The sequence below is a fragment of the Lemur catta genome, chromosome 6, assembly GCF_020740605.2.
Source record: "Lemur catta isolate mLemCat1 chromosome 6, mLemCat1.pri, whole genome shotgun sequence".
Classification (NCBI taxonomy): Eukaryota; Metazoa; Chordata; class Mammalia; order Primates; family Lemuridae; genus Lemur; species Lemur catta.
In genome coordinates, this window is record NC_059133.1 from 64850142 (window position 1) to 65303269 (window position 453128).

Here is a 453128-nt window from a genome sequence, read left to right on the forward strand (position 1 = left end):
AATCCATCAGACAGATGGACCTTTTGCAAAATCACTCAATACCAGCAGTTGTCTCCCCAGTAATTGGCTTTGGAAATGGCAAATATGTAAGCAGTCAGTCAACGTTTCTGAGCATAGCAGATTCAGTGAGGAGAGGAATGTTAATTTATCTGCTTTTAAAATATCTACATGACCATGTTCTCAAAAGGAAACTGAAATCTCATCATTTATAAACCATGAAAAAATAGAGGAGCTTTTGAACAATCTGAATTATTTCTGCTTCCCTAAGCAAGTCCTTTTAGACTCATGAAGATATTTCAGATTTTTACTTTACTTCAACACACTAACATTCATTACACTGTCCTTCATATATGCTATTTTTTTTCTAGTCAAGACTATGAACAGTATAAGCACAACTTAAAGGCTATAATTTTGAAAATTGAGTGGAAATATTTAAAGACAGTCATTCTGAAGTCAGTTTACAGCTCTAATTTCTAAGAAAAACAGTCAAATCTGCAACCACTAGTTAACACTCAACTTTTTCATTTCTTCTACCCACCATATCTCACTAGTTCATGAGTGCTTTTATTTGGTCATTAAATATCTCTAAATTCTGTCCACTGTCTTCATTTCCCTTCACCATAAGAGGATTTCAGGCTACCATCTTTTCCCACCTGGATGATTGTGACCATCCACTCCCTGACTGGTTTCCCTCACTTCACTAGTGTTCATTTCCAAGCCACTCTCTACACTGAAGTCTGAATTAGGCTTAAGGGGTGAACTTTATTATTTCACTGTTTGTTAGCCCTCCAATGTGGCCTATTTCACGTAAGATAAAGCAGAATTTCCTTAGCAGAACTTACAGGGCCCTCACCGTCCACTGTCACTCCAGCCTTGATGCCCATACTGCAGCCATACTGTCCTTCTTTCAGCTTCTGGACCTCACTGGGCTTCTCTATTTGGTCCCTTCACAGCGCCTTTCTTATTGCCAGGCATATTCTTCTCATTGTTCCCTGTGTAATACCTGGTCTTTTTTTTTTTTCTTTCTAGATAGCCCCTTAAACACCATCCCCCCTTAGAAACTTCCTTTGAGTCCTGGACTGCTATTGCTAAGCCTACTCTTCTTCCATAGCATCTTAACTTTCCCTTGTCATAGGGCTTACCATGCTGAATTATAATTTGCTCTTTAGTCAAGTGCATTTATTATTGACCAAGAAAAATACATTTTATAAGTCCTTTGTGGGAGATATTGGTGACAAATAGTCACACTTTCGATCCTAACAATTTCACTTTGAGATAAAATTATAAGTGCAAACTGAATTTTTAATTTCTTATTGAACCACAGCATGGATATGGAAGAGTACACAAGTCATAAGTGTACAACTTAATGAATTTTCACACAGTGCAATTACCACCCAGCTCAGAAAAAACCATCACCACAGAAGTCTCCTCATACTCCCTGTGGTTACTACCTTCACCCGTCTTTCCAAAGATATCAATATTCTGACTTCTAATGAAATAGTTTTTCTCTTCTTTGAACATTTTTCTATTGATACACAATAGTTGTACATATTTGGGGGGTATGTGTGATATTTTGATACATGCATACAATGTATAATGATCAAACCAGGAGAGTTGCTGTCCTTGAACTTTTTAAAAAGCAATCTTACAGCATGTGTTCTTTTGTGTTTGGCTTCTTCATTCAATGTATGTATGTTAGATTCATTCTTGTTGAATGTAGCAGTAGGATGTTCACATTAATTACTTTATAATATTCCATTATATAAAAATGCCCGCAATGGTTAACTTTATGTGTCAGTTTGACTGGACTAAGGGATGCCCAGATATCTGGTAAAACATTATTTCTGGGTGTACCTGTGAGAGTGTTTCTGGAAGAGATTAGCATTTGAATTAGTAGGCTGTAAGGAAGATCTGCCCTCACTGGTACGGGTGGGCATCATCCAATCTGTCCAAGGCTCCAATAGAATAAAAAGATGGAGGAAGGGTAAATTCACTCTCTCTGTTTGAACTGGGACATCCATTTCTTTCTGCCCTCTAACACCAGCACTCCTGGTTCTCGGGCCTTTGTACTTGGACTGGACTTTCCTGGGTCTCCGGCTTGCAGATAGCAGAGAGTGGGAATTCTCAGTCTCTGTAATCATGTGAGTCAGCCCCTCAAAATATCTATCATCTACCTAACTGTCCTGTTGGCTCTCTTTCTCTGAACACTGATTCATTCAATACCATAGTGTATTTATCTAAACTATTATTGATGGGCATTTGAGTTGATTTTAAATTTGAGCTATTATGAACAATAGTAGCATACATTCTAATACTTGGTGCACATATGCACACATTTTCCTATCCTATATGCCCATAAGTGAAATGGTTTGCTCACAAGATATGTACATCTTTAAGGTTTCTATAGAAAAACTGTTTTGATATGAATAGGCAATTCACAGAAGAGGAAAATATAAATAGTTAATAATCATACAAAGTTATGCTCAACATCACACAACCAGATTGGCTAAACTTTGTATATATCTAGTATTAAGTTTGGATGAGGAAATGGAAATCCTTAAGTGTTGAGTCACCTTTTTCAAATTGGTATGACTTTATTGTGTTCATTGCTATATTCTTTACACCAAGAGAAGTATCTTGTTGAATGAATGAATATGCATGATAAAATAATGTTATACACTTATACTATAATCTAGTAATTCTATTACTGAATATATACCCCAGAAAAATTATCACAGAGGTACATAAAGAAGTATGCAAATAAATGGTTGCTGTCAAATTGTCTCTAGTAGGAAGATTTCAAAATAGAATGGGAAGGAAGGAACAAAATACAGTAAAATTAGCTAGAAGAATAAAGTAGACCTGCACAGAGCAACAAGGATAGATTAGAAACAATAATGCTAATTGAAAGGGCCAGGAAATAATAAAATATGCAGCAAATAATTTATGTAAATAAACAAATACAATGGCTCTATTTATTGTTCATAGAATAGCATATAAATAAGATGAAAAAGATGAATTGAAAAGACAACCCATGGAATACAGAATAGCAAAGGCCAGTTAGAATGTGGAATTGGAGTAAAATGGAGAAATACATAATAGAATATGTGAATAAATAAATAAATAATAAACATTCATGACATTGTGCATAGTTTGTTTGTGTGTGTCACAAATTGTAGAGTATTATTGATTATGTCAAACTGATTTTGTCCTCCTGGGGTGTAAACATTTAGAAATAAAGTGTAACAGAAACAATACTTAGAGAAGGAGGTCCCGGCTATGCCCTGTAGGTATAAGTAAAAATTTCTTCCCCTTTAGTGGTTACCCTTCATTGTCAAAAGATGATTGTTCTCTCTTATTCAAGAGATCCCACAACATTAGAATATGTGGAATAAGCACATTATCAATCATACAAAAAATGTTCTAGTACAAAAAAATGTGCTAAAACACTGAAAATCTAAAAACTATATTTTTCATTCAACAATCTATTTGCTATATATATAATGAGTCCTTATTACATTGGATCCTTGTACTGCTCTGTGAAGAGGAAAAGAAACAGTGAAAGAGTTGAGTCAGAAAGAATTCTTTGAGCTGTTGCCTTTCTGGTAGCAGTAAGGGTAGAAACCATTTCTCTGGACAGCCATGCCCACCTCGACTCGGCCAGCACTTGCATCCTCAGTAATGCAAACAAATACTATTCAACATCCTCACCTAAATATAATGCTCACCTTCTTTACCCTAAATGGGTAAAGGAGCTATAAGTGTCCATAGAACTGTTAAATACCATATTTCTAGTACACACAATTTTTTTACATGTCATCATCTCTGAAAATAGGATGTATCATACAATCAATGCTGTCTTTCAATTTCTCTCATCCAGGATAAACTATGACATAGTAGTCATTGCTTGCATATAAGTGACTTTAGTCATAGGTGTTTATATTGTCATTACTTCAACTGAGTTGGAAGTATTTTGAAGATAACATACGTTGAGTTCAATTGCTTTTGAAGAATCTTATGATTTAACATTGAAACCAAGAAGTTATAGTACACAGAAATTCATGAACATAGCTAGACAGGTAGCAATACATTTGTTATTTCTATTGGCCAGATTGGAAAACTTCATTTGCTTAAAATTCTTGTCAACAAGCCATTTAGGAGCCTTCATTGTTTGTTAATTGTACAGTTGTCTATTACTGTATAATAAAATACTCCAAAATGTAATGGCTTAAAGCAATAAATATTTATTATTTTGCACAGTTCTGGAGGTTACGATTCGGGAGCAGTTTGGTTGGGTGATTCTGGCTCTAGGTCTTTCATGAGGTTGCAGTTAGGCTTTCAGCCAGGGCTGTTGTCATCTGAAGGCCTGACTGAGGCTGGGGGATATGGTTGCAAATGGCTCACTCCCAGGACTGGATGCCTCAGATCCTCACAATGTGGGCAGCTCCACAAGGCTGACCAAACGCCCTCAGAACACAGCAGCTGGCTTCTCCTTGATCCAGGGAAGAGCGGGAATGACTAGGATGGAGACCATACTGGCTTTTTATGACCTAGTTTCCAAAGTCCTCCACTACCACTTCTGCTTCATTCTATTTTCTAGAACTGAGTCAATAATTCAGCACACCCTCAAGGGAACTGGAAGTAGGTTCCACTTCTTGAAGGGAAGAATTTATGGACATATTTTTTAATAGCCACAATAACTTTCTGTTAATGTCTGATAAGATTGAGAAAATACTTGCAGAATGGGCCTCAGTAGCTTGAAAGAAATATTGGAGCATCCTCTTAAGAACTGATGTATATACCAATACCACCAAAGGATGACATTTTGCAGCAAAATACAAATATCAACTACCCAGAGTTTAAAAATGATTTAGAAGGGTGGTAGTCTGAATGTAGAGAATTTTTAGGACTATCTTACACAATTTGTTTTCTGTATAGCTTCCTTGTTGTCTGTGCATAACAAATCAAAAAATATATGTCTAAAGAAATATGTTTCAATAAAAATAAAGTAAAAATTCTATATGACAAGTAAACATTGTATTATATTCATAGTTTAATTAGGAGTACTTTTTCTTTTTTAATGGTAAAATTGATGGCCTCTTAGCTACAATGGAATTTGGTATCTGTAGTAGATTGCATCATTTGGCCCCAATTCTTCAAACCTCTTTGTATCCACACCCTTTGCTTTAACTTTAAAGTGCCCACACACATATGTGGGTGATCCTGCCCTGCCTCTTAGCTCTGGGTTTATAATCTAACTCGATTTGGTCAATAGGATGTCAGCAGACATGCCGCAAGCAAAGGCTTGAAAGAGTACATACATGTTTCTACTTGCATTCTCAAACCTCTGTCATTGCCATGAGAACATGCCAGGACTAGCCTTCTGGAGGTTGGGAGAAAAGTGAACTAGAGCCAAGTTACCCTAAAGGCCCCATCTCAAGGTAGCCTCGAACAGCTGTCTGTCAACTCCCAGACATGGGAGGGAACCCAGTTCAGATTAGCAAAGCCACATATCTGATCCACGGCTGCCCAAACATGCGATCGATTGTTTATATTTATAGGCCACTGAGGTTTTGTGGTTGTGTTTTGGCAATAAACAACTGTTGTTTATCACTTAAAACAGTCTGTGTGTTTTCAGCACTTTAGTATGACACGTCCCTTCCCTGTGATTAACTGGAATGATTGTGTGTGTAGATAAGCTTTTCCCATGAAGTTTCAAAGACCCTTGGAAATTTGTACTATTTCTTGATATTCATGTCATTCTTTCTTAGAAATAATGGGAACAGTGTAGATGGGACTGCTTGACAATGGTTTCCCCTCTCCCCTTGTCTCTGGGATGGTGTGCATTTAAAACGTAGTGAAAGGAAGATCGCAGTACCAGCAGACACCCGCTATCCCTTCCTCACTCCATGGGGTCCTGGTGGGCATTTCTATTACAGTGTCTTTGCCACCTTCTGACTACCCATTAAAGGTGGACAGAAGACCCAGGATGGCTAAATAAAATACACCAAACTCCTGGAGATAATCTGAGTCTTCAGTGAGATTTGGTGTATGTGCTAAGTCTAAGAGAGAGGCTCTATTACTTTTGGGCCACTGACCAGGGGAGTGTAGGCTTGGAACTGTCAGCAGCCCTGACTCCTGCCACGAGGAGACAGCCTGCCAGAGAGGGAGAATCCATGGATGGAGAGGCAGTTCCCTGAGAATGTTATTTCCACCCTTATATCTATTGCATCTTAGAGATCTCAGTATTTGAGCCAACAAACTCCTTTTTTTCTTTCCTTAAGCTTATTTGAGTTGTCTGTCACTTGCAACTGAAAGAATTCTGAATCACTGAGGAGTGTTACACCCATTTTACAGAAGAGGAAACTTAGCCTCAAGATGTTGCATATCTTGTCCAAGATGTCACAGGTAATAACAGGTGATGTTAGAATATTATCACAGGTCTGTCCAAGGCCCATGATTTTTTCATAATTGCATTTTTACAAAGTTCTTTCTAAATGCACATACTGCAAAAATTTTTGGTGCCCAAGCTTATGAGTTGTCACAATGCATAAACTGGAGTCAGCACCACCAGTTCTACTGCCTCCAAGAGTTTTCTCATGCTGCTCCTGTGCAGTCAGACCCTCCACCTCCCCGCCAACCCCTAGCAATCACTGATTTGTTCTCTCTCTCTAGAGTTCTGCCTTTTTCAGAACGTCACATAAATGAAATCACATGGCCTTTTGAATCTGGCTTCTTTTCACTTAACATAATGCATTTGAGATTCATGCATATTGTTGCACATTATAGACACCAATGCTTTCTGAAAAGATGCTTAGAGCAGCATTTCAATCACATCTGCATTAGTGTGAGTGGCTCATACACAGGTTTTAAAAAGAGAAAAAGAGAACTATTATGGGTTGAAACAAAATGTATGTCCACTTGAACCTATGAATGCGACCTTGTTTAGAAATAGGGCCTTTGCAGATACAATAAAATTAAGATGGGGTTATACTGGATTAGGGTGGTCCCTAATCCAATGACTCACATCCTTATAAAAACAGAAAAATTTGAACACAAAGACACATGGGGGAAATGCTATGTGACAAGAGGCAGAGCCTGGAGTGTTGTAGCTGCAAAGCCAAAGAATGTCACACACTGCCTGCCACCATGAGAAGAGAAACCAGGAGAGAGGCGTGGAGCAGATTCTCCCGCAGGGTTTCTAGAAGGCAGGCTGACACCTTGGTTTCAGACTTCTAGCTTCCAGAACGGTGAAGGAATAAATTTCTGTTGTTGTAAGCCCCTCAGTTTGTGGTAATTTTTACTGTAGTCCTAGGAAACTAATGCAAGAAAAGATGAGACTGTTCGGCTTTGCTTTCCAGGCAGCATCCATGGAAACAAAATGAGCCTGAATGCAGGGACACAGAGATGAAGACCAAGTTCCTTCACTTGGTTTTTGCCTTAGGATGAGCCTGACTGAATTCTAGAGCCAAATTCATTAATGGCATTGGAGGGAACTATATTTATTACCCCAAGTATCAGATTTATATCTAGTAACTCAAAAGTGAAAACTGTTTTTAAAATACGATGAACAATGTTGAAACCTAATGCTGGCCTCCTATAAACTATTTGATATGTCAACTCATTCAAAACCACTATATTTCTATTCTGATAAAAACAAATGTTGACATTTAGGGGGAGGCATCATTCATCAATCTTTTTTATTAGCAACCTCCAGAAGATCATACTCTCAGGAAATTAAGTACTAAAATTTGATTAATTTTTCAAGTATCATGAAGAAAAAAGAAAGAACAAAGAAAAAGTAAAGAAAGTCCACATTCCTTTAGAGAAGAAATCTTCTCAGGTGTGTTTTAGTCTGCGGCTTGGATTTTTACATACAAACAGGGGATGTTTTTGTCAGACAAAATGTGTATAATATTTTGATATTAAGGTATAGAATAAAAGATATGAACAGTCATAAGCAAACCATCATTTTAGGCAAGCCAAGATAATGGATTTTTTAAGAGATATTTAAATTATGTATACATAACGTTGAAATACATTGTTCAGTTAAAAACTATTACTTAATCTAGCTTGTGGTTATCGTAAAAACGTGATTCTCAAAACTGACTCCCTATCAGATACTTTTGAACGGCCCCCCCCAAATCATAGCTCACTCCCCAGATTCTGATTTGGTAAATCTGGACTGAGAGCCTGGGGAATCAAATTTATTTTTTCAAAATCTGCAGGCGATCCCCATGGGCAACCAGGTTTGAGAACCACCAACGCAGCACACGCTCTCACAGAAAGAAGCTGTAATCTCCCAAAGCCTAGAGAATCTGAGCTGGGGTCCGTGGAAGGTCAAATACCAAATGCAAAGTATTAGAATGGAAATAATCTAATACTTGAGGTTGAGAAATGAAGGCAGGATCCACAAAGAAAAACCAGGATCCAGGGTGAAGCGAGCTTCTTGAAACAGGAAGGGAGGTCAGGATGGCTAAGCACAATCAGAACACAGGGGAAAAAGGCAGGCAGAGCACAGGAAGCCCTGGGATTCAGAATGCAGGGCCCAGCCTGTCTCAGGACTCAAAGGCTTTACCTGGAGCAAATTCCTGCCTGTAGATTCATGCTTTCATGCAAATTCCTCTATTGGACTCTCAGCTCCTTCAGGGTTAAACAGCCTCTCATTTTCTCAGCATCTAGCAGCTTGCTTTAGTGTCTACCTTTAGAATGAGGGATAGTCACTGACATCTCCACGAGTTGAAGTTATCTACTAGGTGATCCTATTTCAATGTAATAATGCCTGTGTGTGTGTGTGTGTGTGTGTGTGTGTGTGTGTGTGTTTCTATGTGTATGCTTTTTGTAGAATCCTTCAAGCATTTAACTGTTGCTCAACCAGTAATATTTATTCCATGCTATTGAACTTAATAATGAAAACCTTCTAAAAATAAATTTAAACTTTAGGTAAATTGAAAGGACAGTTGTTATTTCTTGGGTAACAGTAAGACATTTATTTCTTTATGATTTGTTTTCATTCATAAAAAGGACAAAGCACAGTCCTATACTACTCCATTGAAAAAATGATAAAAAAAACTAAAAAAATCAATTCAGTATTTATCAGTATCAAATAAAACTACTATCACCTTTCCTGAAATACAAAGAAACAACAGATGTATCTATATCTATATAAAGTTTAATTAAGAATCTTGTGTCTTAAAGCAGATGATACATTAGTTAGCTTGACAACAATTTAAAACTGATGGTCCCAGTTAAATTTGTACAACTGTATGAGAAAATGAAAAGCTTGAGTTATCAGTGTATGAGAGATTTTAATCTACCTTATCTCTGTCAGAAATTTAAAACTAAACAACCTCCAAAGTCTGCTTTCTTCTTACCTTTCAGAACCATTTCATGCAAAATCTAACCAGTTTTGCTTGCTATTACCATATATTAGAAAATAAAAGGCAAGCATGCATTTGGCAAAAGATTTAGTTGTTGATTATATAAAAATGCCCAACATGGGTCACATTGCAAAAGGAAAACTCCAAAGTGTAACAATGAAAACACAAACATTTGTACAGAAGGCTTACAGAATATTGGTTTCCCCTAAAGTATGAAGACATTTTGTTTCTTTTTCAAATAATTAAATATTTTATGAAATCTGGCAACGATCTGAAGACTGTTGACATACTTCCACTGGGAAATCATCCATTTCACTTATTTTAAAAAGTTTCATTTTATAACAAAGAGTTAAATGTAAACTAATGAAATATTTATTGATATTTTCATAATGAAGGCTCTAAACATTTACACATAGATATATAGTACAAAAATTATACAAATTAAAGAAAGGGGGGTAAAGTAGTAATAGTTCTATTTTGCTTCCTGTAAATACTTTTTTTATGAACCTATAAGGTATCCTTTCTAAAAAGATAAACTCTATCTCTAATTAGCTAGCAAGGTTGTGCTAATAAAATAGGATTATACCTCTTGAATCATCTGACATTGCACTATTTCATGAGCCAGCTAATTCTTTATTACTTGATTTCTTTTACATCCACACTCAAACACATTTCCGTGCACACCATGGAGAATGAAGAAATGTGCATCTTCCTTTTCATAACCTATAAAAACCCAAAGCACCAACACTTGGGAGACACCACTGGAAAGACACATTATCTGTCTCCTCCTGGCCTTCCAGTTTTGCATACTCTTCAAAGTACCGTTAGCAATATATCGATTTGGTATTTTTAGCCAGTTTTCAGTATTGCATTAAAGTGGGAAATGAGCTTAAAACAAAATTTAAAAAACAACAAAAAAAGAATTCTGTAGCTTTTCTGACCTACAGGTGATTTCTTGATCCCACATCTCCAAAAAAAGAAAGGTTATACTTAGGAATGAAGCACAAAAACAAGGATACTAGAATATTATTAGGTAATTCTAACATTCATTTAACTGTCATTTATTCCTAGCTGTGTGAAGACTGTCACATCTCAATTAAAAAGGAAGCACTCTGTTTTTCAAAATTCATCATTCCACATATGAACAAATACAGCAATATCATGATATTCTAGACGAGTTGTGATTTTTGAGGTTTGAAACTGATAAGAAAAGCATAAAATAACTTCAGAGTAGAATATAAAAGTAAAAATAATCTTCATATGGCATGTTCACTTTATTATTAAAAACTAACTGAAAAGTATTACTGATTCTGAAAATCAAATATTTAGAAAATTACTTACTTTGAAAATAAGAATACTGATAGTAAGTTCCAGAATTTAGTTTTCAAAATTCAAAATCTTTCAACTCATTCAGAAAAAATAATTTGGAAATGGGACTTATGTCAAAATGTTTCAGTTATACTCTACTTTTTTTCCCCAAGAAAATTCATAATGTCACAAATGATAGAGGCCACTCAAAAATATGCAGGACCCAAAACCCCGAGGATAGTACAAGAGACTCTATTACTCTTACATTTACCACATATGACCAACATTTCAACCTCTATTATATTTCACAACTTGTTATTAAATTTAAAGCACCTGTGTATGGTGATTTTACTTTCACTCTACAGCCTATAGTATTGAATTGAACACTATAACTTGTCCCATTGGAATAAATCATGCAACTGTCACAGAATCAGGTTAAGTGGTCTATAAGGCATATTGGAACGAGTTAAAAATTATTTATATCCATTTAAAAGTTTATTCTTTTGGATGAAGGGGTTCCTGAATGCCTCAGTCATAATGTGTGTTGTAAATCAGTTGGATAGTTTGTTAAAGTATAATTTATTTGGCTTAGGGTGGAGCCACAGAAATTGGAAGGAATTGTAGTCATCCCAGGGATGAAGCCTGTCCTCTGAGCTGGGATGGGAACAGCAGCTGTCATACTACATTCAGAATTCCAAGTAGACGAGGATGCCAAGGACAGACAGAAGTAAGCCGAGAAGACTTGGAGATACAGTAGATGCACCTACAAAGTAAACCAAAAGTGTGCATATTATTTCATTGATAACAGTCACTATTGGTCATTTAGTCTATCTTGGGGAAGGCAAAACTGTGTAGCTCTTAAAACTAAATGGTTTCTTTTACAAAACTAGTTCTCTTATTCTTAAGTAATTCAAGAAAAGCAAAAGTGTTTGATGAAGGATTATGAGGAGGCTGTTTACACAACATGATTAATCATCTAAAATAATAAGATCACACATGTTCATGTTGTCCCTATGATCCAGCCATTTTGAATTTCTACCAGAAGATGAAAGGTCAAGAAAATATATACGTAAGCTTTTAAAAAATAAGATAAAAAGATGCAGTGAAAACATTATTCATGTTACCTGGAATAATGACATTATAGGTTTACTGGATAGATCTTACATAATTTCATATCCCAGCGGTTTTAAGTCATTTAGACATTTACATACAATGATTTAAGGAATGTATTTTTCATAATATTAAATAATCCTCTTTAATTTTTTTCTAAAGAACAATTTCCCTGAGATATTATACGGTGAATTAAAAATGAAAATGATGTTATGTACTTTGGCCTATATTACATCTTGGGTGCCACCCAGAAGGGCTATTTCTGTAGTTCAGTCTATTTATGGGTCCATGTCCTGCCCACACTAGAATTCTTGAGAAAGTGTTAGAAAGTGGAACCAAGAAGGCATATTCTTCCTCTCATTCTCTACACCTATTAGGCACTATCTTCAATGAATACACTGCTGGAATGAGTGAAGGGCTAAAAAGTGTAATTTGCAAATATAACAGATATTTGTTAATTTTTGGAATTCTATTCTCTAAATTTGAAATCTTAGATCATTATTATCTACCATATTAGAAATGGCTTAAAACAGCCATTCCTTGGAACAGTCCACTTATATTCATGGAGATTTAGGGCATTTCTCCTGAATCTCTGGTCATTAAAAGCATATTCATGTTCCCTGAGGATAACCATGTCTATCTGCATGCCTGTCTTCCCTGCCTTTGGTGCTGCACGGAAACATAAGAGGGAAAGCATTATCAGATACAGATAAGTGTGGTTCTTAGAAATAAGCAGAACAGTGAGGTTCAAAAAGTGAGGGCAGACATAAAGAGCAATGTAAACAACCTCAAGGAGCTGCTGATAGCCTCACAAATGCAGATGCCACATAACAATGATAACACTAATCATGACTATGATAGTTCTATAGCCACAAGACAGGCTCCATGTTGTCCTTTTAAAAAATAGATTATGACATTAATACAACAGTCTACAATGGTAGGTCTTATTATCCTGATTTTATAGATTTTGTAACTCAGAGTCAGGTAAAATGACTTGCTCAAGGCCAAAAACCAGTAGAGGACAGAGATAGGATGAGATCTTGGATTTGTCTAGCTGCAAAAGCCATGCTCTTTCGACCTCTATGCCATGATCCGATTCTGCAGATAACTTTAGAAAGGAACCAATTTTAGAAATGCATAAGGACACTGTGTCCTGCACTTAATGTGTCAAGGCAAAGGCACAGAAGGAAAATAAATGCCATATGGGAAAACACAGCTACCATCTGAGCTGTTTCAAAGAAGTCTTTGTATTCTTGTAGTTACTTTTTTTTTTTTTACCTTCTACTTTTCTACATATTTTTAAGAATATGATAGATACAGCTCACACATTATTTTATTTCTATAAGATGGCCTAAAACAAACCTCAATCACACAGTGAAACAATTAGTTTTTAATGTTTGACCTAACTTAAATGGTCTGTCCTGAAGACCTTTGTCTGAGGATGACTACAGGGTCTCTACAACACTCCGTTTTTTGACCACAAATTACATCAGTGATGGTACACGTTTGTGTACTTGCCTGAATATGTGGGCTGGCACAGTACAAACCGAGGTTGCAGGAAGAAGTTCAGTCAATTGTGGATGCCATTTTGAAGTTCTGGTGTTCGTATGAAAACCAAATACAATTTCATAATTTGTGGCTTTGGCATCGAGATATTTGATTTATTTAAAATAAACTCTTCATGTTTATGTGTGTTATATTTATTTCTTTAATGACTCAAGCTTATGTAATTGTGGTCTTCATATTCTACTCTCTTCCACATTCCAAGTAGAAATTAGAGACCTGACTGAAGTACTATTTAAAGTCATTTTAAATGTGGTATCCATACATTCATGATGGATTTTTCAATATATATTGGTTTTGTATCTAACAAAATATGTATCATAATACCGCTTTCAAGTATAATTCTAGTACTTATATGGTAAGTAGTAAACATATATTTTGCTTTTTACGTATCTGATGAATGTTAAACATGAACAAACCAGTGGTCTTGTGAATCACTTTTCCCTATCAGAAGAAATGTAAAACCAGCTTAGAGTACTATATCTCCTCTGCTGGAATTTCTTAATGTTTTTATCTAAACTTCCAGACAAATTCCTGGAGGGTGGGACAAGATGGCTGTCTAGAGACATAGGTCACTAGATCGTCTCAGAAAGAAGGAAAAGTTTTAGGTGAACAAATACATAGCTCAGGTGTAATTCTGAAGGAAAACTGCGAGAACCTACCAGAGATTGCACAGGAAGAAGTTGTGGAACAGAACAAGAAGGAGCAAGATTTTGGTGAAGATCAACCCCTGAGAAACTTGGAGTTCTGTGGAAACGGTAGCTGGGGGTTTTGTTTCTTCTTCTCTCAAACCTCTGGTAGTCAGCAGGATCCTAAGCTACTGGAGAGCTTTGCTACCCTCATGAACCCCAAAGCTGCTGCTGCCACTAGTGAACTAGGAGCTTCTTGAAAACAAAGCACCAGGCTGCCAGTCCACTTGAGGTTGCTCCCCATCAGTCACCACAGACCCAAGCAGAGATGGCGGGTGCCATACTGTTTTTCCACACATTATGTGCCTTTATCCTCCCCAGGGAGCTTCAGCCCTTTGGTTTTTATGTCACTGGCCCCCACACAAACATTTCCCAACTTCTGCCCAGACTGCAGTAGCCATGGGGCAAAACTCACTCCCCCAACTGCCAGTCTGTGAATCCTAGATGGCCCCTCCCCCATGAGCAGACTTTCTGACATGGTGGGGCTGTGTCAGCCTTTCACTGGTGGCTTTCCCAGCGGCCTGGGAGCTGACCCTTGACATCTTCCAAGACAGCTCTTGGTGTGGTTGACTCTTACCTACAGGCACCACCTACTGTCTCAGAGATTAAACTGGACATACCAATATAATTCATGTTGCTAAGAAGACCACAGGAGCTCCCAAATCTAAGCAAAGAAATAAACAGTAGCATCTTAACAGCAGGGGACTACAACACTCCAATGACAGTACTAGACAGACCATTAAAACAGTAAATGAATAAAGAAACACTGGACTTAAACAGGACTCTAGAACCAATGGACCTAACAGACATTTACAGAACATTTCAACAAAAAACTACTGAATATACATTTTTCTCATCAGCACATGGGACATTTTCCAGGATTGATCATATCTTAGGTCACAAAAAAAGTCTCATCAAATTCAAAAATATCAAAATCAAACCACGTATCTTTTCAGACCACAGTGGAATAAAACTGGAAATCAATTCCAAGAGAAACACTCAAATCTATACAAAGTCACGGAAATTAAACAACCTGATGCTAAATGATCCTTGGGGTCAATGATGGGGTAAAATCAAGATGAAAATCAAAATATTTGAACTGAGTGACAAAGGGAACACAAGCTTTTTTTTTTTTTTTTTTTTTTGAGACAGAGTCTCACTTTGTTGCCCGGGCTAGAGTGAGTGCCGTGGCATCAGCCTAGCTCACAGCAACCTCAGACTCCCGGGCTTAAGCGATTCTACTGCCTCAGCCTCCCGAGTAGCTGGGACTACAGGCATGAGCCACCATGCCCGGCTAATTTTTTTGTATATATATTTTTAGTTGGCCAGATAATTTCTTTCTATTTTTGGTAGAGACGGGGTCTCACTCTTGCTCAGGCTGGTCTCGAACTCCTGACCTCGAGCGATCCACCCGCCTCGGCCTCCCAGAGCTAGGATTACAGGCGTGAGCCACCGCGCCCGGCTGGAACACAAGCTTTGAAAATCTATGGGATACAGAAAAAGCAGCCCTAAGGGGAAAGTTCATAGCCTTAAATACCTACATCAAAAAGTCAGAGATCACAAATTAACAACCTAATGTAACATCTCAGGGAACCCGAAAAAGAACAAACTTAACCCCATGCCAGCAGAAGAAAAGAAGGAACAAAGCACAGGGCAGAACTAAATGAAATGGAAACAAAACAAACAAACAAACAAAAAATACAGAGGTTCAATGAAACAGAAAGTTGATTCTTTTCTGAAAACATAAACAAAATCAATAGACCACTAATCAGATTAACCAGAAACAAAAGAGAAAGGATTCAAGTAACCTCAGTCAGGAAAGAAAAAGGAGACATTACAACTGATATAGCAGAAATACAAAACATTATCTGTGAACACTACAAAAACCTCTATATAAACAAACTAGAAAACCTAGAGGAAATGGATAAATTCTTAGAATCACATAACCTTTCAAGCATGAATCACAAAATAGAAACCCTGAACCAACCAATAATGAGCAATGAGATTGAAGCAGTAATAACAAACCTCCCAACAACAAAAAAAAGCCCCATATCAGATGGATTCACAACCAAATTCTGCCAGACCTACAAAGAACTGGTACCTACCCTACAGAAACCATAACATTGAGAAGGAGGGAATCCTCCCTAACTCATTTTATGAAGCAAGTATCATTCTGATACCAAAACCAAGAAATGATACAACAACAACAACAACAACAACAGAATATTACAGACCAATATTCCTTATGAACCTATATGCAAAAAATCCTCGACAAAATTCTAGCAAACCAAATTCAACAGCACATCAAAAAGATAATCCACCATGATCACGTGGGTTTCATCCCAGGGATGCAATGATGGTTTAACACACACACATCAATAAATGTGATTCACCACATAAACAGAAACAAAAACAAAGACCACATGATCATCTCAATAAATACAGAAAAAGCATTTGATAAAATCCGGCACCCTTTCATGATATAAACACTCAACAAACTAGGCATAAAAAGAACATACCTCAAAATTATAAATGCCATATGAGACAAACCCACAGCCAACATCATATTGAATGGGGAAAAGTTGAAAGCATTCCCTTTAAGAACTGGAACAAGACAAGGATGTCCACTAGCAACACTTCTATTCAACATAGTAGTGGAAATCCTAGCCAGGCAGAAAAGGAAATAAAAGGCATCCAAATCGGGAAAGAGGAGGTCAAACTATTCCTGTTTGCTGATGATATGATCTTGCATCTAGAAAACTCTAAAGACTCCACCAAATGACTGCTAGAATTGAAAAATGAATTCAGCAAAGTCTCAGGTTACAAAATCAACGTAAACAACACAGTAGCATTTCTATATACTGATAATAGTCAAGCAGAGAGTCAAATTAGGGACTCAATACCATTCATAATAGCTATAAAGAAAATAAAATACCTAGGAATATACTTAATAAAGGAGGTTAAAGACCTCTACAAAGAGAACTAGAAAACACTGATGAAAGAAATCATAGATGACACAAACAAATGGAAAAGCATCCCCTGCTCATGGATTGGTAGAATCAACATCATTAAAATGTCCACAGTGCCCAAGGTGATTTACATTTCAACACAATCCCCATCAAAATACCAGTATCATATTTCACAGATTTAGAAAAAATAATCCTATGCTTCATTTGGAACCAAAAAAGAGCCTGAATAGCCAATACAATCTTAATAAAAGGAACAAATCTGGAGGCAACACATTACTTGACTTCCAATTATATGAAAAGACTTTAGTAACCAAAACAGCATAGTACTGGTATAAAAGTAGAGACACAGACCAATGGAACAGAATAGAGAACCCAGAAATAAAACCATCTACCTACAACCAACTGATCTTTGACAAAACAAACAACAACATACACTGAGGAAAGGAAACCCTATTCAATAAATGGTGCTGGGACAACTGGATAGCCACATGTAGAAGAATAAAACAGATACTTATCTCTTGCCATTTGCAAAAATTAATTTAAGATGGATTAAAGACTTAAATGTAAGGTATGAAACCATAAAAATTCTAGCAGAAATTTTAGGAAAAACTCTTAGACATCAGCTTAGGCAAAGAATTTATGACTAAGCCACCAAAGGAAAATACAACAATGACAAAAATTAATTAATGGGACTTAATTAAATTAAAAAGCTTCTGCACAGCAAAGGAAATAATCAGCAGAGTGGATAGATAACCTATAGAATGGGAGAAATTATTTGCAAACTATATAACCTACAAAGTACTAATATCCAGAATCTACAAAAAAACTCAAACAAATCAGCAAGAAAAAAACAAATAATCTCATCAAAAGGTAGGCAAATGAACAAAAGTTTTTTTGAAAGAAAATAGATGAATGGCCAAAAAACATGAAAAATTGCTCAACATCACTAATCATCAGGGAAATGCAAATTAAAAGAAAATAGATGAATGGCCAAAAAACATGAAAAATTGCTCAACATCACTAAATCATCAGGGAAATGCAAATTAAAACTATAATGAGATACCACCTTACCCCTATCAGAATGGCCATTATTAAAAAGTCAAGAAACAAGAGATGCTGGCATGGATGCAGAGAGTAAGGAATACTCTCATTTATACACTGTTGATAAAATTGCAAATTAGTACAACCTCTATGGAAAACAGTACAGAGATTCCTCAAAGAAATAAATGTAGACCTACCATTCGATCCAACAATTACTCTGCTGGGTATCTACCCAAAGGAAGTCAAAAGGACACCTGCACTTGAATATTCATTGCAGCACAATCCACAATTGGAAAGATGTGTAATCAACCTAAGTGCTCTTCGATTTATGAGTGGACAAAAAAAATGTGGCATATACATATATATATCATGGAGTACTACTCAGCCATAAAAAGGAATGATATAATGTCATTTGTAACTATGTAGAGGTAACTGGAGACTGTTATCCTAAGTGATGAGGTATCTCCAAATTACTTTCCACAGGGGTTATCTTTGAACACTATAAAAATCTGTATGTCCAAAAACTATAAAATGTGGAGGAAATGGACAAGTTCTTGGAAACACAACCTCCCTAAGCTCAATCAGGAGGAAATAGAATTCCTGAACAGACCAATATCAAGCACAGAAATTGGAGCAGTAATAAAAAATCTTCCAAAAAAAAAAAAAAAGTCCCAGACTAGATGGGTTCACACCTGAATTTTACCAAACCTACAAAGAAGAACCCATACCCATACTGCAGAAATTATCCCAAAACATTGAGTAGGATGGTATCCTTCCCAACTCATTCTATGAAGCCAATATCACCTTGATACCAAAGCCAGGAAAGAACGCAACAAAAAAAGAAAACTACTGAGGTAAAAACAAATATTTTCAAATGTGTGTTAACCACTGAGATTTTATGAAACATAGGAAATAAAACAATCTTAGAATTATTATTTGTTGATTCATTTTTGGCATTTCTATCTCATCTTTGTTTCTTTCTCCTTGCACATTTTCTCTTGCATGATTTTTTTCTTCCAAGGTTTCCACCCCATTCTTCATTTTGTCTAAATTTTATCAATAGTGAAAGTGTAGAACAGTGTTGAGATGTAAAACTTACAAGCTTATAAAGCAGAAAATTTTGCTTGCTTGGAAATGCATAGAATTTGCAATTAAACTCATGTAATTCAATGAGGTTAATGTTAAAATTTCATTTAGGCCATATGCTGAAATTATTATTTTTATAAATGGCTTAATGCCTATTAAGAATTAAAGGAAGTGTCTTTTTAGAAAGTTAGTTGGATTGGCTTCAAACAGGTCTTTTGGGGGAAAATGCTATGACAGTTTTCAATTTTAAACCAATTATTACAAGCATTAACTTCTTGACTTAGATGAAATGAAATAATGGATATTTACCCTAATTGTTTTTAAGAGTTTCTAGAAAAGAAAACAAAAGAGAAATCAGAAAATAAGATGGATTTGATCTTTGAAGTATAGCAAACTTTTCTACATTTGATGATTTTTTTTAAGTATATCTATTTTATTATATTGTCTATGTATCAGCTTGTTCATTTTGCTTTTGGTGATTTTACCTTTTTATTCCTCTTTGAGATAGCAAAATAGTAAGCTAAGTAGAGAAGAAAAAAGATAACTTAAGACCTACTTACAGTTCTGTCAATAACTAGTTATATAACTTTGCGCAGAAGAGAACATTTGGGCTCAAGACATGGTTCTGATGCTCCTGTGATCTTCGGCTATTTTACTTCTCAAGGATGTGGATTTTCCTTCCGTAAAATGATAGGGTTCAATATTACAAGTCCTAAGGTTCCTATTGCAGCCATGGGTCTATGACTCTTAGCAAACCATAATATGTTTAAAAATATCAAGCATTGAGCCATAAAATTTGCAAGCATATTTGTTATATTCCCCCCTATTTATGATAATCAAAGTTGATATTAGTTGATAAATATACATTAAGAACTTGATCTTATAAGTGCTAGTGGCTTTGGTGGGTTTTTTTCAATCCAGTGAAGCCCACTAATCTTGCTGCTCCTACTTGTTTGGCAATTAGGAACCCATATGCCAAGCAAAATAGAGGTTATTTTTTTTGTTGTTTGGCAGAGGTACATGGTTTGCTGGCAGCTTATGCTGGCAGCTGTATTTGTTCCTTACTGTTGACTCTGGCCCTTTCCCTGTCAGAGAATGCCAGACTGCCAGGATGCATTTCTTCTTTGAGAAAGGAGAGAGCATTTCCAATAGAGTGATGACCATATTGATTAGCTGGGAAATGTAAAAGTAACTTTTAACAAGCACATGCACAAGAAAACCCAATTTTGACATTATTTTTGGGCAAGGTGAATCTGTAATTATGAGGACTTTTAAACTTCGCTTTCCTACTTCTTTAGAAATGCAAGGTGACATTGTCTCAAGAGAAGGAGACTTGAGGTGCGACAATTCTATTTGAATACTGTTACCATTCACTTGAGTGTGTGACCTCTCACAAAGTACTTAACCTCTCTGAGCTCCATTTCCTTCTGTAAAATGGGGAGTGTAATACCTACAAGTAGGGCATTTGTGTGAATTAAATGAAAAAAAAAACCCACACATGTTAAAAACGTATAGTAAAAATCATCCATTAATTGTGAATTTGAAATATGAGATTTAGTTTGTTCATTTTAAAAAATTAGTATTTAGTGAGTATGTAGCAAGAATACACTGAGTCTGGGATGAGACAGAAGAGACCCAGACCTCGGCATCCTATTCTATAGAATACACAGCATACATATAATGGCTTTCATGAGATTGTTTTATTCCCAACTTATACAAAATCTTTAATAAGTAACATTCAAGTTCTTTATTTGAGATTAATTAACCAACAACCAGAGCTAGTGTATTGGATAATCTTTGCATTTGTCTTTGTTATTTATTTATTTATTTATTTTTTGGTGGAGAGCTAAAAATAGAAATACTATTTGATCCAGCAATAGCACTATTAGGCATCTACCCAAAAAAGCAAAAGACATTCTCTAATAAAGACATCTGCACCTGAATGTTTATGGTAGCACAATTTACTATTCCAAGGCTATAGAAACAACCCAAGTGCCCGTCAATTCATGAGTGGGTTATTAAAATTTGGTATATGTATACAATGGAATATTACTCAATTATAAGAAACGACAGTGATCTAGCACCTCTTATATTTTCCTGGATTGAGCTTGAGCCCAGTGAGATATCACAAGATTGGAAAAATAAGCTCCACATATACTCCATCAAATTGACACTAACTGATCAACACTATGGTGCTCACATGGTGGATGCTGTGCCTTATCATTTTGGTGGAGCTGTATCATCAGACCCAGAGACTAGAGTTGTACTCAGTTATGTTACTTCTTTATGGAAAAGTATTATTTACATTAATAAAAACTTTTACTTCCCTGTGGACATTGTTTCTGAAGGTTTTGTGCCTTATGAGGGTGACTGCTTGGAAATTGAGTATTCCATTCAGCCAGACACCTCAAACATCAAGGCACACTCAGTGAAGCCAGTGAATTGTAAGCACGTGGATCAGGTCTGTGTCACCAGTGTATGTGGAAGAAATGGGGTGATAGATGGTGCTATCTTTTTCACGTTGGATTCTCTGAAAATTCCTTTTGGATGCATTTGTCTTTGGAAATAGATATTTGGCAGAACATTCTTACAATGGTAACTCTGACTTTGTGGAATACATCAAACTACCACCAGGATCAGTTTTTCTCAACCTCCATTAAAGTTAGAGATACTGGGGACTTCAAATGCCATTTTATTTTGTCATACTCATAAAAACAACTATTAAATTATTTTTTCCACTGCCTTTATCTTGTCTTCCTTCTCCCAATTAGTTTTTGAGGCAAAGGGACAAGTAGAGGCAGAAAGTTCAAGAATTCATGTGTTCCACCATGCCAAGGTGTTAATGGTTCCTCTTTAGTGCTAGGCTTGAGGGACCAGTTGGGCACATCTATGAGTAAGACTTCCTGGACATTTTCAGGAGCTACAGCTCCATGGCCTATTGGGTTTATCTAGAGATAAAGGAACACTGTGACTTGCAATCATCCCCTCCACACACACATCTGCTTGCTCTATTGCTTTGCTTCTCTTTTTGGGGGACACTGGTGTTTGGGGGTACTGACAATAAAGAGAAAGAATAAAACTATTAATGATTGGCTGTGAGAGCCAATTTCCTTAAACTTCTTAACGAGTATATCTAAACAAAAGAAATCCAAACTAAGGGAAGCAGATGTATCTTTTCACAAAGCCCACCGAGTTCTTCTCAGTTCTTCTTTGACAGGAATTTGATCTTTTGCTGGTTTTAACACCCATGCTCAGGGTCATGGTGGAGCACAATGTTTGCTTCTAGATGAGGCAATGGAACCTAAAAGGCAGACCCTATCCTGCAGCTGGACACCATGACTATTCATTTGTGGAGGGCTTATTTTGTATGGGCATTCTTAAAATTATAGGAGAGATGAAATGTGTTTCGGAGACACATATTTGCATACCTAGTAATACTACCAATATTTGTGGGAGAAATCAGTTCCTAGAACTAGGAAAGGACAGGTATGTGTTGCCCATTAAGATTTCTTAGAACAGTAGGCCTTTCAAGAAGAGAAGGGCTATGGGGATGACACAGAAAAGCTTCTGTCAGTTGGCGCTGTGAGCCCCAAAGTAGAAATTGCATTCAGGTTCATTTGGCTCTTCTGTGTGACCCTAATCAGCACCATCATTCAGTGGCTGGCCTACCTGGTTTTAGCAAATAGGGATTATGATTAAATATAAATTTATATTTTACCTCTGCTTTTCTTTGTAAAATAAAACCTTCACCTAACAATGAGGAAAACTCTAAAATTTAAATATACAGAGAGTGATGTTATAAGAATACTGAAAAGAAGATTTCTTTAAAATTACTTCATTTATTCATACATTTTCTGGACAGCCTGAACCATAAAATGTCAATAATAAATATCTGTTCAATGGATTGTTTTTATTGTTTTAATCACTTAGTAAGTGTCTACTTTGTCCAAAGCAATTTGGAACATGTTATTGTACTTAATTCTTATAATATCCAGTTGAAGTATGTATCGTTATCTTTATTTACAGATGAGGAAGCTAGGGCACACATTTGCCCACCTAAAGCAAGGCAAAGTTGGACATTGAACTTAAACCTGAATCAAAGCCCTGTGCTATTGCCTCTATCCCATGGCTGCTCCAAGAACATCTCTTAATATTGCTGGAGAATGCAGGGCTCCCATCTTCCTTAATGTATTGAGTTCAGAGTTGGTAATCATTACAGGTATCTAAACACCTCTACAGCCACAATATCTAAAAATCCAATTTCCCCACTGGTTTCAAGTGGTGACTCAGAGAAACAACTACCTTGGGAAGTTCCCCAGGATAAAACTGGGGCAAAAAGTCCCATGTGATCTTTCTTGAGTCATCTTTAGGTTTGGGGCTATGACAAATGAATGACTCACCTATTTGAGGCGATATTTTGGTATTTAAGATTTTCCTTCCTAATATAACCCTGAACTCATTTGTTTGTTAGACTGTGGGGCCTTACTGCAGGATTCAGTGTCATCCATCTATGAAAAAGGATTAATTGGTACCTCTCTGTTTTACTACATGCTCACGAAAATTTTATTAGAAACTGCCTGAATTCACTGAATCCCTGCAACTATTAAGAAGATCATAACCAGCTGAATCTTCTCCTTGTACTTCCATAGGAGAAACAATTTTTTAGCTGTTTTAACAATGGTCTGAAATGAATATGGAGTTACTGGCTAGAACTGAACACCTACTAATCTAAAGAATTTCTAAGAGATTGTACTTGCTCAGTTTCTCATCTAGAAGATATAAAATAATTCTGATTACTTTGTATTGTATCTGCACAGAATTTCCTTAGTTCTGAGCATCTTCAGAATTCCTTCTTTTTCCAAAAGGTTCATTCTTAGTCATAGTTGCATGGTGCTAAACCCAGAAATTTTAAGTTCTTTTCAAATTCTTTTTAGGTTCAAAAATGTGGAAAAAAAGATTAGCTTTCATCACTTCTGCAAGAAGTTTCATTTATAAAATCATAAGAGTAGTTACTCCTTTCTAACCATCAGGAATTCTGGGAAATTCTTTAAGAAACCATTTTGTTTACATTGAACAAGCCAAATTTCCACAAAGTGAACAGGAATTAAAACTCCTCTTTCAACTCCAGTATTTTTTATCAGTAGTACTAGCCTTCTTTTAGTTATTCCATTATAAAATTTTTGGAGTCATTATTGCTTTTGATCTCCTCAAGAATTGAGTCTTGTCTTTATGTCTGTTGACACTGTACTTTATACAGACTTTTATACAGAGGGATGTTTATCAATGATGATATATTAGTATGTTTTGAGTAATTCATAGTGAATTTTCTAGGTATTAAGAGAAATGTTACAAAAGCAAGAAAGAAGTTTGAAAGAAATGATTCATTTTTGACATAGCATGTCTTACCTGGACTGTCCCACCTCAAGTGTACCTTAACTGTTGTTTCCAGGTTAGAGCTCTTCAGAGTTTGTCACAGGACCACTTCTCTCTCCCTCTACACTCCCTGTTCCTGTCATTATTCTTATAAAAATTGCCCATCCTTCTGCATTGCTTAGGTCAGTCCATGATGTCACTGTGCACATAATTATTCATAATAGGAAATGCAGACACTTTCAAAACACTTTTTCTCCCTCACCTACAAATATCAACTTGGTCACCACATCTAACTGATCTGATCTCCAATACAGTGCTAGCATGTCTCTGCTCTACTCTATCACCATTGCCTCAGCCGTAGGGATCTGGAACCTCACCATCTCATGCTTAAATACAAAAACAAAATAAAAAAGCAAAGGTCACACATTAATCTGCCCCCTTTTCACAGTCTGAATATAACTTACTCTCCAACCATATCTCCTCTACCTTCATTTTTGAATCCTGTGTTCCAAATGACCTGAATGAGACTAAAAATCAAGTAATCAGCCCACCTAACCAACATGCACTAAAGTACTTTAATTCAGAAATATGAAGAAAGTCTTACACTGATTTTCCAGATTCTGAGAATGACTTTTTGGGCTATCCATAGGTTGATTTTATAATATAGATCGAAAAGGAAATAGAATCCACCAAGAGAACTTAGTTGCACACTAAACCTTTTGACATTTTTTTCTCTAGTGAAGGTTCTGCTAATGCACTTGCAAGATTTTAAGTGTTACTTAGAACCTTTCTTGCTTTCTGTAGTGATTGTGGCATATTTTGAGTGTGTGTTTAGAATATAATCTTGGACTAGGAACACATGGCTAATTCTTTAGGGGAACACAGTTAGATAATACTTTAATTTGACTACATAATTGGTGCTTTAAATTGGTTAACTTTAACTGAATCAGATGAATTTTCCACTTGTTCAGATGAAATCTAGATAATTAAAAAAAGTAATCCAAGTTTATTTAATTTTTCTCTTCCAAGAATCATATGTATTCTGTCTGTTTAGATAATGGTAGAGGCTATGACAGATCTTCTCCCAAATAGTTAACAAAATTTGGTTTGGAGTTGAGGGGCTACAAATCTCATCTCTGCTTAGCTGGCTTTCACTATGTATTCTGCAATATGGTAGTTACTTATGGAATGACTGGGGTATTTTTGGATGTCTTTGCTTCTCTTCTCTTGTGCCATGTCATGTACCACTATTAGGTTCTTTTTAAAACTTGCCAAATGTAATTAATTGCATCTGGACATAGTGTAGAGGTTAAGAGCACATGCTGTAGCGTTAAAACTAAATCATTGAATTTTGGTGCCTTACTCTACCAGCTGTATGACTTTGGGTAAGTTACATAAACTCTCTGAACTTCAGTTACTCCATCAGTGAAATGGTGATAGTAATATTTACCTAATTATGTTATTATAACAATTAAAGATGCACAGTAAATTGCTATCATAAATAAATATTTCACAGTTAGTGGCTCTTTCAATTATTATAATAGGAAATTCTTTTCTAACCTGCTCCATTTGTCAAAAAAAGAGTGCCATTCATCTGTGGTCTCTGCAGGCCATACTCCAAACAATTCTGGTAATGGACTCAGGAAGAAAAAGGTATCCAGCCAGGCCCAAACCGAAGGACATTACATGGTAATAACTGGGATTTAGGACACCATTTAAGCCAAGCCAAGAGGGATCAGGGGTATTCTGATGGTAAGTTAACTACTCTGGATCTCCAAGTTTGCACAAACTTGAAATGAGGCCTAGGTACTGATGTGAGGCCTGTGTGGGAAGAGCAGATCCTAGGTTGTAATACCCCTCGGTGGGAAGCTGAGAGGGAAGAGGGGTCACTGCTGAGAAAGGTACATTGACATGATCCAACTTGTAGATGAAGTTGCTTGGTGTTTTAGCTGGGTAGGTAGGACACATCTGAATGTTATTAAAATTTGTGAATCTGTTCAACTCTGCTTTTCTTCTCTTCTCTCTCTCTCTCTTTTTTTTTTTTAGCATTGCTTCTCTAAGTTTTAATACATGAGAAAAAAACTGCCAAACATTTCTTGATGAATTTCAATTTAACCAGAAACTACTACGACCTTGTGATCACTACTAGGTGCAGAAACGGCCTTTCTCCCCCAACCCCGACCCCCAAGAGCTTACAGCTGAGTGACAATAAACCACAACTACACGATCCAATTATTCAGTGCTTATCAGCATCATAACACTCATAAGGACCACAAATATTTTAAATTAGTGGAAGAGGCATGAAAATTTGTATTGCAGAAATTAAAAGATGAAAAACAAAAGCAAAAATAATTCTTTCAAGTAGCAATAAGACCTAGAAATAATGACAATGAAGCAACTTATAAAGTAGCTCATATACTCGGGAAAAAAGGGGAGCCATTCAATGATGTAGAAATTGTGAAGGAATGCACTGTTGAAATTGCAAGATGCTTAGACACCAATAACTTTTCAAAGTACAAACTGCCTCTTTCAAGGAGAACCATAACTGATCGGTAGCATGAATTAGCCTTCAACTTAACAGAACAACTTCATGCAATACTTCAAAAGGAAAATATATATTATTCAATCCCTGTGGATGAGTCAACTGACACTATTGACTCAGCACAGGTTTTATACTTCATTTGGGCCATGACAGAAGATTTTCTTTGCTACAAAGAGTTACTGGCTATGGGCACTCTTGCAGACAGAACATGGGGAATAGATATCTTCAACAACTTTCAAGAAAAATGTGAAGTTGGACTGAATTTGGTAAATTTAGTGAGTATATGTGCAGATGGCAAACTTTCCATGACAGGAAAACATGAAGGGCTTATTGCACAGATAAAGAAAGTATTGACAGATCCAGATACTTTCATTTCTTTTCATTGTATCTTGCATCAGCAAAATCTCTGTGCTACAGATACTATTTTAACTGACACTTTGCAGCAAGTTATAAGTACTGATAACTATATCAGTGCAAATGCAACATGGGATCATCAGCTTCGAAACACGCTAACGTTGAACAATGGAGTATTCAGTCTGGATTTGCTGTATCATTCTAAAGTTGGCTATCGCAGGAACAGGTATTAGCTAAAGTTTTATCGCTGCAAGAACAGAATATTAAATTTTATGAAGAACACAATCATCAATGTGAATTATTGAAAGAAGATTTCTATAGGAATGCAGCATTTCTGTGTGAAATCATGTCAAATCAAAACGACTTGAATATTACTTTGCAAGGTAAAACTAAGTCTATATATCATATTTGGCAAAAAAAAAAAAAAAAAAAAAGAAAAGAAAAACCCAAAACCAACCAACCAAACAAACAAAAAACCCAAGCATTCCAAAAAAAAGCTATCATTTTTCAAAACAATTCTTCTTCAAAAGGAAATTTCAGATGAACATTTTCCCCAGTTAACAAAGGTCACTGATGAGCAGGATGATATATGCAAAACATTTCGAGAATACGCAGCTGTTATAGACCTATTAATTGGAGAATACAATGAAAAGTTCACTGATTTTGAGAATCATGACATCACACTCAAATTATCATTTCAGCCTCACCTAGTTGATATCACCAAGGCACCTAAAGGACTATAGATGGAATTGATTGAGCTCTCAGAAGAGGACATTTGAAAGTCATTGTTTAAATGCTAAGAAAGATCCAATTGAAATATGGGAAAATGCAGTAGAATACACACAACTTCAGCAACATGGCCAGAAAATGCTTTCTTGCTTTTCAACCACTTACTGCTGCGAATCTACAGTCTCTTACCTAACCCAAATCAAGACACCCTTAAGATCAGCAAATGACTGATACTCATCTAAAGGATCAATTGAAACCGCAGACCTCCATGCTGCAACCAAATATTCCAATGCTTTCCAACAAAAAGCAGATACAACAAAGTCATTAAAAGGTTAGTTATCTTTAAAATTAATAGTTTTCATTTTTTGAAATTATTAAGTACATAGTAGTTAGATTTTTGTAAAATAATATACAGTTTTAAATATATCTAATTGAAGTTCCTTGAATGCAGCTGTATTTGATTATAGCTAAATTACTGCAGCCTTCCAACATGAAAAGGTTCCCCACCCTTGCTCCAAGGCATATTAATTTCCACTTCATTAATTCATAGAACATTCAAAAATATTAAAACATACAAATCCCTTAAAATTTAAGGAAATACTTTACCGTTATCTTCTTGAAGATAAATTTTATGGAAGGCAAATACATATTCTGTTAGACTATATTTCAAACACAGTTGTTCAAATGTCAGAGAAGTTATTAATCTGGAAAAATAGCCACAACAGAAATGTTTGCTACTTGGAATAATGCCTAATCCTTAGTTTTAAAACTTGTAATGTTGCATTTTGTCTAATTAAAAATGGCTGAAGATAAGCCACAAAGGACATAATGTTCATTGACTAAACAGCAGATCTGTACAGAAAATACATTAAATGAGAGATATATTTTAAAATTAACCCACATAAGTGGAAATTTATCAAATTCGCAACCATGTATTCCATGACTTGACAATCTCTGAGTCATATGTTTAAGCATATCTAATAACTAAAGAACGAGTTCTTTAAAGATGACATGGTAATTGATAATGTAATATGAAAACATTACTCTTATGTGAAGCACATTATCCATGTGCTAGCTTATAGCATGTATTAGTAACTCCTGAAAATAAATAAAATAATTGGGCAACTACTATGCACTGTGATAAGTGCTTTGGCCTATATTATCAACGGGTTAATTATAGGGACAGGAAATTTGTTCAAGTTTAACATGAGGAGATAACAACCATTTCTTTCCCTGCTAAAGTAGAGACTCTTCCTGATCATATTCTCATTGTGAGTTTTTGTCTTTTGTATAGCTAACCTTGCCTCATAAATATATTCCAGGAAAAACATATAATCTAAGTCACTAGGTATTGAAAATAATTACTATGAGAGAGAAATGCTTACAATCAAATATGTCTAAGAAATACCTATAATACTGAGTTTATTATTGCCTGTAATATGTTTGCCCTCTCTTTTCTCCCAATATTAAGGCTATAACTCATAGCAAAATTTATTACCCATTTATTAATCTCAAATTTTAGTAAAATAAATTTTATTTCAGAAAGGATAACAGAGACTTTAAAACACCATACAGTTTCAAATAATCTCATAATAATAAAAAAGCATACTCATTTTTGTTTTATTTTGAGGATAATGTAACATTTTCCCCCTTTAAGGAAAGGGCACTAGCCTATAAAATTCAGATATAAACATTTCTTCTTTTATATTTCCTTTATCAGACTTATACAACATTGACTAGTATTTTAAAAATCGCCCAGAACATAATTAATAGCTGGTATTAAAATATATTCCTTAAAGAATAAGAAAATAAAAAGACAATAGAGTTACTGGAGCTCTTACCTTAATGATAATTTATATACATTTGACAAATGGGTGAAAAAGGATAAAGAAAAACCAGAGTAAAAAAAAATTCTAAATTAAACAATTCTTCATTTCTTTAACTGAAACCCAAAGTTCTACAACTGTAATAACTGAATGAATATGTGCTAGTATTATCTTTTTTATAATGATATTTAAATATACTTTGGTTATTTTAAATTTATTAAATATTAGTTAAAAGTTTTTGATAAAGATAGTTTTTAATCCTAGAGAAGAAGGCAAAAAAAATGTGGATTCAGTAAGCTGCAAAAAGGTATTGATATGCTCCACCATCAAAATCATCAATACAAAGTATTAAGCAATTAGCAAAACCACAAAATAACCAGTGTTCCCCAAAATGAGCAATCTTCTAAAGGACTGACTCTGTTATTGGCAGAAAAATATACTCGGAAAAATACAAAGGAGACAAAAGCTAAATAAATTGTATCTGTGAAGTACTTTTTTTCCTACATCAAATTCATTTTGGGTATCAAGTATCCAGGATAGTACATGCATAAGTTTAGAGGTTTAGTCAGCCATTTGTAGTGACTATATTAGAATGTCCTTTTATTTATAAAAACCAAGGCTCTCTCCAAAAAAAGATTAGAATATATAATGTCACTAAAGCACTTGAGATACTTGAAAGAACATGAGAATTATGATAACTACATTTTTCAAATGTGGTAGTATCATTATTTTTTCTACTTCAAATCTTTCTTTATTAAATTGGTTTGCTGTATGTTTTAGATTTCTCCTTGGATTACAATCTCTTTGTAATGTTAGAATCACATATGCCAGTTCTTTATTTGCTATGAAAATTATTATACTAAATATGTAAGTGCTTTTTAATTGTTTTCATTTTTCTTCTTGTGCCTATTTTATTTTAAGAATTTTATCTTTATATTTGATGGGCTTTCACATTTTAGAATACTTTTTTTAACTTTAAATAATAGTTTAAGAATTTTTTAGCTTACATATAATCATAAAGCATAAACTGAAATCTGATTCATGTCTTATAGTTCTTGAGGATAAAACAATTGTTAAGGCATTTATGATCTAAGTCTTTACTATTTATTTAAATAACTTTTTTGCTAGTTTAACTGAAAAACAATATTGAGTCAGAATGCTTTCCCAGGTTATTTGGAGAATAAAGGATAAATATTTATTTACAAGTTATAAGCCATCTCATTCTAAAAAGGCTTTGAGATTCTTTACAAAAATAGGTAAAGTATGATAATGAAAAAAGAAAATTTAATAGGAAAAAAGACAAAGTTAGGAAAAACGAGACAAAATAAGAGATAATACCCAAATAGCAACATCAACTAATTGCTAATATTACTAATATTTATTAAGTGTCTACGGTGTTCCAGGTACTTTTTAAAAGCACTGTGCATACATTCACAGATTTTTTTAAGTAAAATATACAATGCTCAACATGCTTTGCTGGAGGTAAGTCACAGATTTGGCTCAGAGCTTTGGCCACACAACACAAACACAAAAATAGATCAGTCATGAATTTTATTATCCAAAAGTTAACAATAAGCAATGTCTAAGGAAAAGCTCATCTACTTCTGGTCCTAAGACCACAGACACAGTTTAAGGGACAGTCTAGTTGGGCAGGTGTCCAGGATAACAATCTGTATTATATGGAACATAGTACTGGAAATGCAACAAAGTAGGAAAGCATATCTACCACAGTATTCTTACCCTTAGAGTTCTCTTAAAGTAGAGTTCTGTTTCCAACAAGAGTTTCCTGATTGATAAATACATTCAGCAAAGCTTTAGTATAAAAAAAATCAATGTACATAAATCAGTAGCATTTCTATATACTGATTAACAGTCAAGCCAAGAGTCAAATCACAGACTGAGTACCATTCACAATAGCTAAACACAAAGAAAATAAAATACCCAGAAATATACTTAACCAAGGTGGTGAAAGATCTCTACAAGGAGAACTATGAATCTCTGAGGAAAGAAATGCAGAGGATACAAACAAATTAAAAAACATATGCTCATGGATAGGTAGAACCAACGTTGTTAAAATGTCCACACTACCCAAAGTGATTTACAAATTCAATGCCAAGTTACCAAAGTCGTACTTCATAGACCTAGAAAAAATAATTCTACACTTTGTTTGGAACCAGAAAAGAGCCCAAGTAGCCAAAGCAATCTTAAGCAAAAAGAACAAATCTGGAGGCATCACATTACCAGACTTCAAACTATACTACTAGGCTATAGTAACCAAAATAGCATGGTACTGGTACAACAATAGAGAGACCAATGTAACAGAACAAAGAACCCAGATATGAAACCATCCACATACAGCCAACTGATCTTTGACAAAGTAGACAACAACATACACTGGGGAAAAGAAGCCCTAATCAATAAATGGTGCTGGGAAAATTAGATAGCCACATGCAGAAGAATGAAATAGGATCTATATCTCTTACCACTCACAAAAATTAATTCAAAATGGATAAAAGACTTAAATGTAAGGCATGAGACCATAAGAATTCTTGAAGAAAATGTTGGAAAAACTCTTCTAGATATTGGGCTAGGCAAAGAATTTATGAAGAAGACCCCACTGGTAATCACAGCAACAACAAAAATTAATACATGGGATTTGGTTAAACTAAAAAGCTTCTGCACAACTAAGGAAATAATCAATAGAGTAAACAGACATACTACAGAATGGGAGAAAATATTTGCAAGCTACATATTTGATAAAGGGCTAATAACAAGCATTTACAAAGAACTCAAGCAAATCAGCAAGAAAAAAAACAAGCAACTCTATTAAAAAGTGGGCAAAAGACATGAAAAGAAGCTTCTCAAAAGAAGAAAGACAAATGGCTAATAAACATATGAAAAATGCTCAATATCGCTAATCATTAGGGAAATGCAAATTAAAACCACAATGGGGTATCACCTTACCCCAGTTAGAATGGCTTTTATTGAAAAGTCCAAAAAACGGTAGATGCTGGTGTGGATGCAGAGTGAAAGGAATGCTTATACACTGTTGGTGCGACTGTAAATTAGTACCACCTTTGTGGAAAACAGTTTGGAAATTCCTCAAAGAACTAAAAGTAGGCCAACCATTCGATCCAGCTATCCCACTATTGGGTATTTACCCAAAGGAAAAGAAGACTTTTCATCAAAAAGACACCTGCACTGGAATGTTTATTGAAGCACAATTCCCACAACTGCAAAGATGTAGAATCAACCCAAATGCCCATCCATTTATGAGTAGATTAATAAAATGTGGTATATGTATATCGCAGAGTACTACTCAGCCATAAAAAAAATGAATTAATACCTTTTGCAACAAGCTGGATGGGACTGGAGACCATCTTCCTAAGTGAAGTATTGCAAGAATGGAAAAACAAATACCACAAGTGCTCTCTAGTAAACTGGAACTAACTAATGAGCACACATGTGCAGAGAGGGAAGTAAAAATTAGTGAAAATCAACCAGGGGGGAAGGGAAAAGAGAGAAGGGTTGGCGAATAAACCAATTTAATGGGTATTATGAACACTATTTGGGTGATGGGCACACTTATGGCCAGGACTCAAGCATTACAAAAACGATCCATGTAACCCGAAAACATTTGTACCCCCTTAATATTTTGAAATAATAGAGTCTTGTATTGAAGGAAAATGTTGATAACTTACAGTATGTGGAGAATAAGGCTCCTAGTAAACATACTCCAGTAAGTAATATCTCAACTGCTTGCAAAGAACAGATGATTTAACTGTAGGTTTTGTTTTGTTCTAGTGTGTTTGTGTAGGCTGGATGTCGAGGAGATGAACTGTTCTAGAGTTTAGACAGAAATGGTCCTCCTTTGCAGCCTTCCTCTAATAGGATCTTACCCTCTCCCTTAAATAAATAGTGTTCAGAAATTTTAAGACCCTTCATTTAATATGAAATATTAAATTATTTTATTTAAATATTAAATATCTATTAGCTTGAACCAGGGTCCTCACTTCTCTAGCTTCAGCCCTACTTGAGAGAATTTTCATTCACAGTTACTTAAAACGAAGACATTTTTTGTAAGGTACACCAAAATATATCCTCAACAATTATAGAATAATATGGAAGTAGATGCTGTGTAATTATTTTTTTTGTTTTTGTTTTGTTCTTTTTTAAAACATGCTCTCAATGTAAGCCAACAGCATAATATCAAAGTATAATTCAATAAAAAGTTAATTCTATGAGGGTGCAAAACAATGCGTTCTATAAACCTAGCTCATTGAAGCTTTGGATTGATTCATTCACAGAACTGATAGTATCTCCAGAGATGTACGGATTGAGGCATCTCCACAGAGCATGCATCCTCAATATGGCCCCCGAGTAAGAGAAATTTAGGTTTTTAGGGGTGAAAAAGTGTGAGATGTTATAATAGTTTTGGATCTCCAAAGGACCATGGTACATAAACAGATATACATCATATTTGAGGTATTAAAATTTCATGAGTGGTAACAACTGCTAGGAAAACAATGTGTAACAAGCCTTCTTTGGGAGGTTATAATAAAGAGAGTTTGAGAAACACTGACATAGAACATTATTTCTCCCAGTCATGCTTCTGGTTGGAATTGGATGCAAGAGTTTAAGATACATAAAGTCAGGCTTTAATTTATTCATTTATTGCTCACATAAAAAGTAGACATTATTCTTCTCATTCTATACATAAAGATTAGAATATACCTATGCTAAATAATCATGGTACATAAATAATTTATAAGATTATAGGCATCTTGATTAGAGTAGTCAAATTTTGCAGGATATTAGGAAATCAAACAAAAACATCACAGAAACAGGCTTATATCTCATGAGCTGAGAGTTAATGGTTAAGACCAAGTTTGACAGAAATCAGGCAAAATAACAAATGTGAATATGATCTATTCCCATCCAGAGTAAGATGGGACGCCATTAAAAGTTTTCATGCAGAGAGGTGATAAGAGCTGCTATATTTTTAAGTGATCACTGTATTCATTTAGTCAAGAATGAATTGTAGGTGCTAAGCACAAAGCAAAGAGAACCATTAGATTGCTGGTGCAACAATCTGGAGACAAAGCCTGGACTGTGCCTATTTAGCATAGGTATATTCTAATCTTTATGTATAGCATGAGAAGAATAATGTCTACTTTTATGTAGCAGCAGGGGTGAATATTTCTAGATATATTTTAGTGGTAAAACCAATAGGTTTTTTTGATGAAATAGATATGGTATGTAATAGAAAAAAAGGAAGTCAAAGGTGACTTCAAGGAAGACTGGACATACTTTACTGAAATGGGTAAAACTGCAGAAAAAGCAAATAGAGGGAGGGGAAAAAGAGTTCAATTTAGGTATCTGACTGGAGATAGCAATCAGGCAGCTGGATAAATCAGAGAAGATTGACATCTGATTGTTCTGATTACTTTCAGCATATACATGCCATGCACTTAAAGGCTTGAGGCTATATGAGATTACTTAAGGACCAAAAGGAAGAGAGGTATTGAAGTACTGAGCCTGGGAGATTTTCAAGTCAAAGGTTGAACAGATGATCAGAAACCAGCAAAGGAGAGTGAGAACAGCAGCGTGGGAGGGGCAGGAAAACTCAAGAGAGACTGGTCAGAAATCAGAAAGCCAAGCAGGAGAAAGTGGTTAAGGGCATTAATGCTGCTAAGAGGTTAAGGAGAGGACTACTCCTTGATGAGAAGCAAGGAGGTCACTGGTGACCTCTGACAAGATCTATTTTGATACATTCTTGGGGTGAAAACCTGATTGGAGCAAATTCAAGACAGAATTTGAGAAGAGGGATTGGAGGTGATAAAGATGAACAAATTATTTCTTGAATTTTACTCTGCAGAAGATCATAAAACTATGCTACAGGAGAGATTTTCTTTCTTTCTTTTTTTGTTGTTTTGGCTTGTCGTGTGAGTTTTTGTCCCCCCTTAAAGATGGACAATATTGCAGAACGCTTGTACAGTGATGAGAAAAATCAAATACATAAAAAAAAATGATGATGCATAAGAGAAAAGAAAGGATGGCTGAAGCACCATTCTACAATTAACAAGATGTGTTGGAATCTGGCTTACATGCAGTGGGATTGCCCTGAGATAAGAATATGGAGTGTTCAGCCAGGTTATTACAATAAAAGGCACTTGACCTGGGCATATCTGTAGATGTTGCTGCTTTTCATTGCTTCTGTTTGCTCAGGGAAATAGGAAGACAGGTCATTGACAAAGGAGGGAAGATGGGAAAGATGTGTGGAAAATTTAAGGAATGAGAAGGTGTGAAACAATTGTCTAGGAGAGGGGAAAAGTGGATGTGCTGGGACAACCTAGTGAAATGGCCCCAAAGCACTATGGGCTCACTTGAGGTTAGTGATCATGAATTCAAGGTGAAACCAGTCTTCATGTTGGTATTCTTCTCCAGCCACCTTTATCTGAAAGGATGTAGGCACAGAGCAAGTGGTGAGTTAGATCTAATCCATGGTTTAGCTATGTGAGTATGGTGAAATGAGAGAAACAAAAGGGAGGGATTGGTCTATGCAAGGGAGTAATTATAATCTGTGGTGTGGCATTGAAGCTGGAAATGAAAAGAATGAGGACATGAGGAAGGTAAGGGACATACACAAGGTGGTAAGATCAATGGCTTGTGCTTCCTGTTGGGTCAAAAAAAAAGTCAGGAGTCTGAGAACTAGAAGTGAGAAGAAATACAGGAGGTGGTCAGAGACTAGGATGTCTTACACTATGAAGACAGTAATGATCAGGGTTGGGGTGGAGGCCTGGGAAGAACAACATAAATAAGATGAAATGTTTCAAGGAACTCTGAGGACAGAGTAATGTAAGGATCATCCACATGTGCATTGAAATCACATAAAAGCATGAAAGAAGTACTTGGGAGACAATGACAGTGATCTGAAAACTAAAGTCTTCAAGGAGTAAGTAGGACTGACCCAGGATGCTGATAGACAACTCCAACAAGAAGGGGAAATGTGTATGAGAGGCTAATGGTATGAGATTCCAAGCAGGGTTTTTAGGCAAGAGAGAAGAATACTACAGAAGTGACAAGAAGCAAGGGCACCTACCCCTCTACCGGGCCCAGAGTTCAAGGGGTCTGAGAGAGAGTGCCATCACTTTTGAATAAACTGCAGAAGGAGTAATGGCAATGCGGAGAGCAAGATCTCAAATAAAGTAAAAAGGTGAAGAAAACATTCAATGACGAGACGGAAGTTATAGAAGGCTACTGATGACTCACAATGAGTTCCAGAAGGCAGAGTGGGAAGGTTTTAAGAGTTCAGTAAGAATTCAGCATGGATAGAGATGGATGCAGGAAATGGGCACCTGGAACTGTAATATTAATAATTTGAGAGTCCTGAGTTTCTTAAGTGATTGTCATAAACAAGACTTAACACATGAGGAGATTAGATCTGAGGGTCTTCAGACAGATGGTGCTGATGAAGGAGGGAGTTATGGGGATAGGGATGAAGAGGGGAGATCTTGATGGGAGCACATGGAGTTCTGCTTATATGTGGGCACATACTATGTGGAAGGTTGCATTTAATCAGAGTTTGGGGTTTGTCCATGTGAAGAGCATAGAGGGAGAATGGGGCATGGGATAGACAAGGCAGTTGTTTTCATTGTCCCATGGAATCTGAGCTGACATTTAAGGAAGGAGCTGAGGACATGGGAGGAATAAGGGACAGAAAAACAAGCAATAGTATCAACAGTAGTTCTGGGCGGGGAAAGGTGAAGAATTGTTGGAGTTGAGAGGAGATTTGAGGGGATAAGCTGGAAAGAGAAGAGTTAATGGTCAGACAGTGGAACACTTATGATTAAAATTTTAAAAATGTTTGCCATTATTAGTAATATCAAGATTTACAGGATTTCTTAACCTTTTAAAGTCATGGACACCTTTAATGGTCTGTGGATCTCTGAGAATATTGAGAATACATGCATAAAATACAATACATAGAGTTAAAAGGAAACCAATTATATTGAAATGCATTTATAAAAATATCAAGAAACCAAATATATCTTTATTAACACATTAAAATAGTGTGCTTATTAACATTAAATATTGAGATATAGCAACAGGTTTAATAAATGTCATATTTTTGAAGAAGTATAAAACACAGCTGCAGTATGTAAAAATATCCATGGTTGTTGCTGGTGACAGTGATTTGGTACCTGAATTCATATTTAAAAGAATGCTAAATTTCAGTTAGAAATTAGTGAAAATTATAATATATTTTTTTCCCCATTCAAGTTTCAAGGACACCTCAAATTCTAATTCACACTGAAGTCAGTGAATCTCTGTCTAGATTGTGACCACAAGTGGGTGGCTGAGGCAGGGCACAAAACAAGATCATCAGAAATGAAGAGTTACAGAAAGCATTGGAAGGATCTTCTACAAAGATGTTGATATTCTAAAAATTCACAGCTGCCAGGCACATCTGGGTTCTAAGGCATCTCCTATGGGCTACGGGTCTTGTGTAGCCAGTTTTCTTTAATCTCCAACACCCTTGACTCTTCCTACTTGTCTGGCTATGTGACTCAAGTCTGGCGATTTGTTTTTGAAAGCATTTTTAAGAAAAAGAGATGAGAGTTATGGATGCAGGCCGTAGAATGAAAATGGAAGCTTACAGAAGAAAGACTACTGGCTGGAGAAGTTCATACTGTTGAAATTGTTCTAAATTATCTGTTTTCTTTTGGTCTGGCTCATTTTGCCAGAGGTGTCTATAAAAACTGCCTCTGGAATGTCATTTTCTTCATTGCACTGCTTTCCTACTGTGAATAATCTACCAAGAGGCCTGGCTTCTTGCCTTACCCAACTATGAGAAGTACTTTGAGACCTAAGTGTTCCTTCATAAATCATTAAAGCTGGTCTCTAATGTAGTATCAGATGGACCATTTTAATATATTGACATATCACTTTTCAGTTTAAGTGTTTTATATTCCCTCTTTTTATGGCATTAAAGGTTTCTAATTAGATTTGTGAGAAATTGCAAGGGTTTTATTTTTAACAATGACAAATTCACTTTCTTTTCTAAATGGTTTTCAAATTTATGTTAGAGTGAACAAGTGTCAGACCTCAAGAGGGAAAATTTAAAACCCAACTCCCTTTCTCAGAACAGACAATTGTCTTTATATATTCCTGAGGGGGTCACAAACCAACATAACCTATAATGTTTCAAAGGAAAATGAATTTTGAAATGGTGTTTTGATGGTTGATGGGTATATCTATTAAAGATAATCTTATTGCTTTAATTCACTTATTTGTTGCTCTTATTTCAGGAGAGAATATAAAGTAATATCCTCTGTGGTTTGAGGGGAGGTATATCTATCTTAATGTTTTATCCTTAGGAATATAGGATGTTTCCAATCCATTTGAGTGTACAGAAGAAATATCTTAGTGCATTTTTTATGTTATTAAGAAATCAACATTAATAGAAAAATGCAAAATTGAGCTTACTAATAATTATAATTTTATATTATCTATCATTGTACAAGGTTATTCATTTTCTCATGACAAATTTATTGGTGCAAAATATTATGACTTATTATAAAATTTCTTTGATATAATTACATTCTCCAAAAATGATCAATTCCTTTAATTTCCAACACCCTTTTCAAAAGCACTGACTGTATATGGGTGTCCCTTCTCATATTAGGTTCTAATTTTAGTTCCTTCAGCAATATTCTTTCCTGATTCTATGATTCTACCCTCCTATTATAACATTCTAAATTCAGAATACACCACCAAATGCTGCTCTTGATGTTAAGGGGTTGCCTCATAGATTTCAGAATTGTGGAGTAACTAATATAAAATAGAAAACAAAACAAAAGCATTTAAAATTTTCCTATAGCAGTAATGACTTAAACCATTCCTTAAATATGCCTCTCTACTTGCCTACTTAACTATTCTTTAACAGTGGTATGGCCAAATATATATTTTTAAAGGATGAACCTGTGTTAACTGACTTTGTTTGAATCAGAGTTCTTACAATTCAATCTAGTGACATAATATTTAGTAATCTGCTCAACATCATAAATATTTGTTTTCATCTCAGCATCCACTTTGATTGACAATTCCTTATTGCTTGAATCACAAATAATCCTGCCTTTTGAAGCAAACTTTCCAGCCATTCTGTAACTCTTCATCCCTTTCTCCATTTCTATGAAGCTGATCCTTGACCTAATTTCCTCTTCTCCTTTTCTCTAAGAGTATGCCCTATATATATGTTTATTTATCTTATTATTTAACTTTGAACATTATGCATAAATCATTTTCTTTCTGCTTTTTTGCTAATACACTCTTCATATTTTGTTCAGATAATTCACTCCTTAAAGAAGGTTTTCTCAGCCTCACATCAGTGGTAGACCTTGATCAGTTTGAGCAATAGTGGAAACGTCATTTTACTAGTTTAGGAGTAGAATTGTGACCAAGTTCTGGACATTATGGGAAATGTTTTCCAAGGGGCTTCTGGGAAAGGTAATTGTTTTTAAGATGGAGCTTTAAAAGAGAGAGACCCTCTTCTTTTTATAGGGTCTGCATGATAATTCCTGACACCACTGTAGACTTTTGCAACCACAGTGAGGACAAGCTTTAGAATGAAGCTGATACTAAGATCTCTTAAGTGGAGACAGTGGGAAGACTGTTCCTAGTTTATATTTTCAAGATACTGATCCCACCAATCCTTTTTAAGCAAATTTTGAGCTGAGAGTTTGTTACTGACAGCTAAAAATATTTAATGGAGATACGCTCTCTATTCATCTGTTTAAATTATTCTTTACCTAGAGGTAATAAATCCTTGTTTTCCTTGATCTCCTATTATATCAACCATGCAATTTGCCAACTTTGGGCAACACCAACAAACATCTGCTATCTCCATTTCTGTATCCAGGCTGGTATGCAATGCAAATAAAGTTATGTAACTATGCCAGTTGGTTTTCTGACAAATTTATGTCATCTGACCTCAGCTGGTTTCTCAGTTTTGCTAAATGATCCTTTTTTTGTCTGTCTCCATCTGGATGTCTAATAGGCATATTGAACTCAGCATGTCAAAATTTGAACTACTCCTTATTTTCTTCTGTCATCTATTTTCAGTAGATGATTCCATTTTAGTACACGATTCTGTCGGTCGTTTCAGTAGATGATTGTGCCAGTCAATCTAAATCCAAGGAGTTCTGCCAAATCCCCTTTTACACATCTCATCAAATCATTAGACAATACTGTTGGGTGTTCTTCCAAATAAATCCTGAATAACTGCTTCTCACTTCTCCTACTGTTAAGACACTAGTCAAGGCTAACTTCATCTTTTGCTCAGCCTATGACCATTTGGCTCCTAACTGCTCTCCGTTTCCAGAGATTCACAGATTTTCCCCATCATTCATGATATTTCTACTTCCCTCTCAAAGAGTAGCTGAAATGCTCTACTGTAAAATATAAATTTAATCATGTCACTTCCCACCTTAAAAATGGTTCAATGGCTTATCATCACATTTAGAATAAAATCCAAAGTCCTGAACCAGGACCTGTAAACCTCTTTATGATTCAGGTTCCACCTATCTCTTCAGCCTTATTTTGTCCATTCTTCCCATGGCAAAGAGCCATACTGGCCTCCTTGCTGTTCTTGAACATCCAAACACACTCCCAGCTCAGGGCTTTTGTGTTGTTCTGATGGGAATACTTTCCTCCAGATAACTGCATGGACCATTCCCCCACTTCATTCCATCCTCTTTTCCAGCATTAGCTCATCAGACCAAGCCCTTCCTTGCCATTCTTACTCAAAACAGATACCCAGCCCTCTTCCACCACTCTTTACCCACCTTCCCAGCTTCACTGTTGTCAGCTGTCTTCAGATCATCACTATCTAATAAAATGTTGTATATTCTTATTTATTCATTTTTTTTTTGCCTCCTCTCTTTAGAATGTAAACTCTATGAGGTTTGTGTAGAAAAACAAGACTTTCACCCACCCTATTTTATAAAAGTTTCTCTCTCAAAATTAACAATGACCTTCTTTTGGGCAGAATTTTATCCCTCCCAAATTCATATGTTGAAGTCCTATCCCCCAGAACCTCAGAATGTGACTGTATTTGAGATAGGGTCTTTAAATGGGTAATTAAGTTAAAATACAATTATTAAAGTAGGCCCTAATTTAATATAAATGGAGTCCCTTATAAAAAGAAGAAATTAGAACACAGACACACACACAGGGAAAACCATGTGAAGACACAGGGAGAAGACAGCTAACTGCAAGCCAAAGAGAGAGGCCTCAGAAGAAACCAACCCTGCCAACACCTTGATCTCAGGCTTCTAGGCTCCAGAATTGTGAGGAAAAAAAAAACTGTCTATTATTTAAGCCATCCAGTCTGTGGTACTGTTATGGCAGCCCTAGCAAACTAATATAGACTTCTAAAATGACAAATTCAATAACTTCTTTACTCAACTTCTTCAGTCCCCTTTTACTTTTACAACTTTAAAATAAATTATGTAAATTAGTATTTTTAAAAACATAATTATAAAACAACACCATCAATGTCTGTGTACTCACCAGCCAGGGAAAGAAGCAGAACATTGGCATCATCCCAGAAGTCTTTTCCTGGTACCCACCCCCCAAACAACCCCCTGCAGATGCAACACTGCACTCAATTTTGCAATAATCATTATCTTTTAGAGAAAATTTTATATGTCGTTTAAGTGGCATGTAAAACTTCGTATAAATGAACTTCCAGTCACATGTTGCTTATCGATGGGGACATATTCAGAGAAATGTGTCATTAGGCGATTTCATCATTGTGAGAATATCATAAAGTGTACTTACCCAGACCTAGATGGTACAGCCTATCACACACCTAGGCCATATGGTATAGCCTTTTGCTCCTAGGCTACAAACCCGCACAGCACGTTACTGTACTCAATACTGCAGGCAACTGTAACACAATGGTAAGTATCTGTGTATCTAAGCATGTCTAAATAGAGAAAAGGTATAGTAAAAATATGGAACTATAATCTTATGGAACCACCATCTTATACGTGGTCCATCATTGACCAAAACGTTGTTATGTGGCACTTGACTGCACATGTATTATTTTGTGACTTCTTGTTCATGTTCAACATTAAATATTTGAGAATTTTTATCATTAGAATTTATCATACTACATAAAAATAAACAGCATCAATTTATCACCAATAACAATTAAAAACAGACTTGGAAAAATATTTGCAACAAATATGGTATGAAAAGGTTTATAATCTTATTTTATAAGTTGATCACAAAAATTTAAAGAAAGTTGTTAATATGAAACATAGCAAAGCACATGAACAGCAATTTACAGAAATGGAACTATAAATAGCTCTTAAATATCTTAGTATATTCACCTCAGTAGTAATGAAAATTATGAAATAATATTTTTTCTTAATTAACAAAGATTTTTTAAATGACAAAATTCTATAAAAATTTGTTTAATTATAAAATGTGGGCATTGCTGTTTGGATAGCAATTTGGCAATTGCCAAGTATATGCCAAGTCTTTAAAAGGTCATGCCCTTTAATCTAGTAATTCCACTTCTAGGAATCTATTCTAAGAAAATAATGAGAAATTCAGAAAAATGGTCTATGTACAAAGATATACATTGTGATGCTGTTAGAATACTGAAAAAGAAAATATGGGAAATAACTAAATATAGTGATCATACAATTAGCTGTGAGTCTAAGTGATCAAGTGATATTCATCATTACTTCTGTATCTTGGGTACATATTCCTTTTAGATATTCTCATCATATCATTTTAATATATGCAGTTTTCTGTTCTATAATTTTAATGGTACTGCCAATATCAATTTCTGTACCATGAAACCAATTTGGAAGTTAAGAGCCAATTTGTTTTCTTTCTTTCATTTTGTTTAACATTTCCTGAAAATCCACATTTGGCTGGGTTATCCTAGTTAGTTTTGATGGTGGTTGTGTAAACCTAATTATTTTTCTAAAAGGTGTGCTGCATTTTCTCTTGGAATCTTGGCATCATTCCTCTGGCTTTCAATGCTCTCTCCTTTCTCTCTCTCTGGGGTAAAATTGTGGACACTACATTTCCCAGCTTCTCTTGCCACTGAGAGGCAGAAGGGGGAGAACTGGGAGGTTGTAAAACAGCAGAAGCCATTGCTGCTCTGGCAGTAGCCTGTGGACCGCAGCGGGGCCAGGGGTGGGGGAGTGCCGGGGCCAGGGAATGTCCCATGGGTGCCCCACGTGGTGCTGCAGGCAGGCAGACCCCCAGTGTGGGTTCCCTTCAACTACAATTTCTTGCTTTTCTCAAAGCCAGCAGACATTCAGTCTCGCTGCCCTTACAAAGGGTTTTTGCTTGCTTTTTTAAGACTCTAATTCAATAGAGATATTTCATCTTTCCTGACAGAAACTTCACTGACAGAAAAAAACAAAAGGAAGAAGTTTATAGCAATCTACGGCTTTATACTCTGAGCTCAATCTTATTGGAAATGAGTTCCAGCATTATAGACTTGATCAGAGATCTGTAATCTATTGATTAAAGCTATTGATTAAGCTATTTACTTATTGTAAAATAAGTGAATTCTCTCCCCATCACAGACAGTGTTTAGGCTGAGGCTGAGAGAACATGAGCCAGGAATGCCCTGCAGGGAACAGTCCTGAACTACACTAATGTACAGCTCCAGAGACTATGACTGTGTTTCATAAACCAGAATGATTTGGGGAATAAGTAAATCTTGGAGGATTATTTTAAGTTTTTCTTTCTAGTCTTACAATATGTTCCACTGAGGAATGCTTCATCCAAATTATTTCTGAGTCTAAGTAAATGAGTAAAATAAAATGTTAGGGCTGTTGTGTGAACTTGCTGGCAGCTAAAGAAAACTGGAGGAAGATTCAGGAAAAGCCGGGTTAGTTTAGATGCGGAGGTGCTATCTGTTGCCTGACACGGTGGCAAAATGTGCTTCCAGAACTAGTGCTCAAAGCTCCAGAAGGACAAGAAAGACTCAGGGAACTTCCTGAGCTGGAAGTTGTCCATCAGTGGCTGGAGCAAACATGGCCACTCAGAGTTACGTTAATAATCATCAGGGCTATAAATTGCCTCTCAAATTCAAATGTAGGGACTCACAAAATATTACTTTGTCCAAATAATTTCTCTTTCATTTTCATGCTTATTACAAAACTAGGAGTGCTAAGCACAGCTGTACAGTTGGGAAAGGCTTTGATTAGTCATGATTCAATGGTAATGGAGAGAATATCATTTTAGAGGTAATTTATGTGTCATCCTTGCGCAGGGGCCGTGCTAATCTTCCGTGTATCATTCCAATTTTCGTATATGTGCTTCCAAAGTGAGCACTAGAGGTAATTTAAATGTAAGCTATTTGTCAACCTAGAGATACATATGCTGGATTTATATGCTTGAACACTCAAATTGATCCCACATAAAAGGTAGTAAAGGAAACAAAATATTTGTTTATTTCAAAATGGTTGATGAGGCAGCATTTGCATCTCCTGAACTAAAATATCTGATTATGTGTTAATCACGAATACAAATTTAATAATATATGAATTAAATCTAAACATCCCACTATCCTCCTGTCCCTTTTATACTGCACTAGTTAGGCACTGGAGAAGGGAGCACAGGAGGAATGGAGTTGAAGTGGAAGCTCCACCTACGAAATGGTTTCCTACACCTTCCTCTTCTGCTACTGGGCAGAAGGGTATAAAGCAAAAAAAACAAAATGTGTTTTTCATCACAGTGTTTAAGTCAGTGGCTTTGGTTATATAGTTTAACTTAATAGCTTGGAGTTAAGAAAAATAGTAGGTTAAATATTTAGATTACATCATCAGTGGTAACACCAGGATAAATTACAGATTTATTAGAAGCCATAAAGTCAACAATTAACTTTAGTAACTTTAAATCAAATGGAAAAGATGTCTTGCTCTTTTAGAATCTACCCTAGACATCCACCATTGCCATCTTTCCAGTCTACCATCAGCATCTTTTAATCATTCTATGGCAATAAGCTTGTAATAAGTCTCCTTACATCTTACCTTACTACTATATATATTTTCCACAATCACTAAGATAATTTTTCAAGTAAGAAAATTTGATCATGATACTCCTGCCTTAAAGGTTTCAAATTTTGATTTCTTTCCCTTAGGAAGAAGTTCAGAGTCTAAAATGTCCTTAAAAATCTTCCTTGAGTTGGCTAAATCTGTAGTCTGTTCAAAACTAAAAAAAATACTTAAAATATGCATGTTCACTATAAATAATTAAATATATGCTTCTCTGTGGATATTTATGACCAAGGATCCTTGGTAACCGATATTCTAAAACTTATAGCAACCATGTACTTAGCCAAATTAGCTTCTTGAAATTCATCTTCAAAATATTGCAGTGATGTGCACATTCTCTTAATTTAGCTCACAATGACTTATAAAAATGAAAGGTTTTAAAATACAATATAGAATTTATTAGAGATAGAATGCTTGTGATGAGACGTTTTGCGATGTTATGTGTGCCTTGATATGCACTGCAAACATTCAATAATGGATAATTAAGACAATAGATAACAGCGTGCAGGTCAGAGAGAAGTGGAGTTACAGATTATCCAGTCTAATAAAATTTCTAGAATATGTCTGAAATGAAGTCTTCATAAGAATCAAATTTGTGGCTCAGCACGCGACATAATACAAATCATGTGCCCAGTAGTGAAGTGTATCAATTTTCTAGAGATGTAGACTAGAGTTTTAAATTGCCCAAATTATTTTTTTAAGTTTTTTTTTATTTCAGGATATTATGGGGGTACATTTTGATTACATGTTATGACTTTGCCACACCCAAACCATGATTTGAGGCATGCCCTTTCCCCCTATAACACTCACCATGTCTATTAGTTGTGAGTTTACCCACACCCTACCTCTCAGCCCCCAAAGAATATTACTACTGTGTGAGCACCTTAGTGTTGATCAGTCAGTGCCAATTTGATGGCGAGTACATGTGGTACCTATTCTTCCATTCTTGTGATACCTCACTTCAGAGGATGGGCTCAAGCTCTATTCAGGAAAATATAATAGGTGCTAGATCACCATCATTTCTTATAATTGAGTAGTATTCCATTGTATACATATACCATATTGTATTAATCCACTCATGGATTGACGGGCACTTGGGTTGTTTCCACATCCTTGCAATAGTGAATTGTGCTGCCATAAACATTTGAGTGCAGATGTCTTTATTACAGAATGTCTTTTGTTTGTTTTGGGTAGATGCCTAATGGTGCTATTGCTAAATCAAATGGTATTGCTATTTTTAGCTCTTTGAGGTATCTCCAAATTCTTTTCCACAGAGGTTGCACTAATTTGCAGTCCCACCAGCAGTGTAAGAGTGTTCGTTCCTATCTCTCCACATCTTCACCAGCATTTGTTGCTTTGGGATTTTTAATAAAGGTCAATCTCACTGGGATTAAGCGATATCTCACTGTGGTTTTGATTTGCATTTCCCTAATGATTAGAGATGTTGAGCATTTTTTTATATGTCTGCTGGCCATTATTCTTTCTTCTTTTGAAAAGTTTCTGTTCATGTCCTTTGCCCATCTATTGATGGGGCTGTTTGATTTTTTCTTGCTCATTTTTTTTGAGTTCTAGATATATTCTTGTTATCAGCCCTTCATTGGATGTGTGGAGAGAAAATATTTTCTCCCATTCTGTAGGCTGTCTATTCACTCTAATGATAGTTTCCTTGGTTGTACAAAAGCTTTTTAATTTGATGAGGTCCCATTTATTTATTTTTGTTGCTGCTGTGATTGCTTTGGGGGTCTTCTTCATAAATTCTTTGCCTAGGCTGATGTCTGAAAGAGTCTTCTCTACATTTTCTTATAGGATTCTTAAGGTTTCATGCCTTAGGTTTAAGTCTGCTATCCATTGTGAATTGATTTTTGTAAGAGGTGAGAGGTGGGGATCCAGTTTCAATCTTCTGCATGTAGCTATCCAGTTTTCCCAGCACCATTTATTGAAAAGAGATTCTTTTCCCTAGTGTATATTTTCTTCTGCTTTGTCAAATATTAGATGACAATATGTAGATGGTTTCATCTCTGAAGTCTCAGTCTTGTTCCAAAGGTCTATATCTCTGTTCTTGTGCCAGTATCATGCTGTTTTAGTTACTATAGCCTTGTAGTACAGCTTGAAGTCTGGTAGACTGATACCTCCCAGTCTTTTTGCTTAAGATCGCTTTGGCTATATGAGGTCCTCTCTGGTTCCATACAAAGAACAGAATTATTTTTTCTAGATCTGTAAAGAATGACAATGGTACTTTGATACGGACTGCATTAATTTTGTAGATCACTGTAGGTAGTATGGACATTTTAACAATGTTGATTCTGCCAATCATGAGCAAGGTAGATTTTTCCATCTGTTTACATCTTCTATAATTTCTTTTCTTAGTGTTTCATAGTTCTCCCTGTATATGTCTCTTACCTCTTTTGTTAAATATATTCCTAGATATTTAATTTTCTTTGAGGTTATTGTAAAAGGCACTGCATTTTTTTATTTGAATTTCGGCTTGATTGTTATCGGTATACATGAATGCCTCTGATTTGTGTGTATTGATTTTGTACTCTGAGACTTGACTGAATTCATTTATCAATTCCAGGAGTCTCTTGGTTGAATTCTTGGGGTTTTCTAGATATAATATCATATTATCAGCAAATAGTGAGAGTTTGATCTATCTGCCCCCATTTGGACGCCCTTAATTCCGCTCTCTTGTCTAATAGACAGGACATACCTTAAAATTATCCAGGCCATATACAATAAACCCAAATTATTCTTGTTACTAAATTTTTCTCTATACAGACATCATGAATTAATTCAACAATCTTTTGTTTAAAACCCTGTTATGTGCCAAATAGTCCCCTAGGTGCTCGAGATTCAAAGGTCGATCATGGCAGACAAGAGTTTGTTTCCATGGAGCTTAGATTCAAGTAAGGGTGAAGATAGCAATAACTAGGTATAAGTTAGTAGATAAGATCATTTTAAATGGTCATAAATATTATGATGAAAATTAAACGGTGTGCTATAATGATAAATTAATCAGAGTGGGGAGCTACCTTAAATTGGTGGCCACATATATGGCTTCTCTGAAGACATGGCATCTAGAATGACAAAAATAAACTTGCCATGCCAAGATCCAGAGAATTCCAGGCAGAAGGAAGAACAAGTACAGATGACACTGATGTGTTAGGAAGAGAAAGGTCAATAGAGGAAGGAAGAAATCATTTAACTGAAATGAAAGAGTTTGGCACGGCCACATTGTATAAGGCACTACAGCCATAGTAAGGAATTTAGATGTCAATCTATGGCACATCTTTCTAAGAGGAGAGTTATATTAATTGATTTATGTTTGAACCCTTCTGACTGCTGCATAGAGAATGGACTACACGAGGCCAACACTGGAATTCAAGAGAATCATTAGAATTGCAGTAGGGACAGGCAGAGATGTGGAAATATATAAACCTCAGCATATTTTAAATATGTGAACTATGCCTGCTGTATTGTAGGTATTCAGTGTATACTTGTTGAAATGAATGACTAAATGAGCAAACAGCATAGTGTTTACAAACATTAACATCTAGCAAAGTATTATATTTCTGGCTACATATTTTGGGCATTAAAAACTGAAGTAAAGGAAAGTATTGGGAGTCTATAAATTTACAAGAAAACCTGTCTTTTCCATTTGTAGTTACATGTTTTCCTCATTGAAATAATTTAAACAATTTTCAAATAAATCCAAATCTAAACAAGAAAATTCCAGAATAGTACCACTTACTAAGTATCTGACATTTCATAATGTTAATTCTACAGTTTCTTTGTACAGTTACGGTCAGAGTAAGAGATAAACTATACAAATTCTTAAGTTAATAAGAACATTGTTAGTTGACAAAAAAAGAGAAACATATGTAAAATATTCTATGTTTGGGATTTTTAAAAAAGCATACTCTGTGTCTTCCATACATGAGTTATTTACACTGGGATGTCAAATTGTAACCATGGCGTAATGAAATTGACCCATACCACTTCCTAAGATCCAATTATTAAATTTTCAGGAAATTTATTAAAAACATCATTATTAAAATTGAATTATGTAAACTTAGTTAAATTAAAAAGCTTAAAACGAAGGTAGTAAACACTCAAAACTCATCACTTCCTAATATTTTTACTACATTTGAATGTTATCAGTGTTCTTGAGGTTGTGCCTATTGCATCTGTATGGTGGCAATACCATATAATGATGTGCTACTGAGAAACTCTTCCCAGTTCCACATTTTATGACATCATGTGGGAAGGTTGAAATCAGACATGATGACAATATTTACACCACAGAAATTGGCAAATGCTATATACCAGGGCTCTCCCTCATCCCTGCAGAGTCAGCTGTTGAACATTTACCCACACACCATTAGTTATAACTATACTGATGTTATTGTCACTGCTACAGCACCACTAGCTACAAATCTCTAGTCTAAATCCCAGGAATTATGTTCTGCTTCACACAAGGAATGACGAATGAAGGATACGGAAATGATGAGAGTGAAAGTCTGCTGTGGCTGGCTTCTAGACAGGGAGGGTCAGTGCTCAAGAGCTATTTACTTATTTCTTTTGCACTTTACCAGCCTTGACATAATGGCTACATTTCCTTTTTGTGAAACAGCTCTGCCAAGTGTAAAAACTATTCAAAATGTCTGTTATTGAGGTTCAGAATTTAGAAAACAATTCAAAAATAAAAAGGTGCCATTATCTCTTACCAAATGAGTAACAACTAAAAAGAAAGACAATCATCTTGAAGGGATACACTGAGAAAAGCATGCATATACAATGATAATAGGAACATAAATTGATAAATATTTTAAAAGAAATTTGTCAATATAAAGGAAAACTTTGTATCATTATTTAAATTTAACCTGCAGAAAGGTTACTTTATAAAAATATACTTAAAATGTATTATTTACGATAAAAAACAAATTAATTTGTACATTTGTTTAAAAGAATATTATGTGTAATATTAAATGAAATTTACAACACCAATTCAAGATAAAACATAAAATTATATATGCATATAGAGAGAGTTAGAAGTAAATTCAACTAAACATTTAACAGTAGTTGTTTTAGAGTATTTGGAATATGACTGATTATTTTCTTTTACTTTAAGATTTCTATAATTTCTAAATTTTCTAGAAAGACAAAATAATCATATTTAAACTAAAAATCAAATTTCTCAAAGTATTGCCCGATACATTTTGATTTGGAAAAAAAGTATATATGGGTTCTGATAAATTTTATGAAAATGTGGCTTGAGGAAGCTAGCATTTAAGTTATTAATGACCTGGCTTTGTGTTAAAGGATTTCTTGTTGATTTAATAAATAGCATATTCATTTATTTAGCTATAAATCACCAAATTTTCTTGGTGAATATTTACCCATTTATTTATTTTGGTATAAATAAATCAATTATTCTCATCTTTAATTTATTATTTTCTAGTATTTCTTAATCTCATACACAATTCTTAAATTAATATCAATTTTATTTCAGTACAATTAAACTATATCATGACTATAGGGTGAGAAAAAAGGATAAAAAATTAAATAATAGAATGCTGCAAATCCAAAAAAGGGAAGAAATCATTTCCTCAAATATGTATTTCCAGTTAACCAATGCTGTGAAAAATAGGGTTTACAGAAAAGGAATATATAGGGAGAGGGACAAGATAAAGGAAACACAATCTACTGTCTTTCTATATAATTACTACATTAATTTGTGCAGGGCAAGTAAAAAGGGGTTAGAAAAGCATGAAAAGTAGTCCAGTGAACTTCCTTTTGATATAAAAGAAGTTTAGATACTATTAAATAATAATCTATCATTATGTATCATTTACTGCAGTATGGTATTTTAACTGTGCTATTTAAAATATTTAATAGACAATAAAGATTGAATTTATTTAAGGTGTACAATGTGATGATTTGATGTGTATATAGATTGTGTAATGATGACCATATCAAGTTAATTAACACTTTCCATGCTGTATATTAGAACCCCTGAACTTGTTCATCTTAGAACTAGAAGTTTTCCATTGTGCTTTGACGTCCAGATCATAATCAACAAGTATGTGGCATGTTACAAACTTACTTTTCTGACTCACAAGGGAAGAGTATAAAGTTTCAGGGCATCCTTGACATTTCATATCTACTTAGGAAAATAATGTCATTGGTGTGAATATCAGTCCTATCTTTACTCTTGGAAATCCATATGGTCTAAAAACATACGGTACTTCATTGACATGTGTTTGAAATGACTAGTTTACCTGAAATTTTGACTTGAGACACCACTCCATCTCCTCCTTCACTGTGTGCACGAACCTCTACAACATACTCTCCATCCCTGGGGATTGGGACTTGTATGGAGTGTTTATGAGTTGAATACAGCTTGCCATCATACTGGCCATCGGGTCTATAGAGTACCTTATAAAGTCCAAAAATATGAATACTTAATAAGGTCATAATAATGAGCCAATGCCCTAATACTAAAATCAGAATAAAAATGCTTACACTTTTATTAATAAAAATTAATACATTTAAAATTAGTAGAAAAATTCATTGTTATTTTTAATTCACAAAAATTTATTTCTACAATTTTTTAGGATTTATCGAAGAGAATGTGATTTAAACATCTGCATTTTATTTTTTGAGATGACTCAAATAGATGGAAAGAATGTGTCTTTTTAAGAAAACAGTATAAAATGAGGGCTCTTTCACTTTAGTGAAGTAATCTAAAAAATTGTCAATATATCAAGGAGTTTGCAGGATGCTGGGCAACACTATAGTCATCATTGCCAAACAAAATGAATTCATTCTGTCTTTCCCCTTTAAGCACGGATTATTCTAACAATTCTATTCTTTAAAGCAGTTATTCTACTTATCTTACTAACTTGGCATGGCATTTTCTTAAAATTCACTGAAGGTGATTTTTCCATTTAAAATTTATCATGGCACTCTGTCATCTGGCTCTGCTATACAGCTTAGCATAAGAAAACTGAATAGGTTTCACCGAAACAGCAAAAATTGCAAACATCAATCACTCTTTCTAAGAATGAAGCTTTTGTGGAGAATAATCTAGTAATCTTTTATATACCTTATATCCTGTCACTGTAGATTCATTTGATAGTGCAACGACATGATCCCAGGTGATTATGTAGTGTGAACCAGACCTTACTGAACTGATGATCCTTGGAGGCTTGCTAGGAGCTGTGAAACATAGTAACATGCAATCAATGACCACCATACCCAGTCTCAGTTCTGCAAACTTCATTGCATTCAGGAATTATAATGCTTATGATAATGATACTGACAACAACACCTGATTTTGATGAATGCTTACTATATGCCAGGCACCACACTAAGCACTTTACATCCATGAGTTCATCTGATACACTCAGCGGCCTTGTAATGTAAGTAATATAACCAATATTCTCTTCTCATCATGCTCCACTTGGGGTTCTTCCAGTCTTTTGAAACTGCTGTTTTCAAGGTCACCAATCATATCTACTTGGCCAAATCTAATGTCAGAATCTAATTGATTTTTTTCAAATTTAACATTTTTGGAGCATTCCACAGAGTTAACCACATTCTTTCTTCTTGAATCTCTTAAACTCGTATTTTAACAACTGTGTTTTCCTACTGCCTCACTGGCTGCTCCTTCTCATTAATCATCCTTAGCTAGCTCCACATCTTGGCTCAACTTCTAACTGTTGGAGTGACTTAAGACTTGATCCTGTGCATCCTTCTCTCCTCTCTCTGAGTATTTCCTAAGTCCTTATATCTGGGCCCATGGCTTTAAATATCCACAATTCTATCTCTAACCTTAATCCCTCCTCTGACTTCTAAACATGTGTCCAGCTGCCTATCTCCTCTTGAATGTCTAGAAGATTCTGAAATGTAATATATTCCAGATGGATAATTGGCCATGTACCCCCAAGCCTGCCTCTCATGAGTCTTTCTCATCTTCAGGCAATAGCATAAGCAAACCCCAGTTTCTCAAGAAAAAGAGGCAGTCTTTTCTTATTCAGTCTTTGATTCCACTCATCGCCAGCATCCACATTAGCAGCATGTTGTCAACCCTCCCTGCAGAAAACGTTCCACTCCTCTCTATCTCTGTTATCACTTAGTGCGAGCCATCAATTCTCTCCTGGAATACTGAGCTAGCCTCCTAACTGGCTTTTCTGCTTTCACTCTTAACCCATCACTATCTATTTTCTGCCCAGAAGCCGGAATGATTTTTTTTAAACAAACATAAATTAGATCTTATTCTCTGCCTTAAAAATCTTTCAATGGCTTCTTATCACACTTAGAAAGAACCCAAACTCCACACTTACAAGGATTTACAAGGCCCTCCATATTTTGACCCCAGCACACTTCCCCCTCTGCCCTCTATGCCTGGCCCCACTGGCCTTCCATACCTAAAGCATTTCAAACTCTTCCCACCTTCAGGTTTCGCACTAGTTATCCTCTCTGCCTGAATCCATTTTCTCAGCTCATCACACTGTGGCCCCTTCTTATCACTCATCCTAGCTTAACCGGCATCTTCCCAAAGAGGTCTTTCCTGACCACCCATTCAGAATTTAGCTTCCACCCAAGTCACTTTCAGTTTGCTGTTTATTAATTTTCTTTCCCTGACAACTGACATGACCACATTTATTTGTTTTTCAGAATTTTTGTTTGTTTAAGTTTCTGTCTCCTTCCATTAGGCTGTAAAACCCTGCGAGAAGAGGATCTGGGTCTGGTTTGGTTTGTCTGTATCTTCACCACCTATGACAGTGCTGGACATATAGCATGCTTCCGATGAATGAATAAATAAATGAATGAGTGGAACAAAGAACAAAGGAATGAATACTGCTTTTATATGTTACAAAATTGGGGTTTAAATAGGTAAGGTAATTTGTCTATCATCATGCATATAGTAAGTGGCAGGGATAGATCTCAAACCTATGTCTGACACAAGTCTTGTCACTACGTTCTGTCATCTCATTAGGAGATTCTTTGCCTTCAAGTGAAGTTCATAGATTTGCAAACCTTAATGGTAATCATGTCTTCAGATTCTTACAAAATTCCTGAGTCCTGCATACAAATTCTCCCTTTTTATATATTCAACTTAGGTTCAAGAACAGAGACATCAAAGTGAAACCAGAGAGATTAGAATGAATAGGAAATCTGAGCAAGGTAGGTAGTCTTGTTATATGGACAATGAGAACATACAGTAATAAGAGTAAACATAATGTTACAACATTTAATTTGCATTTGCATGGTGCAATGATAAAGGCTTACAAATCAAAGCATACAAAAATGAGCAGAATTTTAATTTTCTCATGCTGTTGATACATTCCTATGTAAACAATGCTTAAATTAATGAATACAGAACAGAGACAAGTTAATGGTGCAAAGTTGGGGGGGTGTTTTTACAAAGTGTAGAACAAAAATGTTCTACAATGGAACATTAAATGTATGAAGGCATTCTTCACATTTTTTCACTATTTACAATAACTAACATTTTAAAAGAAATCTTGTGTGACTATAAAGAATGTCATTGAAAACCAAATGTTCTCAGACAGCTAGGTGGAAAATTTTCCTCATACATACCAGCATCATAATTGAATCAAGGGGTAGTTTTTGACAAGCCTAAAATCAAAATATGAGACTCACGTGCTTTCTTGGTAAAGGTTTCAATCACATCACTTGGAGGTCCACACCCTGCGCTATTGCAGGCCCCGACTTCCACAAAGTACTGGGTGTCAGGCAGAAGGTTCTCCAGTCTAGCCGAGTACTCTTGGCTGCTAACTTGAACTCTGTGTGCGGCTTCTTCTCTGTCGTGGGCAGCCCAGTACCGAATCTAAAAAACATTTTTTTTTTCATTTACATAGACACATATGAAACTATTATAAAATGGAACTGGATAGCTCAAATTCATTTGGTAAAAGTGAGGTTAATATGTAGAATGAGCAAATTTCTGAACATTCAGGAGTAGATGAGCACTTCCCCTTTCATCCCAGGCAAGGTAGTTTTGAACCACACTTATAAAGGTCTGAGATGGAGTACCAATTGCCCACCGTGGTTGGCTTGTCAACAAGTTAAAGCATCTTTGTGTCTGCGCTTCCCCCTTTCCTGTTCACTCTGCCTTTTCCTCCTATCTGCTCCCTAGGACCAAATTTAAAAGACACAAATAAACAAACAGCAATAAAGCACTACCTTCTCCCACACCTTTGTGTGAGGCTCTGCTTTGGGGAGATACAGACTAAGACAAATGTCTTCTCCAAAAGAAGAAAATGAAGTACTTTCTAAATATCCATTCATGCTCACCATAATAATTTAACTTTTAAAAACATTTGAGTAGACTATTCAGGATTGTTAATCTTTTATGATGATTACGAAATCAATCATCTGCATTGCATTAATCTCTAATTCAGCTGTTAAGAGTTTTTGCATTCATTATTCCTGATAGCCTATTTTACTTATTTTCATGAAATTAATTAAGTGAATATTTTACCTGCTGGGTAAAGTCTTTTGTGGATTCCTGGGCAGGAGCCCAAAGTTCTAAAGTGCCTTTGATAAGAAGGACTTTTTGCATTCTTCTAGCTTACCTATACTACGGGAAAAATGAGTATTAAGCACTGAGTATTAAGATCGGAAGTGGGGAGCCCTTTTCCTCAAACAAGCGGAAAAAATGAGTGACAAACATTCTACTGAGATACACTTTAAAACCACAAGGGAAGAAAAGATTATTTTCAGACCCAATTGCCTGTAGTTCTCTTTTGACATGTCAGGAAATTAACCTGAGATGGGGTCAATCATGCAGTATTTAGGGCTTTCCAGCTTTACGTTTCATTTTATATTTTTAATGTGCTGTTTTTTTTTTCTGTGTATCTTTATAACTTGGATCCATCATACATTTTCATGGGAAGTGCAGTGGCTATTGGTTTTCATGATCATCTATCTTGTTAGACCATTGGCTTCTCCCATCATATTTCAAAATAGAAACACAATAACCACATTATAGTCAGTCAAGATTTCTCCCCATATATTTGCAGGAACATTTTCTTACAGGAGAATAAATGGTATGGATTTTCTCTTCTAAGCTTTCACACTTGTCTCTTTGATATTCAAGGCTGTGTGTGAAAGGCATAAAAGGATTTTAAGAAAGAATGAATGGAAAGAATAATTCTATTAATTCCAGCAATTTTAATCAACCATTCTCTGGAGAGGCAAGACCCAGATTAAAATCTGATTATGACAATTATTACTGGGACAAACATTTCTAAGCTTCAAGTCCTTCATCTTTAAAATGAGGATAATAATAATGTCTATATCCTAGGATTGTGCGGATTTAATACAATCAGCTTAATTAAATGGTTAGCATAGTAAGGTCTCAACAAATGTTGTCATTCTTTTCATCATTAATATCATCACAATCATCTTCATCATTGCCATCATCATCATCACTTTCAAATGCCCAATAATGTAAACAGGGAAAAGCACTAAAGGCAGGTTCTTTAATTTCTTCCACACAACAGTTCTGTGAGGCAGTGGTTATTCTCTCAGCATTATAGGTGAGGAAACCAAGAAAGTTCAAACAAATTTTACAAAAAATTCCTACGTGACAGAGCTGAAATACAAACTCATGTCTGCTCACAACTTTATACTTAATGTTTTGCAAAAAGTCAGAAATCTGTGAAAAATCAACTCCTCCATGGCACACATTTTTCCCTTGAAATTATCATTTGAGAAAATCTTATTTGGTAAAGATTATTTTTTACTGACTATTTGAGAATCCTTAGTCAAGGTTTACTCCCATACAAGCTTATATTCAGATTAATGTCTGAATAATTGGTACCACTGTATTGGTTCCCACCTCATGTTTACTTTGTGCTCTGTTTGTTCAAAGTCATAAAAGAGTCAATATAAAATTCTTGGCATAGACAGACAATATATAATTCTCTAGCATGTCTTTAATAAAGTAAAATATGGCATATATTTAACACTTTGACTCAATGAGATGGGTTATATATTAAATTATCTTTTTTTTCAATTTTTATTAGTTAGAAATAAATAAAAGAAGAAAAAATCCTACAGTTCAAATTTTGACTTTCCAAGCTCCAAACATTGATGTCCTCTCTGAAAGACACCTTTCAACTTATTTATTACAGGGTTTTGTAACATGCCATGAATTTCTCTCGCTTTCCCACTTCCTTTTCTTGTAGCTGTAAATGTAATTGTAGGGCTAGAAAGTTATGAATATTGAGTATTTTCAGTCTACTCCTTTCATTCCCAGTCCAGTTTTAACTGTGCTGTAATAAATGCAGCTGAACCCTGGAAAAGATGATCTGAAGACAATTTGCAAGCTACTCAAATTATAACCTATGGTGCCAAAATAAAAGCTTCCTGTTAGTCTGGGTGTTTATGTTCAGAGGCTTGGTTGGGTTGCTTTTGTGGCTGCATCTCAGAAACATGGCCTTGAGAAAGCCCAGTTGTAACACTGTGTTTCATCATACTTCATCATTCCTATCAGTACTCAATGAATATCTATTTAGTGTCCACCACATGCCCAGCACTGTTCTTAGCACTGAGAACAACACAGACAAAATCCTGTCCTCATGGAACAAACATTCCATGGATGGATAGAGAAGGGAAAGTGCAAGAACTGAGAGGCCAAGCTTGCTGGGAGGGGCAGTGCCAGAAGGGCACCCACTGTGCACTCGAGGAGGAAAATAGAAGGGCACATAACCCTCAAATTTGAATCAGAAAATGTGAGTTTCAGACATGGCTCTGCCATGTTTTGTCAGTGACAACTGAGACAAATTATCAAGTCTCTTTGGTATCCATTTGTTCATCTGTAAAGGTAAGATGTTGTCAATTCCTTTGAATTTTCACTCCTTGTGCTTAAAAATATGAGATGACTTCATATTTCCTACTATAATCCAGTCTAAATAGTGTTAGCATTGTATTAAAGACCACAGCTATCTTTCTAGTTTCAGCCTTTCAGTTCTTACTCTCTTTGACTAAGACAAGTTCTCTTGTTATCTGGCTAATTCTTACTGGCCCTTTAAGATTCAGTTCAAGTGATGTTTCCTTTAGGACATTTTGATTGTTGCCTTCTGCCTTCATAGATAACATAAGACATGCCTTTGGTACAGTCATTCTTGTTTCTTCTGGAGAGATTTTGAGAAATGGAACTCCTGAGTCAAATAGGATGACCATTTTAAGGATGCTACTATAAATTACCAAAATGCTTTCCAAAAAACTTGAGATTCACCAGCTTTTTATGAAGATGTTTGTCTAAAGAAATCTTTGCTAACCATGAATGTTATTACCATAGTTTTTCTTTTGGCCAATTGTTTGCCAGCACATGGGTTTCTTTACATCTTTCCTAGATAAGGCAGTTAGGAACTTCTGTTTTACCCCTAATGATCAGCTTATAAATGACCAAGACACTAAACACAAACAATATAGTGTTAGTTGCCACATAAATTAATGAGACACAAAACGCTGAAAGATGAAACCTATCTGAAAACATGTGCTCATATATTTATGAATAAATGTATTTACTTTATAAAAATTGAACTCACCTGATAAGTTTCCACTATTTTTTCTAAAACATGTTTCCAATGAACAGATATCTCAGAAGATGATAAGACTTTTACACCTACTTCTGTTGGGGCTTCACTGGGAGCTGAAATTTGATGAGAACATTACATTTTCAGTAAGATGTTTACATAAAGAAATTTGAATAGCACCATTTGTTGTATGAATAAAGTAGAACTATATTTTAATATTTCCAAAATAGGTTAATGTTTCCAAAATAAAAGAAGTCCAATTATTTTATTACCTCTTTCTCAATTTTTACTAATGTTTCTTTATTTCATGGTCATTAGTGATATACGTACATACATATTCATAAACAAGAATGTTAATATAGATATACACACAAACACATCCACACACACTTTTGGAAAGCTTCGCAGATTTCTATTACATTTGTGAGCAAGAACCATACTAATTTATTTTTTACTTTTCCCAACTGATATTGTTTAAGAAATCCTGTTGCAAATTATAATTAATAATATTTAGCTTGTCAATTCTACATTATCAAAAATGTGAAATTTGGTATTTATTATAGAAAAATATTCATTATAATTAATTTTCTCTTATTTGCTATTTATATGAAATAACTATAAGCAGCAATAATATTAATAAAACTTCCCTCTTTTATGTTCAAGCTAAGATCTTTTTTAAATTTTTTTTTCAGATCCTTTGAAACTAGTTGTGATATCCACCGTTTCTTGGGCTTGGGAAAGCTTTTATATGTCTAATCTTCCAACTGGGCATCAAGTCAAATATGTATCAAAAAGGCCTCTGTTCAGGAAAAAAAAAGTAATTTACATCCCTTATGAAATTTACACAAAGAAACCAAGGAAGCCTTTAAGCAGGGGTGATCAATTTTTATTGTCTTTCATTAAAAAGCCATAATCCTATTTAATGTTAAAAAATGTTCTACACATGAATACAAGGTAAACGTAGCACTATGATTGATTTCTTAGCAGTAGAAGAAAAGATTAACACTTACACATGTTTCAGCATATGCGCGTTTTATGAGATTCATGAAATATATAGCAAAGAAATATAATTAAATACAAATAGATGACAAGTTATTTGCCTGAAAAGTACTTTAGCATCAAATAAAGCAGTAAAAAATTGATATTGGGTGAGAAGATAACTTGTAAAATGCTTTTAACTTTCACTTTCTCTGTGAGATGGACTCATGTTCGAATTATTAAAATTGAGTCAAGTTATACTTCTGCTGAATGAGCACAAGCATATAGAATGTAAGATTTGTCATAGGACTTTTCTATTGATTGATAATTAACAAATTATTCTTTCAATGTATTTGGTTGGGCTATCTTTTGAAAGAATATATATATATATGTATGACTGCCTTTCATGTTTGTATTTTTTTAATAAATTTTATTGTGTATATTTAAGGTATACAGCATGATGTTACAAGATATTAATATATATGTAGTAAAATGGCATGTATTGAAAGTAAAGATCATGGGATTATTTGAATATATATTACATTTTTAACAAATATGAAAGCTAATAATTCTATGACTGAAGAGCACATCTGAGAATTTCTGTTGAGTTCTAAGGTATGACTAAATGTTTAATCTGGAATAAAAATAATGCAAACTGGGTAAACCAATAGAGTGTTTTTCCTCAGTACCTCACATAGTTTTAGTTTGTGAACTCTTCCATTTGCATTTCTAATACAAGTACAAAGAGAAACTTGGTTCAGGGTAAATGTTAGATCAGAAGACAATGAAATCTCTATTTGCTTTACTAGCCATTAATTATTTACATAGCACACATGAATAAGGAAACATAAGAAGAAGGACTTTTAAAAAAAAACCAGGAATATAAATAAAAAGTATAGCAACTTAAACAGAAAACAATTTATGTTTAACGTAAAACTGTATGTCATTTAGCATGAATACATAAAGTCCTCTACAAGCACACTCAATTCAGTTCAAGTTCCTAGAAGAACAAAAAGAGCCAGTAACAGTTTTGTTTTTTTCCCTTAACTGGCCTCCAGGACAAATTTTTCTCTTTTCAGGAAAAAAATTTCAACTGTCTTTCTGACTGCCTTTTTCATATAATTATATGTAGATTATCTTGAATAAAATGTAAGCACTCTATTATAATAATAAAAAAGTTACACAGAATGCTACAATTATACAAATTTTGGGTTAGAATTTTAAGCAGTTTTATAAATAATGTATATGCTATGGAATTTTTAAATTGTAAACTTTGTGAATACATAGACATTCCAATCAAGCATGGAGAATTTCTGACTACAAAGTTACAATCAAGAGCCCAGGAACAGGCATCTAAGGCAATTATTTTAGTGGGGATTTCCTAAATATCATAGACATGATCTAAAGGATTTTAGCAACATTCTTGTCATTCAGGTGGAGTGACTGACATTTTAATTGGGCTCAAAATAATACTCATTTGCTAAATGCATAGCACCATTTAAAAAAAAAGTCTTAATAAATCACGACTGAAAGAAAGCAAACTAAATGCCTACTAGAGAATTAAGTTTTTCCTCTCTCATCACGTTAGTAAGGTGTTTTTTTAACCTACCGTCTTGTGCTGAATTAATGACTGCTATGAGGCTGTAAGGTCCATCTCCTTTGTTGTTGAAGGCCTTAACTTTTACTTGAAAAGCAGTGGAAGGGGTCATGGTTTCGTCTTTATGGACGTATCTGCCAGTGTCTGGATTAGTAACTGTAACTTTTTTCCATTCTTCTCCATCAAATGGCTTAAATGCCACTATGTAACCAAAATTGTTGCCATAGTGGTATTCTCTTGACAAAGGCTAAATGGAAATTAAATATCAAATAGGTTTTAGTGATACAGTTAACAGGGTGGAAAATCCTATGTAAATAATAATATATACATGGAAACATGCTCTTTGTAAAAACACACTTGGTTCATAAATGAGCGCTTGTTGCAAATGCCAGAGCAAAAACATGCTTAAACATGAGATGACCATACTTACCAAGTGGTAGCCTTGCTGTTTTTTGAACACCCAGGGGACTCCCACTCTGGGCCTTTTTACTTACAGTTCCTTCTGCCTAGGATGTTCTCCTAGATGTCATATTATACCCTCTCTCACTTTCTTGAGGGAAAAACCACCTACTTGATGATATTTTCTCTGGTCACAGAATCTGCCATTTCATGATTCCTTTCCCAATACTCTATATCCCACCTTCCTGCTACATTTTTTCATTTTAACACTATCATGATCTCACACTGTATTTTACTTATTTATGTACTTTATTGTCTCTGTCAAATACTGGAATATAAGTTTTATGAAGGCAGAGTTTTTGTCAGTTTTCCTCTTTATCTCTAGCACCTAAAACAGGGCCCCAAGTAGTATGTATTTAATGGACGAGTAAATAGATTTCCATAGAATTGAAAGGCAATAGTAAGAGAGTTGTATGAGACTTTAGAATATCTGTATTGTAATCAAAAAGAAACTGGTCACAGGTATAAAAAAGAAAATGACATGGGGGGAAGGGGCAACATTGCACTCATTTGCCGGCGCTTGGCTTTGGGCCCCTTACTAACTCCAATACTGAAGCAAGGGTTTAGTTTTGCATCATTTTCTCAGGGTTTCTTATTACTACACATGTCAACTGCCTAATACAGAAGTCTCTGTCAGCCCTCACAATGCATTATTTATAAACACAGACCTAAAGCAAGTTCTAGTGAGTCATTTCATCTTTTTAAGCCATTAAGGTAAACATGTGTAAACTGTACATTTACTTTTTTCTCCAGAAAATCAAAGTTGTCTTGAGGCAAAAAACTTTGAACTAAATATAACACCATTGCTTGGATATACTTATGTTAAATAGGGAGATATAGAAATATATAAAGGTCACATGGTAGAAGCTGGGCTTGGTTGCCTAGCATAGGTATGTGATTTTAGTATAATCTAACATTTCTATAGTAGTTTAAATATGTTTCTTATTGATAGTTCTCTACTCAGTTTTTGGAATTTCGAGTATAACAGAATCAGCTATGGAGTGTTCAAAAAGAATGATTGTCATGCTCTATTCCCAGAACTTGATTTTGAAATTTTGGAGGAAGCTTTCCAATTCTTAATTTTTTGATAAGGCCCATCTTATTCTAAAGCAGATACTCATAGAGTTTACAAAAATCAAGCCATCTGGGAAAGAGTAAAATGTTCTAATGTTTATAATATTTGCATTTCTTGAATATTTCATTGACATTAAAACTTAGAAATAAATAATTTGAGATTCAAATTAGCAAAAGGCAATTTTTTTCTAAATCTTTTTGAAAAATGTGATTTGAATGTCAAATATAAAATATGACTACAAAGCAGACAGTAAAGTGTTGCTAGATATTCATTTATATAAATCACTTTGATCCATGTAAAGAATAAAATCTGCCATTTTTCTGCAGTCCTTAAAATTCTCTGGAGTCTAAATTATGCTCTTTGACTATCTGCAGTGATTAAACACTACGAATATTTAATGAATAAATGAATCTGTATAAAACATGTTACCTGGATAAACGACAGATGTCTAATTCAGACAAGTTTGTCCTATCACAACCTTCCCCAGCCCTTCCCAATATTTCTCCTATTTCAAAACTCCAGGTAAGATGTATTGTTTTTCAGAGATCATAGTCTCTGATATGAAACTCCTTTTGGGTCATGAAAATTTAATAAAATGCTTTGGATACCTCAGTAAGAAGTCCCTTGGGTAATGTCTACACTGACCTATCATGATATAGTACACTAGTAATCAAAGTAAGGATTGAGTGAGGATGCAGCCTCCAATTTAAAAATGAGTTTTGGTACAAAGTTTGTAAATTGAATCTTTGGAGTTTAGAATGCTCAGAGAAAATGTTATAAATTACAGTTGAGTTACCAGAATACAATGAGTTCAAATTATCTCTGGAATCAGATAGTTGAATATTTAACTGGCTAACAGATCCCTTAGCATCCAGAATTCATTTTTAATAGGAATTGCACACTAAGCCATAGTAAGCCAGATAAAATCTGACATGCATCTAAGAAAAAAGTTAGTAATTTATTCTCACTTGTGCATTGGGCATTCTCTTTTATCTCAGTTTATTTCAGGAAACAACATGGGTTTGGGATAAGGGATAGAGATAAAGCACCCTATAATATGTACAACTTAATACTTACTGCCCATGTTATAGTCAGCTCTCTGTTGCTTCCACCCCCACCTCCGACATCCGAAGGAGCCACATTTGGTGCTGAAACAAACAAAAAATCAAATATACAAAACAATAACAAAAATAGAGTCTATATAATTTTTCCCTGCTGTTAGAGTTCTTATTTACTACAGAAATCATGAATTTGTTCTTTTATGAGGAAAAACATTCTGCACACATGATCCACTCAATTATAATAACAATGGCTCACAGTAGCTATAATGACTTGTTTCATTGCCAAGATAAAAACTGACTTGGTGCCATAGGAAATGTGCCTATTTCCATCAGCAAGGGATAGGGAAGCAACTTTACCTCCCCCATCTTTTTTTTTCCCCCATTCTATGTCCTGTCATTTAATATGACTTTGAAAAATTAGATACACTCTGTTGGTAAAATATTTTGCCACTCTTACTTTTGACATTAAAACTTAATGAACCCTATGAACTTCTAACAGCTTACTGTTGTGTTTGGTTTATGCTTCATTCTACAAATAAATGTTAAGAAACCATGTATTTGCATAGCATTGAATAATGCTTCCCCATATATCTGGGAATACTAGAAATCTAGCATTGTCTCTTGTGCTCTCCCTTCCAAAGCCTCAATCTCTTCTGGAACTTTGCCCCATCAGTGACTCCAACTCTCCCTCCCCCTATTCTCTTATATCATCCTTCAGTCTCAGGACTCTCTGCTGGAGAGACTCTGCTCTCTGCAGTCCCTCTGTTCTTAAAAACCTTCCTGTTTTCATCTTAGTCCCCAAGCCATCACACCCTTTCCTGTCACTGGACTACATGGAAGAACTGATATATGACTATTTTTTTTTGTACTTTACTCCATAATCACTTTTTAACAATCCACGATCTATTTCCACTTCTTCATATTACTGAAATCACTCTTTCAAAAATCACAAAACTACTTTTAACTGTCAAGTCCAATGGCCTCTCCAAGTCATTCACTCTCCTTGAAACTCCTTCAGGGTAGGCACAGTATCTTACTGGATTTGTATACTTAGCACCTAACTGGCCTTGTACAAATGAATAAAGCATTGTTTGTTCCTGTCCTCAAGGCTCTACCCAGCTGCCCAGCCATGTGGATGAACACTAGGTTTCTACAGAGAACATACACTTTCTCACACAAATACTTTGGCTCAGTCTGAGATACCGTTCCCAAATGTGTTAGCATTTCAAAGAGATAAAATACCACTTCTTCCTTTAGTCCCCAAATCCCTTCTTAATAGGGCATAACCATACCTTCCTTACAGTGCTACATTTACTGAGTTGCAGATCCTAACAAATCATTGTGAATCATTGTGATTCAAAGATACACACTTCCAACTTCTCCAAATGCTAGCCATGTAAATTCTTTGGTGAAATATGTAAATTAATTACACAGATATAAATAAAACTATATGCTTTTCCTTATATCTATAAAACTATATGATTTCCTTTTCCCATGAAGAAATTAATACAAAGTTTGAGAGATTTGATTTTACTATTTAACTGTCACTATGTGAGTATTAGAAAATTAAACTGGGTGCACAAGGGTTAAAAATAAATTATTTATAGCACTTTAGAGAGAATAATATTGAGGACTGGGATATTAAAATAACTTATGGAAACTCTTTTAACCCTATAACTCATATCCTGAAGTTTAAACTCTACATGCTATAGAAAAACAAAAAGCATGTTGTCCAATTATCAAAGAATATATCAAACTTTGTGTGCTTAACTCTAAGTACAAGGATAGTAGTCACAGGCAAGTGATTTCAAAAATAACTCTAAAATAATTTATTATACCACAATTTGTTGATTCAAATATTGCCTTCTTAGGACAAGTATTACTTGTCAAAGCATATCACTGAAATGCTTTTCATTATAATCAATATTAACCATTTTATTTAGAATGGAGCTAAAAATGGAGACTTTTTATATTAAATTGAATATTTTTTTTCCATTTTATCATGTTTATTTTGGGCACTTTTTAGCACTTTTCAAGTAATTCAAGATGAATTTGTTCTTCAAAGATCACCCATGGAACTCAACGATGCTGAAAAAAGACATAAAGAAGCACAGAGAAAGGTAACAGTATTTCTTAATAAAGTTCTTTTATATCTTACTGGGATTAATTATTGACTTAATTTTCCCCATTTAACTTCAAATGTTCAGTTGTAGCCTTTGCAGACTGGGAAAAATATTTCACAGGTGGAACTGACGCATGACCTATATCTCTAACGTGCATCTGAGAAGAGAGCAGCCAGGTGCTCTATTTGTATTCAGCCCTGTTGAAACAGAACTTGGCCAAGTAGTGATTTGATTTGTTTCAGGGAAGTAAATCATCCTAAGCACAAGGAAACTTATTTAACTTTAAGCTCTGGTGCATTTAACAGAGAACAAACTAGACATTCTTTAAACAATAAATCACTTAAAGAATTTAAACTAATATTTAGGAAAAATATTGAATTATTAATCATGAATAGAAAATGTTTATAATTTTACTGTGAAAGGTTAAAATAGTAAGGTGTTTTAACTTGTCCTCTTGCCTTCCTTCCAGTGTAATAGTGATTTCCTTATGATGCTTATAAGAGTGCTTCTGTATTTCAGTCATACATCTAAAACAATTTTAAAAAGAGAAAATCAAGCCAATGCCATGGCTATTCATTCCTATGAAAAGAAACTAATGGTGCCAATTTTCCTTTTAGATTTGAATGCTTAAGTAATTTACATATAAGTACCTCTTTGGGCTGTGATGTTTTATTTAACAACGTACAAATGGGCTTGTGACAAATTCTAAATTATGAAAATCATGGTGTATAAGAAGATAGCCCCTTGATTCAAAATATTTGACTATTTTAGTTCTTGTTAATTATTGCTTTACCTTGTGTAGTCACTTTCACAGACAAAGAGTTAATCATGAATGTAGCTTTTCACTTTAATTTGCATCAAAATTTCATTGTGATTTAATACAAATTTTTTAGTAAGAGATACAATATGGTTATACAAGTAATGTTCTAGTCTAGAAAACCAAAGGGATTGACGTCTAACATATACTTTAATTCTACATCTACATCTACATATTTAAGCATTTAAATGTATAATTCTGAAGAGTTGTTAATAATACCAAATGAACTATATAATATTTGTATATTCAAATGACAATAGTTCTTTGTAACTCTTAAGAGCTCCTGCTCTGATAGTAGAGTAGATTGCCAACACTCCCAATGCAATGTTAAACCAGTGTGTTTCCCATTATAGGTAAAAAAGATACAGGGTCTCAGAGAGTTCACAACAATATTAATGACTTATTGTCTTATCAGACAGAAATTATAGGTTCGCTTATTATTCTAGGCTTTATTTTCAAACAAGAAATTTAAATGGGTGGAGCAGAGTAAGTTTTTTAGTTGTTCAGTGGAATGATAATCTAAGAATAAGGCAGTTGAGAAAAATGTTTGGATGCGCAGAAACGAATGGTATAAACTGAAATAACCATAATGCATAATAAAATTCTTATGAAGAATTCAAACATATTATGGATTATTTGTTTAAATTAAGTAAAAGAATTAACATTTTCTAGTCTACTTTTCTCAGTATATGAAAAATGAAAATATCTAATGCATATGTCAACCATGTTTTCAAGTAAAACAAAATATATTTGGTAATAGATTCTTCTAAATTATATTATGCAAATCTCACTGTTGCCTGGATCACCACCATCTCTCTTCATCATTCTCTGTTAACTTTCAACTGCCTGAAAAACCATCCTTCTTTCTCCCTTTTTCTTCTACAAATAATTGTGAGCACCAACTATTGACATTGTGTTGTGGTAAGCACTAAAAATAGCAATATGAGTAAAGTCTGATTCTAATCCTGATAATGCTCTTTTTCTAGTGGTAAAAATGAAATATGTACAACTAGTTTTAATTCAATGTGTTAAATATCTTTGGTTCAAAAAAGTTTGCTGAATGAATGAATGAATGAATGATCTCAGCTTAATAACATATGCATCTTTAATGATGATCTCAGTTGAATAACAGAAGCATAATTTAGAAATAATTTTTACATACCTCACCTAATTGGATACTCAGATCAGTACTTTGAAGTAGGTAAATGGAGAAATAGCATTATCCCCATGTAATAGGAAAGGCAAATGAGTCCCACAGAAGTTAATTAACTTGCCCAGCTTACCCTTCTCACATGTTGAGAAGCTGCCAACTTTAATTCAGGTCTGCTGATGACTTAAAAATCCATACTCTTTCCTTCTTTTAAAAAAGATTTATCTATCTAATTATTAATAACAGCAACTAACTTTAACATAATGCCTCACCAGCTACAAAACATGTTCTTAGTACCATTCCTCTCCTTTATCAAACATATGTTAAAAAAAAAGAGAGAAAGAAAGAAAAAGAGAAAAAAGAAAAAGAAAACCAAATGACATAATAGTTTCATTAGACAAGAAATTAAGGCTTATACATAATACGAAAGTGTTGTTTCTGGTTTTGTTATTTTTCCTCCTTTCCTCTTTAGACTGGCTGCATCTGGCAAATAAACACCAAAGCTGTTAAAACAAACCTGAATGCATCATTTTGGGATATCGACTCACCAACTGCACCTGCAGAGCTATTAGCTACACGAGTATGTCTTACAATGGCACATTATTTCAAAGGATGCTTTTGTTATCTCTTTCTTACAGTCAAAATTAAATGGGTTAAAATGAATTACAAACATATCTTCTAATTCTTCATTTGGGAACATCCATTTTATAATGCACTTGTCTGAATCCAAAGAATACACCCAACTGTGCACTGAGATCTTAACATTAAGTAATTAGATGGATAAGGGCATGTGTGGCACTGGATAATGTCATGTCTTTCAATCAGCATAATGAGGCACAGGACCAAGCTTTCCATCAAATAGGAACCAGCCTTTATCCCACATAACATATGCTGGCATCTCACAGAAAGCTGTTATAATTGTACATGACAAGACAAACATCCCCCATTTAGAAATTATTTTTATTTTCCTGTAAGGATAAAAAATGTAAATTACCAATTTTATGCATGTGCAATTTTTTATAAATAGATGAAACAAAAAATAATAATCAAAGAGAAATTCTGTTGAATTTTATACTAAATGTATAAAATGATTAAGACAATTAAAATTATATGAAATTTTTTGATCTTTCTTCTACTTTGCTTATAATAATGGAAATATATTGTCAAACAAGGTGATCAGTTACAAAGTAAACAGGAGACCATATTTTCCTATAGCATATTAAACTTTAAAAGGAACCATAATAGCATAATAAATAAATTTTACTGAGCAAATATCATGCATCATAGTGCCAATTGCTTACCTTATATGTTTTTAATCATAAAAATAATCCATTAAAATAAATCATTCCCATTTAAAGGTGAGAAAAGTGAGGCTCAGAGAGGTTAAGTAACATGTCCCAAATCACAGAGCTTTTAAATGATAATATCAGTGTTGCACCAAAGAATCAGTAGTCTGGAACTGCAACACTGCACACTGTCTTTGGAAAGTGATCTAGGAAAGAAACCTCTAGAATTAGAAAGACCTGGGTTTGAATCCCAGCTCTGCCTCACATCCGCTGGGTGCAACTGTAACTTCCTCATCGGTTTCATAAAGATGCTGGGGACTAAGTGAAGCAATGCAAATGAGAGCTAAGCCCTGCGTCTGACAACATACAGCAAGTGTGAAAACTATGGCAGCCATAAAAGTTTATTAATAAAATATCCTGAAATATTTTCTGATGATAGATTAACAAATGTGTTAGCGGTTATTTTTTTTACCATTGAAAGAAAGGAATCATCTCGTAATATCACTACTGGGTTGTATTTTACACAGTGAATAGACTTATTATTTCATATGTGTGTTTGCTTGTTTTGGCTTTGATGGTTTTTAAAGGAGATTATTTTTGTAAGCACACCAAACAGGGAATTAATTCCTTAACAAAATATGATATGAGCAAACATAATGTAAGAGGTGATATGTAAAGAAGGCAATGTCAATAAGAAGTTGGTTGAAAAGTAACAACTTTGCCAAAATTTTAAGTTTGATATCAGTTTGAAACAATTATTTTCCAGCATTTAAGGATATGAAGACCTTGAGGTTGAAAATTCTTCAGAGTTACCTACAAACCATTGGTAGGGAGCACATCACTTCTAGAAATGATATTAAACATAAATTATATCCATAATTTCAGATATGAAAGGGTTAGATTGAATCTCTCTGAAACATTGAGGTTTTTTGCTGTTCTCAACAATATATTTATCACTTAAACTCTGAGATTACAAAAAAAAAGCCTAAGACAGATCTTATGGTAATTATATCTAGATAATTAGTCTAAGTAATGTAAAACAATCATTTTCTGAAATAAATAATAAAGATATTGTTTGTAACAGAATTCAGAAGAAGGAAGGAGGTCTACATCTGTTCCCAATGCCAAAAAAAGCATCCTCCTTCCCATGTACAATTTTTACTTCAAAAAATGGTGTGCAGATAAGAATTAGTTCATAGCATATTAATCAAGAAATCACAGAAAATTAATCGAACTCAATGAAATTTTAAAAAGTCTACATTTGAGATAGGTATGTGAAAATGTTTTAACCGAAGTAAGTTTGCTTAGACCAACTTAATTACTTAATATTTTTCTGCAATTTTATTCTGAAAATGAATGTTTGTTATATCAAATCAAGTGTAGGATCTCTTGGAGTGAAATTATGTGGTTAAAACCACAAGTAGGATCATGCTCCAGTTTCTTTTTATTTTTGTTTTTTAAGAAAGGGCAATTGTGTTCAGTCTATCATACAGAAGCCTCTGTTAGAAACACAGGTAGCTCTAGGGAATGATAAAAACAAAACACAAGGATCTTCGCTATATGGTATCTGTGTTTTCTAAAGCTTTAACTTAGATTACCTGCATATCTTAATGAGATTTCTGTCAGGTAGAGAAAAGGGAACACTTGTGTTCATTTTGTAGGTGGATATAATAAACCAAAATTTTAATATTTAGGTCATATCTAGTTTCATAGTTTAGGATGAAATCCAGCTTCTATTAAGACTTTAATAAAGGTTCATATAAATGGATGCATTTTTGGAGTCCTGCTTGAAAAGCTGCCTTTAAGACAGAAAGCTCAATGTCTAAGAAGAGGTGTCAGAGACATATGGACATGAATTCTGAATCTTGCAAGAGGTTATATTAAGTTAGGTAAACTATTTAGTGTCTGAGTCTACTGCCCATTGATGTACGTGGACATAATCTAACCTACATCAAAATATTATTAGGAGGATTAAATGAAATGCATGTGACAATGCTCACCATGGACTAGGTATTTTCGTGCTTATTTTTGTCCTTTATTTCAGATAAATTACATGAAATTGCATGAAACCTTAAGAGACAGTTTACTGATGGCAGTCTCTGTGAATCACTTGGCTTTAAAAACTAAAGACATTAGAACTCATAATTCTATTTAGAAGTTTAGCCAAGGAACTGTGGTAGTCAGAAATGCAAAGAAGTGATATTAAGAGATCATATTTTAATAGAAGCCTGTCATCTGTTTAAAATCCTCTCTTCTCTGTAAAACACTGAAGTTTACCAAGCATAGTCAAAATAAATGAACTCAGAGAGCCTACAAAACATTTCCTTTTGATAGACAGGAACTAATAAAAAAAAGCAGGGCAACCATTAGAATCAGAACAACATTTTGCCTTAGTAATGTAGGGGAAAAGAAAAAAAGAGAAGAGTATTTCTTGCACTAAAGGCTATTTAAATGGAGTTGGTATTTAGCATAAAATACCCATCCACTTGGCCATTCAGTGATAAATGTCTTTGAGAGGCATGAAAAATTATGAACCTTCTAAATCATGGAACCTGTTTAATCAAGAGTCTGTCTGGTTAAGATTCAGAATTTACATTGAAATTTATTTTCTAGATATCAACTTCATTTAAATGGTCTTTAATGGAATATGCAGTGATTTTTATTTACCTCTTCCTCTACATTAACTATGTAAAAATATTCTTAAACTTCATATTTCCTCTTTTGATTTTTGGCTGTTTTGACATAGAATACACACGTGTGAAATACACATCATACACATTTTTTAGATGAATCACTTACCTCACAGCACTATTTCCCAATACATTCAACTATATATTAAAATAGCACTGTATTTACAAACCTCTTAAAATTTAAAAAGTTTCTTCTACTTACCAGCACCATCTGTTCTAATTTTGTTTGATGGTATACTGGGCTCTCCTATACCCAAGGTGTTGGTTGCTACCACACGAAATTCATATTCCATCCACGGGATTAAATCCACTGCTCTTGCTGCTTCCATATTTCCTTCAATAATTGGGGGATCTAAATAAAATAAACATTAAATAGAGAATATCAGTTGATTAACATATCACTTTTATAACTCTCCATTTTTATTTTACTATTTTGGAGAGAATGGCACATATTACACTGAGTTGAAATAAAAACAACTGGGAAAGATAAAATGTTAAGTTCAAGGGGACAAGAGGAGAGGTCACTAACAAACACTAAACGAGAAAGTGATATGCATATGAACCTCCTGTTTAGTAAATCTGAGGTTGGGGAACTAAAATTCTGCACTTCTCCCATCCAAGTATTAACCAGGCCCAACCCTGCTTAGCTTCTGAGGTAAGACGAGATCGGGCGCGTTCAAGGTGGTATGGCCCGTACATACTTCAGGTGTCTGGCAGATGGGGGGGTAGGGAATGGATAAATACACACCTAATGGGTGCAGTGTGCACCGTCTGGGGGATGGACACACTTGAAGTTCTGACTTGGGTGGGGCAAAGGCAATATATGTAACCTAAACATCTGTACCCCCATAACATACTGAAATTAAACAAAGAAAAAAAAAAAGAAATTCTGCACTTCTACCAAGTTCCCAGGTCATGCTTCTGCTGCTAGTCCATGGACCACACCTTGAGTAGCAAGAAGCTATATTCTAGAGGTAGAATCTAGAAAGATTTCTTGAAGCCGGGGTACAACTAGGACAGTAAAATTTTATGGATTGCCACTAGTATAGTCTATGGGTAGCAAAGTATTTATTACTAAAGAAGGACAATGTTTATATCATTTTCTAGTTGGCTTTATAGATTTATGCTCACGTTATTTGAACTAATTATAATAAATGTTACAAAAATTCATTAGGATTTATTAAGTTTTCTTCAGAATTCATGCTACTAGATACTAATAGGAAATTATAAGTTATGGGCAGGATGGAGATATGATAAAACATACAACCAAGGCAAGTCTGTACATTATTTTAAGCTCTCTTCAAATATTTCCATGTGTTTTTAGTAATTAACCTGCACATACATATGTATATTATTGCCTGTACCTTTAGGCTGGTTTATAACTCATCTTATTATTTAGGGCACTTTTATTTGGCAATGCACACCATGAATATGTAATTTATTAAGATGCTGTATTCATCATGACAATGCTAAGCACTCCAGTGTTCAGTTTCTACTTCTGGACAAATTCCTGTATGAGTGAGACTGTTCCATGTCTCACCTTGCCATGATTATAACTCTGCTGGACATTAATTTTGTCATATATTATCTTATTTTGTTTTGCATTTGTTCTACTGATTTGACATATATGTTTGACTTTCTGATTAAAAGTTTGGCTTCACCTTCCTCTGTTTTGATTCTATCACTTTATCCCCTATCTCTTCCTCTACTCCCTCACACCAAATCAGAATATGTCTTAGTTCATATACATGGGGAGTTGTCTTTAGGTAACTGAAAGAGGTTAAGTGAAACTTTGGTCTGTGAAGGGCTCGTCATGGAGCAAAGGGAAAACAGAGCTGGTTGTTATGAGATTGAGTAGAGTGGGCCCTCTTCCCTACTGGATACTTTTCAATTATTTTGAGCCCTCTCTAGAAAAGAGGCTGTATTGGGTTAAGTGGTGGCCTCCCTAAAGTTCTGTCCATGTCCAAATCACCAGAATCTATAAATGTCACCTTATTTGGACAAAAAAAGTTGGCAGACCCTTTTAAGTTAAGTTTAAGGTGTAAATAAGTTAAGGATCTTGGGATAAGATCATCCTGGATGATCCGGGTGGGCTCTACATTCAATGACAAATGTACCTATAAGAGACCCTGAGGAGTGACACACATAGAAGAGAAGAAGGCAATAAGACTATGGGGGCAGATATGGAAGTGATGCAGCTGTGGCCAAGGAACATCTGGAGCCACGAGAAGCTGGAAGAGGCAAGGAATGGAGCCCTTGGAGAAGGTGCAGCCCCTGCCACCACCTTATTTTGGTCTTCTGACCTGCAGAACTATCAGAGGGTGAATTTCTGTTGTTTTAAGCTACCAAATTTATGGTATTTTGTTATGGCTGCCCTAGGAAACTAATACAGAGGCTTAAAGGCAGAAGCATATGGAACTATTTATGAGTTTGTGATTTTTTAGTTTAGGGGCTCAAGAAAAAAAGTGTATTAGGAGGCTCAAGCAGGCAGTCTAGCTGCTGCCCTGTTTCCTATGCTGCAAAACACTAGCACCATTTAAGGGCTTGAAGAATGGCAATGTTGAGAGCATTCCCAGGGGCCCATCTTGGCAAGCATATGGTGTTCTCATGAAGGTTAAAGGAGCTCAGAGAATTTCACTGCAAAATATGACTCCTTGGAATAAAAAGTATTTTGAATTAAAGGCTCTTAGAGATCAAGAAACTTTGGAAGGGACTTTCCCTCTATCGTCTTAAAAACCAGATGGACTCATCCATTAAAAAAACAATTGCCTTTCCTTCCCCTCTCTGTTATCTCAATATATTGCAGGAAAGAAGATCAAGAATGCAACCAGACCTGGCCCAACCCATTTTAAGGATAATACCTGTCTCTCAGATTAATTTCCACAGAGAATCATTTATAACTCAATCTATTTTTCCCATCCATACTTTCTCCCAAATATTAATATCTATCTACTCTCCCTAGTAACCATTTATTGCCCCTAAACAGAATTACCTATATTCCCCATATCCCCATGCCCTCTAAAATGAGGATATATTTCTTCTGGACCCCATTGGGATATTGGGTAATCACTCTATGATTCTCCCCTTGCGGGCAGTAAATAAATGTGTAATCTTTTTCTCTCATTAATCTGCCTTATTGTGAGCTGATCTTTTAGGGAACCTTCAGTGAGCAAAGGAGAAGTTTTCCTTTCTCCCTGATTTTCAAGCAACTGGGTGGCCAACAGGTATGAGCAGGTACATACTGGGTCAGAACAGGAAGAACCAGCTGGATGGGCAGTGGAGACTGCAGCTGATAGACTGAGTTTGAGTGCATGTGAGAATCCAATAGGAAAAGAGTCCACACAAATGGAAGGTCAGAGACATTTCAAAGAGTAGAAGACCATACTTGACCACAGGGAATATCTGGAGGAATGGTGGGAGATAGGGCAGGAAAAGACAATGGGAGTCATTTTGTGGTAGGATCTGGATTCCAGCTGAGGAGCCGAGCCTCTGATTTTAATGACTGCTATGAAGAATGGAAGAATGGAAGCAGTCTAGGAGGCACTACCTTGAGAAGGCGGACCCCTGTGGGAAGCCCTTGGCCCAGAGTTGCAAACAACTCTCTCAAAGGGGGAATAGGAAGTGATGTCAAGAAGATGGACTTCTAAAATGGACCTTCTGAATGACTAAGGATTGAATTTGATATTTATAAATTAAAAATAATATTCCCACTGGGATTCCTAAGGGCTTGACAACTGTTCTTTTATTCAATTATAATCATTCTAGATGAGAATATAAATATCTAAAACAAACATATTTTGGTAGATAGCTATAATATCTACTCAATAGAAGCATCTAGATAAGTAGCAGCAATAACTTAGCAAAAAATGACTAACATCTATTATTTCTAAAAAAATGTACTGAGAACTAAAAGTGACTCTTCTGGGTTGCTCTCAGTCTTCCAGATCTGGGTGGGACTTTTGACTCACACCACGTGAACAGGATTTAAAAGCACACTTTCTCTGATATTTTTCCCAGCTCTGATATTAAGCGAAAGAGCCGATATCATATTATCACTACAACTGGAATTCCAAGATTGGCTATGTCCATGAAGAAAATTAGAAATATTTTACCCAAAATATATTGAATATATTTTGAGATAGCTGAGTGAGTCTCACAGAGAGAAGCAACACTGCAAAGCTGTTTTTGTGAGGGAAATTTACATCTGCAGAGAATCTGCACTAAGACAGCCAGGTCTATCCTTACCTGATCTAGGAAAGATTAACTGAGAGTCTGACACCTTTCAAGGTCTGCAAAGAGAAGTTTACCATCTATTCTTTGGAGGGCTGCTACCTCTAAGGTTTCATTTACATAATCAGACCACTACTTTTGTTAGCTAGTCAAGCCTCTTACTTTCCCCCTCTCAAAAACCTCTTTCTCTACTTCCAAGCCTCAATCTTAAAAACCTCTGTACCTCATTGAAGAGTTGAATCTTCATCCTGAGTGTTCCCATGTATATAAATTAAATAAATTTGTATCTTTTTCTTTCTGTTAATCAATCTGCCTCATGTCAGTGATTTTTCAGCCAACGTTTATGGGGCCAGAGACCTTTGATCCCTACATCCACAGAAGGCCCATTCAAAATGCTACTTCTGTCTCCCCCTGTTTGTTCCTGGCTATCATTTGTGGACATATATACATTTTTTTCTACTTCTTACTCATGTTTTGAAACCCCACTGGGCCTGGTATATCTACTATGGCATTTTACAAATAGAAGTACTTAATAAGTATTCGTATAAATATACATATATACACACATATATATAAATAAAATACAATTACAAACATTTGTGTTTATTTACAGCAGACAACATCTCAATGTAAGAAGCACAGCCTTGTGTACAGCAATCACTTTTGTGTCTCCTTCTCCCTGAATCAGGCACACTACTGATGAAAGAGAAGGAGGGCCCTCCTTCACCTCCCCTTCACTGCAAAATAGCCAGTGCTCTATGGCTCTCATGTCTATATTCAGCCCTTAGATTATCCTGCCCTGTCTAAAGCAGAGAGTAAACTCTTCTCCACCCTCTTAAGGTCTTTTCCATTCTCTTCAGTTGTGAGTTGATCCTTTCTGATTTCTCTCCTCCATTGCTACTGTATATGCTTGTTTTATACGGTTTTATCTCTAATACATATTTTTATTTGTTTTATTCTGAGCCCCAAATGCCTCCATTAACAGACTTGTATAATCTTCTCCTAACCCTTCAGCCCTGATAGGAATTATTGGATTCTTCTTGTTCTTTTTTTTTTTTTGGTCCCCAAAACTTCCCACACAAACAGTTCAGGCACAGAGGCCTGCTCCCTGCTTTGGAAGCAAGTTCATGCCCAGAGCCAAATGGAGAACAGTCAGGAGCAGAGGGACTTTGTGTCCTCTCTCTTCAGCCAAGTTCCTTGCAACCTGTTTGTTATTCCTGGAGTCAGAAAGAGAGTAAAGTACTTTGCATAACAGAGGCAAGTGCTGTTCTAGATCTGATTTTTAACTGTGTCAATTCTGAGTCAGGCCACTTCTTTTTTTGTTGTTCAGAATATTATAGGGCTACAAATGTTTTGGTGACATGAATTACTTTTGCACAGTTTGAGTCAAAATTTTAAGTGTGTCCCTCACCCAGATAGTGTGTACTATACCTGTTAGTTGTGAATGTCTATAAATAATCTCAGCATTAAAACCAGATCTTAACATATAATGCCTGTTGGAGGTATCTCTCTATAAAAAACTAAAATACTGTGTACTAACAAGATAGGTATTAAAATGTTGGTTTTACTTTTGAGTGTAAATTTAAAGCAAAGGGATATAAAGCAGGAGGAGACCATATTCCTTACTTGAGTACTTAGGCCAAACCCACTCTTGAGAATGTCTTAGTTAACAACCAGTCATTGTAATCCATAGATCTATTTACGAATACCTTGAAGCCCTAAGGTTCAGAACAAAAAGTTTCTGGTTATTCTTTGAGAAAAAGAGAAGCAAGCCTCATGGGTGTACTAAGGGGAATGAATCATTCATAGTGTTTTAGTTGTCTGGAAATCCTGAAGTGATACCAAACTGACTGTGGTCTGAGAAGCTTCAGAAACAGCCAGAATGACTTCAGTACTAATTGATTGTGTCAAGAATACCTCCAGTCAATATAATCCCCTCTTTTCTAGACTTTTGGAAGTTGCCTTAATGAGTTCTGGGATTTCATAAGGTCTAAATACAATTAGAACCTTTATTACCCTCCATTTCAATCTAAAACTCAAATATTAGAAACTACCCAGAGAGAAATACTCACTCAGAAGTTCTAAGTAAAACAGCAGATCTGAGTTTGAGACTGGAAATGAGCATTTAGAGGTTTCTCACTGGCTCAAACACACTTACTTATGTTACGAGCCCTAGACCCAACCACAGATCACCTGGCAGGACTAGGGAGGGAGCCATAGGTGTGGAAAAATTCCTGTAGCACAAGAAAAGCAAGCTGTACTCTGGCATCCCAGAAGATGTGATTCATTCATACTTTTCTAAGAGAAATATGAATGTAGCCTCATACAAATCCAGAAATTCATATTTAAAATGAGAACTACAAAAGTGAAGCCACAAAAAGGCAAAAATAATAATACTAATAAAATAATAATAATATCCTACAATAAACCAAGGGAATTTTCATTTTTTTAATCTATCAATTCAGCAAAGATTTAAAAACATAATACTAAATACTAGGTAAAGAAATGGCAGAAGAGATACTCATATACTAGTGGTCGGAATAAAAACTAGTTCAACCTTCCTGCAAAGCAACTGTGGAGTATAGCTCATGGGATTAAGCTATTTACACTTAATAGTTTAATTTACATATGTTTATTTTAGGATTTGTTCTGTAAAACCTGGATTTAGTCAAAAGGCTGCACTCAAGGATCCAGAAGTCCACACATGGTCCCAAGGCAGCAGGTTCCCCACTCCTGCACTGTAGCAGTGTGCGTATGTGTGCGTATGTGTGCATGTGTGTGTGTTTGTACACACACAAGGTCAATATCATTAAATGAATTAAAATTTTATACTAATGCCCATTTAATCCAAAAGAAAGTAGAAAAGAAGAAATAAAAAAAACAAAAAAGTGAAACATTTACAAAGCAAAATTACAATGGCAACTATAAATCCAACTATATCAATAATTAACTGTTAATGGGTTAAAGAATTTGATCAAAGGGCAAAGACTATCAGATTGGATATATTCTGTTAACAAAAAACATACTTTAGATTCAAAGATACAAATAGGTTGCAAGTAAGAATTAGAAAAGATAAATCATGCAAACAGGAACCAGGAACCACAAGAAAGCAGGAGTGGCTGGACCAATATCAGAAGTACCAATTTAAAATACAACTCCCACCTTCCAGTTCCTCTTTTCTGTTGTTTCTCTTTGGTATGCATTACCACATGACTTACCACATATTTTAATGGTTTATTGGCATCTCTCCAACTAGAATATAAGCTCCTTGAAAGCAGGGTTTTTTTGTTTGTTTGTTTTCTCTATTTTTTCACTGCTGCTCAACTGTATATCCAGCATCTATAATACGTTCTAGTACACAGCAACTCAATATTTATTATATTTAATAAATAAGCACTATGGGCCCTTCTGTAGGTGCTAAAGATAAAGCAGCACATAAAACAAAGTCCTCACCTTCATGCAACTTACTTTCCAATAGAATTTTTTTTAATGAGAAGTACATTTTAATTGAGCTACATAGTAAGCATACGTAAGTAATGCTTACAATTAGTATTATTTTTTCAAAGCCAATGACTACAATTAGTATTATTTTTTCAAAGCCAAACAAAATTTTAACCATTTGTTTATTTCAATGTTGCTAGATGTCTAATATTATCTACAGTTTAAAATTATCATTAGTTTTCATTCTCTTCAGAAAAGTAGAAACTGCTCATGCTTCAGGTTTATCAAATATCTAAAAGGTTTTTAAAATTATTTTTCAGATGGTCTGATTTTGCCAAGAATATTTGCAGATAATTTTTAAAACCATAAACATAATGTAATGAAAATGTTTCACTTGTTTCTAATACATTGGAACTCCTAAATCCTTGCAGTAGACTTCAAGTTTCTATTTGCTTCATTTTCCTTGAAGGAAAGAAATACTCAAGAGCACTAAATCTACATTAAAGTGTCTTACTGAGAAATACAAATAAAATCCATTATGTTAGGATAAGGCTAAAATGAGAGTGGGTTTGGGGCATAGGAGTCATTATTTTTTTAGTTTTCAAGGGAAGAACATTTTATTCACCACTTGTGTCTTTTTCCCCTCTAGTGACAACTGAGCAGATGTTTCTATGCCTTTTCTTTACACATCTTAAAGAAATTTTGGCAACCAAAAGTTCGTTTAAAAATATTGTTAAAAATGACAAGCATAAACAGGTTATTTTATCAAAAGGATCTACAATCTTCTTTGATGTTACAGGGGGAAATACACTGACCTGTGATATTATGGGCTAGTCTTGAGAAACGGCAATAGTAATATTTACAGAAAAAGGAAAGTACCCACTTAACATTTAATTCTCTTTTGCTGATCAGCTTTTAGAAAATATTAATATAAGAAAAGAAAAAGGTTGAAAGATCCAAAACTTCTTTAAAAATCTGTTTTGAGGAAATTCAAACCAAGTGAAATCATTCTCATAAAGGGCTATGACAGTAAGATTTGGATGCTTAATTTAATATTTATGATCAATGTGGCTTTATAAAAATGCAGAACTATAGTACCTATATAGTTGGATAAAAGAGGTCATAAATAATTTGTTTGAAGTGCTATTTGCTGCCTCCCCCCCCCAAAAAAGACTTCCTAATGAATTTTTGCCAGTAAATCTTAGTTATACACAGCTCAAATAAGAAACCCAGAAGGTCTCTGCTTTCTACTATAGGTTGATTTAGACATGATGCTGCTTCCCCTATAGCTTTAAAATGTTTAAATGTTTAAGTTCCATGTAGTTTTCTTCACAACCAAAGGACTAGAATACCAAAAGAAAAATGTTTTAAGAAAGAAAACATTTTAAGGTAGATAATGAAATTCTAAAAACTTCCAGATTTTTGTTTTTGATAAAATAGATTCATTTTGAAAACATGTAGTGACACATAAGACAAATAAAACTCACCTGTCTTCGCATCTTTCCAGTCATCTGAAAGAATAGTCTTGGTCTGGATAGTGTATTTAGAGATAGGACTATGATTGTCTGAGCCACGGCTCCAGGTAAGTCCCACAGAAGTGGCTCTAATGTCTTCTATTCTCAGACCACCTGGAGGGCCTGGAGGGCCTGCAATGAAAATTTGGGTAATGAATCAACGAATCCCAGCTAGTGAATTCCACACACATTATAATACAAAAATGTCCTTGCAATTAATCTAAAGGACATTTGTACAATATAAACAGTGTTGCTGCATCTCTTTTAAATACAGACTGTAAGAAGTGATAATAATATCATTTGTGGTTTTCACTGAATGATTTCATTTGCCTCTGTTTAAAGGAGATAAATGCTGTCATTTAAGAATGGCATATTATTCAGGCTATATATGATAATATTTGATACATAATATGCAACTGTCATCAATGGGACATAATATAGATTGTAGCCTAGTGAGATTTAATGAATGCTTGCTGAACACACAAATCAGAGACAGTAGCACAATTCAGTCTAGATGTGAGAATAGTTGGTCAAATGTTTCATTCTGCCTCTCCCAAATCTAGCAAATACTTTCTTATAACCCCAAATGTTATAGATATTTTACTTCAAGTGGAAATTTCTGGGAATCACTTTATGTGTCATTTTGGATAATAAATTTCATGTGAGTTTTCATAATAAGTAATATTTAAAAGATGTTTCTACTAATATAAAAAAATTAGAAAACAATTTTCAACTCAGAGATATGCCAGGCATGCTCTCAGAACATCAGATTATGTATTGAAGAGTCTTAGGACAGAAGAATTGTTCTTGCAGAGCATAAAACATTATTAAAAATAGGTTTTCATAGATGCTTCATAACTCAGTACCAATACTATGTCTTTATCCTCTAAACTGAGAGCACTGTGCTGGGTGGTAGAGATTAAAAGGTAGGTGAGACACAACTTTTGGGCTTTGAAGAGCTGTTTGTCTTGAATAGGGTGAAATGGACCAGCAAACAAATAATTATAATAGAAAGTAGTAAATGTCATGACAATGGTTTATAAGATACTTAGACTTTGCATTACAAATTCTTGTTTTTAAAAATGAGAAAGAAAGTCCTTTAAGTGGTGAAGTGGCATCCATTGCTTACAATGCTAAAGAAGCCTCTCAGTTAATAGGCAGCTCTTAGTACAGACATTTCAGAAAATTCCATCACTTGTTTTCTTTGCACCAGAAAGGAATCTATCCCCAATAGAATTAGGCATAGGTGAATATAACAATCAATCAACAATTTGATTAAATAGTGTTGTCATGTTATCATAATGAATATAATTCTAAAGATGACATTTGTTTTTATATTTTAGCTGAAAATAAATACCTTCTTATCTATATATCAGTTGAGTTGCTTAGCCTAGATGGCTTTTTTCTCCATATGAGCTTTGGTCTTTGCAGAGGTATGAGTAACACCCCAAACCTTCACCAATTTCCTTATAGTTGGTCCCAAGGAAGAAAAAGTGTATGTAGATCAACACAAACATATCACCACTAATACTAAAGTAACACAAGACACACCCTATTCGTGATAGTAAATTTTATTATTTGGAAATATATATAAATATAATAAAAACAAACCTTTATAAATTTATAATCTACAACAGTATACTTATACTTCTTAATGTTAAATAGTTAAAATAGACACATAACATAGAACACATTTGATATCTAGAGAGAACATATTGCGTTTTTTATGTGCATAAAACACATTTAAATACAGTACACATTCTTGGTCAGAACCAAGAAGTTCATTATTTTACATAAAACATCATCCTAAGTCAATACTGAGTAGAATATCTCAGAGTATTAAAATTAAAAATTAGAGATGAAAAATAAAAGAATTTTTCAGAGGAAGAGAAAGGCTTATACATGCATTCACATGTTTTCTGAGAATAAAGATATGGTATTCAGAAAATGGTAAAGGAAATTTAAGACAAAATTATCACAGATCATAGGTTAATCTTTAACCATTAAGGTGTAAATAATTTCCCTGCTGTTATTCTCTGAAGTTCTTGAAGTGTCAAATAAATAACATTTCACAAAATTCAGATGAAAGCCGCATGGTATTAGTGTATTTGTTAGGACACTACATGCCTAATAATTTTATTCAGCCATCCATTCATTGAAGAGTAATATTGTTGAGCAAAACATTGTATTTGTCCACTGTTTTCTCTGATATATATCTGGCCAATAGTGGGTTCTCAACAAACATTTGGTGAATACATAAATGAATTTATTACAATTGGTCTTCAGTTAATTCTATAAACATAACGGTCAGCCGTAATACAGTCTCCATTCTTCCACTTGCCTTGAAATAGTATGTCATCATAAAGAGGTGGAATTGAGAGGACAAATGAAAAGGGATAGATGGGTATTCTCATAAAACTCTGATGTGGGAGTATAACTTGGTAATGGTTCAACTAATATGAAGTATATTTTTCATCTAGTAACTGCCTAAAAATACCTGAGAAAAATGATACTACTAAAATAGTAATTATATTAAAACGCAGGTATTTTGGAGTGAAAATAGGGTTGTCTTTAAATTCTGTGCCCTGATTTATCTTGGGCAAGTTTCTTAAATCTAGCAAGTTCTTGTTTTCTCATCTGTAAAACAGGAGTAATAAAAATCCACCAAAAAAGATTGTTAGGATTGAAATGACAACTTTAAATAATTTAGTGCTCAGCTTGGTCCATAGACAGTCCTCAGTAAACTTTAGCTACTAACAATATGATATCATTCCCATAAAAATTTTCTGGGCATCTTAGCCACCTGGCAGCAGTTATTATTAGTACTTGATAATCACTGTCAGGGATCTATTTACCAGATTATTCATTTATCACTTGTTACTTAAAAGAAAGTAAGAACTTCAGAAAGTAGTTTTTTTTCCAGTAAATTTGATAGAGGTGAGGAAAAGTTGGGCATGTGAAGATACTAAGGAATCAGAATGTGGCAAAAAAAAAAAAAAAAAAAGAGCATAGAGACAAATTTGGATGGTCTGGGTTCATTCAACCCAGGGCCAGCCCTGCAGTGTCTCCCAGAAGGAAGGTTTTGAAGCAGCGTAGGCTGATATTAATTGCTTAGATTTTTGTTTAGAATGGAGAGAAAAATGTGGTGGTGAAAAATAAAATAACAAAGCTACTTGTTACTTAGCACAAAATCAGGCATGTAGGAACTGACTCTGATTCTTTTGTCAATCAAAAAAAAAAAAAAAGCAATACATAATTCTGACCCTAGGAGTTCCTTGTTTTTTTAAAGCTCCCATCACTGTATACTCTCAATAAATCCTTAATTAAGAAGGGGAGCCAGAGAAAATATAAGCAAACAGACTGTGCCATGTAGCTTATTTCATTATTACTTTACTAATATCTCTTTCCAATTTCTTATGCTGTCCTCGGTCTGATAGCTAAAGATTTCTAAGAACATTATTTGTCCCAAAGTCAAATTATCTTGAAAGAGAAGTTGGTAATTATTTTACCAACTTTTTAAATAATAACTTTTTAAAATAAATACTTTTATTGTAATTATTAAAGATCTGAAGTGAGGGGAAAAGAAACTGGAATGTATCTCTGACTAAGCCCTGATAAAATGTTTTTGTCCATTCTTCTCACCACTATTAAAACTTAGGGAGTTGGAAAGAGAAGAAAATGAGGAAAAGAAAAAGAGATATGATGGAAGGAATAAAAATTATTCAAAGTATACTTTTTGTTTTATGCTCTTATGAATACAGTTTTATCTTCACACTTCTCTTGTCACCACCTCCCCCCATCCCATGCTCCGGAATTTCTGAAATTCATTTTATTAAACTCATCTATCACATCTCTGCTATAGTGCTATTTTTGTTTCCTGATTCTTTCAAATGCTGACAGGGTGTCATCAAGAGTGGACACTACTAATTGTGTTAGGTCTATGCAGCTGACTGAATTCCTCTTTTATAAAATTAGCAGTACAAACTTCAATGGTGATCCTTCTTCCTTCGTTCGTTCCTTCCTTCCTTCCTCCCTCCCTCCTTCCCTTCCTTCCTTCCTTCCTTCTTTTTTTTTTTTTTTTTTTTTTTTGAGACAGGGTCTCGTTCTGTAGCCCTGGCTAGAGTGCAGTGGCAGGATCACAGCTCACTGCAGCCTCAAACTCGGGCTTATGTGATCTTCCTGCCTCAGCCTTCACACAGCACCACCACACCTGGCTTCAGTGTTGATTTTTTTACATCTTCTTTTCCTATTCGAAATCATAGTGTTCAGTTGCTACCTTTCTTTGGGCTACTTTTCAGTATTTCTTAAGGTGGAGGCTGCACTTGTGGACTGTTCTGATTTTTTTCTATTTGCATTATCCTCTCTTACTATTCTTGTTTTTCACCCATTATATCCTCTCTTTCACTTTAACTATCCCTTTTAAAGATTGCAGATTGAGACTGTTCCATCATATCTCATCTATGGGGATAAATAATGATCCCTTGTTAGTATTATGTTTCTACTTGTGGATTCTTCAAAGTTAACTAAAAGAATACAGAGGTTTGTTTCTGTCACTTTTGTAATCTGGTAAAGGAGTATGGAAATGGCCAGAATGATCTCCTATCATTCAGGGTTCAATGTAGAGTCTCATTGCTACATCCCTATTCTCTTCCTCTAAACTTCTCTATAGTCTCAATATTTTTACTATTAATTCATAGACGATTGCCAAATAATGGAAAATTACAATACTTAAGGTAGATCACATACATTTTAGAGCTCATTTAAGCCAACATCTGTATTTATATCTGTTTACAAAAGGATGCTGAAGTCTAGAAGGGTTATTGTAAGAACTGAACAGCTAGTCAGTGGCAGAATACAAAGTCAGGACAAGAGACAGGGTTTTCTGGCATGACATGCTCAAAATGAAAAAACACCTATTTTCAAATTCAGAACATGCAGCTCAAACATGCCCGCCTGCAAAAGATCTCCAAAGAATTACCTGGATGCCAACAAGTTTACCTTATTGTCCTCTTGAGTTTGTCTATATTATTTAAATAAGTTATGGCAGTATGGATATTTTGACAATACTGATTTTTTCAATCCATGAGCACGGGACATTTTTCCATTTGTTTGTGTCCTTTATGATTTTTTTCATCAGCGTTTTGTAGTTCTCCTCGTAGAGATCTTTCACTTTCTTGATTAAGTTTATTCCTGGGTATTTTATTTTCTTTGCAGCTATTGTAAATGGCATTGAATTCTTGATTTGACTTTCAGCTTGACTGTTATTAGTTTACAGAAATGTTACTGATTTGTGTATATTAATTTTTTAACCTGAGAGTTTACTGAATCTATTTATCAATTCTAGGCATCTTTTGGAGGAGTCTTTAGGATTTTCTAGATATAATATCATATCATTGGCAAACAGGGATAGTTTGATCTCCTCTTTTCCAATTTGGATACCCTTTATTTCTTGCTCTTGCCTGATTGCTCTGGCTACTGGCTAGGGCTTCCAGTACTACACTGAATAGGAGTGATGACAGTGGGCATCCTTATCTTGTTCCAGTTCTTAGGACAAATGCTTTCAACTTTTCACCATTCAGTATGATGTTGGCTGTGTGTTTGTCATGAATGTCCATACTGCCAAAAGCAATTTACAGATTTAATGCAATTCCCATCAAAATACCAACATCATTTTTCACAGAACTAGAAAAAAAAAAACCCTAAATTTCATATAGAGTCCAAAAAGAGCCTGAATAGCTAAAGCAATCCCAAGCAAAAAGAACAAATCTGGAGGAATCATATTACTGAACTTCAAATTATACTACAAGGCTATAGTAACCAAAACAGCATGACACTGATATAAAGGTAGACACATAGATCAATGGAACAGCATAGAGAACTCAGAAATAAAACCACATAGCTACAACCAATTTTCAACAAAGCAGACAAAAACATACACTGGGGAAAGAATGCTGTATTCCATAAATGGTGCTAGGAAAATTGGAGAGTCACATGCAGAAGAATGAAACTCTCTCTTATCATATGCAAAAATTAACTCAATATAGATTAAATACTTAAATGTAAGACCTGAAACCATAAAAATTCTAGAAGATAATGTTGGAAAAACTCTTCTGGACATTGGTCTAGGCAAAGAATTTATGACTAAGACCCAAAGGCAAATATAGCAACAACAAAAATAAATAAATGAGACTTAAACTAAAACATTTCTGTAGAACAAAGGAAATAATCAACAGGGTAATTAGACAACCTACAGAATGGGAGAAAACATTCACAAACTATACATCTGATAAACAACTAATATCTAGATGCTACAAAGTATTCAAACAAATAAGCAAGAAAAAAAACAAACAATTCCATCAAAAAGTGGGCAAAAGACATGAACAGATTCTTTTCAAAAGAAGATACTCAAATGGCCAAGAAAAAGTGCTCAACATCACTAATTATCGGGGAAATGCAAATTAAAACCACAATGAGATACCAACTTACCGTTGTCAGAATGGCCTTTATTAATAAGTCAAAAAACAACAGATGTTGGCATGGATGCGGTGAAAAGAGCATGCTTATACAATGTTGGTGGGAATGTAAATTAGTACAATCTCTATGGAAAACAGGATGGAGATTCCTCAAGATTAAAAGTAGACCTACCATTCGATCTTTTACCCAAAGGCAAAGGAGTTATTATATCAAAAAGACACCTGCACCTGAATGTTAACCACAGCACAATTCACAATAGCAAAAATATGGAATCAACTTAAGTGCCCATCAGCTGACAAGTGGATAAAGAAAACGCAGTGTGTGTGTGTGTGTGTGTGTATAAGTATATACACCATGGAATACTACTCAGCCACAAAAAGAATGAAATAATGTTTTAGTAGAAAATTAGATGGATGTGAAGACCATTATCCTAAGTGAAGTATCTCAGAAATGGAAAACAAATATCACATGTTCTCACTTATAAGTGGAGCTGAACTATGGGTATATATGGTCATAAAGTGGCAGAAAAGACACTGCAAATTAAGAAAAGGGGAGGGAGGGAGGTGAGAGATAAAAAATTACCTATCAGGTCCAATGTACACTGTTCTGGTGATGGGTGCACTAAAAGCCTCCCTCCCCTCTTCTTAGTTTCCTAACCTGCTCTCTCCCTTTTAAACACTGACTGGCTTTCTAAACAATCACAGTTGGAAATGGACCTCCAAAAACTACTGGTCCTTTGGGGACCCCACTTCATATAGCACATATATATAATATAAAACTTGCTACTCCAGAATTGGTGTAAGCAGGAAAGACACCTATTGTCATTTTCCTTTCCACTGGTAATTCCCCAAGTGATTGAAAGCAAAGCACTATATACAAATATCCTGTGTTTCACTGTTTATTTTTACCAAATAGCAAATTTCAATGAAAAGTTTGAAATGTTAAGGAAACAAAAAACTTTCCAGAGAAAACTATCCTCCTTTTTTAAATAAAATAATTGTAAAATTGAAATTGCTGAGAGAGAAGGGACATCAGTTATACTAGGGCAAGTGGCTTCTTCTTTACCAAAATAGGTCAATTAAAGTTCCTTTATTACTACAGGCCTGTTCTTGGCCCAGAAACTATTTGAGACAATGGCTCTATTATAATGTTATAAAATAAAAATCAATGTTGTGATTGTGTTGATGTTTGAAGCTGCACTAAGATTAAGCTGAATATTCAATATCTCTACCATTTAATAGGTGTATAGTAGTTTTCCTAACCTCTGACATTGATAAAAATGAGCTTATATCCCAATTAGAAATAAAAATGAAGCTAAAGGGTGGTAAATGAATTTGCATAATTCTTCTGCTTGATACAGCTTATTTAAACAAGAATGTACGCCCTCTCCTGGTACAGCCACACTGGTCATATGGTTTCTTTTAAATTTTATTCTTTCTTTTTCAAAACTATATTCCTATCTGGTCTTGGTGGTGTGATTTCAGTATGGACTATGTAGGAAGTTGATGCTCACGGTGATTCACACATGTCTCCATGCTGATGTTTACAGACATGTAAATCCTCACATTCATTTTCAGTATCTTATAAAAATGGCAATTAACTTGGATTTCTAGTCTAAATTCTTAGATAGTTCCTTTTGGAATAGTAATTGAGACAAGAAAATATAAAAGACGAAAATAAGTGACATCTTGAGCCAAAAGCATTTATTCCTTTAAGATGACTCATACATTATTTTAAAAATAAAACTATATATATATATATATATAGATATGATGATTTAAGAATTATATCCATATCCCTCCAAGTTTCCTTGAGAGTTCTTCCAACCACAGACAGGATTGCTAGAGAAACTAAATGAGAAGCCCATATAATATCTCATACCTAAATACAAACCTAAGAATGACACAATTATTTCTTATGAAGAAACAAGAATTTTAAGCATGTCTCTTTGACCAAAGGGGGAAAGTAAAAGTATTTTCAAATAATAAAATTTCAGTAGTCCCAGAAAGAATTATGTATACTTCAATTTTAACCACCCACTTAGACTCAATTTCTTCCAATGAAAATCTCAACTTTCCTCCCAAAAGAAAAGATCTACAAAGGCTAATGGTAGAAGTTAATAAAATTAAATCTGAATGAATTATGTTAATAGCTTAGTCATCTTCACTTAAATCTTGCTACTGAGATGACATTTTCTTCTACATGCTGCCCATTTTCACTTTCCAACCCTAGGAATTGTGCCAAAACCCCTATAGAGCCCAGGTCAGTCTTCAGTTGTTTGCTGCTGCTTTTCATTCTTTCCTGCAAATGAATTTGTATGGCACTACAATTTCTGGAGTGATGCCCCTTTTAGCTTATGTCCTAATTAAGATGTCTCATTAGAGAATTTGATAACATTGTTCATTACCTGCTTGACTGAAACAAACAGTACATTCAGTGGCAATACTCCTGTATCATAATTCACCAGTTCTTCATAAATTGTTCAGATAATGAGCTAATTTCTGAGATATATAATTTCAAAGAAAAACAGGACATGAAAACACAAAACTCTCACTTGGTCATTGTATAATGTACTGGGTTAGTTCACCAGGCATTTTTAAAGTATTAGTGAAGCAGTCTAGTTAAATGTTTAAAAATCTTTCTGCTCAAAGTATGTTTAGACATTTCAGAAGGGGAAACATCCTCTAAGAACTAGGTTGGGGGGAAAAAAACTGCAGAAGCTACAAGATTTAGTTAGTCAAATCTAGTATATTATGTTTAAAAAAAAAAGTCTTTCACACAAATGGTGAGTGTCAACGGTCACCAGTTTGGAGGCAGGCTTGCACAGACGGGGAGAAAGGAATCCACCATGTTTTTCTCTCCATCTTTTCTGTTTTTACCTGTAAGAGGAAAGATCAAGACTGAAGGGAGAGTGTGGATGCCTAGTTAGGGGCAGGAAGCCACGTACTTTGAGCATTTGCTATGTTTCCTTGATGGGTAAGTTGAAATAATGAACAAAGAAAGATACATTCTCCTAGAGTCTACACTGAGGATAGGAGTCCAAAAGATAGAAGGCTGAAGCGACAAGCTTTGGTCCAATCAAACCTCTTTACCTTGTAGACAGGGACTGACTTTATAAAAAACAAGAGTGCTAACTGGAGTCCCTCCTCAATAAAACAAAAAAATAAAATAAATAAAACAAAAACAAAATACACAGACCCTTCATAAATTTCATTCCACATAGTACCAGTCTACCTACTACAACATATGTTTATGCCTTGAAGACTTCTAAGAAAAAAAATACTGAGGATAGATGTAAGCAATGATTCAAAAAAGTTAATTAGTTGTTGGGGCTGGGTTTTGTGAGAACTGTATCTTGAGTTATATTTCACTTATTTCTTGTATCTATATATACATACATAGCAAAAGAAAAGGTAATGAAGGAAAATATTTGTAAAAAGTTGCCATGGGCAATGCATGAACTGTAACTATTCATATTCTCTTTCATAAATATGGAATTTGAGGCTTACACTGATTAACTGCCTAGCTTAAGACCACAGGTTATTAAGTAGGTAAAGTGGATTTCTAATCTGTTTACCCAATGCCAAAGGCCCTAGCCTTTCCATCACACCATGCAGATCCTTTAATAATTGTATGCGCATATTAGTATAGCTATATTATTACGGAAAATTGTGTAACAGGATGATCATCCACCTCTTTCTCCTACCCATAACTAACGACAGTTTGATTATTAGAATTAGACCACTTTATAGCTACTACTGTCCCCTAGTGATCGTTATTTAAATAGAAGAAATAGTATCCAGGAAAACTTGCCTCTGCTGACTGCTTATTGCAAATTCAGTCCTTATGGCAAATAGTAAAAAAGGTCACAAAACTCATTTGACATTTTAAGCATATGAAATTTTAAGTCCTTTTGATGAGAACTGAAATTGCTAGTTTTAGATATTAATATACATTTTTTCCTTTTAAATGAAGTTTTGGTAGTTTTTGCTGTATTACCAGAGTTTGCTTATCTGCGATTTGAGATTTTAAGTCCAGATAGAGGGGGCTGTGCAGTCACATGGGGAGCTCCCCTAAACCCCTCCAGGGTGGGGTGCCATTTCCTTGGATTAGCTGCGGTATCTATCAGCCTCTACAGGAAGATATCAAATCTTGGTCCTCCAAGCAGTTTAAACCCCACACATCACAGGGAGCTGACATATTCCTATCAGTAACAGTCCCTTGCTTTTAAAGGAATTCTCAGGAATACGTGAAAGGGGGTGAAGCTCCCCTTGTTGAGAGGTGCTAAGACTGTAGAGAGCAGGTGCTCAGGAATGTGCTCTTCAGTGGGACAGACCCTAAACTATTCAGTGACACTTACATAAGGGACCCCTACACTCTGGTGTGTCACAAGGAATTTGCTACTAATGATAGTGAGTATTCATAAGATTTTGCATTATTTTTTTCCTAAAGATAAAGTGGATTCAAAATTATCCCTAGAATACACTGACTCTCACTCACTTGCCTCCCTATGTACTTTCATATGAAGGTGTTGGTGCTCCAGGACCACCCTGGGCAATACGCATGAACCTGAGCCAGCTTCCTCATTATTCTCGTGTCTGCAGAGTGACCACTACTGATGGCTATGGTTGAGAAAATAAAAATTAAAATGTGTTTTACATGGTAGGAAAAAAAAAGAATTTTTGGATTTATGCCAGAATCGGCACTCAATTATGAAAGTATATTGTGCAGTTAAATATGGTAACGGAAAAGTGCAGTGGCAGAGAACAGACTGAAAATGACTCCTGCTGTTCCAGTCTAATGAGATGTCCTAACTCAGGGTCCATCGCAGAACACTTCAACATTTCTTTCTTGCTCTTTGAGTATGTTTCATTTAATTCCAGTAGTGATGACTGGAGTTACAAGAGCCATGGGATGGGAATTCAAGAGCACTAAAATCTCCTCCCTGTAGATTTATAAACTCACCATAGTTTAGAGGGTAAAAGTCTTTTTCTGAGTTTCCTTCCTTCTCATTTACTTAGGTGCAAACAATTTTGTGACCTGCTCAAATTCCCAAGGGCTACACTGGTGACAGACGCTGGTGGTGTAGGTAAGCCCATTCCTGAGATTTGAAAAGGCAAGCTCAACAAAAATTACAACTGATAAAACTTTGCTTGAAAGGGATTTCACATCATTAAGTCCTTGCTTGGTTATTTTTTCAGTAATGGAGCTAAGGTGTTTCTGTCTTGTTTTATTTAATAAAGTGAACTGAAATGATAGCAGAAGATAATAATAAAATTCTAATTTTAAATAGCCTAAAATTTTACTCTAGTCTCCAACTTAATTTGGAATTTTCAATGACTCAGAGTATTTTGGGAGACTATCTAATTTGATAAACTAAGCCATGTACCAACAGTGATAGAGATGCACAATAAAAAATTATATGGTCTTATTTATGTATTTGGGGAAGTTAAACATTAGGGAGAAAAAAGCAAGTTCAAGTAGTTGAATTTGGAACACTAATATCTGGCCATGTTCTGGCTTTATAATTGACAGTTAAAAAAAATATTTTTTCTGTTTTTTAAACTTCCTTTGCCTATGAAATGGGAATAATCGTACATTATTGCACCAACACCTCACACCAATTTTATAAAATAACATGGTAATTTTATATGAAAGTCTTATAGATATATACATTATAATCAAGACATTTAACCATTTTGAATGAAGTATTTTTAACTGTATGAGTTATATGCCTTTAAAAACAGGAAAACACACATCAAAATTTCATTTGCCTATTTTTAGGCCAAAGAGCACATTACAAAAATCAAGCTTTAAAGCCATCAACTATAATTTATTTACTGTTTTTGTTATTGTAATTATAACTGTATAAAGTTAGCTAGCTGAAAAAAAAGTACTTTAAATTACTATAGTTGCCCCCTTGTCATTAGGGTGGCCATAAATATATCATAGGCAAAAATAAAACTGCAAAATCTGCATCAATGACTTTCTATAGAATAAACATTTCTTGCCAAAAAAGAAAAAGGCCTGCACTTTCATTTTTTTCTTTTTTGTTTTTAAATTTCAGAATATTACAGGGGTACAAATGTTTTGGTTACATGGATTGATTTTATACTGCTTGTCAAAGCTGTAAGTTTGCCCATCACCAAGATAGTGCACATTGTAACCGTTAGGTATGATTTCACCCACCCCTTCCTGCCCCCGCCCCACCTGCACAATTTATGTTGAGTTTTACTTCTGTCTGTGCACATGAGTGCTGATTGGTTAGTTCCAATTTAATAGTGAGTACATGTGGTGTTTGTTTTCCATTCTTGCAATACTTCACATAGGAGAATGGTCTTCAGTTCCATCCAGATTGTTGCAAAAGGTATTAATTCATTTTTTATGGCTGAGTAGTTCTCCATGGTATACATATATCACATTTTATTAATCCACTCATGAATTGATGGACACCTGGGTTGATTCCACATCTTTGCAATTGTGAATTGTGCTGCAACAAACATTCTAGTGCAAGTGTCTCTTTGACAAAATGAGTTCTTTTCTTTAGGTAAATACCCAGTAGGAGAATTGCTGGATCAAATGGTAGGTCTACTTTTAGTTCTTTGAGGAATTTCCATACTATTTTCCATAGAGGTTATACTAGTTTGCAGTCCCACCAACATTGTATAAGTGTTCCTTTCTCTCCGCATCCATGCCAGCATCTATTGTTTTGGGAATTTTTGATAAAAGCCGTTCTCACTAGGGTTAGGTAATATCTCATTGTGGTTTTGATTTGCATTTCTCTGATGATTTTTTTTATATGTCTATTGCCCATTGGTCTATCTTCTTTTGAAAAGCTTTTGTTCACATCTGTTGCCCGCTTTAAGGGTTTTTATTTATTTTTTTCTTGCTGATTTGCTTGAGTTCTTTGTAGATTCTAGTTATCAATCCTTTATTGGATGTATAACATGCAAATATTTTCTCCCATTCTATAGGTTGTCTATTTGCTCTGTTGATCATTTCCTTAGCCGTGCAGAAGCTTTTTAATTTAATCAAGTGCCATTTATTTATTTTTGTTGTTGCTGTGATTGCCCTTGGGATCTTCTTCATAAATTCTTGGCCTAGGCTGACATCTAGAAGACTTTTTCCAACATTTTCTTCTAGAATTCTTATGGTTCCATGTCTTAGATTTAAATTTGTTATCCATCTTGTATTAATTTTGGGGAGTGGTGAGAGGTATGTATCCTGTTTCAATCTTCTACATGTGGCTATCCAATTTTCCCAGCATCATTTATTGAATAGGGATTCTTTTTCCGAGTGTATATTGCTGTCTACTTTGTCAAAGATCAGAGAGAAATATGTGGATGATTTTATATCTGGGTTCTCTGTTTTTGTTCCATTGGTGTACGTCTCTATGTTTGTGCCAGTACCATGCTGTTTTGGTTACTATAGCTTTGTAATATAGCTTAAAGTCTGGCAAAGTGATGCCTCCAGATTTACTCCTTTTGCTTACGGTTGCTTTGGCTGTTCAGGTCTTTTCTGTTTCCAAACAAAACACAGAATTATTTTTTTCTAGATCTGCAGAAAATTACATTGGTATTTTGATAGGTATTATGTTGCATCTGTAAATCACTTTGGGTAGTATGGACATTTTAACAATGTTGATTCTGTTGATCCATGAGCAATATGTTTTTCCATTTCTTTACATTATTTTCAATTTCTTTCCTCAGTGATTCATAGTTCTCTTTGTGGAGGGGTTTTACCTCCTAGGTTAAATATCCTACTAGGTATTTTATTTTCTTTGTAGCTATTGTGAAAGGTATTGAGTCTTTGATTTGATTCTCAGCTTGACTGTTGTTGGTATATAGGAATGCTACTAATTTGTGTACTTGATTTTGTAACCTGAGACTTTGCTGAATTTATTTATCAATTCCAGGAGTCTCTTGGTGGAATCTTTGGGGTTTTCTAGATATAAGATCATAGCATCAGCAGAGAGTGATAGTTTGACCTCCTCTTTCCCTTTTTGGCTACCCTTAATTTCCTTCTTTTCCCTGATTGCTCTGGCTAGGACTTCCAGCACTATGTTGAATAGAAGTGGTACAGTGGGCATCCTTGTCTTGTTCTAGTTCAAGTAGGAATGCTTTCAACTTTTCCCTGTTCAGTATGATGTTGGCTGTGGGTTTATCATATATGGCTTTTATAATACTAGAAGACATTGAGGAAATGGGCAAATTCCTGGAAACACACAACCTTCCAAGGCTCAATCAGGAGGAAATAGAACTCCTGAACAGACCAATTATGAGCAATGAAATTGAAACAGCAATAAAAAGTCTTCCAATAAAAATAAGTTCCAGACCAGATGGTTTCACAGCTGAATTTTATTAGACCTACAAAGATAATTGGTACCCTTACTGCAGAAATTATTTCATAACATAAAGAAGGAAAGAGTCCTCCCAATTCATTCAACAAAGCCAGTATTACCTTGATAACAAAGCCAGGAAAAGACACAACAACAACAAAAAATCTATGGATCAATATCCCTTATGAATACAGATGCAAAAATTCTCAGTAAAATTCTAGAAAACCAAATTCAGCAGCACATCAAAAAGTAATCTGCCAGGAACAAGTGGGCTTTAACCCAGAGATGCAAGGATGGTTCAACATACATAAATCCATAAAGGTGATTCACCACATAAACAGAAGCAAAAACAAAGATCATACTATCATCTCAATAGATACAGAAAAAGCATTCAACAAAATTCAGCATGCTTTTATGATAAAAACTCATTTTTCCCCATTGATTATTTTATTGTATTGAATATATCTGAATTAGTGTTTAGCTATATTGCATTACAACAATGAGCTGGGTGTCTTATATGAAGTTAGACTGCCTGGATTCAAATCTTGTTCTTTTACTTAGTAGCAATATGACCTTGCGCAAGCAACTTAGCCTCACTGGATTCAATTAATTGTGTCTTGTAAATAATGTCTTTAACAACTGCTATATATTCTTATATAATAGAATAAATACATGATATATGATATATAATATGTATTTTATTAAAATATACTATATAATTATATTTTGTCATATGCATTATATCATTATGTATCTTTATTTTTATTTTATATTCATAATATATATCTTTTCACAGCCTAAAGATCTGAATCAGGAAAACATAATATTTTACCAACATAAATCAAAATTATTTTCAAAATATGACATAATTGTTATTTATTCATATTCATAAAGACTTTTGGATATCCCTGATTATCTGTACTGCTCTTGAACTTTGACATATTGGCATAATTGTAGCTTGATTTGGCATCACTGTTTGGTAAATGTACCCTGATGCATAAACCTATAGCAGCACTGAAGTGGAGAGTCTCATAATACCTATTAAGTTCTGTAAAGTTTTTCTCCTTTCTCCCTGGAATAGAACTGAGAAGTAGAAAGGTTGTTGATTATTTTTTAAGGGAGCCATGGATACAAACCAAACATGCAGCAAAAAATAAATTTCAATCTGCCAAAAGTTAACTATTTTAATTATAAAACAAAGAGCCAGGACTAATTAATTGAAGAAAAGAAATCCTCCAAGGAAGCTTTTCTCACTGTACTCCAGTGAGGAGGGAAAAAAGAAATCTAAACTTACATTAGTGCATGACAGTGTCTTATACCAGTTTCTAACCCCCACACCTTTGTGAATTTTAATTTCTGAATTTGTAAAATGAAGTGTTAATCTATATAATTTTCAAGGCCCATCTAAAATCTTAAGATAGCATAACATTCTAAATGAATTACATAGTTTGTTGAGATGTTTGAAAAATTCCTTGAATTTTCATCAGTTTACTTTGAACTCATATTGAGCAATACAATTTCAAATCATTGATGTACTTTAAAACTCCAGTAGTAACTGGGAAAGCTGTTATGTTTATTAGAGTTTTTTTTAAATATAACTATTAATACTAATAAGTTCTAACTTTAAAACAATCAGCCTTTTTCTAAATTCTGTATTCATTATAACCAAAAATGCATTTCAGCTCAATACTTCATTTTTAGTATATAATGATTATGGAGAACTGGTCCCTAATAGTTTTTCTTTGACCTAAATTTGTTGATGCTCAGTGGGAAGGGGAATGCTTAATTTCGGGGCAGGCTTTGCTATTAGTGGATGTATCTCTGTGGTTTACTGCAGAGCGGGGTCAGGATGCCTCAGGATGGCGCCCAGTCATCATTGTTCGAGCCAGTATGGGCAGTAAGGACCATTTTCCTGTCTTGGTCCTGCAGGGCTGATGAGATGGAATCTTTAGCTGTCTCTGTGGCAAGACTTCCTTGGCCAAAGCAAGCGGAAAACAGAGGCAATTATCCAAGTATTTGAGGTAAATGTGTGTTTTGCTGCCCTAAATACTTGAAAAACTACCTCAACTATTTTGACTTGACTCTGATGACTTGGACACAGATCTTTCTGCCTATATAACTTTATCTCTTTTCTGGCTCTCTTCTCATGCTGATGCGTGTGTGTGTGTGTGTGTGTGTGTGTGTGTGTGTGTGTGTGTGTGTGTGTGTGTGTGTGTGTTGGGGTATATGGTGAGGTGTATATGGTACATAAAATCTTTATGTCTGTTCTTTCTAATTTCATGGTGTTAAACTGATTAATTTAAAAGTCCTTCTGAATTAATTTTGACCTGGCATAAGAATAATTTTGAATATAAATCCACGTTTTCTTATTTAATAATAACTTTGAATATAGGACTTCTTGAACACATTTATGCCAGCTACCACAGAAATATAAATTCTGATTTAGCACAAAGAGTTCCACAAACTTTTAATATGACAACAGACTTTCTGTCCTGTTGCCTTCACGAATATCCAAGGTCCCTGAGTTAGTTACACAAATAGAACCCTAAATAATCCAAGAGTTAGTGGTTTAACCTTTTTCTGATGAATGTCTTTGGATTTATCCTTTCCCACAATGTTTTTTTTTTTTTTTTTTGAGACAGAGTCTCACTTTGTTGCCCGGGCTAGAGTGAGTGCCGTGGCATCAGCCTAGCTCACAGCAACCTCAAACTCCTGGGCTTAAGCGATCCTACTGCCTCAGCCTCCCGAGTAGCTGGGACTACAGGCATGAGCCACCATGCCCGGCTAATTTTTTTTTTGTATATATATTTTTAGTTGGCCAGATAATTTCTTTCTATTTTTAGTAGAGACGGGGTCTTGCTCTTGCTCAGGCTGGTCTCGAACTCCTGACCTTGAGCGATCCACCCGCCTCGGCCTCCCAGAGCTAGGATTACAGGCGTGAGCCACCGCGCCCGGCCTCCACAATGTTTTTAAAATCAAATTACTTTTCATTATCATATGCCAGATAATGGGAAGGGAAAAAGAACCAAAAGCTGAAATGAGTAACTTGCACTACTTAGGAGAAGTTAGCAAAAGTAAAATTTGTTCTAGCAATTCTAGAATAGACGTGGTAATCTTTCTGGCATGATGAGTTTTAGAAATTAACTACAGATTTTATTTACACTTTTTGGAGGAAGCTTATTACAGAGGTCCCAGGATGATTGGAACAAACTCCAAGTTTGTAAAATGAAGGGATGAGAATTGTCTACACGAACTTCAGGATTAATTCTAGATTTAGAACTGTATTTTCAAATTTGAACATAAATGCAGAAATTTCATATAGTTACTATGAAGAAGTGAGGGGGGAAAAGATGTATTAATAAACAAGGCATGATTTGCCAATAATAGAACCATGAGAATACTCTTATCTCAGACAAAGAAAATGTTTATCTATTCTATATTTCTTAATGAAAAAGTACTAATTTGTCTGGACCGACATCTCCAAATAAATGCATCAGAAATAATGTTGTCTGGACAGTGAAGAATGGTACTCTGTGGATATGAACTCTGTTAATGTAAAATAGCTGGGAGTAATAAATACACAAGAGCACTTTCCATAGAAAAGACTTTTAGTGAACCATTATAACAGTTTAAAATATAGCAACATTATTCGGACTAAAAAGTATACTGACAGCTTCCATCAGGTTATTTATTTGGCTATGTTACCTAACAGAGTTTTAAAGTGCTTTAGTCACCAATCAAAATGACCTCCTTATACAGAATCTGGTAACCATGTCATTAGGCCAAGTAATAAAAACTTTAATGGATAGCATCAAATAAAGATGGCATCTAACTTATATTCCTCTCCATTCTGCAACTGTATTTTGGTCTTACAAATAAAGTGGAAAGCTGTACACATACACAAACACACACACACACATACTTTCACATGGTATTCCTATCTAAATACAAATCTACATAAGACAAAATGAGTATTAGCTTCTAATATAACAATATAAACAATACAAACTTACTCTGGGGAAAAATGATTTACACAGTTTTCATATTATTTGCTTTAGTGTCAGCTACTCTTTTTCCAAAACATTTTCAAATTCCATATAGCATATGTTAGGGTTGAGAATTAGACCAAAAGAAAATGTTTAGATAGTAAAGGCTTTTTTTTCTTTTGTTTGTTTGTTTTCTGAAATCTCAGACTTCAGTTACGAAATATTGTTTAATATAGTATATAATATGTAAAAATATAGTATATAAAATATAATCCTGATTGCATTTTCTATTTTGTCAATATTAGTGGCAAACAAGTTTTGTTCATCCAGGTGTCAGGAAAGTTCTCCTAACAGCCAGTAGCATCACCAATAATATTTATAACACAGTAGAAATATCAGGAAAAATAGTAAGGTATGTACAAGTCAAAGCCTAATTTCTCTTTTGTGGCATAATTTTATGGTCCATTTTTGAATGTTGTCCAAAAGTGCACTCATGAATGAGAATTTAGATTTGGCAAGTTGCATATATGTTTCCACAAGTGCTATCGAATAAATCCTGCAAAACCTTTCCCTCTAAATGACTCTTTCAGCTGAAGAGCTTTAAGTAATCTAGAAACATCTTTTGTTAAAGAACATTTCTACAGGGCTGTTCACAAGCATCAGACACTTACTTGATGAAGCAACCTAGAATACACTTTTATGGAACCTAACAAGAAAAAATCGTATTACAACAAAAAATGACACTTGTATCAATCCTCTTAATGTGGGTTTTTACATCAAAGCTCAAAAAACATCTGAAGTCTGATAGCTGATTATTTTTTAAAAAACTAAGACAGAATAGCTTTGAACTATAAAGGTCTTTTAAAGTATTAAGCAATTCACAGTGGTTTGAGTTCCAAATCCCTTTGGCTGTATTATACAAACCTCTGTTTTAATAGCTTGATTCTGAAATTACTCCTTTCACTGACACGATATTATTAATATTTCCAATTGATGTCAATATATGTTCTTCACAGGAAAAAACTTTTCATTAATATCTCCTATAAACAATTTAAATGACATAATACCAAGACAGCATTACGATGTCTTGTAAGTTTATCTTAATTTTTATATTAGTTCTCTAGTTGGGGTTTTGCTTTCCATTTTTTTTTGTTTGTTTGTTTCATTTTGTTTTTATTTTGTTTTGTTCGTTTGCTTTCCTTAACTGTTGACACACGTTTAGGTTGAGTGGTCCTGTGGTTAACTGTGGAGTTTTAAAATCTAACTCTGTCTTACTTAGTATGATTTAGTGCCAACTTCAATTATTCAAGAATGCTGATGGGAGTAAGAAACAAAGTCGTGGCATTAACCCTATTCTTTCCACCTGGGCTGCCTTCCCCATTCCCACACTGCTCCTGGCCTTTGTGGCAGAGTGCCCTTCCGTAGCTTCCAAAAAATGTGATTATCAGTTTCTGAATTGTCTGCCAATTAACTTGTATTTGGTTTGCACTGGACAAACTAGAAGAAAGGAGAACATGACTATGTTTTTGAAACACATTTTGAAATTAATTGATCCCCAAAATACATTTTCCATAGATTCCCTAGAACAATAATTTCCAGGTATAATAATTTTACCAGTTAGTGACTATTTCATCACAATCTACTTTGGAGCTTGTTAAAAACAGAGATTTGCCAACCCAGGCCAGGTCTAAATATTTGGTCACCTTCGAATGCTATTAATTCGATGCCCTTCATAATGACATTCTTTAAAAATGTATTCCATATTCATTTAAAGGAGAGACTGAGAGATAAAATGGGGAAAAAATAGAACAGAGTTTTAGGGCAGGGACCAGAACTCACACTCTCCTCCATTGCCTTCAGGAATTACCTCTGGTACTAAAGATGCAAGGCCCACTCAGTCTTTTCCAGGCCCCTGAGGTTAAACGGGACCCACCTACTTAGAAGGCAGTTTAGTGGCAATCACTTGTTTAGGTAATCACTTGTTATCTGTGGGTGTGCCACACTCCATGCCTTCTAATCATGTTATACTATCTTTGAAATAATTTCCTGTAAGTACCTATTTAGTATTTTCTTTATATTTTCAGTGTGTTTATGTCCAGCAAGTTTTTTAAAAAAATTTTATTTTGATGTAATTATAGATTCACATGCAATTGTGCAAAACAATACAGAGAGATCCTGTATACCCTTCACTCATCCCCCACTATGGTAACATTTTGCATATCTAAAGTACAACATCACTAGAAAACTGACATTGATATAAGCCATCGATCTTACTCAGATTTCACTATTTTTTCATGCATTCATTTGTGTGTCTGTGAGTGTTTGTTTAGTTCTAAGCAATTTTTATTTTTATCACGTGTAGACTTGTAGGATCACCACCACAGTCAAGATACAGAACACTTTCATCATAAGGATCCCCCATGCTACCCTTTTTTTTTTTTTTTTTGAGACAGAGTCTCACTCTGTTGCCCAGGCTATAGTGAGTGCCGTGGCGTCAGCCTAGCTCACAGCAACCTCAAACGCCTGGGCTTAAGCGATCCTACTGCCTCAGCCTCCCGAGTAGCTAGGATTACAGGCATGTGCCACCATGCCCAGCTAATTTTTTCTATATATATTTTTAGCTGTCCATATAATTTCTTTCTATTTTTAGTAGAGACGGGGTCTCACTCTTGCTCAGGCTGGTCTCGAACTCCTGACCTCGAGTGATCCACCCGCCTCAGCCTCCCAGAGTGCTAGGATTACAGGCGTGAGCCACCGCGCCCAGCCTCATGCTACCCTTTTGTAGCCAAAGTCACTTGTCTCTCCCTCCCTAACCCATGGCAATCATTAATGTGTTCTTCATCTCTGTAATTTTGTCATTTCAAGAATGCTGTACAAATCAGCATAACTCCCTTGAGATACATCAAAAGTTGTTATGTGTATCAATAGATTGTTCCTCTTTATTGCTGAGTAATATTCCAAGGTATGGCTATATCACAGTTTAAGTATTCACCTGTAGGAAGGCTTTGGGGTTATTTCCAGATTGGAGCTATTACGAGTAAAGATGCTATGAACATTTGTGTACATATTTCTATGTGAACCTAAGTTCTTATGTTTCTAGGATGAATGTCCAAGAGTGTAATTGCTAGGTTGCATGGTGAGCATGTTAGCTTTGTTGAAACCACTATACTCCTTTCCAGAGTGTCTGTCCCATTTTACATTTTCACCAGCAATATGTGAGTGACTCAGTTTCTCTACAAAACTCTTTTAAAAAAATTTTAGCCATTCTGATAGGTATGTAATGATACATACCCCAAATTGGGTTTTAAACTTACATTGCGCTAATAGCTAATAATATTGTACATCTTTTGTTGCACTTATTTGCCAATTATATATCCTGTTCAATGAAGTGTTTGTTCATGTCTTTTGCCTATTCTAATATTGGATTATTTGTTTCCTAATTTGAGTTTTGAGAGTTCTATATATTTTCTACATAAAAATTTTGTATCTAATATGTGGTTTGCAAATATTTTCTCCATCCTCTTCACAGGAGGATCTTTTGCAAAGCAAAAGTTTTTCATTTAGATAAGGCCCAGTTTATCACTTTGTCATTTTATGCATTGTGCTTTTGGCATCAAGCCTAAGAACTCTTCACCTAGCTCTCGATTCTGAACATTTTCACCTACATTTTTTCCTAAAAGCTTTATAGTTTTACATTTTACATATAAGTCCATGATTCATTTTGAGTTAATTTTGTGTAAGGTTTGAGGTTTAAGTCAAGGTTCTTTTTTAAAATTGCTTTTGCCTATGAATGCCCAATTGTTCCAGCACCATTTGTTGCAAACATTATCCTTTGTTTTTGCATTTTGTTAAAAAGTTAAGCATATTTGTGTGGGTCAATTTCTATGGCCAGTGCTGACCCACCATTGTTCACCAGAACAGTCTTTCATTTGGTTTTGCTAAGCCCATCTCAGAGGTATTAACTCAGAAACTGCCAAGAAGGGGCTTAGAACTATGTATTCAAATTAGCCATATGGTAGATCTGATGTACAGCCAAGCATGGGAACTCTGTCCAAAGGTTAGACAAAAATGTTTCATTAACCTTTGCTGAGAAGGTTGGTGGTGAGAAAGTTGGCAATAGCAGGTGACCCTGACTCTTTTTCATTAACCTTATCAAGAAATATCTAACATTTAGGAAAAGTTATAAATAAGAAAATGACCACCCACCACCCACCTGAAGAAAAATAAAACCATTAGTTATACAGATGCAACCTCTTGTGGAGCCTGTTCCTAGTTAATCACATCCTCGTCCCCTCCTTTCTCCCAACCCCAGAAGTAACCACTTTCCTATATTTCATGATTATCATTTTTATACATTCTCTATATTTGACCATGTAAGAGATGCACTACATGTGCATATGCACACACACACACGTACATAATATATACATACATGTATAAGCCTGATTTGTTATCGTAATAGAAATCTGAAGTTAAAGCAACTAGCAACTTGATCAAAGGGCAACTCATCCTTCTCACCAGTCTTTAAACCCAGACCAAAGCATCTGTAGTCTGGGTTGGCTCAGTTTGTTTATGCTACGTTCAGGATATTTGTGCCTCCCACCCCCAAAAAATTTTTATTGAAACCTAATCACCAATATAATAGTATTAAGCCTTTGGGATGTGATTAGGTCATGTAGGGAGAGCCATCATGAGTGGGATTATTGATCTTAAAAACAGTGAGAAGGTGCTGTCTATGAGCCAGAAAACAGACCCTCACTACACACCACATCTGCAAGCTCCTTGATCTTGGATGTCCCGGTCTCCAGGCTGTGAGAAATAATTTTGTGCTGGTTATAAGTTACCCAGTTTATGTTATTTCATTAGTCCCCAAACAGACTGAGATGGCTTAGATTTGCCCAAATGTTTCCTGGTTTCTTTATTTATCATGCTTTTTGGTATCTCAGAACTATATTCTGGGGTTATTTTCCTTTTTTCTGAATTTCACCCTTCCTTTAGAAGTAAGAATCTCTTGCGGGATATGATCTCTTTCTGTTTGTCTTAATATAACTTTAATTTTTTTTCTCATCATGAAATGATAATTTGTCTAGATATATACTTCTTGGGGGACAATTATTTTTCTCTCAGCACAGGAAAGATATTACTCCAGGGTTGAATTAGTTATCTATTGCTGAATAACAAATTACCCCAAAACTCAGTGGCTTCAAAGAACAATAAACATTATTGTCTCTCACAGTTTCTGTGAACTAAGAATTCTTGAGTGGCCTCACTAAATGGTTCTTCATCAGGGTCTCTCTTGAAAGTAATAATGAGTGTCAGCCAGGGATGCAGCCATCTGCAAGCTTAACTGCAGCTGGAGGCTCTGCTCCTGAGACAGCACACTCGAATAACTGGCAACCTGGTGCTGCTTGTTGGTAGAAGGCCTCCTTTCCTCCTCATGTAGGTGTTTCCAGAAGAATGCTAGAATGTTTTACGACTTAGCCTGAGAAATCACATACAGTCACTTCTGCTGGCACACAGACTAATCTAAGTGTGAGAGATTACACAAGGGTTGGTACATCAGGAAGCCAGAAAAACTGGGGGCCATTTTGGAGGGTGGCTCCCCAATGATCTAAATTTTATTGTTGCTGCTGACTAGGACTAGTCTGCTCTCAGTGTATTTTTAGAATTCGGCAAATTAAAGAAAAATAATTTTTTTCTCTCTTGTTGCTCTTATAATCTTCTATTTCCCTTCAATGTTCTATGGTTTTATTTATTTATTTTTACTTATTTTTTATGTGTTTCATTGTGATTCTTAAATATGAGAAATCATGTTTGCCACTAATTCCCCCAAAGGTGTAATTATTATCTTTTTGAAAATTATTTCTCTCTCACTTTCTCTAATGTTTCTTCTGGTAATCCAGTTTGACAAATATTAATTTCTCATTATAACCTCAATGTGTTAGTCTCTTTTTCACAATTTTTCCTTGATTCTCTGTGCTAAAATAATTTTTTCATATCTAATTCTTTCCTAAGCTTTCTCTAATGTGTTGTTTAGCCCATCTATTGAGTTTTTATTTTCAATGATTATGTTTATCATTTATAACTATTCCTCTTTTTTCCAAAAGTGTCTCATTTTTATGGTACATTATTTTTGACTCATTTTTATCATTTCCTCTCTAATTTCCTTAATGATTTGGACATGGTTATTTTTACTCTTATTCCTGTGATTAAACTCTCTGAACTATTCTGGACCCGAATTATATTGTTTTCTTTTCTACCCTCTTGATTCTCTCTTAATATGGCTTGTTTTCTTATATGAATTTTCATTTTTTGCATACTTGTACATTTTATTTATCTAAATCTGTTGGAATCCTGAGGCTGGCTTGAATGTGACCTATTTCAGAAAGCATAATCTTTTGCTGGTACTGTGAGAAAGAATGTTTATTTATCTTCATCTTCAATTTTATATATTGGATTTCCAGGACAATATTGTTTGAAGAAAGTTTACTCTTACAAAAATAATCTCTGTGCTATGGAAAGATTAGCAGAAATTTTTCAAAAGTGAACAGATACAATTTATCCATGTAACAAAAGCACTTGTATCCCCTTAATATTTTGAAATAAAAATTATAAAAAAAGGCAGCTTTGGGGAAAAAAAGTGAAAATTACATGGTCAATACGATCCCATGATTTGAAGTTGTTTGCAGACCAAAGGATCAGATGATATGTACCACCTTTCTATTCTTTATTCCTTGAACATCTTTGGACCCAATTAGTGGATAAATAAATTGAAGTGCTATAGTTTTCCATAAGTAAGTATTATGGCTTCTACAAAAAGGCAATGGTTCATATCTGATTACTGGGGCCATTTTGTTTTCAGTTCACAACAATTGCTATTGTTTTCCTTTTTTCTCAATCCTGCCCTACATGACACAAATAAAATGGGGAGTGTGTTCTCTCTGGGTAAAAGGCTCCATGAAATAGAACCAATGCTACATTTTCCTTTGACTACATTTTCCCTATCTTTTATTTTACTTTTATATTTAGAGGCACTCAGATTTAACTAATTGATTTCATTCTAAGCTCAATTTAAAATAATAATGCCAAGACATAAGCCTAAAACACATTTTTTTCTCTCATACAAATCACTTTCGTTAGGCTATACACCCACACTCAGCTATCCACAATTACAAGTACAAACACACACACACACAAGCTGAAGAGGGCAGCAACATTTTTTACTATGTATTCATTTCCTTCAAGGTAACATGGGCTAAGAAATCCACAGTCTTAATTATGTCTGCATATTTATATTTTTGTATCAGTCTTCTGATAAAGCATAATAGTTTACACACGGGAACTAGTTTTTTTTTCCAAAAATTTCTTAGTGATCTTTAGAGGAAATTGCTTACCCCCCTCTACTCTGTTTACTGTCCCTCTCACAGCACTAATTCCAGCATCTGCAGTTCAGATCACCAATACGTGAACATGAATTAGAATTAAACCATCTCAAATTTAACAAGTTCTTACACATGTTTACTATATACTATTAATACATAACACGTTTAATATGTTTTGATGAAAAGATAATAATTTTGAAGGGTTGAGTGCAAGTTTAATCTTTCATAAGCAATTTAAAATGTAAATATGCTATTAGATCTCACTGTGCAAAATTCATCAGTTTTTTACACTTCTGCATAAAGTGAATAATCATCCCTTCGTTTCTCTTTTTAGAGCCTCTAGATGGGGAAAAAGAGCTGAGGAAATCTTATGAAAATTATAAATCTTCTCAGGAAAATGTACATACACATGGAATTTTCCAATTTCTGGAGCTCCATGGACCCCTTAAAGCTTGCCCATGGACTACAGGCTATGATTTCCTGAACTAGATGAAGCAGCATAGTTAAGTGATTAAATAGACCAATAATAATACTCCCTGAGGCAGAGTATGTCTTATATATTACTCACAATTATTATAAGAAATTTTAAAAACTTTAATTTTATATCTTATGATTTAAATACATAAAGTACATTACATCTACTTCACATATATGCTTTTGTGCACGTTCTGCAGAAATATATTTGACTATTTAATTACAAATATTTTTTGATATAAATACCTTTTCTATTATTAGAAATAAAGCTTGGAGAATGGTGATGATTCTGCTGACTTTAACAGAAGTAAACAATACTTTTCATTTACCTGTATAGTTTTATTGACATCCTACCGTAGTGCAGGGACTTAAAACGCTCTATCATATTTCTACTGAATGTACTTGCCGGGTTCCATTGCTTTAAGGCTGCGGTCCCCAATTCCTGGGCCACAGACCGGTACTGGTCCATGACCCGTTAGGGACCCGGCTGCAGAGCTTCACCACCACCCCACCACCCCACCACCCCTGCCCCGCCCTGTGCATGGAAAAATTGTCTTCCATAAAACTTGGGGAAGGCGGGGTGGCGTACCGCAGGTGAGCTGCAGGCCCACAAGCGAAGAAAGCTTCATCTGTATTTACAGCCCTCCCTATCGCTTGCATCACCACCTGAGCTCCACCTACCCACCCCCGCACCCCAATCCATGGAAAAATGGAAAAATGAAACCGATCCCTGGTGCCAAAAAGATTGCAGATCACTGCTTTAAGGCATTTTTCCTGGGACTAAAAGGAAAACCTTCTTTTATTTCCACATAGTACCTACTACAACTTCTTTTTATTGGCTTAACCTCTATAAAAAAATACACATGATGGTGATTATTAATTACCTAAGTATGTGTGGATAATAACATTACTACTTTTGCATTTATATCTGTAAAACTTCCCCTTCCTTCTGAATATTACAGAGGTTTCTATAGTGTTACTGAAAGGAGGTTACCACAAAGTAGGATGACACTGATATTCATGCATTTTACCATAATCTCTACTGTAATATTAATGCTAATTCTTTTAATATGCAAAAAATTCAATTAAATATACAATTAGGCTATTGACAGAAATGGCTTAATAGCTAGTATCTGACTAGAAAGAATAGTGAATTAGTCCCTCTCCTGATAACTCCTGAAAACAACTGATGTCCCAGATAACAAAATACTCTAAATGGAAATACTGAAGCTAAACGAACTTTCATTGACTTAGGATTTTGTCACCTTGTGGTTTTATTTATTAATTTTCAATAAGTGGTCTGCAAATGAATTTCTAAGTTCATCTGGACAAAGAAACTTCAGCTAGACTTCTTATTACTCTGTTGAAGAGCATATTCACATGGAATATAAGACTGTTCAGCATATTTCCAATGTTGCTTAGGGACTCCATATTAACATGCTTTAGAGGGAAATGCAGGAGGTGTATGAGATTGAGTGAAATTACATTGACCCAGATCTGGAAGGGATATTAAAACAAAGAAACCACAGATATTGTTTTATTATTAAATAACTATTTGATAGCATAAAAATTCACAGCAAAATATGCAATTAAATAATGGTGCATAAATATTTTTAGTAGATGAAATGTGAAAAAATAGAAATCTTAACATGACAACTGAGACAGAGAGAAAATGAGAGTTACAAAACTATGCAAAGGAACTCCGCAATTCACAAAAGATTAATAAAATGCATATATGAATTTTCCAACTTAGTAGAGGAGATAACTCATGCATAGATTACTATAAAACACACTGAGGCAGCAATAAATGTTATGAAAATTCTGAAGAGAGGAGCTCACATTTGGAACATCAGAGAAAGAGTCATGAACTTAGTAATACTTGAGCCAAGCCTTGAAGGTTGGATAAGATTGAGTCAACAGTGAGAAAAGGACATGGAAGGAATACGATGAACCATGGAACTGACACATAAGTACTAGGGTATTTTTGTGGATTACTTGGACAGTTGGAGTTTGTTATAACAAGTGATGAGACATTAAAAATAAACAGACTGAGGTCAACACATGGAACTTCTTGGGTGCTGAGCTAAAGGGAATGGTCATCATTCTATAGACAGAGAGTGAAGACCCAATTAATGATTTTAAACAAGATTTGGGACATGTTCCAAGCTGGCCTCACTGCTACAGCAGAGGTGGGTAGCAAAGGGGTTATATTTTTAATAAATGGGTATCCCATCACATTCTCAATTATTTATAAGAACAAAGACACCAATTTAAAAATCAGCAACAAACAGAAAGATGATACATGTATAAATTAACTTTTTATTCTAAGATGAAAGTGATAAATATATAATACGAGGTTATAGTAGACATCATCAATATATTTTTTATAAAAATATAAAAAAGGAAACAGCACTATACTCAATGCACTAAAAAAGTATTAGCAGGAAATGAGAACTTTTGGTAAATACTAAAAAGCACAAACATTTAGCAGTAGGCATGTGGTATAACTTTCTAGAAGATATGTAGTTAGTAAAACAAACAAAATCAGTGTTGTTTACTCCTTGTCTGTCATAAACCATTTTTAGGCATGGTTAAGAAGCTTTAGATTCATTCTTAGGTATGGGGTTGGGACTTTAAATATGTAAGAATTCGAACCAGAGTTACCAGAAGCTTGTACATATTTATGCAAGTCAAATACCTTTGGTTTTGTAATTTTAAAATGTTGAAACTCTTACCTCTCACAACAAGGTCAGCTGAAGCTGAAGAGTTGTCCACAATTGTCTGAGCAGTGCATGTGTATCTTCCAGCATGCTTTAGCTGGGCATTTCGGATAAGTAGCTCCCCATTGGAATCCAGCTGTAGCAAAAACAGCAATCATTCAAATCAGTACATTTTTCCACCAATTACATGGCATTTAAGGTACAAGAGGTATATTTTTCCCCCCTAACAAAATGACCCCATTTAAAGGAATCTGTTTTAGATATGCTAACTGTATGTCCTTGCTCAAGTTATACTCTCGGCTTCAGTTTCTCAACTGAAAAGTAAAGTGACTGAATTAATTGCATAAGGTCTTTTTTAGCTTTAATATCTTTAACATTCTATTGTTTCTATTATCAGAGGGCTATACTGAGAGAAAATCAAGAGATGAAACTATTTCATTGATATCTTTTAAAGAGAAATGTTAAGGTCTAATACTCCTAGTGCTAAATGTCAATGAGTATAAACAAATGCTATAAGACTATAGAAATTATTAATTTACTTTCACAAAGCTGATCTAATTGACTGATTTCACAATGTGCCATAGTTCATCTTAAAAAAGTACTAAAAGTTTGCAGAAACTGTCAAAATGTACTATTCCACTAATAGGTATTTTGTCACCAAAATCTAAGCTCCATTAGGATAAGGAATTTTGTTTCGTTCAGTGCTCTATTCCCAGTGTTTAGAAGAGTGTTCAATATATATTTTTTGAAGGAGGCTTGAGGAAATTTTGCTTGTGATGATAAGGGACCACTTCAATGTAATTTTACATCCAATAAAGGACTGATAACCAGAATTTACAAAGACCTCAACCAAATCAGCAAGAAAAAAATCAAACCCCATTAAAAAGTGGGCAAAACACATGAACAGAAACTTTTCAAAAGACTAATGGCCAAAAAACATCAAAAAATGCTCAGCATTTCTAATCATCAGGCAAATCAAACCCACAATGAGATATCACCTAACCCCAGTGAGAATGGCCTTTATCAAAAAATCCCCAAACAACAAATGCTGGTGTGGATGCAGAGAGATAGGAACACTTACACACTGTTGGTGGGACTGCAAACTAGTACAACCTCTACAGAAAGTAGTATGGAGATACTTCAGAGAACTAAAAGGAGGCCTACCATTTGATCCAGCAATCCTGCTACTGGGTATTTACCCAAAGGAAAAGGAGGAGATTTTATAAAAAAGACATCTGCAACTGAATGCTTATAGCAGCACAATTCACAGTTGCAAAGATGTGGAAATAACCCAAGTGCCCATCAACACATGAGTGAATTAATAAATTGTAGTATATATATACCACAGAGTACTACTCAGCCATAAAAAAAAAATAGTGAACTAATACCTCTTTTATTAACCTGGATGGAACTGGAGACCATTCTTCTAAGTAAAGTATTGCAAGTATGGAAAAACAAACACCACGTGTACTCACCATTAAGTTGGAATTAATGGAACAATACTTATTTGCACATGTGGAAATAAAACCCACCAGAAATCAAGCAGCTGGGAGGGTGGAGGGGATGAGTAAATTCACACCTACCGGGTACAATGCACACTATCTGGATGATGGGCACACATAACTTTGACTCAAACTGTACAAAAGCAATTAATGTAACCAAAATGTTTGTACCCCTGCAATACTCTAGAATAAAATAAAAAATAAAATAAAAAACTAATACTTATTGAATGCCTACTCTGCACCAGGTCCTGGGCTGTGCTAGTGAATGTATTATTTCATTCAATTCTCTTCTGACAACAGCCCTATGAAATAGGTCTCATTATGTCTATTTTATTAACAATAAAGGTGAGACTTAGGGTAGCCTAGTAATTTAACTAAGATCACTCAGCTTGTATGGTAATGCAGGCATGTCAAAGTTCATGCTCATTATCTCCAAGATATTTTCTTAGAAATAAACTTTCAAAAACTCAATTTTTACATAGACAAATTTGGTTTTCTTGTGGACCAAAAATATTAATTTACTGTTCTAATCATAGATATCTTGGTATATTAATGGATGAGTCATGGGTTAATACTTTATATCATATGTAAGAGTATTGTTTACGTGATGTTAGTTATAAAAAATTTTTAAATTTGACTTTTTAACAACTGTATGTGGAGTGAATGTTTTGCTTTATCACAGGTTCAACCAGTAACTCCTTCACATATTATGTTCCCTGCTGCTCTCAGAAAGCATTTGAGTTTGCAATCTTTGTTTAGTTAATGAGGTTAAGAATAATAGATTTGGTTAAAACAGAATACTGATATTTCCATATAGGGAACTGGTCAGTGGCCACACAGCCTGTTCCTTGACATTGGCCAGTATTAGTAAACACAGAGCTTAATGTCAGTTGGTCTTCCTGTCCCTTGAGGTCAAGATTGGCTAAAACTTGAAACAGTTCCCAATATTTCTGCAAATTCCTGGGGTAAGGAGTTTTTTCCCTTTGTCTTCTTGGTCTGTTATGTTTTTGTCATACCAAGGTGCTTCAGATTAGAAATTCAGTCCTTTCTCTATTTTATCATAAAACCAAGTATCATGATGTATTACCCAGTAAAGTGAGTTTACTGAAGAATTGAAGGTGCTAGAATTGGTTGTATCCCAAAAGGTAGGGCAAATCAATTTTAAAAATATCATCTGCTGCGTATTTCTGGCTTTAAAAGTCCTGTTGGCCATATTTATATGAGATCTCTCAGTAACCTTCATCTCTCCCAGCACCCTGCTATCTTGTTGGCACCCATTCCTCCTCCCACATCTAACTTCTCTTTTCTCTTCTTTCCCTTGGAAATACAGAATTATTTCCTCATGTTATGCTGTTTAATTCCTTGATAATTGCTTGGATCCCAACAGTACCTATTCTCCAAAGCCTTATTTTCTGTTTTTAGTTTTTCTATTTTTTCACTTCTTATTCCTCAATCAATTCTAATCTGGATCTCACCTCTTCAACTCGTCTTATTTGACTTCTGAATAGCATTTGGCCTGCTTCCTGAAAAGCTCAGTTTTTCTAGTCATCTATGACTTTCCAGAAACATTTACAACATCTTCAACTCCTTCCCTTCTTCAAATTCCTTATAATTCCACCATAAATTCTTGAATTTATCTATTCCTTTCCATCACTGCTGCCTCTTGCCAAACTATCAACATCTCTAAACTGAACCCCCATATCTTATTTGGTCACTACCTCTACCTCTGTTCCACTCTACTCTTTTCTCCACTTGTTATCTAGAATTATCTTTTAAAATGCAACTATTCTCAACTGAAATGTGGGTTGAAGTTAGCCAAGTGATGGACATAGGAGGTGAGGCACCTTCTATACAAAAGCCAATAAATTGAAACCTTTAAAACCTCCTCTTTTGGGACAAATGCCATAAACATAGTGGCCAACTTGGCTCCATTCTCAAGGCTCTGTCCAATGCTCCAGCTCACCTAATGTGCCATCTCACTTACACTCTGTTGTCCAGGAAGAACATTCTCTCTATAGGACCACAAATGCATCTTGTTCTCTCCCACCTCTGGTTCTCCACAGTGTTTCCTCTCCTGGAATGGTGACTCATACCTCTCATACCCTACCCCCTTATCACCTTCACCTGAATAACACTTCCCCCACCCAATGCCAGCTCAAACCATTTTCTCAAACAAACCATTCCATTTTCTTGCTGTCTTTTACTATAGCACCTTGTACCTTAAGTCATATTACACATCTCAATTGCAATGAAATATTTTTGTGCTTATGTGGTTGAAGTTAGCCCCCTGGGAGACTTTAAGTTGTATGTGAGGAAGAAACAAGTCTGTTTTGTTTAGCACTGCATCCCCATATGATATATGTACACAGCTGTATATGTTGTACCCCCAGGACCAAAACGGTGCTAAAAACATAATCCCTTTAAATATACCTTGTTTGAATGAACTAGTCGAATTTTTTATCAAGAATTTGGGCATCTGCTCTCAAGATAATACTTGTTCACTTCTTTTCAGCTACAATCAGAATTAGGGTAGCAGGCCCATGGCAGTCACAGCATTTCCTAAACCTAAACAGATATGAGGCTTTTCTTGGTGTTGGGATAAAGTACACACTCTTGCTACTTCCTCTGCCTACCCCTGTACCCACCTCCCATGTCCCAGCCACTGTATACAGCTTACACTTTGCTGTGTGCTCCACCTGCAAAGCTCTGTATATATCACTTGTATTGCCTGGATTGCCCCACCTCCTACTTCCATCACTTGGCTAACTTCAACTCACATTTCACATTCCCTTCTCTGTAATCCAAAGGCTGGGTGAAATGTTGCCCTTTGTACAATCTTCATTGTAACTATCCTTTTCTGCTATAATTGTGTAACTGTTCATTTCTTCCACTAGACTGTAATTCAGGTTTTGTTTATTATTACACACAAAGTACTTAATGTAATATCTGGCATACTAGAGAAATTCAACAAATACCTATTGAGTAAATGAATTAATAAATATCTATAACCTAAAATAATCTAAAATGTCTTTATTAAACAGACATTCTTTGAATTTCACATGATGTTTTCAGGTAAGATAATGCCATAAGATAAAATAGGTGAATTGAATCCTGCTCTTCTGCCCTCTGGAAAGAAAAAAAGAAGAAAAAAAAAATAGCTAAATTGAAAACAACTGTTGTTATCCATATCCACGAGAGCAACTACCATGAATAATATATTTCAAATTATGTATACACTAATTTCATGAGAAAACAGAAAAGTTTTAGGAAAAGTTTATATGTTTATGGAGAAAACTGAAACTTCTAAGTTTTCCAACCCCATTGTGTAGTAAAAAAAATCTGGCCTTGCTCAAAGAGAGGTCTGGCCCTTGCCCTCGGCTTCTGGAAAGTAATCTCTAATGTCTTTCTTTGCCTATGGGTCTCGAGTCACACTGTGTAGTCTAACAGTGTGATTTAGGGTGGGGATTAGCTACACCTGTAGAGTCTGGGAGTAGGGGCTGGTCATTCCACAAAGATGGACACTGTGACTTAGAGTAGGAACTTTGGGTGATACTGTATCAGTTAACGTAGAGAATGAGATTAATCATGCAGGTAATCAATCAATCAATCATGTCTACATGATAAAGCCCCAATAAAACCTCTGGACATCAAGGCTTAGGTAAGCTTCCATGGTTGGCAATCCTCACACATATTGCCACACATCTTAGAGTAATGCATTTTGACTCCACAGGGAGAACACAATGGAAGTTCTGTCTGGTACTTCTTCTGGACTCTGCCCTATGTACTTCTTCCCTGGGTTGACTTTAGTCTGTATCCTTTTCCTGCAAGAAGCTACAACATATAGTAGCTTTCAGTGAATTCTGTGAGACCCTTCTACTGAAGTATCGAAAATGAAAGAGATTTTGGCAACCCGCTGAACTTGCAGCTGATGTCAGAAGTGAGGATGGTCTTAGGGACTGTGTCCAACTTTGTAGTTGGCCTAACCCCTCATACCATACTAAATATAATTCATCTAAAAATTAGATGAATTATTAAAAATATTATTATTTATAATTATATTTAAAATTTTTTTGAGGTAAACAGTAAGATTCTGTATATGGGGAAGGTACTTATAACAGTATTTTTTTTAATTATCATAAAAGCCAATTAGCACATGTGTCTAAGTAATTTTCTAGTGAGAAAAAATAAAATAATGTAATTATAGTAAAATAAAATAATTTAAGCATTATATATTTGTAAAACAGACTGCTTTGATGTGCTTTGACATCCTTAATAGAAATGTGCTTGACAATGACTATTCATTAATAGAAATGTATTATGTAAAATCTTTTCAAATGATTATGACACAAGATAATAGTTATATTTGAAAAAAATAATGTTTGCACAAAAGTAAAAATCACTTAGTGCCATTGTATTCTTTCATTAAATGAACTCAGTACTTCAGTTGCTTCAGGTATGTAATGGAAAGATAATCCTGTTGCTAAATTCCCCCTATTTCAATGGACCACGTGATTAGATTGAAATAAAAAAAAAAAAAAAAAAAAAAACCTCTGCAATTTAAAATGCTCCCTAACTCATTTTGGCAATAAAAAAATAAAAAAATGAGGGCAGAAAAATGATATAAAAATAAACAAATCATGCCACTATAAATCTCCCTTTTTAAAATGTTTGTGTTATATATCTAGTATTCTTTTTTTCTTAATGAAATTGCTATCTTCCCCCCCAAAACTCTCAGTTCGAAACATAATTTTTTTACATGTTCACTTATTTCATTCTGATAGGAATAATGTGGTCATTCTTTTTATTCTTTCATATGTAATAAAAAGCACAAATTATTTTATATCCTAAAATATTGTTAAATTTATATTTATTGAATCTTCTTCACAATAAACTCTTATACCACTTTTAATTAAACTATTCTAAAAGTTTAATGCTAAACTCATTTCAAAATCAACTCTGTTTTAAACATTAGGCCTTAGGTGGGTGATGATAGGTCTACCTGCAAAAAGCAATAATCAACAACTTTAAAGTTTATTCCCATTTGCTCTATATATTTGGTGGAATGGCACTGGAATGCCTCAGAAGGAAAGCAAAGGAAAAATATGCTATTAAATATATCATCCCCAATATAGTTGTATATGTATGAAAGCTTTGCTAAAGTTTTTATAAATACTACTAGCACTTTCCATACCTCAAGAGCAGTTGAGGTTCTCTGCGGTTGACAGAATGCTTACCAAGCAAGTAAAGACCATGGGCCTCAGCATATTCTAGCCACAAATTAGATATGAACGCTCCCTCTATTTTCACTAAAAACCACAGCTTGGCTGAATTACAAAATTCTTCCCTTCATATGAGGAGAGTTGAATCACATACTGGAAATTGTGATAGCAAAGCTCAGGGATGTTCCAAAGTGTATATGTGGTTGACCACTCAGAAGTTTCTCAAGTTTAAATCAAAAGACTTCCAACATATAAATGACCACCCCTTCCTTGGGTCCCCCATAAACTAACTGCAAATCATTTCTGCAATGTAAATGAATATGAATTATTAAGTTGTATTAATCCATTGAATTCATCATAATGAACACAGAAATATTCTATATGGTACATAAAAGGTCTAGATAAAACTTAGAGCTCATAATGGCTATTAAAAATCCCATCTGCCATCTGTTTTGTTACACTGAGGTTAGAGTGAAGGGACAGATATAGAAGGTTGGAGAAAAATATACCCTTTAAAGAATATATTTTATAAACATAAGCAAAAAGTATTAAATATGTCTGATAGATAATATATCAGGACACTCTAAAACTTTTCTTCTTTTTCACTTTTGGCTTGGTAGAGTAGAGAAAGGCTAACTACATATAGAAAATACATTGTATGAAACTGCAAACATTAACACCAACAACTCTACCAACAGCAAATATTTAGTGGGCATTAGCTCCATGTCAAGGGCTGCCATATGTGCAAATTTACTCTTAACAACCACACTATGAGATAGGTATTATTTTTAGCTGTATTGTACAGAGAAAGATACAATAATACTATAACTATAGCCACTACTGCTACTACTACTATTGTTATTAACAGAATACTACTAATGCTGCTACCAATACTACTATTACAATGGCTACTACTACTACTAATGCTGCCACCACTGCTTGCTACTACTACTGAACTCCTATTATGACCTGATCTAATTTACTGAATGCCTTTTAAATGTCTGGCAATGTGCTAGCTACTTCACATACATTTTCTCACTTAATTTTTATAATACCTAGGGATTTACTATTAATATTTCCATTTTAGAAACAAGGAATTTGAGATTTTACATTAAGCTACATGTAGAAGGCTTTATAGTTAGTATGTAGCTCTGATTTCACCAGGTCAGGCTACTTCCAAGGTAGTGCTTTACAGATGAGATAACTGGATTTATGTTCACAGTTTGGTAAGTAGAAGTGGTACTTCCCCATATATGACATGCTATTGTTTTATTTGTTAAATTTTTTATATTTAAATTTTCAAACATAAAAAATAGAAAGAATAGTACAATCACCACCCATATAACAACCAACTAGATTCCACAATGGTAAACATTATGCCATATTTGCTTTACCAAATTGTCTAGCTAATTAGCTCCATCTCTCCTTCTATCTACTATCTATCTCTCTAGTGATAAATCCTTGAGAAATAAATTACTAGTATCATGATATCAGTACTCAACTCATCAGCAACTTCTCAAAACATTAGCTGGAATGTAAAAAAATAAGGCCATTCTCTTACACAATCACAAAACCATTTTCACACATAACATAATTAACATTCATGCCCTAACATTATCTAATATTCAAGTTCATGTTATTTTAAGTAATACATCAATATAAAGATTACCTGAATCCAAAAAATTAAAAAAATTATGACTTAAAAAACTTATTGAAATGAAGTGATATCATTGGACATAGAAAAATAGTTAAATCAGGGAAGCTGGTCAGGATATTTACTAAGAAGCCACTAAATGTTTACAGACACAGTGGAAATGGTATATATCTCTAAATTTGGCTATTTTGAATATAAAATAAACAATGAGAGTGATGACTAAAGAGTTCAATTTTGATCAATTGGCCCATTTTAAATGAAAACTCAAAAATTTTCTTTGAGGTTTCTGCTAAGTATTTTGAATGACAGACAAAAACATCAATGTCTTAGATTTAGGACATATGTTTTAGAATTGAAAGAAAACTTGATTATAATTTAATTCATATGGTTTTGAAATTGGTTCCCATTAGCCTTAGAGTTCTGAAAATCTTCATGGACCACTTTGTGGAAGGAAGGGATAAGAATGGGTGTTTTGGGGACAGGAAAAAGTGAGAGACTCTGTCTGTGGGTAAGGCTCTTGGCTATGTAGTAGCCGACACAGTCACACAGGTGCACACAATTTCATCTTTAGTCAGAGCAATCTCACTTTCATCTTTTTTATATATTTGGGTTCTGATTTAAATATTCTTTGCAAAGAGAACTCTGCTGCTAAAATCTTTTTTGTGTTGTTGTTTATCAAAACATTTCATGTGGTCCAATTTCTTCAGATGACAGATGAGAAGCCTGAGGCTCAGAGTGACTATTTTGTCCAAGGTCATATAACTTGTCAGTGACAAAATCAAAACAAAAGTATCTATCTGTAGATAATTTTCTGCTCTTAAAAACAAACTGGAAAAATAGATTTTTTTTAGGAATATGACAATTAATAACAAAATAGTATATTTCTAGTGTGATGGAAAAAAACATCAAAGTCCACAATGTAAAATTATAACATTCCTAAAATAGCAGTTTACATGTTTATTTCCTCCTGTTTTTATTAACTGTATTTTGCAAGCATAAAAAAATGGAATAATTACTGTACAGATGCTTAAGTATATGAGGAATTCTATTTAAAAAGTCTGTACTTGGCCAGGTGAGATGGCTCACACCTGTAATACCAGCACTTTGGGAGGCTGAGGTGGGAGGACTGCTTGAGGCTAGGAATTCAAGATTAGCCTGAGCAACAAAGTGAGATCCCTTCTCTACAAAAAAAAAAATTGAAAAATTAAATGGATGTCAAAGTGGTGCAACCCTGTAGTCCCAGCTACTCGGGAGGCTGAGGCAGGAGGATTGCTTAAGCTCTGGAATTTGAGGTTGCAGTGAGCTATGATGATGCCACTGCGTTCTAGCCCCAGGCAACAGAGCGAAACCCCTGTCTCAAAATAAAGGTAAAAATAAATTTAAATAAATTGTAAAAAAATGTATCCTTAACTTTGGATGAATTTTGGGGGCTCCCTCAAAGCCAGTGATATTAATACACATCTGAAGAACAAAGACTTGCTGCTATATATGCTTAATTCCATTCACTTAGCACTGTCATCAACAAATGCTTACTAAGGACTCAACTATGAAATGCTAAGCAGAGTGACATCAGCTGACATGGTCTCTACACTGGAAGTGTGATGACCCTAAAAGAAGTCAGCCCAACTACAGACACACCCAATGAGCATAGATATTTTCCTGTTTACTTCTGGAAAATAGTAAATAAAATATAGCATCTAGGTATAAGCAAAGGTTTATTAAGATAGGGAAAAGTAGGCCAGAAAAGTTATATATTCATACAGAATGAAGTATGATAAAATTCTCTAATTATCTAACTCTTTTCCAACTAATAACTGAAAAAAAAAAACAGAGAGAAGATTTGGCCATGAGCCAAATGCCTTTGTGAGTTTTATGTGGGTCCCAGAACTATGGCAAAGACCTATATACTTTTTTATGTATTTCTCTCTTTTTTCCACTGCTCATCAAAATTTAAGAGCCTTCCATTCACAAAGCACATGAAATCTATCCTCTACTACTCATATATTTTACGCTTTTTAAAAATCTTGTTTCTTTAAATTCATGTCCCAACACTCTTATCTGCTCAAAACAGTATAACTTCTCTTTGTTTCCAACACTTCATGCTTATAGCCTTTCAGTGGCCAGTACCTTTACTGTTAAGTCTCTTTTTTAAAAAATCTTTCTTGAGAGCATTTGTCAATCTTGGTAGTATTGACAATTTGGATGAGATAATACTCTGTTGTGGGGGTTTGTCCTGTGTATTATAGGTTATCTAATAGCACCCATGTTAAATGGATGCCTAGAACACCCAGTTCCTCAAAATCCCCGCAGCTGTCAACCAAAAATGTCTCCACATGTGGACAAAGTCCCAAGGCTTCAGGGCTTACATCATCTTGCTGTGCCTCCCTGGTCTTCTGCCCTGGTTTCTTCAGCTCTAATTTGATTGTTGCCAAGGATGATTGCCTAACCCTTCTTGTTTCCTCCAACCTGCTGCCCACAGCTCTGGACAGTCTTCACCTTCTTGTTCAAGAATCAACAGAAAGCCAATAAAATTTTAAAAAGCAAACGAACAACAAAGCAACTTCTGTTTTATTTTTCCTCTCCTTTTTGCTTATCTTGCAGAAGCAAAATTTCCATTCAAGATCACACCATACTCTAGTATGAAACTGAGATAATTCTCAAATCTGAGGACTTTTTCTGTGACATGTGTAGTATAATTAATATTTTCTTAAAAAAATAAAAACACCCCTAGGGTAAGAAACCTATCTTCTTTCTCTTGAATGGTGTTGCCTATTCAAACAAATGTATATACTCTATGCTCACCTGCCTGCAAACATACACATAACCTACCTACCTAGAGGAGATCATTAAGAATTACCTAGAACTTGACGGTTAGACTGTGAAACTGTGTAGACTTGACTTACAGTGTATTGCAAAAGTTGCTAACAGTGTAGGGAGAATAAATTAATTTGGATAATCTGAGTGACCATATAAAACTCATTAAACAAGATTAGAGAATAAAATATGAGTTCAACAGTACAGTTTTATAGTAATTCAAACACTTGGAGAATTGTTAATGTTCAAATAGACACAGACATGAACATTAACCAGAGGATAAAAAAATCAAAGTAGTGAAGATCACCGGGTTGGCAGTCAGAATAACTGGCTTCAAATCCTCCCAGGGCCACTAGCAAGTTGTATGATTACTTGGGGCTAGTTAACTTTTCTAATACTGAGTTTCTTCTCCTTGAAAATTGAGAAAAATCATAATAATATGTACTCCATAGAGATTGCTATAAAGATCAACTGATAAATGCTTAAAAAGCATTTAACGCAATACTGGCTAAACAGTAAGCATTCAATAAATGTTGGCTATTATTACTTCTCCATTGCCTTCAGCAATGAAATACTTAGAATTTTATTTTTTATTTGTATTTGTATTTTTTCTTCTAGGACTTAGTATCCAGGACAGCAAGCAATGCAAGAATTAAATTGTGAAAAATAAGATCTTTTACCAGAAAAAAAAAAAAAAACTATCTGGCAAAAGTTTCTAGAATTTCATGTCAATGGGACATGATTGCTCTATTATGAAAAGTGTTAGTAATAACTACTTACAATATACCAGATCTTGTGCCAAGCATTTTATAGGCATGCTCTCATTTAATCCTCACAAAATTACTATGAACTAACCAGTTTTGTGAGCCCAATAAAGTAACCTGAATGAAGTAAACGAATGAATAATAACATTTTACAGAGGGGCGTTCTAAGGCATAGAGAGCCTTAATCCCTGGATCAGAGTCACAGAATAAGAAGTGAAAAATGCAGCCCAGAGCCCAGGGTTGGTTGCTGTAGAACCTCTGAACCATTCAGATGATATTTATGAATTCATAACAGACATGCAATAACTTCTTGCAGAATTATGATTAAAATATTTATTTATAATAAGAGAATCAGAAAAATATATATATTATATTTAAAATGTATGTTAGTGGCAATCACCAGAATTAGGACGTTGAGAAACTTGTAGTTAACTAAGATGATGCCTCTGATAAGAAGAATATTGTCAAACAGTTGAAAGAAAAATGAATCGAAGTTGATGTCAAAAATTAAGTGGCTATTGAAAAAATAATTTCAACAGATCAGGTACCACCATGAAAGAGGAATAAAATGTTATATTGCAAATACATATTTTTTGATAGATGGTCTTGAGTACTTTCTAGAACAAGAGAGGCTATAAATTAAATTAATTAAATTAATAAGTAAAATGACTCTGCCTTTTGAACTTAGTCTAAGGGAGTAAGTAGCTATTGAACTGGAAAGTCAAAACACAAGCTATTTTATAATTGGACTTGAAAAACTTATGACTGATTTGCCACATAACATTAATAGAATAAAAGAATGGCAGATAAACTGCTTCAGTAGTTTATTGTTTCAAAGCTTCAAATCTATTAGATTTCTTATTCATACATATATTCTTATCCCCTATGCATGAGTTCAGGTTCAAATGAAATATTTACTGCTCATTATTATATAATAATACTCAGTAAATATTTATTGAATAAATAAAAGAATAAATGATATGGCAGGTAAACTCTAGGTATTTAACTTCTTAATGTTTTTCTATAATCAGTATCAAGTTTTTAATTACAGCCTTAAAATTAAAAGTTACATTTAAAAAATTAATCCAAAATAATTTTACATAAAGTGGGATTATTTAATGTAATGGCAATGTTATTTTTACTTTTTTGGTGCTCATCATAAATTCTTAAAGAAATGTACTTCTTTAAAAATGTATAGTTACTATATTTCCTGATATTTACGTGACTCTAACTGGAAAAAGCATAAAGAAGACACTTTAAAAGCACCCACAATCTCACAACTTATTCATAAGTATGGGCAACTGAGTTTGTTTAATTTCATAAAGTCCCAAATTATCCAGACTGTGAAATTTGAAATCTTATACAAGGGTGCCACTTGGTGGTCAAAATCAAGAATAGCAAGCCCAAATCAAAACATTCTGAATACAATTTATTACTGAAGCTAAACTGGAAAATGGAAACAGGTTCTTGAAATAAAAATGTTAAAATTTTGATTTCTATTATTCCTTTATTAATTAAAACATTATTATTACTTTGTAGCAATTAAAATTATTAAAACATGATCATAATGATGTCAGTTTTGATAATTGTGATGGCTACCAAATCATTTACATATGAATATGAAAATCACAGGCCGTCTCTGATTTATTTTGGATTGGTGTCTGTGTTTGTCATATTCAGTGTTTTGTTTGCCCTAGTGTCTATCACTGTGCCTGCTTGTGGCATGTGCTCAGTATAGATTTTTTAATGAACAGATGCTATGCAATCACTGAAATGTTGCCAGAATTAAGTAAAATACCAAAACATTATTTAAGAAGCCAATACTGAAATTTTCGTCTATGCAATTTTGAACAACAGAAAAATGCAGTTGCAAATGTGTCTTCCTTCACATTTGTCATCCACAAAACCTGTTGTCCCCATTGTTTTCATTCATTAAGCTTTAGGTAGAAAACAGCCACTCCTTGTGAAAATGGTCTATTAATGAGCCCAGAAGCAATTACTAGCCATTAGGACTATCTTCTAAAAGGTAGATCAAACATTTATGGTGTTTTCACTTAAATGTTGCATATGTATTTGGCAGTGCAGACTGATTTTGAAGTTTGCCCTAAAAGAGAAGGCACCAGGAAAGCTTTATTGTCTTTTGTAGGTTCAAAAGACAGAATTCAGTTTAATAATTTATTTTAAAATGATTATTCTTATCCAGTTTTTTAGAGAATTGAATCCACCTATCCATCTACTAAGTGCTAACAATGTGCATTTGATATTTTTATTCAATTAAGTTGCATATTTAGCCAGTTGAGTAGGTTTTCTATCTCAGGTAGATCATATTTTATAGAACGAGCTAAAAACCTAAATTGGTGAGGCTGGGCCTGGAGTCAGGACTCTGCCCTGGATTAGCAGAGGGGCAGCTATGTGAATCTCTGTGGCTATCATCGGCAAAGGGAGAGAGTGCACAAGTGACCACAAGGCCTTTTACACTGTTATGGTATAATTTATTATTTATTTCTTAATTAGCATTCCAGTTATTTCTTCATTTTCCTCTTTTTTAAAATCACTGAGCTCGCTCTTTCTTTCTCTCTTTCTCTTTCTTTCCTCCTTTCTTTCTTTCTTTTCTTCTTGCCTTCCTCTTTTTCTTAAATTCTTTTTTTGTTGTTGCAAAATGTTACTATGTGCAACCAGTACAATGTAACTATTATTTTAGAGAACATAAGTAGGCTTTAAATATGAAGTTTCCACATAATTAGTGCAATTTATTTCCCCAAATCTATTTATATAGACTTCACTGCAGGTACTAAGTAATTATTTTATAAACTACGGTTGTCAGATTTCCAGGCTGTATTTTTAAGATTATTTAATTTATAACACCAAAGTTCTTTCATTTACTTTTCTTGCAATACAAAAAACAACTTGGAGAATGTTGGGCATGTGTATATTAAGCACATCAAAATAGTTTCAGACATATAAGAAAAAAAATCACATGCTATAATGTCAAAATACAAAATTTATTGTTCTTTGCCAATTCTCATCTGTTATTTTTTAAAGTGTCTTGGTTCAAAAACCAAAACATAATTAGTAGGTTTATTGTAGATTTATAGTTATTACTATACCAGTTAAATTAAAAAGAACTGGAATTACAGTTAAAATACAGAAGGTATTAACACTGACACTGCCTCTCAATAGTTGCTCATGTGCATTTATCTAATAAAAATGTAAAAAAACCTCCCTATCCAGTTAAAACCAGTCTTATTCGACTGAAAGTTTGCTTTAGCTTTTTTTAAACTTCAAAATATTAATTAAGGGGGTACAAGTGTTTTTGTTACATGGATACTTTTAGCTTTTTTAAAGTGGAAAGTTTTATAAGAGTTAAAAAAAGAGCTAAAGAATTTGAAAGCATAACATTATAATGTGTACATATCAATCTTCCAATTTCATATGACTTAAAAAATCTTGAATACCCTGAGTTCATTCAAGCTTCTGTTTCTATATTAATAGCTGACTTCTAAACTTAAAGTTTTCTTAATTAAGCATTTGTTCTAAATAGGTCTTTAGGCTCTTAAATGGTGGTCTTTCTAGAAAAGAGGGAGGCAGGGGCCAGCGATTACTTGCCTTTCAAATCCACTGTAACCTAGACAGCCTGTCAAGACACCAGTGATGTTCCTCTGCAAGTTGTTATTCCTACATTACTTCCCAACATTTTCCTTCTATTTTATTTATTTCCACACCTTGACTCCCTATATCACTATGTTTAATTATAGGATTTGTATTATGTATACTTTCCAATTCTTAAAATATAGCCATTTAACTCTCTTCAAATCACAGAAACTGGTTCTCCAAATACATACGTATTTTGTCTGTTTCTTATCCTCAAAGCATAAAATAAATGCTTTAAAGTAATCGTTATAACAAAGTATAAGTTCTATGCACTTACTTCATTTAAAGTAAAAGTGAAGGCACTAGAACCTAGAGCACACATATACTGAGGTATAGTACATACCAATGCAAATATTGTTTAATAATTAAGGGGGAAAACGTACATAAAGCCCAATGAATATTCATTGATTAATATCTCTACCAAAATCTCTGGGTTAGCCGTTTCAGAAAGGTTCAAGGATACTACCGTCAATATGAGGAGAATCATGAAAAGCTTTCTTGTCTGTTTTCTGGTCTCATGAAAAAATAAAATCTATGAAATATGATTATAGCGATAGAAGTTTCAATGAAGACACAGGAATCATTGGGGTGTTAATAAGATGAAACATAAAACACATACCATAAAATTCCTCTGGTAATGAATATTCTCTCTGTTAAAATCGATCACATAGCCGTTGAAGGACCAAACAAATGTGAGATCCAAGGCGGGATCAAAGGACGCAGCACACTGCATGGTGGCATTTTCTCCAACAGTGATATCAGCATTGATTGGGGCCAATATAATTCGCGTGGGATCTACATATTTTTAAATAAAAGAGTAAAGCAAAATTCAAGAAAATATAAGACACCATATCATCTGGTGTATTAAAAGAATAAAGTCCAGTATATTTTGGTTTCTCTGTGCAAAGGAATACGATGATTTTTTTTTTTTTTTTTTTTTTTTTTTTGTGAGACAGAGTCTCGCTCTGTTGCCCAGGCTAGAGTGAGTGCCGTGGCGTCAGCCTAGCTCACAGCAACCTCAAACTCCTGGGCTTAAGCGATCCTACTGCCTCAGCCTCCCAAGTAGCTGGGACTACAGGCATGCGCCACCATGCCCGGCTAATTTTTTCTGTATATATTTTAGTTGTCCAGATCATTTCTTTCTATTTTTAGCAGAGACGGGGTCTCGCTCTTGCTCAAGCTGGTCTCGAACTCCTGACCTCGAGTGATCCACCCCCCTCGGCCTCCCAGAGTGCTAGGATTACAGGCGTGAACCACCACACCCGGCCAAGATGGTGTTTTCACATCCAAATTCCAGGAACAATTTCATCAAGCAAGAGACTTGCCCACAACACTTTTGAAATAGAAACTTATCAATACATGGACTGTTTTAGAGGCTTAGTGCTGAATGGCATGTCTTTTAATACATTAGAAATTACACACCATATAAAACTTCAAAATACAACATTAATCAAATGGTTTTTTACCTGTGATAACAAGAGTCCCAGTGCTATTAGCTTTTCCTCTATTATTTTCTGCAAAGCATGTATAGACACCACCATCATTCCTTGTAATGTTACTGATTTCCAAGCTACCATCTTCCCAAATGAGTATTCTATTGAAATAAAAATTAAATAATTCACAAAATTGATTTAGTAAAGCACATTATTATTGTATGTTATACATGAGAGAAACGGATATCTTTTTATTACATTTTATACAAATCATATGGCAAGACAATTTTTTTAAAGTTGAAATATTTTATCATTTTATAATATTCTTTATATATTATATTATAAAGAATATAATATTAAAATATTATAACATATAATTTTATATTTTAATTTAAATTTTAAATTTTTATATTTTTAATATTATAATATTCATTATAATATTAGAATATTCTTTCTCAGCATTGACAATTTGTTTTAGAAAGCCACCTTCATCTTTTTCTTGAACTAATACAGTAGTCTTCTAACTAACCTCCCACTATGGGACAGGCTCAAACCAGCCATAGGCCTGAAAGAAATGAGCCCAGGTCTTTTAGAAATGTAACCTCAGGATTTCAATTGAGACTTCAAAGTTAGGATAGACTGTCAATTTCACTGCTACAGAGAAATATAAACATTTTATTTTCAGAAAGTTTAAAAAATATATATTTAAAAATCTCCCTTAGTAATACCTTCTATAACAAATTAACATTTAGGACATTCTTCTTTAAACATAACCTAAATCTCTCATATTGCTTATATTTCCCTGCCTGTCTGCCTTTTCTCTAGGGGCTGGAGACCAAAAACTCACTAAGTTTTATTACATAGCAACTCATACTTAGATTCAACATTGGATTGCCTGTCATTGGATTTTTACTTTCTTTAAATGTACTATTTTCAAAACTTTAAATTGTCTTTGAAGATTTGCACAAGACATACACATATATATTTCATTTTAAAAGGCAGAATCTGATAAAAGAAAAATATTATTTATCTACCTTATTAATACAAATCTCCATATAATATCAAAAGTTCCACGAATAATATATTCCAGAATTTCCTTTCCCTTCTTTAACTACCCAGTACCAACTTAAAGCTCATTTCAGAATACTTTTTGTTCTTGAAAAAGAAATGCATCATCAAAATAATATAACAATAAAAGGCTATTCCCTCATTGACTGTTCTTAGCCACAGACTGCTCTCAGCCAATGATTGAGCATGGGAGGAAATTTAAAGCAGACCTGGTCCTGGAAGAAATTCCTCTGATGGGAATTTTTAATTGGAAGACTCCGCAGTGGCCTTACTGTACTCTCTTAGAACTGCTCTGCACTCCAAGTCATTTCTTTTTTCCTTCTTTCCCTCTTTCATCTGGGATGAGACCTGCATCTCAGTCAAATAGCTCTCCCAGCCTCCACCCAGCTTCCTCTCTATTTTCTCTGCCATGCATTGCCATTAATAAATTTCTTACATGGCTAATCCTGTCCTGGCAACTACATCTTGGAGGACACCAGCACTGTATCAACACAGTGCCAGTATTAATGTGCCACACTTTTTCTCACTAAGCTCTCGTAGAAGACCTTAGCCAAATTTCCACTCCCCTCCCATTTAATCATTTTGCAAGCAAAGCAATGAAAATTACAGTCAATTAGCAGTGAAAAAACAGTGACAATTCTTTCTAGAATCCATACTAATATTTTTAGTTTATTTATTTATGTTAGCTCTCAATTGATCTTTATCATATTTAAAGGGTATACATACTTCCTGTGTCATTCATCTCATTTATACTTTCAGGCACCTCTCCTTTGACATTAAAATTACTTTTTAGTAAGAATAGTGAAGGAACTTGCTTTTTTTTTTTTTTGTAGTAATGCTCCTTATTCTTAAATCAATGTAGGTTAAGCTCTCAAGATCCTATCCTTATTTCCAGATAATCTGATGTGAATCAGCAGTCAAACAAACTAGTAATAATATGGTCTAGTCACCTTATTGTTGCCAAAATTACTCCAGGATAAACTCTGGAGTAGAAAAGAATCATGGAGATCCTTTTCCATAGTGGCTCAGATAAAGGTCACTTTAGAGTTGATAGTCCATTGAATATAAATTGACAACTAAATTAATTCTGTTAGTTACAAAGAAATTCTGTTGTAGAAAGTATATAGTTTGAGTCCAAAATAAAATCATAAAATTGAGAACTTAATTACAAGTTATCAAGATGCGTAGCTCCTCCCTACTGAGTGCAAATATTGTATAAGCCACTCTATAGGCCTCTAATCAGGCAAAGAAAAACTCTGCTAGGTGGAACTATTTTTTGTAATTATAGTCATCAAAATGAGATTATATTTATGCTTAAAGGTAATTATTTACATATTCCTTGGATATTATTTTTCAAAATAAATACAAAAAGTTTAACTTTTATATATACTATTTTACAACATTCAAACATATTCGTATGTGAATACTGCATCAAGATATTAATGAATTAAAGTAATGAGCAAAAGTTGGATTTGTAGACTCTTTCATCAAGGAAGTAATGCAATTTGATTTCAAAGGCTTTAAAAATATTATTTGAACACATTGATATTCAGGAAAAACAAATCCATGAAACATGACACTGGAAAATCCTTGTTGGAGAAGCCAATGACATTGATCTTCATCGGAATCAGAGCAAATTCTATGATCACAAAAGACAGCCAATGGTGGGGCCCATGGGAGTCCTGTGCTATGGGTTGTTGAAGGAGTGAGCACATAGACATGGGGCTGCCCTTTGATTACAGACTCTGCTCCTTTTAAGACAAATCACTACAATTTAAGTTCTTGGGATTTCTTATACATCCTGTACTTTCTTGCCTTAGGGCCTTTGCACCTACTGTCCTCACTTCCTGGAGTACACCACCACCTCAACCTCCACATTCCATTCCTCCTGTTTCCCACTCCAGCTTTCTCCTCCTTATACTTTAGTACTCAGTGTAACTTCTAGGAAACGCATAAAAACTATTCAATGTGGCTTTTCTATAAATAATCTATGCAAGTTGCACACTGTTTTTGTGTTTTGTCCCAAAGCCACTAAAACATCAGTAGATGGCCCACTTATTAGGAAGATAATGAGAATATCCTGTTCATTTAAGATGGGAAGAGATGATTTGTACTTTGAAGTCACCAAATATTTAATAGGCTAGTTGCATAAAATTAAATAAAATATGAATGGATATATTCAACAGATGCCCTTGTTGGGAAAAAGAAATTAGAGAGATCTTATTTTATTCTCCAATGTTTATTAGCTGTTTGGCCTTGGGCAGTTCATAAAAAAAATCTCTGAGCCTCAATTTTCTAAATTCCTCATAAATTATAGAATCCTAAAAACTGACCCCTGATTATAATAGATAATAACAGGGATGAGCAGTATTTCTGTTCATCTTCTTTTCCATCTTCTGTGGGAAAGTATTGGAACAAACAACATTTACATTGTTAGTATGAAAACAAGTCTTGTATAAAATAAACTTTCCCAAATAGTTAATTGCAATCGGATTTCTAGTTTCTAAACTGACCTGCTACCATTGACAAGCCACTCTGTCCCTTTACTCCATGAAAATTTTGGTTTCGGTGCAGCTTTAGGTTTGCATTCAATGATCACTCTCCCTCCTTTGGCAGCCAGGATTTTTTTCTTCATAGGATTCATTTCAAAAGTTGGAGCCAAAGCTAAAAGGAAAGCAAATTATTACTTTTCTCTTTTTGTTAATAAAGCGTCAACACAAAGCCTTCTGTATTATATTAGTAGCATCTTTTATCCTCTTTTGATTAGTAAATAAAAAGGATTAAGCTCAGTAAACATAATCAGCTGTGACCAATTGGCATTCCATATTCAATACTTTTTTCTTTTATTCAATAACTTTTACATGTCATAAAATTTACCCAGTTCAAATGTATGGTTCTTGATGATAACTGGATTAATTATTATAAACTTTAATTATAATAAAATATTATATATACATTTGCTTTAAAATTAACATCTAATTCAATTGTTTTGACTCAATTGCAAAAGGGGAGTGAAGGGAGAGGTTGGAGAGCTCTGGGCAGCACCATACACGCTGACACACAGTCACAGTTGACCCTCTCAGTCACACTTTGGATGAATTATCCCCAGTTTATGAATGAGAAGATTAAAATCTGTTAATATTATATAATTTGGACAAGGTACCACAGGCAGTAACAGGTGGGATTCAGATTTGAATGGTGATCCTTCTGTTTTCAAGGCATGCTCTTTTCATTAAACAATGTAATCCTTTCTTCATTAAACAGTATAATCCCTACATTTACCAAGCACCAGCTCTGTGCAGACACTGTGAAATGCCAGAATGAGCAGAGCAATCTGATCCCTGCCTTCAGGACGTATCTACAGCTATGTGAATAATGATCTAATCAATTAATTAAGAAGTACATGATCTATCTGTAGCTCATCCTCACCTCAAAGTACAGAACAATAATTATGAAAATGGGCTATCGAGTCTTACGAAAGTTCACTCCATTGATGGCATGCTCTAATTTTCAACAGGGTCCCCACCTCTAGCCCACTGCTCAATCTCCTTCTCTATTGGCAGACTCCAGGGGGATTTTACCCATCATTTTAACACATTCCAATCATCTGTAACTGTGTCACTTCTAGAGCCTTTTCTAGGCTGAAATATATCTTTTTATGGGTTTTGACTCTTCATCATCTAATCTAATGATTCTTAAATTTTATCTGTGTATCAAAATCATTCATTAGGTCTAGGGTGGGCCTGAGATCCTGCGCATCTAACGAGCTCCTAGATGTCACTACTGCTGCTAATGCTCTGAGGAAGACACTTTTGTAGCAAGGATTCAGTCCCTTTAGTCTGAATTTTGATAATTGGTAATAAATAAATAAGTAACCAACCAACCTGTGTTGTACACCTAACACAGTGCTAGGTATTTTGTGTAGGCTCAATAAACATTTTGGGTGACAAATTGCTGATAAAATATGAAAGAATTTAATAGGATTATATTTTAAAGACAAAATTCATCTAGAAAATAAGAATTTTTCTTGAGTCAGCTAAGGTTTTAATGAAACAGTTGGTTTGGTGTGGTCCTTCAAATGACTTCATATTTATCTAACATTTGGATTTCTAGCAACAGAATCTAGAATTATATTCCTATATAATTTGAAAGAGGGATGAAATAAGGGAATATTTTATCTCCAACTAAGAAGAAGAGGGCATGATGCATTTCTTGTCTCTTTGGTTTTTTACTGCATTGCACACATCTATTAAAGAATAGTGTAGAATAAGTGATCAATAAATATTTGGTGGATGAATAAATGAATTAACTAAATAACTCAGGAAAAGAGAGACAGAAGCACTATTCATAAAGGTATATTAAATAAGAATAGACTGAGGCAATATAAAGATGCCCAGGAATTACTGATGTGAGGAGGATCAAATTGTTCAGCTTGCTTAATTACTTCATTAATAGTCATTAAATGATTTGAAGATTTTAGGTTTGAATATATAGAGATCTTTCAGTCTGAGCTGATGAATTTTCATACTGCTCTTTTGTAACGCAGGAAGATAAGAACTTCTAATAGAAAACAGAAAGTTTTCATTTGGGAAAGAATTCAAATGCATCTCATTTCTTCTCTAAGAGTCAAAATGATTTTACATCCCTTTGTACCAAAGACATCTGAGCCTGCAACGCTTGCTTGAAACCCAAAGTAACTGGAGTAAATATATTACCAAGGAATTTAGACTTTGGGGAGGAAGAAATGGAGTATGCTCCTCACTATTATAATAAGTGGCAAGGAATGTTAGAGTTAAGATGGTCTTAACTCTTTTTTGAGGATAGTTTTCTTTAATGCTCTCTTAGGAGTCTCTCATTTCCTATCTTATTCCTTTAGTGTCACTCAATTTGTAGTGACACACATGTTTTAAAGAGTTTTCTTTTGGCGCAGCAAGAATAAAACTGGCCACCTTGAGTCATTGCTTTATCTTTTCAGTAACCAGTTCTAGAAGAGAAAGCCGACTCCCTGGATTCATTACTTAGAATGTGACTAAACCTGGTGACAACTCCTTCACATAACATGAAAGGGACACATGACACAGTAAGGCCTTAGTAATGTAACTGTAATAAAAATAAGTACAGTAGTTGTAATGAAAAATCTTAGAGATGTTTCTGGTGTAAGCTGGAGAAGTTTAATAGATGTACTGGATGAGGAAAAGGTTGTGGTGGACTCTGTTATTCTTTAAAACAGAAAATCTTTGGGCAGCACAAGATGTGAGTGTGGGAGTGAGAGGAGGAACTCAGTTTCAGACACACTGTGCTTGGGTTATCTGTGGAGTTCCCCAGATGAGCATTTCTGCTAGGAAGTATTTATTTTGAGTCTGAAGATGAGGATAAATATCTGGGCCAGAGATATAAATTATGGATCACTGATAGTTAATGGGAGGAGAAGAAATTAAATTAACTAGGAATTTTAAAACAAAAATAATAAGAACCCAAGAATAATAATATAGAATATATAAAGGGATAGGTGGAAGAAAATGGAATGGAACCAGGGCAATGGTTCTGGGAGAGAGTAGGACCTCTAGGCAGGAAGAGGAGGGTGTGAAAAAGGGACAATGGAGGAGACAGAGAAGAAATGATCTGGGTGGTATAAGAGCTTGGAGTCACTGAAGACAAGAGATGAGAGTTCAAGAATAAAACAGGACCAAAAGGAGAGGCAGCTAGAAGGAATATGTACACACACACACACACACACACACACACACACACACACACACAGAAGAAGCTGTGTTGATAGCTGGTTGATATCAAATATCAGGGGAAGTGAAAATGAATGAATATAGGGCAAAAAACTAGAAGGGATTGTTTCAATTTTGAATAGAAGAAACACTTCCTCCTCTGGATAAAGAATATTGAAAAGACAACTGTAGTGAAGATATAGCATTGGGTGAAGGATGGGAAGTTAAAATACTTTATGCCAAAGGGTTTAAGTTTTCATGGAGAATAAGAAGACAATATGAAAGCAGGAGTCAGGGAGAGGTAAGGGACTTGAGGAATGTCTCAAAGGTATTGGATAGCAACTGTAGGGTGTGAGACCTAGGAACTGAGAATGCCCCAAAAGTGCTAAAGACTCAGCTGAGGCTGGATCACACATAGCATTTTAGCATCAGTCTTCACTGTTACGTGATTGCGTAGGCATGTGTTTAGCTGCCCTGGCATAGGAGAAGAGAAGAAGACTTTTCAAAATTGCCAAGTGTAAATTTTGCCTTGTCATTTAAAATATATTAAAAAACCTTTTATTCCATGTTGGTTCACATTTATAATAGAGTTCATCTTCTTAGATAAAAATAAAAGGATGCAATTTTGTGAAATATGTAGTCGGAATTTTCAGCCAACATAAAGAAATTTTGAAGTTACTTTTTCTCTACTTAAATGTTCCTCAATGAAAAGGAAAGTAATACTCTTCCATTCCAGACTGCATATATGAAGTTTTTAACTTTAGCAATTAAAGAAAGTAATGTAAAATCATAGGTGACCTATGGATATGCTATCATCTTTTTATATATTGTTTTCTTGATGAATGTTTAACAGAAATTAGCAATGATACTGACCTAAGATCTTCAGCTCAGCATTTGCATAAATGGCTCCATGTGTATTTTCAGCTATACACTGATACATTCCAGCATTGTCAAAAGTCAAGTCATATAGTCTCAATTCCCCTTTATGATACTGAAAAGAATAAAGTGAAACACATATTCTCAATAAATGTTAATAGAAATGCCTTCATTTAGGTTTGGGCTTATTTGTTTTTTAATTTAGATACACTATGTTTACCTGCTCCCACTGTAACCTAAGATGAGTCAAGTGGGATTTCATGGCATGGGGAAGTAAAACCCACTTACCATGCCCAAAGGCTCTTGTTCTATTCATCCTACAGAGCTGAGAGTCCACCTTTCCCCTCTTGGACCAGCTGGGAGATTACAGTGGGAAGTAGAGAAGTGTCCCACTGCTGCTACTTGTCCCCAGGGCTAAAGGTAGGACTTAGAGCTTCACTCTTACCTCTGTTTCTGTGGGGTTCAGGAAAATAGTGGCAAGAAAAAGAGGACAGTATCAGGTAGTGGAGATGGATGAGTAGGAAGAGGAAGGAAAAGTGGAACAAAGGAAAAAATAAGGAGAGAAAGAGAGAAGGTAGAGTAAGATTACAGGAAGTTGTTTAAACTGAAAGAAGATACTTTATGTTCAGTTTCTTGTTTGCTTTTTGTTTTAGGAAGCTTTTATATTTCGGGGCCCAAGTACCCTTACTCTATTGGCTCTCCTGCTAAATTTATCCCAGGACCACCCAGAAATGTTGCTTGAACATGGACTCAGGACCAGCCAAGCACTTGAACATACGTACCGCATATCCATTTTTCAGCCATCGGATTGTAGGGATGGGCTTCCCTGTGGCCACACAAGGCCAGTAGAGATCACTGCCTATGTCCACCTCTGTGTCATTGATATGTTCTACCCACTCAGGAAATGCTAAAAAGTAAGGAAAATTATAAATGTTAAATGTGAGTCTCAACATCCCTCATAATCTCAGCAGTATGAATATTACATTTAGTTAACCTTATTCTGGAGAATACATCAGATATTGTGTGTGTCCTGAAATCAATGTTAGGGCCATTAAAGTTGTATTTGCATAGGTCTGTATCCTTTGAAAACCCTACATTATCACAGCATGAGGTAACTATAACTCAATTAGCAATTATTTTCCTTCTTGTAAACCATGTTTTGTTGAAAAATTATTCATGATTAGCACTAAAATAATTGATTTTTCATTCATAATATAAACCTTTCAAATCTGTCAAAATGGCAATTGAAGTTTTAAAGAATTACATCTCAATTCAATATAACATCATCTCTTAAACTTTTGGATAAAGATTCAGATTATTTTCCACTCCCTCAGGTGTACATTATCTTTATTTGATGAAACTTTCAGCTAGTGGCCACTGTAACATCTTACTGTAGAACTAGAAAAATGACTTGGACACTTAAATACTCTTTCCATATTAGAAACTACATATAGTAGCTACGATTGGTGAAATTCAAGCTTGAGTAAAATTGATCTTACTCTCATTATTTGATCTGATCTACTTGATAGCTAAAGAAAAATCTAGGAAAATGAGAAAATGCTAGAAATTTCCTCAAAGAAAAAATATTTCTAGAGAACAAATGAACAATCTGATGATCTTTTCGAGTATCTCAGCTAAGTAGTCCAAATAGATGTACATAAATAAATTAATATAAAATAAGAAGGAGGTAGGAGGAGAGAATCCTGAGTGCAGAGTAATATTTTATTTAATTTTCTTTTAAAATGAGAACTTGTATTTATTTTATGACAAAGGTAATATGCAAACCATGTAGAAAGTATTTAACATGTATGTATACGAAAACATCTATATACATATTTTATAGCATATATAAATAGTACATTTTTTCATTTATCATTATATTTGTGACATATGGAGATAATTTTAAAAAGTTGAATACTGATAAATACTGGTAAACAATAAACTGGTTAATATTAATTGATAAAGGTTTTATTCTGTATACACTCTTTAGCAATATATAATACAGGAAAATCAGCACCTTTCCTGCCTTGGCCTTACATGGGTGACACAGACATGTGACATTACCAATGAGAAGAATAAATAATTGAATCTGCTTGACACATTCTATATATAGTTTAACTATGTGATCTTCTGGCAATTTCATTAGACCTAAAGATAAAACTTAGTATGCCTCATCAGTAAAGGAGAAATAATATTTCCCTTAAATTACCTCAAATAAATACCTGTTCTATTACTTTTGTTCCTCTAAGGCACTAGAGATTAGACAAGTCAGAAGTCTACTCTGCTGAGAATGTGTAGTGTAGTTCTCTTAATGTGTTGAATAAAAACAGATCTATAAGCTTTAGAAACTTGGTATAAAGTGGTAGTTTTACTTCAAAAATTTAAGGGATCTTTACCAGAATTTTCTTCCCCTCAGGAGTCCACTGCATGTACACCTGATTGTATCAAGTTAATGTTACTGGGGCATTGGATATGCAAGTCTGAAGTTCAGGGGAATTGTCTGGATTAGAGTTTTCAGGGTACAGAGTGTGTCCAAAGCCATGATCATGGATGAGATCATAAATGGGGTGACTAAAATAAAGAAGAGGTTCAAAGACCGAATCCTGCTCACCCCAATGTTAGAAAGGCATGGAGTTAGGAGGAGACAGCAAGGGAGAATGAGAGGGGTGTATAGGAAAATAACAAGTATGGGTTCTAGATGCCAAGTACAGAAAGTGGATCGTGGAGGAGGGAGGAACCAACTGTGGCCACTAGGACTGTAAGATCAGACAAGATAAAACTGAGAATTGATCATCAGCTTTAGCAACATGGATTGCTGGTGTTGCTGGTGACCACAAGAAGAAAGGTTTCAGTGGAGAGATGGAGATGAAAATCAAATTGTGGTGCATTTAAGAGAGAAGAAAAGTTGAAGATAGTGACAACACTTTCAGAGAGTGTAGATGAATCTGTCAAGATTTTTATTACTTTTTGGGAAAGACAGAAATAAGAGAAATAGGGTAGTATCCAGAGTTAAAAATCAATAATCTTGCAAAAGCCCTAGATGTTTATTCAGTTGTGACCTGCCAAGTTCATGTTGGGGAGCATTACGGAGATTATTTCAGCCTGAACAGTTTTCGGTGTGGCCTGAAAAAAATTCTGTCTTCCCAGATATAAGTTTCTTTTAACATGTGAAAATCAAATGCTTGTGCCAAGATAATTTTGCCAAAGAAAAGTGATTCCTTGGACCAGTTGTTCTCAAAGTATAGTTCCAGGGCCAATAGTATTGGCATCTCCTAGGAACTTGTTAGAAATACAAATTCATGAACCACTAGTAGACCTTCTGAATCAAAAATTCTGAGGGTGCAGCCCAGCAATATGTGTTTTAACAAGCCCTCTAGGTGATTTTTATGCACATTAAAGTTTGCAAACTACTGGGCTACAATAAGTCATAACATATGTTTTTCGATAAATAAAAAGGCATTAAAGAAAGAGAATGATAAAGTGAGTGAACAAGCTACATTAATTGTATGTTCTGAAAACTAGCAAGAATGCTACCATGAATTCATTGCTCTTAACTATAATACCAAAGGAATAATTATAATTCTATAATTCATAGTTGTAACTTAGACATAAGATAAATATTTCATCCTTCTGCATGATGCCATCCATATACATCACTGCTTTTAAAACTATTAAACATTATATAGTTGCTTTTCAAGTATGGAAATGGTTCTAAATAAGAGATTTATGAAATTTATATAAACTCAAAATAATATACCTACCTTGAACATAAATTCTTGCCTGATGTTTATCCTTTCCTCTAATGTTCTCAGCCTCACATTCATATAAGCCTTCATCTTCCAGCTGAATATTGAAGATCTTGAGGACAGCTCCAGAGGTGCTGATCTCAGCAGTACTTGGCATTGGTTCTAGGACCTTCCGCCATCGGATATCAGGAACAGGACTTTAAACAGAAGATACAAGTGCTAAAGGTCCACAACTCTTAAAAGAAAATTACTTTATGTTTATAGCTAAATAGTTAAAGCATTTATTTTCTAAAATGGTACAAAAATTACAATGTCTCTATATATGTTAATGAAAAGTTTAAGTATACTTACTTTCCAAGCGCAAAACACTCTAAAGTCACATTTTGACCCATCAATGCATATATGTCCTTGAACTGAACTACGATATCAGCAGGATATGGTTTTGTTGTTCCTAATATTAGGAGAAGCACAAACATCCACTAATTATTAAGCGCAATAGTGTTCTTTTTAACATTGTGATTTCCATAGGATTAGAACTGCTTCAATATGGAATGCTTTTCTCGGTGTGGGTACTGGTCATGTCACAATGCATAGACTTGTTTGTTTATACACAGTACATATGTGTGCATATAGTATAACTCATCAAGCATTTCAAATAACATCGGCTCATTGTGACAGCTGCATAACCAATCTGACTCAATTCACTAAAAAACTTCAAGAAGTCTTTAGGGAGCATCAAATATGTGTAAACACTGTGATCAGCACTGTATGGGGCTCAAGAAGGTAGAAAAAGACAAAAGGAAATGAAGGATAAGGAAAGGGAAAAAGCAGAAAAGAAAGTCAAGGCAAGAAAAGAGGAAGAAAAGAAGAAAGAAGTGTCCACAGAGATGAAGGCAAAGAGGAAGCAAGTTGAAAAGAGGGAAGAAGAGAGGGATAGAAGGAAAATATTTATTCAAACAACACTGTACTCATCAAAATACTTTATTTCATTTATTTAGTATATCAATCTTGAAAAATGTGTAAATTTCGCAATCTTACAGGGGACAAAACAGGCCCAGAAAGGTAAAATATATTGTTTAGGATCACAATATGAGTGTGTACTTTACACTGTATAATGCTAAAAAGACAAATACATGCACAATAATTTGATACATAAGACAAAACAAAATAAGTGCTCTGAAAGAGTAACCGCCAAGGTGGATAGTTAGAAGTACGTAAGTGCTATAGGAATCTCAGGCAAAGATGGCATTTGAATTAGACCAGTTCAGGTTCAGGAAATAGCATATTATGACAAAGTTTTGGAAACATGCAAAGAATTAAACAAGGTCTAGGAAATTAAATGACAATGAAGTATATGTAGTTGAAGGTGAACTTGAACCCACAATCTAAAAGGACTGAAAACATGATATTAAAGATTTTAGACTAATTTCCTCAATAGGCATCTATCAGTGGGACTTGGTAAGAGAAGTAATAGAGACTTTACCTTGGATTTAAGTAGAAGTCATTGTTGGTAGTTTTAAAGGATGGAACATGGAGAGGAGAAATATAGAGCTAAAGTTTTAAAGAGATCTAAAGGAGGCTATTTTGTTAATTCAGGCAAAACAGGTGAGGGCTGACACTAGGATATAGCCACAGTGAAAACAGAAAGGAAACAGATAGATTGTATTTCAGAGGCAGAATCAACAGGACTGCTCCTTGGATCAATGTTTCTCAAGGTGTAGATCAAAGACTCAATTCATCACAATCACCTGGGATGCTTGCTAAACTTGCAGATTCCTGAGTCACATCCTAGGCCTGCCAAATCAGTATCTCTAGGTCCCCTGTTTCCCCCAAAACTTCCTAGGTGCTTACCTACTAATTAAGAACCATTTGATTAGCTGTCCTGAAGATCAGGGAAAGAAAGGAGTTGATGATAAAACAACGCTACCTTGAGTTAGTGAAAATAAAATGGTGTTGCTGAATAAGCTGAAGAACACCTGAAGAGGAGGAGGTTTTGTGGGGAGATAACAATTGTGTTTGGAACACTTTGAGCTTAATATCCTTGGGAGACTTTTTGAGGGGACAAGTCCAGGATACAGGTAGAATGAAGGTCTAAACACACAAAATTTGAAGTCATCTGCCTGCCTAGGGCTACTATTGAAAATGTGTAAGTGGCTGGCAATATCTAGGGAAAGACTAGAAATAAATATAAGAAGGAAGACTGCCTGGTGAAGCATACTGTGTAGAATTTGTCGGAGAGGCAGACAGATGAGGAGTAGAGGAAATTAGGTAAAGAAGGGAAAGTTCATGCGCAGCAGAAGAGGCCATGTCAAAGTTCAAACAGAATAAGGACTTAAAAGTGTTTTTTGGATTTAACAATTAGGGAGTTGTGATTATTCAAGATTGTTTGTATCGAATACAAAAGAATATGCAGAGAGAATGAGGTGGGGTAGAATTTGAAGATACAGAAAAGAAAGGAAATAAACGATGTAGTGAAGTCTCTAATGGAATCTAACTAGTTATGACGGAGCAACTGGAAGAATGAGCTTGAGCAGGAAGAGAAATATTTCTTCCACTGAGACAGGAAGGAAGGAAATAAATAGAAGCATTGAAATGCAAGTATATTTCTAGGGAAGAGTAAGAAAGAAAACAAGGGAATTTTTACATGATGGCACCTTTTCATTTTGTGAGTAGGAGGTGAGATTATCTCCTAAGGCTAGGAGAAAAATGAGCCAGAAAGTCAACAATATTTATTGACTACCAATTATGTGAGTGTTGCTTGCAAAGAGATGTAAAAATGGAATTTCGGTGAGACTATGGCATTTTCCCCGTTGTCACACTGTATTTATGGGTAGAGGCAGGAACCAAACCTAAGTCTGTCAATCTGAAGGTGGTATCCCCTCAGAATCTTGAACTCACTGATAGTAATGTAGCAGTAGGACTGGGATATAAATAACGTCAAGCAAGCAAATATATTGCGATATGATTTTCTTAGGCAGAAGTGCATTTTAGAAAGGGCGGTAGTCATGCAATATGGCGCTGCTGTGGTAGCACCCTATGCTAATTACGTAGAGTAGAAAAGGCAATCTATTTACTTACCTGTATCATGTAAATAGTTCCTTAAAAATATCAAAATAATCAACCTGACTTTTCTTTTCCTAATTCTGCAGTCACTATCATTTGTTTTGAGCTAATCATTTGGTTTCTTCATGAACTTACTAAGTAGGGCTGACCATGAAACAAAAAACAGATGCCAGGGATTCCTGTTGTAACCAACATACTAGCACTTGACCAGTGAATCAGTCAGTCCCTTCTGTATTTCCTGAGCTACAGGAACCTAACCCAAACTCAACCTTCTTACAGCAATTTTATTAGATGAGTCTTCTCAACCCAAAAAGCTCTGCACCAAGCCTTTGGCCCCCTTCAAACTGCATACCCTCTATATTGTCCTTCCTGAGAAGCCAGCTAGTCTTCCCACTGACTGTTTCTTCTCATTGTTATAAATATACCGTAAGTAGACAACTTTGTGAAAACTGGGTGTAACAAATAAAATACTTACGTTCAGGTATCGGAATGAGTGGGATAAATTTGCTGAACACACTCTTTGTAATAGAAGGACTGGAAACAAAGCAGGAATAATTGCCTTTGTCAGAAGACTCAACATTTGCAATGTAGAGATTGCCATTCGTCTGAGACACAAATCTTCGTTTATCCATTGTGATAAATACAGGAAATTCATTTAGAAGCCAGCGGTAGCTAAGATCATCTAGAAGAAAACATGGTCCACTAAATATTAAGCTCTTCTCCAAAAGTAAAGATTTTGTTTCCTAGTAACAAGCTATTATATGATCTAATAGAGGCTATTGTAGACCAAACATTAGAAAAAAGCCAAACAGTACAAATTTTCTAATAGCTACCACATTTTGCACAAATATAATCATCATACTAAGTGGTCATTATCTATTTATCTGTCTCTATTATATTATGAACTATTAATATTCTTGCTTCCATTTCATTGATGGGTTAAGTGAAACTTGAAGAGGTTATATAACTTGCTTAGAACTTCATGACAATTAAGTAGAATTGGGATTTTGAATCCAGGTCTAATAATTCCAAAGCCCATGATCGTTCTACCCTACTGCATTTTATAAATAAAATCAAGATGACTTATTGTACTGTGGCTTTATCTATTTTTCTTTTTTGCACACCTATTTTAAATTATAGATTTAGAAATGAGCTTACATAACCTGTTGTGGTCACATTAAAAAGAGAAAATCACATAAACAAGGAAAAGCATGTTACCGATTTTCTTAACTATTAGGTAATGTATCATATGGCAACTCTCAACCACAGGAAATTACTTTGGCTAAACACACTAGTTAAACTAAAAATTGAATTTCCCCCTTAATTTGCTGCTTTTCCTATAGTTGTCTATTCCTATCTCCCCTCCCTGCTTTAATGAATGACTCCATAGTAGTCATTCAACAGACACACAAGATGAAACTCTGGGCAAGCCCATAACCCTGGATCACAAAATGATGATTCCGTTTAAAATATCTTGACTATGTGAAGACAACTGCTATGAGTAGGAGTATAAGTGGGAATCTCCCTAGGTCAGGTTAGACAGGATTTTAGATTTAAAATCGTGGAAAGCTGAGATATAACAGCCCTCAGGCTTCTTTTAAGGATGAAATAATCATGACAAACCACTATTTTGCTTCAGGGAACTTAATGTGACTAATAAAGCTGCCAAAGAAGAGTGTGAAGGAGCAATATCTGAAACAAACTAAAAGAAATGCACACTGCACAAGCCCTGTGTGACTAGCAACAATAATCTGGGAATTCATTATATTTAGTTAAGCCATGTAATTTTCTCCAACAATATACATCAGTAAAGACAGCAAAGATGATTATATTATTTTGGTTTTTAATTATATTATATATTATAGAAGTAGTATATATTCATTTTTTAAAAAAATAGAAAATACAGGTAAAGTTAAAAAGAGGCAGGAAATTAAACCACCATAAAATCAGCCTACAGCTCAGAGTTAGCATTAACATATGTCATTCTAGACAATTATATCTGTGGATGATTGAATTATTTTAATTTGTTATCTTTATGCTGATTTAGGGTCACAGAATAATTAGGATAGGAAGAAATTTACACAGCTGCTTGTATTTCTGAAATGATGGCTTCCTGGGATCAGGCAAGAAGTAAAGAAGTATGATATTCAGAAAGAAGTATTATTTAGTCTTTCATCAGAACTGATATTTATAGTACATGTTAAAGAAGACTGAACTTTTCTGATTCTGAAATAATTTTCCCCATTCTCAATTAAAGTGAAAATAATTATTTTGTAGTGATTTCTAGTAACAATTAAATTCCAAAAAAATCTAAAAAACAAAAAAGTCAGGAAAGTTTTGTGTATTTCCTTAAAAAAAAAAAAGGAATTTTATAACATACAATGTCTTAAAGATACCATCCACAAAAAACCTTCAGAATAGTCTGGATACTCAATGATTGTATGAATACAGAGATCTAGGTTTTAATTCTAGATATGACTCTTATCAGGCTAATCAGTCACTCTATTACTTGGTTTCTCTAAAATTTAAGACATTTTTCTTTGTGCTGCTCATCAGAGATGTGTGAAGAAGAATAAGTGGTGACATTTTAACCTTTAAGGGATGAAAGCTAAGTCAGAGAAGTTATTGTGGTAATGTTAGCATGAACATAAGTCTTGGACTATAGAGCAATTGGTCTGACTAATTTAATGCCCAATTTAGATCCTCCAATTTATTTATTTTACAACAACTGAGTACCTTCTGTGTGCCGCTAAACAAGATAGATGTGGTCTTTGCCCTAGTGGGACTTGTAACATAACTAATTTAAATTTATCTAACAAATTTTAGCCTATCTATAAGGCCATTCACTAGGAAAGAAATAATAAACATAATATGTTAAAAGCTATCAAGTCATTACAACAAAGGTAGGAATTGCTACCTTTGCCATTTTTAAATGCGGGAGCCAAGGCCTGGCTAGTTAGGTTAAGTGACTTGCCTAAGGTCACACAGCAACAGAGAGGCAGAACTCATGTTCTAACCTCCTTCCCCATCCACCATCACCAAAATAAGCTGTGCCATAACTGCAGTAATAGTCGTCCTGCCTCTCTAACTTAAGCATGGAATTTCATTTTGGCAATCAGGAGCTAATCTCTGACCCAGGTCTCTCAAGGATACAACAGATTATCTTCTTCTTTGTGTCTTTCCTCTCCCCATGCAGATGACAAAATCAACTATCTTTGAAAAGGCCATCATCTCTTTTCCTCCCACTGTAGACTGGATTAAATAATAAATTACTATAAAATTAATTTTTCAGGAAGACTAAGTGCCAGCACATGTTTAAGAAATGTTTCTTTTATCAATAGACATATAAGACTTCTTCCCTTTGCCCCAGGAGAGTCTGTACCACACATATTACAGTAGAAATTTGTTTTAGCCAACTACAGTGCATTTGGCTAGTTTCATTGTTTTATTTTGAACTACATCACTTATCAAACCTTGCTAAAGAATGTATCTTTCTCCTTGAAATACACTTTAAGTACTTTAGTGTGTCCTGGAGGAATAACTTACAAACTTTCTAGAAAATTTTCATGCCTTTTTAAAAATTAACCTCAACAGCACAGCATTTACCTATATTGATAAAATCATCACAGCTTCTGATCAGTGCTTTGATACTATAAACCAGCAGTCCCCAACTTTTTTGGCACCAGGGACCAGTTTCAGGGAAGACAATTTTTCCACAGACTGTTTGGGGGTGGTTTTGGGATGATTCAAGTGCATTACATTTATTATGCAGTTAAACCTCTCTGCTAATTATAATCTGTATTTGCAGCTGCTCCCCAGTGCTAGCATCACCACCTCAGCTCCACCTCAGATCATCAGGCATTAGATTCTCAAAAGAAGCACGCAACCTATATCCCTTGCATGTGCAGTTCACAGTTGAGTTCGTGCTCCTATGAGAATTTAATGCTGCTGCTGATCTGACAGGAAGTAGAGCTCAGGTGATGATGCCAGCAATGGGGAGCGGCTGTAAATACAAATGAAGCTTCACTTGCTCACCCGCCACTCACCTCCTGCTGTGCAGCCGGGTTCCTAACAGGCCACAGACCAGTACCGGTCCACAGCCCAGGGGTGGGGGACCACAGCAGTAAACTGTATATTAAACACATTTAGAAAAAAATTTATACCAAGTTTTATTATGAGCTAATGTGTTCCCTACCCTGCCCTCCCATTCCTGTCTATTTTTATGCTGACCTTTTTAGTCTGTTGAGATTCATTTAGGATCATATTTAATATGATGCTTTTGCTTTGCTTAAGCATACTCCTACTTTGTTATCCTTTTTAAATTCTTACATGTGCCTATTATTCGGTATTTTGTATTTTATCAATAGTAACCAAGCTCAAATGATGGATATTTTCCTCCACTCTCTTTCTTGCAACATACAAACATATGATTTATATTTGGTGAAATGCAGTAAGTCAATGTTTGATGGTTATATTGACAAAATTTAGCTGAAAATAAAGCATTATGCTTTCATTTTTGAGAGTCTAAAAGTTTAAAAAGTCTTACACATTTATGAATTATTTATTACAATATAATAAAACAAAATCTAAATAAGTAAATTTACCTTTTCAAGAAACTTAACCCCCTACACTCAATTTAATGGGCAAACTTACTCTTTCACTCTCTCACTCGCTCATTCCTCAGATATTTGTTGAGCACTTACTCTGTGCTATGTATGTATTAGGCAAGCAGTTGATATCAGATATTATTATAAAATTGAGTAATCATTTGTACTGAAATGCATTTGTGATTGCTCTTGATAAGTAAAGTAGTTCAGATCACAGTTACCCCTTTGTGAGGAACTATAGAGCATCCAAATCCATGTACTAAGATATATTTTACTTACTTTATTAATATTTTATTACTAATCCATTGAAACTACATATCCATGTTACTATTTTCAAATACATTATTAAACTCAAAGCTGATAACATGCCCTATGTAGTAGGTGACACAAATTTTAAATGAGGAAATTAAGATGTAGACATCCCATAGTAATGACTGAATCCCAGATCACCAACTAGAGCAATAGGGTTTGACAACTATAGGGCTTGATGACTGTAAATAATTGCATATGTAATATTCTTAGAGATTGAGAGCCCAAAGACAGATTCCTTTGCATCCTAAAACCAATGAACTTCTAAGCTGCAAAGCATAAAACCTTAAGGTAACTTCATTAAGGAGGAAGGAGAGATATGGCACAGAGATAGTAAAATAGTACACATATATGCACATATTAATACATTATGATTTTGAAGCAAATATCTGTGGTTGAAGGTGGCTTGTCTAATGTTTACAGATATCATATAGCTGCTAATAACATAAACTGACAGAAGGAGAGGAGATATTCAGATTTTTATTCTGTGATTAATGATGTTTCTTGGACTCATTTACAATCAACTTAGCATTTGTATTTCCATGTGAATATATATATTTTTGCTGGAATGAAGAGGTAGTTCACCCTTTTGGCTTAATGGATGTAAGCTTCTACTAACCTTGTTCTGGTCATTGAAATTCCTCACTCAGCACAGTGGTAGAGATGCCACAGAAGTGGAAAGCAAGACTTATCTTAGATAAATTTCAGAGCCCCCTGTTTCTTGGGCCCTTTCTTCCCATTTTCTAACTATTCTAATTTCCTAGGTAATCACAGGTGATCCCATGGCTTTGAAAATAATTTATATGATGATGATTCACAAATTGATATTTTCAGCTTAGACATCACCCCTGAGCTCCACACACACATAGGACTGCCAATTTGACTTCCATCTGGAAGTTTAACAGACGCTTCATATTTAACATTTCCACACCTATTCCTTTAGCTGAAGTAATGGCGACTTCATTCTTTCAGGAGATTGTTACAAAATCTTGGATTCCTCTATTTCCTCTTAGACCTTATATAAAGTCAACCAGCAAGTACTCTTGGCTTCTCCTTCAAAATCTATTTAGAATTTAACCAAAACATATCCAGAGTTCTATATAGAATTTAATATATTGTTTTTTTTAATATATCTAGATTTATGTTCCCACCTCCATAGCCACCACTCTGGTCCACCAAATGCTGCCTAAATTATTGAAATACCTCCTAATTGACCTTCTGTTTCCACCTTTGCCCTCTCTAAGTCCTTTCTTAAAACTGTAGTCAGAGTCATCTTTTTACAACTTAAGTCCTGTCATGTGACTCCTCTGTTCAAAGTCCTCCAACGTAAATCTCACTCAAAGTATTTAATAAAAGCCAAAGTTATTGCTATGAATTAAAAGGTCTCCACAATATGGGTCTTGTACCTCTCTTGTTTCACTCTTAACCACCCTCTGCCTTATTCACTCCATGGCAGCCACTCTGGCTCCCGTGGTCCTCCACGGTCCCACCCCAGACCTTTGATCTTGCTGCCCCATCTGCCTGGCGTGTCCTTCTCTCAGGTACCAGTACTGTTAGCTCCTTCATTTCCTTCAGGTCTTTAAGTTTCCTTCTCAGTGATGCTCTTCCTAATAGTGCAACCATCTCCTCAACACTTGCCCTTCCCCTTCCCCTGCATTATTTTTTCTCCCTAGCACTGATCTATCAATATCTAACATACTATGTCTTTTAACTATTTGTCTTTCATATTGTCTGTCTCTCACAGCAGAAGGTCTGTAAGGGCTGGTAGCTTTTCCTGTTTCACTCCACTGAGGTATTTCTGTGGCGTAAATAGTGTCTGTGGCATAGCAAGTGCTCACAAGAGATTTGCTGAGTCAATGAGTGACGGAATGAAGTCCATCCAGTATTGAATATGGTCAAATGTAGTCATTGGTTATTTGTAGTTATTACATTGTGGGAAATGCTATGAAAATGAGAGGGTTTTTTTTTTTTCATAGTTTCAACAGTTCCTCAAGAAAAAGACTTCTCTTGTTGAAAAGTTTTTAACAACGTATTGAATTTTATATGTTCCTCCTATATTTATCAAGTAATCTCCCTCTTATTATGGAGTAAGTTACCTATATTTTATATATAAACAATCAGAACTATAAATAAATATAAAAATATATAATCTTCATAGAATATATATGTATAATTTTGTGCAAAATACATGTGTTTGTATATGTATACACACACATTGGATTGCTGTATCCCACACAAAATCATTTCTATAGCCTGTTATATTTCATTCTCTATGGAGATGTTTAAAGTCAAATTTATGACATAATATTAGAACTATGGGAATACAAAATATATTTTTATTGTGAAAAATAATATTCATATATTATTTCAAAGAGATATTTGATAAATCAAACAAGTAAAAAATGGAAGTACACGAAGTGTTTATCTATTAATTAGCACTTTGGCAGCTTTTATCTTAGCCATATCAAATTACAAAAACCACATATTCCAAGTTGAAGCTCATGACAGATGACACTTAATTTAGCCCATTATTTGAACTGGACGATTATTCTTGCAGATTGGTGCTGCTGAAGAGATAAATAATTTATTACATCTTTATCCCTTTCTGGTGTTTAGTTACAGTTCACAGTATTTTGTAGAGGTTAAATTGTTAAGAAAATAATCAATTATACATCATTCCTTAGTACTTTTCTATTTCAGGAATAATTTCTAGAAAATCTATCATCATTTCCCTAGATAATGGGAACTTTAAGGAGGACATAATCCACTACATATGTGTTTATAAACTGAAATGATTAGAGATCCTTGGGATTAGGGCTAAGTGATTAATGAGCCAATATAGGAAGCCTCTATAACCACTAGTAAGTGGTACAAGATCATGTAAATATTGAGTCTCATTTAATTAATAATGAGCCATGATAATTAAGCTAATAAGATAATTAATAATATGGAATTATTACTAGGAAAATGCAAATTTGCCCGTTTTATTCTATAGATACTTACAGTCACAGAAGCACTAAGTTTACCTGGAAAATGGTAGGGAGGGTCACAGAGAAGCACCATTCCTTTCCCTTCTTTTACTCTGACCTCAGGACGTTCCTCAGGTGGAAAAGGATCAAGATCTAATTACAAAAGAAAAAAAGAAAACATTCACTCTCTGGTCAATAGAAAGAGAGACATTCATTAAATTTTATCTTTCAGCAACTCACTCACTTTTGAGATATATTAAATAGTACCTCTCAGTTGGTTTGGTGACACCTATGAAAGTTAACTCCTCCTTTTTACTCGCCAGGATTTGTGCACACTATTGAAAAGTTCTATATGAGCTCAAAGCCGACACATATTGGTAGCAGCTTGCATAAGAATTTTGACAACCCTGAAGATTATAAATAGCCTAAAGCCTTTTGTTTCAGATTTAGAGAGAGTCTCAGCGAGAGTATCTGGAAATATAATGAAATCAGACAAAACCAGAGATCTACGAAATAAAGTAAGTTAAGAGGAGGAACAGACTTATTTGAAGGGTATTTCTCTGAGGAAGGACCTGGATATCAGGAAAGGACAAGGGTAAAAGACAGGACTCTAGTTTGGGAACATGAAAGCGACCAATCTCTTGTTCCTTTTCAAATTCCGGGTTTGCCTCAATTCTAATTTCCTTTACTCTTTTCTTTGTATTTAGAACTCACATTTGGCTTGATTCCTTGATACTCTTTTGATTCTTCATGTTTTACTGACATTCACTCTGTTTCAGTCTACCTCACCTCCTGTTTTTTTTATCTATGATCAGTATCCAAATTATAACACTTAATTTTTATCTTTTCAAATATACTGTATACCTCCGAAAACCCATCAATTCTAATTGTTCCCTTTTTGCAGAGGATCCTTCAAATCTACATCTCTAGTCCTGATGTCTCACTCAAATGCCATCCCTAACCTCAACTGCTTATTTGACATTTCAACTTAGATAACTTAATGTCACCATAACCTCTACATGTGAAACAATCATTTAATGCTTTCATGCTTGAAATTGGTTTTTCTTGCTCCCATTCCATGTTTAATGAGAGCAGAATGTTTCTGCCCTTTAACTAGACTTTGCTTGAAAAAATATTTAGGATCTTCTTTCCTTCAGGGCAATGCAACCTGTTAATTCTTTCCTCGTGGTTAGTATATATTATTTACATTTCCACTTTCACTGCACTAAATTAATTTTACTGCTCTTTCTGATCCTGTCTCCCTCCCTCCTGATAATCACTACCATGTAGGACTTATTACAAAATCATTTTCATCCCATAATCCATTTTACAAAAGACTTACATGCTGACTTATAAAATCATGTCCGAAGACCATCTGGTCCAACTCATCTCCCAATGCACAATTTTCTTTCAGAACAACCTCTAACTTTAACTTAACACAGTGTGTCTCAAAATGTTTTTCATTACTGGCCCCAATAAAAAGAAATTTTTCATTTAAATTTAAAATAGATAATTAAATTAATTAAAATAAAATTTAATTTATTTCTACTAGGAGAAATTAAATACTAAGGAATGAGATATTGTCAGGTAGGGATGATCTTTTATGTTGCAATACCTAAGATATTTTCTTCCCCTAAGAAGCAATTTTCACCCCCTTGAGGGTGATATTGGCCCCATGGGGACTGCATGGCTTACCACTCCCCTGGTGCTTGTTTTAGAGATTTATTCAAAATCCTCAGACCATGGCCTTCATTTATTTTACAACATTATCTTTCACTATTTCAAGTGCATGTAAAACCCGCATGCACTTTGCTCTCTTTGCCACACAATCTTGAAGACCCACATCATCTGATGCCTTCCTCTCACTATCCTTTCTTCTTTTTTCTCTTCTTGCTGAACTCTTACAGTGACATTTATTAGTATCCATTTTGAAGTTCACAACAGAATCCCTGTATATTAACTTAAAACCTTCACATATGTATGACTTGTCTCACTACCAACAGTCTGCAACCTGTGTGTGGGGAGCACACAAGTCTTCTTTAACATCCCACATAGTGAGTACTTTTGTTAAAATGATGAGGTACGTTTCCATTTTCACTGGGAGAAGTAAAAAGATTTTAATAAAAGAAAAACTCCAAGAGAGTTTACCATCACAGAATTATCACTCTGGTTTACGTAGATGTTTATTAATAATTAAAACATCTAATTTTTACTTCACCTAAATATACTTGCCCCTTTTTTTTAAGTTACAGTTACTCACATCCAAAGCTCAGGGTTGCTTCAGTGCTTCTGACCATCCCGTAGTTATTTGATGCTAAACAGTAGTATATTCCAGCATCTTTCTGTTTGTTAGGGTTGTTGATAACCAGGTTTCCTCCTACCATGCTGTATCGATCACTTGTCAGATCAATATCCCCATTATTCATTCTCCATCTATGAGAAAAAAAATATAGATGTCATAGCAAAGGTCATGTCATGAGGCCTAGAAATTATACTGGGCTAACATAGTTCTAAAATAATTTGGGTATAGCTCCATGTGAAGTCAAATGATTAATACCCAAAATATACAGAGAACTCCTAATACTCAAAAACAGCAATAAAAGGCCAGGTGCGGTGGCTCACGCCTGTAATCTTGGCACTCTGGGAGGCTGAGGTAGGTGGATTGTTTGAGCTCAGGAGTTCGAGACCAGCCTGAGCAAGAGCGAGACCCATCTCTACTAAAAAATAGAAAGAAATTAGCTGGACAACTAAAAATATATATATATAGAAAAAATTAGCCAGGCATGGTGGCACACACCTGTAGTCCCAGCTACTCAGGAGGCTGAGGCAAGAGGATTGCTTGAGCCCAGGAGTTTGAGGTTGCTGTGAGCTAGGCTAATGCCATAGCACTCCAGCCCAGGCAACAGAGTGAGATCTGTCTCAAAAAACAAAACAAAAGAAAACAAAACAAAAATAGCAACAAAAATAAAACAACCCAATTCAAAAAATGGGCAAAGGACTTGAATAGACATTTCTCCAAAGAAGATATACAAATTGCCAATAAGCTCATAAAAATATACTCAAGGTCACTAATCATTAGGGAAATACAAATCCAACCTGCAATGTGAGGCCACTTCATTCCCACTAGGATGAGTACTATAAAATAAATCATAAAATAAGTGTTGGTGAGGGTATGGAGAAATTGGAACCCTCAGACACTGTTGGTGGGGATGTAAAATGGTATAGTTGCTGTGGAAAGCAGTATGGTGGTTTCTCAAAAAACTAAAAAATAGAATTACTGTATGGTCCAGCCATTCTACTTCTGTGTATATACCCAAAAGAATTGAAATGAGGGTATCAAAGATGTTCTTGTACTCCCATGTTCATAGCAGAATTATTCAAAATAGCCAAAATGTGGAAGCAGCCCACAGATAAATGGATTAGCAAAAGGTGGTATATACAAAAAATGGAATATTATTTAGCCTTATAAAGAAAGAAAATTTCTGACACATGTTGTAGCATGGCTTAACCTTGAGGACATTATGCTATGTGAAATAAACCAGTTACAAAAGGACCAAAAAAAAAAAAAAAAGTATATGATTCCAGGTGAGATTTCTTCATTCCCTATAATTCCAAGTCTCTGGATCATGATTTATAATTTAGCTCAGGTACAGACAGGCGAATGTTAAAGTGAATGATATATTTCCTCTTTATTTCATGAGACATGCCAAGTAACAAATAACTTTGTTGAGTTTTGTTCCATAAATTGATTTCCTAGTATACATACATAGGTTGTAATTGATAACTACCTCTGCACTACTTAGATTCATGCATATACAGATACATTGTATAAAATACTAAGAGCATTTCTCTACCAGAAATAAAATATAAAGTATCAATATCTGATTCGATATATTAATAATTTTCCATAAAATGAACCGAAACCAAGGTTCTGCTCAGAAATGGCATATGCTGACCACTAGAGGTCGATCACACAATGTGAAAATGATAAAAGTCAGTTGGGTCTTTAGATTCCAAGCCATGAATATACAAGTAAAACCAGATTTTCCTCAGCCTAGAGTTAGTGGTCGCTTGCGTGTTTTCTTATTATTCAGGGATTATTTTTGGTAAAGGCATTTTTTTCCCCCCACCACATAATCTCGTAACAATGTAGGTGAGAAGTGTTACAGATAATCAGATTGTTAGTTGGTGAGATTGTGTTATACATAAATCCACTAGAAACAGAGATCTAACTTTCATGGTAAGATGATAAACAGAATGCATGTAGAAAATAGTTCTCAATTAGGATCACTGCCTGCGTGACTTTATAGTCATTCTCCATCAGTGTTCAACCTCTAATGTTCCATGTCCTCAGGAATGCCGTAAGACAGGAGCCGTGTTCAAGTAGTTCAAGCCCTGTCCTGTGGCCACATCACTGGCACATCACCCTGGCACATTTCCGATTAGGGTAAGAATGATGCCAAAAAGTCCTAATCATTTTAGAATATCTATTATTAAATCAAAGTTACTGGAACATTTTTAGTCATAATTTTTTACGGTATAGGAGGTAATTCAAAAGCAAGCATAGAAACCGTGTTTTTGTATTTTTTAAACCTACCCAATTCCAACCCAGTGAAAAAGTCTACCCTTCCCCCAGCCTGATGGCAATATTGTCCCTGCCTGAATCATCCAGCCATCAAGTTGCTTAGCACTTGTCAAGGCAGTGGTTTTCCTTGTTGGGCAGTTCCAACTGTTGAGATTTTTCCCACATTATGTTGACTCCAAAAGTTTGTTTATTGCCTTAACTTCCTCCCCCTGGATCTGATTCTGCCTATGATATCATATAAGGATTAAGTTTTGCTGTGTTTGGGTAAATTCACTGGCTTAATTTTAGAAATGTACACTACTGTTGCAATCCTTTTTACACTGCTTTAAATCCAGTTTTTATTGTAGTGCTCGTTTCTTTGGGCATGAGGTAAGATAATGAAAGCCCCACTGTTGATAAGTGGGAGGTAGGGTTTCCTGTTGTAGCTCTCAGGGTGTTGCCATGAATATCGCATTATCACAGAACATGCTACAAATATAAAACTTCTGTGTGAATGACAAATTACACGATTACCAAAGTTAATATGGCTTGTACTGAATATTAGGTAAATTTTAAAAACTTTAAGAGTTCTTTTCCATCAGACTAGCTACATCATGAGCTGAATTTTTTCCTTTCCTTTTTTTTTTTCTGTCAAATGCAAACTGGCTGTCTTTATTACAAAATTAAACCTCTACCTGTCTTCTCTAGCTCTCTACATTAATTTACGAAGTCAAGCCAAACTCAAACTGGGAATTTCAGCACTGATGCCACCTATGAGAGGGAGTGTGTGATGTATTTGCCAAGCAAAGCTTTGCTTCTTACTGTCCCAGTGAGGTGGGGAGAGAGAGAGCAGCAAGACACATAGCCCTTCCCATGCTTTCCAAACACTATCTGGGAACAACCTCTCTGTTTCGTTGCCTCCACTCCAGCCTGGAGGCTGATTAGCTGAGGTCTCATGTATGAATGTCAAGGACAGAGTGTCACAGAATAAGCATTATTGAAATAGCTTTTGAGAGTCTATCTATACAGATAGATAAATACTGAAAAAATTATATACTTCTTTGGAAGTCATAAAACCTGTGTTTCAGTCTGGATCTTTGATTTACTATCTTTTGATTAAGATAATTTACTTATCAGGATTCAGCTTTCTCTCCTATAAAATTATCTTGGATTAGATCTCCTCTACAGATCCTATTAATTATACCATTCCATGTCTGTGATGCACAGGCTCTTAGTATATATGGCTTAAGGGTGGAAATAAGTCTAGCCCATCAAATATTTTCAAAACAAATATATTATATATAATTAATAAAATACCTACTTATGTTGCACTCCCATGCATGAAGTTGAAACAATAAAAATAATTTCAAAGGGGTGGTGATTTTGTATCTAAAGTCATATTTTATTTTAAGAATAACTTTGTGATTATAGCCAGAGGCAAGAGAAAATTAGTATACTTAAAATTAAATGGGGGGAAGGGGATATTCTCTTTGATAACAACTTTTTATAACAATAGAAAGTTATTTTCCTATCCAGGAAAAAAAACCAGCCTACTATTAAAATTAACATTGTTGAGTGACAGCCTTCAATTAAGTCAGGTGACATCAACACACTAGAGCCCCTAATTTCTCCATCAATCACTTGCTTTGTCTTCAAGGAACCATTTCACAGGTGAAATTCTAATGCATTGGCATGTGGCTAATTTTTAAATCTTAGTCTTTGCATCAGAATAGAAATTGTTAGTGTACTTTTCTGAACCATTTGAAGCATGAAAACCTTTTGTTGCTTTTAATAAAGTTATTTTTGATAACATAACTATGTAACCCAGAAAAACAGAAATAAACTTATTTATATAGATTATGCAATAGGTAGAGATATTTAAGAAATTTTCTGTGTTGTCTGGAATATAGAATTGAGATTATTGGAAAAAGTGGTGCTTTCTAGAATTATCTATGCAAACTCTTCAAATGTAGTTAATACAGAAATTCATCCATATCTGTAGTTACGAGTTATCTGGGCCAGTGCATACAAAACATTTTATCCTCAAATGTATATATTTAAATTATGCAAGATGTTTATATAACCATCTGCATGCTTAAAGGCATGATCTCCGTTAGACAATCTGTAAGTGGATAATGTCAAACGCCACTAGCATTATCTGTGCAGAAAATAGTAAGTGAATAATTTGCATATATTTAAGCAAATCTGCTATCTATTTTGGGCTATCTTTTTTTAACAGCTTGATAATATTTTTGTTCATGTCGATAGAATTTGTAGAATGCTTTATATTATATCTTTATCAGTACACGGTCATAGATGCTGATCTGTGATCACTGGCCTGACACTCCATTCCGAGAAAAGAACAGTGAGGTACATTACTTGTAAACAGGAAAAGGGCTGGCTCGTGCCCTACAGTTTAGTGAAACTTTTCCTTCCAGTGATTCCTCTGGGTAAATGGTGTTTATTGGCTGCTCTTCAAAAATTGGTCCAAATCCTTTGTCTTCCTCGGAAACTACAAGAAAAATAAAATTATTTTACATTGTGCCATTTTATAAGTTTAAAAAATGGAAATATTGAAAAAGCTATTAATATTTGAAAAAAAGTCAGAAACACAGAATCTCCATTTTAATTCAAAACAAAGATATTTGCCTGAAGAAAACATTCAGGTTTTTTCATTCAAAATTCTTTTCAGCCCATCTCCCATCATTTCTCCAAGTGCACCCTATTGCCACACTCAATTACTTATAGCTCCTCAAACAAGCTTTGCTTTCACGCCTCTGAGCCTTTGCATATGCTTGTCATCTTTCTAGAATTATCATCCTACTTTTTTCCTCTTATCAAAATTTGCATGATCCTTTATGACCTAACCATACATAGAGTTAGCTCCATCAGGAGGCCAAAACCTCTCACCCCTCCTGGCTTTCACTGGTCCTCTTTTGTGTTCCTGTAGTTCCCTGTACAGGTCATGGTATTTATCACACCTGCTGTGATTCTTGAGGCAACTTTCTGTGCTGCTAGATTACAAATGCTTGAGGACAGGTGGCTATGTCTTTCATCTCTGTACACCAGTCTCCTAGCTTGCTGTCTAGCTGTCTGGAAGACAATAGGAGCTGAATGATTTTTGAACAAGAGAATAGATAAATAGATAAATTACTAGAAGTTCTGGGGAAATAGATCTCTTTCCTGGGGTCGGTTTTTGTTTATGTTTTTCCAAACATGTGACCAGCACTGGTACTAAGCAACATCTATAACAATCAATGAATAAATTACATGAATATGGGATCTGACCAACTGGTTTAAAATTTATCACTAATGTAGCCACACCGGGAGGCAGTTGTTATTGATGCTCTACCCTCTTTGGAATGGAAGAGTAACACCTCACAACAGGAGGAAGAAAATCACTCACATGTCACCAGTGTGGCAGCGTTTACAGAGCACAGCTAGAAGCCATATGCCCCAAATGAATTAATAATGATCTGTGGGGCAAGAAAGGAGGAATATTCTTACATGAATGTCTTTGCCCAATCAAAGCTGTGATTCACTCCTCCAGTTTATTTTTTTTAAGGGAGAGTTTAAGGTAAATGGCATACAGACATTTTATCTTCTCTAACATCAAATTTGAAGATTAGAGTTCTGTTCCACCTTCCTTTAGAAATAACAATTTCATTATGTCATTTAAATCTTGCCACCATTTATCAGTGGGCCTTTGGACAAATTATTTAATCTCTCCAAGCCTCAATATCACCCTTTATATAATGGGGATAATAAAAAAATCTACCTTATAAGGTTATTGTCAGAATTATTTTGAGACAATGCATGGAAAGATTCTAGTATAGTTGGCTTATAGTTAGCAATCAATTAATGCTGATTTTGCAAACATTCTCAAGAATTTGCCAATCCTTTCAAAATTTAATATATATTACATATGTATATCGACTCTTAGACTAATCATGAAGCTTCTAAAAGCCAGAAGGCAAGTTTTACTCACTCTGGTTGCTCTGGTGCTATTAGCATTGTGTTGTTTGGAGCAGTTGGTATATAATATATTTGTTGGATAATAAAATTCTTAAGTTTGCTTCCCCGCAGTAGGATGCATTAATTTCTCTACATTAACCCAAAATGTTTCAAAGGGAGCTGCTGCATTCTTCAGTGGAATTTGCTGAAATTGCCATTCAAGAATTGATAAACTTCAATCACATTCTATAACCACCATCCCATTTCAGATAGCAGATAAACTAACTGCTGGATCGGAATCAGAACAACCAGAGGAACTGACATTAAGCTCTGGCAATGCACTTTGCCAGCTGTTGTTTTATGCAAGCCATTGTTTCACATGGCTTATACATTTAGAAAAGAAAGGAATAGGAGCGTATGTCTTAAGGACCTCATAACCTACCACAACCATAAGTAACATCATAACTATGAGGTGTTCACAAAAGCTCTCTGCTAATGATTTTGAAAATCTTGCTCTGGGTGGTCTCTAGTTCCATATCTTTCTTGAGATTATGAAAACCAGAAATGGATACATTGTTTTCTGCTTCACCTTTAATAATTTACTGATGATGCTTGACCTTTCAGGATGTAACAGTACACCAGAGAAAAATGAGAAATGAATCCCAAATCCCTGATGAGTAAAGACATTCATTTTGTGTGTAGGGTCTGGATTTTCCAATCTCTGAAAGAAACGACCTTGTGCTTATCTATGATAAAAATCATATGCTATTTTTCTTCCCACTTGAACAACTTTATGAGCTTTTCCTTGAGTTTCTCCCAATTGCACAGTTTTTCTGACTAGAGCAATTTAGTAGCACCTGACATATAAGATCCTATTGTTTCTTCCCAATTCACATAAACACTTAAAAAGATGAGAGAGAAGTGCACTTTTATCAGTATATTTAGATTCTCTTCTTGAAGGCAAGATGACTTCTATTCCCATTTACCCCTTAATAAATACTGATTTTAGCAAGAATTATTTCAAACAATTTTTTGAAATCTAAAAATATAAATATTTAGAAAACTAAAAATAAATATTGTTTAGAGGAGTTTAAAGCTCATTAATATCATCTAATTACATTGTATTTATGTGACAAGCCCAATGATAATGTCAATATTATTATTACAAATGGACAAGATCATCGGATTTAAGGAGAAATGGATGTATGATGCAATTATGCTCATACTTTAAACAGAAGACCACTGATCTGCACTGGATTGGATCTTGAGTTTCCATTTCCTACAACAGTGTTAGCTTAAGAATTTCAGATGACCCCCTTGGCGGCTACAGTTTGATGCACTATAGGTGTTAGCTGTCCTTAGTTCAGTCAATGACTTGATTCTGACCTCGGGTACTGCAATGAGTTTTTAGACACAACACTAAAAGCATGATCCATGCAAGAAAAAAAAATGGATAAGTTGGATTTTAAAAAAATCAAAAACTGCTGCACTGTGAAAGACACTGGAGGAGAATCTCAGGTCTTCAGGGTTAAAGGGTTTCCCTTTGGACTTTCACCAACTTGTATTCCACAAGCAGCAAATTGGAGAGACTTTTAACTAACTAAATTTCTGTCTCATTTAATAATGGGGAATATAGTAGTAATTACATTTGACTTCATAAAGTTTTAACTCATCTCAAGAGGTACAGAGTTGCATTAGTAAAGAACCATTACATGATTGTATTTTCTATGTGGAAATAAGACAGTCCTGGCCTGTCTGGTGTCTGCTTCTATAGTGCCCTTTAGTAGTACCATTAGAGGGAATGTCTTAATCCAGAATTCTCAATTTAATTTATAATTTAATTAGCTTCCTTGAAAGAACTATTTTTATCTCTTTGAAGTAAGGTGAGTTATGTTCCTTCAGAATTGCTTTGATTATTTAAAGTACTACATGGTGCCCCCAAATACAATAAAGACAGATTCATATAAGCATATATTTATATAGAGATCAGTTAGTAGATTTTCATATTTTAATTAAAGGAATAGTCTTAAATATTTCTTTTGATAATATGTCTTTTGATTTCAAGTATATACTTTTAAGATGACAGTTGGTCAGCTGAAGATATATTTTAGGGAGTTTTTGCATATTGACCACATATATTTAAAAAGAAGCTTAACGTCTTCTAGAAAAGGTGCCATCAATGGAAATTCCCTTTGAAAATAATGGAATGGCACATGCTAATAATTATGAGGCTATACTTATTGGGATATATTAAGGCTATATATGTGGGACAGGCAATCCCTCAAACGGTGTAGGTAAAGATTAAGCCATTTGGGGGTAAATTTTTATAGTCCAAACTGGATAATATTTTTCTTCTCAATGGCAATACTTTTCACAAATTACATCCACATATTCCCCAATATTCCACTTACATCTGACCTTTATAGGATCAGACAGTGCAATCCTTGGGAGATAAAAACAATACACTAATCTCCAACAAAATATTGACATTATTTTTCACATTGAGAAAATATTACATTTAAGATATTTCCTTTTGCCTATTTCCTAGTTCAAAAAGCAGAATAGGACATTGTTTATACCACATTAGTGTTTCTGTTAAGTATTGTAACTAATATATTACTTGTTTTTCTAAAATTTTCAAGCCTAAATAAAACAATGTATTCCATTTGGTGGTTTAGCAATTACTATATACATTTTTATTTTAGGAACATACTTGTGCCCTTGAAAGAAAAATTATTCAAGACAAGCATTTGCATTTCATTGCCATGTTCAGCATGAATATGAACCTGGTAACATCCTTGAAGACAGTATCTGAGTTCATTGCCCTGTTAACTCAACCAGGTGTTTGGATCCAGGGAAAAAACTTTCAGGGATGATGGAACACAAGGCTCAGCAAGGGGTCCACTAATGCAAGCATTATATTCTCAGCCTACAGAAAATATCACCATCTATTGCTTTTTTTCTATAGCCATGGAAACACTGACATGAAAAATTTTGATGCTTTGAAGTATTATGGGGTTAAAAGTCACGAGAAACCAGAAACAGAGAGGGATTATGTTTTATTAAAAAACTATGTTGTAAGAAAAGTCTGAGGAAAAATCTATTAGAAAAAATTATAGCAATAAAATTTGAAGAGAGTTCAGTATTGGAATTTTTGCAATATTTATACTATTACAATACTTACAGGATGGGGAGTGGTGCAAACTCTCTTGACATACAATAAATTCTCTAAATGAGGTGATACTTAAATTGTCTCAAAGCAGACTTTTTCCAGACGCAGAGCTTCCTATCTTCACTGCAAACCATTCCCTGCTGATAAGGGTTTAGGCTTTGAATACTCTGTGGAGCCCTGACCCTTTAGGTCATGGATAATAGGGACATTGTAGTAATCTGCCATAACTAAAAATACAAAGTAAGGATCTGGTCTCAAAAATGTGCAGAAATCCAGTTATTAGAATGAAGAGTAGAGTCAGGTTAGCAGAAAGGTTAAGTGGACTAAATTCTCCTTTGCTTGGCTTTGCCTGCCAAGGGGACCCTGTCACATCTCTTGATAGCAACCACTTCCTTGACCTGTGGTCACCTCTGAAGCATCTAGACCCTTTTAGACATAACTGAGCAGGCATTTCCCCCACACCTACCTCATGTCTCACTACATCCTAACACATAGCCTGCTCCTACTGGTGGGCCTACTTCTAGGACCCAACCTGTCTCAGGCTACCTCCAGTTTATTTTGATTAATGAGGCGACGAGTGACCGTAGCACAAAATAGTGATATAACATTGAATGCTATCATGTCAATCATATTTAGAGATAGAAAAATGTTGTGAAAGTAAGTTTAGTAACTGATATAAGTCTAATTGAAAAAACATCCTGGAAATTTTGGTGCAAGTACTGTAAAGACACATGAAATTCTCTATCTGCCCTCCCTACAGCCAACCAATGAAGATAATTTTTTTTTCCAATATTAGCTTTTGATATTATAGAGTCATATCATAACTCTAAATGTACAAAGTATAATTTATAGATATTTCATATTCCAATTCTTATAAAATAAATATTATACTGCTATTTTATTTCTTCCCTTTATGCTTTTTTCTCACTGAATTTCACAGGAATTAAAGAGATATTTATTTTCATTTTAGGTAGTCTGGGTGAAAGTTGGTCCTGAAATAGCTGAACGTTGGGTTTTTCTTTTTCTTTCTGACAATAAAGTAAAAGAAGACCATGGATGAAAAAAGCATCTAAAATAAATATTTATTCTCAAATGATTTAGTTATTAATTAAATATCTAAATGTTACAGGTTGACTGTGCAACTTAGCTATATTCATTCTTTTATCACAGTAGGATATAATACTGCTTTTGCAAAATATAAAAAAATTAAAAAAGAAGATATTTTTAAAAGACACAGGGAAGAGTGGAGTTGGTTTTGAAGATGTTTTAATAAGCCTTGGTGTACTTTATTTTTCAAATTAAAACTGTTTTAATACATTTATTTAAAAACCAGTCAGCTAGGCTACTAATACTGCTATAAAATAATAGTTAAAAAATACCACTACTAACATTATAGGTTGGGTGCAATGGCTCACACCTGTAATCCTAGCATTCTGGGAGGCCAAGGCAGGAGGATTGCTTGAGCTCAGGCATTTGAGACCAGCCTTAGCAAGAAACCCTGTCTCTACTAAAAATAGAAAAATTAGCCGGGCATCATGGCACATTCCTGTAGTTCCAGCTACTCAGGAGGCTGAGGCAGGATGATGGCTTGAGCCCAGGAGTTTGAGGGTACAATGAGCTATGCACTCTGCCTGGCCACTGCACTCTACCCGGGATGACAGAGCAAGACTGTCTCAAACAACAACAACAAACCATTATATATGCAGGATGATATATTGGATAGAACTTTTTCACTTGTGAGATAAATCTCAATTTCAACTCATCTAAGTAATGCAGCAGCCATTGTTGGTTGACTACCCAGTGCCTTTTCTCCCCTTTACCCTCATAGGACTCAGAAGTTAAGGCTGATTTGCATTAATTCCATTACTCTTGCCAATGGTGGGCTTGATGGTACATGGATGACCCAACTCTGGACGTCTAGTGAGAGGTTCCTAGGAAAGATCCCCTAGTTTTTAAAGGGAGATAGGTAAAAGGAAAAAGAAACCCACCCTCTTCCTCTATAAGACATTGTTATGTCTGTATGTGGCACCTAGAACTGCAGCACTGCTGCCAAGAGGTCAAGTAGGAAGCCTGGGAGCTGATCATTGGATTAACAATGTATATGACGTTGGTGACACAGACAAGGCAGTTTTGACTGAGAAGTGGTGGGAAAGCTTGACTGCAGTAGATTCAAAGGAGATCATCGACCAAGGAATGGAAAAGAGCAAGTATAAGCTTTTAAAGTAACATTTGCTGTAAAGAAGAAGAAATAAATGGAATATTGGCTATAGGGTGTGAGGTCAACAGAGGAATTATTTTTTTAAATGAGAGAAATTACAGAATGTTTAGAAATTGATAGCAATAATCCAGTAGAGAGGGAAAAATTGACAGTGAGGAGAGAGAGGGGACAATTGCGGTAAAAATGGACTTAAATGGGCCAGATGGGATAGGACCTAGCGTACAAGTGCAGGGCTTGGTATGGTGAGATCATGTATGAAATAGGCAGGAACAGTATTTGAGCACAGATGTAGGATGTGACCAGAGGCGGTCGGGTGAGCTTGTTGCACTCTCTTCTGATCATTCCTAATTTCTCTGCGTAATAGGGAGCAAAGTTGTCAACTGAAAGTATAATAAGAATGAGCACGGAACTGTTGGAGATTTGAGGAGAGAGGAGCCACTACAACATGACCTAGGAAAGACAAAATGAATGCCCTGGGGAAGTGGAGTGTGTATGCTGGGCTATCCACTTGAAGTTGATAGTCATGAATTTAAATTCAGCATAGAGGCCTTTTGGGGTACTTTGTTTTGTTTTGTTTGTTTCCTTGCTTGCTTGGTTTAGTTTGGTTGTTTTTTTTTTCCTTTTTTTCCTTAGTGACTATCAGCTGGGTGGTCAAATGTGCTTTGGAGCATCTGGATATTTCATAACTCTTCTCTGCTCTTAGAGTCATAATACTTTCTACTTAAGGTAATGCATGCTGTGAATTATATTTTGTCTCCCTCTTCACCACCTCCCACCAAAAAAACAAAGATTGTTGAAGTCCTCACTCCCAGTACATCAGAATGTGACCTTATCTGGAAATAGGGTCTTTACAAAGGTAATCAAGTTAAAATGAGGTCATTAGGTAGGCCCTAATTCAATATGACTACTATCCTTATAAAAAGGGGAAATTTGGACATAGAGACAGGCATGCACAGAGGACAGATGATGTGAAGAGGCACAAGGAGAACACCATGTGAAGTTAGAGGCAGACACTGGAATTCTGCCACGAACCAAGGGAACATCTGGGGCTACCAGAAGCTGGAAGAGGCAAGGAAGAACCCTTCCCCTACAGGTTTTAGAGGGAGCATGGCCCTGCCCATACCTTGATTTTGAACTTCTAGCCTCCAGAACTGAGAGATAATAAAGTTCTGTTGTTCTAAGCCACTCACTTTTTGATACTTTATTATGGCAAGCCTAGGAAACTAACACACATATTCTACTTACTATGTAAGTAGTATGAATACTTACTACTTAAAGTTAATAACAAACAGTTGAACTTTAATGTACCAGTTTTTCCAACTTATTTGACAATGATGTCCTTTTTAATGTAATTGCTACTAACACCCTGCAGAACAAGTTTTTTTGGAATATTTGGGGAAATACAGAGAAAATATAGCCCAGATTTCCCTCACTTTCCCCATCTCTCCACTTTTATCTGTGATACTTCCTCTATTTAGAATTAGTTCCACTTCTAACATTTAAAATGCTTCAAATTTCCATTATCTACTACTTCCATCATTAAATATGCCTTAATTCCTTAAATAATTCTTTTAAAGCACCATAATGTTTCTTATAAAACTGTTAGCTACCTACTTATCTTATTCCCTACTGTATGATCAGGTTCTTGAAGTCATGGAACATATCTCACTGCTCTTTATATATCTTACATGTAGGGATTTCCAACTCACAAGGTGGAAACAGAAATCACATAGGTGGAATTTGGGCTAAGAAACTCCTTTCTTTTAATCCTATAAGTGGAATTTTTTCTCACCCTATCTGGTGTGGCTATCCTTGATTTGGCATGTAAGTTGCAGTATTAGTTGCTCAGTGATTCTTGCTGATTTTTCATTCTCCTACCATTATGCAATGGCTTTTATAAGTTACCAGTGTTACTATGTTCATCAAGCACCTACTATACTAGTCACTATGCTAGAAGTTATAATTGCATTCATCTTTTAGTCCTCACAAAAATACTGTGATTTTTACATATTGGAAAGTTGAGGCTCATCGAAGCTGTACAATTTATATAAGATCACAAGGTGAGCTGATGAGTACCAGGCTGAAGGTACAAATCCAGACTAGTCTTATTCTAGACTCTGTACTTTTTCCAGTATAACACTACTGGTTTTATTTCTGCAGGAAATGTTCAGCAATTGAAGCAAAATCTATAAACTGGCAGAATTGTTAAACAATAAATTTTGCAATATTTGTGGGCTTCCATTATAATTGAACTGAATCTTAAGGTTCCAAGCTTGCTAACTTTAGTTCTCTCTCTTGCAGCAAAGCAAGAGGCTTTCAAAAATATTAGATGTTCACAATATTTAAAATACTGCTTCAAAATTTAGTAGCATAGCATTCTTACAAAGCATGCAGAAAAAAAATACATGCCACACTGAATATTTTCTTTCTGCAACAATCTGCTAATGGGATATTTGTTTGTGATGTATATCCATCCATTCATTCATTTCTGCAATCAATGAGTTACAAAATGTCCACATGATCTAACATTAACCATTTGCCTCAAAGTTTAGAGAGTTAATAGCTTAAAGTAGAAATGAAATTTATTAAACTGAGGAAAGCTATTCAAAAGGTTTACCCTTTTATCAACTTACCTCCATGACCATATCTTCTGTGCCATGTAAACTCTAAAAATGAAAGAAAAAACAATTTTGATACTGAAGTAATTCTTTGCATTGTGATTTCAAACATTACTCAAATAATGATGCTAGTCAATGAAATGACAGTACTAGCCCTTCACTAATAAGGTTGAGGTATCTTCACATTGCACAGATATTTGTTTCTTATATTTACATTGGATAGTTGTAGCACTAACATATAAACTGTCAATATGAATAAGATATTTTTTGTTTTATTATTTATAAAAATCAGACTTCACTGGAATAATCTTATCAAAATTTTCATTATATTTACATTATATATAAAAACATATTACACATGTAATTATATATATGTGTGTAATTGCTATGTTTATAAAATATGTAATTATCAATATCTTTAAAATCCCTCAGTATTAATGAATTATCTTTTCTAAATTCTGGAAGTAGCATAATAAAAATTACTCCCCTAAAATGAAACAGTATTTTTTCTTTCTTTAATAATAAATAAGAAACACAGTAGTATGTCCCTGAGGTTCATCCTTAAAGTGAGCTCTGGGAATTGATACACAAAAGGATGAGCTCCAGCTATGTCTTCAACAAAATAGCCACTCAACAAGCACTTACTGGTCATTAAGGTGAAGGTATTAGAAAAAGTGATTGTCAGAAAACATGCTGCTTTCAGATAAAAACATGATGCACTTCTCCTTGTAGGAAATATCTCTGAATGTTTCATACTTATCTTTGAAAGACAGAAATATAATATTTGTCCTAAAACTAAAACACTATCAAAACTTGTTATTCTAACGTCCCTACACACATTTTAGATTATTTTAACATTGTTTTTACAGTATTGACTAAATTGGTAAAGATTGTGAGAGTCAATAGTGTGTTGTGGCCACTTGTAATAGCTTTCAGGAAGTTATTATTAATTTTCAAAAATTTTGTGAATCAGTTGTTAAACACAACCAGTATTAAAAATTAAATTATATTAACTTACAAATAAATAAATTGTACTAAGAACAAAGGGATGAAATGCTTAAAACTCATTACTTTCTAATTTTTTAAAACTAAATTTTACTATACCTATGCTATTGAGGTAACTTGTATCTGGATGTTGAAAATACTATATAATGGTTAGTGGTTGCACACCTTTTCCAATACACATTAAATGATGTCAAGTTGAAACTGACCATAGTGGAAGTATTTACTCTCCAGAAATGGACAAATGCTGCACTCCAGGGATTCCTCCCTGCCCCAGAGATCCAGATTTCAAATGTTCACCAGCACACTACTACACAAGATTCACTAAATCTTATGAAATTTTAATTGAAAGTAAAAATCAAAAGAAAACATCGAATCAACCTTAATATATATTTATTTACGTGTATGCTCCAGATTTCAGAAGAAAACATTAATTCAAACTTTATACAACAGATTTAATGAAAGAAACACACATTGATTACGTTGGCATACTATATGGAGCATATGCAAAGGACGGTTCTTACCTGCTAGACAGCTTGTAAAAGATACTATCACAAGATGACCGACCAGCAACCACATTTTCATCTTGCTTTCAGTAGACGTTAGGTTCAATGTTCCAATAATAAGCTTTAGTTTTATGACAGTTGAATAATACTAAATGCCTGCATCAAGAAAAGAAAAAAAGAAATGGAAGAGAGGAGGAGAGGGGTGGGAGAAGGAGGGGAGAAGAGAAGAAAGAAGGGAAGGGAAGAGATGAGAATGTGTTCATCATTTGGGGCCAACAACGTTATCAATCTATTTTATGTTATATTCTTTGTAAGTTTTAGTTTATTTAAGTATATTGCAAACACTAGGTTGTAATGAAAAGAGTAGATTCAGTATCAGAAGGCTTCAGCTGACACTCCCAGGACTGACACATTATCATGAGCAAGACACTCAATCTGTGTCTTTAGATTTCTTTTCCACTTTAACCACTGACTTTTAATAATCCTTTTCTGCAAACAGTACAGACATGAACATTTTAATATCAATAATTTTAACTGAAGATTAAATTTAATTGATTGTCTGGTAGAAAGATTCAATTAAAGTTGTATTTGTGTAAGAGCTTTGTAAAGTCACAGACATTATATAAAGGTGATATGTTAGCATTATACTTGCTAACAGTGGCTTGTGGAAATTGGTTTTTTGCCAAAAATGCTAATTTTTAATTGTCAAAATATATTGATTAATACCATATTCATTCCTCCTCCTCCCCTGTACTTCTTTCATTTATCATTCAACAAAGAGTAAAAATTTGCTCCTTTTGGGTCAGCAGGTGGCAATCTAGGTTTTGTGGGGCCAAATCTTTCAAACTTGCAGAGCCTTCCTTAAGAACAAGAAGACAAAATTATCAATTACTAAGCCACAAAACCATGCAGCAGTCTAATTAAAATTATCTTGCTTTACAAATTTTGCAAAAATGTATGATCATGTGATTATATTTGCTGTGGTTTCACCCAGGGCCTTGAAATAATAGCTGCTGTTGATGAAGGGCACCACAACTTAACCTTTATCATTCTTGTGGTACATCCACCTCTGTGACTAAGCATATAGATATAAGGAATCAAGAAAGACACAGTTTGCTTGCTCTTAAGAAGCTCATAGACCGGTGGGAACACAGATATGTGCACAAGTCAATGCAATGACATAGATGTTTGGATCTATATACTATTGAACTTGGAAAAGTGTTAATCATTTTAATTAAAACCATTGTAAATACAGCACACTGGGAATGGGCCCGACTGTGGAGGGCCTGGCATTACAGTGTAGGTTTTGCACTCAGAGATTTAGGTCAGTGATTTACAGGCTCAATCACTTTTTATTGGAACACCTTAAGAACTACATGCCCTAGGGCATTAAATAGAGAGCTCTTCAAAAGGGATACAATAGGAGTTTCATCTTGAAAAGATATTAAATCATGTTTTCAAAGACTATATAATACTATTAAAAAAACACCTTATGACATAGAGTTGAATGAAAACAAAAATTAAGATAGAGTATGAAAGCAATTTGAAAGGAAAACACCTAAAGGTGCAGTGTTCAAATACAAATATAATCAAACATTATTTAAGACAGCAAAAACAAAATCCTACTGATTGCTTGCATCGTGCTGACATGTTAAAGAAAAATATGGGATTCTATTTTTTTTTAATCATGATAGATTTTGAGACTACATTTAGCACTCCAATTTGCAAGCATCCTAGCACTTTGCAAAGGCTGGACAAAAATTTTACCTGGCCCGTGGTAATATGTGGGCCAGGAAAAACATTTTTGTTTTTTAGTATATATACTCTGTAGTAAACAAATCACTATATATTTTTTTTTAATTTGAGTTAAATTCTTAGAGAAAACATAGTAGGGCCAAATTATCATCAGGAAATATTTAGAATATCCTTAAAAAAAATCTAACAGACATTTTTAAATGCCAGAATTAATTTATAAACAATTTCTTTCTCTTGGAGATATGTGAGAAAGTGAGAACTACATAGCCGCATAAACTATATTAAGTCTGGAATTTTAAATTTTAATTTTATTTTATTTCTTTTCCTAAGCAGGACTGAGCAGAGAGAAAAATAAATAGTTTAATGGAAGTGAAGAATGAAGAACAATTCTTTCAGGAGGCAGGGAAATCAATTAAATGATCTGTGGAAGGATTTTTAGCTTTTTAATTTTGATTGTGTATTATATCATTAGTATCTACATCTAAAAGAAAATTATTGAAATGTGTTCACATTGGTTATGCCTGAACATTTGAGCATTTTCTTGACCTGTTACCTTCTAATTCTTATGGTTTGGTTATGCACACAAATTAGGATGAGTTCCTTTAATGAGGAGAAAGATAGATAAAGCGAACAGGTAAACTATACCAAAATTGTTGTGTCGATCAAACAACTATTTTTGTCAAGATTAACTTAGATCACATTTGTGCAAACACCTCAGAATATAAAGCAGGAGCAGTTTGATGGCAGTAATTGTTGGATTTTAAGTAATTCTAATTTTTAAATAATAAACTATTATAATTCAAGAACTCCAAGTGATTCCTGCAGATATTCAAATTTAAGAGCAAGAGATGCTGCTGCACATTTTGGTATTGTGTGAAGCAGCAGCAGCACTGACCACAGAGAAAAAGAAACAGATAAGAACAATTTCTGTGAGAGTTAGCTTTAGATTTTCTCATTGTGTTGGAGTATGTCAGTGACATCTTGGTCTATTTACCCACTAACTTTATAGAGAGTCTGGAGAAAACAGTGGGACAGGTCTAATGGAAGATTACTCATGTCCATACACAGCAAGTGATTTCAGTAAATCTTCAGGGCAGGAGACACATCACTTGTTCATTATCATGGCTCTAATGAATGACACACAGAAGTCATTCACTATATATTTCTTGAATAAATAAAGGAATGAATGGACCACATCCATAACTATGTTCAAAAACACTTTCCATAAACAAATTGAACTTTAATTTCCTAAAATAAGAATAGGATGGTGATAATAAGAAATGTCTCTTACTGTGGCTTTGATCTTTGATAGGTACTATTGTGGGTTATAAATATACTTTAGAAGAGGAAATTCTAGGGGTCGACATTTTAAAGCATTTTAAGTATGCAGTTTATTGGGTGTTGGTGTAAGTCTCTGTTTTCCAGTTTGAATATGCACACTCTAATCAGAATGAAGTGTTTTCATTATTTTGAGCCTCTCTGCGTTATACCATGCTATCTTTTCTTTCACTTCAAAATGTTGCCTCTTTCAATAGGACAGTGAGTCATCCCCCTGGCAGCATGTAATTTATTTCATTTAATGGGTTCCTTGCCGTTCGGGTTATAAAAGCATCTTTCATATCTTGTTCACACATTTGTTTTCTGCTGGTGATTTGTTCTATCATGTCACCAGTTATCCCATCATTTGTGACTCCCTCGTCACAGCCCTCAACAGCACAGTAGAGAAGGCCGAAAGCGGAGCCTATTCCTACTAATGCAGAAGAAACCGCTCTTAGTATTTCTCTGGAGGACATCCCACTCAGTAATTCACAGCTAGCTCCCTGACCTCCAGGGCTTGAAAAGCATTGCATCCAATGAAGTGGCAGAGGAAGAACACAACAACTCGGACAAATATGTGACAGTCACAGGAGCAGACTTGTTTCTCCTGAACAACTGAAATAACAGCGGGACCAGAAGCAGGAACCAGAGATGCATTCCTGTCCCTGAGGCCACGCTGTGTGGGGCCAGCTGCCTGGGCCGGTCAGCCTTTGCTGGCCTACAGAGCCCTGTGGCTTCTCATCCTCCTAGGTCAGGCCTCCTATCAGGTATTGCTGCCGATGCTGCCTTCCACAACCCCTCACGGCTCTGTGGGGCACCAGTGGCTGGTGGATCCCCGATACGGGTTGGTACTATTTTAATTTTTAAGAGAATGCAGTTCTTTTCGGTAGTATTCTTTACTAAATCTATTACACATATATTGAAACAACAATATTTCACAATATACTCAGGCAATGTCATGTGACAAATTCACTTTCTTCTTTCTACTTCTTTCTTCCCACGCTTGTCTTTCTTCATCCCTCTCTCTCTTCCCTTTAGATCTGTGATCCGCAACCCCCAAGATGCTGACTGGTACTGGTTCATGGCCTATTAGGAACCAGGCCCCACAGCAAGAGGTGACTAGTGGGCAAGTGAGCAAAGCTTCATCTGTGTTTGTAGCCACTCCCTCTCTCTCACATCACCACATAAGCTCCACCTCCTATCAAATCAGGGGCAGCATTAGATTCTCATAGGAGCACAAATCCTACTGTAAACTGTGCATGTGAGGGATCTAGGCTGAGCACTCCTTATGAGAGTCTAATGCCTCATGATCTGAGGTAGAGCTAATGCGGTGATGCTAGCACTGGGGAGCGGCTGCAAATACAGATTATCGTTAGCAGTGAGGTTTGACTGCACAATAAATGCAATGTGCTGGAATCATCCCAAAACTATCCCCACCCTCCCACCCCTGGTCCATGGAAAAACTGTCTTCCATGAAACCAGTCACTGGTGCCAAAAAAGTTGGGGACCACTGCTTTAGACAACACTAGGGTGGAAAAATTTGGCCCTTATATAGATATGCATTTTTCTGCTGGACAGACCCCATCTAGCTCTTGTCCTCTTTTGTTCTAGTGCAAGAGAGCCCAAATAAATTATTCAAAAAAGCTTCAACAATATATTAATTAGCAAGCACTTAGTCACTAATAATTATTTACAAAGTATTTAGTACTGCTACATAATGAAACAGTGTTCCATCAGGACCAATAAAACTAATTTTTCATTGCACTGATGGTTAGACAATTGTTTATATTGATAAAGAACAAGATCTCAGGAATACTGAGGAAATATTCATATATACATTACCAAATGGTCACATTTCTATTTTAAAAGGAAAAAAATTGTTTGGCACATCAGGCCCCCAAAATCATGTACCTCTATCCTCAACATAGCTCATGAAAGTTGATTTTTAAAAAAGAATGTTTAACCTACAATTTGACCTATGTTCCTCACCCTCATCACTTTGCTCTGGTTCTGATGAACATTCACTACAAATTTGTAATTCCAGGTAATGATTAGAGGAAGCTTATTAGAGTTAAACACAGATATTCTAGGTGAAAAAATACCAATAACTCCTACTGTATAATTCAAAACTGGGGGTCATTTTCGTCTCAGACTCAATCTGAAATTCTGCCTCTGTTGCTCAAGTCCCTTAATCTTCCTGATGAGTCAGTTTCTCAGTCTGCAAAATGGAGATCCAAGGTCCTACTTCAGAGCATGACTGTAAGGACTATATATGTATGTGTATGGATATGTATGTGTATGGACATGTGTGTGTGGATGTGACAGCGCTATGACATATATACATAAAAGTGGAATGGATGAAATGAATCAATAAAATTTTCCAGAAATGAAATTAATTTTGAATTTTAAAAATGCTACTCCATTAGAGAGGGGATGCTGTACATTTAAATGCTAAGTCCATTAAGCACTCTGATATAAATATTATACATCTCCAGTTAATTTTCAGATTACTAAATATTATTTGAACCTAGATGACACAACTCCCTCTAGCTGAATAACGCCTGCTTTGATGTTCTTCTCCAGCCTCACACTGACTTCTTTAAACTCTATAAGCAAATTGTGCCTATTTCTGCTTGCCATTTTTATGCAAAGACATTAACAATGTTTGAAGAGCTTACTGAAATGGTCAAATATATTTTGTAAAAATTTCTGAAGACCATAGTGTTCTGAGCCAAGTGTATGCCCAAGGAAAATACTCCATTTTCTGAAAATGATTACAAACAGCATCCTGCTTTTGCCAGAATAGAATCATATGTTGCTCAACTAGCAGTTAGAGCTGCAAGGGTCTTAAGATGGCAACAGCTTTTGCCCCTGAGCAGCCTGCCCCTTGACTGTGTGTGAAGTGTATGTCAAAAGAGGACTGATACAACACATTCCAACACATTTCAATAAATATACCACCAGTGTGAAATATCCCAACCTTCACTTAACACGTTTACTATATTAATCCCTGAACTTTAGTATGCCTACAAATTATACAGGAAACTTGATTAAAATGCAGAAACTTGATCTACTCCCCCTGAAATTATAATTATTCCTTGAGATGTGCTCAGGAATCTATTTTATTATTAAATATTAATAATAACTACATCCCAAATGCTGTTAATGGAGGTGGCCCCTTGGACCACATTTTGGGAAACACTGACTTAGCATTATGAAAAATACGTTAATCATTGAATAGAAAAATGTCCCTTCTTATGATCTAGAGCAATGATTTTAAGTACCATTTTAAAAATTCAACAATAAAAATAGGGGATATAAATCTGTCTAGAATAGAGAGATTCAAACCCTGGCTCAGTTACTTAGCTATGTGTCTCTGGGTAATACACATGATCCCTGTAATAAAACTCAGCTCATCTCTAGAAATCTCAGATGCGTTTGGTCAGGATCAGATGAGATAATGTATAGGTTAGTAATTTGTAAAATTTTGTGCCCATATTCATGTAACTTGCTTCTGTGCTGTCTTTCTGTATTGTATCTGAGGTTATCTTGTTACCTTAGGGACTCACATTCATTGGCTGGCCCCATTCATTTCCTTCCACTCGATCATTCAACTGAATCATTGACGACACAGGGGTTATCAGTTCCACTCCCCATTATCCAACCCCAATTCCTACTAGAACTTACCTCCCATGTTTTATCTTTCATTTAATATTCATTTGGTATTTTGAGTAGCAATTCTTTGCCAAATGTAGCACTAGATTCTGGTGATTCAAAGTAGAATAAAATATGGCTTTGCCCTTGAGTAATAAACTGATTTTCATTAGTATACTGACGGGAAATAGTTTGAATGGAATCCCATAAATATATATGTGAGTTTTAAATCTTGATAAAACAGTACCCTCTTTGTTCATTGATTGAATTAGTAATTCTCAGAATTGCTAATAATCAAGAAATCAAATTGCTCAATTTGCTCATTATTACTACCTTCATTTTCCGTTAGCATCTCAAAATTTATAATACCAAGCAAAATAATTGTGTTGGTTTAGCACATCAGTTCCATGGGGGAGATGGTCTGAGATCATTAGGGCCTTTCTGCATTTCTCAAATTTTGTCAGATACCTTAACCACACAAACACACACTCCTAAAATATGGGACAAATTCTATGTAGGACTTTCTATTTATTCTACCACCTAAAAATGGTGGTTTCCTGAAATCCTAGTGAATAAGCATGGCTGTATCAGTTATAGTCCTGTGTGACACCATGGGCTTAAATTAACCTGTGAAAAATATGTTCTATAAATATCGCAAATTGAGTTCCACTATTTTTAAGTTCCTCTGCATATTACATCATTTAAACATAAATGAGTAATTAATTTAAATATAAATCCAATTATCTAAAAATGTGAGCAGTTATTCCATAAAATGCAGGCTGTGCTGTCAGCACTTAATTAATATCCATATCTTCAAAAAGGCTTCCAATTTCCCCTCCAGCAGCCATTTCTAGAGGTGGCCTGAGTTACAAGGATCCTGTTGCTTGCCCAAAGGCACACAGCTAGCAACAGAGCCAGGGTCCGAACCCTTCTATTCCAGATAAATTTAAATCCCCTATTTTTTATTGTTCATTTTTTTAAAAACAGTACTTAAAAATCTGTCCTTGGTATAGATCATGAGCAAGGGCATTTTGTATATTCAATGATTAACTTATTTTTCATAATGCTAAGTCAGTGTTTCCCAAAATGTGGTACCAAGGGCAAACTCCATTAACAGCACTTGGGGTGTTCTTCTTAATAAGATAGATTTCTGAGCAATTTTCAAGAATAGAGTTTTAGGGGGAATAGCCCAAAATCTGCATGCTAATCAAGCTTCCCGGGTAATTTGTAAGCATACTAAAGTTCGAGAATTATTGTTGTAAGCATGTTAAGTGAGGGTTGGAGTATTTCCACCACTCGCATAGAACAATGTACAGGTAGATTTGTGCATACAAATATGTTCTGAGGCCACATCATCAGCCAATGCACTCTAAAAATCAAAAGATGGCCTGGTACGGTGGCTCACACTTGTAATCCTAGCAGTCTGGGAGGCAGAGGCAGAAGGATCACTTGAGGCCAGGAGTTCAAAACCAGCCTGGGCAATGTGACAAGACTCTGCCTCTACAAAAAATGTTTAAGACTTAGCCATGTGGGCCGGGCGCAGTGGCTCACACCTGTAATCCTAGCACTCTGGGAGGCCGAGGTGGGTGGATCGCTCGAGGTCAGGAGTTCGAGACCAGCCGGAGTGAGACCCCATCTCTACTAAAAATAGAAAGAAATTATCTGGCCAACTAAAATATATATAGAAAAAATTAGCCCAGCATGGTGGCGCATGCCTGTAGTCCCAGCTACTCTGGAGGCTGAGGCAGTAGGATCGCTTAAGCCCAGGAGTTTGAGGTTGCTGTGAGCTAGGCTGATGCTACGGCACTCACTCTAGCCAGGGCAACAAACCAACACTCTGTCTCAAAAAAAAAAAAAAAAAAAAAAGAATTAGCCATGTGTGGTGGCATGTACCTATAGTCCCAGCTACTCAGGAGGCTGAGGTGGGAGGATTGCCTGAGCTCAGGAGTTCAATGCGGTAGCTACAATAGTGTTACTGCACTCCAGCCTGGGCGACAGAGAGAGACCCTGTCTCAAAAAATAAAAATTAAATAAAAAATCAGAAGATATACAGCATTTAACAGCCTACCTCTTAAAATTCTGTCTGTACTATTCTTTGTGTGGCATTTGATCTAAGTGAGAAATGAATATCCTCTATTTCTACATCTGATTTAGTTTGTCATATCATAATGAACAAGGCATTTTGATATACTGCTTTGACTAATACCTAGAAGGTTTCTGACTTTTAAATGAGGCTCTTATTGGACTACAATGACCTGACAATGTACTTTTAACTTCTTTTGTTGCTCACCTGCAATTCAAAGTGATCTGAGATAGCTGGACTACCACAAAGAAATGTGCCCTGTGATACCTTCCCTGTGAATCATATCTAAAAAGCCAAAGTGGAATTTAATAAGTTTTTGACAGCAGAAAAAAATTCTCATGCCAGCAAGATGTAACGTTCAAACTTCTTTCCCTTTTGCACATATCCACAAAAGAACAGACCTGTGAAGAAACTGCCAGATCCCAGAGCTCACTCAATCTACGCTGGGAGTTTTAAAGACTTGCTGAGCTATAATATCCCTGTTGTATGGCTTTATTCCTCTGTGAAGATGGCCACATCTAATAAAAAGGCTTTGTTGCTGCTGTCACTCTGCTTTCTAAGGTTCCACTCTAAGCCATTCTCCCTAATGCTGCTGCAAAGGATTAGGATGTTAGAGGTTGCTCTACACTGCACACTATCTGTATGTCCTCCATGTAAAAGAGCAGGCATTTGTTCTATTTCACCAATCTAAAGGTACATAGAATTTCCTAGTCTCAGCTGACAAGAGACTATTCATGAGGGGAGAAGGAGACTGAAGATCTTGTAACTCCTATTAGCTGCTGTTCAGGTTAAGATGTGCCAGATAGAAGGCACATTCTTTCTGAGACAGCATGATGTAACCCTTGACATTCTATGTTTTAGATAAAGGGGAAGAGTCACTGACTATAGGTCATTGTATCAGTACGAAAGCTAATGAGTGATTCATACCCAAATAATTTAGGCCTTTCTAGAAGCTGCATCAGAGGATTTAATTTTAAATGTACTTCAATTCAATTAAAACAATTCAACAAGTATTTATTTGGAAACACATGTAAAAGGATCCCAATGACCATTTGTGCAATTCAGACATCTCTTTTTATCGTATGTTCTTCCAAAGACCAAGAAATTTGTTTCATTTTCTTTAAAGACTATATAATAAAATATTCATATAAAGGTAGATGGATTCATTAATTTGTTCTATATATATTTACAAAGTCTCTATCATGTCCAGACATTTTGTAGTAGCAACATAAATATTGATAAATCAAAGATATATATTCAGGGAGGGAATTTCTAAATTATAAACTCCTTAACAGCAAAGATTGTCTCATTTCTTTTTCTATACCCTACATTACCTAACATGATGCCTAACACACTGAAGATACTCAATTAATATCTGTTGAATAAATTTATTAAGCCATTACTAAAAGCAAATCATTGTCCCATATTTGACAAACAGATCCACAAGAGCAAGAAGAAGTAGCAATAATGAAAACACAAGGAAAATAAAAGTCAAATTCAGAGAACGTGGAATAGTCTAGTATGGCTAGGGCAAACACTCATAGAAAATGGAAACAGCTGAGAAAGATAAATGGGAAGAGAAGTGTCATCAAATTATGGCACCTTAAATGCCATGTGTTGAACTTTTGGTTTCTTCCACATTTAGTTGCTGCTGAATAGTTCTGTAAGAAAATGTCATCATAGCATTTAGTCCTAAGTGCTTTGGTTTATGAAGGCTCTGTTCTTCTGGTTCCTTTTAAAGGTTTTATTACCAGAACAGATATTTGGGAAACTTTCTGACTCCTGCATCTGATGCCCTCACAGCATCGAGGTTTCAGATTTACATGAACACATGATCTTGGGCTGTACAGAGAGTTTTGTTCCTTTTTATTCAAATTTGTATCAAATATAAATTAAATTGTCAATAGGGCAAGAGTGAATACATATCTCTGGTTATATGAAATTACAGAAAGAGATGTGCATTATGCAAAGACTGATGTCTAAAGGAAAAGGATTCTATAGCTAATGATAATATCTTTATTTATTCTGCCTTAACATAAGTATTTTTATATCAAATCCAAGTCTTATCAATAAACAAATAGTTCTTGAGTACCTACTATGTGAAACGGTTCATACAAGCCCCCACTGGTAATAGAAGTAGAGGGAAAATCTCAAACTTCAGAAGTTTAGAGTCTAGTTAGCTACAAGCTTTACAGAAAACCCCCATGGATCTACCTTTTGATTCCTGCCACCAAGAGGAAATTTTGCCTGTGCATTTATTATTTTAAAGAACATGTATCCAAATCTCTGAAGCTTAGTAAACAATATAAAATTCAATTTGACCTTCAGAAAATATAACTCTCTTGTTGTACTCTCTGGCTCAAAATTTATCAATGATACGCCATCATTTCATCATGTATTCAACAAATATCTCCTGAGTACTTTTTATGTGAGACATTATGCTCCATCATAGAAATAAAAAGATAAGTTAAAAAGTCTTTAGCTTAGTATGTACGATGTCCACACTCCATCTCTCAACTTGTAAGTCAGGCTCTGGTTTAAAAGCTTAAGTATTAACTCGATTAATTTTCACATGAACCAATGATGTAGCTACTATTATTTAATATTAAGCTCAGTTTATAGATAAGAAAACAAAAATCTCAACTATATTCAAGACCTAGATCAATCTTTATCTTTATAGGAAATGGTCTCCTCGGACAACCTCCCCCTCTACGGTCCTCTGCCTTGTCTGAAGTCTCAGAGCAATTGTTTGACCCACTTACTAGAGTCTTATTATTATGTGCTTGCTTATTTTCTAAATGAAAGGCTACCTCCAACTAAATGTAGGGACCCTGGATTAAAACATATTTGAAGGTAATTTTAGAGGTTGAGAAAAAAAGTATTTTGGAGAAGTAGTTTCTTTGCTGAAATTTGGTGTTTCTGATAGGTCTTGATGGCCTACGAAGGTAATAAATAGAACAGAATATCTGATTATGAAACTATCCTGGAAAATCTGGGCCTTATATGCTCATAGAATTTGAGATTTTTGTATTATTAAAAGGCAGTGAGATTGAGAGAGAAGCGTACAGACTGTGGGTACAGTCGGAACTACTTCATATGGCTGGGTGACTTTGGGCATTATTTACACACTGGTAAAATGAGAATAATAATCCATACTTGTAGGAATTATATGAAAAAATGTACATAAGACAGCTCTAATGGTTTCTCTTTACCCATAACTACATTGTAAGCTCCTAAGAAAAAGAGCACGCCTTATACATATCTTCATATTTCTACTGGGGCTTAAATACTTTGCACAGAGCGTGTCATCAATAAATGTGTGTGTGAGTGTGTGTGTGAGTGTGTGTGTGTGTGTGTGTGTGTTTCATAACAGAAGATTTAGGTGTGTCATAGAAGATAGTTGATAATTAAAAGAAAAGCACATAAAAACAGCTATGCAATTGCCTTCATTTAGAACTCCTGAAGTACAAGAATCACTATTAAATTAATTCATTAATGGATTAATGGACTAATGGAACTGTTGACTTTATAAGATGAGAAAGAGAGACCTGAGCAAACATCTGAGCACATTCAAGCCCCTCACCACGCGATGCCCTGTGCTGCCTCGGGACCCTGCAGAGGCCCCGTCAGCAAAAAGGCCCTCATCAGATATGGCCCCACAACCTTGAACATTTCAGCCTCCATAACTGTAAGAAATAAATTCCTTTTCTTTATAAATTACTCAGTTTCAGATATTTTATTATAAGCAATAGAAAATGGACCAATTAAATTGGGTTGATGATACTTCCATGTGTTTTTTTTTTTACTCTGTGAAATTGTGCTTATTTATTTAGTAGTTAAATCTGTTCTACAATTTTCCCAGGATGATTATGAACATCAAATTAGATAATACATAAAAAGCACTTTTGAAAATTAAAAGTTCTACAAAATTGGACTATATTGTTATAAATAGAGGCTTCCATGTAAATGATTATCAGTTCTGACACTTTACAAAACTTTAGCTCACTACAAAACAGAAATCTGAGTAGCAGTCTTTGAAATCTGTTTGCAGAACTACCTTGAGACCAGACTTTCAAAACCCTTTTAAAGGAAAATTTATGAAAAATTTACAAAAAAAAAACATGCTATTAGGCTCTTTTCCCCATCTTTATCCCACCAAGAAAGTTAGAACATTTCTCAAGATATGCCAGTTCAAAAGGCCCTAATGGCTAGCTGCCAAGACTGAATTTATATAGACCAAACTCTCTATGAATGATATTGTGAATTTCTAACCTATTCCCCTCTCAGCTGTAATAAATTCATTCAGAAATATTTTTATTTCATAGAATTGACTTCCTCATCAGTATTAATAAAAGCAGCATTAAACATTATCTCCTTTCACTTAGGGGAAAGGAAATATACTTTGCCCATAAATAGATAGTTACACAGTAAAAATTCAACTTTTAAAAAACAAGGAATTGGGAACTGGGGGAAAAAATGGGTCACTAGATGTCCTGACAATGTAATGGCATAAAGTAAGGGAAATATGTTTTTTTTTCTTGTGACATATTTTATATTTTATTTTGAAAGCAGGTTTTAGGTTAAAATAAAAGTTAAACATAAAGTACAGAGTTATCATATACCTTTCTCCCCTATATTCCCCTATTATTAACATTTTGCATTATTCTGGTGTATTTGTTACAACTGATGGGCTAATATTGATATATTATTATTAACTAAAGTCTACAGTTTAAATTGGGGCTCACTCTTTGTGTATATAGTCTCTGGATTTTGGCAATTGGGAGGAAAGATACAATAGGACTTCTCTTCCAAGTTTTAATGACTTCTCCAGTGCAGTGCAGTCGCCAGTACAATTTGCAAAATCAACAATTTTGGATAGCAACATCAACAATTTGCTTAGCAAATGTAGGAGCAATTATATGGGCAATTTTATTTGTTTTAAAATACTTAAATGCCTATCATATATACCATGCTAGGTCCTGGAGATTCAACAGATCCAAATATATGGTCCTTGGGTTCAAGGAGGGTATGAACCAGTGAGAGAGAAACACTGATTAGGTAGTACCTGCAGAGACATTGGAGTAGGTAGTGAGGGAAAGGGATGAATTCAGGATGAGTGCCTGCCTATCTCTTAGGTTGGTCACTGGAGTGAAAAATGCTGCTATTCAACAAAGGGGAGGTAGAGTTTTGTCAGGCAAGTGAGCTGACCAAGAATTTAGTTTGAACATATTAGATTTGAGTTTCCCATGAGATATCCAAGTGAAGATACCAAGTAAACATTTGAATAAATGAGACCAGACTTTGGAGGTGAGATATGAGTAAGGAATAGCTATTTGGAAGTTATCTGCCCAGTAACAGATAGAACCTCCTAATCAATTTGTTTTATGCAATGAATAAATGAAAGGAAGAAAAATGAAGCAGCAGAAATATAAATCAGAAATGATTTTTCTCCATCATGGCTGTCTCACCAACTAAAAAAATAAAATAAGGGGAAAAGGCAGTGACAGCTATATCTATTGGCAGGAGACTGGTAGCTCTTTGCTCTCTTGCCAGATTATTTACTTTCTTTACAAGTTTAGAAGAAATACCTTTGGCTTTTATTCTAAAGTTCCTGCTGAAGTGAAACATATATTTAAAACATTCCTTTCTGTGTGTTTTGATGATTTAGGGAATATCACTATTATAGTTTCAGTTTCTTAGAATAAAGATATAATAACTTGGAGGTTGTAGAACACAGAAATTTGTCCTCTCTTATTTTTGTGAACTAATTTTGAATGTATAAAATAAGATTTGTTATGGCCATTCAAAGTCTTTTTCAATAAACTATCAGTTATGAGTTCAGTATGTCCAAATTTCTGTCCCTAAATTTTAAATTATCACTGATATTTTACATGATTTTGATTTAGCTTGAAAATTGAACTCCTTACATGACTATGCAGAATGATATAATGATCTATATAGTTAAGGTGAAGAGGAAGGTTTTGTAATTAACCAGGAAACTTTAGGCAAAAGGCAATATTTTTGTTTGAATTATCTAAGAGACTACATACATTCTTTCTTTATATTTGAACCATATCTAAAATCATTAAACCAGGATGTTCTTACTTAATATTTTTGGTATCTTAATAAGTGAGTTTTCTATCAGTAGACACATTATGCTTTCAATCCAATTATGTTTTTGTTTATTCCATTTATTTTGATTAATGTGTCCTGAATTTTTGGGAAGGAGAATTTGTAATGATTTATATTCTGCTGAACTGAACTCTGACTCTGAGCACTCCAGCAGAAACAAAAGCATGTGTGGCTCTTTATATTTCTTTTAACATACATTATATAATCAGCTGTTGGCAAATTGCCTCCCTGCCATGTCATCTAAAAAGTTGCAAAGTTTCAGGTTTCAGATTTCTTGCCCTTACAGAAGTAAACTTCCACTTAAGAAGCTTTGCATATACAGTTGTTGAATAGATTATGTCCTCAAAAATGATTAGCATTCCCATTAAAGCACAGTATCTTAACTAAATCAGGAGTTATTTCTGATATGCCAATAATAACGATTGCTTAATTATGGTTTTCTATCTCCAACAATGTGTTTTCTTCTTTGGGAATGATTCCATTTTGTTTTCTGCAATTAATATTTTTATTTGCATAAGTGTCAGTAACCTAAATACAGTCTTTCACAGAAAAAATTCCAACTTGGTTGGGATTTAGAGTTCTGCTGAAAATAAGAAACTCCCTTGGACCCATGTGGAACAGGCATATTATTTTATAAAACTAAAAAAAAATCCTTTCAGAGCAACATTTTAGGAGTGTGTATAGTAACATAGATTTTGGACCTAAGAAAAGTTCATCTACACTGTAGTTATGTCCTTCCTACCACCTTCTGCTAATTGCATCTAATCTATGCATCCTTAACTTTCAGACAGGCTCACAAGGCAAATTCTCAGTGGTAGATCTTTATTTAACCTTATCGGCCAGCTGGTTATTTGGCAGGATAGACTCTTGAGATATGGCTATAGTATGGAAGAGTTCAAATTATTCTTTTATTGAACAAATAAGCAAAATGCAAAGATGAAAACACAGTGAAGAAGATTCAATTTTGTCAAGGTATCAGTTCTTCCTAACTTGATCTATAGATTCAACTCAATCCCAATCAAAATCCCAGAAAGTTATTTTGTGGATATTGACAAAGTGATTCCACACTTTATATGGAGAGACAAAAGACCCAGAATAGCCAACACAATATTGAAGAAGAACAAAGTCAGAGGACTGACACTACCCAACTTCAAAATTTAAAGTTATAAAGACTGTAAAGCTATAGTGATCAAGATACCATGGTATTGGCACAAGAATAGACACATAGATTAATGGAACACAATAGCAAGCTCAGAAATAGACCCACATAAATATAGTCAACTGATCTTTGACAAAGGAGTAAAGACAATATAATAGAAAAAAGATAGTCTTTTCAACAAATTGTACTAGAATAACTGGACATCCACATGCCAAAAAAAAAAAAAAATCTATTCACAGACCTAATATTCTTCACAAAAATTAACACAAAATGGATCACAGACCTAAATTTAAATGCAAAACTATAAAACTACTAGAAGATAACACAGAAGAAAATCTAGATGACCTTGGGTATGGAAATAACATTTTATATACAACAATAAAAGCAGGATCCACAAAAGAAAGAATTGCTAAGCAGGACTTCACTACAATTAAAAACTCCTGCTCTGCAAAAGACAGTCAAGAGAGTGAGATCACAAGCCATAGACTGGGACAAATATTTGTGAAAGATATATCTGATAAAAGACTGTTATCCAAAATGCACAAAGATCTGTTAAAACTCAACAATGAAACAACCAACCAACTACACTCCCTCCCCTACCACCACACCCAGGGTTTTCTAGAAAGTGGTTAAAAGACCTGCACAGACACCTCACCAAAGAAGATATGCAGATGGCAAATAAGTATATGAAGAGATGTTCAACATCATATGTCACCAGGGCATTACAAATTAAAATGGTAATAAGATATCACTATATACCTATTAGAATGGCAAAAATCCAAAATACCAACAATACCAAATGCTAACAAGGATGTAGAACAAGGAAACTCTCATTCACTGCTGGTGGGAATGCAAAATGGTACAGCCACTTTGGAAGACAGTTTGGCAGTTTCTTCCAAACTAAACAGACTCTTACCATATAATCCAGCAATCACACTCCTTGGTATTTACCCAAAGGAGTGGAAAATTTACACATATACAAAAACCAGCACAGGATGTTTATATCAGCTTTATTCATAATTGCCAAAACTTGGAACCAACCAATATATCCTTTAGTAGGGTAGTAGATAAATAACCTCTGATATATCTCGACAATGGGATAGTATTTAGCACTATGAAGAAATGAGCTATCAAGCCATGAAAATACATGGAGAAAATTTAAATACATATTACTAAATGAAAGAAGCCAATCTGAAAAGGCTACATACTGTATGATTCCAGCTATATGATATTCTGGAAAAGGTAAAACCACGGAGACACTAAAATGATCAGTGGTTCCCAGGGATGGGGTAGGGGTAGGAATGAATAGGCAAAGTACTGAGCATTTTTAGGATTGTGAAACTACTCTGTATGATACTCTAATTCTAAATGTGTCCAAATCCATAGAATGTACAACAACAAGAGTGAACCCTATTGTAAACTATGAACTTTGGGTGATACTGATGTGTCAATGTAGGTTCATCAATTGTAACAAATGTACCACTTTGGATATTGACAGTGGGAGAGGCTATGCATACAGGGGCAGGTGGTAGGGAGTACATGGAAGTTCTCTACACTTTTCCTTAGTTTTGCTTTGAAGCTGAAACTGCTCATAAATATAAAGTCTATTAATAATAATAATAAAACTGATAAGGAGAAATAAAGCTCAATGGGAAGTCACAGGAGGAACTGATACTCAGCTTACAAATGACCTAAGAGAGAGTCCCTATCTAATGTTATTCTCAGAATTTATCACTGATGTATCTGTATTAGCTTTTAATTGATGATATCCATATAATATGAGGGATTAATATTCCATGGGTAAGAGTCCGGTAAAGGAAATTACTCATTTGTTGAACACCTACTGTTTCACATACTGAACAGGTGATTTACATATACCTGTCACCCTCACAATAACCTGCAGGTAACTGTTATTGACTCCAACTAACAAACCAAGAAAATGAGGTTAAGAGGATTAAGCCACTTGCCAGTGATATTAAATGGTGGCACCTGTATCCTAACATCCTCCTCGGCATGATGCTCAGCTTCTCTGTTCTTCTCGTCACTGGAATATGTGTGAGTGTTAGACTCTGCCAGGGTTACTGTCAGTTCTTTTTGTGAATTATCTTTTTAAGACTTTTAATGACACATTGAGATCGATACCACCTGTACCTTTCTTTCAGGGCAAGTATTGCCCTTTATGATTAAATAAATCTCAATGCTTGACTCCCTCATTGATCTGGGGCTTCGACCAACCACAATGCCTATCACACAGGAAACACTTAGTAAACATTTTTTAAATCCCTGAATGTATAAATTAGCAAATGCTTTGAGAGTTATAACTATTTCACTGACATAAAAAAAAAAGTAATTGCTTAATATTTGCACAGAATATCTGAAGGGATAAATTGCAGAGACTAAAAAGAGAAGTAATGACATTCCAATTGACTTTTCCTTTTTTTAAAATCAAATTAAAATGTACCACCACCTGTTAAAGCTGTTTTAGTAATTTTGCTCTGTTTTATTTCAAATCACTCAAAACATCCCCCATCTTTGCTTTTTCCTCTCCATGTTATGGCTAAAATGTAGTTAATGAAAAGCAGTGATTCTAATTATATGTTCAGCTACTTCTCACTCACCTTTTAAAGAATCTCCCTCGCACTATAAATACATCAAGTGTACAGATGGCAAGTGAGTTTCCTAAGACAGCAGGTTGAACCCTCACAGAAAATAACTTGAAAAGGAGTTTTTTAAATGCTTTAACTTTTTATAGCTCCAGTCAAAATATTTTCAAGGGATTTCAATTGACTGGCCACATGGAGCAAACCCCTGCTGGCACAGGCCTGCACACCCTCTGCCCAGATGTTATGGGTGTTTTGTTACCAGTGGCAGGAGGGGAAGCAAGGTTTTGTTCTTTGTCTACATGAGCGCCCCTCCTGTGAATGTTTTCTTCCCAGATGCTAAATCAAGGAAAGTGATCTCTTCCCTTTGTTGCATTCCTGAGCCTTGTTTTGTTTGTGGAGAGCCACCCAGCTTGTGAGACTCTCACTCTGTTTATTAAACTGATAAAGTCCTCCCCCAGTGTCTCTACCATGCCTTGCAGAGAAGTGTTGCTGTCTTCTCTACCAATCAGGCAATTTTATTTGACAAATTGCTTTCTGTCTTTCCCCTGTTTCAGCAGTCCTGGAAAAGAATAACTGCTGGCAAAAGAAAAACCGAACACAAGTCTATTTGTTTGCTTTTTCTTTGTTAACCACATTTCTTTAAAATCATAATATAGAGTCTAAAACAAATAACCACAAGATTGGAAACTATACCCCAATTTTTTCCTATGTATAGAAACCATAAGTGACCTATCTGTGATTATTGGCTTGAATTATGTTTCTAATATTATCTTTTAACACTCAAAATATTGCTTTGTAAAATTTAAATTAATATATCCACAAAGAGTCCTTTTTTAATGTGTAGGTTATTTTAACATTTTTCTATGAAAACTTAGCAACTTATTTTTGAGAATATGGGTAATTTAAAAACTATATATGGTATGCATTATAAAGAAACGGATAGCACTACCACAGTTATTTTCAAATTTTAAAAAGGTCTATAACAGAGAATATCAACGTTTAAATCATCATAATGCAAAATTAATCAAGATATTAATAAGACTATGATTTACTAATATCATTTTAAGTTAGGATTAATGGTTTTTAAGCTTTTATATTCATAAACTCTTTTAATAATCTAATGAAGGCTATATAACGTCTCCCCTAAATAATGCAAACCCACACACAGCATTTGATAGATTGATACCATGTTAAGACTGCAGGACCAGTTTTAAAGTTTTTTAAGGACAGGGCCCATGGCTATGCAATCTATTTGTTTATCCAAGTGCTTTCCACGGTACCTGAAACATGAAAAATACCAGTTGAATATTTCTTATATACATGAATTTAGCACTACTCTGGAAGCTTAGGCAAATACAAATCAAAATAAAGTAAAAATTAGATTTTAAACAATTAGAAAAGAGGAGGCAAAACTATTATTTGCATAGTGTGATTATACACCAGAATAACAAAGAAAATGGATTTAAATAAAAGAGTAGAATTAAGTGAGTTCAGTAAAATGGCTAAGCAAAAGACAAATATAAACTAAATGGTAGTTTTCTTGTATACTAACAATAATTACTTATAAATAAGGAAAATAAAGCCCTTATTTGCAATATTAACAAACACATAATTGATGACCTAGTAATACTTTAAATGATCAGTATAAGAAATGAAAAGGTAAAATATTTATTGCTAGATCAATAAAAGCATTAAAAAAATTGGAGAAATACATCATTCCTCCAAAACAAGACCCAGTATTATTAAGTTTTTCCAAAATGATGTACTTACAATCAAAGTACAAATGGAGTTTCTCTAAACTTGACAGAATAAGTCTCAATTTCATTACAGAAGAAATATGAGAACACTAAGAATATTTTGGAACAAATTATAGCTCATGCTAATATAGTACTTAGCACTAACCACTTTGAATATATTTAATCCTCATTTAGTCCCCATATAAAAATTCTGAGGTAAATGCTATAAATAGCTCAATTTTACAGATAGACAAATTAAAATGCAAAGATGTGAAAACATTTACCCATGATCACACAGTTAATCAGTTGGAATGTTTGGATTCACAAACAAGCAGTTCAGCTCTAGAGTCTTCAAGGCTAATAAAATAAGTTATAACCCCACAAAATGGAAAACCATAATATAAAACTCCATAAATAACTATGATATTCTTTGAAGAATCAACAGATAAGAGCTAACATTTCCTGATCATTTACTATGTGCCAGACACCTTATATATATTATCTCACTTATCTGTCACCCTATGATACAGGCTCTTTCATTGTGTTCATTTTAGAGATGACACAACTGAGGCATGTAGGTTAAGCAATTTGCCCAAGATCACAGTGATTGTGGCGTTAGTAAGTGGTGGAATTGAGATTGGAATCCAGGCTTACATTTATACTACTTATGAAACCACTATTTACAAATTAATAAAGGGGTACAAGATAAGAACTGTGGAAAGGGCCTAAACTTTGAGAAAGCACAGGCCTAACTAAACAGAATGATAATGATCAGCCACTGTCCCCTTGTTTGCCTCTCTAGAATTGCCACTCTTGGGACACATAGCTGGTGGTTGTAAAGATTCTTTCTCTGTAGATATACCACCTTTTCTAAAACTAAAGGTAGTTTCTGAGACATCTTCCAGGTGCTGCATTCCAGTGGATTGGCTGACCCACCCAGACCTGTGAGCCATAGCAAGAAACTGACTCCACTGGAATTGTGACCTCAACCCCGGAAATGACTCCACACAAGAAGATTGCCTAATCCTTTGCTCGCCAAATTGTCTTTAAAAACCCTGTCTCCCAAATTCTCAGGGAAGCAGATTTGAGAAATTTCTCCCGTCTACCTGCTCAATGCTCTGCAGAATTAAACTCTTTCTCCGCTGCAATCCCAACTGTCTCAGTGTATTGGCTTTTCTCTGTGCAGCAGGCAATACAACCAGCTTGGGCGGCAACACTTTCATCTTTCATTTGTGAAAGTACTAACAGGTAAAGATAGGAAATAGGATTTAATGAAGGCCGCTGACTTGATTAGACAGCTAACTAAAAAAATCAATAAATGTTCTAATCTCACTTCATACATCAATATGAACTCAGATGAATTAAAGGTTGAAATATAAGAATCAAGCCAACTTAAGAAAACTAATTTTAAAAAAAGAAATAAATACACCAAATCCCTGAATAGGAGAAAATATAAAAAAAGAAATTTTAAATTGCATATATAAAAATTATGAATGAATTTTTAAGGCAAAATATAAATTAGGGAAAAGCTTCAAAAAGATTACAGACATAGCTATAAGGAATTTATAGCTAAAGATATGGAAGGCTATAACAATAATAATAGATAAGTGATTGAGGGACATGATTAGAGACATGAATAAATGAATGTGAATGCCTAGTGAATGAATCAAAATGCAACTTTTAAAAATGCTGTATATACATTTTATTTGATAAAATTTGTACAGTATTAAATAATAATACTTTATGTTGATATGGATACAATGATTAGTATTTTTCTATATGACTATAAGTAGTGACTAAGACAATCTTTTGAGAAAATGATTTAGTAATACGGATAAGGGTCTTAAAAGAGTTTAGACAGTTTGATATAATTATTCCCCATAGAGAAATCTAGTCTAATGGAATAATTTGATTTACTTATATTATATTAATAATAGAGCAATATGATGAAATATTAGGGAGGCCTTAAAATTATACTTACAAGTGCTTTATAATAATCAGAATCAGAAAAAGATTATACTATACTATGTGGAAAAGCAGAACTAAATATTATACATTATGACCTCAAAAATATAAGGTATACAAAAGATTCAATCAAGTAAAAAGTGGGAAAGAAGCAAAAAAGAAAATAAAAGTATGGGCAGTAAAATAATATAAAATCACATTTTAGAAATACATAAGAATTACAATCAACATAAGAGGATGATACTAATTTACCTGCTAAAAGGCAGGGACTCTCAGAACACACAAAGAAAAAAAAACTTTTAAAACTATTCGCTAAGAAAGAGAAATATTCTGAGTATTTAGAATAAATAAGGCATAAAGAAATAATATCAATATATGGTTATTTCTGTATGATGGCATTATGGGGGATTTTTATTATTTTCTTTATATTTTCTGTATATCTAGATTTTCCTATGATAAAGAATACATTAATAGTCAGAAAATTATTGAAGCAAAAATTAAGACAAGTTAATGATTGTGCTTATGTCCATTTCTCTTAAAAGTAATTATTTTGACAAAATCTTATTACATACTTAAAATTTTAACCTTATACAAATAAAAAAAAAGAATTCCTGGAAGTTGCAGTGCACATCTATAAACCAAAACTATTTCCAAATGAAGCTATTTAAGTGAGCCCATAACAAATTCTCTCTAAATACAGAAGTAATAGATTATTTTTCTACTTGTTTAATCAGGATATGCTACCAGCAAACTTTCTTATTATGTGATGGAAGATAGGAGATCTCTCTGTAGATTTCATCCTCAAACTATGTTTCCTAGCAACGCTCTTTAAGCCAGAGTGTCTTTTTTTATATCAATCATTCACATCTGTGGAAAATGATTAAAAACATCTCTCTCATCCTGTGAGTAAACAATATGAATTAGTCTAGCAGGCAGCTGCAAAGGGAGGAAACGAATATCAATTCTATAATCTCTAGAATTTTCTTTTTCACTTTGGAATACTATGATGCCTGTGCTTTAAGTTTGGGGAAATACATTTGCATTTCTCAGTCACAAGCTGTATGATTTTAGTAATACTTTTAATTGTCAAGCATTTGGACTCAAAAAGAACAGACACCGTAACTATATAACTTTCATTTTCTCAAGATCAGAAATAGCTGCTGACTTAAGGAATGCATTTAACTTAAAAAAAGCAGTCTTTGCATTAGATCAGTCATTCTCAACCTTAAAGGTAAATTAGAATAATCTGGAAATCTTTTGAAAAGTACCCATTCCTTGGTTCAAAACCCCAGTTATTCTGTCTGGAATGAGGCTTGATTAAAAGTTAGGCTTGATTAAATCTCCAAATGATTGTAACATACAGTCTAATTGAAAAGCATACATGTTATGCAAGGCATACAATAAATAAGGAATAAAGTTTCTGGAATAAATGATGGAAAGAAGATGTTCAAACATATCTTAAATATACTAACTTTTATATGGATTTTCTATAATGAGTCAAATATAAAGTTCAAATAAAGAAACCATAAAGAACCCAAAGTGAAAAATCAATGTTCCATGAGTTCAAAGAAAGTAAAAATAAAAAGTTTTAAAATATCTTTCTGTTATTATAAAATATTTTATTTATACTAAATATGGAATATGTTAAATTCAAAGCATTTAAAGAGGAGATTATGTGTGCATGCATGTTGATACTTATATTGCCTTTAGAAGGGAGTGTACACCACATTGGCTTATTGAAAATAGAACACTATTTTGAGGTCTACCATACAATTAAGTGTGGCACTATCCTAAGAGATGGGCAACTAGAGAAAGAGGTCCAGATGAGATTATTTCCTCTGAAAGAACTAGTTCCTATGGTCTTAGAGGGGAGAAGATCTACAATAAATAGTGTTCATATCACTCAGTTTTCAGCGTTGCACATTCCAGAAAGTCTATAGAGAACCCTTTAGAAAAGAGTGAACCAGAAACAAAAAATTGGCCAGGCATGATGGCTCACACCTGTAATCCCAGCACTTTAAGAGGCTGAGGCAGGAGAATCCCTTGAGCCAGGAATTCAAGACAAGCCTGGGTAACGTGGTGAGACCCTGTCTTTACAAAAAATAAAAAAACAATTAGCTGGGCTTTCTGGTGTGGGCCTGTAGTCCCAGCTACTCGGGAGGCTGAGGCAGGAGGATTGCTTGAGCCCAGGAGTGTGAGGCTACAGTGAGCTGTGATTGCACCACTGCACCCCAACCAGGGCAACAAATGATTTGTATGCAAAATTAGTTTTATCATTTTCTTTCCTAATCATACTCCATTATCCAGAACTCAAACTAGCAAAAACTTAGACAAAATGGTAAACACTAATCACCCAACTCAAGCTTTGTATGAGTGGCTGTGATGGTCTTTTATACACAATGTTACTGAACTAGTAGCTGCAAGACTCTTATGTTACCTATTTCTCTATTTCCTGATCAATCTTAGGAAGTAATAACACATTTTTGTAAGTCAATGGCTATAGCCACGGTTCCCCCAATAGGGGACTCTCCTGGGGTATTTTACATTTTTTGAGTGAAACCCAACCTCATTATCTGTCAGACCTAAATATTTATTAAATGGATCTCTTATGTATTTATTTTGATGAAGTGGTGTCATGCAAAAATAACTAAGAAATTAAGAGTGCTGGAACTTGAAAAAGTTTGGGAACTTGGCCACAGTATAACTAAATCATGAATAACTATGAAAACATCTACTATTAGAAAAGCTGACAGACAATCACTCACTAAGTTCTAAAGTCATCCTTGAAAAATTCTACATATTAATATCACTTTTTCCATTCAAATTCATATATAAAGCTCAAAATGTTTGGGCTGGTTTTGGTACCAAAAATCCACATTGCATCCTCTTTCCACGCATGGTCCCAGTACAACACATTTGTTCTGCGAAATAAACCTTCCTCAATCCTCATTCTATATGGATGCAGGTGATGGTACATAAGTTCTATCCCTGCTCAGTCATGATATTGAATTATTGTATTCTCTATTCACAAGAGGTATGGTTCTAGAACAGATTCGTAATCTACTCCTAGTAAATCCATATAATTTCATCCTTTTAGCCACAGTGATTGGCTCAAAGATGAGCTTGTAACCCTAGAAGTTCCAAGCATAGAATACAGTAACTTTATGAAGAAGCAAACAAAAGTTTCCCTCTCTTTCCTACTGGACTTAGTCCTATAAGTTATGTGAGCCTAAACCCAAAGGAAAGTATCATGGAGCCTGAGGAAAAAAACAGAGTCAAGCGAAGGATAAAAACAAATTAATTCCTGAAGCCGTATTTACTTCAGAACTTTTCAGCGATGTGTAACAGTACAAATCCCTGCTTTCTTTGGTTAGTTTTAGTTTGGTTCTCTCTTACTGTCAAAGGACTCTAAGTGATGCATAATCTTTCACTGTGTCATTTACTTGCTTAAGAGTAAACCCTTTTTTGGTCCACAGTACCAATTGCAAATATCCTGGCTAGTGAATAAACCTGTCTGTTCCAGCATTTTGACTTCTATATGATTTAAACACAAATCTATTTGTACCCTGCCAAAGGTTTTTACCACTGTATCCTGAAAACTCAATGACTTTGCTATTTTTTGATAACATTTATTCAGCAACTGTATTTACATCCACTTAGGAAAGAATGCTTTCCTACTTCCTCTTCAAACCTACCTGCCTATAAAAACTCAGCAAAAGGGAATCCTCCTCAAAAGACTTCCTAAATTATAGACCTCACAATCAGCTTTTGACCTCTAAAACCTAGCTCATTCTAGGTTTCTTGATACTCAGCAATAGTTGTTGAATGAAAGAATACACTGTTAGTATGTATCAGCTATATAATTTGCCTTTTCTTTATTGCTAACCTGTCCCTCTATTTTATATTTACTTTATTTATGAAGATTTGTCATCCTAAGTAAATTTGCTCCTTAGGGGTACACTCCATATTATACACTACTTTCTATTCCTTCCAGAAGTCAGCAGCAAACTTCCTCAAGCCCAGGTATTATTACAATTTTTATTCAGCTTATTTGATCAGATAATGTTATTTTCATGTAGTATATAATTATCACTAAGAATTTCTTGCTTCTAAAGAATTAGCTATTTTTTTCTTGTTATAAATCTCTAAATGCCCAACAGATGAATGAACTACGAAATAAAGTTGTACTAAAGGTAAAAGTCACAATACATGAGGATTGCTTATAATAATAAAGAATTTATGTGTCTCTATGGTCCTCATATCATCTCTCATCATAGGGGACCACATTTTCCTCCTGTACGTAGGAAATCAATAACAAGACTAAGAAGATTTTCTTATTCCCGGCTTCAGTTACTTTCTGTAATTTCTCTCCATGCTGCTTAACACATATCTCATTTTTTTTTTTTTTTTGGTGATAATATTAGTGTCTTTCTCAATTTTATGTCATTTTTTCCCTAATTTTCTTCCTTTTATTCCTGATCTCCACCATTTGACTCATTTTGCATGATATGTAGAGAAAGAAGAGAGAAGGGGAGAAGTCTGGGTTCAGCATAAAATGCTTCAGTTTACTTGTCTTCTGGGAATTCCATCTCTGATATTGCTTTGAGAAGCAGGATCTTTGTTGTTTTCTCAGAATTCTTAAATTAATCTAAGTGATTTCAGAGAACAGATGCCAGAGAAATGAACTTTTCTTTATTGTAGGAAGAATATTGGAAAATCTTTTGGAGAAATAGTCAATAAAATCCTGACGAGTGATTACTCTTCCAAAAAAGATGCTGACCAATGTCCTACATGGAAAGGGCAAAATGTTCTGTGTATAATATTTGATAAATAATTTAATCTATGTAATTAAGGTCATCATAGTGCTTCAAAATCTCAAGTTGAAAAGCCATGACATTGATTTAGTTCCAGTACATGAGCCAACTCCAAGGCATAGCTTAGTTGTTAATAAATCTTTGAATAAACCGAGACTGGGAGTTGTGACCTCACTGCCCTTCAGACTCCCCAGGCATGTTGATTTTATTTTCATAATATAATTTATTTTAGGTGACATAAAAAATTAATCCAAAACATCTCATAGAAAGCTATGTAGTATGAACAAATCTTCTCAACAAATAGAAAGTGCATTAAACATGTCAGCCTCATAAAGGCTAAGATGATCTCTTTCTTTGAAAAGAAATGTTTAGGTTTTTCACTTTGATTCTTTCACAAAACAAAATTCTAGAGTGAAAACTAATGTTCTACAAAAATTAATAAAAATTTTAAAATTTATAACAAGATGACATGGATGTCCAGCATTCATGAGTCTGTTTATTTGAACATATCATTTTGGGTGTTCACCTAGAACAGTTACTAAGTGCACAGTACCAACTGCAAGGGAAATCAAGGTATCAGCTTTCAACTTTTCTATGGAAAACTGTCTACATATTCCTGACCTTCACTGAGTCCACGGCAGGAGAATTAAATTTAAATGTTAGGCTAGCTATAATGGCAAATTGGCAGAGGATTACTGCTGTTGAAGGGAAAATATGCCAAGTTGTTCAAATAAGATCACAAAACAGTAAAGTTCACATTCAAAATTATTTTGGTGAAATTCAGTTCCTACAGAAAATCAAAACCAAATGATTAAGATAGAAATGTTTAGGTTTTGAAACATGTAGACAAATAGTTCAAAAAGGTTGGGGACTGCTATACTAGATGACTTTTGAGGTAACTTCAAGCAATGAAAAATTTAAAATAGTTTTTTATCATTCCATCTCAAAAAGTATCCAATCTTATTCAGTAATGGACAAAGAACAAATATAAGTCCACATTGTAAAAAATAAAAATACCTTTCATTTATAGAAAATCACTTAATAAACCAGATTTTTTTGTGTGTCAATGTTTCACTCTTCATAGTTGGCAAAAATACATCTGCAATTTTCCTGTTAAACCACCACCACCACCACCAATAACATCCCGCCAAAAGAAAAACAGCAGATAAGTACTCGAATTATTTTAGAATGATGCAAGTTGGTCTGACTCGCCCCACTAAACTCAATTGTTTTTGTTCAGACTGATTCTATTTCTGTTTTGGCAATGTAAAATGCAAAATACCACCTAAAAGTTTTATTTAAAACATTTTAACCTCGCCCACTTCCTCACTGGCAGAATAGAACTATCATTCATTCAGTTGATCAGGCACAAATCATAGAGATTATTATTCATTATCCTCTTTTTCTCCACTGATAACCAATCTAATAGTAAGTACTTTAGGCTCCAGTTTCAGAGTACCTCAAATCCAACCACTTTGCCCTGTATCCTCTCCTACTACTCTAGTCCAGGCCCCCTAAATGACCTCCCTGTAGTCCACTCTCTACAAAATTACTGGAGTTATCTTTTATTATTATTATTTTTGGCATTGTTGGCTTTTTTTATATTAGACAATTTTTAAAGGAATTTTAAGAATTACTATAATATTATTTTTAATCTGCATGAAGCAATTATACACATTTATGGTGTCCAGTGTGATATTTCAATACATGTATATGATATGTAATGATCAAATCATTAAAAAGTGGGCAAAAGACATGGGGTTATCTTTTAAAAAGGTAAGCCAGCCCTCTGGGAGGCCGAGGTGGGTGGATCGCTCGAGGTCAGGAGTTCGAGACCAGCCTGAGCGACACCCCGTCTCTACTAAAAATAGAAAGAAATTATCGGGACAACTAAAAATATATATAGAAAAAATTAGCCGGGCATGGTGGTGCATGCCTGTAGTCTCAGCTACTCGGGAGGCTGAGGCAGTAGGATTGATTAAGCCCAGGAGTTTGAGGTTGCTGTGAGCTAGGCTGACACCACGGCACTCACTCTAGCCCGGGCAACAAAGCGAGACTCTGTCTCAAAAAAAAAAAAAAAAAAAGGTAAGCCATGTTTTTCCTCTCTCTAGAGTCATACAATGAAAAGTTCATTGCAATCAGGTATCATCCAAGGCCCACAGGACTCGATCTATCTCAGCACTAGCCTGTTCCCTGAGCATAGCACAGAACACTATACACTGTGTTTATTACTCTCTAGCTTTTCCTTTTTTTCCTCTAACAGATCTAAGTCCTTCCTTAGGGACTTTGCACGAGTTATGTAACTGACTTCCAGCAAAGAACTGTCATTTATAGGAGCAGGTAGAAAGATGAGTTGGGATTAGCCAAGAGTATAAAAGGTAGTAAGGCACTACTTTATGTTTTTCTGGCTTCATATAATCCTAACTTGACTCTCTCCTCCAGGTGGGCTGAGCACAAATTTCAGGTGTTCCTCCATGAGGAACTACATCTACTCACTCACTTGTATCTGTAGCTGTTTCTTTGCTAGTTCTGTATAAGACAACATGAAAATAACCATAAACCAAGAATGTCATACTTCTCGTTAGTCCTTCCACTCAGACAAACCCTTTACGATCTGGCCAAGCTCAATCATATTAAACTTTTCATCTATTTGTGCATGACTGTGTGTGTGTAAGTATGTGTGCGTGTGCATACATTTTTGTGTGTAGTCTGCATAACTACATAACAAGCTTCTTTAGATCAGCAACTGTGTCTCATAAAACTGTCATTCCATCACCACACCCTGCCCTATCATATCATTTATCACAGTAGGGATTCAACAAGTACTGATCAAAATTTTATTTATTGATTTCCCTCAAAAAAATGATGCTTAGAACTGCCAGAAATGTTAGATTAAGAAATTAATATCTATGATCTGTCTGCTTGATTGTGAACCAATAAGTACCTCACATCAAGAAATAGAAGTTGAAAGAAACAGTAGGGGTAGAGTAATATTTCAAGTCTCCCTAGACTACAAATTCAACTATATATACATCTTATCATATTTTTTTGCTCCAAAATTTGAATAACAGATCCCAGTGCAATGGCATTTTAGACAAAGCATAATGTCTTCTGTTATAATAAATAGATTCTGCCGTGTGTAGTTCTATTTACAACTCAGTCATTTTATGTTAATTTTTTGCTTGTTTTATTCCTTGAATAACTCCAATGGAAGATATACATTTTATATGAGAAAAAATAATCATTGTCTTCAAAGTATATTATTTGTATTTACAATTTGGAATAATTTATTTTCCATTCCAACATCTTCACTAAGGGACAAAATAATTAGTGGTTGTTATGGTTAATATGTGTTTAGTTTGCAAACCATGACCGCAACATGAAATGAAAAACCACTATAGATTTTTCAATAGATTTTGCATAATGATAAGCATTGTTTATCAAGAAAGTATATGCCAATATTTTTCTATGGTTTGTAACTCATTCTGATGAATTGATTATAATAACATATATATAAAGAAGGAAGTGATATATTTAGTATCCTGTTATCCTGATTTTTTTCAACATTTAAATGTATATTTGAATATCCTTGGATCAAATCTCATAGAATGTCACTTAAATTATTACTGTATTATTTTGTGCTTTATACTCTCTAAAACACTCACTCATAAATATAGCATTTTACTTAAAATTAATAGAAATTGAATCAGAAAATTTTTCCCAATTTTAATATAAATACTGGCCTTAATATTTCTGAAAGAAATCTAAAATGAAAAATGATAGTGTAATATTAAAAATCTCTAAATAGGAAGTAACTAATCTCAAGATACACAACTCAAGCAAAACTGTGAACTGGGTGAAGTTTTATTCATTTGATAACTTTTGTTAAAGCATCTAGTGCTTTCCAACATAGTACTAGCAGCAGGAGACATGTGGGGTTACAGCTGCTAGGAAGAGAAAACACAGTTGGTCAGGATCTGTGTGGAATTTATAATTGACTGAGATGTAGAGATAAGTACCGCAAATGGCAATGACGAGTGGGTGTTCAGGCTGCCATGGGAGAAACGCAGCAGCAGGGATAAACGGAAGCACATAAACCAAGAGAGGAGCATATGCAAAAGCATCAAGAGAGCAAAGTGTGCAATTTTTAAGGTGATGAAAGTCATTGCCAAGTGCAGGGGAGGTAGGTCTGTGGAAATGAAGAGTACAGGGACGCTATTGCAGAGGTCAGTGCTTGTTTTAAGCATCCTCATACGACCCTTCTATAGATTTTGTAGCAATTGTTATAAGTATTGCTTCTAAGGCATTCCAGGTCCTTATTTTAATTTTTAGCCACACAGATACCGACTCAACCTGAATCTCTGTTCCCATCTCCCATTGGATTGTTCAACTATACAGTGATTCTCAGCCTATAGGACGTGGCCCACAACTGCACAGGGATTGTTACAATCAATCCAAGAATCAATATGAATACAAAGCTTTACCATGGATTAAATAAACAAAACCAAAATTTCTATTAAATGGCTGGCCTCAAACTTTTCTTCAGACTGTTAAAGACGTTTATGACACTGCTATTCTCTTCCCTGTGTATTCACTTCTAATAAAATATAATGATTTTATGTTCTGTTCTCCAGAACTCTGTGGGGTACTGACCAGTACAACAAACTGACCTGTGCTCTTGTGATAACAGATCCTGATGACTTCCATTGCAACTATTTCCAACTGGAATCTTAAGGTATGAACAGGAGTTTTCAAGAGAAAATTACTCAACTAGGATCTGTGGCCTAATAAATGGTAAATTGGAACATATCTGAAGATATTGGGAGGCATAATACCCTAAAACTAAAACTTAGGTAAATAACTGCCTCTTTGCCCTGCCATGGCTAATAAACCAAATCTGCCTGGGCAGATATGGTTACATTCAAACAGGTAGATCTCATAGTACCTAGCATAGTATTTTCCAGAGAGAAAATCGTAGAATAAACTAATAGAATAAATTATGATCAACAATGACAAAATTCAATTTAGAAAAAATACTCTATGAGTCACTTGTTCAATAACTATATTTTGAGTGCTCACTAATAATAATAATATACACTCACTCTTATCCAAGTGTTCCACATGATTAACCTACTTAATCCTTATAGCAAATGAATGAGAAAGTAGGTATCTTTTAGAAGATATTAATGCTGGGGTTGTTGGGTATAACAAATAAACAAAAATTTAATCAAGTAGCATGTTATAAACATTACAAACAAATCTAAAATTCTTACCCATAAAAATAAATGAATATACTCATAATTTCATTGGCACTGATTTTGATAAATTTTTTAAAATCTCACATAATTGATTCCATATTGTTGGTTACACAATCCTCAGATTCTCTAGTTTTCCCTTATAAAACATTCACATTCTCTCTGAAATATGCCCTGGTATATTTTAAAAATTGGATTTAAATTACCAATGTCTTTTAAGAAACAAACTTTTGGCTACTTACAGATTTTTTTGTCTACTAATTTGATGAATTAAAATAATAAATTTCTCTATATTGATTTACCTTTTCTAATTTTAAGAAATAAATCTTAGTTATATGTTCCAGTGGATTATAAATGTTCCAAAGGTTTTGTTCTGATTTAATTATATGTGGAAAATATCTCTGTATTACCATATTTAAATGATACGAAGCATAGAAAATATTGGAATAGTTGAATTATTTGAAAATATTTGGAGATGGATGACTTCCCCCACACTTAAGAGGGGAATGGAAAGGTTTTTAAAAGATATCTTAAATCCTCCATACGTAACTTAAACAAAACTTTACACACCTGAAATATAATTTTCCAACTTATCTTTTCATGGTTTAGCCTGTCCACAACAGTTGTTAAAGCCTATGGCCTCATAATAGTAGAATTTAAAAAATATTTTCTTCAGTAAATATCCCTTGCATAGTCAGGGGGCTTTAAGTAAGACACTACTTTGAGAAGAAATTGTAATAGATAATTTTTACAGTGCTTTCAAATGACAATAATAATAGAAATAGATGCATTCTATAATCCTGTTCAACAGACTGGCTTATAAGCTTTGCTTGAAAACTTTACTTATAAATTACAAATGTCCATTCCAATTAAAATCTTAATGGTTTCCATATAAAGAAAATTTAGCATTCAAATGACCACCTAGTTCTACTCAATAAAAATATTTCCATAGGGATAATTATTTTTATTTAGGATGGTAAAGATCTTAAGCTCTGGAGAAAGGAATTACATTAAACTTTAAAAAAACAAATAAGAGACTTTATCTCAAGAAAGAATAAAATCTAAAAAAATCTTAGTAAGTTGTGACTTTTGGTTAGTAATGCTTTTAATTTCTCAATGCAAATAATTTTTCCAGTAGTAAAACCAAAGCCAGAAATTACAACAGGGCCCAAAAGCAACGCCCAAAATTAAGATGTAATCCCACGGTGTTTCCATCCACACTAACACAAACAAAAAAGTACCACCAAAGACATCATGAAAATAATAACAATAATAAATAAATAAACAAATAAACCCAGATATCCCACCTCTACTCTTCTCTCCCTTCACATAAATGAACCAGTATTGCTGTATTTTATATTATTAAATATTTAACAAAGTAAAGAGAAAAATATTAATTAGAAGAAAATAACTTCTAAATGTACTAACCTTCAATACTGGACCTCTACTAACTACTGATCCTTTTAAACTGCACATATATTTCTACATGCTCTAATCATGTAGGAGGAATTTCATGACTGAGGAAATTCATTTAAGATTTATAGGGTAATTATAATTAGATGCATGGAGCAGCTATTAAGTATATATAATTTATAACTACACAGTCAAGAATTTGGTCCATTCAGTAGTACCTAAAATTTAACTTGATTTATTGCCTTTAAATCTGACTGTGCTACAATCATTTTCAGTCTAGAAGTCCATTATCCCTTTCCCATCTAGCGAATATTTATTTCTTCTTTAAGACAAGATGTGTGTGTCACTTCCTTTAATTCTGGGAATTAAAATCTAAACTTCTCTGATTGCATAAGGCAGAATTAAACACTGTTTCTCCTTGTATTCCTGTACCATCTTGGATAATAACATACATGTTACATTGCCTTCTGATTATTTACATTTGCCTCTAATATATCATATCTTTATTTTCTGAGTGCTTCTACAGTTCTAACCAAGTCATATGTGATGAATAAATATTTATTGAATAAAAGAATTAGTTAATGAATGGCTTAGGAAGCCAGCACTATTTGACAGTGCCAGGATATGAAAGAAGGCTTTGGTAAAATAGTGGGCTCATGTTGATTTGAAGATGATAAAATGTTTTAATAACTGGCAGTGACTGCAAGGACTTGCCAAGTATCCTTTTCCTCTTCTCTCTGCATTCATAAGGGTGGAGACTTATGACTGGATTCTGGCCAATGGAATGAGGACAGAAATAACATAAGGCATTTTACCAGATCTGGCCCTTAAAAAATTCTGCAGCCCTCTCTTCCCCTAACACACTGGAGGCCACACGTTCCAAATGGCAGAGCTACAGATGTGATGTGATCAAGAAATAAACCTTTTAGTTTGAAACAAATCTTTGGATTATTGTAATTAGAGCACAGCTTAGCATATGTAACTAATATAGATATTTGTACCTTGAAGAGGGGCAATGTTGCAAAATTAAACCAAATCTTCAAAGGTGAGACAAGAGCATGGTGGTCAGATTGTGGGCAGTGGGGAAGCCAATATGACACTCTGAAAAGTCCAATGTTGGACTCTTGAAACATATTAAGTGGTGAAAATTTTGGTAAAGGTATCGCTTACAGAATTCTAGGAAGCAGAACACATGCTCCCTGAGCTAGCATCTCTAGGGGAAGAGGTTAAAAAGTCTTGTAATGAGTGTTGATTATTATTGGTTATGTTTGGCTAAGTACAGCCATGAATTGCTTTATGATGGAGATACATTCTGAGAAATTGCATGACCAGGTGATTCCACTGTATGAACATCACAGAGTGAACTTACAGAAACCTATGTGGTATAGCCTACTACACACCTAGGCTATATGGTGGGGTCTATTGCTCCTAGACTACAAACCTGTACAGCATGTTATGTACTGAATATTGCAGACAACTGTAACACAATGGTAAATATTTGTTATCTAAATATATTTCAACCTAAAAAAGGTACAATAAAAATATAATATAAAAGAAAAGAAATGGTACACCCCTATAGGGCACTTAACATGCAGGAGCTTGCAGGACTGGAAGTTGTTCTGGATGAATCAGTGAGTGAGTTGTGAAAGAACAGGAAGGCCTGGAATATTACTGTACACTACTGTAGACTTTATAAATACCATACACTAAGGTTACACTAAATTTATTTTAAAAACTAAATTACACTACAACATTATGAAGCCAATGCTATCACTAGGTCGTAGGAATTTTTCAGCTCCATTACAATCTTGTGGGACCACCATTTTATACAGGTGGTATAAAACTTCATTATGTGGTGAGGGACTGTGTTACCCAAAACAGATGTGCTCAGGAAAGAATTGGCCAATTTGCAAAAAGTATGAAAGGGAATACAGTAAGTCCAGGAATGCATGGCTTCGCAAGGTTAAAAAAGACAAATGCTTCTAAATTACAAACAATAAGAAAAATGAATAAAGCAGGTTTCGAGTGACAAATGCCCTGGAAACTTCTTAGTTAAATAAAATAAATAGGTTAGAGTTTAATTAAGGGTGTGGCCTTCCTATCCACTGATCTGGATACCTAAGGGTAGCTCCCTTGGAGCTGACAGAAGCATGAAGGGGGTGCTATGACAGAGGAATGAAATGAAGCATATATCTGAACCATCCCTAGGAAAGATTTTGAGATGTGTTTATTAGAACATGGACAAACCAGAAGCAGTACATCAGGTACTTGCTAAAATTGTTGAGAGATTTTTGTTTCAGAGATTCCAAGATCTCACACCAAAAGTTTCTGGTTACTGGAAACCTAAATCTAACTTTCCATGAAATAATAAAGTTGGGTAGATCACAAAAAGTTCATGATCCCAAAAGATGTAGTCAGTGAGGGTGGTGAAAGAGAGCACAGTCAGGGGCCAGAGAGGAAAACACACACACGATTTCCTTCTGGAGAGCAGGGCATGAGTCTTATCAGGGGACTTCTCCCACTGCCAGGGCAGAGAAACTTCTCAAACACAAGGATTCCACTATTTCTGTAGACAAATGATTTTTTTAATTGATAAAATTTGTATATATTTATCAAATACAACATGATGTCATTGATGTTCTGAAATATGTATACATTGTGGAATGGCTCAGTTGAGTTAATTAACATATGTATTGCCTCACATACTTATCATCTTATCATTTTTTTTTGTGGTGAAAACACAGTGTATTCTCTTAGTGAGTTTCAAAATACAGTACATTGTTATTAACTCTAGTTACTGCCTTCCCTGTGGAGCTAAAAACAAAAACAAAAACAAAAAAACTCTAGTTACTATGTCGTTGAACTTATTCCTTTTATCAAACTGACATTTTGTCTTATTTGGCCAATGTCTCATACAAAGACAAACGAGCTCTGTATATCACCCAGCCTTCCATTTCCTTAGTGGTAGATATTATATGTTTCATTCCCCTGCCCCACCAGTTTATGTTAGGTGAGTTTATGGACGCTAGAGGTGGGGGAAAGACTTCATGATTTTAGTTTACAGATCACTAGACCAAATGGATACATTTCCTCCTGACCTGAGAGTTCTTGGACTTTGAACTGGATTCAGTGATTTTTGGTTGAACCCTTTGGAGAACAGGGTGCATGGAATGTAGAAAGAGATATTTGGTGACTAGAAGTTGGGATGCTGGCAGAGACTACTGGTGCTGCTTCTCTACATTTCCCAGCTTCACCTGAAGTTAGGTTTGCATCTCATGTCTGAATTCTGGCATTTGGGATTGGGGCAGAAGTGACAGATGTAACTTCTAGGCCTGGCCCTTTAAAACATTCTGCAGAGAAACAGACTTTACAAAATTATTTCAGCCAAGTCATTAAACAAATAAACAAATGACTCAAAAAACAAACAAACAACAACAATAATCCCTAGAGGGAGGATCAGTATCCAGAGTTGCTACAATGATATGACTTAGAATGTCTGGTTACCAATTAATAAAATGATATATGAAAAGAAACGGGTAACTCTAACATACAGATGTAAAACTCATCAGCAAAATATTAGCAAACTGAATCCAGCAATATATAAAAAGGATTATGCATCATAAGCAAGTGAGATTTTTCTCAGTAATGAAAGAGTAGCTTCAAATCCAAAAATCAGTTGATATAATACACCATATAAAAGCACAAAAACCACATGATCACTCCCAATAGATGCAGAAAAAAAGCATTTGACAAAATCCAACACCTTTTATGATAAAAATCGTCAATAAACTAGGAATAAAAGGACACTTCTTAACAGATTGGAATTCTGCTCTGCATTGGATCTAGGAAGCTTCAAAGAACCTCGCCTCCACATAACAAAGTGAAAAAAGCTAGATAATAATCATGACTTTCCTTGTGTGTATCAGAGACTTGAAGTTGCAAGGCAACCAAGGAACATGGATTACAAACAAAGATAAGCCCCTCCAAAAGGAGATGAAACAACATGGAACATTTTACATTCATGAGAATATGGGAGAAGTCTATAACTCACATATAAGGGGATACTTTAAGAAACTTTAAAGGAAGCTCTTTCAACAGGAAAAGTATGACCTGGACCTAGTAGAAACTTGATCTACACAAAGGAATGAAGAGTACCAGAAAACGTAAAAAATGAGGGCGAGTAGGAAAGACATCTCTTTAATTTTTAATTGCTGTAAAAGGAAATTCACTATCTATGACAAAAATAGTAACAATGTATTGTGAGGTTTGAGATATGAGTAAAAGTGAAATGTATGACAACAGTAACAGTGAAGGCAGAAGGACCTGGAAGTATGCTGCTGTGAAAAGTCCTTGTACTACATGGGAAGTGGCATAATATCATTTGAAGGTCATTAATTAAAAATATATGTTGTGAACTCAAAGAAAACAATAAAAAATAATGAATAAATTGAAAGAAACTTTTCTGAAGAGAATTAACTTTTAAAGAAATTGGTAAATATAAATTGGCACAGAATTATCCATAAGGATTATTCTAATAAATAATGGAATCTCACTTCCATAACAAAATGGTGCAATGTGGAGCTATCAAGCCAGTATTTTACAGGGGAAACAGATTTCTAAACAATCTCTGAATAGGAGAAAAATATTAAAGAGAAAGGAAAATAGTAGGAATTACTTATAACTATTTTCTTAATTTATGTAACAAGATACTATAGAAAAGCATTTAAGATGTTTCACTGGGTAATTGAGAGACATTTCTGACTTTTATAAAAAGCCAATAGAGTATGCGCTATGTATGTATAAAGATGAATTGTGTTTGTCAACTGAGTTGTTGAGCCCAATGAGTTCAAAGTCTAATATCTGGTCAATATTATGTAAGGAATTAGGGGAATAAAAGTAAAGTGTTATAGAGTACATAGCAGGCTCAGGATTCAAATGTACTATGTAAGATAATGGATGTTCTATTTCAAGGAAAATATAGTAGTTGGAAAATTTTTGGAAAAGAGTAATTAAATTGATAACGATATTAGTGGATTTTTCAGGAATATAAGCTATAAAAAGCAGACTTCAGTTTGGAACGTTGAAGGTAGAAAAGCTGTGAATGGTGAGTTATTTGAGCCATTCAAACTGAAAACAATAGCACTGGTAAAAATTTATTAAAACTTGAATCAGGTAGTTTTATGATAAAGTGATGGGATATAAGTAAGTTAATCAAATGTCACCGTATCTCTATACCCGTTACTCTTGTGGGAAATATAATTGTAAGATGGTCTCAAGATTCTTACCTCCACCCCAGCATAAACTTCTGTACATTCTCCCGCTGAGTGTAGGTGGGAGCTGTGGATATGATGGGTATCACTCTTGTCAATAGGTTACACTATATGACAAAGGTGAAAGATATTGCAAATCTAATCAAGGTCTCAAACCAGTTGATTCTGAGTTAATTAAAAGAGAAATTATCCTGCATGGGCCTGTCTTAATCTAGTGAAAGTCCTTAAAAGAGGACTTGAGCCCTTCCCAAAAATGACCCTGCTGGCCTTGAAGAAGTGAGCAAGCATGATGGGAGAGGGCCAGTAAGGCACTCTGTGAGAGGCTCAAGGAACAGAGAGTGGCCCCTGGGACCTGACAGCGAGAAATGAGGACCTTAGTCCTATAGCCACAGGGCACTGAATTCTGCTAACTATTGGAAGAGAATCCCATGCTCCATAAAGGAATACAACCCAGGTAAACTTGACTTCAGCCTTGTGAGATTCTGAACTGAGGATCCAGCTAAGCTGTGTCTATGCTTCTGACCCACAGAAATTGAGATAACAAAGCATGTTTTAAGTCCCTAAATTTGTGGCAATTTGTACACAGAATAGAAAAGTAATACCCTGTCACCACCACCAAAGACAGCAAAAACAAAATAGAAACAAAACAAAACACAAAGGAACTATTAGATTGATCTAAGGAGTTAGGGGTCTGGCCAAATTATATTTGGGACATGACTTATCTCAGGAACTGAGAAGGGCTGTGTCTGTAGACCCCAGCCTTTTGTGCCTGAAAGGTAACAATGAGTGACATTTTTGAGATTTTTTTTTTTGTATGTATGTGTGAGAACTTAAGCATTCAGAAAAATTTAATTAATCGATTGTGTACTATCTTGCTTTAGGGCTTCAGAGTTTGGACTGTATGTTTTCCACAGCGAGCAACTTAATTTCTCTATTGGAGCAACACCATAGTTCGGCCTACTTTCTGAAAACCCATCTGCTTTTAGGTCATTCATTTCTTGTGAATGATTTGGAGACACAAATGTTTCTAGCCCCAGGCATCTTTCCCTGTCAACTTTTGCCAAGGTTCACAGGGCATCTCCACTGTGATCAAACCTTTGCAAGCCAGAATGTAGTAAATAAAGATGAATTTATCAAATTATTTTCTACTTAAAGAGGCATCATTCCCTGCACTGTCTTTGTTATTGTCAACAACCCTACAAAACTCTTAGGTCATTCATTGTACACCTTTGGAACACTCATACTCATTCAATTTTTTGGAAAAATTATGTAGATTAATCTTTAATTTTTGTCTCTAAACTACCACCACCATCATTCAACACCATACATTAACCAGCATCTAGATAAACACTATCCTCTCTAAACCTATTGTCTTAGTTCTCAGTACTTCATTTCAGTCATCTTCAAAGTTTTTCCTACAAACTCCCTAAAATACTTTTGATATAGGTATATACCCCTTTCATATTATATGGTGACATCTAAACTCTTATTGAGTTATATATAGTTTCAAAGAATATTATTTCCAGTGTATTATAAATTGTATGGTTGCTTTAAATATATATTTTCAAAACCTTGGAGATAGATAGATAGGCAGAGAGAGATAAAGTTTAGAATGTTAGAATGACTTTTGTCTCCCTGGATAAAATAAGATGTCGTTCTAATTATTTTTTATGGTAACCTTCTTCACTTTGATCTCAAGGATTTTTTCCCCTCAGGATCTATGCATTCTCAAGTTACCTTATCCTTGTAGAACTTCCCAGGCCTCCTGCCTCTGGGCCTCTTCTCAAGTTCTTCCTTCCTGACATACTCTGGCAAATCAAATCTTCCTGTACTACTATGTATATATTCCTCTATTTGAGTATACTTTTATTTTATCCTGTCCAGAGAACTTAAGCTAATTTTCTATTTTATCACTTTTATGCTTAATAATTCACATTCATCACATATCCCTCAAAACTTACTTCTTGAAATTTGCAAACAAAGCCCTCAACCTGTGCCTTCTCTGTACCTTCACCCTGGTAACTGATGACTGAAGAGAAAATTATACAGCTTTGCAGATCAGCCCTATAAATTTATTATCTGTAGATAATAAATTGTTGGCAAATTGTTCCATGTTTCCTCACTCAGTTATTTTCCACACTCTGGAAGAATATTTAAAATGTACTAAAAAAAAAAAAAAAAGTACTCCACTCTTCTCAAATTCTAACTTTTCCATATGCTCCCAGTCTAATAGACCACCAAAATTTATTGATTTTTTTCTACCTTATACTTCTCTTTCTTCCTAACGCCTTTCTGGTTTTTTTATCCACGATCTTTGTCAGTGCCTTAATCTAACTGAGTGGTCTTCAAACTGGTATATACATATTCCTGAGGGTACAAAAATCCTTCCCAAGTTGTACTCGGGAAGATATTTTAGAGAGTCAGCTGAAGATATATGTATGACAGAAGTGCAGGCTATACTTTTCAACCTCCCCTTTCCTAGTTATCTTCCTCTTATTTTACAAAGGAAAGACAGACTTCTTACCCATCCAGAAGTTCATTAGCATTGACCAAGAATGTAAATACTTTGAGAGCACCAAACAAAAAGACAGCTGATATAAATGTTGAGAAATACTGGTATAGCTGTTGAGAAAGTGAATGAATAACAAATAAATTATTTTGTAAATCAGGTAATTTTCATTTCTTTGCATTCAACAAAATTAATAAATTATTAAAGATAAATTTTGAGATGGATCACTATGTGATTTTTTTTTACATACGATAAGGAGTTCAAATAATTGAATGACACTATTATATTCAACTCTTTATCTCCACCTACTAATACACATCTATAAAAATGAAAAGTCCAAACAGAATGAATGCTAAACCCTATCTCACTTTGGCAATAAGTAATATTCATCCAAAGGTAGAGGAATTAATTAAAATTTTAGAAGCCCATCTGTTACATTAAGCAAAACATTGCCAATAAAGCTGTACTTCTTTTGTCATGAACAATTTTTCAAAATTGGAATATAGTTATGTAACTTCAGGCAATCGTACATTACTAAAGATGGTGACAACTCATCCTAGAAAAAAATTTAACACTTAAAACTTTACAACTATAGGAAATTTAGAAAATTAAATTGTAAACATATTTTATAACTAAAATATATGCTAGCATAATGAATTATGCACTTCTGAGCATAAGATATGTAATAATAGGATGAAATCTATGCGGATGGATATATGAATTAAAAATAAAATAACTGCATAAAATGTTTTAGAGTTCTACAACAGCTACTTCAATTATTTTTAAATGGATAATTATGAGCATTGAATCTTGATATTATTCAGACTTTTATGGGTATATTTAAGAGTGATACAACAGATTTATTTTTAAATGTCAAAATTTACAATATGCTAAAAATTACATTTTTTGGAATTTAAACTTTTGATGAATATTTATGCCAATTGATAAGGAGAGGATATATAACTTTACAAAATTGTTTTAAGGAAAAAGGCTTGAAAACCACTAGTCTGGGTCATTTTTTTTTTTTTTTCAAAGAGGAATAATTCTTTAATAGCATCAAATATACAGTTAGCCGTCTCTCTTTTTTTCAGGTCATGGTGACACGTGAGATCCAATTTTAAGGCATGAACACTCCCCGGCCAATCACTTCAACCATTTTCGAGCAGAGATTTACAGAGTTTTTGACGAACATAACCTTTTTTGAGCCTCATTACCACCCAATGCCTAAAATACAGCTGTTGTTTTTGCTGAATTAGTTAGGATTAGACAAGGATATTTATTACCATTTTTCAGATGAGGCTATTTTTCGGAGAGTGGCTTGCAGCCTGGGGCAATGACTGGCGCAAGCACAGGCTTCGGAGGCTTAGGAGGCGTGGCGGTGCGTCTGCATCACTCCTCGCCTTTCCTCCCTGTGTGACCCTGGGCAGTTAGCTAACGCCTCTGAACATTAGTTTGCTCCCCCGTAACACAGGGCCTACACAGAAGTTGAAAGCCTATCTATTTAAGCTGCTAATTGAAGGAACTAGCTGAAGGCAGAGACCGAGCCAGGGTATACATTGCACGGGCCCGACAGGACCCGGGTTCCTCAGACTCCAAAACCCGTGCTATACGCGCCACAAACGCAATGAACACAAGGCACCGGGTGGGACCCAGACACACGCGGCGAGGACGCAGGGAGCACCGCTCACCTCACCCCGCATCCTCTCTTCACCGGAGGCTCCGGTCTCACCGAAGTTCTCGGGATGCTGCGGCTGCACAGGGACACCAGCCGCCGCCCTAAGATGACTGTCAGGGCTGATACAACCACTGCCGCCGCCATCTTCCCGCAGCCTTGGCCGGAAGCGGAAGCTATTCTGGGTCACTGCTCAGCCTCCCCAAGGTTAACTGCAGTACTCCCTAGTATGCTTCCTGCTTCATGGCCATTCCCCACGCAAAAGTGTTTTCGCAACCACAGCCAGATAGTTCTTAGGGGTAAAAATCCAATCAATTTTCTTCTCTACTTAACATAATCCAATGGCTTCTCACTGCCTTTCTCCTCTACCTCTCCAGTGACATGCTGTCACTGTCACCCTTCTCCAGCACTCTCTGGAAACAACCACAGGACTTCCCAGGCCTCCTGCCTCTAGGCTCCTTCTCAAGTTCCCGTCCCTTCCTGACTCCTGATTCCTCTGAGCTATCTTCCTATAGTTCCCTCCTTTCACCAGCTGCTCTTCTGATTAGCTCCTAATCATCACTCAGATCTCAACTCTGAAACCAGTTACTTTAGAAAATGTTCCTTGGCCCTACAATTCTAACTTAGAACCTCGCTTCATGTGTTGTCAATGGCGCACAACTTCCGATTCAGAACCATGGAGGCCAAAAGGCTTCACTTGCTGATCTTGCTTTGACTCCTCAAATCCTCGTATTTTAAATGTTCATGTCTTTGCATGATAGTCTTGTTTATTTTCTTATTCCTCCAGCTAATTTCTGATCCAGTTTTACAAACATAGAGACTTAAGACTTAGAGACTGAAGATAATTCACATCTTAAAAAAACCAAGAACAAACTTATAAATCTAGAAATACAAGAAGATGGGATGGAACTTAATATGAGAAGATGGGAATAGCTAATTATTCCTCCATGATCTAGCTTGGATAAATTTTTATGCTTCAGGATTCAAATTAAATCACACTTCCACTAAGATCCTTTCCACATTCATCTAAATTAGCTTCCACTCACTCTTATCCCATGAGGAAATTCTATACTTCTGCAATTTCCTTCCTAACATGTATGATGATCTCACTTAAATATTAAGTTTTATAAGTTTTTAATTTAACTTGTGTCTTTACTGCTCAACCATAAATTTCCAAAGCACAGGTAGCATATCAGCATGTCTATTTACTTGCCATTATATCCTTGAGTCTCAGTTCAGTACCTTGCATACAATAGAACCTCAATAGTGAGTCAAAGAATATTTGATAAGAATCTCTAAAAACAACCTTTTAAAATCTAGCATGCTGGGAAAGAGAGGATATTGATAGAAGCTAAAAAAATTTGGAAAATTACTGTAATTTTGGCAGTATGGGGAAGCCTTATCTCAGTCATGTATAGACAAGGACTTCATTTTACTACCCAGGCATGTGACCAATGAACTCTACAACTTCCTACATTTTAAAAAATCTTATTCCCAAAGATTTGACATGATTAGAGCTATTTAAACAAAAAGTGAGGGCAGTAGGGGCTGGGGTATAGGAAAAGCAGTGGAGAGAGCTAGAGAGGGAGCTTGAATTATTCCTGATATCAAAGCTAAAGCCCTTAACTGTAATTATCTATTTTCTTGCCCATGTTTCTCAGTAGATTCTACACCCTATAGGAAAATAGAACTGTATATCTTGTTTACCACAGGGCTCCAATGCCTAGCACAGTGTCTCATATATAGTGGGTGTTCAATAAATAGATGCTGAATGAATGAATGAAGCCAGACCAAGACAAATGGAAACATGAATGGCCTCTGTTTCATTACTCGGTGGAAACAATTTTGATGTCGTAGATCACACACAAAGGGTGCCTTGGATTGAGCCCTGAGTTGAGTTTTCCACTAACTTTTACCATGTGGGCTAGGTTCACTCAACAAGGATTCAGCCTCAGTCTCCTGTTCAACACTTCGGTTTGTCCACTAAAAATGGAGACACTGCTTGAATCTGAATTCTTTTTTTAACAATTTTTATTGATGCATAATAAATGTACATAGTTTAGGGGTACATGTGATAATTTAATACATTCATATAATGTATAAAGATCAAATCAGTGTACTTGGGATATCCATCAGCTTAAATATTTGTCTTTTCTTTATGCTGGAAATATTCAAATTATTCTCTTCTAGCTATTTTGGAGTGTACAACAGATGAATTCTTTATGCTGAGGTCTTGCCTTTGGAATGCTTTCTACCCCAACTTTTCCCATCACTCTTAGGGTCAGTTGTTCAGACGTTTCATTATTCAACCCTGATTTCACTCTTACTCAGATTCTATCATTCCTGACAGCAAAACCTACATAAGTAAAGGCAAAGACAGAAAAATTCTTCAAGAAATTATAACACTCAATATTTTATATATATATATATATATATATATATATATATATATATATATATATCCCCCAGTATAAAAAACACTGGAAAGATGTCATGGAATATAAATAAGTTTGAACCTGGGCTAATGTTTATGTTAACACAGTGGAGAAAACACGTTCTAATAAGGTTGGACATTATTGAAAACTTTAGTAGCTATTTAGCAAGTTCATTAAAAAACTAACAGATATTAGATCAACTTTTCTCAGAAAACTAAGCAACAAAGATTATCTTCTGAGAAAACTGAGTGACTTAAAAAATAAATTTAGAAGATTATGAAAATTAATAAAGATTTACCACTGGTTTTAGGAATTATAAGAAAGGAAATAATGAAATAGTATTTGAAGTATATAGAGTTTTCACACAAAAGCAGAGATTTTTTTTTTATTAGAGGTAGAGGAAAAGAGAATTCAAAGACAAGTGAGAAGTTTCCTAGGCATAGGGATGGAAACACAAAAGAATTGTTCTTCCTCAGTTCTATAACACCATTTTATCAATGTAATTTCAGATTTTGAAAAAAATGTCATTGTGACATTAACTTTGGTATCATCTTAATTTTGAGAACATTAAATTGGGGGAAAATGTGCCATTTAGAATTGAGACAATATGGCGCTAAAAAAAAGGTACATGGGATTCTTAAAATACTAATAAAACATTTTCAGTGAAGTGAATGGTATCTAGGAAATCTGGTAAAAAGCTTGAAAGCCAAGGCACAGTCATACTGTGTACTTGAAAGAGCGGTGGTCCCAGATAGCGCTGGCCAAGATTAAAAATAAGTAACTGCTTGGCCCTAAAGCTTACTTCTCTTAATCTGTTTCCTCATCTATAAAATAATAAGAAACCAACTTTAAATATAGCTGAAAAATTATAAAGGGAGAATAAAGTACGTATAACAACTTTGCAAATGCAGTTGTTGTTTTTTTTTTCATAAAAATGTTCAGATAATTCCCTAGTAAGACTAACCCCAGAGAGGCTGAGAATTGTTAAAAGATAAATGTCCCAGGAAATCCCAAAATATGAACAGAATTTCTTTCTTGATTGCATATTTCACATAGAATACCCACTCCTCTGTGAAATGTGATTTAAAGCATGTACAGGTTAGTGCACACGCAAGCTCACACAGATATAATTTTTTTTAATATTTTTTAAACTAGGGCTTTCATTCCCAGTGCACTGTAAAAAAGCAAGGACAATGAAAGGGAAAGAGAAAAATGAAAAGAGTATATGCAAACTGAAGCCAAGAGAGTCACACCTGCTTCTAAGCTCTGATTTTAAAGTGTTTTTTAATACTCAGTGCACATGGGAGCTCTATTAATACTTTTGATTCAGAGCACAATTCAAAAAGGCCCCATATCCACCATTATTAGAAGTCTAATCAAAGGCTTTGGAAAAGACCTTGATTTGTACCAAATCAGGGATTCCCTGCATAGTAAATACAATCCCAATCAGAATCCCAGAAAAAATACTTGCATTTCATGTGTTGAAATCTGAAAGTTATCTAGATGAAAGTAACTCCCTATTAAATACAATTGGATGTTTTATGCCAAACAAATGGCATTTTAAACCTCAAAATGCCAAAAAAAATTGTATTTATACTAAACAAATATGGTATTTTAAACTTCAAAATGAAAAAGCATAAAATAGGGGCTGGATAATTCATAATTGGTTTGGATTTAGTGCAGTGATAATGCAAAAATGAGTAAATAGCCTCATCCATGACTCCCATTAACAATTAATAAAACCCTCATGTCAATTGTTATGTATCTGCACCAACTATAATCTCATAGACAGCTGAAGAATACAAAAGCTACTTATTCATCCAGACATGCAACTTACTCAAGACTAGCTCATATTTTCATAACATCACTTTGGATAATTTGATTATGTCAATTGAAATAGGAACAATAATGGATTCAGATTGGGTTTGCATCTTCTAAAAGCTTTTTTTTTTTAATACAAAGAATGATCAAAGAATAGATTGGGGATTTAACAGATCCATTTTGTTTTAGGACACGTAAAGGAATAGAGATTTCAGTAACTACTCTCTCCTTTTGCCACAACTCCATCTGGATAGCCCTGCAGGACATTGTTTGGGGTGCATCTAATGTAACAGTTGAAATTTAATTTAATAATTTAATTATTAAATTAAAAATTTAATCATGAACAATATAGGTATGTTTACAAGGCATGTTAATGAAAGGAGAGTTCAGAAAAAAATGAGCAAATTGTTGGGTGCCTTTATAAAAAAACACAATTTATATTTAAATAGAATTAATTCAACAAGTGTCTCTTATAATGCTAATGTATAAGCACTTATAAATACACTATTTTATTATCATTTTCTAAAAAGTTGATTTGTTGATTGATTCTTTATTATATATATATTTATAGATATATCCCACTAAGATAGTATTCTATGTCTCACAGCAAAAAAAAAAAAAAATAGGCTTTTCCTTATTTGAGTTTGTTTTGCTTTGGTTGCACATGACATGACTGAGATATTGTTTAAAAATATTTATTTTAATAATACAAATCATATTACATATTAGCAATCACTACAAAGGTCTTTAAGAAAGTGTTGTTAGCATTTCATGGAGACTCAGTCTCTTTAATAGAAATTCCTCAGATGACTTGAGAATAAATCAGATATACTGACGTATTGTCTAGCACCAGTTATCTTCTTTTCTCCTAGTAAATTCCAACCAAGCTCCATTATTATTGTTTATGGAATCAGAGGATAGATTGGATTGGAACATGATTGTAAATCAGTTTTGTAGGAACTGGTTATTTCCAAGCTACAATATGTTTGTTTTGGAGTCAGTCATTAATTGATGTTTTGCATTTGTTCCTGTTTTACTTTCCCTGAACGACTAACCTTACATATATATTGATAATATAAAATCAACCTTATTAATCATGTGTGTAGGCTTTATTGTTGCTAATAATATCAAATTTACTTTTTTCGTCTTTATGCCCTTTTTTTTTAGATGTGTAAGACTATAAACAGTTCATTTGTACTTCATGACCAGTTTGACAATTGGAGAAATCAGATATAATTAATCTTCATTTTGAAGATTAGTAAACTGAAGCTTAGATTAAGCCATTTGTCTGAAATCTCAAGGCACTAAATTCAAGTTTTCTGGTTCTTAGTCAATCCAGTGTTTGATGATACCACTACACTAATATTTGTTGGTCCTTCTAACGTTGCAGGGATGTTTTCTTTTGATACTTCATTATGGATCAATCACAAATACTATCACATTACATTCCTATATTGTATAATCTTTGATTATTTTGTCTGAGAAGACAATTAATTCATAGGGAAAGATGTCATTTTTCTCCTTTATAACCAAACCTAACTGCCTTTTTTTTTAGTAAAGAAAAGTTGATGCTCTCAATTCTTTCTGAACTACAAAGCCATCATATATAATTAAGTAAAGTATAACTTCAGTAGGAGTTTCATCTTTGAGAATACCTAAAGACTAAGTATGTTTTCTAAGCTCCAGACACATGACACACGTCCTTAAAAGATCTTGAAAAAAAATAATTCAATTGGAAAAGCCTCTTTGAAATATCCTTCCTTCATTTTATTGCATCTATATCTCCCTTAAATAAAACTGGATGTGTCAGATCACTGCTTATGATAAATTCCGATATAGTATTTGAATCTCTTGACACACTCAAAACAGGTGAGGCTGTAGATGCTACCTCATAAATTATTCTCCTTTCTTTTTTCATTATGTAGACACTAATACTTTCAAAATGAAATTGTGACAGCCTACATAGTCAATAGAACTTTTAACACAATAATAAACATGGTACCAGTATGAAGAGAATCAGGTAATCCAATCTAGAGCACACTACCACATTGCCTTTTAATTGAATGTAAAATTTAGCTATAAGATGCCTAACTACCAATGCACAAAAAGGCAATCAATTGTATGGGTCTCATAAGATGAATAATTGTTGATAAAATTAAACATTTTTCTGACAGAGAACACTAAGAGAAAACTTGACTTTATACAAATGGAACTGAGGAAAATAGCAATTTACAGGCAAATTTTAAAAGAATATCAGATGCATTTTTCATATATTAATATGAATTCTTACATTAATTCTGGTGTCAAATCAGACCCCTGAGAATCCATTCTGTTGAGGCATAAAGCTTACTGTTCATATGACAATTAATGTCTAGGGTTTAGAAGATCTAGGTGAACAACCTGCTTCTCCATGCCATAACTCTACTTCCTATTTAAGAATGTATCTATGACATAACTAGTAACATGATTCTAATTGCTATCCACATTATAAATTCACTATTTTAAAAACATTTTCCCTAAAGATCTTTGAAAATAATAAAATTCAAATAATTTTCAGTTCACATTTTTAATTGGCATAAATAGCCAGCACAATGTTTGAAAGTGACACAAATTGAAAGACAAGGCAACCATTAGTGAATTCAAGTTTTTTCCCTCTGAAATATAAATGTTAAAAAAAAAAAGTTTTGGCTGATTTGAAGTACTTTGCTAAAGATATTGCAAAAGAAATTCAAGGGAACTTCAAAAAGTTTGTGAAAAAAATAGAATTAAAAGATAAAAATAAAAAATATGAACTTCTCAATATAAGCTCCATCGAGTTTAAGATAATTTTGTAAGTGATGAGACCAGTCATTTAGTCCATTTCTAAAAAACTGAGGGTCCTAGGAATTTAACCATGTAAATGCAGTATTTTTCACATTATTAACTGAAGAAAATGGATACTCTTTATAGGTGTTTTGTTTTGTTTTTTTAAGATTAGGAAACAAAAAGAAGCTGCCAGAAGGAGCCAAATCAGGACTGGGAGGTGAATGCCTAATGATTTCCCATGGAACTCTCAATAAAATCGCCCTTGTTTGATGAGAGGAATGATCAGGACATCATCATGGTGGGGAAGAACTCTGGTGAAGCTTTCTCATACTGCTCTCTGGGCTGATAATGCAGAGGAGGAATGGAAATGATCCCAAGAATTCATGGAAGCATTTGAGTTCTTAATACTTCAGCCCAAGCCTTGTCTTTTTTTTTTTTTTTTTTTGCTTTTTAAATTAAATTAATGGTAGATTTTCTCTGTCCTTTTCATACCAATTACCTGTCTGAGTTTACCGTTTTCCTAACTTCCACTGCAGTGCCATTGCTAGAGTCATTTTTTCTATCACCTACAGACTCTTTTTTATAGATGTGTTTGCTGAATTCATTTTAGACCACAAAAGTCAACACATGATTCCTTTTCCCCAATTAACTAAATCTGACTAGAATCATTTTTAATGCCTATGGGGAATATTTAATTTTAATTCCACTAATATACATTTTCAATATTTTTTATGGTCCAAACTAACTCACTCCATTCTTAACAAAATAATAAATAAATAAAAGCCTATGTTTCTTTGTAATTTGTATACAATTATGTAATGGTCTATTAATAGTAAATTCTAAATTATTTTTAAACAACTAATCATTTCAGTGACACATGTGGCAAAAATATCATTTCCTAAACAAAATTAAAATACTGCCTGTTATGAACACATTTAAAAATATTATCTTATGTTATTGTCAAATTGTCATTTATTGATACCAAGATGACATTTAAATAAACATGTAAAACATTCCTCACAGTGCCCAGCAGAAAGTACAAAATGGATAGATATTGGTGTACTTATTACTTCCTTTAAATAGTGCTTTGTTCGGTCAACAAAACACAATAAACCAAGTGTAATTTTGCTGTGAAACCGGCAATAACATAGACCGGAGACTAACAAATTAAATTCACTTGTGTTCTTCATTCTTACTTTATTTAATTTGTAGTCAATATGATCTTCACAGTTTTTCTGTATTTAATATATATTGCATATCTGCACTTTACTGGGCTAATTTAATCCTAATCAATCTTCTATATGACAAATGGAGAATCACACAATTTGGATATCATGTTTCACACATTTTCTCTTATATATTCCTAAATTATAAATTACTGAAATTTCTGCTTTTTATAATATAACCAAAGCATTTTCAGCAAGTTGACTGATGGATGACTAGCTCTTCTAAAGAAGAAATAAGTTTATATTGATGCTGAGCATGTCTCAGTGGGTCCTCATTTCCTAATCAGTGCTCAGGAATGATTTCTCCCAACATTGTACTCCCGTGGTTAAGATCTAAGAGGTCTATGTGTTTTGAATCACAGAGGAATGATTTTCTCTCATTGCAGTTCCCTTTTTTTTTTTAAGAATGTTTCTTGAAATAGGTAATTTTCACTAAAAACATTTTCCCTTAAATTAACAAAGTAATTACATAAAGAATCTTAAACCTGAACAAGAATTTCACAATTTAAAAAAAATTACAGTAATTTTTATATTATTATTAAATTTTTAACTATGTGTGTTTTTAAACTTATTTTCCTTATATGGGTATACCTAAATAGTAGGTCCTTAAACAGAAAGAATCAATCATTAGAAATTTGGTTTCTACATATAAAAATTAAGGGTTAGTAACAATTTTTATATGACCTCTTCCAATTCTAAGATTTCATTTTATTCCTGATGAAGAACTAAAGACAAATTCTAAATAATCTCACTCCTGAATTACCAAAAATATTTTTTTTTACTACCAAAAGAAGCACCTGTTTAGGTTCAATTTAAATTAAAGGAGGACTTTGCCTAAAGGTATTCATATTTTCACAGGTGAGGGCTACATCCTACTGCAGTAAAGAACACAGAAAGAAAATAACCATATTTGTGATTTTTTTTGCATTTATAACTTCAAAACAATCATTGTGCCAAAACATTTTTCCTACAAATATGACTAAAATATGGCATTTATTAAAAAATCAACAATATTTGGCATCCATGCTCTCTCAAAGGTCTCATCCAAATATATCTAAGTAAACATTTGGCCATGTTCTCATGCTTCTAGCTAAGAATTCTGGCAAAAATAACCACTTCTTTTAATATCTTTATTATTACTTCTACCTAGTTCTACTCTCAAGAATTCCCTATGTATTTAACATTTTCAAGAAATCCCAAAGAAACAGTGTACTATTTGAAGCCATTTTAAAGAACATGGTACAAATCCAGATCCAACCAGACACATTCCTTTTGTTCTAGAGCTCTGCTAATTTTGCAGGTCATTTATTTCTAAACAGTTTCTATTATAGAACTTGTCCTTTAACTATGAATAGGTCACAATATGAAATATATTCACTACTTTTGTGAATACTTTCTTCTTATTGCAACTGCCTCATTGTAGTATATTTCACTAAACTATTATGAATTAATTATGTGAGTCAAGAAAACTTTATTATCAATATATTAACAAATGTAAACCAACTGTTTACAATATTCCAGGCAATGTACTCAATGCTGGGGATATCAAGACAAACAGAACAATATTGTTCCTATAGAATCTGAAAACATGGTGAATATTACTTAAAATAATTTAAAATATTTTAATTATTTTCATCCCTTCATTAACTTCTACATAAGACACAATTTCTCTTTTATTAAAATATCCACAGTACTTTTCTTGAACAGAATATTGGTTCAAATTTCTTGAGCTCAGGAGTTCGAGAATATTGGTTCAAGTCTGAAACCAAATGTTTTTACATTAATTTTCTAATCAATATGTCAACAGAAACTCTTATGTGCATTTCAGTCACCTAAAACCAAAATCTACTACTACAGCATTTATCTTACATTGGCTATGTACATTAACCACAACAAGTCCCTAAAAGTCTATTAATTTGATGGTGTGACTTAAACAATAATGTCTTGGTGTTAATAAATTAATTCACATAATCTTTCATTCAACACATATTTACTGAACACATAATACGTTCAAGGCACTGTGCTGGACACTGGGATTACAATGAGGAACAAAGCAGAGTGATGCCCTTTCTACTCTTCAGTCATGTATAGGAGACTCCACTGGTTAATATCACTGTTTTGCCTAATGGAATGAGGTAAGGAAAAAAGGATCTAAAGCAACTATCCAGGGAAATTGAAAATTATTCTTTTTTCTTTCACAATTTTTATTAATATATAATAGTTGTACATATTTCGGGGGTACAGGTGATATTTTGATACCTGTGTACAATGTATAATGATCAAATCAGGGTATTTGGGATAGTCATTGCCTCAAATATTTATCTCTTCTTTGTGTTAGGGACATTACAATTCTTCTGTTCTAGCTATTTTGAAATATACAATAAAGTATTTTCTTACTGTACTATCAAATACTAGAATTTATTCCTTCTATCTGTGGTCACTAATACATATTTTAAAGTAAACAATAATAAATAAACTGATTTATATAAATTTATCAAAAATTTATTCATCAAGCTATTCTGTGATATTTCAGTTGGGTACATGCATCAGGCATCTTATAAAATTCATATATTTCCTCCAGTGAAATTTTGTTCCTCATCTATCAGTCTCATTTTCTATACTTGAGCAAAGTGACATATTTTTTGAACTTAGATTATGTTTAGGGATATTTTATTTTTCAAATTATAATTGATTTTCTCCTAATTAAAAATATCTTAAAAATTAATTTACAACTTTGTACTCCTTCCATTATATCATTTGAACGAACCTATGAATATAGAGGCTTCAAAATGTCATCGAATATATAAATGCATTGACATTTGAATGTTTCTGCAAAGTGCCAAGAAAATTTAGCAAAATTATGGGGATATGGAAAACAAACTTTGATCTCCTAATCCTGAACCTAGACTTTTAGTAATAACATAACCTTCAGATCTCAGTTTTCCCATCTTTAAAGTAAGGATCTCACAGTCTTCTGCAGAGGATCAAGGGAAACAATGTACGTAAGCGTTATCTCAACACCAAACACGTAGTGTGCTTCCTTTCAACTTGCATTCATTAAATACATATCTCTTGTTAGTGCAAACCTCTGAAGTTTATAATCAACACCATTATTTCATAACTATACTGAATAAACCATTATAGAAATATTATTTAAATAGTTTTAAACTATTCTCTGTATCCTTTGATTTCCTCATCAAGGAAGTTATCCTTGATTCCTTCCCCTAATTTTGGTTATAGCCCAATTTATATGCACTTATTATATCTGCTATACACCTTTACAACAGATGTCTTTATCCAGTGAACTTTGTTCTTCTCTTCTTAAATAGACTGTTTTGTCCATGGCAATAGGGAAAATACTCCCCTTTGCATAGCCATTGCATATGGAAGGGGTTTAATAAACATTTGATGAATTAATAAATTAATGTGTTCTCTAACCTCAAGAGATTTATAATTATGGGGTATGATGTACATATGTATTACACAGATATGATATCATTGCATCTATTAAATTGTATCATAGTATCTGGTATGTATAAATATATTTATTCCACTAGAATATAAATTCTCTGATGCAAATGTTCGTGTTTTAACCATCCCTGTATCCCCAAAGTCTGGCCTAGTGCTGGCATGTATATACAATTTGTCATATATAGTTCCTTAGGAAATTGCTGTAGCTTTTATTAAAATACATATATATGTGTGTGTGTATATATATATATATATATATATATATATATATATATATATATATATATATATATATAGAAGAGAGACAGAAAAAGAGACAGAAGGGGGGCACTTAGAATTTGAGAAGATCCTACTACTAGCCTTGTACTCAGAAGTTTAATTGAAGGGATTCAAGTGGCAACTGAATAAAAGCAACACTTACAAAGAGTATTCATATAACCCAGACAACTCTTAAGATAAATGATTCTTGCTTCTGTAGATGGGATTAACTGGAATGCAGATATTTCAAAAAGATCATATTGGCAATAAAACAACAAAGTTGCAAACATAACAGAACAAGGCTTTGGCTATTAAAATAGCAACAGATTAGCCTGAGAAATATGGTTGGCAGTTTCAGAAAAATAAGTTTGTAGGCTATTTGGAAGAAGAAAAGGAAAGAATGTTAATTCTAGATTTAGCTATGTGGCAAATGGAAGTGTTTCTTCCCCTTAGAAGCCATGTAACTATCTGAAGGTCAATCAGTATGACCATATTAAGCCAAGCACCTCCTACAAATAGTACTGAGCATGGCACTTCCGTATCAGCCCATAATGAGAGCTGTCATTTTAGAAGTGCTTAACTCCATTACACAATTTTACTAAGTGCTTGTAAGTATGAATAATTGCCTAAGAATGTGGTGATTTAAGGGCCAGTAAGTCTGAAGGCAGAAGAGAGACCAAATGACTGGTAATCATCTTCTTTACGTTCACTGAGACTCTGCTATTATCACTTTTAATAGACAAAGACAACATAAGGCATTTTCATAAAGATAAGGTTATATTTGGATTTTCCATAGTCTGATAAATTCTCTTTTTGAAAGAGATTAAAGTTCTTATTCTTACTTTTGTTATGTTTCGATACTATTTTCCAGCCAGATCCTCATATATTGACCAAGCCAGGGCCAGAACTCAAATTATAGGAAACCCCAAAGTAGGAAATAAAATAAATTTTATGCTCTTGATAATTTTACAGAATAAAGTTCATCAGTTGCATGCATCTCTGAATTTTATACTAAAATTTTTCCTCTGTAGATCATTGTTCATTATCATTCCAAAGCATTTTAAAAGATTTTAATAAAAGTCATTTTCTCAGGTTCCAGGAAAGGGACAAATGGTAGTTGTTTTCTAAGACTTTTACCTATTTGTTATGGAACTTGGGTGCCCTCATACTGACCTATTTCTTTTATTACTGGTACATCTAATTCACCTCTTGGCTGCCTATCCAACCAGTCCTTCAATAGATTCTCTGGCTTGTCACCCAGCTTCTCTCTCCGCCAACTAATATATCATCTTCCATCTGTTTAAATTCCTATGTTCTTTCTGGCACAGCTCTGCCTCCAGACTCCCTCCCAGCCACCTACCTTGCTGCCCTTCCATCTGCTAGCATGACTAGTATCTTTTCTAACCTATTTCCAACCTAAATCATCACCAATTTTCCACTTGAGTTTCTTTATCAAAAGTTTATGTCTTAAAGGGCCATTGTGATTGTAGTAATAACTTACAGTACAATCTCAGAGTAGAAAGGGAAGCTAAAGGCCATAAAGATCAAACAGGCAGTTAATGTTTGAATTCTTCTAACCCTTAAAGTCATTTACTGTTCTCAATTTCTTTCAGTGATGGTGTTTTGAAATAATGGAGTGCACCACCGGCAGATAAAGCTAATGTCTTACGGTATATATTCTTCAGAGCACTACTTTCTGTGTGGCCCAATTCTTGTTAGTCTTGTGATTAATTATATTTGACTCATTGTTCCAGCAACATTTTCTTCAACATCACATTCTCAAGACAGTTCAATTCAATTTTACAGGCTTAATTTAGCAGAAATATTTTTTAGTTAGGATGTGTGTCATAGTTGCCTACCAGATATCAAAGAGATTACGTAAACAACACTATTATTTGGTAATTACAACTTCAAGATTTCAAAATTTTTATGTTCAGGTAGTATAAAGATAACACTTTCCCTCAGCATTGATTTAGCTGTTTGACAAGGTACATGCTTGTTTACATGTAGTAGAGATGACATACTACAAGTAAAAGCAATCTCAGAAAAATATTCAAAACTTTAGACTTATATATATTATCATAAGACTGAAAACTTCTGGCTATTCATATTTCTGGAGGATATACCCTCTATCAATCACTCAGAATTTACCCTTAAATTCAAAATAAGGTAACAGTTTAATAAAAAGGTAATGATTAAAAACATACTGATTAAAGTACTGGAAATATAATATCACTATTTATGTTAATTTGTATTAAAATTTCAAAGTTTTTTTTCATGCTTATTTTGATATAGGCTTCATTGTTTCAATTTGCTAAGGACAACAGATTTGGAGATGACTGCCGCTGCTCTCACAGATCCCAAGAGACAGGGCACATCACACAATGGGAGCCCTTGGAGAAGCACTGAGGCTGGTCAGTGAGCAGTGGGAGAGAGGAGAACCGTGTGGTTTTCACAGGAAGGAATGGGAGAAACAGGGGGAATGTTTTAGGATTCACTAGTTTGAATAATTTCAACAGGTTCTGGAGCATAGGGGCTGTCACCAGTTGTCTGGTACCTGTCCCTGAGAAAATTAGGGAGGAACAATCCCTCCAGGGTCAGCAAAGCCAAAGCATCAGAATATAAGAAATAAAAGATGTGATTAATACAACACAGTCATGCATCCCTTGACTATGGGAATAAACTTTGTAAAATACATCCTTAGGCGATTTTTGTCATTGTGCGAACATCATAAAGTGTACTTACACAAACCTAAATTGTGTAGCCTACTACACACCTAGGCTATACGGTAGAGCTTCTAGGATACAAACCTGTACAGCATGTTACTGTACAGAATACAGCAGGCAACTGTAGCACAGTGGAAAGTATTTGTGTATCTAAACATAGACATAATACTGTAAAAATATGGTATTACAATCTTCTGGGATCACCATGGTATATATGGTCCCTCATTGACTGAAACATCATTATACCATGCATGACTGTATTTAATTTAGGATTAACAAGCACTAAAAAGAAATGTTGAGAATTGAGCTGATTCATGGGTCATAAACTTCTTTAGCATTAAATGCCTCCTGTAGGATTAAATAAGGTCTGTAGATGCCCACTGCTTATAAAATCAAGTCTAAACATATTATTCTGGCAGTTAAGGTCTTAATAACTTGTTCCCACCTTGTTCATTCTCAACTGCACCCATCCAATCCCTCTGTTTCAGTCCTAACATTAGAATATATAGCGTTAATTTTTACCTCCGTGCCTTTACACATAATCTTAGTCCTGGTTCCATTTTAAAATTTGAATATGGGTCCTCATTTCTCCTATGATAGTAAAACTTTTTACCAAATATTCAGCTGACTTTATGTAGTACCTTTTTCCCCCAGTATTTGATTTATTTGCTCCTATTGAAAGCACAGGGTCTTCATCCTCCTTTCCATCTACAGAACCATAGTACTTGGCAAAATCACACCACAGGATTCTTAATAAATGCTTCCTTGTTGCACTGAGTTGTCTTGTGAGAGCAAAGAGAGTGTTAGACAATGAAAATTGGGGTGAAGGTGTATTTATAATAGGAAATAAGTTGGTTAAACATGCATGAAGCTATATTCAAATGACACAGTCTTCAGAGTCAACTCCGAAGAGCATATCTGAGAGAGAGATGTTTCATAAAGTAATTACTTTATGAAAATATTTTGAATAGGAATTAATTTTATCATTTTCTCCAGTGGGACAGAAAACAAGATGGAATCTCTTGTCATCACTCTTTGTTATAGATTCATATGAAAAAGTTTTATGTAAATTTTACAAAGCTTGCAACTCATCATGACTGTTTACTGAAGAACCCCATGGGAAATTTCTTTGTCATGCAAACATAAACTCTGATATAATCAATTTGTATATGTGTTATAGCTTTGAAAAATGGGTATATTATCATTCTTCAAATACTTTTAAGTCTTCTCTCCATCTTCTGTAAGTGATCTATACCTTTCCCATAATTCTAGTTAAATATGGTGTGTATGTGCATACACACACACACACACACACACACATACATATAGTTTTCTACTTAGATTTTTTTCTTTTCTTTCTTTCTTTTTTTTTTTTTTTTTTGAGATGAGGACTCAGTGTTTCACCCAGGCTGGACTGCAATGGCATAATCACAGCTTGCTGCAGTCTCGAATTTGTGGGCTCAAGCAATCCTCCTGCCTCAACATCCCAGATAGCTAGGACTACAGGAGTGGACAACCATGTCTGGATAAGGTTTTTACTTTTTGTAGGGACAAGTTATGACTGTGTTGCCCTGCTTGGTCTCAAGCTCCTGGGCTCAAGCAGTCCTCCTACCTCAGCCTCCTGAGTTGCTGGGATTGTAGACGTGAGCTATCATGCCCACCTTAGATTTATTAAGTACAAATATCCTTTAACTACATCAGTATTTATTCCTCATAAGAAATTTACAGCTTACCATTTTAAAATATTCTTGTCAACTTATTTCTCACTCTAAGTCACCTTTAAAATTCATTTTTAAAGTAAATTATAAAACCTTACATTAGTGAAACTGTTATTTCAGAATTTTATATCTTAATTTTAAGAGGCATTAATAATATATAGCAACTATGAATTAAGTACATTTTTCTTTCAAAAAATCCCATATTTTATATTTCACTACTCTCTCATTGTATTTCCCCTCATTCCTTTTTATTATATCTTTTTGTAATATCATCAGACACTTTTTCCAATTATATCTTATATGATTAAACCTTGCCATAACCATCACTATCTAAACTCATTTTGGTGCTTCACCTCATACATACTGAGATTTATATTCAAAAATTCTCATTCATTTCTTGTTAGTTTTTCCCAACTGATAGCCTATAAAAATTAATTATAACTGCTGTGGGAATTGGAAATGGAGCACATCTCATCCCAGATTTCCTTCACTTGATCCAGGAACTGTTCTTATCTGACCACCAAGTACTTTAAATGAGATTGATTACTGGTTTGGGTTGAGACTAGAAGGAAGACAGAGAGGTTTAGATAAGTACAAAGGCAGTGCTTTTTGGATCCCTTTGTTTATACAATCTCCTCATGTTAGTCCATTAATTCTACCACTCTGGTCTTGTCATCCAGCATGGAGGCTTTTATTCTACTGTCACCTCAGCCAGATCCAACAAGTAGCACTGCCATTCTGCTCATTACTCAGAATTTAGTAAGTGTCATTAGGCAATAAATATCTTTACGTCTCAGCTCTTCTCCATTCTTCCTCATTTTCCTCTAGATTCTATTTTACTAGCTGGGCATGGGGCAGCTCAGCCAGGAGGCATTTGAACAGAACTGAACACCATGACTCAGCATCAGGAGACCTCTAAGATATATAGGTAGTTACTTCTCCTTCTTTTTCCCCACCCTAAGGAAAAAGCCCACCTGTGACTTTCCTCTTATTCCTAAACTAGACCAGTTTTCAAGATTTAAACAACAGCTCTCTGTTCTGTAATGCCTTCTGTGCACAGCCCCACCATGCAGTTGACAGGAAACCCAAGTAATGTAGTAACACTGTAGCAGAATTGAAATGCACTGTGAAATGCTAGAAAAGTAGTTTTCCTGTGCTCTTGTTATCATCATTGCTCTACATTTCTTTTTTTAAAAAACAAACGATGCCATTTTTCAACACATTCTTGTCCTTACCTATTATCAGTTCTTGATAGATGATTTAGCAAATGTATTTTTAAAAACAGTATCAATAAGCATACTTGAGGAAGTAGATACATATATATACATATTATGTTATATATATTATGCTTTATAAATTTCTATTATAGTATATATGTATGTATGTGTATATTTGTATGTATATCTCTTCTAATAATGTAAATTAGCTATCAAAAAACATCCTCAGAGAATTTTACTATATCTACAGTCTCTTATTAAATATTTGTTAATGCTATTTTCTCACCCTAAAGAGATGTCCAGGAATTCATGTCATGCTGAACATTATTTGTATACTTATTAGTTATTTGCCATGCTAGTTAAGCAAGCAGCTTTCATTCATAAAGATTTCTGACAAATATAGTAATACAGTACTATGTTTTTCAGTTTTACAGTTTTTGTAAATTTTATTTGGCTCTTTAATATAGTGAATTCTACAATTGTCTTAGTTTAATTTTTAAAACACCTAGTAAGAAATAAAACTCTTTTTTGAGTAAATTTCACAATATGCCACCTATCTGTGCATTTTGGAATAAGGCATTCTTGACAGGAGGAAAAACAAAACCAAATCACTACAGGTAGAAGTCAAACTGTCAAGTTTCTGACAGCAAGGTCTTCCCTCAAGGACATGCTAGTCCAAATTGTTTTAATTCCACATGCTCAATTTGTATGCAACACGATATCTGAATTTGAGTACCTCAGTGCTCTCCTCTACTTCGAGGAGGAGTGAACATTTTTGGTGGCTATGAGCATGTTTTACTAGAATTTGAAAATGCTGCCATTAAGCAAATAATCTGAGCCAACATGATGCCACAGCCCTGCTAAAACTTCCCCACAAGGAGGTAATTTTCACTTATCGATTCAGCTCACTCTCGGGCTGCCCCTCCTCAATGTTCAGTCTTCCACACATCTGAGCTCTGATACATTCTCGAAAAGCTTTTGCATGAAAAATAAAATACCCTCCTATGGTCCAACACTGTCAAACATATAAAATAAAGTCACATGTCCATTAACATAACAATCGAGAGCCCTGACTGTGGCATTACAATACTGAGGTCTGAGGCAACCTTACTAATACGGCATCATCATCCTAACTCAGCACATTCTAGTTTACAATTACCTAGCCTAGAAAAAAATCTTGGACTTACCTTATATGTTGAGTTATCTGTCGTTCTGGGTATAAGATCTATTGCAAATTGTCCATTTGATTAAATGTACTGACAGTTATGCCACAATACGCCTCTCTCCTGCAGCAGAAAGCAAGTTAAAAGGACTTCATGCTGTGACCTCAGAGGCAGGCACAGCCGCTCCCATCCTTCAGCCAACCTTCTGGGGAGAGCAGGTTAGATGACAGCAAAGCTGGCTCTCTACATAGCAATACTTTCAAATAAAGCATTCTGTGCTGTGAGCTGGGAGATTTACATCTTCCAAATTCGGCTGGCCCGAGTCAATGCTGCTTCTATGCCTGAAAATATTAAGCATTTCACTGCAGTCACTTAATGCAAGAAACTATCTGAGGCGACTTCACAAACCCTGTCATTCTGTTCGGAGACTAAAGAATGAGCACCGCATGCATAATTCATGCATTAAAATCTTCAATGCACTTCCTGTAGTCGCTGTTCTATCCAGTAATGGGCTATTGATCACCTCACTGCTAAGACAATTGGAGCTCTGCGATTGGTTTATTTCCACAAATAAAATTACAACCTAAATCACAGGCAGAAGCCTCCAACCCTGCAGCATCCACTCGGGTAAAACATTCACACAGAGGAGATGGCATTTGCATACTGCAGAATATTGAAACTGGACTCTCTCTTTGGCAGAAATGCTACAGCATCTGTTTTCTTATTCAAAAGAAATACTTCCTGCAGATTTAGGCTGAATATTTTACATTGTAAGTGAGATATACAGAGTTGTATTTTTCTTATCATTTCTGGAACATCAATAAGGCTAAATGAAAATTAAGAAAAATAAATAAATAAAAGAGAGAGTGGTATATGGCTATAAAATATAGTAGTTTTTACCTGGGCTCATTTGAATAATCTTTCTTAGAATTTAATTTAAAAATAAAAAATCATTTCATTTCCATGATGTGGAAGGGGTTCTCTTTAAAAAAGATCACCATAGCAGGTGCATGTTCATCAATATTAACTATTTTGGAACATAAGCACCTTTACTCTGGGTGTGTCAGTGGTTCTGAGAGCTCTTTCTCTTAGAATTTAAGCTTCTAAGCCCACACCATTGTTTTCACTGACTGAAAAAATGCAGACTTTAAAACAAAATGTGCACTTAATTATGCTAAGATTCATCAAGGGAAAACACAGATAGCATTTTAAAATGTCATAATAGTATTTACAAAAACATTATGGTGGGAGATCCGTGTAAAACAACAAAGGCATATACAACAAATGCTTGTCCATTTCTCAAAGTGCCTTGGAAGTGAAAACTAGCTGTCTTATTTTTCCACCAAAAGAAGACTGAACATAATGCTATTAAGGTCACTGAGATGTCTAAATTCATGTCTTCCCAAAGTCTCTTTTTATACACACATTCACACACACACACACAATTCATATTTCTGTGTCATTTGCACCATACTATTTGTAAAACCAGAGAGAAACCTTCAAGTTCATGGCTCAAGACTAAAGAATAACTGTCAGAGTATAACCAAAGTTTCTCATCTGACATTTATGCTCACTCTTGGAGAAGACATGGTCATGGTAATTTTTAGTCAATAAAAAATAATAGCTGATATCAGCCTTCAAGTTTAGTAGGGATGCTGATAACAATAAGAATGGAATTCAGGAATGTACAGCGAAATATCTTTTCCTTCCAAGTGCATGTAAACCACAATCCCTGCTAAACCGCCAAGCATAATCCCTGCTAAACCACAGAGAAGACAATTGCACGTGACTGCTACAGATTATGCTAAAACATTCTAAATGGAAGTCTGAGAAATTAACCATCCAATTACTTTGTCTATTATGTATTCCATGTTCCATAATGTTTTGTTCTGCCCTTGGGTAACTTATATTCTTATATTTACATATATTGCCACTAAGTGAATATAGTTAAAGCACATATTATATCTCATTTTATAATATTTATCTCTCCTATGAGTAATATTTTTATTCTTTAAATAGAAGACTAGAATGCCTCAGACATTTTTAAAATTACAGAATTTTTATTAGTTTAATCATCTATAGAAGCAATTTCATATGAAGAAAGTATCTCATTTAAAAATAGTAGAAATTTGAAAATTTTGAAATTCACTGGATACAAGAATATAGAATACCATCATTTAGGAAATCTAAATTACTGTCATAACCTACAATAATTACAAATGTAAGCATTTAAAAGTTAAGCTCCTTGAAATTACATGATTCAACAACGCATAGCCAGCTGGCTAAGAAGAACATTAGCTGAGTCTATCTCTCTTTCTACAGTGAGTGTGACAAAAGCCAGTTATCTTTTCTCACATACAAAATCCATGATCCAAATCTAAAACGAAGACTGCAACTTTGCACCTGCTTGGTAGATTTTCACGATTCAATTGTCTGAGGATGGGGAGAGAGATGAGAAACAAGCACCCACATCATCATCATCATCATCATCATCATCATCAACCTAGAATAGATCAAGATTAGGAGCCAGTAAAAGGAGAGAAAGCTATGCATGAGAAACACTATGGAGACAGTAAATCCCAAAGAAATCAAGGAAAAGAGGCAGCAAGTCAGCCTTGAATGGAAATGATAGGGGAAAGCAGATAATTGTACTCCCAGAAAAAACAAAGCCCAAGGCTGTAATAAAGAGCCAACTTTCATTTTTCAGAAGTCTGGCTATGCCTGAAAAAAGAAAAAACAAAACACTTAACTGATCTTTTCAAATGGATGGAAAACGGAGATGTCCACTTTAGATAAATGTGATGTCTTTGCAGATCAGGAGGCTTTCCAATATTTTGAATTTATAGAGCATGTGAAATGGGGAGTGAACTCTGTAATGTGAATAGGGTCAATAAAATGAATCAAAATTTGGGAATAAATCAAAATATATTTACTCTGCTAAATCTGTGATATCTATGAAGATGGATAATTAGCCTGCCTGACTACTGTAATTTGGAAAAATGCATAATCTCTCTCCATTATGAAAAAATAATGCCATTAAAAGTCAGGAAAAGAATTTAGCCTACTAAAGTTTCTACATTCCTGTGCTCAAGGGGGTAAGTAATGTGGGAGAAGATTGCATTTGTTCTCTGAGATTTATGCCATTCTTTCTACTTTTCTCTTCATGCCCTACCAATACCATAGCCACTCCATAATCATAACCCATTATTATAATTAAAAAAATATATTTATTGTGTACCTTCTACTTGCAAGGAATTGCACTAGATGACAGGAAAACAAATATCTATAGATCAGTGGTTGCATCCAAGATGTTCGCATTTTAGTGAGGAAAGCAGGTAAACATAGTAATGCTGGGATAAATATAGTTACTATGATACACACTGAGATAAGAAAATGAGATAATTACCAAAGCACATAGAACTGTGTCTGTATGTTAAGCAACTGCTAGGTAAGTGTTAATTATTCTTATTTTTTTCTACTACATGAGGCATAGCAACAGAAGAAATATTGGCATTACCATCTACCCATGGGGGCATTAGAAAATGAATCATTGAGTGGGGGTGATATTTAAAGTTCACTGAGTGTTATAATGGAAATAACATGGGCTTTAATGCTTAACAAATTTGATATTAAATTCAGGCTTTGCTGATTTAAGTTTGTGACCTTGGTCACACCATTCACGCTCCACGAGCATCAGTTTTACCACATAGAAATCAAGGTAAATATCTATCTCCTTAGGTTTTGGTGAAAACTAAATAAATCACTTAGAGAACATTTGAAAAATTAAAAATTTTTCAAAAATACAGTTTTTGTAGTCAGCCAATGAGAGTTTAAATCCTGCCTCAATTTCCTCATCTCTAAAATGGGGATTTTATCAACCTCATCAAGTTATTAGGACATTTAAATATTGCGATATCTTTCTGCCACTTATCACAGGTCCTGACACAGTAAGGACTTTAGAAACATTAATTCATTTCCTCCTACAGCTTAGTCTTGGAAGAAAAGGCTTGAAGGCAAAAGCATTTCGGGTAAAGAGAACACTTGCCTTTGCAGGGAGGCAGGACACCACATAATGTACTTGAGAAACTCAAGTATCTGTATGATGAGGACTTTGAATACAATGGACAGTTTGTTAGGTGACAAGTCAAAGTTATATACAATCTGATTTATATAAGACATTTGAAAAATTCCGTTAAAATCTCAATTATATAGGACATTTCTAACACTATTAAGGTGTTTGATGCTATTCTACAGAGAAAGAAATATTTAAAGAGTTCACCAAGAGGGTAAAATGACTAGATTTTGTGGGGATTGATAGGCTAGATGCAGTAACGAGAGGCAAGGAATACATTTAATAGAATACCATTTGTTGTCCCCCAGAAGTGATGAGGGCCTAAACAAGGCAGTTATAGGTATATGGTGATGAGGAAAATATTCTAGAGATATTTAAACATTAAAGTCAATAGTACTAAGTAGGAGTATGAGGTTGGGAGGGATCACAGAAGATTTCAAGTTGTGACTTGGGTAATTCAAAGTCTTCCTCTCTACACTCCTACCAAAAAACCAAAAACCAAAACAAAACAAAAACCTACTGGTATTTTGAGAATATGCTGAGATAATGAGAACATAATACTAGACATAGCAAAAGAAGGCTAAACCAGGAAGTAAGAAAAAGAGTTGGTGAAGAGTTGGACACACAAATTTTCCAACAGACAGTTGGGTAATGAGGTGGTAGCTCACTAAATAGGTTTTGGACCGACCAGGACTGCTTAAGCTATGAAAGTTGATGAAATAACACAAGGCTGAAAGTGTACAGTAAAAAGAAGGTGGAGGATGAAACCCCGGTATGTAGATAAGTAAATGTACATAAAATCTTTCTTTTAACATCTTGACATATTAATAAATTAAAAACAAAAGGGAAAATTGTTAGTAATCAACATCTACTATAAGGCTGGAACAATGCTTAGTACTTTACTAAGCTGATTTAATTTGTTCATCACAAAACCCTTGTAAGTTGAGTAACATGTATTTCCATTTTATCAATGAAAAGTCATGCTTTTAAGAAAAATTGAGTAATTTATCCAAGTCACATGACCAACGAACAGGTGAGCTGGAAGTCACATCCTTAATTTGAGTTCAGAGCTCAGGCCCTTCTACCACATCTAGCCGCTGAACCACCACCCAGAACTACAGTCATAAAGAAATGTTTTCTTCTCATTTCTTTGCCTTCTTATGTCCAAGAAGACAAATGGTTAATTTTGTATAAAAATCATGTATAGTGCTATGCGTACTGTCTGGGGAATGGACACGCTTGAAGCTCTGACTCGGGGGTGGGGGGGATGGCAGCAGGCAAGGGCAATATACGTAACCTAAACTTTTGTACCCCCATAATATGCTGAAATAATTTTTAAAAAGTGGAAAAAAAACCTAATTAAAAAAAAAGCATGTGTAGTAATCACAACTAATTTAAAAAATTGGAGGAAAAAAGAACATGGAAAAGAATGAACAATATGAAAAAGAATGAACATTTATTATGCTCCAAAAATATAATATTGTATATATATGTGTATATATATCTTCATATTTATATCATTATATCAAAATTAATTTATAAAAAATGTTATTACTCCATTCTAGAGATAACAAAACAGGCTGAAATAGTTTAAGTAACTTCCTTAATGGTATATATATATATAAATATATGAAATAAGAATTTGAGTTATATATGATAAAATCCCATGTTTATTGTACTATATCATATTTTAATAGTATTTTTAAAAATTCATTTATGAAAAATAAAATAGAGCTACAAGTATCAACATAGATAGAGCTTACAAGCTTAACACTGAGAAAAGAAGTATGGAAGAACTCATACAATTCCAATCACATAAAATTTAAAAAATCAAGACAGTAAAATAATATTATAGTTTGTCTAGAGATATGTGCAAATACATGGAAAATATAAAGAAGGATCTGAGAAGTATATAAATATCAAATTCAGCATTGTAGTTAATTCCAGGGAGAGGAAAAGAGTATGATTGGAGAGGATTTCAGAGAATACTTCAGTTGCATATAGTTTTATTTGTTAAGCTGGTAGTAGAACATAAATTTTTATTTTGCTTTTATATACTGTCTAAATTATTGAAATATTAATAAAACATTTTAAAAAGGAGGAAAATAATATAAGAAAAAAGTTCCCAAGGTTTTACAGTTGGGATCCCCTTTCTTCAATTTCTATATCCTTTCCAAGATGGTAGCCAGAAGAAAAAAAGTAATCCTGATGACAGCAACTCTATTTGAAACATCCCTCCAGTCATCACAAAAGAGATTCAGTTAAAGAAATAAGAAAAATAAATAGTTATAGTGAATAGGTATTCTAACATGACTCAAATTTCAAAATACTTGTACATTGTCCATGTAACATTAAAGGATTTCTGGTTCCATTAAAATTCCCCAAATTTTCCCTAATATTTCAATTAGCTTTGAAACATCAATATACCCAAATGATTTCCCAGGTTTCATGAAAATGATCTAATTGCAATTTAATCTCCATGTAAAATGAGGCTATTAATGGTTACAGGTATAATTGAAAAACATAATTTAAAGGTTTTTAAGTTTATCAAATTGTAACAAATAATTATAATAATCTCTATTTAATCATATTTACTTTTAGTTATTTTAAATAAGAGTCAGTTTTTCTTTTTAAATGATTAAATATTCTTGGAGGAAAGCTTATTTAACTCCAAATCAAAAGATGCCAGTAACAATTACTGCCTCATGAGAGATACCAAATAGTTTTGAATATCTGTCAATCTATCTCTCTAGATACACATTAGGGAAGCACTTTTAAAAGTATATCCTATTTATCTTCTCTAGCAAAAAATTTAAATATTTCCAAAATAGTTTAGTCTAAATATATTTTTAGTCTCAAGACAATTTAGACCTGCCTCATTATGTCTCAATTTTTTTAAGCCAACAAATGTCTGCATACACTTAGTTCTTTTAGAATTTTTGAGCTTCTGAAAAGTATGACTCAAACTATAAGTCATTCCTTTAAGAAAGCTTATTGTGGATTGATGTCAGCAAGATGGTGGAGATAGAGATACCAGCCTTCTTCCCCCAACTAAATATAATTAGACAGCTATCCATTAACAAAAATATCCTTAGGAGTGCTCAGGGTCCAATTAAAAACCTTCAGCAAAACAGTGAAGCAATAAACAAAGAATAATCACACAGAAAGGATGGCTGGAGAGATCATCATACCCAAGAAGTCAGAAGAAATCACTTTAGCATTTCCTGGAGAACAGGTCTAGTGGGAATGAGCTCTCTCAGCTTTAGTTTGTTTAGGAAAGTATTTATATCTCCTTCATTTCTGAAGGATACCTTTGCTGTGTATGATATTCTTGGTTGACAGGTTTTTTTTTTTTTTAAGCACTTTGAAAATCCCATTGTTTCCTAGTCTGCAAATTTTCTGCTGAGAAATCCGTTGATAGCCTTAATAGTATTTCCTTATATGTGAGGAACCTTTTTTCTTTGTCTACTTTCAAGATTCTCTCCTTGTCTTTTATTTTTCACAGTTTAATTATAATTTGTCTTGATGAAGTCTTCTTTGGTTGGAAGGTGGTTGGAAACTTTGAGCTTAATGTACCTAGATTTTTATATATTTCTACAGATTTGGGAAGTTTTCAGTCATTATTTCTTTAGAATAAGAGTTTTATTCCTTTTTCTTTCTCTTTTCCTTTTGCAATACCTATAATGTAACTTGATAGTGTTTGGTAAATACTAGAGTTTCTTTATTCCCTTTTATTCACTCTCCTTTTTTCCTCTGACTGGATATTTTTAACACATTGACTGCCACACTATAATAAGATCCAGTGCAAGGCAAGAATGTTCACTCTGACCACTCCTTTTCAACATAGTACCTGAAGTCCTAGTCAGAGCAATTAGACAAGAAAAAGAAACAAAAGGCATCCAAATTGAAAAGGAAGAAGTAAAACTGTTTCTTTTTGCAAAGATATAATATTATATATAGACAACTTTAAAGATTCCACCAAAAAACTCTTAGAACTAATAAATGAATTCAGTAAAATTACAAGATACAAAATCAACATACAAAATCATGTGTGTTTCTGTATACTAACAGTGAACTACCCAAAAAAGAAATTAGGAAAATAGTATACCATTTACAATAGCATTAAAAATAATAAAATACCTAGAATAAATTTAACCAAAGAGGTGAATGATCATTACACTGCAAATTATGACATTTATGAAAGACATTGAAGAAGACACAAATAAATGAAAAGCTATCTCCTGTTCATGGATCAGAAGGATCACTATTGTCAAAATGTCCACACTTCCCAAAACACACAGTTTCAATGCAATTTCTACAAAAATTCCAACAGCATTTTCCCCCAAAATAGAAAAAATTCTAAAGTTTTTATGGAGTGACAAAAGACCCCAGTAGCTCAAGCAATCTTGAGCAAGAAGAACAAAGTCAGATATCACACTTTCTGATTTCAAATTATATTGCTAAGCTTTAGTAATCAAAACAACCAATTTATACTATTAATAGTATAAAAACAGATACATAGTTAAATAGAACAGAATAGAAAGCCCAGAAATAAACCCACACATATACAGCCAACTAATCTTCAATAAAGGTGCCAACAATACCAATACATGATGAGGAAAGAATAGTCCCTTCAATAAATGGTCTTGGGAAATTGGATTTCCATATGAAAAAAAAAATGAAATGGGATTATTCTCTTAAACCATACACAAAAATCAACTCAAAATGGATTGAAAATTTAAAGATAAGACCTGAAACCATAAAACTCCTAGAAGAAAACATAAGGAAAAAGCTCCAAGAGATTGGTCTTGGCAATGATTTTTTGGATGCAATACTAAAAGCACAGACAACAAAAGCAAAACAAACAAGTGGGACTACATGAAACTAAAAAATGTCTGCACAGCAAAGGAAACAATCAACAAAATGAAAAGGCAACCCACAGAACCCACAGAATGAGAGGAAATATTTGCAAACCACATATCCAATAAGCAGTTAATATCCAAAATATATAAGGAACTCAACAGTAAGAAAGCATAAATAACCCAATTAAAAAATGGACAAGTTGGCAGGGCACGGTGGCTCACGCCTGTAATCTAGCACTCTGGGAGGCCAAGGCGGGTGGATTGCTCGAGGTCAGGAGTTCGAGACCAGCCTGAGCAAGAATGAGACCCCGTCTCTACTAACAATAGAAATAAAAATTATCTGGCCAACTAAAAATATATATACAAAAAATTAGCTGGGCATGGTGGCGCATGTCTGTAGTCCCAGCTACTTGGGAGGCTGAGGCAGTAGGATCGCTTAAGCCCAGGAGTTTGAGGTTGCTGTGAGCTAGGCTGACGCCACGGCACTCACTCTAGCCCAGACAACAGAGTGAGACTCTGTCTCAAAAAAAAAAAAAAAAAAATGGACAAGTGACCTGAATAGACATTTTTCTAAGCAGGACATGCAAAGGAACAACAGGTACATGAAAATGTGCTCAGCATCACTAATCATCAGGAAAATGCAAATCAAAACCATGATGAGGTATCATTTTACATCTGTTGAATGGCTATCATCGAAAAGTCAAAAAATAACAAATGTTGACAAGGGTGCTGATGGAACATTACACATTTTTGGTAGGAATGTAAATTGTTACAGCCTATGGAATACATAATGGAGGTTCCTCAAAAAAATTAAGAATAGAATTACCATTTAATCTAGCAATCCCACTTCCAGATACACATCCAAAAGAAACAAAAGCACTGTCTTGAAGATATATCTGCACTCCCATATTCACGGCAGCATTATTCACAATAGCCATGTTATGAACACAACCTAAGTGTCCACTGATGAATGAGTAGATGAAGAAGTTTGGTGTATATGCAATGAAATATTATTAAACCTCAAAAAAGAAGAAAATTCTGCCATTCACAACAAGAAGGATGAACCTGGAGAACATTATGCTAACTGAAATGTCAGACACAAGAGACAAATTCTACATAATCTCACTTATATGTAAAATCTAAAAAAGTCAAACTCATAGAAACAGAGAGTAGAAGATTAGGTAGCAGGTGGTGGGGGAAGGGGAAGATATTGATTGGTCAAGGGCACATATTTGCAGATCTAAGGTGAATAAGTTCTGAAGACCAAATGTACAGCATGGTGACTATAGTTAATATTACTGTGTTGTATGCTTGAAATCCTTTAAGATGGTAGATCTTAAATATTCTCACCACAAAAAGCAAAAAAGTTAACTATGTGAGGTAATGGATATGTTAATTAGCTTCATTGTGAAAATCATTTAACAATGTATACAGACATGAAAACATCACCTTGTGATCCTTGTACACTTCATATACCTTAAGTATATACAATGTTTGTCAATTATACATCAGTAAGACTGAAAAATAAATTAGAAGGATGATTCATTGTACAAATGCATGAATAAATAAATGCCAAAAACAAAATAGATAATACAATAACTATAATATTTGATTAACACATTAAAAACATAGGCTTCCTTTATAGGCTTTCAGCCTTATTATCATTAAAAAATTACTTACTTTAAAACTTTTGAATAGATATATTTAAAAATATAACCACATCATGATTATAGCACATAAGCATATATTATATAAATATATGTGAATGTACATACGTACACAAACATTTTAAAGCTTTTATTGAAGTATAAGATACTTCACATTAATGTACATATTAAGTTTTGTTTTTGTGGATTTTTTTTTTTTTTTTTTTTTGAGACAGAGTCTTACTCTGTCGCTTGGGTAGAGTGCAGAGGTGTCATCATATTAATAGCTCAAAGCAACCTCAAACTCCTGGGCTCAAGTGATCCTCCTGCCTCAGCCTCCCAAGTAGCTGAGACTACAGGCACACACCAAGATGCCCAGCAATTTTTCTATTTTTAGTAGAGACAGGGTCTCGCTCTTGTTCAGGCTGGTCTCAAACTCCTGAGCTCAAGCAACCTTCTCATCTTAGCCTCCCAGAGTGCTAGGATTACAGGCGTGAGCCACTGTGCCTGGCCCATTTATATAATGTACAGTAATCCATCTTCTACCAGCCCCAAAGATAGCAACTATCCTGACTGCTAACAACATAGATAAGTTTCAACTGAGTTTTTAAAATAGTGCCATTTAAAATCTGTCTGTAGAGCTGTAAATTTGGACTAATGTTTTATATTCACACTCTTCCCATTCTTATTTGTCTATAGGTTCAAGGTACAAAACGTAACTGTTATAACATACTTTCATTTAATAAGGAAATTTTGTGTAAGTCTCTTTTGATATGCCTACTTTTGAACACATTTTATCTCCTGTCAAAAACTAAGTCTCAAAGCAGGATATTAATGTACCAGTAAATGCTTTTGTAAAATATTTGTTTATGTGGAGTTATAAACACTAAATCAACTTTGATTCTTCATAAGGAGTTTTATCTTGAAACTGGAGACTGTAATTTCCTGGAAAAGATTTCATCATAGATATTTGCCCTTTGAAATTAAAGAGGTAGTCACAAAAACATTTGGAAAACACAACTAATATTTTAGTTCTAGGGAGCAGGTATAGGGATCTTTCTGACCAATGTGATACTTTAGTGAAATGCACAAGAATTTCAATTAAAAATCAATAATTGATTTAAAGTAGAGAATAAAAGTCCTAATTTATGAGGATAATATACAATCTAGACTACCTTCTTGGTGCAAAACTATCAGATGCAAAATTCTTCGCTGGAGAGACCACTATATCACCTAGTAATAATTATGTTTGAAAAATAAACTAAATTTGAGGCGCAAAGGAAAACAAATATAGGGAATGGAGGCAGAAGAAAAACTAGTTTAGGTCATGCAGATATGACTACAAAGAATAACATCTAGCTTTTTCTTGTTTGGCTAACATTAACTTGAGCCCTCCCTTTCACAAATTCGCACTGATATGGGCTACGAATCAAAATCCAGTCTGGTGCTGGGAATTCAATATCCCTTGTCCTCAAAGGATTAGAATCAGTGGTCTATTAGAGCCAGTTCATAACAGCTTGCAAGAGCATATTTTAATTTTCAGGAATTTTTCAAGCTGATTGTTAAACACAGCCACTATCAATAATTAAATGATATAAACTTACCATTAAATTATACATTTAAAATGATAAATATTCAAAATATATTATTTCCTATAAATTTTAATATTATCAATGCTTTAGTGATTATTTACACCTATTTTATCTGTATAGTGGAAATACTTTATAATAATGTGCAATTGGGCACCTCTTCCCGAGTGCATGTTCAGTGATAATCATGTTGGTAGCTTGAAATCAACCACGGTGGAAATATTTAAATGACCAAAATCAGAATATTCTACAATAAAGGTTTTTTCTTTTTCCTGGAGAGCCATTTGTTCAACATTTATCAGCACATCTCAGCTCACAATTCAATGACTGGAGAGTTTTAAAAACAATTAACTCTAACTAACTCCAACAATAGTATTGTCCAATCTTGATTTTAACAGAGTTAACTCAAAATTTTAACTGATATTACCAATGTGGACAGGCAAAAGTTGGGTTGTGGTAACCTATCCTTGGTCAACTGAAAAAGGATTGAACCTAAAGGAAAGCCCAGGGAACATTTATCCCAAAGGATCTGCACTTTTTCCCTGTTGAGAGTGGAAGGGGAGGGCAGTAATCAGGAGACTTTCAAAGAGGGTCATATTATCCAGGTGAAGAGAGAATTTAGAAAATCCTTGAGGTTAAAATTTCTTCATCAAAATCATAGCAAAATATTAAATAAAAATTAGCTATAAATATGCTTTAAACCATCTGATTGTGCTTCCTCCTTCCATAATACTAGTAAAAGATAAAGGAAAATGCTAAATATATTTAAAATCAGCCCTAAATGTACATTTTTCCTATGATTGAATAGGTTAATAAGGTGGCCACGTGAAAATGCATAACAATCATTTAAACAGTACAATGGTTTAACAGAGTTAAGACAGAGAGCTAAGTATCGTAGATTCCACTTAAAGATACATAGAAACAGAGAATGATATTTAGGTTCTGACAGTATCTGAGAAGGATCTTGTGAAGTCCACTCCTAGCCAGTGTCAGTCTTAACTAGGATCTCTAAATTCCTCCAGACTTGAAGCACTTGCAGGACTACTCTAGATTCCTTGAAAGTGATAGGCTTTGGCCTTTGGTACAGTAGGAAACTTGAACTTCAAAAGAGGGTGGCACTAGCTTTTGGACAGGGCTAAAGCCATCTTTAGCCCATTTGGTCTGTGCTGGAGAGAAGTCTGTGGTCAATACTGTCCAGATTAGAGGACTGTTCTCCCATCAGGGATAGGAATAGAAAGAGAAAGGATATAAGAATCATTGAAGGAGCCTTTTCAAACTATGAGATGGCCACCTTCTTTTCTTGCAAGTATATGTCAGAAGTAGAGGGTGAAGCAGAAAGGAATGAAGAGCTATGAGAAGGGAATAGATGGAATTTGATCCCCAGGGATTTTATACCCCTTACCCTCTGCCCAAGGCAAGTACCCATTCTTTAGAGCCTTCTCCAAGTATAGAATAAATAATTATTTTGTATAAACAGTCACTATTCTGTACCTTTCCTGTGCTTGATACGGTGTAGGTGCTCTACATCAATATGACTTATACTCAAAAAAGTCCTATGACTTCCATCTTCATTTATGATGTATTAATAGAAAGCTGCAAAGAATGTTGCTCCTACCATAACTATGAGAAAAACTTGATAAACTACAAAATTATAATTTTATTAAATTTGTCAGAGAGCTAGGATTTCAAGACAACCCCATGTAACCTGAAAGTCAAAAAGGGATAAGCTCCTCCAAGGAGGACCAGGGCACACAAACTGTCTACCCTGTGGTGGAATATAACTAGGTGCCACACTAGGTGCAACACATGAAGTTGAGAAGTAATCAGCCCAAATTTTGAAGAACTGCAGTGATTGTATGGCCTAACATAGGAGTCTGAAATAGCTAGGGATGTCTGCAGCCTCCACAGATATCCTCCAGGTGCTCATAAATAAGATTGGAGTTAGGGAAGGAGATAAAAGTACCTTCATTGACGGTACAGTTAGGCAGGAGGTGATTGAGAACTGTGGAGGAATAGGCTTAAAACACCATGCTCTTCCCTGGACACTACTTTCTTAGAAAATAAACACTTTATGACATTAGGTAGGGGTGGGTAGGGTAAAGTCTCTTACCCACAGAACACAGAGACAAAATACAGATGCGGGAAGGATAAAAACAAACAAAACCACTCTCTAACCTGAGAGAGGTCTTGGGTCTAAGCTTCTACTGCAATACCAAATACCTAATAGGCAACTGCCATTGGTGAGGGAGGGGAGGAAATTCTCTCCTAAGACCAGTTTCACACAGAAGGCAGTTTAGCTGTCATGGAGAGAAGGGGCAAGAATGCTGAAAAAGCCCCATTCTTGAAGCTTCCTAAGACTGAGGTTAGAGCAGAACAGACAGCCTCAGCCCACTCCCTATCATCCCCACACTCTAGCACAATCCTAGCACTGAGTATCTAGCAATAGCACTCTACCTCTCGGGTGCTGGCAAGAGCATGGAGAGAGAGATCCTCTGTGGGAAAGACAGATAGAGTCAGCTGAGATCTAGGAGTAGATCAACAATATTGCTTTGGTTTTTTGTTTGTTTGTTTTGAGACAGAGTCTCATTCTGTTGCCTGGGCTAGAGTGCCGTGGCATCAGCCTAGCTCACAGCAACCTCAAACTCCTGGGCTCAAGCAATCCTCCTGCCTCAGCCTCCCTAGTAGCTGGGACTACAAGTGGGAGCCATTACACCCGGCTAATTTTTCTATTTTTAGTAGAGATGGGGTCTCTCCGTCTTGCTCAGGCTGATCTCAGACTCCTGACCTCAAGCGATCCTTCCACCTCAGCCTCCCAGAGTGTCCGGCCCACAATATTAGTTTAAAAAGGAAACAAACAAACTACAGCATCCCAGCCTTCTAAGCATTAGGCCAACACTAAAGAAATTTGAAAACTGTGTCCCATTGAAGATAACAAGACTATCTAAAAACTAAAAATTCTGATCTACTTCCCCACACCAATAACCTGATAGAAGGGACATGCTCATTTTCAGGTATACAGTTTACCTTAGTCTCTATTGTTCTATATACAATGTTTAGCATTTGAATTTATGAGATACACATACACACGCACACACACACACACACACACACACACACACACACACTCAAAGTCACCTGTTTTCAAGAACAAAGCAAATCAACTAGATCAAACTCAGAGATGACCCTGACATTAAAACTATCAGATAGGGAGTTTAAAATAACAGTGATTAACTTAATAAAGGATATAGAGGGAAGAGTGAGAAACATCCATGAACACATGGAGCGTTTAACCAGGGAGATGAAAACTTTAACATATTGACTGCCACGCTAGGAAAAAAAAATTTTTTCCCTAGGGCCATGGTGTTTTATTAAAACAATCTTTTCTAATTTGTTACTTTTTATTGTTTTCTGTGAATGAATTATAAGCAATGCAATCCACATTTTTAGAATTAAATTGTCAATTTTAATTGTAACAATAAGAACATCAACAAGTAAATTTTTCACGAACCAACTGAAGGGTTTTGCTTCACAAGGCCCCGGACTCAAAACTAGCCTGAGTTAAATACAATTCACATGGTAGTCAATATGTTAAGTAAATGTCAAATGGAAATACAAGAAATTTTTAAAAGATGATAGAAATTGAGAGTTTCTCTGATGGGCTGATCAGTATACTTGAAACAGCTGAGGAAATATTCAGTGAACTGGAAGACAGTGTAAAAGAAATTACCCAAATCAACACATAAAGGAAAAATGGTGTGTGTGTGTGGGGGTGGAAACACAGCACAGAGCATCCAAAAACTCTGGAATAATATCAAATGATAAATAGCAGTCATATAAAAAGTCCAGAAGAAAAAGGGGAAAATGGAATAGAAGAAATATTTGAAGTAATAGTGGTTGAAAATGTTCCAAAATTATAAAAGAAATCTAAGCATACTTCCAAGAAGCTCAGAGAATCTCAAATAGTATAAATACCCAAGCAAACAAACACTACACATAGATACAACATAATCATACTGATGAAAACAAAAATAAGAAAAATATATTAAAGGCATTGAGAAGATAGAAAAACACACTGTGTACCAAGGAACAAACATAAGAAATTTCACAGACTAATTATCAGAAACTATGCAAATCTGAAGATATTGGACTGGCATCTTTAAAGAAGCAAACAAGAACAGCAACAAAAATAGCCTATCAATCTGTAATTCTATACCCAGTGAAATATCTCTCAAAAATGAAGGCAAAACAAAGAAATTTCCATATAAACAAAGCCTGAGAGATTTCATACCCAGTTCACCTGAATTACAGGAAATATTAAAAGCATTTCTTCAGACTGAAGGAATGTGATACCAGAGAGGAACTTGGTCTACACTACGAAATGAAGATTTCTGGAAATGGTAAAAATATAGAGTCCATTGTGCTCTAGCTATCCTGAGTTAAAATTCCTGAGCTCCTATACCCTGAACCCTTTAAAATTTGTCTTTCCTACCTAAGCCTTGCTCTCTTGATGCTTCTTAAGTTTTACCCTCCTCTCTATACATCAGCAGATTCCCATCCTGTTATTAATGAGAGAATGTGACTATAGTCTCACCAGCTAATATAGGGTCAGGTCACCATTTGCTCTGATACCAGTGCACTTTAATATTCCAGTGGAATAAATAACTGGTTTCACACTTTAATTTCAAAGACATAATCTCTCAGCGTTTTTTAAAAGAATAATTTTGCAAACTATTAATAGCAATAGTCCCTGAAATAAAATATTATGAAATTATTGAAGACAATGACTAGCATTCTTACAGTAGCAAGTGGCTTGTGAGCTGTTTATGCACACACATATATTTGTGTCGAATTTTATTAACATTTATTTAATATGTATTTACACCTTCCCTACCTTAACCTTATTACTATTATATTCAAGAGAACAGAAGGAAATTTCAAAGCCCACAACCTAATTTCTACCTTTACCCAACCCAACTTTTGTTTTAAGTAATTTCCATAACAGAGTCTAGATGTGCAAATCACTTGGAATAATTTGATTTGTTTAATGGGAATCCCATTACCATGTTCAGCAGTCTCTAAACAATTAGTAGCAGTAGTCAAAGCTTGGGACTGGATAAGTAGATTAGCACACTCAACCATATCTTCTTTACCTCCATGTCAGAGTAAAACTTGGTAGGTAATTGCAGGTGAATGAAAACTTGATATCACCCACTTTATTTCCCCTTAAAGATATGTGGTCCTAAAGATGTCTCCCCTCACCTCTCTCTCCCTTTTCCTCTCCTCCCTCGCCCTCCTGTATCCTTCTCATCTTTCCTCTCCTCTTCCCTCCGCTCTTCTCATTTCATGTTCTCTCCTTAGATATTCTCATCTACTTGCATAACTTGAGAAATCATGTATAATAAATTCAAACTTATATCTCCAGCCAGAATGTCTTTTCTGAGCTCCAGATTCACCAGCCAAATTATATACAAGGGTTCTTCAAAAGTTTTATGGAAAATGTGTATTATGATAAAACTATGCATGGGTTTCAGGTTTTTTTTTTTTTTTTTTTTTTTTTGCACCAAAATAAATTTGGACTAACTCGTTATAACATGTCTAACAGGATTTAGTTTGAGGTGCTAAGAACAAGAAGACATCAGTTTGAAAAGAGCCCCTATCAGAACAGGATTGCTAAAATTGAAACAGGAACAAATATTGAATTTATGGGGATCACAATCCTGAAGTTTTCTTCAAAGAATTGTAACAGGAGATGAAACATGGCTTTACCAGTATGATCTTGAAGACAAATAACAGTCAAAGCAATGGCTACCAAGAGATGGAAGTGGTCCAGTCAACACAAAAGTGGATCAGTCAAGGGCAAAGATCATGGCAACAGTTTTTTGAGATGCTCAAGGTATATTTCTTGTTGACTTTCTGGAGGGCCAATGAGCAATATAAAATGACTGCTTATGTTGAGAGAATTTTGAGAAAGTTATTATGAGCTTTTGCAAATGAACACCCAGGAAAGCTTCGTCAGAGTCCTTCTCCACCATGTCAATGCTCCTGCTCATCCCTCTCATCAAACAAGGTCAATTTTTGAGAGTTTCAATGAGAAATCATTAGGCATCCACCTTAGAGCTCTGATTTGGCTCCTTCTGACTACTTTTGTTTCCTAATCTTCAAAAATCTGTAAAGGGCACCTATTTCTCTTCAGTTAATAATGAAAAAAAAAAACTGCATTGACATGGTTAAATTCGCAGGACTCTCAGATTTTTAGGAACGGACTAAATGGCTGGTATCATCACTTAGAAAAATGTCCTAAACTTGATGGATTTTATGATGAGAAATAAAGTTTGTATTTTTTATTTTTATCTTTTAATCATATTTTACATGAACATACTGAAGTCCCCTCATACTTAATGTTTACACTTTGGTATCACAAAAACATCTCAAACTCAAGCAACACACAACTCAACTTCCTTCTCCTAAATTTGGTTTTCCTTTGTGTCTTCCCTATCCTAGGAAATTGTACCACCATCCACTCATTTGCTCATGCCAAAAACTGAGATATCATCTTTTATACTGGAAAGATTATGTATATGCTAATGAACTCAAACTTTGTCTACAGCCAAGATGCCTTTTGTTAACTGCAGACACACCAACTTGATATTTCTAGTTGGTTATCTCATTCTGAGATATCTGAAACCTCAATATTTTCCCCAAATTTGGCCTTCTTCAGTTCTTTCTTATCTAGTAAATGACACCACCCTGTACCATCTGTTTATGTTTGAAGACTATGGCTATAATCCATTTTTCTACTTCCTAATTATATACTGAATCCATATACTTTTTTGTTTTTGGTTTTCATTGTTAATAGCTAAGCTCAAACCATCACCATCTCTTGCTTAGACTGTTGAAATAGCCATACAGATAATCTCCCCATATTCACCCTGCTGCCTGCTAATCCATACCAAATACCATATCAGAGCACCTAAAAGAATCTTTCAAAAATGCAGATGTCATCATATCCACTGGAATCAAAATGTTTAGTGTTTTTTAGTGGTTTTCTACTATAGTTACTATTTTAAGTCACTAACATGGCATATAATGTCCTATTGGCCCCTAACCAACCCTCAAGTTTCATCTCGTTCTCTTTCCCCTCTCCTTCACTATATTCTAGCCACACGGCAATCTCCCTGTTTCTTCCTGACTTAAAGAACTAATGCTCCCTCTTTCAAGAATACTGTTTCTCCAAATATTTGCTTGGCTAACAGACTCATCTTTCAGCCTACATCTTCTTTACCACCTCACAAACTATGATAGGTCCTTCTGTGAACTATTTGTGAGATGAGGTCTTGCTATGTCACCCAGGCTGGTCTTAGATGCCTGCGTTCAAGTGATCCTCCCATCTCAGCCTCCTGGGTAGCTAGGATTAGAGGTATGAGCCACCACGCCTGACTGTACCTTTTCTTTATTGCCCTGTTAAAATTGTAATTAACAATCCAATTTTGTAATTATTTATTTATGCCTAACTCTTCCACTACAATGTAACTTTCACTATGGCAAAGACCACATTCATTTCATTTGCCTTTCATTTATCACAGGTCTGGTGTTTATCACTGTGATTGGCACACAGAGGGTACCAAATGATATTTGCTGAATGCAGGGAAATTGATGACACAATGTGTGCTTATATCAGAGGATCTGATTGTTTAAGTATGAATCATCAGTCACTATGACAGAGTTGATAGAGTTGACCATATAGAACTGAGCTACCTGATTGTGAATAAAGGGTTCATTTTCAACTTCAGACCTGTAGCTAAGGATATTTGTTATTAATCTTCTCTCTAAAACTCCGCACTACTTGTCTCTGTACCAGGATTTTGCCTCCCTAGCCTGTCAAACTTACCTTTAAAAAAAAAATTCTACTTTGACCTGATGTTACCCACAATCTGCTCTGACTTTGTGTCCAAACCCATTTATTCTTAAGTGGCAAAGTATTATTATCTCCACAAACTGACCTATGCCCTAACCTACTTAAATTCTCTGCTGTTGTAGATTCCCACATAGGCTCAGCCTAAGACAGAACACTGATTAAATGTTATTAATTCTAATAAGTCTAGCTGTTGTTTTCACTTTGCTTTCTCCGGGGAGATTCTCCTTAGCTCTTTGAGAATTTTCTTAGCTGGCTCCTATTTTTCTAGTTGTTAAGGCTAATGTGCTCACGCTGGTGTGGAAATGACTGCCAGGTATGTTGAAACCCCTTGATGGATTTAACTTTCCTAACTTCTGGTTTCCAGGGTGTGATCTATGTCTGTACTCTCAAATATGAAGCTGTCAATTTCATTCTTTATCAAAACTGGGAGAACCTTACTTGGTTGGGAAGCCTGTTGATGATTTTTTTTTTATTTGAAAATTTCACAAATATTGCTTAACAATAGAGAATATTGTTTTTTAAAAAGGAAAATTAAAGAGCATTTTTCCTCCTAATTTGTATTGTTCATCTTTTCAAACACATCTTCCTTATCATCTCAATTAGTTATAAGGAGAGAGAGGGAGTATATGTAACTGTTAAAGGCATAAATTTTTATTTCTGACATCTTGGAGTTTAATGCCATATTGTATACTTAGTCACTGTCTATGGTGAAGTTACTTAAGCTCCCTTAAACCTCAATATATTTATTTGTTAAATGAAAATACTAATAACAACAATAATGCCTATGCCATAGGAACACTATGGATATTAATTAAATTAAAAAACATTAAAAACTTACTGAGTATAGTGCTTCTACATAGTGAGTTCTCAAAGTTGTTATCACTATTATTGTACAAATTCCATGCAAGCTGGCATCATGTTTTCCACTTCTGTGTTGTACACATCTAACACAGAGCTTGCATAAAATAGGTTTACAATAAATGCTTATTTATTGATTAATTAATGAAGTCATCCAGATTTCCTAAGTCCTTTTGTTTTATCAGGTCTTAATGACTCAGAAAATATTATTTCTCCCACTAGGAAGCCAAACATAGAAACACAAGAATTGCTTTCTGCCAAAAAATAATATAAACATATTATTTTAGTATATGTGCTGCCAAAGTGAGCACGATATAAACACATTATTAAAGTGCTTTTTCATTCTTATTTAATTTTTTTACTAACTCCTTAATACTGAGAGTGAAAGCAACCTCATGAGGGATGTAAGGTAATTTAATTTCAGTATTGAACATAATTTGACCCTGTTTTATACTCTGATCTGGTGCTAGTTGTAATCTTAGTGCGAATTTTAAGAAGTGATAGATTTTATTATATATCCATTATGAACCACTCAATAATGGATCTTATCATGCATAAAAATATCAATTATGTATATAAACATCAAATAATAGATTTGATTATAGGTAATAGATTTTCTTATATATACATTATCCAACTATTATAGGTATTGAAACTTATTTTGTGCCTCGTATCAAGTATTTTTTGTGATTAATCAAATCTAGTGTTCCCAACAACCTTCCAATGCCTTGTTTTCCTTCAGTTTTGCTCCAATAACCTAAGAGATTGTACATTAATTTAAGTTACCAATGTTCATGTATAAATATATATAAGGTTAGAAAATAAGTTAGAATGACAGTGGAGTTTATGCTCATGTTGTTTTCAGCCTCTGACTCGAAAGCAGTGTGGTTAGAGGACAGCTTTCATACCTGGGCCCTCCGTAATGTATTGCTGCAGGAAATACCCTCTATTTAATAGTATCATATGCCTAAAGAAATTCCTCTGCCACTACCTGTGGTGTAGGTCTGCAGGCAATGAATTTGTTTAGCTTTTGTTTGTCTGAAAAAAAGTCTTTAGTTAGGCTGCATTTTTGAGAGATATTTTTTCTAGGTATGGACTCATACATTGGCAGTATTTTATGTTTTTTTTGTCTTTCAGCACTTAAAAGACGCTATTCTTTAAAGATACGGGTTCTATGTGGGGAATTGGAAAGAAGATAAGAATGACACTAAAGTTTCTAGCTTGAAAAAAATAAGTGGACATGGACCCAAATCATGGAGATTGACTAAGAAAATACAATAAATATAGGAAAACAAAAGATAGTGAATCTGTCAGTCCCATTCACTTCCTTCTCTTTGAACCCTTGGTGCCCCGTCACACGATTACCAACTCCATAGCTGCAGCATCTCTTCAACTAGTGTCTAAGACATCAACGCTGCTACTTTACCTCTTGCTTCTCTGTCCACTCCTTTTCAGTCTCCTTTCCCAGAGAAACATTTTTATCATCATGCTTTAATGATGTGAGGATAGAAAATCTCTTCTTTTCTCATTTCATCCTTTCTCCTGAGGTATTTTCATTCACTCTAATAATTTGACTTACCATTTATAATCCGTCCAAACTTACTTCTCCAGCCAAAATGTCTTTTCTGAGCTCTGGACTCATTGACCCACTTATATACTTTATATTCACACTTGGGTAACTACCAAGTGTCTTGAACTCAAGCATTCCACAACTGAACTCCTGACTTTTCTACAAAATTGTGGTCTTCCTCCAGTCTTCCCTATTCTAGTTAATGGTACCAGTCTCCATTCATCTGCTGCTTAGATGTTGTATTTTATTCTTCCTCTGTGGCCACTAGCCCATTGCTTTGTACTTGGTAAATATATATTGAATGCATTGTATTCTTTCTCTCCTCATTGCCTTTGACCTAGTCTAAGCCATCATCCTCCCCTGCCTAAACTATTGCAATAAACTCCTAAAAGATTTCTCTGCACCAAAACCCTATCATAGCACCTAGAAGAATATTTTTTAATGCTGTTGTCATCAGTATTTTACTGGCTTAAAAAATGTTTACTGCTTTAGACAGATGCTATGCTCTGTCTTCAACAGGCCATGGCAGGCCCTGTATTATCACTAACCTCATCTTATGCTATTTTTCTCTCATTCACTACATTCCAGTTACCCTGGGCATCCTCCTGTTCTATCCTAACGTACATACTCTCTCTACACAGCCTCCTCTTTTGGCCTAGAATGCTTTTCCCTAGGTCTTTTCTTAGCTAATTTTACATCATCTTTAAGGTTGTTGCTTAAAATTTACTTCCTCTGGAAAACTCCCAGATTATCCTCCTACTGTTCCTCCTCGCATGCTAGGTTAGGTGTCCTTTGATTCATTCTCATAATATCTGTACATTTTCTGGGTAGAACTTTGGATAATTGTCAATAAATACTTTTATAATTGTTTATTTAATGTCTGACTCTCCTGATGGCAGGGACCACATTTGTCTCTCTTACCTTTGTATCTCTGCCATTTATCACTGTATTTGGCACATAGAGAGTGCCAAAAATATTTTTTGAATTCACAGATGAATGAATCAGTGGCACAAGGTATGACTGTAGTAGCTATTAGCAGGAACCTGATTCTTTAGGATAGAGAACTGGCAACTGTGATAGGGTTGGCCTAATAAATGTAGACTGCCTGCTTCCAAATAAATAATTTATTTTCAACTTTAGACCGTTGACTTATGAATTCTTACATCTTTGGTTTCTCTCCAAAATAGCTGTTCTTTGGTCTCAGAATTTTTTCCTCCTTGGCTTGCCCAGCCTTGCCCTCATCTCTAATTCAGTTAAATGCTTGACGCATCTCACCCTGACTTCTTTGGCCTATGCCATGTTGCCTGTTTTGACTTTGTGTCCGAATTCATCTTCACTTGAGTGAGAGAATTTCACTTTCTCCATGATCCTACTTAAGTTCTGTCCCTCCTGAAATTTTTCTTTTGTCCCAGATGACCATCTTGCATCTCAGCCTAAGACAGCTCCTTCATCAAACATTATTAATTCTAGCTCACTCTGGTTTGGTATCTTCATTCTGCTTCTCTGGGGACACTCATCTCAGCATCATGACACTCTTCTTCCCCAGCGCTTGTTGTTCTAGTATAGCACTTTTCAAACTTTACCTTGAGTACAGATCATTTGGAGAGCTGTTTACAACAGATTCCCAGACCCCACTCCTAGAGATTTTTATGCATAAGGTCTGGAGTGAAACTTCCAAATTTGTTTTTCTAGCAAGCTCACAGGTAAGGCTAATGCTGATTTTGCCAGTCTTAGAACCATAACTTCAAATAGCTATATTCTAATAGTTTGAAGCAAGTTTATTAAAATCTGATGTGACATTGACTGAGGTTTCAAAAACACCATGATTGCTTTAACTTTTCTTAAAGCTGGTCATTGTGATCTAAGGTATTTCTCTATTCCTTCTGTTCAAGCCATTAGCCTCCTCCACAACCATGAAGCCTCCTCTGCTTAGAAACCCTTTTCTACAAGAAATATGGCTGCTTATGTTTTCCTTTATGAATATTTAAAAGCATAGTTTAATACTGCTCATTGATCATCCATCATAGTCAAAACATTTTCCATAAGGAGATGTGCATTTCAGTGGTGAAATACACATTTCATCTGCTAACCCAGGTTTGGCCCCAGGCATGACATTTACTAGCTGTAAATTCAGTTTACCCATCTGTCAAATCAGAAATATAATAATAGCTATATTAATAATATCTATATAATAAGAAAATTGCATTGATTGGTTAAATGAAAGAATTTAAAAAACATTTATTCTTTATTTAAAGTCAACTTATTGTAGATATTAACCACACATACAAAATATTTTCACAGTAATACCTAGGTTATAGTTAGATTAAATAACTAGGTACTATAGCCTAGCCAAATTAACACATAAAATTAGTCATCATAATTCCTTTTTATCTACAGAACAAAAATAAACCAGCCTCTTGATATTCAGTGACCTCCATGATCCTATTTAAATCTTCTCTTCTAATTCCTCTTTTCTCAGTTGGAAGACGCATTTTTCAAGTTCCATCTTTTTAGGAACCCTTTTCCAATTATTCCTCCCCAATGGGGAAATACTACAAGTAATTGGTCCCATCTCTTTTCTCAGAGTCCTTATAATTTTCCTGCATCTCTCTGTATTATAATCCTCTATACATATAATAATTTTTCTGTATTTGTTGAGAGCTCCTTGATTGTAGGGACTATGCTTTCTTTTTATTTCTATCCCCGATTGAGACTTTTCACTATGGCACTCAAGAGATGTTTAGTAAATTTATTAAATTATCTCCCAGCCAAAGTTTTAAATAATGGCTTTACCAACAATATGAAATTTAATTCACTTCATTTGAAGGAACAACATTTTAAAGTTGTAACACATTAGCAAATTGTCCTTTCCATTTTAATAATGATATGATTTACTTCAAAGAAACCCACTATATTTAATAAATAAGACATTTAATAGTTTTGGCAAAATATTATTTGGGTAAAATACCAGGTGAGCATATTTTTAAAGACAATATTATTAGTTCAGTTTCACTTAAATTATATATTTTCTTACCAGCCATTCAAGAAAAAAGAGAGTAGTTATTCATTTTCAAATTCAAGGGGCAGGCTATAAAACAGCAGGAACTCAAGCAATTCAGCAATCTATCTATCTTGAGAGGAATAAAACACTATTCCACTCTGTACTGGCTGGCACAACTCTTCACCAACAATCCCCCATTTAGATATAAAAACAAACTGGCCTTTGTATTTTGTTTATGCTGTCACCAGGGCATTACTCTCAAAGCACTTCAGCAATACAAAAATAATGTTGCTGTCTCTTACAGGCAAAGCTAAAAAATATTCACGAAAAGTGCTGCTCAACAAGCATATTTATCTCAGTTGGTTTCCTCTTTGTACAGCAATAGAATTATTAAACCAAATTTCTTATTTTGTCAACATCTTGAAGATTTTCTGGTTGTATGCACATCTGGGTAAAATTCTGAATCGTGGAATCCATATTAGGTACATATAGGAGAAATGGTCTAAATTTGCCCACATGAGATTCTGCCTTACCAACGCCTCTCCTCCAGTATTTAAATTTCTAATCCAATAGGGAAAGATTTGAACAGATAGATGTAATGATGTGTTATAGGTGCTATGATAAAAATAAGTACCAGATTCAGAGAAAGCATAAAGGTGAAACTAGTATCATCTCCCTGAATGGGAAGGGGAAAAGAAGGTCAGGAAAGGTTTCACTCAACTAAGTGTTGGAACAGGAGTAGATATTTTCCAGGTGGGAGACAGGGGAGTTATTCCAGGGAGAGGAAGCCACATAAACGAAGCACTAAGGGACGACATAGCTTGGCTTATACTCTTTGAAGAATGACAGAGTGAGGCATAATTTAGTGTGGCAGGGAGACCTAAGCCATTATTTTCTACTTTAAGAACTTTAAAACATGTTGCTGAAGGAGCTCAAGGAATTTCATCATAAAATATGACTCCTTGGTAGAAAGAGTATTTTTAATTAAAGGCCCTCCGAGATCAATAGGCTTTGGAAGGGGCTTTCCCCCTATCTCCGTGATGACCAGACGGACCCATCAAGAAGAACATCTGCCTTTCCTTCCCCTCCCTGTTATCTCAATATCTATTTCAGGAAAGAAGATCACGAATGCAACCAGACCTGGCCCAACCCATTTTAAACATAATACCTATCTCTCAAGTTAATTCAATTTCCACATGATCACTTATAAGTCCATCTGTTTTTCCCCCATCCATTCATTCTCCTAAGTACCTATTCATCTTTCCCTAAACAGAATTACCTATATTCCTTATCTCCCCATCCCTGCTAAAATGAGGGTGTTTAACTTCTGGACTCCATTGGGATATTGGATAATCACTCTGTCATTCTCCCCATGTGCATGGTAAATAAATTTGTAATCCCTTTCTCTTATTAATCTGTTTTATTGTCAGTTGATCTTTCAGGGAACCTTTGGTAGCAAAGGGGAAGTTTTCCCTTCTCCCTCCCAGTTTGGAATAGTAGGCAGGATTTGAGTCTTTGCCGGGGAAACCCTAATGGCACCTGAAGCTCATCTGAGTTACCCTTTAGAGGTAGTAAGGGGCATCATCTGGATGTGACAAATGCAAAGGCCAATGGGTCTTATCAGCAGGAGTCAGACGTATTGCACAAGAGGTGCATGTACTAGATTTTGCAGGTGGAAGGAAGCAGGGGGCATGCAGCCACTGGTCTTCCCCATTATAGATGAAGTACATGCTATTAACACTAGCTTTGGGCAGCACTCAAGTGAGAACTTCCGCAACATAATAGATTTATACAAGCCATGGGTCTGTGGAGGTATTTCAAGATTAGATGGGACAAGGAATGTTAAATTAGCAAATATCAAGATATAAATCTAAAAAGTAAAAATCTCCCACATGTTCACATCATATTTTTCTAGGAAAATAATAGAAACATTACAAAGATAACAATAAAACTATTTTTTAAGTTAAACAATAGAAAAAACAATGCAACCATGAGAAATGGCCAGATTACATAAAGTATACCCTTAAAATAATATTTTTAAAGAATTTGTGACATGAAATCATTCAAAATTCAACACGAAATAAGATGAAATAAAAAATAAGATATTAAAATTTATGCATACATAGTATCAAAATATTCCAAAATGTTAACAAACGTTTGCCCATGAGATGTGAGATTATGAATTATTTCTCTTATTTTCCAACTTTTTCAAAATGAGTGTCATTTTTTAAAGACTTCCTATCATAGGGCACTATACCCATATTTGCTTTAATCCTTATAATAATCTTTTCCTTGTCATCCCCTTTATGCCACATGAGGATCATTAAATAACTTTTCTATACTATTAGCAGTGTCAGTGGAAATTTAGAATTCAAATTTAAGTTTCTTTAAGTTATTTTCACTGTAACACTATGCCTCTTCGAAATGCATTTCTGCCTCCCCGATTCTGAGAAAGACGGGAACCCACTATTTCAAGTGTTCAAGAAAATTTCTAAGCAATTTAAGTGTTATTGACTGATGGTTGATTCAGTAATCAAAATGTAAATAGTTGGATTAGAATTTCATCTCCTTTCCTTGCCAAGCTTCTGCTCAGAATAACATTAGTATGATGGCAGAAAGTCACACAAGGAAATTTAAAAAGCAGATTACATTATCTACATATGGAAAAATCAATCTCAAAGTAATCACTAAGGCAATAATTATATGGCAATTAATATTTATCGGCAAGGCATTATGCTAAATAATCTGTGGAGCCTTGAAAGACATATAAGACATAACTCTCTTCCCTTACAGATTTTATAATCTCGTTTGGGATATGCATGTGAAACATACATATATATGTGAACAGGAAAGATTTAAACTAAAGATTAAAGATACAGGACAAGAGAGAAAATTAGTAAGTGTCTACTACGTAGTAGGTGCTGATAGACACTTTATATATGTCACCTCATTAATCCTCACAGCAACACAATGTAGGATGTGTCTGATGAAGTAAGAACCTAAGAGGAAGAGAAGCTTCTTTAGTGAACTTAAACCTAGAAAGAACTTCTTTTTAAAGAATTACTTTCCTTGCCCCAGTTACCTAGTAGATACCTATTCCCCAGCGGGAAAGTAATAGTAGCACATTTTGTGATCTGCTAAACTATGGCTCACTCAAGCCTCTGCCAGAGTGGGCCAAGGTGTTAGCAAATTTTCCAAGAGATTATTTGGGCTTGGAGAAGGACCATTTTGTGATTTAATGCTATTGGAATCCTTTTGAAGTATTTCTGCTCTTCATTGTGGTTGCTGGCAGAAAAGGATATCAGGAGACCTAACGAGATCACCATGGTGCAAGGGAGAGCCCGTCTACGGACCCAGGCTCAGAACTAGGGGATAGAGATTTCTGAGGAAAGGCTGAAGCTCATAGCCTTTCCTGTCCTGGCCCCTGCATTATGGTGGACACTGTAGGAACAATGGATGAGCTTCTTCTAGACAGCAGATGCAATCAAGAAGCCTGCAAGAGTTCAGGAATCAGTTTCGGTCAGGATATCCCTGTAGCAGTATAAAATCATCAGTCAGAACATGGTGGGAACATTTTTCCATAGTAGCTCCACGTATAGTGACAGAAATCAATGGATGGACTTCCCAGCTATCTCTCTGCTTGGCATTTGGAAGCAGGGCAGACTACATTAGATAAAATAATTCTCTAGGAATCTTGGGTCATGGGAGAAGGAGACTTTGGACTTTCTGCTAATATGAGCATGCCAAGTTTAGAGTTATGTAACAAAAAATCAAAGAGATATAACTGCATTCAAATTCTAGCTGTTCTTATTTTTAATGGTGAGATGAAGGCTCAGGGCAGATACATAGCTTGCCTAAGCAACCACAGCTAGTAATTTTAAAAGACAGGGTTCAAACCAATTCTGTTTGACACTAATATTCTTAAAACTTAAGAGATGCCACATTACATACTTTCCAGATAAAGTTTTACATTCAGTAAAATTTGGTAATTATTCACTAATAATTAGCAAAATGTTTTCTTAAACTACAGATAAATGCCACTGTGCAATTTTGGGAGACAATAAAGCTTATGTTTGCTTTATGAAAAGCTCCAGTCATTTTATTTTATTCTCCATTGAATCTCAGGCATTAAATCCCCTGTGCCTACTTGGATTTCCTTTTACTTAGTAAGGAATTCTTGTTTTGATGAAATGGAATAAAAAGTCTTGAGATTTTCTTACATTAGTCATGCTCAGGAAAAGTAAAGCAACAGCTTTTAATATCTATTCTATAATTCATTCTAATGTAATTGATGAGGATCTCAAGTTATTCAAAAGCCAAAAATAATTCAATTGTGCATTAGAAATAATAAAAAAGGAGAGTCTGCCAAAATGTAATATAATAAATACTCTCTATGACACTGAAAGATACTGCTTGGGTGTATCTTTTCCCAGTGTTCCCAAAAGTGCTAAGCAGAGTACTGAGTACATATTTGGTGCTAAACACGTTACTATTGATTTAAGATAGCTGCCAAGTCCTGAGTAAATTGTAGCATTTAGGAGAGTCCATGGAATTGTCACAAAATCATATAAAAGTTAAATAGATATAAAGGTGTTTAAGTAACAAGCAATGAGAGAAGTTATCTTATAAATAAGAGGAAAAGTATAATTGTATGACTTAATGCTTATAACTTCTAATTCATGAAAGATTAATATAAATAGATTATGATAGATAGATTTTTTATGTATCCCCAATGTGCCAATAAATTCTGACCTATAATGAGCATCACAGTGAGGTGATGAGAAATATTTGTTCAATAAATGAATAATTAAGTGTTATACATACATTTATACTCATTTATTAGATATTAGAAATATCTATTAAACAGAATTTAAAGGACAAGAGAAGAAATACAAATAAGCCTCCACAATAACATATAACTGGAATATGGGAGTAGTAGCATGAGGTAACAGCTATGCACAGAGAGATGGAATCTTCTAGATAGATCCCATATTCCAGTATCTTCTGGACTCCATTGTTGCTATTTAGAAGTTATCTATCAGTCTAATTGCCTTTCCTTTAGTAGTGCTTTGTCTTATTTCTCTAACTGTTTCCAGTTCTTCTTTATTTTAGGTGTTTTGCAGTTTTGTTTTAACAGCTTAGATGTAATTTTCTTTTAACTTATCCTTCTTCAGGTTCATTGGACTTCCAGCTTTGCAGATTGGATGGTCTCTAATGGCCACATTTTTAATAGCAGTATTCGAAGCAATCTCTCTGTGAAGAGCTACTACCTCATGGATCCCTTCACCCATTTCAGCAGAAACTAAAAATGAAGAAAATATTATCTTGGAAAAATCTATGGTCATGCCCCTTGACTGATGGAGTGAATCCTTGTGACATACATGAGAGACCCACAGAGGTCCTGAGAAATTTATGTCACCAGAAACACTTCCAGCTTGGACTGAAGACGTTGGAGAGATATGATATGAGAAGGACTCAATCAGCCCTTGCTGGTTATGAAGACAAAGTGGTCCACAAGCCAAGGCATCCAGTGGTCTTTAGAGTTGGGGGAAGCAACGAGCTCAGTTCTACAACCAAAAGAAACTGAATTCTGCCAACAACCTGAATGAGCAAGAAATTGACTTTCCCCTAGAGTCTCTAGAAAGGAATACAACCTGACAACATCGTGATTTTAATCTGGTGATGCCGATGCTGGACCTCTGACCTACAGAAATGTTTGTTTACAGAACTGTTGTTTTAAGATACAGTGTATATGGTAATTTGTTGTGGCAGCAATAGAAAACAAATACAGTACTAAACACGCTTATTTTTTCTTGTGTCTGATAATTCCAATGTCTGAAATCTTTTGTAAGTCTATATCTTCTGTCATGTTTTTGTTAGCTTTCTCTCAAGTCTATTTTTATCCCCTATATTCTGTAATTTTTAAGTGATTTACTCATTTCTTCATCTTGGAAACACTTTGAATTTAGGTTTATATTACAAAGGATTTCTTTTACATCCATCCAGTTACTATGAATCTGGAACTACTCTAAGTTATTGGATGAGGTTTGTTGCACCACACAGATGAATTCTGCCACCAAAGCTGTATAAACTCTACCTTATATTTCTGAATTCTAAGGGCAGATTTGTGCCCCTCCAATCCATTGCAAAGTCTAGATAAGTCAATTTCTTTGATGTATCTTCTCAGTGGAAACACTACCTTAGAGTATTTTCTTTAGGATCCTCATTCTCTGAGAAACTTTTTTACTGCTCTCCACCTTGGGCCTAGGGTTGATCTTAGCTCCCAGCTTTGCACTTGGTGACCTCTCAGCATTCCTGCTTTCACTTCATCTTTGTCACCTTTGAATTATTTACATTCTTTTCTTGCTGGCTCAGTAGAGCATTAAAAAAATAAGTTTTTATAGTCATATTTTCGAGTTTTTCATTTAGCACCTGCCAGAAAGGAAACCCTTGATATAACTGTTCAAACCTATCCCAATTTATTCTCAACAATTGAAGCGACTCCTTTCATTTCGTGTACAAGAGTTTCATTACCTTAAATAAAACAGTTACCAAAGCGATAGCTTTTTCACTCAACTTCTTAATGCATTTAACACGTAACCACTATTGACAGAAATGATATTTAAGAAAAATAAGGCTGGGCGCGGTGGCTCACACCTGTAATCCTAGCACTCTGGGAGGCCGAGGCGGGTGGATCACTCTAGGTCAGGAGTTCAAGACCAGCCTGAGCAAGAGCGAGACCTCGTCTCTACTAAAAATAGAAAGAAATGATCTGGCCAACTAAAATATATATATAGAAAAAATTAGCTGGGCATGGTGGCGCATGCCTGTAGTCCCAGCTACCCGGGAGGCTGAGGCAGTAGGATCTCTTAAGCCTGGGAGTTTCAGGTTGCTGTGAGCTAGGCTGACACTCTAGCCCGGGCAACAAAGCGAGACTCTGTCTCAAAAAACAAAAAAAAAAAAAAAAAAAAAAGAAAAATAAGTAGCAGACCACAAGCAATATTTAATAGAATTAGGACCCAATCCTTACCTCTTGCCTTCACTCAATTTTCTATGTCCTATAGGATACATTAATCTGAGTCCTCATTGGTATCTTGAAAGCAAAATAGGGAGACCAAACTCATTGTGTTCCCTAAAAACCATTTATATTCCCCTTTCTATTCATTTTGAAATTTTTCCTTTTGCTATAGGAGAAGACCTAAAACCATCCACCCTCCCTTTTGCTTTATTCCTTTTATCTAATCTGTTGTAAATACTGTCAATTTATTTATTTTCTGTTTTCTGGAAACAGTATGCACACTTTCCTCTTTATTCCTACTGCTCCAATTAGGATTAGGCCATCATTTCATGCCTTGGCAGGACTAGTTAATTCTAGTATTTCACTGTTAATTTTTTTAAATTGGTCACCCCAACCAGATTGTGGATTCTTTCATTCAAGTATCACAGCACAAAACACAGTCCAGCATTTCACAGGTAGAGAACACTGGAGATGGGAATCAGTTATGAAGCTAGAACACTCCTACCAACAAAGTAAGTTCATACACCTCCAACCACTTGGGTTACACAATTTTTATTACATTTTCCTCAAACATGCCTCATTCCAATTTGTCACTCTAGCAGACTTGGTTATTAGATAAACCTCAGTTAGTGGCTATGCACTTACTAGCTACTTAACCTGAGATAGAAGCCTCAGGTTCTTCATTGCAATATGAGACTAATAATAATTTTACTTCATAGGGTTGCTAGAGGATTGAATGACATAAAGTATATAAAGTGCTTAGTAGGATGCCTGAATTATATTGACATTAGTCAACAGTATTATTATTATTATTGATTAATAAGATTATTCTTATTAATAATATCATGACATGTCCCCATCACTCCAGCCCACATTTGATCACTCATTCTGGCCTCTCCTAACAGCTTAGTGACATTGAGTGCTACACTATACAGTATCCATTGTTTCCCTATTGCCTTGTGTCTTTCACACTGATTGTCTTGCATCAGTATTTTCAGAGAGGGCGCCAGCAGGACATTTGATAAGTGGTTGTCAAGCAATTCATCATGCATTTTGATTATTTTTTAAAATTAAGAAAGGTTACAAATGTTAAGAGGAAACCAGTATCACTGAGTACTTATCATGAAGCAGAATATTTCTGGGTTCTCAGTAACTAGAAAGATGTTTGAACATTCTATTATTATAGTTTTGTCACATATTTTTATTCCTTTAACACACACACATACACATACACACAGACACATACACACACATAAATTTACCTTAAGATTGTGTTGAATTCAGCTTCGGAAGTGATCCAAAGTGGATATCTACAAATCAGTAATTAAGAAATTATAGTTAATTAACTTAAAGGTTAAAATATATTTACTTTTAGCAAAAATTTTGCACATGTTCTATAGATGAACAGTTGTATCTTAATCCCCTAGAAGTTTTAAGTTGTTGCTTTCACCATTAATTACAATAAGGTTTTGGCATATTTGTAAATCATATTTATAAAATCAGCAAATACTTTTAAGCTAAAAGGGTTCAAACTTTTCTTATTTTATTCAAAGCCTATTAATGTTTCTACCCAGAACATTAGCTTTTTCAGAATTATCAACTTCTATTAAAAATGCCTAAAATAAAACTGTAATACTGTGATATCACTGTTGAATTTATCCCATTTTATGTTGCAGAACACCAAGAACACTAGACTGGAACCTTTTTTGCATGTGTGCATAATATTGATAGAGATAGTATGGTTTCAATTAGTTGAAATATTGTTATCTCACAAAATTAAACTTCAAAAATTCATCATTTATTATGTGGCAAGACAAAGTTACATCCTTGTAGCATTCTAAAAATATGTATTCTCACAAGATGACTAATAAAAAATTAATAAAAGGAAGAGAACAAAAAGAGAGCATTAGATTTCCAAATCTCAGCTACTTTTATCATTTCCATTGACATTCTAAGGGCAAGGCACTCTTTTCTCCTGAGAAAATGTGAAGCCAGATGCAGAAACTAAAATATAAACAGACATTAAATAAATCAATAAGGATTCATTTTGACTATAATAGAGAACAATTGACAAGACATAGTGTAACACAGAGACAATTAAATTCAGGGCCTTTAATGATGCTTTATTCACTTAATGGAGTTGCTTTGGGGTTCCTCTCTTCCAGTACTTCACTTTGGTGACTCATTTCAACCCAGATAGTGGGTAGAAGAAAATTAGTGAAAAATCAAATTTCATGGAAGGCAGAAATAACAATGACCAATCCTCCCCTTAACTCATATAAGATAATAAAATAACAAAATTCATACCACATTTAAGTGCACTCCTAATACACAGAGGAGAAATACTTATCTCCCATGGAGCTATTTGGAAAGGAGAGGAAAGTTCACCCAGTGATCACTGACACACACTCACCATAGGACTGGGGCCAGGTTCAATGGGCCAACCTGCACTGAGATTTAAGTTTTCTATTTTGAATGATCAAGAGAGATGCTGTATCAGCAGAGACCCAAGTGTGAGAGTGAGAGTACAGTGTTAATGTGGCTGACATGAAATCTCTCCACTTCTGACTTCACTCCTCTGACTCACCTGAGGCATTTTATTCCACAAATACGGTTGTGGGTTCACCAGTTTCTAGCATTTCACTTATCTGTGCCAATATGGCTTTGGAGGCCTAACACAGTCATTGCTTATATCCAAAGACATATTATTCCCTTTGCTGCTCACTCACATTTCAAACGTCTTGAATTTGTTGCACATATAAATTATTTTCATGTATTTGGCTCCTACTTTAAGCTGCTTGTGGATGAGATGGCTCTTGCTAACAGAGGTAGCCTTACTAGTGAGCATGTGATTGCTTTCTAGCATAAGACAAAGCCTAATTAATTAATGAGTCATGCCAGCTTTATAAAGGAAAGAGATTTCCATAATTTTTTAATAAAATTGTCTAAAAAAGAAAATTCTACTTTTTGGTGTGATCAGTCATTTCCGGAATCACATCACATTTTCCTACTTAATGAGCCCTGAACCTCTAATCCAAAAAAAAAAAAGGCTGGAAGAAAGTGCCTTGACCTCTCTTTAAATGCCTCCTCTTTTGATTCATGGAATTTACAGAATTTTGAAATTAACCTCGGTTATACTTTTCCTCAAAAATGGCACTCTCTAGGAAAAGATAAGACAGACAAGTATGAGAAAGACTTTCAGATTTTTAAAATATTTTCTATATCTTAAAACCGTATTGTAGTTTTCCACAGTGTTGGTAACTAAATGAATTATGGGTGATGTTTCATCTCAAAGATTCCAAATTCCTAATGGTCTTAAACTTCAAAGCCTAATCCTTCAGATGATTCATTGACCTTTTTCCCAGTTGGGATATATGTGGAACAAGAAGCCCATCTGTCAGTTTTCCAGGATGCCCATCTTAGATAAACTGTCAGATCAATGGCTTCCCACAATCACCTTGTCCAAATCTAACAACTTCTTACAATTTTTCCAAACCATGGCTTTTTGTTTTAGACTGTACTCATTATATATAAGAATTTCACAATGATTTCCAATTACTTCAAATTCTAGTATACTTGAAAACGTTGTGTGTTTTACTTTGTTACCATTTATTTGTTTTGGTGAGTGGTGCTCCTGGTATTATAGCAGCACAGAGCTTTTCTTCCATATCCCTGTACTGATCAGCTATATCTCAAATGCAGGTAGCTTTTAGGCATGGTAAGACATTTTTATTCTAGAATAGAATAAAAAAATAGATCACACTTTGGTCTGAAGACTTTTCAGGAGAAAGATACATGGTCTAGAAGGTCTTAGGAATCCAGACTAGATTCCAAGCTCAAGCTCTTTAGATTTGCTCCAGAAGTACCCCTGCTTCGGGGAGATTTAGACTTCCAACCTCAAAGAATCCTCAAAACAATAGCAGAAGCAGAAACCAGAATCAGATTGCTTTGAACTGTACTCTTCTATGAAAAACTTTCATAATGTAGCCAAATGTATCCTGTTGTGCTTTGATTGTACCTGAACTTTGATGTCAATGGAAATGGCACTTTTATATTTAATTTCTTCTTTTAAAAAGGGATTTAACTTCTTTCATTTCCATTTGACTTTGAGGATTTTCTATATTGGATCCCAAAGTCTTAACTGCTTTACAGTCACTAATAGGAAAACTTTACTTTCATGTCTTGACTCTAAAGAAACAAATTTAGAAGAGGATATACTTATTAGAGGATATACTTGCAATTAAGGTTCAATCCCTGGCCATTGGCATTTAGGACTTTCGAAAGCTCAATAACAAAAATAAATCTCTTAAGACTTACTGTTTATTTTCTTACTCCTTAACTAATTATTCCTTTAGGTGTATCTACACATCCAAATAATACCAGACAACTAGCTTTTAAATTATAAGTTTCCTTTGTAGAATTCTTTAAAGTAGCAGGTGAAAAAAGGTGAGGGAGGTTAAGTTCTTATTTATTTTAAAGAATGAGGAGTAGCACACAAAAGGAATTGCTAAATAATTCCAAACAGACAGTTGGGGAATTGAAAAAGAGTCTGAAGAGTCGAGTAAATTTGACATATTGTACTTAATGAACCCAATCACTACAATAAAATAATAGCTACTATTAATTGAGAAACTATTTTAAAGGGATCAGAAAGGCAGGGGTCAGCAATTTTTTTACCTAAAGGGCAAGATAACTAATATTTTATGCTTTGTGGACCATATGGTCTCTGTGACAACTACTCACCTGTGCCTTTGTAGTGGGAAAGCAGCCCAGACAATATATAAGTGAATGCATGTAGATATGTTCTGATAAAAAATTATGTATAAAAATAGCACATGGAGTGGCTATACCCCATAACCTGTACTTTCCTGACCCCTGCAATAACAGAATAATAAAATAGGATGCTAACATAGAAATGGTGATGCCAAGACACTTTTTTATAGTTTGGCGAAAGCCTTCACATGGTTTTGTCCAAATGGAATAGCAGCAACATCCAGGTGTAAATATTAGGTTCTGGGATACATTTTTAGTCATTGAAAAAACAGAATGAATGTTCCTATGGTTCTTTTGGAATGGCCTCAAATCAAACATTCTTGAAGACAACATTTTTAATGACATAGTGACATGTTAAAACCAACATCATTTTCATCTCCTCTTTACATTAGTGTTAAGGAATCCCACAAGCTAGCATCTTGTAATGATGTGTTTTTGAGGCAGTAGACTGAGAGCATCTGTAGGTAAATTTGAAATTGTTGACTTTTTATATATATATTTTCTTATTTACCTTTCCCCAAAACTTACTAAAAGAGATAGTGTTATTAGCCACGCTTTATAGGTGATGAATCTGAAACTTAAAGTTGTTATGTATGTTACCAAGGTTAAGCCACTAAACAGTGAGTGGGACCAGGATTTGAAGAATATAGTCCTAGTCTGAGATACCATGTGTACTTATGCAGCTTACATACCCCTTAGAACACTACATATAAAGGCATAGACAATGTAGATTTGTATATTTATTCCAGAAAATTTCCCATAGGTGACAGCATATATTTCCTTAAAAAATTCATATTGTAACTTTTTAAAAAATAAAATGAGATATATTTTAGAAGGAATCTTTTTCTTGTTGACAGCAATGTGCCACATGTGATGGCATCCATCATGCCCTGATTCCGAAGACCTGCTCTTTTACCTTATGCTAACTCTGTGCCAGGAGGGTTGCCTAGGGCTTGAGGAAATGCTGTGTTCCTAGAATGTACACATAACATTAGTCATTTCCCTGTTTCTAAGTCCTAGGAAGACTTTATTACTATGAAAACACAGAACAATTTTATAAATACAAAAGAAATTTTAAGTTAGAACTGACAGGACTTGGTAACTTATTGGATATAGGGAATGAAAAAAGACATAGGAATGAAAGATACTCAGAACATTCTAGTATGGTTGACTAGATGGATGGATATGCTATTACCTGGGATTGGAGGTAGAGTGTGAAGGAATAGGGAAGATGACTTATGCTAAGGTTAATTGAGAGATGATAGAAAGATCAAAAATGAAGTTCAAATTATGCACCTGAAGTTAAGAGGGAGGTCAGTGATAGAGCTAGAGATTTGGGTGCCATTTTCATAGAGGTGTGAGAGTTACTGCCAGGAGAATTATGGAACCTACATGGGAAGAATCTAGTACTACAGGTGGGACCTACAGATGAGCAAAAAGAGAAATAATGCTTTAAAAGCCTGGTTAAAGACATGACAAGTTAAAAATAAGGTCACTGGAGCCAAAAACAAACAAAAAGCATGTTAACGAAAAATGATTCTGAAGTATGTTTCCTACTTCAGAGAGTTCCAGGAAAATGGGAAATGTGCAGAAATCACTGCAGCTGGCAATTCAAGATAACTAGTGAACTCTGTGAAGTTAGCCTCAATCCAATAATAATGGGAGGAGGTAAAGATGTAGAAATAGTGTGCAAATTATTTCTTAAAACTTAGGAAAATGCAAAAAAGGAGGAAGGAAGAAAAGAGAAAGATTTGTTTTGCTTCCCGTTTGTTTTTAAGAATGGAAGGTCATTGAACATTTTTACAGTTGGAAAAGTATCCAGTGGTAAAGGTATAATTGAAGATACCAAAATGGGGCATGAATAATTGATCCCGCAGTATTTCACACAAGACCCAAAGATCCCAAATCCCAAATCAACAGTGGCTGCAAGTGATATCCTCTCGATCTTAAAACAAAACAAAAATAACTTTATTGAGATAGTTTGCATATCATAAAATTTGCCCATTTAAAGTGCACAATTCAATAAATTTTAGTGTATTTATAAAGGATTTATTTTTCATACTGTGTGTCCAATTCTTGTTGAGAACTCTTGGTCTTAGCTATCTAATCTCTGGACTCAATCACGAGTCCCAAGAGTACACTGGCCAGGAGAACACAGGGATGATAATTTGAAGCCCATTTTTGATAAAGTGAATAGAAATTTAGAACAAAGGAATAATAGAAAAATATCACTGTTTGGGCTACAATAACATTACTATACATCATGTGGAATGAGGCAAATGCCCTAAATAGTTGCTTTGTAACTTTTACAATGGATAATTAATAAGCTACACTGTATGAATCAAGTAATTTTTGTTTTATAACATTAAGACTCTATCTAGATCTGTAATTGACTCATGAAGTAAGTGTGCAATAACACATTGGTCCCCAACCTTTTTGGCACCATGGACCGGTTTCGTGGAAGACAATTTTTTGCTGGGGGGGGACAGGGGAGGCAGGTAGGTGGAGCTCAGGTGGTGATGCCAATGATGGGAAGCGGTGTAAATACAGATGAAGCTTCTACTCCGTCGCCTGCCGCTCACTTCCTGCTGTGTGGCCCAGTTCCTAAGTTTCATGGAAGACAATTTTTCCATGGCCTTTTAGGGGTGCGGGGGATGGGGGAGTAGAGCTCAGGCAGTGTTGCGGGGCTTGGTTCTTAACAGCCCATGGGCCAGTGCAGGCTGGGGCGGAGGCTGGGGACCACAGCAGCAACATACAACTTACAGTACATTTTTGCCTCATATCGAGGTTTGTTTATGTTTGTTTGCTTATTTGCTTTTGGCAATGCTGCCCAGGACAATTTTTCATCATTTCAAGTAACCATTGTCTTAGTTCTTTGTGTTTAATGTAGATCTTCAGTTGTAATAAAAACTTGGTGGCCGGGCGTGGTGGCTCACGCCTGTAATCCTAGCCCTCTGGGAGGCCGAGGCGGGTGGATCGCTCGAGGTCAGGAGTTCGAGACCAGCCTGAGCGAGACCCCGTCTCTACTGAAAATAGAAATAAAAATTATCTGGACAACTAAAAATATATATAGAAAAAATTAGCCGGGCATGGTGGCGCATGCCTGTAGTCCCAGCTACTCGGGAGGCTGAGGCAGGAGGATCGCTTGAGCCCAGGAGTTTGAGGTTGCTGTGAGCTAGGCTGATGCCACGGCACTCTAGCCCGGGAAACAAAGTGAGACTCTGTCTCAAAAAAAAAAAAAAAAAAAAAAAACTTGGTGGTGCCTAGTTAGAGTAAAAGACTAGGAGACAGGGCTGAGACCAGATGCAGGGGCTTGCAGAGTGGGTGCAAGTGTTGAAACAAACAACCTCCAGGCAGAAGCTAACTAGGCTACTAGGTTAGGAGCCCCATGTAGGGCTTGCAAAGTGGGTGCAGGTGTTAGAGTCTAACTAAGGGGGGTTAATAACCACAGACAAGGACCAGCTTCAACTGGCTTGTCAGCTATCTAGGCCACCCTACATGAACTTTGGCTAATTGTAATACCATTTACATTGTGGTTTTAAACTTTACCTACCATTGAAATAGCCATGACAGTTCTGAAACAACCATATAAAGTCTGAAAATGGGAGGGAACCCAATTCTAGGAATTACTACCCAAATTCTTAGTAAAAATCAATCCCTTATACTTGACTATCCACAGAGAGAGAAACATACATTTTTTTCACTTTCAATAGAAGCTGCTTGTTTTTGGCTTATGTGGTGCATCCTGAATTTCTTTTCCTAAGGACGACCAAGAACCTGAAAGAACCTCCACTCAGAGAGTGGTAACACCTACAAATAACGAAATTTATCATGCACCGCTCTCTTTTTACACTCTTTCTTGAAGCGCGTGGATTTATATATGTGTATACTTCAGTTTCTGAATGCTGATTTCCAGACTTAAAGCACATTCATCCTTTACTTGTGATTAGAAGAAAAAGTTTCTCAAACGAAATAAAAAGTAAACAGAACAAATATGAGGATGAACCATAGCCCATTGGTCACATACCTACATATGTTACCTCACATCAGGATATCAGATTTAGATATGTAAACAAAGAGGTGTACTTATTTTGTGCCTAAAAATATAATGGAGAAAAGAATTATAGAACTTAAGCTAAACTACCCACACTACTAAGTTTTTTATATCTTATAGCAGAAAATGTCCCTAAATTAAGATCTACAAAAGGAAACATACCTAAAGGAGCATGCTTTATATTTTAAAAAATCATCTAATTGCACTCTTCATTTGAATACAAGTTAGCTCTTCATCAAATACAGCATGTAAAGTTATTTTTAAAAATCTCTCCTTCAATAGTAGATGAAGGAAAATACCCACTTTCCTATTAAACATTAGAAAGAAACACTTCTTTAGACTTAATTTGTTTTAATTTCTCTCTCAACAATTTTAGTAAACATTGATTGAAAAAAAAAATAAATAGGAGTCCAAGACCATGATTGTGCCACTGCACTCTAGCCTGGGTGACACAAAGAGACTGTCTCTTAAAACACACACACAACCTACAGAAAAACTACAGAAAGGTTAAAAGAGACTAGAAGCATAATTTGAATGTTCTCTTATCATAGTCAAAATAGATTTGATAATAGCTAAATTACACACTGAGATGAGAGTTAAATGCACAATTTCTATAGGTATTCATGAAATTAGACTGGATGGGAAGGAGTGGAGTACTTTACAAAGCACAGACTTTATCACATTCAGTTAGTCTATTTGTTAAAATTTTCATGACAGTTGACCATTACCACTAATTTTATTTTCCTTGGAGAAGACCCTCATCAGCTCAAATGCATTTTCTATAAACATTCTTAAAATATATGTTGTTTTGTGAGATTACAAATTTCCTCATCATGGATGATGGAACTATAGGTAGATCCATTTCTTCCCTTAATCATCCAAAAATGAATTCTAGTCTTTGAAATTACCCTGAGACACTGTAATCATTACTGCCTTCCTTAGAGTGCCTTTCCAGCCATTCAAAACCCATACTGCTTGGGATCTTCAAGGAACTCTTTCAAATGTGAGGCTCCTTCCATCAATAATCCTCACTTACAGATCCAAATTTTGCAAAAAATTCTCCACTGTCTAATCTGTTTTGACCTCATCCCTCTTCCCTGATCAACTCAGCCCACTTATATCAACCAGTTATTATCTTATCTTATAGTCCTCCTTGTTTGCAATTCCATGTTTTTGCACATGAAAGTCTTACTCTAGCTTGTTCTATGTTCCAGATACTTCTGTGCATTGCAAATACAGTGACAACCAAGGAGAACAAGTCAAACATGTCTTTGCTCTCATTGAGCTTAAATTCTGACGAAGGGAAAGAGTAACTGTGCTGATAAAAATAAGTTTGCATTCGATCAGACCGTATCTAGAATTCTGTGTCCAATACTAAACATATGCTTCCAGCAATTATATATAAAACATAAATCATGTAAACTAATGTTTGCTAATATATTGGTTTGGAAATGTGCTCTATCTTTTCTGTTGGATTTGCTTCTTAAGAACAGGGATCATGTCTTACATTTGCCACAAAGTACCTGGAATAGCAACATTTTTATGTATGGAATACAGTAGAAGTCAGAAAAACACTGTTTTATGTAAAGAATGCTGAGCACTATCAGAAAGCTAACACTTTCAATTTTAGTTTTGTTTTTGGAAATCTCTAGATTCCTGCTGTTCAGAACAGTACAGATTTAACATGAAAGTCAATAAAAACTGTGCATATTAAAATCATTTCCTAGGTTTACACATCTATTCTTACATTTTTAAAAATAAATATCACTTTTGAGAATTTGAAAGGATAGAAAAATGTCTGAATTCTTACTGGTGCAGAGGATGAATGTAAAAGTAAAAATGAAATGACTTAGTTGTAATTTTCTCAAATGGAAAGTGCCAAGCCAGACAGAGCAGAAAAGGAGGCTACAGGCATACACAGAATGTTTTATCAGCACTTTATCCCAAACAACAAAGATGGAATTCAGTATGCTTTAACTCAGGTATTAATTTTCATGAAGTTAAAATTTATTGAAGGTGTTATTTTATACAAACATTAATATTAGGGTCAAGATGTGGTGGCTACATTGCATTCATCTTTAAAAGGGCTGATACATCAACCTAAGCAATGTTTGTGCACATTTGCCTATCAAAGATCAATTATGAAAGGTTGTGCAAATATATATTTATTAGTCCTTTTTCCTGACTTATCTAAGCTTGAAACATTGGTACATTTTACTTCCACTTCTCCTTGGAGAGTAACTGCACGTAAAGTGGCAATTTTTAATGAAGTCTGTACCCTTTTTAGTCTTACAGTTTTGGCCCTACTGAACCCTTCTTTCTATTGTTTAGACAATACAACTTTCTAACTGGCCTCTTGTTCCACTTTATCCTGCACACTGATTCCAGATAAATAGCCTTAATCATCTGATTGTTCTCTTCAGATATATTCATTGGCTTCCCAACATTGCTTGAATATTAATTTTGAATTTATTAAAGTGCATAATTATACTTACATCCCTTTTTGGTGAACCTAACTATTCAACTCAGCGTATTGGATTACTAGGTGATAGAAAACCTGGCAAAAATTCTATAGGAATAGGTATAAAGTTAATCATCAAAACACAGATGATTCTGTGTTAGTGATAATTAACTTTCCCTAGTGATAATTCCAGAATATATTTCAAGTATTTATTCTCTGGCTTTAAACTTCTCACATCACAATTAAAATTCCTACTTTTAAGTACCTGAATATGGAATCTATCTATAATATTGTGAATGAAACACAGTGTTTGATTATAGACAAATAAGTGTGATTGCTTCAATCACAGACAGTACATATCCTCATTGCTTTTATTTAAACCATATATATATAAAATAAATTTATCTTTAAAACTCAGATACTTAAAGGCAATTTAGAAACAACAACTTTATTCAGAATCACTTGGATAATTCACAATTCTAAATAACATCTACATTATATTATCACATTTTGCAGATAAAACATAAATATGAGAAATAAATTTAAAGGAAGGGTTAGAAGTAAAGTCAAAATTAGTGCTCCAATGTCTGGATATCCAGGTTCCTCCTCAAGTAAATTTACTTTACCATATAAAAGTATCAGCTTGATTTCCTGAGAAACCTAAAAAGCCAGGAGCCATGGAAGTGTAGGTTCTAATCCTCCTCTGACATTTGCCATGTTCTCTGTCCAAATTGTTATGTGTGTGTATCTCATTGTCCTTAGAAAACAATCTACTTCTTCAGCATTACTGCAGAAGTATTAAGAAGAACACTGGAGTGCATACAACATAGTACAAGATAAAGTAGAAAGACCTCAAATGAAGATGGAAATATTTATTTATTTTCCAAAGGAATTTTACTGTTTTCTTCCCACTACTCCTTGAGCTTTTTTGGTACTGTAGAGGCCACCCTCAAAAAGCAAGAAAATATCTCTCCCATCCCCTCCTAACTCACACCTTTCCTCTGCATAGCATTGGGGAGGAGGATGGAGACAGGAGCATTTAAATTGTTTTTGCAACAGCTAAAAATCTTTATAAAATTGGTATGATTAAATAATTAGTATTATTAAATAATAATAGACTCCTATTTATTTTATTATATTTTTAATAATAAATTTTTTTTCAGTCACCTATTTTCAGTACACCCTCCACCCTAAGCCAATTCTGATTTTACAATTGGCTGTTCTCCTCCTGGGTAGTGCTGTAGGCAACCCACAGCCTGCAGGTGCCCATTCTGCTCGCTACCTTTGTAGCTCAGGTGCTCACAAAAACAACAGTACAAACCATTCGCACAAATTAGTCAAATAATCTCAGGTTTCCTCTGTCTGGGCTGTCTAAACTAGAACAAATCCCTCTTAAATATGTAAAGTTTCCCAGATCTAGCATGATATTTATAAGAATAACATTATAAAAGAAAGCAATAACACTAGATATTGACTTCTAGTTGAAAATTAAGCTTTTCAGCAAACTACCCTAAAACCAATGTGAAAAAATGTACATATTGACCATTCAAGAAAAGACTCCAGCACAGTGGATGGATGTACAGAAAAGAATTCTGGTTTCTGAGTTGCAGAAGTAGTTCTAGCCCCGATTTTATATGATCTGGCTATAATTCTGACTAGTTCAACAAGCTTTCACAGCCCTCATTTTTTTTTTTATCTATAGCACAATAAGATTTATTTTTAATGTGATTTTCTATTAGAATAGCATAGGTGTCTAAGAGTTTCATGAAACCCTATTGGATTTCTTTCCTGAGTTTCCCTTAGAGCAGGCTTCTCCAGTACGTGTACAAACTGTTTTATCAACAAATGGAAATGCACTGAGGTTTCTGACTTGACAAGCAAAGCAATACTCAACTCATGAGATTGGAAAACAATTAATTAAAATTGAAACCCTAATAAGGAAATTTCCACATCGTTAGTTTCATAATGCCCCTGCCTCTGCTTATTTCACTGTCACTAGTAAAATTTAATTGCTTCATATTTCATATTTATTATTCTGGACATAGCATGTGCTTTAGATTATCCAATATAGCTCAAGTAATAGAAAAAGCTTTAATCAAGCTGGGCCAACTCAGCCTTTTGCACAACCTCTCCACTCTTTAAGCACACATTTTGGAAATATTTGTGATTATGTTTTTGTTGATGCTACGTGATATCTCTTAAGCCTCATGTACTCCTTACGGTGGGGAGATAGGGAACTGGCAGGCACTGCTTTGGGCACTGCTGCAGTATGGCCTGAGTCAGGACGTCTCAGAACAAAGTTTCAAATTACCCTGATGGATGGAGGATGGAGGATGGAAGCAGGGCAAGTTCCCACCTGTTAGAGCCAAGATGGTGGAGAAATTGACTGCTTCTTGACCTTACAGCTTCATTATACACTTCATTACCATAAGAGTTTCCAAGGACACCTCCCACTCCCATCATGCACCTGACACCATGACACTTGCTATTTGATCATTATTTAGTCAAAAGGAGGGTGTCACCCTAATTCCAGGAAAACACTGCCCCTGTCTTGAATAGTCCTCCCCTTGTTTAGCCTATAATTAAGCTGTTGCTTAACACATTGACTGCCACACTAGAAAAAAATTTTTTTTCCTTTGGGGCCATGGTGTTTTATTATGACAATAAAATAAAACCTTCAAAAACAAAACAATCCTTTTTGATTTAATGAAAAATTTATTTTTTATTGTTTTCTGTTAGTTATGCAATTGAATTGTCAATATTAATTATAACAATAAGAACATCAGAGTTGAGTTTTCATTCTGAAGGCTCCCGGGTATACATGTTAAATAAGTTTGTATCTTTTTCTCCAATTTAAAAAAAAAAAATCACCAAGTAAAATTTTCACGAACCAACTACAGGGTTTTGCCCAGGGGGCCACCTGTCACATAACACGTATGGCACAGTATGGCAGCATGAGTTGCCTGTGCACCGCATGGCTCCCAAGATAAAGAGACGTGTGAGAGTTACATATGCTTCACGAAGCTCAAAACCAGCATGAGTTAAATACAACTCACATGGCAGTTAATGTGTTAAATAAAGGGGCAACAGGAACTATGGGGCTGGTTGTCTTCTGCAGGGAGAACTAGCCTCTGCTCTATGGGGTAGACTTTCTATAGTTTCTGAATAAATCTTGCTTTCACTTTGTACTGTCAGCTCGCTCCTGAATTCTTTCTTGCACCAAGCCAAGGACCCACTTGGACCTCAGATGGCTCCCAGCATTGGGAGTCACTTTCCTGTGTCAGTGGCATCTAGCCTCTAAAATTCCAGTTAGAACCTGATATGTGAATTGGTATAAGCTATATACACACCTTTTAAAAATTCTTTTTATGGCTTCAGCACACCAAGCATTGTACACATAGGCACACACATAGTTACTAAAATCTAGTGTCTGTATTTTAGCAAAAGTTTAAGATAGAAACTTTCTGGTTTCATTTTTAGGTACTTTGTTAGTGCAAATTTTATTCTTCTAGCCCTAGTTTTATTTCCAGTCCCAGATAATATCCCACTTAAATTGGTTCTTTAGAAAAGACTCAAAGGGATTTTAATTACTTCCTCTGAAAATTTTCTGAATGCAACACTGGGCCTGAGGGCTATTCTTTTTCCAGATGACTGACTTGGTGAATCTGCCTTTCCAGAATAATTGGGGTCATGAAGACTGCCAATTTATTCTCCGAGGGACCCTCTCTCCAGGTAACGGTGTCATCCTTTGAGGTGCTAAAGGAATTTGATTGCTTCATAAAGAAGGATTTGGTAATACTTATCAAAATGCAAAGCTTGGCATGACCAAGACTACAGGACTCCTCCAACCCTTCATAGGGTTACAGTTTTAGCGTCACTCCCTGACAAAGGAGCACTGTACCAGGGTGCAAAACAACCTACCAGAACTCTCTTCTTACTTCTCTGCAATATGGTCCTGAGGCCCTTAGGTCTTCTCCCCTCAACATACAGTTTCCTTCCTCCCTGCCTCGCAAATAAGGTTGTGTTAGAGTATTTACACATACCTAGTTAAACAGTGGGCTAAGGATGATATACTTCCTTGAGGTATATTTCTACAAATATTACCACTTATTATTGCCTTAAAAATATCTAAATGGAATAGGGCCAGGACCAGGGTGAAAATAAGGCATTTGACTATGGTGCAAAATTTAAGAGACCACCAAAATAAACTATTAATAAGGATAAATAATATTTTAATGCAACATTCTAAATCAGCAAAATTAATGCAAAAAAATTATGAACAAAACATAATAATTTTAAATAAAAACAAGTTCTTATGTACTGTACCTAGCTAAATAAGTCCTCACACTTGCCAGTTGTTTCCTCTCACGTTGGTTAATTGTAGAATATTGGAGTCAATTCATAAATGTCAGAATAAATGTCATTAAACACCAAATCTATAATTTAATTACTTTTCCTCCCTTATATATTGAATTTTAATTGTTGGCCATAGGTATACACAAGATGCACTTTATAATCTGCTCTTGTTTCCAAAAGAATTACAATTGGTTATGATATTTAATAACATTAAGACTGTGTTTACTAGGAGGTTGAATTTAGTATAATGTTGCTCTTCTCCACTTATTAATAAAAATCAATGGTTCATGGGTTTCAGAAAAAAACATCCTTTACAACTACTAAATTTCATCTTGATAGCGTTATGCTACTTACCATAATTTTATGTTGTTTTTTAAAGCATGTTGAATCTACAAATGAAAATAACAATAATAAATTATACTTCCACACAGATGCACTATGGTAAGTCTGACTTTGTAATTTGTAAGAATAAATTACAACCAGAAAACACCTACACCAGCTCAGACCCTCTGCAGAGCCTGCTTTTGGGGGAGTGGCTCACACTGACCATCACAGCACACTGTTTCTGGAAAAGACCACCAGAGCTCGAAATGACATACAAAATATATTTTTATATATGAACGTATAAATGACAGATATTATGTATAATAAAATAAAAATAAATAGTGCTTGATTGCACAGAAGCACACAGTTTCTGATTATTGAATTTTGAGAAAATGTAGACAGGCATAATAGAGGCATCATTTCTTGCTCAAGCTCCTCCTTGTCTGTTTCTCACTTTGCATTCAAACAGAGAAGGCCTTTCAGCTGACCCTAATGAAAACATTGTTGCAAAAATGAGAGGCCAACCTGTGTGCCCGGTGGCTGTTCAGCCAGAAAGAATGCTAATTCTTGGCTACCATACTTTTTTAAAAGGAATTCAGGCCTTTCTGTGGCATGGAACGCGGTGATCAGCCAGGAACTGTCAGAGATGAAAATAACCTTGCTTTGTTATAACCCAAAAAATGTAGTACTGTTTCAGTTTCATACAAGACCCTTACTTGTGCCCAGTGAAGAAAGACAGGGGGCTGGGGAGGGGATCAGTCATATCCTAGCCATTTGTAATAAAGGATACAATTTCCTTATTAGTGTGTGTTTACAAGGGATTTGTAAGAGCAGTATAAACAAGCGATTTGACAAAAATACTGTTATCACTGCAATTGTGCAGGGATGGTCAAAAACTATGGGTGTGGAGGGAGAGGAACTGACTTAAGGGCCCCCTTGGCCCTTACTAGCTGTATGACCTTGACTTCTGAGCTGACGTGTCCTTTTCCATAAAATGGCATTACTAACACACATGTCACAGCGTAGTGGTAAGAATTAAGCAACGTGACAACTATAGGTAATTTGTAAATTCTGAACTGTTACACAAATGTTGTGAAGGAATTGAAAGAATAACAAAATATATTGAGAATCTGAAATGAAGTTGTAAAGCCAATCTCCATTTGAACTGGGAAGAAATTGATTTTAAAATTATTTTTATCAGTCCTCTATAAAAGTACAAGCTGATCAACCTTTAGAAGTATAAGCTGAAAAATCAAAATGTTGCAACAAAAGTATTTCTTACATTAACATTTTCCTTCTTAGGAATACCAGTTCTAAGACTGAAAAAACCTTAATGATCCTTAACAATTTACTAGGTTAGGAAAGTCCATTGTTTAAGAAAAATGCTTTAAAAGTTATTTTTACTTACTAAAATGTAAATAAATAACAAAAATAGAAAGAATTATGTTTGATAACTTTCCAAGTAGTATTTAAGTAACATAAAAAGAATAGACAGTAGAAATTAGATAATTCCATTATTAAAGAATAATTTAAAAAGTAAAATTTTACACCATACTATTATTTGACCACTAGTAATTTCCAGACTGAGTAGATATTATGTAAAATAAATTATAAATTTTCATAGTAAATTTATTGATCATAGTAAAAATAAATAGTTCCTTGCATTACTACAATTGTTTTGCTTAATATAACTTTATGACACACAGGTATGTTTTGCATAGCAAAAGATTTTGAATAAAGCATATAAAATTCTTAAATTTTACTTTTTGTCTTTACCAATTTCTCTTTTCTCTTTATTCTACAAACTGTAAGAAGTATCACCACAATAACTAAAGTTCATTACTTTAGTTAACATATGATTCTCACATCTATCTCCATTCCCAATCTTTCCTCTGAAGTCCATATTCCTATTTTCAATTTTCTACTAGATATTTTACTTGGATATTTCCCACCGATCCCTAAAACAATCTGTTCCAAAATAAATTCAACATCTCCCAGTGGCTGACATCTGCTTCTGTCCATTTATTCCTGTTTGATTGAAGAGCACTGCTATCCACACAGTGAATCATACCTACAAGGTGGCAGTCACAACCTTGCTCGACCTCAGAACCATCTGATCAGTCATCAGGTTAAATGGATTCTACTTCTAAAATATCTATCATATTTATGGTTGCATTCTACTGTCCACAGTCTCTTCTTATCTTCCCTCTCATCTATCATACTCTAATAGAGTACTCCTCTGTTGAGAAACACCCTGCTGGGGTGTGTTAGAGAAGCTGATCAAGAGAATCCACCCAAGGACTGCAGGAAATTTAGTATCCCTCTTCTCTCCTAAAGGCTAGTAGCACCTGAAGTCATTTGTAGGACAACCCCCTCCCACTACACACACACACACACACACACACACACATTTCTAAATATCTCAGAGGTGATAGTAGAGTTCATTGAATATCTCATTAAATGTCTGCCTCTGAGCCTTTAGAACATATTCTTCAATACCTTTGGAACGCTCTTTCCTCCAAAGTTTGCCAAGAAAGCTGACAAGCACTTCTTAAGCATCAGCCTTTTGGCTTCTGAAAGCTTCCCCCAGCTACACTGGCCCTGTGCCTCTCCACCTTCCATAGCATTGAATATATCCTTTGCACAGGACTTTAAAAATTTTGTTTTAATTTGTTTTTGCATGTCTGATTCCCTCCAAGACTCTGAGCTCCATCAAAGTATAAAACATAATTTGTCATCTTTGTACTCCCGGTGACCTGTATACAGCAGGATATTGATAAGTGAGTGAATTCATCATTCTTTCATGATTAAAAAATTTAAGTTTTCTATTGGCAAAAGGTATGGACAAATGGTATACAAGCTTTTGCTAACTGTTCTTGCCAAGATCATCAAGGATCTTGGGATACCAAAACCAATAGTCACTTTTCTGTTTTCATATTACTTAACCTCTCAGAAACATTTGACACAGTTAACGACTTAACTCCATCTTAAAACACATTTTTTCCTTGACTCTGTTAATCAAACTCTTGATTTTCCTGTCACATTGCTAAATACTCATCTTTTCTTGCCTTTGCTGTTCTTCCCCCTCTGTTCTATCTCTGAAGTTGGAATACTTGAGGACTCTTTTTGATCTAAACACGCTGGCCAGGTGACCTCATTAGACCCATGCTTCTAAGCACCATTTTTATGACTCCCAAATCTGTAGATAAATTTCCTATCTTTCCACTAGCTCCAAACTCTTATATTCTACTTCTGAATTGACATATCCACCTGGATGTCAAATAGGCATCTAAACCTAGGCATGGCCAAATTTAACATATTCCTCCAACCAGTTCCTTCTTGAGTCTTTTCCTTCTCAGAAAATGTCCTCATCTTTCACACTGTAGCTGAGGTCAAGCCATAAAGCAAAGATCTAGAGCTACTCTTGATCCCTTTATTTACCATACTCTCCAAATTTATCCATTATCAAGTCTTGTCAATGATATCCTCAACTGATCTAATATTCTTATGTACATATTTATATATAATATACATTATATGTGCCCTAATACTGCACCTGATGACTACAAATATACATCCTTTTCAAGTGTTTATGGAACATTTCAAAATATTGTTATTAAAAAAAGATTTACAAATAGAGTTTGTTCCCTAATCTCATTGGAAATTTAACTTGAAATCATGAACCAAGAGATAACTACAAAACCCTCAAATATTGGTAAATTAAGCAACATGCTGCTAAATAATCCATGGTTCAAAAAAGAAATCAAATAATGTCTGGAGAGTATCATCTCATGAAAGACGGGGTTGAAGGGGGCATTGCTAAAATGCTTTTAACTGTATGCTTGTTCTTTCTTCTGATCAAGATAGCCTGAAAGTTTCCCTCAGCTTGACTAAACTTTAGGCAGGTTTCTTCCTGCCTATAGGCCCCTGACCTCACTTATCTCAGGGCATTGACTTTTAAAAACATGCAATTTTAAGTTCTTTCTCTGCCACTTTGAGATATGAATCTTCTACAACCAGGAAAGTCTTTCTCTAGGCCATCCCTTTGAAATGTAATCATCAAAAAAGGCAGCATCCCTATCTACCAGTCTCTATGGAGTAGGAGTCTAACTTCAATAAGCAACAATTAGCAAACAGATGGACTAATGACATAGGCCAACGTCTCTCTCTTACCATCCTCCAGTACTTTTCCATTAGCTCACCCCAGCATTTAAAAATCTTTCTACCTTTTGTTTTATTGGAGTTGAGTTTAATTTCCTTCCCCTACTGTGATAGTCTCTTTCCTCTCTTGAAATTTTTTTTTTTTTTTTTGAGACAGAGTCTCACTCTGTTGCCCAGGCTAGAGTGCCGTGGCATCAGCCTCGCTCACAGCAACCTCAAACTCCTGGGCTCAAGCAATCCTCCTGCCTCAGCCTCCAGAATAGCTGTGCCACCATGCCTGGCTAATTTTTTCTGTATATATTTTTAGTTGTCCATATAATTTCTTCCTATTTTTAGTAGAGACGGGGGTCTTGCTCTTGCTCAGGCTGGTCTCGAACTTCTGAGCTCAAATGATCCACCCGCCTCAGCCTCTGAGAGTGCTAGAATTATAGGTGTGAGCCACCGCACCCAGCCTTGAAATAGTCTTGAGTAAAGTCTTCCTTGCCTATTCAACTTGCCTGGTGCTATTGTTCTTCCAACCCATAGTTCCCAGAAAAGTCCTTGGTAGATAGTATAGTTGACCAAATAATCACACTTCTCCCGGCTCCCTCTGTGGAAGGAGCATGTCTCCTATTCCATTAATTTTGAGTTTAGCCAAGTGACTTGCTTCAGCTAATGGAAAGCACTGATGTCAGCAGCTGTGAATGAGCCATCTCTGAGTAGAGCCTTAGAGGGGTTTGCACGGTTTGGCTCAGCCTATGCTATTGCTGCCCCCAAATCCTACCCCTACACACACCTCCTCCACCCCCTGCTATAAGAAAAGAGCATGTCCAGGTAAATACTGTGTCCCTAATAAAGAATTCTGAGATATTCCAGTCCTGGAGTCTGAAGCCTGGAGCAGAGCTATTACAGGCCCAGACCTCTGAGTGGGAAATACGTGTTCTTATAAGCTGCTGATATTTTGAGATTGTTAGGATAATGCAACATATTTCCAGTAAATGCATGCGCTTTTCAGTGCATTGGCCATAGACATTCCATACCCGTGAAGCCCTTTTGTTTTTCTCTTTTTATTCTGTAGCCTCCTGGGCAAAGACCCAAATTCTTAACATGACCTACAAAGCCCTCCATGGTCCATCCCATACTCATCTCTTTAACCTCCTCTTTCTTTCGTTATCTTTCCTTTCTCTGTACACCAGCCACAGCTGCTTTTTTCCCCCTGTTTTCCTAATATATTAATACTATGTTTCTCCCCTCCACAGAACACTTGCTCTTACTGTTTTCTACCAACTCTAAATATTCTCAGCTGTCCAAGCACCTCGCCCCACCCCAATTACTTAATAAATTTCTACTTCAGGTCTTCACTTAAATTCCTCCGTCAGGGAAGTCTTTCCCCATCTTCACGATCTTCACTCAAGGTTCCTTTAATAGGTGGATTTCTAAGCTCATTTTATTTTCCTTCAGAGTCCCCACTTCCTTTTTTAAATATATACTTTCATCATTATTATTATTATTTGATCAATTTCTGTCTTGGCTACTGGCATGTAAGCCACAGAAGAAGAGAGGCCGTGTTTGAATTTACTCATCATTGTCTCTGCAGTGCCTGCAACAGTAAAGCACAAAGCAGCCTCTCAGTTGGTTCTTAAGCACGAGTGAACATTCAAACCCAGCTCCTTGTACACAAGGCCATTCTTCTTTTCACTATTATGTGCAGTAGAGCAAACCACATGTATTATATAAGGAGGTGTACTTTTTTTGCTTTGTTTTGTTTTATTTTGAACTCATGCTCAGTTTTTGTGATGACACATAGTACTCATCTCAAATTGTGCAGATAATTTTTCTGCCTAAGTATGCTTTTGTTTTGGAAAAGTTCTGACCATTTCTCTGAATTCTCAAGAACATTTTAAATTCTAATCTCTAAGCTGATGGCCTCCACTGTGCTTGGACCAATTCCTTGTCCTCCCATTGTGATTATTACCTACAAAGTTAAAAAGTATAAGTAGCAGTCCATTACTGATGAATGTATTCCAGAAAATGTCAAAGGTTTGCCCTAAATCTCTCCTGTGGTAGTTTTTTCTTCTGTGAAAATTGTAAATGGCTAACTTAGAAGTAACCTTTGTATATTTACAACAATAAAATTCATGGTATATGTACTCAGAATTCCTGTGAAAGAAAGTCAAGTCTAGCTGAAATTAAATATATGATTACTTGTAGGCACCCAGAGGTTAGTATATTTGAGCCTGATTGTGAATCAAGGGGAACAACAACAACAAAAAACACAGAGCTGGAATATGAAGACCTTGTCATGTCATGCTCGTCAAAATGCATCATATGAATGACACTAACAAAAACACAGAGCAATCAGGGTTATTCCACAATGTCCTCCAGCTTAAATTAGGATTTCAGTGTTAATTTGAGGTTTGATTAAGCTTAGAAATCTAGCCTATTCCTGAATAACATTTTAAGTTCTTTATGATTCTAGCTCTTAATGATTATTCATTGACAAAACAAACAGTCCCAACAAACAAATCCAAATGAACTGAAGGGAAAATCCCTCTGGCTAAGGATAAAAATGATATTTAAAATAATAAAATCATTAAAAATAAACACTCATCTGCAACTACTACAAACCAGTGAGGGAAAAAAATGCTTACTCCTCCGAATATTTTAAGCTCATCCACCCAAGAAATAAAATAAAACTCAAACTATTAGGTTATTAAGTATAGAATGTCCCATTTCCTTAAGTACTAAGTTTGACAGTTGATATCTCTGACATTTCACTTTGACACTTCTTGTTTTTTTTTTTATTGTGAAGGTACATCCTCATTCTTTCAGATGCATATTTTGATTTGTGATTATCTTTCAAAGTTTTTTTTTCTTTTTTTTAGAAAAATTTTTGTGAAACCATGGATAAGTCAAAAATTCGTGTTATTTTTTAATATGAATTCCATCGTGAAACCATGCAGCACAGACAGCTCAAAATATCAATGAAGTGTTTGTGAAGGATGTGGCTAATGAACACACATTATGTCAATGGTTTGAGAAGTTCCATTCTGTGATTTTAATCTTAAAAATGAGCCATGTGGGTGACCTGAGACCAAGGTGGACAATGATGAGCTGAAAGCTGTAGTGGAAGCAAATCCATCTCAACCTACACATGAATTAGTAGCAAGGTTTGATGTTACTATTCCAACAATATTAGACCATTTCAACAAATGGGCAAGGTAAAGAAGCTGGGTAGATGGGTACCACATGAATTAAATGAACATCAGCAGGGAAATTGTCTGGAAACTTGCCTTTCTTTGCTGTCACAATATAAAAGCAAACCATTTCTACACCGTATTGTTATGTGTGATGAAAAATGGATTCTTTTTGACAATTGCAAGCACTCAGCACAATGGCTGGATAAAGGTGAAGTGTGAAATACAGCCTAAAACCGAATATTCATCAAAAAAAGCTAATAGTGTCTGTTTGGTGATCCAGTGCTGGTATTATCCACTATAGCTTCATAAAACCTGGTCCGTTGCTTACAGCGGATGTCTACAGCAACCAATTGAACAAAATGATGAGGATACTTGTGAGTAAGCTGCCGAAATTGGTCAACAGAGACAGGTCAATCCTCTTGCAAGAGCACATGTCACAAAAAACAACACTGCTCAAACTACAGAAGCTGGACTTGGAAACTCTCTGTCATCCTCCATATTCAGCAGACCTTGTGCCAACTACCACTTCTTCCAGGCTTTGGACCAATTCTTGCAAGGAAAAATAAATATTCACTTCTCAACAACCTGTGGAAAACACCTTTGATGATTTCATTGCCACTCGCTCTCCTGGCTTCTCTGCTGCTGGCAAAGGCAAGCTACCATTAAGAAGGCAAAACTGTGTCGATAGTTTAGGCACACACCAGAGTTAATTGTACTGCTTCTTATCTGAGATATAATAAACTAAACTTTTTATTTGAAATCGGACATTTCATATTTAATAACCTAATGCGTACTGGTGAAACATGTCAAAACCAAGTTGAGGACCAATCATCAAAACTGATTGAATCATATATTTTAAAAACAGCTTACTAAAATTTTATAAGAAATAAAAGAAAACTGCAAATTAAAGCATAGAAGACTCCCAGCAAATATTAGAGGAAGAACAAATCTTATATTATTATAATTTCACAAGTCTAGGATTTTTTTCAAAAGATATTCTCTACTATTTTATAAAAACATGGAGTGTTACATAAATAAAAGGAAGTGTTACTGCACTCTTATAGAATATGTTTTTCTAAAGATGGGTACAGATGGAAAATATTAAAAAATTGAAAATGTTTAGATAAATCTGTTGACAGTTCCATAGCAAATGAATTAAGTCAGTATTTTCAAAATTGTATTTCACTTAGATATGTCAAGGTGTTTATTTGCAAAAAGATTACCTGTCAAACACATTTGTGAAACGCTACATATATTAAAATCTTCTCTGAAGATTATAATACACATTTCTGATAAACCTATTTAATTTCACTAATCCATATATTTTTCTAAACTTACATGACAGAGTAATTATTTTTCTGGGGAACAGCTCAGTGCTCTGGGGGATATAGTTTGGGTAAAGTTGAATCAGGGGAAGCAAGGTAACTTGGACTGCAGCTCTAGCCTTTATGATCACAAAGAGAAATTGCCATATACCTATAGTTACAACCAGTGGGATTCTGATTGTATCGGTCCAAACTGACTTTACATAGTAAACATTAGTTAGATAATTTAAACTGTGGCTCATTTATATCCTTATAAAATAAAAACAAAACACACAACAAATATCAAAAAATACAATTCAAAAACATTTTTCTGAGAAAAATAAAAAGATTTGAAACTGTATGTTGAAAAGGCAGACTGCATACCTTGGAAAAATCAATGCACCCTGCGCCAACACATATGCTAGTAAAATTATCAGATTTTAATGGACAAACGAAAAAAAAATTCTTCCATATATAATGGCCAAGTGAATTATTAGAGAAAGAAAATATGATTGTCAATTCAATAGTACCTCTTCAAACTGGAAGACAATGAATGAAGTTACATATTCAAGGAAAGAAAAGGTGACTTAACATTTTTATCTCAAGCACAAATGACTCAAATAGAAAGGTAGACAAACTGCTATCAATGCTACAAACAAAATGTGTATATATACATATTATAAATAAATATATACTATTATGTTAAATTCATGTACTAAAATATATCTACATATATTTTTAAAAGAGCAACAATATAAGTACAAACTATTTTAGTTTTAAAAATTGTTACCTATAAGAGGATGAAAAGAATAGAGTGCAGGGTGTGAGTTCCAAACTAGATTTATTTGGATATAATTTTGTTTTGTATTTTTGTCCCTGAGCCATGTAATATTTCAGGTAATTATAAAATAAAATCAAATTTTACATCAGGGGATTCTAAAATTGAAAAGTAAAGTGAAACAAATAAATCTGAATGTGTATCTAGTTGGTAGTTTAACCACACTGAAAACCATTCTAAGTGGCTTTAAAACACAATAATTTGACTGCACATTTTGAGTGGGCTATAATTTAAAGGTAAAAAGAACTGAAAAAAAGAAAAATTTAACTGCCATTAGTAATATTAATAATAATTTTGGTGGCAGTGTTTGTATCGTGGACACTGTTGTGTGTATAAGATAAAATAAATGCATAATTTTGTGGTATAATTTTATCACCCCTGGTTTTTTTAGCACATGGAGTGCTTGGCATGGGAGAAAGAACATACAGATATAAGACAAAAATGATTAACTAAAAATTCTGAAACCTTGAATTTCAATTGTAATAATCAATATTAATTGATAATATATATGTTCAAAATCAAAACAAAATATATTTCCTATTTTTAAAAAAACCAAAAAATCAAACCAAAACCCAACTCAGTAGCAGTGATATCCCCTAGCACCCAGGTTAAAGTCTTGAAATACTAAAGAAATCAGAACTTGGAGAAAATGGTTGATACCAGATCTAGGTAAGTTAAGTACAAGTGGGTGGAGTATAGAGAAAACCAGATTCATTTTGAGTAGATAACTGTTGAAACTGGGTCATGAGTGTATAGGGGTTCATTACACCCTTTTGTCTAGTTTTGTACATGTTAGAAATTTTCCATAATACAAACAAAATGAAAACAGATTTCACAGCCTGTTGGGATGTAAAATCCCAGAGTGTCCATAAATATTTCAAAATGTACAGAAAACACAATTTTTAGGCAGATATAAAGAACTACATAGTAACAGAAAATCTAAATGATGATAACCTTTTGCAGTTATTGTCTAACTGGTTTTTACTTCAAAGAAGTTGCTATATTTCTTAGCTGGGGGCCTTTCACTTAGTAGGTGCTGCAGAATTTAAAATGGTGGCAGATTTGTCTTCAAATCTCTTATAAAAATCTCAGAACACCAAAAAAAAAAACCCACTTTGTTTTGAACTTGAAATATTCTGAGTACATAAATCTAAATCAACTACTGTGTAAAATATTCATAATACCAGAGGCTTAAAAATGTAAATGATTGGAAACATTAAATCACTGATGTGATTACAGAGTGGCAGTTTATAAAAATAGGGCAGCAATAATCAGAATCATGCTAGATAATAACCATCTACAATGTAGAAAAAATTTCTTGCCTTAGGCATCAAATTAAGGTGGAGAGTTTAGATACTCTGTGTAAGAAGATGAATAACACATATCTGGTCCATTAAAGAGAGAAGAAGGAGAAACAGATTTGCATTTGTTATCTACATTAATCCCTGACAGCACCAACACCTCATTCTACTATATCATGCTATTTCTAGGTTTCTATATATAAACTAAGTAGCATGTTAAATAATTACCTAATATTTCTGCTTATTATCAAACCACAAGAATATAAAATTAACTGTAGTACTTTACATTTAGCATGAAAATATAGATACTTGATATTTTTAAATAAAGAAAGACCAACTGAAAATAGATAAATGTTTTTTTTCCTGACTAATGTATGTTCAATTTCTATTTAGCCTGGTTTCTAAAAGAGTGAGCAATGGGTGCAGTCATATTGAGGGGAGCAACAAATTTATAGTTTTCCAGTGAAAATCTGTGGAAGGGTACCATTGGCTGGGCAAAACACAATAGTGACAGCTGAAGCCCATGAATCAAGAGATAACAGTATTTCATTATCCCACTGGTGAGAATTGTTTGAAGTAATGATTGACAATATTGTTGAGTCCTCACTTGAGTAACTATCACAGGCAAGCCTTACGTTTGTACCTTATTTCTACTAGTGTTCTAATTCACCCTTCTTGAGGAGAGGGTTATCAATAGAAATTTTTATAAGAAGAATGAATGTTCTGAGTTGAAGGATGTTTGGAAAAGTATATTTGGATTTGGGAAGAAGTCATAGGAAAAGTGGGAGAGAATATTTAACCTATGTAACGGACTGAATGTTTGTGTCCCCCCCCCAGATTTATGTGTTGAAACACTTACCCTGCGTGTGATGGAATTAGGAGGTGAGGCTTTGGGAGATAATTAAATTTTGATGAGATCATGCAGGTAGAACCCCCATGATAGGATTAGTGTCCTTAGAAAAAGAGGAAAATACCAGAACTCTCTCTGTATTTGCCATATGAGGATACAGCAAGAAGGCTGCCGTCTGCAAACCAGGAAGATGGCCCTCACCAGAAAATGAATCTGTAGGCACCTGGATCTTGGACTTGCCAGAATCCAGAACTGTGTGAGATAAATTTCTATTGTTTAAGCCACCCAGTCTATCATATTTTGTTATAGCAGCCCAAGCCAACTAAGACACCCTATAAATATTCATTCATTCATTCAACAGCTAATTATTGGCTGCCTACTATGTTCCAGCAATCATTAAATCTGGGAAATCAGCCACAAAAAAAAGGCCAGCAAAATCACTGTTTTCAAAATGCTTATATTCTATAAGAAGAAGAGAACCAGTATATAAAAACAAATATATAAACAAGATGGTTTCAGTTAGTTATAAATGCTAATAAAATATAAAGCAAATAAGAAAACAAAGTAGAGACTGATTTGAGGGGCTATTTCAGATTGGATGATAAGGCAAAGCCTCTTGGAGATGACTTGTGAGCAAAGATCTAATTAACAAAGAGGAGCAAACTATTGGGAGATGAGAGATCTGGGCAAAAGGCCTTCTAGGCAGAGGGAACATCCAGTACAAAGACCCTCCATAACAACTCTCAGCTTTGAAACGTGTGATATTTGACTGCACTAACCAGGACCTCTTCTTGTTCCAGTCTTCTACTCATTTGTCTGACATCTTTGCTCAACTGTCACAATCTCTAACACTGATTTGATCTTAATTTTTGACAATTTCAGTATCTATATACATGACTCCTTCAAAACACTGGCCTCTCAGTTTCTCGATATCCTCTCATTCAGTGATCTTGTCACCACACAAGGATCCTCTGGTCATACTGACAAGGACATCCCCTTTATAATCTCAATTTCTAGTACTGCACTCACTGATGACCGCCTTCTTTTTTCCCAGATCACTCACTCTAAGTACCCTGACTCCAACAGTTCTCCATCTCCACCAGAACTTACAATCCATCGATCCCACTGCCTGTTTTCCTTCACCCCCAACTCATGCCCTTAGTACTTCCCTAACTTGGTATAAATTTCATGATATATCACTAAAATCACTCTACTATGTAAAACTCTAACTCCCTTGCTTCTCTCCTGCTTCACCGTATTCTTGACTAAATCCGGCTCTAGTTAAAATCAGTTCCACCCATCCTATACTTGTGCCTGTGTGTCTAAACGTGACTGGAAAAACAAAACACACCATGCAATCATACTGAATGGTTTCACCTTACACTCATGAACAGACCCCTGAAAGGGGCCATTAAACTAGACCATTCAGTCTCCCATTTTCCTAGATTACTATTTCAAACTTACTCTTCTCAAACTGTATCTCCTCCCTCATCTCCACCCTTACTGAGCAAGTACCTTGTAAGTGCTATTATTCTACAAGCCCCAAACTTCCACTTGTACATAAGATCACATCCCTCTTGCCTACTCTCAAATCTCTTTTCTTCTATCATCAATTTTTTCCAGCATCCATTGTTCATTCCCAAGAACATACAAACTTGCTATTACTCTTTTTCCCAGGTAGATGTCTTTAGAAGAATGAATAAATAAGAAATAAGAAAATAAATATTTTTTAAGAATAAACAAATAAATAGTAAAAACAATCAATTTTTACAATGCTGCAGAACTTACAAATGCATAGGATTAAAAATATTAGAACTTATTATAAAGCAACAATAATATGAAAAATGGTAGTAATAAAAAACAGAAATAGAACTCCTTTCAATAGACTAGAGATACAGAAACAGAGCTAACAATAGATGTGACAATTACGGTATTTCAAAGCAAAAAAGAATGTATATAGATTAAAAAAAAACAACTACGAATATAACATGTGGATAACCTGGGAAAAATTTGCAACATAAATAATAGAGAAAGAGAATATACCACTAAAATACTAATAACTATTACAAATTATAGCTCAAAAAAGGGCAATGCACATGACTAAGAAATTCAGAAGAAGATATAGTTGGCCTGCAACATCCATGGATTCCACATTTGTGGATTTAACCAACTGCAGATAGAATATATTAGGGGAAAAACAAACAAACAATAAAAGATAACAAAACAACAATAAAAATGATACAAATTAAAAAGAATACAACTTAACAACTATTTACATAGCATTTACATTGTATTAGGTATTACAGATAATCCAGAGATGCTTTAAAGAATATAGAAGGATGTACACAGGTATTCACAGGGGTCTTGGAACCAATTCCCCATGGATACCAAGGGATACCGAGGGCTGACTGTATGAAAATATTTAACTGTAGCAATATATAATAATATAAAAGAAAATAATAAATGAGATACTATTATTGCTTATATTTCATATTTAATATGTTTAAACATATAATATAAATTTAAACATTAAAACTCCACATATGAGTATGCATGTATATATATTATAGTATGCCAAATATTGTGATGCATACCAGAAAATGAGGGCTCTCATACCAGTGAGATATCAACTGATAACTTCGTGAAAGCAATTTGACAATATGAAGCAACATGAGAGTGTGAGATAAGCTTGATCCTATACATATAACATAGACATTTTTCAAAATCATATAGGATAAAGACTCCACCACTTAAAATATTTTAATGCTTTTACATATTTTGACATTTAAAAAGGGTTTTCTAGAACATATAAGGAAAGAGCCTTAAAAATCCTAAGGTTATAGTCTCTTGAGATTCTACTTAAACAAGAGAATAGTATTCAAAAGACAATGAATGTGCTACACACGTTGTAGTTCTGAAACAGTGAATTTAGGACAAGTTAAATTGCACCAAGGCATGGGCTAATAAACATCAAACAAAGCAGTCATTGTAAGCCATGGCTCATCTATTATAAACATGTGACCATACAAGGCATAATAAAGTCTTTGTTTTAGTCTTAGTGCACAGTTGTCAAGGAGAATGATATATTCTAAATTTATTTTGTTAATCATTCGTAAAAAACTTAATCAAATGTTTTGTAAATATAAATATATTTCACAACTATACCACGACAAAATAAAAATATCAAATAAAAAGATGAAAAAATTTCACTCCAATAGAATGCAGATAAATAAAAATACATAAAACTGGATTTTAATTTAAGAACCACAAAATATGGGTCACAAGGTTCTGCAGATGTGCTCTGTCAATTACCATTTTCTTATAATAAACCCTTTGATTTATGAAGCTCAGTAGAGAACATATAATCTCATCTGACTGATGTAACAACGCTTTGAGGTTGAACAGACAGATATTATCGCTACTTTATAGAGAAGAAGCTATGGCTCCACAGGGCTGTTTCCTTCACTCACATAACTAATAAAGTTGTGAATCTGGAAATGCAGTCTTCTGACACCTAGTATATTGTTCTTTTCTCTGAACAATAGTGTTTCTGTACAAAATCCTTGTTCATGTAAATGCCATCAACTGAAAATTGAGGTTGCCTGTTTTACAGTCCATCTTGGTTTCCCCTGGCGATGTCCAATCATCCAATGGATATTGTGAATTTCTCTTAGCTCTGCCATGCCCTGGAGCCAACTCTTATATTTCTATCTCTTTCTCTCTTTTGACTCTTTCTTCTGATACAAAATTTTTAAATGTTCAAGGCTTCCCAGGCTGAAAGAAACAATCTAAACTAGAAAGTAAGGTACTTAAGGATAGATATTTTTTTGTCTGTATTTTTTCCATCATGTCCGTTTTGTTCAAGGCTACCTGGAATAGTGTCTGGCACAGAGGAGATACTTAGTAAACTTTTAGAAAAATATAAAACGTCCCTTGACTCCATGTCACTTTAAAGCTACTAACCTCTCAAGATGTTTTCTCTCACTGTCATGGTCAAAAATATTGAAACTTCAGGCAACTATATTGTAGCTTCAAACCCGATACTGTTCTGAAACATTTCCCAGGTAGATAATAATTTCCTGATTTTCAAAATGCAATGGTCTCTTTTGGGTCTTCATCCTATTAGAATGCATTTAAAAACTGAGCGTTGTATAAATGCCCATCTAGTCACCTCTATTGCTATTTTATTTTACTTTTTTTAATACCTCTCTATGTTCTTTCATCTTTGTTGGCTCCTCTTCCCCTAATTTATACAAATAATGAAAGCCTTCAAGTTATGACCTTGGCCTCTTCTCACTCTGCTAGTTCTCCCTGGCCATATCTTTTACACCATGGTTTAAATTACCATATCTGTGCCATAAATACCCAGATCTATCTCTAGTATTCACCTCTTGACTGAGCAAAAGGATTGGATATCCTCTCTGCTTGAATGACTCATAGGACCTCAAACATAACATTTTTGACCCACAGGACTTCAAACATAAACATTTTTTTCTTTATAATCCTCTTTCCGCAAAGTTTCCTCTCAAGTTCTCTCACTTCCATTCCCTTACTAGCATTTTTCCCTTTTCTAATTCTCAGTTGATGTATGTGCTTTCTATTCTTTAAGAAGATATAGATGCAATCAAAAGAGGACTTCTAAATATTGCTGGTATCATCTCTTTTTTCTTCTCTTAATATACATGAACATCCCTTTCACCTAGACTCAATCCCTACTTATATACTAGAACCCATCCATACCTTTTTATCTACTTGCACACAATACTCCAGAATATTGTCCCCTTCCTCTCTCCTGCCTCATTGGTTTTTTCTCTCTACTAGATGATCTCATCCTTATGCAAATCTGATTTTTAAAACTTTTCTATCTTAAAAATGACAACCAACTCTCCTTGATCTCATATCCCCATCCAACTACTATTCCATTTCTAGGCTTTCTTTTATAGCAAAATTCCAAACAGCTGTTAATACTACCCCCTCTTCTCACATTCTCTCAAAACTAGGTTCAATCAGGTTTATATTCCTAACAGTCCATGCAATAGCTCTTGTTAAGGCCCCAGTGACCTCTACATCTGCAGTATCTAACCCCGGGTGGCAGACTGGTACCAGACCGTGGCCTGTTAGGAATCAGGATGCACAGCAGGAGGTGAGCAGCGGGCAAGTAAGCGAAGCTTCATCTGTATTTACAGCTGCTCCCCATCACTCACATCACCACCTGAGCTCCACCTCCTGTCAGATCAGCAGTGGCATTAGATTTTCATAGGATCGTGAACCCTACTGCAAATTGTGCATGCGAGGGATGTAGGTTGCGTGCTCCTTATGAGAATCTAATGCCTGATGATCTGAGGTGGAGCTGAGGCAGTGATGCTAGCACTGGGGAGCGGCTGCAAATACAGATTATCATTAGCCAAGAGGTTTGACTGCACAATAAATGTAATGGGCTGGAATCATCCCAAAACCATCCCCTCCCCCACCCATGGTGTGTGAAAAAATTGTCTTCCATGAAACTGGTCCCTGGTGCCAAAAAGTTTGGGGACTGCTGCTCTACATCACCAAATTAATGGTCCAATCCTCAGTTCTCATTTTATAGGAACTAGTAGGAGGATTTGATACAGTAGATCACTCCTTTCTTCTAGAGTCAGTTTCAAGATTTTCTTAGCCTCATATGTAAAATAGTAAAAAATCCCATCCCAACACCCCAGACTCAAACCCCTCTCCTTCCCGAGACTCCCCTTCTGCCTTACCACAGACCCTATTACTACCTGAGATATTATATATTTACTTTTGATGAAATGTAAGCTCCCTGAGGGCAAGGACTTTGCACTTATACCAGTCTCTAGCCCATATTGAGCATCCATTAAATATTATTTATACTAAATATTTTGTATTATTTCAACTATCATACTAATTAACTCATTACAGACCCTGCTAATTTTTACCTGGATTATAACATGTAACAATCAAATAAGTACTTCTTGGCTGGGCACGGTGGCTCACGCCTGTAATCCTAACACTCTGGGAGGCCGAGGCGGGAGGATCACTTGAGATCAGGAGTTCGAGACCAGCCTGAGCAAAAGAGAGACCCTGTCTCGACTAAAAAAAAATAGAAAGAAATTATATGGACAACTAAAAATATATATAGAAAAAATTAGCCAGGTATGGTGGCACATGCCTGTAATCCCAGCTACTCGGGGGGCTGAGGCAGTAGGATTGCTTGAGCCCAGGAGTTTGAGGTTGCTGTGAGCGAGGCTGACACCACGGCACTCTAGTCTGGGCAACAGAGTGAGACTCTGTCTCAAAAAAAAAAAAAAAAAGTAAGTACTTCTATCTCAATTTTCTTTTCCTTTAAATCTACTTTCTATGCTATCATTAAAAGCATAAATCAATTTATATCAATTTATATAGTAAATCTATAATAATTTGTAACATACTAGGAAGAAGAAAAAAATCAATATAATATCTTGAATGACTCGATTAAAGTATAGAAAAATTCTTTATTTTACTGAACATTTGCATTATCTAATCCACATCTTTCCCTTGCAATTTAAAAATATAGTACTTAGGAGCACTTTATTGCACTCAAGTCATATACACTTGAATTGGAAATGTGGCTCTGCCATCCCATGACTTTGGTATTGTTACTTAACCTATCAGAGCCTTGTTTTTATTACCCATAAAAATGGTTTGATCATCAATAAGAACTGGTTGCAGGGTGGTTCAGAGGATTAAATGAACGAATGTGTATAGCTGCTACTACTACTGTTACTATTATATAGATAGTAACTCATTGTCCTCATAAGCTCAGCGTTCACTGAAGCCAGGTTATTAATAAAAAACTTATTGAAATTAACTTATATTCTGACTCCTGTTTACACAAAAGAAGCCTTATATTCTTTGTTTGAAAGATATCTCGAGTGGTATTGATATAATTCACAATATTTGTAAACACATGTATAGGACTAAGCATACACATCAAAAGAAATATTTTTTCAGCCAAAAAAATAATTGAGTTGTGGTGGGTTAAACTGAAAAGCGGACAGTGGAGAATAGACTGTCTACTGTGAATTTAGTTTGCTGCAATACCTAGTCCACTATGTGAAATCAAAGAACATTGATTTATAGTGCTTTACCTTCAATTTTTAAGAAGGGACAGTTCTATACAAGTATTATATAGCTCAGTATCTGAACTTTTCTTAAAAAATGAAAAAGAATTCCAGAGATATAATAAGATAATAAAGTATTGGTGATTTTCAGATACCACAAATAACTCAAGAGAACACCAAGTTAATCATGCCTAAAACAATTGAAAGAAGCAAACTGAAATATTTCACTAATGTCAAAGAATACCATGGTATAAAACTAGGTAAAAGAACCTGAGGGGTGTTTCTATCTGTTTTCAGGTCTAACACATTTTAATTTTAACTTGGCAAGAAAAGATAGATTAAAAATATATATTGCACCTAAAATTATTAAACTATTGATTATTGTAAAAGCAATTTCTCTTCTACTAAATTGTGTCTGCAGCTTGATTCTTCTGACCTTATCTCATTTTTTTAAGCATGGTGGTTTCCAATTAGTTCAATCATAAATGGTTAATCAAATCAGTAAAGAAATAGATATAATAGAACATATGATACAAAAGACTTTAAGAGAAATACATTAGTATCATTTGTGATTAAATGAATAAAATGAAAATAAAAGTCAAAGTTCTATTTAAATACAGTTTTGATTTTACATTGTGTTTTAAATATCTGGAGTTTAACAACGGAAACATCTATAAATGAGCACAATAGTTTTCAAGTACAACTATTTTGACAAGAAAATAAATATCCTGAGAATACAGTACGATATGCATGCACCATCGATCTTTGAAAACTTTAAATTATTCCAGAACATTTTGGGGACAGTGTTACATAATTTATCAGGATTTAAAAATCCCACTCTGACACTCACTAGCTGTGAGTACTTGGCAAGCTGCAATTCCTCGACCACCTCTGCTTTTTCATCTGTAAAATAAAAATCCTACCTCCCTCCCCAGTTTGTTGCAGGAATTAATGATGATATATATTTTTTTATGTAAAACATGGAGTTCCCTTTCATTTTTCCTTCTCTTTCAACCACATGCAGTCTTGCTTTACTTTACTCCCAGCAGGTACTCTTGCGCCCACTCTTAGCTCCTCAAAACATACTATGAACCACTGCCAGATCAGCATGCCTAAAGCACCAACTTGTGCATTCCACTGTCCTCTTCAAACGCTTTCAGTTACTCCCACTGCTGCAGATCGAAGTAAAAAATCCTGAATTTTGTGTGCTATGCCCTCCACAATCTGTGTCTCTCTGCCTGCATAGCTTTATTATCTAATACTTTCCTTTCACGAATACTTCATTTCACTCAACTTGGACTGCTCATTGCCTAGAAAGAGGTCATGCAAATTCAAGCCTCTTTTACCCAAACAGTTTTCTGTTGCCTGTCATACACTTGCCCTTCTGTGTATCTCAACTTCCTATGAAGGAACGCTTCTTTAACATCAAATCATAGTCAAGTCCATTCACGTTAAGTATGACTAATTTTTCTTACTGCTCATTTGTATTGTTATTTATGCTATTAATTTACGACAATAACCCCCTGACTAGATTATTTCTTTTCCCCTCTGCAATCCATTCTCTAGACAGCAGCCAAACTGATACTTCAGAGGTGCTAATCATATCAGGTCACTGCCCTGCATAAAATCCTCTCGTGGGGCCCCATACTTAGAGGAAAAGACAAAGCATCACGTATCACTCTGCACCAGGCCAGCCTGCCTCCTCATCTGTGCTCTGGAATTTATTCTGCCTTTGCTGGCTAGGCTCCTTGTACGCTGCACTTTTTCCTCTTTCGTCTATGATTCTTCCACACATCTTTGCATGGCTTGCTTCTCTGATGAGACCTTCTCTGACCACCTTATCTAAAATAATCACCAAACACACACATGTACCAGACACACATGTATGTGCAAAAATATGCATGCACGCGTGACCACTCTCTATCCCTGCTTTGTTGTCTTCTTAGAATTTACTATTATCTGAACTTATTTCTTAATTTCTGATATCACCACATTCTCAGCTCCTCAAATGGAATGTAAACCCCATGGAGTGGAGATGGTCATCTTTATGGCTGTATCCCTAATTGACAATATTGGAAATGCTCAACATTTGTTCAATGAGTAAAGCAAATCTTCTGTTAAAATACATATAATCTGTTTCCTTAACTGGGATACAAATTCCTTAAGGACCGTGACTTGTCTGAATGCTCTAAAGTTCCTGAATCTAGTAAAGTGGCTTGAATGTGGTAGGTGCTCAAATATTTGTTTGTATTTTTTTGAAATTAATTCAAGTCACAGGTTAAAGTAAAATGAATGCTAAGAATTACATACACATAGAATGTCAAAAGTGAAACAAAAAGTAGACTACAAAATAAAAGTATCCTTTTACCCATTTTACTTTTTTATAAATTTTTTTATTTCAGCATATTATGGGGGTACAAATGTTTAGGTTACATATATAGCCTTTGCCCCACCTAAGTCAGAGCTTCAAGCGTGTCCATCCCCCTGACAGTGTGCACTGCACCTATTAGGTGTGAATATAGCCATCCCCTCCTCCCCCTCCAATCTGCCCGACACCCAATGAATGTTATTACTATATGTGCACTTAAGTGTTGATTGGTTAATACTCATTTGATGGTGAGTACACGTGGTGCTTGTTTTTCCATTCTTGTGATACTTCACTTAGTAGGATAGGTTTCAGCTCTATCCAGGATAATACAAGAGGTGCTAGATCACCATTGTTTTTTGAGGCTGAGTAGAACTCCATGGTATACATATACCACATTTTATTAATCCACCCATGTATTGATGGGCACTTGAATTGTTTCCACATTTTTTGCAATTGTGAATTGTGCTGCTATAAACATTCTAGTCCAGATGTCTTTTTTATAGAATATCTTTTTTTCCTTCGGGTAGATAGATGCCCAGTAACAGGATTGCTGGATCAAATGGTAGTTCTGCTTTTAGCTCTTTGAGGTATCTCCATATTGCTTACCATGGAGGTTGTACTAGTTGCAGTCCCACCAGCAGTGTATGAGTGTTCCTATCTCTCCGCCTCCACGCCAACATTTGTTGTTTGGGGACTTTTTGATAAAAGCCATTCTCACTGGGGTTAAGTGATATCTCATTGTGGTTTTGATTTGCATTTCCCTGATGACTAGAGATGTTGAGCATTTAATAGCTAGTTTCTCATTAAATGGACCATGAAAATCTACTTCATTTCTCTACATTTTACATTGACTATGCCATCTGTAGTATGAACTTTCATCTCTATTGAAATAAAAGTACCAGAGTCTGTGAATCCTGAAAGAATTAAATTTATTAACTCCAGGTCCCACAAAGCCTCCAAAAGGATTTTGTCATGTGTATATTTCTAAAGCCAAGACAATGGTTTTCAACCTTTTTTCTTACTGTCATCAGACAATTTTCTCTTTGTGATACTGTAGATGTGTGGCACAAGTCAGTAAATGTGTGGTCAACATTCTTAAAACTTCAAAGGAATCAAACAAATCACACCAAAATATTTTCCAAACCTTCCAACAGCAAACTATTTTGCTGAGATATTTCCTTTTTTCTTCCCCTTACTCAAGTTCAGATGGTAATGTTAACAGTGAAGAATTTTAAAAAGCAGAAAAAATAAGTAAGCAAAATGCCTGGCACATAGTTGTCATCATTCAATGTATATTTTAAATGAATAAATAAAACAATTTTAAAAGGGCCTCAATAAAGAGTCTCACAAAATATCAGATTATTATATAATATGTACAAATTTCAACTCATTCGAAAAAGTGAGAGAGAGAAATGCAGTATGCGATAGTTATTTCATTTGTAAAAGATGCACCAAATGAGACAAAAGAAAATATGAATTCTTCAACTGGAAACTAAATAATAGAAATAGAATGAGTTTTTATATTGATCTGTGTTATCAAATCAGTTTCCTCAATTATAGTGTAATGTACCTAGGCTATATTCATATATATGAGTGGCTCATGTAGTTGGTTCTTTAGTGAATAATAAATAAAGAACTAAGCTTTTTAATAAATATTGGAATAGCCAAGATTATTTGAAGAATATTTTTAATATTTTAAGATGTTTTAACAATTAAGTATAATTTGATACTAGTAAGACTAGCCAATATTTGATCTTTTTAAAAAATGAAACATTTGATGCCAATACTCATATCCTGCCTGACTGAAAATGACTGTAACAAGAAATGGAGTAAGAATATCAATAATAATTAAGCTGTTATATAACTAATTACTGTTGGAAAGTTAAACATATTTTACTGTTAAAGTAAATAACAATTTTGTAAAGTGGAAATTTTGTGATCTGTGCCCAGTTTCATAAATAAGATCCCTAAAAAAAATGAGAAATTTAGAAAGAAGTGTTAGTTCTGAAGATATTTGCCAGAACAAAATAAAGAAATAAATAGAACTGTAATATATTTTCCAATAGGGAAATATTTAAATAAATTTGGTACAATTCAATATGGACTATTTTATAATTATTAAACATGGTGATTATGAAGATTATGTGGCAATGTAGATTATATGAAATATGAAGTAGGTTATAAATTATTACAGCCCAATCACAAACATGCAATGAAACATTTGTTTAGGAAACAAAAGGCTAAAAATAAACACACATAATGATAGCCTCAGTTTTGACTGGAAGAAGATATTTTCCCAAATGTTCCCGAAAAGAGTTATTTTATTTTTCTGATATGTAATGTACATAGGTGTTAAACCTCCATGCAAACAAAACTTCTTGCACCAAAATATCTCCCTTCCCAATATATCTATGAGTCTATCATTAGCAATTTCTCCTCTGCTCATCCTGACAAAGCAAGCTACCTGGGGATTTTTTCCACCTTTTACTCCACACATTCATCCTGAATGGCTTTAACAACCATCTTTTATGCCCTTGACTCCCACATCTTTCTCTCTCAACTCTTTCTATTCTAAGTTTCAGTTCTACGTATTCTGACAGCAACTGAAAGACACAGAAGTTTCTTGGAAAGATTTTGTAACAGCTATTGTAAAAAATGTTAACAGGAATTCCTTCAATCACCTCTGGCTTCCTGTAAGGTTTCATGTTACCATACCTGCTTCCCAGGCTAGAAAAATTAAGAGAAAATTTCAATTCTTTCTCTACCTCTGTCATCATAATAACCAGTCACCAAATACAGGCTATTTCAACCCAGAAATCTCCTGAATTTGATGCATCTTTTCCGTCCTCACTCAGTTTGTGCATTCATCTCTGGTATTTGTTTAGTTTTATTTTTTCCAAACACCCATTCTAAATACTTATCCTATATTACCTCATTTAATCTTTATACCAATCATATGTGTTAGCACTATTTTACAGACAAAACTGATGCCCTAAAAGCATAAGTAATTTGCTAAAATAGCTAGTAAGTGGCAAGGCTCGCAATCTTACCTACTGCAACCACCTCCCTGTCTTTACATCACTCCTAGCAGTTATTTTTTAAAGTATTATTTTGTTCTCTGTTGCCCACATGAGTACATTCAAAGAAAGTAAAGCCCTTGAAAGTCTAGACCAAGTTTAACTCTCCAAGCTTATCTCTTGTCACTTCCTACCCCATACCTTCTGTTCCTGCCAAACTGAACAGAAAGGTTCAGGACAAATATCTATGTCCTTTCTTAACCCCACTGCTTTGTGTATACCTGGACTGCTTAGAAAACTGTCCCAATTACTCTCCCTAGAAATCCTGCATGACAAAGCTCAAAGCTTTTTTTTTTTTCAATGGAGCCTCCCCTCCCCCTGTCCCCAACATGATGAGTAACTTGTTCTACTCTCCATGTCCCCATAGCACAGTATTCAAATATCTAACACATTACCTAATGTAAGGTAACAGATTATTGGCTAATCTATCTTCCTAAATAAACAATAATCTCCTCCAGAGTACAGATTGTATCATTATATCATTTTCTCATCTGATATTACTTGCACATCCACCATATGCTAATGCTTAAGTCAGTGCTTGGCACATACTAGACATTCAACAAATTGCTGATGAGAAAAATTATTAGAACACCATATATTAGGTAGTCTTCAAGGTCAGTGAGCCTTGTAAAAGAACTAATAGCAGAGTCTGAAAGGTCTCTAGGAATAGAAGGCAAAGAATGAGATATAGAAATGACAAGAGTTGAAAAGCAACAAAGACTGACTTTACCTATTTGAAAATTTCATCATTTCTGAAATGTTAAGTAATAAATGCAAGTTAATTCAGATAGAATTCTCTACAACAAAGACAAAGCATTTTCCTCTCTCCTTCTTTGTGTAAACTCAATTCAGCTATTCAGCAACAGAGCTACTATGGTGAAATATCACTCTACCAAATGCTTTTAGTTTTAGCCCATTTAAGCTATTGTAAACTCAACTTGGCAGTCACCTTGCTGCACAGTGAAAGAACAGGATAAATGAAACTTCCCTGAAGTTCTTTTCATCATCAAACAGTAGGAGAACATTATTGGCTTCATTCAGTTGTGGCTAGGTTACACGGGTTATATTTTAAACGCTTTAGGCCAAATCCCCTTGTAATGTGATATTATTGGGCCACTTTGTCTGACTTGAGAGAAAGCCCTATTATAAGTGGAACTAGTTTTGTTTCATTTCTTCAGAATATATGTAAAACTCTTGGAAATGTTAAAAACTTAACTTTTTCCCTACAGTTTATAGGGGGAAAAAAAGAAAAGAAATTCTGCCTCTTAAAGAAAATAGAAAAACAAGTTCAAAATTATTTAATTAATAAAGATATTACATTATGAATTCATTTCTAGAATTTTCAAAATTTTCCCATTAAAATTCATTGTATCTAATAATATTTGTTATTTGTAAGCATCCATCAAAAAAGATAAGTAAAAACAGGATCAGTACTTGTAATCAAGGAAAATAAGTCTGCAGTAAAAGGAAACAGTCTACTTCTCTGAGATTTGGTATTTACTAGTTTTAACACTGAAATCACTTCACCACTCAATGTCACATTGCTTCATCTGTAAAATAGAATTAATGTCTAATTCACAGGTTATTTCAAGTATTAAGTTGATATTTATAATATCTGCTGCAAATAACTGATCAATACATGTCATTTTAAATGAAATCTAAATACATTAAAGTGATAAAATTTTAAGTCTCTCATTGAGGATTACTCAATAGCTTTGCAATTAAAGCTAAATGGTAAGATTATTCTTAATTAAATCCATTGTTTAAGTTTATCATTCTTATATCTTTTTCTGGTAAAGTACATGATACTTCATGGAGCATATATGAGAAGAAAAATGGGTAGACCATAAAAATGAGGGAAACTTGCTTATTAGGGTTTTCTTGGAACCACAACTGAAAATGAAGAAATATGGATTATAGATTATTTTTTCTAAGTTTAACTGAAGTCAAAAATCAGAATTATTAAAGCTGATTTAAAGTATAATAAATAGGTATAAGGATATAGCCAATAAAACTAGAAATACTTCTATTTTCCTATTCCAGGAAGTTTAGTGTTTTTTTATTTGTTTGTTTGTTTGTGATGGCAATTATCTGTGTAATTATATGACTGTTTATTGAGAGGACATCAATGGAGATACCACAGGTCACTTCAATATATATTAACCATCAATTCTATCTACATGACGCTAGAAACTAAGTGCAAAAAGATAAATAAAATTTTGTCTCAAGAAATGTATTGAGGAGCAAAAAAAAAAAAAAAACTGGTACAGAAACAAAAAACTCTTGCAGATTCAAAAATATATTGGGATAAATCTGCATTATGCATTGATTGACAAAATTTTACTTCTATGGCCACCTAACGTGTTAAAATAGCTTTAACAGTAATTATGAATTTTTTACATACCCCTCTGTTTTAATTACAGTAGATTTATAATATATTTTATTTCAAAGTTGGGACATATACCCTTTATTTTTCATCATTCACAGATTTATCCTGCAGATATCACAAATTTATTTATCCTTATGATGTTTATAATCTATTGTTTTGTCTAATTCTAATTTATATTAAGTTTTTCAAGGGGAATTCATTAAATGTACTGATTAACATAGGAAGCACAGGTTTCTTTACACCATGAGTCTTCTTATCCAAAAGCAAGATATGACATGTCTTTCTATCCATTCATATCTCCTTCTGTAGTATGTTTTCTTCATATGGATCTTGGACATTTATTATTATAAATAAGTTTATTGTAAGGTAGTTTCTTTTGTATTTTTACTACAAATTAGGTATGTTCATGCATTATACCTTCTTTAAAAATATTTTTGTAATACAATAGTATTTCAAACTTCTAGAAAAATACAGAGGATTATAAAAGGATACCCCTGTATTAAACATCAACCTTTTCCAAATTCTAGCATTTGACTATACTTGCTTCAGATGTTTTTCATAAAAAAAAACAAAACAGTACTGACATGGTTGAAGCCCCTGCCTACCTTTCCAGATCCCCTCTCAAGTGGGATTGCCATATAGAATTCAGGACTCCCTGTTTCATTTGCATTTCAGGTAAACGATAAATAAATATTTAGTATAAGTATGTCTCATATAATATGGAATTAGAATTATTTTTATTTGCTAAATCTGACAACCCCTGAGGTCTAGAAATATCTTAAATTTGTGTTTTAATCATTCTTATGTATTTCAAAACACTACACATTATGTTATCATACACACTTTAGATGTTAAAACATCGTTTTTCATGTCTTCAAAACTTACATAAATGGTATAATATGTTTCATTCTGCAACTAGCTTTTTAATCTAAATGTTAGATTTTAAGATTTATCCATAAACTATCCAAGTTGTTTACTCATCTGAAATGCATTTTTTCATTACAAACAAGATTAAAATTAATATGCTTACACATTTCTTCCTATTTTTCTTATGCATATGTGAGATATTCTCTTAAATGTAGTTCTAAAGCCCCACTGCTCTCTAGAATTCCCCAAGGAGCTTTATAACATGCTGATGCTAGAAAAGTGTCTCCAGTATTTCTGATTTAACTTGTCTGTAGTGTGGCCTGGGTCCTGGTACAATTGTAAAGTGCAACCAAGGTTAAGAACCACTGTTTTACTCTATCATGTATTTTCAGAAGTGGACTTGCTTGGTTGAAGGAACTGTGAATCTTCTATCATACTAGATATTGCCAGATTGGGCTCCAAAGTACTTTCATTAATTCAAAATCTCATCTGCTATGTATACTTCCCACTGCTATGCTTTTTAGTTTTTGCAAATTGGGTAGATATAAAACATTAAATCTTTGTGGTGTTATTTTGGATTTCCTTGATTATTAGTGATACTGAGTCTCATTTCTTAGATTTGCTTACCATTGAGATTTTCTCTTCTCCAATGTGCCTATTCAAAAATCTTAAAGTATTTACTGATAAGTTAACTTTCAGTTAAATTTATAAAATTTTTATATCTTGTTTATTGTTCTTTATATATTTTAGGCCTTGGAAATAACTTTTTCCAGTTTATAACTTGACTTTAAATTTTGTTTAATGATGCCCTTTGTTAAACTGAAGTTTTATATTTTTAATCTTTCCATTTATGGTTTTTGCTTTCTGTAATTTGCTTAAGAAATGCCTCCCAACTCAAAAGTTAAAAATATATTCTTATATATAGTTTTTCTAAAGTTTAAATTTTTTTTTTCACCCTTAAAACTTCCAATGGACTGGACATTAATCATTTTTATTAGTGGGAAGTAAAGATTTATGTTCCACCACCCCAAAATAGAAAACCAACTTTCTCAGTACCATTTGTGAAATAGTTAGTTCATCTTTTCCTTCATTGGTTGGTTTACCAATATAATTATATAATTTTTTGAGATCTCTGTTTTGTTCAATTAGAACATTATATACTCTGTACAAATATCGTATTGTCACAATTATTATGAAGTTATGCTAATTTTGGTATCTAATACAATACCTATTCATTTGTTCTTCAAAATCACTTTGGGATTTGTAGATTATTTATTAAGAATGCATGACTCTATTTTATTTTATTAAAGTACCATCAAAATACCAATGTCATATTTCACAGATCTAGAAAAAATTCCATGCTTTGTATGGAACCAGAAAAGAGCCCAAATAGCCAAAGCAATCTTAAGCAAAAGGAACAAATTAGGAGGCATCACATTACCAGACTTCAAACTATACTACAAGGCTATAGTAACCAAAACAACATGGTATTGGCACAAAAATAGAGACATAGACCAATGGAACAGAACAGAAAACTCAGATGTAAAACCATCCACATACAGCCAACTGATCTTTGACAAAGCAGGTGACAATATACACTGGGGGAAAGAATCTCTACTCAATAAGTAGTGCTGGGAAAATTGGATAGCCACATGCAGAAGAATGAAACAGGATCCATATCCCTTACTCACAAAAATAAATTCAAGATGGATAAAGGACTTAAATGTAAGGCATGAATCCAAGAAGAAAATGTTGGAAAAACTCTTCTAGATATTGGCCTAGGCAAAGAATTTATGAGGAAGACCCCAATGGCAATCACAGCAACAACAAAAATAAATAAAAAGGATTTTATTAAATTGAAAAGCTCTGCACAGCCAAGGAAATAATTAACAGAGGAAATAGACAACATACAGAATGGGAATATTCACAAGCTATACATCCAATAAAGGACAAATAGCCAGAATCTACAAAGAACTCAAGCAAATCAGCAAGAAAAAAATCAAGCAAACCCATTAAAAAGTGGGCAAAAGACATGAACAGAAGCTTTTCAAAAAAAGATAGACAAATGGCCAATAAAAATATGAAAAAATGCTTAATGTCACTAAGAATCAGGGAAATGAAAAGAAAAACCACAATGAGATATCTCCTTACCCCAGCCCAAATGGCTTTTATTAAAAAGTCCAAAAACAATAGATGCTGAGAGAAAGAAAAACTTATACAGTGTTGGTGGGACCACAAATTAATACAATCTCAATGAAAACTGTATGGAGATTCCTCAACAAACTAAAAGTTGACCTACCATTTGATCCAGCAATCCTAGTACTGCATATTTACTCAAAGGAAAAGAAGTCATTTTACCAAAAGATACCTGCACTCAAATGTTTATTGCAGCCCATTTCACAATTACAAAGCTGTGGAATGAACCCAACTGCCCAATAATTCATGAGTGGATTAACAAAATGTGGTATTTGTATGCTATGGAATACTACTCAGCCATGAAGAAGAATGAATTAAGGCCTTTTGCAACAATTTGGATGGCACTGGAAACCATTATCCTAAGTGAAACATCTAAAGAATGGAAAAACAAATACCACATGTACTCGCTATTAAACTGGAACTAACTGATGTGCATATATATGCACAGAGAGAAGTAAAACTCAGTGGAAATCAAGCCAGGGGGAGGAGAAAGGAGGGGATGGTAGAAAACCTACCTAATAGGTACAATGAACACTATATGGGTGATGGACACACTTATCCTGACTCAAGCGTAACAAAATTGATACATGTAACCAAAAACATTTGTGCCCCTGTAATATTTTGAGAAAAAAAATGCCTAAATTTGATTAATTTTTTTGAGACAGGGTCTCACTCTGTTGCCCAGGCAAGAGTGCAGTGGTGACATCATAGCTCACTGCAACCTCAAACTCCTAGGCTCAAGGGATCCTCCTACCTCAGCCTCCTGAGTAGCTGGAACTATAGGCACACACCCCTGTGCCTAGCTAATGTTTCTATAATATTTTTAGTAGAGGCAGGGTCTCACTCTTGATCAGGGTGATCACGAACTCCTGAGCTCAAGCCATCCTCCATCCTCCCACCTTGGCCTCCCAGAGTGCTAGAATTACAGCTGTGAGCCACCACACCCAGCTTATTAAAAATTTTAAAAATCCAGAATGGATGCTGAAGTATGCAAATAATTTCAACCTCTGTATATTTAACTATTTGAGTTTCTCTTTTGATCTCTCAATATGATGCCCCAATCCAGAAACATTTGAATTCTGAGAGTAAGTCACATTTAGGGGTGGTATATTATTATTTATTTGTGATGCTTAATTCTAGTTGCTAATCTCATTTTGAATTTTGCTTTAAGTTCTATTATCTATATATATTTTTAATTTTTCAGATTTTGGTATTAATGTCATGCTGGATAAGAAAATATAATTGTAAATCTTTATTTTTCTATATTTTGGAATAGTTTAAAGCACAACAAGAATCTAGTTCTTAAAGACTTAATAAAATTCACCAGTGAATCTGGATATAGGCTGATGATTTTGGAAGGGGACATTTCCATGATAAAATCTTTGAATTTTTTTCTTTGGCAATTGGCTTATGTTCCCAAGGTTCAGTTTCACTCATTTATATTTTCCTAGAAAAATACTGATTTCATGTGGGACACAAAATTTATTTTTATAATGCTGAACAAAATAATCTTATACCATTCTTTTAGTATCTTCTGCTTTTGTGGTATTTTCCCATTCCCAGCCAGTTCTTATGTTAGACATTTGTGCTTTTACCATCCTTGCTCTGATTAGGTTAGTTATTGTTTCATCTTTTTTTTTTTTTTAAGAACCAGTTTTTGGGTTGATTTATTAGCTCTACTCTTTTGTCTGTTCTCCAAGAAATTAATTTTCTACTTTTAAATTATTAAATCCTTTCTTCTGTTTTCCTCATTTTCTCATGTTTTAGTTACCAAAATCATTTATTTTTACTCTTTATTAATACAAGCATATATAGCAAGAAACTTATCTCTAGTTACTGTGATTTAACTATATCCCATAAGCTTTGATACATAATGCATTATTATAGCTAATTTATAAGTAATCCCTTTTGCTTTGGACTTCATCTTTAATCCAAGAGCTATTTAAGAGAGAAATCTTATTTTGTTTTGTTGTTCGTATATTTTTTCATTTTCAGGTACTTATTTTTTAAAGTTTTCTAGCCTCATTGTGATCACTGAATGCTTTTGCTAATATTTTTGCTTTGGGAAGTATGTTAGTGATTTCTTAGCCTATTAATTTTTTTCTCATGTGAATATTCCAAGAGCTTTTTAAACAATACCTTATAAATTGTATTACTTAGACCTGTGCATTACTTTTGGTCTAAATGATTGCCATGGTCTGAGAGATGAGTTAGAACATTGTACACAAATTAATATTTTACTTCTATATTTCTGTCCATTTTGTTATTTATGTCTATATATTAATGACTGCTAGATCCACTTACACCTTTTACACTTTCAAGTGCTCATGTCAAGTGCTATGTGTGTCTATGTGTGTCAAAGTCGTGATCTGTTTGGGAGAGAGTGGCCCTGGTTCACAGTGTACTGCCTTTCCCTGTCCCCTGCCCCAGGGGTTGGGTGTTTGTATGAGACCAGCCTTTCTTGTCCCATCTTTCTGAAGCAGACAGCTGCAGGATGATCATGATTCACATTCTCTACTCTGCTTCTTCCATAGTTCTCTTCCTGCAAAGATGGCAAGTAATATGATTTCCTCAATGAGACCTGCTCCCCTGCCTCTCTGTAATGACAAATGAAGGGCAGAAGAGTTCCTACAGCCAACTCAAACATGTTTCCATTGACACAAACCAAGTATTTTCTCCTTAGCATACCCCAATGCTCTGGACAATGTTTGCATTTAGCTGGCTGTGTCAAAGCTATGCATTAATAACTGCCTATGTCCTCTGTCAGTATCTTCCTGTACCATAGATTGATATTTATTGCATTTGATAACTCTTCATCTTAAATTGTGATTCAAGATTGCAGATATCCCTAGTTTTGTCAAAAACATGGTTTGCATTTTTTATTGTTGTTTTTCTTGTTTGAATAATTTCAGAGTAGAGAAAAGGGAAGTGTCTTTGCTCTTCCTTCTCATGATTGGTATTCCCTTGTACCTTTGAAAATTACTGATGCCTTGAGCCTCAATCTAAATAAATGGAAACAGAATCTTTAAGAGTCAGTTTAAGAGATGTTTAATTTAATAAACTCTACAGGTGGTTTTTCTGTGGGAGTGAAAACCATTGCCTTAGCCAATCAAAAATAGGCTTTTAATAATATTTAGAAGAGTCTACTTATCTTTCCTTCTTTGTATGAACCAAATATACATTTCTAAGCATCTTGTTATACATTTTTTAAGTTTCTTCCCTCTTCCAAAAAATAATACTAAAGTGATTTCCATAAAAGCTACCACTTTCATTCTCTAAGAGTTTATAAATGGCTTTCATTACTAAATAGATGTTTACTGAGATTTTATAGGAAGGTAAAGCCTGTTTTGGTTCTGTGGGACTCTCTGGTGTTGGAATGTTTTGCTCTACAAAAAATGAACAGAGTATCCTTTGAAACTTTCAGCAATCTAATGATGACTTAAATATTGGCAACCCACAATATCTACCCAGCCTTCCTTTGCAGTACAATCTTTTTTTTACTCTATTACAAAATCTTATGCCTAATAAAATGATTATTTCACTGTTCCTCAGTTACACATTATACTTTTCCTGCTGCATGATTTTGCTCTTCTCTAACAAAAACAGATTTTCTCAACTTAGTTTATAAATTATACCTATCTTTTTAAAGAACATCTCCAAAATCAACTTCTTCTCCTTCAAGGTCTCCCATCATAAATGTTGGTTCTTCATTTCTGAATCCTATGGGCAATTCATTTCTATTTTTCTTAGTGTGCATGTATTATATTATATTAATTTTTATAGTTGACTTTTCCTGTAGTGATAAATTGTAATGATAATATAATTATAATATGTAATAATTATTTAGCATCTACTAAATTCCAGGCAATGGGTTAGGTCATTATTTGCATTACCCTTTAAACATATACGCTATGTACAATTACATTTTTTATTTTCCTAATGAGAAAATGTGGGCTGAATGAAGTCGAGCAGTTTTTCCAAAAATCACACATCTAGCAAAAGGGCAGTATTTGCAGATGTCTCAGCATAGAGGCAGCACTCTTTAACCACAATGCTCTCGAGTGCCCAAGGTGGTCTACTGCCTTTTCCAGGTCTTGCTCAATAATTTTCATATGTGAAACCCTGGGATATTTGTTACTTTGAACCTCACCATTTAACCCCTAGTAGTTTGATCTTATGTAGGCTGTTTTTATATAATTATAAATGTGAAACACTCAAGTCAACATTTTGAATGTTTCTGTTTCCTCATTATACTCCAGAATTTTAATCAGAATATGTTCCCAGTTAGAGAACTTGGCCTAATCATTAGTTCTTATGCCTCTCTCTCCCTTTTAGTGGACCCTAATTGTTTTGTAGATCTGAATTGACAGCAATTACATAAAGCAGCCAGAAGATGATTAGCTTGGAAAGCTGAATTTTGTCAAGTTAATTACCAGTGGTGCACACTGACTTTGATTCATGAATATGGCTTTTAGCAGAGCTCTTAAAGTGAGATGTTAATCAGTCAACACTCATTTTTTACAGTTTAATGGAAATGTCAAAAGGAGAGTTGCAGGAAAAGCCCAAGCAAGAGGGACCCTGGTGTGCACTAAAAGAATCACCAAATATAAAAGAAGCATTCATTTTAAAGAAATGTTTCAGGCTACTTGACCATGAAATGAACAATCCTTTAACTGCTAGAGCTGCAATCAAATCAATCGTCAATGCTCTTGACAAACATGAGGCTCAATTGAGAGACTGTACACTGTCTTTCAGGTACAAACTTTCTAAATTCCATTAAACGGAGCTGTGTGATGCTAGAGAGAAATGTAAAAAGATAAGACCAGGAAGAAAATGTATTATTTTTAAGTATAAAATATTTAGAATTTATTCTATAGGTTTTCATCAAATTGGAAATACTCTGCAATCCCTTGCTAGTTCACTGTTGAACAAACACTACTAGGAACACGGACATCCTCATAATGAAGTCCTTTAGCTGCTTTTTAGGCCTGCTGCCTTTTTTTGTCTCATGTTGCCAAAATCCCTTGGACTTCTTTCTCTCAGGAGGAAAAAGACTTCCTTACCTGAATACTTTTGAGAATGACAGCATGATAGGAAAATATAAGCCCTGCATTCTGCTGCCAAATTTTGCCACTAAATATACTGTGGTTTCTGAAAAAATAATCTCACTTTTACAGCATATATTGAATTCAAGTTTTGAATATGTACTTAAGCCATCATGTTAAGTTATTTGTTTATGACCAAGAAAAAACAATATCAAAAACATAAATGAAGGCTCGTTTGGGTTTATAAACTCTTTGTTACCAGGCAACATTGTATTTCAAGGACACTGCATTTTGTATTTCAAAAACTGTAAATCAAGAGTGACATTAGCTAGCAAAATATTATGACCAAATATATCTACTTGCAGTATTCATAAAAATTCTCTCCTAGTCTACCTGTCTTCACTCAAAACCCAAATTCATACCCAGGAGCTACATATCTTTTATAAACAGAATGCAAATCTTCTAATCTCTTTACAGATTATCATATCAATTAGATGACTGGAAGAATAAATTTTATAGCAAAAATAACAAAGCAGTTGTAATTTTTTATCTAGTTAAAATATATACCAATCCTACAAGAAAGGGCAGAGATGATACCAATTCCTGCTTCATTTATTAATATTATGTAGGCAAAAATTAGCATTTTGATAAAAAGAGGAGTATTAAAGAATGCTACTGGATTTGGTAGTTTTACATTAGTGAAATAATTTAAAAGAAAGGATTTTCATAAAACTAATTCCTGTCAGCTTATCCAAACATTTGAACAAAAAATTTTGAGGCAAATCAGTAACATTTCAGTGCTTTTCTTTGCCTTTTCCTCAATAGAGACACTAATAGGATTTCTGGGCAAATGTGGATTTCAATCTTCTTTTGCTTTGAAGACCATCATAGTCAATGGTTTCTCATGCTCTTCTTAGCACTAGAGAAGAGAATAATTCAACTGCAGTTCTGCAATGCAGTTTTGCTGGAAGCATGTTCTGCACAATTATTTGATGTCAAACAATGATTTGACATCATTAAAGATTCTATTTTTGAAATTTGGGAATTTTGGATAATGAATCAGCAAGATGCATATGATGTAATTCCATACACCATTATGATGGATTAAAATACCGTGCTGCCATTCCACTCTAAACTTGTATGTAGACAGTAATGGTCTCTTGATATTTTATACCACCACTTATCATTAGAGTTTTCAGTATTTCTCCACATCAAGTTATATTTACATAATTTAATTGGAGTTTTTTTAAACATAGAAAATTAATATAACATCTCATAATAACATTATCAGATACTACACATATTGAATACTTTAGGGAAAAATAATTCCCTAAAATAAGCATGATAGGCTTAAAATTGCTTTAATCCTTTCACATGGTGAGGCAAATAATGAACATTTTCTCTAGCTTTCCTCATTTGCAATTTAAAATGTTCTGTTTTATAGTATAAATATTTGTTCAGTCATTGATTCCACAAATATCTGCAGAATACCCCCTGCACCAAGAATGCAATGATCGCCAAAACCAAATGCCTGTTCCCCAAGAGTTCATAGTTTAGTGGAAGATTGCAAAGAAATACATGTATGTTATGTGCTTATTTTGTTCTTGTATTAGAATCTAATTAGACTATTTAAGTCACCATAATCCCCAAAGCAGTGATAACCACAGTTAAAATATGGGGGTATGTAAGTATGTGTTTGTGTATATTTATTAGGTTGGACCATATGAAGTTGCTGTGTTTGTAGATTAGAAATGGTCAATAGCAGCACTTTCATACAGTTCCACCTAATTAATATATTTCACTGTATGTGTGAATCACAATCCTCTACAGTTGAACATTTTCATTGTTTTTTGTTTTTTTTTTTTTAAGACAGAGTGTCGCTTTGTTGCCCTGGCTAGAGTGAGTGCCGTGGCGTCAGCCTAGCTCACAGCAACCTCAAACTCCTGGGCTTCAGCGATCCTCGTGCCTCAGCCTCCCGAGTAGCTGGGACTACAGGCATGAGCCACCATGCCCGGCTAATTTGTTTTTTTCTATATATATTTTAGTTGGCCAGATAATTTCTTTCTATTTTTTTAGTAGAGACGGGGTCTCGCTCTTGCTTAGGCTGGTCTCGAACTCCCGATCTCGAGCGATCCACCCGCCTCGGCCTCCCAGAGTGCTAGGATTACAGGCGTGAGCCACCGCGCCGGCCTGAACATTTTCATTGTTATCAGTATTTTCAAGTAGTGCTAATAAATCTTGCTACACTGCATATCCAGTCACATAAATCTTTATGTACATCTTTCATTCTTCCCCCAAGAAAAATCCTTATAAGCAAAATATCTAATCAAAGGGATGTGAACATTTTTTAAAAAATTTAAAACTCATATTTTTAAATTGTGCTGATGATATTTTGCTCAGATCATTGTTTTTATTTCCATTTGACATATGGTGTATTGAAACTATTAATAAATGGCTGCTTTATCAATTTTCCCCATGGTTTTCCATTATCTATGGCTCAATTTTGGTCGTTTATTTTTTACCAAAAAACACTCACTTCACTCACATTTGGCCTTTTTTAAAACATAGAAGTGTCATAGTATTTTCTTTATTCTTAAGGGGAAAAATACACTCAAAATATGTTGTTGTATCCTCTGCCCCCATCATTTCTAACAGGATACATTGCTTTTTTCCTTTTCCTATGTGTCTTGCCAAGGATTGGTCTACTATAATGACCTGTCAAAGAACAAACATTAAATGAACAATGACATTTACCCCTTTTTTTCTAATTTTTAAATTTCAGCTTTTCCTTTTGGTGAATTGTTCCTTCTTTATTTTCCTTAAGAATATTTTCCTCTTCTTTGTTCTAATTTTTACTTAGTTTAATATTTAGTTCAGTCCTTAACTTATTTTCAGTCCTTACTAAACCTGTTGCATAATTTCCTTTTTTTGATTATCATTCAAACTTTTTTCTTTTTTTTGAGACAGGGTCTTGCTCTGTCATCTGGGCTGGAATGCAGTGGCATGATCATAGCTCACTGTAGCCTCAAACTCCTGGGATTAGGATTCAAGCACTACTCCCTCTTCAGCCTCTGAGTAGCTAGGACTACAGGCACGTGCCCTCATGCATGGCTAATTAAAAAAAAAAAAAAATTGTAGAGACAGGGTCTTCACTATATTTCCCAGGCTAGTCTAGAACTTCTGGCCTCAAGTGACGCTTCTGCCTTGGCCTCCCAAAGTGCTAGGATTCTAGGCGTAAGCCACCATGCCCTGTCACAAATCAAACTTTTTAAGTTCCCTTTACACATTATATTAACATTCATATTGCAAGGCATTCCATTCACAAATATTACAGTTCGATAAAAACTTCACACATATACCTCAAAAGTCTATACTACTTTTAGTCACTTTACTAAATTATTAAAAGAATAAAGGTAATGGAAACACCATTTTAATTATTTTAAAGCAATAAGGTCTGAGGACTCTGGAAAAGATGTTCTCTTACAAGTATGATGTGTCATTGTATGAAATTATATAACAAGAAAAGTCACCAGATACTCAGTAATCAAGTACACTCTAATGACAAGGCTAAAGAATTATCATGGAGGGTGGAGAATGATATTTCTCAACCAGGAATTAAATGACTTCAAACTATGGGTCCATTTATAACATATAACCCTGTCAGAGCAGAATCAACATAAACCTCAGGTCACATAGTGTTTGGTAATTACATATATGGATTTTAAAATGTATACATATATATTTCCATATGTATAATCAAAAACTCTGGTGCAACACTTATTGCAAGTTTCAAGAATACTCATCTCTGGAAAAAAGCTGGCTTTTGGTGGCCAGTTTGTGGCCTTGGTAAAAGCAACTAGAAACAGCTCTAAGTAGAAGCGCTTAAAGGGCAAATGAAAAAAACAAGTGTGCAGAGAAATTTGGGTTTTAATTTCAACACTGAAAGAAGTTGAGCAATATTTCTTTTATGCTTCTTAGCTTTTTCAGACCCAAGTCAAGTTCTTGAGGACACAAATGCTGCAGTCCTTTCTTACTTTCAGTCAAAACAAAACAAGTGATAAAAAATTAGCTCTTCTTTTCTGCACTCTCTCAATAAAATACATAGTACAGTAAGAAGGTATTATTGAGACCTGCCATCCTGGAAGAAGTTAAAATTGGAACAGAAGTGAGGCTATGCACTATAGAGTCACAGCCAGTGTCCTCTGTGACCACATCCGAGCAGACCACTTTCTGTCTCTTGTCACCACTGTCCAGCCATCTGGCCAGGTTACACCCTGCAATCCACCTTCACACATCATCGGCTCAGTTGTAAATACAGAACCTGACTACATCACTTCCACTGCTTTACTTTTGGCATAATGAAGAGCACTTGGGGGCTGTATGAAAAAGCTGTGGATTCCATGCCCACATTAGCTTTGAACATCCAAAAACCTATTTGCTTGGACATGCTTCTGAATTATGTTTCCCAGTTCTCTGCATTGGCCACCAGGTTTCACTGCATCAGTGGCTTGTATTGGGCACCCATCCATGGTCTGAATGAGTTTCCATGCTCCCTCATCCTCATTTCCAACAAAAATTGTCTCATTCAGGTCCCCTTGATAACCACTGTGATGAAGAATGATGTCCACATTAACGATACCACCTTGCAGGGGCCATCTGTCTGGAATTTCATGGCACAAGACTTTGGGGAATTATAATAATTCAGGGGAGAAAGATGGCAATTTCTTGCAATGTATGCTAATTGTATATTTCTTCAGTAGATACATACACCTGGTGTAATCATCCCACCAGTAATACCCAAAACTTCTCTAGCAAGTCTGCGCACAAGTCACATCCCTTCTATATCTTCAGATGAGAGTAATTTAATGTGAGAAGTACCTTTAAGAGCCTGTTCAGATTCAGACTTTCCTAAGGGGTGACCAGGTCTTTGACTATAACTTGACATTGGCCATGCTGTCATCAGTGGAGGATGTGGTCTGAGTCTACAAGTATATCCATAACGTGTCCACGTATCAGTGTTAATATCACCTTCTACAGTCCAGGAAGACTCTTGTTTTGCCTTTTCACGTTTCACTCTCTATGTAAGAACTTGTGAGTAGCCCAACTTCCTTTAAAACATCCTGCGAGTAGAAGTGCGAGCCATGGATGCCCAGCTTGACACAAGTGGGCCACTGGAGTGTGGCCTGGCTGCTGCAGCCATCTGTCTCTCACACTGGCGTCTCCACGGCTGCCGTGCTGCATGCCTGCTGGAGGAGCACCTCGCCCAGGAAGAGGAGGAGGAGGGAGCCTGTTGAGTAATTTTACATCTACTTTTTTCTCTGTTATGTTCTAAGAATGATATAATTGTGGAAGTGAGTCTCTATTTTCCTAAGTGTTCATTTAGAGAGCTATTTTTCTCACATGTAAAATTGATTGGTTTGGCAAATACTGTGGTGTTTAGGGCCATTCCAAATCCTCCTTCTCATCTGCCTTCCTTTTCTACAGAATGGGGACAGCTAAAATTCTCAACAAGTCCTTGCAACTAGAGTCTGGTTCTAACCAATGAGATATTAACAGAAGTTCCTGAGTAGTACTACCAGGAATGCTCTGTAAGAGGTCTTCTAGAGCTTACCATACTGGTTGGCTTTTCCCTTTGGTCCTCTACTCTTCCCCTAGTTCCTGCCTGGAATATGGTCATTTTCCCAAAGGTTTAGCAGTCACCTTTAACAAGAGAATGAAACTATACACTTAAAATACTACAACAAGAGGAGAGAAAAAGCAGAGATTCTTAAAGATGTCCTGCAGCTAATGTACAGGTCTGAACTGCCTGCCTCTGGACTTTTTGTTTCATGAGAAAAATAAAGCCTTTTCTTGTTGAAACCTCTTTCATCAGGTTTTCTCTTTCTTGCAGCCACTATTAACATTAACTGAAAGTATGGCTACCTTAGATGTTGGTCCCCTACCCAGATTCCTTTTTACTGGTCAATGCAAATGTCTCCCAGAAACTGCAAGCTCATAGCTGTACCCTTTCCCTGGAAAACTGTTCTGGACTAAGAAGAGCTGCCTTATCCTGGGCATGGCACCCACAGCCAACAGTTTAGGGATAAGACAGTACAAAATCATGGCCCCACTTGCCTGAAGGAAGGACACCTCTACCGCACATTAAAAGCCACAATTTCTATTGGGAGTGCCTGAGGCTAAACTTTAGTCTACCCCCAACATACACACTCTATTCTAATTCCTTCAGTTACAGATTTTTTCTGAGTGTACACCCTTGATAAATCACTTGTTTCTAAAGAACCCTATCTAATTCAGTGGGTATTTTTATGTCAGTATTTTTTATAAATACCTATATTTATTGTATTATAGATAAAGGATATAGCATGTATGGTTTTTGCTTCTTGGAATTTTTAAACAATTTCTCTATGGCCTAATATAGAACAAATTTTGTTTGGATTCATGGAAATTTGAAAATAAGGTGTTTTTCTCTAAATAAGTTACCAAGTTTGATATATAAGTTAGTCTTATTAGGCCTATCACTTAAATCCAATATGTTCATTCATATTTATAATCATTTGCATCTCCTTGTATTTATAACAGTTTTCTATATTTTAAAAAATTGCATGTATATATTCTGACTCATTCAGGTCCGTCTGTTTTTGATCTGTGATGTAAATTTTCTTACCATTTATAAAATTAATCCCCTATATTTATCCTACTTGCTTTGAATTCTGTTGAATATTTCAATATTGACTATCTCTGCTTTTCATTTGCTATTGTATTTGTCTGACATTTTCTCCATATTGTTTAAACCTCTATGTCAATGTAAATGACTTTTAAACTTTTCTCTTGTAAATAGCATATATCAGGATTTTATTTTTTTGTCCCAATCTTACTGCCTTTTTTCCTTTTGTTTCTTTTCTGACACTTTGTCTTTGCAGAGGTTTTTTTAGCCATCACACTTATTATTATACATTACACATTTTCTTTTAAATATTTCATTTTCATTGTTAGCATTTTTGTTCCTTTGTGTGTTTATTTTAATTCATTTTTCTTCATTATTTGTCTAGTGATTTTAAAGGTAAAGATCATGTTTTTATTCCAATGGCTTTTAAAATTTCAATTAATTTAACATCTTTTCTTGGTATTATCAATATAAAAGGAAAAACATCTATCGACTTATCTTTTTTACCAAGTTTCTTCATATATACTAATATTTTAAAGCCAGAATGTGATTTTTGAATTGTTTTAACATTTTTATTTTTCTAAAATATTTTGATATTTGTATTACTTTATAAATACATCAACAATAAAAAAGAATAATTATGTTCTAATTCTGAGACTAGTCAAATTCATGTTCCTCTATTTGCTGCCTTTCTTTTGCCTGTTCATAAAAAAGTTTTATTATCCTTGAAATGTAAGATATTTTACCGTATCTACATTTTGATTTCTTTTCATTATTCTTATACTTTGCCATTTTAATTTGCTGACTCAAGACATCCTTGAACTCATGAAAAGTTTTCTTTCCTTGTTTTAAATTAATGCTCCTCCACTTTGCTCTGGTCTTTTTTTCGTTTAAGTTGAATGCCTCTTAAACATCTATAGAATCTCAAAGGTCTGGCCTCCATGTGTCAAAGGAAAATGGCATTGGACAAATTTAAACAGGCAAGGAAGACTTTATTCAAGATTATTGCAATAGGGGAAAGAGATTAAACTCAGTGCATTAAAACAAAAAGTTGGAGAGATTTTAAGAGCTGGGGTGAGCTAGTGAACACGTACTGAAGGCTGTTAGTGGGGAGCCTGGTGCTTAGGCCATCTAGGTTTGCTATTTGGTACCTATTGAAGTTAATCTCCTACCCTCCCTGGAAACTGGGAGAGATGGGCACTATCTTCCTTGAGGATTACATTTCAAAGCCATGGCTCTCAGGTCCTAGAGAAAGACATAGGAAAAGATTTATATACATCTCAAAGGGGCAGAGAAGAATTTGCAATTGCAAGTTTTCCAAAGTAAATCCCTTAAGAAAAGGAGGTCAGGGGCCTAGGACTCAGGAAAAAGCCCACCTAAAAGTCAGTCAAGCCTAGCGGAACTTAAGGGTGTCTTGATCACATCATTTGCCTTTTGTTATTTTGGTCTCTTCATATTTTTCTGAGTTCCAGGAAAATTACTTTAACTTTTCATCTGCATTTCTGACTTGGTAAAATTCCATCAGGGGTCTCTAATTTCATTCAGGTTCTAAATTTGGCAATTGTGTTTTTCACTCCACAAAATCTCTCGTTTCAGATCATCTTCTCCGCATGATTTTCACTCTATCTTAATTGGAAAAGCTTGTTCTTGATTTATTTTTGATACCAACCTAATATAGTCTACAATTTTCTATTGTGCATTGTAGTAACCAATGTGTAAGAATATCTCTGTCTTATTTTTGAACATCATTATCCTCCAAGTCAAAGTAAGGGTTCTTGTTTGCTCATGATCACAGAGGATAGTCTGTGCCTTTTGAATACTGAGCATTGGGATGGGTTCTGCCAAAAAACTTGTGTATCTATTTCCAAATCTTTCTAGTACAAATGAGAGGAGAAGAAAGTAGTTTTCAATTACTTTACTTTCATTTTGCTAAGCAGGAGATCTAGTAGCCTGGCGGGGTGGTGGAGAGAAATTAAGCCAAACTGGAAGTCAGGACAGGGTCTGTCAGTCTATGTTATTTAAGGGTGAGTTTTCATTTTCTCTGTTTGCTGAAGGAATCAGTAGTTGGCTTGGCTGAGACTTATCCTCTTGCAGAAATTCAGAGATTGCTGTGGTATCCTCTCTTTGTCCGCTGAACATGCCAGAATCTGCCCATAGTTGGCATTTAAGACAAAGGATTAGCAAAGTTTTTCTAGTGACTAGGGCCAGCTTATTCAGGAGGCAGGGCACAGTAGGCACGGTGCCTAGGGTCCATGTTACTTTTTAGGGGTTCACAAAAATGTTCTAAGTTGTCTTAAATTAGAATAAAAAATAATAATGAATATAAAATGATGAATCCGGCCTGGATTATACTCATGTTTATACCAAGACAGAATATAATTTGTATTTCTCTCTCTCTTTTATTCAAAGAATAACAAGCCTACAAAGGTAGAAGTGCCTAGGGTCCATGAAAGTCATAATGTGGCCCTGATAACATTTTTTCCATTTCCTTTTTAGCCATTTTAATACACACAGAGATTCTTGGTCACATGAGTCATTCCTTCAACCTAGTACGACTTCACTTTATCTAGCAGAAGTACGTCAGTTTCCAGTTTTGAATATCATCTGTTGCCATATTTTCACCCTGTTTTTATATCCTGTTGCCTATTGTGATAAGATACTTATAGGGCAAAAGGTATGATCACCTTACACATGAATTGAATAGCATAATCATAAAACTTGCAGTCACCCAGGATTAATTCCATTAATAATACACCAAGTGTTTTATAAAATAAAACACTTTAAAAACAAATCTGGTAATAAAATATACTTTCTTTCAGAGCTCAAAATATACTCAGCCAAACAGTGTCTATATAGCCATATTCTATTCAGTTCTAATTTCTTCCAGTTTGGGGGAAAATTCTGTAAGTTAAATTTAGAAGTCTCATGGGAGTCACCAGAAAGGCTTTCAGGATAATACATGGGAAGGCCTAGAGCAGCTGAGGTGGCTTCCTCACCAGACAACTGCTTTAGTTATTAGAGATGAAATTTTAAAAGACTATGGAACAACTCAACCTATCAAAGGAAAATCTAAAATGCAAAGAAAATAATTCTCTTGAATAACTAAGAATTAATCATGTAGAAATCCCTGGCCTAAGAATATCTTCGACCACTGGGTCTGGAAGAGAACGGCTTCATAATTAGGAGCATTTACTGCCTGTTTTCTCTGTGCCAGGCTCCTGCCAGTACACGCATGATCCAATGTCATCCTTTAACAACTCTATATGGGAGCTACTTTTATTATTAATATTTTACAGACAATAAATCAGGCTTAGAGGTTTTATGTAATTTGCCCAAAGTCATATCTCGTAAGGGCAGAAGTGAAAGCCAACTAAATTCAATTTGGTTCTTTGCGCTAAACTTATTACCCTGCTCTATCTCCAAAATAGCTTTCTTTTACATGGAAAGAAAAACACACTTGCTGGAGGGATTTCATCAAAATTTTACTGCCTTATATGCTTTTTCCTTCAGCATATGTATAGAAGTTTTTTTATTGCCTTTTTTTTTTTTGCTTTTTTATTAAGAAATAAATTCAAAGACACTTAGAGGGAACAAGTTCTATTACCCTCTGAAACCTTTTATATCACTACATTTACTCTAAACTAATACTACTTTTCTCCTATACTACAAAAGTCACACTATTTTATATAAACATAGTTTTATATTGTATGTGTGTGTTCGTGTGTGTGTTTTCCAACTGATAGACTTTTGGTAATTATATCAGACTATTTGAGGGCAATGTTTCCCATCACACACCTTAATAGACTGCAAGCTGCTTGAAAGCAAGGAACATATCTAATGGAAACTACGAGCTCTTTCCCAGAGCTCATGGGGCCAGATGCATTTTGGACTCACATATTTTTTAGAATTTTTAGAATTTTGGAAGAGTACACACCTGGTCTGTGTGCAATTAGCAACATGTAATTAAAGACCTCTATATTTCTTCAGCAAAAATTGTTAATATTCACATCAGGTGGAATAAATAAGGTATAAATACCCTTAAACTAGTTCAGAACAGGTTTTGCTATCAAATGAGTTCAGGTCAAGATGAGGTTTTTGTCACCAAATGAGTCACGAAACCTGCATGTTTAGCTTGAAATTCAAAATTATAAGAAAGCAAATGTGGACCTCCACTTCTTCTGTACCCTGTGTAGGTCCACAACGAGGTATTTGTTAGCTGATGGAAAAGTCTGTTCTTTCCTACAGCTCACATTAATGTAATATGCCCCAATTCAGCAGTCAGTATTCTTCATCACAAATTATAAAAATGAATATATTAAGTTTTGAGATTATCAAAGTCAAATTTTTCTTTGGCATTTCTTTTTGGCCATGAAAATAAGATGATATTTTAGAGATTTTTATGTAACATAAGAGAATTTTAAAACCTAAAAAAAAAAAAATCCCATATAAAAGAAATAGGAGCTGGTCATGAGTGTTGTTATATTAATAGTTATCATCCATGCAGTTTGTTTAATTGACATTTTGGGACAGGGAATGTGATAGGAAACATGAAAATTGAGCACTTGGGATTGCTGTGAAGGAGGACTGAGATACAAAGTATTGTGTCCTTTACATGAGCGTCACTGCCTAAAGTATAATTCTGATAAATGAAGACATCTAGATGAACGGTGATGCTTGGGATTTGGAAAGAGGAGAGAGAGGGTCAACTAATTCATTCAATTGTTTTCTCCAAGGGCATTTTCCTTGCTTTATATTTTAGATGATCATAGCTGGATTTCAGTTTAAATAATCATGACAGTATTATTTTTAAAAATGTTTGATTACGTACAAAATATTTTTTGTTATGGTTATTAATTTTTAAAAGAGATTTATAATAGGATCCAATTATCCAGCAAACATATTGTCTTTGCATTTCAAACAAAATTTAACTCTCAAAAACACAAAACAAATAACCACACAAACTAAATGGTATTTAACTCTGTGCCCTAATTCACTAGTTATACTGCTCCACCCTTGTCTGTGTATACATACACATACACACACACACACACACAAACTTTGAAATGGGTAACGATTACTTATACTAAGATGTATCTATAGTATTTAACAACGAAACAAGCATGCTCTGAATTAAATCTTTAAAAGTCAATAAAAAAAGCTAGAACTGAAGAGACCAAATTAGTGCTAATAAATATGCTTTTCTAATCTTACTCATTTGACTCTGACATGCGTTAGAAATAATTTTAAGTAAAAATTAAAAATAAATATAGTACAGTTATGAGTAGACTAAGAAAGCCACATTGATGAATGTCAAAGTATTAGGACCAGCAGGATAGATCTTTTAACAAAACTCTTAACTTTACCTGGTACTGACACATGGTAAATACTTAATAAATATTTGCTTTGTTGTCTAAGATCTACAGTTATGTAGCAAGTGTCCTATGTACTTCATCTGAACATGTGAGTGTATTAAGCAAAGAAGAACGTTATAATAGATTTTATTGATCTCAAAGTACAATGAGACAAGGTGAGCTTCACAATTACACATGGAATTTAGTCAAGGTTCCAGTCTTGATTCCCAGTTGAATGCTTTTTTTCAATAAAAGCCACTGCTTCCTTTCTTTCAGTTGCTATTAATTAGTAACTCTATATTATATGCCAGATCATCAGGTTAAGAAGGACTGCTATTTAGAAACTGCCTATAAAATACCTTAGAAATTATATAGCAAATTCTTGACCTAAAAGAAGTTTATGGTGCCTAAATGATTAGGCCTATATATAAAGCTTCCCTAAATATCATACTGAAAATACAACTATCCTCAGTTTTAAATCAAAGTGACTATTACTTCATCTTTCCATTATGTTCACATATTACTGATTTATTTAGCATGCTCTGATACTATAAAAAAAAGTATCCATAAATACACATTATTTGATTTGGTGAATCAGCAACTGTTAACTTTTCCATATTGAGCACATTATTTCTAACTGAATGAGCAACACTCCTGTCTTCAAGGGACAAATAACTATATAATTAACTTTAATTGTCCAAGGTTTTTAAACTTTTGAACTGTACTGATATGCAGGCAATGAGATAATACTTTTTTTTAATTTCAGAATATTACAGGGGTACAAATGTTTCGGTTACATATATTGCCTTTACCTCGCCTGAGTCAGAGCCACAAGCGTGCACATCCCCCAGACAGTGCACACTGATTAGGTGTGATCTCAAACAGCCTGTTCAAAAACACAACCCCTCCCACCATCCAAGGTGAAGGGAAATAAAATGCTATGAAGCTATCCACCTAAGGGCACCTGTGGAAAATATTCTCTGTTGGAGAGAAATCCCAAATTTTCCTCGTATGGACAAGCCAGAGTGCAGAAGTACACAAAGTAGGTCTTCAAATAAACAGTAAAGCCAAGGGAGAGCTTTGAAGGATAGGTGTGAAGTCCCTCAGATGGGAGTTAGAATCCCAGCCCTATCACTTATTGGCTCTAAACTTGTAACCTCATTTGACCTCAGTTTCTTCTAAGAGGGGATAATAATCTCTGCCTGACAGTGTCATGTGAGTACCCTATTCAATTATACTGCTATAACATGAGGAGCTCTTAGAAGTCTTCTGCCATTACTCTTAGAGGCTTCTTTTTTGCCTACTGGGACAGGAATAAATTAATGGGCGCTACGGACGTGACTGAATTCACCGAAGCCTTCAGCGTTAACTGGAAGCCTCCCGGGTTCCTTATCAGAGAAGGCACTGAAAAACTTTCATAACCCTCGGGAGTATTTTTAACACACTGACTGCCATGTGAGTAGTATTTAAGTAGGCTATTTCTGAGCCTGGGGCCTCGTGAAGCAAAACACTGCAGTTGGTTTGTAAAAATCTTACTTGTTGATGTTCTTATTATTACAATTAATATTGACAATTTAGTTCTAAAAAACATGGATTGTGTTGCATATAACTCATGCACACAAGACAAAAATAACAAATTAGAAAGGATTTGTTTTGTTTTAATAAAACACCATGGCCCCAGGGAAAAATATTTTTTCTGAGTATGGCAGTTAATGTGTTAAAATTATCCATCATGTTCTTGGTTTCAAAATGAGAATATATTTTACTTTAAAAAGAGATATTCATCAGATAGGATAAAAGAAACAAATAGGCCCAATTCCACATGAAAACATAAATAAAAAACTGAGAAAAAATTAAAACTTAATATGCTACAAAGATGACAGACCTAATTTTACAAAAATTCGTGGGCACAATTAGTTTTCAAGAGGCCCCGATTTTGCTGAAGTAACACTAAAGGAGACTCCCCTAATTGACGAGGTACCCCATGCTTACAGGAGCAGTTTTATCCAACGGTGCTTGCAATTCTAAAGCTTTAATTTAAACCAATGCAAGAAAAACAAAACTATGTTTTTACAAAGAGCTGTGAAACTACTTTCCTAAGTTACACGGAGTCTTATCACCATAGCATTATAACCATAGCATTGGCTTGAAGTAGAAGATAGAAGTTAATTTGAAGATGATTTTATATTTACAGATATTGACACCCAATTAATGAGCAGAAATTCTCTCATTTTATTTTATTTTTATTTAGAGATGAAGGTCTCACTATGTTTCCCAGGCCAGACTGGAACTCCTGGGCTCAAGTGAACCTCCTGTCTCAGCCTCCAAAGTAGCTAGGGCTACAGGCATGTGCCACTCCGCCTAGCTTCACTGTAAATATCAATTTGCATGACTAGCTGGAGTTTACATAAGCGTTTACTCCAGAACTTAACGCAAGAAGGTTTTTTTTAAAGTTGGAAAACCAATGCATATGATGAATACAATGACTATATTCTACAACATTGTTCTAAGCCCTTTATGTGAAAAGTAGCTCAATATTCATTTTAGTTTAGTTTAATAGATTTATTATTTTAGTTGAAGGGATATCCTTTATTAATTTTATCGTTTATATATACATTTAAGTCAAATAAATGTTTCTATACAAAGTTTCAAGTGTATTTCAGCTCAATGAAAGTGGCCTTTAAAATCAACAAGAGTGAGGAGAAAGACCTAAGACAATTTTTTGTTTGTACTAGGTCCAGGTTTTGATCTCAGGCTCCAGCAGTTACTGGATCAATGACTATGAGCAAGTGATTTCACCTCTGAGAGCTTTTCCTGTAACACAGGGGGGAAAAAAACTTTCCTGGCTAGCTACGAGGTTTACAAAAAAATATGTACAAAAAAGCTTTGTATACACTTATAAATATATAAATCATTGTTGTCTCTTTCCCCACTGCTTGGAAAGGATGTCATGAAGATTAAATAAGATTATAAAAAACATAAAAGAGCTTTGTAATTGTAAACTTTAAAGTGTTATTAATATATATGAAAGCAGGTTATATTTATGTTTTTAAGTGGATCAATTACTACATGTGTTCATTAACATTAGATAAGACAGAAAGCAATACTTCTAGTGTGCCCTTTGATATAGTTCACTTATTCTTCAGTATCAGAAGTTTACCCTCATCTTCTCCCTATAATCATGTGAAGAAATCATAGCTAGTTTTCAACTATAATTACAGTAATAATTGTTGCCAGATTTTGAATTTAGACTATCTTCCTATCGTCCAATGCCCTTTTCACTGCAGGCTAAGTTGATGAGTTCCAGATACACTTGGAGATGCAGGTAGTTTTTCAATCTCTAGACGCATTCGTATTTGCCTGTGTTCAACACCAAGATAATGTAGGCAAAGCTTTACTCATCATATGTATTGAGTCTATATTCTAAAGGATACATTGCTCCTTATAAGGCACTTTAAACATTTGTTAGAGATTGTATCTTATCTCAGGGTATTTAGATTTGTTTAAAAAAAGAAAAGAAAAGAAAAGAAGGAGGAGGAAGAGGAGGAGGTGGAGAGGGAGGAGAGGGAGGGAGGGAAGGAGGGGGAAGCAAGAAAAGGAGGAAAGGAGGAAGGGAGAGGGGGAGAGGGGGAGAGGAGGAGAGGGAGGGAGGGAAGGAGGGAGAGGCAAGAAAAGGAGGAAAGGAGGAAGGGAGAGGGGGAGAGGGGGAGAGGGGGAGAGGGGGAGGGAGGGAGGGGGAGAGGGGGAGGGAGGGAGGGGGAGAGAGAGAGAGAGAGAGAGAGAGAGAGAGAGAGAGAGAGAGAGAGAGAGAGAGAGAAGCATCTAGTATCCTTGCAGGGGAATGGAGAAGTATGTATGCTAGGGCCACCCTGACCTGTGGTCTAATAACGGCCAGTCCCCATTTACTAAACAACCTCTTGCTTGGAAAAGTTTATCCCTTTCTTCAATCCTCCTTCCTTAGATTTTTTTTAAAAAGCTACCTTGTGGGTTTATGTGTGGTTTAGGGACCATATTTATAAAATGCCTTGCATAGTGCCTGACATATGGAAAGTAGGTTTCAAGGAATGGTAGTTGTCATCCTGTCTGCACTTCTCTCCTTAGCCCTTCTCCTCTACCCATTTCCCTAGGCAAGACTCAGCCCCACATAAATTAAATCTGAGTGCCTGAATGGTGGTTCCCAAGCACCAGTATTGTTAAAGTTACCCAGGTGATTGTAATATCCAGCTAAAGTTGTGAGCCACTCTGCCACCCTGACTTTCAAAATATTAGAGATATCTGTGGAATTTAATCCTTAATCTTAAGGGTGCATTTACTAGTTACTTGTCATGCATGGCAAATTGGATTCATCCCTGTACTCTTTAACTGCAAGACTATGTTTGAAATCAATTAATGAAAAAGCATCAGGGCTGTTCCATTAGCTCCCTCCAGGCTTGATTTTAATAAAAATTTGAAACCTTAATAGATTTATTTCTTAACAGCAATAGGAATGTCACTATTTTCCCCAAAATAAGGGCAATCAAATCAGGCCCTGGAAGATTACTTGTGTTAGTTTTTAATAAAAAGGAAAAAATGTATTAGTAATGTTAAATCAAGGCAAAGAATCCTGCTAATGTGGCATTATCTTATACACAAATTAAGCTATTTTGTTCCTTTCTCCCATTAGTTAATACTCTTGATGTAGCTGTCATTTTCTGAAGGTAAGAGTTACAAATTAACAGAGAAGTGTTGGTACTAAAGTTACTTAAGACAGTGCTACCCAAAGGGTGGTTCTCAAAAAGGCATTACTATTAGCATCACCTGGGAGGATCACCTGGGAGCATTTGCAAATTATCTGGCCTCACTCCAGACCCAATGAATCAAAATCTTTGAGAGTAGGTCCAAGGAATATGTTTTAACAAGCTATTCCAGTGATACTCAATGCACATTCATGCTTAAGAATAATAAGTTTAGAGAATATCTAAGGCAAATGAAATTCAGATCTTAATCCATGATATTATATTTTCTTATCTCACTCTTTTCTGTATCTGTTTTTCATTTTTCCACAAAAATGCTTACAAAATAATTTTCTTGCGGAGGAAATTTCTTCAGTCAGCTGAAGAATGACCATGGAGACTTGATGAGATTCTGGTCTGAAAAGATTGATGTTTACCTCTTTTGTAAGAAACAAAACACTTGCAGTCTATTTTTGAGTTAGTGGACTTGCATGCAGAACATAGAGTTTAATGTCAAAGTCATATTTTGTTTTAGCAAGTCCTGAGGCAATCAGAATCCCCCAGAGCTGGATAGGACAAAATCTAAAAGTTGCAAATGCTGCAGAATGTTAACATGATATAGTCACTTTCAGTTCACTGAAATAAAATCTTAAATTTTGGTTGCTTTACGATAAATTCCTATATAATGTCTACAAAGAAATTCATATTAATTAGAGTTCTTGAAAACTCTTACATCTTATAAGATAACAAGTTCAAAATTGAACAAATCAAAGTCTGGAGGAGAGTGGATCCAGAGTGCCACTTCTTAAAACAAATAATATAATATTGACCTCAATATCTATTTCTGAAAAAATATGAGATGACAGCATCTTGATCATAAAGGATTAGATATGCTCCTGTATCTTCACTTTCTAATAAAGATGGATAACATAACTTTCATTAATAATCAACATTTTAATCATGCCCAGACTGGAGAGATGGGGAGAGGTGCTATTATTCAGTAATATGTGATCTTTTGTGTAAGATTTTACAGTTTCTACTCCCCAACCCATTAATTCTGGAAACATCCACACTGTTCCATTTTTTCCATGAGATGCCCAAATCATAAGGCCTTCCAGAATTTACTAATGTTTAATGCAAACTTCTGCTTTTTGAAAGTCTAAAAATCTTTAATGTGTCTCTCTGTGAAGAATTTTCAAACAGACAAGATGCTAAGTCAACTCTCAATTATCCTTATAATTCGAGAATACTCATTATTGGATATCGATATGCATAATTGAAATAAAAAACAAAACAGCTGATAATTTTAAATCATTTACATTGACTTTAGACCACATATTTACATTCATACATGGTCAAAGCTAAAAATTTTTTGGATAGTACTACAAAGTCTAACAATAAGATAAGGCCATGATTTATCATTCCCAACTCTTACCACATTCCCATCTTTTAGTTAGAAAAAGAGATATTTGCAGTGATCACAAGAATCCCAATTACTACCCAGGGAGGCCATCTTGTTCCTCTTAGCAGTAAGAAATAGAGAAGTTTGTCATTTGAAAATAGCAGGGGGAAAAGTATGTTTCTACCACTAAGTGATAGATTTGACCAAAGAACTAAAATGTGACAAAGACATATAGCTTTATTTCTCAAAGGTTCTCATGGTAACAAAGCACAAGCATTTTTAGTTGGACATTTTATTTACTTTTCCATTTATTTTATTAGATACATATTAAGCTTCTCACTTCTCCCTAAATACTGACTTTATTCTCCTATGCCTCATGGCACATTTTGAACATGGTAAGACCTTAAAAACATAGCATCTACATACAGCATATCTTCCCCAGAACTTTAATTAGTCAAATGCTTTTCTTCCTCCCTTTTGGTGAGAATCTACACTAAGCAATTTACATGTGTTATGCCACTCTATAAAAATAGAAAAATCAATCTACAAAAATATGTCAAATAGTCAAGAGATAATTAGTATAAAGAAATAGAAACCATGGGATAAATCTATTATACTTTGTTTAACATACTTTATTTAGGATCATATAAATAAGTATGATGACAACCATGATAAATAAGCTACTTGGGATGACAGCTTGGATTTTGGCCAACTTCAAGTTTATTTAAATTTCTGCTCAATAAATAAATGAATTCCTATAATTACTTCCATGAACTATATGAATCCATGATTTGAGGGAGGGAAATATTTCTATAGATGATATAAATCACCTCAACTACATTTGACAAAGTAGTAAAAAAAAAAAAAAAAAACAGCCATGATATAGGATAAAAAATAAAAGATGCGATTCATCAACTTTTTAATGAATGTACTTGGTTTTGATATGGACACAAAAATAAGTTAAGCAAATAGTCTTTCTGTTAAAGGGACAGCTAAAATGGTTAGAATATGATAACTATTAAATAATATACCAGAATTTTTACTTGCATAATTCCAACTAATTTGAAAATTCTTGTGGGGTGGATACTATTTATACATAGTGTGAAAGCTTCTATATGATTAAAACCAGTACCTTGCAGGTAATTTGCAATGAATCTTAGTTGATATATGATTAGGAAAACAATAGTGCTACAGGAGTTTAACAAATTGACTAGTATCATTGGAAATAATCTGAGGATCTATTAGAGAAATCTCGAGTTTTAAATGAAGTGCATCGAAGAAGGGGAGAATCTGGATAAATGTGAAGGAGATAAAGCACAATTATTTATAATAGATTATAATAATCAATTTATAATCTAAGGTATGAATACAGACACAGAAGTAATAATGTGGGTGGTTTTTTTGGAAAATAACAAGAAAGATTCTCTTCAGGGGGCCAGTGATCATTATTGTTGGTTGGGTAATATGTATATGAAACTGACATCCTTAAAAAGACAACTGGCAAGTGTGGCCCTTAAATTTATATTTCAAGTAAGCAGCACAGAAAATTTAGTAAGTAGGTCTGTAGTATGTGGCCATTAGAATCAGACAGATTAGCGTTCAACCTGGGTCCTTACTAGTTATTGATTTTAGGCAGATTATTTAACTTCACTGGGCTTCATGTCACTCATCTGCAAAGTAGAGATGATTTTATATATATATATATATATATATATATACATATATATATATATATATATATATAAAACCCATGAATTCATTGTGACAATTAAATCATATTATATATTTTAAGGCAAAAAATGCAATAAATTATAACTCCCTATTAATTTTTGTAATGATGTTAGTGATGCAGAACTGTTTCAGATTTTTTTTTCCTAGTGGTTGAGTGTGAGATGAATCATGGAGTTGAAGCACTATGTTCAGGAAACTGAGCTTGGTGTGCTTTGTGAAACTACCAAGTGGAGTTGTTCAGTGTATTTTCGACAAGACCTACAGGGGAAAAGTCAGGTTTGAAGTTAAAGATTTAGAAGTTGAATCAATATATAGATAGCAATCAAAACCATCACTGGGAATAAGATCTCACAATAAGTATATGTAAATTGAGGTCAAGGTTTAGGACAGAAGTCTCAGGAACATTTATACTTACAATACAGGTAGAGGAAGAAAAGACTGCAAAAGTTACAATGGTTTCTGAAACTTACAAGAAAAATCGGAAGTTGGTTTTATGAACTGAGTTATATTAATCAGTTATTGTCCCATAATGCTGCAAAATAAACACCCCACAATTACAAGCATTTATTTTTCTTGTTCATGGGTCCCCAGTTTGACTGGGTCAGTTATGCTTCAAACTGTGGTACTGGTTGGGCTTGGCTCTAAGCTTTGTATTGAGTTCAACTCTGCTCAGATGTCTCCACATTGACCTTGGATCAGCAGGTTCCTAGCATATTTGCTTCTCATTGCAGATGACAGAGTGTAAGACACCGGCCAAATGGCAGGTACACATTTGAAATCTCTGCTTAGTTCACATCCACTACTATTACATTGGGTGAAGCAAGTCATATGACCTAGCACAACATCAACTGGCATGGCAGTATGCTCTGTCACAGTAGGAGTAGAAGGGAAATTAACAGGTGCTGAACAATAAATCCAAACTACCAAAAGAGCTTCCCAAGAAGGGAAATTCAACAGTATTATTTTTTTCTGGATGGTCAAGTAAGATAACATCTGAAAGGTACTCATAGGATTTATGAAATTAGGGGTATTTTAGTAATCCGGTAAAGTACAGTTTTAATAAAATGATAAAAACCAAATTTCAGAGGTGAGAGAATGAATTTAAGGCAAAGAATGGTGAAATAAGCACAGATAAATGTTTAAAGAAATTTGGCAGCAAAAGAGAAAAGGGAGAAATAACTGGGGCAAGAGTTTGAAGAGGGTTTTCATTTTTAAAATTTATTCTGCATTGTTTTTAAGATAAAAGAGAATTAGGCGTGCTTAAATGTTGACATCAGGAATCAATAGAGAGGTTAAGGTTGAAGGTCCAGGAAAGCGATGATAGTGGACACAGTGAGATCCCTAAAAACGTAGAGAGATATAATCTACAACCCTGGAGGAGAAAGAAGGCTTAGACAGAATCTGATCTTTTTCTGCCACTGTAATAAATTGGAGGGATGGAAGATATTTTGAAACTATAGACTAGTAATTCTGGAAAGGAAAAGAGAAAAAAATGAAATAAAAACATAGCCAGAAAGGTTTAGTTTGAAGACAAGAAAATTACAGAGTTGAGAGGGAAAGATAGAAATTTCAGCAGAGGAAGCCATATGAGTACAGGAGCAAATTTCCCTTCATACTGTGGGAAGTTGAGATCCAGGACACAGGTAGAGGGATTGAAATTAGGAAGGAAAGAGCAGATATCTTTCTCTTTCTCTTTCTCTCTCTCTCTTTCTCTCTCTCTCTCTCTCTCTCTCTCTCTCTCTCTCTCTCTCTCTTTCTCCCCCTCTCTTTCTCTCTCTCTCGTAAGCTTAAAGGATAGCTGTAGAGATGAAGATATACCAAGGTAAAGCCAAATGTAATTAAGTAAGGCATTCCACCTCACAGTGATATTTTCAGTAACACAAATGTCAGTGCCTTGTTCCAGAATATGTTCCAAGAGGGTTGTGGAGAAAGGCTGGATTTTACAATTCACAAATAGAAGTAACTAGCTTATGTGTGAATTGCACTGTGAACTAAAATAAAATTTTAAGTTTCACCCCCACGACTGGCTGACTGAATGGACTCCCTCGAGGCCAAAGGAATACCCTAAAACTAAATTATCTGCCAGGAGGACAGAGGTCAGACATGCCTCCTCATGCCCCCTCCCTTTTTGGGAACATCTTATGTAACCCATTAACAGGCCTAACGGTATGCAAGACAAACTTACAGATCTTCAATTTACACAACATATCTATGTCCTGTGACTTATCTCTGATAAACAGCTCCTTATGTTAAAACATTCCAAGCCTTTAGACAAAGCTTCATGTCTTTAACCAATTACAAGCCAAAGAATCTTTAAACCCACCTATAACCAGTAAGCCCCTGTTTCGAGATGGCCCACATTTTTGGGCCAAACCAAATGTATGCCTCCCACGTATTGATTTATAACTTTACCTGTAACCCCTGTCTCCCTGAAATGTATAAAACCAAACTGTAACCCAACCATAACGAGTCCACTTGCTCAAGACTTCTTGAGCATGGCTCCGGGTCATGGTCTTCAAATTTGGCTCAGAGTAAATCTCTTTAAAATTATTTTACACAGTTTGGCTTTATTTTCTGTTGACAGCACCAAAACATATAAAAAAAATAAAATAATTGTCAATACCAGCAAGATTGTCTCTTTATCTGCATATTAACAAAAACCTTAGAAATTCCTTAGTTCTGCATTATTCTTTTTAGAAATAGAGGACAATATGAATAAATATTGTGATAAGACTTATACCATTGTTTTACAGTTCATAAGAAATAATTGAATAGCAGTCACTACATTCATAATGGCCACTTTAGTATTTAGTATTCAATGGAAATTTTTCCATATATGCATACCTCATTTTATTGCACTTCATTTATTGTACTTCACAGGTACTGCATTTTTTTTTTACAAATTGAAGGTTTGTGGCAACTCTACTTCAAGCAAGTCTATTGGTGCCATTTTTCCAACATGTGCTTACTTTGTGTCTCTGTGCCACATTTTTGGTAATTCTTGTAATGTTTCAAACTTTTTCATTATTATTATATCTATTATATTATGGTGATCTGTGATCAGTGATCTCTGATGTTACTATTGTAATTATTTTGGGGTTCCATGAACTACCTTCATGTAAGACTTAAGTGCTACTTAACTGATAAATGCTGTGTATTTTCTGACTGCTCCACCAACTCCTCATCCCTATGTTCCCTGGCTCTCTCCCTCTCCCCTCCCTATTGCCTAAGACACAACAGTGTTGAAATTACGACAAATAATATCCCTACAATGACCCCTATGTGTTCAAGTGAAAGGAAGAGTCACATGTCTCTCACTTTAAATCAAGAGCTAGAAAGGATTAAGCTTGGTGAGGAAGGCATATCGAAAGTCAAGATAGGCTGAAAGCTAGACCTCTTGTGCCAAACAGTTAGGCAAGTTGTTAATGCAAAGGAAAAGTTCTTGCAGGAAATTAAAAGTACTACTTTAGTGAACACACAGATGATAAGAAAACAAAACAACTTATTACTGACATGGAGAAAATTTGAGTGTTCTGGATAAAAAAATACAACCAGCCACAACATTCCCTTTCAAAGCCTAATCCAGAGCAAGGCCCTAACTCTCTTTAATTATATGAAGGCTGAGAGAGGTGAGGAAGCTGAAGAAGAGAAGTCTGAAGCTAGCAGAGGTTGGTTCATGAGATTTAAGAAAATAATCCATCTCTGTAACATCAAAGGACAAGGTGAGGCAGCCAGTGCTGATGTAGAAGCTGCAGCAAGTTATCTGGAAGATCTAGCTAAAATAATTGATGAAAGTGACTACACTAAACAACAGATTTTCAATGTAGGTGGAAGAACATGCCATCTAGGACTTTCAGAGCTAGAGAGGAGAAGACAATGCCTAGTTTCAAATATTCAAAGGACAGACTCCCTCAAAGTATAATATTACTGCTCATTTACAGTACACTTAGTCACCCGAAAGCTCTGATGGAGATGTACAAGGAGACTACTGTTGCTTTCATGCCTGCTAAAACATCCATTCTGCTGTTCATAGATCAAGGAATAATTTTGAATTGTAACTCTTATTGTTGAATAAATACAATTTGTACAGTTGTAGTTGCCAAAGATAGTGACTCCTCTGATGAATCTGGGCAAAGTCAATTAAAAACCTTCTGGAAAGAATTCACCATTCTAGTTGCTATCAAGTATATTTGTGATTCATGGGAGAAATTCAAAATATCAACATTAATAGGAATTTGGAAGATGTTGATTCCAACCTTCATGGATGACTTTGAAAGGTTCAAGACTTCTGTAGAGGAAACTAAATGCAGATGTAGTAGAAACAGCAAGATATGAGAATTAGAAGTGAAGCCTGATGATGTGATTGAATTACTCTAATCTCATGATAAAACTGTATCACATGAGGAGTTGTAGCTTATGAATGAGCAAAGAAAGTGGTTTCTTAAGAGGAAAGCTATTCCTGGTGAAGATGCTGTGAACATTGTTGAAATGGCAACAAAGGATATGGAAGATTAAATAAACTTAGTTGACAAAGCAGTGGCAGGGTTGGAGAGGATGGACTCCAATTTTGAATGAAGTTCTGCTGTGGATAAAATGCTATCAAACAACACTACATGCTAAAGATGAGTCAATCAACTTAGCAAACTTTATTATTGTCTTATTTTAAGAAATTGCCACAGCCACCCCAGCCTTCAGCAACCACCATCTAGATTAGTCAGCAGCCATAAATATTGAGGCAAGATCCTCCACAAGCAAAAAGGTTATTTATTAGGTCTTGCTGAAGGCTCAGATAATTGTTAGCATTTTTTAGTAATAAAGTATTTTTAATTAATGTACATACATTGTTTTTATAGATATAATGCTATTGCAGCTCAATAGACTATGGTATATTGTAAATAAAACTTTTATATGTACTGGGATATCAAAAAATTCATGTTATTCATTTTATTGGAACTGAACCCACAATATCTCTGAGGTATGCCTGTGTATTGCCAGAAACCAATAGTTAATAAACAAACGTTAATAGAAAATCTTAGTGATACAATTTTCATTTCTAACATAAAAGTATAGCCAAGAGTAATATAAAATTTAAAAAATGGAAGAAAAAATATAACTCCAAATTACATTCAACATTCCAACACATAATATAATTGCCATCTGAGAAAAGTATTCAGGATAAGCCACTGGAGGGTTAATATTATAAAATAATGCATCAATTTTTGATAACAATTATATAAGAATTAGAGCAAGTAGTCTTTGCTCTTTGTACATAAATTATGCTTTATTTCCCAGCCATGTTGAGAATTTGCAAGGCTAAAAATTCTTATATTAAAATTAGTAACCCAGAAGCTATTCCCTCCAATGATCACCTAGGAAACTCAGGACTCTAAATTATTATTCCCTCTTCACATTTACCTCTTCCTCTTGCAATAAGACACCTTCTTTAGGAACCAATCAGTCACCTATGGTCACTCATCAAAAATATATCTGGCCAAGCACAACAGATTATTTTGTGCACTGAATTAAGTTAGTATTCAACATGAAAGTAAAGGGATGCCCTGATTGGCTAGGGATGTTTGTAAAAAGTCATCTTTTGCCAGAAAAGAAAAAAAAGATATAAGAAATGAAAGAGAAAAAGGAGAAAAGCAGTGAACAGAGTGACAGACAGAAGTAATGGCTCTGGCATTGTGCTGATTGATCCTTGAGATGCTTATAAGCAATTCCTTAGTCTTAGTCTGAGCATGGGTGTGTGCGCGCGTGCACTCAGGTGCCTGTGTGTGTCTTTATATGTACGTATTGCTGGAATACAAGCATTAATTCCATCTAGGTTGAGCAAAATTTTTGTTTCTGGAATGTGGTCTGAGGAACACCAGAGATACGGGTAGGAATGCAGATTTCTAGGTCACAGATAAGATTTACTTAACCAGAATCTGTGAGGATGGAGGTCAGGATTTCTTGTTTTTAACATTCTCAAGTAATTCTTAAGAACTGCAAAGACTGAGAACAAGCACTGCCCTTTAGCATATCAGTTATAAAGCAATTGTATTATTATGATTATATCTACCAACAGCTTAGGAGGAAGCAGGGTGGCCATCTGCTAATAAATTGATCTCCCTCTGGCACTTTCAAAATATGAAATATTGTTGTAAAAGAGCATTTCTAAAAAATTTTATTTGTTTACCTTTTTAAAAAAGATGTAGTGTGTGTTGAGGCAGTGTTCTAAGCAGTGAAGATTCAAAAAAAATTGAAAAGACATGTTCTCTATTTTCACAGTCTGCTAAAGAAAGGCAGACATGGATATAAGTATGGATAATAGAGTGGTATAGGGGCCATGGCAGAAGTCTGTGAGGGGTACATTGGGGACATATGAGGGAGGTGACAACGTATCTGAGAGAAGCCAGGCCAGGAGAAGCTTCCTGAATGACGTGGCACAGAGTAATCTCGAAAAATGAGCAGATGCTTGCCATCCATATATACAATGCAGACACAGGCAAAGCTTTCTATCTTGTTAAAGCGTCAAAGATACTTACAAAAAATCGATGTTGCTTTTGCCTAGAATTCTCTCTAAAGTCCATTATTAAAGAAATAGTGAAAAAAAAAAAAAGCTATGGTCTGAGATAGATGGAATAATTTTCCATTACTACACATCATCCACAGCACTTGCCCCACTTCAACAAAAGCAAGTTTATGATAAATAAAATAAATAAGCATATATAAGCTGAACAGGCAATTTATGGCAATCGTGAAGCCGATATAGTAGATCAGGATTCAAGTAGTGGTGTCAAGTCAAAGGACACTGCAAGCAATCACGGAAGAAAATATTCTCTGGATGAAACAAAACCTTCTTGAGGAAAGGCCGTTGGATTTTAATTCTCTAATTATTTAAACAATAGGCAATCTCTGGCTTTGAAAAATACAATTGTTTTTGAACATTTGAAAAAAGACCAGTATTGTCAATACACCTCAGCAGGACACATCCCTGACCATCGAAGGCATTAAAAGGAGACAGAAAGTAAAGAAGAAACACATAAAAAATTACTCACACTTGCCCTATGTCAGTAATTCTTTGTGACTTCTCAATATATAATTTCATCAGAGTATCAAAAAATGGAGGGATTTTTATTGCAAGCATAAACTTTTCATGTGCTGAGGAGGGATTCTCTGAGCCCATTTCCGTATGACTAATAAAATCATTTAGATCAATAGCAATGGCGATTTTTCCTGTTTACAACTAATAACTTTACCACAGTAAAAATAAATAAGATAGGAACAAAATTCTCCTGTCTGGTAATGTCAGGCATAGGAAGCTCCAGGGGATAGCATTTTATAAAAACCATCAGTTTAAAGTATCTCTAAAATCCCAGTGGCATTGTACATGTTTTTGTTAGTGATTTAGTCCTATTGTAAATGACTGTTTTATATGTCTCTATAAAAGATATGATTGTATGTAAACTGGAAACCATATGTGTTTATAAGAATAAACATGGTGGTGTTCTCAGCCACGGCTAAGGATGAAATCCTATGTCCAGGACATCCGTGAACTTTCATGCTTTTTGAAAAGATGTGTGTGTCTTAGCAGAAAGCAAGCTCTCAAAGAAGCTGTGAAAAGATTAAGATGAAAATATATGACTCAGTGTTTAATTCTCTTTCCTTAATTATTCAAAGGGAGTTTTCATAACACACCTACCAGCAAGATGAAGTCAATAATGAAATTACTACTAGGTCTTATTAAAAGAGATGATTTGGGATTGTATAGGCCTGCCAATTTTACAAATATTTTTTTCTTATCAAGAATGATCTAGATATGCTGTTTCAAATATAAACTTAATTTCCTTAACATTTTTGAAATTACAAAGTCAAAGTCATTTCACACCTAGTATCTTTATTTTACTTCACTAAATCCTCAAAAAAAAATTTATGAAACCTGATTAAATAACTGCCTTACTTGGACCATTGCTTCAAGGGTAAGATCCATAGTCTTAAACACTTGAAAAGAACTTTCTTGATCTGCCATTCCCTCCTCCTGAGCTATATATCTTACTACTATATAGTTTATACTCGACCATGTAGTAGATTTCTTTCTGTTATTTGAACTGATCATGCTGCTCTTTGCTTCTAGGCCTTTAGTCGTCCTTGGCGTAGAACATTCACCTAACATGCTGACTCTCCTTGCATCAAAGCACTCATCCACCATTTTGAATTACCTTTTTGTCTATTTTCCACATTTAGCTTAGAAACCTCTTGAAGGCAGGGGAAAATTTCACTTAATAGTTACTGTATCCCCAGCCCAATACAATACAATGTCTACCACATAGTACGTCTGTCTGTGTTTCTGTTCTCTCTTTTGAGGGAGCACACTTTCTCTCTCTCTCTCCTTACAAATACAGTATAAATGAAGGAAAGAAAGAAACGTTATTCACATTATTTCTTTCAATATGGAGCTCGCAGAAAGGACTACTTTGTAGATTATTCATAGGAAACATGTCCTTGTTTTTTGTGTCTAGAAATTATTCTCACTGAAGAATAAGCAGCTTTGGAAGGGTCATACATAGGCAAATGAGAAAGAGGCACCTAAAGCAAACCTGGAAAACAATCCAATGACAGACAACATAGCAAACTTACTTCCATATCTACTTTCCCAACTTCATACAATGAAGCCACTCAGAGTAAGAAGAATTGAGTAAATTTCCCAAGATTACATATCTACTACGTGCCAGAATATAGATTTAAATCTTTATCTATTTAAATTCTATGACACTAAAAATAACAATGTAAGCAGGGGAATTCTTAACATTTGAATTTTGTAAAAAAAAAAAAAGAAAAAAAAACTTGTGATCCACTTAAACTGAAATGTGTTACAATTCCAAAAATAACTGAAATATCTATATATAAAATACCAAAATTTAATCCACAGAGAAATACCAAATGTTACATTTTATGATGTCTTTAGTGCACAGTTATGCTTCCTTTATATTATTCATTCAGCAATAGTTTGATTTGGAAATATAAAATCTTCTAAACATATTTGAAAGATTGATAATACTCAGTACTAGGGAGGATGTGCAAAAGCAAACATTCTTATTCCTGCTGCTAGAATTATAAATTAATACCATCTCATTGAAGGGTAACTGGGAAATATCAATAATCTATAAGAAAAAAATATACCTTTTGGCTAGCAATTTCACTTGGAAATGTATCTTAGAGAAACATTCCCAGGAATGTACAAAAAGTACATGCGGAATAATGTTCTTGCAGCAGCACTCCTTAAAAAAAAAATTGGAAACAGCCTAAAGTTCCAACAATGAGACAAAAATAGTGTTTTATGCAAAGGGATACTATGCAAGTGCTAAAAAGAATGTGTTAGCACTATACCATTTGTAAATAAAAAGTTGCCCAAGATTTTTAAAAAGTGGCAGAATATTACATATAGTATGTTGCAATTTTGGTAGTAGTAATAACAGTACATTTAAAACTATAAAGTATGCATAAAAATCTTTTTAAAATATATACAAAGTATCAGAAATAGCTTAGTGGGAGGATTTAAATCATTACAAAGAGTCATCACTAACGATCTTACAGCTATTCAAAAAGATAAAATGAAATTATCTTGAAAAACAATGTCCAATACATTTGAAAATTCAGATGGAAAAATTCCTAGAAAAATACAACTTACCAAAAAAAATGATAATAAGAAAATATGAATAGGCTTCTCTTAAAGTAATTGAACACAGACTCACACTCAGCCAAATGGTTTGAGTTAAAAGACTATTAATACTAAGTGTTGGCAAAGCTAATGAACAACTGGAAATCTCATATACAGCAGGCTGGATCTGAAATTGGCACAACCTCTTTGGAAAAACTAGCAATTTCTACTAAAATTATAGCTAAGCATAGCTTATGACTCAGCAACTTTAATCTTAGGCTTATCCCAACAAAAATGCATATACATATACTAAAAGACACGGACAATGATGCATGTTCATAGGAGAACTATTAGTAATAACACAAAACTGGAAACATCTCAGATGTTCAACAGCAAAATGAACATGTATGTTCCAGCATATCCATGCACTGGAATTCTGTAGAACAATAAAGTGAACTATTACTACTTGCAAGAATATTGATACATATCACAAAAAATGCTGAATAAAAGAAACCTGATACAAAAAAGTACATACTTCATGGTTCCATTTATACAAATTTCAAAAACAGGCAAAACTATTCCACGGTCTTAGAAGTCAGAAGAGTGATTGCCCTCAGGAAAGAGAAAGGTGTTAGTGATTGGGAGGAGTTGGGAGAAGGGTCTTTGGGTGCTGACAAGGTTCTTTATTCTGAACTGAGTGTTGATTTCATAGGTATGAATATTTTGTTATAGCTCATTTAGTCAAACATTTTCTGTGTACTTTTCTGTGTTGCTGTTACCGTTCAATTAAAAACAAAAAAGAAAAAAAGGAATATATAATGTCAGTGCTTTATTGAAAGTAGTTGTCTTAGGTTCATCACCATTCAACTTATGCATAAGCCAAAATTTGAAAATAACATTTTTTTCTTTACAAAAGCTGGGTTGCTATGATCTCCAAAATCATAAATGTAGACCAATGGAAATATAGAGTAAATCAATCCGTTAGGCACTTAAAAACATTTTTAATTAAGATGTATTGCATTTAATGTATAAAAGTAACATATAAGGGAAAGTTTTATGCAATATAAAATTCTATTAAACAAATTGAGTCTCAAACTAGAATAATATTATTTATTATATCTTAGTAGGCATCTTGTCTATTGCAGATAGCAAATCTGTACTTTCAGTAACCATGACAATTAAATACTATCAGATTAAAAGCCTTAGGATAGAACTACTGTCTGTGGTTTGCAACGTTAGGAAGCAAAATTAGGACAGAAAAGCATAAAAATTTCTAATGCTTGGGTCAAAATTCTAATAATAAATATTTAAATGGCTTATTGTAATGGTCCATTGAATGTTTGAGAAACTACACATGCAAATTGCTGTAATGAAAGATCATTTTATTTATTTGTATCAGAAATAAAACATATGCAAATTTAGAATGATTTAATTCCTTGTGTTAAGACTAAATTTATTTGGGAGTCTAGGGATAGATTTTGGTCACTCAGAATAGCAAAGTTTTAAACCATGACTCACAAAATACTAAAACCAGCTATCATGGGGACTGGAGGTGGATGCAGAATAACACAATGATTAAAAACTTAGGCTTTGGAGTCAGATAAAATCTGAATGTGAATTATAGCCTCTCTGAGCATTAACTTTTTAATATCTCTAATTTTCTTGGTATGCAAAATGGTAATAATAAATTTAAAGAAAATCCATTTGACTGGTTTTGTAAAGTTTTGAGATGTCACATGGAACACATTTAAAACAATATCCAACACAAAGTGAGTGCTCAGTAAACGGGCACTGTTAATAATTGAAGTGCAATTATAGAGATGACATATGCACAAGTTGAATAGACAAATCCATCTTACATCTTAGTATTTTTAATTTTCAAATTAGGCTAGATCATGGCTCTAACATAGTACCCACCTATTTTTCATAAGTTTCTTTTTCAACACTTGCACTATTTCCTAAAAAATATATTTGACTCATTTGGTTCTCCAAGATTGTACAGAATATATGCTAAACCAAACTGAAGAGTAGAGTCAAACATTGACCATTTAATTAAGAAAATCCAGAAAAAACTATTTTAATTAGTCAAGTAAAAAAAGATAAGATAAAGAATATTGTACTTGTCACCAAAAATAAAAACATATATGCTCCAAAATAAAAAAAAGTGTAAGTGTAATATGGAGGGGAGTGTGTGTGTGTATAGTCTAAAAGATCAATTAAATAAATACAAGACTTTAAAATATGTTTAAACCAAAAACTTCTGTCAGCTTGTTTCTTCCAAGATTATTAAAAACCAAAGTGAAAACTATACATAGGTATTAATGCAGCAATTTTTTATTGATTGCTCAGGAATTCCAGTGGGTTATTAATATCAAGATCATTGTCCTTAACTTAAACAAAATGGTGGCAGTCACCCCTCAGTGAAATGTTTTGGGTAAGTGTAATACATGGAACACTCAACTATGAGTAAGATTACCTTAATACATGGAACACTCAACTATGAGTAAGATTACCTTACTTCTTGTCCACCCTTGCCACTAACCTGTGATCTTAGGCAAATCACTTATTTTTCTGACCTTGTTTCTTTATGTGTAAATGGGATTATTATGCCTTTTGCTCTAATTTTCAGAACTGTTGCAAAGGATCAAATAAATTTATGCATGTGACCATGCTTTGTAAACTATTAAAGATGACACCAATGGAAGACCTTTTATTAAAAAAGTAAAGAGGAATTAATTTTGCCAATAGTCACTTCTAACACTGCTAAATTTATATATCTACATTATCCATGTAATTATATATTTATCCTTCCTTCTAAAATGCAGAATTAAATTACACCTACTGATTTAGCATTTTGTAATTATTGGATGTCCTAGGCATGGCTTCTCATTACAAAATTCATCATTTAAAAACTCTCTTTTATTTATATTACATAAATCAGCAAAACCAAGATGTTAATTTTTGAAATATTGTGAAGACTGACATAGGTTCTAGTTTTTATTGATTGGTTTACAAGATAAAGATATGAATCCCTCATTTGTTGAAATACTAAAAGCTAGTCTTAACCTTCTTTTATTCAATTCTTCAGAAACTATTTATTGATTATCAGGTCTATATGTTCAGTCTTTCATCGGACACAAAGAAGAATAAGGTGTGGTCTCTATCCTCAAGGGCTTGCAGTGGGGAGTAACAGACAAGAAAACAGTTACAATGTAGTAATGCTAAGTGCTATGGTAGGGATATCAACAGGTTGTAATGGAAGCATTGAATAAGAGCTCAAAACTCAAGACTGAAAACTCCAGGAAGTTCTCCTAGAAATGGTGGCATCTGACCGGAGGCATGAAGAGGTTAGACAGGTCAGTTACAAGGCAATCAAGGAAACAGGTCACTTATGGCAGAGAATAGAACATGGAGAACATGGGAGGCCATGTTGGGAGAGAAGGGAAAACATGATGCATTGTGGGAAAGGCAAACAGTTTACTGTGACTGGCATCGTGGGAGACCAGAGATGAAAGAGATTTGGGTAAGGAGAAAATAAATTTAGAGAAGTTACCAGGGACCATTTAATAAAGGACTGTAGATGCAATACAAAGGATTTCAGATATCTTATTACAGAAAAAAGGAGGTATATAATAAGATTGATTTTAGAAAGAAAACTATGGTTATAGTATGTATTATAGAATGTACTTAGGCGAAGGGGACTATAAGAGAAGGGACTGAAACAGGTACTGTGACCTCTAAATATCTCTGTTTCTTACACAGAAAACAAAATCTTTATAAGATTAAATGACTGCCTCAAATCACACAGCTAGTAACTGGCTGAGCTGGGTTTTGTGTAAAGCTCTGCCTAACTCTTAACACCTATGCTCTTAGGGACCAGGCAACCTGCCTCTCATAAAAGAAACTAATGCTACTAACGCTAAGCATTGAGAGAGTAGTAACAAAACAGTGCAGGAAAAATGATGACACGCTCAGGTCTACACCATCAAAATCAACTACAGCGGTGAGCAATTACCCAATGAATTAAAGACCATCTGGATAATCCTGGGAGAAGCAGATTTAGTGCCTGAGTCATTCAGATAATTGTGCAAACAATGTGAGCTGCTCTGGCTGAGTAACCTGGTCATTAATATCTTCCATAGTGCATTTTGCCCTGTGGCACTTTTGAAATGGACAACAGTAGCTCAGAAAGAATTAAGGTACTATTCACTTCATGGGAGAGCCGCATAAAGAATAATAGTATCTTAACAGACTGAGAGTGTATTTTATGTGTCCCCAGGAGCCATTTCACACTGGGACATACCCATGATATACATAAGCCAAATTTCACTTCAAGAGAAGTTCAGCAATAGTACCCTCATAGGTGTGTTTTTATATTAAATTCTTTGTAAGGTGTCAGAAAGTTTTTTGAGCCATAAAGCAATAAGAGATGCTACCACAAATAGATTTACAAATTACAGTAAAGTATAAATTTCTGTATTTCAGAAAACATTTTTAAAAAGGCAAAAAACAAGGTGAGGAAAATTTTTGCTATATACCACAGATTTCCTATTACATGAAGAAAATACGAACACTCCAATGTAGTCAAATGAAATTCACAAATTAAGAAATACAAAGAGCTAATAAATGTGATCACATTTCTTGAACTCATCCAAAATCATAGAAACACAGCACAACTCACAAGAATAACTACATACAAAATTTCTACTATAGAAATGATTATAATTTTTTAAACCATAATACCAAGTGTTAATAAGCATATGGCCAAAGGGGTACACCTGCTGGTAGAATATAAATCTGCATAAACTTTTTGAGGAGTGATTTGGCAGTAAGTGTTAGGAGGCTAGAAATATTTATACTTTTGCCCTGATTACTTCTATATCATAAAGAAGTTGTGAGAAATGCAAATATTAATGTATATTTATGTTCATTTTCATAACTGTGAAAAACTGGAAACAAGGGCTCTATATAATAGGATAGTGACAGCCATAAAAACCATGGTTAATAAGAATATTACATGAAATGAATAAATGATTATGGTATGGCATTAAGTTAAAAAAGCTAAATACAAAAATTAATATTCACTATAAACTCAAATATGTAAATTGAAAATACTCATATATATTCATAGAATTAAGACTGGAATCTCTCTGTATGGTAGAATTTTCTTTATTTCCTATTTTTCTTTAATAGGTCTGTATTTCCTTATAATAATAAAAATGTTATTTTCAATTTATAATTAAATAAATGTTTGTATAAATTTCAATGCAATTTTGCACAATAGGTCATTCATATAACCAAAGTGAAATAATGCCCCATCCTCCTTCTGCTACATTTCCAAGGTCACATGACTGATAAGTCCTATTGTCAGGAGTCGAACCCAAGTTTCTCTTGCTCCAAAGTCAGTGCTCTTTAAGATTTGAACTAACTACAGTGAAAGTTTCAAGGTAAAGTAGAATCAACAATGAAAATTTAAAATACATTATACCAATAATAATATGTGGGGTCTTAGATTAAAGCAGAGAGATTTATACACTGGGAGAGTTGATAAATTGCCTGCTACACTAATCCAGGCATGCAATGACACATGAAACTGGCACTGGGGAAAGCAGATAAAGACACAAATTAGAGTTGAGAATAAAAATGTACAAATTAATTACTAAATGGATGGTAGACACTTGGAGGTAGAGGAAAGGAAGTGTTAAGAAGTAACTAACCACAAACCAGAAAGCCTAGAAAGTTACAGTATTTGCTAAAAGCCAGTTTAGGAGTCATGTCTATTGATGGGGAAAAAAGTAAAACCAATTTTCACTATGTACATTATCATTGCTCTAAACAGTATATCTACCACTAATAGCTATTATTTATGACTAATTACTATGGTCCAAGCCCTGTTCTGAACATTTTACACACATTATCTCCCTTAATATTAAAAAAAACACACACACACACAAGACACCTCTTATACAAGGGCTATCATAATCCCCAGCTAACTTGTCGATGTTCATTTCTGTGCACCATGATATATAAATATTAACACATGTAGGCTTTCTCTCAAAGCCTGTGTTCTCAGCCACCAGGGTAGTATTTGGCTAATGTGGGAGAGATTAGGAATGAAATTCAGAAGGAGAATTTTATTTCCAATAAAATAAATTGTCATCAATTTGGGGGATATACTTGAAGCAAGAAGCAGAAAGAGGAGATAAGAGGGAGACAAAAAAGGAAGGCGAGAAAAAGTAGGAAAAAATTATGACATTAGAACATTATGGTATCAAGGAGTAAAATTTCAAGGAGGAGATGAACAATATGGAAAATGGCAGGTCAGAAAGGAAAAACAATGAGCAATACACCAATAAAAAGAAAACAAACTTTGAACTTGAAGAGGAGGCGCTCACTGGTGACTTAGAACAGGTTCTGTAAAATAATGCAGACCATAGCCAATTTACGTGGACGGATGGATGGAAATGAGACAATTTGTTGATTTTTTAATAAGGCAATTACATGGCATGTTTTGAATAGGGAAATATGAATTATCTACCTTTCAACTCGGTCTCTAGTTGTTCTCAAGAGGCATAAGATACAAGAGAATATATAGAATAATCAGCACATAGTCATAACCACTACTGGAAAAGTAAATCATTATGTGGAAGGCTATAGAAATACCTCATGTCAACTACAACTCTCACAGAGAGGTTAATGAAACCAAAAGAAGTTTCCAAATGTACTTTCCAATGCATAGCCTTCTGTCAATAAATAGATTGTCCCCAAATCATTGCAGCACACATCTCATTTCTTATGGTAACGCTTCCTGAACAAGAATCTTTAAGGCTACTGAGAACTGTGTTCAATGTAGTAGGATATACAAAAATATAGGCTATAGTCTTTTTCTACAAAGTACTTCCTATCTAATTAGAAAACAAATCAGACAAACATATAAATGAGGATTAAGCAACAAAATAAGACTGAATATGATTACGTATCTAAATGAAAGTAATCTACTAGAGATTCCAGAGAAGTGATAACATTTTAAAAATCTATTTAGTTGATACATACCAATGTAATGTTATAATTAATAGTAGCCCTATTTATTAATGACTCACTATAAACCCATCGTAGTGGTGGAAACATACACACATTTTATTGAACCCTTACAGCAACCTGAAAATTCAGTGCTATGACTCTTCTTTTAAAGACAAGGAAACTGAAACATCAAGAGTTTAATTAACTTGCCCCAAATCATATAATCAAGAAGTTGCAGAACCAAAATTAAAAGCTAGTTCCCACAACCCGTGATAGTTAGCTTGGTAGATTAAATCACACACATCTAACTTAGCAAGTTAGAATTGTATTCTGAAAACTCAGAATTAAATTTTGTAGCAATACATGTCACACTAGAACTGAATAACCTTGGCTTATATTGTTCCTGGTATCAACACTGAGTAAATTATTTGACCAGGACCAAAAATTGTGGGAAGCTGAAAAATATTCTATTTGAGGGGAAACTGCTATGCAGTATAACTACACAGTAGATTGTTGGAATATTAGAGTTGAAATTTTTGGAGGACTCTTGCAAATCACTTGTGTCCCCTGAATCTTAGTTTTCTCATCTGTGAAAATGCAAAGGTTATCATCAGGAACAAATAATTCCAGGCAATAGGAAAAATAAATCCAAAGACATCTATAAAAGAAAATCCACGTAATACAAATAGATATGATATGCAACAGAAGCACAAATTTAAACATCAAGTCCAGAAGCAAAATCTGTACAAAGAAATATATCAAATCTACCCCTCAAAGGTTCTAACCGTTCCTTAGTTCTGCATCCTGGAAAGTGGTTGAGATCCATTTCCAGATCCCCAAATGCTGCTACCTAAAAGTTACCACCCAAATAAATTTGCTACCAAAAAAGGTACAGGCATAAGCAAACCATTATGCTTTGATGAGTTTAATAAAATATCCCAGATATGGTCTGTATTTATTTGATGTATATTACACTTCAGGCTAAGGTTCATATGTATGGACCCTGTGAAGCTGAAAAATGCAGAGAAATGACTAAAGATCAGATAGCACTCTAAGAATGTATTCGAAATAATATTTGAAAATATTGATCTTTATATGAGTTACAAAAACATTATTTCCTGCAGTGTTTCAGCAGTCTGAGTGCCTCTTCTCTGGCTTTCCCCCAATGGAGAATTTGATTCCCTTTTGCCCCTCCCACCCAGTGCTTCCAGATTGCTTCCCAAGGCCAAGGCAGCCGGCTCAGCAGCAGGGAAGCCGGGCTGGGTATGCAGGAGCTATATATAGCTCCACCTTGGAGATGTGCACACACAAGCACACACGTACAAATGTCTATGCTGGTTTTGGCATGAAAAAATGAGAAAAGGTTGCAGCTCTGCCCCCACCCTCCTTCCCATCATCCCAATTTTTCAGGAATTTTCAAAGCAGGGTGGCATCAGTTCCCAAGAGTGATGCAACGTCTGATTTCTCTGCAATTCTCCTGCCTACTGCATTCTGCCTACTGCTTCCAACAATCTGACTCCATCAGGAACCGGCACTGGGCCAACACCTACTACCCAGATGCGGTCACCCGGGGAGGCTGCCTCGCAGCCACTGGGAGCCCGTCCGGGCACAATCACTAGACTCCCTGGGAATCCCTCAGGCCGAATCTACCTTTTAGAAACTAGGTGAGCAGGTGGTCCCCAACACACGACGCCAAGCTAGGAGAGAAGGGGCAAAGCCTTCGCTCTCTCCCCTCCCTAATCTGCCGCAGATGGGGAGAAGGGCCCGCGTCTTCTCAATAGAGACGGAATTAACCGGAAAATGCCCTTCGAGTTGCGGGGATTTTCTCCCCACCCCCCACTCCCGAAGGGAGCTAGATCTTAACAGAGGGGCCGGGGACCAGACAAGCCCCTTGTCCCCCTCACCGCAGTCACCCCCAGTTTTTTCAGGGATGTGCTGGAGTCTAGACCCCGGTGTGGCGGAGACGGGCAGGTGCGGGCAGGCGTGGGGAGCAGAGCTCTCGGCGCTGTGCGAAGCCCCGCGGGCGGGGGCTGCTGTCACGTCTGCTCCCCGGCCCCTCCCCGCCGGCTCGACCTGGCCTCCCTTGGGCGAGTCGCCGGCGCGGGCGGCTGCAGCCTCCGAGGGAAAGTTGAGGAGACCCAGCTCCGGGGCTCGGTCCCTTCACCTGGCGCACTTCCCCGCCCGCGGCTACACCCGTCCCTCCCAGCACCCCGGCCACCTCCGCCCCAGCGCTCCCCGCGCCGCTCCTCACGGCGGGAACTGCAGCGGCCACGGGAGATTTGGGGGAGACGCGGGCGGGGCGGCGCTGGGGGAAGGGGAAGGGACGCAACAGCATGGAAATAACGCATTCTTCATTTTATCCGCAAAGGAAAACTCCTGCCTCATACCTGTTTCCCGCTCCTGCTCGCCTCGGCGCCGCACAGCTGGACCATACCCTACAGGTTTCCCACTTCTACTGCAAACACCTGGGAGCGCATCTCCCCACCCGGCGCCCCTCCTCGCCGCGGCGGAGCCCACCCTCGCTCCTTGACAGCCGGGGCCCGGCCTTCTAGCGCGGTTATTGGGGCAGCAGGCAGAGCGGGGCGGGGACCGCAGAGAAACCTGCGTCTCTGATTGGACAGCGGGGCTATCGCTCTCACGCCAGGGCCGGCGCCGACTGCGGACTGAGGTAGCTGCTAAACCCCAGCTGCAAAGGGTGTCTGCAGTCCCGGCAACCAAAACCTGCTGCTACTGGATGGAGGGCCCCTAAGAGGAGGGAAATTGGTTTGATAACTTGTCATTTTAGGCCCCGAGAGGGAGGGAGGCGCCGGGCATAACCAGACACCCAACACTTTCCTGAGCTTCCCTGAAGAGACCATCTGCTCTGGGAGATTTGTCAGGCCCAGATATCAGGGGCAGTGCCTGGACAGAGAAACATGAACTTTGGTTAAAAAATAGAAAAATGTGTGGGAAAAAAAATCACAAAATAGAAAGATGTGAGGGCTTTGTTTCAAGTTTCCGTTTTTGCCCAAACGTAACATGGCAGTTTTTGCTTTGTTTGTAGGGAAAAGATTGAACTGCTTATTCTGTAGCACAGAAAACTCCCCAAACATCCCCTAATAGGAACAGTGCTTCAATGGGAAAGTACAGAATAATAACATCTCACGAAAGAGTAAAGGAAAGAAATTGCATAAGGGACTTGGCTTGGGCAACTCAGTTGGTGGCAAAAGTTTTATAATAATTGCCACCAGACTGAAAATTAACCAATCTGTTACCTTTCTATAGCTATTAGTCCATCATTTATTTTGTGCTCAAACCCTGAGAAGGATGTGTAAGGCCCCCAAACCTAGGTGATCCCAAGGGTGCCTTTTGGGTAAAGTGGACAGGGTGAAATAACGTTGTGCCCGTTTGCCGTCTCTGCCATTTACTTACTTGGGTGGAATCTGGAAGCTATGGGACCAAGGGACTCCTTAAATAAGGGAGCATGATAGAAAGACCACAAATAAAACCTGGATGTCTTCATCTAGTGCCATAAATCAACACATTTGAAAGTGGGAAGAAGCCCTCAAGATCATTTACAGTGAACAGTAGATATGATTTGTGTGTTCAGAACCCTCTTCCTACTGAATGGGAATGACTAAAAATGTAATGGCAAGTTTCAAACCCCCCTGAGTCATGGTTCCCCATAATACTGCCATTAGGTTCACACCTCTACCTCAGGTACTCACACCAGTTACTCCATTGCATTGGACAAATCATTCATGAATTACTGAGCACTTATTCTGTGCCACACCCCATGTTAGGCACTACTGAATGAAACAAGAATAACACTTTGAACTTGTGAAAGATGGGCTCAGGAAGCAATTAAAATAGTAAAATATCTTAGGCAATGTGTATTTTCAACACTAACATCTTTTGATTTGTAAGCATGGATTATTTTGAGTCAAAAGGAGCTCCAGCACACCCTCCTCTAGATTTAAGCAGAAGAAAAAGCAGAATATTAAAGAAAAAAAATGGAAAATTGAGGGTACCACAGAGATTGAAATTAGAAATAAAAAGAATACTAAAGAAATCTCTGCTGTCTGCATTCTTTCATTTCCTAACTCATTCATTCCTTCAACAAATATTACTATTATAGTGATGAATAAGATAGACACGCTGTCATGGAACACATTCTTTATTCTTTAAGCAGTCAGTGTTACTTTGCGTGCTCACTGATCTAATCAGAAGCTCTGTATGTGGGTGTATGTGCATGCACACACAACTCTAGAATACTATCTGGATAATATCTACTTGGATCATACACCTCATTATTTTCAGGTGAAACAGACTGGGACCACTTGTTAGTTATTGTCTCAGAGACCAAAACCTGTACATCTGTTCCTGGAATACATATTAAATATATCAAGGGTATCTGATGCACAGCAGTTAAGAACTTCCAAGTCACCTTTTGATACAATCCTCCTCTGTGTTCTTAAGTAGGTAGGAGAGTCATTATCAGCCCCATTTCACAATTGAGGAAACTGAAGTAGCCAAGGAGAAATGTGTTCTTTCAAAAACAAAGGTAACAAAGGTAATAAAAAATAGGTGTGTATCTAATACTTGGAATATAAAGGACATACTTTTTGATGACTATACGATTTATAAAATATGAAAGTTTGAAGAATCTTAGAAATCAAGTTCTACTCATTATTCTGTGAAGGAAGGATGTAATTTGCCTAAGTTCATGAGACTAGCTGGGAGAAAGCTGGGTCTAGACCCCAGATCTTGAGACTACTCATTCATTATTTTTTCCCATCACATAAACAACAGCTGTTTTTGGTATCTCTTCCATCAGAATTCCTGCCTTTTTCCCTCCTGTAACCACTAAGGCTTTTGAAGTTTTCAGGACTGACCAGATTGGTGTACTCATCTTCCAGCATCTATAAAACTACATGGAAGTATGCCATTTTAACTAGAAATTAGGCAGAGCTTATCAGGAGCTGAGATTCAATTTGAAAGTTTGGTTTCTGTCTCATGAGACTGGGATCAGAGTAATTGGCACTGATGTTGAGGCATGAAGAAAGCTGTTGGGAAATGGGTAGCCAGCTCAGCAGGTGGCCTCTGGCACTTCTTGTCCCTCCAGTGAGGAAGGAGGGAATTACAGAAACAATAATCTGGATTCCTCTAATCTGGCATCTTCTGTCATCCCCTCCTTCTTCCACCCTGCGTTGGCCCTCCTTCTCCAAACGTTCCAATTTCCTCCAACCAGTGATTAAGTCTCAGTGAGAGGAGAGGAAACTACAGCAACAGTACAGCTTTCCACAGCATGCATCCCCTTTCTTTCTCCTCTGCTCCACCCACTGTTTCCTCACTTCCAAGCTTCCCAGGAGAACAGTTGCTAACATAGCCCGATGTGGCAAAGAAGGGGGAGAATAAGGAAATCGGAGCCTTTCCAATTAAAATTTCAAGCTTCTCTTAACACAGCAGAAAAGCAACGAAGGCTCTGACTTCTGATTTGAAGAGAGTCAGGCTAAACCCAGCCTGCAGCATCTCAAAAATCACATCAGCCCACTGACCTAGCTTTTACATTGCCAATTGGGAACGCAGGCAAAGGAACGACAGTGTGATGAGCATGCGCATGTACACACACACACACACACACACACACACACACGCGCGCGCGCACACACACACACACACACACACACACAGTCAGAACCACGTGGTGGGGAGGAGAGGCTGAAAAAATACTTTTTGAACACTGAATACTGGAACTATAGTCAATGACAGCAACTTGCTACTCACGCTGAAACACAACAGTCTTTCTGGAGATTAAGCGTAAGATTAGAATTCCTTTTGTTTGGGCAGTGACTGCTATGCACCAAAAGGGGAAATTTACAGAAAAAGCCACCTGCTAATAGTGCAAAGATACCTTCACACAGATTCCGTTGTTTCACAATACAGTCCACTGATTTCTTTTTTATATTGCCCATTTGTAGAATAGGAATCAACGTATAACGTAACAAAAGGACATGTTACTCCTTAGTTCGTAGCCAATATGTCCTCCAAATTCTTTCAACTGGTAGAACTCATGTGGAGAAGCCAATACTCAGTTCAGTTGTTAAATTGTAGCTTTTGTCTCCGTTATTCACGGAGAGTCAGCAGTCAGATATTATTAGCGAACTCCCACTCTCCACCTTAATTAATATGTCCTTTCCCTTTATTACCAACTCTCATTATAGACACTGAAAATCCTATTTTCTGAATAGCTCTTTGAAATAATAGATACCTTCACCATCTGGAGTGGACATGGGACTGGACATTAGAAGACCTTTTGTCTTAGTCTGCTTTGTGCTGCTATAACAGAATACCTGAGACTGGGTAATTTATAAAGAAAAAAAAGTATTTCCCCACAGTTCTGGAGGCTGGGAAGTCCAGGATCAAGGGGCTGGCATCTGGCAAGGGCCTTCTGCTACATGATCCCATGGCAGAGGGAGCAGGGGAGGGAAGGTAGGGGGCAGAACTTACTCTTTTATAACTAACAACACCCCGCCCCCCCTGCCCCTCTCTCTCCCCCACCATAAGGACATTAATCCATTCAGGAGGGCAGAGCCCTCATGGCCTAATCACTGTTAAAGGTTCCACCTCTTAACCTCTTAACGCTGCTGCACTGGGGATTAAGTTTTCAACACATGAGCTTTGGGAGCACATTCAAACCATAGCACCTTTTTTTTTTTCTTGACTAATAACTAGCTAAGAGGGTAGGCAAAGGACTGTAAACCTCAGTTTCCCATGCCATAAAATGAGGGGCAAAGTTAAATAATACTTATGTTCAAAACTATTTCCTGAGAATATGGTGTGAATGTCTTTATCCAAGGTTATCTACCCAAATATACATCCTGCCCCTGCAAAATGACTGAAAGGAGCAAGGGTAGAGGAACAGAGGAATTTTCCCATTTCATTCAAATTTTCAAATGTATTAGACTGAAGTTATTCATAATATCCCCTTATTATTTATATTTAATGTCTATTGATTTGTATTTATAATTTAATTTTTATTCCTGCTTATTGATAAATTGTGGGCTTTTTCCTTGTCAGTGTTCCATAGTGTTTACAAATTTTATTAATCACTTCAAATATTAATTTGGCTTTGTTATTTCCCTCTACTGTATGCTTGTTTTCTATTTTATTGATTTCTGCTCTTATCTCTGTTATGTCTTTCTTTTTACTTAGTTTTGATTTGGTATTCCTTTTCTCTCTTCTTGATATGGAAATATACATTATTGATATTTCAGTCTTTTTCTTTTCAAATATTTGGCTTTAAGGCTATAATATTTTCTCTAGGTAGTGCTTTAGTATATCTAATAAGTTTTAATATGTCATAGTTCTAGTGTCATTTGGTTCAAATATTTTCTAATCTGTTTTTTAACAGATTATTTAAAAGTATACTGTTTTATAGTCATTTAGGATTTATCTATCTTTTTGTTTTAGAATTTTAGTTCAATTTTTCTGCCAGAAAAAAATACTCTAAAACGATTTCAAACTTTTGTGATTTGTTAAGGTTTTGTTTATAATCCAAAATTTGCATTTCTTATAAATGCCCTATGTACTCTTAAAAAGAATGTGGAGGTTCAGCTTTCAGTAAGAGAGGAGTAGCTACTGTTGGACTTTCTGCCCTAGAGATTAAAATTATAAGCTCTGGGAAAAATAAAAATAAACCTACCTGAGGGCGCTGGAGAACATCCAAGATCAGGCAGAAACTGAAGAAGTGAATATACATGGAAAAAGGAAATGGCAGGGGTTAGTTCCTATTTCATACAGTTTTTGGTCTTGAGGACAGGCTCTGGTAGATTTCAAACGTTATGGCTAGATATCAAAATACAACAACAATAACAAAGGTACAACCTTTCTGCCCTGAATAAACAAGGAACAGAACTCTGGATGATGACAGAAGAAAGAAAGTAAGACAGGCCAGTCTTAGAAAGTAGACATCCTGAAAGGGAGAATGCTCAACTCAAAACATAAACTCTATCCAAATCTTAAACTGACTTTTGAACTATGTAAAAACAGAGCAAACTCCAAGCAGCCCACATAAGGCTGAAAGAACTGCAGTGGGCTACATAATGCCCCGCTCCCCAATCCCTGGAACCTATGAATGTTACCTTATATGACTGTCTATGCAGTGATTAAGTTAAAGCTCTTGAGATGGGAAGATTATCCTGGATTATCCAACTGGGATTGCCCTAAATGCAATCACATGTATCCTTATAAGTAGGAGGCAAAGGGAGATTTTGCTACACAGAGCAGAAGGTGATATGAAGACACAGACTAGAGAGATTTGAAGATGTTGGCTTTGAAGTTTGCAGTGATGCAACCATATGCCAAGGAATCCCAGCAGCCACCAAAAACTGGAAGAAGCAATGAACAGATTCTCTTCTAGAGTTTCTGAAGGGTGTGCAGCCCTGCTAATACCTTATTGTTGGTCCAGTGATATTAATTTGGACTTTTGAATCTCTAGATGTGACAAAGTAAATTTTTGTTGTTTTAGGCCATTTTATTATTTAAAGTGAGAGAATAAATTTTTGTTGTTTCATTGTGGTGGTAATTTGTTATAGTAGTTATAAGAAACTGGTCCAAGAATTTAGCAGATTTCAGCTGCTGCCCACCCAAGGGGAGACAGTTTAGAGTTTCAGTGCAGCCAAGTTAACTGTCTTCTAAAACAAACAAAACATATTAATACTTTTCAAAATGCACACACATACACATATACACACACCCCAGAATCAGGAATGCGTGATCACAATGTCCAGGACATAATTTAAAATTACTAGATGTACCTGCTTCCCTTCCCCATTCATACACTCCCTATAAAAACAAACAAACAAACAAATAAAAACAGGAAAATGTGATTCATACTCCATACTCAACAGAAAAGTCAGATATTGGAATTTCAGAATTTCAGGCAGGGATTTTAAAACCGCTGTAATAACTATGCTTAAGGGCAAAAAGGAAGATATTCCTTTAGTGGATATTTTCCCCGATAAATTTTCGCCACACAAACCTTAGAGTGTGTTTCCTAGGTAACCCAACATAATGTAATAAATCATACATGCTCATTAAAGAAGGTGTGAAAAACTAGGAGGCTTAATAGTTGGAAGGAAATCCACTCCGATTGACAAATTATTACTTGGTATTAGTTTACTAGGCTCTTGTAACTTTGCAAATTTTCCCTGAATTTTCATGCCTGTTCCAACTGAAGGCTGCTGAATTGCAGTTATAACCAAGAAGATAGTTTTTTCTCCACCCTTATTCTCCTGTTGCTTTTTAAAAAAACAATTATTGTCTATATATCTTGTATTTCCAATGTCCATTTCTCTACAGACTTCCTTTTATTATGTTCAAGCTTTTGTCATAGAAAATCATTCTAACCCTACATTTCCCCATAATTATAACAGACCCTGAGAACTGAAAAATTTCTACTGTAATCCTCACACGTGGCCCTCACATCACTGTCAGTTCTCTCCTGTCTTTCTCCTAGTTCTCTAAAAACTCTAAAGCTCCTTCCCCGAAGCCCCTTTTTCAATCTATCTTTCAAAGATAACTTTAGTAAAAATTGTGTATCTAGATTTTGATTCTCTTGTCACTTCATCTTTTCTCCTCTGTGATGTTACAAATTCTTCTGGTTCCAACTTTCTCCTATATGATGATTTTTCTAAATCCAACCTTAGATATACTCTGCACCGCAGACTCATACATCTATTTCTCCAGTGAATATATCTACTCAGTTGATTCACAATCATAACAAATTCAAAATCTTCAAAACTGAACTAATTACCTCGCTATGAGTTATAAAAGAGTGTTATAAAAATAACACCTTAATATACCTGGGAAAAGAGAAGGAAGTAGAGATGACACTTAGGCAGACTCTTAAAGGAAAAATTTTCAGTGTCCAGGAAAATAAGGGTGTATGATGACATTCCTAGTTAGAAAAAAATGAGAAAAATATATAGTGTACAATAGCAAAGCATGCTCAAGAATTGAAAGAAGTTGAATATGATTAAATCATAACCTTGACGAGGATAAAAAATTAATTAGAAACTGTACTGGCCTCCTCACTAATCCTCAGATAAATGAGGGGACCTCCAATTGTAGGGCCTTTGCACTTGCTGGATTCCCCTTCTGAAATGTTCTCTGTTTTCTGCATGGAAAACTTTCTCAGATTTTTATTAAAATATTATTTTCTCCCATCCCCCTTTCCTACTTTATATTTCTCAGTGGCACTTTTAATTAACTATAATATTATACATTTAATGTGTTCATTTGGTTTATTGCCTGTCTTGTAAAATATACCTACCCTACCTTTTCTCTAGAATTTAAGCTTCACAGAACAACAGTCCGTGGAGTATAGTAGGTACTCAATTAGATATTTGTTGCCTGTGAAAAAGAAAAGATTAAAGAATTAGGAATGCAAAAAGAAAAACAGAGCATCCCTAGTGCCATGGCTTTTGCTTGACGCTATCTTTACATCTGTTCTTCTCTCAACCTGGAAACTATTCTTCCATCTTCTTTACCTAGACCTTTTTCAACCAGGTAAACTCCTATTTATCCTCCACAATCTTGTTAGCTGCAATTGCTTTTGTGAAGTCGTTTTTACCCATTCTACTCACTCCCATGCCCAAATACAGCCACTTCCTCTTCTCTACTTCTATACTTTACACATAAATTTATCGTGATACTATAAAATTTCATTATAGGAATTTATTGCTATATCTCTCTTTGTTACAACTAAAATCTCCTTTAAGGCAAACACTATATTTTGTTGATTGGGTATCCTGAATCAGAACTGGAAAAAAAAATTATTACTTCCATCTTCTGTTATGTTATTTGAGAAACCTTCAGAGAAGGTGTCATATGAATTATAAAAATAAATAGAAATTAACTAGATAGAGGGTAAGGAATAGCATATATGTTTTATAGTTAAGATAATTTTTTTGGTTTGCTTATACATATGTGAAATAGATCTCATAGATTTTGAGGACTATATTAATAGTTATTCACTGTAGAAAGAGTGTCTTTTATCATCCTTTTTATCTTAATGATGTGTTGAATTGAAATTCTCATAACTTTAATTATAAGAAATATGGCAAGTTATATATATAAGCACTGAAAATTCTAAATCCACCTAGACAAGTAGAAAATACAGATGATTCAAATTTCAGGACTCCAAATTCTTGCTTGTAGTTTCTGAAGCATGAATGAAGTCAGAAATGCCTTTCTCTTAGCTCTGTTGCCATTCCTTTGAGTCTTCAGTAATAATATCAGGAACACATACCACATGTATCTCAACATGCAAGGAAAGCACAAAGTGCAGCTTGGGAAGAAAACATTATATTATCTACCACCAGGAAATCTGAGCATTTAGCCACCATACCATTTTCAAATGAGAAGCTCTGCTTGAAAGAAAATTTACTTTACCATTTAGGTAGACATGATTATTCTGTTACTCAAGAAGCTGTACCATTTGGCATTGAAATAAAATTAGCTCAATGCCTAGAATCCCCTCCGGCTGGTTGTCTAACTTGAGAGATTTGACTGATTAGATATAGACATATATATCTACCACATATAGTGTGGGAAGCTGCCTACCATATCTCTCTAGTTTACCTGAATGCCTAAATTTTTCCTATATTGCTATTTCTCTTTACAATATTCAATACAATACAAATACATTATTATTATTTACTCTAAATTAAGTAGGTAGTTCTTATACTATCAAGAATTCTGTTGCTGGCTAGCAAATTTCTAGTATGACCTCAAAGAAATAAGACATAAGTCAGGTTAGTGACGAAAAGAAAAAGACACTGTGGTGATTGATTTGGACTATAGACTTGAAAATGATATGAGATGTTGAAGGTTTTCACGTGGGCCACAATTCTTTGGAAAGGATGCTTGGAAGAGGACAACAGAACTGATGGGAGATGCAGCGTTGTTGGAGCTAGGATTACTCCACCCTGGGATGCTCTCTCATGCTGAGAGCCCCCTCTCATTTAAGTGTTCCCTTATTTGAAACTTTCTAGTGGCTTACATTATAGTGTGAATGTCCAACTCTTTCCCATTACATATGATCTTACTGTCCCCCACCTGTCTGACCTCATCTCAAACCATTCAGCACTTTGCTTAGTATGTTTCAGCCACATTGGCCTTCTTCTTGTTCCTCAAAAGTGCCAAATTTAGTTGCTGTCCTATTTTTTAAAAAGGCTCTTCTCCTGCTTCTTCATATGACTGGCTATGATTTTTCAAGTCTAATCTTAAATATCACTTCTCAGAAAACACTTCCCTGACAACACTACTATGCAGAGGTGTGCAGGCTGCTGCATGTGGCAGCTCAGACAACTGCTCTTCAGCCATCAACGGAATCCCTGCTGATCCTAACACCACTATGAAACTAAACCATCAGTTTTGGCCAAATATAATAGAAAATGGAAATGTCCTACTAGTCTCCTTTTATGCTCTTTATTCCTTCTCTCTCCTTTTGAGACCACAACAAAGTGTATCAACAACAATTCCTGCAACATTAAATGCTAATTTGTTTAGATTTTTTTCCCAATGTTCAGGGAGTTGGTCAAATTCAAAATCTAGAAGTCATCCTCCATTCCTACCTTTCCCTCACTTACCTAAATAATTCATTAATAATTCATATTAATGCTCCGCCAGATTATATCCTACTGAATCACCAGTGCTGTCGCTCTGATCAAGGCTACGATTATCTTTTTCTAAACCAAGTGCAATAATCTGCTAATTGGTTTCCCTCTTTTCAATCATGTCTCCCAGCAATTTCCTTTCTTCACAATAACCAGAGTGATCATTTAAAAGCACAAATCAATTTATATCACTTCCCCCTTTTTAACTCATTGATGCAGACAGTCCATCTATGCAAAGCTTTTTGACGCTTTTATGTCAAACTGTTAGGTAGACAGTGAGGGACCTCCAGCCCTCCTGGGGACAAAGGCTGGTGCCCTGAGCACTTGCCACACCTGCGGAAGAGGGAATGCTCTACCAGTCTGCCAATCAGAACTTAGCATGCCAACTGCAAAAGAACGCAGAGGATTCCCTAGCCCATGGGCCAAGCAGCACAGGCACAATAGGGTCTGGAAAGTGACCTAGAACAACCTAAGGCTAATTATCATGTCATTAGCTTAAATCTACTTTGCAGTTCACTTCCCAAAATGGGCTTTCAGAGAGACTCATGGGAGATCTGCATGCACAGTGAGACTCAGGTCATATAACTCCAAACTGTCCATCGAAGTGGTTCGATGGTGATGTTTAAACCACAAGGAAGACCCAGCCTAGGCAATATAAAACAGATTCCAGACCATAATCAGGGCCCTCCTGTATGACAGGGGGTCTTTTCATTGTCTGTGGCAAATGTATCTTACTTTCCTCAACAACCTACACCTCATGCTTGCCTTACTTTGGTGTGTCTGGTCATTGTTTGGCCAACAGTACTCCAAGAACCGAGAACAGACAACTACGACCTGACAAAACTACCTGGTGGTGTATTTACTAGTGGCAGTGATTTACTAATTCCTTCAAATAATGGAAATAATCCCATCATTCAGTTTATATCCAAACTTTCACACACACATCCACTAAATTTCCTTAAACTTTTTATACCAAACGAAAGAGAGGAAGAGCTAGAAAGCTACCCATTTAAATCATAAACTGACCAGATTATAGAGCAGAATTACAAGGTTGAATCTAAAGATACTCACTCTGATTTATTTCTATTATATATTTATGAAAAACATTTCTTGAAACACAATAACGTATACAAATGTAGGTGGTTTTCTAGTAGAATAAAACTATTGTTCTGATACAAAGAAATGGATATTTTCAGAAGAATATTAACCTGCAGTCTGAGACACATGTCTTGCTAGGACAGTGCATATGGAACCTATGACATGTATTTTCTAATACAGCCTCAATTTCAGAAACCTTATTTAAAGCTATGTATATGTATGGAGGATAATGGTGACTGCCTGAATATTTTCACATAGCATCTCAAAAAACGTTAAGAGCAACAAGAAAAATAAATAAAATTACATATGACCTAAATATTCAGCATCACTAAAAGACAGAGACTACTGAAAACTTCAGATTACTTGTAAAGAAAGAAACACCCAATTCCAACAGAGTTCCCACTGCTGTTCCATGCCTGAGGGAGTGGAGAATAAGGAAGGGGTGGATTAAGAGATTCCATGAAAAGGGGAACAGAGGAGATATACGGAGTATGGAAAAGGTACTCCTGGGGGAAAAAGGTTCAACAGCAAATACCCAAGTATTGATCGGAGACTTGGTAATTCACAACACTAACAATAGGAAAATACTTGAAATTGAGAACTGGAAGTGACAGCCTTAGAGAACTACTTCCGGGGAACAAAGATAAATAGAGAAGTGTGGTGCCTCTTGGGGCGCTATGGTAGTAAAGGGAAAAGAAAATATAACGAGGTTGGAAATAACAATCTTTCAAAAACCAAAGGAGAAAAAGTAAATCATTACCAAAAGAAAAAAAAAAGCATCCATTAGCTCAACTACATTTCAGTAAACTAAAAGAGGTAGCTCTCAAAGAATCCTGCCCATTAGATGCTCAGAAATAGAAAAAAAAATCAAATAAATTTCATACAATGTATTGAAAGAGGAAAACAGAAGATATACGTCAACAATTTCAATTGAGAAAAGTACTCCTCAAAAAAGAATAAAATAAGCCATAGACAGGAGAAATCTATAACATAACACTTGAATCTGAATTTAAAATCCTCAAACAAGAATTTGAAGGTATCTTTTGAAAAAGTAAAAGTCAAAAATGCAAAAAACCAAAAATAGAAATGATCCAAAAACAATAACCACCACCATAACAAAATTCTCACAGAAAGAAAGCAGCAAGAATTTAGTGAATTCAGGGAAAAAATTTAAGAAAAAGATAAAGCGTCTCAGAAAAGAAGAGTAAATTACAAAATGCTTAAGGGATAATAGATTTAAGTAAAAGTTTAATAAGGGGCATTGAAGAAAGAAAAGAAAAGAACCATGAAAATGGAATGAGATAAAGAAGTAAAAATGTTTAGAGAGATAGTGGATAAAATAGAAGACAGGCAAAGATCGAACCCACATGTAATTACAGTCCTAGGAGAGAAAAATCAAACAAATATTTAAAACTATAATCTAACAAAACTTTCAAAAGAAAACTTTAATTTAAAAACTACAGAGCCTATTCTGTACCTAGGAAAACCAATGTAGAACAGTAACTCTGAGACATATCCTAATAAAACTATTAGGTTTTAGAGACAAAAACAAAATCATCAGGATCCCCAGACAAAACATAAAATTATACAAATAAAAAGTGGACTGGTGCCAGACTTTTTAAGAGCAACATAAAAAGCAAGATCATATTTTTTAATATAATGTGACATTTTTAAAAACCTTAGGAAAGTTTGAGCCTGAGATTTTACATGCAGCCAAACAACCCTTCAAGTATTGAGCCTATAAAAATAAATAGCTGTGAATGTAAAAGAACTCAAAGTGTATTGTTTCCATGAGCTCTTCATGAGTAGTCTATTATAAGATAAACTTCCTCAGAACAAAAAATGACTGGTGAAGCTTATACAAAAGGACAGAAGGTGAGCATTTCATATATTTGATTGTAGAACTAAGAATAACACAAAGTAGAATCATGGGCGAAAAAATAGTATGCAAGCATTACATATTCTGGCAAAATAGAAAGAATGCAACTAATAAATGGAAGGAGAAAAGAGAGAGAAAGTAGAAAGTAAAATAAGATCATTAACTGTTCCAAAGGTAAGAGGTGGGAGTCAAAGAATATCATTTATGTTCACAAACTACATAGATAAATATCAAGTAAGAATACAAAAAGAAATTTTCAAATAAAGGAAAGAAAACTCAATAAATAGAAAGACATACAGTGAATATAACATAATAGACACGGTAATTATAACAATATGACAGAAGCCAACATAACAATCATTGCAGTAAATATAAATAGGCTTCACTCACCTACTAAAAGAAAATAGTTTTCAAATTGGCTCATAAAGGAAACCCAACTCTCTGCTGTGTACAAGAGACACACATAACATAGTAACTCAAAAGTGCAAAAAATAAAGGCATTGGCAAAGATGCACCAGCAAATGGGAATAAAAAGGAATCAGGAATTGTGTTTCTGACACTAAAGTAAAATTCAGGCCAAAAAGTATTAAATGAGAAAAATGGCACTTTAAATTGCTAAAAGCCACAATTCAAAAATGAAGATATAAAAGTTATAAATATCTATGCACCAAATAGTACTATAAAATAAAATTGAAACACTAAAATTATAAGATTTTAATATATTGCTGTCAGTATAACACAGGTAAAATAAAAGAATGGGTTAAAAAGTATATAAATAATATAATCAACAATATAGATCTTATGGGCATATATCAAACATTACATTACAAACGGATAGGGAGAATATACTTTCTTCCCAAGTACACATGGACTAATCACAAAAGTAATCATAGGCTAGATAACAAAGAAGACGTCTGTAACTTTTGTAAGTTAGAAACAATTACAATAACATGCTCTAATCACAATGTAAAGCAACCATAAATTAAAATGGAAATGGCTTTTACATACAGAAATGAAAACCATCTATTAAATAACTTGAGCAGAAGAAGATATACAAATAGAAATTACAAAATTTCTGAAGAAAGAATGATAAAAAAACACTACCTATTAGAATCTGTGAGACCTATTTAAAGCAAAAGTCAGAGAGTTCACAGCTGTAAATATCTGTCAGTGGTCAGGAAACACAGTCCACCATAGTGGCCAAATCCAACCTACTGCCTGTTTTGTGTGGCCTGCAAAAATAGTCAAACTTATTCATTTATGTATATTCTGTAACTGTGCACTATAACTGTAGAATTGAGTAGTTGTGACTAACTACATGGCCCATAAACCCCAAAATATATACTATTTATGGAGCCTTTACATAAATAGTTTGCCAACTCTTGCTCCATACATATCAATAGAATGATAAATGAAAAGCAAATAAATATACGAATCCTCCACTCAAAAGCTCAAAAAAGTAAGCCAAAATAAACACAAAGAAGAAAATAATAGAGGTGTTAATAAAAACAGAATGTAATGAGGTAGAGAACAGAAAATAGTCTATCATAGTAAATCAAAATTCTGGTTCTTTAAAAAAGTCAACAAAATAGACAAAATACTAGTAAACTGAATAAAAATAAAGGGAAAAGAAATGGCTTTGGAGCAATAACTATTGATGTACATAGGGGAAATATGTTTATCATATAGAAACTAATTTTGTGCATAGGTGTTAAAAATTAAAAATTTAAAGTGAATAAGTTTTTATAATAACACAGTTTATCAACATTGTCTCTGGTAGACAATGGAATAATTTCCATAAAAGATAACAATTTCCATAAAAGATAATAATTTCCATAAAATATATAAAGACACCTCACACCCATTAGGATGGCTACTATAAAAAGAAAACACAGAAAATAGCAAGTGCTGACAGAGATATGAAGAAACTGGAACACTTGTGCACTGCTGGTGAGAATGTAAAACAGTATAGCCACTATGGAAAAAGTGGTTGTTCCTAAAACATTAAAAATAGCATTACTATATGATCCAGCAATTCTACTTCTGGGTATATATCCAAAAGAACTAAAAATAGGGTCTCAAAGAGATATTTGTATACCCATGTTCATAACCATTGTCTTGGTTCATTTGGCTACTCTCACAAAGTACCATAGATTGGATGGATTATAAACAACAGAAATTTATTTCTCACAGTTCTGAAAACCAGGGAGCCAATGGTATAAATTCTATTCCAAAACCCAACAGGCTTGAGAACCAAGAAGAGCCAATGTTTCAGTTTGAGACCAATTTCCTAGCTCCAAAACAGTCAGGCAGGGGAAGTTCCCACTTACTCATAGGAGGCTCAACCATTTTGTTCTCATCAGGCCTTCAACTGACTGTATGACAGCCATCATCTTACTCAGTCTGCTGATTCAAATATTCATCTCATTCAAAAACACCCTCACAGATACACCCAGAATAATATTTGACCAAATATCTGGGCACTCTGTTGCCCAATCAAGTTGATACATAAAATTAACCATCACATTTGGCAAAGAAAGTGTCATTGTAGAACACTGCAAGGCTCTGCTTTCTAAAAGTTTTAGTTTAATGATGGTTTTGGAAGAGGTAGAGGGGAAGAATGTGAGGGACTTGAGAGGAAACATAAGGGAGTTAAATCTTCCTCTTTAGCTCTTTAGATGTTTAGAAAATGACATGTAGATGATAGAACATTTGTAAACATACAATTTACAATTTTGAGTATGAATACCAGAAAAAGATAGCAAAACAGTTGAAAATGGCTGTCTCAGGGAAAAAGAAACTGGGAGTGCAAAGGGTTGGAGCAGGGGGACAACAGCTTATATTTTGTGGTATTTATGACTTTTTAAAAGTTTTGTACCCTGTTAAGAAATTGTTCCTGAAATGGTGGAATATTTGAGGTGCTAGTTTAGAGACGATCTTAACTGGAATGCAAATAAAAATACCTCATTCTGGCACTGAGATTTTACTGTCCCATACCTTGGTGAAATTCATTTTTCCACTTTTTTGTAAGAACAAAAGAATATAATTTTATAACTGTAGGTCTCATAAAGAATACATCCTTCCAAGGGAAAAAAGTTATAAAGATACCCATCTGGTGGTCAAGAAATGGATTAATATAAATAAATTGAGAAAAGGACAATCAAGATTAAAATAGAGATTCTTAATCAGGAGAAAGAGCTACGTAGAGGGATCAGTGCATCACCTTAAGGGCAGAGTATTATAAACCCTAGAAATTTTAAGATCAAATTATAGCTATAATTTAAAAGACATCTTAATTTTATAATTATTTTTGGTTTTAGTTATAATACTAAATTTATTTTGAAAAATCAGTTAAACAGTTTTAAGCTTTTCAAAAATATATCTGGATAATAAATTTTTTTAAAAGGTAAACAAAAAAACTGTTTTAAAAAACTTGACAGCGGCCAGGTGTGGTGGCTCATGCCTGTAATCCTAGCACTCTGAGGCTGAGGCAGGCAGATTCTTTGAGTTCAGGAGGTCAAGACCAGCCTGAGCAAGAGTGAGACCCCATCTCTACTAAAAATAGAAAAATCAGCTGAGTGTACTGGTGCAGGGGTCCCAGCTACTTGGGAGGTTGAGGCAGGAGGATCCCTTGAGTCCAGGAGTTTGAGGTTGCAGTGAGCTAGGATGATACCACTCTACTCTACCCAGGGCAACAGAGTGAGACTTTGTTTCAAAAAAAAAAAAATTTAGAAAAAAAATTTTGACAGTGAGCAGCAAAAAGTGTCTGCATCAGAAGCACGAAATAATTGTAACAAAAGTAGCAGAAGTCAATAGTTTTAAATATTGATAATTAAAATGGGTTTAAACATAATTTTTAATGTATAGGCCACCGTCAAAAGAATAAAAATAAGACATACACTATCCAAATATTTAGTAGAGATTTTCAGGGAAAGAAGACAGAAAAAATAAATCTAGCTAGAGGTCATTCAATATCCTTCCTTCTTAACCTTGTCTTGCCTTAGAATTACTTGGAGGCATTATTGTTAAATAGTTAAGCCAAAACTTTCAAAGATAATAAAATATAGCAGAAGCCAGGCAACTTGGAATAAAGGAACAATGAGTTCTCAGATTCAGCTAGCCTTTTTGGAGCAGCCCCTATGTGCCAGGTTCTTTTAGAGGCAGGATTTCATCACAAATCTTCAAGGCAGGTTATCTTTATCCTCATTTTTACAAATGAGGAAACTAAAACTCAGAGAATGCAAATAGCTTGCCCAAGGTCATAAATCTAATGAGTGTCAGGATTGTGGCTGAAGTCCAGGAATTTGGACTCCAATCCCCCTATTCTCTCAATAACTTCATGTTCCTTCACTACAGCTTGTTCAACTTCAACAGTGCTGAAGTTCGACAAGTCAACAACTGCTTTTTCTTTCCTCCTTCGTTGTGCTGACTTTCCTATTCTTATCATTTATGCAAAGAATCAAATCAACACAATTACATGTGCATTGTGACTAAGTAAACAAGAGGCACTCACTCACAAAATGGAGTAGCACAAATTTGTATTCTATCAAGCCTCAGGCATCAATCTCAAAAGAAGTGAAAAGAAGGGCAACTCAACTGCTTCTAAATTTCCCTTACATTCTAGGGGCTGTGCCAAGTGAAATCTTGCAGCTTAAACTTAACCTTCCTGCCCCAATAATTAAAAAAAAAAAAAAAAACAGGAAACAAAACAAAAGAGAAAAAACAAAAACAAAACCTTTTTGCATTTAATTTGGGAAGGAAGCACTCACAAACTACTCTGTTATTTGTAACTAATCCCACTGGTAGCCAAGTGATTTCCCATTTTATTCTAAAAATTCTAGTTATGTAAATTTTGCATTGTTTTCCAAACTATCAGAATACAAGACAAATATCCACTTCCTTCTGGAGAAGGGAAAAACAACTGTCAAATTGTCAGTATATATGGATTTCACCAGATAGATTCCAAATTTCTGCATAGCCATTGGTAGTGATGGGACAGAGGAACAAGGCTGCTATAATAGGTTCACCCATCATCTCTGTGGTCCATCAGAAATATTTCCCAAATAGAAAGTTAGGACACTTGGACAAAACCATCACATGAAAAATTGAGGTGCAATTTTTCTGTCGAGAACATTAATATTCAACTATACTGAGGAATTTAGACTGAAAATTATATACTACATACATAACCATATTAGAAAATTCAAAATCCAAAATTTGACCAAACCTATGAAGAAAGATACATTGACCTGCTGCCAAGTACAGTGTATATAAATACTATTAGAGCAGACTAACGGTAATGCGGCAAGCCTGTTTTATTAAAGCTTTTCCATTTATATGCTAAAGTACTTATATTTTTCGAAAATGCAAGTCTCTCAAGTCAGACATTTTATTTACCCAGCATTACGGCTAATACAAATGATTCTTGTGTATAGGCACTAGAAAAAATAAAGATAAAAATGACTTACATGCACACATGTATAAACCATATACAATGCATTTGCCTTTATAACTTTATCCACTTTTGTAATGTCTTCAGTGTTAGTCTAATTTCTCTTTTTCCTAAGAAAAAGAGTCAAAGAAAAGGTAAATTGATGACAAACAGCTGTTCTGAGACCTACTGAAGAAATGCACGATCCTTGCACAATACTGTGTCTTTTTAAGTTTTTCCTTGTGTTAGTAAATCCCAAATGAGAGATGCTATAAAAAACTAATTTCACAGAGGCCAAATACCAGTTTTTCTGTAGCAAAAGATGCTCTCATGCCAGGTATATATTTGTGAGAAATATATTTTAAAATACAGTACATCTAAAATCTTAGCATTTCTTACCACCCAACCACTAACTACCACTTTAGCCCAAGCCATCTTCAGTTCTGGCTTGACAACTGCCTCTGGCTGCTTGTCTCCCCTCTGGCCCTCTGCCAGCATTTTGCAACATAGTAATAGCAAGAATGATACAACATGAGTAGATTATAGCTCAAAAATCTTCCAATAACATTTTGGTTCTCAGAAGGAAAAAATTAACTTCTTGTGACCCAGGAGACCCTACTTTATCTAGCCACTCCCTATCTCTAAGTGGACTCAAAGATGAGATACCTGTGACCAGAAATAGGGTTTAGGCTATAAAATGCTCCCAGAAAACAGATTTATGTAATAAATTAGGGTTGTGATTTTGATAGTAAGTTTGATTCTCTAAGAATAAGGACAGATACAGGATGTGAGTATATGTAGCTTAAGGAAAAAAAGAAAAAGTAGACAGTGGAAGGAATTAAAAAAAGAAAAGGAATGTTTCTAAGCAGAGGCCAAAACCTTTTGCATTAAGTGAAATAAAAGCATACTACACATGTTGGTTAAAGAAAAACTGGTTGTTTTATTTGTAAATGGCTTGTCTTTGCATAACTTCAATGTAAACTTGCTGGCCATGTCAAGTTTTTAAAAAATTATTCACCTTGCTTTCATTAAAGGAGTTGAAGAGTACTGACTTTTATTCTGCATTCACATTTTCTATGGGTTTGCTTTTTCATGAAAGTGAAGGAGATTGTCCTAGAGAACTATTATATATATATAAAATTATTGAAATTGAAATATTAGTTGAACAATTTTAGAAAATTTAAACATTGGGAAAGTTTTTAAGAGTGCAACTAGCACAAGGCTCAAACTTCTACACAGTAAAGGAATGCTGTCTTTAAAAACTTTAAAGACATGGTCATTTAATTTCTAGTTGAAATTTTCCAACAAGATTGGCTTACCCCCATCACAATTTTGATGAATAGAAAATCTTTGCATTGAGTCAAATGCCTCTTTTATATTTTCACTTATTGATTTGACATTTGTCATCTTGACCAATATAGAATGAATCTAATTACTCAACTACCTACCACTGCTCTGTGTATTTGAATACAACTGGCTTTTCTCTTGAATCTGCTCTTTTACCATCTCAACATTTCTAGGCCCTTCAGTGATTCCTCATGTTAGATGGTCTCCATTCCCTCCCCAATATCCCTTTAATTCCTTTGGAGATGTCATTGTTTGCAGATATTTCTATTAAAATATGACATGAAATACTAAATATAATATCCCAGATGTATCATGACCACTGAGGATTAAAATTATTTTACCTTTCTCATTCCATATATCTTTAATATTCATGAGATATTTATAGTATTCTTCAGTCAATTAAAACTTTCTGGCCTTTTTTTTCATATAAACTTCATAAAGTCAGGTACCTCCCACCCTATACTTTATTTTTTAATTAAAAATTATTTGTTTATTTTTATTCAAATGCAAAACTTTAATATTCCTTAAATACGATATTATGAGTTTCAGCTTTTTGGACTGTCAAGTTCCCCTGGCATCTTGATTCTGTTATCCATTATATTACTTTTCTCTTCAGTTTTGTTTGATTAACAGATTTGGCAAGATAGCTGTGTCACTATGTTCTTGACACAGTATTAAACAGAAGAAGATCCCTTAAGGTATATCTTAATAGAATATATCTGAAAATAATTGTTCATCTATTTCTGAAAAATTTCCTATCTGTATTATCATCCAATGCACATTGCTCCTGGGATATTCCTCAACAGTAACTTGAGACATTTTGTTAAAATTGCAATGAAAGTGATTCATGGTAATTATATATAATTCTCCTGACTTAGCAGTCTATTTATCCCAACCCCCTAAAAAGAGCATAATTTAGATTAATTTACACTTAGCGGATCCATTTTCTAAGTAAATAACACTTTTCATTCTAAAATTTCACAAACCTATTGTCCTGAATTTCCTGCCTTTTTTTTTTTCCACTGGATGACTTAATTCGGCCTAATTCCACTACCAGAGGACCATCCATGTGAGTGAGTGTGTGTGTGTGTGTGTGTGTTTGTGTTTGTGTGTATACGTGTGTGTATAAAAGACAGACTTGTTTAAATCTATCCATACCATTTTGAACAACATGCCTTGATCCTAAAAACCTGAGTATACCTTTAGGTTTAAAAAATACTTCAGAATCAATGATATAATCAACTCTACAACACTCCTGTGGGTGAAAAGATAAAAAGACACCCAAAAGCAGTCTTTTAGGTACTTGGACGGATGAAATATGTACCGAATGGCTCTGCAGAGCAGGCAATGTTACAGCAAGTTTTCCGTGTCATACAGACCACAATTAAAAGAATTATTACTAAGTATAACCAATTTAACAACTTTCACAGATGTGTGTGAAATTTTTAAGAGTTTTCAAAGTCAGGTTTTAGTTTTACGTAGAAAAAATATGTTTTAAAAAATAACAAATTTATTTTCAGATGGGTACATTGACATCTATTGACATCGTCCACTCTCACATTTAGTTTATAATTTAAACAAAAGAAAAAGGAGGCATTTGTTTTGTTGTTCCTGGAAAGCGTCAGTTTGGCATTGATAGATTAGGTAAGGGTGCTTAGAAAAAAGGTTTCAGAAGCTTCTAAGTCATAATTGATCTGATAATTGATTAGCATTTAGTGTGACATTGAACTCACCTATACCAGTCATGCAGCATGCCACAGGAACAACATCCTTACAAAGGAGGAATAATTTTTCACAGGGAGAAGTCCGGGTGAGTGTTGGGGTGGGGCTGGGCCTGGAGATCCAGAAGCAGCAGCCGGAAGATTGGCTGAGTCTCACACTCAGGTGACAGCCATTGATTGGGCTGGTGCTCTCTTTTTTGGCCACCACGCTGCTCCTCACCAGGACCCTCTTTGGCAGGCTTTGCAGGAGGAGGCGGGAGATCCATTGCTGTACCCACATATTAGGGAGTCTATTACATAACCCTGGCTCCAGACTCCTAAGACTAAGCCAAACTCGGCAAAGCAGGGCTTTTGTCTCCTTTGATCCCTGCTGTGGCCCCACAACCTAGAGTCCTGCCCAGCACAGAGGATATATTTGATAAGCATTTGTTGAATGTATCAGTTGAGATAGCGTCATATGAAGTTAACAAATGAATAATCCTACTCCACATTTATCATCTTCCTTATTTCTTCCTACTCTAATTTTCTTTTAAAGTATAAATAACATTAATAATAATAGTAGCTAATGTTTGCTGAATGATATATGCCAAATACTGTTCTAAGCACTTCTCATGTATTAACTCATTTACATAAGCAAATTAAGTAAGGATTTTTAGATTTTCTCCCATTGCATATTTCACAATCTGAAATATCACTCTCAGTTGTTGCTACCTCAGCTATAAAATATCCTCTACTCCAATGCATTTCAATTTGCTCAACTTCATGTTCAAGTCCTAAACCAGCTACCACAAATCCTTGCAGACCAGATAGCTCTAGCAACTGTCTTTATTATGTCAATATTGAGTGAATCATACAAAAATTTAGTAGAGGATAAAAAAGAATGCCAATGAGAACAGATTTTGTTTGTAAGTATGTTGTTTATACATTTCAGATTTTGACAATAGGGAATGGCCACCAAAAGAATCACACTCTCTATAGGGTAGATTCCAGACTTCTTAATGATTTATGCCAGTCATATCATGATCTGGTCTCTGCCTTCTGATCACTCTCATTCTCTGGCGTTTCCCTACGTCTTTGCACATGTTGTTTCGCTCTGAATGAGATGATCTCTTGACAAATGTACCACTTGGCAAATTCTTATTCATCTGTAAAAATCCAGCTTAGCTATTGCCCTGTAGTATACCTTCTCAGACTGACTAATGTCTCTGTTCTGCATATTACTTCTGTACCTTGTGTAAGCTTCTTACGCCCTTAACCTGTTGTACTGCTCATTGTCCCCTAAGCTGGAGTCCTTAACAATTTCCCTAGATTTCAGCATGGTAATATGTGTTTGGTGCTCATTAAAGCCTTATTAGATAAATGAGGGAATGAATAAAGACGATTCATTGTCAGATAATAATGAATTTTTTCTCTGACTCTTGTTAGAATGAGTGCTAACAACATATTTTGCCAGATAGAGTGTAGTAGAAAACCTCCTTCAGCCCCAACATTGTTTTTTCTGCAAGATTTCTCCCGAGGCAGCTTTCAGTTCCATCTTCCTGACACTCCCTTAACAATCTGAAGGCCAGACCAGTTAGTATGTTCAACACAAAAAAGATTAAGAAAGAAAAGAAATAACAGCAAATACGTTCCCAAGAACTCTTTATGGATTCCTTCTCTATCCTCTGCCACAGCCCAAGCATAGCTAGTGCTGTGCTTTTATGGTAATCTTGTGACGTTCCACTCCCTACTGTCACCAAACCTATGCAGGACACAACAGGAAGGATAAAAGGGCAGATTTCTCTCTCCCACTTCAATGCATGTATCACATTATTGCAATATATTTGCAAATATCAAAAAAGCCAGGAAGAAACTTTAGTAAACACTGTGAAACATCTGAAATCATTTCAGCTATTATAACTTCCATAAGCTTGAATAAACATGAAATGTGGACTATTAAAGGTCAAGCTATTTGCCTCATGTGAAATGCATTAATAATCTCTTTACGACAATTTCAAAACCAGCCGTTAATATGTCAAAATTTTTCCAGACCTTTTATTCTTCTTCCTTTATCTTATCCTTACTTCCTTTATACCACCAGATTGACTTGCTAACAACAACTATCATGACACTCCCTGGCTCAAAAGATTTTAGTAGAATCTCATTCTTACAAAATATCGTACTTATTCATGGGATACTTGAGGGCCTCCAGATTCGGTTCAACTCACGTTCCCTGTTTTATATTCCTCCTGTCTTTTATGTATACCCTATTTTTCCAAATTATTCCTCTTGCTATTCCTAATTCTCTTTGTTTTCTGCCTGGAATAGCCAACCTCTGAACTCCCTTATCATTTTCTACCATTCCTTATTGTATGTATTATATTTCTTATTGAGCAGTCCTGTGTGGGTACATGGGTACATGTGTGCATACAATGTTGATCAAATGTTAGCTTTTTCTTTACTTTTTTTTATGTTTGTTAATTAACATTGATTATGAAAATAGCAATAACTAATTTCATGCATTAAACAAGATGGAGTTAAAATTCTTAAACAATAACAACAAAACTACAGGGGTACCTCTGTCTGATTTGTGCTGCCATCACGGAATACCTGAGACTGGATGATTTATAAAGAGCAGAGATCGCTTTCTCACAGCCCTGGAGGATGGGATGTCTAAGTCAGGAGGCCCACATCCAGCAAGCACCTTCTTGGTGCAGCCTCTCAAGGTCCTCACTTGCCTCGAAGGTCTCTGTAATACCTGCAGGGTCATTCTCTCATTGTCTTGATGAATAAGTAGCACCTGGCCTCCTTCCAGCCCAGTTAATCTCTTTAACTAAAGTCACTTGGCCACACCTGGGTTTGCTCTCCCAAAGACGCCTTTTCACTCTTTTCATGGCCAGGCTGTGAATTTTCCAAATCTTTCCTTTCTGCCTCCAGTTCTGAAGGCTAGAAAGTCCAATATCAAAGTGGCAGCACGTGGTGAGGGTCTTCGCACTGCATTATCCCAGGGTCCAAATGTTAGCTTTTTGCAGGGATAGCTTCCTGTTTATATCTTCAACAATTCAGAACATTACAATCAGTAAGCACTCCACAAGTGTGCATTAGATAAAAAAGTAAATGATTATATTTCCTAATAAAACCTCCATTCACCATTCTGATAAGACGTAAAGATTTTTTTAATTTTGCAAGTCGTCTTTCAAACAGTTGTCTTTCCTCCTGTTGCTTCTTAACTACTGGTCAGTAGAAGGTTGCAGAAACCTTGCTTGACTGAAGAATCCCCTCTCTCTTGGACAGTAGCACCATCTTCTGACAGTGCATCTTGCTTGTGCTGTTCTTTCCATAAGGTAGGTATTCAAACCTTCAGAAAGGGAAGAATTATTTGCACATATTTTTATAATTATATCAATGTGAAACTATCACAAACTATACTGACGGTTTGCAAACATATACTCTGGTAATATACTTTAGGCTCCAGAAACTTTTAAATCATGGTGATTTTAGAAATGGTCCATTGAATGGATTGCAATTTCAGCTGTGGCAGCCATTTACTCCCTAAATTCACAGTGGCATATTTGCATATTTGAAAGTCAGAATCATTCTTAGAGACTAACCAAGGTGTATTCATGAAAATGAAAGATTATATTCCACTCTATTGCATCCCCTGAGAGAGGCTTAAGTGTTGCACTTTCTAAAATGTGATTTATGACCTTAAAATACATTTGCTGACTTCTCCTCTGAAACAGTGTCTCAGAACAAGCTACTACTTTGCATGTTGCTTTTAAGATAGAAACAGAATTTATCTTTTCATGAAGATTGTATGTGTGTAGAAACCATAAGAATTCTAGAAGAAAATGTTGGAAAAACTCTTCTAGATATTGGCCTAGGCAAAGAATTCATAAAGAAGAACCCCAAAGCAATCACAGCAACAACAAAAATAAACAAATGGGACTTGATTAAATTAAAAAGCTTCTGCATAACTGAGGAAATAATCAACAGAGCAAATAGACAACCTACAGAATAGAGAAAATATTCACAAGCTATACATTCAATAAGGACTAATAACCAGAATCTACAAAGAACTCAAGCAAATCAGCAAGAAAAAAATCCAACAATTCCATTAAAAACTGGGCAAAACACATGAACAGAAGCTTTTCAAAAGACTATACACAAATGGCCAATAAACATATGAAAAAATGCTCAATGTCACTAATCATAAGGCAAATGCAATTAAAACCACAATGAGATATCACATTACTCCATTCAGAATGGCCTTTATTAAAAAGTCCAAAAATTATAAATGCTGGTATGGAGGCAGATAGAAAGGAACACTTATACATTGTTGGTGGGACTGCAAATTAGTACAACCTCTATGGAAAACAATATGGAGATTCCTCAAAGAACCAAAAGTTGACTTACCATTTGATCCAGCAATCCCATTACTGGGTATTTACCCAAAGGAAAAGAAGTCATTTTATCAAAGAGATATCTGCACTTGAATGTTTTTGCAAAGATGTGGAATCAACCCAAATGCCCATCAATTCATGAGTGAATTAACAAAATGTGGTAAATGTATGCCATGGAATACCACTCAGTCATAAAAACAGATGAATTAATGCCTTTTTCAGCAATTTTGATGGAACTAGTGACCATTCTTCTAAGTGAAGTATCTAAAGAATGGGAAAACAAACCGCATACACTCACTATTAAATTGGAACTAACTATTGAGCACACATGTACATAGAGGGAAGTAAAACTCAATGGAAATCTACCAGGGGGGAGGAGGAGGAGAGGACAGCTGAAAACCTACCTACAGGTACAATGAACAATATCTGGGTGATGGGCACTCTTATAACTATGACTCAAGCATTCATATAACCAAAATGATTTATACCCTGTAATACTTTAAAATTTAAAAAAGACTGTATGTGTGTCATGCATGTATGTGTAATTGAGTTTGAATAGGGAAAACCCTTTAAAAGAGCCTTTTAGATATGCCAGTGTAGTCAATCCTATTCTAGAAACGAAGGTTTTTCCACATACTGAAATATTAAATGCTCTGCATAGTATCTCATGAATTTGGCATCTGGACTCTAAGTAGGCAGGGCCTAATGGAAAGGGATGTGATCATGGAAGGGAAATCATTCCCAGAAACACAGTGCAAATCTGGGGTCCAGAAGAGTAATGACAGATCCCCAGAGGAGGAAGATGGCACGTGAATTCTAGAAACTATTATACCATGTCCACTATCTGGTTAAAACAGGGATGGTGGGAGTTCCATGCCTCCCTCCCCCAGGCTATATTGTCACTTGTTCTGTTCTCAGGCCTTTGAGGAAAGTTTTATTAAACAGTAAACTTTAAGGAATTATTGGATGAGTGCATTCTCACATTTAGGAGAGCTACAATATCCTGGAGGAGTAATACTGACCTAGTGAGCAGTGATCTGTTCAGAAGTCCAGAGAAGCAGCTTGATCTAAAAGATGCCAAGTGACATGCAGGAAGCATTTATAGAAGAAGAAAATATTCCTGAATGCTAACCAAGAAATATTTAGGAGGAGAAACTTAGTATAAGACAGTATTTGCTGTAAATCAAGCAAGATAGGAAAATGAAAACTACTGTTATTTGGATTTTAAAGAGAGGAGTTGCACAGAAGGCTGCAGAATTCAAAGACATTAAGTTCTTAAGAGAGTCAGACATAAACAAAATGATTCACATAGTGTAAGAATTCATGGTCAGTAATACTTTCTCATTAATATTTACTTTCAACAGTTTCTCATTATTCAAAGAACTTTAATTTGGCTCAGGATCCAGCCATGGATAATTTATGCTGTATCCAGTATATTTTTTTCACTTCTTGTTAGATAGAAGCGATAGTTCAAAGGAAAGCAAATGCAACCAGCCAGTAATCCCAGACCCCATCTCTTTCTTCTCTGCTAAAGATGTCTTTGCCTCCTCCACTGGAAGAGAAACATCCCTTAATTAACTGTAAAAGGCAATATTCAAAAAACAAAATAGTCAAATAGAAAAAGGAAAAGAAGTAGAAATAGTCTAAGATAATCTAGACAATAATGAATTCTGAAGAAAATATGAACAGGTAATTCCATAATTATAACTCTTAAAAATTGGGCCATAGATAAATGGTAAATCATTTTAATAATAGAAAGGGATTGTGTTCTATTTTCATTCTGAAGCAATTAAACACTTTATAGTCTCACTAACTTTACTGAGGATCCATAACTCTGACATTTCTCTGACATCTTACATCTAGCTGGTTTTAAATTAATAATCCATTTTGAGGGAGCAAATTTTTACCTGCCACTCATGTAGAAGACAAAAAAAGTGGTAGAGAATTCATCTTTTATCTTTTAGTTTAATTTTATTCAACTGGTTTTTTTTTTACTGCTATTAATACATATTCCAAGGAAAAATACACACTACTAATACAACAGCATCCTATCCATTTCCTTCTCGTATCTTTACCACCTCTGGGCATTCTTCATACGCATAAAGAATGCATTTGTTTTCACACATTTAAAAGCTTCTGGTATATCAAACACCTGTCTTTCTGAATTATATTGCTTATGTAGTGGACATATATTATTCTTGCCTGTCTAGCTTTCCCTCCTTCTTATTCTGTAATAGAGTTTCTCTTTCCTTTGGGAAACTCATTCCATTTGGTTCACGTGAGGCTGGTCACTCCCAGTGAAATACAGAGGAGGGAATATGATTCAGGCCTGGCCAGAGCTTCCCCATCTTTGAGGAACCTCCTAGACATCATCAGTTGTGACTGGTACAGGAATAGACACATGACTTGAGATAGCCCAAAAAGTATCTTCCCTCGAACATTTCTTCTAGAGCCATCACAAAAGACCTGTTCCCTTGGGGTTAATAGGCCAGTAGGCTATGAAGTGGGCCTTTGGTGAGCCATTTGGCTGACCACATAGCATGAGCCTGTTCAAGAGATGAAGAATGAGAGAGCACTAAGATCCTCATGTGAGCCCCCAGGTCTAGCTGTGACTGAAACGTCAGTGCTTTCAGTCTTCTTGGTACATGAGTTAATACATTCCCTATCGTGAGAAAGCTATTTTGAGTTGGGTTTCTGTCATTTACAGTGAAAAGACTCCCGACTAATAAACCTATGCTTGAATTGCACGGTCTATGCCCCATCTGTGCTTCAGGATGCCCTGTTACTTTATTTAAAAACATTCAACCCCATGAGGTTTGCTTGCCCAGACTATCTACCTATCCATGTTTGTCCATGCTACGTTCTCCTTGTTGGACCTACACCTGAGAGCTGCTCTAATTAATGAACTAGTCTGTCTCCAGAGCCTGGAGCTGCCCACAGTAGATATTGGTAGACCTTGAACAATGCCAACTGTGTCTGAAGAGATGATAGTATTCCCCGTAGAACAAAGTATCAGAAGCAAAACGCATTGAATTCCTGTTGACTGTTATGTGCTGATTTGATTGAAAATAATTTTGCTGGACTTAGAACACAGCATTAGGAGACAATCAATAGGTGGTATTCTTATGACTAACATAAGAACAGTTATACCCTTCATCCTCCAAGAACCAGGTAGAACACAAAATAGAATCCCCAAATGTCAAGGAGACTCTCTCAATAGCAATGTGATATTTTACCTTTTCTTTTAGCTGATGCTCTTAACATTCAACAACAAAGCTCCTAGATAACATAGATTGTTCTTTAGGAGATTTCTTTTTGGATTAGTCCACACATTCTTTAAAAATAATATCATATCACTGATTGCTAAGTTTTTGATAATTTATATATACTTAATATTTTCTCTTTTATATGATCACTTTATGTAAGAGAGGTGATTCTTATAATTACACATTTTATTCTGTCTTAGTATTGAAAATAAAAGGAAGTATTTTATTAGTTTAGTTGGGGGGAAATAGGGACCATGCTTTTCTTATGTTATATAGACAATACCCAATGTAGATGCACATATGGATATAGATACGCATATATACAAATACATATATAAAATGCATGTTTTCTTTAGCATTTTTCTGTACATTTTGTGATAATTTTTGACTGTTTTTGAATGTCAATCATCTTTAAGATTGCTGCAAACATATTGTGGTGTTCCTAAGCAGCGTTGCTAAAGACATTGGAAGTGCAAACTCAAGTGCCACTGAAAGTTGGATGGCATTCCTCTCTCTGTTCCTCTTCCTTCCATTTCTGAATTAAAATTTCAATAAGTCAAAAGAAGTGTGCAAAGTTCTGATTCTTAATAATAAAATCCTAGTAAAAACAGATCTGGCTTACCAGTAGGCCTGGGCAAATCATTTGACTTTACTTTGTTTCCACTTTGCTCTGTATGAAAGGCTAGGATAGTATTCGGCTCCTCACAAAATGTAGTGAAAATGAAATATTTAATTTGAGATTGATTTGGAGGCTGTATAAGTAATTATAAAAATATAAATTACTATCATTATTCATCTCCATATTTCTATTCAGACTAGGAGAGATACGTGCTGCTATCATCTACTACTAGGTTAGATTCTTAGAGATACACCTGTAACTGCACTCACCACTTGTTCTTTATTTTTTTTAATTTCGGAATATTAAGGTGGTACAATGTTTTGGTTTCATAAATTACTTTTGTACTGTTTGAGTCAAAGTTATGTGTGCCCATCCCCCAAATAGTGTGAACTGTACCCATTAGGTGTGAATTTACTCATCCCCTTCTCTTCCTCCCACCTGCTTGATTTCCAATGTTATTTGCATATGTGCACAGAGTGTTGATTGATTAGTTCCAATTTAATTTAATGGTGAGTACATGTGGTGTTTGTTCTTCCATTCTTGTGATAGTTCATTTAGAAGAATGGTCTCCAGTTCCATCCAGGTTAATACAAGAGGTATTAGTTCACCATTTTGTTATGGCTGCGTAGTACTCCGTGGTATACATTTTATTAATCCACTCATGTATTGATGGGCACTGGGTTGTTTCCACTTCTTTGCAACTGTGCTGCTGTGAACATTTGAGTGTATATGTCATTTTTATATGATGTCTTTTTTTCCTTTGGGTAGATAGATGTCCAGTAATGAGATAGCTAGATGAAATGGTAGTTCTACTTTTAGCTCTTGGGGCATGCAAATATTTCTCCCATTCTGTAGACTATTTGCCCTAATGGTTGTTTCCTTCATTATGCAGAAACTTTTTAATTTGATCAGGTCCCATTTCAAGGTTGCCCATTATCACCACTTCTATTCATCATAGCGCTGGAAGTCCTACCCCGAGCAATCAGACAAGAGAAGGAAATCAAGGGTATCCAAATAGGGGCAGAAAAGGTCAAACTATTGCTTTTTGATGACGATATGATCTTACATCTAGGATACCCCAAAGATTCTGCCAAGAGATAATTGGAATGATAAATAAATTCAACAAAGTCTCAAGTTACAAAATCAATGTACCCAAATCAGTAGCATTCATACACACCAGCAACAGTCAAGCTGAGAACCAAATCATAGACTCAATATCTTTCACAATAGCAACAAAGAAAATAAAATACCTAGGAATATATTTAACTAAGGAGGTAAAAAGACCTCTGCAGACAGAACTACAAAACACTGAGAAAGGAAATAGCAGAGAATGTAAACAGATGGAAAGACATACTATGCTTATGTATTGCTGAGAGAATTGGATGCCCACATGTAGAAGACTGAAACAGGATCCGCACCTCTCACCACTTATAAAAATCAACTCACGATGGATAACAGACTTAATCCTAAGGCATGAAACTATAAAAATTCTAGAAGAAAGTGTTGGAAAAACTTATAGACATTGGCCTAGGGAAAGAATTTATGAAGAAAACCCCAAAAGCAATCACAGCAACAACGAAAACCACATGTTCTTTTAATCAGATAAAGGTATGGGCTGACAGAGTTTGTGTGGGCAAAGTCACTGTACATATTAATGTCTAATCAAAAAATAGGAACCAGTCTAAGTATGTAAACTAGCAAAATTTAATACAAGAAAGGATGACACAATGAACAAAGATATGAAAAGCCAAACAGGATGTGTTGAGTCAGCCAAGATCAGCAGTAGCAGGAAATGACTACCATCCTTAGGCTGAAGTGATGGAGTGAAAAGGCATGTACTAGAGCCTGGGGCTGGGGTCAGCTGGAAAAAGCTAGAATCAGAAGGGGCCTGAGGAATAGAAAGTGAAGACCCAGAGAAAAAGAGAAAACATCACTCTTGTCAGGTCTGCAAGAAGACAGAGAAATATCTCCCAGTCTCCTTTGTCCTGCCCTCCAAACTCCATGCTGCACTTTGTCCAAACGCAGCCAGAAGTCAGCTCTCCAGCTGGGAAATCTAGACTGCAGGAATCATCTAACAGGGTAAGAACCAATGAGTGCACTGCCGTCACCTCTCTGACACACAAATTTTGTCTGTAAAATGGTGACAATACATATCTCTCAGTATTGTTGAATTAAATAAAATAATATAAACAAAGTGTTTGCAATAGTGGTCATTAACAATTCTTTGTTTCTTTCCTCCAACCTTTAAATATTAATAGCTTTGCTTTAGGCATTTATTAACAATTTTCCCTGTTGCATTCAATTGTTTACTCAAAACAGCAACTCCAAAAATGTGTATGCCTACAATGTCCAGATGGTACAGTGAATAAGATATAGTTCCTGCATTCATGATGGAACAGTAGGGAAGACAGACGATGCAAAGCAAACAAACAATGCAATAATTAAGTGCTAAGAGAAAATAACGATTAAGTGCTAAGATTGTCTTGTGACACAGTTGAAGAGGGTAAGGTGAGAGGAAATAAAAGGACCTATATTCTGAGGTCTCCAGGGGAAATAACAAAACCTGGAGGATGCCAATGAAGCTTCTTTATAGAGTTGGGCAAGTTGTAATAGGTGGAGAAAATGGCCTGTGGGTAAGTCCAAGGGAAGGAAGATTTCTTTTTTTCTGTATTGTAGAAACTTTTTTAAAAAGCCAGATTGAATGAGTCACGTGCAGAGGAAGACTGTGAATTAGGAGCTGAAGCTTTCTGTGAGAGCAGGAGAGGAGATGCAAGTTGGTTAACAGGGATATATGATAACAGGGTAGGATATTTATTCCCTGCAGGGGGTAGGTAAATAAAATATCATACTCAGCCAAAATTACCTTTGAAAATCCTTTAATTTTTAAAGAAACATGTCTTTGGAAACTTAAAAGCCACTAATTAATCTTGCATGTGTCTCTTGGACCTTGAGCCCTGGTTTCTCTTTCCCTGAGGTCTGTGACAGTTTAGGCCATGATTTGAAAAAGAAAAAGACAAAAGTATAAAATAAAGAAATCACTCTTGCTTTTTCTTTCTTGCTCTCCCTGTTTCTATCTTACTGTCTATTTTCTTCCGGAGGGATTTGGGCAAATTCCAATAAATTAAACAGATGTTTGCTACAGCAATGCCATCACGTCTCAATGTGGTTTAAAGTATTGATCAGGCCAAATCCGAATCCGAATTTTGTCTTCAGAAACTCTCAGAGCACCTACGACATAGTTATCCTCATGTTCCCCCATCTCTTCATACACACACACACACACACACACACACACACCCCACACACACAGAGTAAGATTTATGTATTCCTACATCAATGTTACTATTAGTACTTACTTAGTACCATTTCCTCAGGGAAGTTCTCAGGTGCGTGACCGTGGGTGGCAAAGGGCTTTGCTAATATTTCCCTTTCCAGATAACTGTGTTGCCCAGTTAGTTAACACCTGGCTGAGATTTCATTCAGCCACGGAAGCTGATAATTCTCAACAAAGAGGATTGTTTTACGGCTTCACAAATCCCTCTGCACTGGCAGTCACCTACTTGTTCTATGACTAGAGCTCTCTATGCCAGCTAAAACAGACAAATTTGATGATGCCGACTGAAAAGATGAAACATTTCAGTGTGCCAATTTGACACCGTGAATTATGCCAATTAAAATATCCACATGTCAAAATGTAAATTTCAAAAAGCTAAAACATTGTTCTCATGCAAATATTTGATGAATACATGCCAAATACTCATTTAACTCATTAATGTGGGAGCTAACCAGGTGTGTAAAGTTGATTTAGAGGACCAGAGGCGAGATTGGTCAGTGGAAATGCAGAGCGAGTGGAAGTATAGTCATTATTGTATTCTACTAGCAAAAAAGCTGGCTGAGAAAGGAGGGAAAACTGAGGTGCAAAACTCACTAAACTCCTACATTCACTAAACTCCAATTCTAATAAAATCAGAATTGTTGACGTATTTTCTACGGAATAAAACTCATTTGTTCCACTGCTGGACAAAAAGTTGCTTGTATAACATTATAGCAGTTTTCTCTAAATTAACAGGATGGTTAAAATTTGTAGAGTCTGAAACTTATCAATAATAAATGTTAAGTCAAAGAAAAATTGCATTTCCCTAGAATTTTATTGGCCAACATGTAAGTCACTAGCCACAGAGCACTTGCAATATGGCAAGCCCACATTGAGATATGCTATAAGCATAAAATATACACTGGATTTCAAAGATGGTGTGAAAAAAAGAACGTAAACTGCCACATTAATAAGTTTTTTATGTTGATGACATGTCAAAATGATATTTTTCATATATTGGGTTAAATAAAATATATCATTCAAACTAATTTCACTCTTGTTTCTTTTAAAATATTTTTACTGTGGCTACTAGAAAAGTTAAATTGCAGATAAGGCTCTCATTGTATTTTCTTTGGACAGACTTGGTGGGCTGCTAAGACAGTGCTTTTGTATAACTTCAAAAGAACACTGAGGGATCTCTTTACCTTGTTAAATTTTGGATAGGTTTTATTATCAAAAATTTAATAAAATCGAATAGTCCTTGTCATCAAAAGTATGTTAAAATGGACTAGAAAATGAAGAGCTCTGCCCTTAATTAGCTGGTGTCCTTGAGCAAGCTTTGGCCAATCAGTGACAGGAGAAGATTGGGCCAGAACGTCTATAAGGACATCTCCAAGGCAAGCTTTGTATGGAATTCTCTGCTCCTTGACTGTGAGCACAGGCCTGGCTGTGAGGTTAGATTTGAGGGATGAAAACCAAAGTTCACACCACCAGACAGTAGATAAATCAGGTTTTATTTCTTTACAACCTTTACAAGTTAGCAGGAAACCTTAGATGTTATTTTTTTTTCTTTTACCTAAGGTCTTTAATATTTGTAGCCTGTTGTACATTCTAGGAAAACACCTCCTCACCCAACAAGTCAGATTAATCTTATTAATATTTATTCATTCAACAATATTTATTGAAATTTACCCTGACACAGACACTATTCTAGGCACGAAGGACATGTGAAAGAACAGGGAAAGCTCTCTACTCTTATGGAGCCTAAAGTGCTCCAAGAGGAGATAGCCAATAACAAAAAGTAAACAAAACAGACAAATGAAGAAATGATAACATAATAGAACAAGGAATGCTGGGGACAGCTGTAAGGTATTGATATTTCTCAGTACCAGGTCAGGGAGGCTTTTCTGGTGGAGACTACACATGGGCACTGACCTGAAGACAGTGAGGAAGAGAGGGAGCCACAGACTGTCAAGGGAAGAGTATTTCAGGTAGAAGAAACTGTGTGTGAAAAATTCCTGAGGTCAGAATGTGCTTAGCTTTTTCTAGGAAAAGCAACAAGCCTGGTGTGGTTGAAGCAGAATAAGTGAGTGTGGAACTGGTAGGAGACAAGGTTGAAAGGGTTGGAAAGAAGAGAGATGGCTTTGTAGAGACAAGGCTGTTATTCTGAGTGAGCTGAGAAGTCACTGGACGGTATTGGTCAGAAATGTAATAGGATCTGACCTTCCATTTTGAGAAGATCATTCTAGCTGCTGTAGAGTGAATATACTGAATAGACTGAAACAATTGTGCAAGTAGAAGGACCAGTTAACAGCTTGTGGCTAGAATACAAACAAGATTACAGTGGCTTGGACAGTGATAATAATGGTAGAGATAATAAGAAGTAGTCAGATTCTAGATATGTTTTAAATATAGATTGAGTAAGATTACTTAATAGTTTGAATATAGTAAAAAAAGAAAGGGAAGGGTCATGTTTTTGGCCTGATCAATCATTTACTGAGTTGGGGTGGGCTGTAGGAAGAGTGTGTTGGGGCAGTGATGTGGGAAATCAGTATTTGGTGTAGATATGTTAAAGCTTGAGATGCCTATTATATATTTAAGTAGAAATGTCAAGCATATAATTGAGCATAGGAGTCTGGCATTCAGCAGAGACATCTAGGCTAGAGGCATAAATTTGGAATGAAAGGCATGTTGAAAGCCATAAGATCAGTTGTGATCACCAAGGGAGGGAGGCAAGACATCTGAGTCTGAGTCATAGGATCCTCCAATTTACAGTTAGGAGAGGTGAATAGCAAGCACCGAAGGAACCTGTGAAGGAGTAACTAATGAAGAAGGGTCAAGAAAGAAAGAGAGAGAGAGAGATGCCAGAAGTCAAGTGAAGAAAGTGAGAATAAGAAAATGATCGCTCTATTAAATATTAGATGAGAACAGAGAACTTTTTACCATTGTACTTGGCAATGTACAGGTCATTGGAGACCTTGACAAGAACTGTTTCAGTGAATTAAAAGCCTGATTGGCATGGGATCAGAAAAAGATTAAAAGAGAGGAATAGTGATAGCAAATACAGACAACATTTTCAAAAAAATGTATTTGAAAGAGGATTGGGAAATGGGGCAGCAGCAAGAGAGGCATAGATTAGAGATATTATGACATATTGGTATAATACTGGGAAAGATCCGTTAAAGAGGGGAAATCGATAATGGCATAGAGGAAACAATTGCTAAATTAATGTATTTCAATTGGTATGAAGGGTTGGGATCCAGTGTACAAATGAAGGGATTGTCCTTGGGTAGGATGGTGACTATTTTATCAACAGTGACAAGGGAAAGGGAAATTTACCAGTAGGTTTACAGAGGTGATGCTGGGAGCATATGGAATTTTCCCACCTGGTTTCTTCTATTTTCTATGGAGGAAGAAACATCAGCAGTTGAGATTGTTAAGAGGGACACTACCAGAGGTCTAGCCTGAATGAAGGTCACCCAAGATCCTGGGCCTGGGCTCCAAAGAGTTTTTGTTTGGGGCAGTGTGACCCAAACCAGAAAACACAGCAGGGTGTAGCGTAAAAATGGGGCAAGAGTAGGATCCAAATAAATAGCCAAAGTGGAATCAATGAGCAGGGATCAAAGTGACCTCAGATAAAGGGAAACAGAGCAGGAAGAAAGTCTGGTTTGGTAACTAAGAGTGGAGCTTTGAGGGGCTGCAACTGGACCTAGGGAACAAAATCAAAGAGCAGCATAGGAGATGGTTGAAACCCCAGGGTGCTAAGTTGGTTTATATCTGGTCCAAAAATCTAGAGGTTATTATATAAGAGAGTATTTCTTTTTTGGGAGGGAGGGGATAATCTTCTGGTGAGGACCGGAAAACCTGCTAGACAAATTCTAAAAGCGGTGTGATTCTCCACAATGATACTCTTTCGTCTCAGAAGCTATGCTATTCTTGTCTTAAAGGGAGATCGCAATCCCTGACTCAGAAAACAGCAGCCATCACAGGATCTCCCAGTCAGGACATTCCGAAGGTTTGCTGGACTTTGCAGGCTCCTTGGATTGTCTTCCCTGATTTCCACGTTGCAGATCCCACAGATAAAGCGCCCTGTACATGGGCTGAAAGCCCAGACACTGAGATCCCTGTGGAGCTTCGAGTTTTGAATAGAAAAATTATCATCTATAGGAATTAAATTCATTTCACTGAGTGATGATTAGCTATTTGAATATAAGAAGATTAATCTTTATGATTTCCAAAGATACATTATGATAAAATGGAAAATGAGTGAGCTTAACAGTCAAAATGAATTCAAATCCTGGTTTCAGTTCACTTTAGTTAACTTTTATGGGTCTCAGTTTCCTTCTCTATGTAAATGGGGTAATAATATTTATCTAGAAAATTATGTGAAAGATTAGATCAGGTAACATATGAAAGCACCTGTCACAGTGCCTGAAGCTTAGTAAGTGCTCGGAAAATGTTGGTTTATGTTCTTTGCTTTCCTTTTCTTTTTCCTGTCTCCATCCTTCCATCATTCTCACACTGTCTCTTCCCCTTCCATCCTTCTCTTCCTTTCCTTTTTTCAGACATTACCAAGAGGTGTTTATGATACATATCCAGGAACATTTGATTTAAATATATTAGTTTCCCTTCCCCCCACCCATCAGTAGAAAGTGTGAAAAAGGTCTAAATTCATGTGCTAATAGGAAACAGAAGCCTGCTTTTTTCACAGAATCCCTTTGCTTTAATTCTGACTTGCATTTGACTTCATTACATTTGTTTTGTTTTATCTCTGCCCCTGAAATTTAGCATGACCTCCCAGAAAGTTCTCTGTTAACCCTGTTTTTGGGAAAAGGGTAAGAGGGTAAAATGAGAATATATGTCCTACAATATACCAGGTACCTTCTTTTATGGTGACAGCAGCTTTTTGTGGTAGGTATAGCTGTTACATTTCTGTATATTGTTTTATAAATCTAAGACCTTAGTTATCCCAAAATATCTCAACTCTGCAAAAAATAGCTACCTTTAGTAGTTACCTTGAAAGTAAATTCAGTGTCTCCTTCTTATCTTCATAATGCATGCTATTTTTGTTTGGACAAAAAGTTCTTGAATGTTTAACAGTCACATCAGCTTTCTCATCAGCCTCGCCTCCCATCATCTCAGAAATATCCAAGGTTGTGATATTACCTCTCACAGCAGGAAGATTAATGGCCTTTGTTGTTGATTCCTGTCTAAATTGTCAAATTCCCTTTGTTGAAAATGTTCCAATAGTTTGTACTTAGCTTGATTCAAATAATCTTATTCAAGATTCTGGAACATCTCGGATTTAATGAAATATTTTATAATATTCTTATCTATGATTTAGGCAATTTATTTTAATTTTAAAATGTGAAAAAAAAATCCTAGGTAATTCTTGCCTTCTTCAGGGCATGAATAAAATACAGCTATGCATTTTGACAGGCATTCCCCCAAAAATAATGCATTGCTATTTTACACAGTATACAAAAAAATTATATATAAAAGTATAAAATTGTATTAAATTAACTTTTTATCAAGATTGTTATTCTAAAATGACTTTCTACAGAGTTGACTTTTAAACTCATATTGCCAATGCATAATAATATTGAGACTATAAAAAATAAACATTAAAAAACAAACATCTGTTCTCAGTTTTATGAGAAACCATCAATTGTTCAAATAAGTTATGAGGTAATAAAGTAAAACAGCATCAAATAGTGGTAAATGAGCTTTTATAACATAGTTTTTAAAATGTGTAGATAATGTAATTACTATGGTGGAAAAAAACCTAACCTCTGTTTTAGGGAATTTTGCTTCAAGATCAAATCAGAATTAGCACTACAAAAGATGAAATCCAAATTTGCAGAATTTTAAAATGGGGGTCTTGAATGGACAGAAATATTGCAATATTCCTAGATGTCTCCATTCAAGGGGCTTTGTTGTTCCAGGCTAGAAAAAGGTGATTGAGAAAAGAAAGGAATAAAATGCCAGAAGGCAATTCTACTTTTTTTGTGACACACGGACAAAAATAGGAATGATCTGTAAATTAGCAAGAGGGTGTCATTCCAAGAGTACAGGCTTGTGCATTCAGGCAAACTGCTTCCCTATAGAAGCCATATGGCTGGCTTTAGATTTTAATCATGTGCAAGAAACATTAGGCCTGTCCAAAGTGTAGTCTTTGATGCCAGTCTTTTTCAGAAGTTCATCCGTAATTCTTTTCCTAACTAAAATTTAAAGTCATTCTTGAAATAATTAAAATATGTTTAAATATGTTAGCATATGTTTTCTACAAAAACAAGATGTTTTCCTGTGGGAAAAGAGCAAAGTAAAAAAAAAAAAAAAAAATCCCTCCTATAAATCCTAAGACTCTTACCTGCTAAGAAACATTACCATTATCCCCACTATCCATACGGAAAGATCATGTATGCCACGTTGCTTCCAGTTTCAATCAACAACTTTAACAGCTGACACTTCATGCCAATTTTTTCTCTTCAAGCATTATGTTTAAAATAAATTTGAACGTGTAAGAATAATTGTAGGGTTTTACAAATGGTTTTGATGTTCTCTTCCCTGAGAGGGCAAACCTTACCAAACAGTCAAAATTATTAAATTTATTGAAAGCATATAAAAAATTAGTTTCTGATGCCAACATAGGGTGGATTTGTTTATCCAGTCAATCCACCAGGGAATTAAAATGGATAAGGAGCCTGTTGGAGGAAAGGGACTGACATCAGGAAGCCTGTCAGTGTTAATTCCCTGGAAGTCAGTGAAGGGAGCTTGGCAGGAGGATTTGTTCCATTCACGCGCTCTTCCATGCACAAAGCTTCCTTGGCTCTGCGATAGTGCTCTCAGATGTGAAAGAGAGAGTTGATCATAACATTTGGTAGTCCTTTTATTTTGAAGAAATAGATGATTTATTCTAGTCCAGGTGTTTAATCCTAAAATATTTGTAATGAATGATAACACTTGGCCTGCTTTACATTTTTCTCTGAAACCTGGGACTTATTTCTTAGGTTTTTTTAAAAATTTTTAATTATTATGGGTACATAACAGTTGTATATCTTTATAGGGTACATGTGATGTTTTGATACAGGCATACAATGTGAATTCATCAAATCAGAGTAATTGGAGTATCCATCACCTCAGGCATTCATCATTACTTTGTGTTAGGAACATTCCAATTCTACTGTTCTAGTTATTTTAAAGTACACACTAACTTATTGCAGATTATAGTCACTTAGTTGTTCTATCAAATATTGTTCATTCTATTTAACTATTTAACTATATTTTTGCACCATTAACCACTTTATCTCCTCCTCCCTGCTACCCTTCCCAGCCACTGGTGACCATCATTCTACTCTCTGTCTCCATGAGATCAATTGTTTTTAATATTTAGCTCCCACATATGAGTGAGAACATGAGAAATTTGTCTTTCTGTGCTCGGATTATTTCACTTAACATAATGGTCTCCAGTTCTATCCATGTTGTTGCAAATGGCAGGATTTCATTCTTTTTTCTGGCCATATAATATTCTATTGTGTGTATGTACCACAATGTGTTTATTCATTCATCTGTTGATGGACACTTAGGTTGATTCCAAATCTTGGCTATTGTAAATAGTGCTGGGATAAACATGGGAGTGCAGATATCTTTTCTATATACTAAATTTCTTTACATTTATTTTGATATACTTGGGATTTATACCCAGCACTGGGATTGCTGGGTCATATGGTAATGAAACGAAGTATTTAAACTTTATTGCCCTCAAAAACTTCCCCAAGCTAACCTCATTAAATGTTCTATAATTAAATATAATTACATATCTGGGATATGCTTTACTTTTCAATAAAAATTTACAAGAACAAATAAATACATGGTTAGCAGTTGTCAAGGAGTCTGGAATTATGTTTAAATAATCAGTCATTTCTTTGTCCCTTTTTTGTCTTTAAATTTATTTTAATGAAACTATAATTTAGTCCAACATTATCTTGAATTCCAAGGGATTTTAAAGTTTTTCATTGATTGTAAAATGTCTTTTATGTATTAGGATAGTTCAGTTGCCAGATTTAGTAGTATTTGGTGGATAGTTTGGTTTAGATACTGTCATTATAAAATTTATTCCTTTACTTCAGGTACCAAGACTATGACTCCCACCACCTAGTGAGGTGTATGTGATCCCTCTCAGCCAGGAGAAGCCATGGCTTTTGTTCCCTGTACCCAGAACCTCAGTTTTTACTCTTCAGATGTTCTTAAATATACTTAGCCAAGTAATAACCAAATTTTTATGATTTTAGGGACAAGAAACTCCCCACTTCCAAAGTGCAATGCTTGGCATTGATATTTTCTTCTCTGACAATTTGAAACTTTAAATATTTTTTTAGATAGTCAATCCTATACAAATGCAAGTGCAGTGCGATAATTTTAGCCAGCTGCATGCCAGTGTATACTGCATGCGCACACCCTTGGGTATGCCCTCCCTACACACATGGGAGGTACTAGCCTCCATTCGTGCATTTACATCAGTGAGAGATTTTGTGGGAATGTTTATGCTGATAGGGAGAAGTTTGATGGAATCTAGGGACATTAATTAGAATGTGAACACTATAAGAGGGATAGTGCGGGCTATTTCCTTCCCTGGGAATTTAAGAGTGGTTTTCAGCCCATGGAGAGTTAAAACAAGAAGCTTAGAGATGCCATAGCCTTCCTCAAAGGGAAACTGTGAGACTCCAGACACAAAGAGATGCCTTGGGGGCCTAGTGAAAAAGTGAGACTTGGGGCTGTTAGGATACCCACCTTCATGTCAAACTTGTGTCTGCAGAGAGCCCCGTCCCATTCTGGAATCTGGAGGTGGAACGCTATGGTAGGGGTGATTTCATGATGGGTGAATAAAAGCATACCAAGGCTTTTACCAAGGATCTTGCACTATTTTAACATTCTAGAGCTGGAGTTGGCAACCATGCACTGTAAAAGACTACAAACAGTAAATATTTTTCATTTTCATACCACATTGCTATCTTTGTGAAGGTATTTCCACCTCCTCCTCCTCCTCCTAGTCCTTCTCCCTTTCCTTCTTTTCTCCTTGTTTTTTAAATAAAACCTTAAATATTTTTTCAAACAGACATTTTCAGATTACAAGCTATAAAAAACAGGCCATGCCTGGGTTTGGCCAATAGTCTGTAGTTTCTCAACTCTTGTCCTCAAGGGTAAGTGGAGAGTGGAGAAATGATCTGGAAAGAGGACCCTATATGTGTCAAGATATATTAACCGATTATAAGTAATTCCCAAATCCCACGGCTTAACAAAATTAAGCATTGCTTTTTGCTTCTTTCCTAGTCCAATGGGGAGGTTGGTTGGGGTGGAGGCAATGGGAAGTGGGTGGCTCTTTCTTACATATTCGTTTGGGTATCCAGGTTCCTTTTATCAGTAACTCTGATATCCTCTGGGGCCTCTGTGTCTTCCATTGAATGCTTTGTCTCTGGATAACAGATGATGGAAAACAAGAGAAGGGAGATCTTGAAGGAAACTTTAGAGACTAGGCTTGTAAATGTTGCACATCATTGGACCCAGTCTCTTTGCCCCATCTAACTGAGGAGGGAGCTGGAAAATGTAATGTAGCAGTGTCCATGGGAAGCAGAAGCAAATGTGGATATTAGAGCTAACTAGCAGTCTCTGAAGCAGTGGCAAGTAGGCTGACAAGAGTAGTATTCAGACCACTGCAGGTATTCGAGATGGGAGGGAGAAGTGAGGGGGGAGAGCATACAGAAAGGGAGTGAAGGCAAATCTTTACATACTGAACAACAATCTTAGGAGCTGCCTCAGTTTACATACCATATGCAAGGATGCAAATGCCATTTCTGGGATTTGGACTTCTAGATAAATAGTCAAGTTATATGTATATTGAAGTCAAAGAGTTAGAAAGTAATAGTCTTCAACTTGACAGTTTCCATCAGCAATTTTTCGAATTCAGAATGGGAGTTGGGGTCAAGTTGAGACAAATCATCTCCAATATTATTTTGTTTTGATAGGTTATTAATGAATTGCTTCTTTTACTAATCATCCTCCTTAGTGGCTAGGATATTTAATTTACAAACCATGTTTGTCATTACACACAAATTTCTCCTCTTTGTCTTAGTCAAGAGGAAATGACCCTTGTTTGGCATTGCTTATTTTGTTGTAAATTGTACTCAGATAACTTCCATTAATTTCACTATGGAGTTCAGCAACAATGGCATAAATTTACACTTATATTAATAAAACTATAGCTAAAGCAGAATCCTTTATGTAAGCATTTGCTAATAGTAGCAGCACATAAATCAGTACAATTATCTAGAATGCTACTAGTCTCACGTCCTTTTGAAGAAAAAAGTGTTATCAGTCAACATTTTCACTGTGTCGTTATATATATTCCCTAAGATAGAAGTTATTGCTAGAAGCCCAGGATATCTTTCTAAGCTAACAAAACTCAGTGACTTCAAAAGATACCTTGAAATTAGTGCTTATTTTCTATAAACCACTATAGACATTCGAGTTACAAATCTATCAAGAGAATCACCTTTGTTGTATTTGTAACGAGAAGAATGGTCACACTTCACATCTCCAGCCCACAGGTTTTGCTTCAATCACTGACCCTCAATGCCTATATAATCAATGCTCCTTTGGGCTCCAGACCCCAGTGGTGATGTACAAACCCCCAGAAGAGCAGTTCTGCAGGTATCTATAAAATTATTACAAATAACTAATGTTTATAATACCTGGTTGGGAGACATAAACTACATCGGGCAATTAAATCTTACATTTAGATTATAATAAAATAGAAAACTCACACCTGATTTCATGGTTGGTATTACTAATTTTAGTATTTTTTAAATCTATTTCTTTACATACATAAGTTATTTCACTCCATTCTTTAACATACTATTCCTCTCAGGAAGCTGGTTAGGACCAGTTTGAAATCAATTTAAACTTTTATAAATGTGTCCTGGAACCACTGTTAAAATGGAATTTCTTGTTGATTTCTATAAAGTCTCTAAAGCCATTTCTGCCCTTTAACTTTCACAGATGATCCTGTTTTATCATGCTGGGATAGTAATGAAGATTTTGAGTTCCTGGCTGAACCTCTTAGACTAAGTCTAATAATAAGTCGTGTTATTTTCACAAGAATTCACAGACCCTCACTATGAAAGAATTATTATTTCCCTTAGTGTTGACAACAGATTTTGCAAAGGCAATTTCGAGGGTCTTTATCTCACTTCAGAATACAGAAATGATGGGAGAGTGAGCAGCAAGATGGCTGACCAGACACGCCAGCTGCCAGAGCATCTCAGTAAGAAGGAGAAGTTTTAGATTAAAGAGAAAAAAACCAAACAAACAGACAAACATAGATCAGGTGTGGGTCTGAGGGAAGGGTGCCAGAGCCTTCAGGAGACTCCGTGGAAAGAAGTTTCGGAGCGCAACAGGAGGGAGCAAGGTATCAACAGGGATCAACCCCTGAGAAGCTTGGAGTCCAGCAAGAAGGGTAGGTGGAGTGGTTTGTTTCTCTCTCCCTCACATCTCTGACAGTCGGTGGATTCCCTAGCTGCTGGAGAGACTTTCTGCCCACACGAGCCCAGAAGCTGCTGCTGCTAGTGAGCTGGGAGCTTCTTGTGGGCAGGGCACCAGGATCCCAGTCCCCCTGTGGTACTTCCAGTCACCATAGATCAGAGCCGTGCCAGCAGGAGCCATATTACTTCTCTACCCACAGTGTACCTTTGTCCTCCCCAGGGGCTTCAACTCCTCAGGTTTGATCTTGCTTGTTCCCACACAGACGTTTCCCAACTCCAGCTCAGACTGCAGGAGCCACAAAGTCCAGTGGGTCCCAGGTGATCTGTGTGACTTCAGAGCCTGGACATTCTGGGCAGACTGCCTCCCAGAGAGAGGGACAGAGATGACCAGAGTGCTAGCATTCCTCCATCCAGACTCTGTTCTTCTGCTTCACCTCCCCTACGCGTGGCTGCTGAGAGAGATAATTAAGCCCCCACACTGAGGCTTCCACAGAGAGTGGGACTCAGAACTTTCCTCTTGGGGTCCTGCAGCAGACTCGGGGGGTGCTCGGACTGTGAGCTCTCTGCTTGCTGGCCCTCCCTGGTGCTGCTTGCATAGCTGTAGGGCAGCTCCATCAGAGCAAGGCACACCATGAGGCAGAAGGACATTGAACCTGCTTGGGCACCCTGTGGGAAAATCAGGACAAGTGTGCTTCTCCTTGGCATGCTCAGGGATTGATCTTTGGGGAACTAAGGAAGGCCTGCAAGCCAGATCCTGTATCCTCAGGTTTCCATCACATTGCCTGGGGGCATAGAGGGGAGATTTGTAAATTAGTCTTGGGAGGCAAAGAAGCCCTTCTGGGCAAATCTTGCAGGGAGAGTGCACTGTGGGCCCCAGCTACAGAGTGCTCATGGGGAACCCCTCACCCCACAGGAGGGCTGCACTCTCAGCTCAGGCCAGGATCCTGGGTGGGGAACCTCCTGGCCCACAGGACAGTCATGGGGGAGCTTGAGCTGCTGCCTCCTGGCAGACACCAAGGTGGTGAGACCACAGAGCATGGGAGGGGAAAGAGAAGCGAGGCCTGCTCCAGACTGCTAGATTGTGAATCTCAGACAGCCCCACATCCACAAACAGACTTTCTGCTTGTGTGGGGCCACTTCAGCCCCTCCCTAGCAGCTTTGAACAGAAGCTGGGAACAGACCTTTGACCCCTGCTGAAAGAGCAAGCTTTCCAGCTTTTATGGAGCCTGAGGGCAAGCTCACTCAATGCAGCCCTTCCTAGCCTCACCCCCCAACCCACCTCTGCTATTGCGGAGAATAAGAACTCATCTGGAAGTTCCAGGGCCCCACCCACCACCTGGGGCATTTGAGTACTTCTCTGGAGGGACTGGAGCCAGTCATAGGACCCATAAGTATCACTACAGCATGTTCCTTCTGGCAAGTGCCACCTACTGACAGAGAGGTCAATTTGCACACCGTTTACAGCATTTACAGACTTAATCATACAGGGTGTGGTTGATTCTGTCCTGCAAGCACCACCTACTGTCTCAGAGATTAAACTGGATGTGCTAGTATAATTTACCCTGTTAACAAGACCACAGGGCTGTGGAAAGAGAAAGGATTTCAAAGATCTCCATCCTCCCTCATCAAAGAGGGATAGGGAATTTGCCCACTCACATAGCTTACCACAGCTATAGCCTACAAACAACTAGCAACTGAGAAAACTACCATACTGAGGATATCAATAATCAAGGCATCCATTCAGAGCCTAGATCACCATCAAAGCACCCACAAGCAAAGCCAAAGTTCTTTCCCAACATATGTAACAGACATACCCATACAAGTGAAGGGTGGGGAAAAAGCCTTATTTAAACAAAAGAATATCCAAAAATAAGAAACAGTAGCTTCTCCAGATGAAAAGGAATCAGTGAAATAACTCCAGAAGTATGAAGGGTCACTCCCAAAAGAGAACACCAGCTCTGTAGCAATGGATACCAACCATAACGAAAATATTGAAATGATAATTAAAGAATTCCAAATATGGATTGTAAGGAAGCTCAACATAATCTAAGAGAAAATGGAAAATCAACTCAAAGAAATGAGAAAAACAATTCAGAAAATCAATGAAAAAGTCACTAAAGAGATCAATGTATTAAAAAGAAACAGATGGAACATCTGGAAATGAAAATTTCATTTAGGGAAATACAAAACACAATGAAAAGTTTTAAGAATAGGCTATATAAGGCAGAAGAAAGAATCTCAGAGCTTGGAGACAACTCTTTCAAATTAACTCAATCAAAAATGAAGAACAGAGAATTAAGAGGAAAGAGGACAGGCTATACGAAATATGGTATTATGTAAAATGGTCAAATGTATGAATCATAGGCATCCCTGAGGGTGAAGAAGGAAATACACAAGGGCTGAAAGCCTACTTGAGAGAATAATTGAGAGGAACTTCCCTGGTCTTGCTAGAGATTTAGACTTCCAGGTACAAGAAGCTCAACGAACACCTGGAATATTTATTGCAAAGAGGCAATCACCAAGACAGATAGTCATCAGACTGGCAAAAGTCAACATGAAGAAGGAACTACTGCAAGCTGTAAGGTGAAGATATCAAATAATTAACAAACGAAACCCCATCAGGCTAACTGCAGGTTTCTCAACTGAGACCTTACAAGCCAGAAGGGATTGTGGCTCCACCTTCAGTCTTCCTAAACATTATGCTAGCCTAGAATTTTCTATCCTGCAAACTAAATTTCATATATGAAGGAAAAATAAAGAATTTTACAGACAAGCAATCACTGAGGGAATTTGTCAAGACCAGACCTGCCCTGAAAGAAATATTTAGAACTGGATTATACATGGATCAGCACAATAGTCACCCACCAGACTAGAGCCACCCAAAAGCTAAAGCTCAGAGCCCATAGAAAATAATACTATAAGAGGTAAAAAAAAAAAAGTAATAAGGTACTACTCAACAGGATGAACAGAAGAATATCCCACATAGCAATTCTATAAATCAACTTGAATGGTTTGGATTTCCCTCCCAAGAGACATAAGCTGGCTGAATGGATGAAAAACTACAAGCCAAGTCTCTGCTGTCTCCAGGAAACACATCTAACCCACAAGAACTTATACAGACTCAGGGTGAAGAGATGGAAAAAGTGTTCCGTGCAAATGGAAACCAAATGAAAGCAGGTGTAGCCATGCTTATATCAGATAAAATTGACTTTAAATCAACAATTGCAAAGAAAGACAAAGATGGTCATTATATAATCGTAAAGGGAGCAATTCAACAAAAAGGTATAATAATCCTAAGTATTTAAGTACCTAACACAGGAACACCCTGATTCATAAAGCAAACCTGACTAGATCTAACCAAAGAGATAAACAGCAACATTGTAATTGCCGAGGACTTCAACACCCCACTGACAGAGCTGACAGATCACCCAAGAAGAAAATAAATAAACACTGGACTTAAATAGAACTCTAGAACAAATAGGCCTAACTAACATTTACAGAACATTTTACCCAAAAACTACTGAATATACATTCTTCTCATTGGCACATGCAACATTCTCCAAGAATGATAATGACAAAATATGGCTCAACAAATTCCCCCCAAAATTGAAATCATACCATGTATCTTCTCAGACCACAGTGGAATAAAACTAGAAATCAACTCCAAGAGAAACAATTCTACACAAAGACATCAAGAAATCAAACAAGAAATCAAACAACCTGCTGCTGAATGATTATTGGATCAATGATGCAATTAAGATGGAAATTAAAAGATTCCTCAAACTGAATGACAACGGGGACACAAACTATAAAAATCTCTAGGATTCAGTAAAAGCAGTCCTAAGGGGAAAATTAATAGCCTTAAATGCCTACATCAAGAAGACAGAAAGATCACAAATTAACAATCTAATGACATGTTTCAAGGAGCTAGAAAAGGAAGAGAAAACCAAACCCAAAGCCAGCATAAAAGAAATAACTAAGGTCAGAGTAGAACTGAAAAAAATTGATAACAAGAAAATTATACAGAAGAGCAATGAAACAAAAAGGTGGTTCTTTGGAAAGATAAACAAAATTGATAGACCGCTTGCTAGATTAACCAGGAATAGAAGAGAAAAGACTCAAATAAGTTCAACCAGAAATGAAAAAGGAGATATTACAACTGATACCACAGCAATAAAAAATATCATTTATGAATACATTGAAAATCTCTATGTACATAAACTCAAAAAAGTAGAAGAAATGAACAAATTCCTGGAAAGATACAACCTCCCAAGATTCACTCAGGAAGAAGTGGAACTCCTGAACAGACCAATAATGAGCAATAAGACTGATGCAGCAATAAAAAATCTTCCGACAAACAAATACCCTGGACCAAATAGATTCACAGCCAAATTTTACCAGACCTAAAAAGAAGAGTTGATATCCATTCTGCAGGAATTATTCCTTAACATCGAGAGAGAGGAAATCCTCCCCTACTCATTCTATGAAGCCAGTATCACCTTGATACCAAAGCCAGGAAAGGACACAACAAAAAAGAAAACTCTAAACCAATGTCCCTTATGAACATAGATGCAAAAATCCTCAAAAAAAAAAAAAAATACTAGCAAATTGAATTAAACAGCATATTAAAAAAAAATAATAATAATCCACCATGACCAAGTGGGCTTCATTCCAGGGATACAAGGATGGTTCAACATATGCAAATCGATAAATGTGATTCACCACATAAAGAAATGCAAAAACAAAGAACATATGATCATCTCTATAGGTGCAGAAAAAGCATTTGACAAAATTCAGCACCCTTTCATGATAAAAACCCTCAACAAACTAGGCATAGAAGGAACATATTTCAAGTTTATAAGAGCCATGACAAACCAACAACCAGCATCATACTGAATGGGGAAAAGTTGAAAGCATTCCCATTAAGAACTGGAAAAGAAAAGGATACCCACTGTCACCACTTCTATTCAACATAGTGCTGGAAGTCCTAGCCAGTGCAATCAGGCAAGAGAAAGATATTAAGGGTACCCAAATAGGAAAAGAGAAAGTCAAACTATTGCTTTTTGCAGATGATATGACCTTATATCTACAAAACACCAAGATTCTGCCAAGACACTCCTGGAATTGAGGAATAAATTCAGCAAAGATTCAGGGTACAAAATCAATGTACACAAATCAGTAGCATTCCTATACACCAATAACAGTCAAGCTGACAGTCAAATGAAAGACCCAATAACATTCATAGTTGCTACAAAGAAAATAAAATATCTAGGAATATACTTAGCCAAGGACATGAAAGATCTCTACAAAGAGAACTATGAAATGCTGAGGAAAGAAATTGTAGATGATACAAACAAGTGGAAAAACATATCATGCTCATGGATTGACAGAATCAACATCATTAAAATGTCCATACTACACATAGGGATTTACACGTTCCTTGCAATCCTCACCAAAATACCAATGTTATATATCACAGATCTAGAAAAAAATAAATCTACACTTTGTGTGGAAACAGAAAAGAGTCCAAATAGCCAAAGCAATTTTAAGCAAAAGGAACAAATTGGGAGACATCACATTACCAGACTTCAAACTATACTACAAGGTTATAGTAACCCAAATAGCATGGTATTGGCACAAAAAGAGACATACATCAATGTAACAAAACAGAAAACACAGATATAAAACCATCCACATACAGCCAACTGATCTTTGACAAAGCAGACAATAATGTACACTGGGGAAAAGAATCCCTATTCAATAAATGGTGCTGGGAAAATTGGATAGCCACATGCAGAAGAATGAAAAAGGATCCCTATCTCTCACAACTCACAAACATAAATTCAAGATGGATAAAGGACTTAAATGTAAGGCATGAATCCATAAGCATTCTAGAAGAAAATGTTGGAAAAACTTTTCTGGATACCAGCCTACGCAAAGAATTTATGAAGAAGACCCCAATGACAACCACAGCAACAACAAAAATAAATAAATGGGACTTGATTAAATTAAAAAGCTTCTGCACAGCCAAGGAAATAATTAATAGAGCAAATAGACACCCTACAGAATGGGAGAAAATATTCGCAAGCTATACATCTGATAAAGGATTAATAAATAGAATCTACAAAGAACTCAAGCAAATCAGCAAGAAAAAAATCAAACCCCATTAAAAAGTGGGCAAAATACATGAACAGAAGCTTTTCAAAAGAAGATAGACAAATGGCCAATAAACATATGAAAAAATGTTCAGCATCACTAATTATCAGGGAAATGCAAATCAAAACCACCATGAGTTAGCTCCTTACCCCAGTCAGAATGGCTTTTATTAAAAAGTCCAAAACAATAGATGCTAGCATGGTTAAAAAAAAAGAACAATTATGCAGTGTTGATGGGACTGCAAATTAGTACAGCCTCTAAGGAAAACAATATGGAGATTCCTCGAAGAACTAAATGTTGACCTACCATTGGATCCAGCAATCCCACTACTGCATATTTACCCAAAGGAAAAGAGGTTATTTTATCCAAAGACACTTGCACTCAAATGTTTACCACAGCACAATTCACAATTGCAAAGATGGGAAATCAACTCAAATGCCCATCAATTCATGAGTGGATTAACAAAATGTGGTATATGTATACCGGGGAATAATACTCAGCCTTGAGTAAGGATGACTTAATGCCTTTTGCAAGTGTTTGGACGGAACTGGAGACCATTATCCTAAGTGAAGTATTTAAAGAATGGAATAACAAACATCACATGTACCCACTATCAAATTGAAACTAACCAATGAGCACACATGTGCATAGAGGGAAATAAATCTCAAGGGAAATCAAGAAGGGGGAGGGGGGCAGAGGGGATGGACAAAAACCTCCCTAATGGGTACAGTGAACACTATCTAGTTGACAGGTACACTTTTAACCCTGAGTCAAGCATTACAAGAGTGATTCATGTACCCAAAAACATTTGTACCCCCATAATACTTTAAAATAAAAAGAGAATATAGAAATGACAAGACATACCCAAAAGAAAGTCACATCATGTGATGTTATGCAAAATTTATTCTTCAAAATGAGCTCTGGAGAACACTCTAGAAATCCCTAGAAAACTCTGTTCATGCACAGCTGCCCATAGAAGGCCTATAAGGAACTCTGTTATGAACTCTTTCATAGTAAAGATAATGTCAGTTCTCACTAAATCAAGTTATAGAATTAGTGCTGCTGCAACTAAATTTTTCATCAGATTTGTGTAGGTGTCTATACGGAAGTTGAAAAGCTGATATTAAGTTTATATGGAAATATAAAAATAAAAAACCTTAAAAATGGACAATCTTGAAATGTATAGAACTTAAAATTCCAGATATCATGACTTATTTTAAATCTACAATAATTATAAGAATGTGGTGTTGCACAAGAACAGTAAATAGATCCATGAAATAGAATAGAAAATCCAGAAGTAGACACATACATATACAATCATTCTCATATATGACAAAGGTGCCACTGGCAATCAGTAGGGAAATGAGTTTTTTCAATAAATGGTGCTATATCATGTAGGTGTCCATATGAAAAAAAAATTTGACCCCACGTTACATCATATGCAATACTTAATTTATAGCCTGCCTGTGAAAAATACATAAAATGTTATTAGAGGAAACATAGACAATTTCATGACCTGAGGTACACAAAGATTCTAAACAGATCATAAACCACCAATCCAAAAAGGAAAGATTGAAAAATTGCACTTCATTAAATTGGGAAATTCTGTCATTAAAAGACACTATCAAGAGAGTGACAAGTAAAGTCACATGTTGGAAGAAGATATCCAGCCTGCCAGCCTTCCCTACAGATTTTATACTTGCTGGACCTCACAGTCATCTATCAGACCATTGATTTGATATTTTGCAAGTTTAATATGTCTCTTCATTCCAACATTGACTTTTGCTTTGTGGTGGCTTTTGGCATTTCTGTTTGTACCTTTCTTACTTCTGCCATCTCCCTTTGCATCCTCATCTTTACTTCTCACTGGTAGTGAAAAAGAGGGGTGGGGGAGAGAGAGAGGGAGAGAGAGAAGCATTTCTTCAGGCAACCTGATATCCCAGAATGCACTTAGCCTGTTCTCTTTGCTGGCATGTTGCCTATTGGGAATTATGGTCTGTGAATGATATACAAATGTAAGCTATTATAGGGTCAGACAGTTTTCATTTACAGGAAACAGAAACCACTCTAGATATATTTTATGCAGACATTGGTTTAAATGTAGGAAATGGGGTGCTTACAAAAATCACTGAAGGAATGGAAAAGCAGGCTTTAGCCTGAGCTTACTCCAGGAATGATTCCAAGATCAATACAATTGAACTGGCCCACCAGGGAACTACAACCTTTACTACAATAAGGCAGGTGGGGAAACAAAGAAGTCATTTCTGAAACTGTGATCCAAAAAAATAGCTGTGACCCAGGGAATGATAAACCAGCAACTCCCCAATTACCTCCTGATACCCATGAAGTTAGTGACTAGAGAATGAAACGCTGAGTTGGACACCAATGCTGCTTGTATCTGCCTCTCCAAAACTCTGCCCTAGAAAAGAGACTGGGGAACTGTGTTCCCCAGGCCACATCCAGGCAGCAGACATTGCCACACTTCCCTGTTTACACATTGTCTGTGGCTGCTTTTGTTACACCAGCAGAGTTGAGTAGTTGCGACAGAGCTTGTGTACAGCCTCTTGATCCGCAAAACCTGACCTATATACTATCTGGCCCTTTACAGAAAACGTATGCCAACCTCTAGTCTAGAAGTCAGTGATTGGAATGCTGTTTTCAGAGAAAAACAACAGATATACAATGGTGCCGTCAGAAATAACAGCCAAAGCAACAGGGAGACTTCTGCCTTTCGTCTCTCAAACAATTCCATCTAATATACAGGACCTAATTCCCATCCTCAACCTCAGTTTCAAAGGAGTCTAAATCATGGATTTTTAACTTTGCAACTTTTGCAGTGTAGGAAGCCACATTAGGAGAAAATTTGAGTGAATGTGAATGCCATTCCACTATACACACCAAATTCAATGTTTTTGTTATACAATATTTATACACACATTTCTCCCTATACTTAAGCTTCCAGCAATAATGGCAACCTAAAATACCCATTGCCATACAGATATAATGCATTCACTGCCTCCCCAAAAGGAGAGAACCAAAATCTTATCAGTCACTACATTGATCTTTTGGTGATATTCATTCCTCTTCTAGTTCAGCCAAAATGCCACATTAAACACGTCTCTATTTTTTCTTTCCTCTTTCCTACAGGCTGAAATATGGATGTGGGGTTGAACTATCTTTGACATTAAGGATAGTAATAGCTTTCTGGGAATGGGAGAGCAAGCAATAGAAGGTGCTTGGTTCCCTGACATTGGCTCAAACCACCATCCAGCCCTAGACTACAATCAAACTATATATGAAAAATAAACTTTTAAGCCACTGGATTTTAGACTCTTGTATAGCAGCTTAGATTGTTCTTTTATGCACAAACCTATAAATTAAATTAGAAATTGAATATCAATATATATCCTATATAAAAGAGAAAAGACAAGGAAGGGAAGGGGAGAAAAAAGTTAACTAGTAGGTACAGGTACATACATCACAGAAAGAATTATGCAGAGCTGCTCTAGTCTTCATTTCTGAAAGTGGTCATGAGACCTATGCCATATTCTCTTGCCTTCACCTCATGCCTTAGCTAGTTAGTTTTGTTTGCTTGTTTATTAGTTTGTTTTGCTTGATGATTTGTTTGTTTAGTCTCTAGGTTGATCCAAGTCTTTATTCTGAGATGTCTGGCTCCTGGGTGGTCTCTCCTGAATGATCCTTTGGCTAATGTAATCTTCCACCAACTTTTTACCCCTAGAGAGAACAGTATTAGGAGACAATTCAGATCATTTGGCTCCAGACATATTGCTTTTTGGCCCTATTGTGAAACAACTAGCCCTGTTTTTCTCTGGTAATTCAATCAATCACTAGAAAACGCAGTTATTCCACTTCCACAGTAGTTGTTTTATTTTGTTTTGCTTATCACAAGAAGAACATAAGATACAACCATTGCTATGTTCCTTGTGGAAGCATTTCTCCTTTTGGAAACTTGAAGAAAATAATACCCCAAACCTGGTCTGAAATGTATTTTACAATCTCCTTCCAAGAAAAAATTGGCATTCCTAGAAAAATTGCTTAGGCATCATTGTATACTTGCCTGATCAACTTTAATAAGCCTGAGATCTGTTCTAGGAAATTAGTCACCTTCCTACCATCTAACTGTCAGCTGACTGTCAGTTAGAAGTCTAATGATCTCTAATAAGAAAACCTTCTCTTAATTATCTAACAACTCTCTTTTCTGTAAATGTCACTAGCAAGAGATAAATCTTTAAATTGGTCTACTTAGGTCCCTTTCCTTGAATAACCTTGAAATAAAATTTTGACAAGTCCATGCAATTAAATTGTCAGAATAGGTTTTAAAAAATTTTGAAACAATACCAGAAAAATCCCAAATGGCAAGTATTTTTGTGAAAATGACATTGGTACAGTAGGTTAGAGCATCATTTTCATTTCTACTCCTTGCTCCCTTGACTTTTATAAGTATGGCTATAGAAAAAAAAGTACAATTTATCATATTTCTTCTGCTTAAGTCACTTCTATTTTGTCTTTTTTAAAAATTGTGTCTTTCACATTGGCCTGCTTCTTACAACGATTGTAAGCCATAGTTTACTTCATAGTATTTTTCTATTTTAGTTGTTAATAAAATAATTGTGCTCTTTACACTCAAAACCAACTTAAATTTGATGAATTAGGTTTAAGGTCATGTAATGCATTTTCCAAAACAACCTCTTAACCTTACAAGGCACTATCTTCCAGAAAGTGCTGTTACTGGGTCTTCAATATGCTGTTTCATCATTATATAAGGATGACTCTTTTGAAGTAATGGAAGACATAGTACAATTGGAAAATTCTTCAGGGTTCAGCACATTGTCCCATTTTTTTCTCCCTAGAAAATAGCCCTCATGATTAGAAACAGTATTGTGTGGAATCCCGATATTGTTAATGAAGCAGTCTGTAAGTCCAGGAATGTTGGTGCCGGCAGAGTACAGACAGAAAAGGCAAAACCAAATCTAGAATAAGTGTCTGTTCTGGGAAAAACAAATTAATCTGGTCGATGTTTAAAGTAACCAACTTGCACACCTAGTAGCTCTGAGTGTACTGGCACATTTTGTGCAGCATTAGTCTTGGTTCTGGCAAGTAGAACATTTAACAATACTATCAGCCAGATTAGCCTTGATGAGGGGAAGCCTGTACATAAATGCCATCCTGGCCATAATGGGCATTTTGTCCCCAAGCCCCTTGAGCAGGCCCTGGGCTATCTGAAGAATGAGGCTGACTGACATGCGTGAATCTTACTCCTGTGGTTTTTTTAAGCCCTCACATTTGTGATTTTATTAAATCAGTTGCTTTACAAAACACTGTGGATGTTACAATTATTAAAACACCAATTTACCAATCTGTAGTTAACTGGTGCCATTGGTGAGCATGTTTTATAAAGGCAAAGAAATGCCAAATCCCTGAGAAAGTGGTTCCATTGTAGCCTAGGAAACAAAGGAGATGTTGTTTCTCAAACATTTCAAACCAGCTAGTGAAACAGGAAAAGAATTGCTGTCCCCCATCTGAAGAGCTACTAGGAATATTCTAGTAAATATAAACCACTTGGTTTATGTCTCAAGAAACTGCGTAAGTTGTAATGTCCCATTCTTGGACTTTAAAATTGAAGAATTTTGATCTTTTCATTTTTAACTATCAAGTGTATCGACATTTCAGCCTTAATATCTTCACTCTGAAATAATAGTCTACTTCATATTTTCTTTTTAAAATCCTAACATAGTACTTTCAGCCAAACACACTTAATACTAAACACACACCATATGCCCTATTGCAAGCTGTATTCTTTTCTTTTCTTTTCTTTTCTTTTCTTTTTTTCCAGCAAGTTACAAAATAATTCAGGGAGGTATGGTTAAAGCCATATTCCCCAGTGGCATTGATAAATGCTACACAATTTTTTGATACATAAGAATTTGTTTGCAATTTAGTGGCTTTGTTACTCTTCAATAAGATAGCAATTATGACACATTGGGCTCTCTCTTACTATGATTTGGTGAAAAAAAAAAAAAGTTTTGCAAATTTTAATCCTGGGGCAGTAAGACACAAGTCTCCTCCATTGTATTAATAACTAATTGTCAAGGGATTAAAACAACCAATACTTTTTTTTTTTTTGGTAGCATTTGGAAAGGAAAAGAAAGGAAAAAAAGTTGAAAGGAAAAGAAGTCATGCTACATGTAGAAGGAATTGTAGCCAACGAGAAACAGACACACGAAGATAGATGCAGCAAAAGCTGATGTATATTCTCCATCTTAATCACCATGGTCTAGGAGGCCTTATATTCATTTCTCAGAAACATGCATTCCTTCTTTTTGACTTTGTTTTACTTTTCTTTTTTCTGTTTTTTTTTTTTTTCTGCATATCATTGGCAATAAGTTCTTTATCTTTTTCAGGTTGTCACTGTTCAATGAAATGTATGCAAATTGAATGTATGCCTCTAAAAAAACACTGCATGATAAAGTAATTTTTCATATTCTGTAATTTTATTATGTAGCAACTTTCTGAACTATGTGATCACTTCATAAAGATGCACTCATGAAATCTATTCCACGGATTTTGTTAATAATGCAAAATTATATTTCCTGTTTCAAGTTTTCCGGGAAGTTCTTTTTCTTAATGGTTTTATTGAGATATAATTAAAATACCATAAAATCCACTCTTTTAAGGTATGCAATTTGCGATTTTTAGTATACTCACTATGGTCTATTGCAGTAGCCACTTTATCCACCAGGCCTCGTCTTCTGCAAACACTTCATTCCAGACCCGAAGTGATAATTTCAGAAACTACATGTGATGTGTTTCTAATGTCCTGTTTTCCTGTGGTAACTGGTCCTCTCTGCCTTTAAACCCAAACTTGATTAGATAGTCAAGCCCAGATTTCCATTCAGGAGGGTCCATTGACTACAATCACTTACTGCATATGGTGCTACATACACATTTATTCAGGTTTCCTTTGGAGGAAACAGGAACCACTCTTAAGCATAAAGGAATCAGATACCTCAAGGGAATTAGGTACTTACAATTTCAAGTCTCTATTGTTGTTGATTGGGGTGGGATGGGGTTGGTTTACACTCAGATGTGCAGAAATTGAACTTTTTATTTCTTGTTAACTGAACTAAATGTAGTCCCAACACCTCCATTTTGCTTTTATTGAAGGCAGAAATCTTAATCTTGACAGTTCATATTAAATTCAGTCTCACTGAATTTAAAATAGAATTTGAAGTCTGTTAATTCAAAAATGTTTGCTCCCCATTCTCTTCCCTTATCCTCAGGGTAGAAAGTGCTTACATATGATTAAGGCTACAGGGTAAAGTTGATATCTATCCATGGCCATTTTCTGCCCTAGTTGGCCTTCTCCAAGATGTACAATCCATATTGGCCTTGAATTATCAACATCCATCCCTTCTGCCATCTACAGCATGTACCATCCATGTGTGCACTGTATCCATGGCACTGCCTTGCTTTGATTGCTGGGACAATACAGTTCACTCCACATATTCCTCCTCCCAGCTCCAAGACCTAGCCAGTGTGAGAGAGGAGAACATGCCACCCCAAAATATGCCTCTTTTTGCATAAGGATTGTTGCACTGAAAGCAATTAAGAAGCAGATGCAGAAGAGCTCTCTGCCTTCCTTCTATTTGCCTAAAAGCAAGACATAGATTTACAAAGACAAAAGATATCCCACCCCCATTCTACCAGGGCAGTCAAAGGTTAACTGCTGAAGACAACTTTAGACCCTTACTGGCCTAGAGACGGCACCAGAGGAATCTATATTAACAAGCTACAGTAACCTGCCTTTTATCTGCCAGTTATTTGTCTTCCCACAAGTTGTTTCCCCTAAAGACTCAAAATCCTTTTCCTTTGTCTTGTCATTTCTCTGAAAACTTACTGTTCTTTGTTGAAAATACTATATAAGCTGGAATTCAAAGCCATCTCTTTGAGAATTACTCATTCCCCCGGTATCTCCCATGTGTATATGAAATATACATGTTAATAAACTCCTATTTTTCTCTGGTTAATTTGGCTTTTGTTACAAGGATCTATTCAAACTACGAATTTATGAGGGTTGAAGAAAGAAATATTTTTCCTCTCCAACACAAGTGCTACCTGTGCTCTCTCAGCCTTCCTGTGTGTCATTTTCAAGGGGACATAGAAATCATTCATATGCTCATGCACACTGCTTTGGGCCCATGGAGAGCAGGAGGACAGGTGTAATATATTTTATTTTTCTCTCTCTTCTCTTTCTCTCGCTAGAACTGCCCTTGCATGCATTTCACCCCGTTATGACTGGGATGTTCTGTATAATTTCCCCCTTCCAACAATCCAGTTAAGAAGTAGGGCACAGGGCACTCCTGCTCTTCAATTCTCAAACCTGTTTGATGTCTGATAAGCCCAACCCAAATCTTGACCTTGGGAGGGACAAAGGCAGTATACCTTTCCCAGATGCCCACGTGGGAACATTCTTACTCTCCTCTCTCAATCTTCAAGCTCTTTCCCCTAGGCCATAAAGCTATTTTATTATCTCTCTTCTGTGCCACCAAAAGAGAAGATGTGCAGTGGAAAGAATCAGGAATTGACTCCTCATCTACTCACTTTCCAGTCTAGCATTACATTTTCTTCCTTCAAACTTTATCTCGGGATAGGCAAAGCTTCTATTTTTATATCAATTTATTCACCTTGGAAATTCAAAATAATTTTTCTTTCTCTTATATTTTGAGACCATTCTCCCAGGTATGTTTTTCCTTAAGAATTCATTCAGAATGTTTTTCCCTTAGGTTTTGTAGTGCCCTCCCTTTTCAGGGGCAGTTGAAAGGCTCTTGAGGCGGACTAGTTACTTCAGTGGGTAGATGGGTAGATGGATGAGAAGGGAATTACATCTGTGTGAAAATTTCAGGGGAATAGCTTCAAATTTTATACCAATCTCCAAATATTCCTCTCACAGACACTTTATGAGGTAGAAATATTTTTCTGCATAGCCTACCTATTTTCTAACATAATGAGTTAATGAAGTCCATGCAATTAAAATTTCCCCCTGAATTATTTAGGGCTCTTGTATACCCCAACCCCACCTGCCTTTGTTTACTTGAATAAGGGGAGTGAGGAGAAAGGCTGAAAGAATACCTTTCTGACCACTTCAAAATCAACACAAACATAGCAAAGGAGCGATTTTCCTCTTTTCTGGTTGATATAGAACCTGAAACTATAAGGAAGAGATCGATGCGGGGGAAGAATGAAAGATCTTGCAACCTTCTTTCAAATAGGTGTATTTACTCCCTTTCTCTTAAAAAGTGGGGAGAGTGTCAAATCACTATTATTACCTCACTCCAAATCCTGTCAAACATAAAATTAACAGAAATTTCTGACATTCCTGGAAGTACATTACCTGTCAGACAGTAGATTGTTTCCTGGTCTTTCCTAGATCTTTTCAGGAATCTAAGTGTTAATTTGGGTGTGAGGAGGCTGCATTAGAAACTGCTTGCCATTTTTAAGATTAGGAAAATTTTTTAATAGCAAATTCACTCATTGTAATTTGTTTCTTAGTGAAGTTAAAATTCTGGAAACAGAACAACAATGTGGATAGTCTGAAATAACATAACTGAGGTAGGCTTTTTTTGGTTTTGTTTTGGAAGGGTCCCCTTTGTGCTCTCTAAATGGTAATCATCTAACCCTGTCTCTGCACCTGGAAGTAGAAGAACTCAGCATTATGTGAGGAAGAATGCTTGCCATGACCCAATTCTCATCCTCCACTGCATAACTTTCTCTCCTGAAAGCACTGATTGATTTCCAAGAGAGTGCTGTAGAGAGATCCTCTGCGATGTGAAGAGAATTAGAATCGGACCCAAAGGTACAAATGTAACTGATGCTAAAAATAGCTCACACTTTAGAAAGTTGATTAACCCAAAGAAAATAAGTTATTAAAATGTTCAATCAGAATTTCTGCAGCTTAAAGAGTCTATTTTTAATTTTGAAGGCATTACATATGTAAAATGCAGAAGGATGTGAATCTTAAAAAGAACATGAAAATAGAGAGAAAAGAGTAAAAGCTTCCTTTAAGAAACAGCCATGGAAAGAGTTTGATAGCAGCAGAATTTATTATTACTGCAAATGTCCCAGTCTGATATGTTCCTACATTACCATAACAAATTTTTTACTTCATATTTCTTTAGAATCCCACACATTTTTAAAATGTAATTTTAGAAATATGGTATCATAGTTTTGAAATATCTTCATATTTGTTCTTATTATATACTCTTGACCACATTAAACAGTAGAGTAGCAATATAATTCCAAATATTAATTGGTAATATAAAAATTGAATCACCCCTGGAAATGGCACAACCATCAATCTAGCTGCTCAATCTAGAAACCTCAGAGACTCCCCTTGCCCCCCGACTCCGTCTCCTCCCTTACTCCCCCAGCCAATCACCAAGTCCTGTCAATCTTGCCTCTTCAATAACACTCAAATCATTCTACTTCTCTCCATCTCCATGGTTACAGCCCTAGCCCAGTTTATCAAAAGCGCTGACCTAGACTATTCCAATAACCTCCCTACACTTTCCCAAACCTACTTGCGTACTCCTCCAATCCATCCTCCATCTTGTAATCAGAGTAATAGATCAAACCCACTTCTGATTATTGTATTACTCTTCTTCAAAGCTTCTGATGATTTCTCCCCACTAGATTAAGTCCAGTATCCTCAATAATACTTTAAGGAGCTGAATAAGCCACCCCCTGCCTAGCTTTCCAACCTCATCTGGGTGCCCTTCTTCCCCTGTCTCTGCTCTAGCACACTGGACTTCTAGTGATTCTGGGTGGTTTTGCACATGCTCTTTTCTTTGCCTAGAATGCTTGTCTCTCCTCTCTCAGTCTAGGTGACTTCTCTTCATTCTTTAGATCTCAGCTTCAGTCCCCAGGAAAGCCTCTACCATATGTAAAAGACATGTGTCCTATAGATCTCTATAGCATTTGTAATAAAATAACTCTTCATTTAAGGTCTCCCTACCCTGCTACAGTCTATGAGAGCAATGACGTGATTGTTCTATTTACTCAGCACATCAGGTATCATGCATGGCTAATTAAATAATAATTATTTACTTAATGAATGACTGAATAAGGTGTCATATTTATGGTACTATAGAAACTAAGAGAAGAGTGTCCTTTTGCCTGAAGGAGAATGAAGGGCAGAAAAGCTTTCAGAAGGAATTACATTTGAGATGAGTCTTGAAAAATAAGTAGAAACTTGACGGGTAAAAAGAGCTGGTGGAGTACTACTCAGCTATAAGAAACAATGATGATATAGCACCTCTTGTATTTTCCTGGATGGAGTTGGAACCCATTCTACTAAGTGAAGTATCCCAGGAATGGAAAAATAAGCACCACATGTACTCACCATCAAATTGGTTTCACTGATCATCACCTAAGAGCACATTTAGGAATAACATTGACCGGGTGTCAGGCAGCTATGGGTGGGGGAGGGGATGGGTGTATACATACATAATGAGTGCGATGCTCACTGTCTGGGGGATGGACACATTTGAAGCTCTGACTCGGGGGGGAGGGGGGCAAGGGCAATATACATAACCTAAACTTTTGTACCCCCACAATACGCTGAAATAATAATTTAAAAAAAAAAAAAAGAGCTGATGGAATATTCCCAGACCTGGGATTGGCAGGAGCAAAAGCACTGATGTGAATGAAGTGTTTGGGAAATGGGGAGTTTATTAGGACTAGAGTAGATAATGGAGGGGGAAGTGGCAGTAGCTACTGCTTGGTGAAGCTAATTAAGATTCAGAATGTTAAAAGCTTTTATGCCACCCTAAGTAGTTCCATTTTAACAGGAGACAGAAATGATCATAATGATTAATAAAATTATACTGGTGTTAGTGCATTACTATTGACAGCACCTGATACAGCAGTATTTACATTTTCCTTTTTGTGTGTATCAAATTGGTGCCCTGTGAATTAATTCATTTTCAATTATGAAATGTCTTCATCATAACTTATGTATATTCTGTATTGATTGTAATATTCTAAGATTAAAATTTAAAAATTTTCTAGAAAAGGAATACTTACCGTTTTTAATTCAGTAAATTTGCAACTTTTGAGTTTTTTCTTTTCTGAAGATATCCCTGAATCCAGTGGAATTTTCCCATTGAATCTATGAATTGGAAGTGTTTGAAATAAAAATATAAATGCCAAATGGGAAGACCCATTGACACTTTATGTATATTTGAAAAACAATTCATATTTTAATAGCCTTAAATAGGGGCAAAAGTAAAAGGGAACCACACAAGAAGAAACAACTCTTTGCTGCCATCTGGTGGCAGCTCATTTTGCCACCAGCCCATCTCGTTAGGTCCCACTTTGAAGCCCCAGGTGAGGAAAATAGGCCAATAAAACCGCTAGTTAAACAGTCTCGTGAGAACCCACAAGAATTTGCTCCATCTGGCTTAGGGCTTCTCTGACCGCTGTAGTTCTTGAAATGTTCAACGGTTCCAGTACTTCTTTAACAACTAGCAGGTGGACAGACAGCAAAATTAATAATATAAGGGACGTAACAGACTCCTTTGAGGTAGGGCAGGGCTGACTAGCAAACCTGAAGGAAATTTTGTGCCTCAACCCAGAACTCCTTGGAAACTGTCTCTGACCAGAGAGGCTTCTTTTGATATATCTCCTGCAGTTGTTCCCTTGTATGAACAAAATAGGCTTCTCAAACATTAATCAACTCATTCATTTAATAAATGGTTAGAATAATGTAGTAAACAAAGGAGACACGCAGCTTACATTGTAGTGAGGGTGACAGACCAAAAGGGAAATAGATAAATAAATTAACAGTTGGAAATCATGATAATGGTTTTTAATAGAACAAGGATTGGTGATCAGAGAAGCCCTCATGATGATGTAGCATTGCAGTTGCGACCTAAAAGGAAGATAATGAGCTAGTCATGTAGAGATTTGTGATGAGTGCATTTTAGATGAAGACAGAGAAAAAGCAGATTAATAGAAAAGGCAATACAAATTTATTGACGTGCATGGGGAAATCACGGAGTGATTACCCTACCATGCAATGGGGTAGAGATGTTTATATACTCTTCTTCTTAGGGGAAAGGGAGATGGGGAAGTGTAGATGATTTTATGGGCGTAGTGAATAATTTTTAGGGGAATTCAATGGCTTAAAGAACATACAATGGCCTGGGGAAATGGTTTGTGACAAGTCTGTTCAGGGGCATTGAAGGACTTCAGTCTTTCTTCCTGTGCTATGAGTTGAGTTAACAAAAACTCGGGGAAGGGACCAGTAGTAATTTTCTTCATTGTCAGGTCCATACTTTGGGCAGATACAAAAACTTCAGAGAACAATTTCATCCTGTGCTTTGGGAGATGCAGAAGATTGAGAGACCCTGAGGCTTCCTCAGCATGTCAAAGCACCATATTTTGGGTTCTTAGTTTCTGAGCCCCAACATCATCTTCCAGGTTTTACCTCCAGCCTGCTTCTGTCTAAGAATTTATCAGTCGCCAATTTAGTTTTATTGGATTTTCCATCTGTTAGCCCTGAGTGCTGGATACTTTTGCAGCCAGAGTCTTGAATCTGAGCACCTGTCCATTCTGGCCTCTGACTATGATTAGCAGAATGTAAGGCTACTCCAGCAGATCAGGCGACCTAAGAGATTTCCGTGAAGAAGGCTGTTATGAAAAAGCTTTATGAAAAATGCAATTCCTGAGGTTCCATTCTTAGAAGTCTATTCATTTTAGAAAGTAGGCATTTCTAGTAAAAAAAAATAACTGCATAAAATTAGTAAATTCTGTTCATTATTTTGCATTGCTTTAATTTATGCCATTTTACTATATTGATATCTTCTCTGAAAATTAATATCTCAATTACTCTGAAAGCAAAGGCAATTTCTACATCTTAAAACTAGAATGACTTGAAAAAAGATAGAAAGCTTTTTGTTCTAGAGACCACCTAGAAAATAAAGGGTTTTTTTTTTCACTTGTACACAATTTGCCACAGATAATGACTTCTCAAGTTATCATATTGTGAGAGTTCTAAGACATTGTTTGATACTTTCAACTGAACAATTGATATTGTAAAGTGCAAAAAAATATTCTTGCTGTTGCACTCCTGTTAGGTAGATTATTACAATCTCCTGCTCTTCTCAGGACAAGGGTTCCCTGCTTTGGTACTGTCTCGAGCAATTGCTCCACCTGGGAAGAAGGATAAGGGTGGGCACTCCATTTTGATGTTGCCGCCGCCCCCCCCCCCCCTGTTAATTCTATTCCGAGCAATGGCTACACCTGGGAAAAGAGGGCATGCTTTATCAATCTGGGAATTCCCCAGCTCAGGCATGGTAGGATTTAGAAAGTAATCTAAGGGTAATTACTATGCCATTAGTTTGAATCTGCATTGTGGTTCACCACCCTCCCCCTGCCCAGGTGGGCTTTCTTAGAGGGAGCTCGTATAGGTAGATGGAATTTTGAGGACACCTGTTGTTGATCATTTGATACCATGCCTCCCGAGAGCCCTCTCCCAGACCGGGCTAATAAAAGGAAATAATCTGAGAATCACTCTCTCAGTCTCTCTTCACTCCTGGAGACAGACCCGTGTTGTTCTATAATAAAGAGCTGCTCGCGTAAAACTGCTTCCTGCCTGAAGTTATTCTATTGCATTGGCCCTGCTGGTGATTTTTTCAAGCAAGGATTCAGAGGAGGAGAATGATAGTCTGGAATTGACACTTTGGTGTCATTCTTCAGCCAAGAGCACACCAAGAACCGAGGGCAGACTGCCACCCTAACACTCCAAGCAGTTCTGCTTCAACCAGCAATAAAGATGATGAGGTTAAGTTTAAATGTTCATTAAGCTTGCAGTCTACAAAATTCTTATAGATTGTGATTTTAAATACAAGAGGAGCTCCCTTCTGGGACCCTGGATTCCCTAACTAGGATAGTGGCACATCTAGCCTTAGCCTCCTTTCTTCCTTTCTTTTCTGATCGAGACTTACATGTCAGATGATCAAGCAATTTGAACTTAAATATATTTTTTCCTTTTTAATTGCATTTACATGCTTCGTAAGTATCCCTTCTGCCCAAATGAGTACTGATGAGTTGGCTTTAAACATTTTGTTTTCAAGTAAATAAACAAATCCTTCCAATTGAGAAAGAGCCAAAAGTCAGAAGGATGGACATGTACTAAAAGAAAACTCATGGAAGTCATTCAAGGACTCTCTTCCTTTCTGGCTTTGGAAAATATTAGAGGGTAAGTACTGTTTTGTTTTGTTTAAATTCAAAGCTTGTTTATTATTTCAGGGAAAAAACACTACAAATAGTTTATACCAATTTTTAAAAACCCACTAACTTCCTTTAACCACAGTAGAAGCAAATGGCACGGTAGCAGGAAGAATGACAGCAAGCTGGGATTAGGGCATGGAAAGCAGGTGTGTGGGAACCCATGATACCAATGCAGACTTGATTCCAAGATGCACTTCTGCTGGGATGCACATCTTGGACATCTCAGTAATTTCTTGGAGTCTAGGAACACATCTGTTAGGTGGGGAAATAAAACTTACATGTGGGTCTTGTGAGTACCAGAGATAATGACTATAAAACATCCAGCATGTAATATGTATTCCAGAAATGATATTAGACTGATGATTTCCTGGTTAGCATATGTGGGTAAAATGAGCTGAGGATCACTCCAAAGATGTGACTTTTTACCTTTCAGAGGCAGTCTTTTCATTATTATGTTTTGTGCTGTAACGTAAGAAAGCTTTACTACCAGTTCACTTTGAACCTGTAAGCCGTGCCCCAATTTCCTAAAGCCAGATGGCAAACCACTTCCGGTGGGGCAGATGGGCCTATTGACTTTAACTCCCATGAAAACATAAGGCTTGGAAGATACTCTGGGATCCAACTAATGCACCAAGAAGATAGAGGAATGCCTTTGATACTGGCCTGAGTATCAGGGAAGCAAAAAACTATCAGAAAGACGTGTAGTTTTAGACACTCACACAGTATTTGGGGCATGAAATAGAGCATTCAGAGGAAGCCAAGTTGCTTTCATTGGCACTAGGGATATTCAAGAAGCTTCATCAACTAACTCTCTTTGTATGAGATTGCAGTAATGCTTCTGAGTACCAGATGTGCTTGCCCTGAAAGGAAATGGAAAAAGCGACACATTCATATTCATTAATTAGGTAGCATTAAAGTTAATTTATAAGGGCAGCTATTTGTTTGAGTCACACTGGCAACAAACATTTAAGAAAAATATTACTATAATGGAAAATATTTCAGGGATTATTTTTCCCTTGAAACAAACAAATTATATTGAAAATAATAATGACCCCCAAATCCAACACTATGAATAGGCAAATATCTCTATTTATCATACAATGCCTTTAAATTCCAAGAGAAGTTCTTCAGTCTTCCTGAGATTGAAAAATTGTTTAACCAAGTTGTTTGGGTGACTATGTTTTCAACATTGGGAGGATTTACAGTTAAACCTTAAAATAATGAAATTAATAAAACTTATAAACATCTTAATGTTCAGTATGGGAATAATTTGAATTTTTATTAATCTTAGTGATTTTAAACTGAAAGGTTTAAAGAATTTGATTTAGTGTGTAAACAGAATTAGAATGGTTATGATATATTTTTAAGTTTAGCTGTGTTTTAGATCTGTAAGGGTTTTTCATTTTTAAAAGATTGTTCTTGTTAGGAGTGCCAATTTGTCCTCATTTGAAATGCTCAAACAGGAATCAAATACATAATTTTTAACAGCTTTAATAAGTGTGGTGGACAGAATAATGGCCTCCAAAGATATTCTCCTCTGAATTCCTGGAACCTATTAATGTGTTATATTACATGGCAAAAGGTATTTTGCAGATGTGATTAAAATTGTTGAGATGAGGAGATTATCTTGCATTGTCTGGTTGTGCCCAATATGCTTTCATTTATGCTTTTATTTCTATTGTAAGTTTTATTAATTCCATCATTTTAAGGTTTAACTGTAAATATGATCCCAAGCAATCTTATAAATGAAAGCAGAAGTGAGAGTCAGAGAAGGGGTTATGATCGTGAACGAAGAGATCAGAGTGATGTAGGGCAGCGAGCCAAAGAGTACAGGAAGCTCCCAGAGACAGGAAAAGACAAGAGAACTGATTCTCTCCCCTCCTCCAGCCTCCAGAAAGAATGCTATCCTGATGACAACTTTATTTTGGCCTAGACCCATTTTGGACAGAAAACTAATACATTGAGGTATAATTTATATACCATAAAATTTACTACCTTTGTGTGTACAATTACATGATTTTTAGTAAATTTATAGTTGTGCTATCATAACTGTAATCCAAAGAGATCCTTCCTGGCCATTTTCAGTCGCTCTCTGTATTCACTTTCTATTGTGATCGTAGCAAGTTACCACAAACTCAGTGGATTAAAGCAGCACAAATTTATCATCTTATAGTTCTGGAGGTGAAAAGTCCAAAATGGGTCTTATAGGACTAAAATCAAGGTGGTGACAGGGAGAACTTGTTCCCGTGGCTCTTACAGGGGTAATCTGTTCTCTTGCCTTTTTCTCGTTCCTAGAAGCTGTCAGCATTCCTTGCTCTAAGCCTCTTCCTCCACCTTCAAAATCAACAGTGTAACATCTTCAAATCAATCTCACTCTGACATTCTTGCTTCCTTCTTAAAAGCACCCTTGTGATTACATTGGGCCCACCTGGATAATCGAGAATAATCTTGCCATCTCAAGATTCCTAACATCAGCAAAGTCCTTTTTGCCAAGTATGGTAACATATTCATAGGTTTTGAGTATTAGGACATGAACATTTTCCACACTCAGCCCCAAGAAGTCATTAATCTACTTTCTATTTTTATAGATTTGCTTTATATGATTATTTGACATAAATGAAATCAAGCAATATGTGGTCTTTGCATCTGGCTTCTTTCACTAAGCATAATGTTTTAAGTGTTGTCCATGTTGTAGCATGCCTCCCTTTTATTGCTGAATAGTATTCTGTCGAATGGGTACACTACACTTGTTTTATCTGCTCCATAGTTGATGGATACTTGAGTTGCTTGCACAGTTTGGCTATTATGAATATGCTGCTACAATCATTTGCATCAAAGCCTTTGTGTGGGTGTATGTTTTCATTTCCATTAGGTAGGTACCTAGGACATCTAGGAGTAGAATTGCTGGGTCATATGTTAAATTTATGTTTAACTTTTTAAGAAATTGCCAAATTGTTTTCCAAAGTGTTTGCACCATTTTCCATTTCTACCAGAAATGGATGAGAGTTTCAGTTTCTCTATATCCTTGCTAATGGTTTTTGTTTTTTCTTTATGACTATCATCCTCTAGTGAATGTGAAATGATATCTCATTGTGGTTTTAATTAGCATTTCCCTGATGAGTAACTACGCTGAGCATCTTTTCATGTGCTTATTCATAAATCTTCTTTGGTGAGATGTCTATCCAAATCTTGGGACCATTTCTAATTGGATTATTTGTCATCTTATTGAGATACTAAAGTTCTTTATTCTGGATACGAGTTCTTTATCAAGTATATGACTTAAAAATATTTTATCCCTTTCTGAGGCTTTTCTTTTCACTTTTTATGGTGTCTTTTGAGGCACAAAATTTTTAATTTGTTAATTCTTTTTTCGTCTGGACTTAATGACATACCTAAGAAAGTTTGGCCTAACTCAGTACCATGAAGATTTGCTTCTATGTTTTCTTCTAAGAGTTTATAGTTTTAGTTCATACAGTTATTGCCATTTTGAGTTAATTTCTTTATATTATAGCTTGTAATGTAAGGGTCTAAATTCATCTTTTGCATTCAGATAACCAATTTTCTCAGCACTTTCTGTTGAAAAGAGTATTCTTCCTCCATTGAATTGTCTTAGCACTTTTATCTGAATTCAATAGGCCATATATATAAGGGTTTATTTCTGGACTCTCAGTTCTCTTTCATTGACCTATATATTTATCTTTACCATACTATCTTGATTACTGTAGCTTTGTAGTAAATATTAAAATGAATACTTCTCTTTGTTCTATTTCAGGAATTTTTCAATATTCCATATAAATTTTAGAATCAGCTTATCAATTTCAGCAAAGAAGTCAATTGGGATTTTGATAGACTTTATACTGCACTTATAGATCAATTTGGGGACAATTTCTATCTTCATAATGTTCAGTCTTCCAATCCATGAGTATAGACTATCTCTTCATTTATTTAGATATTCTTTAATATCTTTTCACAATATTTTGTAGTTTCTTTTAGCAATATTTTGCAGTTCAAATATACCATATTTATAAAAGTAATATAAAATGCTCCAGCAAATTTAATTAATTAAATTATTAAATGAGACTGCTTGCTTAAAGGAACTTATTCCATTCCATTTTAGTTAATCAAATACTTATCCAAGAAAAATTAAAGGGACTCATATCATTTTACTAGATTCATAAATACCGTAATGAGATTTCTAAATAGAACTTGAAGGCATTAAGAAAAATGAGGCTATTTTAATTTTTAACTTTTATAAATTGAATATTTAAATCCTGGTAACTGTAAATAATCCTTTCATGAACAAAAAGCTCTGTTTAGATATTAAAACAATTCAGGTTGATTCTGTTAAAACAATTTCTTTTTAAGCCTTGCCTTTTGACAATTTAACATTTTTGTGTAATGCCATGTGTTGGTATAGAAAGTGAGTTTAAGCATATACTTCCACCTAGAAATAATAAGGTGGAAACAATATTAACAAAGAGGAATTATAAGAGTAAAAATTGAACAGCAAACCCCATTTTGTATGGCTTGTTAATGTCCTTTCAACATTCTGGCTTCACTTTCTCCACTAATTTTCTTCGTATTCTGTATTCTATCATACCTTCCCTTAGTCACATCTTGATGTTAAGAGAATTTTCCCAAGCATTCTTCTCTCTCAGAAATGACTTTTTTTTTAAGCCCTCATATCTTATTTTACCTAATAGATGTATTCAAAAAGAGAAAATACACTAACCATGGCAAGGGTCAGTGATGTGCCTAAGGCTGTTCAGAAAACTAGTGGCAGCCCTATCTTGGGAACTATTCCTTTCACAGTAGAGATGTTTTGGGCAAAACTAATTTTATAAACTTAACCTCTGTGGACAATTATATGCTATCCATGTTGTGCTTAGGATCAGACAGAGGATGATCAGATATTGAGAAATGGTAATAATGTGCTTGAAAAGAAGCAATTATGTAAAATGCAATGTGGGATTATAGGAGATTCTAAGCTATTATCTTGCACTTAGAAGTAAGAATTTAGTTGTGAATTTTAAAAACAGTAGTGTGCACTATGGGAATGTGCAGATATAAAAATCTTCAGTATCAGCCTATTATGGCAAATGTATGCTAAGGTGCTTATACTCTTTAAAGCACGTGATCAAATTTATATTCTTTTTGTAGATTAAAAGAATATTTTAATCATACCAATTTTCACTGCCACCACAATCCCTCCAGGAATCCTGGAAGTGAATTTGCATGATGATTTTTTTCATTTCACCATTTTCCTGCTTAGCTTCCCCTACTAAGAAAACCACAGCACTGTCAAAGCCCCAAAATAAAATGCATCATTTAAATTAATTATTAGACCTTCTCATCCATTCGATGTTTTTTTTGTTTGTTTTTTTAGCTGGAATCTGTATCAGTATGTCAGTGATAACAAATTGTAAGTTTCTGGGGGGTGGGGAACAGGGTGATGTTTGTGAGTATTTGCTTAAGACACAAAACTCAGACATGAATATTCCAATAGAATTAAAGAAATAGAATATCCCATAACTTACTTTTAATATCCACATATATATACTTAATGGATAATTTATATATATACTTATATATAACATATTATATATATATTCCTATCCATATATATACTTAGTAATAATCTTTCTAGAGAAATAATATTTGACAAAGCATTTTTCCAACTATAACCTTGATTTTCCAGCTTTTAGTTTGATAGCATAATTATTAATATAATTTCCAAATCAAAATTGATCATTTTCAGAACACCACATTTGTTTTTCTGACTTGAAATAGGAGGAGGCAGTTGGGGGTGGGTGTATACAGGGCAGTCTTGGGGGTGAATTGAATTCTACTCTCATAGAAACAATCATGCTGTATTACAATTATTCTCTTACCCCTCTTTCCTCCCATACTCTCAATTCTAGTGTATTATTCATCTTCAAATTCTTATTAAACAGAATGTAATACCTTCTCTTATTAAACAGCTGGCATGTAATACCCTCTCAATAACTGTAGAATGAAAATAAAATGAAATTCTAGCACTTTCTCTATTATGAGCAAACTGCATGGCTTTGGAGGAATCACTTAATCTATCCTTACTGTAAATAACCAGGAAATTTGATAAGATTATTCCCTAAGTTCCCTTGCTGCTCAAGAATTCTATAAATACAAGGGTATCTGCACTCAAATTCCATGCCCTATCACAAACATTTCTATAATGTTTTATTATTTTTATTTCACATGAGTTTTATCAGATTTTGCAATGGGTAACATTAGATCAGCTGTTTAGCCCTGAAACTAATTTGCTATGTAATGTAAGGCAAGACCATTTTATGTTTCAGGAGTGATTGCCTGTATAATATAGTTGGTGATGTCTGCCACTTTCCTTTAATGTAATAATGTTTTGTTAAAAGCTCTTTGAAAACCATCAAAGAACACTATTAGGGGAAACTGAAAATTAGTAGTATAAAAGGTCTTCTTAGAAATATCTCTAAAATAACCATGGCTGAATAATCAAAATGGTTTTGAACTGAAAAGAGGACATAAAAGAGACATGAAAACATTTGTTCTCTGTTTTGATATGAGCAATTTTAATGAAACTGTGGCTACTAATAAATACACTGTTGGGTTACCAGGAAATCCATAATTACAGAAAACTATACTTAATTCATAATAGATACTCCTTAATTGAATTTCAAAGTTAAAAATTCCTGAATTAAGTCAAATGTTAATACTAGTAAAAATATTCCTCCAATTTAGAGAAATTTGGCCTACTTGAGCTGCTCTAATCTGGTATCCACCATCTCCTTAATTTTCCCATCTTCTGCATTAAACATGTTTCCTATGGGCAAGTACCTGGGTACTGTTCACAGAAAACAGCTTGTTGTCCCAACTCGGCAGTAATCAAGTCAATCACCAGCTGTGTAGGGTCCTGAAGCACAACCACTGATCATTTCAGGAGAGCCTGATTATTGAAGGAATTATATGTTTAGGAACCACTAGTGCTAATGATTAGTTATTAAGCAAGAACTAGAGATTTCTTTCATTCACTTTATGTACCATATTCTTTTCTTTTTTAAGTTACCAATAAACTAGAGAAAAACATGTAAAGAAATAATCTATGTAGCATGTTGGTTAAAAAGATGGACTTTGAAATCACATTGAGTTTAAATCCCAACTCTGCCACTTCCCAGCTGAATAACCTTAAGCAAGCCACTTACCATCACTTTTCCTTAGTTTCCTCATCTGTAAAATGGGGGTGATAATAGTATCCTACCCCATAGGGTTGTTGTGAGGATTAGGTGACCTAATATAATATTCCTAGAACAGTGCTTGGCACAGAGTAAGTGCTCAATAAAATTATTGTCAATATTATTGGTTTAAGTGCTTAAAAAGAGATCATTGGAAATAGGAACAGGAAATAATATAAAATTTCAAAATTAATAAGGTAAAAAATGAAATGGATATGACTTAAATGGTTAGCAAAATTTGAGTCTGTTGAAATTGCCAACGTCTTAAGGACAGTTATTTCTGCTTCGGAGACACATGGGCAAACCAGATTTGGGGTCTGCTACAGTAATGTACCTTTTAAGAAAGCAGATTAAGTCTAATGACATTCTAATATCTAACATTTCCTTTCCAAAAGTAGAAATAATATAGTGGCAGAGAGTTCAAGCTAGGATAACAGAAGTTAAAGTAAGAGTTACAGTTCTCAAAGAGTATTTTTTTCTTTCTTCATGCAATTCTAAAAACTTTGACACATCCTTAATGCTGATTTTTAGAATATGTTGAGCCCAAAAATTTTTCTAGAGAAACATTCAAAATTGAAAAATATATATTCACATGGCTGACATGTTTTTAAACCATCTATTTTTAATTAAGAAAAAAATTTATTACTTGTCTACCTGTACTGTAAATAATGGCTATACCTGGAATCTAGCAATCAAATTGAGTCTACATGATTAAAAACCAAAACATTCATTTAAGATCATCCAGAGTGAATGTACCAAACCTAATTTTTTAATCTTTCATTTTGCTTTGCTTTACAATTCCATGGATGAATTGGGAATAAAAATCATGAATCTTAGTTTGCCATCCTATGGTGTGGCAAGCTATTTTCTAATCTAGAAGGTACAGCCTCCTTCCATCAATAAAAGTAGTTGGCTATAGCCAATGAACTGTCACATCACAGACTACAATAAGATTCATTACATTTAAATATTAAGACCTGAAACTGTAAAACTACTAGCAGAAAACATGGAGAAAAAAGCTGCTTAACATGGGTCTGGTCAATAATTTTTTTAATATGACCTCCAAAGCACAAGGATTGAAGGCAAAAATAGACAAATGCGACTGCATCAAACTAAAAGCCTCTGCACAGGAAAGGAAACAATCAACAGAGTGAGGAGACAATATATGGAGAGGGAGAGAGTATTTACAAACCATACATCTGATAAAGGGTTAATATCCAAAATACATATGGAACCCAAATAACTCTATAGCAAGAAAACAAATAACACAATAAATGGGCAAAGGAACTGAATAGACATTTTTCAAAAGAAGACACACAAATGTCTAATAGGTATATGAAAAATTGCTCAATGTCATTAATCATCAGAGAAATGCAAATTAAAACCACAATAAGTGATACAATAAGGTATCACTTCACAACTGTTATTGTAAAAAAGACAAAAGTTAAGTGCTATCAAGGATGTGACGAAAAGAGAACCCTTGTATACTATCAGTGGGAATACAAATTGGTACAGCCATTATGGAAAACAGTATGGAGATTCCTCAAAACACTAAAAATAGAACTACTGTATGGTCCAGCAATTCCACTTCTGTTTGTACATACAAAGGAATTGAAATCAGGATCTCAATGAGATACCTGCACTTCCATGTTCATTGCAGCATTATTCACAATAGCCAAGCTATACCCACCTATGGTTGAATGACTAGAGAAATTGTGGTACATATATACAATGGAATATTATTCAGCCTCAATTTAAAAAAATTCTATCATTTGTGACAACATGGATAAACCTGGAGGACACTATGCTTAGTGAAATAAGTCAGACACAGCAAGACAAATACTACCTGATTTTGCTTATATGTGGAATCTAAAAATAGTGAACTCATAGAAGCAGAGAGTAGAATGGTGGTTGCCAGGGCCTCAGGGTGAGTGGGCAGGGCTCCTGGGAGATGTTCAAATGGTACAAGGTTTCAGTTAAACAGTATGAATAAGTTCTGGAGATCTACTGCACAGCATGGTAACTATAGTTAATACTAATGCATTGTATACTTGAAAATTGCTAAGAGAATAGATCTTAAAGGTTCTTAACACCAAAAAATAAGTATATGAGGTGAAGGATATGTTAATTAACTTGATTTAATCATTTCACAATGTATACAGATATCAGAACATCATGTTGTATACTGTAAATATATGACAAATTTTTAGTTGTCAATCATATCTTAATAAAGCAGGGGATGGGGAAGACACATTAGAATAATCTTCAAGTTTTAAAGCAACTTGTTGAACTTATTTTCCAAAAAAGAAATATAAGGAGAAGTAAGGGGAAGAATTAAGGTGTTAAAAATTTTGTCATATTTAATATTCCTACTACCCTATATTCTGGTATTTCTCTGGAGATACTTTCTTCAAATTAGGTGATTTTAATAAAGCAAATGACATCTTGTCAGTAAAAGTAATATTTTTATGAATATTTATATAATTTCCACTGGAACCCTCTGTTCATTTTAGGAAATTTAATGACCCTTATGACTAATTAATTCCTTTCTCAGAAACTTCCTTCTATTAAAAAAAGATCAGTTTCCTCTAATGGAGTGAATTAAAGTTATTTTTTAATCTCTTCAAGGGGATTTGACAACATTATGCATTTTTTTAAATAATTAGATTCAGTTTCTAGTATGTATTTAACCTTTTAAAATTTCAGCTTTTGCCATATTTTAAATGTTTGCTTCTAATAACATTTCTTTAAATCAAATCTGATAAGTCTGTTGGAAATTCCAGAGATTAAATTTGGGGGCCAGGGTTAGGGGAGTCTGTAAGTAAAAGTCAGATTTACTATATGATTATTAGTTATTTTTTTGAAGATGAAGATGGTCAAGTTGATGTCTCAAAGTTCTTTTCATTACCAATATTGTATTAATAATTATTGGCATACATATTGATTCTTAATATAGTGACATTTAGAGAAATAGTGATTGGGTAGCCTTCCAGTGATTGGATTAGCAGAAACACTCAGGAATTATGGTGTGAAGACACATGGTGGATGTAAGGCTGGTGGTGGGCACCCCTCCCCTCCCTAATGGAAAAAGAAGAAGCCCCTCCTATTCCTCAATCCCCGCCCTAAAGCTGAAACAAAGAAATTCCTCACTCTTCCCTCCGAAACCTTCCCTCCAGAGAAACTCCCATCCCCTCCCCCTACCCCCGGGCCCTAAAAAAATGTATATAAACCCACCCAGACTTCTGGGCAGGGCGGCTTCTCTGGTTCCACTCGTGGGACCATGAGGCTCGCCCCGGCCCCTCTCTTGGGACCCGTTACCCCCACCCGGGAGCACCCCAATAAAGCCTCTTTACTTATCCCTTTTAACTCTGCTCTTCTTTCTTTCTCTGGCGCCGGCCACTCCAGTCTTAAAACCTTACAGTGGAGACTCAGGGTTTCTTCCTCTCCTATAAGCCACTTCTTCTGGGCCATCTTTCTTTATTTGTTTGGGTGCCCCAGGGATCCAGCCTCTAAACCCCGCCCTAGCTGGGCTCAATCATTAGGTGATCTCATCCAGTACCCTGGTTCTGAGATTATCTGTGGTTCATGAATGACTCTCTAATGTATATGTCTAGTCTGAACTTCAGACTCCGATACCTGACCCCCTCTATGGTATCTCCACTTAGTTGTTAAATAAGTATCTAGAAGTTAATACATGCAAAACTCTTACCCCAAACTCTTCTCCCAGTGTTTCTTATCTTAGAAAATGGGCACCTCTCTATTATTGCTGACCAAAACTTTAAAGTCATCACTATGCTTTCTGTATCCCATTCTGGCCACTTCTCGCTTCCTCACTGCCACTGCCATAGCCCCAGCCTACATCATCTTTTGCCTGAATACTACCATATCCAAACGATCTGTCTCCCTACTTTCTCTTTTGCAGTCCTTGCACCACAATCCACATGACAAGGACTGCTAGTGATCCCTCTGACATTTAAATCTGGTCATGTTAATCTCCTGCTCTCAACATTCCTTTAGGAAAAAGGAAGACAGAAAAAATCCTATGTCCTTCCACAGTCTTCAAAGTCTTCTATGACCTGATTCTTGGCTCCTTTACTTACTTCATTTCTGGCCATTTTTCTCTCACTCACTCCTCTAGCCACTTAGGGAAATGTCAACTGTATTCCTAACTCAGTGCCTTTGAGCTCATATTTTCATTGCCTAGAATACTTTTTCTCCAGGTGTTTAAATAAAACATGCTTCCTCATTCTTTTTGTGTCTAGAGTCAAGAATCACTTTCTCAGAGAGGCTTTATTTATTTTTTTTTTTTGAGACAGAGTGTCGCTTTGTTGCCCTGGCTAGAGTGAGTGCCGTGGCGTCAGCCTAGCTCACAGCACCCTCAAACTCCTGGGCTTAAGCAATCCTCCTGCCTCAGCCTCCCGAGTAGCTGGGACTATAGGCATGTGCCACCATGCCCGGTTAATTTTTTTTTCTATATATATATTTAGTTAGCCAGATAATTTCTTTCTATTTTTTTTACTAGAGACGGGGTCTCACTCTTGCTGAGCCTGGTCTTGAACTCCTGACCTCGAGCAATCCACCCGCCTCAGCCTCCCAGAGTTAGGATTACAGGCGTGAGCCACCGCGCCCAGCCTCTATATATATTTTAGTTGGCCAGATAATTTCTTTCTATTTTTAGTGGAGACAGGGTCTCACTCTTGCTGGTCTCGAACTCCTGACCTCGAGCGATCCACCTGCCTCGGCCTCCCAGAGTGCTAGGATTACAGGCGTGAGCCACCACGCCCGGCCTCTGAGAGAGGCTTTCTTGAAAATAATCTTTTCCTGCCCTCTCCCAACTATATTTCCTTTCCCTCCTTTTTATTTATTGCTCATGTTGCATCATATTGTCATAGTTTGTTTAACTAACAGCAGTTTCCTCATCATGGTATAAGCTCCATGAGGGCACAGACCTTTCAAAAATTTAATGCTATATTGCCAATACCCATAACAGTGTTTCCCCACATAGTGGGCACTCAGTAAATATTTGGTGAAGGAATCAGTGAAGTTCTTCAGAACGCAGACTTCTAATACAATAACATTAGCATATAACAGATAAAGTGAACCATCCCAAACCATGTTTCCTATGAGATTTTTAGGAAAATGTGTCATAAAGAAACTTGCTAAGAACTCAAATTTCAATGAAAATATGTATTCATATTTGGCATATATAATGACAATAGCATATTCAAAGGGAGGAACTGGTACCAGGAGACAAATCACATGGCATATAAGAAAGGAGGAACAGGGACAAAAATTGGTTAAGTGGCTAAAGCAGTCACTTCTCAGGGAATGAAACTTGGCCAGTGGCTTCAAGTTTTACAGTTGCATTGGCAGGTTTATTTTGTGGTGGAAAATACTGTTTCAAGATACCTCAATTCCTTTGTCCTGGTATAATAGTCCCCAAGTAGCGGTTACATTATAGTTTCCTATGAAGCCTGCTTGTGATGAAGGATTGACAATCTTGTGAAATTTGCTTAATGAGAGTAAATTTCTCAACAGTTGATAATTTCTGGTTCCATTAGCCAAAATCGTACTGTATTCTTAGAATCTGTCACGTGAAAGATCCATCCTAAAAGGCCTTGATGTCCTGAGAAGGACCTGATGGAACCAACATGTGTAAATGAGCACAACACTGCCATGATGTATGTGTCATATTTCCGCTGTTAGGATATGACACAGAATTCTGAGAAAGTAAAAATTCATAAATAAAACATTTCTCTGTTTTTAATAGTTTACCCTATTCATGTCCTTGGTTCTCTTATTGTTGACAGGCAGGAATGTGAAGTGTTTAACTATTACTGGAGTCCTGGGAAGCTAGGCTGGGGCTGGGATGCCTGGATATGGAGATATGGGCTGCAGTGTGGGACTAAGGATGTTCTGAGAAAGGGCTATTAGGGAGAAAAAGGAAATAACACACTGGGCCTGAATCTGAAGTGACTATTCGGAGTGTACAGGACAAGAAGAAAGACCTGAAAATCCAAGCAAGAGAATTCAGAGAGGAGGCTAGAGGCAAAACCTAGACATGATGACCATATGATCATCTCAATAGATGGATAAAAAGCATTTGATAAAATCCAGCATCCTTTCATGATGAAAACCCTCAACAAAACAGGCATAGAAGGCAAGAGAAAGAAAGAAATAACATCCCAGTCAAGAAAGAAGACCTTAAACTATCCCTGTTTGCTGAAGATATGATCCTGTATTTAGAAAACCTAAAGACTTCACCAAAAGACTCCTAGAATTGATAAATAAATTCAGCAAAGTTTCAGGTTACAAAATCAATGTACACAAATTAGTAGCATTTCTATATACTAATAATTGTCAAGCTGAGAGTCAAATCAAAGACTCAATACTATTTACAATAGCTATGAAGAAAATAAAATACTTAGGATATATTTAACCAGGGAGGTGAAAGATCTCTACAAGGAGAACTACAAAACACTGATGAAATAAATTGTAGATGACAAAAATTAATGTTAAAAGCATTCTATGCTCATGGATTGGTAGAATTAACATTGTTTAAATGGCCCAAAGCAATTTACAGATTCAGTGCAATTTCCATCAAAATACCAACAGCTTCTTTCATAGATCTAGAAAAAATAGTCCTAAGCTTCATTTGGAACCAAATAAGAGCCCAGATAGCCAAAGCAACCTGAAGCAAAAAGACCAAAATTGGAGGCATCACAGTTGCATGACTTCAAATTATATTGCAAGGCTTTATAGTAACCTAAACAGAATGCTACCTGTACAAAAGTAGAGACATATACAGGTGGAACAGAATAGAAAACCCAGAAATAAAACCATATAGTTATGATCAACTGGTCTTCGACAAAGCAGACAAAAACATACACTGAGGACAGGACACATTATTCAATAAATGGTGCTGGGAAAATTAGACAGCCACAAGCAGAAGAATGAAACAGGTCCCATATCTCTTGCCATATACAAAAATAAATTAAAGATGGATTAAAGACTTAAATTCAATGCATGAAACCATAAAAATTCTAAAAGGAAATGTTGGAAAAACTCTTCTAGACATCAGCCTAGGCAAAGAATTTATGACAGACCCCAAAGGCAAATACAGTAACAACAAAAATAAATGGGCTTAATTAAATTAAAAAGCTTCTGCAAAGGAAATAATTAACAGAATAAACAGGCAACCTACTGAATGGGAGAAAATCTTTACAAACTATATACATCGGACAAAGCACTAATTTCAAGAATCTACAAAGAACTCAAAGAAATCAGCAAGAAAAAACAACCTCATCAAAAAGTGGCCAAAAGACACGAACAAATATTTTTCAAAAGAAGATAGACAAATGCCCAACAGATACATAAAAAGATGTTCAATATCACTAATTATCAGGGAAATGTGAATTAAAACCACAATGAGATACCACATTACCCCTGTCAGAATGGCCATTGTTAAAATGTCAAAAAACAACAGATGCTGGTATGGATACAGAGAAAAAGGTATGCTTTATACACCATTGGCAGGACTGTAAATTAGTACAACCTCTATAGAAAACAGTATGGAGATTTCTCAAAGAACTAAAAGTAGACCTACCATTCAATCCAACAATCCCATTACTGGGTATCTGCCCAAAGGCAAAGTCATCATTTTATCAAAAAGACACCTGTACTTGAATGTTTATTGCAGCACAATTTACAACACAAAGATATGGAATCAACCTAAGTACCCATCAATACATGAGTGGATAAAGAAAATGTGGTAGACATATATATCATGGAGTACTATTCAGCCATAAAAGGAAATGAAATAATTTTATTCACTACAACTTGCATGGATCCAGAGACCATTATCCTAAGTGAAATATCTCAGGAACGGGAAACCAAATACCACATGTTCTCACTAATAAGTGGGAGCTACACAATGGGTGCACATGGGCACAAAAAGACTTAAAAAACATTGGAAACTAAGAAGGTGGGAAGGTGGGATGGAGCTGAGGGATAAAAACTTACCTATTGAGTGCAGTGGACACTGTCCTGGTGGTGGGCACATTGAAAGCCCTGACTTCAGTATTATAGAGTATATCCATGTACCAAAAACTTTTGTACTCCCTTAATATTTTGAATTTTTTAAAATGTGGTATGTATACACAATGGAATTCTACTCAGCCATAAAAGAAGAAAATCCTGTCATTTGTAACAATATGGAAGAACCCAGACATCATGTTTAGTGAAATGAGCCAAGCACAAAAGGACAAATACCACATGATTTCAGTCATATGTGGAATCAAAACAGTTGATCTCACAGAAGTAGAGAGTAGAATAGTGGTTATCAGAGGCTGGGAGAGTTGTAGGAAGGGGACAGAGTTACAGTTAGGTGGAATAATTTCTGTTGCATGATAGGGTGACTAAATCAACAATAATGTATATTTCAAAATATTATCTGGAAGAGAGGATTTTGAATGTTCTCACCACAGAAAAATGAGAATTATTTGAGGTGATGGATATGCTGCTAATTACCCTAATTTTGTCATTAAACAATGTCTATATGTATCCAAACATCACACTATACCCCATAAAGATGTGCAATTATTATATGTCAACTAAAAACAAAATAAAAATTTAAAATATCACAACATAAATCGTATCTTTCATATACTTTAAGTGAGTGTGTATTTTATTTTTATGCTACTTTTTTTTATAATGTAATAGTTGTCAGCTTTAAGAATTTCCTGATACTTATAAATTGCTGTTTTATCCTCACTCCTGGTTACTTTCTTACTAATCAGGTGAAACACTCTTTCCTTGACAATTGCATTCCCTTCATATCTTCTTTCTCGCATGATAGTTTACAGTTTCCTTTTTGGGTCCTTGAAGATCTTATTCAGTTTGGCATAACCCAATCCCCATATTTGGCTTCAGCAGTGCTTTTTGAAAGAAGGCAAGAGAGAGATGGTAAATTAATTTTTGGTCCCAGTTTGTCACCTCTTCCTGTATTCACACCCATTTTCATGTAACTTTGCAATTCCTCCCCCTCCACTCCTGGCATCCCAGAAAGCAGTTTTGGCTCAAGCCATGGCCATGTGGCCATATCCTTGCCATAGGAGCTGCCAAAGCGCTTTGCCCTGAGAGCCTTGGCTCCCCGCAACAGGGGTGCATTCCCAGTCCAACCTGCCTCTGAGAGCAGAGAGTGTAGCCGTAGGGTGGCTTGGAGAGGAGGGTGGGACCCAGTGCCCCCTCCCTCCCAAGAGAGCAGTGCAGGGAGTTTTAGGATTTAAAGATAACACCCTGAGGGGTGTCTGCAGCAGCACCCCATATTCAAGCACATTAATCTTTCTGTGAGAAATATATAAATATTCACCCCAAGTGAGATAAATAAAGATTATAAATAACCTCATGTCAGTTGAGGTCAGGTTTTGTCACCAAACGAGCTCATTTCAGGTCAGAATTTTATTGGCAAATGAGCTATAAAAAAACTTGGGTTTTGAACTTTGGGGATTAGAAAACTGCAGACAGTGTGTGCATGCATGAAATATGGTTGGAAATATGCAAAAATATTAACATCCTAGCTTTCTAAATATTTCTTAGTCTTGATCTCTGACTTTTCTTAAAGTTCAAATGAATGTGCCTCAAAACCTAAATGCTCGTCCAGCAAAGCCATACATGTTTTGCCTGTTTTTGAACTTTAAAAAAATGGAATTGTAAAGCATGTACTCTTTTGTGTGTGGCTTATTTGCCTTAATATGATTCTGTGTAAGATGCATCTATATTGTTGCATGTAATTGTAGTTTTTTCATTTTCATTGCTTTATGTAGTTTTACATTTTGTGAATATACCATCATGTATTTACCCGTTCTAGTGTTGATGAGCATTTGAATTGTTTCCATGTGGGGGCTACTAAAATTAATGCTGCTTTGAGCATTCTTGTTAAACATATGTGCACATTTCTGTGGGTAGATACCTAGGAGTGGAATTTATTGCCCATAGAGTTGCTGATGCCCAGCATTAGTGGACACTGCCAAACAGCTTTCCAGAACTATCAGATTCATGTATTGTTTATGTAATCGGGGTGGGAAAACAAGCAAAAATATAAAATAAGGAAAAAAAATGTTTGTTTCCTGGAAAGAACACTGGATTCTGCCACCAGTGACTTATGTTTCAGGCCTGGCTCTGCCATCAATAATGTGACCTTGAGCAGTCACCTAATTTCCCAAGGCTGAGTTTTCTTATCTTTAAATTAGAAGGTTGTGAGATCCTTCCAAACTCTGAGTCTATGAGAAGCGATGGAACAGGGTGCTCTGCAAGGTCAACTTGGTACCACTCCAGCTGCCCCCTTCTACTCCACCAGGCAGCCTCCCTTCCACAGCCTGAGCCTGAAACGTGCTGTCACCTAGGCTGTTTTGTCTGTGCTGTCTTTTTTTCCTTCAGTTACCTTTCATTTGCTGGACCAGTATAGAAGTTTTGAGGCACATCTATTTGAAATTTAGGAAGAGAAGCCAGAGATCAAGAGTAAGGGATATTTAAAAAGCTAGGATGGGTATTAAAGTAGAGCAGGCTCCAAATCCAAATCCAGTGGAGCAGAGAGACTCTTAAGTGGATAGAGGGAACAGTGGCAGTTACTGAAAGTAGCACTGGCAGAGTGAGGACTAAAAAGAATTTGTGGGGTTTGGTCATTTAAAGTGCATTAATCTTGGAAAGAGTAGTCTTTCTATAGTAGAAGCAGTCTGAAGTCATATTATCTGCAACCACGAGTTCTCAATCTGCTTAAAAATATAAATGTGCAGCCTGTACCTCAGTCTCACTAATTTTGAATTTTTATAGTCTTTATGATTAGGGCAACCAAGCAAGTACCTACTGTGGACTAGAATTTGGAAAACACTGTTACAGTCTAGAACTTCAAGGAAAAAAGAGAATGATAAGAAAATAGTTTTAAGGGAATATACAGTTGAGATTCTTAAAAAATTTTATTCACTCCTTCATTCACTCTTTCACATATTTATTCTATAATAATTTATTAAGCCTCTAACAAGGTGGAGACAGATACATAAAAGTACATTCAGCAAAGGTTAATGGGGGTTGTGAAAAAAGCACGTATACAAGATAGCAGTGTCATAAATTTTTCTAATAAAGTTGCTGCCTCAGTATCCATGTTTAGGCCTGACAGAATCCAGTCCTGTTCTGTCACTTTCGGCCTAGTATGGCTTCACTTCCCCGGGTGGTTGTTTGAGATATAGCCCACTTGTTCCTCATCTCACTGACTCACAACCCAACATATATCTCCCACAGCTGCTGACCATGATAAAACCTAATGGTTAACACCAGAGTCATGTAAATAAGTCCCCCCTCACCTGTGTTTTCTTTAAACTAGTCAAGCCACAACCTCAGGGGAAAGCCTAAGAGATAAGTAACACCTGTGGATCTCAATAAAGGCACAGTCCCACAGGCCCACTCTCTCTTTCTCGCTCTCTCCTTGTCTTGCTTCCCCTGGGCCGGTTGAGCTCCCTGCCACCTTCAGGCCTCCTGTGAGCCTCCTGCCTGCGTCGCTGATCTCCCCGGGCTCTGTAAGTAAAACATTTCTTCTCTTTCATGCATTTTGTTTTACCTCCTCATGTGTCTCACCTGACAGACACACTAACTTCCTCAGTCGGGGATCTCCTAGAGAGTGGCTATGTTGGCTTTCGGCCACTCTTGGCAGACATTAAGGTCAAGTTAAAAAGAAAGCGTAACACCGAAAATCACAAGGAGGCACCTGAAGACAGAGGGGCCTCTCCACTGGGGAAGGGTAGGAAAGAATAGGTGTTCTGGGACAGAGATGGCTGTGGAACTGCAGGGGTAGCAATTAAGTAAATGTAGAAAGATGGTGTGCTAATAAAAACTGTTGTCTAAAAAGTTCAGGAATCTAGATGTCCACATCCTTAGCTAAAACTGAAAAGGAATTCAGTAAAAAAGAGAGGGTGAGAGAGAGAGAGAGAGAAAATCTATCTCGCTGCAGGAAAAAAACAGCTTGGACTCTTGAAAATCACACATTTGCGTGTTTACTCTATCTCTTTTCCCAGCACAACATGGTCTCAATTCTGTTTCTTTCCAGTCTTCTCACTTCTCTTTCTTAGCACTCTTAGTTCCTGCTTCCCCATTAATTCAATTTTCATGTGGCTTTGGCTTGCTGGTGCTGGTTATACCCACTTGTAAGGTCTTTCCATTCCGTGCCCACCACTGGTCTGTCCCTCTCAGTACAGTATCTCTTTTGGTACTGCCTGCAGCTGTTCTGTGTAGCCCCTCGGCATCCCACACCCAAATTCCTGGAAAAAGAATCCAGTTAGCCGTAGTTGAGTCAGTCACCCACCCTGATCCAGTCAGCTATGCCCAGAATGGAGCAGGCCTTATTGGTGAGTAGGAGTTTTCTTTTCCAGGTGTTAAGCATTCTTCTGAGGTGGGCTTGTGGGAAGGTAAGCGATGGGCGAGTTGGTGTTTATCATATGGCTAAGGTAGGTTAGAAAAATGAGATAGAAGGACATACTCAAGAAAATACAAGGACTTTACCATGATTGTTTAGAGCAGAGAATGCTTAAATATTAGGGAAACTAGGAAATAAGTAGAAAAAGACTGAAAAGATTAAAGGAAATATTGATCTAACCCTTCACAGATTGTGGCTGGAGAAGAATATCTGATGTAAAGAATCTTTTCAAAAAGGGCAGGCCACCAGAAGATCAATGAATTTGCACTGAAAAGAAAAATAGAAAGCATGAAGGAAAACATTGTGGGTGAAATCATTTGTATGCCCTAATTCTTCAATTTTTTTTGTATGTGGCTTATGAGAACTGCCTGCTAATTCTACTCATTCATATGCAAAGTGTGTTCAGAAAGATTTTTTTTTAATAGTGTTATTGTAGCTAAATTTTACCCTGGATTATAAATTATCACTGGTACTTGCTAATTTGCTATTACTGTCTATGTTTTCTTAGTTTTTAATTAAAGTAAGTTTCCGATAACAGAGAGAAGACCTCTGCAGAAACACATGTCAAATATTTCAGGGAATGTTGAAAAAGTTTTTAAAGTGCAAACCACAGGGGAATTCCTCTTTCTTAGCCCTGCTATGGCAGTGGACAAAGGTTTAAGTAATATTGCATACATTAGTTGCTAGGTCAATGGGAAATAAATTAACCTGCCATACTCTTGCTCTAGAGAATTCTTTAGCTTGTCCAGGCAGTAGATAAAATAATTTCTAAAGTCCTTCAAATGTGCATTTACTGGTCTTCTGTCCTTTTGTAGAACTGAATGTCATAAAGGAAGAACTTATTTGCTCATGCTTGCTCTTAATTCTTTTAAATGTCTCCACTTGAGGATTGAAAATATGTAAATTTAAGTAAAAGAACTGGGAAGTCTTAACTGTTGTATTAGTCCTACAAAAGAATGAAATCCTATCATGTTTTGATTGTTTAAGTGTTTAGATTACTAATCACTCAAGATTCAGATTTGGGATGGACTTGGATGCTACTTTCTCTTTAAGTGAGAGTTTTGGCTATTACTATGTTCACTTAGTCCTTAAAATCCAGCCTCCTTAGCAAAATGTTTCTGAGCTTTGATTATTCAAATTGATTTTTATTGTGCAAATATTTTCTTCTTTCCAAATTAGTCAAACTTAGAAAATGAATTCTTAGCCTAATCTTCAGCATAAGATATTAAACATTTTTGTCAGTATATTTGGATTAAAATTTGGTCCGTGTAAGATGATAAAATAACTTGTATAAATACAGGACTAGGGAAATCTAATACATTTTGTTTTTACTTATTGACATTTAGAATAATTTATCCTTCGGGGGAGAGCCTCAGGCTTTATGTCCCACTGCCCTTATTCCACGTTTCTCCCTGACAGAGATCATGACTAATTCACATTGATTGTGTCTGATTGTATTATGACCAACTCACCAGCTGGATTTTTTTTTTTTTTTAACACAGTGCCCCACTACCACAAATTATGCAGCCGAGTTTCCCACATTTGGGGAAATTGCAGGGATCAGCACATCCGGAGTGCAATGAATAAACCTCGCCCTGGGAAAACCACCTTCGTGATCATGGTATCTCCCCTGCTAGGTGAATATCGCCAACTGGAGTACTGACATAAAAGGTAGGTGAATGCAAGTTGAGAGTTTAGAGAAGACAGAAATGTGTGTGGATAATTTGGGGGCTTGCATAGTTATCTACAAGCAACAATGACTCAGTTATGATCTGAATTCATGTACTTCACTGAATAACAATATGAAAAACACATCTGTAAACCAAATGATGCATTTCCATAAATTTCTTCCTTGCAAACACATAATATATCAATGCTAGGCTTAACATTTGATGTTTCTTCTCTTGCCTTTTCTCCAACCCATTTTCCACATAGCAGCCAAATTCTAAGGTAGGCATGTAGGTAGATAAAATTATAATTAGAATAAAATTCAAAAGCCGTACTTGACATACAAGGCCTTACACATTTGGCACCTGCTTGCTCCCTGGCCTCATCTCAGGGGACTTTCTACCTGAATAAATTGAGCAAATGGGCTGTTTTTCTGTTTTTTGAAGATGGGAAGCTTCTATTTCTTCTGCCTATAGTGTTCTCATTACTCTTAGCATAGCCTGCACTTCCAAATCTTGCAAATCTTATCTCAAACCTCATCTCCTCAGAGAGGCCTTGAGTTGTGCCATATTTAAAGTAGGTTCCTTGTGATTTCCTTTGTGATCATGTTGTAACGATCCCTTAGTGCAGGAACATGCTCATGGCCCATTTACAGGGCACAACACATAGATGCACAATTGAAATGTATTGAATAAATGAATAAATAGCAATTATGATGAAGCAGGAATAGAATGAGCATTCAGCTGCTTTCTTGAGATGTACTCAGTCCTATTAAATGATCAGAATAACTTATTTAAGTAGTTTTTGCACATAATTGCCTTCATAATATTTGCATTCTCCATGCCCATTTCTTTCCCAAGATATTCAAATGAACTCTCATAATCTGGTGAAAATTTATGGTCCAGAACTAGGACAGAGGATCTTATCAGATCCTATACAATTTTATATTAGATGGTTGGTGCTATGAAATTTATTGGTGGGTTTTTTTTGTTGTTGTTGTTGGTTTTTTTGTTTGTTTGTTTTTTGTTTTGGTGAGATAGCCTAGTAGGTTGGATGTGAATTTGGGTATAATTTTTTCTGTGTCCCTTCTTTCCTCTTCCCTCTTTTATATCTTGGTTATTTGATACTAGTACAGTAGTGTCTAAACCAGATCCTAGGTGTGACTTTTCAAAGATTATAGGTGAGTTGGCAGGGGTCCTAACCTCCCAGATCCCAATTTTGGCTTCTAACTCAACAATTCTCTCATTCGTTAGATCTGCACATTATGCTACAGTGTTCTCTGACTCATAGCTTGATACTCCTGCAATTGCAATCTGGCCCCATCTCTTATCCTCCCTTTCCCACATCTGCTAGGACCTTGTCCAAATCACAGCATAGGATATTTATCTTTTTTTTGGAAGTTCTTATAAATAATCTTCTTGCAAGAAGATGGAGATATATAAAAGAATTATTTACTAAATGATTCATGTACACAACAGTAATTATACTCCTCTCTAAAAAGTTATAAAATAACTGATATAGAAATAAATCTCTCCAATATACAGCTTTAGGTTTAAATATCATGTGGAACTGTATAGAATTATAGTTCCCAGGATCTGAATGTTTGTATCTCCCGAAATTTACATGTTGAAATCCAAACCCCCAAGGTGATGCTATTAGGAGATGGGGGCCTTTGGGAAGTGATTAGGTTTTGGGTGTGGACCCCTCATGGATAGGATTAGTGCTCTTATAAAAAAGACCAGAGAGAGACCCCTCACCCTTTGTACCATGTGGGTACACAAGGGGAAGGCACTGTGTACAGATTAGGAAGTTAGCCCACATAAGACACCAGACCTGCTAGCACTTTGCCTCAGAACTGTGAGACAGAAATTTCTGTTGCTTGTAGTCCACCTAGGCCATGCTATTTTGTTATAGGAGCCCACATGGACTAAGATAATCATTTGATGATACTGACCCACAAAACCAGAAATTTGGTATGATTAAACCAAAGATTTAACACTTCTATGCTTATAAGATGATTATGTTGTTGTGCCATAGGACATTGACTTTCAATGTGTCACAAATGTTAAAGGAAATAGCCTACAGCAAATCCAAAAGAATTTGTTACCCTCTGACCATGTCACATAGTTCATTTCCCCTCAATATTTTGATGAAGGGGAAATCAACAAGACATATAAGTAATGCTGTTATTGGGGATAACTACAAAATCAGGTGCAGTAATGTGACTGTCGTGCTCAAACTGTATGCAGGGTGTATGTAAATTAAATGAATATTCGTACTATGACAGCAACATCAGACAGTGAAACTTTCAAGATGGCATCAAAAATAGAGCTCATTTTTATTGAACTGTGTAAGTACTTTGGACTTGTGAATGTATAAGAGGGTATGTTCAGGGCAATAAACCACAACATACAGTGCTGAAGGACGGTCAAGGCAATCGTGTGGTAAGAGTCGATGTGAGCTGTGGTTACCCTGCGAGAGTGGATATCCTCTACTGTTGTTGGACTTGTTTCATGTCATATTGGGACCTTTAACTCTTTCAGTGTGTAGATAGCAATTGCAGTAGTTGAAAGTATGGAATGCACACAGAAATATTGAGAAACTAGTGTAACTTTCCTATAAAAAGAAGACACATAGTCCAGATGCTTCTCTGAACTATAAATGAATTTTATGTCGAATCTTTGTGTAGTCAAAGCCTGACATTATCCTCCTAAACCTCATTGTCTCTAGAGAATCCCTTTTGCCAAATTCCATCCAGCATTGACATAGGAAACACCCAAGAATATCACTGATTTTTGTCCTAAACTATCTTAAATTATTTTACTAGTAAACATTTGAAAATATGTATTTAACAGATAAAGTTTAAAAGGAAAGCTTAATTGTAATACCATCATTACAACCAATGAAATTAATATCAATTCCTTCATACTACTTAATATACAATCTATGTTCAGTTTTTACACTCAAATGTCTTGTTATGGTTGATTTGTTGAAATCAGGACCCAAACCATATCCACACATCATGTTTAATTCATGTGATCTTAAGTCTCTTTTAATACATAACATTTCCTCCTCTTTTATATTCTATTTGCTAAAAGAAACTGGGTCATTATTTCTTGCTTTATGTATCCTCACAGTATCATTTAAAATGTTCCTATAGTTGGTGGTTAAATTTAGATGCATGAGTGGATTCAAGTTTAATACTTATGGCAAGAATAGTTTATAACTCGTGCTATTTCTGGCTACTGCATCACCAAATATAACGTCTGGTTTCTTCACTGTTTGTAATATCAGTACTATAAAAAAAGTGGACCAGGAGGTGTCATCCTTTAAAATATCATCCTCTAGCTTTTACATAATGATTTAAGCCACCATTGATGGTCATTGCCTTTAGGAGCTGAAGTGGCTGTTTTTGAATTCTATCATTTCTCCTACATGCCTTAGTTTCCATAAAGAGGAAATTTCTCTTGTCAGCTATTTGGTTTCTCACCTATACATACGTGAATGGTTGGATAAATACTTGATTCTTTCCCTTTTTCAATGCAAAAAAAAAAAAAAACACCAATTGATATCTAGAAACCGTTAAAAGAAAAACTTTAGACAAAATAAATTTAATAGTTATTTGAACACTAAAACATGTATCAGGCAACAATCAAAAGCAGAAGAGCCTCAGTGAGCTCGGCTTCAGGAGCATGTGCAGCAGGCCTTTATAGGCTAAGCACAGAAACCAAGTAAAGAAATTATCTGATTGGCCACAGCCAGGTGTTTGCCTTATTTGGGTATGATGCAGTCAAAAATCCCTAATTAGAGGGAAGTTTCTGATTGGTTAAACTTAGGTTTTGTTTATTATTTACATTGGACTTTAATTTGCTTCTGTAGGAACTGAAGGCACTGGAACTGTCTCAGTCTAATGGCCTCCCAATTCAAATTTTTTCAACACAACTATACTAAAGTGACCAAAGAGATTTTTTTTTTTCTTTTTAGTATCACTATGAACTCGGGGATTTTTGTATATTTGATGTATTTCAGTGCATTTAAATAATTATTATTTTGATGCTCAGACTGATCTCTCTTTGGCTAGTGTGAGCCCTTTCAAGCTGGATTTTTGACAGGTCATTTTGACATAATCTTAAGAGTTTTTGATAGCCTGCTTGCTTTCAGGGATGACAAGGTATGTCTGATTCACCTTATGCATTTACTGCCCAGAAGAGGAATCAGTCACCCCTCTAAGGAGACCTGGTTCTTTTTAGTAGGAAATGGTGCTTGAGGATAAAAATCTGTACGATGGTGGTACTTATTTCTACTGGTTATTGTAGACACTCAGTTGTAATCTAGACAATTGAGTGAACAAAGCTAGGAAATTTATACATGTACATTTAGGAAGAGAAAAATAAATTTTGAGTTCATAGTGCTGCTTCCAATTAAAATTTTAAAAAACAAGGTTTTTATCTACCTCAATTGATTTTCCATTTGTGTCAGGTACTTCTTATCCTCTTATCTCCTAATTTTTCCATGGAATATGTTTTTATGTGGAAGCAATAATGGGAGGTAATAAATATTGTGTAAATTTGGAGCATTTCATATTGTTGGTATTGTGGGTAAATCTATCAGTTGGTCTGCTCCTTCCCTAAAAGTAACTTACTCCTCTTAACCTAACAACTATCTTTGATTCTTCCTCTTACTCTGTGTCTAAATTATTAGCAGCCCCTGTAAGCTTTACCTCCAAAACATATTCTAAATCTATTCACTTTTTTCTACTTTATTAACTACTACTACCAACCGTCAATCATTAGTTAGCTTTTCTTGCCTAAAAAAGCCACCTCAAAACTTAGTAGCTTGAAACACCAAAGCATTTATTATTTTTCACAATTATATGGATTGTATGGGTGGTTCTTCTAGTATATGCTGGCTCAGCTAGGGCTGGATGCTTTAGCATGATCTTGCTCACCCCTTTGAGGCCTCACCTGGGGTGTCTGGGTGTCTGGGACATCTCTCCATGTGGTTGCTCATCTTCAAGGATGCCAGTCTAGACTTGCTCATATGATGGTGGAAGGATTCCCAGGATCGAGTTGGCAGAAGCTCTGACAGGCTATAGTTCTCTTTATAAGCCTCTCCTTGTCTCACCAAAGCAAGTCACCAGTCTAAACCCAGATTTAAGGACTGGAGAAATAGAATCTGCTTCTTGATGGGAAGAATGATAAAGCCACATGGCAAAGATTGTGTCTAAAGGGATGGGAGGAATTTGTGGCCATTTTGCGATCTACCACACCATGTGAGGCCAAACCACTACTATCTCTCATGTGGATATTTGCCATAATACTCTGCTTCCACCTTTGCCTTTGTACAAACAATTGCCTATACTGGTTTGTTGTCTTAAAAATATAAATTGAAACACGTCACTCCTCTTTCTAAACACCTTCAGTGGTTTCTAATCATATTGACAATAAAACAAAACTACTTGCTCTTGGTGCCCTATGTGACCAGACCCGTCCCTTGACTTCCTCTTTTACATGATCTCACACCATCCTTTCCTTAGTCCTTTCTGTTCCTACTTTAGAACCCTTGCTCTGTTTCTTCTACCTGCAATGTTTCTCATATTTATCTTCAAATATCTGGCTTTTTGTTTGTAATTCAAGCCTCAGAAAGACCGTCCTATGTGGGATACGCATCACTAGTACACCCCTCTCTTTGATAGGTGGATGATTATACTTCCAAATTCTATTGCACCATAAGGACATTTGGCCAGTTCTGGTTAGTGGACTATGAGTAGAAATATAATGTGTCATTTCTAGGCTGAGTCAGTGGGAAGCCCCTGCTCAGTATGCTAATCTCTCTTCTTCCCTTTCCAACACTACTGGAGAGTCTCATGCTGAGATGGCAAACCACAAATTTAAAGTAATCTGGATTGCTGAGTCACTATATGAAGGATTGCTGTCTTGGAGCATTTATAAAATCTATAGTGGAATTTGCATGATTAAAAATCTTTTGTTTTAAGTCACTATGATTTTGAAGTTAATTTCTTACCTTAGCCTGTGCTAACTAATACACTTAGTACACAGTGTTCAATAGCTTCTTTATCATGCTTTCATTCTCTGTTTTAATGATCTATTTCATTTTCCTCAGAGTTACTAATATTTATTTATTTCCTGTTATATTCCCATTCAACTAGATGTAAACTGTGTATGAGGAATCTTATCTGCTTATGAATCATATTTCCAAGGTCTAGAATTGTAGCTGTTCAGTAAAAAATGATTGAAGTAATCAATGTGGTATCTGTTACATAGCACTCTCTGGCGTATGAGACTGGATTGCACAGCTGTGCATGACTGCAGAAGCAAAGTGGACCGGTAGGTGCATTCTCAGCCAAATACATTATGGGATGTTAATCTTAACTTCAATGATATCTTTTGATAAATTTTCAATTACAAAAGTATGTCACAACAACAACTAAAATGCCCGTTTTATTATTAAAAGGAGGTGAATACATAGGTACAATGTAAAACATTGGAGGGATAGCTACACAAATATGCAGGCAGTATTTCCCTGATGCTCCATTGATTTGTTTTCTGAGACAGTCTTACCCTAATTGGCCATATGCTTGTTATTAAGTGCACTGAATTAAGTCAAAACAGAATCAAGAAGACAGGAGAACATTTCTGTATCCTTATCAGATCTTTCTTCCTGTCTAAAAAGAAAGGAATATTTCACACATGCTACCGGGACAATTCTGGCTAACAGGGACAGCTTATATCCCACTTTCATTGTTCCTTAAGCACGCAGCATTCTCGTGATCCTTATAAGAAGGAATAGTTGATGCTTCATGAAGATGTGGGTTTCATGAAGACCTCAATCTCCAATACAATTGAATATAATCCTAATTTGCATAGAAAGGTCTACTCATGTCTGAAGCCCTTATGGGCAGGCTCATGTTCTTTGTCACAAGACTTCTGTGCCCCATGCAAATCAAAGAATATGGCTGGACAACTCTTTCAATGTCCCTGAATAATCTATAACAGCAAAGACATTTCTTGAGAATTCTATGACAAGGGAGTTATTGCCCAGGACAATAGAATTCCCTTGGGGGCAGTGTTACCTAAACCATGTGCTAGTTTAGCAAAAGTACCTAACTGAGCCAAACTATGTTTGGAAATCAAAGCAAACTACAGGTAGAAGAGGAGAAAATTGTTAGCAAATAGCAGAACCTAAGACCCAGAGCAGGGAGGAGGAGGGAGATCCAAAAACAGGTCAAACCTCTGAGATGTTGCTATTTGGTGAGTGGCCCAGAAAGAGATTTAGGCTCTAGGATAATAAGCATGAACTCAAAATTGGACAGCAAAATGAGTCTAGATTTCAGGAACAAGATGAAAGCTCAGCTGTCAGAGTTGAGGGACAAAGTCAAACTGGCAACAAAGGTATAGAAAGTTAATCCCTGATGCCTGAGGTAGAATTGACCCTGGAGCCTGCAGCACTGTGGCTGGAGATTGGTACCAAGTAACTCCAGCCCGGGGGAGGGGAGAAAGAGGCTGAGAACTAGGCGGGGGCCTCTCAGGGACAAGCAATAGCAATGGCAATGAGACTCATTGCACGTGATTAGCATTTTCATAGGAAATAGAAAATATTGAGGATCTCATTTTTTCCTTACAACCACCCTATGAGTTAGCTGGTGTCTTTATGTCATGGGTAAGAGGAAAGAATAAATAGAGAGTTGGTTGGTGTTGCTCCATTCCTTTTCCTATTCGGTAACAAATTTGGAATTTCTTTGCTAGCAAGTTTGGATTCCTACATATAGGTGGAAGAGAAATTGGCTTTGGGTAATTTCAGAAAGATATCAGTTTTATCTAGATTATTTACTAGCCAGCCTAACAATAGCACTAAAATGATCAAAAATGATTTTCAAAACAAGTTATTAATACTTCAATTTTGAAAGTAGAACCATGGAGTATTTACAGGAACACAGTAAAAATATTACAAAAGTCATTAAAATGTTTTTTTATAATCCAGTTTTGAAACAGTGATAATAGCAACAGTGTCAAATTTAGAGCACAATGGAACATTTTGTTGACCTGTATTATTTTCATCTTCTCAACTCTCAAAGCTCCAAATATTTCTCTATGAAAAAACTTAAGACGATGCCCCTATCTAATCCTAGATATCCTTTTACTGTCATGAAATAGTTATTTCCTATCTACTTAGGAATGTTATTTCCATTTCTGCTTTGTCATTTTCTCCATTTCTAAGTAGAGATAAAGTAAGCAGTATGCAAATCAGTTCACAGAACTGTTGTAAGACTGCTTTGCAGGGCTGAGGAAAGACCAGAATAATATCAGATTGCAAAAATGTGATAGCAGATGTTTATACATCCTCAAACCTAGGAAATATATATTTTATTAGTCTTGTTTTACAAAGGAGAAAATTGGGGCTTAAGAAGAGATTAAAACAGCCACTAGAATGGCTCTAATGAAAAGGACAACAATAACTATTGGTAAGGATATAGAGAAACATTGCTAATGGGAATATAAAATGGTGCAGAAACTTTGGAAAACATTTCGGCAGTTCCTCAAAATGTAAATGTAAAGTTATCATATGACCCAGCAATTCCACTCCTGGATATATACCCAATAGAATTAAAAATATATGTCCACATAAACACTTGTACATGAATGTTCATAGTAGCATTAGTCATAATAACCAAAATATGGAAAAACCTAAATACTCATAAATAGATAAACAAAATGTGGTCTATCCAAATAATGGAATATTATTCAGCCATCAAAAACAAAGAAATACCTATACGTACTACAACATAGATGAATCTGGTAAACATTATGCTAAATGAAAGAAATTAGACATAAAAAGCCATATATTGTATGATTCCATTTATATAAAATATCTAATATTGATAAATCTACAGATATAGAATGTCATTTAGAGGTTTCCAGGGGCTGACGGGAGACAGAAAATGGGGAGTGGCTGCTAATCAGCACGGGGTTTCTTTTTGGAGTGATAAAATATTCTGGAATTACATAGAGGTAATGGTTGTACAATGTTGCGAATATGCTACAACCCACTGAATTGTACGCTTTAAAAAGTGAATTTTATGGCATGTGAGTTATATCTCCATAGAGATGTTATTTTAAAAATGAGGTTCAGTGATTTATGTAGCATTGGGTAGGGATGAGTCAATATCCCTACCAAGGCAATCTGGCTCCAGAGCCTGCATTTTTAACTGCTCTATATTCTATATCTCTAGAGAGAAGAAGTGTACTTGGTGATATCATCTTATTTATTTACTCCAAGGATATAATTAGGTATATGCTGAATGGCCAGATTGAATGCAGACAATCTTCCATGAATAGTTTTCTTAAAACAGCTTTTGACAATAATGACAAAACCTGCAAGATAATCTATTTCATTGCAAAAAAAAAAAAATGAAGGATATAGTCCTAGATAAATAACTGAATTGATTGACTGGTTTTCATTGTTAGATTTCTTTATTCAACTTTCAATGAATGTTATTGATTATCTGCTATATGACAGATACTCTTCTATGTATTGGAGATAGATCTACTGAATAGAGCTACAACCTTTCTGCCCTCAGAAAATGTACATTCAAAAGAAATAACAGGAAACAAATATTAGCAATAACTAGAGTTAAAGGTTTATGTAGGGCTACCAAGTATACAAAGGCAAATACAGAAAAGAGTGACTAGTATATGGGGCATGGATTACAGGTAGAAAGATATGAGAATAGTCAGAAATACTGAGTTTTAAAGGTGTTCTGACAAAATTATAATTCTATATTTTGAGTATTAATAATCAATTTTTCCCCTCATTAATTTATGGTATGACCAGTTGTCTTTTTAGACCACTAAAATGGTGTCATTGGCACACAGGAAGCTATCTTTTTTATTAAATAAGGGAAAGAGGAAGGGAATGAAAGATTAGGGTAGCAGAGGAGAATTCATACACTTAGCTCATTTCAAAGCCAGCACCAAAAACTTGAAAGTCACAGGTAGGCATATTCCTGCATCCTTCCCCATTCAATTCTCAGACTTGAATGCTACAAACAAGTCTGATGGGCCCTAGAGAATGATGCTAAATTCCCATAAGCAACATAAATTGGGTTTCCTAGGAGCAGATTTCTGAGATGGAGATTTACATGCTGCAGGTTTGTTATGGAATGCTCTTGGAATTCACATTTGTGGAAGGGAAGGAAGGAAGCAAGATTGGGTAGAGGGAGAAGGCAGGGGATCATGCATCTGCAGTGGAAATCTAAGCCAACCCTGTAGGGCATTCTTAAACCAAGTTGGGGCAAGAGGATTGAGATTTTCTACTTTTTCCTCAGAAGGGGGGACATAACATTGGGGGATATGACCACTTTAGCTAAGGCAACCCCCTAATGAGGCTGACAGCTGAAAGCAACATCTGGCAGCACTCAATAGCTGGGGAATAAACATTTTATTTCTGAAAGGAAATCTGGGTAATGCATCACAGTATCCCTTACAACAAACTTAATCTGGTGATGACTCAAATTCCAGCTGTTTTTGTGGATATTTCTTTTACTAAATGGAACAAGATGACCCCTAGATCTTTGTTTGATAATTTTGCCTACCTGCCTTCTGATCTACTGAATTAGACTCTCTGAGGATGAAGTTCAAAAATCCATATTTTACAAAGATCCCCAATAATTATTCTATAGACAGTGCATAGACCCTCATTTTGGAATCATTGATTATGCTTCCATAAGCAGTTACAGCTCTATAATTCTGGCCAATGGGATGTTACTGTAAGTATAGGTACAACTTCTGGGTCTTGTCCTTAAGGGAAGAAGCATATACTCTCCTTCTCTCATTCCTGTTTCCTGGTGGCTGGAATAAAAAGGAGATGGTAGTGGATAGTGTAAACCATTATGGGCCATCCAGATGGAAGATAGAAGATGCATATTGAGGATGGTAGAGCAAAAAAACAGAAGATGCCAGGCACAGCCATACCTGTTCTGGATCACCTAGCCAGTGTTATACATGAGAGACGAATAAACTTTTTTGAGTTACTATTGTTTGGGGTTTTTGTAATCAGTTTAACTCTTAATAATACAGAGATAGTGGGTCCTCACCTCCAAAGCGAAGGATAGGCTGTTGCATTTTGTTCACCTGCACTAGGAAATAGACCCATTGTACTCTGAAAATATCAAGAATCGTATATGGATGTCTTTTTTAGGTCCATTCACTGGATGTCCTAAGACCTGCTAACTCTAGAGAGACTCTGACCTCTGACAAAAAAAAAAAAAAATAGCAGTTCAGACTATTAAAGTTTCTGTAAAAGCTGCCTCAATTTTCAACTCATAATCTGTGCTGATCCAATGTTTCTAGAATAACCTGTAGCAGAAAAATAAAACTTAGTGGAGCCAATGACAAGGTCTAATATGATCATAGCAATAGAGGCTTCAGGGGGCTGGGAGCAAGACTGCACCACCTTCTGAAGCAGCTATTCTGCTTTCAACAAACACTAGCTTCTGGCAATACTTCAGTAATAGGTGACCATGAACTAAAAGCACCTCATCCTGGACTTGACATAGGCTTATCTATACAGCTATGAAGTTAGGCATTCCTAGCAGCAATCTGTCATCGATCATAAGTCATATGTACAGGAGAGTCCATTCGGGTCTCAAAAGCACAAGTGAGATCCATGATACGGTTCCTTAATGCACACAATGTGCTGCCACATTTCTCTGGATTTATGCCATGTTCTTGGTTGGAGGAATAACTTATGACCATTTGACACAGGATGAAAAGACTCTAAGCTGGATTACTGACAGCCCTGGTATCAGTGAAAAGTGTACCATACAGCATTGCAGTCTATGTCAGGAGTGGCTATGGAAAACAGCTGTAAGGGACGTCTCTTTGACCATCATGCTTGCTAGATGGTTGGCCTGAAGTCAGGATTTACACTGATTTCTGAGAAGTAGCAGATAATTTGTGTAAATAGCCAAGGACTTGAGAAAAATTGGAGAATGCTGAGAAAATTTAAGGGAATTATATGAGTATTCCAGAGTGGATCCATGCCTGAACATAAGTGGATGCATACCAGAGTTTCCCTAACAGGGATTTTGATGGGAGAATCAGGTAATAAACAGTATGCGTTAACTTCAGTCATCAGTTTGTGGTCCTAAGTCATCTTTCCTATCCTTACACAGTGAGGGATGAAATGTAGGTATATTATTGACTTCATGATGTACCAATCTCTGACATCAAAGGTATTGAAAAACTCCTACAACCTCACCCATTTGTATTT

The 453128-nt window shown here is 35.2% G+C and overlaps 1 protein-coding gene, 3 non-coding genes and 1 pseudogene across 5 annotated transcripts; all 5 read right to left on the reverse strand.

The window, feature by feature from the left end:
* Positions 1-45234: 45234 nt before the first annotated feature.
* LOC123640867 lies at positions 45235-45342 on the reverse strand. Its single transcript, XR_006736107.1, has one exon. It is a non-coding gene; the product is annotated as a U6 spliceosomal RNA (small nuclear RNA).
* A 45084-nt stretch (positions 45343-90426) lies between these two features.
* On the reverse strand, positions 90427-353278 carry CNTN1 (contactin 1). Of its 2 annotated transcripts, none has more exons than XM_045554016.1 (16): positions 353124-353278; positions 168881-169018; positions 167370-167402; positions 157772-157904; positions 153089-153261; positions 150886-150981; positions 143419-143625; positions 140232-140331; positions 139896-140077; positions 136917-137041; positions 136132-136249; positions 132052-132202; positions 128504-128631; positions 127657-127832; positions 111449-111569; positions 90427-91412 (listed from the first exon to the last, which is right to left on the reverse strand). In XM_045554016.1, exons 2-16 carry the CDS (start codon positions 168939-168941, stop codon positions 91333-91335), a joined length of 1884 nt encoding a protein of 627 aa, XP_045409972.1. In that variant the 5' UTR covers positions 168942-169018; positions 353124-353278; the 3' UTR covers positions 90427-91332. The 2 variants fall into 2 exon arrangements, with proteins under 2 accessions (XP_045409972.1, XP_045409971.1); XM_045554015.1 differs by lacking the exon at positions 353124-353278 and adding an exon at positions 231064-231268.
* LOC123640568 lies at positions 318392-342267 on the reverse strand (annotated as a pseudogene).
* A 37009-nt stretch (positions 353279-390287) lies between the features above and the next one.
* Positions 390288-390352, reverse strand: LOC123640908. The gene has a single exon (XR_006736137.1). It is a non-coding gene; the product is annotated as a U7 small nuclear RNA (small nuclear RNA).
* Positions 390353-440644: 50292 nt separating this feature from the next.
* On the reverse strand, positions 440645-440814 carry LOC123640963. Its single transcript, XR_006736185.1, has one exon. It is a non-coding gene; the product is annotated as a U1 spliceosomal RNA (small nuclear RNA).
* Positions 440815-453128: the final 12314 nt, after the last annotated feature.

Excerpts from the sequence above, each read along its gene's own strand:
- CNTN1 (XM_045554016.1), bottom strand. The coding sequence starts at position 168,941 with ATGAAAATGTGGTTGCTGGTCGGTCATCTTGTGATAGTATCTTTTACA. Across the intron at positions 150,982-153,088 it reads AGCAACCCTGAGCTTTGGAT|ATCTTGATCCTTTTCCACCT; the intron begins GTGAGTAACTGT and ends TTTTGTAATTAG. Across the intron at positions 140,078-140,231 it reads GAGTGTTTTGCGCTTGGAAA|TCCTGTTCCTGATATCCGAT; the intron begins GTAAGTATACTT and ends TTCTGTTTAAAG.